We start from the raw sequence: 576,716 nt of genomic DNA, 5'->3' as shown, positions 1-576,716 counted from the left end.
CAATATATTTATGCTCTATCTCTTCAAATAAATAAAAAAAAAATCCCAGATAACTTACATACAAATATAGGATAGTATTTATTTATTTTATATATATAGGCTTCCTTTTAGGGCAAACCCCTCAAAGTGGCTTCTATGGGAAGTAAAATATCGAAATGCAAATTGAAATTTAAAGGGTTTTATTTATTTTATTTATTACATTTACTTTTTTTTTACATTAAAGAACAAAAATACATCATGCCAAAACATTATTAAAAATAAAATTTAATATTCATAAAATCATCCTATAGCAGAGCGGGGACGACAACAACCCTTTATCTTCCACCAATTTGCTGCTGCCTCCTAACTTCTGCCGCCTGAGGTGACTAATTCCACTCTGCCTAATGGTAGGACAGGCCCTGCCAATAGGATCACAATATCCTTTTCTGTGTGTCAAAACTCAAATCATGCAATGCTGACAAACCACAGTTGTGCAATCTGGATTCCACCACATGGCAGCAATAGCTTAAGTGGGTTATCTGGATTGGGTGGTTAATTAATTTCCATGTGAGCTCCATTGATGGTGCTGTGATGGCTATAGTTAGAAGCATGCAGCAGGGCTGTACTCACGCGTAATCCACCTAGCTGCCTTTTACGCTGCTTAATGTGGAAGACTGACTACATGGACCTGACCTTTTTCAGCAGTAGCCACTGAGGTATGACTGAGGTCTCCATTTGAGATCATGATGCATGTTCATCCCTCAATGATCACAATGTCAAGTGATTCTTTGCACGTGTGAAAAATGCCTTCATGGATCAAACATCACTTAATATCAGCTCAGACATAACAAACATTTGGAGGAGGCAACTCACCTAGCTAGCGCCAAGTGTCCTGGAGGAGAAGGCTATCAATGGCTACTAGTCCTGATGGCTAAGTGCAACTTCCTGTATCAGAGGCAGTAAGCCTGCATACACTAGTTGCAGGGGACCATGGGTGGTGGGAGGGTGCTTTTGCACCACATCCTGTTTGTGTGTCCCTGGTCGACAGCTGGTTGGCCCCTGTGTGAACAGAGTGTTGGACTACATAGACCCTTGGTCTGATCCAGCAGGGCTCCTCTTATGTCCTTAAGTCGAAGACAAGTAATTGAGTAATGAGATGATGATGATAATAATAATAATAATAATAATAATAATAATAATACCACCGTATTTCTTTGATTGTAAGACGCACACTAATTTCAGTACCACCAACAGAAAAAAAACACCTAAGACACACCCACGATTCTAAGACGCACCCCATTTTTAGAGATGTTTATATGGGGAAAAAAGTGTGTCTTAGAATCGAAGAAATAGGGTATGTTTCTTACCTGCCTTTCCACTTGGATCGAAGCAGAGAACAACAGTGAATATAAAACACATTAAAAACTGATTAAAAACATAGCATACATAATTAAAACATCCTAAAATCATTCTAAAATTTCATTGGATAGGCCTGCCTAAAAATAGACCAGTCTTTATTGCTTTTTTAAATGCTAAAAGGCTGTCAAGTTGACGAATCTTGGAGCCATCTGCATGTGTGTCTCATCTGAATTGGCTCTGTGTTGTCACTCAGCATAGATTACTCAAGACTTCCATGGTAATGTGCCACCCATGTGTTGATGGGGAACACAACTGCTATTCGTGCCGACATTACGAATGTCATGACTGACACAGCAACCAGTGAAATGAATGAGGAAGGATTTCCCCCCTAGAGCTACATGAGAGAACGAATCGAGAACAAGACATCATCTCTTGCACTTCATTTGCTGCTGCGGTGCTTGCCACAGCCTGAGATTCTCTATCAATAAAAGAAGGTTTATTTATTTATTTATTTATTTAAGGATTTTTATGCCGCCATTCAGCCAAAAAAGGCTCTCATGGCGGCTTACAAAGGTATTTCTTGACAGTCCCTGCCCACAGGCTTACAATCTAAAAGACATGACACAAAAGGAAAGGGGATTGGGAGGGAGGAGGAGGAGGGGGAAAAGGAAAGCAAACTCAGGCACTACAATCTTAGTTGTAAAGTTCAGCAGTTACAGATGACAGCAGGAGGGAGGGGGCTCTCAGCTGGAGCTGGACCCAGGCACGGTGGAGAGGTGCCTGGCTGCTGCTTCCTCCCTCACTGGTGGCCTCTGCAGTGACAGTTGGTAGAAGAACATAAGAACAACAACCCCAAACCAATAGCACAGTGTGGCGGGATGACCTCCAGATGCTTTGGACTACAACCTCCATCACCCCTGACATTGGCCATTCTGGCTGGGGCTGATGGGAGTTGTAGTTCAAAACATCAACAAGGGACCTGGGTGCCCATGTAGAAAACAAATCATCGAAACTACAGCAGCATAGGAGTCTGTGAGGGGCATACAAGAAGTGTGCTTGAATTTTTGGGCTCCACCCACCCCGACACCTAGCCATATTATACCCTTAATAAATACCTTGTTTTCGGTGTGTTTGGATCTAGCCTTAGACCGGGATCATAGGAAGGGACATTAAGCCATTTGTCAGTCTAGTTCAGTATTGTCTTCTCTGACTAACATCAGTTCTTCAGGGCCTTCTCAGTGGTGGCCCCCCGACTATGGACTCCCCACTCAGGCTTGTCTGCCATCCACACTATCATCTTTTTGGCATTAGGTTACTGCCCTGTAGTCCTGGGCATTTAATGGCTTTTAGTAGCATATGATGGGGCGTTAATGCCAGTCATCTAAACAGGTTAGTGTTTTATTGAAACTGTTTATTATCTGTCTAAATAATTTAAAATTTTGTATATGTACATTTTATGCTGTATTTTTATATTGTATTTTATTACTTTATGAATTGTTGTAAACCAAAATGTTGGCTATTGGGCGGGATAGAAATGAAATAAACAAATAATATAAAAAATGCAGGTTGCTTACCTGTAACCGTAGTTCTTCGAGTGGTCATCTGTGCAGTCACACAAAATGGGCTCTGCGCCTGCGCGGAGTCTCGATCGGGAAAAAACGTCTATAGCTGAGGCTTTTTTGGCGGGAACCCCTCCCCCACGCTCGGAGTGCGCATGAGCAAGCTGAGGGGTTCCCGCCCAGAAGCTCAGTTCATGGAGACCGCCATTGTGGCCTCGAAACCGAGCAAAAATAAAAGCTGCCGGCATCGATGGAGACATCGATGCCGAACCCAGTGTCCTTACAGTAGTATTAAATGTTAGTATCGATGAAGGTGTCGATACCGAAATAAAGTTTTGTCAAAACAATGTTACTGTATCCTTAGGGTAACTACCCGTATATATATATATATATATGTTATTAAGAAAGACATAAGTTACTATAACTATTACACCGAAGTGGGGATGGTAGGGTGGGTTGTGTGACTGCACAGATGACCACTCGAAGAACTACGGTTACAGGTAAGCAACCTGCATTTCTTCTTCGTGGTCTCTGTGCATCACACAAAATGGGAGATTAGCAAGCTGACTTACAGGAGGTGGGTCGGTGTCCTTATGTCAATATCAATGAAAGAACAGCCCTCCCGAAAGAGCAGTCAGCTCTCGCTCTCGTGTCCAAGCGATAGTGTTTCACGAAAGTCGATGGCTTTGACCAAGTTGCAGCGCGGCAAATTTCAGGGATGGAGATGCCCTTGCCGAAGGCTGTCAAGGTGGCCATCGCCCTTGTAGAATGGGCTTGGACATTTGTGTCCAGAGGGAGTTTGGCAGGTTGGTATGCCAGCTTGATAGTCTCAACTATCCATCGTGCAAGTCTTAGAGATGAAATAGGCATACCTTTATGTTGTCCCGAGTAGGTGACAAACAAACGGGGTGACTTGCGAAAAGGTTCTGTACGCTGCTTATAAAAAACTAATGTCCTTCGTACGTCCAGTGTATGGAGGGTAATTTCCATCTGTGATGATGGAGAAGGAAAAAACGCAGGAAGAACAATGTCCTGATTCAGATGGAATTCTGAAACCCCCTTGGGCAGAAAGGCTATGTCAGGCCTTAATATGGCTTTATCCTTATGGGAAGTTAGATGAGGGGGATCTATACGGAGAGCTGCAAGCTCACTCGATCTCCGAGCCGTAGCAATGGCTATTAAAAAGGCCGTTTTAAAGGAGAGTAACCTGAGGTCTGTTGCGGCTAGTGGTTCGAACGGTTTTGAAGTTAATGAATTTAGTATCACTGAGATGCTCCAGGATGGTATACGTGCACGGATTGGTGGAGTTAAATTATTGAGTCCCTTCAAAAAGCGTTTTGACAGAGGATGTGAAAACACAGTTGAATTTTCTATATTGGACCGGATTGATGATATTGCTGATAGATATACGCGTATGGAAGACGTTGATAAGCCCTTTTCTGAGAGAGATAACAGAAATGTGAGAATTTGGTCCATGGTGAAAGAGAAAGGGTTGAAATTGTTATCTTTGGCAAATTTCTCAAAGGTAGTCCACTTTTGTGTATACGACTTCCGAGTGGATGGTTTCCTAGCTGCTTCTAGAATGTCTTGCAATCGAGTGGAAGTTACATTAGATTGGAGAACTGAATGTTCCATGCTGTTAACCTCAGGGTTTGTAGATTGGGGTGTCTGATTATGCCTTGTTGTTGTGTCAGCAGTGTTGGTAACAGTGGAAGTTGTCTGTATCGACTGTTCGACAACCGTAGAAGTGTGTCAAACCACGTTTGCCTCTGCCACCAGGGAGTGATCAAGATACAATTGGTCTTGTTGGCTATTATCTTGGCAATCACTCTGGGTATGATGAGAAAAATAGGAAAACGCGTAAAAGAGGGCGTTCGTCCATTGCCGTGTGAAGGCGTCGCCCAAGGAGTTCTTGCCTAGACCTGCTCGGCTGCAAAAATTGCAAATGATTTTGTTTGTCTCTGTGGCAAAAAGGTCGATGTCTGGCGTGTTCCATGTTTGGAATATTGATTTGGCTACAGTCTTGCTGAGTTGCCACTCGTGTGCCAGATGATAGGAATGACTTAAGAAATCGGCTAGTGTGTTTTCAGTGCCGGCAATATGGATGGCAGTGAAAGTGACATGTCTTGGGATGCACCAGTCGAAGATTTTCATTGTCAACTTTAGAAGACGTTCCGATTTGGTGCCACCCTCCTTGTTCAGATACGAAAACACTGTGGTATTGTCTGTGGCTATCTGTATAAAAAAATTCTGTAATCTGGGATTCGAACGCAACGAGAGGTCTTCGAACTGCTCGCAGTTCGAGAAGATTTATATGCTGTCTGGCTTCCTTCTTGGGCCATAAGCCCTGGACAGTTAGGGAGCTTAAATGTGCGCTCCAACCATTCATTGACGCATCCGTTGTCAGTATGTTTGTTGGTTGTTCTTGACTGAACGGGATTCCCTGTGTTAGATGGTCGATTACCGTCACCATACAAGAGAGTCTTTTACTCTTGTCGGAGGGTACAGTAAGAGATTTTATTTTATTTATTTTGAGGATTAAAGTGTTTCAGAAACCAAGATTGAAGTGGTCGCATCTTTAGGCGGGCATATTGAACCACTGTCGTGGTGGAAGCCATAAGGCCTAATAAGTGCTATACTTTGAACGCCGATATGTGGGTTCGACATCGAAAAGTTTTGAGCGAGATGGATGATGCGTGTGCATCGAGAGGCCGGTAGGAAGGCTCGGGCGGATACGGAATCGAGAATCCCCCCGATGAATTGAATGACCTGTGAAGGGTTTAATTGGGATTTTTTCATAGTTGATATAGAGGCCAAATTTACATAATAGACTGCAAGTAATTTGTATCGAATTTTGAAGTTATTGTTTTGTTGGTGCTACAATAAGCCAATCATCAAGATAGGGAAAAACTTCTACACTGTTGAGACGAAGGTGGGCACAGATGGTAGACATACATTTTGAAAAGACCCTTGGGGCTGTGGATAGGCCGAAAGGGAGAGTTCTGTATTGAAAGATGTTATGGCCAATTATAAAACGTAAATATCTTCGGTATGTGTCCTCCATCGCGATGTGGAAGTAGGCATCGCGAAGATCAATAGATGCCAACCATTGCCCTTTAAGTAATAGTGGATAATGGAAGCCAAAGAAACCATTCTAAACTTTTTGGTTGTGATATGTAAATTTAACAGACGCAGATCCAAAATAGGGCGAATTCCTCCATCTCTTTTTGGTACGGTAAAGTACCTAGAGTAGAAAAACCTTTTTAAGGTGACTCCATGGGACGGGTTCGATGGCGCCTTTGCTAAGGAGCATGTCGACCTCCTGGAGTAGAGGTACCGTAGGTGGTGTAACCTTTACATTAACGAGAAGAGGGAGGGTTTAAAATTCTATGCGGGATCCTCTTTGTACTATAGAGAGGACCCATGTGTCGGTAGTGATAGTCTCCCATTGATGGTAAAAGTGGGAGAGTCTATCATTAAAGAAAGTAATGGGATTATTTACAGGTGTAGGCAGGGAATCAAAGACGCCGTTTAAAACCTGCGTCACTCCTGCGAGAGGTTGCCTATTAGGGTAATATGAAGAACGTGGTTGGACCCAGCGTCGTTGGAATTGTTGTTGAGGTTGGTTGAAGCCCATACGGCGGGCTGTTGTTCTCGCCTTTTGTACGGTATCGAGGGAATTGTCGGTGTCGGCATTGGAAAGGCCGATACCGTCGAATGGTAAGTCCTCTATTCTAGAGCGAGCCTCTTGAGAAAAGGCCCGCCAAGCGGAGCCAAACATGTCGACGGAGTGCTATGGTTCCTGTCAGAGTATTTGCGATACAATCAACCTGGTGTTTGGAGGAATGTATCTGCTGACGGGATAGCTGTGAAGCTTCGGAATAGAAGAGTCTAGCCCAATGCTTCTTGTTGTCAGGTAAGTGTTCCATCAATTTCCCCATCTTATCCCATAGCAGTAATTGGTAACCAGACATTGCTGCTTGGTAATTTGTAATTTTTAAGCCTAAGGATGAGGAAGTGTATAACCTGCGTGCTAGGAGGTCTAAACGATGTCCCTGTTTATTGACAGGTGATGAATGCTGATACCTGCTTTTCCCCTGAGCGGCCTCAACGACAATGGAGTTCGGAGGCGGATGCTCAAAGAGGAACTGGACATCTGCGTTCTGGACCTTGTCGGGAAAAATGACCCAAATCCTCTGATGGAGAGGTGCCCCCTTGTGGAGCAACCTCTATATCTGGGGCCGCAATGGATGGTCGTGCCAACAACGAAGATGAAGAATCAGAGTGCTAATCGTCGTGAGGACACGATGGAGAATTGACTCTAGGAACCGGCATGTGAATGAGTGGTTCCGTGTGTACTGGCATCGATGAGACTGGATTGAGGGCTAGGCATTGTAACGGACGGTGTAGCTACAGGTTCAGCCCATGGATGTCCCCCATAGTATGGTAGTCGGGCGTGATAGGCTTGGGGAGAATATCCCCACTGTCCTTCATAAGGTCTTTGATAATACACGTCTCGACCGTAATATTGGTTACAGCAAGGATACCGTTCCCATCTCTCATGGTGTGGTGAACGGGACCTGTCTCTCGACAGCGGTGGTCTGTCATAGTAATAGTAGTCTCTCCCTGAGTGACCCGAAAGCATGGACTCTGGGGAGTCGTGTCAATAGCGCCTGTCCTCAGGTCGCGTCTGACCAGGGGGTATAGGAGAAATGTCTCTGATTTCCCCTTCAGAACTTGACGTCAATCTCGGACCGTGTGCCGACTGCGGTCTTAGTGTCGGTATAGGTGACAACAGAAAACAGCGGCAGCAGTGGAGGTGGCAGAGGTTGTGCCGGTATCGGCATCGATGCCGAAGCCTCGGCCGCCGAAGTTTGTGGCAAAGGATTATTCCTCGATGCCGATGGGGATTGTACGGTATCGACCGTCGACATCGGTATATTAGTCATCAGAGGAGGCGAAGACGGCCGAGTAGGTTCGGCACACTCTTTTTAAGAGATTTTTTATATCTCTTTTTCCTGCACTCCTCTGGTATTCATCAGAGGAGGAGAAGACGGCCGAGTAGGTTCGGCACACTCTTTTTAAGAGATTTTTTATATCTCTTTTTCCTGCACTCCTCTGGTATTCATCAGAGGAGGAGAAGACGGCCGAGTAGGTTCGGCACACTCTTTTTAAGAGATTTTTTATATCTCTTTTTCCTGCACTCCTCTGGTATTCATCAGAGGAGGAGAAGACGGCCGAGTAGGTTCGGCACACTCTTTTTAAGAGATTTTTTATATCTCTTTTTCCTGCACTCCTCTGGTATTCATCAGAGACGGAGAAGACGGCCGAGTAGGTTCGGCACACTCTTTTTAAGAGATTTTTTATTTCTCCTTTTCCTGCACTCCTCTGGTTTTGAGGCGGTATGCTTTGCCCTTTTTTTGCTTTCTTTGCTAATCGTTTGGCAATGGAAAGCATAACACTTCTCCCAGGCGTCACCGGTATCTCTGGCTGTTGTTGTTCCTGAGCCAATAAGGGAGATTTTGGGAAAGGTTCAACAGGCTCCATAGTGCTGGAAGTCGATGTCGAGGGTTTTTCGACTGATTGTAAGGCTTTGCTCCAAAGCAGGGCTTTCAGCCTCTCTGACCTGTGTCGTCGTGTTTGCTTGGAATTTTTTTTGCAAAAAACGACAGGTCTCGACAATATGGGCTTCACCCAAACACGAAAGGCACAAGGAGTGTCCGTCTGAGGGGGGAAGTTTACTTCCACCGGGGCCTTGAGGGCCATGCGCCCTTTTGGGCGTTTTCGCCTTTGCGAAAAGAATAGGAAAAGAAAATTGTAAAATAACAATAATAATATTAAAGTAGAAATATGAGAAGGATAGAAAAAAATAAGAAGAAGAATAAAACGCCTCTTACAATTTTATTTTCTACAGAGAATTTTCCCAACGAGGTCGCCACAATGGCGGTCGAAAGAGAACTGAGCTTCTGGGCGGGAACCCCTCAGCTTGCTCATGCGCACTCCGAGCGTGGGGGAGGGGTTCCCGCCAAAAACGCCTCAGCTATAGAAGTTTTTTCCCGATCGAGACTCCGCGCAGGCGCAGAGCCCATTTTGTGTGATGTACAGAGACCACGAAGAAGAAATAATGGAGACGGTAGGGATTGAACCTGGTGCCTTCTGCATGTGACATATGTGCTCCATCATTGAACCATCCACTTTCCCCCAACCTGGTGCCCTCCCGATGTGTTGGACTGCAAAACCCATCATTCTCAGCCAGCCAGGTTGGGGAAGGGTGGAACCCAGCCCTCTTGCTCTAAGAGGGAATTCAAAAGCAGAAGAAAAATGAAATGTGGCCTTTCTTTCCACACATTGTAGCTTTAGTTTATTAAATGGTACATTTCCCCATAATTCCTTTGATGTCACAAAAGGATGCCAGGATTGATGTGCTTTTTCATTTCTTTTGTTACTGTGCAAATGGATTTAAATATAATAATGAATCTTTCAATCAGGTAAAAGGCTGACAAGTAATCAACGAACAATGCAAACCTATGCAGGTTTACTCAGAAGTAAAGCTAATTGTTTTCAATGGGGTTCATGCATTCATAGGTAAGTGTGTACAGCAGGGGTGCACACCCAGGGCCCAGATTTGCCCCTCACTCATGGGGCATCTCTCTCCTCCTCCTCCCCAGTGATCCTGTTAGTTTGCTCTTTCCCCACTGCTGGGATGTGTGTGTGTGTGTGTGTGTGTGTGTGTGTGTGTGTGTACGTACATATGTGTGTATGTGCCTGTGTAGCACCCAATCCATGAGCTAGCAACACACACGGCTTTCCAGGATGAAAAGTTTGTGCACCCCTGAGGTTTAGGAGTGGGCAAAAGCAGATCTCCAGATGTGTTTGATTTCAGCTCCCAGCATTCCTGATCATTGTCCATGTTGGCAGAGGCTTCTGGGAGTTGAAGTTTAAAACATCTGGAGATCCACCTTCTGCCCTCTTATAGTGTACAGAACTGCAGCCTAACCATTTCATTTTTACTGGTTGGCTCAGTCCAATATTACGGACTGTTGGCAGCCCTATAAGACCTTATTTGGGGCTTAGTACTGGTTCAAAAGTGCCTAGTTATCGATTTCTCTCTCTCCTAATACTAGAACCTAATGGAGTCACACTATGAAGCTGACTGGTGGGAGATGCAGGATACATAAAAGGAAGGGCTTATGGGAGGATTATGTACACCGCCTTGGGTTCCTTAACAGGAAAAAAGGCAGGATATAAATAATGTAATAATAATAACAATAACAATAACAACAACAACAATAATAATAATGGCTTCGTCACACATTATGGAATTCGCTACCACCTGATGTTTTAAAGCCACCAATTTGGATGGCTTTAAAAGGGGGTTAGACAAATTCCTGGAGGAGAAGACCATCAATGGTTACTAGTCCTGATGGCTATAAGCTACCTCCAGTATCAGAGGCAGCATGCCTATGTACACCAGTTGCTGTGGAACATGGGTGGGAAAGTGCTCTTGCACTCATGCCCTGCTGGTAGGTCTCCCTTTGACAGCTGGTTGGCCACTTGTGATCCAGTGTGGCTCTTCTCATGTTCTTAAGGAGATGCTAGGGATGGAATTGGGGCCTTCTGTATGCAATGCAAATCCTCTACCACTGAGTTATGCCTTCCTTTATGCGCAAATGAGCAATCGCATAAAGAACTTTCATATCACCCCGAGCCTGTGGTTTTATGTAAATGCCTTTCTTTTTGTATTTTGCATGTGTTTTTAATTTTTGTAACCCGCCCGGGGAGCATTGGCTATGGGGCGGTATAAAAATGTAATACGTGAAATGAATGAATGAATGAGTGTGTGCCACTTGTTTGTATTTTTTCCATTAGGAATTGATTTTTCAGCTGCCAGACATCAAGGGCACATGGAGTCAAGGGAGGTACATGTATTGTGTGAATCAGACTTGAGAACAGAACAGCATGTATGCCTGCACCATTTATTCCCTAGTCCAGCCTTCGCCAATCTGACTTCCTTCAGAGGTATCGGACTACAACTCCTACCACCCCCAGCTAGCTGGGGATGGTGGGAGTTGTAGTCCAATACCTCTGGAGGACGCCAGGTTGAGGAAAGCCGCTCTAGCTGAAACCATGGTCTTGTGAACACTTCTCCTGAATTCTGTTCTTCTTTTCTGCTCTCCTGAGTGACCACATCCCACCTTTGCCCTTGGGTTAGATGCCCTCGGGGGTCTTTTCCCCCTTTCCGTTGACACAGACATCCTTCCGAGTTTGCAGTTCTTCATGGCTCCTTGTGGCTTGGTCTGCGGATGGATTTGGCCTCCCGTTAAAATTAAAAGCCCAGCGACCTGGGAAGAAACGTTCCCCTTTGTGACCCACTGGCCTGGCCAGGGAAGGGCCTTGCCAGCTGCTGATCAGCTGCTGCTTGCTGCTGATCAGCTTAGCCAGACATTTGCTGCAGTGTCTTCTTTTTCTTTTGCGGCGGGTGGCTGGCTGAGAGGCCCTCCAAGCCGGGGAGGAAACTTGCCCAGTCCTGTCCCTCCGCCCCTCCCCTGCTCGCCTCCAAGGGGCTCCTGGTGGCAGTGGAGGCTGGTGGCTCCGACGCCAGTGGGGCTGTTGATCCGCTCTGGGTTTTAGCCAGAACCAGGCCGAACCCTAAAGGAGCTATCCAATGTGCTGAACCCAAATCCCCCCCCCCCAAAAAAAAGAAATAGGACCAGCGCATTGGATGGTTCCCAAGCCTGGCACCTTGGTTCGACTTCTCATTGAAACCCAGAGGGGATTCACAGCCTCACTGACATCGGAGCCACCAGCTGCCACTGCCCGGTGGGGATCCCGACTGCAATGCGGTTCTCCCTCTCTCCGCCCTTCCCTTCTGTCACCACAGCTGTGGCCAGGAGCCAAAAAAACATCAACAGCTAGCCGGGGCTAGTCGCGGCGACTCGATGACGCAGCGTGGCGGGAGGGGGGGGGAGGAAAAGGAAGAGAAAGCAAGCGAGAAGGAAAAAGAAGAAGCATTCTGATCTCTCTCTCCGCCCCTTCCCGCGGGCCCTCGTGACTCTGAGCGCGTGCAGAGCGCCGAGCGGCGCGCCCGTGGCGCAGCTCAGCGCCGCGCGCTCTTCACGTGCCCGGGGCGCGCTCACACGGCGCTGCTGCGTGAGGGGGGAAGGCTGGGCGAGCGCCGGCTTGCGGCGGTGTCGTATTTCAGGCGCCTGCGGAAGGCTGCGCCGCTCAAACTCGCGCTGATCCTCGTCCGGATCGCAGCCTCCCTCCGCCTCTCTCTCTCTCCCTCGGAGCAGCGCGGCACTTGTGGTAGAACGGCAGCTCGCCCCTTCCTTTCGCCCGGGAGAAAGCCAAGGCATCGCCCCGCCGAAATGTGGCTCTCGGTCTTCCGCCTGTGCCTGCTGGCCGCGGTGGCCTGGCCCGGCCCGGCCAGGGGCGAAGTGGTGGTGGCCCCGGCGGGCTTCGCGGACTGCGACGCCTTCTTCTACCAGGGGGCGCCCCCCGAGGGGTTGCTGCCGGCTGCCGCGCCCGTGAGGATCTGCCAGAAGTTCAAGCAGGAGCCGCGCTTCGCCACCCTGTACAGCACGCAGGACAAGATCCCGCTTTACGCGGCTTTTCGGTACGCAGGAGAGGAAGAAGCCGCTTCCGCGGATCCGGACGAGGAGGAGAAGTGGTTGGTGGAACCGCAGGTGAGCCTCGTGGGGTGGGGGTGGTGGGAGAAGGGCCCCCGAAGAAGGGGCCCCGGGGAAGGGGGTGGGATGCAAAGACAATTTTGCCAAGCGGATGGAGATTTTAGGAAGAGCCAGAGGGTTCTGGAACGGTTCCATCTGGTGTTACCTTAAACCCAGAGGTATGTGGAACCCGTTGCCCCAAGATGCGCCATGCCCTGGCTTTGAACAGGGGATTCATTCATCGATACCGTTTCTGATCTGCTTTTCATAATTAAAAATAACCCCAGAGCAGGGGTACAAAATCAACCTGGCCTGAGGTACAGCGGCAAATCCCCCACCACCACCATCAAGGTGCGTACCATCCAAAGCCAGCCAAATGGCAGAACATCTCTCCCCATCAGTAGAAATATAATACCTATATTTTTAAAAATCAATACCAGGCTGCCTTTTTAGGACGCCACATATTTGCTGCCTGAGCTCACTGCTTCGTGCTGCCTCGTGGTATGGCTGACCCTGAGACGTGATAAAATAGTACGGCATCCAATCATAAAACAGCACAGCGGGGGAGAACAGAAACACAGGTGTGTTGAAGCAGCCAAGATTCTTGTGGCGCCTTGAAAGTTGAATGGATTTATTCTGGCCTAAGCTTCTGTGGATGCTTTGGATGAAGCGGACGACAGTCCACAGAAGTGCAGGCTGGAATAAATGTGTTCGTCTTTAAGATGCCACAGGCAAGGCCGGTGCCAGGCCTTTTTGCGCCCTAGGCAAGGTGAGCTGCTTTCACACCCACCCACCGTATCCCCCCCACCCCAGGTAGGCGGAGACAGGTTACCTGTCCCTCGCCTGAAGTCCTCCTGGCTTGGCGGGACACTGCGGTGGGGTGGGTGGGCAGCTCCAATTCCGTCCGTTCACCGCCCCTGCCCCCCAGCGTCCCGGCTTGTCTTTGGCTGGGAGCCCCCAGCCGAAACCAAGCCGGGAAGCTGGGGGAGGGCAGTCAAACGGCTCCACGTTCTGACTTTCGGCATGCACGTGAAGTCAGAACGTGGAGTCGTTCCTTCCCTCCCCCCAGCGTCCCGGCTTGGGTTTGGCTGGGAGCCCTCAGCTGAAGCCAAGCCAGGGACGCTGGGGAGCAGGGCGGAAGGCTTCGGAACGGCGCACCTGGAAGCTGCCCTCACTCGGCCAGAGCGGCTCTGGGAGTGGGAGGGCGACTTCTGGGGGTGCCGACCTTGGCACTCTAGGCAGCCGCCTAACTGGCTTCTATGGAAGCGCCAGCCCTGGACACAGGACTATTGGTTGTTTTTGCTACAATAAGCCAAGCTCCCCTCTGGAAATGGTTACGGAGAAGTCAGTTTCCAGGATTCCATTGAAAGCCTGGGCTGCAAGTTTAGTTGATGCTGCAAGTTTGTAAGAGTCAATGATGATCGTAAATGAGGAAGGACCACAATGTGGCACCAACAAGAGCCCGTCCCCACTTGATCTTAATACCCAGGCAGGCATGTAAGGGAAAAGGTGCTCCATCGGGTATCCAGGTATTTGGCTGCTGTGGGAAACAGAAATACTCGCTAGAGTAGGCCGTTGGTCCGACCCAGCAGTGCCCTCCTGATGTTCTCATAGGTCAACAGGATGTGGAGAACTAGAGCACTGGGTGGGTGTGGAAGATGCAGCCTCAGTGCTGATCTCCAAATCCTTTCATGCATCCTGCCACGGCCGAGCAGAGCCCTGGCAGGGAGGTGCAGCCCATCTCGGTTCTTTGACAAGGGTAGAAAAGGGCAGAAATGGGCAACTCAAATGGTCAAGGGTCTGGAGCACCTCCCCTACGAGGGAAGGTTACAACAGCTGGGATTGTTTAGCTTGGAATAAATGAGGGGAAGAGGAGACATGATAGTCTTATACAAAATTATGCATGGTGTGGAGAATGTGGATAAAGAGACATTTTTCTCCCTCTAATACTAGAATCTTGGGTCATCCCATGAAGCTGATTGGTGGGAGATTCAAGACAGATAAAAGGAAGGACTTCTTCATACAGTGCAAGCTAAACTAAGGAATTCACTAACACAAGATGTAGTGATGGCCACCACTTTGGATGGCTTTAAAAGGGGAGTGGGTAAATTTCTGGAGGAGGCGGCTATTGGTTGCTACTAGCCCTGATAGTTGTGTGCTATCTCAGGTATTTGAGGCAGTAAGCCTGTGTGCATCAATTCCTGGGGAACATGGGTGGGAGGGTGCTGTTGCACCATGTCCTGCTTGTTGGTCCCTGGTCGACAGCTGTTCGGCCACTGTGTGAACAGAGTGCTGGACTAGATGGACCCCTGGTCTGATCCAGCAGGGCTTTCCCTATGTTCTTATGTAGCTGTGCGCCTTTGGCATTCCATAATGACATGTTACAAACCAAAACCACTCAAAACCAGGCTGCTGAGCAAACCTGCAGCTCTCTGTCAAGTTCTCCTTTTCCCATCTATAGTGTATATAGTTCAGTCTTCCCATACCTGGAGGATGTTTTGGAGTCTAAGCATTTAGGACTCCACTTCCCACCATCCTGACCATTGCCTATGGGGCTGAGGGAAACATCCAGAGTCCAAAACATCCAGAGGGTTTCAGGTTGGGGGAGGTTGGGGTAATACAACATACCTTGTGTTGGGGAGCCCAATGATGTCAGGACGCATGTTCATAGAATCATAGAATAGTAGAGTTGGAAGGGGGCTACAAGGCCATCGAGCCCAACCCCCTGCTCAATGCAGGGATCCACCCTAAAGCACCCCTGACAGATGGCTGTCCAGCTGCAACTTGAAGGCCTCAAGCGTGGGAGAGCCCACAACCTCCCTAGGTCATTGGTTCCATTGTTGTACTGCTCTAACAGTTAGGAAGTTTTTCCTGATGGACAGTCGGAATCTGGCTTCCTGTAACTTGATCCCATTATTCCGTGTCCTGCACTCTGGGAGGATCGAGAACTGCATGTTTTGGAGCGGGGAGGGGGAGCGATGGCACACACAAATGACCTGCTTAAGAGCAGCTCCATGTTTCTTATATCATGTGGTGGTTCCACATTGGCTAGGTGCGTATCCCACCAAGGAGCTCATGATGACCTCTCATTTTATACTCGCAACAATCCTAGGAGGTAAAGCGGTTGAAAGATTGTGACACCCTAAGCTACCCTGGAAAGCTTCGTGAGCAGGGATTTGGACCCAGGGCTCCCTGTTTCTAAATCAGCATTCCGTCCATGCTAGATACCATGTGACGCTCTGTCTAAAAGTGGCTCCCAGCTGTTTTGCGGCTATCATGTGGTTTGCCCACGGGTGGACCTGCGTAACACTCAATTGGTCTCCTGAGCATGTGTGCACAGACATTGGAGGATGCAGGCCTGTCATTTACACATTCTGAGTTTCCTGTGAGAAATGTGTGGCATTTTACCAGTAACGTGTGGCCTATTAACAGTACAGTGGCGCAACTGTGTCTGGACCATGGGGCCCAAATCCATGGCCCCGCAAACCACGGGGCCCTCAAATGTCCACCCAAGGGTGGCAAGGGAAGAAGCAAACTCCATTTTATTCCTGTAGTCATGGGGTGCTATGATTTAAGTGAGTTTAAAATGCAAAACTGCCCATGCTAAGAGAGGTTTTTTTTAAAAAAAAAATCAGGATTGGCAAACAGTTTTGTTACTATCGTACTTCTAACATATCAGGAATGTTGAAGCATTTTAAAAGCATGGGATAGGGCAGGAAAGTCAGACGGTAGTTATGTGCTTCACAACTGAAATAATATGCATGGCCTTCTAAAGGTTGGGGCTATAAGGACGCAATCCTATGCCTCTCTAGACAGAAAAAGCCAGCCATGTTTTCTGTGGAATGCTGGGGGTTATAGGACTTTTTTTCTGTCTAAACATGCATTGGATTTATTTATTTATTCATTGCATTTTTATACCGCCCAATAACTGAAGCTCTTTAGGCGGTTTACAGAAAGTAAAACCATAAAAACCATTCAAAATGTAAAACCAACAGTATAAAAGCACAATATAAAATACAATAAAAAAACATAACCAGGATAAAATCGATCAGCAATGCAGAAATTAATACAGATTTAAAATACAAATTTAAAGCAGCAAGTTTAAAATTAAGTTGCTTGTCTATTAAAATGCTGAGAAAATAAAAAGGTCTTCACCCTGGCATCTAAAAGAGTATAGTGTAGGTGCCAGGCGAACCTCTTTAGGGAGCTCGTTCCACAGCTGGGGTGCCACAGCAGAGAAGGCCCTCTTGGTAGCCACCTGCCTCACTTCCTTTGACAGGAGCTCATGGAGAAGGATCCCTGAGGATGACCTTAGGGTCTGGGCAGGCACAGATGGGAGAAAGTGTTCCTTCAGATCGCCTGGCCCCAAGCCATTTAGGACTTTGAATCAGGCCTGGACCTGGAGTGGCAGCCAGTGAAGCTAGAAAAGGACTGGCGTGATGTGGTCCCGTTTATTTATTTATTTATTTATTTATTTATTACATTTTTATACCGCCCAATAGCCGAAGCTCTCTGGGCGGTTCACAAAAATTAAAATCATCATAAAACAACCAACAAGTTAAAAATACAAATACAAAATACAATATAAAAAGCACAACCAGGATAAAACCACGCAGCAAAATTGATATAAGGTTAAAATACAGAGTTAAAACAGTATAATTTAAATTTAAGTTAAAATTAAGTGTTAAAATACTGAGTGAATAAAAAGTTGGCCAGACTCTTTTAGTAAACCTGCTGCCCTGTTTTGTACCAGCTGAAGTTTCTGGACCGTTTTCAAAGGCAGCCCCATATAGAACACATTGCAGTAATCCAGACAGATTGCACCTTAAATCCAAAGTCTAAAATTACATATGTGCACCACTATACAAGGGTCTTTTTTTTTTTAATGCGTGCTTCAAAATCATTTTAGCAAGTCACTCACTCACACACACATACACACACCAGCCTGACAGAGTTATGGTTTGGCAGGATAAATAAAGCAAAGTCCTTCAGCACATGCTAAAAGATGCTGTAGAAATAATCAGGAAAAGAAGTACAAGTTGGGTGGGAAACAGAGGTAGCATCATTTTATGCCCTGTTTTAAAAAGGACCCACACATGCTTACAGGCCCATCAACATCTGTTAGATTGTACATTTAGAGCCCAAGCCTATACATGTCTGCTTAGAAGTAAATGTCATTGAATTCAATGGGGCTTACACCCTGGAAAATGGGTATAGGATTGTACTGTTAAGCAGTCACACAATTCTAAATCCTTCTGGGGTAGGATTTTAGTTTTAGCTCAAGGGGTGGTGGTGAACCACCATTTCAGGGTCTCCCCCCCCCCCCAATGGGCCAAGATGAAGGAACAATGTTTTCCCCATCTCAACAGATAATCTACAGTTTCCCCTCTGGCAGTTGTGCATACATGCACATAAATAAATATCATTTTCAAGGGTTCATAAGGCTTATCAAAGAAAGCCCTCTTTCGGTCAAGGAGCCAGTGGTCAGCGCCTCTTCTATAGCTCAAGGGATGTCAAAGCAAACATGAGTTTTGGGATCAGTTCTCAATGAGGCGATGAACCTGTAGTCTTAAGAAAGATATGGAGGAAATTGTAACAGAAGCATCCGAAAGCATTTTCCACTCAGAAATGGTAGCTGGTTAGCATATCCAAACTCTGACAAAATCAAAGGGCGTGGGAAGCACTCCAATTTGCATTTCAAAAAGACAGCCATGTGCTAATTTGCAGTTAAGTGCATTTTTTTTTGTTCAAATCATTTTTCAATTTTGTAATGCCCCAATGCAAGATCAAGCTGCAGAGGAGCGATTATAATGTTTCCTAGACTACTGGGTCTGGGCTGAAGCACTTCAGCCTGCAGTTGGGGTTTGTGTGATATGATTGACAGCTCCAACATTACGCCCCCACCCCCATTCACTGCACTTAGTTGTGTGTGATTTTTGTCAGGATTTTGGCTGACAAGAGAAGGCATCCCTTCTCTACACACTGTGGCTGCAATGAAAATCCCCCACCCCAACCTCCGGTCTGGAATTTAAATTTATAAACAACCACTAGACCTGGCCTTACAAATCAAGTAACCTCTGGTTTGTCTCTGAGCGATCCCTGCCACACAACCCTGTGTGGTTGCAGAGGATTCTGGGGGAACTCGGCCCATGCCTGGTGGGCCTCGCCATTGTCCCACGAGTGTGCTCCCCGTGCCCTCTCTGCGGCTGCACACGACAGCGGGAAGTAAATAGGGGCACACAGTCTGCCCTGGTCTATGATCCACTGATCTCACTGGGGATCTTCGATAAGCTTCTGCGGAATCTCAGGATGTTTTCTAGAATTTTGCCCGCCGGTGACGGTTCCCACCAGGGAAGGGGCGGGCGCCTTCTTCCCAAGGGAGGCAAAGGCTGCACCAGCTTCTCTCCCGCACCCTTCACAAACTGTCTTCTGGAAACAGAAAAAGGCTTGAGTCCAAAATGAATAGGGAAAGGACAGGACAGGGTGATGGTGGTGGTACTGCTGCTCTTCATGCACAAACATCTCCCTTTGTAACTGCCCAGCTCCTCTTCAGCAGAGAGCCGTCAAGGGAGGCATTGTCAAGGGAGCTGATCAGGCACAGCAGCCTGTTTCACAGTGACGCTTGTAAGCATGCGCCGATCCCAGCTGATGCTCCCCAGCGATAGCCCTCTTCGCTGCCCTGCCTTGCGCTAGGAGCGAATGCGCACTGCACTTCCTGCTGGCGCTGATGTGGGCAGGGCTGGTTGATGCTCTAATCTTCGGAGCTGGGAAAGGGAGGCAGGGGACTGCAGATGCAGCAGCAGCGTTCCGAGGGAAATGCTGCTCGGCGCGTTAATGTTTCAGCCGGGTTCCCGTGGGACCTTGAAGAAACAAACTCCAGTCGTACAGAACTGAACCGTCAGCCAAAGATTTCACACACACCCCTCTCTCCTGACATCATCTCTGAGGGGTATCGCTGATGGCTGCTGACTCACCGCAGGGTGGGGGTTCTTTGCTTTATTGATCTTTCGGGCTCGTGGTGGAGGAACGCGCAGAAATATCGAAGAGTTCAGCCAGCGAGGAGGGAAAGGAGAGTCCAGAATGCTTGCCGATAAGAAATGTTTCAAATTCAGGGCGTCTGAGGAGGAGAGGTCCGTTGCTATTTCAGTACGCACGTTCAGTGTTCAAGCGGCTGTGCCTCGTTTCTACTGAAATTCCCTTTTCTACACAGCAAAGCTACAGGAGCCCTGTCCCCCCTTTCCATACAGCCCCCCTAGTTCACACAGTGGCTGACCAGGTGCCTGTGAGAAGCCCGCAAATAGGACATGAGTGCAATTAAGATCAGGTGCCGGATGGAGGGAGTCCCAGGCAGAGGGTCCTCTGGTAGGCGCCCTCCTCTGTCAATGGGTGTTGGCAGCTTGATCTGGCCTCAGGACAGTAGCAGTCCTCCAAACACAGTTGGGTAGCTGTCTAGCGGTTCTTTAATTTCCCAGGAAGCCTCAGAGTGATGCAAGGCCAGGAGCATTGTGGGAAGTTAAAAGGGTACAATTCACTACCACAAGATGTTGTGATGGCCACCAATTTTGATGGTTTTAAGGGGGGGTTGGATAAATTCCTGGAGGAGAAGGCTATCAATGGCTACTAGTGCTGAAGGCTATGTGATACCTCCAGTATCAGAGGCAGCAAGCCTTGCTGGGGAACATGGGTGGAAGGGAACTGTTGCACTGTGTCCTGCTTGTGGGTCCCTGGTCGATAGCTGGTTGGCCACTGCAAGAACAGAGCACAAGACTAGATGGACCTTTGGTCTGATCCAGTATGACTTTTCTTACATTCTTATAGGTGACTAAATCCAGCTGTTTAGAATGCTGGGACAGGGGGAACAAATTAACGCCCCCCCCCGACAGCTGCTGAAGACCAAGTGTTGGTGCCAGCCCTGTTCCCTGACACGGTATGCCAGGCGAAGGCAACCTGGTGTCCCTCAGATGTTGGACTACAACTCCCAAAATCCCTGACCATTGCCCATGCTGGGTGGTGCTGATGGGAATGATAGTCCAAAATACCTAGAGGTCTCCAGGTCACCTACCCTTGCCATAGCCTGTGATTATGTATGAGACAGGCTGCTACCTTTTCCTGGTATGGCTCTTTGGCCTATAACAGCTGGGAATTTATCAGGTGAAGTTTCTCCTTGTGTGAACCTGCAATGATGGGGAAAAGCTGAACCTGCTAAACTTGTCAGGTATGCAGCTATTTAAGGCATGGCCAGAAAAAAGGGAGTCCCTTTTGCCAAGCCCTCTGAAGTCCCAGGCTTTGGGTACATTGCGTCTCCAATTTGGAATCCCAAATATTCTCGCGCAAGCTATAATGTGCACCTTTAATTTACTCCTGCACTTAACCCCCAAACCTCCCTCCCCCTAATTAAACAGAAAATACTCTTCTCACAGCTACTTGATCTCTCCCCGCCACCTTCAGCTAGGGTGGCCATATGGAAAGGAGGACAGTGCTTCTGTGTCTTTAACAGTTGCAAAGAAAAGGGAATTTCAGCAGGGGTCATTTGTATGCATGCAGCACCTGGTGAAGTTCCCTCTTCATCACAACAGCTAAAGCTGCAGGAGCCCTGCCCTCTTGTATCTGCTCAAGACAGCAGGGCTCCTGCAGCTTTAACTGTTGTGATGAAGAGGGAGCTTCACCAGGTGCTGCATACATACAAATGACACCTGCTGAAATTCCCTTTTCTTTACAACTGTTAAAGATACAGGAGCCCTGTCCTCCTTTCCATATGGCCACCCTAAATAATTTCCTGATGTGGGATCTGTCACCAGGGTCGGCATCAAAGGTTGATATGGTCAGGCACCTGCCAAGGGTCCAGCAGGGACCCACTGACAAAAGCGCCCTGGAGTTTCTCCTCCTCTTCACCATGGCAACCTGCTTATTCACCTGCCTCTTGCTCTGGCCTAGGCAATGGTGGCAGTGGGGAGCAGTAGATGCCACGGCCTACTTGCTCACTGGCTCTCTATAAGTAGTAGCAGCAATGAGAAGAAGATTGAGGAGCAAGAGGAGATGGTGACAATGGCAATATGAAGCCAGCCTCACTGGGTCTGTTCAGACAACATCCTAAGCCATGGTTAGGCTGCTAACCTTTTGCACCAAATGGTTGGTGAGTGTTTTTAAACCGTGGTTATGTAATCATGGTTAGGAATGGTTCACACGTGACACGTTAAGCCATAATGGCCCTGTTTAGAAGACACTTTAAACCATGGGGCTTAAGGTTGTTTAGTTGCCAAAAGAAGCCTTAACCACCATGCTTTAAGGTGTCTTCTGATCAGGGCCATGTTTAGCTCAAAATGCTTAACCATGGTGGCTTAGCATGTCGTCTGAACAGGGTCATTGTGGAAAAGACTGCCATGGTAAGCGGTGGACTCCCCTTCTTTTCAAGTAGAGGCTGGTTATTGATGCTGGAGTTGCAAGACTGCTACATTTTATGGTGGTTGGACTAGATGTCCTCCAAGGACCCACCCAATGCTCACATTCTATGATTCCATGGTGCTGACTCCATGCTCAGATTGAGCCCTGCGTGTTGATGACCAGGCAGCCTTGCATTAAACAGCAGGTACAAAGTCCCCCCACTGTGGGTGTTCTGCCTAAAGGCCCTCAAAAACCTGGAGTCGGCACTGTCTGACACACATTTAATAACGTGTTTGTCCTCAATCCGAGGCCCCAAAGAGGGACACACCATTCTCTCCTTGCAGAAATCTGCACTCCATCCTGATCAAGCGTAATGCAGCCATTTTTGCAGGAGCTGGCAGAAGAACTGGGATGTGCGCGAGGACAGTGTGGTTGCCAGGCAACCACTGCGCAGCCAACAAGTTGTTTAGCAACTGCAGCAGTCCAGACATCTTCGCAGCGGCGTGAGCGTCTCTTGCTCCCTCATTAACAAGAACGGAGCAGAGAAGGCTGGCAAGACGCTTTTGTATTGCAGGCACTCCATCTACCCATGGCATCCTTCAGAAGCAGAAACGGTGGGGGATGCTGCACCTGCTGTTTAATGCAAGGCTGCCTGATTATCAACAGTTGGGGCTCCAATTTGAGCACGGAGTCAGCACCGTGGCATCATAGAATTTCAGCGTTGGTTGGGTCCTTGGAGGTCATCTAGTCCAACCCCCATGCAATGTAGGAACCTTGCAATGCCAGCATCAATGAGCAGCCTCTACTTGAAGTGAAAGAAAGCCCACCACTTCCCACAGCAGCCTTTTTGACCGTCCAACAGCTCTTACTATTAGGAACGGTCTCCTAAAGTTTAGCCAGGATCTGCTTCTTTGAATTGTTCACCCTTCAGTTCTAGTTCTGCCCTTTGGGGTAACAGTGAAAGCCTGCACAATTTCCTGGATGGCATCCTTTCAGATATTTGAAGAGGGCTTCCTTTAGTCTTCCCTTTCCCACTCTAAATAGGCCCAGCTCTTTCCAGAGTGGAAGGAGAGTCAGTTCTATCCTAGAGTATGCAAAGTAGTAATAGAGACAAGAGGGTCTGTAAGCATGTACAGAATGCCACTGGGTAGACACTGTGCAGCCACAGTCAGGCATCCTAGATCTGGGAGCAAGGACCCAGGTCAGAGACCATGACTTTCAGACTGGTATTTGCTTGTTTAAAAGTTAAGTGGGCATCAGGAGAGAGTTATGGACAGGCCAGTGAAGGCTTTGGGATTTCCGCCCCAAGCCATGAGTCATGCGTGACATGCTCAGTGCCTGATAGTGAAACATCCTGGGGATAAGGTGTGGCCTCTCTGACACTCCATTGGTATGCACAACTGTGCTGTTCCATAAGCAGAACCTTCCTGAAACATTCCTGGATGGAACACACAATTAAGCTCCTAAGAATGTCATTTGGAAGAGACATCCTTGTCCTGGAGGAGTGTGCGGGGGGGATACACGCATTCCTTCGGGTGACTCAGGACAAAACTTTCCAGTGGCACCTTCTGATTCCAGCAAAATGGCATGTGCTAAACATGTCTCAATATAAAGAGGCAAATGGTTGCCGCCTGTTAATTCTGCATTGCTTGTGGCAACAAAGCAATGATTGGTCAAGATGGCATGGAATACTGCTTAGGGACACCCCAACCACTCAGCCACCAAATTCCAAAATCCATATTTGGCCAGTACCTTTATAAGCCAAGCAAAGGTCACAAAAATGTGTGCATGCTATATGCTTCCAGGTGCAGTTCAAGGTGTTGGCAATGACATTTAAAGCCTTCAACAGCTTGGGACCTTGATACTAGAGAGAGCGCCTCCCTATATAGGTCTGCCCGAGATTTGAGATCTGTTGGAAAAGCCCTCTGCGTCCCACCAACGCGAGACATACATCATGGTGGGACATGGGAGAGGGCCTTCTCTGTTGTGACACCCTGGTTGTGTAAAGCCTTCCCCTTGGAGGCCCGCCTGGCGCCAACGCTGGGCTTGTTCTGACACCAAGTTAAAACATGGTTTTTCATCAAAGCCTTTGATGGCTAAATTTGCCTAAAACGGCAGTTTTGTTTTTATTCTTTTAAAATCTTGTACTATTTTTAGCTTGTTAATGGTTTAATAAGTTTTTGGCTGTGTACATTACTTATTATTTTATACTGTTTGATTTTATCTGTACACTGCCCTGAGATCCCAAGGATATAGGGCAGGATATAAATGTTCTCCAGAACTCTTCATCAGTCACGATAGTAAATGGGGGAGAAGGGTGTGGGGACAAAAAAGTTCAAGCTGTGGACTTCTATTCCCATGATCCCTCACCATTGCCTATGCTGGCTAAGGCTGGTGGGAGTTGTAGGCCAGAATATCCAGAAGCTACATGTTGCCCACTCCTGAGTTACAGTCTTAAAATGGAAAATGGAAGAGGAGGTGCAGGTATTCATATTATCAGATGCCGAGATCCTTTCAAGATGCATCTAGGACTCTCCTAGATTGTAAATAGGGGTCCAGAATTTTGTTTCGAGTCCAAATTGAATGATTGATTGTATTCCTATTTCAGATAGATGATCCTGAAAATGGCTTGGAAGGAATGATGCCCGAAGCTGAGGTGACAGGTTCAGTGGACAACCTGGGAGTGAACCAGGCCCTCACTGCAGACTACGTGGACTCTGGCTATGAGAGGGGGCAACTCAACCCCAGCTCCCTTCACAAGGATGACCACCAGGTAGCCACCCACACGCTGACCAATGCTGTGCCGATGACCCCTCCTCTTCAGGAGGTTTGGCACTGGGAGGTCAAGAACCTGGTAGGCCGAAGTTTGGCTCCTCACTGTGAAAACGGGAAGGACCTCTATCTCCTCTCAGGAGCCGTTCCTTCTACCCTCCGAGTGAAAGACAGAGTCGCAGTCCCCGAGTTCCTCTGGCTGGCGGCCTGCTGTGACGATGGCTCTGAGGCCTGGTCTGTGGGATTTGTTAAACCAGTGGCCCCCGAGAGCCGCCTGGAAGACGTCACTGTGGAAGCACTCGAGAAGAACCTTTCTGCAGGAGCCCAGCTGTTTAAGAACAACTGCGGCCAAGACAGGCACGACCCCAAGAAACTGGAGACAGTGTTGCGCTCGGCGAAACAGACCCGGGTTGAAAAACCGATAATACAAGGGAAAAAGTCCACCAAGAGCCACCAGAAAGACACCACAAAGAAGGAGGGTGATGGCTTTCTGAAGAAACTGTTTAATTACTTCATGGTCCCACTCTTCCAATGGTTGAAGAGTTTTTTCTACCTGATTTGCCAAGGAGTGAAGTTTATCTTTTGTCTTCTGTTTCGCATCGTCAGGTGCATTATCAGGAGCGTGTGCACTTTCATCAAAGCGATTTTCACTGCGCTGCTGAATGTCTTTATTGACGTGTTCCGGGTGGCTGTCAACATCCTGAATGGCATTGCGAACAACATCTACAATGTTCTAATGGCTATGTACAGGGTTATTAGTATCCCTGTCTGCTTGATCCTGGATATCGTGTCCTTCCCGTTTTATGTGCTGGGTGCAATCCCATCTGTCCTTAAAGATATCGCTACAGGCGTCGGTGGGTTGTTCCTCCACATCATTAACGCCACGACTAGCATTGTAAAGGGCCTAAATTATGTTGTTTCTCAGATAGCCAAAAGATTTCTTCCTAAGATTGTGTCTGGCGCTTAAAAGCAGCGTGAAACCTAACGGCAAAGAACTCCCCCCTTCCTCACCCACCCCAAACGAAGCAATACTTTCCGATACGTTGCTAATCTCCAGCTGTTCCTATAAGTATTTATTGTGGTGACATTATCAGTGATGAACCAATGTTCTGGTAACATGGGTGAGCTACGTGGCGTCCAAGGGGAATTTTATGGCAAATTAAAAGTTCACTTATTGTAAAACCTGCAGCTTTGGTGGGCTGATTGACCTTCCAGTATCTTGTCAAGTCTTTTCAGAAATATGAAACACTCTGAATATGAGAGAAACATAGACCATCTTGACTAGTATGTATGAAAATGCATGGGCTTCTCAGCTGTGACTGAACGCCCCCTAAGTCCTTAGTCTCTGGAATAAGGAAAGAATCTGATTGTGGGGGTGGGTTCAAAGATCTTGAACACATTTGGAGGGCACCAGGTTAGGAAAGGCAGCCTTATGAAGTGTCCTTCAGGAGCGTCCGAAGTTTACTGGCTTCTGTTTCGAAGGTCTGCATTGAAACCTCTTCTTGACATCCAAACTGGATTATTTGCAGCCTTCCCCAAGTTGAGGAAACCTGGATTCCTGTAATATGTTCCACGTGGGGTTGCCTTTGGAAACGATTCAGAAAACGCAGTTCATATAAAATCAGGCAGCTGGATTACTAATTGTGATCACAACAACCATGCAGGTCCCCTATCTGTTTCTGGGCTCAGTTCAACATGCTAGTTTTGTGCTTTAAAGGCCTCTATGGCTTGGGATCAGGTTAACTTGAGGGTGGAGTGGCCATCTGCCCTACTTTGCAGAGGGCAATCCTTTATTCGAAGGGCAGTCCAGTTCAAGTCTGGTTTAGCGATAAAGAACTCTTAAGTCTGGGTTCACACAACACAGTAACCTACACTCAAGTGTGGGTTGTTGAACCGTGGGTTATCATATTGTCTGAATGCAGTGTGTTTTGTGCATGGTGGCTTGCTAACCGTGCAGTGTGACTTGTTTTCCTCCAACCAACCACCTTGAGAACCCCCATGGTTTGGTGTTGGGTTGTTCACGGTGGGTAACAAGTCACTCTGCGTGGTTAACAAGCCATCCTGCAGAAAACATTCTGCATTCAGACCACACAATAACCCACAGTTCAACAACCCACACTCAACGGAGCCCTTGAAATTGCCCATCAAGGTTTAGCACCTGGACAGCAGCCTCAGCAAGGCATACAAGTCACCTCATTGCACCTTTCCCCAGTATGATGAGCTGCATTGTTTAGATTAAATTCTAGTAGTTACTAAACTTTCACCTGGGCATATGAATTGGCACATAAAAATTCTATGCAAATGTTGTTCTGTGATGTGGCAATGAATAAGCAGCCATCTTACATAAGGACTGCCTTCTTCCACACAAACCTGGTCAGTTACGGAGCTCTTCCTCTGAACCTCTTCTTCAGTTCTCTCTACCATCTGAAATGATGGGCGTGGTGTCCCACAACAGAGGCTGTGTCCAGAAGACACCTTAAACCATGGCTTTTAACCATGGTGATTGAGGCTTTCTGGCTTAACCACCATGGTTAAAGCTGTGGTTTAAGGTGTTTTCTGAACACAGCCAGAGTATTTTCCATTGTAGTTTCCTGGCTCCAATATGTTCTCCCTGGGAAGTCTCACTGGGTGCCAGAGGAATCCTAGAATAGTAGAGTTGGAAGAGGCCTAAAAGGCCATCGAGTCCAACCCCCTGCTCAATGCAGGAATCCACCTTAAAGCATCCCTGACAGATGGCTGTCCAGCTGCCTCTTGAAGGCCTCTAGTGTGGAAGAGCCCACGACCTACCTAGGAAGGCCTTTTTATTTGTGCAGGATGTTTAAGCTACAAAGTTGTATTATTCCCTCTATTTCTAATGTTCAGTGGTGGAGTGTGGATCCTTTTGTAGCCAAAGAGCCACCACCCACACACAAGAGGGAGGTATCGACAGGCTTATGGGAGCCTCAAGGTTTGCAGAAGGACAAAACAAGCCTCCGAAAAGCCAAGTAGGGGGGAAGGAGACACCCAACTATAGTTCAGTGCAAATTGGGAATGCTCAGTAGCCATGGAATTCTTACCAACTTTTGTAGCTGGGGAGGCGGAAACACGAAACCTTGGGGTGAGGAATGGGAGTATCCTGCAGGAGGGTAGGACTGTCTGATTGAAACAGTGAACAGGAGTATTTAAGACTGCAACATTTCGTTGCAGGTTGCACTTGTAGAGTTTTGATCTGACTTTTGTTTTTCCTCTGCTGCTTTTATGTTGGGTTACGTTGTTTTCTTTAAAATGTATTTATTGTTAACTTTTATTTATTTTTAATTGTTAGCCGCACTGAGATGTTTTACATGAAAGGCATTATGGAAATACACCGTCAAAGAAAATAAATGGTATTTTCACTATCTGTAGGCTTCTCACAGGAACCTTTAATTGCTCCAGCCCACAGGTTAGAACCTGCTGCTTCTAGACTATATGTGGCAGGGTTTTTAAAGCAGAGTTGCCACATTTTACCAAACACACACTGTGGCTTAGATACCTGCTGAACAGGTATAAATTCAATCGATGCAGCATTTTCTGACCTGGATATGCAATGATAAAGTAAACTGCACCTCTAGGTGTCCTGGTCTGGCAGGAACCAGTTAAAGTACAGAGAGCATACACACACACACACACACATTTCTATGAGCATTCAGCATACTATGAATTTCTTTTCTATTTTATTTTCAAAACTCAAATTTCTAGATCTTAAGGTTGAGAAACTAGGTTTGAAAGTTGGCATAATCTGGTGAAATCCCAGAACCTGGTGGTCAGAGGCTGGGGGGAAGATTTCAGAGTCCTGCATAGTTCTGAACTCCATCCCATGCACAGTTTACACAAGCTGCAATGCACACACATTCTGAAAAAAAAGCAGCGTATTATTTTGAACCAACAACCGGATTTGATTTTGCTATTCTTTTAATCCTCTTTGTGTTTTAAAGCTGTTCAGTGGAAACTGATGCAAACAAATAGTTATAAAAACAAAATGTAAAACGCCCAAGGCTGGATCAAACAAATGGAAGGCGAGAAAGATGGTGTAATTACTACTTTAGTCTGTTTGCCAAACCTTCTCCCAAGTGAGCTAGTTCTGTATATACAGGGATTTATTTATTTTTACATGGATGAGAGTTCAATCATGTGTGACCCCCAACTCTCATCTGTAGTCTGAAGTAAGTGAACACAGGTTTATCTGCTGTGAGAACAAGACCTTAAATCAGGGGTGCACCACCTTTTTTTTTGGCTCTGAATGCAGTATGTGAAACAGGCTTGGGAGTCACACGCATGCATGCACGCAACCAGGATGATCAGGGGTCTAGAAACAAAGCCCTATGAAGAGAGACTGAAAGAACTGGGCATGTTTAGCCTGGAGAAGAGAAGATTGAGGGGAGACATGATAGCACTCTTCAAATACTTAAAATGTTGTCACACAGAGGAGGGCCAGGATCTCTTCTCGATCCTCCCAGAGTGCAGGACACGGAATAACGGGCTCAAGTTAAAGGAAGCCAGATTCCGGCTGGACATCAGGAAAAACTTCCTGACTGTTAGAGCAGTGCGACGGTGGAATCAGTTACCTAGGGAGGTTGTGGGCTCTCCCACACTGGAGGCCTTCAAGAGGCAGCTGGACAACCATCTGTCAGGGATGCTTTAAGGTGGATTCCTGCATTGAGCAGGGGGTTGGACTAGATGGCCTTATAGGCCCCTTCCAATTCTGCTATTCTATGATTCTATGATATATGCATTAAAATCCATGTGATCTTGATATAGATCACTCTTTCCTCGCTGCTAGCAGCCGGAATTGCTCTGAGGGGCAAACCTTATACAGATTGCTCTTTCCAACGAGCCACCCACATGAGGATGGATCTTTGGGGAGGGGATTTGGCAGGGGTGGCAGAGGGCTTGGGCACTCTGAGAGCCGTGGTTCGTGCACCCCAGGCTGGACTGAAACAGGCTGGACTGATCACGGGAGTTAGACAAGCGGCACCACCTCATTGCTGTTACTAGGCCCTTGCAAGAATCTCAAAATGAGTGCTCAAGTATAACCTGGATCGACCCTGCAGTTAACCCCTCGGGGTTTCTTCCCTATCTCCAAATTAGTTTGGGGCTACTGCCAGCCCACTGAGGTGCGAGTTGTGCAGTCTTCACAAACCTATGAATATCAGCGTGAGGTTCTCCACTCTCACATCACACCTGCTGTCTGTTCAATGGTTTGGTATGCTCGGCCATGATTTAGCCAGATTAGAAACTCAGTTTTTCTTCCTGTTTAGAAGCAGGAAGAAAAACTGAAAAGGGCAGCAAAAATGAAGTGGCTAAGAGTGCAATCCTATGCATGTTCAGATGGGGTGGGGAATCATAGAATAGCAGAGTTGGAAGGGGCCTACAAGGCCATCAAGTCCAACCCCCTGCTCAATGCAGGAATCCACCTTAAAGCGTCCCTGACAGATGGTTGTCCAGCTGCCTCTTGAAGGCCTCTAGTGTGGGAGAGCCCACAACCTCCCTAAGTAACTGATTCCACCGTTGCACTGCTCTAACAGTCAGGATGTTTTTCCTGATGTCCAGCTGCAATCTGGTTTTCTTTAACTTGAGCCCGTTATTCCGTGTCCTGCACTCTGGGAGGATCGAGAAGAGATCCTGGCCCTCCTCTGTGTGACAACCTTTTAAGTATTTGAAGAGTGCTATCATGTCTCCCCTCAATCTTCTCTTCTCCAGGCTAAACATGCCCAGTTCTTTCAGTCTCTCTTCATAGGGCTTTGTTTCCAGACCCCTGATCATCCTGGTTGCCCTCCTCTGAACACGCTCCAGCTTGTCTGTGTCCTTCTTGAATTGTGGAGCCCAGAACTGGCTGCAATACTTTAGATGAGGCCTAACCAGGGCCAAATAGAGAGGAACCAGTACCTCGCGTGATTTGGAAGCTATACTTCTATTAATGCAGCCCAAAATAGCATTTGCCTTTCTTGCAGCCATATCACACTGTTGGCTCATATTCAGCTACAATGCCCAGCATTCTGGGAGTTGGACTACTTCCTGTCTAAACACATATAGGATTGTGCCTTAAAATTGCCTTCCCTATAAAGCAGGGGCTGGGCATGTGTGGCCCTCGAAATTTTGCTGGGCTACAATGTTAGGCAGAAACAAGGGAGGCTTCTTCCGCTCCTGTTCTGGAGTGTAAAGAGCTAGCAGGCACAACACTTAGTTCAGGCTTCCACAAATTCATGCCCACCAATTGATCCTGGGAGTTGTAGTCGAACGCATCTGAAGGGCACCAGGCTGGGGACGCCTGATTTAATCCATTGTGTTGGTGCCCGCACTGGTCATGGATGTATATTACGCAGATGGAGGCAAAGGGTGAGAGGGGAGAGAATAATTAACAGCAGACCTCAGGGAAAGCGTAACAGGCTCTGATTTGCTGAATTAATAGGTCTAATAGTGGGCCATGCTTGATCAGACCAAAGGCCCATTTAGTCCACCACTCTGTTCACACAGTGGCCAACCAGGGATCCACAAGGAGGACATGGTGCAACAACACTCTCCCACCCATGTTCCCCAGCAACTGCTGTATATAGGCTTACTGCCTCTGAACCTGGTGGAAATGCATGCTGTGGAGACTTCTAAATGGCCAGTTTTTGCATCAAAACACTGTTCCTAGTTTAAGGTAAGCCAATTCAGTGTTACAAACCAAGAATTATCTGGCACAAGCAACCCTAGAACAAGAGTATTACCAGTTATTATAGCATTCCGGCGCCCTCTTGTGTTCAGATTAGTTAAAGACTAGGTTTGAGTCCTTTGTTTTTAAAGACTTTCCTACTACCTCTGTTCCTCATTAGAAAAAAACAATGTTAGGGAAAGCAGAAGGTAGAAGGAAAAGAGGAAGACCAAGCAAGAGATGGACTGACTCCATAAAGGAAGATACGGAGATGGAATTACAAGATCTCAATAGGGTGGTTTACAATAGATGCAACTGCAGGTCGCTGATTCATAGGGTTGCCATAAGTCGAAGTTGACTTGAAGGCACATAACTAACTTTTCTCTTCAAAGCAGAGATAAGAAAGCCAGTGAATTATATCACACAATAAAACACATCACATTAAAGAAGAACATAACAGCCATGCTGGATCAGACCAGAGACCTATCTAGTCCAGCTTTCTGTTTGCGCAGTCAGCAACAGGACATGAATGCATGTTCTCCAGCAACTGGCATTCAGATGTTGGAGGTAGTATAGCGCCATCATGACTAGAAGCCACTGATATAACCCTATTTTCCACAAATTTGTCTAATCCCAGTTTAAAACTGATGAAACTGATGACTAGCACTACTTCTTGAAGGAGTGAATTCCATAGGTTCATAGAAACGTAGAATAGTAAAGTTGGAAGGGGCCTACAAGGCCATCAAGTCCAACCCCCTGTTCACCACGAGCTATGTCAATCAGTAATTCCTTTTTCCTATCCTGAGTCTTCCATTCTTCAGCTTCACTGGATGACCTCAGGCTCTATTATTATGATCCAGCAATCATAATAATTACGATAAAATCAATTTCAAAAGCTTTTTTCCAAGAGATCCATTGTACTGAAGTGTTAAGAATGAACACATCACAGGGTGAACTTTTTTTGTTGCCAGTTTTATTGAACCAATAAAATTCCTACTGATAACAATGAAAGAAATTTCAGCAAGTATAAACGCTATACAGTTTTAACAAACCCATTGTTCCGTACCTATAAATAGAATTTTTCAAAACCTCATAAAAAGTGCAGATTTTATGAATTGCTGTTAACAAGTTAATATGCACACACAAATTCCTTTATTGAAAAATATGATTATTTTTTGTCTCAGCTCGCTAAGAAGTTCCTTCCGCATCTGTTCAGATACAATTCAAGTTGGGTAACTAAAAGCTTAACCAAAAAAGAAGAGGAGAAATAAAGAGTTGCACACAGGGATGCAGTTCGACTGGCTTGCCCAATGTCCACCTACGTAAGAAAGAAAAATGCTAGTCTTGGTTCTGTCGGCAACAGGTCTTACATCTGCACACCTGCAATGAGGGCCAATGTCTCTGTGTGTGTATTTTCGGGTGGTTAGCATCCAGGGTTCACACATGGTAATTTTTTTAGGGGGTATAGGAAAGAATGGCCCCACATAACCTTCTGCTGCTCCAGAGTAACTTCAGCCTGTTTTTGTCCTGAGATAACAAAGGAAAAGTTATCCCAGGCGCAATTTTCAGTATGGGTATGATGAAAATCTATGCCTCTTCCTGGCTGCACTGGCATTAAACTAGGGTGACCATATGGAAAGGAGGACAGGGCTCCTGCATCTTTAACTGTTGTATAGAAAAGGGAATTTCAGCAGGGGTCATTTGTACGCATGCAGCACCTGGTGAAATTCCCTCTTCATCACAACAGTTAAAGCTGCAGGAGCCCTGTCCTCTTTTGTATCACTGTAGTATAGCTCCATCAGCTTTAACTGTTGTGATGAAGAGGGGACTTCACCAGGTGCTGCATGCATACAAATGACCCCTGCTGAAATTCCCTTTTCTATACAGCGGTTAAAGATACAGGAGCCCTGTCCTCCTTTCCATATGGCCATCCTAATTAAACCACTTGTTGCCCAGATTGGTGAGCAATCATGGCTGGCAGGCAAGTACTGGCCCATGCAGATGACCACCAGGTGGAGTACTGATGTTTGCTCTTGGAGGAGATAAAACAGGATTTTCGTTTTAGCCAGCTTACTTGCAGTGAACTTCAAGGAAACTAAAAGACACATATGCAGGCTCTATTGCTCTCCGTAGGTTTCTGATAAATCTCCTTTTCCTCCCAGGAAAGGCTCTGGCCAGCTATAGGTTTTGCTGGCTAGCAAGAGAAGAAGAAAGGGGGATCAGCACCTCCCTACAGAGCTCAGTCTTAGATTGACTTGGTAGCCCACCTGGTTTCAGACCTCTATTGTGGTTTCTTCTGAATGTTAGTGGGAAACTGGCACCTCCTTCACATCAACCTGTATTTGCTTCAACACATCCAAGCAAGAATTAAGCAATGCAAACCCCTTTACTTGCTTGTTACGTTTCAAACCAATCCTTCCTCCAAGGAGTTCAGGGTGGTGCAAATAAATCTATTTCCCCCCTATACATGGGCTCAATACCCAACTGAAAACACAATCACTTATCTACAGCAAGGTCTGTTTAGCACGGACAGTTCTAAGTGGCTATGGGTTTATTGAGTCACTTCCTTTACCAGAAAACGCCCCCCCCCAAAAAACAAAAAAACAAAGGCACAATCCTAAAAAAAGCATAAGTCTATAAACACACCACTTTTCTCTCCCCACTCCCAAGTACACACATACAAAAATGCATACACACACACACACCACACAGACATAATAAAGCCGTGTGAATCCTACATTGCATCATTGATAAGCTTATTCTACATACAGCTCTAACATAGTACAGACAACTGAAAGTGGGCAACCTTGTACGATTGAACCATCTACCTCAGTTTAGGCCCTATGTTTCATAAAACTTTTTTTTAAAGTTACAGTAACAAAGTCAAGGACCATGAAGGCCTATCACAGCTTCTAGAAATACACTACATTTAAAGGGGAAAAGCAGTCAAAAAAGCCAAAAGAGAAGCAACATCAATACTGGTGGGTTTTTGAGTAATTGTGGAAACCGGACAGAAGTTCACAGCATGCTACATATGAGACTTCAAACTCAAGAGTCAATTCACTTGGTCACTCTGCAGATGCTCAGGCACCATTTCGTTTTTACCCTGGACAGCCCTGCGCATGGGCTGAAGGGCTGAAGGGTTTATGTAAATCAGAGAAGGCCAGTTTCTATATTCTTAGCAGTCACTACATTCTGCAGACATTTACCCCCCACCCTAGATGATCAAGCACAATAATGAACTGGTATCACCCAGCAGTAAGTGATTCCCAAATATGAATCACGTGTGCTGGGGGATGGTAATTTAGAGCCAGTACACATGAAGGCTGCAGTTGATAATCACAAGTGGTAAGAAGTGCCCCTAGGCACACAACCACATAACAATTGAATCAAACCACATTTATAACAAATTTCAAAACAGTGACTTATTTTATATAGGAACGCCAATTATAAGGCAGTTCAGTCAAACAAAATAGTAACGTCAATGATAAAGCGGTTCAATCAAACAACATAGAATAAGGAGTCAATAGTGACTTCCCAAACTTTACATTGATTTGCTGTTTCGTCGACTTGAAGCTAATGAATTCTCAGCCGGGGCAAAAGAGAATTCCCGTAAAAGGAAGGTGACGGATAATTAAAAGGAGATTTGGATCTGCTATCTCCAGCCAACACCCCCACGGCTTATGCTCATACATGGCGACGCTTAGTGACCGTATATCTGAGGAAGTAGCACGAAACGGGACGCTTATCCGGATTCCTGTTTATAGAAATAATTCGGTCTACTGTAATAATTTCATTGTCATAAAAATAATTAAGTCTATCATAACATCAATGTATTGACGTTAAAAACAGTATTTTTGTTATCAATGTAAAGTTTGGAAAGTCACTATTGGCTCCTTATTCTATGTTGTTTGATTGGACCGCTTTATCATTGGCGTTACTATTTTGTTTGACAACTGCCTTATAATTGGCGTTATTATATAAAACAAGTCACTGTTTTGAAATTTGTTATGAATGTGGTTGATTCAACTGTTATGTGGATGGCAATTTAGGCCACGAGTAGATGGGGCACTGAGAAACCAATGTACTTCCTGAAAGATCCAAGAGGCAGGTAGCATCAGAGCAACAATCCAGCAACATTTATATAGCATACAGTATACCGATACCCAATTGCTTCCTTTCCTTCTATGTGAAACTGTGAAGAAACATTCCATCCTACCTTGATCAGAAAGAATGTGGTAGATGATGTGAAAAGATGTGAAGAGACCCGGCTTTTACCTCTCTAAGGAGGCCCACTTTATTTTTGGACAAATCTGCACTGCAGATTTTAATTGATTTAATATGCCTTCTCACTGCCCAGGCAACTGATAAGTTCTGTGGGAGGGTATGAACAAAAATCCTCAGCACTCTCATCCAACTATAATTTGCAAGAGACTTTGGGAGATACCATGGCCATAAAATCAATAGAGGTTTGTAGTGTACATGTGCCTTTGAAAACTGTGGGCGTTGGCAATTGGGTCTACCGGAGCCTTCTGAACTAGTGAACCTTTTTAACTAAGGAGTTCTTTTATACTTATGGTCAATTCAGAGCCAAGGGTAAGAAAAAGGAAAGTTGCCTGGCATTTTAGACACAATCACTTGGATAAGTTTGAGGTTTTCTAATACCTGCGCAAATTTTGAAAATTTAGCACAATATTAAGATAAAAGGAATTTTAAGAGAAAGAGGTTTGCACGACATGGAGCAATCCTGTTGGTAAACAAATTCAATGGAAAAGAAGAGATAGTCTCTAGTGTTGGAAAATAGAAAAAGGTTTTTATTTTTTGCTACATATATCTTCAATCTTTAAATATATCTTCAATCTTTAATCTTGGTACACTGGAGTAAGAACTGGGGACTCCGGGCCAAAAAAGGGATCACTTCCTGACATGGTTTCCCTTATCTCAAAATAAATAAACAAATTGTGATGGGTGTCTGAAGATCCCTCTTCCAATCCCACTCTTATGGGGGAAATGTACAAAGTTCTAGAGCTTGTAAGGTGGAAGATCTTTCTTGCAGTTCTATGCAAGACCCTCGCAGTGACAATCCAGATTTCATTATAATCCCTCAACACAAAATACTCCACCTTTTACAATGGGAGCACAGGCACGAGCACGTACCCTTGGAAAAGCATGTGGGGAGAACGTGTAAGTTATCTTTAAATTTGTTTGGTGTTCCAAAAGCAGAGAGTCGGCTTTCCACCTCGAATGGTGGCATTCGGAGGCAAAAGAAACTTCCATCAAAACTGCACTGACATTCAAGAAATAGCTGGAAGCAAACTGGGGAGAGGCAACGAGTGGGATACCGCAGGGCTCAGTCCTGGGCCCAGTGCTCTTCAACATTTTTATTAATGATTTGGACGAGGAGGTGCAGGGAACGCTGATCAAATTTGCAGATGACACGAAATTGGGTGGGATAGCTAAGAACCTGGAAGACAGAAACAAACTTCAAAGTGATCTTGATAGGCTGGAGTGCTGGGCTGAAAACAACAGAATGAAATTTAATAGGGATAAATGCTAAGTTCTACATTTAGGAAATAGAAACCAAATTCACAGTTACAAGATGGGGGATACTTGGCTCAGCAATACTACAAACGAGAAGGATCTTGGAATTGTTGTAGATCGCAAGCTGAATATGAGCCAACAGTGCGATATGGCTGCAAGAAAGGCAAATACTATTTTGGGCTGCATTAATAGAAGTATAGCTTCCAAATCACGTGAGGTACTGGTTCCTCTCTATTCGGCCCTGGTTAGGCCTCATCTAGAGTATTGCGTCCAGTTCTGGGCTCCACAATTCAAGAAGGGCACAGACAAGTTGGAGCGTGTTCAGAGGAGGGCAACCAGGATGATCAGGGGTCTGGAAACAAAGCCCTATGAAGAGAGACTGAAAGAACTGGGCCTGTTTAGCCTGGAGAAGAGAAGATTGAGGGGAGACATGATAGCACTCTTCAAAAACTTAAAAGGTTGTCACACAGAGGAGGGCCAGGATCTCTTCTCGATCCTCCCAGAGTGCAGGACACGGAATAACGGGCTCAAGTTAAAGGAAGCCAGATTCCAGCTTGACATCAGGAAAAACTTCCTGACTGTTAGAGCAGTACGACAATGGAATCAGTTACCTAGGGAGGTTGTGGGCTCTCCCACACTAGAGGCCTTCAAGAGGCAGCTGGACAACCATCTGTCAGGGATGCTTTAGAGTGGATTCTTGCATTGAGCAGGGGGTTGGACTCGATGGCCTTGTAGGCCCCTTCCAACTCTGCTATTCTATGATTCTATGATTCTAAGAGGTGTGGGCATTTAAATCTCTCTATTCTGCTTCACCAGCTGCGCTCTCTTTTTTGAGCAGCCCATTTACCTGCCTTATATATGTGATAGAAACATCTATTTCTTTATCTTTTAAAAAAAGAATCATGCTTCAAAAAGTTTTCTTTTTAAGGTCAAATATCGAATGGCACTTTAGAAGGGGAAAAAAAGTCCAAAACCAATTGGAATTGAGAAGAAATATGGGTCATCCTCTTAATTAAGGTGTGCCAATTGCAGCAGGCTAGTTTAAGGAAACACTGTTTCCAACAACAGCTGGATGGCTCATTTGCTTCTCAAAAAACTCTTAGATTGCCTTCACACCACCTAAAATGCGAGTCCAAGGTATCTTGTTTCCTGGAAAAATCTGGACAGGAGGTCTGCATGCCACTGCCTCCAATGGGAAACATGAAGGGTGCATCCCACGTGGTTTGGGTACTTTCGCATTAGCTACACAGTTTGGTTACTCTACTCAGGGTTTGTCTGGCGGATGGTCAAAGAAAGTATGGTTTGTTTTCTCAAACCCTGGGCTGTTTTTCCCTCCTCCTCCTTCACCTGCTCCCTCCCTGTATCCCAAATGCCTTCGTGGTGCTATACTGCTGGTATGTAGAACAGCCCACTGCCTCTGTAGCTTACTGTAATAAATAAATAAATAACCCACGATTCTGGATTCGCATGTAATGACAACCCATGATCTAAATAACCCAGAGTTCACAAATCATGTGAACAACAAATCATGGATCATCTTTCTGAATTATCTGTGGTTAACAAACCATGGTTTGTTAGCATGGCTGGGTTCACATATCACAACAACCCAGAATTCAATAACACATGATTACATAAACCATGGGTTAGTGTTATGTGTGAAATAGGTCTTAAGATCAGGTTGGGATTTTTTTTCTTACTCAAATGCTAAATGTGATCAATTGCACCTGTTCTCTCCCACCCCAAATAAATCTGATACAGTTCATTATTGTAAAAAAGGTGTGAATTTAGCAGAAGAAATTGACAACTGCCCAAGGGCCTTTTATGTGCTATGTCACAGAGAAAGTCCCAACCACTACCTTCACAAATCTGGGGATTTATGTCCCTCCACACAGCTCCACAAAGCCCATAGGCTGCCTAACCTGTTACCAGGTTCTGTTGCTTCCTATGGTCCTGTCTACACATCACTTGGTTGGCAGTTGGGACAGATTTTGGTCCAGGGAACACCAATTGCTGGCATCTAATCTAAATCCACATTGGGGGAAGCAAAAACAAAAACCAAGCAACCCATCCCTACATTGCAAAGGACTGATATACATTTCTGACAGCCATTAACCCATGAAGTTTGATGATTCATACACATTCACATGTGCTATTTTTTCTTTAAAAGGCCCCCCAAACCTACATTTTAGCACATTTACAATTTGGCACATTTGTGAGCTTATGGAGTATGCCAAGCAAAAGAGGTACAATCATATTCACTTGGATGCCTACTCTGAACATCAGCATGTAAACACACACACACACACGCACGCACACCCATTATATTTGAGTATATATAAAGCTATGCACCAGATCATGACCACATTAATGTATACTCTGAATTAACCAACTTGGAAACATTTTGTAACATTCAAGTCTGCCATTCTACTTCTAAGAAAAAGCACACAACCTAGTTCTCAAACAGCAGGTCCCAGCCTTGAATGCCACATATCAACCTGACACCATGTGAAATCAAGTTTATGCTTCTGCTGATGGATTAACTTTATACATTTCACAAAGGGGGACGGGGAGTCAACACAGACACATCCTTCTCGATTTAAAGTCCAATTGCCTCTTGGTGAGATGACTATTCAGTTCAAATAACAACAAAGGCAAGTTCTACAAGAAAAGGCACTACTAATTCTTCCACAATTAGAACACCAAGTTTCTCTATTCAAAACAAACAAAAACCAACCCCTCTGAAGAAAAAGTTAAAGCTCTTACAGTTACGTACACAAGTCAGCTTGAGTCTTTAACTACTCCTAAGGGTGAAGGCAGATCCAATACTTGTAGAGTGGTGGGGCCAAAGTGTTTAACCCACCCCACACCTGAGCTCCCTGCATCCTTTCCTGCCTGGCTGCTTTCCTCCACGACATGCAAAGAAGTATCTGGAACTGCAAATGGGGGAGATGAGAGTTAAGGGGACAGGAGCGCAGGAGGAAGAGACAAGACCTGACACCTTCCCTCCACCAAAAATTACCCCTCCCCCCTGCTGCTTTGCAGATGTTTGATGGAGACCAAGTCTCTTCACCCCTCCATCCCAGCTTCAGTTCCAAGCCACAATCCAGTCGGAGTTAGAAATCCCATTGGAATGCTCAACTGTTCCACTGAAATCAATGTGGCTTTGGACATGAAAATCCCATCCTGCCAAAAGTATGCATGTCCAGCTTCTACAATAAAAGCTGACCCTATCAAAACAGTATCTGCCCAACTTCTCCCTTGCAATGAAGATCCTGTGCTACCACCTGAACTTGCATGTGCAGATGGTGGAAAGGCTGGTCAGGTCCAATTCCACCCTTCACAGTGCTAGATTGTGCCTTAACTTTTTAAAAGCACCCTGATAGAACAATTAATTGCAATTCATGTCCTGCGACAATGCTGGTCATTCATCAGCTGTCTTCAAGTAACACATTTTATCTTTAGGGCATATCTACATAACATAATTCAACTGGTTTCACAATTTCCTGGGAAGGCAAGATGTAGTTTGCGAGGGGTGGGGTGGAGGGGGTGAACTTTTAACAGAGAACACTCTGCACACTCTGCAAAGGGACAATTCCCAGATTTGTTTAAGAGAAGCCACAGCAATGTAACTGCTGTAACCAATACAAATCTGTAGTGGAGATATATCCTCAGATGGGTTCATGCAAAAAATCCCAACAACCTCCATTTCCAAGCACAGAAGCAGAGTCTGTACAGTGTCACATGATGTCACAACAATTATTAGACAAGGAAAGAGAGAGAACAATTAAGTGTTTTTTTAAAAAATAATAACAAAATAACCCTAACCAAACTCTTAGCCATGGTTTGTTTCTTGTTTTGTTTTGTTTCTATAACATGGAAAGACTTTCAAAACGGTTCTCATTAAACAAGCCATTATGGAAGCCTTCAACTTAAAAAGTTACTCTGTATTGCCTTCCGCAGCTCATTGGAATGGAAGTCAGTTTCATTTGTTTCAAATGCATGCAAAAACAAAGTCGAACTTAAAGGAAAACAAAACCCAACATCAGTACCAGTCCAACAAAAGTTAATCACAACTTATAAAAGAAAAAAAAAATGACCGGAGCTTATATTAATTTGTTGACTACCCCAATCAAAACGCTTGGGGCAAACAGAACTCCTCTTACAGATCTCTGAGACTGTAACGGCATACATGTGGGTTGGAAGCGGCTTTGATTTTAATGGGACCTAGTGGTGACTAATATTTCCTGGAGTGAGCCCATCCCGTGAAAGTCACTCTCGCGTCCTAGTGGGTACGTTTTTAAGCTTCTGTTCAGGCACTTCGCTGAATCATTAAAGACAACACAAAGTAAAGCTATAAAAGCACAGACACTTTGTGCTCTAAAAAAACCCCATCAAGTGTACTCAAGCAACATAAACAGGTGACTTTTTTTTTGGCAGCTCACTTCTCTTTCCCAACAATGCCAGCTATCAATGGGCACACGCTGCCAAAGACTACTGCAGCGCATTCTCAATTCACTTCTATGGAGCTTGCATGGGGCTTCTCCATCAAAAGGAATTCAGGATGTGCAGAAGTGCTGGTGGGTGGGTGGGGGGAAGCACACACCCTGCATCTGTTTTATTCAATGGATGCTTTGGCATCATAAGAGTAGCTGATTGTTCAAGGCAAGCAAGTCACCGACACTAACAGAGTTTGAGAAGGAAAAGCAGTTTGTCCCCGGCCATTTTGAAGGGGACATTTCAGCAGTGAATTTGTTAGGGAAAGCTTGCCTCTCTGCTCAATATTGCACGTCCTTTGTTCACTTATGTCAAAACATAGAAACACGATTCATAGCTTCAAAAATATTTTAAAAGTGTTCTGACACCATGATTCAGGGAAACACGACGGGAATCAAAATTTCTAAAAGCTTCAGCTCGACACCAACAGGATCATCCTTGAAGAGAGAGAGAGAGAGAGAGAGAGAGAGAGAGAGAGAAAGAAATAGCAGTGGGAGGAGAAGGAGGAGCAGGAAGCCATAGCTTAGAGGTAAAGCATATTCTTTGATGTAGAGGGTCCTGGTTTCAACCCCGGACATCTCCAGTTAAAAGTATCTCAAGTTGTAAGCTTAGGAAACACGTCAACTTGAGACCTCAAGAGAGAGCCAGCGCCAGCCCGAACCAATTATACTGGGCTAGATAGACAGAAGATCTGACCCAGTAAAAGGCAGCATTGTATGAGCAAAGCTTTCACGGGAGTCAGTGACAGAACACATGCTTAAGGTTCAATCGCTGCCATCTCCAGGTAAGGTTATGCCAGGTTGCAGGACTGGACAAGACCTCTTCCTGAGTCCTTGGGGAGCCAGGACAAACAACACTGGGCTAATCGGACCAGCGGTCCAGCTCAGTACAAGGCAGCTCTTGAAAGTTTTAAAAGAACACACTGGTATAGATTGTTTTTCATTTGATTAGTCAGCATGTGCTGGATTTGCACATTCCACATTCCCGCCATATCTTTGAATAAGTGAAAAGGGTGAGATTGAATTAAACTTCTTAAAAATGCCTTAAAACCCAACCTGTAATGGTTCAGATACTCCACAGCCAAGTGGCTTGATGGCTGGGCTGTTGAATACCCTTCAGGCATCATTAGGGGCAGCAAGGGAGCAATCTTAGACAATAGAGGAGGATGCAATCCCTGAACCGCTATGTACAGTTGAAATGGATACGGCAAAACCCTCTTCATTCGGAAAAGCAAGTATTTGACCGCTGCGTCTCAGTAGCGTGCCGCAGAACTCGCAGCAGTTCCTTTCACATTTTTTTTTTAAAAAAGGCAGACAATAGTTGCATCGACTTTCACATGACCTCCAAACTACTGTTGAAGTACTACATTTCTAGGAAAAATGTAAGAATAAGCCAGTTGAGCAGTTCAGTTTAAAACAGAGCATATACTGGATTTAGGAAAACTGTATTAGAATATCATAGAATGAACTAAGTGGGTTGGGGGAACGGGGGACAGAGAATAAATCCTTCGTTGGATTCCATTCACATGACTGAGTGTGGGGCGGGTGGGTGAAAACAGAACCTCAAAAGATACACGAGAAGCATTTTTCTTCTGGGTGCGAGAAAAAAATAGTAAAGAATCAAATCTAACAAACCAGTTTAAGGTTTGTGACCAATACTCCAACCGGAAACAACTTAAGTAGTGTTCCTCAGTGTTACTTTTGTTACCATTAGTAATGTTAAGCATCAAGGTGGGGGAGAAATGGTGGTGGTGGTGAGATATAGATCATCATTGCACGTTAACAACCGCCGGAAATGTGGCTTCAGCTTTTGACACTAGCGGATCCAATAACCTGATGCTACACCACAGGAAGTTTTCCTTTACTGCGCAACTCGCTTGGAAGCTTTATTCACACACTCGCAACGGCGCTTCAGGTCAAGTGACGCGTGATGGCACGAAGGGCGTAGAGCAGCTCAGCTTGCATGCGAGCCTCCATAAGAAGGAGATTCACGTGGACCTGGGAGAAAAGGTGGAAACAAACAAACAAACAAACAAAAAATGTAAGAAAAATATATGCGCAATGTTGTTGCTCATCATGACATTCCCCGAAGAGTGCAGTTTCCTTTCACCTTTATCTTCCCTGTGTTGGGACGGTGAACCTTAAAAGGGCTGGTTCACAAGTGCAGGTTGAGGACTCGTTGACTGCAGCATCGAGTGGTGACTTGCATGTGTGAACAAGCCATTACGGAGCTATCACCAAAGAAAGAACTTTTCTATTTCCCTGTCGTCTGAAACAGAACGGTTTTCAATGAAATCTCCCCACAATCGCCATTAAAACCAGTAACATTCCCCTCAGCACCCACATATTTCACAGTAGTGAGGTGCAGCAACCCTGTTTCTCTTGGAGGTTGTGCAGAACTGCACATTAATGCTATCTGCGCTTTTGCTCCATTTACGGATAGGGAAACTTTCTTCCACGGCAGTGACATTTCCCATGTTTACACCCATGAGGAACATGTGGGTTCATGTGTTTCAGACACTCACCTTCTCCGAGTGCTTGAACTGGCGCCAGTAACCATCGTACATGCGCTTGGTAGTTCTCTCTGGGTAGCAGGTCACTGTCTTAATGTAAACCTTCAGGTTCCGTTCAAGTAACTGATTAACTTCTCCATAATCGTAGTCATCATACCTAAGCAAGATTAAGGCAGCTTGAATCTCTCTTTTCTGAGCACAGAGGGCTTCAAAAGGGATTTGCTTTTTCTGAGCAATCTTTTAAGGACGGTGTGACAAGGTAAATCTGCCTGAAGACTGGATTATTAATCTCATAATATTGACATGGTATCATTTAATTAGATTTGTCAAACAATAAATTAAACTCATTTGAAAATACTCTGCTTTCATGTGGTTCCTTGGAGCTGATTCACACAGCACATTTGGCCAGGCTCGAGATGAGACCCCTGCACGTGGCTCTTAAGTAGTCAAGAAAGATGCTTAGTGGCAGATGGGAACACAAGTTGCTGAACTGCTGTGTAGTAATGGTGATGGCTAAATTTGCAGCGACAGGCAGCAGGCGTCTAATGCTTTCCCTGGCTTTTGCTTTTCCCCACAATCTTTCCTCATTTCTTGATTTGTACCAGAGAGAGTGAGGGCCAAACTAGATGTGATGTCAAAGGCGTCCTTGCATTTAAAAGGCCGTGCAGAAAAGGCCTTGCCTCACGTCCCCACCAAACAATCCTCTTTGGAGGTGGAACGTAGATCGGGCACTCTGAAGATGATCTCCATGACGAGAGCAGCCGATCTTTCACATATCCAGGCCCTGACCTGTTTTGAGCTTTATAGGTAAGCACCTGCTGGTTGAATTGGGCATGGAAGCAAACAAGAAACCAGTGTGTTGATGTAAGAAAGCTGTAATGTGGCCTCTACAGCATGCACCAGAGAGCGATCTGGCAACTGCATTCTGCAACATACAAGTACCAACCTGCTGGGAGCAGAATGGACAATGGAAGCTAATAATGATCAGGGAAGAAGAATTTAACCCTGTCCTTCCCTACTATGGTCCTGATGAGAATCAGTCTTCTGAACCTGTTAGCTGCGTTATTTATATTTTCTATTAGCGCCAATGGGGGACTTTCTCACAGTGTAAAGAGCAGCTTTGGAGGAGCAATTTTCATCAGGACAGCAGCAGCAAAGGAACGTGTTAAACACTCCCTATCCAATTGCTGTGATCTTGATAATTATCAGCCTTTCCCATATGGGCTGCTATTTGCATGTTTTTAAACAAACACGGTAAAATATAAAAGCACATTTATCATCATGTCTAGTCTGGCCCTGAGTGGACAAAGCTAATAGTGCTGACTCTTTAATTCTTATAAAATTCTTATAGAACAGTTGCTAAACAGAGGGCTATGGAAAGCATGTGTTAGAAATACTACTTTCAATCTGTGCTTATTTCTGTTCTTTAATTAGATGAAGGTGCACTCATTTGTAGCATTAGAATGTAGGCTGACATATTCCACAGCTCTCTCACTCAGGGGCTAGCATTTCCCTTGCTTCTAGAACATCATGCTTTATGTTTCAAACTTTAAAGGAGCATTCAAAATATTCTGATGCAATACCTCTATGTCCATTCATTATACATAGCACACATTACATGACAGCATGCATCTAAATACACTCATTAACAAGACCCATTTGTTACATACCTGATTCCAAACATACAGTGAACATAATTAAATAAAGCTCTTCTTAACATGGTTGTGTCAACATCTTCATGGGTGGCCATAGTGTTGTATGTAAGGTTGTAGACCATCCGGAACTTCTCATCCAGGAGATGCCCGATGTCAGAATAAAGCCTGTTCACGAGGGAAAAGCCATGATTTTCCCAGGTATAGTCCTGTAAAAGGCATGAAGACCACCAAATGAATGATGTTGAAGCCATCATCATCATCATCATCATCAAGTTTATAAACTGTTCCACATCAGGAGATATCAAAACAATGTACAAGAAATTAAAATTCAAAATACATAATGCAGTTCTACTGCTGAAGCTAAATGGTTCTGTTCCTGTAAGCTGGAGGCCATATGAAAATGGCTCTGAGCTTTATTGACTATGAGCGGGTAAAAGTACAATGGATAAATAAAATATGTTTATTTTAAGAAGCTGTATTTTATTAGAATGTAAGCCTATGCGGCAGGGTCTTGCTATTTATTGTTTTACTCTGTACAGCACCATGTACATTGATGGTGCTATAAAAATAAATAATAATAATAATTTTCTATGTCACTCTCTTAATATCACACTCAAAGGGCAGAATTCACAAATAAAACAATCCTTCTTGGATTGTAGCACTTTGGGTCAGATGAGTGCATGTCTGAACGAGCCAGGGGAAAAACCACAGCTCTGTGGCACACAACAAACTTGGAATGCATAAGGATACAAGTTCAATCCCCAGTGTCTCCACTAAGGAGTCCATAACAGGGCTGGAAATATTTGCGCCCAGGACCTCTGAGAGCCAAAGATCCAGTTTGCACGATTATAGCAACCAATAAGCCACAGTGGGTTGCAGTGCATGCTGGCAGCCATTTTGAATATTCAAGCTGCAGCACCTGCCTGCCATGGCTTGAATATTCAAAATGGCTGCTGAGATGGGCCGCAACCCAGCATGTCTTAAAGAAGCCATGGTGGGCTACAGTGATGGTGCAAATTGGCCCAGTGTTGTTCACACGTGAGTACGTGGGCATAGGAATGTAGGAAGCTGCTTTATTCTGAGTTGGGCCATTGGTCCATCTAGCTCAGGGCTTGTCTATATGGCTTGTTTGACTTAAATGTGCATTTTCGCATTTCAGGACACATGATGCAGCCGTCCATTCACCATAGTGCCTGGTTTTTAAAGCGATATTGCGCAAATTCGCATTTGCGATTTACCTCAACTTTTCGATCACATCCGAGTTTGCACCGCGTTATGGTTATGTGTCTTTGGGGGAGTTAAATCGCATTTTGACATGTGGGCAGAGCTTTGAGGGTAGGACAACGGGACTGGCCGATTTCCCATCAATTGGCTGCCTTGTTCCTTCATGCCGTTTTTAGTTTGAATTCTCTGATTCTGCAGAGCTCCGCAGAGAAAGCTTATTAAAACAAAGAGGGGGAACGAGCATCCTTCTCTGCTGCCTCGTTCCTTCTTCCCCCGCTCCTGGTTTCTGTGTTATATGAATCTGCAGAGCTCCGCATATAACATTTCTGGTTTCCATTGTCTCTACTCCGTAGCATCACATATGTGCATGTGCGCATTTATAACTGCACTATAAAAAAAATTCAGGAAATAAATCGCTGCTGCTGCGATGGTCTTTACCTAGATTCGAATCAACGAAAATTCGGGTTTATATTTAATGAGGAGCAATCCCGTTGTCGTATAGACGGGGGCTCAGTATTGCTTATACTGTCTGGTAGCCGCTCTCTAGGATTCTTTCCTAGCCCTGCCTGGAGACGCCAGGGATTGTACTAGGACCGTCTGCATGTGAAGCAGGTGCTCTGCTACTGACTCCTCCCTGAGATTCGTCACAGCAGAAAGACAGCTTCATCTTTTCAATATAACACACTGCAACTGATTTTGGATAATGACTGGGCTGTATAACAATACGTTGCATATTTTTTCATTAAAAATTATAAAAAGAAAAGAAAAAAAGAAAACATTCTCCCCGACATATCAAAGAGGACTCCCCCGCCACAGAAACCAAACTTAAGAAAAGACATTGGTTTGGATCCCAAGGTATATTAAGTTCACAGAAGGAAGTATTCCCATTCCTACCTTCCTCTGTAGCCACGTACATACTCAAAGAGCCTCTCCAGAGGGTCAGCAGCGCCCCGCCCCACCCCCCTGCCTGAACAACATGGGATGGGACAAGGGACATTGCTGGGGAACAGGAGGAACACCCATAAATCCCTGTCAGATTTCCAGCAATTCCCCTCTCCCCCAGCCACCCCCAACCCATATTCAAGAGGGCACTCACAATCCCCTGGAAAGGGTTTTCGGGGAGCGATGGGTGGAGGTAGGGGAAGTGAGGATGGGAAACTGTCCTTGAGCTTCCTTAAGGTAATTTACCCAATGAGATTTTTCTGCAATTACTGTCCTACTTTAAAAATTGATATTCTGACACTCTCTAATATAATAGCCATGTAAATAGCATTTCTACATTTGTGGTATTTTGAGAAGTATCAAGACACTCTTATCCCAGAAGACAGAGGGCTGGCACAGGCATCCATAGGCACCATTTGTTTCTCCAACAGTGACCAATGTAAGTTTGCCCATGTCAACGTACCTGGGCTCGGAACGTTGGCAGATCCCCCCTTCTAGCAAAATCTTTGTACCCAAAACCAGGATCTTCGACATAGCGGGAAACATCTGCCATGGAAGCCAGTTCGTCATCAAACACTAGGAAAGAGAAGTATGTCAGATGGTAGTTGTGCCCTTCTCATTTCTCCCAAACTATTTATATAAGACAGTGAGGAGGTATTGAATAGGGAGTGCGCTGTGGTTTCCCATTCGCTTCGTTCTGACATAGTTTCACTTCTGTATGTAGGAGGATAGCTGTTCTTGTTTGTGTTAGTTTTAAAGTTCAGTTCCAGGCACAAGCATAATTGAAGACTTGTTGTTTTAGGTTGTTTTCACACACAATGTAGCAATGGGGCAATGGAAAGAAGCAGATCTGGAGGTATTCGAAATCACCAAGTAACAAGATGGGACTGTGGGACAAATGCCCTAGCAGAGAAGGAGAGTCAAACTGCAGGACCACGTGGCCACAAATGTTGGGCTTGGACAGTATGTAGATCAGGGATGGGGAACGTGTTTTCAGGGAAATTCCTCTTTCCAATAGAAAGGAAGTGAAGTCCAGGCAGGTCCCGATGCAAAGGCTTTTATTCAAACTACACGTGTAGGAGACAGGCAGCCTCCAGCAAGCAAGCTGAAGGACAGACTCTCTGACTATTACCACCCCACAGCAAACTTTTATATATTCAGAGTTGCTCTGATGAAATCATACTTCCCCCCCTCCTGTGATTGATTACAAGTCCCATCACTTTTTCCATAAATGAAACTATTCTACATAAAACAATGCTCAATATTTTGGCAGCAATGACGGTACAAATGTTACTTTTTGTTCCTGATAAGCGCTCCAAGAGCAGCTGGAAAGTCCCGGAGCCTACTCTCAAAACTGTTAAATTGCCCCGTCAGGGGTCCTGAAGTATTTTGGAAAAGGAAGGATGAAATCATCCTGTCCAAGTGATATGCCGGGGTCAGAAATGCAAGGTTTTCAGATATGAACTTCTGGAAAGAGTGACGAGTGTTGAATCGCCTCTAGTCTGGCTTTTTACAATTCATTAATTCAGGAAAGGTGGGGGCAGAGTGCTAAAGATTTCTGAGGTGTTTGTGTACTTTTCACCTGAGACAGGAACAATGGGACTTTTTCAGATTTCCCTGTCAATGTGGCTCTTCAGATGTTGTTGGACTGCAACTCCCATCATCCATCACCACTAGCTAAGCTGGCTTGGGCTGATGTGAATTGCAGTCCAACAATATCTGGAGAGCCACATGTTCCCCATCCCTGATATAGATTTGTGTGGAACGGAAAGAACAGTTCGGGCTAATTCATACAATGCTGCTGGTCTGTCGTACGGACATGCAGTGGGGTGTGGGAAGAAGCCTTGGGCTCTCGGGCCCTCCTGCACTTAGGCACGTCAACTAAGCCCTATTCCAACGATACTGCATAGAGAAGAAGTGAGCAGATCAGCTAAGCAGGGCTTACTTGCGTAGGAATTTAGACAAAATAGACCACAAGAAAGACTGTAAGTTGTAGTGGGGTGTGTGCATTGCTCCCACACCATGCAGCACGTTCAAGCTACATGCCACAGTCATGCATCAGCCAGCCATTTGGGTTGAACAACATGGTACATATCAGTAAACTAAACATTTGCTCCCAATAATATGCCCCCAACGATCCCAGGGGATGCATTTGAATGGACAAAGTACCCATGGGACCTGGGCTGTTCACCACCTTTTTCAGCTGCCATTGCCACAGGAGTCCCTTTTCCAATGACTGTGTCAGTCTTTAGGGATGTCCCAGGCCACACATTGGCCGTGTTCAGAAGACACCTTAAACCATGGCTTTAACCATGGTGAATAAGACTTTTTCGCTGTGGTTAAAGCTGTGATTTAAGGTGTCTTCTGAACAAAGCCATTATGGCCTCTGCGGGAATGCATTCCCAATGGCAACCAGGGTACATTGTGTGGAGAAGATGTGGAGCCAGTCCTCAGAGAACGAGGGAAAGGACACAGCTCAGTGGCAGAGCACATGCTTTGCACACTTAAGATCCTGGTATCTCCACCTTCTCCATTCCTGTGCTTGAAATGGGAAGCCAGCCATGCGGATGTCAAGTCTGGTAGTTGTCCCTTCTCAGCCACGTTGGATAAGCAGGGGACAAGCCTGGCTTGAAGCACCATGATCACAGATACTGCGTGGGATCAGATGTGCTGAAAAGAAAATCCCAGCAGATCTGATCTTTTACATTAGAGCGTTTGGGCATGGCTGAAGAGTTCAGCGAGGTGATTTGTGGCCAAAAGCCACATCAGCAAGCACCCTTGAAACACTCCAGCAATGCTGATACTCAGGTACGGGCAATTGCTTCATCCAGAAACTCTCTCCACCACCTTGCCTCCTGTCTGCTCGCCAAGTGACCAGATGGCTGGAGTATGTTAACTACCCTTCCAGAGAGCTGACTGCTGCAAAGCTGGCTGAGGTTTACCTTATTTATTTATTTTATTTATTTATTAAGATTTTTTATACCGCCCAATAGCCGAAGCTCTCTGGGCGGTTCACAAAAATTAAAACCACAATAAAACACCCAACAGGTTAAAAACACAATTACGAAAAATACAATATAAAAAGCGCAACCAGGATAAAACCACACAGCGAAATTGATATAAGATTAAAATACAGAGTTAAAACAGTAAAATCTAAATTTAAGTTAAAATTAAGTGTTAAAATACTGAGTGAATAAAAAAGGTCTTCAGCTGGTGACGAAAGCAGTACAGTGTAGGCGCCAGGCGGACCTCTCTGGGGAGCTCATTCCACAACCGGGGTGCCACAGCGGAGAAAGCCCTCCTCCTAGTAGCCACTTGCCTCACTTTCTTTGGCAGGGACTCACGGAGAAGGGCCCCTGAAGATGATCTTAAGGTCTGGGCAGGTACATATGGGAGGAGGGGTTCCTTCAAATAACCTGGCCCCAAACCGTTTAGGGCTTTAAATGTCAATACCAGCACTTTGAATTGGGCCCGGACCTGGACTGGCAGCCAATGAAGCTGGAAAAGGACTGGCGTAATGTGATCTCGCCGGGCAGTCCCTGTTAGTAAACGGGCTGCCCTGTTTTGTACTAGCTGAAGCTTCTGGACCGTTTTCAAAGGCAGCCCCACGTATAACGCATTGCAGTAATCCAAGCGAGAGGTTATCAAAGCATGGATAACTGTAGCTAGGCTATCTCTGTCCAGATAAGGGCGTAGTTGGTATATCAGCCTAAGCTGATAAAAGGTGCTCTTTGCCACTGAGTTCACCTGTGCCTCAAGTGACAGTTCTGGATCCAAGAGCACTCACAAACTACGGACCCGATCCTTTAGGGAGAGTGCAACCCCGTCCAGGACATGCACCTTGAGGCCTCCATCTTGGCTCTTTCAGGTGCTCCAATAAAGCTGGGCGGGGAACCTGCTCTATGTCTACCACTAGAACCTTAAAACACTAGCACCTTCTTTGGAGCTCCACCAGGAGCTCCAAAGAAGGGGTACCTGTGGCCCTCGGACTAATTTCAAAAGCCCTCCACAAGCGATCAGTTCAGAGGTTTGGCAAGAGCGATATTCCCCTCCTCTACCAGCCTGCTGGATGGGGAGCAAGAGGGAAAGTGGGAAAAAGGGTGGCAATGCTGGCTCTGGTCCAGCTCACAGCTGCATGCAGCCCCTGACAGATCACTCCCAAGGGAAGTGTTCTAAAGGGCTCAATAAAGCCTTGGGATTTGACACCCTGCTCTAAGATAGATAGATGGAAGTTCCTGTGGCACCAAACTGCTTCAGACTGCAGGTGGCTACTCAGATTTTTCAATGGACCAAGACTCCCTGTCTGTTTCTGTGTGTTTGTAATAGGCAGCATGTCAGAAAGAAAACTAGGCTAGAGCCTGGCATACTACATTTCTATAGGCAAGGGCAAAGATGTTTTTCATTTGGTTTTTTGACACAGGACAGGTAATTCGCTTGCAGTCCGCTTCCAAGAAAGTAGATTTCTCGCATGTATAAGCTGACCCCAAAGCAATCATCAGCTAGCGAAATCATGGTTTTGTTTTCAGTCTCCTTTTGTTTGTCTCAGCGTTTCCACTTTAGCGATACCTCTGAAAGCTGAATTACATGAAAGGATCTGAAATGAAAGATAGGAAGCCATACCTCCAGTAACCACTAGGAGGCTCTCGGTCTTTTCTTTTTCAAAGCGGGTATCCATTTCCTCCTGAGAGGCCTCCTCCTCCTCTTCCTCCTTCTCCTGCAGCCTCTTCATTCTATTCATCAGGGCTTCCAGCTCACTTAAAGAATCTGTGATCTAGAACACATCAGAAGATGGAAGAGGTGCTACGAGTTGGAAAATCAAAGCTTCTGAAGACCGACAGCGTTACCCCGAGCTTTACATAATCGTTTATCCCTAGATCGTCACCCTCGAAGGTTCTCAGGAAGCTCAATTTTGTATCCTCCATCACATTCTATGCTTTTTTTTAAAAAAATGCTCCTGCATATCTGCAGTGGATCACTCCCCCTAGCTTTGGCCAAGCACATGAAGGTCTCCCAGTTCTTGTGCCACGTTCTTTTGGACCTGTTCAGATCCATCCCAGAGTGCAGAACACGGAATAATGGGCTCAAGTTAAAGGAAGCCAGATTCCGACTGGACATCAGGAAAAACTTCCTGACTGTTAGAGCAGTACGACAATGGAACCAGTTACCTAGGGAGGTTGTGGGCTCTCCCACGCTAGAGGCATTCAAGAGGCAGCTGGACAACCATCTGTCAGGGATGCTTTAGGGTGGATTCCTGCATTGAGCAGGGGGTTGGACTCGATGGCCTTGTAGGCCCCTTCCAATTCTACTATTCTATCATTCTGCACTTCCCAGCCCAGCCTGCACTTCCCAGACCACCACACTAGTGTTATTTTAAGATGGGATGTGGAACTCCCAGCCTTTTGGCAGAATCTGGTCCCAGCCCCCTTTTCAAGCAAGAGAGAAGGGCAGCCTTTTCCTATCACTGGAAGAGTAAACCTTGCACTCTTCTCCAATTATTGATCGGACTGCCTTTTTCTACAGCTGAGAGGGACGGTTCTTTCTTGTGCAGGGATAGGCAGGAGTGACTGCTCCATACCTCTCTGTGCACAGAAAAAGGGATCACTATCATGTCAAGGGAGGGGGAGGGAAGGCGCCGCCTCGTGACATCATCTGAACCAGAAGGCAATCCAGCTTCTAGGACTGAAACAGTTCCCCACCCTGATCTAATCCAATCAAGGATGTGCAAGACCATATTTTTAGCCATCCAAATGAACTTGTGAGCCATACTTGGAAAAACTCTGAATTTTCTTTTTATAGCTAAGTTGCTACTATGGGTGCTTCCAGACGAGGCTTTCATTGTGCAATCGCTGTGCCGTATTTACGGAATTTTATGGGGTGTGTGTGTCTGTCCAGGTGACATTGCCTTCTATTTGTAACCCTCCCATTTTTCCTTACTGCTTCTTCTGTTTTTTTCTTACTACAGGAAATCCATTAAGCTGGGAAAGATGGAAGGGCTGCACAACATCTTTTGAGTGATGGCGCGAGGCGCCGTCCATTTGGAAACAGTCTAAGCCATGCACATTATTCATGCTCCCGGCCTGCTGACATTCCATGCTCCCCAGTCTGAAATGCTTTAAGAGCCAAACCTGACATTTGATGGGACACCTGTGTTTGGGAAGCCTGGGTCTTCCAGCATGTAAAGATGGCAGGAGGAAGGTGCAAGATGGGAGAGTTACAAAACTACTACAATATTAGAAAGATAAAAGCTCACTGCCTATAATGCAATGGATTTAAGACCTAACAACATTAGCAACATTTAAGAAGTGGTATATAGGCATGAATGGACATATTTTGGTCTGGGTGGTATTGCACCATGTGCTGCTTGGTTGGTCCCTGGTAGACAGTTGGTTGGCCACTGTGTGAACAGAGTGCTGGACTAGATGGACCCTCGGTCTGATGATGACGATGATTTTATTTATTTCATTTTTATACTGCCCAATAGCCAAAGCTCTCTGGGCGGATCCAGCATAACACTTCTTAGGTTCTTAAGTTTATGTGCAATTTATTCCTTTTTCCTTTATTTTAAATTGTTGTAATATTTGAAACTAAGGCCTTTAAAGTATGTAGTTACACTTGGAACTTTTTTTTAAATTGTTTATTTGTTTTTTAAATTTGAGGAGGGAGGGGGAACCATAGGTGGGGGAGTGGTGCGAACAGCTTCCCACACTGGCCACATCTTCCCTACAATTCTGCCCCCAGCTACTTTTCCAGGCACACATTTGCCGTGGTTGGGGGAAGGGGCAAACCAGTAGGAGGAAGAAGGGTGAAAGCTTCTCTCCTCGTCAAATCATACCCCTGTCATTTTTAAAGGTTCTAAAGCAGAGATCCAGGTCTAGTTTGGGCCTTAGTGTTTCACCCCTCCCCCCACCCCCAGGGAGGTTTCTGTTCTCAAAAACCCAGCATGAAATATTACTCTCCTTCAAATGGCATTGGGATACATCTCTGGAAAGATTTCATAAATAAGTGCATAATTTATAAGGCCTGCAGTATTCTTTGATAGGTAATATAAAAGTTGTCTGAAGAAGTCATTTCTGGCACTCTGGAAAAAAAATGGAAGAACTCTTCATAGCTCTTTCATCCAGGAAATTTGGATAATTTTCACTTGGTCCTGCAGGCCCACAGGTGAACCTAAAAGAAGTTTATCCCCAGCAATCCCATAACTACCGTATTTCTTCGATTCTAAGACACTTTTTCCCCATATAAACATCTCTAAAAATGGGATGTGTCTTAGAATCACGGGTGCGATTATTGTTCTTAGAATCAAAGCTTTTTTTCTGTTGGTGGTACTGAGATTAGTGTGCGTCTTAGGCGTCTTACAATCGAAGAAATATGGTAAGTTAGGTTTATGCCAGGACTAGTCAGGACTTCAACCAGGAGTGCCTCGACTTCTGTATTCCTGTCCACAGCGCTGAGCCACTTTAGGCCATAGAGCAATGTTGGGAAAGGATAACACTGACCACCCAGGTTTGGGCATGGCTTCATCCTTTGGCGCCTCCTGATTTTATATGGCTATGAAATGCTTTCAGATGCCAGGACAGAGACTTCTCTTGTTCCGTTGTCTCATCTTGCCCCAGGCGTTTCTACTGGTCAGCTTCCTGGTTCTGGTGGTGGCACCAAATATATAGGGGGACACATACACAGGAAGAGCAATGTCCAATTCAGGGTGGGGTGGGGTGGGGGAGCTTGGTCTCAATGTTAACATTTCTGAAAACAGAAGCAACAGGATATTTCACGTTGGCACAGCCATCCTAAGTGCATTTTCTCTAAAGTAAGTCCTATTGATTTCGATGGAGTCAATTTCCTGGTAAGCATGCTTAGGATGGCAGACTTATTTTAAATTTCAAGTTTATGATTCAATTATAACTTGTGTGAGAGAAGAAATCCCAGGGGTCCAGCAATGAGAGGAAGTGTTATTTTTCTAGGGGGCACTGCCCCCCCACCCCGGGGTTGCCTACGGCCGAGTCCTTCTCGCTCGCTCTCAGCCAGCTTCCCTATCCATTTGCCGTCATGTGTATTCCAGCACTGCTTTCCCATCTCCAGAAAAGGCACTGTCCTGCCATTGCTTTGCCTCTGGATTGACCTCCCTTTGGGTCTGTCCCAGCGCCCCACCCAGTTCTGCGCTTGCTTTTCAGCTTCCAGTTTCCCAGCACCGACAAACACAGGAGAAAATTGATATCTGAACCACAACCCTTCCCTCCTCCCACCCCATCCCATCCTTAGCAAAAAAAGAAAAAGAGCAAAATGGGAATTCAAAAAGCTGGCAACACTAACCCCAAAGTTGTTACTTGTGAGGGATGCGTTTTCAATGTTGTTGTCATTGGCAAGATCACAGACACAGAAGTTGTTAACTGATATGAGCCTGTAGCCATTCGAGGTATCGAGATCTCTCTCTGGATTGATGCCGCTACCAAAGACAAAACTTGCCAAGGCGTGATAGTGTGCCAAGAGGACCACAGCATGCACCAGTTCAGGAAGAGACCAATTATTTTCCCCCGTCTTGACAAGTTTCTGAAACAACAACAAAAAAGCATACTTATGTTAGATACAGACAAAGGAAGGAGACGGAATATTTCAGTAGAAGGAAGGCCACAGATACACAGTCTCTTCAGAATTTCCATTCTGACAGTAGTAACTAAATGTAGTAACTAAGGCCCTTTCTACACCATCCATTTTTCAAGGGATCATATCCCTGGACCATCCCTGTGCGTCCAAATGACGCACAGGGGATCCCGTGAGCAGGAAGGGATGATCCCTCCACTTCCCCGGGATAACTGAAACCTCAGTTATCCTGCTTTTACCTGCGGTCCCAGGACGATCCCAAAGACTGCGGGCAGTGTGGGCGCCCGTCCCGGCTTCTTCCCTGTGAGTAGCGGGGGTCATCAGAGGGAAGGAGCCAGGATATGAGGAGTCCAAGGCCATCGGGGGTGGGGAGCAGGGCTTTTTTTTAACCTTAATTTTCGCTGGAGCATGAGTGCGCTCCAGCTCTTCCTCTTTTTTTTTTTTAAAAAAAAAGGCGGCCATGGTGGCTGTGATGTCGCACGGCCCATGTGGACTGTGGGCGACGATCCTGAAAGCAGGTAAGTCCGGGATTGCCTCCTCTCCCTCCCTCTACACCCGTAGGTGTAGAAAGGGCCTAAATTTCCATTCTGACAGGGGGAAGTTGGGAACACCAGAACCAAAGGGTACCAGACAGCCACCAAGTCCAATCCTCCCTTGACACAAGGAAGCACCATTTAGGCACCATGAACCTTCCCAACCCCTCTGCCACACAACCAGGTAGTAAGTGTGGACAGGGCTCTTTTGCCATTAATGAGGATTGTAATTAGATATTTCTGTATCCTGGGCAGACTTCATCGATAAATAAACCAGTGCCTTCTTTCCCCCTTCCCCAGATTTTGGGCAAAAATAACCATTACCAGCCTAGAACCTTGCATCCAAAATGCAATATTCTAGATTTGTTATGGTGGCACTTTAAGACATTTCGATAATTTTGATGTGCAGAGGAGGGAAGGTGGGTAGTGCCTGCTTGCTGCCAATCTGTAAACAGGGCACAGCCAAATATCCTTAGGGGTTGTCAAAACCATGAAAATGTTTTCTCTCTTAGCTTCTGATGCACTCCCCAGGGCCTGCCAGAGGTCTGAAGGGGCTTCCTGTCACCTTCTACTTACTATAGTAGGGTGGGTGGGTTGAACTTCTTTCAGGCTCAAGGCTGTCTTCCATTCCAGAGAAACTCTCAGGGGCTGCATTCTAGTGGTGGGTGGGGCAAAATGGGACAAGGCTCCCCCCCCACCCCCCAGGACAAACACCAACATACTTTTGGTTTGAAGCTTTTATTGCCTGTAACTAAACCTTAGGAGAAGTTTAGTTCAAACTTTCCAAACTTTTGGGATGGGGAGGAAAACGTGGAAAAGCCAAGGAACTGCCAAACTTTGGGGGTATTTATTTATTTATTTATTTATTACATTTTTATACCGCCCAATAGCAAAGCTCTCTGGGCAGTTCACAAAAATTAAAACCCTTCGAAGTATAAAACAACAATATAAAAACATGATATAAAATACAATATAAAAACACAACCAGGATAAAATCAGCAGCAGTGCAGAAACACAAATTTAAAACAACCAAGTTAAAATTAATTGATAGACTGTTGAAATGCTGAGAGAATAAAGGGGCATAGGTCACTTGGGGAACCCCGGACGGCCCCACTGGGACCTAAATTGGGCCCGAGGTGCAACGCCGCCCCCCCTGCATTACACCCTCACCTTAACAACTGAAGGCATGAGGGCACTTCAGCAGGTGCAGCTCTGTTCACCCGCATGCTGAACTACATCTACAAAATTCTCCTTTTGAATAAAGCAATAAATAACTTATCCCTAATACTCTGCTTCCTCAGAAGAGCTCAGTGTGGTTTACATAGGATTCCTAGGTGGAATGATGTTACTGTCTCCACAGTTTAGACTGTGAGCCAAGGCAGGCCAACTGCAGGGGGGGGGGGAATACCCGAAAAGCAAATAGCTCCAAGTAACTCAAGCAAGCAAACCAAGTCAAATTCCACAGGGGAAAGTAAAAACCAGCAGAGTCACTAGTCAATCTCACCTGCTGGAATGAACATTCCTTCCTGATTGCAAACTCAGCCATCAGCCCAGCTTCCCTTGAAGGCTGGGGCCCGATTTAAGGCCTTGCTCCTGGCCTTTAAGGCCCTGCCGTTGCACCACCCAGCTTACCTTTCCTCCCTCTCGTCCTGGCATGTCCTGGGCCGGGCCACCAGATCCATGGGCCCTCCTGACCCATTCTACCTCACAGATCGTGGTGTCCCGGTATCGTGCATAACAGGACCTTGTCCCTCAGCTGTGGAATTCACTCCCCCTGACACTGCGGTTAACCGAGAGTTTGCAGGTGTTCAAGAAAGGTTTGAAAACCTTTCTCTTTGAATAGAGTTGGTTGGCTGGCTGTTCCTGAGATAGAGCATGCTGATGGTCCTTGCGGCAGCCACGACACAGTTTATATGGATTTTATATTAAGGTTTTATTGTTATATTCTTTTAAATTCAGCCTTTTATTAGAATTATTGTATTTATTGCATTTTTGTAAACTGCTGACCTATTTCATCTCATGTACAGCGCTTTGTTAGAAAGCTCTATATAAATTATTATTATTTGTGAGCAAAATCCAATTTGCTTTATGATTCTTAGAAGGTATTTCCTTCTTGTCAATTTAATTCGCGTGTAGTAGCATGCTCATCATTATGAGATGGTGATCCTGTGAGGAGCAGCTCCAGATATCATGTGGCTAGTAGGTTGAATCAAGGTAGGAGGGGATATTGTCTTTCCTTTTGGCACAGGCCTGGGAATCTCTGTAACCTATAAAGCCTTACACGGCTTGGGACCACAATACCTGATGGAACGCCTCTCCCGACATGAACCTACCCGTACACGGTGCTCAACATCTAAGGTCCTCCTCCGAGTGCCTACTCCGAGGGAAGCTCAGAGGATGGCAACAAGGGAGAGGGGCCTTTTCAGTGGTGGCCCCCCAACTGTGGAATGATCTCCCCGATGAGGCTTGCCTGGTGCCAACATTATCTTTTCGGCGCCAGGTCAAGACTTTTCTCTTTTCCCGGGCAGTTGACTACATACGCAGAGTTTGTTTGCCCTTACTTGACCCCAGAAGAGTTGCTTTTAAAGAATATTGTTGTTTTTATGTTCTCAATGGTTTTAAATTTTGTATGCTTGTTTTTTATAATGTTCACTGTTTTTAACTTCTGTAAACCGCCCAGAGAGCTTTGGCTATGGGGCGGTATATAAATGTAATAAAATAAATAAATAAATGAAATATTTGTCAGACTGAGCTGTGCATGAAGATTTCATTTTTTCAAAACATCAACGCACAACTGATCCCAGATGATAGCCAAAATTAGAGATGGGTCACTTCCCCCTGGCTCGTGTTAGACTAATAAGCCATGTTACTATTATTATTTTAAAGAATCAGCTTCTTCTCTGAAGCCAATCAGACCTCAGAAATTGTCCACAATCACTCCCTCTCTCTTACTCAGCCCCCATCCTGGTCACCCTACTCTCTTCACTTCACTAGGGCTACCAAGCAGGAGCAGTGGAAGCATCTGCAGGAAGAGGGAAGGAGGGAAATCTGAGCTCTCCCCCCTTCTCATTCTCCAGCACACTGGTAGAGCACCAAGAAAGAAGGCCCTGGTTACCCTTGAGAAATGTAGTTTCTTGAGGAAGACTTTTCATTGAAGATAAAGTGTAGGGGGAAGGCCCCCTCCCCATGGGCTGCGGCCACGATCCAAACTGCCCCTCCCCCTGTGGCTGCTTTTAACTAGAGAAACAGCCAGCGGGAGAGCCAGTCACTGATCTCTCACATCTGTTTTGTTCCAAGTGCAGCCACAGCACATGGCTGCTGCCTCAAGGATTGCATGCCAGATTGGCAAACCATTTTGAAGTCACTTAAAAGGTGCGAGGAATGTGAACCGGTCATTAAATTACGTTGGCACAGAAGCGATGGTGATGAGCATAACCTCAGGCTCTGTCCGTTTTGTATATGAAGAACACACAGAACGGATACAGAGTCACAGGTAAGCACTTCCTATTTTCGTCAGTCGCCTCTGCCCCCAAATGGATATGTATAGTATCCTCTCTGAAATACTGAATCATCCACGCCAATTTTTATTTGACCAAAAGCAGTTTCCTAAAGTGCGAGAGGACAAACCCTTGCAATGCCTCTCCCCCACATGTAAGCCCCATTAGTTGGCTGCGGAATCTCCCTGACCTGTAGTGAGTTCGGGTGAAGACAAGGGCGGCACAAGACCCAAGGAACTTTGGGGCATGGGGTGTTGATGGGGAATGAGTAGCATCCTGCTGAAAGGCCTGGTTACAAACACAGAGTTAGCCCCCCCTCCTTTACATGTACCACTGATGCTGCAAGCCACCGCTATTAAGGGAGGTCACAGCACATGTTTTGCATGCAGGAGGTTCAATCCTGAGCACTTCCAGTTAAAAGGGTGTCAGGAAGCAGGGGAAGGCAAGGGAGCAGCCACACGAGAGAGGAACTGGGGTGGCTTTTTTCAGTAGAGAGGAACAGGGAGGAAGGAGAGACTGGTAATAATAATAATGGTATGCCCTTGGGAACTGCTGACCCCATATATCCCTGGGAACTGCTAAGCCTCTATAACTAGATATAGTAAGTCTGTATAACCAGTTGCTGGGGAACATGGATGAAAAAGTGCTAGTGCACCCTTGTCCTGCTTGAGGGTTCCTGGTTGATAGCTGGTGGGCCACTGTCTGAACAGAGTGCTGGACTAGATGGACCCTTGGTCTGATCCAGCATGGCTCCTCTTACGTTCTTATGCTACATGTTAAGCACAAATGTGCGTATGAAAGACCCAATGCCTTTAAAAAAGAGAGAGGAGAGAAAAGAAAAGCAGTTTTAATACAAATGAATTGGACTGGAGACATGGGATGTGGGGGCAGGATTAAGCACTCTGTTCTGAAGTGCGCCCACCCAGAACTGCTTTTCTAATTAAAAAGGCAGTGGGACTCAAATATATGTGTGTGTGCGTATGATGCTGAGAAAATCTACGTGCCTAGAGTTGCACATGAATGACAATTTGGAATACTTATGAGCAGAGAAATGCGGAAGAGAAAAATACCCTTGCAAATAACACCAATCTGTGAGAGCAAGAGGGTGTCCTTGCATATATAAACTTTGGTACAGTCCCATGAAGACTGGCAAGAAATACTGACCACACACACACCAAAGTTTCCTGTTCCTGGTATGTTAGCATAAAATCAAGAAAACCAAGTTGTAAAAGGTTCGCTTGACTGGCAGAATGCTTTCGGTGAGTTTCAAACCTCTTTCCTTCAAGGAATCTTTCACATATTGACTCATCTATCAAGGAATTTCCACACGCTGGACACCACTTTAGAGCAATTTTTAAGGTGCACATTCAGTTGAAGCAATGCACCACTGAGGCCTGTTGGGCCTTACTGTTGGCTGTTGTGAACTGAGGGCCAAACTACATATGACATACAAATATGTTAAAATAACATGACAGGCCCCTTTAAAAAACAGAAACAAAAAAATCCCCCCAAAGCAAGAAAAGATGCTTTGTGAGGGGGTTGATCGGTAAAATGGAGGAGCGGCAGCATGGCTATATTTGAGAGTAACTGCGTTTGCATTTCTTGACCCAGTGACAACTTGCACACATCGACAGAAAGGTGGGACAGAGTTAAGGATCCAGTGAACTTTGGAGGTCAACTTGGGCTCCTTGGAGGAAAGTCGAGATACATTTAACAAATAATGTTGAAAAGCAATTGCTGCTTTCCCAGATCCAATTCCCTAAATAAACCCTATGGAAAGCAATAATGTTTAGACACACGCAAATGCTCGAGCATTTCACATAGCCCAATTTATTCTGATTAATACCTGAATGTGCTCTTTCGAAACCAGCCAGGGTCGGTGTGCAAGAAGCTTGTTGATTTCATTCAGATTTTTCAGCCTTTGCGGAACGTATTCCAAGCCATTCAGCCATTCTGGGATCCCTCCAGTCTTCAGGAACTCATCCACATGCATGTTTATTAGGTAGGAACACTGGTGCCTGGCAGCAGCCTGGAGTTGAAAACACAGATGCATATAAGCTGCAAGCAGCTAATCTAAAGCTGCCTGTTCTTCTTCTGTGAGGGGTGGGAGAGGGTTAGCGTGCAAGCACACACATAAAAGAGAGGAAGATAGACTTTCAACAGGGCGGACAACCATGCGTTAAAATGCAGACATAAAAAGCCTGCGAGTAATGTCAGTTTACTTGCTTTGACGGAAAGGCAGATGGGAGAGCAATAAACATGTTTTCAAAGCCATTCACGATGCACAAGGATGGTCAGACTATACATGAGTAAGGCCGCGTGTATCTTCAAACATCTATGAGTGTACTGCACAAGTAGTAAGCACTAGCATCGCGGCCCCTCCCTGAGTTACGAGCTCAGAAGTCCCTTGCTGAAATCTTGCTTCTGCCATGAATTCATTGTGGCCTCAGGCAAGTCAGTATCACTGAGCCTCAGTCCTCCCATCTGCAACCTGGGGATACCAATACTGATTTATCTAATAGGGCTGCTGAACAGATTGCAGGTGATCTATTCCTATATGTGAAGTGCTTAGTACTATACTTTACTTTAGTAACCTACATAACTGCTTAGTACTATACTTTAGTTCAGCCTTCCCCAACCTGATGCCCTCCAGATGTGTTGGACTACAACTCCCAGCATCCCCAGCCAGCATGACTCTCGCTTCCTGCACTCTGCAAAATTTGGCTTCTTGAAAACTAGAGCTCTCGCTTGATGTATTTTAAATGGAAGCTTTAGGAGCAAGTGTGCTGTGATGACTCAAGTGCTGGGCTCAGACAGGAGCAACTCGGGTTCAAATCCTCGCTGAGCCACGAAGCTTTCTGGACGGCCTTTTGGCAAATCATCCTCGTAGGATTCCTGCCACCGAGGCTTTGCAAAATCAATTTTAAATCCTTCAAACAATAAAAGCGGCAAACAAGGAAAGCAGAACGATGCAGGTAATATATAAAAGTGCAAAGCCTGTATAATTTATTCAGAGTGCTGGGTGCAGTGTTCCTCGGTCTGGAATGTATTTTTAGTGTGCCACACACACAGTCCATCTAAAATGGTCAGAATGGAAAAATTTCATCTACGACTGTATGCCAATTATATTGGGGTCTAGGTTCTGGTCTAAATCTTTTGAAGCTCTGGATGGATGTCTTTATTTGGTAGCCAGACAGGTTCCAGCCTGTCTCAAACTGGGATTTCAAGCTCTCAAGGATGGACACTCCCTCGAAGAACTGGACTTGGTACACCCTCAAGAGGGAAGCCAATGAAGCCTGGTTTAATTTCCAAGCGCATTACAAAGAACACAGATATAACTACGACTGGGAAGGAAATTATTAAGTGGTAGAGCTTGTTAGAACTTACCATGATTGCGATGTAGTGCCGGTGGGGCAAAGGAAGAGGCCCGTCCATACGCAACATATAAAACTGACTGCGCAAGAAGGACTCCAGGTACTGAGTGTGCAAGCTCATGACCTGGGTGATGTTGTCTAGGCGGCCAGATGTAGAATATTCTTCCACAAGAAGGTGCATTCGTTCATTCAAACTATTGGCTTGCATAACCTTCAGGGAACAAGAGGAAGCAAGATAAAGAGATGTATTTAAGAACATAAGAAGAGCCCTGCTGGATCAGACCAAGGGTCCATCTAGTCCAGCACTTTGTTCACACAGTGGCCAACCAGCCGTCGGCCAGGGATGAACAAGCAGGACATGGTGCAACAGCACCCTCCCACCCATGTTCCCCAGCAACCGGTGCACACAGGCTTATTGCCTCGAATACTGGAGATAGCACACAACCATCAGGGCTAGTAGCCATTGATTTGCCTTTGCCTCCAGGAATTTATCCAACCCCCTTTTAAAGCCATCCAAATTGGTGGCCATCACTACATCTTGTGGTAGTGAGTTCCATAATTTAACTATGAACTGTGTGAAGAAGTCCTTCCTTTTATTTGTCCTGGATCTCCCACCAATCAGCTTCATGGGATGACACCAGATTTTAGTATTTTGAGAGAGGGAGAAATGTCTCCCTGTCCACATTCTCCACACCATGCATAATTTTGTACACCTCTATCATGTCTCCCCTTAGCCTCCTTTTTTCCAAGCTAAACAATTCCAGTTGTTGTAACCTTCCCTTGTAGGGGAGATGCTCCAGCCCCTTAATAATTTTAGTTGCCCTTTTCTGCACATTTTACAGCTCTATAATATCCATTTTTAGGTGTGGTGTCTGTACACAGTATTCTAAGTGTGGTTGCACCATAGAGTAGTATACGGGCAGTACGATACTGGCCGTTTTATTTTCAATTCCTTTTCTTATAATGCCTAAATGCCTTCTTTACCGCTGCTGCACACTGGGTAGACATTTTCATTGAGATGTCCACCATAATCCCAAGATCTTTTTCTTGTTCCGTCACCGCCAGCTCAGATCCCATTAGGTTATACTTGAAGTTGGGTTTCCCCCCCCTAACGTACACTTGCTTACATTGAACCGCATCTGCCATTTGGAGACATCCCTTTGGAGCTCTTCACAATCCCTTTGTGTTTTAACAATCTTAAATAATTTTGTGTCGTCAGCCAACTTGGGCACTTCACTGCTCACTCCTAATTCCAGATCATTTATGAACAAGTTGAAAAGAATTGGTCCCAATACCGATCCCTGTGGGATCCCACTACTTACTTCCCTCCATCGGGAGAATTGATCATTTATTCCTACTCTCTGCTTTCTGTTCTTTAACCAGTTACTGATCCATACTGATCTCCTCTTATTCCATGTCTACTAAGTTTATTCAGGAGTCTTTGGTGGGGGACTTTATCAAAAGCTTTTTGGAAATCCAAGTAAACCAGACTATTACAAAAAGCATTTTAAAGAAAAGAAAAAAAAAACCAGAACAGCGGCTACAGGGGAATTCCAGAGTCTGACACCCCTCAAGGCCATCTTTTAAATGTCACAAATGTTTACACTAACTGTCTAAAATTAACTCACCAGTGAAGTGGCCTGATAGGCCTCATGAAGAAGGCCATTGCACAACTGCTGAGCCCCTACTGCAAGGGTGCAGAACTCTTTCAGCCCAAGGGCCAAATTCCATTTCGGAGGAACACTCAGGGGCCACATTCCAGTGGTGGGCAGGGCCAAAGGCAAAAGCGGGTGGAGCCAAAATGCTAGCACATTTGAACTTAAAGTTCTTACTGCCAGTAGTAACTATATGTTAGGGGAGGCATTTCTATCTTTTAGAATGTTAAAAAAACATCTGCACAAAAGCCAGAAAGCTGCAGATATTAGCAGTTAGAGGAAATGGGCATGGTCTTTTGGGGAACTCTGGTGGGCCAGATTTGGCCCCTAGGCCTGAGGTTTGACATCCCTACTCTGCAGGGGAGGACCTACTCTGCACAGTCCTAGACACTGTCTGCCTCTGCTGTCGCCAAGTGATGCCCCCTGGTAAGGATACAGGTGGGACTTTCTGCAGTCCTCAGTCACAGCTCAGCAGCAGCTACGAACTATAGTCAGACCCACCCCCTACCCCCATGCCACCATTTCGTCCACAAAAAACAAAGAGACCTGTGTCACCTTTACCACTGCCAAATTTAGGGTGCCATGAGCATTCATCGTTTGCTACAGCCTACTTCATCTGATACACCGATAATAATCTGGTGCATTCAGAAAGCTTTTCAACATTTATGTAAATAATTATGTTGAAAAATAAAGACTCTAGACCAGTTTCCCCCAACCTAGTGCCCTCCAGATGTTTTGCACTATAAGTTCCTAGCATTCCCAACCACTGGCCATGTTAGGTGGGGCTGATGCGAGTTGAAGTCTGAAAGATCTGGAGGTGACCAGGTTGGGGAAGGCTGCTCTACTCTAGGCTATAAAAACTCACAATGGAATAAATTTGTTAGTCTACAAATGCCACAGGATTTGTTGGTTTAGCTTCCATTCTCACCCAAGAGACTTGACCAGTTGGTCAATAACCTGACACAAACATGAGGTTAAATGCCAGAAGACTGTGTGTGTGTGTAATAATTCAACAGAAATCTCAGCCTATTTGTGCTATATCTGCACTGCGTATGCAAGTTTTTTTAAAACAACAACACACACAGAAAACTTACATCCTTTTCTGGTATAAAGGCACTTGGTCCTCTTGTTAAAGGCAGAGACACTCTGATCTTCTTTTCCTGCAAAAGAAAATGACAGATGCAAGAATTACCATGCTTTTACTAGCATAATCTTGGACATCTAAGGTTTGAGGTTTCTAAAGCATTAAGGTACTGCAATATATTTGTCATACCCAAGACTACACTTTCTTGATTGATCTACGTATGCAAGGAGTACAACACTTGTGACCTACATGGAATGTTCCAGCGAACTCATTTTGTGAACTGGTTTGGTTTGCGGGGTAAAGGATGAAATGGCACTTCCCTGCTCTGCAGCCCACAAAGAGCATACACAGAGTGCCAATTCCTGTAACTCTACCCCTAAAACTGCAGGGATGGCATATGGCAGGGGTGTTGAACCTCAGGCCTGCGGGACAAATCCAGCCTATGCTCCAGCCCATAAGGCCATGCCTATTTCCCTGGCCACACCGCTTTCCTCCCAACCACCAACTTCCCATTCTAAAAGGTCGAAACGCCTCTCCACAGTTACTGCCAGTAAGAGCTTTAAACTACAGTAGGTTGACATTTTTTGTGTGCTTTTGGCCTCGCCCATGTTGCTTATGGCCCTGCCCTCTTTGCCTTCTGCCCTGCCTGCCGCAGGAATGCAGCCCCTGAAATCTTCTCCGGCTGAAAGATGTTCCCCACCTCTGAACAGGTCCTGGCAGTAAGAGCTTTGAGCTCATATATGGTGCTAAGTTCCATATGTTGTTGGCCCTGTCCCTTTTGCCTTTAGCCTCACCTCTTTTGCTTTAGGCTGAACTCACTGCTGGAATGTGGCCCTTTTGAGCAGCTCTAAAAAGTGAATCCAGTGTTCTAGGTGAAAGCGGTTCAACATGCCTGACGTACTGGATAGAGCGGGTGGGGTTAGAAGAGGGGACAGCTTGGAGACGGACCTCCTGTTGTGCTTTCTACGGGCGCGAGACCACAGACTGATGGAAACCTTATTCAGCCCTCCATACAAGTTACCCACCCCACCTTTAAAAATATATCCGACTGTCAAAACCACAATCCCAACAAGAGCCCGCTTCTTAACTCCCCATAGTTGTCCGCGATTAATAGGCTGGCCACTAATGAATTGCTCACCCCACAAAGGAAATGCATGACAAGAAAGGAGAGCAATTTGCATGAAAAATGTGCATATGTTAATTTATATGTAGCGCTGCAAATTTCAAAGTAGTTATTATAATTTAAATAGACAAACAGTACGTGTGTCACAAACAGTACAGTTTGTGACAAACAGTCACAAACAGATTGTGACCAGGCAACCGGTGTGCCTGCCAGTTCAGTTTGTTGTTCAGGTGCTAACCCTTGATGGACAATCTTGCTTATGGTTCTTTATCTTTAAACCAGAAATGGATAGGGCAGCCCTTCATATAGAGGGCAGTCTTCTCTAAAAGAGGACACCTGGCCATCCTAGCTCTTAACAGGGCGGGGTGGGGGCCCCGTTGCAGCCACAAACTGTCATTATGCAGTTTCTGGCACATCTGCTGCTGCAACCACCTGACGCTTCCCCAGGAGTAACTGCTATTCAACCTGGATGGTTGGGCAAAGTAGCTGGGCACAAGGCTGTTCTGATACGTTTTCGAACTTCTTTGGTATGAGTGACTGAAAAAGCCTGAAAACTATCCCAGATGCTGGATGTTCATAGAATCATAGAATAGCAGAGTTGGAAGGGGCCTACAAGGCCATGGAGTCCAACCCCCTGCTCAATGCAGGAATCCACCCTAAAGCATCCCCGAGAGATGGTTGTCCAGCTGCCTCTTGAAGGCCTCTAGTGTGGGAGAGACCACAACCTCCCTAGGTAACTGGTTCCATTGTCACACTGCTCTAACAGTCAGGAAGTTTTTCCTGATGTCCAGCCGGAATCTGGCTTCCTGTAACTTGAGCCCGTTATTCCGTGTCCTGCACTCTGGGAGGATCGAGAAGAGATCCTGGCCCTCCTCTGTGTGACAACCTTTTAAGTATTTGAAGAGTGCTATCATGTCTCCCCTCAATCTTCTCTTCTCCAGGCTAAACATGCCCAGTTCTTTCAGCCTCTCTTCATAGGGCTTTGTTTCCAGACCCCTGATCATCCTGGTTGCCCTCCTCTGAACACGCTCCAGCTTGTCTGCGTCCTTCTTGAATTGTGGAGCCCAGAACTGGACACAATACTCTAGATGAGGCCTAACCAGGACCGAATAGAGAGGAACCAGTACCTCACGTGATTTGGAAGCTATACTTCTATTAATGCAACCCAAAATAGCTATACTTCTATTAATGCAGCCCAAAATTCTCCAGCTGTAGCCTTTCAAACAAGTCTACAAAAAGTTTGCTCTGCACCACCATGACCTAGTGTAACACACCACTCATTCACGGCATAACTGAAAGACAGAGAACACACATTTGCAAAGCTTCCCTGTCTGAAAGCAGTTCTCACTCGCCACAGGTGACCAGGCCAGTGGCCATTTGCAAGCCTGCTTGTAAGGCTGGTCAAAAGAATGCCACCTTTGCTGAGCATTCTCTCACACGCGGGCACAGAAATGCAGCTGACGCACAAGCAATTTGGTTAGAGCTCTAAATCAGCTGAACAATGCTTCAGCTCTTGGAAGCTTATCAGAAAAATAAGTTGTAGCAAAGCTCCAAATGGAGGAAGAAGGAAAAAGGAAAAAGAAAAAAAGGAAGTAAAGCATTGCCAAGTCAAAAAGACGTGACTGTCAAGCTTGTTGGATGGAAAAAGCAGAAACATAAAGAACTCATGCAAATTGTTTCCAACTGGTGAAGATTTTGGACATGACTTGAAAACATACAGAATAATACAACCATGAGAAAACTGGAAGTTACAGAATGGCCACCAATTTATTTTTAATTTTCCCTACTCTTGGAAGGCCTTGAGTTCCCTTTGCCTGCTACTTTCCCATTAAGTTCAAAACAAGTTATTATTTTTTTAAAAAGCTATTGGTTGTACACTTACAAACTCTTTCAATGGTAATACACCACTTTTCCAGTTTTTCCAGTACATGACTGCTCATGTCACTGAGTTGTAAACTCTGCTCTGCTGTTTAACCTTTTTATTTATTTATTTATTTATTTTTAGTTTATTTATTTATTTATTACATTTTTATACTGCCCAATAGCCGAAGCTCTCTGGGCGGTTCACAAAAAACCCACATGTGCTCTGCTGTCCCCTAGAAAGGCCATAAGCCTGGTGTCAACCCATTTCCTGCCTTGGCTTGACCAATCACAGACCAGTGTAGGACTAGTGCTTCTTATAAGTGGGCCCTGCCTAGTCCCACATGCAGACAAAGAACCCCAACAACCAGGGCTGGAGTAAGATGGCCTCAGCTTCCCAACCGCTCTCCTGCTCCAGCAACAATGCACAAAGAGTTGGAATTTAAATATGCAAAATGCTAGTGTCCTAAACAGCAATTATCCAACCCCCAACTCATTTTGGAATTTGTTACAAGTCAAATACCAACCATTCTATCACCCTGCACCAATACAAGAAAAGGGTGTACCAAAGGGGTCCATTCCCACCTACCGCACCCTGCCACCAGAAGTGGTGTTGGAAACTTTTTATCTCATCTTTTTTCTATCATGGAATTCAAGGGGGCTGCATGGGATTCCCAGGTGGCCTCCCCTCTGAACGGTGACCAGACCAGGTCCGCTTAGCTTCAGGAACGTGGCTGCCTCATGTGCCTTCTGACCATGTTCTAGGACCATTATTTATGATATTTATTCAGGCCACCCATAATTCTCAGGCTGCATGGCCATCGCGTCTGGAGGCCATCAGTTTGCGGAAGGCTGGTTCAAGAACGAGCCTGAAGAAGAGTTTTGGAAGAACATGAAAGCTCGCTCCCTCTTTGGGAGGTGATTTTGGGATGGATGATGCAAACAGGCTGAAGCTAAATCCACACCAAGTTGGAAGTATTTTGGGTGAGGAGTTCTGCTGATCTGGATAGAGGGATTCAACTGGTACTGGATGGGGTTGCACTCCCCATTTATGAACCACTGGTAGCTTGGGGGTGCTTCTGGACTAGTCACTGACTGTGGGAAACAAAGGTGGCAGCAGTAGCCAGGAGTGGAACATAGGAATATAGGAAGCTGCCTTATACTTTGTCAGAACATTGGTCCAGCTAGCCCAGTATTGTCGACACTGACTGGCAGCTGCTTTCCAGGCAGGGTTCTTTCCTTGACCTACCTGCAGAAGCTGGGGACCTTCTGTATGCCAAGCATGTGCTCTATCTTACTGAGCTATGGAACCGCCCACCTTTTACCAACTTTGGCGGGCATGTCAAGCGTGACCCTGCCTATGAAAAGATGTGCCTGGTCCAAATTATGCATGCCCTAGACTGGACTTGGTGCAATGCACTCTTACATGGGGCTGCCTTTGAAGACAACTCAGAAACTTCAGCTGGTACAGAGAGCAGCTGCTCAAGTCCTCATTGGGGTTAGATAGTGGGATCATATTACACCTATCCTGTACCAGCTGTATTGGATGCCAGAGCATTTCTAAGCCTAATTGAAAGTGCTTTTTTTTTGTACTTTTGAAGCCCTAAATGGTTTGGGAACTGTCTACACCTGTATGTACCTGCCCATGTTTTAAAACAATCTTTGGAGATTCTGCTCTCTGGCCCGTCACCAAGTTCAGTAAGCTTGGTGGGCACTAGAGATTAGGGCCTTCTCAGTGCCCCTACCCTGCGGAATTCACTCCTGACAGAGATACAACTGGCCCCATCTGCGGCTGCTTTTAAGAAGGCTTTAAAAATGCATCTGTTCTCCTTGGCATTTAACTGAGATTTCTGGAAGGCTTATTTTCTGTTGATGGGTATTTTGAAATTGTATTTTATTGAAACAGGGTTTATTTTAAATTGCTTATGTTTAGTATGACTGTATTAATACATCTGTATTGTTTTTCTGCTGGCAGCCACATTGGGATAATAGTCTTGAAAGGCTGAGAACAATTGTCTTGAAAGGCTGCTAAGCAATGGGTCTTGTCGTCGTCATCCTCGTCATCATCATCAATTACGCAATGACTGAGCATCTTTCAAAAGCACCAGAAAGGGAAGAGCAATACATACTGCTTTCACTGTGTGCCTTCTAACCTGGCTGCTGATCCTTTGGAGCCCAAAGCTGGGAGGACAGGGATTCCAGGGGACAAAGGCACTTAATCATTCCACACTCCCGCCCCCACCCCCCAATTTTCAGCCACCTTTCCCAAAGCAGGGGCTTTTCAAGGCTCACAACATTTTTTAAAAAAGTGATGGGCTGCTATTTTGGGCTGCATTAATAGAAATATAGCTTCCAAATCGCACGAGGTACTGGTTTCCTTCTATTCAGCCCTGGTTAGGCCTCATCTAGAGTATTGCGTCCACTTCTGGGCACCACACGTCAAGAAGGATGCAGACAAGCTGGAGCGTGTTCAGAGGAGGGCAACCAGGATGATCAGGGGTCTGGAAACAAAGCCCTATGAGGAGAGACTGAAAGAACTGGGCATGTTTAGTCTGGAGAAGAGAAGATTGAGGGGAGACATGATAGCACTCTTCAAATACTTAAAAGGTTGTCACACAGAGGAGGGCCAGGATCTCTTCTCGATCATCCCAGAGTACAGGATGCAGAATAACGGGCTCAAGTTACAGGAAGCCAGATTCTGGCTGGACATCAGGAAAAACTTCCTGACTGTTAGAGCAGTATGACAATGGAACCAGTTACCTAGGGAGGTGGTGGGCTCTCCCACACCAGAGGCATTCAAGAGGCAGCTGGACAACTATCTGTCAGGGATGCTTTAAGGTGGATTCCTGTATTGAGCAGGGGGTTGGACTCGATGGCCTTACAGGCCCCTTCCAACTCTACTATTCTATGATTCTATGTCTGGCAACATTTTATATCTCATCCTTGGCTGCATTATATCTACCCGTCTCCTTGTGGGAAAAGTGCTTGAACGAAATTCAGGTCAAAATACATCTCTATCACAGAAGGATGTTTGCTCATGTAAGGTAAAACTTTCAGCCCTATTAGGGTTTAGAGCAGCAACTGGCAGCCTCAGGACAAAATCCAACCTCTAAAGGAGTGCCCCTTTATCTCCACCTTTTTTTTTTGTTGCCAGCTTAGAGCTAGGAAAGCAGCTTTGATAATACAGCAGCCCCCACAAAGCCCCATTTCTTAAAGCAACTTTCCAGCAAAACTATTGACCTGGTCAAAATGCAGTTACTTGACTTCAAAGGATGTAAACAAGGGTGGGTTTTTTTAAAAAAAAATCATTCCTTTTCCATCACCACCCTTCCTCCAGACAGCCCTTTAATATCCCACCCTTCCTCCAGACAGTCTCCCATTCAGGTACTACCCAGGCTCAGACCTGCATATCTTCAGAGATGGAACTACATCAGACATCGCTGTCTGGGCCTGGGCCATTCTCTGATTGCTGTATTCCAGGAAAATATGAATTGGTGTGGTTCATGTGAATAATGATTTAGTCAGAGGGAGAAAAATAGCTTTTCTAATGAAATGCAGCCTTTGGAGTGGGGTTTTTAGGCAGCTGAATGAAATAAAAGGCAGAACAATGTGGAGCTGTAAGAATTGCAGCTTCCTGCTAGATGAAAAAAACACCAACAGTGATGCACCAAAAAGTGCAGAAATTGTTCAATAAATAACGGGAGAAGTCACTTTGCTTTAGTTTTTTCATGTCTCCAGTATGAGCAAGTCGATACATCCCCCTTTTATCACTACTAATTTCTACAGTTCATCATAATCTCATTTACTTTACCATCTCACAACAACTGTAAAGGATGGGGCAGGCCATAATGAAAGTGAAAGATTTGCCCAAGGCCATACCCAAGATGAACACATGCACCCAGGCAATCGCTTACCACATGGTTACTTGGGGGCTGTGGCTCAGTGGAAAAGCACCTGATTTGCATGCAGAATGTTCTAAATCCAATCCCCGGAATCTCCAGGTAGGGCTGACAAAGCTTCTGCTTGAAACTCTGGAGAGCTGCTGCCAGTCAGTGTTGACAATACTGGGCTAGATGGACGGATGGTCTGACTCAGTATAAGGCAGCTTCTTATGTACCACCGTTTGCAAATATTCACTTAGCATTGCTCCGCCAAGCAGAAAGGAAAATCTTGCCACACTTTTACATCTGTTCAGAAACCCAGGGAGGCAGTGAAAATCTCACCATGTGCCCCCATACTTGTCGGCCACAGACATTGCAGGCAACTTACTTTTCCTCTTTGTTTCAATGCAGTAACACACATTTACATGGAAAGCAAATTGTAGCACCAGAGCAGTGCAATACCCATTCCATACGCTTTTTAGTTTTCCATAGAAACACAGGAAGTTGCTCACCCTGACACACCCTTCAACTGCCGTCTTAAGAGCAAGGAGTGATATATGAAACGTGCGAAAGCACTTCATGTGTGTGCTTTTTAAAAACTTTAAATAGAAGCCGTGTGGCCACTGGACCAGAATGGGAATCCCAGCGCATAGTGGGAGGGTTTTAAACTTTGCTCCTAACACCACAGTCTCCTCTTACACCAAGCTACTTGACCCAGGAGGGACGTTGCCATTGTTTTTCTCCTTGGGCAAATAGAAGCTTCGGGGTTGGCAGTGATTTTCACAGAGAGCACAGTAGGGGGGGGGGAATAAATCCCCACCCCCCACCCCACAGCTATTTAAGGTGTTTGTTTTTTTAAAGGCAGAGATGTGAAATGCATTCACATAGTTCATCTAGTTTGACATTCAGAGGTTACCTTAATGTAGGTGAATTGGGTACCTCTAGATAATGGAACAACGGTGCAAGTAGTTTCGAACACTTTAAAAAAGCAACCTTCGTACAGTTTCAGATTACAGTCAACATTTGGCGATTTTGCTAATTTGCATTGTCTCACCCCCAAGCCCTTTCCTTGTGTTACATGTGTGGGATAGCTAACTGGTAGGAAGATCAAAGTCTTATCACAACCGCAGATGTCATGAGGAAATACCCTTCTGTTTATACTTCCCCTGAAAGTAGGGCAATAGAAATTACTGCTTAAGCGTGGCAGGGGGAGAATTAATATCCATTTAGATAGAACAAATGTGAACAAATGAACACAAAAAGGAAACTACTGAAGGTGGTTTAGTGGGACTGGGGGTTGTGGGGGGTGGGGAGAATCAATCTCAAAATGTTTTCAGGGAACTGTTCATAGTAACTTTTACCATTAAAATATGGGATTGACTACCAGAAGATGCTTTGGTGGCCACTACTTCATAGGGCTTTTAAAAAGGATTAGGCATATTCACAGAGCTAGATCTATCGATAACTATTAGTCCTAACAACTAAATGGAACCTCCATTTTTGAAGGCAGTATACCTCTATCAATACTTAGTGGTATACTAGGGTTAAGATGCTAAGGATAAACAGGGGGAGTTGTTGCCTTCATATCCTGCTTGTGAGCTACCCAGAAGCATGTGGCCGGCCACTACTGGAACACCATATGGATTAGATACGGGGTAGGAGCCTGGTGCTCTCCCGATGTTTTGGACAAAAGCTCCCATCTGCCCTAGTCAGTACGGCCAATAGTCAGGATTTATTGGAATTGTAGTTCAAAACATCTGGATGGTATCTCTGGACTAGATGGACCTTGGGTCTAGTCCAGCAAGGCAGATCTTATGTCCTGGACTACCCTGAACCAGTAAACCGAAAAATGCAGTGGATATAGGCAGGTTGTTTTGCTCCAAAGAACTGCATTGGAAACATATGAGCTGAAAAATTAAGAGCAATTCATATAGCATTTGCATCTATATGGTGGATTAGAGCCATCTGCCTTTTGGCTATGTTTTCCGTAGCACATATCCAGTTTCAGAATGTAATTCCTGGCATGAGGAGTCTCTGCCTGGCCAGCTGAACCTACGTGTCAACCAGAATTATAAGGAGGCTCGATACTGCCAGGCTCAGTCCAGAAGATTTAGCAGCAATCCAGGAATCATTTCTATCTTCCCACTCACCAGCACATACCAGTGTGTTACAGGGTAGCTTGAATGGTATGCCACTAGTTAGGAGCCATGGTTTGCATGGAAGGAACCAGTGTTTTTCTGTGCAGGGTCTTTTCACAAGGCTATGCCAAACGCAAAAGGTTTACAAACAAGCTAACCCTATACTAACAGCAAATGCAAACAGTGCCAACAATCTACAAGGGGGAGGTAGCAGCAGTCCTGGGGGAAATTCAGAACAGCCTAAAGAGGACTGAGCATGCTCAGCTGGCACAGAATGCTGACTGAATGGTGATTGTGGGGTTGGAATGGAATGGAGTATCCTGAAAGAAAGCATGGCTTGGCTGGCACCCTAAAACAGGAACACTCCACGCTGCAACATTTTGTTGCAGTTCTCACCTAATAGCCTCAACTTTCTACCACACTGTTAGGTGACTAATAGAACCCAGAATGGGACTATGCAGACAGGAAAATGCTTGATCCTCAATGGTCGGCAGTCACTAAGCAGGTTTAGCCCTCATCCCAATACTACACTAAATGCAGCCCTTTCCTTTCTGTCACAGAAGTGATGGGATGCCATATACACGTAAAGGGGGAAAGTGAACTGCTGCACTTGGGGACACCATTGTGATAAAGACAAAACATCTACAACATCTTCTCATCCACCCCGACACAAAAGGCCCAGCCTGCACAGACAAGAATCCAACTTGTGTGTGTGTGTCTGTGAAAAGAACTATATACACATTTCACCCTCCCTTAGGGTCCTTGCAATAACCAGGGCCTGTCTCTCCACACACACACACACACAGACCAAATAACCATGATGGCCATTTTGCTAGCTGCATATGGTATCATAGTCTTAAAACACACAACAACAACCACCTAGCACAGCTCTGCACCAATCACAAAGAATATATGCCTAGATTTATGAACTGCCCAGAGAGCTTCAGCTGTAGGGTGGTATATAAATGTAATAAATGAATAAATACATAAATTTATCTTGCTGATCTCTGCTATTTGTAGTGTTTCCTTTCAGAAGATTGAAACACTAACTCTAGAAGTTTAGTGTATTTTTATTTTCTTTGAAGATTGGGGGTGCAAGGGAGGCATTTGGTTGCAGCAGAGAAAGAGGAACCTTTTCTTGCTGTGGAAGCTTTCACTGAAACCGTGGGACACTTCAGCATTAAATTTTATACCAGACTGCTCAAGAAGGGAAACTCTGAAACGTGACTGTGCTGTTTGCCAAAAGGACTCTGTGTCATCTAAGCTATCATAACTTCATCAGACGGGAGGACTTTGTCCCAAGAACCTTCAGTACTGTAAACTTCAACACGCTGGTCAATATCTTCAAACTGATATTACAGTCAACAAAATGAATTGTGTTTTGCAAATTATTCCCAGTTTAGTGGCCAGCTGCTGTTTGTTTTGCAGCAGGAGAGCCATTGAAACAGAGCTGCTTCCTGTGATGCTCAGATACCATTGGCAGTCCTGAGAGACCACTGTACCTCCTCACACTAGTGTTGCCCTAGCTTTCAGGAAGGAAACCATCATAGGGATGCACTAATTATAACACGGGCTCTTCACACATGCCCTAGGGCAGGAGTAGGAAACCTGATGCTCTTCAGATGTTTTGGACTACAAATTATACAGCTTGGGGCTGCAATACCTGCTGGAATACCTCTCTCCATATGAACCTAAGTGTATACTACGATCTTCAAGAATCTCCCTCAAGGCTGGAGGATGGCAACAAAGGAGAGGGCCTTCTCGGTGGTAGCCTCCGATTATGGGACACTCTTTCACCCCAGTGAGGTTGACCTGGCATCAACATTGTCATCTTTCTGGTGCCAGATTCAGACTTTCGTCTACTCCCAGACATTTGACAGCATATGATAACGTTTTTGAAGGGTTCTGGGATTGTTAATGTTGATTGTGCAAAATTGTTTTGCATTTTTTGTATGAAAGTGGTTCTATATTATATTGTATTTTTAGGTTTAATGTTTGTAAGCCGCCCAGAGAGCTTTGGCTACTGGACACAATAGAAAGGTAATGAATGAATGAACAAACTCACATAAGCTCTGGGAATTGTATGGGAATTGTAGCCAAACACACCTGGAGCGCACCAGTTTACTCCGGCCCTAGAGTTTTTCTCCTTATCTGAGTAAGGAAGTGCACTGCAGCACCACAAAAGGTAAAAGAAGAAAGGAGCTACAGAGAACTCCCCTGTACATTATATAGACCATAGCATTAGAATACCAGGCTGCTTCACTTCATACTGCAGGTCAGGAGAGTACTTCTGAATGTCACACACCTGCAGTTTGCTGCATGTAGTAAACTAGCAAGTCAGAGGGAGAAAGAGACCCTCTTGCTGATGTGCTAAGCTTACTACATGCAGGGAGCATTCAGAAACACAACTCCTCTGCCCACCCCTAGTCTAAAGCCAGAGCTCTGTCATCTCCATCTGTTAAATGTGTAGAATAACACTCAGTGATGCAGCAGCAGCAGCCTGGAGACACAAGGACTCATGCCCATGCCTTCATTTGGGCTGCCACAGATGGAAAGCTAGAATGTCAGGGAGAACGTATTTAAGCCTAGCTTCTGCGGACATGCTGGTTTTCCAGATGTCAAGCTACTCTTATAGGGCCTGCAGCAGTAGTCTGATGTCGCACAGTCCCGGGAAGAACTGTATCATGTATATTTGCCTCATGTTTAAATTGTCTTTCTGCCAAAATAAATAAATAAATAAATACAAGAGTGAAAACGCATTAAGCATTTGTTAAACTGAAGAAAACATTTTTGCGAACATAGCCTATACTTCATCTTGCAATACCCAATTTTTAAGTGTTCAGTTAGGCACTCTGAAGACTTACAAATCCTTTTCAAATTAAAAATAATGATAAATTACAGTATTATAAGGAGTATTCTTCCATTAGCCTGTGTGAGTTCAAGCATGTTCTAAGGTTGTTTTGCCTGTCCAAGTCTGAATTTGGCAGAACCTGGTGGGTGTGGGAGATATTTTGTACAGGATGGTAGGGAGGAGAGAGAGAGAGAGACTCAGCAGTGAGAGCCCACGTCTTTATTTAACTACTGAACTAGAAACCCAAACTGTACCTCGTACCATACATTAATTGACGGACTATAAATTCCTAAAGGAATCAGCTTTTTGTGATTGTGAAAGCAGTCTGTAAGGCATCCAACTTATTCTGAAACAAACCTATTTTAAATGCACTTTCAATATCATCTAGGAAATTGCTAGCTTATGTCTATATACAAAATACTGCTCACTTATAAAGAAAAGCATTAATTGGTTTTTCTTAATTTCCAATCGTCTTAAACATAGACAGGCTCACAGTTGAACTAATTAAAAAAAATCTAGTTGATTCTTTGACAACCTCATAGTTTTAAATCTAATCAGCACACTACTACAAGTATTCTCAAACACAGAGATTAAACAACGTTTAAGGCACAACATAGAAATATAAACTTTTTAATAAATATAATTTGATTTCACTGCATGACGCATAACAGGAGTGTTTACTCCACTCTATCAGCAGAGCAAACGAACTTTGATCTTTGATTATTTTATTAATACTTCAAATTAAGTCCAACAATGTGTAACGTCACAAAGGCAATGCTGATTTCACACAACACCTACAGGAACAAAGGTCACTTTGGCAAGTTCTACATATCTGCACAGGGATGTCATTTCATTGCTGCCTCAGTTTACCCATCTGACAAACGATGTGTTGGAATCCTGAGTTTAAAGAATGACTGGCAGTTCAGCAGGTTGGTTAGGTGGTCTGATGAGATGGCTCTTAGGTACAACAATGCAGTAAATGCATTCAATCCCAACCAGTGTGCTTTTAATATAGAGATGTCTGAATGGCAAAGGTGTATCAACCAGGAGACTGCGGCTGGGTTTCCAGGCTTCAAACAGTACATGTTAGGAGACAAATCAAGATGCTGGACAATATCACTTCCAGCTTAGAAGCTGGGCTTATCAAACAGTCCTCAGGACAAAGGAAAATGGGTATATTTTAAGAAAAACAAAGTTCGAACAGGATGTTGCCACAGCAAAGGCTGCTAATAGCATACAAAACAAAATGGCCAGGAGAATGCTCAAAAATCAGGGTACTGTACCTCAGGGCTACAGGCCAAATCTAGCCCTCCAAGATTGCCCAGATGACCACACCCTTTTTCCCTAGTCTCATCTTTTCCCCCAGAAGTGAGAACACAGCCTGAGGCCATGTGCCCAGAAATGCCAACCCTTCCAATGGAAGCCAGGATTAGGACCACACAGGGACTTTTTAGACTTTACTCTTCCACCTTCCCTGAGTCAGTTGTAGAGGTGGTGAGGCAGGCTGTGAGTTCACAATTCCCCTCTGCTCTCCTCACAATACACAAAAATCAATGCCGTGAGCAGAAAATCCTGCAGTTATGTCAGGGGTGGGCAGCTTGTAGCCTCCAGATGTTTTGGCCTACAGCTCCCATCTTCCCTCATCGTGGCTAACGCTGGCTAAGGCTGATGGGCTATCTGGAAGGTCACAGGTTCTCCACCTCTAGGTTATGTGTGAATGGAGGCTCTCTAAAACCAAATTCTGAGAGACCTGTTCTCCAGTAGTTTTGACATTCAGAGTTAGAAGAAATCCTGCATTCAAGTCACTGTGGGCTTGCTCAGTTTTGAATATTCACTTCTGCACACAGTAAGGGGAGTATAAGCATGTGCAGCCAAAGATCACTCCTGAGCTGTATACAAGTGTGAGTGGCATGTATGTATTGGAACAATCCCACAGAATCTCACAGGGAGATTTATACATATACTTTGTCAGATAAAGCTGAAAGCCATCCATTCAAGAAACCAGAGAAATGACCAGTGGGTGTGAACATTTAACATTTGCCAAGGAAGAAAATGTATCCTGTTTCCCTGACCAACCACAGGATTCTCCAATTCAAGGCAACACAGCAAAACTTTTGCTGTCCCTTGGTTTGGCGCTTCCCCATGTCATAAAGCAGCTTGAGCAGTAAAGCTATGTGTTATCTTTTAGTTTTTAAGTTAACCATACCAGGAAATGGGATAGGCATCTCTTGTGGCCTTAAAACTCTATACAGGAGAGCTAGCCACTCAATATTTCAAACTTTTCGTGGTGTGAGCTCAGTGCACCACAGACCGATGTCCATGCCAAGTTGTATGAGGCTGGCTAGAGGGCAGCCAACATGGGAGGATCATTTTTGTATGGGTCAGAGTTCAGAATCCTTGTTTTTGTAACAGGTTACAGCAGATTGAGTACATGTCTAAGTATCACACCAGATTGACTCACTCTGCAAGCTATTAAAAATGCAAGACATCCCCAATAAAGAACAGCAGCCAATCCTTCCGCTGCAATCTGAGCTGTCACCAGGAACTCATTTGAGAATATATTAAGTTCTCTCTGTTAGGCTTCATTCATACAGCTCCCTAGGCATCCTTTAACTCACTCCTACCATAGATTAGCCTATATTATCAACAGGCAAAATGAAGAGAGGAGTGAATAAATGTGAGGAAGTAGTCCTGCATGACAGAATTCCTTTCTCTTCAGAGGGGCAATCTGCAGGGTTGGGTCTACAGATGCAGCAAAATGACAAAATAGAATGGACTGCATCACGCTAGACTGAATGGCAGGGGTGGGGTAGATTCCCTTTTCAACGCTTCTACACATTTACAAGAAAAGTTCCCTGCAAGCAGTAAATTAGCATAGCATGGGAAGCTGGGCTACAAATCTCTCTCCCTCTTCCACCTTTGGGAAGGGCCATAGCTCAGTGGTAGAGCACATGCTTTGCATGCAGAAGGTTCCAGGTTCAATCCACAGCATCTCCAGGTAAGGCTGAAAAGCTTCTGCCTGACAACCTGGAGAACTGCTGCCACTCAGTGTCGACAATACTAGGCGAAATGGACTAATGATCTGACTCAGTATAAGGCAACTTCCTATGTTCTCTGTGAAGAGCATTCAAAAATGGCCTCTCCTTCCTTCGGTCGGGAGCACTATAATTCATTCTACCACCTGACACTGCTGCTTGAGTAGATCCGGGTCACAGAACCGGTACATAGCGATAAATTGGTAAAGCAAGTGGAAATGGATATGCCCTTGCTGTTCAATAAGGAAGCACCAATAGTTCATAGATAATTATGAAGTCAGGGTTGTTGCTTATGCAAGTACACCAGAAACATTGTGGAGGTTCAGGAGCATGATGTGAAATCACACAAGTATCACCTTTTGGGATGTTTTAGTTAAAATAAAACTACATTTAGCATGTTTTATGGAACCAAACTTGGAGAAGGGTGAAATTATTTAAATGCTGCAGTACCTGATTACATGTGGCAACTGAAAGTTAATGCTTAAGTATCTTCTTGGGCACACCCTCTAAGCAGATACTATCTTTCAAAATTTTGAAATTCCTATCTCACATTCAGAAGTGCTGAATGTCATGTTACAGGCAATTTTGTCATCCCCCCACCCCCCGTTTTTGTACTTCTCTATTTTAATCAATGTTGCCACTGATGCTGCAGTTTGAAATGGAAGACTGGCATCTGCATCTTTTCTCAGGGATGGAGTGGGGAAGCAGCATATAACACAGTCAGAAACTCTAGTGAAAGTCTTTTGCTTAAACTGCAGAGTTAGCAGCTGCATTATCTTTTTAATAGCCCCAAAAAGAGAATGAAACTACACTCCCAACATGTAATTGCTTCCTAAGGCTGCATCCTAACTAAGCTTATCTGGAAATAACCCCCACTAAAATTAATGGATTTATTTCCAGAGAAACACTTAAGGGGGTACAAGCTGCACTTCTCCCCTATAGTTGCAGCAATCACTTTGGCAGACAAACTGAGCTCCTTAACTTGGACTGTGTGTCTGTACTTTTCAGGTGTACACTTAAGATGATTTAAGTGCACACCTAACAATATAAAGCATAAAATGCTACACAAAACTGGAGTACTGTGTTCATTTCTGGGTGTCACATTTTAAGGAAGACAATGACAGCCATGTCCTGGGAGAGAGATCAGGACAGTGAGGAGGCTGGAAACGAAGACCTAAGAGGAACAGTTGAAAGAGCTGAGTATGTTTAGCTTGCAGATGAGAAGATTAAGGGGAGGCATGAGAGCAGTCTTCCAAAAATTTGTCATGTAGCAGATAGAGCAGACCTGTTCTCTGTTGCTCCAGAGAGCAGGAGCAGAACCAAGTTCTTGGGAAGCAGATTTTGATTAAACATTTGAAGAAACTTCCTAACAGTAAGCCTTGGGAGGTGGTGGGCTTTCTTTCACTGGAGCTATTTAAGTAGAGGCTGGGTGGCCATCTGTCAGGGATGCTGTAGTTGCATCTTACATTGAAGATCCTGCATTGAAGCCAGAGGGTTGGACTACATGGCCTCCAAAGTCCCTCCAAAAGCTATGATTAAACATGTCTTTGTAAATTTGAGTATTAGTCAGATACCCTCAGCAGGAAGGCCCAGTTTGTTGCTGTTCCCTGCACTTGGTGGCAAACCCATGCTTGCCTCTGCATAATGTGTGAAATGGCCCTTAGGAAACTCAACACACCATTTGATCAAGCAATCTGCAATTCTACTCTAAAAAGTGCAATCTAATTGCATTCCTTTAGCCATACAGTATGTTTAATCGTTCCTCAACTTTTAATCAAAATGATATTCGATATCCAAAATGCTCTTTGAGACAGACAGCCTCTTGTTTTCCAGTCGGTGTCAGAGTAAGAACACATGTTACAGCCACATCAGAAAGCAGCCTGTGTTTTGGCTGCTAGCCAATATTCCCCACCCCAAGGAAAACCAGTTCCCCATAGCCACAGCTGCAGATCCAACTTTACTGTGTGGGTAAATACTGTCACATTATATACTGCTACTATCTAACTTGCTGCCGATGAAAGTGCACTACTGTATCCATTTGCTGCTTGCTATATGAAACTGACTTCTATTTTGAGACATCTGTTTGAGCCAGGTCATAGAAGTTAGGGGATTTTTCAGTCTCTCTTCAGTTAAAGACATATATATATATGTAGATGGAAACACTTTGTTGAGGCTTATATAATGTGAAAAGATGCATTCAAAAGAAGGAACCAGTTTTAATGCCTCGCTCAGGAAATTCCATCTCAATGTTGTGCAAGAACCGACCTAGCATTAAAAAGTGCAAGTGGCACACAAGTTTAAAGCTTGTTTGTGCAGTTAGCAAATAACCTGGGGGTGTTGCTGTGTAATGTGTGAAAGTGGAAACCAAAACCAAACTGCAAAATCTGAAATTTTTGAAATGCATGCCCCACCACATGGTTTCTTACAGAGAATCCTAAAGCAACTTACAACAAATAGAAGTCAACAAAATAATATAATACTGCAGCAGCCACAAAATTCCCTATACATTGTAATAGCTTGCTTCAGTTTTATTAAAACAGTTCTCCTTGCTTTCTGCATTTTCTACTGAAACAATCAGGAATGATAGGTCTCAAATCCAAAAGGTAACTAACCAGGTATTCCACTTCATCAGGCCCAGTGTCATTTTATTCAAATTCTGAAATACAATTAAGGTCCCATTTCTCAGCAAACAAGCCTTATTCGTCACACTCTCAAAGAACATCAAATGTGAAGAAGCCCTCAAAGTAAAGCTAAGCCAAAAATGGCCTTCTCCCTATTCTACTATCTCAATTGTGGGTGCTAGGTAAACTGAAGGTTTGCGGGGGGGCAGGGTGTGCCTCCCCCCATATACTCGGTAACAATTGATCCTCTCAGTGGCTGCCATGCCCCTCTGAACAATGTTATGCTACACTGGCGTCCCTCGCTGAGGCATTCTGGGAGCAGGGGAAAATGGTGGCCCCACTGGCCATTGCTTCATATGTTGTTTCTTGTGAGTATACAGGGAACAGAATTCCACCACCCCTCACACAAAGCGGGCTGAAATTTAGAACTTTGGGTCCACCTTTGTCTCAAACACTGAACTGAAATTAATCTCACACAGAGAACAGCAGTGCCATTCTCCTTTGAATTTAACACAGCAACTTTTATCTTGTTTTGCATAAAAAGGCAGAGCACCTTAAGCATTTATTTTTACTACTCATTCTCTTAATTTGCTATAGTTAAGTGTAGAGGCTGTTCGAGGGATTCTAGGACATGTTGTTTAGCATTTTCAGCTTTTACCTTGAAGCCCAAGTTCAAACGTTGTAATGCTTTTCTACCTGCCATTTTCAAGCATTTTCAAGCATTTTCATTACATTGGTATGAACGGGTGCTACATGAAAAGCTTAAACTCCCTCTTCTCAGTATTGTACCGCCATGAACCCTGTTGGTACAAGGCCACTGCCAACAGGATCACCACCTTATTCAGAGGACAGAAAAAGGTGCATAGAGAGATTGAGGAGGGGAAAAGTGATCTGTTTTAGGCAGCTCTATGAGGAGCGGATGGATGAAGACAGGAATTGTGCTACAAGACTATATAAAATGCTGGACCTACCAAACCAGGGGGAGGGGGCATCTGGGACCCACCTCAGACAGCAAAATGTCTGAGGCAGGCACCGGGATAGGGGGACACAAAGCAGACATGAGGACTCAGGGGAAACAGACAGCTATAGATGTAGCAGATGCCAGCTATAAGGGAAGTGCAGTCTGAAGCAGGAGGTAGGAGTGGAACAAAGAAGCATTAAAGGAAAATGGAGATTGAAATGTTAGTGGGAAGAATGACCAAGGAAGAGTTGGCCCACTGATGCCTTTTGTGGAACAATAGCCATCAAGGGAGGGATGCAGTGCTGTAGTCACACATCCTCTCTGAGCTCCATCTGCTCCCTTCTTGGGGGGAAATCCCTTACTCCCTGGCAGTATACTGGTCCCTCTACTTGGGCAAGGGGAGTTTGTTCAAGGAGGGTCTTAAACAAGTGGCCAGGTTAATGGGAAAGAAGGCACCTCTTCAGACACCCAGGTCTCAGGTCACTGTAAAGTCCAAACTCAGAACTTTGAATTGGACCTATTGAAGTGGCAGCTAATGAAGCTCTCTGAGCATTGGCAGAATATGTTTATAGCAACCAGTCCAAGGTGATTTAGTCACCATATTTTGAAAAAGTTGCAAACTTACTCTGCCATTTTAAAGATTCAGGACAGGCCCACCTGTTTACACTCCATCCCTTTCTGTCTGCTGTATAAAGAAAAATAACTTAATCATTAACTATCAGTTAATCCATGCTCCTCCTCTCCCCTTTTAAAATACAGAACTCATGAACTGCCAATGTGTGAATGCGTACAGACGCTCACGTATGTCTCTTTCTCTGCAGGCAATTCTTTTTTAAAAAAAGAAAAGCCCCCTTTAAGCTGTGTTCCCTCCAGAGAACAACAACAACAACAACAACAACAAACAGCCCAGAGAGGATGGTTTTGAAAAGAAAAATGCCCCACAGGGAGAGATGTGTCCCTGTGCACATGGTGGAAGTGCATCACTGCTCCAGATCGTATCTTCCAGCTTAAGAGTAAAACAAAACCGAGCACACACACTTGGAGAAAACATTCGTGTGTGACCAAGCATCACAAGTAGTTTGGCCCTGGGTGTAAGTTGCAGAATTACACACCCCACCTATCTCCTTCCTGCAGCTGGTCTTACCTGCTGGTTAAGCAGTGGATCAGCAGCGATGCTAACTTCACACAGGATTTGAAACTAAGCCCTTTAAAACAATTGAATGGTTGGCAGCATTGCATCGCCACTGCTCTGAACAGTGGATCTGCTCCATAGCTCTTGTTGTGATCCTCTACTTGGGTGGAGCCTGGGTTCTCTTTATGACTCCCAAAAGATGCCCCGTGCCTAGAAGTCCATACGTTCTGCTTATTGCCATCCATCGCGACCCCTTTGGCATGTTGGTTGGATATGTTGTACTCCGGTGGGACAAGATCAACAACATGCATACAGCCCTTGGCAACTGAACCCCTATTCCATTCACTATATCCTACTACAAAAAGGAAGGATAGAGAAGGTACAACAAATTCTCTTTAAATGGTGGGTGGGGCTGCATGTCTGAGTGCTCCTCCACAAAACTACCAGCACACTCAACCCCCACCTGCCTGCTGCACAGTGAAAGCCAACATGTCACGGGTAAGGCTAGACACAATACTTCTGCTTCACATGTGAAATCCTGTTTTTTGTGAACTGCTTGGGCTATTGGGCGGTATAGAAATGAAAGGAAATAAATAAATCAACATGTTTTCCTGAATGCAGGGAGCATTTTTTTCATACATCAGCACAATTCTCCCCGTTTTACAAACTGGCTCTTCAGAACAAGACAGAGGGAAGTTGAAATGGAGAAGAGTTTTCTTCATCCTACTCAAAAGACTGAGTGTCGTTCACACTAGGCTGCATGAATGTGTGATGCAGCCTAACCTTTTTCTCTATGCCTGTTCTACATGTGTGAACACTGACAGCGCCTGTAAATGCCAAGCCTATCTTCCAAGGGATAAGCAGTAGATCAGGGATGGGGAATCTCTTTCAGCACAAGGGCCGAATCCAATTTCGGAGAAGCTTGCGGGGAGGGGGGGCATTCCAGTGGTGAGTGAGAGCAAAAGCAAAGGGGCAGGGCCAAAGGCAAAATGGGCGGGTTTTTTGACCCCAGACATACTAGCATATTGTAGCTTAAAGTTTTTACTGCTGGTAACTAAGCCTTAAGAGAGGCATTTCAACCTTTTAGAACGGGGAAAACTCACAAAGCCTGGGAAACTACTACAATTGGTTTTGGGGGAAAGGGTGTGGCCTATTGAGGAAACTCAAGAGGGCCAGCTTTTGTCCCTGGTGCAGAAGTTTCCCTGGGCTAGATACTGTTTGCAATCCTCAAAAATATTCACTCATAAACTGCTGGGTTCCCAATTGCAGTGTTCTGGGATACCAAAAGCAAAAGCCTAGGAAAAACATATAGCGTAGAAGATCAGGGATATAAGCAAGACATGAAACAACCAAGCAGTGGCATCACCACAGAAACATAAATGAACAACAAACAACACAATTAAGGTAGCCACTGTTCAATAACTGCATTAGCTTCTTTCGGCAGAATCACTTGTTTGGTATTAATTTAGGGCATAAAATTAGATGTATAATCCCAAGACAGCCATCCACAAAGTAACTAGGAAACTGGCATGGAAGCAAAACTGCAAGGTTATTCTACTGAATATAAATAGAATGTAGAGAGATCAGTCTCTATAGGAAGTCACTGTTATTTGCCTTAGGATTTTGGAAAAGGTCTAGAAAAATAAACCTCAGATTTGGGGAAAGAGAGCAGAAAATCTAGAGAAGAGAACTGAACACCTGCAATGGTGGGTTTTCGAAATGTAACTTTATTATGTATAAATCTGGCACATGATTTAACCAAAGTTAAGCTCTGTTAAGTGCAACCGAGGGCATGTCTACACCAGCCCTATATCCCGGGATTGTTCCTGTGCACCCAAATGCCACACAGGGGATCCCAGGAGCAGGCAGGGACAAACCCTCCATTTTCCTGGGATAATCCTTAGGTGTAGAAAGGGCCTGAGTTTACCAGGAGTTACACACATAGATGGCTCAGATTAAAGTACCACTTAGCTCAATAAAGCTCCTATATGAACCACCTTTGCTTGCTCAGGTCCACAATGAAGACCTGCTCCACTGTCATCACAAACTTAGTTTGATGGCCACAAAGGGCTGAGTTCTCTCCATGGTGGGACCTTCCCAACGGGGAGAAGCTCACCAGGTCAGCTCTCTCTAACATGGGGTTGGAGAATGTGTGGCCCTCCAGATGTTTGGTTAGGATGGCTTTGGTGGATGGGAGTTGCAGTCCAGCAACATCTGGAGGACCACACATTCCCCATCACTGCTCTAGCATTTCAAAAGCTGGTTTGTTTGGTGTTTTTTTTAACAACCTCTTATTTCATAAAGCTTTTAGGTTGGATTGTTAAATGGTGTTGTTGTGTGTGTGTTTTAAAAACCCTCTTTGTTATTATCTCTGGGTGGTGCTTTAGACTGTATTTATAATTGGGTTTTATTTCATATTATTATTATTATTGAACTTTTAAACTGCCTCGAGGGTCTAGGATAGGTCCACAGTAAGTTAGAGGTTTAAAAAATACACAATTTAAACACACTACACAGCTAGTAGAGGAAATGTGGTACCAAGTTCTGTTGCAGAGGAAAAACACATATAGAGAGAAATATTCCAGTAAGGGGAAGTTTAGAAGAATTAAAGGCAGCTTCCATTTGACTTCTCAATTCTACAGGCACACAGAATGGAAGGAGAGAGCTGTTGTGCTCAGCTTGGCAGGCTTCCAGGCAAGACATGTTGACCCACCCACTCAAAGCCAGATTTTCAACCCAGCAAGTAGAAGGACAGCATCTCTTCAGTTGTTTACTCCTATCCCCCATTGAAATTAGAAGCAGAAGTTAGAGCCCAACCCCCTCCCAAGCTTATTTGGATAAAGAAATCTAAAGACTGTGTATACACCCTTTCCTTGCTGCCTTGCAACTAGAAAGATGTATAGTTTGCATTCAAATTAAAAGGCCTCTCTTATCGGGATGTGCCACATCCAATAAAGTCGAGGTCATTCACATATTGAAGTGTGAATGCAACAGACACACATATCACACAGATACACTTGCTATGTCCATAGCAGCTCCCTGAAGGGATCCCTGCTATGGCGCCCATGAAAACTTCAACTGCGCTGACAAAGCTCTCCCTTCCCCGCCTACCTAAAAAAAAATGTCTTAAGACTTTCAAAAACTTTCTAGCTTCTAACCTTGTTCCCTCTCTTTATCTCACTTTTGACTAGCCAGGTCCCCACAGCAGCCAATGGTGTCTCATCCATCGTGGGAGCCATTTTGTGGTGGGGCCCACAGCAGTTTCTCAAATTCACAAATGCACCCACAGTTCCAAAATGGTTTGGGACCCCTGCCTTATTGAGTGTATGTTCTGTAACAAACCCAGGGTTGCTTCTGTACAATGTGGGAAATGGTCCTTAGTTCTATCTTCCAAGCAACTTGCTGGGGATGCAGCCATGTTTTTACTCACGGTCACATAATCAACATCTTCCTTTATACAAGAATGACAAGGGACAATGTATGTGCCAGGAGCAGTAAAGAATGTCGATGACACCAGTTTCTGTGTAATGAAAAGACTGAGAAACAACTAATGAATGGACAGGCAAGATGGGGAAAGTGGGTGGCCAATCCTAAAAAGGCAGAAAAGGAAGTCAGAACATGCAGCACAAGAGTTACCATTTAGGGATGGGTGGAACTACTTTGTAAAATTTTGAAAGCTATGTTCCATTGTGGTGCTGGTTCAATGAAGCAATTTGCCCCACAATGCACTATAGGCTTCTGAAGACATGTTATGAGGCCTACTGTGGCTGGGAGAACACTGGAACTTCAGAAGACCTCTGTCAGATGCCAGTATGTCAGGGTTCTCAACCTGCTTGGGTAAGTGCGCACATTTGGAATTTTGAAAGAGAATTGGTGGTACACTGACAAAATGGTTGTCATGGAGGAGTTGACTATTCCTAAAATGGCTGCCATGATGGGCCTGGCTGGTTGCAAAACACTCATTCCCGGAAAGGGAAACTGGTGAGACTAAGAGAAAAGTAACTTGATTAAGAACCTAAGTACAAGGCAGAGATGGAGCCTGAGCTTTGAACCCAAATAAAGATGCCACTGGAGAGCAGTACTCTGCTTTGCAGCATGCCAGCATCCCAGTTTTTTTTTAAATCTTAATAAAGTAAAAAACAGGAGGGACAGGGAACCTGGTGGGGGTCAAAAGAGGTGTCCGCAGCCCCATTGGCGTCTCTGGGCACCATATTTGAGAATCCAGCTGTACATTAGAGCTTTTGCTTTGACTTGGTTTAATGAGAGATTCTTGGCATCCATTTCAGAATTCTGCAACATCCCTCAGCTCAACCAAACCTGGTTGGGGCCTCACACATTGGAGTTGCTTAACAATGACAATGTGAGTATACTTTTTTCTTCTGAGCTTAACAAAGTAGCTGAGCTGGCAAAAGAGGCGGCAACAGCAAGCAGAGGATGCAAAGAAGCCTGACCTACTGCATGCACCTTGCCCTGCCACAGGAGATTATGGTATTCAAGTTAAGAAACACCAAAGTGAAAAGAGAGGGCAGGGTGTGATAAAGGAGTGGCAAAGGCAGGGACAGAATAGCATTGTTACTCTTTTAATATTCAATTAACATTAACTGGGCTGCATGTGCTTGATTACTTATAATTAAAAATACAAGCACTGCAAAGTAGTAAAGCTACAGCAAATTGGCTTGCGTTGTATCATAGCCTAACGAGATAGGATGTCTGGTGCCATAAAGGGTTGCCACCTAGCCACTTTTTAGTGAACCTTGAAGATCCATGTTCAGAGGACGTCTTTACCAAGACAAACAAAATCCAGGGAAAGGAGCAGATCAGTTAAGGCAACATTTGCCAATGCACCCGCCCCACTGCACAGCCCTCCTCTGCACCACAACAGGGCTTTTGCTTGTGGAGGAGATATTGCTGGAGAAGAAGGGAGTCAATTGCTTCGGGCAGCTTTTTCCTCTCCTTTGCCATTACTTGGCTTGTTCTGCTTGGGAGCCTCAGCTTGTAGTCAGAGAAAGATGAATTATGGCAGCATGAGCTGAGTGATAGCAGAGCGAGGGAGGGGTGGGAAGAAATACTGCCCAAACCAATCTGATCCCTTGCCCAGTTGTGCCTGCCTTTTAGGAGTATTTGAAAGGTGAGTGATAAGAAGAGTCCTGCTGGCTCTCAGACCAACAGGGTCTTTCTATTCAAGTGCTCTGCTTGCAACTGTAACCAGACAGATACTGCTGGGACGCTTACAGCCAGGGCAGGTTAGCTATCTTCCAACATCTGGTATTCAGACATATAGTGTCTTTGGACTTAAGGTATCATGGCGAATAAAAGCTGTATCAGAGTCCAATTCACATGACATTCCAATACATGCAACAACCCCCAAATGACAGCTTCTATTAGCGAAAAAGCAGCTTAAAGACGGGGAGGTTTTCAGCAGAGAAGCAATACGAAGAGATGCTTAAACCCTTCCTAGCTGGGGTGAAATGTTCCAAATCAAAATAATTTAAATCAGCATGGAAAAAGGGGTGCAAATCTGACCATTAAACCAGATTAATTTACAAGCATATTTACACTGCTTCGTTGTTGCAAACAGATATTGCATCCCTCTGTTGCACTGCACACATTCTGCAAGCTTTCCTTTATCTATAGAGGGACTGTCTTTAAAATGTTTCCTATACTCCCATAGAGGGTCTATTAAGAACACAGGAAGCTGCCTTATACTGAGGTAAACCACTGGTCCATCTAGTCCAGTACTGTCAACATTGACTGGCAGCAGCTGTCCAGGGCTTTAGGCAGGATTCTTTCTTAGCTTTACCTGGAGATGTTGAGGATCAAACTTGGGACCTTCTACATGTAAATCATGTGCGATACTTCTGAGCTACAGCCCCTTCCTCTTCGTCACAGCCAGCAGCCATGATAGTTTGGGAAATTAGGTATATAGATATAGGGACACAGGACACTCACTGGACAATTTTATCTTCCTTTTAGTGTTCTTTTCTTCTTAATTCTGCCTCAGCCCAAACCCATCACAAAACAAAAACAAAGCAGCAAATAGAAGTGAAATGTCCATGATTTATAAGTGAAAGCAAGTTTGATAGTTACTGGGCAGACTAGAACAGTTTATTTTCATGAGGTGAACATGAAATGCACAGCTATGTTTGGGAGGAAGAGTGTAAATGTATTTGAGAAATGATCAAATTGGTTCTTTATTTACACAGAAAAGTCTCCTTTAACTCTATATATCTGGTAGATGGCACTGATCCATTTGAGAGATTACCAAATATGCTCATATTCAGATTTAATATTAACCAAGCAATTCCTTGAGAAAAACATATGTATGCAATATATAGCTAGATAGATATTTAAATCACTAATTTTAACCAACTACTACTTTCCCACTATTTAAAGTTAATGTCTAGAAAAAACTTTATCTACAGGTAACATTTCTATGTCAATTCCATCTCACCTTGCTGTGGGAAACATCCTACTGAATATACATACTCATTTGTGAAAAATAAAACAATAGACTACAAGTACATTAGGAGGGTTAATGATATGATGAGAGCTAGGCCATATTTTGGCAAACCTAAGGTTCATGTGGAAAGACAGAATTGGTTATAACATGGTAAAAAAAAGCCCAGTTTCATGCTCTTAGCATGTTACTATGTTAAATAGCTCTACTCAAGTGCACTAAATAAAAACCAGTAATAAGAACAGGATGCAGTTTCCAGAATGTGAGTTCTTTTTGGATACCACCTAGCATAGAGCATCACACACAGACAATAAAATGACTCTAGATTCTCTCTTGAGTAATTATGGTGGTAGAAGTCTCACACAATTCCTCAAACATATCCAAACAAGAAATTTGAGAACAACCTTTTATTTTGCTGGGCTAGATATAGATTCTGACCAAAGGCCCGATATAAGCTGTAAGTCTATTTATAACATAGGGTTGAGATGCTGGTCAATTGACTGCCTTTTACTTAACTGCAGTCAAATATTCCATGAAGTCAAGAATGCCTTTGTGTAAGTAAGTGGCAGATTACTGTTCATGCTGCATCTTAGATGATCTGATAGCAATGACACTGAATAAGGACCTTTCCCTTCCAGCAACGGAGAGAGGTTAACACATTTTTTCAAAGCGTGCACTGCCTGCCCTGCAACCTGGAGAGAGCTTCTGCCCTCTTTCCAATTTATTTATTATTAGACTTATATCCCACTTTCTTCCACTTGCAAGGAACCCAAAGTAGGTTCCCCTCCTCCCCATTTTATCCTCACAACAACCCTGTAAGGTAGGGTAGGCTGAGAGTCAGTGGTGGCCTAATTTCACCCGATGAGCTTTATGGCTGAATAGGGACTAGAACCTGGATCTCCATAATCCCAGTCCAATACTCTAACCACTACACCACACTCTCAATTAAGCTCTACAGCTCAGCTTCTCTTCCTAGCCAGGTGCTCTAAGTGCAGAAGACTTTGTATAAAAAGGAAGAGGGACACAGCATTCAGATGGGCTGAGGAGGCAATGTGCACAAGTAGTCATCACAGTGGCACAGGTCACAAGAATTGGGACCACCATTGAATCCATTGCATTTGCTGTGTGTAAGAGGTCCTCCATACTAAAGCTTCTAGGAGGAATAGGACTCTGGAATCCTCAAGAAAACACTTTTTTTACATCAACTGTCTCTCTTTGTTTTAACAAATTCATACTTTCAGCAGATTTTGGGCCATGACCAGCCATTCTGACCAATCAACTAGTTCTTCTTCCCAGGGTCTTGTCTACAATAGATGTCAGACAAAGGTACATTAAAGGACACAGGATGCTGGTGAAGTATTCCGTTCTCTGATGTTAATTCTCAGCTTCCAAAATCTAAGGCCATGGTGCCCACCCTTAGGTCCCAGAAGTTCTTGGATTACAACTCCCATCATCCCTGCCCACTGCTAACTGAGCTGAGTGTACCCAAGTTGGAACCCACTAAGCATATGATGGGGGCTTTGGATTAGCATCATTGGTATTCTATCAGAAGAAATAATTGTGATCAGTTTCATGGGAACATCACCAGTTAATATTATGCTCAATTAAAGGATTAAACAAGGGTGTCAGATCTATTTTAATAGCTTTTTAAGAAGCATCTCAGAGGCTTTTACAACTTTCCAGCTCAAAGCTGCCAGAGATGCAAAACATGAAAACCACGCATAAACTAGTGGTAAAACTAGTGATGAACACTTAAGCTTCCATTAGATTTCAGCAGCACTTCGATTACCTAAACCACTTTTAAAACAAAATACATCATAAAAAACCTTGATGACAGAGATGGCGTCCAAACAGTAAAACAGTTGGCAGTGTTCTTAATTCCTCGTCTTAAACGCAGCCTTTGCTGAGAGTCAAATCCAATTGGTTAATTCCTACGGAATTTCTTATCTTATTTGATCAACCATTCAAAAGGCCTCATAAAACCAGAGAAATGCCAGTGTTTCTGCCCACCATACTTACTTGAGCAGTATTCATAATTGCTGGATTCTTGGCAATTGCAAATGAGCTTGTTAGATTGCATTCAGACAGGCTGGGGTTTGGGCCTAAAATGATTACATGGGTTTGGGATCAGATGTTCACGTCCCACCACTATGAATATTGAAAAAAGGCTATCAGTTTTCTGCAGACACTGAACAGAATATAACCCACCCTGCTGCTTCAAAAAAGCTTGTTGAAACATTTAGTTAATAGAACTGACTCAACGTCTTGCGAGGGACTGGGGGACTCTGAACTGCTGGAAGTAAAAAGAAAACAGGGGCAGAATCAGTACAGCCAGTCCACACCCTCAACAAACATTGCTGTACTCTTGGAGTAGAGTGGCAAGGTCACAACAAGCCCCTCTTTCCCAGCAGGAACAAAGTTCAGTTAAAGCATCCTTCCACAGTCTCATTTCTCTCCAGGCCTATTCACACAATCTTTAAGGTGCACACCTAAGATGTTTAAATTTACATCAATAAATATGAGGTGTGAGTGTAATAAATGCATGCTGGACATATGGGTCCAATACAGGTAGACTCACTAGAGCCAGGAGTGGCAAAGGCCCCTGGGGAGTGCACACATAGTGGCAAACCCAGTTAATGGGCTGGTTGGCATGATCAAGCAGCCCACCATGGGTTATTTAAGCCAGAGTGGGTTGCAGCACATGCTGGCAATCATTTAAAATATTTAAGCCATGATCGTAGCTTGTCATGACATCTGAACTCAGGGACCATAGGTTATGTGAGGGTTAAACAATCCTCACAGAACCCATGGCTTGTTTTATGGCTAACCCATGGTCCCCAGCTTTGGACAAGTTGCGACTTGGATATTCATAGGTGCTGCAGGTCATTGTGACTTAAACTGCAATGAGCTACAGTGATCATGTGAACCTTGTCAGTGTGTGAAGTAGCATTTCCCCACAGTTTCTGAACATGGTTGTAGATGAATTGCATATTGAAACAATGGAAAACAGGATGCTAACTCAGCACAACTTTGTATAATTAGCACAGGATTTCCATATTATGCAGATTTTGTCACCTGGAATGTGGCAACCACAAACACACTCCTTGTAACCATCCATGGTTTGCATGAACAGCAGTAATCTCTGTAGCAATCCATAAATACTGAGAAATTCAAAGCATAATCTGAATCAGAAATAAACTACTACTAAAATTCACAAGGAATCAGTCCCATTACTACTATTGCTAAATATATATGGAGTACCAATGGTACTGAAGGTAATATATTAACATTCCATTATGGCAACAATGTACTTTAATAAAATTAACTTCAGATAGAAGTCAAAGGCTAGTTTATTAGAATTGACATGTCGCCCCATCTCCACCCCACTCTCCATAACCTACTTTTATGAAGCAAACAAACACATTTTGCCAATTACATGTATATCTTGCCTTAACCTGAAGGCACTGGGTGGGTACAAACCCTGAGAGGCAGGTCATTGTTTTACACCTTGGTGACCCCTTGCTTGGAGTCACCATGCAAGCCAATTGTTGAAGTCTGGGTTCAACACTCAGTTCAGTGCCTAAAACCAACCCCATTTACAAAATTATACTGAAAAGGATATAGTCCAATTTAAACCCATGTTTATGATTAGGATTTACTTCAAATGCAGCATGCTTAAGATTGCCTTCAAGGCCACAGGGATTCTCTGAGGGCATTCCATGGTGTGCAGTTTCTGAATTGGGGTATTTGTCACTGCCATTCTACACATTCAGCACCAGTCCCCAAGGATAAGTTGGGTGGGTGTGGGTAATACAGCTTGGGTATTGACTCTGACAGTAACAGTGGCTCTACACCCCAGTAGGAAGTACAACTTCTTGAACTGCACTACCTTGTTACTTTTCAGAGCAATGTTGGGAATTACTCTTAAAGTTTCTCATAAACTAACTGCATATTGAATTTATAATGGCTTCACAACCTATAGCTTCAGACTTAAGCTGTTCATTTAGTTGTAAGATGGCACAGCTTGCCTCCTGACCTCCTAGACACTGCCACTGTCCCATGAAACTGATACATGGAAGATATAGGAAAAATGTACAGTATGCATCACAAGGAAATATAAAAGCCAGGGCTGGACTGGCAGCCTTTGGAAGTGACAAAGATGCACATACAATGGGTAGAAAACGGAGCCTAGATACAGAGCACCTTGAAAAGCCAAATATGGGTGCAGGTTCCTTAGCAAGAAGCTAAGGGAAGTAACATGCAGGGTATTTAAAAGCTGAAAAGCTGATGCAACTATAAAGTTGGCTAATAGAATACATGCAGCTCAACCCAATGAATATTTGTACAGAATTCAATTCCACCTAGTTCAATATAAAGATGCATTGGACTTCATCCTAAGTGTGACCAGTAGAAAGACTGCATCTACATGTCACATTTTAAACTGGCTTGGAACCAATTTCACAGTCACAATTTACCTCAAAGAACCCAGGGAATGAGTATTTTTGTGATAGTCCAGAGAATTCTGCCTTAAGACCAGCCGCTATACATCCCCAGGTTCCTTGCAGTACACCGCACTACACAATCTCCAGGTTCCTTGGTTTGGAACTATGACATTTATGTACAGATATGAAACTGATTTAAACCTATATCATAGATATTCCCATAGAAAAAGACAGGATCCCAGGTTTGGTCTTGATCACACAGCAACAACACCACTTAGCTTTCATATACTGCCTTGGAGAAACACATGGACTACAATACTCTAGAGACGGGGAAGCTCACCCAACCTAGGAACACCTGGCCCAGCCATGAAACAGTTAAATTCAACGGTACTGCTCTATGCTTCTCAGATCCATAAAACTTCTCACAAGAGAGAGAGAGAAACATCAAGTATGATGTGTAATATGATCCAAGAGTTTAGGGGGTAGGGGAAAGAGAGCAGAGTGGGAAATAAATGCACGTAGCAAACACACACATTTGTCAGCACAAGACACTGTTTTCAGAAGCACTTTTAAAAAGCACATTATCCCCCCTCCGCCCTCCCCCACACCCATTTTCTTAAGCCAAACCCTGGGGGTGGGGGGAGGGAGTTCTACAATTTCACTGCATGGCTTGAAAAACAACTTTGATTGGCACTTGGCCTGACCCACAGAGAAAGGAGGGGGGAAAAGAAAAGAAAAACAGCTTTGGGACAAAGAGCGCAAATATTTGAGCTCACTGACTTACATGCTTTCTTCGTATTTACAAGAAAAACCCTGGTGCAAAGATATAATTAGAAAGAGGCTGCCAAAGACACACACAAAAGGCACAGCAGCATTTGACTTAGTTGCTCCAAGCTGATGCATTCGTCCAGCTCAGCAGTTTTAATTCATTTGCACTGGACAAACAAGAGGCACCTCAACTAATGCGCTCAGTTAATCAGATGTACCGTGAGGAGGTAAACTGATTAGAATAGTCCTGAAGGGTGGCTTGTTAGTATTGTTAAGAATAGTGGAGAGCTCTTTTAAGTTTCGGGTTTTCCCAAGGGTGGAATAATACATTGGCCTGGTTTGGACGGTTGTTTGAGGCTTCAGCCTGGAACAAGCATCAGGGACAAATGCTCCGCCTTTTGCACAGCACTTCATTTCTGGCTTGTATTAAGCCAGAGTTCCCCATTATGCTCAAACTGGGGAACTCCAGCTTAATGTTAGTTAACAAAGCCAGGATAAGAAGCCAGCATTCCCCCACTCCTTGATTTTCTTTTTAAAAAATACTTAATATTTTTATGCTGCCTTTCCTCCACAGAGCAATGTTTCAGTTTCAAAACAACTCTGTGGAGTAGGATTAAATTGGGAAATGATGGTAAAAGATTTAGCAGTGAACTTCATGGCTGAGCAAATATTTGAAGCTGGGTCTCCTCCAAAATTCACACTTTAGTTACCGCAGGATACTAGCTCTTGAGACATGATGCTGGTTAATGGAATGACAATTTAAAAGAAGTTCCAAAGACTTATCGTAGAGGATTACAACTACTGCATCTTCATATTGGACTTCCCCCCTTTTTAATGTGCTTTACAATACTGTATTAAAAGCCTGATGCAGCAAGTCACCGTCACTTCTATTTTACAGATTGGAAAACTGAGGCCGAGAGCTAGTTACTTGTTCATGGCCATCCCAAAAGTACACATTAGAAGTATAACAGAAGTGTAAACAGAAAAATGTTGAACTAAAGGGTCTTATTAGCTGCCCAAGTCAATTAATTCAGAGAAAAGAATGTAACCCTTTTTTTACACGCCTAAGGGTGCAATTCTATACATGTTTAGACTGGGGGGGGGGGTTATGATGGGAGTGGTACACCTTTTTCTGTCTAAACATGCATCATAAATATACAATTGGATTTTTAAAAATCTAGGCTGTGTTTATAATCATCAATATATTCTATCAGACATCATTAACCCAATTAATCAATTAAATTTGCATGAACTTGCATGTTGGAGAATATTTTAAACTACAGCTCAAACTTTGTTCTTTATCATATACATGTATACCATAGCAGACATTTTCTGAGAAGAGGTTTTCTCTCTTGTTTGAAGAGAAAAAGAGGAAATGCCTCTTAAGATGGTGCTTGCCATTTGCAGTTTAGTAAGTTGTATTAAAATGTTTTTAAAACTTGCATTAAAATGTGCTGTTTCTGATTAAGTTGGGGATACTTTTGCATAAGAATGTCTACTCAGAAGTAAGCACCACTGAGTTCAATGGAGCTTACTCTCAGGTAACTCTATTTAAGATTGCAGCTCACTTGTTTCTTTAATTTATTAAAAAATAAAGTGACAGCTTAAGACATGATGATAAATGAAATTTCAGTAAAAAGAAACAATATAAAACAAATAAACATGCCAACTCAGCATAGAATATAGCATCAAGTATAAGAGGTGAAACTATATTGCAAGAACTAAAAATGCTAAAATAACTGCAATAACTTTAAGACTGTGATCCTATGCCAACTTACCTGTGAGTAAACCCCATTGAATTCAGTGGGATGTACTTCCGAGTAGATATGCATGGGATTGCACTGTAAAAGACTTTAAAATGACTTCTAAAGCCTAGAACAGGAAAGTCTTGTTTAGACTGGAAAAAGAGTCCTACTACTCCCAGCATGCCCCAGCCAGGCACTGAAAGGACAACAGTTTGGACACCACTCACTCAAGTTTCAGAGCTGGGGGCCACCACCCAAAAAGTCCATTCTCTTGCTGTCACCGTCTGAGCCTCAAAATGAGGGCGCACTTGAAGGAGAAATCCAAGGATGACCTTAAGGTATGAGCAGGTACATATCATCAGGTACCGAGCTCCCAAGTCATGTAAGAGCTTTATAGGTCAAAAGCAGCACTTTGTGTAGCCTAACTTTTGCAGCCTAATAATGATGGTTCATGACAATGTTACCACTATGTAACTTAGAGTAAGAATTCTTTCCCTCTATTTTGCAACTGGAGGGGGAACAGCTGTAACAAAAATAGAGGGGAACAATTCTAGTCAGACTGGCTGTCTGATCCACACATATATTTATTCCCCACTCTATCCCATAGGCTTGGGGTTGGACACTATAGGTTGAATCCAGATTTGGTCCTACTTAGTAGACCACAGAAATCAATGTAACAGCTCTAATTTTGGATCCAATCCAGTATGTAGGAAGACAAACCAATCAATCTAACCTTAGCACCAAGTCTACCTTCATGACCCACTCTTCCAAACCCGTCGTGAAGGCTATTTTTTAAAAAATGCATATATACTTATATTTGATAGTCAAAGGGTGGTGGGAAGAGCATCTTCTAGAAATAGAAAGACTTTTTAAAAATGATGATTTGTTGGTAGCCATAGATAAGGTAGCACAGGAAACTCCGATATCGACACAGGGGGTTGTAGTTACAGTCAAGTGGCAACAGAAGACTCAGATTGTACCATATGGACCTTTTGTTTTTGTTAACTTGAGTCTTTGGAAAGAGAGTACACAAACCAAACAAAGAATTTTGTTGCAATATTTGTTCTGAATCTGTTGAAGGTCTTGAGCCTTCAGTGACAAGACAGGTTTAAAAAATTCAAATGCTGTAATATAGAAGGCAGACATGCACAAATGTAAAAATCTAATGTAATCACATAAAACAGTGAGCATATTCCAACCAAAGTTAAGCACCTTTAAGTTCAAATGATTTCAAAGGAAGAGCTAAGTGCCCCCCCCCATTGAAATCAATGGTATTTAAAGATGCTTACCTTTAGCTGGATCATATGCCTAGTATATGCATCAAATTTGGTGAATGTTGCTGTTTACTGGTAATCCTTAAGATTTTAGGAAGGCTACGATAAATTGTCAAACATGCAAGCCATGAATCTGCTTTTTTGGCATTTGCACCTGTGGCATAGTAAACATCCTTTACCTTTAAGTGATGGTAACGTAAAAGGCATTTAGGCATTAACACTCAGCAAGCCCTGCTGAGATAATTTATTTGAGTGTAAGAATTACTAGTAGAGAGCAATTCATGAATCCTATACACACACTTATCTAAGAATAAGCCTTAGAGACAACAGTAGAACTTTACTTCTGAGGTGCATGTGTGTGTATGCAGACATAATATGCAGTCATGCATGTACATATATTACACACACACACACACACACACACTATTACCTGTCATCATTTAGATGCCAAGTGAAGCATATTCTACCCTCATGCCCGCAGCATTTTGTTTTTATGACATGAACTGCAGTTTTTGCTAGTGCTGCTGGATCTACTAGGCCAAATACACTTTTATTAAGGGCTGGTTTTATTAGTCATCTAACTATTTTTGTTTCAATGGTCAGGTACCAACAGTAAGCCATGTTGAGCATATTTTGGGGAAAAGATAAGATAGGAGACAGCACAAAATAAATAGATTATATTCACATAACATGTATGCATAAAATGTGTGAAAATATGCAGATTATTCCTATACAACTTTACTGTGTTCTCTCTCACACATACGCTGTATGATAAATACATTATTATTTTGATACAGCTTTAGTATGTGTGTGCACGCATACACTTTTTTAAAAAAAATATCCAGATGATAGCCATGTTAATCTCTTAGTCAAACAACGGAGTCTTGGGGCACCTTAAAGACTTAACGAATTTATTTTGGCATTAGCTTTCATGGACTATAGCCCACTTCATCGTACGTACGGAGTATTCTGGAGGGTTTCATGTTTAGGTCCACTACATATGGTGCGCGAAGGGGTGGGTGGGAGTTGTAAACTGTGAGGTCATAAGAAAAATTCTGCATTTCTTCATTTAGGGTGAAATCCTATGCATATTTCGACAGAAAAAAATACCTACAAACCCCAGCATAGTGGGCAGGGGGAATGCTGGGAGTTGTAGGACTTCTTTCTGTCTAAATTTACATAGGATTACACCCTTAATTGCATTTAATTTCTGCATCTACTGAAGCTTACGCCAGAATAAACATGCCAGTCTTTATACGGTGCCACAAGATTCTGCGATAGCGTTTCTTAATCATCCAACACATCTATGCATATAATTCTCTGCCTAGGTAAGAGTTGGCTGAGGGGGGCGTGACCAGAGCGGAGGAGCCCAACGGCCGAATAAACATGGCAGCAGCCTTTTCGCCCAATACGGCGCACTCCACATACATTGGACCGGACTACAACTCCCATCATCCGGGAATGATGGGAATTGCAGTCCAAAACATCGGGGTTGGCAACCAGTTTGGGGAAGGCTGGGAGTCCAGTGATCGGGCACCTTCGGGAGGGACCGGGAATCACCCCTCGGTCAGGGGCGCCGCCCCCCGCCCCACAGGTGAGGGGAAGCGCCGCGGTACCCACCTGCCTCAGCACTTTCCGACAGTTGCTACAGACCCGGCGACATTCGCTGTGGCCGCTGCTGTGGCCGTCGCCGGGGACCGACGCGGGGCAGGACGCGGCGCTGCCGCTGCCCCTGTTCATGGTGCCGCCGGAGGGGGGTCGAAGGAGGCTGGTTCGGCGGCGGCAGCAGCGGCGGAGGCTGCCTCTTCCCTCAGCAGAGGCAGCAACAGCAGCGCCTCCGGCCGCCGCCCCCTCCGTCGCCGCCGCTGCTGCCCCCCTCCCCCCCTCCAGCGAGCGCTCGGCTTCAACCGCTCAGGAACAGCCGCTGCCATCCCCTCTCCCTCTCGCGCTCGCGCACACCCCTCGGGCCCGGCCAATCGCCGCGCGCGGGGCACGCCCCCTCGCCGCCCCGCCGGCCAATCGCGGAGCCCCGGGGCGGCTGGCCAATGAGCGACGCGTCCTCGCGTTCCCATCTCCAGGCAGTCTCCGAGTTGGAGGCGGGTCCGGCGCGCGGAGGGGGCGGGGGGGGAGGAAGGAAGGAGAGCCTCTCGGCCAGCTGGAGGTCTGGGGGCGGAGCCAGGCTCGCGGGAGGCTGGGCTTCCTTCGACCAATGGCACGCGGGGCTGTCAAAGAGCCAAAGGGAAACGCACCCACGAGGCGGTCACGCCCCCCTCTTCGCTGTTGCTCTGCAAAGAGGAGGAGGAGGAGGAGGAAAGAGGGGGGAATAAATACTTGCCACACAAAACTATACGAATCCCAACCAAACCAAGCGAAGAAATCAATTACCTTTGTACTTTAATTTTCCATTCGCAGACCGGGAGGAAAGGGGAAATCAACATTTACAGCCAAAGAACTTCCTCTTGCTGCCCGCTGTTTTAAAGCTGTAATCTATTTTAGTGCAATCCTATGCATGCCTACTCAGAAGCAAGTCCCATTGGGTTTAATGGGTTTTACTCCAAGGATTTGCAAGCTGACCAGGGATGAAGCCCCAGTGTACACAGTGGGACTTACTCCCAAGTAAACATACGAGGATTCCACTGGGTTTTATTTTATTGTGCATTTACAGTGGTTGATTTTACTGTTTGTGGTTTTTTCTTTTCTTTTCCTATTCAGCCCCGGGGAGCAGTAATACTGAATGGTGGGGAAAACATGGCCTACATATATAATTAGCATGTTCAAAAGCTAGAATACAAGCAAAAGGGCATTTTCACACATGTTACAAGGGTTATTTGCTCTTCTTTCACCCTCCCACCCAGGGGGTGAAATGAAAACCTAGGAAGACTGCAATAGATGCTTGGGTTTAGAAATCCCCCTCTTCTGCATTCTGTTCTAGCTTAAAAAGGGGTTCACAGACACACAAATAGCATGAGAACAGCTCAAAGGTACTTAAAAAAAAACAAAAAACCATTGTGCATGAAAAATCCCCAAGTCCCTTGGGGAAAAACAACAACAGAAACACTGTGACAGTGAGGAGGCAAGCCAACGCATCCTTTTTCTGGTCGTGCAGACTGGACTCCAGTCACTGCTGCCACCACAGCCACCATCTGCTAATACAGACAGCAGGAAAGAAGCACAAGCCCAAACACAGAGCCACTGTGGGTGCTAGAAGTGCTTTGGACGACACATCAAAAGTCAGTGGCTCAGGGTGGTGGTGGTGAAACACATAGTAAAACCAGACTGTTCACCACTCTGCTGCTAAGATCATCTTCTTGGCTCGCCGCTCTGACCATGTTACTCCACTTCTGAAATCTCTTCATTGGCTTCCAATTCACCTCAGAATCCAATATAAACTTCTCCTGTTGACCTACAAAGCTTTTCACTGTCTAGCTCCTTCCTATCTCTCCTCTCTCATCTCACACTATTGCCCCGCTCGTGCTCTTCGCTCCTCTGATGCCATGTTTCTCACCTGCCCAAGGTCTCTACTTCCCTTGCTCAACTTCGTCCATTCTCTTCTGCTGCCCCTTATGCCTGGAACGCTCTTCCAGAACATTTGAGAACTACAAGTTCAACCGCAGCTTTTAAAGCTCAGCTAAAAACTTTTCTTTTTCCTAAAGCTTTTAAATCTTGATTTTGTTCTGACTTTATACTGTTAGTTTTACCCTATCCAGTGCCTGTTTACCCTACCCTGTGCCTGCTTGCTTTCTCTTCCCCTCCTTATTGTTTTATTATGGTTTTATTAGAATGTAAGCCTATGCGGCAGGGTCTCGCTATTTACTGTTTTACTCTGTACAGCACCATGTACATTGATGGTGCTATATAAATAAATAAATAAATAAATAATAATGGACCGTTTTAGTGGACTGCCACCTTTGTGGATCCCAAACCACAAGCAAATCCCTCTACACGGATGCGCATGTAGCATTGGTTTGGCACCGTGTTTACACAGGTATGCTGCACCTGGTGTTCCAAAAGCACTTTTCTATCCGTTTTCTCCAGCAACACAAAGCGCCCAGCATGGCCCTTCAGAGACCCAGTCAGACTTAAATGCCAGGCTCTGAGAGGGCCTTTCTCAGAGGTAGGCATGGTGGACAAAGGTGTCCCAGGAGATCGGCTGTGCCTAGGACACCTCTCATCCGGAGCAGCTGTCAATCCTGTGTTAGTTCTGGCTAAATAGAAGACAGGCAGCTGCTCCTGAAAAGAGGTGTCCTGGGAAATCACCCATAGCACAGGCAATTTCCTGGGACACACCTCTCCAGTCTCCACAATGCCTGGCTCTGAGGAAGTCCCCCTCAGAGCCTGGCATTTAGATCTGGTTAGGTTTCTGAAGAGCCAAATACAAAGCTCCAACAGATGGGTCACAGCAGCAATGGTGAGTGGAGGGCCTTAGGGGTTGGCAGGGATAGGCCCTTATGAACCTGTGGGTCTTCAGCAGCTGCCCAGCCTTGCCGACCCCTGATGTTGGGGCTGTCTCCCAGATATTTAATGAGACATAATGGAGATTTTTAAGGTTAGGTGTTTTTTTAATTGGGTCCTGGTAGTTTCATTGTTAATTGTTCTCAACTGTTTCAAACAGTTTTACATTTTTTGAATGTTAAAGAGTTTCTATTATGTTCGATCACATTGTGAACCACCCAGAGAGTTTTGGGTATTGGGCCAAAGCAGTCTAGCAAGCCCAGCCCTACAGTGGCTCATAAGATCATGCGGTTTTATGCTCTGTATTTCCCCTGACATCATTGCCATCAACTCCATATCTAGCAGCAAAGGCCAACTAATTTCTGAGTGGCCTTTGGCTGAGTTGCATGCCCATATGAAGGGTGAGTTGTGTGCACAAATGTCTTATGCAAAATATGGTGATAATTGTCACCCTGGTACTTCCCCAGGAACAGCAGTTCCCTTCAGCATATTTAATAACCCCAGCTATGAGATAGTTGCTTGCACATGTAGAAACAAGACAGCTGTGCTGCAAGGCAGGAGGAGATTAGGTGTTTGCTCTAGGGTAAATTGGGAATGTATGGAGAGTGTACGCGAGGCCTGTTTGTCTCGGGTCGCAGGGATGGCGAAAAATGACGAGTCAGGATTGCCAGTCTCTGTGTTAACGCACATCTAGATGGAGTATATAATTAGGATGAAGGCAGAACCGATGCTCACAGAGCCACTTCAGAATCTCCCTTAGCTAGAGAATATAGAACAACCTTCCCCAACCTGGTGCTTTCAACATGTGTTGGACTACAAGTCCCATAATCCCCTAGCTGGCACAATTTATATCAGTTTGAATTCAGACATAACACTGAATTCAGGCATCACAGGAACCCATGATTTCCTGCTATGTAAATGAGCCCCCACCTGGGCTGGCTCGCTTACCCATCCCTTTTCCTACCACCAAGTGTGTGCAGCAAAAGGATCAGCAATTGGCAGGCAATATCAAGCCCTGGGATTGGCTGCGATTGGTATAAATACCAAGAGACTGGTTTTCTCTTCTTGCCTAATCAAGAGAACAGTATCTTCCCTTGGCTATGTTTCTGGCTCCAGTTCATCCCAAGAATTCAGCAACAGGCAGCAGCAAGCTGGGCTGAGAAGCTCCCATGAGTGTTCTTGAGTCGGACAGGGTCACCCATGGCCCCGATCGTGCGCTGACAGATGATGATATGTGGACCAAATATAAATGACTCAAAGGCAAAGCACAACTATCCACTCTGTTTAATTATTATTTGTTTGTTTGTTACATTTATATCCTGGCTTTCCTGCAAGGAGCCCAAGGTAGCACACATCATCTACATAAGAACATAAAAAGTGCCATGCTGGATCAGAGCAAGGGTCCATCTAGCCCGGCAGAGTTCACACAATGGCCAACCAACCATCGGCCAGGGATGAAGAAGCAGGACACAGTGCAACAACACCCTCCCGCAACAGTGCAACAGCACCACCCTTCCTGGGCCCAGTGCTCTTCAACATTTTTATTAATGATTTGGACGAGGAGGTGCAGGGAACGCTGATCAAATTTGCAGATGACACCAAATTGGGTGGGATAGCTAATACCCTGGAAGACAGAAACAAACTTCAAAGTGATCTTGATAGGCTGGAGTGCTGGGCTGAAAACAACAGAATGAAATTTAATAGGGATAAATGCCAAGTTCTACATTTAGGGAATAGAAACGAAATGCACAGTTACAAGATGGGGGACACTTGGCTCAGCAATACTACAAACGAGAAGGATCTTGGAATTGTTGTAGATCACAAGCTGAATATGAGCCAACAGTGCGATATGGCTGCAAGAAAGGCAAATGCTATTTTGGGCTGTCACACAGAGGAGGGCCAGGATCTCTTCTCGATCCTCCCAGAGTGCAGGACATGGAATAACGGGCTCAAGTTAAAGGAAGCCAGATTCTGGCTGGACATCAGGAAAAACTTCCTGACTGTTAGAGCAGTGCGACGGTGGAATCAGTTACCTAGGGAGGTTGTGGGCTCTCCCACACTAGAGGCCTTCAAGAGGCAGCTGGACAACCATCTGTCAGGGATGCTTTAGGGTGGATTCCTGCATTGAGCAGGGGGTTGGACTAGATGGCCTTGTAGGCCCCTTCCAACTCTGCTATTCTATGATTCTATGTTTCCCAGCAACTGGTGCACACGGGCTTACTGCCTCAAATACTGGATATAGCAGACATTTTATTACTCCATTTTATTCTCACAACAACCCTGTGAGGTAGGCTAGGCTGAGAGTCAGTGACTGGCTCAGATGTCCTGACTCACAGTCCAACATTTTCACTGCTACACCATGCTGTCTCTCTTTTATTCCATTCCTTTCTATTTCTTGGAGGTGAAGGAACTCAGGCCTTAGCTAGACCTACCTTATAGTCTGCGACGTTTTGAACCTACCATTCAAAACGTTAGAATAACACCAGTGTAGATTCCCACCAGGTTAAGAACCGTCCAGACAGCTTTGATTTCAGGGATTCGGATTTCCTGCATCAACATTTCTAATCGCTGCACTTTGGCAGCATGTGGATATTGCAATGTACTACGGGGCTCTGCTTGTCCTCACAGATTACACAGTACTGCCTGGGTTGTGAGCAGCGATATTGGAGAAATCTCCAACCAAATCAAATGAGTTTGGATTTCTATGAATCTGATCCATGGATTCTGCAGCAGACCATCTTTTTCAGAGTTTCATGGTTTCCATGGACTTGTGGACTTTTTTTTTTTTTTTTTTTAAAAAAACGTTCTGGAATTTTAGGCAAATTTAATTGTAGAAAAATATGCAACATTAAAAATAAACACTGGAAGCAGGAATAGATCCCCAAGGGTGAAGGGGAGCAATTGCATTGTTTGATTATGAATAATGATAAATTACAAATGTTAACAGTTGAGCAAATCTATGTAATATTTTGGTTTCTTTTTCCCCCTTTCTTTTTCTTTCGATTGATTGTTTTAATGTGATGTTGATGTATTTTAATTTGTGTTAATAAAAATTATAAAATAAATAAATAAATAAAATAAACACTGGTCGAAAATGTGCAGTTCCCCCATAGGTTGAAGCATGGAAATGGGCATTTGGGGAGGGGGATGTGCACATTTTGAAAGGGATTTGCACATTTGGGGAGATTCCGCACAAATTCAGGAAATTGGGATTTGCGCAAATTCAGGAAATTGGAAAAATCCAATTCTATCAATGAGCACTTGACATCAGCAAAATGCAAACAGAATGGATGTCACTAAATCCACACACCCCGAGTTGCGACGTTTGCACAGTAGACTTCCTGAAGCCCTTTTGATTGATTTTGTGCAGGCCGAATTGCTCCCGACTGGAGGACATTCAGATTTCTTTCAAATAAGGCCATCCATTCTGTGATATTATACAAACAAGAAGGCAGCCAAAAACCCTGCGGGAAAACAGGTTAGCCATGGGACACTGACTGTCAGAGGCGGCTGTCATTATACTCAAGGAAGACTGCTCTCTGAGCTAATGGACATAGAGCACATCTACACCAAGCAAGATATTCTACTATGAAAGCGGTGTATAAAAGGCAGGAGCCACACTACTGCTTTATAGTGATATTGAAGTGCACTGACAACTATTGGGGCCTATTGATACATACCATATATTGCTTTCATACCGCTATATCCTGCTTGGTGTAGATGAGCCTATAGAATCCTATATATCAGGGATGTAAAACTTCAGGTTTGCCGGACAAATCTGGCTGACCGAGGTTCCTACGTGAGGTTCCCAACCCTTTCCTCGACTGCCAAAGGTTCAGTGGTTTTCTGGCTTCTTCGCATTTATTCCCCCATTCCAAAATGGTTGATCTGCTTTGCCTAAGTAAGAGTTTTAAGCTAAAATAGGCTGGTATTTTTTTTGGAGGGGGGGATGTTTGGCTCTACTCCCTTTCCTTTTGGCACTGCCCCATTTCATCTTTGGCCCCACCCACTTCTGGAATGTGGCTTGCCTTAAAGGCATACAGTAAATGCATGCCTACAGGGAGATTTGCATCAGGGACTTCATGGCGCATTCTCATACTGTGATGCACTACATTAACTTATTTGGTTGTACCATCCCGGTCTTTTACTGACTCCAGGTGCTACAGTCACCCCTGGCTTCATGCTCTATTTATTTATTTTATTTATTTATTTATTTAAGGATTTTTATGCCGCCATTCAGCCAAAAAAGGCTCTCACGGCGGCTTACAAAAGTATTTCTTGACAGTCCCTGCCCACAGGCTTACAATCTAAAAGACATGACACAAAAGGAAAGGGGATTGGGAGGGAGGAGGGGGGAAAGGAAAGCAAATTCAGGCACTACAATCTTAGTTGTAAAGTTCAGCAGTTACAGGAGACAGCAGGAGGGAGGGGGCTCTCAGCTGGAGCTGGACCCAGGCACGGTGGAGAGGTGCCTGGCTGCTGCTTCCTCCCTCACTGGTGGCCTCTGCAGTGACAGTTGACAGCAGGAGGGAGGGGGCTCTCAGCTGGAGCTGGACCCAGGCACGGTGGAGAGGTGCCTGGCTGCTGCTTCCTCCCTCACTGGTGGCCTCTGCAGAGACAGTTGGTAGCAGGAGGGAGGGGGCTCTCAGCTGGAGCTGGACCCAGGCACGGTGGAGAGGTGATGCTCTATGCAAGTGTGCAACTAGATTGTAAGTACAGCTGCCCTGTAGTGGTCAGGCTGCTTGTCCATTTAGGGCAGTATGATCCATTCTGACTGCCAGGCAGATGTCACTTTCATAGCAAAGGGCAAATCTGTCAAGTTTGATTTCACCCAGGTTCTCATCCTTTTTCTTTTAAGTTTATTCTGCCTTGTTTCTACATTGGTGTGCAAATTCCCCCGGGCTCCTCCATTGACACAAAAATGTGTACAAATGTTGGTGTACATTTTTTTCCAATTTTTATATGCACCATTTTAAATGTGTGTACTTTTTGTGCATCCTTTTGCAAATGTCTGCATTTTTAGAGATTTCCCAGTGAATACAGCATTCTTGTGCCCATTTTATTTTTTCAATATTTGCATTTTTGCATACATCCCCCCCCCCCATGTATGCGTTTTTGCATGTAATTTTGTCTTTGGCAAAACTTCAGAAACGTACAGATTTTAACAGCAAGTTGCGTTCTGGTTTGTGTTTAGGTTTGGGAAGTTTGAATGAGGTAGGTATGCATTAAAGTGTGAACCCAATCCATTTCTCACCTTTCCCTATGCTCCCGTCATCTGTTATCTGAATCTTTCATCTGGAGTTTCCAGGGACTCAGCTTGGGAACTTCTCCATGCAAAGCATGTGCTTTACCTCTCTGCTATTTTGAGTCCTATGAGCAGCAATAAACCAATATCATGTGTATTTTACTTCCTATGATGGTTTAATGCAAAGGCCGCCAACCTAATGTTCTCCAGATGTTTAGGACTACATTGACCATTGACCATTGGCCATGCTGACAGGGGTTATGAGAGTTGTAGTCCAAATCATCTGGAAGGCACCAGGTTGCCTACCCCTAGTTTAATGTCTGGACCACCAGACTTTCTTCGTATTGAATACTGGATATGCAAAACAGATATTGACCCTGTTCAGACAACATGGTAAACCATGGTGGTTAAGCATTTTGAGCGAAATATAATGGCTTAGCGTGTTGTGTGAACCATGGTTTAGCATGCTGTGTGAACCATTCCGAACCATGGTAGCTACATAACCATGATTTAAACACACACACTAACCATTTGCTGCAAAAGGGTTAGTGGCTTAACCATGGCTTGGTGTGTTGTCTGAACAGGCCCATTCTCACTACTCCTGGAAAATACCTCCAATAAGAATTCGGAGGTGGAATGACACAAAAACCTACCACAGCCAGAATTGATTCTAGAAGCTGGAGGACCTGTCTGTGTAGAATAATTTCTGGATGAGACAGACGACCCATGGAGTCAAAGGTAGGCATGATTGGGCATCTTCCAGAGGACCATCCTCAGTTATTACCTGGACAGTAGACTAAACTGGCAGCCGTACAGATCACTTGGTTACTGTTTTCCATAGCATAGTGAGATGGACTGAATTATCCAATTATTCTCTACAACTGTTAAAGATACACGGACCCTGTCCTCCTTTCCATATGGTCACCCTAAAATTTTGGCCTTTTTTTCCCCTTTGAAGAACAGTAACCTTTCCACACTCATGCCAGCATGGTGAAGTGGTTAGTTTTTTTGGATTTGGATCACAAAGAATGAGGTTCTCATTCCTGCTGAGCCGTGAACCTTGTGGTGGTGGGTGGGGTGGGGGGGGATGTCTCCTGATTTAAAGAGGACAGCCTTCTGTTTGAAGTGCTGCCAGAAGTCATTCCTTTGCTTGAAGGCGTCCTCTGTTTAAAGGGCTGTCCACTCCAAGTCCGATCAAAAGATAAAGAACCACTAGAGAGGAGAACAGAGGCTATGATGTTGCTCATCAACCAGTGATGCGGTGAAGCCTGGACCTTGTGACAAAGTCCAGGGCCCTGAAGCAGAGGGTAGGGTGGGGTGGGGGAGAACGACCAACCAAAGAGTGGCAATTGAGGGCATCAGGGCAGCAGAAGCAAACTCCATTTTATTCCTGCAGTCATGATGGCACTATGATTGAAGTGAATTGATAATGCAAAAAATGCACATCCTCAGAGCATTTTTTTTAAAAAAATAAATAAATAGGGTTGGTAACTTTGATCATGTAAAGCAGGGGTGGGGAACCTCTTTCAGCCTAAGGGCCAGATTCCATTTCAGAGAAGCTCTCTGGGGGCCGCATTCCAGTGGTGGGCAGGGCTAAAGGCGAAGCTGGGGCCAAAGATACAAAAGAGGTCAGCATAATGTAGCCTCAAGCTCTTACTGCTGTCAACCCTACTTAACATTAACCTTTGCTGAATCAATCTGAGCCTTTAATTCAGTTTCTGAAAAGCTTTCGGGAGCTGCATTCTAGTAGGGTGACCATATGAAAAGGAGGACAGGGCTCCTGTATCTTAAATGGTTGTATTGAAAAGGGAATTTCGTATGTATGTAGCACCTGAGGAAATTTATTTATTTATTTATATTTAATTATTACATTTATATACCACCCCATAGCCTCTGGGCAGTTTACAAAAAGTTAAAAACAGTAAACATTAAAAGTATACAAAATTTAAAACCATCAAAAACATAAAAACAACAGTATAAAAACAGCAGTATCCATTTAAAAACAAAAGAATATTTATTTATTACCTCTTCATCATAACAGTTAAAGGTGCAGGAGCCCTGCCCTCTTTTGTTTCTGGTCAAGAGGGCAGGGCTCCTGCAGCTTTAACTGTTGTGATGAAGAGGTAATTTCACCAGGTGCTGCATGCATACAAATGACACCTGCTGACATTCCCTTTTCTCTACAGCTGTTAAATATACAGGGGCCCTGTCCTCTTTTCCATATGGACACCTTATATTAGCCTTAGCTGATTTCAGCCTAAGGCACAAGTGTTGCCACCTGTCTGTTGGAGGAGTGACTGGCAGAGGCTCTTAGCTTGCAACCCCACCAGCAGTGGTGTCGTGGAGCAAGGGCCCGCTGAGACAGAGTCCCAGCACTTTTTTATGAGCAGGGATGCTGAGTTCTTCTCCCACCCCACACGGCATTCCCTGACCCCTCTGAGTTTAGCTGTAATCCTCACAGTAGCTGGAGGATGGGATGAATGTCCCCAGCAACAATATATTGTCCCCTGTGGGGGTGGCTTGTTGAATGGGCAATTCAGACCCATTAGCTTTACAAAAGACCTGCTCCCTGTTGGAGATAACACTGTTAGAACCTGTTTGTAGAAATGGATCCACACCGCTGCCTGCAAGTTTGGACTCTCTTTGGATTTGTGGCTTTTGGAAATGTCATGAAGAATGCCTGCTCTTCAAGCTTTTCCAATACATCACTACCCACTACAGGTGTAGCTATTTTTGAGACTGAATGGTCTTACGCCTCACCCCTTCCCACCCCAATGGAGCCTGGTGGCTCCGATATCAGAGGTGGGAGGTGAATCCACTCCAGGTTGCCGTCAGAACCAGTCAGAACCCTAAAAGAGCTATCCAAGGTGCGTGTTTCTGACTCTGCGGGTTCACAGCCCCACTGAAACCAGGGCCACCAGCCTCTACTGCTTCCCCCTCTTTAGATGGTAATGGGCCTATTGAGACAACACACTGAGCCATGGTTAGGCCGCTAACCCTTTTGCAGCAAATGTCTAGTGAGCTTGTTTAAACCATGATTATGCCGGCCCTATGGTTAGGAATGGTCCACACGACACGCTAAGCCATAACGTTGAAGTCAAAATGCTTAACCACCGTGGCTTACCCTGTCATCTGAACAGGGTCAATGTGTATTACTTCACTTACTTCAGAATGTGGTAAGTCAGCCCTGTTGCATTTGGGGCCCCTCCTGCTGCTTATTCTGCTGTGCGGGGCCCGGGCTACTGCCCTAAAGTCTTTCCCTGACCCCCAAAGCCCACAGTGATAAACTAACTGTGAACATTAGCTTGTCCAATGCATACAACCTGCACAGCCCTCCACAGCAGGCAGAGCTATCCATAACTCTGGGGGAAGGTTTCCCAAGGAGGTGTACGCTCACACTTAGCAGCAAAACAGACGTGCTTTAAAGACAGCAGACAGCTAATCAACATTTTTCAAGAGCATGGAAAGAAGGCTACTTTGCCAAGAGTTACATAACACAGTTGCGGAGAGTGTGTTTACAAAAGAAGAAAATACAGAAGCGAGCAACTGTTCGAAGCTGATGTTCGTGTTTATCGCTGTGGTCTCTGCAAAGCTGATGTTGCTGAGAAAGCTGCCAATCCTTATCTTCTAGGCACACATGCACCCAGAGGTGCACACACTTGATTAAGAACATAATCAACATAACATAAGAACATATGTGACTTGATGCAATTGAGGCACGACTTCAACTTGATGCAATTGCTAGCAAATATAGCACCTCGAGACATCTTGTCTGTGCAGCCAGTGCAAAGGAAGTGCAGCAGCAGAAATCTCTCTCCCCCCCACACCTTCCCCCGGCTTCCATCCACCCCCTTTGCACTTTGCAAGCTGCTCTGGAAACAGGCCGGTCGAAATCTCAGCAGCATCTGATTCATTCTCCTTGCTGATTGGTCACTTCCCTTTAGAACTGACATCATCTTGTTACTGGGCGGAAAATATCTGAAGCAAGCACAACCCTTGATGTCGTCTTGAGTGAGCCGTTCGGGATGATGCCTCCGCAGAGCTGATTGGTTTCGCAGTAAAACACGCACTCTGAAAAACAGAACAGCAACAACAAAAAGAAGACTGTCATCTGGCAAACCGCTTAGGAACTTAGCTGGCAACCTGTTCCTTTTTAAAACAGCGATATATTAAATCAGTTGCGTCCTTGTGATATTAGCAATCTGTGGGCAATTTTGGCATCACAGGGCCCTAAACTCAATGCAACCTCGGATTTCTTCTCATCTGGGGTGGGAAACCTTAGGCCCAGGGGCCAAAATTGACCCTCCTGGGATCCCAGTGCAGCCCACTAGTCCAGCATTCTGTTCCCACAGTGGCCAACCAGCTGTTGACCAGGAAACCACAAGTATGGCTTGATTGTAATAGCACTCTCCCACCCATGTTCCCCAGCAACTGGTGCACGTATGCACACTGTCGCTGATACTTGAGGCAGCACATCACCATCAGGGCTAGTAGCCATTGATATCCTTCTCCTCCATGAATTTATCCAACCCCCTTTTAAAGCCATCCAAATTGGTGGCCATCACTACATCTTGTGGTAGCGGATCCCATAGTTTAACTATACGCTGTGTAAAGAAGTCCTTCCTTTTATCTGTTCTGAATCTCCCTCTAATCAGCTTCATGGGATGAACCCATTGGGTTCTAGTCTTATGGGAGAGTGAGAAAAATGTCTCCCTGTTCACATTCTACACACCATGCATGATTTTGTACACTTCTGTCATGTCTCCCTTTTTCCTCCTTTCTTTTGGTGGTTTCCCTGCATGTGATATTTTTTTCATTCTAAAAGGTTGAAAAGCTCGATTACTGGCAGTAATAGCTTTAAGCGAAAATAGACTTATTTATTTATTTATTTATTTATTTATTTATTTATTTCATTTATATCCCACCTTTTTTCCTCCAAGGAACCCAAGGCAGCGTACATAATCCTCCTCCTCTCCATTTTATCCTCACAACAACAACACTGTGAGATAGGTTGGGCTGAGAGCCTGTGACTGGCCCAAAGTCACCCAGTGGGTTTCCATGGCCATGTGGGGTCTAGAACCCGGATCTCCAAACTCCCAGGTCAACACTTTAGCCATTATACCACACTGGTATTTTTGGTCCGCCCCTTCTGCCGTTGGCTCCATCCGGAATGTGGCCCTCAGAACTGAATTCGGCCCTTGGGCTGAAAGAGAATCGAGACCCCTGCTTTAGCAAGTGGGCATCACTGGAGAATTTGCTGGAGTTGATAGAGAGGGCTACAGGCCATAGTTGGCCTCTGAGAATCCAGGAACAATGCTGAGCCCCTGCAGTACCCCTAAGGTTGAGGACCTGAGCCCTCCAAAGGTATGTGTCCCTGTCCAGAGGGGATCTATCCCCTCCCACCTGGTCCTCCAGTTCACTATCATCCTCTCCATCTTCTTTGGATTGTGTGTGTTGTCAGAATGATTTCTCCAAACTGGTACCATTACTGTAGTCTCAATCCAGCCTTGAAATTCATAGACTTATTGTTGTGGTTTAAGCAGCACATATGGATCTATGTAGCCAGGGCAGCCCAAGATATCTGACTGCCAGAGGCAAAGGACAAGATGGTGCACTGCCCCTCAATTCTATGTACACGTACAGGATGTGACAACATTCTCCACTTTAGCTTGAAGGCAGCAGGCTTGCTTAGGAGCCAGAGGAAAAATGGGGGTGTGAGGACTGCCACCATCACCCAGCTTCTGCTGCCTGAGACAGCCACCTAACTCTGCATCAAGGTAGGGACAGACCTGTATGCAACTTGTGTTTAATGCCACCACCACAAAAGAATATCTATCTATCATCTATCTATCTATCTATCTATCTATCTATCTATCTATCTCTCTCTCTCCTTGGTCAGTGCCCTCTCCAGGTTTTTGAGGACCCTTGACCAAGAGAACCTCAATGGCTCTCCTCCCATAATAACCTTCGGCACCAGTTCTTGCTCCTCCTCCTCTTTCTCATCATTGCTTTCTAGACAGGCAGAAAGCCAGGGAGCAAATAGGCAGTAGCGTCTGCTGCTCCTCCTTTTCACTACCACCATTGTACAGGCCGGAGCGAGAGGTGGATGAACAGGCAGGTTGCAACAATGAAGAGGAGAAGCAAGTGTAGGGAGGTCTTGTCAATGGGCCCCTGCTGACGCGCAGGTGTCCCACCATGCCTACCTTTTCCTCCTCCTCCTCCTCCTCCTCCTCCTCCTCCTCCTCCTCCTCCTCCTCCTCCTCCTCCTTCTTCTTCTTCTTCATTGTTTCATAGTTCTGGTTACAAGGGTCAAATAATACATGACCTATGTACATTCATACAAATATATATACTTATTTATTCATTTATTCAAGCTTGGATATAGGGTGTTTAACATTGATTGATTTAATTTAATTTCACTTAAGTTCAATTCAATTGAAATCAATTTAATTTAATTTAATTTAATTTAGGGCCCTCCGGAACTAAATCTCAATACCCATCCACCTATGTTTTCCATATGCCAATGGGGAATGTTCTCCCATCTTCTTTATTCACATAGTTAATGAATTTCCTCCATAACCCCTCAAATTTATCTTCACTTTGTTGTCCTCGGACTTTCCTCAGTTTTTGCGCCAGCTTTTCTAGAAGGGCACTCTGCCAAACTGTTTGATACTAATTATCAATATGAAGCCTTTTGCCATCCTTCCAATGTTTAGCTATCAACCATCTAGCCGCCAATAGTAGGTGGCTTATTAATTCCTTATTTAAGAGCTTGAGATCAAGGCCCCTATATAAATTTAACAGAGCTAAATGAGAAGATGGATGGACCCATTGTCCAGTTATCGAACTAATCTCCTGGAATACTTCTCCCCCCCCCCAAAAAAACCGCTCACCTTAGGGCAAGACCACCACATGTGAATGTACATCCTCACCATGCCTACCTTTGATACCAGCCCTATTTCCTTATCAGTGGTGGCATTTGATCCTGACAAAGCTCTCCGTGCATGACTTTGGAGAATGCATCGTGCAATTAATGCTGATGCCACTGACCGGCAAGTGAACCAAGTCTTTCAAGTGAACTCTGAGCCAGATGAGGTGCTGAATAAAAGTGTTTGATATATTTGCATGATGGCTTTTCAACGATATTCCTGTCACTTCATTAATTTTTTTACGCGTATGAAAGTGTTCATGAATTTATCATTTGCTATTTAGTATGCATTTATTCAGAGTTATGTAACTTGTTTTTGTATCTTGTGGTTGGTTGGTTGTACTGTCACATGTGCCTCAATAGTTGAACCAGACTGATATGGACACTAACAGATTGCTAGCAGAGTCCTACTTTGAAGAAAGATGCATTGGGTTCAATGAGATTTACTACTAGGTAAGTGTGTGTAGGATTGCTATTTCAGAGGAGTTAGTCTCAGAAAGTCCCAGATTCAGTCCTGGGAATCTCCACTTAAAAGGACTCAGCATCAGGTGATGGCAAAGATAAGGTGACCATATGAAAAGGAGTACAGGGCTCCTGTACCTTTAACAGTTTCATAAAAAGGGAAATTCAGCAGGTGTCCTTTGTATGCATGTAGCACCTGGTGAAATCCCCTCTTCATCACAACCGTTAAAGCTGCAGGAGCCCTGCCCCCTTTTGTATCTGGTCAAGAGGGCAGGGCCCCAGCAACTTTAACTGTTGTGATGAAGAGGCAATTTTACCGGGTGCTGCTTGCATAAAAATGACACCTGCTGAAATTCCCTTTTCTATGCAACTGTTAAAGGTACAGGAGTCCTGTCCTCCTTTCTGTATGGTCACCCTAGGCAAAGATCTATGCCTAAAATGCTGGGCAGTTGCTGCCTGTCAGAGCAAGCAATACTTCTTTGCATGATCAATTGTCTGCCTCTGCACAAGTAGCTTTATATACTGTACACACTAGGTATGGGAAACCTCCACCCCCTGAGCTGAATCTGGCCCACGAAGGTTGCCTCCCAGGAACCACTTCTCCCAATGCCAGCAAAGTCCCTTTCTATGTGCTGAGAAAGGCATGGAGAAAGTGAAAATGGGCAGGGGCGGGCCAATGACATCAGTGGTCATGGCGACACCCCCTGATGTAATCTGACCTGTGGAGGGCAATTGCCTCCTCCCCACCACCAAAGATGCATCCTGCTCTATAGCAACAGTGTTATGGGGCTTCACAAAAGAAGCTCCATAACAAAGTTGTAGAATATTAGGAGAAACTGATGTAACTTAACATGAACTGATGACATAACGATGTGATGACATAATCTGGTGGAGGCTGGTGGCTCTGATCTTGGTGGGGTTGTGAGTCCATTCTGTCCATTCCCAACATGAACTTACCCATACACTATGCTCAACATCCAAGGCCCTCCTCCAGGTGCCTACTCCAAGGGAAGCTCGGAGGACAGCAACAAAAGAGAGGGCCTTTTCTGTGGTGGCCCCCCAATTGTGGAATGATCTCCTTGACGAGGCCTGCCTGGCACCTACATTGTTATCTTTTCGGCGACAGGTCAAGACTTTTCTCTTCTCCCAGGCATTTAGCAATATGTAATTAGCCTGGGTTTGTTTTTGTATGTTTTTGTGGTTTTAAATTGTATGTTTTTGTGATTTTTCAATTTTTGTATATTGTTTTTAAGTGTTTTTATCCTATGTAAACCGCCCAGAGAGCTTCCGCTATGGGGCTGTATACAAATGTAAATAATAATAAGAATAAGAATGTCTGCAGAAATTATTAACAACAAATTGACTTGTGATGGTGACTAGTGGTGGCATTTTGTGGTGGCAGCATTTGTTGCTAATAATTTCTGCAGACATTATAACAATCCCCTGAAGAAGTCCTAAAAAACAAGAGGCAGAAACGCATCGAGCTTTTGTATAATAAACCTTTCCATGGCATCCTGAGACACCTTTCCCTTTTTGCGCATCACATCTCCCACCTTTCTTCCACTTGGAAACTTCAGCTGGAGCAAAATGCTGTGGCAAAGTGCTGGGATCGTGTGACCCCTTTATTTCATCAGCTGCGCTGGCTGCCAGTTCATTTCCGAGTGCACTTCAAGATGGTGGTCGTTCCCTTTAAAGACTATCTAACTGGCAAGGGATCAGGCTACGTGAAGGACTGCCTTCTCCCATGTCAACCTACTTGTTCTTTAAGAGCAGCATTTGTGCTTTTCTTGTGCCTGCTGTTGCCTTCAGACGCATGTTTGGTGGGAGTGTATGGGAGGGCTTTCTTGGCAGCAGGGCCCTGTCCCTGATCAACCCTCCCCAATCTGGGGTCCTCCAGGCATGAGTTTGCCTCTATTGCACTGATGTGAAACACATTAACAGTGCATGCTTAAACGATGGAATTTGCTACCACAAGACATAGCGATGGCCACCAATTTGGATGGATTTAAAAGGGAGTTAGACAAACTCCTGGCAGAGAAGGCTATCAATGGCTATTGGTCCTGATGGCTATGTGCTCCCTCCAGTATCAGAGGCAGTAAGCCTATATACACCAGTTGCTGGGGAACATGGGTGAGAGGGTGCTGTTGCACTCCTGTCCTGCTTGTGGATTTGCTGTGGATTTGCTGTCTGGCCACTGTGTGAACAGAATGCTGGACAAGATGGACCTGATCCCGCACAGCTCTTCTTATGTTCTTATGTACTTGGGAATAAGGACAATTTTATTGTAGAAAAAATTATTATTATTATTATTATTATTATTATTATTATTATTATTATTATTTTAAAGTGATTACAAAAACAAAGAATGACCCTGTTCAGATGACTCACTAAGCCATGGTGGTTAAGCATTTTGTGCTAAACATTATGGCTTAGTGTGTCATGTGAACCATGACTTACCATGCTGTATGAACCATTCCTATCCATAATAATGGTTTAAACATGCTCACTAACTATTTGCTGCAAAAGAGTTAGTGGCCTAACCATGGCTTAGTGTGTAGGGTGACCATATGAAAAGGAGGACAGGGCTCCTGTATCTTTAACAGTTGTATAGAAAAGGGAATGTCAGTAGGTGTCATTTGTATGCATGCAGCACCTGCTGAACTTCCCTCTTCATCACAACAGTTAAAGCTGCAGGAGCCCTGCCCTCCTGTACAGCCCCGCTATTGTGGAATTTCCTTCCAATGGAAATACAAGCAGACTTCACCTTGCTGACTTTCTGCAGGCAAGTGAAACCATTTTCATTTCAGTTGCCTTTGGGAATTAGCCTTTGCTATGTCCCGTTTTTTATTCTCTCTCTCTCTCTCTCTCTCTCTCTCTCTCTCTCTCTCTCTCTCTCTCACACACACACACACACACACACACACACACACACACACACACACATTTAAATTCCTTGTAGACTTACACTGAACTTGAACTAAAAATAAATCCACCTGGGAGGCAAAAGAAATAGGTCAGAACTCATGCTGGGTTCAAACCAGCTGGGTGGCAATCCTACAGGGACTACAGCACTTATTACTACTGCTAGTAAGTGCTCTGAGCTTATTTGGTCATATAAACAAAATGAGAGGCATATCATGGGTTTTATGGTTGCTGTCAAAACACAGCTATGCACATAAAGGGCCTGGTATGAGGTGGGCCATACATGGAGGTTGTTGCAGAAAATAACTGAGAGAAATCAGAGGTCTAAAGGCACCAACCAGCAGAAGGTTAATGGAACATCTGTGGGCAAGGTTTACTATGTATGTTTGGAGAAGTATTCACTTCCCAGAAATCCTTTTCTGTGTAGCACATTTTCTTTTGGGTGTCAAAAAAACAGCACCCCCAAATTCCATTATCCCCCAAAGATGATGAAAACATGCAAAAAGTCAACTGTAATTGATAGGCCAAAATTTTATTTTACGAAAACTCTGGACATTAGATTCGGAATCTTTCAGCAGCTGCACAATTGACATATGACAGATAGTGGCTTCGGAAGGCTTGGGAAATGATCGTATGTCTAAAGTGTAAATGCATGGAAAACAGCAATGAAATCGAAGCAACCTCTGGGGCCTAGTGGCGTGTTATATCACTCCAGAGCTTTACAGCATGATCCAACAGAGATTTTGTTGGAAGTAAGTTATGGTGGCCATGTGTCCTACTTTAGAGAGAACAGTCCTCCATTTGAAGGCACCCTATATTGGAAGCATGAATGGTTTAAAGATAATGAGCCATAAGAAAGGGGAGCAGGGATGGTCTCAGCACACGTCAGGCTGTCATAGAGTCACAGTCATAGAATAGTAGAGTTGGAAGGGACCTATAAGGCCATCGAGTCCAACCTGTGTCTACCCAGTCAGCTAAACTCATATCCAATCTACACTTCCATGTAAATGTTATTGATACTAAATCTTAAGCAGCAAATGGGTAGTAAAATTAGGGGATCCCCAGATAGTACAGTCAGTTTCAATGGCAGATATCTGAATTATGGAGCAACTAGTATGATGCTTCTCGAAATTGTGGAAATGTTTGGCTATGGGGCGGCATATAAATGTAAAAAAATAAAATAAATAAATAACGTGGCCTTAACATTGGGCTGTATAGTTGACTGGGTGGGCAAGTTTAGGGAGGAACATGAAAATTCAGCAAGGTAGGCCCACCACACAAAGTTGCCCATTCCATCTAAAGAGTTGCATTTTCTTTCTGCAAGAAAACTAAATTCAGTCTCTTCAAGACTAGGAGATTCTCATAATTTGTGCCATTTTGGACATAGGTTTGTGGACTGTTCCATTAGGGCTGGTTCACATGTTCAAGTTTATCACTCATTGATTGTGGCATAAAGCGATACGTGAATCAGCTATCAAAAATGTGTCATCCTTGCAGGTAGAATTTCCTCATCACCCATTATCAACTTTCAGACACCACATTTTTCAATGGAGACCAGCTCACATCTTTGGTGGGTGAGTGTCATCCAATCACAAGCCATCAAGCGATTTTGAAGCTCCATATGTGAATTGCTCCTTAGAGACAGGATCCTATCTCCATTTTACCCCCTTTGGGCCAAATCTTTTACCATCTTTTTTTTTTTTACACATCTTCCTTCCTTCATACAGCCATCATCACACTATATTTCATATCTCTTTTTTGCTGGGTCCTGTCAAAAGGTTTATGAATACAGATTTCAAAGCAAGGTCATACAATTGATGTATACAACTGCCAGCGATATTTATAGAAATGCCGCCAATCACTAAGGGTGCTTCTTTAGTGTTTCTTTTGATTGTCCCTGAGCAGTGACAATGCTGTTCCATAGAAGTGTCCATAATGACACCTAAATCTTTCTCTGATGTAGCTGCAAGTAATTGAAAATCCCTTTGATGTGCACGCACAGTTCAAATGGTTCCTTTTTCTCCAACTAGTCTCTGTATTTTCTTCTTTGTCCATAGCATACAGATGTCTGCATCTTCTTTGGAAATGATATTGACTGAACTCTGGATGACCTGAAATAACTCCTTATCCATTCAAAAGTTTTGGCCATGCGGTATATATTGGTATTAGGAAGGTGACCATCAGGACTAGCCGAAGTGCTGCTATAGCCTTTATCGTTTTAGAGTCAGTATCTGATTCAGAGGTGGACAAGGATGGTTTAAAACCCAGTTCAGTCATGGGCCCTGAGTGTTTGGCTCTGCCTGGTTTCTCCTCTAATGGCAGGCCAAGGGAGCCGTGCTGGTTTGGGCCTGCTCAGGTTGTGGAATGTCAAGATAGTAAAAGTATGGCCTTCCATCTGATTACAGGCCGAAAGAAATCAAGACTTACTTTCAGCCACAGCTGCAAGATAAGGCTTTGAGTCAAACTTCTGAATTACAGCATGAGAAATCTTCTGTGGGAACCAAACAGAGGAAGTGGGTTTTCAGGGATGCCATTCAGGTTCAAACATCAGCTCAAGAGGGTGGAACAAAGATACTGTTCAGCATAAAGCTCTGAGCTAAAATCCCCAGTTAGTTTAATCGTCAAAACACAAAAAATGAAACAGACAGCCTCTCCTGTGAATTTAAGCTAGTGGCAAAGCTATGAAAGCTATGCTGAAAACATCCATCTTTATTGCCCAAAACCTATTTGCCTGGTCGTTCCATTGTCTGTGCTGCTCCACACATAAACTCTCCATCAAATCTGGACCCTTGTCTGTTTAAACCTCTTATTATTAAAAACTTGCCTAGGACTTAGGGCATGTCTACACCATCCATTTATCCAGGGGGTCAGCTCGAGGTCGTCCCTGTGCGTCCAAATAACACACAGCTGTTCTCGGGGTCAACTGGGGATGACCTCTCACTTTCCTGGGGATAAAATGGACAGCACTTATCCTGGTATTTCCCGCAGTCCCAGAACAATCCCAAGGACCGTGGGTGGTGTGGTGCAGGCTCCCAGGTCTCCCTCCTCCCCACAAGTAGCGGGGCTTTACAAACGGGCATGGAGCTGCATGGGGGGACTCCATGCCTATGCCCCCCCCAGCAATTTTGCCATCCTCAGGTTGGCTGCTGGCGCTTTTCGGCGCCAAGTTTTTTTGGGTGGGGTTGTTCGTTTTTTACTCACATTTTGCACAGGATCTCTCCCGCACAGTTGCACACACACAAAAAACATGCCATGCTGGAGCGTCCCTCCTGACTTCCAGGATGTTGCAATGGTGTGAGAACTCTGGGGGACGATCCCGAAAGCGGGAAAGCCCAGGATCCATCCCCCCACCCTCGTCCCAGATATCTGCTAGGTATAGCTGAGCCTTTAGTCTGCCTTAGACCATAGATCATAAAAGCTCTGCACAAAAAGCTCTCTACTGCCCAGTGCTCTCTGTCTCTGTCCAGCCTGGACTTAATGTCATTTTAATTGCCCAAAATTGCCTAGATTTATTATAAACTTAAAACTCTTGTTTATTTATTTATTTATTACATTTATCTCCCACCTTTTCCCCTCCAAGGAACCCAAGTCCTCCTCTTCTCCATTTTATCCTCACAACAACAACCCTGTGAGGTAGGTTGGGCTGAGAGTCTGTGTCTGCCCCAAAGTCACCCAGTGGGTTTGTTGCCCAAGTGGCAAGGGGGGGTTCGTTCCCCTAGAGGGCCGTGCTCGATTTGTCCTTCAGAGTAGAATCAGACGCGCAGATCTTCGGCGTATACAACCCAGTTTTTATTTCTCGAGAAAGGCAAGAAACCAGCAAGCTAACGCCCTGCAGGATCTAGCCCCGAACAATCTAAAAGTATTTCCTTATATTAGCATACAAACAATGGAGATGAGTCACAATCATGTGAGGTTACTTCAGAGTCACGCACCACGTCGCTGTTGCTGGGCAGAGTTTGCACTCGGCACCCAAAGTTTGCGCCCTGCCCACTGTTTTGCACTCTTTATGCTGGAGCTGACAGTCCTTATATGGCCATTCTTTGCACTCAGAACACAAAACTTTGCTCCCGGCCTACAGGGTCTTGTGATTAGCTGATTCAAGCAGGCATTTACAATTTATTCAACAGGTTTCCATGGCCAAGTGGGGACTAGAACCCGGATCTCCCAACTCTCAGTCTGACACGCTAACCACTACGCCACACTGGCTGGCTGCCCTAAAGTTCTTACCAGGAGCTAAAGCAAAGGCTAGCAGACTTCTGTTAAGAATTAAAAGACCATAATGTTCTCTTGCTTAAACTTATCTTAACCCTTAACCTTTAGTCTGCCTAACACATCTACTGTAACAATTTTGATGTAGAATCTATTGTTTAACTGATCTCTGCCTGGGTAGATAAATTCTAATTCTTTATCTTTCTTTTAAACCAGGTCTTAAGTTGCCTAAAATGTTTTCTTGCCTAGATTTATCATGTCCTTTAACCTTGCCTTATTTTCTAAACTGTAAAAATCCCACGTTAAAAAACGATAATTAAACTAATCCGTAACACATAGTTATTTGCCTTAAACTGTTTCTTAACCTAAGCAATATGCCTATAGCTTTATAATTTATAAGAAGTGATAACTGTTAACCTTTCGCCTTAAAATCTGCTATAGAAGTGCCACTAATTTTAGTGTCCTTTGCCAAAGAGCTTTATCACACCAGCGTTATACTGTGCAATCACTGCAAATTGCATGCAAAGGACTCAGACGTTTTCCACTTTATAATCTGCTTTGATCGTGAAGTACTCCCAGGAATCCTGCCTTAATTGTGCAATAAAGCAAAAAGATTTGCCGTATTTAGCCCCTACTTTTTGTGTGTATCTTCCGAGCTTCCGCTGGGGTGCAGGAGCAGGATTCTAAAGAAATGCTTACATCTGCATAAGCTTTAAAGATAAAGACACCAAAATTGGCACAGTAATAGATATTAGGTCATCCGTTGATTTTTTAAATGATTTTTTACATTTCCCCCTTTTAACTCACTTCCTGGTATGCAAAGGATCGCTGTCACCTGGTAGCAAAAACAACAACAGCGAAAGTTTAGCGCTGCGGGGATAATCTGAGGGAAGCAGGTACGTGGGATGAAGCTTATAGTATGTACCAAATATACATGCCCTAACAGTGAGCATTGCTTTCTTTCCTCTTCCCAGGACTGGCTCCAGGTTTGACTGTCTCCATGGCATAATGTCTCCTGGTGGACCCCATCCTATGTTAGTGAGCCTCCCCACAAGCCATGGTGAGCTTACCTAGCATCAGGTAGTGGACAACAGTGAGCAGCAATCTTGGTCCCATGAGGAATTTCCTATCATACCCTGAACATGCCTGACATAGCACCACTCCAAGGCATTGTGGGAAAATTGATCTGATCCTCTTTGCTGTTGCTGTCTGTTCAATTGCCCTCTCTCCGTGATGAGTGAGTATCAGAGGCAGTAAGCCTGTATACACCAGTGGCTGAGGAATATGGGTGGGAAGGTGCTGTTGCACTTGTGTCCTGTTGTGGGTTCCTGCTTGACAGCTAGTTGGCCACTGTGTGCTGGACTAGAAGGATCCTTGGTCTGATCCAGCATGGCTCTTCTGATGTTCTTATGTAAAGCAAGAACTCTGCACCTGATATCCTTTGGGCTTAGCCAGGCTCAATTAACAGGTGCACTCAGGAAGTGGGGCACCAACAGCATCGTACACAAGCCCTCCCCCACAAAAAACTGGAACAATTTCCCTATTCCCAATGGGTGGGCCAAAGGGATTGAGACAGTCAGAGTTGCATTTTGTTCTCACTGGGTACTCATTTAATAAATGGCTCAAACAGAACCTGCCTCCTTCAAATCATTGGCCTCTGTGCAAATTTGACTCCTTGGAGAGGAGATAAGAGCATAAGAACATCAGAAGTGCCCTGCTGGATCAGACCAAGGGTCCATCCAGTCCAGCACTCCGTTCACACAGTGGCCAACCAGCTGTCAACCAGGGACCAACAAAGCCGGACATGGTGCAACAGCACCCTCCCACCCATGTTCCCTAGCAACTGGTGCACACCAGATGGTAGAAGCTTGACGAGATACAAAAGAGGGCAGGGCTCCTGCAGCTTTAACAGTTGTGATGAAGAGGGAATTTCACCAGGGGCTGCATGCATACAAATGACACCTGCTAAATTTCCCTTTTCTATACAATTGTTAAAGATACAGGAGCCCTGTCCTCCTTTCCATATGGTCACCCTACCTTTCGGCCCAGCCCTGCACTGCAATGCGACCCCCGAGAAAATCTCCAAAATGAAATCCGGCCCTCGCGATGACAGAGACTCAACACTTCGGCTTTAGAAACTTGCAACCCCAAGTGAAGTCCATTTGGCTTGGTTTTACTCTTTATGCATTGGTATGAATTATGTACTCTGGTTTAACAGGAATTTAATAACAGTGTTCAGCAATCTCAACGGGTTATTGAAAGGACTAGGAACCAGTGCTCCACTTCTTTTGAAGCTCAGGTCAAACATTAATTAATTCCCCAGGAAGAGAGTTGCTGCCTCTGTAGCTGTGGTTCCAAACCTGCTATGCTCTTGTGCACACGGATAATGCAAATCTGGCACTTGGGGAAAGAATCATAATGGTGCGTGTATGAAAATGAGGCATAATTTAGTCTGGTTGCAATAGATTGCAACACTGCAACGCTGGAGTCTGTGTTTGCTGTCTGGTCTATGTACAAAGATACTGAAATGACCTTGGCTGCTCAGGCATACAAAGAGACAAAACTGTTCTTCTCTGTTGGGTAAAGTGGAATCTGGGCTTTGATAGGAAGAATTCAAGTTAAAGGGACAGTGTCAGATGCAGAAAGGAGGCTTTCAAATCTCTTTGGCCCTGCCTTTCTACACCTAAGGATTATCTCAGGAAAATGGAGGGATCGTCCCTGCCTGCTCCCGGGATCCCCTGTGTGTCATTTGGATGCACAGGGATGATCCCAGGGAAAAGGGAGGTTTAGAAATGGCCTTTGTCATATGTAGGGATGGGGGGGGGGGAGGGGGAAGAAATGTATTCAATTTGCATTTTAATGCAAACTTACGTAACTTTGCGCTTTTGAACCAAGATGCAAAGTGCAACTCCGTTATCCTTTGAAATTTGCCCTTCTTCAAATTTTGCAATGGAGTCCTTCCCAGTCAAAACATGCGTCCAAAAATGCATGCTTTAGGAGGAGAATACAAAGAAAAATGCACAGGTTAGTGAAAATAATGGTTAAAAGAAAGCAGCACGATGTTAGGAAAATTCCTTGCAAAAAAGCATGTCTGTGAGGCAAAGTCTCATATAAAAATCCATGTGTTAGGAGAAAGGTGTACAAAATGCATACAAATTCTCAAAGTTGGGGACGAAACAAATTTAAGATTGGAAAAATGAGAAACCAAAAGAAACCAAATTTGACACATTCCACCCATCCCAAGTCATATGATCATAAGATCATAGAATAGTTGAGTTGGAAGGGGCCTATAAGGCCATCGAGTCCAAAGCCCTGCTCTATGAAGGAATCTACCTTAAAGCATCCCTGACAGATGGTTGTCCAGCTGCCTCTTGAAGGCGTCCAGTGTGGGAGAGCCCATGTCTGCTATCTCCAGTGTTTGAGGCAGTAAGCCCGTGTGCACCAGTTGCTGGGAAACATAGGATCATAGAATCATAGAATAGCAGAGTTGGAAGGGGCCTACAAGGCCATCTAGTCCAACCCCCTGCTCAATGCAGGAATCCACCCTAAAGCATCCCTGACAGATGGTTGTCCAGCTGCCTCTTGAAGGCCTCTAGTGTGGGAGAGCCCATGACCACCCTAGGTAATTGGTTCCATTGTTGTACTGCTCTAACAGTCAGGAAGTTTTTCCTGATGTCCAGCTGGAATCTGGCTTCCTGTAACTTGAGCCCATAATTCTGTGTCCTGCACTCTGGGATGATCGAGAAGAGATCCTGGCCCTCCTCTGTGTGACAACCTGTCAAGTAGTTGAAGAGTACTATCATGTCTCCCCTCAAGCTTCTCTTCTCCAGGTAAACATGCCCAGTTCTTTCAGTCTCTCTTCATAGGGCTTTGTTTCCAGACCCCTGATCATCCTGGTTGCCCTCCTCTGAACACCCTCCAGCTTGTCTGCATCCTTCTTGAAGTGTGGTCCCCAGAACTGTACATAACACTTCAAAAAGGATGCAGACAAGCTGGACATTTGTTGTGCAAAAGCCCAATGCATTTTGGCCTCTTGTTTTTTTATGTCCTTCTTCTGGGGCCTGTAAGAGTACATATCTAGAAAGCAACAATGAGACAACACAGAACTTAAAACTTTTTTTTTTCAGTTCTAAGAGCACATTGCAAGCACAACCTGTGCACACATGTTGTAAACAAAAACATAAGTTCAGCAAAACACATAAAAAGTTTTATAGGGCACACTGCAGATAAGGCCTGTGCATATATCTAATAATATAAAACAGTTAAAATATTACATACTTGTTAGAATGTCTGCAGAAATTAATGATGGATACTACACTTGATCTTAGCCAAAAGGCCGAGAAGTTTGACTTCTAATAGTGACTTGATGGGATGTACTGAAGGCTATGTATAAATAAAATATGATCGATCAATCAATCGATTGATTGGTTTTGTTGTGTTTTAGACAGTGCTCCTATTATGTGGGAAAGATCATGGTGCCCTTGACGAAATCCGCAATCTGGCACCTCTCAGATTTTGCAAAATCTTCCCTTTCCCCATAGCTTTCTAAAGTTGGTAGCTTGTGGGGTCATCCTCCCTGACCCCTTGTAATTCAGCGTTCATTAAAAAAAGAGAGAGAGAGACTTTAGACCTTTTATTATGGAGATGTAAAGAAAAGCATGCAGGCATGAGTAGATCTAGGCCAGATCTACACCAAGTAGGATATTGCACTATGAAAGCGGTATGAAAGCAGTATATAAGAGGCAGGAGCCACACTATGGCTTTATAGCGATATTGAAGTGCACTTGACAACTGTTGGGGCCCATGACACATACTATATACCACTTTCATAGTGCTATATCCTGCTTGGTGTGGCTCCTGCCTCTTATATACCACTTTCATACAGCTTTCATAGTGCTATATCCTGCTTGGTGTAGATCTGGACCTAGATAGGGTAGATCTGGAGAGGCAGCCTGAGGAAGGCTGTAAACCTATGCACACTTACCTGGGAGTAAGTCCCATTCAACTCAGTGGAGCTTGACATGTACGGGATTGCAATGTAAACAAAGCTGCAATCTTAAACCAAGCCGAAGACCAGAGTGCTCTCCTCAGCTGGGGCCCATCTACACTTGTCTAGATGAAACGTAACAAGTTGGCAGAGATGACGTCAGCAGTCACGTGATGCTGTTGTTGTTACGTTTCTTCTGACTTTTAAAACCGTTCCACTTTCTGTTAAAATCGTTTTAAAACTAACGATGTGCCCCAACATTTCGTTGTTTTCAATGCCGTCTTTCAAAGTCATGTCTCGTGACCATGGTCTTTGCTTCCTGATTAGGACAAGTGAGGGCTTTTCTAGGGGAGGGAGAGCTGGCACAACGCGACGAGGGGGAGGGGGAGGGAGGGCGGTGAAAGAGGGCACAGAGGCTTAATTTAAAAAAAAAACCGCTTATCTTTCGGGGCGCACGTGGCCCCTTTAAGACGCTGCAGGGCTTCCCTCGTCCCTACGCGTCGCCCCACCTCCCTGCCGGCTTATCCCGGCAGGTCTAGCTCAGAGTCACCGGAAGAAGGAGGTTTACTTCAGAGCCGGTATGAGCATAATGAAGAACGTTCTAAAGAAGAGTGTGTCGGGGTAAAACGATAGAAGAAAAGGTATTTCGATTGACTGGGCTCAAGTTGCATTTTGCAACGTAGCAAGGGAGGACGCAACAATGCACTTAAACAACAGTGTAATGAATAGTGTAGATCCTGCCCCGGACACATAGTAACAGTGATATGGGGGAAAGATCCAGGCAGTAGTTTTTTTTTGGGGGGGGGATATCTTGAAGAGATGTAGGTTGACAAATTATGGAGGTCGTCCCTTTTAAAACAGTAGCTAAGTAGCAGAAAAGGTAAAGTAGAGGTGAGCGGTGCCCTCTCTGTAATTCAAGCACTGGTACACTATGATCAACATCTGAGGCACTCCTCTGAGGGCTTCCTCAGATGGGGATTTGTAGGATGAGAAAAGAGAGAGGGGCTTTTTGATTGTTGTCCTACACTCCCCCATATACACACACAGCTTGATGCTGTCCCAAGCGGAGCCCACCTGTCATCCTTTTGGTGCCAGGTTAAGACTTTGTTCTATTTCCAGGCATTTGATTGGATAGTATGGACATTCACACTAGACTTCAAAAGAGGAAACTTCTCTAAAATGAGGGTACTAGTGAAAAGAAAGTTCAAAGGGGGAATCAAGAGGGTTAAATCCTTGGAAAAGGCATGGAGCTTACTCAAAAGCACAATAATATAAGCTCAACTAAAATGAATTCCACAGGTTAGAAAAGGTAGCACCAAGTCCAAGAGGTCACCAGCATGGTTAACAAGCAGTGTCAAAGAAGCTATTGTAGAAAAGAGGGCTTCCTTCAAAAAATGGAAGTCTTGCCCAAGTGAGGAAAATAAAAGAGAGCACAAGCTGGCACAAAGGAGATGTCAGCAAACAATAAGAGATGCAAAAAAGCATTTTGAAGAGCACATCACTAATAATATCAAGTCCAACAATAAAGTATTCTTTAAATATATCAGAAGCAGGGAACCAGCTAGGGAAGCAGTTGGACCGTTGGATGACAATGGAATTAAGGGAGTACTAAAGGAGGACGGGAGATTGCAAAAAAGCTGAATGAATTCTTTGCATCGCTGTTCACTGCAGAGGATATGGGACAGATGCCTGTGCCTGAAATGATGTTTTCAGGAAGGGAGTCTGAGGAACTGCAGCAAATAATGGTGACAAAAGATGAAGTTCTCAACCTTATTGACAAATTGAAAGCAAATAAATCACCAGGCCCAGATGGCATCCATCCTAGAGTTCTCAAAGACCTCAAATATGAAATTGCAGACCTCCTCACAAAAATATGCAACAAGTCCCTAAACTCGGCCTCTGTACCAGAGGACTGGAAGATGGCCGATGTAACACCAATTTCCAAAAAGGGATCCAGGGAGGATCCAGGAAATTACAGGCTGGTCAGTTTGACATCTGTTCCAGGTAAATTGGTTGAAAGCATTATTAAAGACAGAATTAGTAAGCATACAGAAGAGCAGGCCCTGCTGAAGAAGAATCAACATGGCTTCTGCAAAGGCAAGTCCTGTCTCACTAATCTACTAGAATTCTTTGAGAGTGTCAACAAACATGTAGACAAGGGTGATCTGGTGGACATTGTTTATTTGGATTTCCAAAAGGCCTTTTATAAAGTCCCCCAGCAAAGACTCCTAAATAAACTTAGTAGACATGGAATAAGAGGAGAGGTCCTCTTATGGATCAGTAACTGGTTAAAGAACAGAAGGCAGAGAGTAGAAATAAATGGTCAATTCTCCTGATGGAGGGAAGTAAATAGTGGGGTCCCACAGAGATTGGTATTGGGACCAATCCTTTTCAACTTCTTCATAAATGATCTAGAATTAGGAGTGAGCAGTGAAGTGCCCAAGTTGGCTGACGACACAAAGGGATTGTGAAGAGCTCCAAAGGGATGTCTCCAAGCTGGGAGAGTGAGCATCCAAATGGCAGATGTGGTTCAATGTAAGCAAGTGTAAGGTGATGCATGTTGGGGCAAAAAAACGCAACTTCAAGTATAACCTAATGGGATCTGACCTGGTGGTGACTGAACAAGAAAGAGATCTTGGGATTGTGGTGGACAGCTCGATGAAAATGTCCACCCAGTGTGCAGCCGCTGTAAAGAAGGCAAACTCCATGTTAGGCATTATAAGAAAAGGAATTGAGAATAAAACGGCCAGTATCATACTGACCTTATACAAATCTATGGTGCAACCACACTTAGAATACTGTGTACAGTTCTGGTCACCACATCTAAAAAAGGATATTATAGAGCTGGGAAAAGTGCAGAAAAGGGCAACTAAAATGATTAAGGGGCTGGAGCATCTCCCCTACGAGGGAAAGTTACATCAACTAGGATTGTTTAGCTTGGAAAAAAGGAGATTTAGGGGAGACATGATAGAGGTGTACGAAATTATGCATGGTATGGAGAATGGACAGTGAGACGTTTTTCTCCCTCTCTCAAAATACTAGAACCCGGGGTCATCCCATGAAACTGATTGGTGGGAGATCCAGGACAAATAAAAGGAAGTACTTCTTCACACAGCACATAGTTAAATCATGGAACTCACTACCACAAGATGTAGTGATGGCCACCAATCTGGATGGCTTCAAAAGGGGGTTGGATAAATTTCTGGAGGCAAAGGCTATCAATGGCTACTAGCTCTGATGGTTGTGTGCTATCTCCAGAATTCGAGACAATAACCCTGTGTGCACCAGTTGCTGGGGAACATGCGTGGGAGGGTGCTGTTGCACCATGTCCTGCTTTGTTGGTCCTTGGCTGATGGCTGGTTGGCCACTGTGTGAACAGAGTGCTGGACTAGATGGACCCTTGGTCTGACCCAGCATGGCACTTCTTACGTTCTTATGTTCTTAGGGACTTTGTAATGCATCTGTTGAATTGTTTATGTTTGTCACAGATGTTTTAGTCATTTTACGAGGTCCTGCTTTTTCAGTGGATAATTGATTTTAGCTATGTTAAATTGTTTTAATTTTGTTGTAAGTCACCTTGAGTTAAAAGGCATCTAAGGATGCAATCCTATGCATCTTTAGAGCGGCTCTACATTAAGGGAAATCACGTTGTTTACCCAAGGCGTTTGCTTCCTCATTCTCTGGCATAATTGTTTTGGGCTGCATTACACTGGTGGAAAGAGGCGACCATATACTTTGAATTGAATACTTGCCCTCCCTTCACTTCTATTGAGATGGCACCATTTAGTGGTAGAAGATCTTGCATTTTCCCAGCTATTACCACTTTAAAAGTGGTTCTTTTTATAGTGGAATTTTCAAGGGATACTGCGGTAGATGTCCTGGTTGTTCACAATGTAATGAAGTGGACCCCAAAACTTTCGTTAGTGGATAATCAGAAGCGTGCAATAAATTGCACATTTAGAGGAGCCCTTAGACAGAAAAAAAGTCCTACAATTCCAAGCACACATAGGATTGTGTCTTAAGAAAGCTAAATTAGCAGCAGCATCCCCTCATAGTGATTTTCTACCAAAGAAAGTGATCTGGTAAAGGATGTCCTGTGCATCCAACCACTTGGGAGGAAGGGGACATTTCACAATGCACAAAGGCAAAGTACAATTTTCTTGGGGTTGGTGGTGGGGGCGGGGTGGTGGTGGGGGCAAGGCTAGGACTGACTCTGAAGGACAGAAGTGTGTATCTTTAACAATCCCAATCAAAGAACAAGCGAAGCTGACTCTTTATATTCGCAAGGGATTACTGAGATTCAAAGTGTACGCACAAATGCTGGAAAAGCCACTTCTTTATCGAGTAGTTACTGGAAACTCGTTTTTCATGGTTAGCAAAACAGGGAGTTGTTATACAGATCAGGCTTCTGATAACCAGACTGTAATGAGCACAAAGAGCTAAAAATATAAATGGAAGAAGAAGACCAAGAAAGTTCTCAGCCACCAAACTGCTTGCAACTGTGAATAAATCAGTCAGTCTGCATTACCATAAGCAATCCTCCTTGAATTTGGGCATATGGGTAATGTCAGCAGTAAAACTGCCCTTGATGTTTAACAGGCTCCAGATCACTTTCAGAATAAATCTTGCTGGTCGACCTACAAGAATATCAATAAGGCTTGCAAAACAGATTGTCTGGCTTTTTTTTTTTTTCTTTCTTGTGTGACATCTGACTTAACTGGATCTCAGTTTGTTAAAGGGCTTTCGGGGAGCAACCCTATGCATGTGTAGACAGAAAAAAAGTCCTACAACTCCCAGCATTCCCCAGCCAGCATGTCTAAACATGCATAAGATTGCCCCCTTTGTTGATTAACTATCTGCCCTTTTAATGAATTCATGGACCAATGGATTATATGGCGATTCTTCTGCACTTCAGGACATAGGTGGGCATGTTGTTGAGATATTGCAGAATATGTGAGATGAAACGACGGCTACATTTTACACTACTGCTATAAATAGCAGTATTGAAGTGCTCTGATAAATGTTGAGGCACATTCCACATTCCATATACCACTTTTATATTTTTATTTCCTGTCCTCTCCCCCAATACATTTTCCATTTTGGGCACATGCCCTCGAACGATCCCCGTCTCTCATCTGTCTCAATCCTGGCTCTCGCTCCATACTCACAGACATCTAACAGTTCAGAACATATGCAAGGTTTCATCACTCCAATCTCTTCTTTCCAAAGGTCATCCGTTATTACTTGTCAATACGTGCTTCACATCCATGAAACAGGGTCTTTGCAACTGCAATTATTCTTGGCTTTATTTTGGTTGGGGAGATTATAATGTGGACATTGAATGTATTCCCCCCTTTTTGTTTAACAAATTGATATTCCACCTCATCAGGAACGTTAAGTTTATTAAAAGGGCCGGAGTCAAGAGTAGGCATTTTTGGATACTTGCTGGGGGCCCCTACCACAAAATGGGCCCATTAACAAGAGCCCCCTGGAATTGCTCCTCCTGATACACTCCTCCTGATACACTCCTAATACACTGGAAGACAGAAACAAACTTCAAAGTGATAGGCTGGAGTGCTGGGCTGAAAACAACAGGATGAAATTTAATAGGGATAAATGCCAAGTTCTACATTTAGGGAATAGAAACCAAAGGCACAGTTACAAGATGGGGGATACTTGGCTCAGCAATACTACAAACGAGAAGGATCTTGGAATTGTTGTAGATCGCAAGCTGAATATGAGCCAACAGTGCGATATGGCTGCAAGAAAGGCAAATGCTATTTTGGGCTGCATTAATAGAAGTATAGCTTCCAAATCACGTGAGGTACTGGTTCCTCTCTATTCGGCCCTGGTTAGGCCTCATCTAGAGTATTGCGTCCAGTTCTGGGCTCCACAATTCAAGAAGGACGCAGACAAGCTGGAGCGTGTTCAGAGGAGGGCAACCAGGATGATCAGGGGTCTGGAAACAAAGCCCTATGAAGAGGGACTGAAAGAACTGGGCATGTTTAGCCTGGAGAAGAGAAGATTGAGGGGAGACATGAGAGCACTCTTCAAATACTTAAAAGGTTGTCACACAGAGGAGGGCCAGGATCTCTTCTCGATCCTCCCAGAGTGCAGGACACGGAATAACGGGCTCAAGTTAAAGGAAGCCAGATTCCAGCTTGACATCAGGAAAAACTTCCTGACTGTTAGAGCAGTACGACAATGGAATCAGCTACCTAGGGAGGTTGTGGGCCCTCCCACACTAGAGGCCTTCAAGAGGCAGCTGGACAAGCATCTGTCGGGGATGCTTTAGGGTGGATTCCTGCATTGAGCAGGGGGTTGGACTCGATGGCCTTGTATGCCCCTTCCAACTCTGCTATTCTATGATTCTATGATTACCAATACAACCTGCTGATTCATCTGCCCCTTGCTCTGGCCCAGACAAAGGTGGTGGTAAGGAGGAGGAGCAGGAGATGATGATGATGATGATTTGCATTTTTATACCACCCAATAGCCGAAGCTCCCTGGGCGGTTTACAAAAACTAAAACCATTCAAAGTATAAAACAAACAGATGCGACGGCCTACTTGCTCCTTGGCTCTCTGCTTGCTAAACAAGTAAGGAGTAGTAAGGTGACCGTATGAAAAGGAGAACAGGGCTCCTGTATCTTTAACAGTTGTATTGAAAAGGGAATTTCAGCAGGTGCCATTCGTATATATGGAGAACCTGGTGAAATTTCCTCTTCATCACAACAGTTAAAGCTGCAGGAGCTCTGCCTTCTTTTAAATCTGGTCACTCTAGTATAGCTCCTGCAGCTTTAACTGCTGTGATGAAGAGGGCATTTCACCAGGTTCTCCATATATACAAATGACACCTGCTGAAATTCCCTTTTCTATGCAACTGTTAAAGATACAGGAGCCCTGTCCTCCTTTTCATAGGGTCACCCTAAGTAGTAGCAACAGTGAGAAAGAGGAGGAGGAGCTAGTGACAATGGCAGCTGGTGACAACTGTAGTGAGAAAGTAGATGCACTATAGGGGGAAGGCTCATGGAGTGTGTCTTGCCCAACTTGGGCTCACAAAAACCTAGAGCTGACAGCATTTCATTTCATTTATTGCATTTTTATACCACCCAGTAGCTGAAGCTCTCTGGGCGGTTTACAAAAATTAGAACTACAACAATATTTAACAATATGCTAATCAACAACATCACAATAATACTCAAAATATACTAAATATTTTTAAATGAATACTGTTGTTGTTTTTATACTGTTTTTATGTTTTTTAAATTTTTCGTATACTTTTAATGTCTACTATTTTTAATTGTTGTAAACCACCCAGAGAGCTTCAGCTGGGGGGCGGTATATAAATGTAATAAAATAAATAAATAAATAAATACAAGTTTACAGCAAAACAAACCAGATAAGAAGATAAAAAGAGAAGAAAGCTTGGTTGGAACAGCGTTTCTCCCCCTGAAGCAGCGCCTCCCTTCAGCTCCAGCCCTGCTTTAAAGCCTCCAGGTGTGGGGGGGAGGGGAGCAGGTGGAATAGCTCACCCTTGGTGGAACAGCGTTTCTCCCCCTGAAGCAGCACCTCTCTTCAGCTCCAGCCTTGCTTTTAAAGCCTCCAGGTGGGGCGGGGAGGGGAGCCGGTGGAATAGCTCACCCTTGGTGGAACAGCGTTTCTTCCCCTGAAGCAGCACCTCTCTTCAGCTCCAGCCTTGCTTTTAAAGTTTCCAGGTTGGGGGGGGGGGAGGGGAGCAGGTGGAATAGCTCACCCTTGGTGGAACAGCGTTTCTTCCCCTGAAGCAGGAGAATTTCGATAAAATTCACAATAGTTGCCAAAATGAATTCCCATCACAAAACCTCTCAGCCCTTTCCCTCTAAAGATTCTTATTTGAGAAAACTTAAAATAGATGTTTCACCACTTAATACCCTGTTGTATTTAGGGAGCAATCCTACAGCCGCTAGACCAGATATTGAGCTCCATCACACCTACTTTTATTATCCAGTTTTCATCCATGGTTTCCCCCTCCGTTTCCTTAGTGAGTAGAGCGCTGGCCACTTTCACATGTGTGTGCAGTTACGCTATTTCAGCTCATGTATCTTTTCACCTGGAGTGCTACTATGCTGGTGAAATCTCTCGCCCTGCCCCCTACGTTCTCCTTTCCACTGCAATTAATTTAAAAAAATTTTTTTTTAAAAAAAAAACTTTATTTCTGCGCAAATACGATAGTACAGCATCCTGAAACTGCACAATTATGGTAAAACAACACACTATACTTTCCCGTAAGCTCATATTAAACAAACTCCAAGGAAGGGAGGCTGTTTGTAGGAAGCAGGAGGGAGGCCATGGGCAGAGACTGTTGCTGCCCCTTGGCTTGGGAAAGGTTTACAGGGGAGTAGTAGTGAATGTTTGTTTTGCTCGTTTCAAAGGGTGGGCAGATGAACAACCATAAACGAATTTCTTTTGTAAAGGTGGCCAGGTCCCCTCCTTTGCTATAAGGTAACAAAAATACTTAAATCTGCATAATTTTTAAAGCTAAAGAGATCAAACTTGGCATGGTGATAGCTCTTAAGGAGTGCTTTAGCCACACCAAGTTTGAATCAGATCCGTTCATGCTTTGATTTTAAGGATTTTTTAAAATGGCAATTAACAAAAATGCTTACATCTGTGTAATTTTTAAAGATACAGAGATCAAACTTGGCACAGTGATAGCTCTTAAGGAGGGCTTTAGCTATGCTAAGCTTGAATCAGATCAGTCCATCCATTGATTTTTTAGGATTTTTTAAAAAATCCCTTAAACCTTTTTTCTGATAGTCCACCAGTGCAGAAGTCCACCTGTTTGCAATTGTAAAAGATTGATTTTCCTTTACTTTGATCATGCAAAGCTGTGCATCTCCAGTTCATAAAATGAAAATCTGCTGGTTCCCTTACTGAAGAGTAAATCCCATTGATTTCAACTGCATTTACATCCAAGTCATACTAAAATCCATGCATGCTTACCTTCGAGTAAACCCCATTAAACCCCATTCTAGCAAATGCAATTGAATGCAATTCTGGTAGGCTGAAATTGTGTGATGATGCAATTGTGTATTTAAGGGATTAAGGGATTAGGGAAAGTCAACCCCTTGCATGTCCAAGGACTGGTCTACCTATCCTCATTTAAAGGAAGTATTGTTGCACTGTAAAACTTAGGAAAAAGGCGGGGGGAGGGGGAGAAAAAGAAATACAATGCTTTCCATAGGATCCTTATAAGCTGAGTTGGAGGACTGAAAGTCCGATGGACCAACTCAGCGAACTACAGGGGAGGAGGAGCGAATGTGCACTGCAGCTTGGTACCGGGTGCACCAGTGCCTTGCTCCATTTCTAAAAAAACCCCAATTCTTTAACTACCCTAATCACCAGCACCCCTGTCCCAGTCCATTTTCTCCATTTCTCTTAAGGTGAAAATGTACCCCCGGTCATGCCTACTCAGGAGCAAGAACATAGAGTTAAATGGGACCTCTCTCCCTCCCCCTTCACGGTTGAGTGGAGAACTGCCCCACCCTCCTCTTTTGTTAGCGAGACCGCCCTTAGACGCCCCCAACAAAGAACAGGGTGGTTGGATAGAATGCAGCGACAGCAATACACGGGAAGGAGTAACACATTTATTTTCCATAGAGAGGGGGGAAATCCAGACTTTCCCCGCTCCAAAAAGAAATGAAACATGGAGGGGAAGAGGCAAAATGGGTGCAGGACATGGACGACGTCATGTGAGTCCTGGGCTGCAAAACTGCATACCACGCATGGTGAGTGTGTAATAAATCGCTGGTGCGAAGGAGCTCTTTATCTGAGGAGTCATAGGATACTGGGGATTTTCCTCTTCAAAGCTGGAAACAGTCTTCTGACTTTGGAAGGGGGAGACCCGACCTTCAACCCCAACCCTACATAGCTAGGGTGGAAAGAACCATGTCGGCTGCCCTCTGAGGTTGGGAAAACGACTTTGGAGAGAGGGAAAGGGAGGGGGCATTACAGTGGGCAGAGAGGAGAGGCCTCTGGCGCCTCCTTCCTTCCCCCTCTGAACAGCTGTCGCTAGATGGGCTAAAAAGCCTGTCTAACAAAATATGCAGGGCAGGAGGATGGGGGAGGGGAAGATTGCCTCTGCAGCTCCTCCCACTCTGGATTCGGTGATCGGAACCCTCCTTACTGATTAAAGTTAAATTGGTGGATTTTCACCCCTTTACTGTTGATATGTATTTTTATGGGCTAAGCCATGTAATGCTCATGTGTGTGGATTCAAAAGATAGTGGCTATTCTGGATTAATTAACCCAAACACAAAGATGTGATATATTGTATGTGATGCTATTGATGGCCAGGAATCAATTCACATTCATTACCTACTAATCCAGCTTCTGGAACCTAGTTGCATCTATGTGGCTCTGCAGGCAGACATTAATATATTCTCATTATTATTTACAGAGTAACATAAGTAAACACAGAGAGAGGAATCCATGCTTTAGACATAAAACATTACACTGAACACCTCTAGATCCTCTGGTAATCTGCTTTGCCCAGATCTGCAAAATAAATGAGAATGAGAGTGACTAACCCTTTGAGTAATCTGGAAATTGTTTTGTCTATTGATAAATAGTAATTTTAATAAGTATGAAGACTAGAAATGTACTCTGTTTCAGAATAAGTGATGTGTTTTGCATCTTGATAAAGAGAAGCATTCATAACAAGGAGGTCTGGAAATCTACTCTGTGCTAGAACAAGTGTGAACGAGCCAAACAGTTCAAGACCCTACATGCACTGCCATGTTTCCTGCTAGTTCCAGAGCTACATAATGCAATGGCAGCTGTGCTGATTTTCTCTCCAACATGTTAAAAAGTGCATGGGGCTACCCCGGATGAAGTGGAGTGTGTTCAGAGGAGGGTAACCAGGGTGATCAGGGGTCTGGAAACAAAGTCCTTTGAAGAGAGACTGAAACAACTGGGCATGTTTAGCCTGGAGAAGAGAAGATTGAGGGGAGACATGATAGCACTCTTCAAATACTTAAAAAGTTGTCACACAGAGGAGGGCCAGGATCTCTTCTCGATCATCCCAGAGTGCAGGACACGGAATAACGGGCTCAAGTTAAAGGAAGCCAGATTCCAGCTGGACATCAGGAAAAACGTCCTGACTGTTAGAGCAGTATGACAATGGAACCAGTTACCTAGGGAGGTTGTGGGCTCTCCCACACTAGAGGCCTTCAAGAGGCATACTGTCAGGTATGCTTTAGGGTGGATTCCTGCATTGAGCAGGGGGTTGGACTCGATGGCCTTGTAGGCCCTTTCCAGCTCTACTATTCTACTATTTAATTTTTGTGAACTGCCCAGAGAGCTTCGGCTATTGGGCGGTATAAAAATGTAATAAATAAATAAATAAATAAATAAATAAATAAATAAAATAAACTATTCTATGATTCTAAGCGGTTCTAGGATGGTAGCTCATTTATCTTTTGTTAGCAGGAGTACAAGACGCACAGATGTCGTTTCTACTCTTGTTTAAGAAGATTGTTGCTGTATAGCAGCATCCAGCATATTTTTATGGTTTACAAATGTCTGGATAAGGTTTATAGCTTTAAATGTACCATTAAATACAGCATAATAGATTGCAGAACTTGTTTTTCCCCCATTTTCTTTTTGTAGCACTGTCCTGTACATGTTTCAGAGAACTGCTCTGTCAGCAGGATATAAGCTGGGCACGTATCCATGTTTTCCTTACTTTTAAAAGAGTCATTGACCTTACAAAGGCCTGTATCGAAATGTGAAGAACAAAAACGAGACCAGACGCTGCAGTATTTGGTGAAACTTCTTTCATCGTGCAGAAAAAACAGGGCTGTACATCTCTGTACAGTCATCAGAATACTGATTGTGTATTTTATGAACGTTCAGCAATTGGCTTTAATTAAAAAGTGCATGAGAAGGAATAAACTAGCCAAGCAGGCTATGGTAAGAGCAACACAAAAGGGAAGGAGACAACAAATACTTGTGAGCTGCAAATATCTTGCTCCATCTTCCCATCACAGACTCACGCACACACACATATGCAATTATCTATCCCCGGTATTTTTGTGCGACAGCCTGGGGCTTGTCTATATGGCTTGTTTACCCCAACCTAAATGCACATATTCGCGTTTTAGGTTACATGACGCAGCCGTCCATTTTCCGCAGCGCCGGGTTTTTAACCCGATAATGCGCATCTTCGCATTCGCGATTCACCGCGACTTTTCAATCACGTCCGAGTTTGCACCGCCTTATGGTTATGTGTCTTTAGGGGAGTGAAATCGCAGTTTGACACGTGGGCACAGCTTTGAGGGTAGGACAATATGATTGGCCAATTCCCACCTATCGGCTGCTTCATTCGTTCGTGCACCATTTTTAGTTTGAATTTTGATTCTGCTGCCTCATTCCTCATTCCTCCCCCCTCCACTCCCAGTTTGTCTGTATATGAATCTGCGGAGCTCCGCATATAAAATTTATAGCTTTTATCGTCTCTCCCCCGTAGCATCGTATATTCGTATGAGTGCATGTGCGCATTTATAACTGCACTGTAAAAAAGTTCAGGAAATAAATCGCTGCTGCTGCTGCAGTGTGAAGCTCTTTAGCTAGATTCGAATCAACAAAAATTCAGGTTTATATTCAATGACGAGCAATCCCGTTGTTGTGTAGATGGGGGCCTGGTTACAACTTAGGGTTGGGTATATCACTTTGGAACAGATGTAACATTTTAAGAGTGACAGAGGGCTTTCCAAACACGCTGATACGTTTCTGTCCCAGGCAGTGCCGGCTCCAGGTTTTTGGGGATCTTTGGCCAAGAAACACTCAGTAAGACCCCCTCCCTACTTTCTTACCGCCATTCTTGCCAGCTGCTCTTGGCTCCTTCTACACTTTCTCATGATTGTTTAGCTTAGAAAAAAGATGAGTGAGGGGAGACATGATAGAGGTGTACAAAATGATGCATGGTGTGGAGAATGTGGATAGGGAGACATTTTTCTCCCTCTTCCCATGATACTAGAACCCAAAGGGGTCATCCCATGAATCTGATTGGTGGGAGATTCAAGAGAGATCAAAGGAAGAGCGTCTTCACACAGCACAGAATAATGCCATGGAATTCACTTCCACATGATCTACCGATGATAACCAATTTAGATGGCTTTAAAAGAGGATTGGACAAATTCCTGGAGGAGAAGGCTATCCATGGCTACTAGTCCTGATGGCTATGTGCTACCTCCAGTATCAGACGCAGTATGCCTATGTACACCAGTTGCTGGGGAACATGGGCTTGAGGCTGCAGTTGCACTCATGGTCTGCTGGTGGGTTTCCTGTGGGCAGCTGGTTGGCCACAGTGTAAAAAGAATGCTGGACTAGATGGACCATTGGTCTGATCCAGCAGGGCTCTTCTTATGTTCTTATTATTTCCATTTGCTTGCATAACAGACAGAGACCTGGTGGACAAGTAGGCAGTGGAAACTCGTGCTCTTCTCACCATCACTGTTGTCTCTCCAGAGAGGAAGCAAGTAACCATATCTCATGTCTTCATCCACTTACACTCATACAGCCAGCTTTAGAGGGTGCTTGTAGTTAAACAGTATTAGATAGCCTTCTCTGATAATGTGTATAAGAGCACTAATAAAAAAGTTGATCTGAACTTCTTTTAAACTGGTTCTAGCCTGCGTTTATTTCAATACCAAATGTTGTGTTGCCATGCTCTCTCTGTTTAGCCAACTTTGCTGTAAGTTGCACCAGGCTTTCCAACAGAGGCAATATATAGCCATCACAACTAGTATCCATTGATAGCCTTATCCTGCATCTGGTTGGCCACTGTGGAAAACAGGATGCTAGACTAGATAAGCATTTGGTTTGATCCAGCAAAGCTCTTCATAGTAAGAGCAGTGCTGGACCAGATCAAGGGTCTTATGGTGAGAAGGGGAAGGAGGATCAGCTGAGAACATCAAGACAACACACACACCACAAACATGTGAAGATAATACGGCTTGGGTCGAGGTTATCTAAAAGACCGTATTCTCACCTATGAGCCTGTCCATGCTTTGAGATCTTCAGGGGAGGCCCTTCTCTTAGTCCCACCACCATCACTGGCACGCCTGGTGGGAACACAGGAGAGGGCCTTGTCAGTGACTGCTCCAGGGCTCTGGAACTCCCTTCCCAGGGAAGCTAGACTGGCTCCCTCCTTGGTGTGCTTCCGGAGGCAGGCTAAAACTTTTCTGTTCCAGCAGGCCTTTGGTAAATAGCCTGGACCTCTGTTTATGCACTCAACTTTTTAAAATTGTTATTTGTATTTTAAATGTTTTAATATTGAACTACATTTAATTATATTTTTAAACTTTTGTATATTTCTATTTATTTGTTTTAATTGTAAATATTTTAATTTTGTAAAGGCACCTTGAGGCCCATATGTATGTATGCAGCACCGGGGGAAATTCCCTCTTCATCACAACAGTTAAAGCTGCAGGAGCTATACTAGAGTGACCAGATACAAAGGAGGGCAGGGCTCCTGCAGCATTAACTGTTAAAGTTAGAGGAGCCCTGTCCTCCTTTTCATATGGTCACCCTAGGTGGAATGGTTATTCATCCTTGGCCTTCACCTCCAGTGAAGCCCAGTTAGAGGGCTCCATCACACCTACTTTTTCCTCCTGGTTTACCTCCATGATTTACACCTCTGTTTCATTAGTGCATCAAGGTAATGGTCCCTTTCATGTGTGTTTGTCATATCACCGTTGTACCGGTGAAATCTCCTTTTGCTTGTTTGCTCTCTCACTCCACCCCGCCCCACCCCACCTCTTCTCCTTCCCCCTCGAGTTCATTGGGACTTGTTGTTGATGGACTTTGTGACAGGCACCTACCCCCCACCCCGGTCTTTGTTGTCTAGCATTTTACTGATTTAACATTTCATTGGTACTTCTGTGGGCAATGAGAGTGGGGTTGGAGCAGCAAAAGTCCAGTCAACTGAGGCCACAGCTAGACCTAAGGTTTATCCTGGGATCATCCAGGGTTCGACCCTGCCTGAGCACTGGATCCCCTATGTGTCACCTAGATGAACAGGTTTGACCTCTGGACGATCCAGGGATAAACCTTAGGTCTAGCTATGGCCAGAGTCAGCACAATCCCGTTCATTCAACATGGCGTGCTGGAAGAGGAGAACTGCCCCGCCCTCCTCTTTCATCAGCAAGACCTGCCTTCAAAGCACATGCCCCCAACAGCGCGAGGACGGCAAGGCATGGGGGTGGAAGGGTGCTTTAATCCCGCATGGAGGAAATAAACCAGACTTTCCCTGCTCTAGGAAAACACAGGAAATGGAGGGGAAGGCACAGGACAGGCACAGGGTGATGTGCGCTGCAAAATGGCAAACTAGGCATGTCGAGAGTGGAATTAAAATGCTGGTGTGATGGAGCCCAGAATCAAGATGGTCTTGTGTTTCAACCTATCTGCAGACTTAGGACCAGTCAAAGCCCAGATGGGTTATAATCTGTATTCTCAGGCTCTGTGCTATTACTATTCATGTTTGTTGGTATCTACCCTTGACTTTGGTGAATCACTCATCCTACAGAAGAACTGGTGATGAAGTGAAAGTAGCTGGAACCTAGAGCCTCTTCAGGTGTTCTTGCTCCCTTGTTGAACAAATGCATGTGGAGAAGAGCATGAGGACAGGAGTGCTCCATCTCTGGCCCCCTCTGGGGTCACAACCTCACCCTGTAAATGTGGAGGGTGGCGCTCCGAAGAGAGAGTATACGCAGCAGCTCTCCACGCGATTAAGAACCCTGGAAAATCATCCTCCCCCTGCCCTATATTCCTGCAAAGAACAGAAATCCTTTTCTGATCAATGAATGAGACACTTTGAAAAGCACTTTTCCCTGCTCTTCTGTTAGCAACAATGCTAGTTAGCAACAATTTTAGCAACAAGGAGGCCAGAGCAATCCACCACTCCTGTGAACACTGTTTATTTCTAGAACTGATGGTGATGTGTACGCAAGTTACATGCGTAATAGTTACCACCGTCAGACATGTGCCAGCTTATTTAGCACAACCACACACTTAGAAGAAGCTCTACCAATGAGTGGCACCTTCCTTTTATATGTTTTCACCCCTGTAACAAACAAACAAACAAACATGCAGATTTCTCTACCCCCCACCCACCCCCGTTCCTCTTTATCTTGTATGCATGTAATTAAATACCGCTAAGTCTGAACCAAAGTTACTGTGAGGTCCACTTGTATAAACCTCTTTACATTCCTCAACTCTGATCTGTTAATCCCCAATAAATCACCTCTGATTTTCTCAACCAACCCAGCCTAGGTTGAAGATTTATGCCTGAAGGATTTGTCATTTCCCACCAGCCTTAATCCTGAATCAGGATGTACGGGTGGGCCTAGAGGAACTGAGGGTATGTGTATGGGGTGGGGCGAGGCCCTGTTCTCTGCATGAAGTGAAGGACAATTTGAACTCCCAGTGCAAAATCTGAACCCAGCCTTGGGTTTCTAGCAGGCTTTTTGTGCCTTTAACCCAGGTGCGCAACCCTTTTATCCTGAGAGCTGCATTCAATCAAGGATAATTTGTTGGGGGCTGAAACAGTGGGGCTGAGGTCCCATTCCCACTCCCTCCACCTCTCTCCCTCTCCCCCCTCTCTTTCCCTCTCTCACACACGGCTGGCCCAATTCATTTTGCTGCCTTATGTTACAAAAATTGTGGATTACAACCCAATTAAATCAAATAAAAGGCATCCGGATGCAGTTTCAAAAAGAAGGTTTTATTTCCACCATTAGGTACCAAAAATCCCTTGCACAACGGAGTTCCCTCCCGCAGTTCAAAATGAGCGAGAGAGATGACGAACAAAGGTTGACCTTTAGTTTTATACAGAAGGCAGAACATCTTACATCTATGATTGGCTATTAGCCCACATCATCATCCTTAGTGTGTCATTGGGCATGCTCAGATAGGGAGAGACCCCGTTGACCTTGCAAAACTCCATTATCACATGATTCCCTTAGCAATGAATCCTGGGACATTCCTGCCAAGTATTCCATTGTCTTTAACTAATCCTTGTCCACCATTCCCTCCCTGGTTCCCCTCCCCCCTTCATAATGTCCCCTGGGACATTCCTGTCCCACCTTGCCTACGTGGCAGAAACTTTCCCGCTTCACCTTCCTTCCATCCAATCAGTATTCACTGTCCCTTCCCAAATTCCCGCCAGAGCGTTTGAAAAGGAAGGTGAAGAAGAAGCCCCCAGCCCTCAAGATGGCACCTGACATTCCTTTCGACGGGCAAGCTTCCCACCTCTTATTTCTCTCCCTAGTTTCCCGCTGAGCTGTGGGGAAAGGAAATAAGAGGGGGGGGGTGTATGCCAGCTGCGCAAGCAAGCGACTCGGGCCCTTCCACACGCCGTACTGAAGGAGCATGCATGCGCCCCAAGTACGACCCCAAAACGATAGTGTGGACTACAGCCAGAAGAGACGGAGGAGGCGGTGGCTGGGGAATCTGGGCGCGTCCTTGCCGCCGCCGCCTCCCCGCCGGCCTCCTGCTGCTGGGGTAAGAGCGACCTGGGTCGGAGAGCTCGGCTTGCAAAATAAGGCTTGCAAAACAGATTGTCTGGCTTGTTTTTTTTTTCTTTCTTGTGTGACATCTGACTTAACTGGATCTCAGTTTGTTAAAGGGCTTTCGGGGAGCAAACCTATGCATGTGTAGACAGAAAAAAAGTCCTACAACTCCCAGCGTTCCCCAGCCAGCATGTCTAAACATGCATAAGATTGCCCCCTTTGTTGATTAACTATCTGCCCTTTTAATGAATTCATGGACCAATGGATTATATGGCGATTCTTTTGCATATTGCCAACACTTCAGGACATAGGTGGGCATGTTGTTGAGATATTGCAGAATATGTGAGATGAAACGACGGCTACATTTTACACTACTGCTATAAATAGCAGTATTGAAGTGCTCTGATAAATGTTGAGGCACATTCCACGTTCCATATACCACTTTTATATTTTTATTTCCTGTCCTCTCCCCCAATACATTTTCCATTTTGGGCACATGCCCTCGAACGATCCCCGTCTCATCTGTCTCAATCCTGGCTCTCGCTCCATACTCACAGACATCTAACAGTTCAGAACATATGCAAGGTTTCATCACTCCAATCTCTTCTTTCCAAAGGTCATCCGTTATTACTTGTCAATACGTGCTTCACATCCATGAAACAGGGTCTTTGCAACTGCAATTATTCTTGGCTTTATTTTGGTTGGGGAGATTATAATGTGGACATTGAATGTATTCCCCCCTTTTTGTTTAACAAATTGATATTCCACCTCATCAGGAACGTTAAGTTTATTAAAAGGGCTGGAGTCAAGAGTAGGCATTTTTGGACACTTGCTGGGGGCCCCTACCACAAAATGGGCCCATTAACAGGAGCGACCTGTTAATGGGCAGGGATAGCTGTATCTGAAAATCTTGTCTGAAATATGTCTTTGGCTTAGCAAGTTATTCAGTATCTGTCAGAACCGCATTGTGACTAAAAAAATCTTTAGGAAAACAAAGATTTGCTAGTGCAGCATATTACATTTTTAGCAGAGCCAGAAAAAAAATCCCACTGAGGAAAGGGAGCGGTCTAGCAACGTATTCTCCTTTTTTGCATTAGTGTTTTCTGGGAACTCTCCACAGGTATACATGCTGAGAGATGCGGCTTGCCAGGGAGAAAAAGCTCAAGAAAGAGACAGGAAATAGAATGTTTTTCCCCCTTCCCAAAAAGCACCTCAGTTACTCTGTGGGAATGCTGACAGAAAAACATTCCAGTTGATCTCTCTGAAGTGCAGAAGATTTCGATCGATCCATTTTCACTCCAATCGTGAATTGCCACTGAGGGCTCATCTACACCAAGCAGGATATTCCACTATGAAAGTGGTATGAAAGTGGTATATAAAAGGCAGAAGCCACACCACTGCTTTATAGTGGTATTGAAGTGCACTGACAACTTTTGGGGCCCATTGACACATACCACATTCCTCTTTCATACCACTTTCATAGTGTTATAACCTGCTTGGTGTAGATGTGTCATGAGCCCCAATAGTTGTCAATGCACTTCAGTACCACTATAAAGCAGTAGCATAGATCCTGTAGTGCACTTCAATACCGCTATAAAGCAGTAGTGTAGCTCCTGCCTTTTATATACCACTTTCATAGTGGAATATCCTGCTTGGTGTAGATGGGCCCTGAGTTAACTTTCGTCTCAGTGTGAAGTGAATTTGAAATTGCCATTGTTTCTCTGATTGGTTCAGAGTCCTGTCTGGCAAAACATCAAATGTGTACCTCTCCGTGGCAGGGGCTCCGGGGAAACTGTGAAGAGTTTCCTCATCTCGTGAGCCACCAAACTGCAGGTGGCAGTTTCTCAGAGAAATACCCTCAGGCCCCAGAGTGACTCCACCTACTGAGGCTGGTCATTGGACCTTCCTAGACAGTGGAAGTACAGATTTGTTCAATTTAAGTGGGCTTCCTGTTCCAGTTGAGCCTTGCTTGAGCAACAAGGGTCTCTACTTCCCTTGCTCAGCTTCGTCCATTTTCTTCTGCTGCCCCTTATGCCTGGAACGCTCTTCCAGAACATTTGAGAACTACAAGTTCAACCGCAGCTTTTAAAGCTCAGCTAAAAACTTTTCTTTTTCCTAAAGCTTTTAAATCTTGATTTTGTTCTGACTTTATACTGTTAGTTTTACCCTACCCTGTGCCTGTTTGCATTCTCTTCCCCTCCTTATTGTTTTATTATGATTTTATTAGAATGTAAGCCTATGCGGCAGGGTCTTGCTATTTACTGTTTTACTCTGTACAGCACCATGTACATTGATGGTGCTATATAAAATAATAATAATAATAATAATAATAATAATAATAATAATAATAATAATAACAAGGTCTTCCTGACCTCAGACATGTTCTCTATCCAGGTCCGATCGAAGGCATCCTTGTCCGCGGCAAAGCACAAGATTACGCGTTTCCCCTTGCCACATATGAAAGCTAACCGGACTGGTAGCTGATCTTTATCACAACGTTGGTGGTGGGACCACAACCTCTACTGCACCTGTGGGCAGCAGGCTAATTTAAGGAACACAGGGCAGGACATATAACTCACATAGCTCTGTCCACTCCTTACCACCTCACTACGCCCTGCCTGTGTCCTTTGGTTGGCCATTGGCCCTGACCTTTGCTTGCTTGTTGATCGTGCCTCATAGCTTGTTCTCACTCCTGGAGGAGAAGGCTATCAATGGCTACTAGCCCTGATGGTTATGTGCTACCTCCAGTATCTGAGGCAGTAAGCCTGTGTGTACCAGTTGCTGGGGAACATGGGTGGGAGGGTGCTGTTACACCATGTCCTGCTTTGTTGGTCCCTGGCCAACAACTGGTTGGCCACTGTGTGAACAGAGTCCTGGACTAGATGGACCCTCGGTCTGATCCAGCATGGCTCCTCTTACGTTCTTATGTTTAATAGATCATGGGCCACAGTTCTTGGTTTCTGGTTCCTACTGTCTGCAGCCCAATTCTGACATTCCCTAGCCTGGAGGTGAAAAGATGGGGGAAAGCGTTCCCTGTTAAATTTCATTCAGTCACACAATTGCTAAAAGCACAGAATCTTTTGGGGGGGAGAGGGGGAGGTGGCAACATTAAATTCCCCTTCAAATTCAGGCAGAAGTGGTATTTAATTCTAAGCGTGTGTGTTAGGGGACACATTCTCTCTTGATGGATCACCAGTTGCATAGTGCTTTCCTTCTAGTTCATGCAGTGTTCATTTCCCTCACCAGTGGCTATCAGTAGTTTATGTTTGGGACCTGCAGCAAAATATTGCAGTGTGGAGTGCTCCTGCTCCTTGGCCGGATCTGCACTAGTCTTATAACATTGCTAGTGTCCCTTTCTAACGTGGTTCTTCTCTGTATCGGTTCTCTGTATCATGGGACACACTAGCGTGACTTACGTTTCGCTGCAACGGAACTTCATCTGCGGCAAGGCAGAAGACTGTCTCTGCAGAGGCCACCAGTGAGGGAGGAAGCAGCAGCCAGGCACCTCTTCACCATGCCTGGGTCCAGCTCCAGCTGAGAGCCCCCTCCCTCCTGCTACCAACTGTCTCTGCAGAGGCCACCAGTGAGGGAGGAAGCAGCAGTCAGGCACCTCTCCACCGTGAACGGAACTTCAGGGCACATGGTTCAATCCTTTCAGTTGTTCTCCCTCTTCTGTGAGAGCTGCTGGGTTTGCTCCGCCCACTGCCTGCCTCATTCCTAGCCAGCAGGGTAATAGTCTTAAGCACACACAAACCTCCTCCCAACACATTTTAACACAATTTGGAATTGCCTGAATGCATAGGAGCCAGCCACTTTGCTGAAGCTAAGCAGGGCTGGGTTTGGTCAGAGTTTGGATGGGAGACCAAATTGAAAAGTTTTAGCAACACCCCATTTAAGCCCCGCTGGTCATGAGTTTTGGACTTTGGACCCTTGTTAATTTTCCTGCAGGGAGCTACAGCGATCCTTGGTACTTGAATTACTGTCCCAATTTTGGTGTCTTTATCTATAAAGCTTACGCAGATGTAAGCATTTGTTTAAAATCCTGCTCCTGCGCCCACAGCAGCGGCTCGGGCGAATCTTTTGCAAAAGGAGCACAATTAAGGCTGGATGCATGATTTTCACAATCAAAGCAGATTCTAAGGTGGAAAACTTCTGAGTCCTTTGCATGCAATTGTCAGTGATTGCACAGTATAACGCTGGTGTGATTTATCTGCTGTAGCAGATAAGATAACAAACGGGCCAAGGAAGGAGAACAGGAAGTGGGCGGAGCAAACCCAGCAGCTCTGAGAAAGGGAGAGGAAAATTACTGGTAGAACAAGGCACATGAATCTGTAGCCACGCTGGAACTAAGAAATAGAACCTGTAAGTACAACTCATTTGCAACGTTGGAGACCCAGGGTCACGTGACGCTGTGCGTCACAGTAACCCATTCAAAACATGAGAATAACATCAGTGTAGATTCCCACCGGGTTTCTGCCAGCCAGCCATGCCCTTTTCCAAAATACTCTATTCCATTCCCCTCCCCACCCCACCCCCGGTTTTCTATTCCCCATCCACTATCCAACTGCCAGTCAGCAAGCATTCTGTGACTACTGAGCATGCTCAGTTCTCAATAGATCGTTTTAGGGTGCCCACCCTTAGGGTTTCTTTTTTTTAACGGTTGTTGCTGGTTTTGTGCTGTTGTTGCTGCTTTTGTTGCTATTTTATTGCTGGTTTTGTTGTTGGTTTTTATTGCTGTTTTACTGCTGTTTTTATTGCATTCTTACTGTTTTTATTGTATTTTTATCGTTCTTAATATTGTATCAGTTTTATGTGTTATATTGCTTCCCACTACCTTGGGAAGACTTCTCCCTTGAAAGGTGGCCAAGAAATATTTTAAATAAATGAGTAACAAAGGGTTTGTTTGTTGGTTTGGTTTTTTTTTTTTTTGTAATTCTTCAGACTTTGGGGTTCCCTTAAGTCTGTTGATATCTTCGTCTTTGACAGTTTCAGAATAAGTTCCCCATTAGTATACGTGGGCTTTTCCTGCCTTTCTTCCATGGAACTCAAGAAGGGATTACATGGAGGTTTCCCAGGCAATCTTCCATCGAGGCACTGAAGACTGCGTACAACTTTGGGCCTGTTCAGACGACACGCTAAGCCATGGTTAGGCCACTAACCCTTTTGCAGCAAATGGTTAGAGAGCATGTTTAAACTGTGGTTATGCAGCTACCATGGTTAGGAAAGGTTCACATGACGCGCTAAGCCATAATGTTTAGCTCAAAATGCTTAATTACCGTGTCATCTGAACACGGTCAATGTTTTCAGACCATGCCCTTGGAGTAACTACCACCAACCCACACATCTGCGGCAAGGCAGAAGACTGTCTCTGCAGAGGCCACCAGTGAGGGAGGAAGCAGCAGCCAGGCACCTCTTCACCATGCCTGGGTCCAGCTCCAGCTGAGAGCCCCCTCCCTCCTGCTACCAACTGTCTCTGCAGAGGCCACCAGTGAGGGAGGAAGCAGCAGTCAGGCACCTCTCCACCGTGCCTGGGTCCAGCTCCAGCTGAGAGCCCCCTCCCTCCTGCTGTCACCTGTAACTGCTGAACTTTCCAACTAAGATTGTAGTGCCTGAATTTGCTTTCCTTTCCCCCCTCCTCCTCCTCCCTCCCAATCCCCTTTCCTTTTGTGTCATGTCTTTTAGATTGTAAGCCTGTGGGCAGGGACTGTCAAGAAATACTTTTGTAAGCTGCCGTGAGAGCCTTTTTTGGCTGAATGGCGGCATAAAAATCCTTAAATAAATAAATAAATAAATAAGGCAGAAGGGATTCGCTAGATGCCCCAACTTTTAGGCAGGCTTGAGCTGCAGCTCCACTCATTTTAGAAATGAAGGGCTCATCTACACCAAGCAGGATATTCCACTATAAAAGCAGTACATAAAAGGCAGGAGCCACACTACTGCTTTATAGTGGTATTGAACCCATGGGCCCCAACAGTTGTCAGTGCACTTCAATACCACTATAAAACAGTAGTGTGGCTCCTGCCTTATATACCACTTTCATATTGCTTTCATAGTGGAATATCCTGCTTGGTGTAGATGAGGCCAAAGTGTTGTAAGGGGTTTTTCCAGGAAAAGGGTAGTAACATGCCTGCCTGCCTTCCCCTGTGCTTGGATGAGCACAAGAATGAAGGTGAAGGTGAAGGTAGATAAAGTTTAAATGATCCACTCTTCACTTTCAGAGTTCGACTATGTCTGTCCTCCTATTCCTTCTGCTGTTTCACATAGGTCTGATTTAACACAAGCACAGTGCTCTCAAAAGACTCATGCTAATTACTGTCAATTAAGTGCCTCATGAATTTTGAGAAGCACAAGGCTCCAAGTTTAATCCTCTTCATCCTACCACCAGGGAGCAAGAGTTCAAGGCCATTGTTGCTCTAGACTGACAGATGAGGAGGACGACATATGGATTGCCACCACTGGGAGAAATTCGAGGATGGCTTAATTTCTACTCCGTGTTTTCCAGAATGCTGAGTGGCATATATTTGCACCCTGGCAAAATATTAAGTGGCTTGACAGGAGGTTGACCCCAAGGAGCAGAACATTTTCTTTCCCCACCCCCCACTCTGTTCTGCAACCAAAAAAGGCTCCTGCAGCAAGAATGGAGGATTCTAACATGACTTTAATTATTTTAAAACAAAACAGGAGAAGCATGCAAACAAGGGCAGCCTGACCATTATGCAGAGTGAGGCAGTCGCCTCAGGTTGCAAAAGATGGGGTGGAAGGGTGCAGCAGGTATTGAAGGACAGAGCTGTGTATGTAATGTGATGCAAGTCCAAGCGGCTCTTCACAAGAGCAAAATAAGGCATGCCCGTGACTGGCCACTCGCAGACGTTTGCAGCTCCTTTTGATGACATCGTCAACCTCTTGCACCTTCCCTGGTTGCGGGATTTCCTATCATGTGCAGCCCAAGTTGCACTACAAAGCACCCACTAGAGGGTGCTGTCCCATTCAAGACTATGAGCACTGAGAAGTTTTCATTACAGACCACCTGGTTGCCCCTTTCCACCCGTGCAATGCAGCCCATTACAACTGCACAAGAGAAACAGGAAGCAAAGCCCCGGTAATGCAACACAAGTTTCCCTTAACCTAAAGAAGTCCCAAAGATAGTCTGCTACATGTAGGTATGGAGGAGGTATGGCATGCCATCCTGTCACCAACACTGAAGTAAGATTCGACTACCAGTCCAGTTGGCTTCTATACACAGAACAGGAATGGGGGTTCCATCTTGCCTTTGCCTCAGGCAACAGAATGTTCTGGGCCAACCCTGCATGCAGGGGCCTGTCATTCTCAACAGGAAAACTCAAAATCAACGTGGAAGTCCCTTCCTCTTCAGACGAAATATCTGAGGAATTTCTAAGGAAATCCAAAGAGTTTCAGTAAGACTAGCAAAATGTTTTAGGGGATTACCACACATCTGAAATAGTGAAGAGTACACCGTGACATTTAAATTTATCAGGCGTAGGCTAAGGAAATATCTTTCTTAGAAAGGAAATAAGGGAAGACTACTGATATCAAACAAAGAGGATGAAAACAGGATTATCTTAAGAACATAAGAAGAGCCATGCTGGATCAGTCCAAGGGGCCATCTAGTCCAGCACTCTGTTCGCACAGTGGCCAACCAGCCATTGGCCAGGTATGAGCAAGCAGGACATGGTGCAACAGCTCGAATACTAGAGGTACCTTGTTTTTCTTTGCTACAAAGTTGACAGTGGCCAGATCTACACCAAGCAGGATATAGCACAATCAAAGCAGTATGAAAGTAGTATATAAAAGGCAGGAGCCACACTACTGCTTTATAGCAGTATCGAAGTGCACTGACAACTGTTGGGGCCCATGACAGATTGGAATAAATCTGGCCAGTATGACTGCTGTTGTTACGTTGTACTAGTGTTATCATAATCATTCCTTCTATTTTCGATGTTCAGGCTGTAAATGCCATTGCTTCTGTAGACAAAATGGCACCACCCACGCACATGTGAGAGATATCAACCAGCTTGGGGAAACCCCAAAACTTGCAGAAGGACAAAAATTGTTAGCGGGGAAAAAAAACTAAGGGGAAAGAATACTCCAAAACAGCCCAATGAGGACTGAGCATACTCAGTGGGGATAGAACACTGACCGTTGGGGGTGGGGAATGTTGGGGTGATGGTGGAATGGAGTAGTTGGAATCCTGAACACAGCACTGCAATATTTTGTTGCAGCTCCCACTTGCTTAACCCTGCTATTCATTTGGTGTCAACAAAGCTCTTAAAAATAATTTTTCAACTGGAATCCGTGACCCTCTTCTTCCTTAGCCAGACAATGCTTTTACAGTTTTCAACCAATGTGTCTCCTTGTATAACTCCCTTACTAGTCTGAACAATAACTCAGTTTTATGGCTTCATTTATTACTGTGAGACACTGTCCTTCATGGGATTCCCATCACCTAAATACTGGTTTCCTACAGCGTATGCTTTAGTCTTTGAAATTGTGCTCTGTTAAGATGAGTCCAAAGAAAGTTATTTCTTTTAATTTTAGGTGCCTCAAACCAGTTGGGAAATCAGTGTTCACTTTGATATGGATGCAGATTTGTGCTCTGGCAAAAATATAAATTATTGGCACAATCATTCTAGGAGAATTTCTTTAGTAACAGCACACCCGGTGTGCTCCTTTGAAGAGGGGAGAATTGGATATGCATCTTCAAAGCTTGTGCCCCAAGTGCTCCAGATGTGCCTTATTTCTTTCCCCATCCTATTGCCAGAGCTAATGGTCAATAGGTCCCAGCATAGGCCTTTCAGCACTGGTGGCTTCCTGTGTGCTTAATAATCAAGGTGTCTCTTGGGACAAGTTACCCACCCCTCTTTTACTGGGACATTTCCTCTGCTCTGCACATGGCGGCTACATGTTGCAGCGCTAAATCCGAAGAACAGGAATCTGCCCTCTGGATGAGCCCCACAACATTCACTTCAACTCATGCAAAAAAGGGAACGCAACGGGGGATATGTTTTAAAAAAAAACAGCACATTTGCCAAACCTAATATTTTACAGAAGTGTGAAATGAACTCCTTTAAACTGTGGCCTCATCTGCCTCCGTGCAATGGTGTTTATCTAAGGGGTGATCTGGGGCCCTTTGTAAAATATTGGTGTGATCCACGGGGCTCTCTTAGGCAAATGGGAGAAATTATTCTTTCTTGCCCTTGTTGGGGCATCGATATGGACCAGAGATCATGGACCCACAATTCAAGAAGGATGCAGACAAGCTGGAGCGTGTTCAGAAGAGGGCAACCAGGATGATCAGGGGTCTAGAAACAAAGCCCTATGAAGAGGGACTGAAAGAACTGGGCATGTGTAGCCTGGAGAAGTGAAGATTGAGGGGAGACATGAGAGCACTCTTCAAATACTTAAAAGGTTGTCACACAGAGGAGGGCCAGGATCTCTTCTCGATCCTCCCAGAGTGCAGGACACGGAATAACAGGCTCAAGTGACAGGAAGCCAGATTCCGGCTGGACATCAGGAAAAACTTCCTGACTGTTAGAGCAGTGCGACGGTGGAATCAGCTACCTAGGGAGGTTGTGGGCTCTCCCACACTAGAGGCCTTCAAGAGGCAGCTGGACAACCATCTGTCAGGGATGCTTTAGGGTGGATTCCTGCATTGAGCAGGGGGTTGGACTCGATGGCCTTGTAGGCCCCTTCCAACTCTGCTATTCTATGATTCTATGATTCTATGACCCAAATGGGCATGTTGCCAAAAGCCACCTTGGAGTGCATCTTGACTCACACCTAGCTCGCAGGGTTATGTTTGAAAGCATGTTCTTATGACCAGTCAGGCAGAGTTTCTGAAAAGTTTCTTGACAGAAGAAGGGATTTTGTTTCAAGATTTTAATTTTACGGTGCTAAGTTCATTTTGTTTCATCTTCTTTAAATGGACATGGACCGGGCAGCCCTTCAGAGACAGCAGGGCTGAGGAAGAACTGTTTGGGTTCCAGGCAGGCCAGCATCAAAGGTAGGCATGACTTTGCACCGCCTCCTGGAGTTCCTCTTCACCATTGTAATGTGTTTGTTCACCTCCTCTCCCTCTGTCCCGGACAACAGTAGTTGTGAGAAGGAGGAGAAGCAGATGGCACTGCCTACTTACCCTCTGGTTCTCTGCTTGCCAAGCAAACAAAGGGTAGCGATGATGATGATGATGGTGAGCCATAGCAGCTGGTGACAATGGCAGTGAGAAGGTAGATTCACGGAGGGAGGGGGCCCATAGAAGTTGCCTTGTCCAAGGGCCCTTCAAAACCTGGAGACAGTCTGGGTCCAGATTGCTTGCCTAGATCACCCCTCCCCATATGATGTCGCGAGGCATCCCCGCCTGAGAAGCCAGCTGGTGCTTTGACTGGAAAGCCTGCTTTGCTCCACCTTGACATTCTCCAGGTGAGGAATGCAAGGGAGGGGTGAAGCCAGCAGCCCGTCAGCCTTCACTCTGCGCAGGTTTTCCCTAGCCGGCTGGAGGAGCTCTGCGTCTCTGTTGCTGTAGCTCAGTGGCATGGGCCAGTCTGGTGGACGGTTCCCCATCCCTGAGACGGAAGATGCCTTCAAATAGAGGACTGTCGTCTGGCAAGACTCCAAATAGAGGGTTGACCTAGACAACAAGCCACAGCCTCTACATAACTGGGTTAATGGAGTGGTATCGCCACTGTCAGAAACGCCAGGTTCTTGGAAAAGGAGCCACGTGGCCAGAAATTGAGATTTAGCCTAACCTGTGGCTAGTTGTGGGTAGGCCTCAGGCTCACAATAAGAGGAGGAGGAAGGTGTGATGTCAGCCCTGTGATTGACAGGCAGCATGAAGTTTCTGGATTGGCCAGCTCTGGTGCAAATACTAGAAGCCCATGCCTTGCTCACAAAGCAGGATATTCTGTCCGTGAACAACAAGCCTCTGCCATTTTGTTTCCATGTCCGCCAGGTTGTTGTTGCTCCTGCTGCTGCTCGAAGCCTTGTCTGGCAGGTGCCAAACTCCCAACATTTGCTGTGTGGGAGGGGAAGGTGGGAGAAAGCCCCACTCCAGGAACAGCCACTATGGTTTCTGCCATAGAAGTCTCACTTCTAGAGTGCTCTGGGGATCCTCTAGGAATGAAGCTTCTATGGCAGGAACCATGAAGCCTGTTCTTAGAGCATTTTTGCTCTTATTTTTGGCAATAGAGTTGGGGTGTCTGGGCAGGGGTGGGTGGGGGCGCTCCAACTCCTTGATGCTGACATATGGAACAGATGCCTTTCCTGTAATTCCGAGATCTGATGGTGTTGTGTGTTTGGTGTGTGAATAGTTTGAGAATGAATGTTTGTGTGATGGGAACAGTCGGAGAATATGTGAGTGTCTGGTGTGACTAGTTTAAGAATATGTGTGTGTGGTGTGTGAATAGTTTGAGAATGTGTGTGTGAGTCTGGTGTGAATATTTTGAGAATGAGTGTGTATTTGTGTGTGTATTTGTACACTATGTGGTCCTTGAAACCACAGCAGACATTCCACATGGCCCTTGGGGGCCAAAGTGGTTGTGCACCCCAATTTATATTTTTCCCCCTCTTTTTTAAAAAATATTTTTTTATTATTGCATTTATATCCCGCTTTTTTTCCTCCAAGGAACCCAAGGTGGCATACATAATCTTCCTCCTCTCCATTTTATCCTCACAACAATAACCCTGTGAGGTGGGTTGGGCTGAGAGTCTCTGACTGGCCTAAAGTCACCCAGTGAGCTTCCATGGCTGAGTGGGGACTAGAACCTGGATCTCCTGACTCCTAGTCTGACACTAAACAGCTGATAATGGTGGTGTAAAGAACGTCAGTCTTCTCAATGGATGAGGTATTTCATGCACCAATTAGGAAACTTTGGAGAGCAGAAAACCCATAATCAGGTCCGCAGAAGCAGGCCTGGACAGAGAGTTGGCCTTCCATCAGCTTGGGTTGGCTGTAAAAAGTCATTTGAATCCATCTTTCATGATCTGGCATTTAATCATCACTTGTCAGCAGGTTCCAAACGTATGCAGCGACCAGTGAAAGATGTTGCCAACAGGGTGTCGCTTGATGTTCTGGGCACAATAACAGCCTGAGTTTCTCAGCGTGATGCTGTGAAACATGCACATTAGCCTAACAACAGATCTATAAAGAAGGAGGCAACCATAACAAAAGAGAAACTGAACAAAGACGCCAGAGAATAATCAACAAGAAAGAAATCTTCCAGAGGGGGAGACTCTGGGAAAGAAAGAAAGAAAACTATGCCTGTTGCAATAATAACCAGTTAATGTAATCACTTCTTTCCCCTTTTTCTTTTAGGAATGCTTCCCTAGTGCATAAATTGAGCAAGCAGTCACATCCTCACTAGAGGGTATTTATTCATGTAGTCCCTTGAAGTGAACAGTGTATCAAATTGGCTTGCTTTCCGGCTCTGTTTCCTGCTATTGCTTCCAGAACTGTAGTTTTCATGAAAGTGTCAATAATTTCTGTTTTGGAAGCAACAGCTTTTCTCGCTGAAGTGCTGACTTCTTAGACAAAGGCGTTTCAGGCTTTAGTGGGTTGCAGGGAGGACTGGGAATTTTTTTTAGTGTGTGACAAGGGCAAGGTTCTCAACCGTATTTGGAGGCCCATTCTTAAACCCAAGATTAATCCCCGGTTCAGACATTACCCATTACACTGAAGACTGTTCTTCAGTGTTTTGGAGGAGAGTCAAGGCCAAATCTAGATCTGAAGGGGTATTGAACAAAGTGCCATCTGGTGGACCTTGCATTATGTTGATGGGCCTCTCAGGCTCATCTGGCAGTAGCAACTGGTGCTACCATTTGAATTTCCCACAGTGCCCCAGAGCTCCAAAGGTAGTGTCATCCCAGGACGCTGGAGAAATTAAAATGAAGGCTCGCAAACCCAGTTGACCAATATAGAGGGCATCTGAGCCCCAGGCAACTGCCCTAGGATGCCAGGTGCTGACGCAGAGCCTGAGGAGAGGTTACCACACATCTAAAACAACATGAGATGTGTGGGCTACCACACCCAAGGCCAGTTCCATGCCTCTCTTTTTTTCGGAGAAAGAATCACACAAAATGAGCCCTAATGGATATAGACTTCTGTGTGGAGGTGAGCAACTCATGTTTACAAGAACCTGTCCATACACAAATATCAACTTTACAGGTCTTCCTCCAGGTGTCCCTGACATCCGATATGGGGTAGGCTGCGACCAGAGGGGGAATATACCTTCTCACTGATGGCAGTCCACTTGTGAAGTTTTCTTCCCAGGGAAACTCACCGATGTCTTTTTGGCATCAGGTGAAAACACTTATTCTCCCAGGTCTTTTAAGTCTCTGTGCTGCTCTTAAGTGCTGTTTGTTTTCAACTTGATTTTAATATTGTTTTGTTATGCATTGTATTCTTTGTTTTATTGCTAAACCACCCTGAAATATTCTGATTGATTGATTAAAGGATGGCATATATTTTCTTAAAATAAATAAAACAAAATAACTAATCAATACATTTTAGGTTTATGATGGAGGACAGAGGCATGTAAAAACAATTGCCAACTTCCCAAGTTAGCTTTAATATATTAATATTTATTTATATAGTGCGATCAATGTTCATGGTGCTGTATATTTAGTGCTGTATATATTTAGGGCATGGATCCATTACATTGATTATAACAATAGTCTCTAAATTTTGAGGATGGGTTAGTTATCCAGAAACATATGTGCTCATAGGGAATAATCACAGTGGGTCTAAAACACATGTGGGTGGGTGAGTGGATGCATGTAGATCAGCCTTCCCCAACCTGGCACCCTCCAGATGTTTTGGACTACAACTTCCAGCATTCCTGTTCATTGGCCAGGTTTACTGGGACTGGTGGGAATTGAAGTCCACAACTTCTGAAGAGAACCTGGTTGGGAAAGGCTGATGCAGCGCGTATCATGGCCTCCCTCTGACCTCCAAAATGGTGCGCCTGATGTGACACAGAGTGCGTTTGACCTACTTTCTAAAGATATGTTTGTGTTCAAAACAAGCATCCCTATATGTAGACAAAGCAGACAATGGAAGTTCATCCACAATCAGCCAGAAAAGACCTGGCCACACCAGTGATACAAGGAAATCAGGCCACTGTCCAAGAGAAAAATGCAAAAATATTTATTCTTATTAATAGTAGTGGCAGTTGTTTATTTACATATAATAGCATCAGTGCATGCCGATTTCCAAACCTGTCTCTCTTTCCAGTGGCAGAAGACCTCCTTGGAATGAGGAGAAGGCAGGCCATGATTCTGTCTGTGTCATATGTGATTAACGCCGGGTGCGTTACACTCTTTCACAGGTTCTGCTAATCGAAATTAGAACTCCATAGCATGATGATGGTGCCTCTGTTCCCATTAGGGTGGCCATGAGTACCTTCTTACAGAGGACAGTCTTCTATCTGAATAGCTGTCAGAGGACGGTCCTCTGTTTGAAGGCAACCTTTATTTGGAGGACTTTCCAGTGCAAGTCTGTCTAAACATAAAGAACCCTAAGGAGGGAGAGCTAGCAGAGATAGGGTGACCATATGTAAAGGAGGACAAGGCTCCTTTATCTTTAAGAGTTGTATAAAAAGGGGAAATTTCAGCAGGTGTCATTTGAATGCATGTAGCACTTGGTGAAATTCTCTCTTCATCACAACAGTTAAAGCTGCAGGAGCCCTGCCCTCTTTTGTATTTGGTTACTCTACAAAAGTGGGCAGGGCTCCTACAGCTTTTACTGTTGTGATGAAGAGGGAATTTCACCAGGCGCTACATGCATTCAAATGACACCTGCTGAAATTCCCTTTTTTAAAGAACTGTTAAAGATACAGAAGCCCTGTCCTCCTTTCCATATGGTCACCCTCAGCCTTGAAGTGGCCCACCTCAACAGCAGACTGAGCAAACACACAAGTCGCCTCATCACAGTCTTCTCCACTATGGTGAAATGCATTTTATTTCCATTCTACTATTTATTATGAAATTTGCCTCTATACCTATAAATAAACATATGCCAATCTCTGTCCTCTTGTTTTTCTTTTTTGTGTGACGCATTTCTTCTGAAATCCATATGATCTTCATATTTCCTCTTCTTTCTTTCCCCCTTATCATCCTATATGAACCACCTGACTCTTTGTGGGCTGTTTTTAATTTAAGCTGAGGTAATATAAAGGCCAAAAGGATGTCACAATCATTTTGAAACACAAATAAATCAGATTCTGTGTGTTTGTCTTTACAGAAGAAACAAAAAACAAAACCCACGGCTTAAAAAAAAAAAGGTCTTTGCTTGACTGTGTACAAAAATGATCTCCCTCCTACACAATGGCCAGTGCATTCCTGCCAATAGAACAGGTCAAATGAATTCTATCAGGCAAAATCATCATAGCCTTAACAAGAGACGAGGGCTTTGGGTTGTGGGAAAAGCTATAGCACTGTTCCCATATACACCCCTACTTCTCTTGCCCCTTAATAACTTCTGATCTAAGTGCCCTGATCCAAGTGCCTCCTACATCTAGAACAGGGCACCGCATCTCGTTGCCCTGGGGCTGCATATGGCCCAAAAAGGTGCAGGAGCTATACTAGAGTGACCACATTTAAAAGAGGGCAGGGCACCTGCAGCTTTAACTGCTGTGATGAAGAGGAAATTTCACCAGGTTCCCCATATATACAAATGACACCTGCTGAAATTCCCTTTTCAATACAACTGTTAAAGATTCTGGAGCCCTGTCCTCCTTTTCATATGGTCACCCTAATCTAGAAAGAGGAGGATGCCTATCTTAAATTGGCCCTTCTCATAAACCAGCCTTCCCCAACTGGTGCCCTCCTGATAATCTGGGATACAACTCCCATTCTCACTCAACCCTAGTGATGATAAGAGCTGTAGTCCCAACACATCAGAAGTGACCTGGTCAAGGAAAGCTATCACTTCGGCAATTGGATTCCTTTCCCGACAAGACCCATCAATCTTGCTCATTGCATTTACTCTATAATTGGTACCATGACAGTTCTAGGAACTTGCCAGATGGGACGGCAGCTGCCCTGTGCTTTAGAATAATAGAATCATAGAATAGTAGAGTTGGAAGGGGCCCAGAAGGCCATCGAGTCCAACCCCCTGCTCAATGCAGGAATCCACCCTAAAGCATCCCTGACAGATGGCTGTCCAGCTGCCTCTTGAAGGCCTCTAGTGTGGGAGAGCCCACAACCTCCCTAGGTAACTGATTCCACTGTTGTACTGCTCTAACAGTCAGGAATTGTTTCCTGATGTCCTGCCGGAATCTGGCTTTCTGTAACTTGAGCCCGTTATTCCGTGTCCTGCACTCTGGGAGGATCGAGAAGAGATCCTGGCCCTCCTCTGAGTGACAACCTTTTAAGTATTTGAAGAGCGCTATCATGTCTCCCCTCAATCTTCTCTTCTCCAGGCTAAACATGCCCAGTTCTTTCAGTCTCTCTTTATAGGGCTTTGTTTCCAGACCACTGATCATCCTGGTTGCCCTCCTCTGAACATGCTCCAGCGTGTTTCAGTTAGCGTGGCCACTTCAGCAAAGCTTTTGACAAAGTACCACATGACATTCTGATTAACAAACTAGCTAAAAGTGGGCTAGATGGAACAACTATTAGGTGGATCCACAGTTGGCTACAGAATCGGACTCAAAGAGTATTTATCAATGGAACCTTCTCAAACTGGGGAGAGGCAACGAGTGGGGTGCCGCAGGGCTCAGTCCTGGGCCCAGTGCTCTTCAACATTTTTATTAATGATTTGGACGAGGAGGTGCAGGGAACGCTGATCAAATTTGCAGATGACACAAAATTGGGTGGGATAGCTAATACCCTGGAAGACAGAAACAAACTTCAAAGTGATCTTGATAGGCTGGAGTGCTGGGCTGAAAACAACAGAATGAAATTTAATAGGGATAAATGCCAAGTTCTACATTTAGGGAATAGAAACCAAATGCACAGTTACAAGATGGGGGACACTTGGCTCAGCAATACTACAAACGAGAAAGATCTTGGAATTGTTGTAGATCACAAGCTGAATATGAGCCAACAGTGCGATATGGCTGCAAGAAAGGCCAATGCTATTTTGGGCTGCATTAATAGAAGTATAGCTTCCAAATCACGTGAGGTACTGGTTCCTCTCTATTCGGCCCTGGTTAGGCCTCATCTAGAGTATTGCGTCCAGTTCTGGGCTCCACAATTCAAGAAGGACGCAGACAAGCTGGAGCGTGTTCAGAAGAGGGCAACCAGGATGATCAGAGGTCTAGAAACAAAGCCCTATGAAGAGAGACTGAAAGAACTGGGCATGTTTAGCCTGGAGAAGAGAAGATTGAGGGGAGACATGATAGCACTCTTCAAATACTTAAAAGGTTGTCACACAGAGGAGGGCCAGGATCTCTTCTCGATCCTCCCAGAGTGCAGGACACGGAATAACGGACTCAAGTTAAAGGAAGCCAGATTCCAGCTGGACATCAGGAAAAACTTCCTGACTGTTAGAGCAGTGCGACAATGGAATCAGCTACCTAGGGAGGTTGTGGGCTCTCCCACACTAGAGGCCTTCAAGAGGCAGCTGGACAACCATCTGTCAGGGATGCTTTAGGGTGGATTCCTGCATTGAGCAGGGGGTTGGACTCGATGGCCTTGTAGGCCCCTTCCAACTCTGCTATTCTATGATTCTATGATTCTATGCATCACCGAAATAGAGGAAATGCATCACCCCACCCCAACCCCACAAAAAGACACAGATTTGCATAAACTCTCCATGTGCTAATTCATATGTAGAGATGCATGTTTAGACATTGTTACTATCAATTAGAAATACAATATATTTCACTGTACTGGGGGACACTGTGACTTGGTGTTCTGTGACCTGACTGTCTGCTCAGTCCAATTTCCAGGTGTTAACTCTTGAATCCATCTTAGGATTCTTTGGCGTTAAACTGGACAGCCCTTCAAATAGAGTGACTTCAAATAGAGGACTGTCCTCTCACAGGCTTTCAAACAGAGGGCTGCTTTCTGCAAAATAAGACGCATGGTCACCCGAGTTTGGGAACGTGAGTTCCCAATGAATAGTTATGAAGCAGGAACACGAGGTGATTTCATGTTGAGAAAGGGCAGACAGGAGGGTTGCTCAATCCTTTACCTGCCAACACTTTACCCCCTAAACCCCAGCGGCCTTCCTCCCAGGCAAGCTGGAAGGCCAGAAGTGGTCACTCTATTAGAAAAACAGGTGATGGTAGGGTAGAAACAGTGTTACGATGAAGTGTGAGCAGGGGGAAGGGTTCAGCATCCCCTTTCTACCTACCCTTTCTGTACTTCAAATCCTGCTTACACTTTGGCCATTGCTAGACGAGGGTTTAGCCCAGTGCGAGGCCCAGGCTCCCTGCTGTGCGTGCAGACGACGCACAGGGGATCCCGGGGTCAGGCCAGGCTAAACCCTCCCTTGACCCGGGATAACCGGATCCGCTTATGGCCCGGTTTTTCTAGTTAGTTCCATGGCTTTTCCCAGCTGCTCGCTTACATGCGAGTAGCTGGGAGAAGCCGCGCACTGGGAGATCACGGACGGGGGGCGGAGGGGCCAACGGACATGGCGAGGGGGGCGACCGAGTGAGCGGGGGTGGTGGACAGGTGAGCGGGGGGGAGGACATGGTAAGCGGGGGGTGGACGGGCGAGCGGGGGGGTGGACATGGCAAGCGGGGGGGGTGGATGGGCGAGCAGGGGGTGGACATGGTGAGCGGGGGGTGGACGGGCGAGCAAGCGAGCAGGTGAGCGAGCGAGGGGCGAGTGGGGGGTGAGCGAGGGGGTGAGTGGGAGGGTGAGCAGACAGACGGGCGAGTGAGGGGGGCGAGCGGGGGGCATCATACATTGTGTGTGGGGGAAATCGGGGGCAGGGGGGAACCCTTTTTTTAAAAAACAAGGACTTACCTTTTCGTTGGTGCGCTCCTGCGCACGTGGCCCTTTAAGGTTTTTTTGAAATGCAGGATGCGACGGGGGTTTCCTTTCCCCGTCGCGTCTTACATGTAGAAAAGGGCGACGGCCCACGCTAGCTGTAGCACGGCCTCGCTCCTTCTCCTCTCCGCATTAACTGGTAGGTCTAGCAAGTCCCTTCATACCTATTTGGCATGACCTTCAGACTCCTAAACCGTCTTTACATGAAGCAAAAATCCCACACCCTTACCAGGACCTCTTCTTTCCGAGTCTTCACGGGATAATGATCACCACAATATACACGTCTCCCCTCTTTTTTTTAGCCATTTCCTGTGTGGGCAAGCTCCATATGTTTCATTTATACAGCCAATAGAGGGCTCTGCAATATTGTGCCACATTGCATAATTCTGGAATTACACCACCTCTTTGATGGTGAGATATATATATATGCATTTTCAGCGAGTTAAAAAATGGTGGAATAAAGCTGAAAAACTATGGGAAAGGCACGGGTGGTTGACAACATCATGAAAAGGACTTACAAAATTCTGCGAGTGACTCACCACATGTGTACGCTAAAAGCCTTGTGTGAAGGACGGCCTTAGCTACAATCTAGGGCCTTAGCTAGACGGGGCGAAATCCCGGGATCGTCCCTGTGCATCCACATGACGCACAGGGGATCCCGGGATCAGGGAGGGATGATCTCTCCCTTGCCCCGAGATCTTGCCCTACACTTTAGGCCCGCTTTTTCCACAGTCTCGGGCTGAGCCTGAGGCTGCAGAACATGTGTGCAGGTGTCCCGGTTCCTCATGAGGAGCCGTGACCTGACCCGTGCATGGGATGCAGAGCTCCTCAGGAGCACTGGGCCCATCGGGGTGGGGTGGGGGGAGCGGGGAATATATATATATATATATATATATATATATATATATATATATATATTAAAAAACCTTACCTTTTGTGCACAAATGCTCATGCGCATATTCTTCTTTAAGAAAGAAACCAAAATGGTGGGTGTGACGCCTCTCCCTCTGAAGTCGTCGCACGCCACATGTGAACAGTGGGGGAGATTTTGTGATTAAAATATCGCGAAATCTTCACCCCTCCGTCCCGCTAGACCAGTAGGTCTAGCTAAGGCCTAGGTTTAAACCCATGCTGAAAACAGCCCCCCCCCACAAGTGTTTGCACCTATATATTCACATTCATTCAGACCCTACTCCTGATTGAATTTCCCCCTGCTTTTGTATACCCTTCTACGGTTCTTGATCCTTGTTTCAAATTACCCATGACACAGAGTATGCCTGCTATGGATTATAAATTGTTTTCAACCACTTGCACGCTCTCTGTTGCAATAATCCAAAGCCTCCGTGTTTTTCATTTTGCAAAGAGAAAAGAACAATTAAAGGAATATTAAAATAATTTAATTGAATTGGGCGGTTTCCTCTCTCCCCCTCCGCTCGAGTTGCTTTCAGTTGCGCAATATAACGAGCCTCGTTCTGCATCTTTTGAAGTGAATGACAGTTTGCAGGTAAATTCAGTGGGAAAAGAACGAGGACTGATTTACTGAAGATTATAACAATTTCCTTTCCAGCGCATAATAACGACAATTGCACACCACAAGCTTTTAGAGCCTGTGCAGAGGAGGCTTTCAAGTCTATCCAAGGTGTGTGTGTGTTTTTTAAAAAATCTCACCTTTACAGGAAACCCAGGAGGGATGGTAAATTGGCACCTTTCTCAGTTTGTTGGTCCTGGTCTCTTCTCCGCCATTTGTTTACTTCTTGCTCATGAAAAATTGATAAAACAAACAGCACTGGGCATGGATAGATTGAACTTATTAATAATTCCTATATCATCATCATCGACACCACCACTACTACTACAACAATGACTACTGCTGCTACTACTATTACTATTGCTACTACTATACCATCAGTGAGAGGGGGTTATTTAGTCATGATGTCTCCTCTTAAAAAGGCAAGTAGCAGAGAAAAATAAATGGCAAAACAGAACAAGCATTTACCAGTCCCACATGCACACAGGCTGTCCTAGGCCTCAGCTAGACCTACCTGGTCTAGCACGATGGAGGGGTGAAAATCTCGTGGTATTTTTATCGTGAGAACTCCCCCTCTGTTTACACAAGCCGTGTGATGACCTCAGAGGGAGAGGATGTCGTGGCCACCATTTTTTTCTTAAAGAAGAAGAGCGCATGTACAGCCGTGCGCAAAAGGTGGGGTTTTTTAAATTTTAAATGAATTTCCCTGCTCCCACCCCACCCCGATGGGCGCAGAGCTCCTGAGGAGCTCTGCGCCCCGAGTGTGGGTCCCGGCTCTTCGCGAGGAACTCGGACAAACCACAACGCCTGCACACATGTTCCTTGGTCTCAGGATGATCCCAAGACCGTGGAAAAAGTGGGCTCGAAGGGGAGGGTGAGATCCCGGGGCAAGGGAGGGATCATCCCTCCCTGCTCCAGGGATCCACTGTGCATCATGTGGACACACAGGGACGATCCCGGGATTTCGCCTCGTCTAGCTATGGCCTTAGAACAAGAAAAGAGACCATGCTCTTCTTCAGGAAAGAAAGGAAACAGTTTATGCAAAAATATACAATGCAGGTGCAGCGTAGAGTTTCAAAAGAATTGCGTTCAGTCCATTTTGGGTTCATTACACAGGTAGGAGCGAGAGTAAATGCATGTGCTCCCAGCGGTGGTGGAAGTCAGAGAGAGGGTGGTGGTGGACAGGGGAGCAAGTGGAAGAAATCACAGGAAACCACAGTTAGGCTGTAGAGATTGTAAGGCTGGCTGTGGTCAAATTTCCCAAGAGTTAACTAACTGCCGCACTGCCTCCCCCAGTAACTTGCAGATGGAGTTGCAATATTCCAAACACCATGTGCGTAGTGCTTTAGAGTGTAAGAGGAAAGATCCCTGCCCCAAGGGGTATTTATTTATTATGAGTTGGATCCAAGATCTGCCTTCTGTTGATGGACGCTTCCACTTTGCCTGATTTCCAGGCATTCTGGCCCTTTCTAGATCTAAGGGCCTTCGGGGAGGGAGTGGGAACGATCCTGGACTTACCTGCTTCTAGGATCGTCCCTCACCGTCTAAACGGAAATGTGCTGTCTTGGAAGGGAAGAGGGATGTCACACCTGTTGTGCCCGCCATTTTTAAAAAAACAACACACGAGGCGGAGCGCAATTGCTCTCCAGCACAAAGTAAGTAAAAAACAAAACAACAACAGCAACAAAAAGGCCCAACCCCACTCCCCACCCCACCCCACCCCGATGTCCCTCGACTCCCCCCTGCCTGGCTCCTTCCCTCCGCTGACCACTGCTACTCGCAGGGAGGAGGGAAGAAGCTGGGATGGGCGCCCATACCACCCGCGGTCCTCGGGATCGTCCCAGGACCACGGGTAAAACCAGGATAACCAGGTTATCCTGGGGAAATGCAAGGATTGTCCCTGCCTGCTCCTGGGATCCCCTGTGCATCATTTGGACACACAGGGACGATCCAGGGACGATTCCAGGAAAAATCCAAGGTGTAGAAAGGGCCTCCCTCTCCTGTGCACCTCATTCAGCAGGGGCCCCTAACCTTCTGCTTAGCATTTTCAGGGTGCTGGAGGGGCTACCATGGGAGGCAGCAGTAGGCAGGGAAGTCTGCTTCCTCCAGCCCAGTTGGATGCACCTAAGTCAGGATCCAAGCCTGTCTATTTATTTAAAGCATTTTTATCCCACTCCCCAGCTAAAGAGTTTCTAGGAGGGGCATACATACACTCGCTAAAAACAAGACAGTCTCTGCCTGCCGTCTTACGATCTAAAAAGTAATGACACAGAAGGCAAAGGCGCTTGGGAGGGAAGACGAGGAACAACTGGTCCTTTTAGCACTGCTGGAGGAATGGCCCAGTTTCCCATCTCATCTCCCTCTGCTGTAGTCTGCTGGAACCGCTGCTGAAAGCAATCTAAAATTCAACACAGCAGAAACCACAGAGGAAGGAGAGGGAAGGAGAGGCTGGAATTAGTAGGGAAGCAATATGTGCTTGTTTCAGTTACTTGTGGTTAGGCTTAGAGCTCCATCACACCTGCACGTTTGCCCTGGTTTACCCTCGAATTATGCACCCTCATTTCCACAGCGTGTGAAAGCCTGATCAACTTACACCTTTGCACTTTTATGTTTCATTCATCTTTACACCTCTCCTCTCATGCGCACCAGTGTATCACTGTTCTTCAATTAAAATGCCCCCCCCCCAGATATCCTTTGTACCTCGCCCTACAGTTCATTGGTTGGTGGTAGTTGGACACGGTGCCCTCCCTCCCTACATGGTTATTCTCTGTGGCCTAGGCTACGCCCGTTCCCCTCACCCTGCCAGCAGGCTTTGGAGCGTGAATATAGTAAAATTATTATTATTATTATTATTATTATTATTATTATTATTATTATTATTATTTATATAGCACCATCAATGTACATGGTGCTGTAGATGGAGCACCATGGAGCAAATCAGATGGAGGCTTACCTTTGAGTAAACCCCATTGAACAGAGAGAGAGAGAGACTTACTTCTGAATAAACAGAAGTAAGACCTCAGAAGTAAGCATGGGGTTGCAGAGCACTTCTTTCCAGTTTGCTGTTTTAAGACTTAAAAAACAAAGCTTCTGAGTGACCACCCTATTAAAAGTCAGTTTTATATGTGTTTACTCAGAAGTAAGTCTCTCTCTGTTCAATGGGGTTTACTCAAAGGTAAACATGTATTAGTATGAGCGGGATGTAAATGCAGTTGAAATCAATGGGATTTATTTTTGAGTAAGGGAACCAGGGGGGGATCTACACTACTGCTTTAAAGCGCTTTATAACAGTTTTGACAACTGTTGGGGCCCAGGACATACTGCATATACAGGTTTCAAAACGTTTTCAAAGTGCTTTAAAGCGCTTTAAAAGCAGTAGTGTAGATCCCCCCCAGCAGATCTGTAGCTTATGAACTTGAAGATGCACAGCTTCACATAATCAAAGCCATGGAAGATTGATCCTTCACATTAGTGAACTACCAGGAAAAGGGTTTAAGGGGAGATCTTTAAAAATCATAAAAAATCAAGGGATGACCCAATCGGATTCAAATTTGGCATGCTAAAGCCCTCCCTAAGAGCTATCACTGTGCCAATTTTGAACTCTTTATCTTTAAAAATGAGGGCGCCGCTGGCAAGTAGGGTGCATTTTCCACATTTCCCACATTTTTTTTAAGGTGAAAATGTCCGCTGGAGAAAAGGCATGCCCTTCTCCACCCCTTGAAAATGTGCCCTAATCCACACCAAGCACGATATTGCACTATGAAAGCGTCATGAAAGTGGGATATAAAAGGCTGGAGCCACACGACTGCTTTATTGCGGTATTGAAGTGCACTGACAACTGTTGGGGCCCATTGATACATACCACATACCGCTTTCATAGTGCTATATCCTGCTTGGTGTGGCTCTTGCCTTTCATATACCACTTTCATGGTGCAATATCCTGCTTGGTGTAGATTAGACCTGTGAGTTCAGTTTAGTTCTGGTGCTGAGGACAAATTTCAGGGTCCAGAATGATTTGCTTCCAAGTGTCTTTTGTAACACGTCCAGTTGGTGGATCTCAGAGTTATGGGGAAAATAAAAGTAGACCCCACAAGCCTGAAGTATGTCTGCCTGTGGGACAAGGCATATCTCAAATTCAAATGCCTGGAAAAATAAAAAATGTCTTAACTTGGTACTGAAAAGGATGTAATGTATATGCCAGGCACAACTCCTTAGGGGCCACCACCAAAAAAGCTCTCTCCTTTCTTATTGCGCAGTACAATAACAAAGCTTCCTTCTGAGAAGGAAGGCACTTGGAGAAGACTTCCAGCAGAGCCTCTCAAATATAGGCAGACTGGTACTGGAAGAGATGCTCCTCCAGGTATTTGGGACCAAAGCTGTTTAGGGATTTGAAGGTAGGTACCAGTACCATGAATTGGGCCTAGAAGCAAATAGACCATGGGTGGACAATACATGGTTCGCAAGCTACATGCACCCCCCTGGCCTTAAGTATGCCCACCTTCACCCCCATTGCCATCTCTCATTTTCTCCAAACTTGCTGCAGTGGAGCAAGAGGCAAAATCATTGGCAGCAAACTGCGAGAGAGGCCTAAAAAGGCCAGATTTAGCTTTAAACAAGGCAAGCCCCTTGTTTTAAAGCTAGATTTGGCCTTTTTAGGCCAACAGTGTGGTTTGCCACTGAAATTTGGTGGCAAACAGCCAATCGCTTTGCAGCTGTCCCTGCTGAAATTCGGCTGCTGACAGAGGTGCACTGCCAGAACTATTAGCTTCCACAATCTATATTTCGCCCCCTACAAACCAGAAAGTACCAACATTATAATTTTCCCGCCCCACCAGGCTTTCCAAAACGTAGCACCTGCTAACAAAGTTGTGAGAACATCCTTAGGGTCATAGTTGAGTACAAAGAAAGGGGCACGAAGTACCCCATTAACAATCAGCACTCGCCACGGCTGAAGACAGCCTACCCAACTGCACTGGCATGACATTGCAGTGTGGGTGTTCTTATGGTGTTAAAGCTCTGCTGTGCTTGGTGGTAACTGTGGTGCAGGAGTATTAAGACGGCTTATCTTAGGAGATACAAAGGGATTTCAGAGCACAGCATGTATCTTCTCATTTATTTTTTCTTGCTCAAACTTTTCTCTTTATCATAATTCTAGCATGTTCCCACAGGTAGTCTAACCAGAATTTTGAGATGTTCCCTTGTTTAATCTTGATGAAGCCCTGGGTAGTGTTTTTCTTTTCTTTTGTTCCAAAATAAAGTTGGTTAGGGTGTGGCAAAATTGATTCATGAAGTTTCAGTAAACAATTAAGTGTCTTTTATTAACATGCAGGATTAAGATAACCACACTTTTAACAAGTCCTAACTTTGGATTCTGTCTCACTCCCGTTGAAATAAACAAATAACATGTCCATTCATTTTGGAGGTTGCAATGTATGTGTGAATGTGTGTGTGTGTGTTTTGTGTGTAGGCAGTGTGTATGCATTATGCATGTGGAAGATGTATTAAACTCACTGGCACATTGTTTTAACTTTTTTAACTGCATCTATTGCTTTTAAATTATATATCGTTTTAACTTGGATTATGGTTTAATTTGTTTTTAACTCTGTATATTTATTGTTTTATACTGTATGTTTTTATCTGTATGCCGCCCTGAGATCTTAGTGATATAGGGCGGGATATAAATATTTTAAAATAAATTAATAAATAAATGAATTACCTGGCTTTCAACACAAAACATTCTCAAGGTGGGATGCAACAATTAAAATCACAACCTAATAAAATCATCAAGAAGCAAAACAACCTAACAAATAGCCAATTTAAACAAGCAAACAACTCTCAATAAAACCAAGAGATTGGATCTAAATTTAGGGCTTCTTCACATGAGCAAAATAAAGCATTGCTTGTGACTGGCCACTCACGGAAGTTTGCGCATCCTTTTGACGACGTCGGCATCAGCCAGGATGTCTCCCCTGGTTTACCCACCCACCTTATTCCATTTTAAAATAGACCAGAGAAAAGCTGGAATGGACCCTAATGGTGCAAAATTGGCAGTGTGTAGTGCTGGGGTTGCACTATGAACTTGCCAAAGAAGGACTTTCCTGTGTCTGCAATCAAGGGAGAAGAGAGTAAACTACCTCCCTGCAACAAAGGGAGGCGGATCTGATCCCCCCCCCCATCCCACCAAGAGTGTCGCTTTCAGTTCTATGGGGCTTACTCTCAAGTAAGTGTGCCTAGGGTTTCAGACTTAAAGCACAATCTTACATCTACTCAGAAGTCGTGGCTTTCCTGGGGAATACGAGGAAACAGTACAGCACAAATTAACCTAGGGAAACAAGACTTCCCCTCCCCTCCTTTGCACATATACCAGTAGGGTGGCCATATGACAAGGAGGACAGGACTCCTGTATCTTTAACAGTTGTATTGAAAAGGAAATTTCAGCAGGTGTCACTTGTATAAATGGGGAACCTGGCGAAACTTCCTCTTCATCACAACAGTTAAAGCTGCAGGTGCCCTGCCCTCTTTTAAATCCGGTCACTCTAGTATAGCTCCTGCACCTTTAACTGTTGTGATGAAGAGGGAATTTCACCAGGTTCTCCATATATACAGATGACACCTGCTGAACTTCCCTTTTCTATGCAACTGTTAAAGATACAGGAGCCCTGTCCTCCTTTTCATATGGTCACCCTATATACCCGGGAGGGAGGTTCTCCCTCTATTCAAACCTTTCAAGGAGCCCCAGGAAACAGCAAGATCTTCTGCCTTGTCATCCCTCTCCTCCCATGTAATCAGCTCACATTAATTGTGCCAAAAAACCAGGAAACACAACAACCCTGGGTAAACCACACAATTTCCCTTACTGTAGAGATACTAGTGATACTTCAAGTAGAACCATTAAAATCAATGGATCTTATGTTAGCTATCATTAGCACAAGTACCATTGTTTTCAGTGGGTCTATTCTAAGTAGCACTAAATCTGGTCAAGAGGGCAGGGCTCCTGCAGCTTTAACTGTTGTGTTGAAGGGGGTATTTCACCAAGTGCTGCATGCGTACAAATGACACCGGCAGAAATTCCCTTTTCTATACAACTATTAAAGATACAGGAGCTCTGTCCTCCTTTCCATATGGTCACCCTATACCAACCCAAAACTAAAATAGGCGGATTATTTTGGCTCCACCCTCTTCAGCCCCACCTACTAGTGCAAGAGCTTTTCCATAATGGAATTCTGCCCTCTGGTTGAAAAAACGTTCCCCACCCCATGTCTATTGTGACTAAGTCCCTTTCTACACTTCCCAGCCTTCCAGGAGGGAGAGGGGAGGATCTCATGATATTCTGCTCGCAAGATTCACACACATACGCAACATCCTGGGAGGAAGGAGGGATGTCGCACCCGGAATTTAAAAAAATAAATGAATAGGGGAAATGAGCGTAAATGCGCACCCAACAAAAATGTAAGTTTTTAAAAAACTGACTCCACTCTCCCCTCACCCCCAATGGGCACAGAGCGCCCGAAGAGCTCTATGCCCTGTGCCTGTTTCCCACCTCCTTGTGTTTAGCCACAAGGAGGCAGGACAAAGCAGGGGCAGACGCCCACGCATCCCCCGCAGTCCCGGGATGGTCCTGGGACTGCAGAAAACCCGATATCCCCAGTTTCCGATTTCCTGGGGTTTCTCCGCGGTCATCCATGGTTGACCCCGGGATCCCCTGTGTGTCATTTGGATGCACAGGGACGACCCCGGGACAACCCCAGGGAAAAACAATGATGTAGAAAGGGCCTAAATCCAACCCAGTGCCTTTCCATTGGTGGTGCCGTCTGGAAGCGGGAGACATTTAAGTTTATTTTAAACTTTGATGGAGGGGGAGGACAACTTCCAACCCATAACCTTGTGAATGGGCACAGAAAGATGGAGTGAGGGCCACCAATTTGGATGGCTTTAAAAGGAGGTTGGATAAATTCCTGGAGGAGAAGGCTATCAATACCTACAAGCCCTGATGGTTATGTGCTACCTCCAGTATCAGAGGCAGTAAGCCTTTGTGCACTAGTTGTTGGGGAACATGGGTGGGAGGGTGCTATTGCACTGTGTCCTGTTTTGTTGGTCCCTGGTCGATAGCTGGTTGGCCTCTGTGTGAACTAGATGGACCCTTGGTTTGATCTAGCATGGCACGTCTTATGTTCTTAAATCTTTATCTTGGCTCATCTTGGCCCAGTTTACATCAGAATTCTTAAGGCCTTGTAAACACGCCACAATCAAGCATCTAGGAGTATAAGCACATTACTGCTCCTTGACCTTTTCCTTACTATGTCTTGATATTTTCAGAATGGCACAAATGGCCTATAAAAAGAAACGGCTCTCTCCCAGAGTCACCATGTGCTTTTGATTTCGGTCAGCAATGGGTGTAACAGCCGGCTTTGTTAGAAATACACAGCTATTTCCCACCCCCACTACCCACCCCCAAGATGCCACTTCTTTATTCTCCTTTCAAACATCCCGATACACAAAACTAAGGTGGGTGGAAGAAGAGATGATTCGTTGGGTGTATTATTTATGCATTACCCTAAAATCTTTATTTACTGTTATGACTTAAGAAAGTGGAAAGCCCCATACAAGTTGCAGAACGAGAGATCCGATGATCAGTATCACAACGTATGCAAAACCAACGAACAAACAAAAATAATAGAAAAATCGCAATAAATCATTGTACCTTTCTTCTGTGGATCCATTTCAGACTCATTGCACTGACCCTGAGGAGCGAAATAGGGACAGAGCCAACTGTTTTTCATGCAGAAGATGCCAAGAAGAACATAAAAAGAGCCATGCTGGATCAGACCAAGGGTCCATCTAGTCCAGCACTTTGTTCATATGGTGGCCAACCAGCTGTCGACCACGGACCCACCAACACGACATGGTGCAACAGTACCCTCCAACAGTACCCTGTGTCTTCTGCATCTGCAGGATTCCTGCATTGAGCAGGGGGTTGGACTTGATGGCCTTGTTGGCCCCTTCCAACTCTGCTATTCTATGATTCTATGATTCTGAACACAGCCCAGCTTTCTGGCTTAACCACCATGGTTAAAGCCATGATTTAAGGTGTCTTCTGAACAGGACCAAGGAGTTGTACAGGCTTTCCCTCCACTTATCTTCCCCATTTGTCCCTCTATGGAAATGTGGAGGGGAAACCATGTCAGTTCAAGGAATGCCCCACTTACCTGCTCTCCTGTGAAATGGGCAAGTTTGGGGGAGAAGCCCTTGAAAACTGCACTGATGCCAATTACCTTCACACAAGCATAGGGTGACATCATCGTTGTTGTTGTTGTTGTTGTTGTTGTTGTTGTTGTTATTATTATTATTATTATTATTATTATTATTATTTGTATCTTTTGCCCAATACTGGGCCTGTCCTCTTTTGTATCTGATCACTCTAGTATAGCTCCTGCAGCTTTAACTGTTGTGACGAAGAGGGGATTTCACCAGGTGCTGCATGCATACAAATGACACCTGCTGAAATTCCCTTTTCTATGCAACTTTTAAAGATACAGGAGCCCTGTCCTCCTTTCCAAATGATCACCATACACAAGCACACCTTCTGTGAGCTCCAGTGGAACTGGCAAGTTGGACAGAAGCATATCAATTTCACTGAGGTGGATTTCCTTCATCCTTTCCCCACCCACTTCCTGGTGAAACTGACAAGTTAGGGGAAATCTTGTCCATTTCAGCAATTTCTTGCTCCTTCTCTGGATATTTTTCTTTTAAAATTAATATAGAGGATCGGAGAAAGAAATTGAAATTACTTTTTTTTTTAACATGGCTTTCTGGTTCAAATAACGGTGATCAGGATTGGCCCAAGACATTTTACTGCCTGAGGCAGAAAACAAGATGGCCACCCCTTCCCATCCCAAGCTAACTGGACTAGCAGATGAATCTGTCTTCAATGCTGATGAGGGGACAGCATTTTCTGCCACACCTGAAGGCAGCAGACTAACTTAGGGGGCGCAGAGCAGGCCTCATGGCCTACATTTTTCTACTCCAACGCCTTCCTACCATCTCCGAGCATCTGCTGCCTGAAGCAACTGCTTTGCTTTGCCTAACGGTAGAGCCAGCCCTGACAAAAATCGTATTCTCAGAGAGCAGCAGCACTAATAGCCATCCACCACCGCTAGAATAAATGGTTAAAGTGAAGCCCAATTCACACATACACCCCCCCCTCAGGGCTTGGTTTATTTCGATGAAATGGACCATGCCACCCCCCCCCCACACTCACTCCCTTACATGGTCAGGAATCATAGAATAGCAGAGTTGGAAGGGGCCAACAAGGCCATCGAGTCCAACCCCCAGCTCAATGCAAGAATCTACCTTAAAGCACACCTGACAGATGGTTGTCCAGCTGCCTCTTGAATGCCTCTAGTGTGGGAGAGCCCACAACCTCCCTAGGTAACTGATTCCATTGTCGTACTGCTCTAACAGTCAGGAAGTTTTTCCTGATGTCCAGCCGGAATCTGACTTACTGTAACTTGAGCTTTCCCCCTCCCCATTAAAATGAATGGGGAAACCTACACCCAACAGTGCTCACAGTTGCATGTGTGGAGGCTTTGACTGGGATGAATGTGATATTTAATTATTACAATATATTATATTTAGGGTTATATTTATATTACAATATATTATATTTAGGGCTGATGTTCTCCTATTTCAGATCTGGTGGGCCTCTAATGTGGTGTGTTTCCACTGACAACTTAAGACACATTTGTTTGCCTGTAAGACACATTTGTATGCCCTTACAACACATTTGTATGTTTCCCTTACTGCTAGCATTAATTACCAGATAACCCTGGTTATTTTAACATTTTATTGTTTCAAACAAATCAAAACATTTTATTCTTTGTGACTAATAGCCATTATAAACAAATGTGATTGTTTTATGCATTTTGTTGCTTTATTGGTTTTATGTTATTTTAGTTTTTTTTAAAAAACAAAACAAAAAATCTTGTGAACCACTTTGGGGTTTAAGAAAGGAAAGGGGGGGGGGAAGCAGCATAGGTATTTTCTGAAATAAAATAAAATAAATAATTTGTACTTCAGTATAACATATGAAGTCATCGTATTTATGTTTGAAGCGGGTATGTTATTTCTTGTGCTAGTTTTTATCAGAACGTTGGCTTCACGACAGCGACTCAGTCCGTGCCCTCGGGTTCATGAGGAATCTAAATAAATAATAGAATAAATTACACAGGATTTGTTAAACCTGATGGAACTGGAGCTAAAGAACCGTTTCTTTCAAAAGTAATTATATTTTCTTGTCAGCATTCTTCCAAAGAGTATGTAACTTGAGCCTGAAGCCATCTCTGCCTTTTCTCATTTTCTCTGGGGAAGGCCAGACGAACCACAATTCAAGCTGTACGGCATATGCCCAGAGATGGCCTTTGTTTTAAGAGCAACAAGACATGTGTGAATTCCTGGGCCTGGCAAAGAATATTTGACCAGAGAATGTTTCTGAAGCAACCAAAGCTGGGCCAAAAGAAACTGACTGCACATTCTTAGGATTACAGCTGGAACACAGCTGGAGGGGTAGGTAGAACTTTTTTCCGCCTGAAGGCCGAATTGGAACCGTTCTTGGGGGCTGCATCCTGGTGGTGGGTAGAGATGAAGGCAAAAGGGGGGTGGAGCCAAAGGCAGAATGAGAGGGACAAAAATACTCCAGGAGGAAATCTACACATCCATTCGAAGGCGCATTCCAGACGCAGGCAAGCGCCCCGAAGCTCCACATGTAGACCCTGGCTTTGAGAGGCGGGAAAAGACGCCTTTTCTATTCTCAGTTCTCATCAGCTGCTGTTGATCAGCCTCCTCCTCCTCTCCCACGCTCTGGTCTCTCCACGGTAACAGCAGAGCAGCAGCGTTGTGGGTGAATGTGAGGAGTTTCCCGGACGAGCAAGGCAATCCTATATACAGGATGGTCGAACAGTGTGTGTGTGTGTGTGAGAGAGAGAGAGAGAGGGAGAGAGAGGGAGCCGCAGCACGAGCAAGGCAATCCTATATACATGTCTACTCAGAAGCCCAATTGGGTTCAACAGGATTTACTTGCGTGTAAGCACGCTCAGTATTAGGGGGGATCCGCACGTCACTCCCAGAGCGCTTCTATGCGGTCCCAGTGCACCCCGAAAACTATAGTGTGACTTCCCTGTAAAAGAAACGATGAAGAGGCGTCCATGCCGCCGCCGCCGACGACGACGAGGAGAGCTCGGCAAAAGAAGGCGGGGTGGAGAGCTTCTTCCGCTTTTCACCCCGCCTTCTTTTGCCGAGCTCTCCTCGCCGGCGGAGAGCTCTCCTTGTCGTCGTCGGCGGCGGCGGCATGGACAGCTCTTCGCCGTTTCTTTTACAGGGAAGTCACACTATAGTTTTCGGGGTGCACTGGGACCGCATAGAAGCGCTCTGGGAGCGACGTGCGGATCCCCCCTTAGAATCCCGAGCTGATCAACAGCAGTTGGGAATCTCCCCGTTGAGAACTGAGGAGAATAGAAAAGGCGTCTTTTCCCGCCTCTCAAAGGCAAGGGTCTACACGTGGAGCTTCGGGGCGCTTGCCTGCGTCTGGAGTGCGCCTTCGAATCGACGTGTAGATTTCCTCCAGATCCCAGGATATTTGAGCTTAAAGGCCTCACTGCCAGTGACTAAACCTTGGGAGAGGCATTTCGACGTTTGAGAATGGGGAGAAAAGTGCACAAACGCAGAGGAGCCATGGGGGAGGGGGTGTGGCCCAGCAAAAGGGGCGTGCCTCATTCCGAGAACCCCTCAGAGCTAGGTGTTGGCTTGCCGCTCCACGCACAGTCCTCCTGGCAGCGAGGGTGACCACATGGAAAGGAGGACAGGGCTCCTGTACTCTTTAACAGTTTGTTTAACAAAAACGACAATTGACAGCTTAGCAAAATGGGCAGGCAGGGGGGCGGTTGAGATGGAAAATATTCAGCAGTAATCCATTTAAACAAGTAAGCAACCTTTAAAAACAAGGGAAGATTTATTAGGGAGGGATTTATTTATTTATTTTGCAATAATGGGGCTTTTCAGCTAAAAACAACTTGTAAACAACTTGGGTCTGAGGATCTAATCCTGTTTTTCAAGCACTAATTTGCCTCTTTGCTTAAAGACCCAGAGAACAATTAAGCCCAATGACGTTGAGAAGTCATTTACAACGCAATGCGACAGTCTCTCTCTCTCTCTCTCCCTCCCTCTCTCCATCTAGGAAGCACAAGGGAGAATTGCTTACCGGGTTAAAAAGGTACTATTGTATTTGCATTGTGCCACTTTTACTCAAAGGTCGGATCCTTGAATCCAAAGGAATTGCTCTGGGAAAGCTCACAAGAGCATGAAATTGAAACAATATCTCTTTGGCACATGTGGGTGTGAGTGGGTGTGCGCGCACACTCACACACACATCTTAGCCTTCACATGGACTTAAAATTGGCTAAAACTTCCCACTTGGGGCAGGGGGACACCTTTGAGTCATAATACCTTATTGGAAGAATCAGCTAAATGTATAGTGTAGCAATATGTGCAGGTGAGGGGAGGGGGAGGGGAAATCATGTTACAAATTATAATTAGAAACTGAAACAAAAGTTGCAGTGCGGCTTGCTCCTGTTTAGGGTGTCAGCCAGCCAGCCAGCCACGCTCCTTCCAGAATATTCCATTCATAGAATCATAGAATAGCAGAGTTGGAAGGGGCCTACAAGGCCATCAAGTCCAACCCCCTGCTCAATGCAGGAATCCACCCTAAAGCATCCCTGACAGATGGTTGTCCAGCTGCCTCTTGAAGGCCTCTAGTGTGGGAGAGCCCACAACCTCCCTAGGTAACTGATTCCATTGTCGTACTGCCATTCCATTCTCTCCCCTCCCCCCCCCCCCGAGTTTTCAATCACCCGCCCCGTTCATCATAGGGCTGTTTTTGCATACTCCTCCCTTAGGGATTTTTTCTGAAGGGCTTTTTAAAAAATCCTTCTGCAAACTTTGTGCCCCACCCCCACCCCACCCGGTCGCCACTAAGGGTGTGTAGAGAGTGCCATTTTGGATATATAAGAATCCACACTTGGAGAAGGCGTTCATTATTGCTGTATAGGATTAGGAAAGTTATTGACTATAAAACAGTAATTTAAGTCTCATTCTACTCTACACCAAGCAGGATATTGCACAATGAAAGTGGTATGAAAGCAAGATATAAAAGGCAGGAGCCACATCAAGCAGGATACAGCACTATGAAAGCGGTATGAAAGCAGTATAAGGTATGTGTCAATGGCCCCCAACAGTTGTCAGTGCACTTCAATACTGCTATAAAGCAGTAGTGTGGCTCCTGCCTTTTATATACCTTTAAAGCCCTAAATGGTTTGGGTCCAGGTTACCTGCGGGATCGCCTTCTCCCATATAGTCCGCCCCGCACACTCAGGTCCTCTGGGGAGAACTTACTTCAGTCAGCTAAAACTAGGCTGACATCAGTTTCCCAGAGGACCTTTTCTTCTGTCGCCCCCAGATTGTGGAACGGCCTGCCGGAGGAGATTCGTAAAATTAACTCTCTGTGTGATTTTAAGGCAGCTTTAAAGACTAGCCTTTTCCAGCAGGCCTATCCAGATCAATGTTAAATCATGAATTTTTAAGATGTGTTGATTTCTGTTCTAATGTTGTTCCCCGCCTCGATCCAAAGGGAGAGGCGGGTAAGAAATAAAACATCATCATCATCATTATTATTATTATTATTATTATTATTATTATTATTATTATTATTATTATTATATACCACTTTCATAGTGCAATATCCTGCTTGGTGTAGACTAGGCCTAAGTAGAACTTTAGTTGGATTCTACCCATAGGGTCTACTCCTCCAGGACAGGTGGAACACAGCAGGACTTGTACACTCATTCATTTTACAATTCAGTGGTAGCCAAATGACTGCTCTAATCTCATCTTCGACCAGAAATTTCTACACGTCACAACTTCATATCTGGAGCTCCCTTTCTGCCTCTGCAGCTTCTTAGATGCAGCAAAAAGTGTTTTCAAAAAGCGTTAATCAGGATCTCCTGCATGTATACCATCTTGTTCTGCGCTTCAGGACTTTATCCCTGTAGTTAAAAGTTCTTACATCTAATTGCTATGGGTGCATAAAACATTTTTCTCCTTGGGTAATCCAGGGAAAATTCAGACTCTGACTGGTTTGAGCTAATTTTCTCTGTTATGGTGTGTGTCCAGAATCAGCTGCTTTCATTGTCTTTGAAACCCGAAGCCCTCGGCCCAAACTTGAGGTAGGTTTGCTAGATGTTTGCCTTATATAGTCAAAGAAGTGGGTCTTCGGGAGGTCATATCCAAAATGACAGTGAAAAAATGCAGTTGGGGCAGAAAAGCAAATAAACCATGGCCTATTGCCAGTAGCGGTTTGCATGCCCTCTTTCTTCTTGTTTGATGAGAACCATGTTGTCTTGTGAAGGGAGATAGACGTGTACACCAAAGCTCGACTTTCTAATTTCTAAATAGATACAGGGGCTTGGGCTGGGGAAGCCCCTGGTAGGTTTTATCCTCAGGGTCAAATTATCTGTCTCCTACTCTCTGCTTCCTGCAATATTCTTCAGGGACCTGAGAAAATAGAGCCATTTTCAGAGCAACGTATGGCTTTATTAAAACAGTTTTACTATCAACCAGTATTTCATAGAATCATAGAATAGTAGAGTTGGAAGGGGCAAATAAGGCCATCAAGTCCAACCCCCTGCTCAATGCAGGAATCCACCCTAAAGCATCCCTGACAGATGGTTGTCCAGCTGCCTCTTGAAGGCCTCTAGTGTGGGAGAACCCGTGACCTTTCTAGGTAACTGGTTCCACTGTCATACTGCTCTAGTAGTCAGGAAGTTTTTCCTGATGTCCAGCTGGAATCTGGCTTCCTGTCACTTGAGCCCATTATTCAGTGTCCTGCACTCTGGGAGGATCAAGAAGAGACCCTGGCCCTCCTCTGTCTGACAACCTTTTAAGTATTTGAAGAGTGCTATCATGTCTCCCCTCCATCTTCTCTTCTCCAGGCTAAACATGCCCAGTTGTTTCAGTCTCTCTTCATAGGGCTTTGTTTCCAGACCCCTGATCATCCTGGTTGCTCTCCTCTGAACATGCTCCAGCTTGTCTGCATCCTTCTTGAATTGTGGAGCCCAGAAACTGGACGCAATACTCTAGATGAGGCCTAACCAGGGCCAAATAGAGAAGAACCAGCGCCTCACACGATTTGGAAGCTATACTTCTATTAATGCAGCCCAAATTAGCATTTGCTTTTTTTGCAGCCACATCACACTGTTTAGGACTGCCATCCTGAACCAGCACACTCCAGATGCGTTGAACTGCAAGCCCCCTCATTCCAAGTCATGCTGGCAGGGAATGATGGGCATTGCAGCCCAACCCCTCTGAAGATTATCAGGTTGTGGGAGACTGATTTAGAGTGAGGCTTGTAAGAATTTCTCAGTGTTGCCTGGGTAGGTGTAGCTTGTGGGGAGAGTGTGGCAGTGCTGGTTGGGGATGGTGGGAACTGTAATCCCACAAATTTGGAGGACACTAGGTTGGGGAAGGGTGGAGTAGAAAAAGATTGTGCTAAATGGGAGAGTGGCTCCATGGTAGGGCATGTGCTTCGCATGCAGACGAACCCAGAGTGAATCCTTGACATCTTCAGGAAGGGCTAGGAAAAGCGTGCCATGCTATCAGTCAGTAGAAACCAGGGTAGGCAATCCAGAGTCCTCCAAATGTTTTGGACCATAACTCCCATCATCCCTGCCCATTGGTCCTGTTATCTGGGGCTGGTGGGAGCTGTAGTCCAAAACATCTGGAGGGCATCAGGCTGCCTACTCCTGATGTAAACAACACTGTGCTAGACAGACCAGTGCCCTGATTTGATATTAGACAGCCTCTTATGGAAAATTAGTTTGAGCTGGCCCAAGGCAAAGATAGACACACATCAGAGTTTTGGCCTTCAACACCCAGAAGACCCTGTCAATATGGCCAGTGGTCAGGAATGCTGGGAACTGAAGTACAAAAGATCTAGAGTGCTTCTTGCCCTGGCCTAAAGCACCTTCTCCCATTCACCATGGCTTCCAGCAGATCGCAGCTTCTCACGGCTATTGCACTTCACAAAACAGAAGCAAATTGACATGTATGGTGCATATTTGCGGCTCAACCCAAAAGGAATACAGAGGCAACGCCTGCTTTGCAATTTGGAGGACTCAGACCAGCCCAGGCTGTTTATGGACAAGGGCAGATTCAGGACTGGAGGTCATGGAGAAGTCAAACTGCTTCATAAATATATACAATTCCTCTTTTTAAACAGAAGGGGCCTTTTACTGTGGCAGGTTGTCAGTTCAGGTGTTCATCAACCTACTACGCCCCAGGACTCACGGATCTCTTTTTTTAAGGAAAAGAATAGAGGTAAAGCTTGTGCCTTGAAGTTTCAACCGACTTGCCTTTTCCAGATCTCTTCTTTGGGACACATCACAATGGTTGCTTAGATTTGTTGGGTACTTAACAGGTTAAAAATGGTGATGACAATTATGTGGGGTAGTGGACAAAGTCTTAAACTTGCATACTTGAAAGACTGTGGCCGTAGCTAGACCTAAGGTTTATTCCTGGATCGTCCAGGGGTCAAACCTGTTCATCTAGGTGACACACAGGGGATCCAGTGCTCAGGCAGGGGTCTAGCTGTGGCCACAGTTCTCCCTTACAAGCTTGCCCATGCTCTGAGATCTTCAGAAGAAGCCCTTCACTCAGTCCCATCACCGTCACAGGTATGCCTGGTGGGAACTCAGGAGAGGGCCTTCTCGGTGGCTGCTCCAGGGCTCTGGAACTCCCTTCCCAGGGAAGCTAGACTGGCTCCCTCCTTGCTATGCTTCTGGAGGCAAGCAAAAACTTTTTTGTTCTGGCAGGCCTTTTGGGGAATAGTCTGGATCTCTGTTTAGGAGTTAGATTTTTTAAAATTGTTATTTGTATTTTAAATGTTTTAAACGTTTTAATATTGCAGCAGGTTTAATTATATTTTTAACTTTTGTATAATTCTATTTATATGTTTTAATTTTGTAAAGCCACAAAGATCCGTATGCCTACCGATTTTTATTTCTAAAGGTATTTTTAATTAAACATTTTTAATTTAAGAGTGCCCACAACACTCTTTCAAAATTCCAAATGTGTTCACTGACCCAAAAATGTTGCCCCCTCCCCTGCTGTGCAAGGATAGTCTTCTATTTGAAAGGACCCTCTATCAGAAGGGTTGTCCAGTCCAATTTGGGTTTAAAGCTAAAGAAGAGAAAGGGAGAGACAGCAACAGGGGCCTTGGAATTGCTCTTCAAGCCTTAGCACCTGGATAGCAGACTGAGCAGGTACACAGGACAGCTGGCTGCAATTTACCCCACAATGGTTGAGATGTATTATATTGCTTGTTGTTGTTGTTTATTCGTTCAGTCGTTTCCGACTCTTCGTGACTTCATGGACCAGCCCACGCCAGAGCTTTCTGTCGGCCGTCACCACCCCCAGCTTCCCCAAGGTCAAGTCTGTCACCTCCAGAATATCATCCATCCATCTCGCCCTTGGTCGGCCCCTCTTCCTTTTGCCTTCCACTTTCCCTAGCATCAGCCTCTTCTCCAGGGTGTCCTGTCTTCTCATTATGTGGCCAAAGCACTTCAGTTTTGCCTTTAATACCATTCCCTCAAGTGAGCAGTCTGGCTTTATTTCCTGGAGTATGGACTGGTTTGATCTTCTTGCAGTCCAAGGCACTCTCAGAATTTTCCTCCAACACCACAGTTCAAAAGCATCTATCTTCCTTCGCTCAGCTTTCCTTATGGTCCAGCTCTCGCAGCCATAGGTTACTACGGGGAATACCATTGCTTTAACTATGCGGACCTTTGTTGTCAGTGTGGTGTCTCTGCTCTTAACTATTTTATCAAGATTTGTCATTGCTCTCCTCCCAAGAAGTAAACGTCTTCTGATTTCCTGGCTGCAATCAGTAATCTTTGCTCCCAGAAATACAAAGTCTGTCACTGCCTCCACGTTTTCTCCCTCTATTTGCCAGTTATCATTCAAGCTGGTTGCCATAATCTTGGTTTTTTTGAGGTTTAACTGCAACCCGGCTTTTGCACTTTCTTCTTTCACCTTTGTCATAAGGCTCCTCAGCTCCTCCTCGCTTTCAGCCATCAAAGTGGTGTCATCTGCATATCTGAGGTTGTTAATGTTTCTTCCTGCAATTTTAACTCCAGTCTTGGATTCGTCAAGCCCAGCACGTCGCATGATGTGTTCTGCATACAAGTTGAATAGGTAAGGTGAGAGTATACAACCCTGCCGTACTCCTTTCCCAATCTTAAACCAGTCCGTTGTTCCGTGGTCTGTTCTTACCGTTGCTACTTGTTCGTTATACAGATTCCTCAGGAGGCAGACAAGATGACTTGGTATCCCCATACCACCCAGAACTTGCCACAGTTTGTTATGATCCACACAGTCAAAGGCTTTAGAATAGTCGATAAAACAGAAATAGATGTTTTTCTGGAACTCCCTGGCTTTCTCCATTATCCAGCGGATATTGGCAATTTGGTCTCTAGTTCCTCTGCCTTTTCTAAACCCAGCTTGTACATCTGGCAATTCTCGCTCCATGAATTGCTGGAGTCTACCTTGCAGGATCTTGAGCATTACCTTGCTGGCATGTGAAATAAGTGCCACTGTCCGATAGTTGGAACATTCTTTAGTATTTCCCTTTTTTGGTATGGGGATATAAGTTGATTTTTTCCAGTCTGATGGCCATTCTTGTGTTTTCCAGATTTGCTGGTATATGGCATGCATCACCTTGACAGCATCATCTTGCAATATTTTAAACAGTTCAGCTGGGATACCGTCGTCTCCTGCTGCCTTGTTATTAGCAATGCTTCTTAAGGCCCATTCGACCTCACTCTTCAGGATGTCTGGCTCTAACTCACTGACCACACCGTCTGAGCTATCCCCGATATTATTATCCTTCCTATACAGATCTTCCGTATATTCTTGCCACCTTTTCTTGATCTCTTCTGTTTCTGTTAGGTCCTTGCCATCTTTGTTTTTGATCATACCCATTTTTGCCTGGAATTTACCTCCGATGTTTCTAATTTTCTGGAAGAGGTCTCTTGTCCTTCCTATTCTATTGTCTTCTTCCACTTCCGCGCATTGCTTGTTTAAAAATAATTCTTTATCTCTTAGAATCATAGAATCATAGAATAGCAGAGTTGGAAGGGGCCTACAAGGCCATCGAGTCCAACCCCCTGCTCAATGCAGGAATCCACCCTAAAGCATCCCTGACAGATGGTTGTCCAGCTGCCTCTTGAATGCCTCTAGTGTGGGAGAGCCCACAACCTCCCTAGGTAGCTGATTCCACTGTCGCACTGCTCTAACAGTCAGGAAGTTTTTCCTGATGTCCAGCCGGAATCTGGCTTCCTTTAACTTGAGCCCGTTATTCCGTGTCCTGCACTCTGGGAGGATCAAGAAGAGATCCTGGCCCTCCTCTGTGTGACAACCTTTTAAGTATTTGAAGAGTGCTATCATGTCTCCCCTCAATCTTCTCTTCTCCAGGCTAAACATGCCCAGTTCTTTCAGTCTCTCTTCATAGGGCTTTGTTTCTAGACCTCTGATCATCCTCGTTGCCCTCTTCTGAACACGCTCCAGCTTGTCTGCGTCCTTCTTGAATTGTGGAGCCCAGAACTGGACGCAATACTCTAGATGAGGCCTAACCAGGGAATTTTCTGGCTAACCTCTGGAATTTTGCATTTAATTGGGCATATCTCCCCCTATCACTGTTGCCTTTTGCTTTCCTTCTTTCTTGGGCTACTTCCAGTGTCTCAGCAGACAGCCATCTTGCCTTCTTGGTTTTCTTTTTCTTTGGGACGTTTTTTGTTGCCACCTCTTGGACAATGTTGCGAACTTCTGTCACTACTTGGATCAGAAGTCCTGGGTTCAAATCACAGCTTAGCCATGGATTTCAGTGCATCTGCTTAGGCTGGTTGCTCTTTCTTACCTGAAACTGCCTCCCAGGACTGTTGTGAAGATAAACTGGAGCTCCTTGGATGGAGAGCAGGAAACTCCAGCCTCTATGGTAATTCACCCATTGGGGATGCTTGCTAGCTCCTTTATTTAAACCAAAGTATGTCAATCAATCTTAGAAAATACTGGGAACGGATTTGCTGAGAAGTTCCAAATTGGTCAGGAGCGTCAACTGGACTGAAACTTTTAAAAACCTTAGTGAACAAGGCATCTTCTGGTGTAACTGGATGATTTTTAGCATAGGGTGTAAACGTATGCAGTGGGCTGGATGAAAGGACATTGCCTTTTGGATAAATCCTGGATCTGATTGTGCCCTCGATGTCTGTCATTCCTCAGTGACTCTTGAGTTTGAATGTCATTTTATTTCTTTGGAGGTTAGGCATACCTACGGTGACCATATGAAAAAGAGTACAGGGTTCCTGCCGCTCTAACTGTTGTGATGAAGAGAGAATTTCACCAGGTGATGCATGCCTACAAATGACACCTGCTGAAATTCCCTTTTCTGTGCAACTGTTGAAGATACAGGAACCCTATCCTCCTTTTCATATGGGCATACCTGTTTTCTGCTCTGGAGTGCACATCTAGCCAGATTTTTTAAAAATTAAAATGATAAACAGCAGTGGTGCCATATTTCTCAACCCACCCACCCCCAAATATATTATGCATTCAGGCACGATGGTACAATTGCCAGAGCCATATGGGAGTATCTCACTACATCCATAAAAACGTGACTGGGCATGCTTTGAGTGACTGGGCAAAAGACCCATTTGGATGGAATCCTAAGCATATGTTTTCTTGGACGTCTGTCCCATAGAAACCAGTGGGGCTTACTTCTGAATAAACACGGGGGAAGCTCTGGCTTCGCCCTTCTACCCTCTGCTATTTTGCTGGGTCCCCCAGGCCTGCAACACATTCAGGGCCTGGAAGGAGAAGCTAAGCAAAGATGTTTTGTCCGCCCCCACCCCCCCGCCAGTTCACAGTTGTTCCCGGCTGTGTTCGAGTTCCCTAATCCTATTTAATCGCAGCAAAAGCTTTAATACTTGATCCCTCCTGAATTGCACGCTCAGAACTCAGGCCTGGCCTCTGGCAGAGTTTAGGCATCGCAGTCTGCAGGATGACATTTCATTTGTAGGAGGTGTTGGTTTCTTTTAGATTCTTTATCAGGATAGGCCACATTCCCTTGCATGGGAAGGGGGGTGGGGAGCTGTGTGTCAGCAGTGGGTGCAGCTGAAGCCGGCTGTGGGCAGGGAGAGATCCCAAAAGTGGGCGGGTCAGGGCACTTTCTTGTTCTGCCACTTCCTTTTCTCTCGCTCCCTCTTCCTTCCCACCCAGCGGTAGTCATATAGTGGAGCCCAGACTTAGCTGGGACAGATGTCATCTGTCCCCCCCTCCCAGAATTCCCTGTTCCCTCTGAGCTTAGCTTCGATTGTCACTCTAGCTGGGGGGAAATGAATTTCTCCAACAACAGTATAGTGTCCCCTGCTATAATGCAAAGTATTTGAGGGTGGCTGGGGTGTGTGTGTCTTCATGGCGCCACTTCCCTCCGAAACCCCATGGTTTCCCTCTCCTGGGGTGGCGTTGAGTAACCCCGACGCCAAGGGGAGAGAGAGAGAGCAGTTTCCTGAGGTCATCGGGGAACTGCAGCTGCCGCTGCCCTGGTCCTGGTGGAAGGCGACCAGTCACCTGGATTCGCCCTGGAGTGACGTCAGATGGTGGAACAGCTGTACTGACCTCGCTCCCATTGAAAAAGTTGGGGCAAGTCCCCAATTTTTTCAATCCCCAGCTTTGAAGGAAAGTCCCACGGTGGCTGCAAAGCTGCGCCTGTGTCGTATAACTGATGCAGCACGGATCCACAGCCACTACGGGGCTTTTCCCGCATATAGACAGTCTTGAATGTGTAATTGAGATTAGGGTGACCCTATGAAAAGGAGGACAGGGCTCCTGTATCTTTAACAGTTGTATTGAAAAGGGAATTTCAGCAGGTGTCATTTGTATATATGGAGAACCTGGTGAAATTTCCTCTTCATCACAACAGTTAGAGCTGCAGGTGCCCTGCCCTCTTTTAAATCTGGTCACTCTAGTATAGCTCCTGCACCTTTAACTGTGGTGATGAAGAAGAAATTTCACCAGGTTCTCCATATATACAAATGACACCTGCTGAAATTCCCATTTCTATGCAACTGTTAAAGATACAGGAGCCTTGTCCTCCTTTTCATATGGTCACCTTAAATTCAATTGCCCATCCAGTCAGCTTTTGTTCATGGAATGGGAACGGCCGCCATTCTGTCCTTCGCTCTAGGCAGCGAAATCTCTACAGCCAGCCTTGTCACTCACTCATGCTGTGCTTGCCTTGTACACAGTTTATATTTAAAAACCTTTAGTTTAATACAGTAGTCAGTAACTTTTGCTGCATCACACCCACACCCACACACACACACACCTACTCACTCACAGCTTTAACCCCTTCCTGCCACTGCAAAAAAAGAAAAGAAAAATTGCTGTAAAAACAGACTCCGTGATTCCTGCCACAGTAGCCTCATCCCTAGTATGTTCCCAGAGTGTCCCAAAAACCAGGCTGGATCCTTTGAGCACTTCTTCCTAAGATGCTCTAGTAGGAATTAGGTTTTAGGCTCTATAATGTCGAGGTCTTCATCTTCATTTTAATATTTATTTATTTGTATTTATTTATTCTGCTATACTGCCCAATAGGCAACGCTCTCTGGGTGAATAACAAAAGATTAACAATACTATATAAAACGTAATGTAAATTCAATTTAAAACACTCAACAATAAACATCCTTCAGCCAATTAAAACCTTATTATAGGCTCTCACTTGCCTGGGAGTAGAGGAAAGTCTCAACCTAGTGCCGAAAGGAAGTCAATGCTGACGCCTGGTGGACCTCAGTGGGGAGAGCATTCCAGAATCGGGATTGGGGCTACCACCGACAAGGTTCTCTCCCTGATTGCCACTTTCCAAAACTCCCTTGAAGGAGACACCTCATGTGGCGCAGAGTGGTAAGCGGCGGTTACTGCAGCCGAAACTCTCCCCACGACCTGAGTTCGATCCCAGCGGAAGCTGGTTCTCAGGCAGCTGGCTCGGGTCGACTCAGCTTTCTATCCTTCCGAGGTTGGTAAAATGAGTACCCAGCTAGCTGGGGGAAAGGTAACTGCGACTGGGGAAGGCAATGGCAAACCACCTCACTACAAAGTCTGCCAAGAAAACATCAATGAAAGCAGGCGTCCCTCTAGGAGTCAGCAATGACTCAAGTGCTTGCATGAGAGGTTCCTTTCCTTTCCTAGATGTTCTCCCAGAGACCCTCGGACTTGCATCCTTACAGCACAATCCTGTGCATGTTGACTAGGATGACCATATGGAAAGGAGGACAGGGCTCCTGTATCTTTTACAGATGTATAGAAAAGGGAATTTCAGCAGGTGTCATTTGTATGCGTTCAGCACCTCTTGAAATTCCCTCTTCATTACAAGTGGGCAGGGCTCCTGCCCTGGTCACTCAGTGGGAAGGGCTCCTGCAGCTTTAACTGTTGTGATGAAGAGGGAATTTCACCAGGTGCTGGCTGGGGCATGCTGGGAGTTGTAGGCTTCTTTTTCTTGCGGCCTTACATCCTTAAGTCGGTTCTCCTCACCTGAGCTGGAGGGCTGGCCCTCAATCGCAGCTGCTGATCCCCAAAACGCCCCCCCCTCGCTATCAGCAAGCAGCTCTAACGTTGCTGTTTACAGCCCGCTCTGCATTTTTCTTCTCTTCCTTTTTATTAAAATCCATCTCAGTAATTTTCAGGCCTTGACAGCAAAAAAGCAAAGCAAAGCTGCAGTTTTGAAAGATGGGTTTAAATAAGAGACTGGTTCAGTGACTCACCGTTGTTGAGCTGTAAACATTTAGCCCACTCAAGATGTTCCCAAAAAGACTTGCTCAGCATGATAACACGGGGCTCTAAGCCAAGGATGAGGTAATGTAGTAATGACTTTAGCAACACAGTGGCTGAGCCAGGAGCAAAGCAAAATCCAAAACTTTCTGCAGAAGAAAACTCTCGCTGAAGTTTTTATGGCTGCAGTGCTGTGTCCCATTTTCCTCTTCCTTTATGGTGTGAAACATGCTACATGCAGTATCCATGCATCTTGGGGCCAAAGTAGGCATGGCATTTGCCACGTGGTTTGCCGTTAGGGTGACCATATGAAAAGGAGGACAGGGCTCCTGTATCTTTAACAGTTGCATAGAAAAGGGAATTTCAGCAGGTGTCATTGGTATATATGGGGAACCTGGTGAAATTCCCTCTTCATCACAACAGTTAAAGTGAAGGAGTTACACTAGAGTGACCGGATTTAAAAGAGGGCAGGGCACCTGCAGCTTTAACTGGTGTGATGAAGAGGAAATTTCACCAGGTTCTCCCTATATACAAATGACACCTGCTGAAATTCCCTTTTCAATACAACTGTTAACGATACAGGAGCCCTGTCCTCCTTTTCCTATGCTCACCCTAATTATATGCCTGATCTTTCTCTAACAAATCACTGGCATTTGGGGTGGGTGGGTGAGCCAGGTCAAGACCATAGCATGGTGTGTGGGGAGAGGGGCTTTACACATTTGCCCCTGAGATGGTCATGATCAGAATTGCCCTCCTGTCACTCCTCCGTGCCTGCTATTTGCAACGGGTACTTTCCTGCCATGGCAAATAGCTGGCATTATGGGATGGAGGGGAGGGCGATGCTCATTGGGACCATGGTGGAGGAAAAGGGTTGTGACCCCCACACCATGGTCCTGATCTTGACTCCCCATCATACACACACACACACACACACACACACACACACACACACACCATGCTGGCTATTTATTAAAGAAAGTTCAATTACACAACATGAATCATGTGATAAATGCCCCAAATAGGTGAAGAAGCCCTCCAGATGTTTTGTCCCACACCACCCATCCATCCTCCCTGGCTGTTGTCCATGCTGGCTGGGGCTGCTGTAGCCCAACACATCTGGAGGGTACCACATTGGGAAAGGCAGCCTTAGGAACACAGGAAACTGCCTTATTCTGAGGCCCTTTCTACACCCAGGATTTTTCCAGGGATCATCCCTGTGCGTCCAAATGATGTGCAGGGGATCCCAGGACCAGGGAGGGATGATCCCTCCATTTCCCCAGGATAACTGAGACCTCAGTTATCCCAGGACAATCCCGAGGACCGCGGGCGGTGTGGGCGCCTGTCCCGGCTTCTTCCTTCTTCTCCGCGAGTAGCGGGGGTCATCAGAGGGAAGGAGATGGGATGGGGGGAGTCCAGGGCCATCGGGGGGAGGAGCGGGGTCGGGGCTTTTAAAAAAATATTCTTTACCTTAAGTTTTGCTGGAGCGTGAGTGTGCTCTAGCAAATGCAGCTTTTTAAAAAATGGCCGCCTCCACTCAAGCGACATCCCTACTCCCATCCCGGACATTGCACTGGCCATTTGGACACCGGGGTGTGTGTGTGTGTTTGATCCCGGAAAAAGGTAAGTCCGGGATCGCCCCCACACACACACACCATACAGTGTAGAAAGGGCCTGAGTCAACCCACTGGTCCATCTAGCCTAGTATTGTGAACGCTGACTGGCAGCGGCTCTCCAGGGATTCAGGCCAGCTTCTTTCCTAACCCTATCTGGAGAAACTGGGGGTTGAACCTGGGACCTTCTGCGTATAAAGTATCTGCCCTGCCACTGAGCTATGGCCCCACTCATTGAGGTAGTATCGCTTCAAGATCCGCTCTCATCCTTCCCTTCTGCAGCAGAAGTGCATATACGTGGATTTATTTAACTTTGCATTATTTATTCAGCTACACAACCACCCACACAACCACAACACATGTTTCCCTCCTCCCCCACTGTAATGCAAACTTTGTGTTCCCTTGGTGCACTGCAACATGTTGATGTTAGTTTGTTAGGTTCAGAATATACCCAGTCCTGAGGACTGGGAGGAAACATCTTTCGTGGTTACCTCTGCTTCCCATCTCAGGCACCGAGCCAGACCAGTTCTGGCAGGCCACCGCAACGTGTACAAGAGCCTACCCACCCACCGTCAAGTCAGAAGAACGAGTTGCATGAGACGTGGATCTCTCCGTGTCAACGGCTGAAACTCTTTTTGCTCGGGGGCGTGTGGGTGGGGGACAGGAGAGGTGCGATATTAATGTCATGAACAAACAGGAAGCGACACAAGCACCATGCCTCATGTTTTTGCAAACTGTACACATGACGACTATTTTGCTTGCGGTGACCTATGGTTATCTAAACAATAAACTGACTTGGGCTTCATTATTAACTTTAAAAAAGCAACAACCCAGCACTCAGTTGTTTCTTAAAATAACAGGAACTGGAAGAGCAGCAATGCTAAATTTCGGTGTTCTCTCTCTCTCTCTCTAACGTTCTGAAGATTTTATGCAACCTTTCAACTCATGTATTGTTAGTTTTAGTGTCAGAGTTGTGGGTGGCTCTTTCAGATTCTCAGTGAGGTTGTAGCTGGAGGACCACCTTATCTCAGGGGTAGGCAACCTCATGCCCTACAGATGTTTTGGATTACAACTCCCATCAGCCCCAGCCAGAATAGCCAATTGCCAGGAATCATCAGAGTCCAAAACATTTGGAGGGCACTAGGTGGCCTACCTCTAGCCTATCTGATTGGGATGCTCAGACATCAGAAGCAAGCCAAGTGTCACAGCTAGTTGATTAGACAGTATTGCTAGTGAACCAGACTGTAGGATTAGGTAGGATTGCTAGTGAACCAGACTGTAGGATTAGGCAGGATTGCTAGTGAACCAGACTGTAGGATTAGGCAGGATTGCTAGTGAACCAGACTGTAGGATTAGGCAGGATTGCTAGTGAACCAGACTGTAGGATTAGGCAGGATTGCTAGTGAACCAGACTTATTTGAACTCCCATTCCTACTTTTCAGATATTTCACCAGGCATTGCCTTTGTAAGTCTTAAGAGCTAGAAACTTGCCCATTCACATTGCACTAAACCATGATTTAGTGGGACATCCAAACATGTAGGGTGACCATATGGAAAAGAGTGCAGGGCTCCTGTATCTTTAACAGTTGCATAGAAAAGGTAATTTCAGCAGGTGTCATTTGTATACATTAGGGTGACCAACTGTCAGGATTTCCCCGGATTTGTCCTGGTTTTTGTTCTTTCCATGGTGTCAGGGGGGATTTTCTATAATTTTCAATAATGTCCTGGAATGACACACCTTCCCCTTTAAGGCTGCCATTAGCATGGCAGGAGTGAATGACATGCTTTCTTGAGGCACATCATTCCCCCACCCCGAGCTCCAGTTGAGGTCTTAAAGGGGAAAGTGGGTCATTTGTGGACATTATAGAAAAGGCCCCAATTGGAGTGGATGGTGGTGGTGCAGAATGAAATCCTTTCCCCTCCTCCACTCCAATCGGGTTCTTTAAGGTGGCGGGGGAATAACGTACTTTCTGCAGGACTCAGAAAGCTCCTTCCCCACACACACACACTAGGTGTCCTCTTTTTTGGTTTCCCAAATATGGTCACCCTAGTATACATGCAACACCTGGTGAAATTCCCTCCTCATCACAACAGTTGAAGCTGCGGAAGCCCTGCCTTCTTTTGTATCTGGTCACTCTTTTGTATCTAGTATAGCTCCTGCAGCTTTAACTGTTGTGATAAAGAGGGAATTTCACCAAGTGCTGCATGCATACAAATAACACCTGCTGAAATTCCCTTTCCTATACAATTTTTAAAGATACAGGAGCCCTGTCCTCCTTTCCATATGGTCACTCTACAAACATGGCAAATGGACACTGGTTGCATTTGGCCTCATGATGGGCAAAATCATGCAGATGTTTACGATGAATGAGTTATGGCCTGCCTTTGCAGCTCAAGCTGCATGAGCAATCAACTCACTGCTGGAAAGGCGTGTCATCACATAATTGAAGAGCAGCCGGTTTCCAGGGGCTGGTGTCCATTTAATAGCAGCATTTACAGGTTGTGTGTGTTTGTTGTGCTTCCCCCAAAGGCCTTTCTGCACTCACAGGAAGGTGCCTCAGAAGGTGAGGATACTACCCTTTTTAGCTCATGACTTCGCTGGCTAGGCCTCATCTCACTGGTTAGGCCTCATCTTGAGTACTGTGTTGAGTACTGGGCATCACACTTCAAGAAGCATGCAGAGTGCAGACAAGCTGGAGGGGGTTCAGAGGAAGGCAACGAGGATGATCAGGGGTCTGAAAACAAAGGCCTATTAGGAGAGACTGAAAGAACTGGGCATGTTTAGCCTGGAGAAGAGAAGACTGAGCTTCAAATACTTCAAATACTTGAAAGGTTGTCACACAGAGGAGGGCCAGGATCTCTTCTTGATCCTCCCAGAGTGCAGGACACGGAATAACGGGCTCAAGTTACAGGAAGCCAGATTCCAGGTGGACATCAGGAAAAACTTCCTGACTGTTAGAGCAGTACGACAATGGAACCAGTTACCTCGGGAGGTTGTGGGCTCTCCCACACTAGAGGCATTCAAGAGGCAGCTGGACAAGCATCTGTCAGGGATGCTTTAAGGTGGATTCCTGCATTGAGCAGGGGGTTGGACTCGATGGCCTTGTAAGGCCCCTTCCAACTCTACTATTCTATGATTCTATATCATCTGAGATCATAGAATCATAGAATCATAGAATAGCAGAGTTGGAAGGGGCCTACAAGGCCATCGAGTCCAACCCCCTGCTCAATGCAGGAATCCACCCTAAAGCATCCCTGACAGATGGTTGTCCAGCTGCCTCTTGAATGCCTCTAGTGTGGGAGAGCCCACAACCTCCCAAGGTAGATCATTTACACCCTGCTGGAAAAATCTCATGCCATCAGCTTTGAAGAGATCATTAATGGGCTCACTCTGCCTAATGGTAGGACTGGCCCTGATCAATGGCCTGAGGGAGCTGCTCCAGTAGCCCTTCCTTCCCCTTCCCTGGGGTTACTTAAGTCTTGTGTGCCTTGAAGAGAATCCCAGACTGGAGACCTCATAATATCGGTTCTTGAATGGGACTTCCTGCAAATGCAAAATTAAGCCAACAAAGATCAAAGTACTCACCCAGCACTTTGTCTAAGTTTTTAAACTTTGGGGAGCATTCCACAAAAATTTAATGTTCCACCTACTTTCCCAAGTGAGGTCATCCATTCTGCCATTTCTTCCTACTTCATGTGGGGCCAGCAATAGTTTTGAGGGGACCCTCAGCAAAGTGGGCCCGCTTTTTACAATGGCGAACCCCCAGCTGTGTGCTAATCTGGCAGCAACAGTGGAAAGTAGCCATTTTATTTCCCAGAAACCTCTGGAGCATCTGACACATTGTTGCTCTGGGGCATTAAAGTAATTAAAATGGCTTCCCCTTCTGGCAGCCACCATAGTCATTTTTCACAATGCACCAGACCAGGGCCAGATCTACCATTAAGCAAACTGAAGGAGTTGCTTCAGGCAGCAGATGCTGTGAGATGGCAGCAAGCTGTTTGGGGGTGGGGCCATTTAACTGGCTGTGCACCCCCTAAGTTAGCCTGCTGCTTTCAGGTGTGGTGGAAGATGCTCTTGAAGACAGATTTATTTTCCAGTCCAGTCTGCTTTTGGACATGGGACAAGAAGGGGCGCCATTTTTTTCCTGCCAGACAGAAAAATGTCTTGGGCCAGTCTTGCAGCAGACCCAGTATTGCCTTCCAAGAGTTTGTGTCAGTGCCAGGGGTCTAATCTGCAAACTACCCATATGTAAAAATCTGAGCTGAGGGCAGAATAATGCAGGGGATTAGCTAGTTCTTACATAAGCAGTAACCATGGGTGTGGGCTGTACCATTTCAGATCCCAAAGTTGGAAGAGATGGATTTAAAAGAAGCTATTTGTCTACGCCCATCTTTTTTATTATTCAACTGAGATATCCTCTTCCTATGAAGTAATCAAAGCAGTGTATAAAAGAATAAATGCTAAGCATAAAAGCAAATACTAAATCACACACAAATCCATGTGACACCGTTGAAATCCACTTATGCTACAATCCTAAACACACTGACCTGGGAGTAAACCCAACTGAATCCAGTAGGACTTACTTATGAGTACACATAGCTTGGCTTGGGCTGTTAATAGGTGCTCTAAGGCTTCCTTGGAGCCATAAGGCAGAGTGAAGGAGTCGACTCAGGCAGTATGATTTGGGGTGTCAAAAAAGGAGTTATTTATTTTGTTATTATTGCATTTCTCGTGCCAGAGATGGAAAAAGTGCTTATGGGGTTTTCTGCCAAATTATGTAGCTGGCTTTGGTTACCACGTACCTTCACTGGGAGGAGGAAACATTTGCTGCTCTGCTCAGGCTGCAAAATATCTTGGGCTGAGCCAGCATGTTGGTGGGATAAAAATGAAAGAATGTTTCAAAATAAGGCATTAAAGGTGACATTGTTTCATTTATTTTTTTGTGTTTCCTAACAAACCGCAATATATTTCTGGGATGAGTGTTTACACTACGCATAGCTTATCTCTTCAAGGAATAAACTATGAACTCCTTTGGACAGAAAAACGTAAACTCTGTTTCCTTTCATTGCCCTATTCACATTCTAAGCAGAATTTGGAAAAGTCCTCTGGCGGGATTATTTCTCTTTGCTATCTTTCTCTTTAGGATGTAGTGGATGGTAGGGCTCCCAAGCACTGAGGGAGCAGCTGTCAGAAGAGACCAAAAGCCAAGCCTGCACTTCCTATTCTTAAAAAATAAATAAAATGGATGCAACCATTCAGAATTACATTTCATTAGAGATACTTCTGAAATTGTCTAGGCGCAGGCCTCAGAATAAACGCTAGTGGCTCAGAAATGTTTTTTCCTCAAAAGGCCTGTTCAGACGACACTTCAGGCTCATGTGGTTAGTGAAACTGTGGTTCTCTGGGGTTAGCACTAACCGTAAGCCGTGCTGTCACACACAACACTTTAACTCATGGTTAGAGCCGCTAACCCTGCTGCAGACAGTCCGACTGTGGTTAGTGAGTGAGCAGGGTTTAGCAAAATGCATCGCACAAGACACCTTAAACCCTGCTGCTTAACCCCAAAGAGGAGGTGATCATTAGAAGCTCTCTATATGTCCTCAAATTAAAATCTGAGCCAGAGAAGATGTCCAGGGTTTCCCCCTACTCTCAGGAAAACTGCTGGAGGGTGAACGCTTACCCCACGCAAAGGACCACCAGTTTGCACACGGGCTACTGGGAGATGGATATTGAGGTTCCTGAGCTTTGACTTGGCTTGGGGAATGGCTTGAGTTCTTCCAACTTTAGAGGGAAAGAACTCCGGACATTTCTGAATTAATGTGAGGCAAACAGAGGAGAATTTGCCCATTTCTATATTCAACATTGTTCAGGAGTAGGGTTGCCATATTCTGAATCCACAAAACTGGGACAATTTGGGGGGGGTGTGTGCTAGGATTTTTTTTTTAACAAACCTGAGCAATATGTAAAGGTCTAGGGAAAGAAAGAAAGCTATCTAACCTTTAGTTTAACACTGCAATCCTATGTGTGTCTACTGAGAAACAAATCCTATTAAGTTAAATAGGACTTATTCCCAGGTAAGTATGCATAGGATTGCAGCCTAAAGTACTTAAACACCTGCAAATAAATAGGCAAAGAACAGTTTGAGCAAACAAACAGAAAAAAATGATACTAAATTACATTTCTCCACTAGTTCTCAAAAGCTAGAGGAGACTTCAATATGGAGACTTACACTCCACTGAGCAGGCTCAAGGGACCATTTCAGAGGCTGGAATTTCTCCGGCCGGCTGGAACAGTAATCCGGGATTCTTGACTGGCTGGCTGGGACATTTTGGAAATGCTTGGAAACTGTGACATTCCTGGTTTTCCGGGATGTATGGCAACCCTATTCAGGAGGGATACTCCTCTTTTGGAGTGTCCCTCATGAACAATCTGAAATGTAGAGATAGGCAAATTCTCCACAACTTGCCTTAGAATTTAAGAGTACCCCTTTCTTCACTGTTTTTTTTTTAACCTGTAGCACCCTGAGAAAGATTTTAGCAGCCCTACAATTTCAAGTGATGCCCTGAACACAGAGAGAGTCAGACACTGCAATAAAACTTCATATAGAGCATGAATCTCTGTGCATGTAGGGCTGGCTTCAAGGGTAGGCATGGTTGGGCATCTGTGAAGCTGGACATCCCAGCAGGGGCCACTACCAAGAGGCCCCTGGAAATGCTCCTCCTCTTCCCCCATGGCAACCTACTTGTTCACCTTCCTCTCACCAGCCCAGACAACAGTGGTGGTGAGGAGAAGGAGTGTCAATGCCACTTCCTGCTTGGTCATTGGCTTTTTGCCTGTGTCAACACACAAATGGTAGTAATGATGAGAAAGAGGAGGAGGAAGAGAAATAGAAGTTGGTCACAATGGTGGTGAGACGGTAGACTTGGGCCGTGCCTATACAAGGCCACTTTGTGTCCTGATTCTTGCCAAACCCCACGGCGTCACTGCTGCGAAGCGGCATTGATTTGTTTCAACGGCAGGACTAAGCACGGACTATCTGGAGAGGAAAAATTGCAGGCCTTTAGCGAGACAGTGGGAATGGGTAGCAGACTGAAAACTGTGAAAACCTTTGTTTGTTTTGTTTTCTCAGAACTCTGCACAACTTTGAAAGCCTTAGCAGCGTATCTGCGCTGCTACGTTTATTCAGTTGATGCATTAGACATCGCAGCTGCTCTTATTTTTGTTCCCCAGACTAATACAGCCACGGCAGCCATTACTTGGCTTGTCCAACTTGCCCCCTGTTCTGGTTCCTGCATCTACCCTGCACTGGGAGCCACTCCTAGCTATGGCCACTTTCCTAATCCAAAGTGAAGCCACCAGTGACAGACAGAGGAAACAATGTGGGGACATTGGGGCAATTGAAAAAGTCACAGTAAAACAGCATTGCAAAACAACAACACAGTTTCAGGGGCAAAAGCCCAATGTGGCTGTGATTTGGCGGCTGTGTCATATAAACAACGCAGCGCAACTGCGCAGCCACAATGAGGTAAATAGGCCGTATAGACACTCCCTTGTTGCGGGAGTGGGTGTCTTGCATGTGGTTTAAGGGAAGTACAAGACCTTCCCATTATTTGTTCAACAGCGGCCTCTGTGGACAGAGTCAAGAAGAGATCATTGATCCACTATTGATTAAACTAGGCCTTTGGTCTACAGCACAGAAAATTCTTCTTTTCTTGGAGGACAATGGCAGATTATTTGTCATTCACAAAGTAGCTGTCTTCACAGGTGCAGTGAAGATCCAGAAAGACAATCTGCGGTGAAATGCTAGGAGCTGAATTCATGGCATAATACAAAGAATGTTTTTCTTGTTATGTTCTCAGAACTGCTGTCTTCTTTCAAATAGGCGGTAAGGTAACTGTGATAACCTCTTGATGAGTCACTAACATTTTGTCATTTACTTATTTTTTCACCTGATAGGGGAGGTGGTCCTAAAACTGACAAATGTCACCTGTTTTTGTTTATGTCTTTATTATAATTTTTGCAAGACAAACCATAAAGCCCAAAGTCAAATCAAATGAAAAGAAAAATGGACTAGTACAGTTCCTACTTTAATAATAGCAGTGAAGCAACTGGTTTAATCAGGAGACACTTGTTACCATCAGAAGCAAGAATTCTAACAATATTCATCAATAGTCACTGTCCATAAGGCCTCATTTAGCCAATAATTCATTATGTTATATCTAAATGAACAGGCAAAGTAAAAAAAAACCAAAAAACCCACCAAACCACCTACCTTGTTACTAGCATTTCATTTGATCCATAAACACACTTCTCTCTTCACAATTTTGTGTGTAAACTGTAATACTAAAAAAAATTCCACCAAATCACAAAGCACTAATTATTAACATAGATGGACAGACATGTGAACGACAAACATGGCTGGCCCTGGGACATTGGTCCTAAAACTCCTGGAATTAACAAAAAAGGACAGTGTCATCATGAAAAGATTCACGTTTAAGTAGAACATCAAACTTGTATTTGGATTTAAAGGTGTTTGCATATGGGATGGACAAGTGTACAAATCTAAACAGGTTCGACTTCAGTTTGTGTGTGGGCGGGGAGTGGGAGGCTCTATGGGATATTTGCAAATAAATAATTCAGCCCGACCATTGCAGCTGTCTCCTTCGGATTCCTGTTGGCAGTAAATCCAAATTAGTGGGTCCCTTGCTGTGGCCAGCAAGATGCTTTGAAGACATATTTGCTGCTGCGGAGCTGATGAGCTTTATAAGACGAGAACCCCCCACTCCCCATCTCAAGTTTAGCAGAAGGTGTATGTTTGTGTGCTCTGATTAAGCGTGCGCGTGTGGGAGGCAATGCAGATGGCTGAGAATATGCTACTGGTGAAACACAGATGATGCTTCCACCAGAACAGAAATGATCTAATATTCAAGCATCGCAATGACTAGGCACATCGACTACCATGTGTGTAGGCCAGAATGAAGTTACTTTTCAATCAGGCTGCGGATCAGTGCATAGCTCCATTGGGTAGCTGATAGTGCTCACCACTTCACTGCTACTTGCCCTAGCCCCCACCCACTAGCTTGAACCACCATTTTAAATGTCCTGGAGCACCTATGAGGGAAGGTTATAACAGCTGGGATTGTTTAGCTTGGAAAAAGGAGGGTAAAGGGGGCATGATAGAAATGTACAGAATTATTCGTGGTGTGGAGAATGTGGATAGGGAGGCCTCTCTCTCTCTCTCTCTCTCTCAAAATACTAGAAACCGGGGTGATCCCATGAAGATTCAAGATAGATAAAAGGAAGCACTTCTTCACACAACACATAGTTAAACTATGGAATTCACTACCGCAAGGTGTAGTGACGGCCACTAATTTGGATGGCTTTAAAAGGGTGTTAAATTCCTGGAGGAGAAGGCTATCAATGTCTACTAGCACTGATGGTTGTGTGCTACCACCAGTATCAGAGGCAGTAAGCCTCTGTACATCAGTTGCTGGGGAATATGGGTGGGAGGGTGCTTTGCCCGTATGTCCTGTTTGTGGGTTTCCCATGGGCAGTTGGTTGTGTGAACAGAATGCTGGACTAGATGGACCCTCGGGCCATAGCTAGACCTAAGGTTTATCCCTGGATCGTCCAGGGGTCAAACCTGTTCACCTAGGTGACACACAGGGGATCCAGTGCTCAGGCAGGGGCGAACCCTGGATGATCCCAGGATAAACCTTAGGTCTAGCTGTGGCCTCGGTGTGATCCAACATGGTTCTTCTTATGTTCTTATCATATTGTAAGTATTATTGCAACTACAACTAGTACCTTTTACTTAACTGGCTGTTTTCCAGTTTCAATTCAGCATATCATTGTTACAAATATATGCAACTGGTGTTAAACGTCTCAATTCTGTTGCAACTAGTAATTTCCACTCCTGATTTGTGGCTTTTGTATTTACATTATATTATATTATATTGAATTAATCTGTTTACCCTATTGTCTTGATGGTCATTTTATACCTTGCATAGTTGTGTGCTTTTTAGCATTTGGTTCTGTTGGCTAATTGTTGATGGGCCACTTCAAGAGTCCTGTTGCTTTCCCTTCTTAGGTTTCTTTACCATAAAACCAGAAAAGTCCTTCAAATAGTGGATGCTATCAGTTAGAGTGGGGGTGGGCCACTTGGAGTCCTTCAGATGTTTTGGCCTACAACTCCCATCACTCCTAGCCAACAGGGCTAATGATGAATACTGGTTGGAGTTGTAGGCCAGAACACATGGAGAGCCACAAGTTGCCCACTCCAGAAATAGAGGACTGTTCTCTGTGACACATGGCCCCACTAACAACAATGTACCAAACAATGAAATCAGAAACGTCTTGAATATAAATGTCCACAGGACTCTGGAAAATCCTATGCAAGCTGGCCTGGAATTCCATAGAGAGGGTGCCACCACAAAAAGGGCTCTGTTCTTTGTGGGCTATCTTAGAAACCTTAGACAATGGAGCTTTCAGAAGAAAGACTTTTCCAATACACATAAAGCATGTGGAGGCACATATGGGAGAAGGCATTCTTCAGGGAAAGCACAATTAAAAAGCATTAAAGTGTTATAAACCCCCTACAAATAGTAATATGAATGACAAGTGGGACATGCAACAAAAAATTGCAGTGTGGAATAAACTCTGTAAATATCTTGGACTCCATCCTATCAAATTCTGGTGAAAGCAAAAGATGAGCAGTCGTCCCCCCCAAAAAAATATAAGTTGACATTTTGGGGTTGAGAATAACATCAGATGACAGCAAAAGTGCAAGTCAGATGCACTGCCTCTAACCATGATTTAGAGGAAGCATCTGAGGCCAAGTACTGAAGGGCTGCCTGAACCCACCCAAGTCTGTCTGGCTTTACAACCAGCTATGGAGGCCCTGTTCTCTGGAAAGAAAAATTAGGTTGTCAGGCTTTTCCAGCATGTTGGCCCTGCATCTATGGAATTTCCTCCCTGAGGACATATGGGTGGCCCTATCTATGGAAATTGACAAGAAAAATCTTAAACCGTTTATATTTCAGTCTGCTTTCTATTAATTGCAGAGAAGGAATTGCTACCTCTTGATTTTAAGGGGATGGAATGTGGTTTTAATTTGATGTTTATATCATTGTGTTATCAATGTTCTTATTATATTCTTATGAAATCTTGTACGCTGCCTTGTGCCCTAGAAGGTTAGAGATGCCTGTCCACCTTTACAGATCTGGGGAACAGGGGAATCTGCCTTCTACCAAGTTGGACCACTGGTCTATCTAGAACAGTATGGGCTATATACTGAACCTATACTGTCAGGGAATAAACCTGGACCCTTCTGCATGCAGAGCATCTGTTCAACCACAGTCCCTCCCTCAATAGGTTCCCTAGAACACCATTGCACTGGAGCAAAACAATTTCCAGTGGGTAATTTGATAGCCTCCCTCTAAACATTTAACAACAATACACATTCTGCAGCTCTCCAGGGCAATTTTAAATATATTTTTGGTAGAGCTTGCTGTTTTTTTCTTGGCTCTCTACAGATACTTGGGAGTTGGATATTGCATGAACCTCACATTTATTAACAGCAAGAATTGAGATAGTGAGGCCACCTCCTTTCTGTTGATGTAAACATTTAATTTAATGCATTTAAAAGAGTTCTTCCACACAGATGAACTCTGCTCCACTTCGGCCCACTCAGCCCCAAGGAAAAGATGTACTATTATGACTTCCCAAGAGCTGGAAATCGTGCTGGTGTTGATAACAAGGTATTGCATTTCTTGAATTCTCCCTTTCAAGGAGAGATGCAGATTCTCCCAGTGGCCTTTTGTAAGCGGAGACAGTAGGTTTGAAAGCCTGGTTCCAGCTCTTTGGTTTGAAGAGATTTTGTCTTCCAAAATAGGTCAGTCTCAAAGTCATATAGTTAAGTAATACCCTGAGCAGGCTAAGACAACCCTCAGTTGTAGTGCTATCTTTCCAGGCAGAATTCAAAGTAATGGTTATGATCTATAAATGCCAATATGGCTTAGGTCCAGGCTATCTGAAAGACTGCCTTCTCCCATATGAGCCTGCATGGTTAGAACATAAGAAGAGCCCTGCTGGATCAGACCAAGGGTCCATCTAATCCAGCACTCTGTTCACACAGGAGCCAAACAGCTGTCCACAACCCACAAGCAGGACAGGAGTGCAACACGAGATCTTCAGGAGAGGACCTTCTTTCGAGACAACCAGCATCAGACACGCATTTGGTGGAGATACGAGTGGGCCTTTTGGGTGGCCACTCCAGACAGTGAGACCCCCTCTTAAGGAACGCTATGCTTGCCCCCTCCCTGCTGTCCTCCTATTAGTAGAGCCCTCCACTGAATCCACAATTGGATTCAACCCAATCCTATTAGAATTACTTAACATAAAGGCTTGCTGCTTATAGTCCGCAAATTAGCTTTTAAACCTTGGCGAGTTAATTTTCCCACAATCCAAGGCTTGATGGGTAAGCTTGTTGAGGACTGATCACTATTCTTTAGTCATCTACTTACAAAGTAGTAGTTCTTGTTCATGGATCTTGATTCAGATTGACAATTCATTTATGTGTTTTACAAGTTAGGTTCTCAATATAATTTCATCCATACCCCCCTTCCATTTTCCATAGTACATTCAGCTGCTACTTTTTTTTTTTTTGCAATTTCGGTGTAAAATTAGCAGAGGCCCTGCGCATTTTGGGGAATGCCTTCTTCCTTCACTCTTGACTCTTGTCATGATTATACAAAGGGGCCAAAAATGGACTTTTATTGGGAGCAGTCCTATGACAAATTTGAACAGAAATGGCTTTTAGAGTCGTCCTTGATGGCTGATCTTAAACTGCAGAATACTTTCCCTTCCGAAATCCACCAAAGCTCAACCCCAACAGCAAATTCAAAAATTCATAAAGCAAAAAAACACATCTGATGCCACCAATTATGTTTAAATTAAATTTCCATGAAATAAACATAGAAGCAATGACTAGGAAATGATCTTTATTGCTCCATGTTTATTGCAAAAACATTAAAACACATACACCATTCACAAGCATCATAAAATCATAGAATAGCAGAGTTGGAAGGGGCCTACAAGCCCATCGAGTCCAACCCCCTGCTCAATGCAGGAATCCACCCTAAAGCATCCCTGACAGATGGTTGTAGCTTGTCATTTAAATAAACTCTTCTATGAGCAGGAGCTCACCTAGCATAGGCAACTGCCAGGTAAGTGGAGAGACTTCTCATAGTTTTAAAGCACTACTGGTTTCCCTCCAAGAGGCTGGCTATCCAGCCGTCCATTGATCCATTTGCAACTCTGAAAACTAAAATGATTCAAATTAGTTAGGGACAGCTAATGCTATTTAAACACACTTTTTGGTCAGAACAGAGACTTGAGATATATAGATATATGTTGAATGCCTAAAAGGCCTTACATAGGACTTAAGCAACATCTAGTGGCCAACTGTGTAAAAGCAGTTATCCATAAAGAAGTATTTGGAGCTGAAAATAAGACGGTAAATAGGCCATGAAAACATCTATGACAACTTACGACAAGCTACCGTTCTTTCACTGTATATGTGTAAATCCAGTTAAATTTAACCTTGGCCTGCGCACATATTTAAAGTATTGCTAATTTTCAATATGAAGTAGGAAAGGTCATATTTCAATGAGAAAAAAAATCAGTCGCTATGTCAAGGTTGCTTCTTTTTCTTATATTTAGTCTTCACTGTTATTCATCACTTGGGGAAAAGTTTGTCAAAAACCTTGATTCAAAAGTAGCAGCTTCATCTGGGTACCAACTTGAATCTGTGCTTTCCCCACGCTCTACAGAAGTGGTGGGCAGATTTGAGGGTTATGGAATCTAGTTTTGTTGTTGCTAGAAGCCCAAGATCTACCAAGAAAACAAAATAGCGGTCTGGAGAGCAAAAATACGCAAAATTAATGAACAAAGTGCTTTTGAGTACATGTTCAGCCAGGGAATTTGTGGTTGTATCAGAAACAGGATTGCAGACCTTTTTGCATGATTTTCACTACTGGTTCCAGCTGCTGCCACCTTCTTCGTTTCAACAACTAATTTAAGGTGTGTATGGGAGTCTTTTTTATATATTTGCTGCTGTTTAAATTATTGTGCCAGAAACTATTACTGATTTACTGCGAATCACCCTAAGATCTCCTAGTGGATCCTGATTTACCTTCTACTTGCCTCTACTCTACAGATAATACAAAGTCTTCAGCGCAAGCCCAAGGGCTCTTACCCTGTGGCATTCTCTGCAGCCTTCCCCAACCTGCTGCCCTTCAGATGTTTTGGACTACAACTCCCATCATCTCTGAACATTGGTCGTGCTAGTTGGAGCTAATGGGAACTGCAGCCCAAAACATCTGGAGGGCACCAAGTTGGAGAAGCCTACTGTATAAGTTTACAGAGGAAACAATGACACTGACAGCAAAGTGAACTTGCGGTTCTATGAAAACAGGTCTCATTGGATAAAAGCTTGGAGATTTGCTACAGACATTACTGGGCTGTTGCTTTGGAACATTAATCCTTTTTTCCCTAAAGGAATCAGGTCAGAGTCTGCCTCTGATGGGAATGAGAACTTTTCTGATTTAGACATTTATGGGGATATGCATGTTTAGAGCTTGACTATTTTGTTATTTTGAGGGGAGGAAGGAAAGAAGTAGAAGTGGAACTGCCTGCTTGGCATTTTGGAAGCTTTTTTGAAAAATTAACTGGTTGGATTAAGGTGAAAGTAATATTTATATTCAGATTTCACAGATTTTAAAGTTATATTTGTATGTTTTATAGTTCAGCTGTTTTTAATTTTAGTATATATAAATGGATTTTTACTTTACTGTTAATGGGCTTTCCCTATTCACCAAGAAAGTTGACGTTAGTTGTTCTGGGGTATCATAGCTTCAAGAGGGGAGCGGAAGTTCTTCCCTCCCCAGCTGTGTCTATCTGAACTCCCCAACACAATTATTAAAATTTTTCAAGTTAGTAATTCTTCCTGAATTATGAAAATTTACAGTATAACTGTGCTGATAGAATTGGGAAGTTAAAATCTGCTCCTTAATACTTATTTCAATAGAACACTCTAAAAACTTGCTGTGGGAAGATTCTGATTAAAAACATGCTCCTTAAAACCTTTTAAAATTAATATTCTGCATTTAAGCTCTTTTAAATACTTCCATAATTAAGCCTTTAAATATTATAGTATACATGTTATGCTCTTACATAGTATAACAAGTTTTTGATGTTATGAAAATTAAGTAGGTTTAAATATTTCCTTTCAGCTTTTATTTTAAATTGTACTTGGTGCAACCCTATCAGGCCTTCTTCTGCCCCAAAAGATGTACTCTCTTCATAGGCAATTTTTCATTGCCAAGTTACCACAGCAACTTAAAGTGTTGATTGAAGTATCGAGTGTGAGTGGGTGAAAGCATATCCCTAAGAGGTTGTGACTGACATAATTTGTACAAGAAATACAAAAATGCTACTGCTTTATTTGAAATGGAAAGTAGAATGTATTAATTATAGAAGAGACAACCTTCATCACAAAACATGGCTTCAGTCTGAAGAAGGATGCAGTGAATGCCTGATTATTTTAATTTTCCATTGTGTTTTCTTCAGGCATTGCCTGATAGAAGTAGAAAACAATGCCTGGGATCCAAATAATTGTGCAACCAGTTTCAGATACTCAAGGGAGAGGGTGTGGGTGTGTGCATGCGCATGCACACTTTGGGCATATGTTCTTTTGTAGGGGTGTGCACGGACCCCCTGCTCCCCCCGCGGGCCGATCTGAAAATTTCGGATTGGCCCGCTCTGCCCATAGTCCGCGCTCCTCTTCACCGCGGAGCTCCGGCTCCGAATCGGAGCTCCGCAGTGGAGGGGAGTGGCGCCAGGTAAGGCCCCCCTCCCTCCTCTCCCTTACCTGCAGAGACCAAGGGGGAGCTTGGCCTTACCTGCGTCCATCCGCGGTCCCTCGGCTTCTTCAATTGAGCCCATGGCTCAACCAGGAAGTCTGGGCCGCAAGTGCAGCCTAGACTTCCTGGTTGAGCCGCGGGCTCAATTGAAAAAGCCGAGGGACCGCGGACGGACACAGGTAAGGGAGAGGAAGGAGGGGGGGTTTACCGGGCCCTGCTGCTGTCGCCGCATGGGCGACAGCGGCAGGGCCCGGTAAACCCCACTTACCTTTCTTGCGGAGCTCCGGATCGAGGCGAAGGATCCGCCTTCACCTTGATCCTCTTCGCCTCCGCCTTAAGGGTAGATGAAGCCCCTCGCTCCGCTCCTGTTTCTCCGGTTCGAGGAGAAGCGGAGCACATCCCTATTCTTTTGCACAGCAGCCTCCTATACCTCAAAGAACAATTCAAAACCAAACATCTGCAAGACCACAAGTTGCTCATACCCGACCTAGAGGATAAAACCAGACCAAAGTTACAATTCAAGACACCATTAACACTGATCCCTTTCCTCCATCTTCGGATGGAAGCCAACTGACAGCTCAAAGACTTTCTGAATAATGTTAAGAGGGGCATACTGACGTTTTAACAAACTTTTATTGTGAAATATTGGATTTAGAAAAAAAGTACAAAAATGTTGACTGTCAAATGTGTGCCAGTACAGAATTCCAATAGTGTGTATATACATACACACACACACGTAGTAAGCTGTACAGCTTCAACTCAGAATGGACATAGACATTCTAACTTAAAAAAAGGAATTGCAATATTCACAGGCTTAAAATACATAAATAACTCAAGCTGAAGTAAAACTTTTATTATTCAATGTTAACAGCTGAAAACTGACTTAAATCCACATTATATAGTACAATGTATCATCTTGAAAGTATACATTAAAAAAGCTCATTGTGAAAATAACCTACAACTCCAGGATTCCACTTGCTAGTTTCTAGCTTTTAAAAGTCCAAGTTAGAGAGGACATATTTAAAAATCCAAAATAATTTCTAAACACTGTGAAGTCTGTAAATGCTTTCATAACGGGCTTTGTACGTCTCCAGTACTTAAAAACTAAAATGTTGGGACTTTTCCTCTAGAATGTTCCTATTGCAGCATAAGCAGGTTTAAATGAAAATGATCAGAAAGTGGGTCAGTTTCCCGTGAAGTTTTGACCAGTTTTTATTTTTAAAAAACACAAATCCACCAGTGACAGGCAACCATTTAACTGGAAAAAGTATCAAAATACTCTGAAATGGAAGTCAGTAATTTAAAAAAAAAAGTTTCTCAATGACTAAACAGTCTAACAGGATAGCAGCAGTATATATTCTACCCTAGCTGTGTTACCATGTAAGATCAGCAAAAAGTATTTATAAATGTACAAAGTTCATCTTAGTGTACAAAAAATTAAAAAAAATCTCAATATTGTAGAAAGCAGCTTCTTTTCCCTTTTCAAATTACAATTATTCAGTAGTCTCTTGGGAACAAATCCTCCCAGTCTTCAGGTAGCTGGAGAACCAAAGCCACATCAATGCCAGCTGAAGTACAATTCCTATGACTGTAAATTGAGCACCCTTGAATCAACGAGATTTCCGTTTTATGGAAAACCAGCTTCTTTATTTTTAAAATGAAATCATGTTTGCGAGAACAAGCCTTGACTGTTCTGATCGTATTATCACCCCAAAGGGAATATTTCAAATTTAAATAATACAGCACATGTAATTTCCTTTAGGACACTGCCTCTCAAACCTTCTACCTTCAGGGAATGCTTTTCACATTGATGGACGTCTGCTGAGGAAACCACTGGCCCACCTGCTGCAGAATTCTTGCACGTTACACAATGTTCTGGGACCCATTCCATGGTGCACAGATGGTTTCTGCAAGGTTGGCCAGCCTTTATGGGCCTCACCACTGTCCGGAATGAATTGAGTGCACCCAGGACACACCTCTACATTGAAAATAAGTAGTGGTGCACAAGCTGCCTATCTTTCAGCTAATCTCGTATGACACTGATATTTCCATGAAATTACAGGGTTTCCCCACCACATGGTTTGAAAGTAACTAACTCAGGGCATGTGTGCATGGCTTTTTATTAGGGAACAGGATGTTCTGCTTAGGCTCATCTAATCCCTATATTGCATGAGGTGCTTCAGGTGTCACTGATACCACCAGACTACATGACTCACCAGCAGAGGTGATGCAGTCCATGCAGCTGGTGTCTTTGTTCTCAGTGCAAGGTGTTCAGGGGCATTTCCAGCGTTTCTTTTGGCTCCCATGTTATTTGTCACAGAACAGAACTACCGTGTGACTCTGCCCTTAGCAATGTAAAGCTTTTGGTGCGGGACTGCTGTTTCCTTATTGTACAGAAATAAAAAGGCATGTTAACATAGCAATTTAAAAAGGCATTAAGTTACATTGCAGTGTTATTAAAAATATATATATATATATATATGTGTGTAGAGTTACATCAGCTCAAATACTGTTCCCGTATCATTCAATTTAGAATACACCACTGAGAATACAATGCAAGTTAGCACTGAGATAAAAAGGAGAAATATTTTAAAATCCCTACGGTTGAACGTGGCCAAAAAATCCCCCTCAAAAACATTAAGTTAGGCACCACAAGAGTTAAGACAAATACTCTCTACACAGACACATCTGTTACAGTTATCTACAGCCAAAATTCATTGTCTGCCAGTTCTTAGCACCTTATCTAGCATCCCAACAACTTTGATCTTAGCATTGGATTCTTCTGTACATACATTTATATATATATATTTATATATATATATATACACACACACATACAAACACACGGGAACATTTAAACATGATTTCTTTTTTTAAAAAAGGAAAAAACCTTATATACAAAATACCAACATTCCTATAAATAAACAGTTGGGTGAAAAGGCACTTTCAAGAGAAAAGTCTACAGTATATTTTCAAAAACCACATTTTGTTCTGGTACTTACAATAGAGACTCTCTTTAAATTTCTATGACAAGAAATGCAAAACACCAGTTATCACTAAGAATAAAACTGTTAAAATTCTTTTACATATATTTATAGGTTTAAGCTTCTCATAATAAAAGCACCATGATTTTAGTCTTCCGTGTACTCTTATTTTGACCAAAAAGGTAAAGCACAGTTGCTAGGTATCCAAGTGCTTCTGCTTCTGAACTAGTTGCTGCTGAGATATATTGATATGGTTGAGTTATTTTTCTTGATGCAAGTCTGCCCAGCTCCCAGACAAGTTCTTGCCCAGCTGCCTTGTATAAACCCAATTTAAATTAATGAGTCTTCACAACAGCGGTGTGGGGTGGATTGCTCTCTCAAGTTGCTGCCATTCATGTATTTGTTATTGCATGATGTAGTTAAAAATAAGAGCACTCTTACTGATCACAAACAACTGGCAAAAAGTCATCTCCTGTATATATATTTTTAAAAAGCTTTCTTCAAGCCGGCTGAAGTATTTTAATCCAAATGGTTTAAACTTAAAAAAAGAAGTTCCACTGCATTATCAGTTACAAAAAGTGTACGAAACATGCCAACTACTCTGTCTGCAAAAATATTGTTTTCCCTACTACACACGCTTCTAAGAAGTTTCCAGAGTCATTTACCTTTTGAATATTAACACCCATGCAAATAGCCAGCTCTTCATGGAGATGTCAGCATACTCCCACTCTTATCAAACTTCTTGCCCTTCGATAATGCTGCAACCTGTTTGAGTAGCTCTCTGTTTTTTGCCTGCAAAACAACGGACAAACACAGCCTCTTGTTATCTTGTGACTCTACATTATTGTATATTGCCACTATCGTACACGGATTAAAAAATTGTTTCCAATGATCTCGGTGTTTTGAGCACCACTTCTATCCTTGTACCACTGCCACCAAGATTGCAGAAATGTTGTTATAAACTCAATTTATATTCCTGCAATTATAACTAATGTAAAGAGCCATCAATGCACAACAGGGAAGAATCACTTCCCTTATCTATGCAGGTGAATGCCTGTGTTGCTTAAAAACAAAATAAAACTCAAAGCTACTTTAGGCTTGATCCAAGAGCTTTGGAGCACCAGTGGGTTCTTTTTGTTTCTTCTAATGACATCCTCTTATAGCATCTTAGAAATTGTTTCAAGAACGGCTTGGTATGATGAGCTCATTCATCATGTCCAAAACTCTTTCGAATAAATGGAACTTGCGAGATGGTTCTTTAAGGTGTTCGGCAAAGTAAAAATGTACGTTCTATCACAGCCATTTTTGAGCAGATGTGATATCTTTGCTTTGCACTCTGAATCAGTTTCCAACTCAAACTTCTTTGAAGTGAGAAATTGGTAGATTCTAGGCAGATTCAAGTTGCTGGGTCCTCAAGAAGTCCATGAAGGAACATAGCCATCCCCTCTGTCTTGGAACAGAAGTACAACCCTACCCACAGCAAAACTCTTAAGAAAGAAAGATAGTGTCTCCCTCTCTATGGTTCCCCTTTTCTTCTCTAAATCAGTTTCCTCCCTGCTTTCTCTAGTTCTTGATTCAGCAAGTTACCCAAGCAATGCATCATTTACGTCTGAATTCTTCCCTTATCCCAAATTTCACTTCAATTGTGATTTAGGCTCATTGTCACATCAGAAGTATACTGCTCTTCCCTCTTGATCTTATTGCTTCCTACCTCCTCTCTAGGGAATTAGTTGCTGGTCCAATTCAAGTAATATTGGATTTAATCCACATATTCCCCATGTAACTGAATGGCAGCTAACATATATGGGAGAAAATAAAAGTAGTGCACTTGGAGATGCTACTGGGATGAAGCTTAAACCGGCCCCAGACACTTCAATGCCTAGGAAAGGTCCACCACATTCCAAACTATTTCCTAAATTACAACCTGTTTAAATTAGCTCCACAGAACTTAACCGAAACCTCTGACAACTGACCCAGCTTGGTCCTATAAAGTCCTATATCTGCATAGCCCTGCTTTAGGTTCTATTTCTTGGTGTGAAGCTAGAATGCATTGCATAGAATGGTAGCACAGGACAGCTGAACTGTACTGGATTCAAAAAGCTGACCTTTTCACAACTGACCATTCATTCTCATATATGCAAGTCCTTAGCCCAAAATTATTGCCTGTGAAACTGAAGCTGTTTTACCTGTAGCTGTTCTACAGTTTCCTTGTGAGCTCTCTCCATACTGTTCATCTTTGTTCTCAGGTTCGACTCTTGATACTGAAAGTCTGCCTTCAGTTCTGTCAACTAAGGAAAAGAATTATATTTAAAATACTGTTTCATGTTTGCTTTAAAGCTGTAATTTTTTAAACATTTTTTAAACGTTATTTCAAAATAAGATAAAGTTACATTAACAACATTACAAGTGTGGTGGTTGTTTCTTCATGATGAAAATATATACTTAAAATAATATTTCGGGCTGAGTGGTTACATTGTCTGTATTGTATGTATATATTACCAATTCCAATTCAGATTCAATAGTTAGGGTGGCCTGGATCTACCAGCAGTTCCATTAATGTAATTGACAAACGGGGACCATATTGTATCAAAAGGATCATGTCTCAGTTGACCCCACAAGACCCTATGATGATACATTAGTTTTTCAGAAAGACCTGTGTCTCATACTTCACCTTCCCAGCCATTTTAGCGTGGGGCCCTTTGGGTCTTTCCAATGCTCAGCAATTTCTAAATGTGCTGCTGTAAGCAACACAGTTACAAGTTCTTTGTGAACGTGGAATGGATTTAAGACATTTGGCAGGGACAACAAAGTCAAGCTCAGTTCAGGCAGAATTCTCTGGCCTGTGGCCTCGTGAGATTGCCTTAAAAACTATTACCCAAAACTGCTCTAAGGCTTTGCAGTCCCACATATGCAAAAAGAAGCCCCTCTCATAGCACCCTCTCCAGCACAACGGGGAGACAAACGGGGAGATTGGGGTTTTATGCCATCTTAGTAACACCTTCAGGGCTGCCTCCTGAATACGGGACGATATAGTTGTGGAGGGTTTGTCCATATTTGCTTCCACGTGTCATTTTTAATATGCATGTGTATGTCTGCTTCCCATATGGTTTTCAGTGCCAGGGAGGAGCCTCCCGCTTTATCTAGCAATGAATCATAAACTGCTGAGGTCAAACCCTTATAATTTTCCTTGGGGCCTAAACATAAGTGTTCAAAGGCAGTGAGGGGGGCAAAGATCTACTCCCTGGCCAAACCTGTAGTTTAGAAAAAATACTTGCCACAGTTGTAACCAGGTAGGTTTAATGCTGTTTAACTTTTCTTTTAGCTTACTATCATTAACCTCAAATCCATTTACTCGCCCCTTATCTATAAAGTCCCTCAAACGATATTCTTCCCAACCCAACCTGCAAACTGGGCATATTTATTCTTCCTGTCCCACCCTGAAAACTGGGCATATTTATCTCCATGTCTAATAAAGGGATGGTCCAGGAAGGGTAGCATTGGAGATTCTGATGGGGAAAGATATGGTGACCATTTTTTCCAGATAGCAAAAGTAAGGCGCATAAATGGATTTGTGATTCATTTAATTGTCACACAGGAAGGAATTAAAAAGGGGAGAGCAGATATTGTAGGTTGTTGAGGGACCATTTCAATGTGCACTCGTGGAATTTCAGTCTCACGTTTAATTATTCTGATAAACTGCCTGAGCTGGAAAGCCTCAAAATATGTCTGCAAATTAGGCATTGCCAAGCCTCCTTTGGAGTGTTTTCTATATAGCGTTTGCTTGTTGATACGAGAATGCTTGCCCCCACTTACAAAATGGTCCAACATGGCTTGCCATTTGGAGAAGCACTAAGCTGGGATATTAATAGGTTAAGACCTAATAAAAAATAATAATTTAGGCAACAAAGCCATCTTTACAGGAGCTGTTCTGCCTAGCCACGTGAAGTTTAATCGCTTCCATTTAGTAAGATCATGCAACATCTCGCAGTGCAGTTGGCCAAAGTTCCTCTGAAATAGCTGAAGAGGATCTCTTGTTATAATCACCCCCAAATAGCGGAATCCTTCAAAGCATGGTTTAAATCCTGTTCTTTCAGAGAGAGTTTGTAACCTCAGGGGACATATTTAATGGCATGAATGTTGATTTTTCAACATTAATTTCAAGACCTGCTACTGCCTTAGAAGTATTCAGTTCACATTGTAACTGAAGTAAGCCCTTAGAGACATCACTGACCATAAGGAGAATGTCGTTCATGAACATATTCAATTTATGCTCTACTCCCTGAAGGTATATACCCTTGATTTCTTCATTTGTTCTTATCTTAGAGGCTAAGCTTTCTATTATGATGGCAAAAAGAAGGGGTGACAACAGACATCCTTGCTAAGTGCCATGGGAAAGTTGTATAGGTCGAGAGTTGATCCCATTGGCACCAATTAGAGCTGTGGAGGCAGAGCGCAATTGATTTATAATATGTTTAAACTTGGATCCAAAGCCCATAACTTCTAACAATTTCTTTAGAAACCACCACTCAACCTGGCCAAAGGCTTTGAAGGCATGTAATTCACACGTCAGTAAGACAGGTTCTTGGTGTCTGCTAGATGGAAATCTTAACGAAAGCAATTTTGAAGACTAGTACAGAAAATATAATATAGCATTGCTTTACTTGCACAAGCAAAACACGTGGATTATATCTGTAAAGTATGTTACACTACTTTATAATTTCGCCTAAACTGTGTTACTTATCCATTAAAACATATAGATATAACTTGCCAATATATTTGGTCTGTGCCTTAACCGCATATCCATTAATAACATATGGGTAAGGAACCTAACACAGATATTGAGAAATTAGGGAAGTACTGTTTGTTGTGGACTGGGCACAAAGCTCATGGCTTCAGAAATAGAAGCCTACGCATACATTTTTAAGCCAAGAATTTGCAGTAAATCTGTTGGGCTGTTCACACGTCACATTAATCCATGGTGGTTTATAAGCTACACGCAGTAGCTTACCTTACAAATAGCCTACTGTCCCTCCTCACACGATCAGACAAATAAGCTATGCAGCATAATGCATCCCAGCTTCCTTTGCGGATTTTCAACCCTTTGTTGGGTGCCCTTTCTCCGCCTGTGTGCAACAAAGGGTGGGTGGGGGGCAGGTGGGCTATAACTTCTTGAAAGTTTGCAGAAATCAAAATGAAATTTAATATACAGGTTCTCCTTTTGGGAAGCCAAAAGCTATTAGATAAATGTGGGTCTTTGCCTTTTCATGGAAAAGTGAGGGTGTGGCGGATTTGGAGTCGGAGATACAGCTGAATGTGGCAGGAAAACAAGTTTGAGATAGCTTGAGAGGAGCAGTGGTGGCAGCGTTTTCGGCTGCTTTTGCCAAGCAGCTCTGAAGTGCTATCTCCATAACCCACGCTGCCATGACAGTTGACACGCTAACCCACGATAGGTAAAATAACCCTTACTGCAAACTGAGTTACAAGGGTGGTTTATTTGGGTGAAATAACCCACTGTGGGTAGGAAAAAGAGCTCACAGTGACACACTAAGGCTGTTTCTACACCTGCCTTCCCCCCGCCCCCCCGGGATCGTCCTGGGATCATCCCTGTGCATCCAAATGACACACAGGGGAGCAGGCAGGGATGACCCCTCCATTTGCCTGGGATAATCCTTAGGTGTAGAAAGGGCCTAAGCCATCATGAGTTACTCAGGAAAATAAGCCATCATGGGTTAACATGTCATCTGAACCCAGTCCATATCTTGTAACTGTGGTTCTTCAGAGGTGTACATTGAAGAGATTTTTATACTCCACAACTGTCAAAACAATACCTTCAATTTCCCAGTTTAATGCCAGCCTTAATTCTAAATGGAAAGGTGATGTAAAGCTGACCTAACCTGAGCAGTATTGTTGGGGGAGGGGTACTTTAAAAATACCTCTGTATCAGAGTTCAGGACTGGATGTGCAAGGTGCTCAGTCATCCCTGAACGCTAAAAGATCAATAGTGGGAGGTTTTGACCAACCCGGAAGGTACAGCAAGGAGGAGGAGTTACTCTTCTCCCTCTGTATGCTGCCTGGAAGAATTCCTATCTTTCCATGTAAAACTTGGGTTGCAGCAGGGAGAAGAAATAAGACAATATTGTCCCCTCTAGAACAAACAGAAGCATTTAAATCTAATTCTTTTGAATGATATATGCCATATCTAATGAATTCTGGGTTTAGTGTTTTGCTTTTAAAGTGAATGTTTGACAGACACGTGAATCTTATGTGCAAATTGAACATTTACAAATTAGCTAACTAGGCCGTTGAGGTTTTCACCTTTTTATCTTTTTCCAGAATCGTTTGATCTCTTTGCTGCAAGAGACGTTTCAGTGACATCACTTCTTCTTTCAACTGACTTATGAGGACGAAGTTGTCAGTACCTCCGCTGTCTGCTGACTGATTTATAGAACTACTGTAAAAATAATAGAATCAGTAGGGACAAGAGGAGGCAGTTTATTTTAAACTAACAGTTATACAAACATCCTTAAGAACTAATGCAATATATGCATTACCTGACAGAAATGAATGAAACTGGCAAATTAGATTACTAAAGGCACACATTATATACACCTGAAGTAATATAATTAAGCATTGGTTTTCAAAGAATCAAACACTTGCTAAATGAAGATCTATTATGCATCTATTCCAACGGCTTATTAATTTAAATATTCAATGTTCCTCATTTAAAAAGATGTATTTAGAACTAGGTTTATTCAAAATAACCACATCAAAGCAGCTGCATACCTACATACAACTGAACTGCTGATGCTAGAGGTATTGGACTTCCTGTCATTTGTTCTAATTTAAGTTCATTACCTCCTGAACATCCAGAAGCAGAAGTTTTCAATAAAGATTACACTGAGGCATATGGCCAAAAAGATATTGAGTGATTGTCATATTAACGTCTTTAGAACAAAATGGAAGAAAACAAACAAAGCAAGCGCAAATTGCTTCTGTCAGATCACTGTTCTATTCAACAGAATGGGAAAATCTGTATTTTTTACCTATCTCCATTAGATGGCTTGGATTCCATTTTGGGCTTTTTCTTTGGAGTTTCATTCTGAATAGCTGCAGAGGATTTATGGCTGAAAAGACACCAGACAAGCTCAAACTCTCAGTCTCATACACTCCAGCTAGCAAAAACTAGATTAACAACTGTTACCCAGAGGACCTTTTCTTCCGCTGCTCCCAGACTGTGGAATGGCCTGCCGGAGGAGATTCGTCAACTTGACAGTCTTTTAGAATTTAAAAAAGCAACAAAGACTGATCTATTCTGGCAGGCCTATCCAGTGAAATTTTAGAATGTTTTCAGGATGTTTTAATCATGTATGGTATGTTTTAATGCGTTTTAATGTTTATTTTATATCTTGTTTTTATACTGTTTGTTTTATACTTTGAATTGTTTTAGTTTTTGTGAACCGCCCAGGGAGGTTTGGCTATTGGGCAGTATAAAAATGCAATAAATAATAATAATAATAATAATTAGGATATACATGAGACTTATGAATAACCTGACAAAGATGTAAAGCAGGATAACTCCTCCCTTCTTGCCCACAACCTCCCATTTCACATAGCGATTAAGCTATGAAAAACTATCCACTGGTGTCAATGGCAGCATTTTCGTGGTGGGAGGTGTTGCTGGCAAGGGAAAGGTTAACTCTACCCTTAATTTGTGACTCCTCCAAGGTGGCCCCTCTACAAAGCAATTAGGCTTTTAGTTCCACTGGAGCCAATGGAAGGTGGATGTTGTTTTTATACCTAAGTGCCATGCATGTACGTACCTACATTTGTTTGAGTGTGGGGGCCTTATCCATCCCATGCACTACAACATCAGCCCCCTATGCAGCAATTAGACTTAAACATTTCTTCCAGTGGGATGGCTGTGTTTTGGGGGTGGGGAGGAGGGAGAGAGATAAGACAACACCCTAGGCAGCTAACCCTTTTGCAGCAAAGGATTAGTGAGCGTGTTTAAACCATGGTTATGTAGCCACCATGGTTAGGAATGGTTCACATGACATGCTAAGTCATGCTTTACATAGCAGTTTAAGCCATAATGTTTAGCTCAAAGTGCTTAAACACTGTGGCTTTGTGTGTCATCTGAATAGGGCCAGAGAGGGGGAGAGGAGGCTCGGGCTCTGCCCATGTTTGGTATTGCATCCCCCACCCCTTGGCATCTGGCCCTTGAAAGGCTTCCCATTCAAGTAAGTGATGAAATAAAGTAATTGACTTTTACCTCTGTTTCCACAATCCCTGATCTTGCTCTGGACTCAGACTGCTGATTCTGAAATGCAGAAGGTACCACAAGCTTAAGAATGGCAATCTAATCACTGCTTGCAAAGTACTTATTTATTGCTCTTAAAGTGCAGTAGAGTCCATAAAAATAAAATAAACCCATCAAATGAATGAGTATATAAATAACTCTTAAGACAGCAACCTCTAAAACCATTCCACACAACCAACACTGGGAAGCATTCAACATCACATACATGCTTAAAGATCTGTCTTCACAACTGTTGGAAAAGTTGAAGGTGGGTGAGGCAAATCAGCTTCTTGGGAAAGATACTTTCAGATCCTAGCTGCTACAACAGAAAAAGCCCTGTTCTGTTCTACCCACTGATATAACCTCTTCTGGAGGAAGGACACAGAAGAGAGTCTGGGCCGAAGATCTCATCAGGTAGGCAAGATCACGTAGGAGCAAGAGGTTTTTCAGAGACCCTGGATTCTAAATGACTTTGAGAATTGGGCTTGGAAACAAATCAGGAGCCAATAAAAACTGATCATTGCCAGGGTAATGGTCTGTCAGGTCCAGAAATACTCCCAAACTCTGGTCTTTTAGCACTTTTATATCATCTGGACTTAGTACATCAGCCCAAATTTAGCCTATCGCAGCCTCCATGCAACACCTTCACTTTCTCTTTGAAACCTGATGCAAAGTTGGGTGTCATCCACATATTAATGGCACCACATTCTAATCCTCCAGACCACCATTCCCAGCAGTTTAATGTAGCTAAGGCCAAGGAACAAAGTAACAGTCTCCTAGCACCAGCTTCTAAAATCCATCTTCCATAAAGGATCAGAACAAAACTGTGCAACTTCAGCGCCAACCTGACCAGGAAGCAAAGAAGCATATCCCACATGAAACATTAATGGTATTAAAAGCTGCTGACAAGGGCAGCAGAACCAATGGGGAAGTTGTTGGCTAACGCTTATTAATATAATTAACTAATTTCTGCATTTTGAACACACATTTATGCAACGTTTCTTTATCCAGAAAGGAGCCATGTTTTATAAACTAACTATCTACTGTATGTGCACTAACAGAAACATTAAGGTTGTGAGTTCAGCTTAGAGGTCAACATGTCTTAACTGTGAATACTTTACACTTACTTGTGTGTTCCATACCACCAAAACAGACGCCTATCTACACATGTACAATTTCAAGCAGTCGTGGCAGGACCTTGCATGGTTCCAAGGGCTGAGCCATGTCCTGTGGAACTGTGACTTTCTTCGAACAGCAGACCCTTTTGACATACTCAATCTAATTCTGAAAACTCTGAACAACAATATGGCACAGGGAGGTCCTTTTCAAAAAACACAATTCCAAACACCACTTAGAAAAGTGGAAGTTATTAGATTATACTTTGGATTCTAGCCTATATTTTTAATGTCAAGAAGTGTTTTTGTAGATGCAAGTCCCCATCTGCAAATATCATACTTCCAAACCAGAGCACCTGCAAATATTATTTACAAAAGTATGTTTTATGTGCAGTAAAATAAACCTACCACTTAATAACAATCTTGATTTCGTTTGTAGTGAAAAAACGCAAGTCAGTTCTATTCCATGAAGTTTCACCGCACTTACTTGTGATGGCCACTGCTGTGACGGTGGTGGTGGTGATGACGGTGATGGTGGTGGTGTTTCAAATTATGCTGGTCTTTTTCAGTAAGAGATGTGGAGGAGGAATTAGAATGTGAAGTCCCTAAGCTCTTCCTCTGTTCCTTTGTCTTTTGCAGTACTCTCTTGTAGGACAGAGTGCAGAGCCAACACAACAGCTTCCCATCAACCTTTTGGGAAATCATTCGCAGCAAGTTATGTTACACGTACTGAGTGCTAAAAAGACACACAACAGCCAAAATAAAATTATCAAATACTCCTGCTTTTATTCTTGCACACAGATCTTAATATAAACAAGTTAACAATATAGTAGGCATTAGCAGCATATAAAATGAAACATCTCAGACAATCCACTGAAAATTGGATAAAAATACCGTAACTTACTTTTTCTTTAGGTGGGCACACCATGTTGGATCCCATGGACAGGAGTCCTTCTGTGGACAGAAGGGCTTTTGGTCCAGAAGAGGCTCACATTAATGGAAGTTTGGGGTGGGTGGGGAGGTGATTCTGGCCAATTCACCATCCCCTTTTTGCTTTCAACACAATCTTTCAGCACTGTTCTAGATCTCTCCCAACCCTCCAGAGCAGATTTTTAGGAGCAAAAGACAGCTGCAGTGGGAAACGAGAACCCTAACCCTAAACATCTCCTTCCCCTTTCCATTAGTGAGAGCACCCTTTCCATGAATGGAACTCCTCTCACTGGATCTTTGGATCCAACCTGTTGGCCTTCACCAGATTTACACCACAGCCCTCCATAGGTTTGGCCAATGATATCTCTAGTCAATCCAACTAGTTGCTAACCAAGCCTTCACAACATCCTGGTGCACCACAAACATTCTCAGATGACATTAATTAATAGCCTTCTCCAGCATCTAGGCCCCCAGTTCATTTCATAATACAACAAAGTAATGTATGCTCCTAGGGGACAGCCTACAATTATGGTGAAGCTGGCTAAACTATTACTCTTTGATAAGGATGCCAAAGGTCTCAGGGTATGCCCTGAAGGCAAGTGATACAACAACCATGATGAAGCTACGCAGATCTGGGTTTGGTGAGTGGCTGAACGAGAGACCACTTGAGAATTCTATGTACACTGCTTTAGTTTCACGGAAGAAAGGTGGAGTAAAAAATTATGTTATACTTCCTCAAGGGCAACTGTGCAGACTACAAGCTCATATGGTTCCTTGGAATTTCTATAGCCTCTAAAGCAGTACTAACAGGCATTTAACAGCATATGCTGAGTTTTTTAACTGACCCCAGAATAGTTGTTTTTAAATGGATATTGTCTGTTTTTGTTTGTATTTTATGCTTTTTATGGTTTTAAATTTTGTATATTTCTTTTTAATGTTCACTGTTTTTAACTTTTGTAAACTGCCCAGAGAACTTCGGCTATAGAGAGGTATATAAATGTAATAAATAACAACAACAACAACAACGCACATAACCACTTATCACCAGTCTAGTGTAATATAAACTGAGATTACATTGAAGAGTAGTAAGAAAATGGAAAATCATTATGAGCACTGTAACTCCACAACTATTTGGGTTTGGTCACATTAGGACTGCATAAAAGACAATTTTCTTCCAGAATACTTCGAGACCAGTGGTGCTACTAGTATCCAGTCACACTAAGATATAAGGAAGAAGTCTCATAATTTAGTCCTTAGCAATATAAGGTCAAGATTTGACCCTCACCAGTACCACCATGTAAGGTAGCAGACCAAGGATTCTCTCCTGCCTGGGGTGGTGGAGCTCTAATTTAAGATTAATTTCCAGCAAGTGTTGAAGGTACTGAACTAGGCCCTATTCACAAAGCACAAAGCACAGTATACATTAGGTGGGGATAAGAACGCAGCTCTCTTGCTGGGCATGCCTACCCCACTCCCAGACTCACTTTGCACCCATACATTGAATTTAATATTAGAATGGAATCTGTGCTCATAGGCTCCAATACTTACTATCCACTCAGGTACAAAGCAATGTTATGTCAGCATGCACACAGGCTATGGTTCTGCAATCTCATTTGCCATGTGTATAGTCTACACTATTTCATTATTCTGATTCAAAAGAGGGCAAGTCCTTAATTACTGCTTTGTTATCAGTTTAATTGCCATTTCTAGACAAAGATTTAATAGCAGCAAGACAAAAGTATACCTTTCTTCTTCCCTCCTCTTTGCGATCGAAAGCACACTGCTGCTTACACTGTTCACATGTCTGAGGTGGTCCATATTTCTTTTCAGAGTTTGTGCAGCGCTGACATTTTGTGCCAATAAAAGCTGCAATTATGTTGCAGTACTGACAAGGTTTTGGCTGTTGAAAAAGAAGAACAAAAGAGAAATGCTGTTCCTTGTTTTACATTTTGTTGGTGTTTTATATGATGACAACCTAGAGTTAGTGGAAGGAATAAAAAAGTAAAACTACTCCTTTTACACAAGCCTATTTAAGGCATACCTAATCAAGGTATAGTATTTGCATGCTGGGACTTTTATGACTAGAACAAGAGATGGATGGAGCAATAGATTGTTCTGTTTTTGGGCTCTGAGGTTGGAAACAGGGCTCTGACCTCAGAGCCCAGACATTGTGCTCCCCACTCTCAGCACGGTTCTGGCTACATCTCTGCACTCAAAAGTGAAGGATGGAGATGGGAAATGGGGGCTTTCCCAGGGTGGGGAGGAGACAGGGACATCGGCCATATGATGATTCCTATGGCCACACCAGCCTCCTTTCCTCCTGCTCTAAAGCGAAATTGATGTCTAGCACAAATGCCAGGCAGCTGGAGAGCAGAGGCAAAGATTACCTCCATGCTCTGGCCGCCCTGCATTGGATACTCAGCAGTGTCCAAGTTCCGAGGCTGCCGACTATCTTCATAGGACTGCGCCCTAAATGGCTCAGAACATTAATTTGAGCATTAAGCTTCATGTGAACCCAATTGCATGAGGATCATGCTCACTGGCCCTGCCCTCTTTCTCACATGACTAGAACTGCCGAATAGGGCATAGGTTGCCCTGTTATCAGCTGCAAGAAAAACAGTATTTTGCTCACTAAAATGTGTTCAGTATACATGATACCCATTTCCAATTTTACTACATATAACCAACGGAGATCACAATCATTAGGTAAGAAAATTGCTTTAAAAATATCACAAAGTATGAATTATATAAACCTGTGTAGGCCTCTTTATGGTTAAATATCGATTTAGCAGCACTGTCACAGAGATATAGACGTTAACTCACCGTTCCAAACTGCTTCACGTTTTGGGCACACTTCTTGCATATCGTGTTCGTTTTGCTAAAAAGAAAATCAGGTTGAATTTAATTTAAGAGTGAGAGGCCTGCAAGACAATGTGGGTGGGTGGGTTTGACTCTCAATCCCTCCTCTCACATATATGAATCAGTCCTCCAACAGTGAGTGCTGATGCCAAGACTAACAAGTTCTATTTGAAATCAACTTTAATTCCTGACTTTAAATCCTGGTAGAACAGAAACTCAGGTTAGCCTTAATTGCAGTTAAACCACAGTTAAGTGTGAAGGGAAGGAGCACACAATTGTGCAGCCCACTCACAATTTCTGAGTTTAAAGGAACATCTGCATTGGCCTAGAAGGCAAGGCCCATATATAGGAAACAAAAAACATATTTGGATATACTTTGCCAGGGACTCAAATAGCACCGTTAATAGGGAAAAAAGGGGGAGGAACTCCAGATGCTAAAAGATTAATTTGTTGGCACAACACGTTTCAGAATTCCTTGCACAGAGAAACATTTTCAACAATGATCCTCCAATGCAAATGTCCCTGAAAAAGGAATTTTGAAATGCATTGGGCCTACAAATTAAGCATACAATAGGAAATGCTAAAAATGTGAATGTACAAAGTGGCCTTGAGGGATTTCATGCACAGACACTGTGGGACAAGGTGTAGAAGGTCAGATGACTCAAGCAGGGGGTGGGCAGCATTTTCCTCATTCCTTACTTGTAGGGTTAGATTTGAGTTTGTTTGATAAATAGAAGCATGACATTTCTGGAGCTACAATAATTGGTTTTTTCAAAAGCTGTTTAGTTGTAAGTCTGAAACAACATGGAAAAACTTACTTCTCTTGCTGAAACTCCGATCGGCAGTAAGTACATTTTACAATGGGATGTGCAATGCGACATTCCTAGACAGGAAAATGAGAAGTCAGAATTGTTTTACTACAGTGGAAAAACTGACATTAGAAATTACTGTTTGGTGGGTCAACTGCATAATTTGCAGGATACAAATACAAAACTGGAACTACCCACTGTGAGGTAATTGTTTTAAACAGTTGTGTGCTATACATTTGGATGACAACCTTTGGCATTCTAAAACATGAATATCAATCAGCCAAGAAAGTTTACCCACACAATATGTATGTCATTAACAACAGATTTAAAACTCAATCCTATGGAAGTTTAGACAGAAAAAAGCCCCACAACTACCAGAATGCTAAAAGGCTGGCTGGCGCATGCTGGGACTTGTAGGACTTTTTCTATCTAAACATGCATACGATTGCACTCTTAATTTGTGATTTGGACCATAGCAGAAGACATTTCCTATTTCAGCGATACTTGCTCTAAAGCCAAGGTATCAGGCTTCCTAAAGCGTTCCCATTTCGAGGAAGTCTCATAGACTTTGCATATTTGATGAAATGGGCTGCTGCCTATAGAAGTTCAGATCAGAACAGACCACAGCACTCTTTGGTCTTTTTGATACTGTGGACTCCTGAAACTAATTGTGCTAAAATGTGTCATGCTGCCGGATGGCGCATGATGGTTTTCTGGTTGCTTATGAAAGCTTACGCATAACAGACTAGTTAGCCCCTTGGGTGCTATAGTGTTTCTTTTTTGAAGAGAAAACATGTCTCTTCATTATTATGAACTAGAGACTAATTAATACATTTAGGTTTGTTAGTATCCCCTACAACTGCCAACCATCCCAGTAACATGTAATAGTAGTGATCTGACCATTTTGGGTGGCAGCCTCATTTCAGAATAACAAGCTTCAACCTTCATTAAAATCAACTGCAACTTTATCAGGGTGTACTTTCAGTGTCAGACCTATTGAGAAATCCATGAGAAGACCCCAACAGCCATTTGGGGGTGCTAGTTTAATTGTTCTTGCATTATTTATATAAATCATCCTAGGATTTTTTTTAAAAAAAGTTAAACGGCAGCATAAAAAGGGAGGCATTTTTCTCCCTCTCATATAATCTTAGAACCCAGGGTCATCCCACAAAGCTGACTGGTGAGAGATTCAAGACAGATGAAAGGAAGTACAGCAGTGATGGTCATCAATTTGGATGGCTTTAAAAGAGAATTGGATACATTCCTGGAGGAACAAGGCTATCAACGGCTGGTAGCCGTATTACCTCCAGTATCAGAGGTAGTAAGCCTATATACACCAGTTGCTTGAAACATCAGCGGGAGGATGCTGTTGCACCCATGTCCTTGTTTGTGGGTTCCTAGTAGTCAGCTGCTTGGCTACTGTGTGAACAAAGTGCTGGACTAGATGAACCCTTGGTCTAATCCAGCATGGCTCTTCTCATATAAATACCCAATAATAAATAATGAAAGCCCCTGCCTGAATTCTAGCCTTACTGGATTTCGTTTCTTAAAACTGCAAACTGGGGAGTACGCCCTATTGAACTCAGCGAGTCTTGCTTTAGAGCAGAGGCACACCTATGCAGGCCTGGGCTGCCAAGCACCGCAGGGGCGCCTGCTAACACGCGTTAAGTTCAACCTCTCCTTCTCTTCTACTTGGGACCAAACTTTCGCTTCCCCGGTGGGAGCGGGGCGGCCACCTCTTCGAGAACTTCACCCGGGTCCGTTCCTTTCTTCCTTCCTTCCACGCTCTCGGCCCGAAAGCCTCTGCCTCCCGTTGAATGGCCGGATATCCTCTCCGCCCGCCCTGCCGGCGCTCCCCCACAAGCGTCCCTCCCCTTCCCGGAACGGCCACCTCCCTTCGACTCGGCCCCAACTCGCTCGCCCCACCCCGCAGGCCTCGGCCTCGCTCTCCGCCCCGCATCCCCCTCAGGTTGTGGCATCCTTCGCTGGGCCTTGAGGAAGCAGCACCTTGCAGAGCTGCTGTCCTTGAGAGAGCTCTTCGAAAGGGTAGCGCTGGTTGCACTTGGTACAGGCGTAGAGAGCCGGGGCCGCGCCGGATGCCGCTCCCACGACCGCCGCCGCCGCGACCGCCGCCCCGGAGGCCCCGGATGTTGCCGCCATCCGCCTTCCTCTCAGCCCAGGAGGAGCCGCGGCCGACCGGACGGGAAAGGAGCCGCCTCAGTCACACGGACAGCCAGGCTCGCTGAGGTGCGGCAGCGATAGGCAGGCAGGCGGGCCTCTCCCCTCGGCCGCTTGGTGGTGCCGCCGCGTCTCCTTCCTTCTCCTCAGCCTAGTAGGCCCTGTTTCCTCCTGGCGTCGGCAGCCGCATCACGGCCCTTTCCCTCCTCCTCCCCCCCCGCCGCCCTCCTTCTCCTCACACAAACAGAACGAGAGCGCGATCCAGGCAGCGAATGAACCGAGCGCGAGCCTCACCGTTCTCCTCAGCCAATCAGGGCCGCGCGGCAAGGCTTCCTTCAAACCTCGCCGCCCAATGGTGTGGCAGGCCGCGCGGCTCCGCCGCTTGCGTCACGCCCAGCCAGGCCAACCAGAAAGCCGAGCCTGCTCCGCGCCTCCGCATTGGCTCAGCGTCGAACCCTTTATGGGCTTGAGCGACTTCGCAATACGCCTTTCCCTTCCGACGGCGGGCCCGCCGCTCGTGGGGTTGCGCTTGCGCAGAAGGGAGGTGAACCCGTTCCCCGCCTCTCAAAGAAACAAAAAGCACCCACGACAAATCCAGCCTCGGTTGGCTCGAAGTCGCTAGGTGTAAAGATCCAAGGGAGGGGGGATGTGGGATAGAAGAGCCCAATCTTAGCCTCGCTTCACAGCGTGTCCTTCTCATTGGCTGCTCATCGCGTCCATCATAGCCGTGGGTCTATGACGCAACCCGGCGTAAAAAGCAACGGGTCCGGGAGCTGCTGTGGGCGGGATGTAGTGCGGTTGGCCGGTTGCTGTGTCACTCAACTGAGCTATCTCGTTGCAGCCGCGGTGTTTCTGGGACAGCTGGAGGAGGAGGAGGAGGAAGGCGGGGGAGGCGGCGCTCGTAGCCGCTCGCTGGCCTTAAAGGGACATGCACCCGTTGCGGCCGTCCTTTTACGACATGGCGGGGGATTCGGAGCACACGGTGAGCTCGAGGGAGGGACGGGGTGTGTGTGCAGCGGGAGACGCCCCCGGGCCCCTTCGCACTCCGTGTTCTCAACCCTGGAGTGTGTGTGTTTGTCTATGGCGGGTGGGATGCAGTGAGGAGGAAAAGCACTCTTCACATGCTCAGAGGCGGGCTCGCTGTTAGAACGGCTGCGCGTCATTCGCGGCACTGACACAGCTTAAGAGCATTGGAAACAGCCGCTTCGAATCAGACCTGCCTCAAGGTAAGGTCGCCTTTCAAAAGTGTTGGACTACAACTCCCATCGTTCCCAGCCAGGCGATGATAGGGTTGTAGCCCAATACATATGGGAGGGTGCAGGTTGGGGAATGCCGAGTATGCCCTGCCACGCACCTGTGGACTCCGCAAAGCAAAGGAGACTAAAGAGCCATAATCGACCCTGCTTCCCCCCCTCCGATTTACTCTAGAGTAGATGCAGGAGCCCCCATCCAGGTCTGGACCCCTATCATGGGGGCAGGGGGGGGTAGGGGAGACTTTTAAGATTGTGAATCAGTCCCCTGTGTCTAGAGTAAAACTGAAAACATGACTCAAGCTGCTACGCACACAATTAATGTAATGTCTCTATTTTAGTCCTAGATCCCTTAGAATGTGAACTTGCCTTATTCTGCATCAGACCATTTGCCCATCTGGTTTGGTGGTGTGCCAGTATTGCCTGGCGGTGGCTCTTCAGGGTGTCGAGCAGAGTGTGTGTCCCCGGCCTACCCCATTGCCTTGAATCCCATTTAGCTTCCCAACCTATATGTCACGTCAAAATAAGCATGTTTTCACAGTCTCCCCCTGTTCATTTTTATTATTGCATTTATATCCCGCCTTTTTTCCTCCTGCTAACTCTTTTGCAGCAAATAAGTTAGTGAGCATCCGTGGTTATGTAGCCACCATGGTTAGGAATGGTTCGCACGACACACTAAGCCATAATGTTTAGCTCAAAATGTTTAACCACTGTGGCGGCTCAGCATGTCAGCTGAACAGGGTCATTGAGAGTTACTTCCCAAGTGATAATGCATAGGGTTGCACTGCATGGCATAGGTGGTAGTAAGCCCAATTGAGCATAATCAACCTTACTTCTACGCAGATATTTATTTATTTATTTATTAAAACATTTATATCCCACCCTACACAAGCATCTCAGGGTGGTTTACAGATAAAATCATACATATAAGATAGAACAATAAATATGCAATTCTAAAACAAATTAAACCATTAATATGTTAAAACCAGCATGAAATTTTAAAATAGTAAAATCCAATTAAAACAAGACTGTGTGCAGGTGGGTGGATATGAGTCTCCAAAGCAGAGATGCATGAATAGCTTGGGCTGCTGGAATCCAACTGCTGAATTCATCTGATTTGGCTCTTAACTGAAGACAAATTCACACAGGCCAACATTATATGGAACTGTGGTTCATGTTACACCATTGAGTCGTGGAGACAGAGAAATACTTGGTAGGTTCTAAATAATTGTGAGTAGAAGGAAAGGAGCCTGGGATTGTGCTGAAAAGATCCTGTTTTGTACCCCCAAAAAGTAGCACCCAGATCTCTGCACATCCTTAGATATGGTTTCTGGGAAATGTGTTTTACAAAACTCAATAATAAACAAGAAAATACAGAATGTACCCCTAACCTGGTGGAGGGAAAGGAACTCTGCAGTTACTACTGTTGTCATCTTAGCCCAAGGCTTATTTGGGAATAAGTGTGTATAAGATTGGGTCCTTAGCGCCAAGCTTTGAATACATTTGCTTGGAATTCATTTCCCAAAAATCTCTGGAATTTTTGAGATCGCTATATCAGGCTGAAAATTGCCCATGCCCCCCTGTCCTTTGCATTGTCTCCTTGCTTTCGAGGGCTCGCTCGGATAGTTCTTTAGAATAAATAATTCTTCATGGTTTTTCTAGTCTCCTCCCTATTTTGTACTTCTCCAGTTCAGAACAGGTGTGGGTATTCCAAGACGAACTTAATCATAATGTCGCATAGAAACAGCTGATTAGTGTGCTTAAACTGAGCATTTATCACTTACATTAAACTCAAGTGGATGTTTGTGTGTGCAACGGGCCACAAAAGATGGATGTGCCACCCCATGCGATGTAGCCTAAGCCGTTCACTGAGGGTGTGTGGGAGGCAGGCAAAGGAAGGATCTGGAAATAGTAACAGTGAAGGCTGCCTCCAGGTCCTGCCCAGGTTTCCTTGGAAGTGTGCTTGCAAATAAGACAAATTCACAATGATAGTAGCCTGTTCATCCACAGGTATCTCATTTATGGTGCGAAAGAAAAGGCACCCTTGTTTGTAACGTTTTCCTACTTGATCACCTAGACTAGATCCTTACATATCGCAGGTAACCTGACTAGGGGCTTGGAAGTCAAACTGGAGTTGTTCCGGCCCTTCCAAGCAAGCAGGTGTGCTTTGGATTGCCGCCTGAGGGACGCTGTGGTGTTGTGCTGCAGTACATGGGCAGATTTTGATTGATTGTTTATGCCGTGAGAGGAACAGCGGGGATTCCTCTAAGAAGTGGGTTTTGATGGCCAAGTTCCACCCCTTTGAGGAACCCAGTGAAGCTCTGCAGGCCGGATGTGGAACCGCCGTGGGCCGGATTAGATTCATGGTCCGGAGGTTCCGCATGCCTGGTTTATGGCATTTTTATCCCCCTGGGGGACTCAGAGTGGTAGATCTCATTTATGTCCTGCCTGTCCTCCATGTAGTTCAAAGCATCGTCTGTGGTTCCCTTCCCTACCCCCATTTATCTTCACAAAGACCGTGATGCGTTACGTTAGGCTGAGAGATAGTTAACAGCCCAAGGTATGCACCGTGGTTGTGCAGGGATTTAATCTCAGATCTCGGCAGGCCTAGTCTGACACTAGTGTAGTCTTCCCCAAACTGGCGCCCGTGTGTTGAACTACAAGGCTGGCTGGGGCATGTTGGGAGTTGTAGTCCAACATCTCCTTAGGGCAGCCTTCCTCAACCTGGGGCGCTCCAGATGTGTTGGACTACAACTCCCAGAATGCCCCAGCCAGTTCTGCTGTCTGGGGCATTCTGGGAGGTGCAGTCCAACACATCTGGAGCGCTCCAGGTTGAGGAAGGCTGTCTTAGGGCGTCAGATTGCAGAAGGCTTCCGTAGCTCATAATAATAATAAATAAATTTTGTTACTTGCCTCTCCCTCTGGATTGAGGTAGGGTACAACACAAATGCAAAACGCATGCTTCCTTCCAAGAACATTCAACAACTTACAGCTTACTTTGCAGGAGTCATCCAGACAGGGCGTTTACGCCTGCTTGAACCAGGACCCTCTTCCCTTGCCAGCCATGAGAGCTAGCGTATTGGTTAAATTTCCAGCCCCGTTTTTCCACCAGGTGTGCTCAAGGCAGCTGAAAATGCAACAAAACAAATAAAACTGTCCGAATGTTAAAAACAAATAGGAGTAGCATAAGAAAGCCTCAATTCAAACACAGCCAGATGAGCAAATATTATTTATTTGTCAGGTCTGATCTGATGTTTCATGAGATGTCAGCAGACATCTCCCTTCGTCTTCAGAGTTACGCACTCATGTCTGTGTGAACCGCCCCTCCGGCTCTGATTGTAGCTGCATCTTTTGCTTTCTTACATGCTCATCACTATTGGCCCTTGTTGGCTCCTTCTGATACTCCTTTATTTAATATCTTGATGCTGCTTTTTTAAAATCTTGCTGTTCGTCCAAGGAGGTTAAGGGTAGCATACATGGTTCTCGCCCTACCCCAACCTTGCGATATCTTTGCAACAGCCCTGTGATGTAGTTGACGCTGAGAAATAGACTTGACCCGAGTGAGAATATGAACCCAGGTCTCTGACACTCCAACTACTAGGCTGTACTGTCGTTAGGTCTTTTGTCATACAGCTCCTGATAGCTGTTCGTTCAGCTTGTTCTCTTTTTAATTAGAAGTGGAGTTCTGTGTGCTGGCTGAGTTTGCTTTTAATGAAACAAGAGTTCGTGTGAGAAAGAAAGTTGAATGGTTTTGTGAATGAGTAGTGGAAGTGAGATATTTGGCCAAATAAGAATGAGTGTAATTAAAGCAACATTGCAAAATATTTAAATTCGTTGGATGAATGACTGTTTAATGACATGTGTGCATAATATAAGTGTGGTTTAAAATGTGTAAATGCATAGGAATTTATGGGAACTTTGTCTTAGGAGGGATGGTATTATAATTACGTATGTCTCTTTTAAGTTCAAAGTGCTAGTCTTTTGTGGGATTCTTAGTTGCGGAAGCTGTGGCTTTCTAGATGATGGATTCCAGCTCCCATCAGCCACAGCCAGCATGACTAGTGATCAGGGATGATATATGTATTCCTCGGGGCGGGGGGATGCTTCCAGAGTGTCTTATAATCAAGTAAGAACATAAGAAGGGCCATGCTTGATCAGACCGAGGGTCCATCTAGTCCAACCCTCTGTTCCCACAGTGGCCAACCAGCTGTCAACCACGGACCAATAAAGCAAGACATGGTGCAACAGCACCCTCTCACCCATGTTCCCAAGCAACTGGAGCACACAGGCTTACTGCCTCGGATACTGGAGGTAGCACATAGCCATCAGAGCCAATAGACATTAATAGCCTCCAGGAATTGATCCAACCCCCTTTTAAAGCCATCCAAATTGGTGGCCATCACTGCATCTTCTGGTAGTGAATTCCATAATTTAACTATGCATAATTTTGTACACCGCAATCAAGACAGTCCCTGTCTGCAGGCTTTCGGTCTAAAACAGATACAACACTCGAGGAAAAGGGAACGGGGAGGAAAGAGGAAATTATGGGAGTTCAGCAACATCTGGAAGGCCACAGACTGCCTATCTCTATTTCAACTCTTCCTAAAGTCTAGTTTCTTTAGCAGCGGCTTCCCTGATCCCACTCATCATGGCCCTCTGAAACCATTCTTCCTATTACAGGAGGGGGCAGGGGAGGTGCCCTCTGTGCCTCATAGAGAGCTCAAATAACCATTTCTACTCTCTTTCAGGGTATTCTTCGTGCAAGTCACAGATCCGCGTCATTCACAGATGGGCTGTCAGCAGCGTCCTTTGAAGAGTACCCTAGGCACAAGCCTTTCATTAATGCCGACTTGCGACGGTCCCCTGCCAAACCCATAATTGCTTATCCAGAAAGTAACAGCAAAGGTAATGTTTCATCCCAGAGGAAATGGGCCTGCGTTGGGAATAGGTTCTAGTTTGTAAATCAGCCTGGAAGCTTTGTTGTGTGCTTTGGGATGGATTTTCTTTTCTTTTAATTGCTTTATAAAATCCGCCAGCTGATCTGAAGAAAGGTAACATGTGGATTTAAGAAAATGTAGTAGCTTTATTTTAAAAAGTGGCTTGCTTGGATTTTAAAAAGCCAGTTGGCATGGGTTATATCAGGCTTTGGATGCTTCCAGATGAGGCTTTTATTGTGTGGTGGCCCTGCCTGAAATACGGAATTTTAGGAGAGGTACAGATGATGCTTTCTTCCATTTGTAACCTTTCTGTGTTCTGCCACGGCTTCTTCTATCATTTTTTCTTAGCGCAAAACTCCATTAAGGAGGAAAGGGGGACCAGCTGCACGATGCCTGCTGACTAGCAGCGCTTGGGAGTCTTCCATCTGGGAGCCCCCCTTACTCTTTACCTCCTTCCATCTCTCCTTCCCAAATCCCTGAGACCATGGAAGGTGGTAAATGCAGGTTGTTGATCACTGTAAAACGTGACCATGTGTTCATTATGATCACCTGTGGACGTTCTTCTCCAAGTGCCCTCTCCCACCTCAAGTTAGGCAAGCAGGGTCTTCTCTGGAGTAAAGCCCTCTCTAGATCTCTTTGCTGAAAGAGGTTTGCCCAGCCAGCTTGCTTGTGATTCTTCGTAGGCATAATAAGGTGCTGTTATTTCCTGATAGATTCCTGCTGATAGCGCTGCCTTCTTCCCCAGTGGGGTGCCCTCCGGATGTTTTGAGCTACAACTCCCATAATCCAAAGCCATTGGCCATTCTGGCTGGGGCTAATGGGAGTTGCCATCCCAAACTTCTGGAAGGCACGAGGCTGGGGAAGGCCGCTCGTCAGAGTCGCCGCAACAGGGGTACAAAGCCGTAGTAGTTTCTGCTTCCCCTTTGCCCCCCAACAATTGTGTTCACAATACGATCTAGCTGCCATTGCGTCATAAACGCCAACATTTACGTGTTCGCTCGCCTGCTTTGACTTTAGCTTGTGTGGTGTAGCGACTGAAGGGTTGGAGTGGGAGTTAGGAGATCCGGGTTCTAGTCCTCACTCGGCCATGGAAACCCACTGGGTGACTCTGGGCCAGTCACAGACTCTCAGCCCAACCTACGGGGTTGTTATTGTGAGGATAAAAATGGAGAGGAGGATGATTATGTATGCTGCCTTGGAGGGGAAAAAAAAGGCGGGATATAAATGCAAAAATAAATAAAATTACAGCAAGGCAGAATATAGATCAGTTTCCTTTCCCCATTTCCTAGTGTCCTGCTGATGTAATGCAGACTCTTGACCAGATGATTGATACTGCTGGAGACCAGTGGGACAATTACCTTTCCCCTCCCTTGGCACCTGACCCTTAAGTGCCCTAAAGCCCATTTTGGACTTGCATGGATCTTCTTCCGCCTTGACCCATTCGCGGGAGAGAGCAGGTCCTGCCCAGTTTCTTCTTGACGCTTAGGAATATTGCTATCAGAGGTTCTTTGGCCGGGGCACGGCTGAGCTTGCCCCCAGATCTAAATGGCGTTCCCTCTTGGATAACCTAATTAAAAGAGGATTATGCTGGCAAGGTGCTGTGTTGCCTGTTACAGAGAAGAAGCGGCCCTGCTAATTATTGATGAGGGAGATTTGCAGCCAAGCCAGATGTCGGAGCATGAGGAACCCGAAACGACAACCTCGTGTTTTCCTCCTTGACAGGAGAAGCTCCGTTTGCTCAAGTCTTTTATCTAGAAATCTTTTTATGGTGTTGATGCTTTATGGAGGCCTATAAATGCTGCCACTTGGACCAGAGGCAACATGCCTCCTCCGTCTGCTGATCACTGTAGAACAGTGGTTCCCAAACTTTTTCAGGTAACCGCCCCCTTGGTTCCACAAACTCATGCCCAGTGCCCCCTACCCTACCCTATAAAAAGCATTGTTCAGAATAGCAGTTTTCAATGACCCACTAAGGAAGATAATAACAATAAAATTCAAAACAGTAACAATTAACTGAATATTTATCCAAAATCCGAAGCACCCGCTGCAGGCTTACCGAGGGAGGGAAAAGAGAGCGAACGCCTCTGTTTTGCAGCCGGCGTGGCAGGGCATACCAAGCAGGGTATGTCTCTTCATTAGCATTTTGGTGCTTTTGAAAAATTTCAATTCACTGTTAAAAGAACTCTTCTTAAATGGTATTAATACATGTGTGGATTCTTCTCCTATATGGCTTGGGACCAAACTACCTTCTCCTATAAAAAATGTCCTTGGGTTTTAAGACCTTCTGGAGAAGCGCTGCTCAGAAAAGGTCACCTCGAGCACCTCCCTGCTGCCCCTTTGCCTCTTAATGCCCCCCTATGCAATCCCACCACCCACTTTGGGAACCACTGCTGTAGCACAACAGTGGGAGAAGCCTCTTTCTCCTGTCTTGCGTATGGGCTTACCCTATGGCATCTGGTTGCCCAATGCAGGCAATAGGATGCCAGAGCAAGTAGGCTTTTCGTCAAATCCACCAAGTCTCTTACGTTAGGCTATATATCATGTTTGCGGAGTCTGAAAAGGCCTGGAGATGGTTTATGAAATACAGACGGAAGGAATTTGTATAAATGGAATGAGCATCCAGGGAAAAAAGCCTTCTATAAATCTTGCTAATGTAACGCAAGCTGAAATTGGCTTCCTGAGACAGGTGTGTGTGTATGTATATATTAAATATATTTATATTAAAAAAGACATTGTATAAATGGGATGAGCATCCAGGGGAAAAAGAGACATTGTAGGTTTCCTTGGTGGTGAAGAACCCCAAAGAGGTAATGATAAACAATAATCATTAAAATCTTCATTTAAAATAAAACAAGCCAAGCCATAGCATAATAACAGCCCCCAAACCAATCAACACCACTTTTAGTCCCTACATGATCTAAAGCGGTTCTTGTTTTCCCCAGCCATGTCGTCAACCCCAAGGCTAAGGGAACAAACCTGTGCGTGGACCAGACAGAAAAAAGTCCTATAACTCCCAGCATTCCCCAGCCAGACATTTTCCAGAAATCTTGAGCGTTTTTTTTTTTTACGGTCCTGCAATTTGTGCAAATGTCTGAACAGTTTACATAGGTTATGCAGATGGCACCCAACTTTGCACAAATTCAGCCATAATTTGAACAAATTGCAGAGCCTCCTCCTCCTCCACCCCCCACCCCCACCCAGAAAGTGCAAAAAAAGGTCCCCAGATTTCAGGGAACAGCCCGTAGCTTGGCTTGGAGATGCAAAGCGAGTCGCACATGCCGTGAAACTCCTTTGAGCCCCAAAAGGAGCCGGATTTCCCAGCAAGAGACACCTCTAGCTCTGAGCTGTGATATCACTGCACCTCTGCTGTAGTATAACTTCAAGTGGTGATGCCCTCGTCTTGCCACAGCCTTCTACCCAGGTCCCTCAGAAAGAAAAAGCAGGAGAACAACATAAGAAGATCCCTGCTGGGTCAGACCGAGGGTCCATCTAGTCCAGCACTCTGTTCACACAGTGGCCAAGCAGCCATCGGCCAGGGATGAACAAGCAGGACATGGTGCAACTGTTGGATCCTGGAATGGATCCTGGTTATGTTTTCCATTGATTTGTTAATTGCTGAGGATCTGGAGGAACAGAAGACTCAGCAGAAACTTAAAGGTCAACTCTACACCTGGACATTGAGTGTCAGAATTGAATAATTGTCTAACTGATTGTCTTCAATTAAGGGTTGCAAGGAGTTGCATCATTGTACAGGTTGTCTATAAAAGTAAATGTGTTTTCAAGTGCATGTATAACTTCCATGTCCCTCATGTGAGCTGTATTGACTGACCGTTTGTAAGTATTTGTATCTGTACTGCCATAACTAAATTATATATTTATTTGCCAGTAAAAAAGGTTTGTTTTAACCTACATAAATCTCTGTTTTAATTCACGTCTTTGCTGACTTGGCTGAGAACCGCTGTAATCTCTGCTAGTCTCTGTAGGGCCCAGACAGAGACTTAACACAAAAGGTTATGTGCCAGAAACCCAGTCTGTGCAATAACTAAACAGCTTCTAAAGCCATAACTCAACAGCAACAACACCCTCCCACCCATGTTCCCCAGCAACTGGTGCACACAGGCTTACTGCCTTGAATACTGGAGATAGCACATAGTAGCCATAGATAGCCTTCGCCTCCAGGAATTTATCCAACCCTCTTTTAAAGCCATCCAAGCTGGTGGCCATCACTACATCTTGTGGTAGTGAGTTCCATAATTTAACTATGCACCATGTGAAGAGCTTCCTTTTATTTGTCCTGGATCTCCCACTAATCAATCAATCGTTGCCCCAGCTTCAGCAGCAGCAACAGCACCTGCCTTGTGGTCCTCAGAGGAGCCTCCCCTGCCTGCCTGCTAGCCTCTCATGTGGTTTTTGGCCACTGCTGCTTCCCAACAACAAAGTGTCGTGTGGAGACTAAGATTTGAACTGTGAAGAGTATCCAGGAGCAGGGGTACAGTTTGTGATGAGTTGTGTGCGGTGGGTGGGTGGGTGTTAGTGTTAGAAAGATGATTTTTAACTTAATTTTTATTGTAGATTTCAAACAAAACAAAACAGTTCAGAATAACAGGAAAATAAAGGAAAAATAAACAAGCAAAAAAAGTAGTAGTATGTATAGCATACGTACATGCGGTAAAGGTATCAATTTCAATTGAGTACAGCATTCTGGAAAAAGTGGGTTATGCAACTATGCACAGCGCATAGTTAAATTATGGAACTCACTACCACAAGATGTAGTGATGGGCACCAATTTGGATGGCTTTAAAAGGGGGTTGGATAAATTCCTGGAGGAGGAGGCTATCAATGGCTACTAGCCCTCATGGTTGTGTGCTACCTCCAGTATTTGAAGCGATAAGCCTGTGTGCACTAGTTGCTGGGGAACATGGGTGGGAGGGTGCTGTTGCACCATGTCCTGCTTGTTCATCCCTGGCCGATGGCTGGTTGGCCACTGTGTGAACAGAGTGCTGGACTAGATGGACCCTTGGTCTGATCCAGCATCAGGGTACATCTTATGTTCTTATGCATAAACTTCAATAAAAGCAGACCAAATATCCATATATTTATCCATTTGCAAGTGGCGCCTACATACCACCCTTCTGAATGTTGATAGCACCGTTAGGTCCTCAGTCCCTTGCATTATAGGAGGAGAGTGTTTATCTTTTTAAAAATTATTTTTTATTGTACATTTCAGCACAAACACAACAGATCAGAATAGAAGGATGTTTTTTTAAATAATAATAATAATAATAATAATGAAATCCACGAGCTTCTAGATCCAGATTCCTTCCTCCCCCCCCCCCATTTTAGCCAAATCAAAACATGTCTAGTAGCCAGCAGCCGCTTCTCAGGCAAAGAGGCAGATGAGCCTCAGGATTAGGGTGGGAAGGGGCAAAGCAAGGGGCTGTACAAGACCATGCTCCTTTTTTTCTGGAGAGTGTGGGGCAAACGCAAGGCACAGAGAGGCTTGGGAGCGAAGAATTGCCCCGATGGAGTTTGGAGAGCGTAGCTGCAGGGATCCCATGAGCCCATGGAGATTGCAGAAGAGGAGATGGGAGGCGTGTGTGGATGATGGAAGAATGGTCTGTGTCCTGGGTGGGTTAGATGCGAGCTCCAGAGGGTAGTGTGTGTGTGTGTGTGGGGAGAGTGAACGAGGGGTCGGGTAGTGAAATGATTGTGCGTGAGAAAGAAATTTGGAGGGGTGCCATTGCCTACTCAACCTCTTGTAGCAACCCTGTTACTGAGTGGGAGCTGGACTGCAGAGGTCTTTCAAATGTTGTCACAGCTCAAGTCTAAGGCTTTATTATTTGTTTATTTACAATATTTATATACTGCTCCCCATTGAAAATTTCAGAGCAGAGTACAAGATAAAATAAAATAAAAACAGAATAAAACACTTTAAAATAGATTTTCAAAGAAGCAAAATGTACAGTGAAGTAATAAACTCTGTAACACCCACAGAAAACCAACGTCTCATCACCTTTAGCAGATGTGTAACCTGTCCTTCCTCCAAGGAACTCCAGCCGCGTATGTGAGCACATCCTATGTTGTCTCCTCAACTGCCCCTGTGAAGTTTGGCTAGGTAGAGATTAATAATAATAATAATAATAATAATAATAATAATAATAATAATACATTTTATTTCTTACCCGCCTCATTTGGATCGAGATGAGGAACAACAATAAGAATAAAATACATTAAATTGAATTAAAAACATAGTATACATTTTTAAAACATCCTGAAAACATCCTAAAATTCCACTGGATAGGCCTGCCGGATAGAATTGTGACTGGTCCAAGACCACCTAGTAAGCTTCAGTGCTCAGCGCCCTTTGAACTCGGGTCTTGCCAGGCTCAAGCTTTCACTCTCTGCTGCATCACCCAAGCTTGTTAGTGCACGGGTCTAATTGCATTTGCCTTCTTTTCTCGTTAGCTATCTTCTCGGCTCTGAAGAACCTGCAGGAGAAAATTCGACGGTTAGAGCTGGAAAGGATTCAAGCAGAGGAGAGTGTGAAAAGCCTGACCAGGGAGACCTCGGACTATAAGAAGGTGCTGAGCGAGCAGCTGCTGGAAAGAGAGCATTCGAAGTGGGAGGTGTCCAGGAAAAATGATGGTATGCCGGTGTGTCTCCTTCGCTCATCCACAAATGGTAACCATACGGGTGTTTGTGTGTGCACTCAGGAATAGGGGGAGAAATTTGTTTGCTTTGCATTTGAATGCAAACGCTCCTAATTTGTACTTCCTGCATCAATACTCAAACCAGAATGCAGTTTGTTTTCTAGGTTTACACTCTTCTGGATTTTGCAATGCAGTTTTCCAATCAAAACATACATCTAAAAATGCACCTATCAGAGGGAAGGGCACACAAAAACGCATCATGGCAACAAGGGAGAGGGCCTTTTCAGTGGTGGCCCCCCAATTGTGGAATGATCTCCCCGACAAGGCCCGCCTGGCGCCAACATTGTTATCTTTTCGGTGCCAGGTTAAGACCTTTCTCTTCTCTCAGGGAGTTCACAACATGGGCTGAGTTTCTTTGTTTCTAATTGACCCCAGAATAGCTGCTTTTACAAGGATACTGTTGTTTTTAGGCTTCTTCTGTTTTTAAATTTTGTATATTTGTTTTTAATGTTTACTGTTTTTAACTTTTGTAAACCGCCCATTGAGCTTCAGCTATGGGGCGGAATATAAATGCAATAAATAAATAAATAAATCAGGCAAAATTGCTTGTAAACAATGTGTATTTTGGGGGAAGTGTATACAACAATGGTACGTCAGGCAAAATTTTATGTGAAAATGCATGTGATTTTTCATGTGAACATTTAAAAGAAACATGCAGACAGAAATGGGGAAAAAACAAATGTAAGGTTGGAAAAATGAGAGCCTGAGCAAAATTGAAATTGACAGATTCTGCCATCGTTAGGAACACTGCTCATGGAATTAGAATACATACAGGCAGCCTCATGGAATTAGAATACATATTCCAGTTCCAGAAGCAGCCCAGTCTACGTCATTGTTCTTACTTGCCGAGGAAAAAGAAACAATATAAGTGGTTTTTAGACTCCAATGAAATAGAGCAGGTGGGGTCTTTTACTTATTTGGGAATAGTATTTTCATCTGCGGGAACCTGGATTTTACAAGCAAACAGAAATGAGCTGAAAGCAACTGCTTATGCTCAAACTTTGAGTAGGCTTTTAAATTATAGGAATTGAAAGGGTCCAGAAATGTTCTTTACATTTGATTCTAGGTGTATCAAGAGTCTCTCCGGTTCATACAGTTAGAACTGAACAGTTTCAGACCTGATTCACCTTAGGTTATTTAATTATTGGTTCAAGCTAGTTCAAAGGAGTGAAGCTAGGCTTCGTAAGAAATGCCTAAATGAACAGGCAGTTAAAATCTCAGAAAAATCTTGGTTTTACAGTTTCTCAAAATTGTTACGTGGAGGTTCAAAGTGCTCTCAGTTCTGATATAAGAAATGTTTTTAAATTAAGTGTACTGGATACCAGAGCGCAGATGGACGTAGCTGCCCTGTCAAACACAAGGTCTATGCAATGCTTAGTGAGGGCTAAAACTCAATTTCGGGAAGAAAAATATCTCTTCTTCCCAATGAAAAGGGGTCAACACATGTCCTTTACACATCCGATTCAAGCAAATGGACGCAATGGTGCAACAAAGAAGATTCTGGGGCATTCCAGTAGAAGACAGACTTTGTATATGTGGTGCATCTGAAGTGGAACATCTGACCCACTCTTTACTGGAAACGCTGGTTATATTCCAGTTGTAGGGAACATTATTTGTCTCCATTTCTTGGGCGAATGAAAAACTGGATAATTGAGGACAAGCTAAATTTCCTCTTAGAGGATCTAAATAGTTTGTGACTCAGAGCGTTGCCCTTTTGCGGTTAAGGTGGCCAGTTTTAGAAAAATGGAAAAGGAAAGTCTATTAAATGAGCAATGGAACAGCTTTTAAATCATGTGGGGCCTCAATAGGAGCATAAACACTCATTTTATCAAAAGGTATATGCCTTTTATCTTTTAAAATATTTTACTACATCAATTTTAGACTTTTTATAAGTTAGTTTCATGATGATTAGTTTATTTATTGTTTGTTTTTAACACGTGTTTACTGTGTGTGAAATGGGCTGAAGACTTATTCAATAAAGTTGGATCAATACTTGCTGTGGAACTGACAGACAGGTTTCCGTGGGGCCCCCTTTATAAAGCTAAGGCTGGTGCACGATTGAGGTCAGCTGTTGCTCTTCCTAGGCCAGCCAGTTCCTGGTTGGTTCAAATAGTCCAACTTTGGACATTGGCTCGGACAACATGCTTCTCAACGGTGGTTTTAAAACTCCACAGTGGAGTTTTTACACCACTGTTGAGAAATGTATTGTCTGGCGGGAAAAGTCCATGAAATGGTGGAGTTTTTTTGGAAAACACTCCACACAGAATGTCAACACTGTGCAGAGGAGAGTTCCTGCACAATGTTTGTGTTGAGTGGCAGGCTCCGTGGAGTTTTGTTTTATTTATTTATTTATTAAAACATTTGTATCGTGCCCTATATCACAAGGATCTCAGGACGTTGAGTTGACTTTTCCCACTGGCTACAGAGTTCCCTGGCAAGAGCGGCGAAAGGAGGGAGTGCCGCTCTAGGAGAGCTGCTGGGATTGTTTTTTTGTAGCAATGCCTAATGGCATACCATCGGGAGGACTGGGGGAGGAGAAAGGGCAGAGGAACTGTCAATCAACCATCACAATGGATTTTACTTAACTCCACGGTATCCCACAGTGGTGGAGTTAGAACATGTTGTATGGGGAGGTACCCCCTAGAAACTCAACCGTTAAGTGGAGTTTTCTCACTGCATTGACTAATGTGTTGTCTGAACTGAGCCATTATGTGGCATGCATCTCCTCTGCGTAGGTGTGGGATTCCTTCTGATTCTTGATGTCTCCTTGGGGCTCCATCAGGTGTCCCTCAGAGTTTTCCTCTCCGCCCATCAGAACTTTGGAGAGTTTATCCCATGCCTGTGGATGCTTAGCGCATGCTCTGAATAGTCCCTGCGGGACCCACTGTGTGTTGCGTTTGCAGCGTGAACCTTCACCAGCCTAGGCCCAGGACAGATTTTTCCATTTAGAGAGGAAGGATGTGCGGTCTTGCATCCGTCTGGCGTGATTGGAAAATGTGAAAAAAGAGGGGGAAAGCACCACGAAAAAGCTATAGGAAAAAGAGGCAACTAGCTCCGGTGCTATGAAATGTCAAAAAGGTTTCTTTATTTTTCTATACGAAATATAAAAATGTTCTAAAAACTTAAAACCAAACTTGTACAACGCTCAACGTTTCGGATCTTGTGGATCCTTCGTCAGGAGCTGTACAACAAAATGAATTACTTTTCTAAGTAACTATACATTCGAAACCTTATAGATATTTTTTTACAAGATCGCAGTTGTGTTCATTCTGTCTCCGTCAGCAGTCAAACGGTTTGCTGATGGAGACAGAATGAACACGGCTTTGGTCTTGTAAAAATAAATAAATCTGTAAGGTTTCGAATGTATAGTTACTTAGAAAAGTAATTCATTTCGTTGTACAGCTCCTGACGAAGGATCCACAAGATCCGAAACGTTGAGCGTTGTACAAGTTTGGTTTTAAGTTTTTAGAACAGTTTTATATTTCGTATAGAAAAATAAAGAAACCTTTTTGACATTTCATAGCGCCAGAGTTAGTTGCCTCTTTTTCCTATAGTGATTGGGAATTGGCCAGGCTACCCGCTAACGTCCTCTTCCTGTGTGTTGCCTTCAGAGTTGGCGTCTCAGCTGGTGGGGGCCGAGACGCGGTGCGGCCTCCTGGAAAAGCAGCTGGAGTACATGAAGCAGATGATAGCACAGGCGGAACTCGAAAAGACGACCGTCTTAGAGAAACAGGTAAGACAGCTTTGGTGTCATTTGCCTTGTTCACGCTGGCAAGCTAGGAGGACTCTTGGGGCTGAATGGTTTCGTCCAGATCTGGAGATAATATGCGTATTTGGTCTAATTTCTTGAAATTTATGCATAATCTTCCCCTGCCATTTTTCAAAGAACGTTGTACTTAATCGAATATTGATATTTCTGTGCATGTAGTTTCCTGTTATTTTTCATTTTTCTTTTCACAATTTGTTTTGTTTCGTTTTGTTTTGTTAAATTCACAATAAAAAGAGAAAAGATTAATAAAAAAAGTTCTTGAGATCATAAAAACATTCATATAATCATGGAATAGTAGAGTTGAAAGGGCCATTGAGTTCAACCCCCTGCTCTTGCAGGAATCCACCTTAAAGCATACCTGACAGGTGGTTGTCCAGCTGCCTCTTGAAGGCCTCTAGTGTGGAAGAGCCCACAACTTCCCTAGTCATGGGTTCCATTGTTGTATTGCTCTAACAGTCAGGAGGTTTTTCCTGATGTCCAACCGGAATCTGGCTTCCTGTAACTTGAGCCCATTATTCCATGTCCTGCACTCTGGGATAATCGAGAAGAGATCCTGGCCCTCCTCTGTGTGACAACCTTTCAAGTATTTCAAGAGTGCTATCGTGTCTCCCCTCAGCCTTCTCTTCTCCAGGCTAAACATGCCCAGTTCTTTCAGTCTCTCCTCATAGGGCTTTGTTTCCAGACCCCTGATCATCCTCATTGCCCTCCTCTGAACATGCTCCAGCTTGTCTGCTTCCTTCTTGAAGTGTGGAGCCCAGAACTGGACGCAATACTCAAGATGAGGCCTAACCAGTGCTGAATGGAGGGGAACCAGTATCTCACATGATTTGCCAAGAACTGTAACATATCTGCTTTATGTCAACTTATGGGAGAGTGCAGAACCTCTTCCAGCCCGGGGCTGAATTCCCTTTTGGAGAAGCTCTCGGGGGGGGGGGGGGCTGCATTCCAGTGATGGGTGGGGCTGAAGACAAAAAGGGGTGGAGCCAACAGCAAAGGAGGCGGGGCCATCATTCAGCAGGCAAAGCTCTTACCATCATTACTTTTCTCCCTCTGTGCTACAAAGAGTTTTGCTTTTCTCCCGTCTCGTCCCAGGCCACGTTAGAAAAAGAGAGGATCCTCGACCAGTCCCACGTGAAATCTAAACTGGAGAGGCTGGATCTGCTGGAGAAAGAATATGCCAGGCTTACAGCGATGCAATCCCTTGCAGAAGTGAGTCCCTGTTCCTTCAGCATCTGGGGTCAGGTTTGGATTCATCGTGGAGGCTGAGAATTCTTCTAGTCGTTTAGCCCTCGTCCTGTTACGACTGGGGTGGGCAGCTTGTGGCCCTCCAGGTGTTTTGGACTACAACTCCCATCGGCATTAGGCAGCAGAGCCAATGGTGAGGGATTATGGAAGTGGCAAACCCAAGCTTCTGGAGGGCCACAAGTTGCCCATCCCTGTTTCACAGTGTGTGGGGGACTTCAAACAGGGCAGTCCTGGCGCTCATTCCCAGGTACGTGGGTATGGGATGTAGTCAAGTCGACTTGTGATGGCAAGAGAGTTAAGCAACAGGTGAGGGGCTTGTTGCCCTACTTATGGGCTTCCCAGGCCTCACCTACACCAAGCAGGAAAATAGCACCGTGGAAGTGGTATGGAAGCGGTATATAAAAGACAGGAGCCACACCAAGCAGGATATTGCACTTTAAAAACACTATGAAAGCGGTATATGGTCTGTGTCAATGGGCCCCAACAGTTGTCAGCGCACTTCAGTACCACTATAAAGCAGTCTTGTGGCTCCTGCCCTTTTATATACCCCTTTCATAGTGCAATATCCTGCTTGGTGTAGATTAGGCCCCAGAATTGTCTGGCTGGTGGCCCGCTGTTGGAAAAAGGCTGCTGAACTAGATCCAGGGTGGGCAGACTTCAGGCTCGCAGGATCTACAGTTTACTAGTACCCTGAGGTTCACCTGCCTGAACAAGGTGTAAAATTGTGGCTCAGTTGCATGGATGCAAAATCAAGGAATGGGGCGCCTCTGATCCCATGCTCAACCTGGACATTTATGATCAGTAGCAGAACCAAGCTCACCAGTCCTTTCACCCATAAATCCACTCTTGGTTTCCCCACAAGTGTTCTTCTTCAGCTACCTAATGTGTGTGTGAGACTATTTATTGCTATTTTCAGACAATTGGGCGTCAGAAAGCTTTGCTGATTGACTCGAAATCGCCCCAGCCATCTACACGTAGACCTCAGTCTAACATCTGCCTGGCTCCTAAACCAGATGGCCCTTGGCCTGATCCAGCAGGGCTTTTTGGAGGTCCTTACCTTTTTTGTTTTTTATACTGAAATTTGGAGCAGAGGTGCATCAGGCATGAACAAATGAAATACTGACCTCTGAATATTAGGGTTGCAATGTTTTTCTTAATTGGGAGCTTGTTCTTAATCAGTAGAAACAGCAGACTAGAAAGATTATTTCTTCCTTGGAATGTAAATACTTCCCATGCCTTTCCCGCACCATAAGCTATCCTTTCCTGCCCATGAGATACCATTAGAAGCAATGTAGGGTGCGGAACTTTGGACCTCCAGAAGTTGTTGGACTACAGCTCCCATCATCCTTGACCGCTGACCATACTGGAGTCTAACAACATCTAGGAGTTAACACCAGCCACTAAAGGCAGAAGAGAGTGAGTACAGGCCCTTTTTTCCCCTGCAAAGAACTTTGGAGTTTGCAAAAGCGAACAAATTAGATGGTTTGAAATCCCAGTTGCAGATAGACAGCTGGCAGCACAATTCCATGCATGTCTACACAGAAGTAAGTCCCATTGACTTCAATGGGAGTTACCTCCAGGTAAGCACCTATAGGTTTCAGCCTAAATATTATAGTATTCTGTTTCTGTTATTTTAAATTTATAGATTGGCTTGTTCATGTTCTAAGCCCTAAAATGTATACTTTCTCCCCCATTGTCTTATTTACATGAAAGTTTAATTAATTGATTGATCAGTTAATTAAAATTTATTGGTTAAATGAAGTTTAGGTGACAGTCATACTGAAGAGTGTTACATTTAGATTTTCATTTAGAAGCCCAAATCCTGCCCCAAGGAAACATAGGCTAAAAATTAGAGGAAGGGAGCAATCCTATGGCCCCTTGACATTGTCTGAAGGGCCATAGATAGTTGGGGTTCCTCCCTCTGAGGTTGGAGACAGTGCTCCAGCCTCAGAAAGGAGCTGGGGATCCACCCCAGCTGACCCTATCGCAGAAAGAACCGTGCCAGGTGCCCTCCGAGGTTGGAAAAGCTCCTTGAACAGGCGGAAAAGACAGCATTTTGATGGGGAGGGGAAGAGCCCAGGATACAAGCTATCCTAGGACTTCTCCAGCCTCCTTTCCTCCTCCTCCAAAGCACCATTGCTAGATGGGCAAAAATGGGCAAAATGCCCATCTAGCAAAAAAATGAAGGCAGGAGGACAGGGAGGCCAAAGATCCCCTCCGCTGCTCCTCCCACCTTGCATTGGATGATCAGACACTTCCGAGTTCAGGGCTTTCGATCATCGCGGGCATCATTGACAATCTTTATGCAACTTAATGGGGGGGAGTAAATTATATTTACTCACGTTTATATAATTTTCTCCCAGAATCCCACCCCACCCCCCTGCCAAGCAGAGTCGTAGTCCAGCGAATTTGGAGGCTCTCGAACGATAGCAGTATTTTGCTTCTGCTTTTCGTTTTGTTTAAATTAGAAAAAAATGAAAGAGCTGGAAGAAAAGCTCCAAGAGGAAGAACACGCGCGGAAACTGGTGCAGGAAAAAGCTGCCGAGGTAAGCCCGGCTGATGTGGTCGCTGTTATTCTGTAGAGGGCATGGCTCCTGCCCGTTTTGAGGAATGAGGATCAATGAGGACTAGCAGAATAGCATGGCTTGTTTTGAGGCCCAGGCATCCTTGCAGAAACATGGAAGAAGGGGACGCGGGTGGAGTGATTAGAAAGCTTGCCATGGGTGTGGAAGCCAGGTGACAAGTGGACCACACTCATGGTGAAGAATCCTTCGGAAGGGTTAAGAGTTTGTTCTAGATAGGGTTGTGTTGGAGGGATCCATTTTAGGGTGGAGATCGTCGTTTTTTTGCCGTCTCAGCTCCCCGGACTCTGGCTCGATTGTCCACAATCTGATCCAACTCAGCATGGAACAAGTCTGGTGAACTCACGGGCTTTTCCAGGGGTGGAGGGGAGGTTTGCGCAAGATCTGCACAGAATTTCGTCCATAAATAGTGAGCGAATTAGGCCATTTACAGCTGCAATTTTGCACAAATTGTCTGGAGAATTTGCGCAAATCCCCCCCTTCCGGTAACGTTCTTGGATTTCGGGAAGTATTGGCGCAGCTTGGCTCACAAATGCGAGCCGAGCCGGGGTCTGCTGTGGGATCCACCAGGCCCCCAAACGGTTGGATTTCCCCGCGATGGACAACCCTAGTTCTAGCCTTCCCCAACCCAGCAGCCTCTAGATGTGCTGGACTACAACGAAACAGGACTTTTGCTATTATGTCTGGATAATCAGCCTGCCACAACCTGGTGCCCTCCAGGTGTGTGGACTACAACTCCCATCATTCCCAGCTGACATGGCCATGGTAGTTGGGAATGATAGGAGTTTTAGTTCAGCACATCTGGGTGGGGGACAGCTAATCTAAAGTACTCCCAAATGAGGCTCGTACCATTCATGGTCCAGCCAGACTTTTGATTGAGGCTGGGTGGGAAGAAAGAGATCTGGGAACCCAGAAGCAGGGGGAAGGTGTAGATTGGAGGGGAGAAAAAGGTGTCAGGGATGCTTTAAGCCTTCTCTTGCCTGCAGCTGTTCTCTTGTGCCCCCCCCATAAGCCATTTTCCCCCCCAACTGGGGTCTGAGATGCATTTTTGGAAGATGAAATGGCTGAGGAGCTCCAACCTCTGGAATCCCACTGTGGCTTGTCTTCTCCAAACGTTGCTGGGGTTGAATTCACGATTGTGATGTTGACAAGCTGAGGGCTGCATCTGGGTTGGCATGTCCCCAGCTGACACCTACCATTTTGAATTAAAGAAGGAAAACTAATAATTCCCCGGCTATCTTTGGCAGCTTCAGAGTGGGTTGGAGAAAAACAGAAAGTTGCTGCAGGCACAAACACAGCAAGCGCCCGCGTCAGTGCCGTCGAAAGCGAAGAAGAAGAAGAAAGCAAAGCATCTGGAGAAGGTAAATTGCCAATGTTCAAATGAGCGAGGGTGCCGTTTTGCAAGTGCTTCCCTGGGAATGGGCCCCATGGAATTCAGTGGGATTGACTTCTGAGTAGATCTGCAAAGGGTTGTACTGCAGACAGCTTCGTGTCATAGGTCCATCACTGTCTGCTTTCATGTTGCTCTTGTTGTTATTAATAGCCGCTTCTCCTTATCTGAAGGCAAATCCAAAGCAGCTCACAAGTTACAATCCATACAAAATATTATGCAAGGAACACACGTTTGAAAAATACAAAACCAGCAACAACAGTTATCGTCGAAAACACGATTCTGTCGCAGCAGTGAACCAGCCTTCGTCAGCTTGGTGCCATCCAGATGTTTTGGGCTGCAGTTCCCATCGGCCACAGCCAGCATGGCCTGTGAACAGGGATAATGGGAGTTGCAGTACAGAACACACGGTGGGCACCATAAGGGGGAAGGCGACCAGGATCAGCTTTCTTCTCTCTAAACATGAATAGGGTTGCGCCGTAAAGGTCAAAACCAATACATTTGCCTGAACCTGGATAGCAGGAGGCAGGCAGTACGGATCACAGTAACATACTCTGGCCTATTTGTAGCCCTATTCGTCATGGTAGCCAGAGGGAGCTTCCTTGCTCAGGGACACCTCTTGGTACTGAATAGTGGAGGGAACCACTAATAGTAGCTGGCGTGGCCATCGTGCCTGGCTTTGGGCACCTGGATATACATGTCTGGTTGCTGCTAGGAACCGAATGCTGGACTAGATGGACGTTTCATCCTGTTATTGAGGCTGTTTTTACGTCAGCAGGATGGCCCGCGTCCAAATGTGTATGAGCGTGAGAGAGACTGACTGAATGATCCCGTTTACTTACCAGCTTTGTGCGTCGAGTGTGTAAGTGGAGTTTGCCCAAGCCCGTTTCTTTTTCTCCCCTTTAGAACGACTCTGGGATGCCCCACTTCCACGCCCAGCCCCACTACAGGTTGCAACTGGGTGATGTGCCGTTTGTAGCTGGAAAGGTAAGGCGGCCAACCACTACTCGAGCTCCCGATGGCTCGGTGGGAACTCTGGGTTCAGAGGCAGGACGCCAGGCCCGAACCAACTTTGGGGCACTAGATGCTGGAGCTGGGAAATCACGACTTCAGAGAGATGCTTCCAATTCCGGTAGGCAGTACTGAGCCTTAGGTCAGGAGCAGGCAAACCTTTTTGGGCCCGTGGGCACATTTGACCATTTGAGAAACTCTTGTGGGCACCACCACAAAATGGCTGCCATGGGAGGTGTTGCTTTCCAGACAGAAGTGACAGGCGTTCCTTTTTCCGGGGGAGGGGTGTTGGCCACTTTTTCTGCTTTGCATGCAGAACGTTGTCTGCTCAATCACCGGCATCTCCAGGTAGGGCAGGAAAGAATCTAGCCCAGTATTGTCAACGCTGACTGGCAGCAGCTGCCAGTCAGTGTCGACAAGACTGGGCAAGATGGCCGAAGGGTCTGACGCCGTCTGAAGCAGCTTCTTATGTTTCTAAAGCATTGGCCTGTAGCTGCTCATCATCTTCATTTCCTAAGAAAGTTTCGGAGCTCCACCGGGGCCCCCAAAGTCACTCAGGGGTTGGAATGAAGATAGAAGAGACACCGAGAGTAGCATTACTTTCACTATTTGAAGATTTAAAGTGTAAAAAAGAAACTAAGGAATTGATAACAAATTTGCTGACTGCAGCAAGGTTAATTGTAGCTAGGAACTGGAAGATTCAAGGTGATTATTGTATTGAAGAATGGTATAAAGAAGTATGGGATATTGCTATCAATGATACATTGACGTGTAACATTAAAGGAAGAAGAGGTATAGCAAAAACGAACGAATTTGATGAAATTTGGAAACAGTTCCTAACATTTGTGTTCTCTAAGGGAAGTGGGAAACCACTTAACGCGAGGCGTTAAGATTTTGGAAACAGGAATGATCCCGAATGGAAGGGGGAAGCACTTGTTGGATTATGTTATGGATAAAGTATTATATGTTAACATTTATATATTCAAGTAATCTGTTATGTATCTGATTTTTTTTTCTATGTATGGTATGTTAAATTGTTATATTTGTTTGTTTTTATTTAGTAGTCTAAAAATAATAATAAAAAACAAAGTCACTCAGGGGAAATGAAGATGGCAGCACTGGGTGGCCTTCAATGGCTTTGAAGTGGTCCCGGCTGCTGGTAAGGAAATCCATTTAAAAAATAAAAATAAAGGCAAGGGCAGAGGCCGCTTTTGGTGAGCACCAGCAAAAGTATCTAAGGCCGCACTGGTACCCATGGGCACAACGCCTACCCCTGGCCTAGTTGAATCAGTGTTCAGTGTCATTATAAAGCCGATTTGTATGTACTGATGTTCACATCGTTTTTTTAAAAAAATATGTGCATCCGTAGTCAGTGTTCAGTTTCCCGCGTAGCCCTTCATGCTCTTCACCACTTCTCTATCATTGCCTTTAGTCCACTAGTCCCAGCCACTCGGTTGGAGCCAACGTCCAGCACGTGCTGCACCTCATGAAGCACCACTCGAAAGCCCTTTGCAACGACCGCGTGGTCAGCGACGTCCCGATGACTCAGCAGGCGAACCGAGGCGGCCGCAGGTCCTCCGGGTCTACCGTTTCGTCCCAGGGAGACCTCTCCGAGGTGCTGCTGACGCTGCAAGACGAACTGGGCCAGATGAGTTTGTGAGTCAAAGCCCTCGGGGCTCTTGCGCGTGCTCTGTTGCGCGGGTTCGATTTTGGTGGCACTGGGGTGCGTGCTTCAAGGGCTCCGAGCGCGAGGGCAGGTTGTGCTTGGCCAGACCGATTCGCGTCGAGTTGGAAGCCAGGCCCAATGTGTTTGATCCGGCTTTCTCCCAGGAAAGTGCGCATAGGGTTACAACCTTAGTGTTCTAAACAGAGAAGTGCTGGGGAAGCATGCCTGTTATCTCTTGATCACTAATGTCTTGAGGTCTGGAATAATAATAATAATAATAATAATAATAATAATATATTTATTTATTTATTTGTTACCCGCCTCCCCCTCTGGATCGAGGCGGGGTACAACACAAATGCAAACACCATAAAATACATATAATTGATTAAAACATATAAAATTAATACATTATTAAACGCAGCACATTATTAAAAGGCATCTTAAAATTCAACTGGGTAGGCCTGCCAGAAGAGATCAGTCTTTATGGCTTTCTTAAAATCCAGAAGACTGTTAAGTCGACGAATCTCTCCCAGCAGGCCATTCCACAGTCTGGGAGTGGCAGAGGAAAAGGTCCTCTGGGTAATAGATGTCACCTTGTTTTTGTTGACTGGAGTAAATTCTTCCCAGAGGACCTGAGTGTGCGGGGCGGATTGTACGGGAGACGGCGATCCCGCAGGTAACCTGGACCCAAACCATGTAGGGCTTTAAAGGTAATAACCAACACTTTATAATTTGCCCGGAAACTAACCAAGGGTGTTGAAGTGCTGTCAGCGTGAGGGCCGAATACTGTTTCATAGAAGGTCTCGGGGGCCACATTCCAGTTATGGGTGCGGCCAAAGGGGCAGGGGCAGAATACCAGGAGAGGCATTTCTCACCCTTTTCAGTATGGGGGGAAATTGCACAAAACCCAAGAAACCAGGAAATCATTGGGGAGAAAAGGGGTGGGGCCATTTGGGGAGCCCGGGATAGCTGGCTTGGCAACCCAGGTGGGTGGTATTTGGCCCCTGGGCCTGAAATTCTACATCCCTGTTTTTAGCTGTGTATATTTATTGTTTGTATGATTTTATCTGTACGCCGCCCTGAGTTCCTTGTGATATAGGGCAGGATACAAATGATTAAATAAATGAATACCGTATTTCTTCGATTCGAAGACGCACTTTTCTCCCTAAATAAACAGCTCTAAAAATGGAGTGCGTCTTAGAATCGAAGCAATATGGTAGATGCAAAAAGACTCTATCCTATTAAAAAAGGGTCTGAAACATCCATTCTCTCTAGCTTTATTGCTTTTAGAAAGCTGAGCAAGCAGGGCTTTTTAAGATTGCTTTGCAGGCTGATTGGGGCCTACAGTGCGCCCCATGCAGCTCCGGCCCTCGTCAGCCGCGCCGGGAAGACACACGGCTCCAAGAGTCAGGAGGCTCACCCCCCGCAAGCACTGGGTCCCCCCCAGCCGCCGCGCTGGGAAGCGCGCGTCCCGCCTGGAACTCCTCACGCCCGTGGAAAAACCTGTGCCCAGAGGCTAAAGAAGTGCTGCTCCGCTGAAGCTGCTCTCACGTGGCAGCTCCAGCTCCAGTCGTCTCTCTCCTCCTCGTGCAGGCAGGCCTCCAAAAGAGGAAGCTCCTGCAGCAGCCACGAGCCATGCGAGCAAAGAGGAGCTGGGAGGGTAAGCGCCTGGTTTTTTGCTTACCCCTAAGCCCCTCCCAGCCCAGTGGCACCAAAACCCAGCTCTTTCTAAGAAATTTCTAAGAAATTCTACTCATAAAAGATATTCTAAGAAATTTATTTTTTCTTAGAATCAAAGCTTTTTTTTTCCTGTTGGTGGTACTGAAATTAGTGTGCGCCTTAGAATCGATGGCGTCTTACAATCGAAGAAATACGGTAAATAAATCTGATGATGGAAACACATTCTGCAGATGCACAGTGACATACTCTATTAATTGGGATCCTGGAATCCAGTGAGATCCAAACTTAATCAAACTTCAAGTAGACCTGTTGAAATCAATGGGGACTTAAGTTAACGACAACTAAATTAAGTCCCTTTGATTTCATTGGGTTTGCGCCAAGTATGGCTAAGTCTGGATCCAACCCTGTGTTTATAATACTGTTGAAAATCTATTAAAAATATGTTAAAAGAAAGAAAGAAAAGACAAGACATCAACATGTACAAGAATGTTTTCTGTTCCGAGCATCAGTTGGGGAGTTTGCCCATTTCATCATCTCTTTGGCTCGCGCTGACCCTCCCTTTTGCTGTGGGGAGTTGAAAAATGCCGACAGAAAAGTGATGGGCAACATCATTCCCACTTTTCCATCGCAATCCTATGCCTGTTTACTCAGAACTAAGTGCTCCTTTGTTTAATGGGACTGACTCTCAAGGGAAAGTGCTTAGGATCACAGCCTTCGAATAGAAAAACGATGTTTACCTTGCGTTAAGTTCAACCCCTGAATTTTAATAAGGCTGCAAGCTTTTAAGTGGTTTAATCTGTCGGTCTGCCAATGCTTTAGTTAATTAAATCTCGGGTGGTCAGTTTTAATCATTGAGGCCGAGAGCTTAAGTCACTGCTCCTTTTGCTGTGTGTGTTGGGGCCATGGGGCGGGGGCGGTGAGAGATGATGCTCCTTCTAGTGTGTTACTGTACGAGGAAATTTGAAGTAAGAGCACAATCCCAGCTCACATGGGCTACTGTCTGGGGAGGGCGATTGAATGGGGTGTGCGGAAGGGCCCCTCCGTCGGTGGGGAAGAGCAGCAGTGGCATGGACGGGGAGGCGTGTCTGCTAGGGAAGCCCCCAGTATGCCTGCGGAAAGCTCCACAGATACGGATTTACCCCCAGCTGTGTTCCCGACAGTTGTAGGCCTTGAACCACGCCAAGAGCAGAGGTGGTCTTGGATTGTCCCTCTGTTCTTTTAGCAGGCCCCAAAATCAGCCCCCTTGCTTGCTGACACACGTATTTTCCTTCCAGTGTGGTGTGGTGGCGAAAGTGTCGGACTGGGAGCCGGGAGAGCCAGGTCCCCACTCGGCCATGGAAACCCACTGGGTGACTTTGGGCCAGTCACAAACTCTCAGCCAAAACTACCTCACAGGATGGTTGTTGTGAGGATAAACATGGAGAGGAGGAGGATTATGTACACCGCTTTGAGTTCCTTGGAGGAAAAAGGCAGGATACAAATGCAAATAGTAGTAGTAGTAATAATAATAGTAGTAATAATAGTAGTAGTAGTAGTAATAATAATAATAGTCATAATAATATCAGTCCCCAGCATCACATCAAAAAAATATACAGAAAACTTTCAGAAACTTGGCCTACCAAAATACATCCACCAGTCATAATTAAAACATGCTCAATTGTCAGGAAATTCTTGAATTTGTAAAAGACAGTATGACTTGGCAAAGCCTGTCAAGTACATCTACAAAAACCGCCATGGGCGAGAAAGAAATAATAATAATAATAATAATAATAATAATAATAATAATAATAATATCCACACCAACATCCAGAAAGCAGCCATGCTTAAAACATGCTCAGTTGTCAGGAAATTCTGAATCTGTAAAAGTAAAAGACAGCATGACTTGGCAAAGTCCGTCATGTTTGTCTAGAAAAACCGCCATGAGGGAGAAAGAAATAATAATAATAATTAATAATATAGTTGGTGGGAGGGAGGGAAGAAACCTCGCTGGCAACAGTGAAAAAAAAATTAAGTCCACTGTGCCGCAGGTTAAGCTGGTGGGGTTTTGGAAGTGGTGGCCGTCCTGCGGCTTCCCTCCCCACCCTGCCCCTTGCAAGGTCGCTTAAGACGGTTCTGCCTGATGTTCAAGGTACCATAATCTACCATTAAATCAATAAAGACAATTTTACAACTCCTTCTGTCTCTCACAAAGGCATGATGTTTGACGACATGCCGTTCTGTTTATTTTTACTTAGTTAAAAGGCAGACGATGGGTTAATTTATATATTTAATTGATTCAACAACCCTAGATTCTTAATTCAGATATTTCCCTGCTAGCAAAATGTTTCTGCGCAAAATGCATATTAAATGAGATAAGCGTTTTTCTGTCCTCCCCCCCCCCCCCCCCAATTTTTCAATTGTGTTTTAAGTGATCACCAGCATCTGGCAAAACTCATCCACGATGCTCCGACGATTGCTTTGAGGGACGACCTGGAAAAGGAGCTGGAAATGCTGGTGAAAAGGATGGAAGCCAAGGCTGAACAAATCACGAGGGTCCAGAGGCATCGGGCTCGGGTGAGTTCCCTTGCTGGCTGTATCCGGGCGTCTGTGAAACAATGGATTGGGACGCTTTCCCTCAAGTTGCTCACTGAGATGAGATGGAATTGCAGATGTCCTGTTTAGACGATAAGCCGAAGTGGAGCGTTCTATCAGAGTTAAGCCATGTGGAGGCTTTAATGGTGGGCCAAACAGTTCTGAAATGCAGTGCCGGCTCTGGGGTGGTTTGAGGGTCCTTAGGAAAGACGCCTTCCGTGGGCTCCCTTCTGGCTCCACTATCTCACCAGCATTGTCACAGCTGCCGTTCGTCTTCTTCTTCTTTCTCATCATTGCCAGGGAAGGTTACAACAGCTGGGATTGTTTAGCTTGGAAAAAAGGAGGCTAAGGGGAGACCTGAGAGAAGTGTACAAAATTATGCATGTTGTGGAGAATGTGGATAGGGAGACATTTTTCTCCCTCTCTCTCGAAATACTAGAACCCAGTGGGGTCATCCCATGAAGCGGATTGGTTAAAGTAGGGTGACCATATGAAAAGGAGGACAGGGCTCCTGTATCTTTAACAGTTGTATTGCAAAGGGAATTTCAGCAGGTGTCATTTGTATTTATGGAGAACCTGGTGAAATTCCCTCTTCATCACACCAGTTAAAGCTGCAGGTGCCCTGCCTTCTTTTAAATCTGGTCACAGTATAGCTCCTGCAGCTTTAACTGTTGTGATGAAGAGGAAATTTCACCAGGTGCTGCATGCATACAAATGACACCTGCTGAAATTCCCTTTTCTATGCAACTGTTAAAGATACAGGAGTCCTGTCCTCCTTTTCCTATGGCCACCCTAGTTAAAGAGATTGGATGTGAGTGGCAGACATTAGGCCTGAGAAGAGGGAAGAATGTTTTACGAGTAGACCATTCTTCAATGCCTGGTTGTTTTTCTTTCTTTCCTGTTTTCCTTCTAGCTGGAGAGACACAAGAAGGAAGAGAAGGCCAAGCAGTGTTGTACCCGTGAGTCGAGCAAAGGTGGTGAAGGGAAAATGGCGCCCGCAGCCGTAAAGGCGAAAAACCCCAACCTGAAGGGGAAACTTGGTGAGCGGGGCAAGAAGAGCCTGCAGTTGCTGAGGGAAATGAAAAGCATACAGACCTCTCTTCAGAAAGATGACGTCCATTGGGACTACTGAGGCGTTTTGCTGTGTGGTTTTTTTGCTTGCACTTTTTTCTCTCGCTCCGGCTCTATCCCAGCTGGTTTTGCCTGCCGAGCGAAAGACTATGTCCATAGCTGCACTTTCTAAAGAGACATTTTGTAAACTACCTGTAGGCCCGGTCACATAATGGTCCTAATCCTGATGGATGGGGGGAGCAGGGAGGGGTGGAAATAAGACAGGGAGGGGTGGAAATAAGACAACCCTATTATTATTTGACTGCATTAACAATCCCTTTAGGTGACTGTCAATGACTGTTTGGCTCTGAAACCTAATCCCCATTCTGCAATTTTGCCTCAGGCAATGATGAATTGTTTCGCTCACCTGGGGTGACTCACTGTTCTAAGGCTGGCGACAAGCAATAGTGGTTTGTTGTTGTTGTGAGTTTTGTTTTTGCAAAGAGGTGAAGGCAGCGCACGGGGGAAGCATCTTTGTCTCTGGCAGGATTTTGACCCGCTTCACAAACCTGCACGGTCTTTTGCCTAAGACACCAGTGGCATAAAAGACACGCCCTCAAGCAATGGTAGTTTGTACCTCCTTTCAACTCTTTTAAAATGCGTTGTTTGTCCGAGACGGCTTTTTGCATTTTTTAAAAACAAACAAAACAAAAACTTTTGTATGGAGGACTCTGCATATTGCCAGTTCAGCTGCTGTCGGAAAGATCCTTCCATTTTGAAACGTGGAAGTTTCGGAAAGCAGCAAGCAAATTAGCAGTCTCTTTGACATTCCATCAAATAATGTGGCCTTTTTTTAAAACAACAACAACACACCTCCGTTTACCATTAAGGATGCTTCTTCTAAAGTTTTCCCTGTGAAATCTTAATAATGTGGTTTTAGAATGGAACCGAATAGCCATTTGGACCAAAGAGCCATCGCTCTGTGTATTCTCTTTGCAGAAGAGCAACGTGCGTGTTTTGTTTTTTAAATAACACTTCAGATCATGCTGGTCTTCTACAGGCAGCTTGTTTTTAACTTGAAACTATTTTTCACTGGACGAGATCTGGTTGGCGGCCATGGTACTCAACATTTTTACATGCAAACCCCTCCCCCCTCACAACACGCACACAATTATTATTTATTACATTAATAATGGAAAGGCTTTCCAATGATTGGAATGTACAGACACGACTCAGAATTGCCTGTGCTTTTTGAGGTTTGATTGGAATCCAATAAAGGCATCTTACTAATTGAACATATCAGGTGGAAACGTCCAATATAACATTGCTCTTGAACGTCCGTTTGAGTTCTGCTGTAACATCTGTTTTAACACATGTTGAAGAGCAGATTGCATCAAGGATTGACGTAAGGTACTACTGGCATGGCAGCTGTCGCCTTGCAAGCTGAACAAGCCGGCTCAGCCCCTTGGCATGGCCTGCTGAAGCAGATAATGGGGTCGCCCGGGCTACTGTGGCTTATTTGCCATGCAGCTCAGGTGTCCGTGTTGGCGGCAGGTCTCCAGGTGGGCTGCAGGAGGACAAGGGACAGGACAGAATAGGTAGAAGGAGTTAGAGCTGCCTTGTTTTGTTCACTTTGAATATAGACATTCTGAGTCGATACCCAGGGTTGCAAAAGGAAGGGGCAGATTATTCATAATCCCCATAAATGAGTAAATAAATGCCTCCTTGTCCAAAAAAAAATCAAAACTGCAACAAAGGTGCTCAGGTATACCAGCCTGAAAAGCTGTAATTTGCTGCTGTAGCTTTCCCTGTTGTTGAAGATAAAGTGTGTGTGTAGGAGAGGAGCAACGCACACATTAGAGGCATGAGAACAGGACCAGAAAGAACACTTAGGATGCCTTCCGCCAAACCATGGGAAGAAAACAGTATTGTTGAAGGTTGCATCACTGATGTTGAATGGACAGATGAAAAAACTTTGGGTTTAATATATTTGTTAAGTTAAGGGCTTTCCGTGTGCACTTAAGCTCCAAAATGCCTGGAGATTACAGCTGTTAAGGGCCACCTTTAACAGATGTGTTACCTAGGCAATGTGCAAATGGTATGATGCCCTATGCTGTGGTTAGTTCCAGCTTCACCACTTGCTGGATGGTTGTCAGTGGCAGAGTGGTGGCTACACATCCCAACGCCACCCACAGATAATAACCTTCTTTGAAGCCCTACAACTCTGCACAGGGATCCGTTCTTCCATCACTGTTTGCTGATGCAGATAAGCTGTTTTATGCGATGTAGGATAAACGGTTTTGGCAATTGCTCTCTGCTGTCCTTCTAAATATTTGTAAATTGCCAATCTTTCCCCCACAACTCATCCTGCCTCCCAAATCTTTGCAGCTTTGTGTAGATGGGAACATTCTGAATTCAAAATAACCAGAGTTGCACATGATGGCATTCCCTCCTTGTGTAAACCAGGGCTGTTGTGTCTCAGGGCCAGGGTTCAATTTGGGCCACCTTTTCCCTCAATCTGGCTTTGTGGTGTTGCCCAGATGGCCACTTCTGCTGGCCCCACTCCTTCTCCCCCCCCCCAACTGTTGATCATTTGGTAGTTTCTTGGCTTCTGCATATCCCCCCCCCCCCCCCGGTTCTAAAATACTGATACCTCTCCTAGGATTTAATCACTGGCAGTAGGAGCTTTAACGTGGAACCAATGACCTAGGGAGACCATGGGCTCTCTCACCCTAGAGGCCTTCAAGAGGCAGCTGGACAGCCATCTGTCAGGGATGATTTAAGGTGGATTCTTGCATTGAGCAGGGGGTTGGACTCGATGACCTAGGATTCTATATGTTGATACTTTTTTCCCTGCCCACCAGTGGCATTGTGGGCCCAGATGGCTTCTCTGAAATTGAATTCAGTCCTTGTCCTGAAAGAGGTTCAAGATCTTTGGTGTAAACAATCACTGATGATTAAGGATGACCAATTCTATAACTCATTAAGCAAATATGCTGAGTTAAGAGAGAGCATATACCGGAACTAGGTCCCAGTTTGACTATGGATTGACTGTGTGGCTTGTGTAAGTCCCTGCCCTCTTAACCTTAGTTTCTCCAACAACAGAGATGTGAAAAGTTCCCACCTTGACCCACTTGTGTGTGTCAAAAACAAGCAATCACTTTCCTGCACAGCCATAACATAGCAGCATCATAGTATCTGTGTCAAATGGCTGGATGTCTTACGGGGGACCAGTGACTGGTTTGGGTACACCTGAAATCTGTGGACAATCTCTTGAGTGGGAAAGCCCTGGCATCCCCATGTAAGATTGGGACATAACTTTACTAAAGATTTTAAAACTAAAAATGCTTGACTGAATCTACCTGTTCTCTAGATGTCAGAGCCTTACATATTCAGTTATGGGTTATTTTCTTTGGCGAATTGGCCCATGTAAACATGTTCTGTGTTCAAACTTACCTCGCGCCCCATAAACTGGCCAAGCGGCCACAAAGCACAAAAGTGGCAGAGATAATTTTGGATATTTGGTTTATAACATCTCTTGAGACAATACACGATCAATCATGTTAAAAAAAACAGTAATGTACAGAAAATCTGCCCTCTATTGCACCCTTCCTCAACCTAGTGTACTCCAGTTGTGTTGGGTATGTAGCTCCCATCACCCCTGGCCAGCATGGAGCTGATGGGAATTGTAGTCCAACATCTGGAGATCACCAGCCTAGGGATGGCTGTTCTACAGTAAGCTCAAACAGTCAAGTAGTCTGCAGAGGATGTTTTTGTCTACATGAACCAGAGCAGCAGAATTGATTGCACAACTTCAGACTGCAGTGGGAGAAATCCTATTTTTTTTAAAAAAAAAAATGCCCCCATTTAGATGAAAAACAACCCCACAGCTAGCATATTAGCAATCCAGGGGCTGGGCTTTTTCTTCATGGGGTGGTAGGTGCTTTATTGTTTACTTGCATGGAGGTTTTTATAGGGGGGAACATTAAAAGTTATCCCCCCCACATACACCTGCAGTCAGAAATAGAACAGTCCCCTCTTAAGTCTAATTCTGCTGCGCACACCTACCTTGCCCCAAACAGTCACAACTTTACATCATTACTGCAACTTCACAAAGAAATAATTGTGCGCTTTGCTTCTGAGTAATACAGACGTTGTGGCTAACAACAACAGGAATGCAATGCCATTACGCTTAATAAAGTCAGAGTGGTCCCATACTTGTCTACCAGGACCTCTGCCTCAAGTGAGATGCTAAGACTTTTGGAGAGATCGCCGGCCAGTTCTGCATGCAAAAGGTTTAGAAGGATGTGGAGCAGAAGGGAAAACGCACAGGAAAGTGGAGCGTACTGATGGTTAAGGACGCTGAACAGCCGTCTCCAACCTGGGTTCCTCTAGATTAGCTATCTCCCTGGTGCCTTCCACAGTTGTGTTGGGCTACTGTGATAAATCTGTCCTATAACTCCCAGGATCAGAGAATACTGCTGGGGTTCCAGATGGTGTTGGAGAGATAAAAAAAAGGGAGGGCAAGTATCCTTGTATGTCAGTATTGCTGCTGGCAATGTGTCCCTGAGGAAGGGTTTTTATTCCAAATTGTGTTGAGCCTGGAATAAATTTATTTTTTTAGCACCGGGATGTTGTTTGCCCAGTTTTATATTTGTTTTAGACTTCAACTCCCATCAGCCCCAGACAACATTGCCATTGCTCAAGGAGAGGGGGTTTCAGTTCAAAAACGTTAGGCAGATTACAGGTGGTCGGCCTCTGCTTTACCCTACTGAACCAAAACGTCTGTTCAATGCTGTTCAGCAAGCAGAAATTTTGGCATGACATTCCCTCTTTCTCTCACATACTCTGTTCAGACGACACGCTAAGCCACAGTGGTTAAACATTTTGAGCGAAACACTAGGCCTCAACAAACAGTATGCTAAGCTGCGGTTAGGGCCGCTAACCCTTTTGCAGCAAATGGTTAGTGAGTGTATTTAAACCATGGTTATGTAGCCACCATGGTTAGGAATGGTTCACATGGTAAGCTAAGCCATGTTAAGCTCAAAATGCTTAGCGTGTCATCTGAAAAGGCTCATTAGGGCTTAGCACGTCGTGTGAACCTTTCCTAACCATGGTGGCTACATAACCACAGTTTAGACATGCTTACTAACCGTTTGCTGCAAAAGGGTTGGCGGCCTAACCATGGCTTAGCGTGTCGTCTGAACAGGCCCGCAGAAACAACGCTAGCAATTTGAGGCTATTTTGGGTACAGAAGGTGGAACTTTATGATGTGTACATTTGGCATCCTGAAGCCCCATGAGTTGTGCGCATGCCCACTTGACTGAACGGCTGGGATCTACAAGCATCCTTCCTCAACCTGATGCCCTCTGGAGGTTTAGGGACTGCAACAACCATCATCCCCAGCCAGCATGGCCATGCTGGCTGGGAATGATGGGAGTTGCATCCCCTAAACATCTGGAAGGCTTGTCTACAGGATGACAACAGGGGAGGCACCTGCCCACAACACGGACACAACACTCTTCAATCACTGCAGCAACGCTACGTATCAGCTTTCCCCAACCTGCTGCCCAGATGTGCCATTGGTGCCTGGGGATGAAGTGGGTTGTAGTCTGACACATCTGGCGGCACCAGGATGGGCATCGCTGCTAGAGAGCCAAACAATGGATATCTGGTGATCAGAAAACAGAATTACATCACTCACAGCTCTCACTTCACAATGCAATTTTTATAATGACCCGACCAACTCAATGCAGAAAAGTTAACGTATTGAATGCTATTATTACCATAGCAAGGGAGGGAAAAGTGCATCCTTTCCCCCAAATTTCCCCCTTTTCAATGGCACAAAGGACAGGAAGGACAGGATTTGCCTCGTTGGCAACCTTCATAGCTGTTGTTCTTTGCCAAAACAATGGAAAGAAAAGTCTCCTGGGGGCTGGGGAATAAGGCTCCTATTGCTGATGCCTCGTAGTGACCGGTTCACACATAACGACAGCCCAGAGTATGGGTTGTCATTGGATCATGGGTTGTGGCTACGTGTGAATTCTGCACTATGGCTTAACTATGGGATGTTATCTACAAACAACCCAGAGTTCACAACCTAATAACCAACCACAGGTTCTCGGGTTCTTTGTGCTTAACAACCCATAGTTAAACCATAGTGCAGTGTTCGCATGTAACAACAACCCACAATTCCACGACAAGCCACACTCTAGGTTGTCGTTACATGCAAACCAGGGCAACTTGTCCTAACATTACTGACATAGTGACTGATGGTTGCGGCTATTGGTTTGGACTTCAACTCCCATCAGCCTCCACTAGTGGTCATGGAGGATGGGTGGTGTAGTTCCAAAGGGCGCCACAGTGGAGAAACCTGGCTTGGAGAACGTCTCATCTAAAAAAGAAAAGGAGAAGTGGACATCACCTGGGAAGCCAGTTTCCATATCCTTTCAATTAATAAGACATGTCTGCTTCTGTTAAATAAGGCATTGCTTTAGCACTGGAAGAAGGTTAACTATATTTTATAGCAACTCGCTTGCAAATAGTACCTGGACTTTCATCAATATAAAACTCCAAAACTTTGCAACAACTCTCCCTTCTTTTTTAAAAAATATCTGAAAAACAGGAATTCAACTTTCCTACTGAGCCATCGTCTGTTGTCCCAAGTCTAGAAAGAATTTAATTTTCAGCAAGCAACACGCCCCCCGCCCCCCCCCCTGATGTTGCCTCTCAAATCAGGATGTTAATCGCAGCTGGAAAAAACCCTCAACCCAAAATGGCGGCAACGTGCGCGGAACATCAGAGGCCCTCCTATGAGCACTTGTATCGTGTTTGCTTCAGTTCTATACAAAAGATGGCAAACATACGACATACTGATGGCGGCCATCTTTGCTGGGGGAACCAATGAACTGCAGCTCTTTCAAGGCTGCCCCACGCCTGCGTTAAGCACTTAACGTGACAAGATTTGGGATTCTAGCTTTTATCTCTTCTGAAGCGGTTTCCCTCCCACTACAGGAGGCCCCAAAATAAGCCCTTTCTTGACAACAATTTGAATCACGCGAGTTCTCAGGCGTGCCCACACACACTGGAGCTGCCTTTCTCATTTTTTCTAGGACAGAGTTCTTGCTGCTGTCTTGCAGTCCGCTTCTGAATTCCTCTGAGCGTTCGGGAGCAGCTTGTAGCACGGCGAAGGTGGGATGGCGAACTCTGCAAGCCCCACCAGGTGCATCGGGAGTCCCCGTTCCCGCTGACAGGGCCCTCGGGGCCACTCGGTTTGGCACCTGCACAGTCCCCAGTTCAAAGCCAAACCGACGGCTTCATGCAGCCTTCCCCTACCAAGGCCCTTCCGGATGTGTGGGACAGCAACTAACATAATGCCCAGCCAGGTTGTCTGCCAGGTGTGTTGGAATGGCAGCCCAACACATCTGGAGTATACTACAAAAAAGGAACAAACAAGAAATGGATCCTGTAAGAAAACACTAGGTCTATACTATCCAATCTGTGCTAACAAGACTGTATCGGATATGGGCTGGTGTGAAATATGCTAGACAATATGGGGCAGATCAAAAGGAAAATAGTCCTTTAATAAATTAGTGTGGATTATAGTAACATAAATTTCACCTCAAATTCCCCATATTGTCTAGCATATTTCATACCAGCCCATATCCTATACAGTCTTGTTAGCACAGATTGGACAGTATAGACCTAGTGTTTTCTTACGGGATCCATTTCTTGTTTGTTCCAACACATCTGGAGGGCACCAGGTTGGGGAAGGCCAGCAAGACACTTTGGCCTGGATGAACAAGTGTCCTTGTTTTTACTTAGGAGGCTGAAGGCTCCGATGTCCGTGGGTCGGTGAATCCGCTCCGGGTTTTAGTCAGAACTCTAAATGAGCTATCTAAGGTGCAGAACCTTGGATAGCTCCTTTAGAGTTCTGACTAAAACCAGGAGCGGATTCCGCCGACCCACGGACATCGGAGCCACCAGCCTCCACTGGCCGATGCAGCTAGTTTTCTTCCAATTAGCCAGCGAGACAATTAATTATATATAAGAGGCCTTTAAGGGGGGGAAAAGTGTTTGCTTCCTGTAGTGTTACAACCCTAATAACATACCCCCTGGAGGGATGGAGCATAATAAATAGAATGTCTAAGGCCCCAGGATCCCTGCTGCCTAAAGTTCAGAGCGATCCCTTTGAAGCCTCTTTTTCTAGAAAGGCAGCCTGGCGACGTGGTCCCGGAGGGAGGCTGTTGGAAGAGTCTGCGCCGCGCTATACAACGGTCTGGACCGGGGCGACGCACGGAGCGGGAGATCCGGCCCTCTCGGAGGATGACGTGGAGCGGTTGGCGATCTGCCGCTGAAGCTCGTCCACTTTCTTCTGCAGCTCCGCCCGTTTCGCCAGGAGTTCCTTATAGCGGTTGTGCACCGGCTCCTGAGGGCGAGACGGGAAGCACCGCGCTGACTTCTCGGGAGAGAAAAATCCCGGGATAATCACAGAGGGGGCTTCAGATCCCAGAACCAATTTGCGATGGGGCAGTATATAAGGGCGCCACATGCTGGTTTTAACCTATAAAGCCTTACAAGGCGTGGGACCACCATACCTGACGGATCGCCTCTCCCGACATGAACCGGGGGGGTGGGGGTGGGAGGTGTCGGATAAATTCCTAGAGGCAAAGGCTATCCATGGCTACTAGCCCTGATGGTTGTGTGATATCTCCAGTATTCGAGGCAATAAGCCTGTGTGCACCAGTTGCTGAGGAACATGGGTGGGAGGGTGCTGTTGCACTCATGTCCTGCTTGTGGATTCCTGGTTGGCCCCTGTGTGAACAGAATGCTGGGCTAGGTGGACCCTTGGTCTGATCCAGCAGGGCTCTTCGTATGTTCTAACCTACTCGTACACTAGGCTCAACATCTAAGGTCCTCCTGTGGGTGCCTACTCCCAAGGAAGCTCGGAGGATGGCAATAAGGGAGCGGGCCTTTTCAGTGGTGGCCCCTCAATTATGGAATGATCTCCCTGAAGAGGCTATGGGGCAGTATATAAATGTAATAAATAAATAAATGTAATTAATAATAATAATAACAACAACAACAATAATGGCAAAACCAAGGGCCGAAACACGGCCAAGTAATAAAGGAGAGAGTGTATCGAATACAGTGGGCCTGTTCAGACCACACGCTAAGTCATGGTTAAGGCTGCTAACCCCTTTGCAGCAAATGGTTAGTGAGCGTGTTTAAACCGTGGTTATGTAGCCACCATGGATAGGAATGGTTCCCACGACACACTAAGCCATAATGTTTAGCTCAAAAAGCTTAACCACTGTGGTGGCTTAGCGTGTTGTCTGAACAGGGTCACCGAGGGCCAACCCCATAGTTATCCGCCTGATGGCACAGAAGTGAACTGTGCCCTCCCTGCTCCCCACAGGTACTATATGCTGCATGTCAAAGTGCATTGTACCTCTGAACATGCATGCACAGAGTTGGCTTTAAAGCAGGGGTTGGCAACATCTGGCCCTGCAGGTGTTTTGCCCTGCAACTTCCACCATCCCTAGGCAGCATGGGTCAATGGTCAGGGACAACAGGATGACAACATCATCGCAACGCAGGTGCCCTCTTTGGGGAGGGCAGTTCACAGCTGCCTCGAGTGCCATTTTTTGGTACGAAGGCAGGGTATGAATCAAATAAATAAATAAATAAATAAATAAATGGGGTGCCACAACGGAGAAGGCCCCCCTCTTTTGTAGTCACCCACCTAGCTTCCTTCAGTGGGGTCGCCCACAGGCACATCTAGAAGGAAACATTCAATGAGAGGCTCCAGCCCCAAGCCGTTTAGGACTTCAGAGGTCAACACCAACACTTGGATTGATCTCGGAAACGGACCAGAAGCCAGTGCAGCTGACGAAACCCTGCTGTCACATGATCATATCAGCCAGTGGGGTATTGTGAGCCGGCAGACTGGTATTCTGAGGGTCAAACTACACGTTGCATTAATTGTGTAGCATGTAGCTGAGCCTGCATTTATTACTCAAGAGTAAGTGCACATGTGGTACCACTTTGGATCGGAACCAGCACACATCGGGAGGGGAGGAGTAAACCTACCCCAACCGTTTGCCTCTTGATATTCTTCTCCCCCCTTCCGAGTGGGGATTGAAAAGAGAAGAGAGAGAGAGAGAGATTTTCTTCTTCTTCTTCTTTTAATCTGCACATGGGGGTGGGGGATTTCAGGAACCAAAATGGAAGAGGGGAAGGTTTAATACTCTCCTTCCAGTATGCACTTGTTCTGATTGGGATGAATGCACTTGCTCACGAGTAAAACCCCCGAAATCGGCTCAGCTACATGGTACACAATTCATGTAGCACATAGTTTGAACCCCAACCAGGTAAATTAAGAGATTCATTAGTATCTCTTACTCAGTACAGTTCTGAAAACAAAAGTCACCGTTATGTACTGAGGACTCAGGGGCAGGAATTTTACAGCCCTCGCCGGACTCCGATTAGTTCCTGATCCTTGAAACAGAAAACACATGGTCCTGTAATAAATACACAAAACCGCACACCAAGGAGCGTTTCGTGCTGCAGTTGCAACGGCACAGAAAGCCTGCTTAGTGGAAATGCGACGACAAGGAATATAAAGGAGAAGAAAGTCTGAAGTTCCTGATTTTGACCCAAATCCGCCCAATAAACCGGCTCACCTGCGGTTTCATCCGTGGATTCCACCGGATGTAGTACCCGACCCAAAGCTCTAGATGGCGCATGCTCGCCACGGGATACAACACGTGGTTGGTGTAGCTGGCATACAGCGGGTTGGTGAAGTCTTCCAGCTGGCTGTTGATGTAGGACCACAGCGACACAGACTTTTTGGGAAGGCCCTGAAAACGGCAGCGGAGAGAAAATGCTTCGTTTGTGGCATTTCGGGGCGACATGAATGGCTGAGGTACAGATCTGTGGAACTCGGGGCCTGCAGCAGCTCTCTGGCGGAAAACCCAGAGAGCAGATGGGAAAGGACGACCCCCTGCCTTGTGAGGGCAGCACGTCCTCTGGCCGTGCCATTTACTTCCTCCTATGTAAATGAAGGGCTGCAGCCATTCTTCTAGGGCAGGGCTGGAGCAGCTTGCGGCCCTCCAGATGTTTCGGCCTACAACTCCCATGATCCCCCAACGCTGGTTATCCTAGCTACAGGTGATGTAGGCCAAAATATCTGGAGGGCCACAAGTTGCCCACCCCTACACTAAAGGGGAAAGTATTGCAACTGGCGGAACACAGTTGCAGTGAAGGCAGAACCTGCACCATCCTTGGCCCTCTCTTCATGGCACCGGGTCAGCACTGCTTCCCCTGAACCCCTGTGGTTTTTCTTACTCGGTGTGGTGTCAGGTAATCCCAATGCCAAGGAGGGAGCCCAGGGTTTCCGGCGGTCAACCAGGTACTAGACCCGCTCCTGCCCTCTTCCTGGTGGAAAGCGACCAATCAACGGCCGCCTTCCACCAAGACCGCCCCCCGGATCAGCCCAGGAGCGAAGTCTGATGGCGGGAGAGCTGTACCGACCTTGCTCCCACTGAAAAGGTTGGGGTAAGTCTCCAACTTTTTCAAATCGCAGCTTCGCGGGAAAGCCCCGTGGTGTCTGCGAATCCGCGGCTGCGTCATATAACTGATGCAGCGCAGATTTGAAAGTACTGTGGGGCTTTCCCCACGTATACACAGCACCCTTGACAGTGAGTGGCTGAAATCCAGATTTGGGGGTGGGAGCTTTGGGCAACACACCCTCAACGGGACCTCTCCCTCAGTGAGTCTACCTGCTCACCACCATGGTCACCAGCCAGTCCTCCTCCTCTTCCTCATCACGGCTACCACTTACTTGCCTGGCAGGCAGAGAGCCAGGAAGCAATTAGGCCGCAGCATCTTCCGTTCCTCCTTCTAACCACCACCATGGTCCGGGCAGGAGCGAGAGGAAGGTGAACAAGAAGGTTGCCAGGGTGAGAAGGAGCAGCAATTCCAGGGGTCTCTGGTCAGTGAGTCCCTGTGGGGCCTTGGCCAGTGCCCAACAGAGTCGTCGGGGTGCCCTGAAGGCGCTTGTGTGCGCCTCCAGGGCGCCCCGAAACGCCTAGTGTAGATCCTGATCCTGGAGGCGGCCGCCTCCCCATTGCGCCCGGGCGCAGCAAAGGCCGTGGCGCGACGGCTCTGCGGGGCTGCCCGGGCCGGCGGCTGTTACGAAACGCACGAGGCGGCTGGCCAAGGCGTCGTCGTCGTCCCTGGCCCCGTACCAAGGCGCGCCTGGAGACGAGGGGCCCCGGAGAAGCCCGCAATCGCGGCCTCCGCTTCTGACCGGGCCGCCTCCTGCTGCAAAGAAGTCGCACGAGCCCGTTCCTGCGCAATGGGCGGCGGGGGAGCAAGCGGGAAGGCAGAACCGTTCAGCCAGGGAAGCGGAGGAGCGACGCGCGCCCCCAGCCCAGCCCAGGGCAGGATCTACACAAACAGTTTCGGATCGCCCTGGAGGCGTACGCAAGTGCCTTCAGGGCGCCCCGACGACTCTGTGTAGATCCTGCCCAGGATCCAACCCACTGTAAATAAATACATGACCAAAAGTAACTGTCATATTCTTAGTCCTTTTTAGCATTTTTTAAAAATCCATTTAGGAAGTAGCAACGGAGGAACAGCTGGAGGTGTCGGCAGCGGCACGGAGGGAGGGGTGGGTGGGCCGCAAAGCATTTTCGAAGGAGCATCTGGGTTTTTACCTCTTTCCCCCTCTGCTGCTCGCTGTTACAGAGGAATGTCCCAAACAAACAGCTGTAGAGGTGGTCCAGGACGGTGATCAGAAAGCACTCGTTGAATTCAAAGGCTGTGGGAAACTTCAAAAGACAAGCGGCCCAAACGGTTTGTTTTCACTGGACAGTTCCCGCACGCACCACGAAAACATATCCCTGCGAGGAGTTTACACTGGGGGCGTGGGGGGGGGGAGGTTGTTGGGGGGGGGAGAGAGAGAATGTCTGGATGGGGAGGGAGAGAAACGGGCCATCTCGCTTTGGACTCCCGGTGAAGAATTTGTTTGTGTGAGTCTCTAGCAATGTCTCCTTTAAGAAATGGTGTTACTGCTTTCCAAAAACAAGAAAGGACTATTTTACATATCCAGTAAAGAATGCGGAGTGAGAGCCAGAGGCCAGAAGGGGAATTATTGCTCTATAGCCTCCCCCACCACCCCCATGCAGCTTTGAGAAGGGCTGTAGGTCAGCAGTAGAGCACATGCTTTGCACGCAGAAGGGCCCAGGTTCAACCTCCGGCTTCCCTAGGTAGGGCCCGTGTGAAACCCCGGGGAGTTGCTGTGTGTGTGTGTGTGAGAGAGAGAGAGAGAGAGAGAGAGAGAGAGAGAGAGAGAGAGAGAGATTGTATGTGTGAGAGTGTGTGTGTATATGTGAGAAAGCGAGTACGTGTGTGTGTGTGTGTGTGACAGAGAGAGAAATAAAGAATGTGAATATGTGAGTGTATGTGAGAATGCGTGTATGAAAGAGAAAGACAGATAAAGAGAGAGTGGTGTGAACATGGTGTGTATGTGAATGTACGTGTGTGTGTCACTGTGTCACTAGGGTGTGCGTATGTGCTTTGGTCCTGCCCACTTCGGGTTTTGATCCCGCCCACTGTGAGTATGTGAACCCCAACCACTTTCCCCCTGAAGGAATGATGGCCTGGCAATTCTAGAATCTGCTCTGAAGCTCTGTCACCAACAGACTGAAGTGCTACACAGCCCTCTCCTGCTTCTGAAAGGACAGGCACAGGCCATGTATTTTCCAGCCATGAGGATTGGAAGCATTTGTTTGGTCTTTTGAAGAGGGAGTATTCAGTGATACCAAGTTCTGCACCAAGTACTAAATATCTTTGCCTAGGGTGACCATACAGAAAGTTGGACAGGGCTCCGGTATCTTTAACAGTTGTCTAGAACAGGGGATTTCAGTAGGTGCCATTTGTGTGCATGCAGCACCTGGTGAAATTCCCTCTTCATCACAACAGTTAAAGCTGCAGGAGCTATTGTAGAGTGGCCAGATACAAAAGAGGGCAGGGCTCCCGCAGCTTTAACTGTTGTGATGAAGAGGGAATTTCACCAGGTGCTGCATGCATACAAATGACACCTGCTGAAATTCCCTTTCCTATACAACTGTTAAAGATACTGGAGCCCTGTCCTCCTTTCCATATGGTCACCCTGCCTTTGCATATTTCGATTCCTGGAGCACCGAGCAGATACAAACCTCAAAGTCTTGTGGCCTTTTCTTATTGTGCTGTTCTTGTTCTCTGTCCTGTTACCGGTTAACTACAGAAGCCGCCCCCAGTGTATAACCAAAGACACAGCTTAGCTCCTATCGAGCAGTTCAATCCTATGCATGGCTACTCATAAGTAAGTCCCACTATGTTCAGTGGGGCTGACACCCAGGTAAGTGTGCTCTGGACTGCAGCCTAAAGGGCTGCTTCACCACTGGTGACACATACATTTGCTCAAAAAAACCCTGGTGTGTGTGTGTGTGTGTGTGTGTGTGTGTGTGTGAATATTCCTAGGATCTTCCCCCTCCCCCATTATAGAAGCACAGAGATTTACCTGTCTTGTCATCTGCCAGACACAGTCAACAAATTGGAGAAAAACAGGAGATCTGTCTGCATCCGCGTGATTTTTATCTCCATGGCCGACTCTCTGAAATAAAGCAAAAGAAAAATAAATAACAGGATTGATAGAATTAATGCCATATTGAGCTAGAGGAATCATACGGATTACATCACTATGCCAATCAGCATGTACCAAATGGCCAAGCTTAACTTTCTCTAAAAGGCAGAGTGGAGAGAAAGGGGAACGGACTGCTGAAATTATGCTCTCTAGTTCAATAGGGAACCGTTTATTTTCTTCTTGGAAGGACCAAGTCCTTTCACACAAAAACCCACCCTTGGTTTCCCCACCCCCACCCCGAGCATTCTTTTTTTGGCAACCTAAGGCCCTTTCTACACCATGGATTTTTCCGAGTGTCGTCCCTGTGTGCCCAAATGACACACAGGGGATCCCGGGAGCAGGCAGGGACGACCCCTCCATTTCCCTGGGATAACTGGTTTCCCAGTTATCCCGATTTTTCCCGCAGTCCTGGGATGATCCCGATGACCGTGGGCGATGTGGGCGCCCATCCCAGCTTCTTTCCTCGTCCCCGTGAGTAGCGGGGGTCAGCAGAGGGAAGGAGCCGGGCCATGGGGGGGGGGGGGGAGTCCAGGGACATTGGGGGTGGGGGAGAAGCGTCGGGCCTTTTTTCTTTTACTCACATTTCGCTAGAACGCAATTATGCTCCTGGCTCCTGCCTTTTTTTTAAAAAAATGGCGGTTGCGATGGGCACAACGCCCCTCTTCCCTTCTGGGATGTCGTGCTTCCGTTTGGGCGCCCAGGGAGGATCACGGAAGCAGGTAAGTCCGCGATCTTCCTCCCTCCCTCCCTCCCTCCCTCCACACTCTTAGGTGTAGAAAGGCCTAACTTAGGGGGAAAGCAGATTTTTACTTGCTGCTAATGTCAGGAAATTGGGAGTCAGAAACGTTTGCCGAACTACTGAAAACCAACCAGAGACCTACCAAGAGATCCCGATGTAATCTTCTGCTTTAAATTTGTTTAAGAACAGATGCCTGCACTAGGCAGTCCTTTCAATCTCTCTAGGGGCTGTCAACTCACCAGCTGGAACCGGTGCCCGAAACTCAGCCATTCCTTCTCCACCAGCACTTCAAAGCCCCGTATTGTTCGGTAGTAGCCGTCTAGCATGAGCATGGCAAGCGAGGTGAGCTGGGCGGTTCGGTCCCAACCGTCACTGCAATGCACAACCACCGAGGTTTTCCCCGATTCCACTTTGTCAGCAATGCGAAGAGCTCCAGCGAGGATCAGCTGGGTAAGGAAAGGCAATTTTGTGACCGCGATATTCAGTGCAGATGGCGAAGGGCTTGGCGGACGATGACGGAACGGCCTTATCTACTTTACAATTACAATTCAAAATGGGAACGAAGTCTTGGGGTTTTTCCAGTGCATCCAAGACATGAGAGTAGGGAAAGAAAAGAATCGCTCAGTTCAGATGACATGTTACTCTACGCAGTGGGAAAACTGCAACCTTCTTCTCTCTGGCCTTCCCTCGTCTCACATCAGTCCGCTGGTCTCGGTCCACCACTCTGCCGCTAAGATCATCTTCTTGGCCCGCCGCTCTGACCATGTCACCCCACTTCTGAAATCTCTTCATTGGCTTCCAATTCACTCCAGAATCCAATATAAACTTCTCCTGCTGACCTTCAAAGCTTTTCACGGTCTAGCTCCTGTCTATCTCTCCTCTCTCATCTCACACTATTGCCCCGCTTGTGCTCTCCGCTCCTCTGATGCTTCTCGCCTGCCCAAGGACCTCCACTTCCCTTATTCGGCTTCGTCCTTTTTCTTCTGCTGCCCCTTACGCCTGGAACGCTCTTCCAGAACACTTGAGAACTACCAACTCAATCACAGCTTTTAAAACTCAGCTAAAAACTTTTCTTTTCCCTATAGCTTTTAAATGTTGAGTTTGTTCTGACTCTATACTGTTAGCCTCACCCTACCCGGTGCCTGTTTACACTTCCCTGTGCCTGTTTGCATTCTCTTTCCCTCCTTATTGTTTACTACAACTTTATTAGATTGTAAGCCTATGCGGCAGGGTCTTGCTATTTACTGTGTAATCTGTACAGCACCATGTACATTGATGGTGCTATATAAATAAATAATAATAATAATAATAAACTCCACTCAACGGTTGAGTTTCTAGGGGGTACTCCTCCTCATCCAGCATGTTCTAACTCCACCGTTGTGTGACTGTGGGCTACTGTGGAGTAAAATCCATCACAACACTTGATTGACAGTTCCTCTGCCCTCTCTCCTTCCCCGGTCCTCTCAATGGTATCTCATCAGCCATTGCTGAAAAGGAAAAAAAACCAATCCCGGTGGCTCTCCTAGAGCGGCACTCCCTCCTTTTGCTGCTCTTGCCAGGGAACTCTGTAGCCAGTGGGAAAAGTCAACTCAACACAACGGAAAACTCCACGGAGCCCTCCACACAACACGCAACACAACGATCGTGCAGGAACTCTCCTCCACACAGTGTTGCTATTCTGCGTGAATAGCATTTTATGGAGTTTTCCTGCCAGACAACACATTACTCAACGGTGGTGTAAAAACTCCACCGGGGAATTCTAAAACCACAGTTGAGAAACGTGTTGTCTGAACTGAGCCAAAGACTACTTGAATGACAGTGGCTGTTTAACAAGAGATGATTAAATGTACATTTTTTAAAAAAATCACATCTACACCTTGAGGTGTACATTCGACAGAATGCCAGCTACCTTCCACCTCTCAAAGAATCAGCTTATGTATATTTCAAAGCCTCTACCCCACCCTATTCCTAAGACTCATTTGCAATGGTCTGCATCCAGATTTAATCCTACTTTGAGTAGGCCCATTGACATCAAGAGTCAGTTAAGTCCCATTTATTTCAATGGGCCTACTCTAAGTAGGGCTAAATTGGGATCTGTCAATGTATTTGGCAGTTTTACACCTCCAACTAATAACAACAACAACATGATAATACGTTACTATCATTCCCATTTTGCAGGGGAGACGTATGTTTTGAACATGCAACAGGAGAGACATTTTCAACTAAGTCCATAGATAAAATACTTCAGCCAGGATTCCCGTTGAGACGTTAGCAACCACGCAGGTGATGCATCTCTGAAGGATGCATGGAAGTCTTTACCAGTGTGGTAAACTATGTGAGCTGCTAAAACCTCACCGATAAGAGAACACATAAAGATGGTGATACGAACACACAGAGCCGTACACTCTACAGTACCTTGATATGCTCTAGCCAGTGAGTGGATTCCAAATTCGACAGCCAGTGAGTCTCTTCTATGTTGGGATAGACAATTTCCTTTAGTTTCCTCAATGACTCTCTCATAACATGGATATTATGGATGTCCAGAAAGACCAATTCAGCATTTTGATAAGCGTCTTCACTTTCATAACCTCCACCTTTAGCCTGCACAAGAAAATACACACTGGGCTGTTTTCATCTAGTGAAAACACCAAACCTGCAAGTTGAATTTCACCGAGTACATAGCTCTATATAATCTCTCTCCATAGTTGTAAAGATCAGTAAAGGAGGACTGTTTTTGGATCCAGTCAATAACAGAGTTAGATCAGTTGTGGAGGGAAACAGGGCCTTTTCTGTGGTAGCCCAGAAGCAGCGGAAGAAGGTCCTCAAGATGGTACATCAATGTACCTCCCCTTCATTTTCTTCTTTAGGAAAAATACAAAACCCACCTATTTGTATTGCCTTTTGGAGAAAGAGTGTTGCTTTTCTCATATTGTTTATCTGGCTGCCATTTTAATTCGTCTGCACATTTTTATTTCACTTTTAATCAACCATTATATTGCTTTGATCTATTTTGCAGCGTTGTTTCACTCTCTGGAGCAGGGATGGAGAACCTCAGGCCCGGGGGCCAAACCCAGCCCTCCCACAGGGTCACAATCTGGCCCTCCAGGATTCCCCAGATGGCCACGCCCACTTCCCCTGTCCTCACCGCTTTCCCCGTGACTGCCAACTGTTGGTTTTTAGCCAGATTTCGCACAGTTCTTTCCCCTAGTCTAAAAGGCGGAAACACCTCTTCTAAGGCTTAATTACTGGTATTTTTGGCTCCACATTTGTTGCCTTTAGCCTACTCACCACTAGAATGCGGCCCCTGAAAGCTTCTCCAAAAATGGAATTTGGCCCTTGGGCTGAAAGACATTTTGATCCCCTGCTTTGGAATAAGCAGCTAATATCACAGAAACCTCCCTGTTCTAAAGATCAACAGGGGAAGCTGCACTTAGGGCACTTTGTCTAGGAATCTCAAACAATGGCTATCCAGAGTAGTCTTTTCAGTGGTGGTCCCATCTTTCTAGAATTCCACCCCGAGCAGGGTCCACTGGTTGACATCTTTACATTCTTTGACCCTGTTCAGACAACACGCTAAGCCATGGTGTTTAAGCAGTTCGAGCTAACCATTATGGCTTTGCTTGTCATGTGATATAACGCCTCTCCTGACATGAACCTACCCGTACACTGCACGCAACATCTAAGGTCCTCCTCCGAGTGCCTACTCCGAGGGAAGCTCGGAGGATGGCAACAAGGGAGAGGGCCTTTTTGGGGGTGGCCCCCCTGATTGTGGAATGATCTTCCCGATGAGGCTTGCCTAGCACCAACACTGTTACCTTTCAGGCACCAGGTCAAGACTTTTCTCTTCTCCCAGGCATTTAACAGCATTTATCAACGCTAAGTTTGTTTTTAACGGACCTCAGAACTGCTGTTTTTAAATGGATACTGTTGTTTTTATACTGTTGTTTTTATGATTTTGATGGTTTTAAATTTTGTATACTTTTTAATGTTCACTGTTTTTAACTTTTGTAAACCGCCCAGAGAGCTTCGGCTATGGGGCGGTATATAAATGTAATAATAAATAAATAAATAAATAATGTGAACCATTGCTAACCATGGTGGCTACATAATCATGGTTTAAACATGCTCACTAACCATTTGCTGCAAAAAAGGTTAGTGGTCTAACCATGGCTTAGTGCGTTGTCTGAACAGGCCCTTTCCAATGTCAAATTAGAATACTGTTCCAGCAAGCCTTTTAACTGTGAGTTGCTATTTGTATTTGCTGTTGTTATTCCAGACATGCCATGATTGGAGTGACACTTGGGCCTTATCTATGCATACAACTGCTGTTGTTGCTGTTGTGTTAATTGACACCAGTGCCCGAGGTGGTGCACAATAACAGAAAAGCAGTACAGAAAAATACTAATAATAAACAGATAGGGGTAAGAAAGCAAGAACTTTTAAGTCCACTTTCATCAGTCGCCATATAGCCAAAGCTCTCAGGACGAGACACAAAATACAAAAACAAAATTCTAAAACCAATAATCAAACCAATCACATTGTTTAAAAAGAAAAGAAATTCAAATCTGTAGCAACAACATTTTAAAAGCATAAGGTAAATATGATGGGTTGGATCCAGATGTAATATTTACAGTACACCCATTGAAATCAACGGGACTGAAGTTAGCCACATCTAACTTAAGTCCGACTGATTTCAATGGGTCTGTTCTTAGTAGGACTACATCTGGATCCAACCCAAAATTAGGATGTTGATGAGCCGTGATCAGCTTGCGCAACGCTGCTGACATCCTAAATGGTTGCGAGAGGTATGATAATCCAACCTTGTTGGCTACAGCGTTCACACTCGGCCTGGCATCAAAGATGAATATTTTGTGGGACTGGGCATTGGAATCCATGATGGACTGCAAGTACTTCTCGTCTTCTTTGCTCCGTTTGCCACTCACGCCAACCATTGGCTGGCTGCAGCGAGTGATTGTAGCTTGGCTTTCTGGGTGAATCCATGACAAAACCTTGCGGAAGTAAGGAGAATGAGAAATAAAAGTAAAACTGAAGCGTGTCAAACTAGTGACGTTATTTTAGTTCACTGGCCCATTTCTTAACTTATCCAATTGCACTGCAAAATGGCCACAGTAGAAGGGTGCCTATAAATGATGGCTTCACCAATATCATGCAAGCAGAAGTCCGCTCATAGAACAGGATGTCTCCATCTCTTCTCTGCTGCAGCCTGTGGCGTTATACCCCACAAGTCAATTCCAAATATATGTCTGCAGTTTGTAAGTCTGTGGTTTGTAGAATGTTGGCCTGAGTGGGCGGAGTTAGAACGTCTTGGGAGGGGGGAGGAGTGATATATAAGGGAATGACTGGGGGGATTGAGAGTTCTTTTCAGAGTTCTTTTCAGGAAAGCTTTTCAGGGAGACTTGTTAGGGACTCTTAGAGTCTGTAGTGCTCTCTGTGTTTATGGTACTTAAGTTCTGGGAAATTTGAGAGTCAGTGTAGTGTGTGGTGTCTTTAGAGTGTGGTGTGCACGTAGTGGAAGTATATTAATCAATACTGATAATAAAGAAAGTTCAAGAGTGATTGTGTGAGAAAAAGGAAAGTGCGAATGTGAGAGTGACAGGATTGTATGGAAGGTTTCAAAAAGGTTTTTAAATGTTGTTATTTGAAACAAAGCTTATGAACTTTTAAAAATAAATTTTGATTGTTTTAAAACTACCACAAAAAGCCCACATGTCTGTTTGGCATTTATCATCTTAAGTTTACACATATAACACCCACTCTGACAATCATTCACCTAAGCAGATATAACTCACAGCGCATTATTATATATATTAAAATCCTTCTCCATTTTAAACCCCTTTCTCCACATAGTTTGGAGGAAGGTGGGCTTTATCCCTTGCCTCAGGCGTATCAAGCGGTGGTGCTTGGCTTGAGCAGGGAGTAGCCTCGGCCGGGTCTGGTGTTCAGAGCCTGTGTCGCCCCATAAGAAGTGGTGGCAGACGTGAGGTCTGATGTTCAGAGCCTGTGTCGTGGCACAGCCCTCCACATGTGATAAGAATGTAAGAACATAAGAGGAGCTATGCTGGATCAGACCGAGGGTCCACCTAGTCCAGTATTCTGTTCACACAGGGGCCAACCAGGAATCCACAAGCAGGACATGAGTGCAAAAGCACCCTCCCACCCATCTTCCCCAGCAACTAGTGCACACAGGCTAATGCCAATTAGTTTCCGGGCGAAGTATAAAGTGTTGGTTATCACCTTTAAAGCCCTACATGGTTTGAGTCCAGGCTACCTGCGGGATCGCCTTCTCCCATACAATCTGCCCCGCACACTCAGGTCCTCTGGGAAGAATCTACTTCGGTCTGCCAAAACTAGGCTGACAAATATTACCCAGAGGACCTTCTCTTCTGCTGCTCCCAGACTGTGGAATGGCCTGACAGAGGAGACAGAATAATGGGCTCAAATTACAGGAAGCCAGATTCTGGCTGGACATCAGGAAAAACTTTCTGACTGTTAGAGCAGTACGACAATGGAACCAATGACCTAGGGAGGTTGTGGGCTCTCCCACACTAGAGGCCTTCAAGAGGCAGCTGGACAACAATCTGTCAGGGATGCTTTAGGGTGGATTCCTGCACTGAGCAGGGGGTTGGACTTGATGGCCTCATAGGTCTTTTCCATCTCTACTATTCTATGATTCTATGACTCGTCAATTTAATAGTCTTTTAGCATTTAAGAAAGCTATAAAGACTGATCTATTCCAGCAGGCCTATCAGTGGAATTTTAGGATGTTTTTAGGATGTTTTAATAATGTGTACTATGTTTTTAATTCAATTTTATGTATTTTATACTTATTGTTGTTCCCCGCCTTGATCCAAACGGAGAGGCGGGTAAGAAATATGTTGTTGTTGTTGTTGTTGTTGTTGTTATTATGGCCTCTGCTACTGGAGGTAGCACATAACTATCAGGATCAGTAGCCGTTGATAGCCTTCTCCTCCAGGAATCTTACCCCCTTCTAAAGCCATCCAAATTAGTGGCCATCACTCCCCCAAATCTGCTCCTAAGGGACCTGAAATCAAAGCTACCTTGCTATGCCATACTTACAGGCAGACGCCCCCTTGATCGGAATGCAGCTGCTCTCTTCAATTCTTCATCCGGAATATTGGCGGGAACTACCAGGAGGGCAGGATAGGTATCGCAAAGTTCATACTGTTCATTGACCTTGGTCATTCTCCAGCTTTCATTAGGAATCCCCTGCATGGCAAAGAGTAGCTGTTCAGAAAACTGTTCCCATTCCAGAGATTTAGGCCTTAGCTAGACCTAAGGTTTATCTTGGCATCGTCCCCGGGGTCGTCCCTGCCTGCTCCCAGGATATCCTGTGTGTCATGTACATGAACAGGAATGACCCTGGGACGATCCCGGGATAAACCTTAGGTCTAGCTACGGCCTAAGACCAAGAGGTCGTCATCTTTTAGTCCTTAAAATTAAAATGGCAGAACATATAGGAGCCCAAGGGGGTTAGATATACCAGTTAGAGATGGACACGTCTGTCAATTTTGGTTTCCCTCTGTTTCTCACATTTCCAATATTATTTCGATTCGTCCTACCTTTGACACTTCATCAAAGAAGTGTGCATGAAAATCCGCACGCATTTTTGTGCGCCTTTCCTCTACTACATGCGTTTTTGTCGGAAGATGTCGTCCAACCTACACTTTCTTTTGCAGGCTATTTTCCGAATAAAATGCATTTTTGAACATTTTTTCCCGCTACTACGTCCATTTTTGTACATACTTTTGATTGAAGGGCTCCAATGCAAAACTAGGCAAAGCGCGAACTTTGAAGGATAAAATGAGTTTCATGTTGCGTTTTGGTTTGAAAATGCAAAATTGGGTAAGTTTGCATTAATGAACAACCCATGGTTCAAAACAACCCATGCTCAACCACTGAGTGTGGGTTAGCGTGTTGTGCGAACAGCCTCTATAGCTGTCCAGGAGCCCCACCATCCCCCCCAATGGCTCCCTAGAGGGTGACACCCATTCGATGTTGCAATAATTAATCTGTTCCAGACAGACATAAAGAAGGATGAGTGTTTATTTGGCCTACCAACCAGAGGATTCCCAACCCTGAAGACAGGATTTCCAATTAGGTGACATGGCCCTTTGCCATACGGAAATGAGTGCAAGCCAGAGGTGGAAAGGAAGGACTCACCTGTCTCCTATACTCCAAAACAGCATCGTAAACCTTCCAGCCATTTTCCGGGAAAACCTCTTTGTATTCAAATGCAAACAGAGACTTAAAACAAAAGAGAGGGAGAGACCTTTCAGCTCTTTTCAAGCTTATTTTCCATATAATTTGGCACCTCAAATAACAATTTCCGCGCAGCCTTTTAGTTTCGATAACATCGAAGCACAAAAAAGAAAATCAGAGAGACTCAGGAACTGCCTCCGTACATTGTAACTAGCACATCTGCGTACATTTCTCCATATTCCTTTGTTCTCTGATCTATTACCTACAAAATCACCAAGGGGAGGGAAGGGGAGAAAGGAAGTTGAGGGCGTCTTTGAAAGAAAACGCTTTTAAAGGAATTCTCTTATAGCACCGTAAATACAGAGCCACCTTTACAGGCACATGGTATCACTGCCTTTTGGATTATACTCCCACATACATGCCGTTTGACACGCAAGTACAACATTGTGTATTTTGTCACTTGAAAACAGCCCTGGCATGGCCACGTTTGTTTGTTTTCTTTCACCTTTTTGCTATGTGGATTCTGAGGGTGGTGGGTCTCAGAAACTAAAACTCCCCCACTCTGGATCATAGCATGCACTTATGCGCCAGATGCAAAACTTCCCCAGTTTTGATACAGCTCATAATACCATGCCATGGCACTGCAACTTTCCTCCGTTCCTCAAAACTTACCCTGGCAAGGAGGAGGAAGATGTGGGTTGGTGTGGAGGCCTTCAGTCTGAAATTTAAGGTACAGACACTAGTAGGTTTTCCCAGCATGCTCAGGATTGCCACTGGGGAACCTGGGAATGGAGAGTTCCCAAGTCTCCCACCTAAAGACTAAGGGGCTGTCTATAGGCCCAGTTTACACATGGTAATTACGCAGTGGCGCTGCGTTGGTTATACAACATTGCTACTAACTCGCACCACTACGGGGATTTCCCCCAAAGCTGCAGATTTAAAAAGTTGGGGACATACTGAGACCTTTTGTCTTGCTGAGAAGTCACCATATTGTCTGTTGGTAGTGACCTCGCTTGGCTTTGGGCCGGGAGCATTCCGGGGGTGGGTGGGAAATCACGACTACTGATAGGTTACTGGAAGAACTGGAAGGCCAGACTAAGGGCAGGGGGCGGGCCCGACGACCTGAATGGCCCTCGGAAAGTCAGCGCTCCCTCCTGCTGTGGGGATTGACTGTCTCCACCCCGCAGTTGCAATGCCGGGTTTTTTAAGGGAATGTGGGGCCAAAGCAGGACCGTGAAGACACCCCCAAAGTGGGAGACAGGGGGACCTCTTTTCCTTGAACATGTGGGGAAGAAAATAAGCGTGTGACTGCAATATCCCTTAAGGATTGGTATATGCTTTATTTCACTACATACACGCAGTAGGGCAGTCTTCTCCAACGCGGTACCCTCCATATCTGTTGGACTAATGCATTACACCTGGAGGGGCTCCCGGTAGGGGACAGCTGCACTAGGGATCTGTTTAAAGCCATCTGGGCATAACGTTGCCTAACTCACTTCAGCCTCTGATTTGTCTAAATGTGCAAGGAATGAATTGGCACCAAAGCGACAGAGGAGGAGAAACCACACTTCGGCCTTCGCCAATCTGTTTTGCCTTCTGGACCACAACTCCCAGCATTCCTGACTAATGGTCATGCTGGCTGGGGCTGATAGGAATTGAAGTGCAAAATTATCTGGAGGGTAACGGTTTGGGGAAGGCTACCCCATGTCATACACTGGGTGCTGGGCTATACCATTTCACACTGCAGGTCGAAGAATTGAGTGCTTGACTGCTCTGCCACAGCTATACTATTGGTGTAAGCCGCCTTGGGAAGGCTTCTGCCCTGAAAGGTGGCCAAGAAATATTTTAAACAAATACATAAAAGAGCCAGTGTGGTGTAGTGGCGAGAGTGTTGGACTGGGAGTCGGGTTCTAGTCCCCACTCGGCCATGGAAACCCACTGGGTGATTTGGGGCCAGTCACAGACTCTCAGCCTAACCCACCTCACAGGGTTGTTGTTGTGAGGATAAAGTGGAGAGGAGGAGGATTCTGTACGCTGCCTTGGGTTCCTTGCAGGAAAAAAGGCGGGATATAAATGCAATAATAAATAAATAAAAATAAAATAAAATGCTACCCTTCCCACCCACCCCACATGGAGAAAATGAATTTGTTAGGGAAAAGGCTGGCCTAAAATTTTATGTGGGAAAGCATTCAAATATTCCTCCCTCCTGCTTCCCTGCAATGGTACAGCCTCAACCTGGGCTTCTGTTTCAGCTCTTGGAGGCTGACTCGAGTTCAAAGACAGAGGGTCAGGCTTGGAAAACTCAAAGGAATGTGACTTCCTTTGTTTCCGTCCTACAATAACCACCGTCTCGTAGTCTGGATATACAGTGCCACCAGAAGAAGCACTTACCAAATGATTTGACACTGGAAATGCGTATTTTGTTAAGTTCTCAAAGATGGACCTTCTTGTACGACCCTCAGGCCTATGTGCAAAGCGTAGGTTCCGGACATCCTGCAAAATGTTTGGTAAAACTCAGTCCCTACTATGAACACAACAGCACGTAAGGAAATATGGCACATATTCCATGAAAACCTTCCCAGTGTTAGAGAGGGCCTTCAGGATTAGGCATGAGCCCATGAAACTGGCTACCACTAACAAGATCATTAACTAGGTCTAACTAGCTCATTGACACTAACCACTCCGAGGGAGGCTCAGAAGATGGCAAGAAGGGAGAGGGCCTTCTCTGTGGTAGCCCCCAATTATGGAACGATCTCCCCGATGACACCCACCAGGCCCCAACTTTGCTAACTTTTCGCCTCATTTCCCAGGCATCTGGCAGCTTGTGAAAGCATGTGATGAGTTTTAATCGTTCCTGGATCTGTTTTTTAGGTTTGGCTGATGGCTCAAAGTTGTTTTTAGATATACGTTGTCTTTGCATATACTGTCTGTTGTATGTTTTTTATGATTTTAAATTTTGTATATCATTCTTAATGTTTTAATCTTTTGTAAACTGCCCAGAGAGCTTCGGCTATGGGGAGGTATACAAATGAGATAAATAAATAAATAAATAATAACAACTAGGACTAACACTAATTAGATCTAACACTAACTAGAACTATTTGTCTACCTATCCCAGTGTTGTCTACTCTGACCCTGTTCAGACACCACGCTAAGCCATGGGGAGGTTAAGCATTTTGAGCTAAACATGGTTTAGCATTTCGTGTGAACCATGACTTAACCTGTCATGTGAACTATTCCTAACCATGGTGGCTACCACGGTTTAAACACACTCACTAACCAAGTGCTGCAAAAGGGTCAGCGGTCTCACCCTGGCTTAGCGTGTCGGCTGAACAGGGTCACTGATTGGTAGTCGCTCGCTAGGATCTTAGGAAGAGGTCTTTCCCATCACCACCACCTGAGAGATCTTTATTGTGTTGACAAAATGCTTATTAAATTATTATTATTATTATTATTATTATTATTATTATTATCGTCATCATTAAAAGATGATGATGATGATGATGATCAGGCTTTGAAAATGTTATGTGTATTTTCTGAAGCCTTGGACATTAGAGCCCAAGGAGTAAAAGGAAATAATCTACATGATTTAATCGTCTTCTCGACAACAAGAGCAGTTCAAAAGTGGAGCCAATTACCTAGCAGGGTGGTGGGGCTTCTCTTCTTGGAAGCATTAAGGGAAATACCTAATATACCTAGTATTGGGTATATTGGAGGTATACCTCCATCTATTGGTTGCTCTTCTTGGGGATGCTCCTACATCAAGAGAGGGGTTGGACTAGATGGCTTATAAAGCCCCTTTCAGCTCTAGGATTCTGTCTCTGGTTTGAGTGGAAGCTTTCTGGGATGATGCAATGCTTAAAGCCAGCGAGATGGCATTTAAGTACCCAGATTCCAATCATTTCAGAAACGCAATGGGCCACTGCTGTGGATCGAGAACCCACCCTTGATTCACCAACCATAGATGAAGCAGTTTACCTTACACACAATCTCCAGGCCATATGAATTTTCGCCTCGGCTAGAAGCTCCTCCGATTTTCTCTACTCTGTTGATCACGCCTAGAGGACCATCTAGAACAAAAGGGGGGTCCTGGAGAAAACGGCACTGTGTTAATGAAAAGTCTAGAAGAAATGATGGCGATGGTACAGAGCTTGGAGTAGCCAAGAGCTCAAAGTTGAGATATGCAATAAACGTATGAATACCTGACCACTGGTCCACCTAGTCCAGTATTGTCTGAGTTATATGCCTCTTCCGACAGGAACCTACCCGTACACTACACTCAACATCTAAGGTCCTTCCTCCAGGTGCCTACTCCAAGGGAAGCTCAGAGGATGGCAACAAGGGAGAGGGCCTTTACTGTGGTGGTCCCCCAATTATGGAAAGATCTCCCCGATGAGGCCCACCTGGCACCAATATTGTTATCTTTTTGGCGCCAGGTCAAGACTTTTTTCTCCCAGGCATTTAACAGCATATGTTAAGTTTTAACTGACTCCAGAACTAGCTTTGGCCTGGCTGAGTGTTTAAAATTGTTTTAAATGTTAGCTGTTTCTATGGTTTTAAATTTTGTATATTGATTTTTAATGTTCAGTCTTTTAATCTTTGTAAACTGCCCAGAGGGCTTCGGCTACCAGGGGTGGGGGTGGTATATAAATGTAATAAATGCTGCAGTCTTCCCCAACCTGGTGCTCTTCAGATATTTTGGACTTCAACTCCCTTCAGCCCCAGCCAGCATGGCCAATGGTAAGGTTTCTTGGAAGTTGCAGTAAAAAACATGTGGGGCCCACCAGTTTGGGGGAGGCTTGGGTATTCTGACTGACAGCAGCTTTCTAGGGTCTCAGGGTCTTTCCCCTTTATCTGCTATCAGAGACCCTTTTAAGTGGAGATGCCCAGGATGTAGCCCATGCAACGCGGGTGCTCCACCGCCAAGCAACAGCCCCCTCCCAGCTTGAATTGGAAAGAACAGGTAAGAAAGAGTAAAAAGAAATCCGTCAGGCCTTACCCTTTCCATACTTTTAAAATATAGTCTGTAATTCGTGACTGTCAAGGTTCCCCTAATAGCTCCCGTAAATGGGCAGATGTGAGTAACATCTTTTGCTAGGAAAGAAGAAAACGAGAATTATTGTAATCATTGCCACAGGGAACGGTTTGCCTTGTGGTTTGCAATCTTTTTGACGTCTCTCTGGGGAGAAACAAGCTGTGGGTTTTCTCCCACTTGAAGAAGTTGGTTCTTTCTTCTCCGTGGTTCTCCCACAGTTTCATGAAGAGAAGGGTACAGTCATGTGAACATTAACCAAAGAAGGCGGCCAAGGGACCCCCAATTTCATGGCAGAAAATATACATTCAGCCAGAGAATGTTTTATGGAGAGATCTGAAGAGGCGACAGCCAGCCGTTTGGAATTATTTTCAAGGGAAATAATGCCAAATATCTCTCAGTCAATCCCCCCAAACCTGAAGTTATTTAACAATTGTGCAGCCAAGGGACACGGGAGGTTTGTCATCAGCCTTCCTCAAATTGAATGTGCTGGACTACAACTATCATTCCCAGGCACCTACCCATTGGCCATTCTAGCTGGGAATGGTGGGAGCTGTAGTCCAGCACATCGGCAAGGCATCAGGCTGGAAAAGCCTGTTTTGCATCATCTTTTGTATGGCAGGGAGAAGGGTGCCCTGCCTTGCAAAGTGTTTCGGGCCTGGGGGCTGTTTCAACAGCATCCACCCTCCCTTCACTGGTGACCAAGATTGGAGAGCCTTACAAGGTAGGCGCAACATTCTGGCTAGGCAAGGATTGGCTTATGTGGTTCGCTATTCGTATATACAAGGGATGTTGAGCCTTTTTCAGTCCAAGGGCTGAATTCTATTTCGGAGAAGTTCTTGGGGATCGTGTTCCAGTGTTGGGCGGGACAGAGCAAAAGGGATGGGCCTGAAATACCCAAAATACCAGCATATATTAGTTTACAGCTCTTACTGCTGGGGTACATGAGTCTTTTATTGTGCACTCGTGATTCCTCACTCGCAGTAGTTTGCAGGTCCTTTACACAACCGCGTCATCCTCCAGGGCCTCTTCCATGCTTTGAAACCATTTTAGTGTTCCTCCCAGCAACAAGGAAAGTCTGGTATTTCTCTGGGTGGCGGCATGAAACCCTCATGTGTTTGCGCAATTCCCCTATACCATGGTGCCACCTAGTGGTTGTGTAATGGAACATATAGAAAGGCACAGAAAGAACCCACACACCCTGGGAAGAAAACACATGTAAAGGAGTCCCGCAAAGAATACGAAAGCAGAAACTTCAATAAAGGTACCGGTTAAAAGCCTCATGTAGAAAAGCCCGAAGCACAGGGGAGGCGTTTCCACCTTTTGGAATGGGGTAAAAAGCCTCTCAGAAGCTGGGAACCTACAAAGCTTTTCACTGTCTAGCTCCTTCCTATCTCTCCTCTCTCATCTCACACTATTGCCCCGCTCGTGCTCTTCGCTCCTCTGATGCCATGTTTCTCGCCTGCCCAAGGGTCTCTCCTTCCCTTGCTCGGCTTCGTCCATTTTCTTCTGCTGCCCTTTATGCCTGGAACGCTCTTCCAGAACATTTGAGAACTACAAGTTCAACTGCAGCTTTTAAAGCTCAGCTAAAAACTTTTCTTTTTCCTAAAGCTTTTAAAACTTGATTTTGTTCTGACTTTATACTGTTAGTTTTACCCTACCCAGTGCCTGTTTACCCTACCCTGTGCCTGTTTGCTTTCTCTTCCCCTCCTTATTGTTTTATTATGGTTTTATTAGAATGTAAGCCTATGCGGCAGGGTCTCGCTATTTACTGTTTTACTCTGTACAGCACCATGTACATTGATGGTGCTATATAAATAAATAAATAATAATAATAATAATAATAATAATAATAATAATAATGGGAAACCACCAAACAATTGGTGTTTGAGGAAAGGGGCAGGCTCATCTTGGGAGGCCTGGACCAGGCAAGCTGTATACCTGGTTGTATACATAGAATCATAGAATAGTAGAGTTGGAAGGGGGCTATAAGGCCATCGAGCCCAACGAGTGGGATCCATAAGTATTAGCACTAAAACTTAAGTTTGCCATTAATATATGTGAACATCAATCCTGTGCAGTCTACTCTGGCAACAAATACCAAGGAGAAAATCTGCACTTACCCATGTCCTTAATGGTTTCTCCAGGTAGCAAGGGCGGCTCCTCCATTTCAGCCAACTTATTAGATTCCCTGAGGACCTAAGACAGAAATCACACACACTCACACACAATAATCAGAGGCATGAATGTTGAATGTTCACAAGTCAAGCATTTGAAGCTACGCCTTCTGAAAAGGAAACACGTAATTATACTAAGAAAGTCACCAATGAATCTCATTTAGGTGTCTATCATCAACATTGACCAGAATACCTTTGATTCTTTTTGGACATTCACAGAATTCATCTGGGATTGGCAATATTCACTAAAGTTTGGATTTTTTTTTTTAATTATCATATAAGAACAGAATGCTGCATTTCAAAGTTATGCAGTACATCACATTCCCATTGCTATTTCCCTGCAGATATCGCAAGCCGTCTTAGAAAAGATGGAAGTTGTAAAGGGACCTCCACTGATGTTACCCACTGCTAACGCAGGTAATCGGATGCAGGGCACAGAAACAGAGACAAAACAAAAATGAAACTTAACCAAAATCATGGTTCCCTATTGCCCAACATTTTTAGGAAGACAATCTGTGACAATCCTACTTACACACGGGCAGATTAACAGTGCAATCCTATGCATGTTTACTCAGAGGTCAGACTCACTGTGTTCAATGGGACTTACTCTCAGACAAATGTACATAGGACTGCAGCCCAAGGATTTATTTACTTTAGAGCACTGGAGTCATTCCTAAGGGTGGCCATATGGAAAGAAGAACAGGGCTCCTGTATCTTTAACAGTTGTATAGAGAAGGGAATTTCAGCCGGTGTCATTTGTAGGCATGCAGCACCTGGTGAAATTCCCTCTTCATCACAACAGCTAAAGCTGCAGGAACCCCGCTGCCATTTGTATCTGGTCATTCTAATTCCCTCTTCATCACAACAGCTAAAGCTGCAGGAGCCCTGGCCTCTTTTGCAGAGTGACCAGATACAAAAGAGGGCAGGGCTCCTGCAGCTTTAGCTGTTGTGATGAAGAGGGAATTTCACCAGGTGCTGCATGCATACAAATGAAACCAGCTGAAATCCCTTTTTCTATACAACTGTTAAGGATATAGGAGCCCTGTCCTCCTTTTCATATGGCCACCCTAGTCATTCCATCTAGTCCTAGTGCTGCCCTCTAATTTTTCACACTTGGAAAAACAGCTGCATATATATTTGCACGTGTGTTGGATCATCACACCTCACGACTGACATGCAGGATTCACCCAAGTTTTTACATGGGCGCCTCAGCAGGACGTCAACAACAACAACAAAATGCAAAACACCAATAAGAGCTTTGCTTTATGAGGGCAAAAGGCCTTTACTTTTCCTGGGGATTAAAGAAACAGATGGGGTAAAATAGCTCAAGTTCGAATGATTGAAGCCAGGAAAATCACTAATCCTACAGAAAAGCCATGCATCTTAATCTTTTGGCTTTTACGTGTGAAAAAATTGGAAGAAAACAAAGAGGAAACACCATTAAGCAGATGGGTCGTTTTACAAGGGTGCATATGGTAGAACTCTGAAGGAGTGACCCACGTTAGACCAGCCAGCCAATCAGAGCGCGCGGATGATCTCACAACATTCCATTCTTCGGAAAAACTGGACCCGAAACACAATCTTGCACCTTGCCTTGAAATAATAAAAGCAGATAAGATGAAGAATCTGATGTTGCTGCTGCGTTTTATGCCAGGCTCTGCGGTCTGGATTTAAAAATAAATAAATAGCGCCTTCCAGGGCAGTCACATTGTTCCTGCTTTAAATGCTTAAAATGTTTACAGCAATCGTTTATACAATCATTTATACACACGTACAGCTAGAATTAGCCAATACACGACTAACATCGTTCCAGGGCTGCACCACAGCCGGTGTAGTGTAGTAGTTGGGCTGGGAGTCGAGAGGTCCGGGTTCTAGTCCTTACCCAGCTATAAAGCTCATTGGGTGATTTGGGACCAGTCACTGACTCTCTGTCTAACCTACCTCACAGGGCTGTTGTAAGAATAAAATAGAGGAGGAGGAGGAGGAGGATTATGTAAATCACCTTTGGCTCTTTTCAGGACGAGAAATGTAGTAATAAATAAATAAATGAAACAAACAAAAACCTCCCGTTTGGCAAACTCCATCTTTTTTATAAAGAAGTTAATAATGCCACTGATGTTATGAATAAAAGTATACATATTTTGGTTCTGCAAATTTTATAGGTATTGGAGCACTAATGGTCACATTGTGCCTTTGCTGTGTTGTTGTTTATTCGTTCAGTCGCTTCCGACTCTTCGTGACTTCATGGCCCAGCCCACGCCAGAGCTTTCTGTCGGCCGTTGCCACCCCCAGCTCCCCCAAGGTCAAGTCTGTCACCTCCAGAATATCCTCCATCCATCTTGCCCTTGGTCGGCCCCTCTTCCTTTTGCCTTCCACTTTCCCTAGCATCAGCCTCTTCTCCAGGGTATCCTGTCTTCTCATTATGTAGCCAAAGTACTTCAGTTTTGCCTTTAATACCATTCCCTCAAGTGAGCAGCCTGGCTTTATTTCCTGGAGTATGGACTGGTTTGATCTTCTTGCAGTCCAAGGCACTCTCAGAATTTTCCTCCAACACCTCAGTTCAAAAGCATCTATCTTCCTTCGCTCAGCTTTCCTTATGGTCCAGCTCTCGCAGCCATAGGTTACTACGGGGAATACCATTTGCTGTATTTTCCCTGATTTGGCCAGTTGCTCCAAGCTGTCCCCTCCTAATTTTCTCCAATTTCCCTCCCTTCCCTATAGCCCCCTCACACCGCATCACAGGCCTTTCGCAAAGGTCGCCCTCAGGAGAGGCTTTTAGGGGAGCACAGGTCTCTGGAGAGAGAGGGAAAGGGCCATGCCATAATCTGTCTTCTGACTGTATAACTGCTGGCTAAAACCCAATCATGAATGGATACAACGGCTGCATTCGCATGTCATATTAAACTATGGTTTAGCACAACATATATGAGCCACAGCGAGGCTTGCATCTAAAAGCTCAGTTCACATGGAACAAAAACCTTGGGTTGTCAGTTGGGGCTTGTTTCATGGAGGTTTGTCAACATGGACTCTCAATCGAAACAAAAGAAGAACCTGACCCTCCAGCGTGCATGATTTTGGCATCCACAACGGTAAGGCGATCAGACCCTTCATCACTTTTTATTTACTGTTGTCATTGTTTCCCCTTCCTCCTACTAGTATGTCTTCACGCAACAAGGAGAAGCTATCCCTTGCTACCTTCCTTTATTTTTTGTAGGTCGGGCAGTGTGTGTACAAAGGTTCATTGATAAATGCCACTTTAGCATATTACTGACCTATTATTTTTCCTCCCCAACACCATCCAAGCGGGAGGGCAGTTTCTATTTCACCTTTGTTCCTAAATTCCTTGTCTTAAGCTCTTCCTCTGATCCCCTGCAAACCCTTTTTCTTCTTCTTCCTCTGAAGACTTCCAGGCTCTAACTAATCCTTTGATTTGAAACTTCTGCAAAACTTTTGCTTCCTGAGCAAACATCCTGACTCCCCTAATCTCTAAATAAACTTTTGAACTTTGGGCTGAAACTGACCAGCACACACATACACACACAGTTTAACCCCATAATATCCAAACCCCAAACTAAATACAAAAATGGGAGAGAGTTCTGTTTCTTCACCCTGACACACCCGGGTTTTCTCCTCAATGCCAGCAGGATATTGCTGGCTAGATAAGGATGGCAGTGGAGCTTTCTGTGGATGTAGTAGAAGACTTCCAGCAGCATTTATGTTCCCTTGCCAGCAGGCCCTTCTTCACCCTAGCAGAGCAACGCTGATTCCAAAAACCCATCAGCTACTGTCCTGGGCAGCTTAGGAATGCTCCTGAAATCTCACTTTAAAATACAGAGCAATCTCACTTTTTAAAAGTGCGAACCCAGAGAGTCAGGAGAAAGGAAGGGTCCTTTCAGGCAGAGGACTCAACATCAACAATCAAAAGGCATTGTGCAGCTATTCTGACATTTCTACTTTAACAACAACAACAAGAAGAAAAGTCCTGGTAAGTTGGAGGAAGTGTTGGGAAATCAGCGGACAGCTACAAATAGAAGAAGACAATGTCTGGACCCCTAATAAAAACCTGTGAATGAAGCAGAACAATTGCACGATACAACACTTTTGTAAACCGCCCAAAGAGCTTCGGCTATGGGGCGGTATATAAATTTAATGAATAAATACATAAATAAACACCCATCAGGAAGCACCCCAGGTTGGAAGTACTGATCCCCAAAACAGCAACCAAGTCAGCCTTTTTGTCCCATTTTGAAGCATTTCCCGGTACTGATCACTTTTGTCCTGGAACAGATCATTACACATCTTGCATTCATGCAAGCTTCCTCCTGGAATGGCACAGTTGGGTTTAATTTTCCCCCTTTCTCCAAGAACACCCCTGAACTCATTCAAATTGCACCTACACTTCTCCACCCCTGCCCCAGTCAGTAAAATTCAGCCTGCTGAGAAGCAGGACTGGAGTCCCGCAGCTAAATGAGTGCCGTCACACTAAATCCTCATATTTTAAAAAGGGAAATCAAAGAGTTCTAACATTTTCTTTGCTATTACGCCAGACTATGGAATACCGTCTCCCTCGTCCAGGGATGAATCGCATTTAGGAATTTATCGCTGATACGCGCTACGGGTTCCGACGTATAAGAGGACGGTAGCATCTCTTAAGCACTCAAGGATGAAAAATAATCAATCTGCTTCAAAGTCACATAAACCCTGCAGATATTGGCGAAAGACATCACCCCGTTTCTTCGGTCCAGGCATTTGACAAGGCTATCTCAAAGTACAGTCGTGACGGCTTCATATTTGGACACACAAGGCTAAAACAGGAAAAGACAATCCCTTACCCAATTGTATTTTCTGGGTTCCCAGCGGGAAGAAATACCGTAGCCCCGTTCAGAAATAACGGATCACCTCTCCAGAGGACACGCCAAGGCCAAAAGCTCATTCCCTGGACATTTCTCTTCCTCACGTATGACAATCATAAATAGTTTCAGGACGGCATTCCTGCTGTACGTTTAGCACCAAGGCAAACATCCCGGGACCTTGAACATCATTAAGATCACCTTGTTCTTTGGCTGCCTTTTGAAACACGAACACTCTCCAGACGCTTCCGTCTTCCTTACCTCAGAGACAGAAGATTGACCGAGTCTGGCTTTCCCTGATCTAATTTGCACTAAATCAATATATTGTAACCTGGGCTTTGACAGGTCTATGACGAGAGAGCTATACATAGAAGGCAGGGGAAGGACAGTGTTAAATAAGAGGATCTTGCCCAAATAAGCAAAATTCTTCCACATCACGAGACAACCGGGGGAAGGAATGGGGTGGGGGGGAACGACAACACTGAAACTGCAATCCTTAATGAACAGAACGGTCTTTAGAAAAGAAAACGCAAAGCGTAAAGGTATGATGTATGCACTATGTTTGCCAGGATTCAAGACACAGAATGACTGCATGACCTTCACGCTTCTCAGGGACACTTCACACAACAGGGGAAAGAGCAGCTCGCCCGTTTCTGACGCAGGTTTTCACTGTGCCTTTTGGGGAATGTTTGAAGGGCATTTCCATGTGTTTGAAAACACGGGGCATCCCACATGTGCCTGCCCATGCACTCGGATCAGCATCAGAGGGCCCATCCTGTTCCCCCATCTTCAAGTTTGAGGCGTGCGAATATGACAGGGCCTTTTCCACGTTGGCCCCGTGACCTGTGGCATGTGTTTCTGATCAGAGAGGCCTGCCTGGCTCAATTAGCGCTTGCCTTCCGATACACATAGTGACGACGTGGCTTTGGGGTAGGGGTAATACGGGCCTGCTACTGGATTGACAGGTAATCTTTATATCAGAGTGTGGTTTTTATTTTATTGTTGTTGCTGGAAGATTTTGTGGACTACATTGTTGTCGGTGCTGGATTGAGGTTTTCGAGGGCCCTTGGGCAAGACGCTTTCCGCGGGGGGCCTCCCTCGGTGAGTCTACGTTTCCCACCACCATTATCACCAGCTGCTATTGCTCCTTCTCCTCTTTTTACCACTTGCTTGGCAGGCAGAGAGCAAATGAGCCAGTAAACAATGGCATCTACATCTCTTCCTTCTCCTCCTCCTTCTCCCAACCCAGTGGAGGCTGGTGGTTCCAATTCCAGTGGGGCTGTGATTCCATTCTGGGTTTTAGTCAGAACCAGCCAAACTCCAAAGGAGCTGTCCAAGGTGCCAAACCCATTTTGGGGAGGTAGGGTTCACCATGCCTATCACCATGCAGGTGTTCTATGGTACCAAAATTGCAGAGATGAAATGTGGTGATAAAACACCTCCAAGTATCAGCACTGAGTTGTGGGCAGCAAAGTACACAGGGCGTCTGGGAAGGTGGCAGTCTTGAATGCTACGCCATCCAGAAAAAGGCCCGCCATGCCCTGCTAGGGTTCTTTTCCACATGGAGGGAGGGTTTTCTTTACCTGGAGGCAAGGGAATTTTCAAATTTTCAAATATGCAATTCCTGCCTTGCAGTCTGAAATACCATCCCAAGAAGGCAGCACCGTGCGGTTTTACTGCACGGCGACTGAGGCCCTTCAGTTGCAAACTCTGCGAGAAAGATGATGATGATGATGACAATTATAATAATAATAATCATCTGCCTTTTCCCCCCTTTGCAAGGAACTCAAGGCGGCTTACATGAACCTCCTTTTCCCCCTTTTTATTCTCACAACAACATCCATGCAAAGGCAGAGACTGTGACTGGCTCAAAGTCACCCGCTGTTAATGATAAATTGACTTGTAGCCTAAGAATAAAAAAAAAGGTTTAGGGAAGCGAAATGATTTTGTAGATGAGTGGAAGACATTGGTAGGCTATGTGTTTTTTAAAAAGAAAGGGTATAAAACTCCAAATGAATCATATAAATTTCGGATGACAGGATAAGTTAGAAAGTTAGACAGCCCTGGGGTAGGGGAGCACGAAAGGGGAAGTTATAGGGTTTTTTTAAATTATTTATTATATTCAAGGGAAGACTAATTATATATAGCAAATTATTTAAGTTTTTTCCCCTTGTCTATTCCTTTCCCCCCCTTTTTTGTTTGTGGTTTGTTTTGTGAAAGTTTGTCACCCTACCTATTTAACTTGTATGCAGAACACATCATGCAACGTGCTGGGCTTGACGAATCCAAGGTTGGAGTTAAAATCGCAGGAAGAAACATTAACAACCTCAGATATGCAGATGACACCACTTTGATGGCTGAAAGCGAGGAGGAGCTGAAGAGCCTTATCACAAAGGTGAAAGAAGAAAGTGCAAAAGCCGGGTTGCAGTTAAACCTCAAAAAACCAAGATTATGGCAACCAGCTTGATTGATAACTGGCAAAAAGAGGGAGAAAACGTGGAGGCAGTGACAGACTTTGTATTTCTGGGAGCAAAGATTACTGCAGACGCTGACTGCAGCCAGGAAATCAGAAGACGTTTACTTCTTGGGAGGAGAGCAATGACAAATCTTGATAAAATAGTTAAGAGCAGAGACACCACACTGACAACAAAGGTCCGCATAGTTAAAGAAATGGTATTTCCTGTAGTAACCTATGGCTGCGAGAGCTGGACCATAAGGAAGGCTGAGCGAAGGAAGATAGATGCTTTTGAATTGAGGTGTTGGAGGAAAATTCTGAGAGTGCCTTGGACTGCAAGAAGATCAAACCAGTCCATACTCCAGGAAATAAAGCCAGACTGCTCACTTGAGGGAATGGTATTAAAGGCAAAACTGAAGGACTTTGGCCACATAATGAGAAGACATGACACCCTGGAGAAGAGGCTGATGCTAGGGAAAGTGGAAGGCAAAAGGAAGAGGGGCCGACGAAGGGCAAGATGGAGGGATGATATTCTGGAGGTGACAGACTTGACCTTGGGGGAGCTGGGGGTGGCGACGGCCGACAGAAAGCTCTGGCGTGGGCTGGTCCATGAAGTCACGAAGAGTCGGAAGCGACTGAACGAATAAACAACAAATGTAATTTTAATTAATCAAAAGTAACAAAACAAAAAAAGTCACCCGGTGCGCTTCCATGGCCGAGTGGGGACCAGAACCCGGATCTCCTGGCTCCCAGCCCAACTACTATGCCACACTGCCTGGGGTGCAGCCCTAGGAAGACATTAACACTCAAACCCCTACACTACACTGGCTTTCTGGGTTTTGTGTGATCACATATAGAATCATGAAAGTTGGAGGGGGCCTTGTAGACAGTGGTAGGGTGACCATGCGTTCTCTTTTACAGAGGACAGTCCTCTGTTTGGAGAGTTGTCAGAGAACTGTTCCCTGTTTTAAAGGAATGTCCAGTCCAAATCTGGCATAAAGATAAAGACATGGATGTGGAGGGAAAGGCACCGTAAACTCACGACGAAGAAGGAGGCAAACTCCGGTGCTCAAAGAAAGGAAGAAAATTTATTGTGCTCTACGCATTTTGGATAAGATGTCTCCTTCTTCAGGAGCTATAAAACAAACAATTAAATGAACCATATGAGTAGTATTGTATAGACAACACCCTCATTCTTTTTGACAAAGTTTTAGGGGCTTTTCCACATAAGAACACTACATTTTATTTAAAACCAACTTTAAAAGTAAATACCCACTTCTAATATAACATACATTGTTCCCATGTTTTTACTCCTAGCTAATTTTAGACATTAGTGAAAACACTACCTTTATATAATCACGTATCACTGTCAACAAATACACTCCTTACACTCCTCCGAAACGCACAATAAATTTTCTTCCTTTCTTTGAGTGCTGGAGTTTGCCTCCTCCTTCAGCATAAAGATAAAGAGCCAACAGAAAGAAGAGCTGGGCTTTGAATTTGCCCATCAGCAGCCCATGGACAGCCAATGAAGACCCTGTTCAGACGACACACTAAGCCATAGTGGTTAAACATTTTGAGCTAAACATTATGGCTCAGCATGTCATGTGAACCATGGCTTAGCGTGTTGTGTGAACCATTCCTAACCATGGTGGCTACAAAACCACGGTTTAAAAATGCTTACTAACCATTTTGCTGCAAAACAGTTAGCAACCTAACTACGGCTTAGCGTGTTGTCTGAACAGGCCTTAAGAAAAACACATAGGTACCTGGTCACAGTCTTATGTGCAATGGTGACATGTACTGTATTTCTATTAAAATTATAAGAATTATTCCTAAGTTTCGATCTATACATATAAATTAGCATATGCAAATGTTATGCAAATTCATGTTTGTTTGTTCTCTTTTTTCCATGTCCTCTCTTTGGGCAATCACAACGGGCCACCCTAGCTGGCATACTGTCTGTCTCCGCCTGAAGTTGACATAGTACAATCCAACAGTCACATGGCCGCTGTGGGTGTAGATCGACTTTAAGACTTACTCTTAAATCTGGAGAAAAGTTTTCCGTAGAGGTGGAGATGGAATCCGATGAGACGACCGAAGCAGATTTTGTATGTGCAGAATGATCTGAATGAGAGGTAGAAGCACTAAAGGAACAGGAAAGAGAAGACGAAAAGGAGGAAGATGAAGAAGAAAATATAGTTTTATTTATTTATTGCATTATATCCCCCTTTTTTCCTCCAAGAAACCCAACGCAGCATACATCATTTCTAGATCCATTTCAATCAGGCTTCAGGCCTGGTTTTGGAACAGACACTGCCCTGGTCGCCCTGTGGGATGACCTTTGCCGAGAGAAGGACAAGGGGAGGGTGACCCTGTTCGTTCTCTTGGACCGCTCAGCGGTTTTCAATACCATCAACCATGGTATCCTTCTGGATAGGTTGTCTGGCTGGGAGTTGGAGGCACTGCATTGCAGTGGTTCCACTCCTACTTGGATGATAATAATAATAATAATAATAATAATAATAATAATAATAATAATTTATTTATTACATTTTTATACCGCCCAATAGCCGAAGCTCTCTGGGTGGTTCACAAAAATTAAAACCACAATAAAACAATAATAATAATAACCTGCCTCTCCCTCTGAATCAGGGAACAACATAAAATACAAAACATTATAAAATACCTAAAACTGATTAAAACGTATAAAAACTAATACATTATTAAAATAACAGCCAGACATCTTAAAATTCGACTGGGTAGGCCTGCCGGAAGAGATCAGTCTTTATTGCTTTTTTATATTCAGAAAGACTATTGAGTTGGCGGGTCTCTCCCCGCAGGCCATTCCACAGTCTGGGAACAGCAGCAGAGAAGGTCCTCTGGGTAACAGTTGTTAATCTAGTTTTTCCTGGCTGAAGTAAATTCTTCCCAGAGGACGTGAGTGTGCGGGGCGGATTGTACGGGAGAAGGCAATCCCACAGGTAACCTGGACCCAAACCATGTAGGGCTTTAAAGGTAATAACCAACACTTTATACTTCGCCCGGAAGCTAATTGGCAGCCAGTGTAATGATTTTAAAGCTGGTGTAATCTGATCACTCCTAGATGTACCAGTGACCAACCTGGTTGCCATGTTTTGCATTCATTGAAGTTTCTGAACTAGGCACGAAAGTAGCCCTATGTAGAGCGCATCGCAGAAGTCGAGCCTTGAAGTTACCAGGACGTGCGCTACCGTCTTTAGGTCTTCCGACTCTAGGAAGGGGCGCAGCTGGCGTATCAGCCGAAGCTGATAGGAGGCACTCCTGGCTGTCGCATCTCTCTGAGCTGACACTTGGAGCAACGGATCCAGGATCACCCCCAAGCTGTGAATGCAGTCTTTCAGGGGAAGTGTAACCCCATCCAGAACTGGTTGACAGTGGCTGTTCTGAATCAGTGCCTGAGCACGGTAATGGACTGGATGAGGGCCAACAAATTGAGACTCAATCCAGACAACACTGTTAGTGGGTGGTTCGCCTCTCTGGCTAGGTGATGTTTGCCCTGTCCTGGACGGGGTTGCACTCCCCCTGAAGGATCGGGTCCGTAGTTTGGGGGTGCTCTTGGATCCAGAACTGTCACTTGAGGCACAGGTGAACTCAGTGGCAAAGAGCACCTTTTATCAGCTTAGGCTGATATACCAACTGCGCCCTTATCTGGACAGAGATAGCCTAGCTATAGTTATCCATGCTCTGATAACCTCTCGCCTGGATTACTGCAATGCGTTCTACATGGGGCTGCCTTTGAAAACGGTCCGGAAACTTCAGCTGGTACAAAACAGGGCAGCACGTTTACTAACAGGGACTGGCCAACGAGACCACATCACGCCACTCCTTTTCCAGCTTGATTGGCTGCCAGTCCAGGTCAGAGTGCTCAGTTTTGCAGAATGGTACAATTTGAAGACATTTTCCTACACCTTCTCTCTGATCAGGAGGTCTAACAGCTTTTGTTTTAGCTGTTATGAAGTTGAGACATTTTTCACAGAAGCACCAAAAACCACCAGGACACAATGTGAGGTTTACTGCCCAGGAGCAAATCCAGGGTTTGAATGAACTCTAAGAGTGCAATCCTACATTCAGTTTGAAAACATAAAGAGGTTGGTTCCAAGGAAATATGGCTAGCATGTTGTATTCAGTCATAGGCCTGGTTCAGACAACATGTTAAACCATGCTGCTTAACCACAAAATGGTTAAGGGAATGCTTTAGTGCTTTCCCTTAACCATTTTGTGGTTAAGCAGCATGGTTTAGAGTGTAGTCTGAACCAGGCCAAAGTGAATCAACTGGGCCCCTTCCCTTGAAGCACAACCCAAGCGGTAGTAGTGGATTTCCTACATTGGGAAGGATCGGGCTACATGAGATCCCTTCCGGCACCATGATAGTAGAGCGGGCTGAAGCTCAGTGGTAGAGCGGATGCTCAATCCCTGGCGTCTCCAGGTAGGGCTGGAAAAACGCTTGCCTGAAACCCTGTTGCTGCCAGTCAGTGCCGACAATACTGGGCTAGATGGGCCAATAGTCTGACTCAGTATATGTTCCTCCCGAGAGCCGCAGGCTAGCTCGGGGACACAGGGAAAGCCACATGAAACACATAGTTCTCTGCTCCAACAGGGGGGGAATGGTTGAGGGGCTGCCTTTGCTGCCCCTCTCATCTGCCACCTGAGGCGCTGGCTTCACCCTACCTAATGGTAGGGCCGGCCCTGGATGTAGATCACGAAAATGTATTCCACTATAAATTTGTTTGGCTCTAAGGTGCCCCCAAACTCTTTTGTGTGTGTTTACCGTGACAAACATAGCTACCCCGCCGGAATTTGTTCTGGGGAACAAAAGAAAACAAAACCAAGAAATGAAATTATTGCGTTCTGAAAGACTTCCACCCATGCATGACTTGCCCGAACGAGCATTGCAGCTGATGCTAAGTAAGCCGAAATTTGAATTTGGCTTCAGCATTTGAAGGACAGGAAAATGTGATTGCTGAAGCACGAGGGCCCAAAAATATCTCCAAGATATATTTCCCCCCACAAGCAATTGAGAAACGTGACTTATATTCTGTCCACGAGCAAGCCCCCCCCCGACCGCCCTGTTGAGTGTCCAATCTGTGTTGTCATCGTCACACAATAGCCTACAGTGTCCCTAACAGCGTTTATGTGCTATTAGTCTTTTCAGGTGGGGGTGGGGTGTTGTGGAATATAAAAAAGCCTGAAGTCTGTGTAAGTCACTCGGTAAAACAATGCACGGATTGTTGAGATCTTTTTCTGCACTCCAAGAAGAGAAAGCCAACCACCCATTGAAATGCTATACACTGTTTCTATGGAACAAACCTCAGACGTGACTGAATCACGCTATTCATGAGTCAACGCTGCCTAAGAGTCTAATCCTTTGGTACTGGCTCTAGAATTTGGTTTTCCACTGAGAATTTCAGGTTTCATTTTCTTTTTCTCTTTTGACGAGCATGTTTCTAGACCCTAAGGTAGCCTTCCCCAACCTGGGGCGCTCCAGAACTATTGGACTGCAACTCGCATAAGCCCACAATCAAGTTGGTGCTGCGTTCCTCGGAAACCCGGCGCTTTCCCTCCTCCGGGATGGCGTTGGGTAATCCTGACACCAAGGGGGGAACACGGGGTTTCTGGCCATCCATCCAGGTACTGCCCTCTTCCTGGTGGAAGGCATCCAATCACAGGTTGCCTCCCACCAGGCACCGCCCAGCCACGCCTCCGCTGCGACTCCGAAGCAAGGCTTTGGGGCTGCTTTAACACTATCTTGCACATCCTCGCCTCGCTCCGGATAAAAAAGCGGGTCAATTCCCCGACTTTTTTCTCTGCAGTTTCAGAGAAAAGCCCCAAGATGGCTGCAAGAGACAGTGTGGCGTAGTAGCTAAAGTGTTGGACTGGGAGTCAGGAGATCCGGGTTCTAGTCCCCACTCGGTCATGGAAACCCACTGGGTGACTTTGGGCCAGTCACGGACTCTCAGCCCAACCTACCTCACAGGATTGTTGTTGTGAGGATAGAAATGGAGAGGAGGAGGATTATGTAAGCCACCTTGGGTTCCTTGGAGGAAAAAAGATGGGATATAAATGTAATAAATAAATAAATAAATAATGGCACCATATTTATTAATGCCACCACACACACACCCCCGGGGCTTTCAGAGAGTTTAGACAGCCCCCAACATATCTGAAGGATCCAGGTTGGGGACGTTTGCCCTAAGGCTACAAAGACAGGCTTAAGAATGTATGGGCAATGACCAGGAAGAAAAATCTCAAGGCTAAACTATATATAGTTCTGCTATTTTCTTTTCTGATTATTTTTCTTTTCAATGCAAAACACCTATAACTGTCTTATTCATGGAACAAGGAATTGGGTGCTGGGGGGGGGGAGGGGGGTTGTAAAAGAAAAAAAGAAACTGTTTAACTCTTTCCCTGCCAGCTGAATGATGCTCAGTATCTTTTCTCCCCCCATGGGTGGAAAAGCAGCTGGGAGAAGGTACATTTTTACCCTCTGGGAGAAAAACAGCTTGAAGGATTTCAAGCAAATATCCAGAAAGGAAAGAGTTAAACATCCTTCGTTATTTAAAAAATAATTAGAAATATTTTTTAACTCAGAGTGGCCTACAAAAAGCGCAAAACCCAAGGTAAGATCCAATATAATACAAACTTCTATCTTCCATATTAACACTCAGAGACAATCCGTGTCTGTCTATCTGTCTGCCTGCCTTAGTTTCAAGGACTTGACACCTGAAATTTGACCTGCATATTAAGGGAACTCTAGGAGTGTGCTGCTCCATGTTATTTGCCTTTAAAAGACATTAATTTAAATTAATTGAATGTGCCTGTGTGTTTGAAACCTACAGTACCAGCTTCAGTCACTAGATGGCAGATGTCCCTATCAGCACATAGTTTTGCAGTTGATGCAGTCTGAAGCTAGGGGTAGTAGTCCCTAGGGATAGTAGTCCCACAGAGGAGGGCCAGGATCTCTTCTCGATTCTCCCAGAGTGCAGGACACGGAATAATGGACTCAAGTTAAAGGAAGCCAGATTCCAGCTGGACATCAGGAAAAACTTCCTGACTGTTAGAGCAGTGTGACAATGGAATCAGTTACCTAGGGAGGTTGTGGGCTCTCTCACACTAGAGGCCTTCAAGAGGCAGCTGGACAAGCATCTGTCGGGGATGCTTTAGGGTGGATTCCTGCTTTGAGCAGGGGGTTGGACTCAATGGCCTTGTAGGCCCCTTCCAACTCTGCTACTCTATGATTCTAGGCCATGGGCCAGAGTTATACAATTCCCCCTCCTCCCTCAGGGGAATGAAATGAACAGACCCTCCCTTAGGGGCTATGGGGTGCACCATGGCAGGGGCGTGTCTAGGGGTGCCAGCAGACATGGCTTCACTCAGATGGGGCAGGTGCAATATGCCCAAGTCTGCTTAACTTGGCTTGAAGGCTTTGCTCCTTCAAACTAAAGGCTATTCCTATCCACGCAATGCCAAGTCCATTCGCTAGCAAAACCGTATACAGGGGTCCAGAACCTTTTTGGACTCGTGGGCACATTTGGGAACTTTTGAAATGGCTGTGGGCACCACCACAAAAAGTATCCCATGGAGGATGTGGCTGGTCATGTAATGGCAGCCGTTGGGATCTGGCTAGTCAAAAGTGAGTCAAAGCAGATGGGGTGGTGGTGGTGAGAGAGAAATCACAAGGCTAGAGGCTAGGAGGGGGAAAAACAGCAAGGTAGGGAGGAGAGGAATTGCAAGGCAAAGGGTTAAAGGGGAGGAATTGCAAGGCAAAAGGGGAAAGAGCAAGCCTAGAGGCTGGGAGGGTGAGAAACAGGAGGTAAAGAGAGAGGAGAGGAATTGCAAGGCAAAGGGGAGGAATTGCAAGGCAAAGGGGTAAAGGGGAGTGAAAGAGAATGAGTAAGGATGCAGTCCTGCCTCATTGTGACCCAGGATCAAAGAGGTGACAGGGCCTTCGAGGCCACCTGGTCCAACTGCTTGCTCAATGCAGAAAATCCAAAACAATATGCCTTAAATTCAGTGAAGGTGCAGTGTGGGGAAGAGCAGAAGACTGCATAAACACCATAGGATCATCGTTGCAGCAATTTGACATTTTCCATGCACCAGATTACTCTCCATTTTCCTCTTAGCTACTAACACACCCTTCATGTATGGAAAATAATAAACATGATGCACGCCGCTTTTTAGGGGTGTTGCTTTTGGGATGGAGGAGTCCTTGTGGTTTTATTGGAGAGGGGGACTTGGGGCGGGGGAGGGAATGGAATATGGAACATCCTGGAAGAGGGCCTGACGGGCTGGCTTGCATCTTGAACAGGTGCGCTGCAAAATTTTGTTACAGTCCTACTTGTAAATCTAAACTAGCAGATCTGTGAGCTCCATCCAGCGGAGAGCCAGTGTGGTGTAGTGATTTAGAGTGTTGGCTTGGGACTAGGGAGATCCAGGTTCTACCCCCACTCAGCTATGAAGCTCACTGGGTGACTTCGGGCCAGTCACTGACTCTTGGCCTAACCTACCTCACAGGGTTATTGTGAGGATAAAATGGAGAGGAGGATGACCATGCAAGCCACCTTGGGTTCCTTGCAAGAGGGGGGGAAGGTGGGAAACAATAATATTAACAACAACATCTTAAAATGTCTACTTCGCCCACAATTCTACATTGAAAGGCGATGAGTTCGTGGTTAGAAGGTATCTATCCTTCCAAACCAGCCTTCCTCAACCTGGGGCGCTCCAGATGTGTTGGACTGCATCTCCCAGAATGCCCCAGGCTGGGGCATTCTGGGAGTTGTAGTCCAACACATCTGGAGCGCCCCAGGTTGAGGAAGGCTGTTCTAAACCTTCTTACATAAGGATTGTGCTGTAAGAGGGTGTTTACTCAGGTGTAAGTCCCATCGTGTTCACCGGGATTTACTCTCAAGTAAGTGTGCACCAGATTACAGGTTTATTGTCATTCTCGATAGGGGCTCGATCCTGTTACTCAGCTCAATCCTTTTACAGCTCATACCTGTTGCTCAGAAGTAAGTCCTTCAATGAGAGTAATAGGGCTGGTTCCCAAGACAACATGCAGATAATTGCAGCCTACCTGACTAAAAACCTCATCTAATCCAGCGGGATTTACTTTGGGGTAAACATGCAGAGAAGATCAGGCTGGGGGAAAAAAAATCTGTACGATGAGTTTGGAGATCTCTAGGGCTCTCTGTCCCTGAAACTATTAAGGCTTCAATCCTGGCATGTGAGATGCAGTTCTAAAAAAGAGTGCCTCTGAGCATGTGCAGTTCGCTGATCACACCCAATCCTTCCAATGTACCTGGACCTGGAAAACAGGCCTTCCCCAACCTGGAGCCCTACAGATGTTTGGGACTACAGTTCCCATCAACCTTTTGCACAGGCTTTCCCCCGAAGCGTGACCCAATCAGCGGCAGTTTGTAGCACACTGTAGAGAGTGTGGTTTTAACTGCTGATTCATTGTGTGGTGGTGTTTTGTTGCTCTATTTAGTTTCCATGTCGTTTGCATTTCACCATCGCCACTTCGCCCGTATATATATACATTTGAGTAAAATATTTAAAATCTTCTTTTAGCTATGTGAATTACATTTGTACAAACGGTTCTATGGCATTTTAGTTTATTTTTTTAAAAAAGCTGTTTATAACCCACCCAGAGAACATTAGTTATTGGGTGGATTAGAAATGCAATAAGTAAATAAATAAATAAAATAAAAATCCATGCATCCCTGACTATAGGCGGTGCTAGCTGGGGCTGATTGGAATTGTAGTCCAAAACATGTGGAAGGCACCGGCTTGGGGGAGGCTGACGTAGTCTATACACAAGGCTGAGAGCCCCCCCAAATTTTTTATCTACCAGCCCCATCTCCATCAAATTAAACCAGGGAAAACTCGGAGGCGGGCTGAGCCTTCGCTCCTCTTCCGAGAAACGCGGTCTTCATTGCTCCCCGCTGCAATCGGGTGGGGAGAGAAGCGCAGAAGAAGCCCCCCGTCTTTCCCACGGGCGGAGGGGGAAGGATGGAAGAGGGTTACCTGGAGAGAGAATCGATGCTGGGCTGGCGAGTGGCCGACGGTGCCCGCTGGGAGGCGAGGCTCTCGCAGCTGGAGCTCTTCTCCATGCTTGGACGGATCCCCAGACGCGGAGGGACGCGGGTGGAGGGGGGGAGCCCGGGCCCCACAAGACCAGCGTCCGCGGGGAAGGAGCCGGAGCCAGGCTCAGGCTGTCACGGGCGTGGGGAGCCGAGAGGGGGACAGGAAGCTGCCATCTTTCGCCCACAGTGCAGTGCGCAAGGCGGGGAGGCGCGATGCTCGGGAGTCCCTCCACCCCTTCTGAGGTGGGGGGGGGGGAGGCCGCTGCTTCCATGTCTCGCCCATGGCGGATCCCGGAGCAGGATCCACAACGGAGCAGGACTACAAGGCCCATCATCCCCAGCCAGCCACGCTGGGAGTTGTAGTCCAGCACCGGCCCATCAGCCTACATTTTCTCTGCCCCGCCCCAATTTTTTTTTTTTTTTTTTTGCAAACAAATGGTTGGGGAAAAAAAAGTTCACAATTTTGTTTTTTAAAAGGCCCTGCAAGCCAAATGTTCTGTGTACCCCCCCCCCACATTACTTTTTTTGAGCGCCCTCCCTATAACTTTTAGCCTGGTCCACCACATCTGGAGGGCGCCAGGTCCGGGATGGCTGACATAGAACAAGGTTGCCGCTGCTGTGTGCGTGTGTGTTGTCCTCCCTTCCCCTTGCAGGGCTGCTGTGCCCTTACACAGCAAGCAGCGGAAGTTCAACAGGTGAAGCTTTCCCATCCCCCCCCCCACACACTGCACCTTCCTGCCTGTCGTATTTCTGCCTGTCCTTTGTCGTTATTAAAAGTTTGTTTCTGTTCTTTCAGGGAGTTGGGTTTTTTTATTTTTAAGAAACAACTTTAGCTACATTTTTCCTACTTCTCCTCCAGTCTACCCACCCCATCCCTCCCAATTTTTGCACTTTTGCGTATTCACTTGATGCGCTTTGCTGGTTACAATTTGATTCTTATGGAAAAGGGAGAAGTGGGGAAGAGAAACACCGAGAAGCAGAGAGGGAAGGAGGAAGAAAAGAAAGAGCAGGGCAGAAAAGAGAAACCAGGTAGCTGTTCATTGGCTTGTGGTGTGGTATATTCGAGGTGTTATTGTCTTGTCACTGTTAAAAAGACAGGATAGGGGCTTTGCATTGTGTGTGTCAGACAGGGTTGGGCATTTAAAACAACAACACAGTTCTAGCTAGGAAGGACACACCAGAAGGGTGGAAGTTAGTCAACAATACCACAAAGACTTCTATAGCATTTTAATAAAAAATCTAACATAAAAACATTAGAAGTGCCATGCTGGATCAGACCTAGTCCAGCACTCTGTTCACACAGTAGCCAACCAGCCATCGGCCAGGGATGAACAAGCACGACATGGTGCAACAGCACCCTCCCACCCATGTTCCCCAGCAACTGGTGCACACAGGCTTACTGCCTCAAATACCGGAGATAGCACACAACCATCAGGGCTAGTAGCCATTGATAGCCTTTGCCTCCAGGAATTTATCCAATCCCCTTTTAAAGCCATCCAGATTGGTGGCCATCACTACATCTTGTGGTAGTGAGTTCCATAATTTAACTATGCGCTGTGTGAAGAAGTACTTCCTTTTATTTGTCCTGAATCTTCCACCAATCAGCTTCATGGGATGACCCCGGGTTCTGGTATTTTGAGAGAGGGAGAAAAATGTCTCCCTATCCACATTCTCCATACCATGCCTAATTTTGGACACCTCTATCATGTCTCCCCTTAGCCTCCTTTTTTTCAAGCTAAAAAAGTAACCTTCCCTTGTAGGGGAGATGCTCCAGCCCCTTAATCATTTTAGTTGCCCTTTTCTGCACTTTTTCCTGCTCTATAATATCCTTTTTTAGGTGTGGTGACCAGAACTGTACAGAACTATAACAATTGGGTTGTTATAGCTGGGAAGGGCCATTCATTTGCCCAGGAACAGTTCTTCCAGCCTGCCTATGAGCAACGTCCTCTAACTTCCCACTCTGCACATGTTCAATGGTGAGAGAATGGAATATTCAGGCTCAGAGTTGGACAGGATTCCTGTATCTTTAAGAGCTGCATATAGATGATAAACCTCTATCCAGCCCAGTCATGGAGAAAGAATAATAATGATGATGATGATTATGACGACGACATTTGTATTGGGCTTGCAGTTGTTCAAAGCACTTCACATGCATTACCTCATGGTAAAGAACATCACTATTATTATTCCCCATGTTGCAGACAGAGGAATGGAGACGGAGAGAGAGAAAGTGCAGTTTGCCTAAGGCAGAGTGAGGGCTCATCTACACCAAGCTGGATATTGCACTATGAAAGTGGTATATAAAAGGCAGGAGCCACACTACTGCTTTCTAGCGGTACTGAAGTACACTGACAACTGTTGGGGCCCATTGAGACATACTATGTACCGCTTTCATACAGCTATATCCTGCTTGGTGTGGTTCTTGCCTTTTATATACTGCTTTCATAGTGCAATATTCTGCTTGGTGTAGATGAGCCGTGAGTCAAGACTCCAACTTGGAACATCCTGATGAATAGCTCAATCTCTCAGCCACTCTGCTACAACAGATCTTAAAATCTGTCTTGTCTTAAACTTGTCTTAAAGGCACAGGAGTCTTATCGGGGTCTGGTCTTGGCAGGCAAAGGGCGTCAGAGAAAGGTATTTGGACATGCTGATAATATCTGTGGGAAAGAGATAAAACCAGCATTAAATGATATAGATAGGCCTGCACCACATTTTTTAAAAGGCTTACAATAGGAAAAATAAATCAACAAACTAAATAGGAACGGAGATAAAATGGAGAGGAGGAACATGTAAGTCAACTTCAGTTCCTTGCAAGAGGAAAGAAGGTGAGATCAGAATGGAATAATAAATATATATAAATATAAATCTGCCAGACCATTGGTCCATCTAGCTCAGTAGTGTCAACACTGACTGGCAACCATAGCCCTCCAGGGTTTCAGGCAGGAGCCTTTTTTTTCCAGCCAGACCTGGATATGGCAGGGATTGAACTGGGGGCCATGCTCTCCCCTTGGACATGTGGGGAGGAGGGAAAAGAAAGAGATCTGAAAAGGAATGGACAACAATCTATAAAATTTATGTCAGCCTGTATGACAGCCAAAAGACTGCTATTACAAAATTAGAAGGATAAAAGTAGGGTGACCATATGAAAAGGAGGGCAGGGCTCCTGTATCTTTAACAGTTGCATAGAAAAGGGAATTTCAGCAGGTGTCATTTGTATATAGGGGGAACCTGGTGTAATTCCCTCTTCATCCCCACAGTTAAAGGTGCAGGAGCTATACTAGAGTGACCAGATTTAAAAGAGGGCAGGGCACCTGCAGCTTTAACTGTGGTGATGAAGAGGGAATTTCACCAGGTTCCCCATATATACAAATGACACCTGCTGAAATTTCTTTTTTAACTGTTAAAGATACAGGAGCCCTGTCTTCCTTTTCATATGGTCACCCTAATAAAGGTTCACTTCCCACAATGCAATGGACTCAGGACCTAACAACGCTATCAACGTTTGAACGGGTGGTATACAGGAGCCACTCATGAATGGATAACTATATGGATGTTTGGTCTGCTTTTCTTGAAACTTATGCATAATCTCCTTCTGCCTTTTTTTAAAAAAAAAATTGTGTTGATGGAATATGGATATTTCTATGCATGTAATTCCTTTTTCTTTTTTCTTTTTCACAATTTGTTTTTTGTTTGGTTCTGTTAAATTCACATTAAAAAGTGTGGCTTCTATATCCCTATGAAATCCACCCTCCAATACACATACACATTTTCATGCTGACTAATAAAAGCTTTGGAAATAGACTACTATTTACAGCCACTAGAAAAATGTATATTTGTAATTGACTCTGTAGTCCAGAGATGCAACTTCCTTTCATTCAGCCTAATGAATTCTGTGTAACTTCAAGGACTGCACATTCCAAGAAGAAGAGCTCATATTTTCTTGTTGCTACAAGATCACCAGACTTGGGATCGACGAAGAGTCTGGTGTTGCTTTAAAGAAGACTGCATTTATTGTGGCATCAGGCTTTTGTGTCTGAAAATCCACTTCATCAGATGCATCCATTAAGGGCTCTAAAAATCCGCAAACACTTGTGCCATAATAAACATGTTCAACTTTAAGGTGCTGCAAGGCTCTTTATCGTTTTTGCTACAACAGACTAACAGTGGGCCAGATCTACACTATTGCTTTAAAGCGCTTTATAACAGTTTTATAGCGCTTTAAAGCAGTTAAAGCGCTTCATAACTGTTATAAAGCGCTTTAAAGCAGTAGTGTAGATCCGGCCCTGGTTACGTCAATGAAAGTTGCTCCCCAGCTCACGAAGATGCTGATGGATAAACAACTTGGGACCAGGATACCTGAGAGAGCGCCTTCTCCCTTACCAACCTGCCCGGTCACTGAGGTCATCCGAGGACCTGCTCCTGGTGGTTCCACATAGACCTATCCTCCGATTGGAATCCACCAAGGGAAGAGCCTTCAGCGTGGTGGCGCCCCTCCTGTGGAATTCCCTGCGTCTGGAGGTCAGGCAGGCTCCAACCTTGTACTCCTTTCGGCGCCTCCTGAAAACGTCTTTATTCCAAGAAGCCTTTCTCTAACATGCAGCCTTGGATTACTGTTACTGCTTCTTTTAAATTTTGTTTTAGCTGTTTTTATTCTGTTTTTATTTTCATTTTACCTTGTACACCGCTCTGAAATTTTTCAATGGGGAGCGGTATATAAATATTCTAAATAAATAAATAAATAAATAAATGTCAATGGAGGCTGGTGGCTCCTATTTCAGTTGGGTGGTGAATCCACTCTTGAGTTTCAGTCAGAGCTTTATAGGAGCTGTCCAAAGTGCTGAACCCATTTTGGAGATAGGATTCAGCACTTTGGATAGCTCCTTTAGAGTTCTGACTGGTTCAGGTTGAAAACCCGAGTGGACTCACTGCCCCACTGAAGTAGGAGCCACCAGCCTACACTGGATCATGTACTAGGCCATACAGAAGGCATTTCCTTGCATTCATCCTGTCTGTCAGGAGAACAGGAAGAAGGGCGGAAGTGTGGTAAAGCTTACAGGGCAAGAGATTTTAAATACAATAACTGAGGTCAAAGTCATGACAGGGAGTGATTGGGGGGGCTGCTTCCCTCAGGAATATTCATAATTATTATGCAATAGACCCCTTCCCTACACTTTCTTTTAATGCATAAGATAAAAGGAAACAGCATGCAAGCCATCCTCTACAAAAGTAAACCTGTGTCTGCCTTTCAATGGGAAAGAACCACATCTCAATGGCAAAATACACGCTTTGATGCAGAAATCCCCAGGTTCAATCGACAGCATCTCCAGATAAAAAAGGGACCAAAGAGCAGATGAGTACTAGAACCCAAAGGGGTCATCCCAGGAAGCTGGTTGCTGGGAGTTTCAGGACAAATAAAAGGAAGGACTTCTTAACCTATGGTATTCGCTACCACAAGATGTAGTGAGGGCCACCAATTTGGACGGCTTTAGAAGGGGGTTGGATAAATTCCTGGAGGAGAAGGCTATCAATGGCTACTAGTCCTGATGGCTAAGTGCTACCTCCAGTATTCAAGGCAGTAAGCCTACATACAGCAGTTTCTGGGGAACACGGGTGGGAGGGTGCTGTTGCACCCATGTTGTGCTTTGTTGGTCCCTGGTCGACAGCTGGTTGGCCACTGTGTGAACAGAGTGCTGGACTAGATGGACCCTTGGTCTGATCCAGCATCAGGGCTCTTCTTATGGTCTTATGTGATGAAAAACCTCTCCCTGAGACCCTGGCAATGCCTTCTTCCAGTGGGCCCACCCTTCTTTCTCCTACGACCAGTCGTTTGGTGGTTTCTCAGCTGTTTTGCAGCCCCCCCCCCACATTCTAAAAGGTTGGAATGCCTGTCCTAAGGCTTAGTTAGTAAGCCGGGCTGAGCACTGCTTCGGCACAGGATCCAAAATCTAAGTTGGAGCAGGCTAATTCTGACCAGATTGGTCCAGTCCTCAAGTGGGTTGGGACCAGACAGCTGCCTGCCCAGCCACACAAACCCCCTGCTCCGTACTCAGACTTGTCAGGGGTGCCCACAGCCATAGCTGTCGCCATCTCCCCCCCCCCCCCAATTTGAATGTCCGAATCTTATTTTGTATCTAGAGTCCAAAGCAGATTGGACCAGGTCTGAATCGGCCTCTGAAGTGAGTTGGGGGTCCCATGCACAGCCCTAGTAGTAAAAGGGTTCGGGTGCAATCCTTTGCATATTTTAACAGGAGGAAAAAATCCTATGACTCCCATTATGCCCCAGCCAGCCATTCTGGGAGTTGTAGGACATTTTTCTTTTCTTTTGAAACATGCCTAGGATTGCACCTTTAAGGCAAACTATGCCAGTATTTTGGCCTTGCTCCTTTTGCCTACCCACCATGGGAATGCGCTCCCCCGCCCAGGTGCTTCCCCGAAATTGAATTCCGCTGTTGTGCTGAAAGAGATTCAACAGCCCTGGAGTAGACAATACCAGATGGAACGGACAAATAATGCGACCTGAGTTAAGCCAGCTTCCTATGCAATGCGCTGGCTAGTAAACAGTGTAAGGGTAGGGTGAGGGTTAACTAGACCTTGGGACTGGCATGTCTTTTAATTTGTGAATTTTATGGTTCCATAGGAAGGGAGATAAGAACCAGGCAGCTGTATGGGGGAGACGACTGGAGCCAAGCTGATTGTAACTGTCTTGTGTCCTTGAGTGATTAACCATCCCTGGCTGAGGTGTGAAGCAACTCCACGTATCAAAGCTGAAGGGAGGGGGGAAGGAGTGAAAAGAATAGTATAAAGACATCCCTGTGAAGGGAACAGGGGGGTGTCGGCTGAGTTCGGTCTGGGTGATGTATGAATTGTAGTTTTAGTTTTTAGCTTGCTTGCTCTGGGTTCTTACATAGGGTGACCAACTGTCAGGATTTCCCCGGATTTGTCCTGGTTTTTGTTGTTTCCATAGTGTCAGGGGGGATTTTCTATAATTTCAATAATGTCCTGGAATGACACACCTTCCCCTTTAAGGCTGCCATTAGCATGGCAGGAGGGAATGACATGCTTTCTTGAGGCACATCATTCCCCCACCCCGAGCTCCAATTGAGGTCTTAAAGGGGAAAGTGGGTCATTCGTGGACATTATAGAAAAGGCCCCAATTGGAGTGGATGGTGGTGCAGAATGAAATCCTTTCCCCTCCTCCACTCCAATCGGGTTCTTTAAGGTGGCGGGGGAATAACGTACTTTCTGCAGGACTCAGAAAGCTGCTTCCCCACACACACACTAGGTGTCCTCTTTTTTGGTTTCCCAAATATGGTCACCCTATTCTTACATATATATATATATATATATATATATATATATATATATATATATATGCATGCTTTTATAGTTTTATTCTGCTAATCCCATGTATTCCTACCCTTTTCCTAATAAATGGTCTTAAACCTCATTTTGTGTGAGCCGTGAGTGTCTGTGCCTGGGAATCCGTGCTAAATCCAGTCGAGAAGCCAGCTGGTTGCTGGTCGCTCTTCCTTTACAAACAGAACTTCCCTTGTTTTGTTCTATTTAATACAGTGCAATGAGTTTTAAGGTTATGAGGTTGCCCATCTGTAGGCTCTGATTCATCCCCACACATACATACATACACACACACATGCAGCACATTCCTCCTCCACCACCACCATCACATGCCTTAGTTGCCCTCACTACATTTCTGTCTGCAGGGCTGGCAAAGAGAGCACCGGTGGCTTGGAGCAAAGGGTGAAGGCCTCTGATTCGAACCTTTCAAAATCCCCCTCTGCAGAGCTTTCTGGAAAAGCAAGGGAGAAGCGGAAGGAAGTAGGAAACAGAAACGGCATTGTTACTAAAGGATGCAGGCCCCGAAGGGCCGGGAGGTCAGGATACCTTGGTCATTTGGCCTCCGCAATGTTTTTCTGAGGAAGATGCGAGGCAGGAGGAGGAGAAAATGAAACAGAACTTGGTTTATTGCTGTGGACGTCATGGCACAGTACCTGAGGACTTCCAAATTGGTTTTAAATCATTGGGATCTTGTCCGGTGGCATTAGGGTTACCCCTCTATCTCCACACACCGTGAGACCCCTGCCCTGCCCTCCCCACGGAAGCTTCCACCCCATCCCAAAAGCCATTATTGCTGTGCAGGGCTGAGCAAGGGAGAGAAGGAGAGGAAAAGCGAGAAAGAGGGTGTGTGTGAGAAGAAGTGATATGGGAGGGGGGTAGGGCATTCTCTTTCTCAGCCCTGCGAGAGGGCCTTAGAGAACATGGGAGCAGTGGTGGGATGTGGTGTGTGAATGAAAACCTACAGATGGCCAAGCTAGTATCCTTAAATTCATAAAACTGTACTGAACAGGAATATAACATCTACACCAAGCAGGATATAGCTCTATGAAAGCAGTATATAAAAGGCAGGAGCCACACGACTGCTTTATAGCAGCATTGAAATGCCCTGACAACTGTTGGGGCCCATTGACACATGTAGCATATACCACTTTCATAGTGCAAAATTATGCTTAGTGTAGATTAGGCCGTAATGTTCTGTTTAGCTGCCAGTGCATTGCATAGGAAACAGTCAGACTAGTTAGCCATCTCCTCTGATATTGTCTGCTCCAGGGGTGTTGAAGCTCTTTCATAAGGCCAGAATTCCATTTTGCAGATGCTCCCAGTGATGGGCAGGGCAAAAGGGGCAGGGCCTAAAATACTGAAAACACCAGCTGCATATTTTAGCGTAATGCTCTTACTGCCAGAAACTGAGCCTTAGGAGAGGCATCTGAACCTTTTAGAAAGGTGGGAAATCACCTTTTGATCCATAGTCGTGGAAAAGGGGTCAGACCCAAGGGAAGGGGGCGTTGCTGTCTGGAGAACCATGGAGGCCATATTGGGACTCTGAACAGGTCAGAATTGCCTCTGTGGTCTAAAGGAATATCCTTCTTGATGATGGATCAAGCACACGCTATGTCAACACTCCAATAACTGAAACTCTTTTGCACAGCTAAAGAATGAATAAAACAGAATGGATGGATGAGGATTGTACAAATTAATGGAGGATAGGTCTACCAAGAGATAGTAGCTATGACAGCGAAGTAGAGAACCTCCATATCCAGGAACAGTATATCTCTGATATACTGTAAACGACAAACGTGGGCCAACCTCACAGTGTGTTCTGTTTGTAAACTTCCCTGGTGTGTTGGGTACCTGCTGTTAAGAGACAGAATGCTGGACTAGATGGGCCTCTAACCTTACCTGTCAAGGTGAATATTACGGTTTTATCCTTTCATGAGATAAAATAATCCTCTTCTCTGTGGTGGACAGGAGCACCGTGAGAAGGGGTGGCACAGGATCTGTTCTGAAAATGCGTGCATGATTAGGGTAGGAAATAAGTGGGATGGGACCTGCAAGAAAATGTTGCCGCATGCTATTGAGTGTTTGACCCCTTTGGGAAAGCATCATGTCCGGTCACACTTTTAATATCCTCAGTCATCTTTCATGCATGATGGGGGAACTGGGCCAAATGTTGAAGGAGGTGCCCACTTATGCACTGCCCAAAATAAATAAATGTGGAATTGCATTAACAAAAAAAGAGAGAGGACAAAACAGGAAACCAATTTGTATACTATTTGCATATGCTAAGATATACATATAGGTGCAAATTTCTAAATTAGAACTACAATTTAAACAGAAATAAAATACATCTCACCACTGTGGGAAAAACTGGCCAGGTAATCAGTTTGTCTACTCAGACTGCTGTGCAGGTGCTAATTAGGGATGGCCCCTGCTGCTCTCCCTCCTCGTGGTCGACTTAATGTATTTATTATTTATTTATTGGTGGCATTTATATACCACTGAATATATTAAAATCCTTCAGCAGTTCACAATATTAAAATACATTTAGATACAATACTACACAATACAACAATCAAAACACAACATTTAAAAGCACATTAAAACAACTGCAGTAAAAAAAAACTATTTAAGGAGCAGCAATGGGCATGATTAGTTGATTTAGAGCCCAGGAAAAATCTATGTGAAAAGGTGCCTTTTGAGGAAGCCCTTGAAAGACGCCACATTTTCCGCCTCCTGAACTGCATGGGGGAGGGTTTTTTTCCAGTGGATGGGGGCCACTACAGGGAAGGCCCGCCATCGAGGTTCTTCATGGCGACATTCCGTTCGCTTTGGAATAACCAGTAAGGCCTCCTCTGAAGATCTTAAGGGTCGCCTGGGTATGTACAAGGAAAGGTGATCTGATAGGTCCCAGGTTTACGGCTTTATAGGATAACAGAATCTTGTACATAGCTCGGTAGCTAATAGAGAACTCAGGCCATAGCTAGACCTAAGGTTTATCCCTGGATCATCCAGGGGTCAAACCTGTTCATCTAGGTGACACACAGAGGATCCAGTGCTCAGGCAGGGGCGAACCCTGGATGATCCCAGGATAAACCTTAGGTCTAGCTGTGGCCCAAATGCAGTTCTTTTAACACAGGTGTTATGTGAGCATACCTAGGTCTCCCAGGCAGGAGCTACACTACTGCTTTAAAATGGTTTATAACAGTATTGACAACTGTTGGGGCCCTGGACACACTCCATATACTGTTTTCAAACCACTTTCAGCGTGTTCTTTCCTGCTTGGTGTAGATCTGGCCCCAGTGAGCACTCTAGCTGCTGCATTCTGCACTAGCTTCAGCTTCTGAATGACGCACTAGGGTAGCCCCGCATTGAGTGTATTTAAGTAGTCTAACTATGACTTGGGACTGGATAACCCATCAAACAGCAGACGTCTTCAACTACAGGATTGTCCTCTGCCAACTCTCAAAACGGAGGCTGTCCTCTGCAAGTTAGGACACCCGGCCACCCTAAATAGTTGAACTATCCAGGAAATTCCATTATATCTGATAAAGCTAAAAGTGGTTGAAGCACTCAAGACACTAAAAGCCCATCTACAGTCTTTTAAGGATTAAAAACAACCACACACACACACATTCTATTTTTGATCTGAAGGTTATTTCAGGACATGCTGAGCCATGAGTTGGATATGTTTCAGAATATTCATATGACTGGCTCCTGCAGAAAAAATGATTTTTTAAAATTTATTTAAAGAAGTCTACTTGTTCTAGTGATGTTGCCCACACAGAAACACTATTATTTAAAAAAAAAAAACAGCCATGTGTATTGAGCTCAAACTACTGGGTTTAAGAGGTAAATTCACATGATGCTCAATGAATTATAATGCTCTTTGATCTGACTCAGAGTCCCACATAATATGCATCGTGCACTGCAGATCCTGCATTGAGTAGGAGGTTATATTAGATAACCTCCACAATCTCTCCTGCAATTCTACGGTTCTAACTGGAGATGCTTTGGATCAGCGGAGGCTGGTGGCTCTGATGAACAGTGGGGTGGTAAATCTACTCTAGCTTTCAGTTAGAAACCAGTCGGGACTTTAGAGGAGTTATCCAAGGTGTGGATCTGGAACCCTGGAAAAACAGGGTTCTGGATTATGTAGGAAAAGCCCTATGTTGTGTGTACAGTTAGTTGTACATGCAGACCCCATACAGACATTCAACTGATCATGTGTTGATCTCCCCTTATCCCCCACTAGAGCATACACCCACTATAGTTATGTTGTGTGAATAGGACTTAGGCATTCCAGTTACTGGTAGAATCAAACCTAAGGGCTAATCCCAGCATAACTGGTTGTGCAAAGAAGCTCTAATTCAGCTGCAGGAGAGGTCAGGATAGGGCAAAGACACATTCGCTATGATGGGACAAGGGAGAGGGCTTTCTCTGTTGTGGCACCCCGACTGTGGAGTGCCCTCCCCTTGGTGGCCCGACTGGCACCAACGCTGATTTTATTCCGGCGCCAAGCGAAAACATGGCTTTTTAACAAAGCTTTTAATTGTTGAATTCACTAGGCACATTGTTTTAACTGTTTTAATACTTTTACTGCTTTTAAATTATATATTGTTTTAACTTGGTTTATGGTTTAATTTGTTTTTAGCTGTGTATATTTACTGTTTTTATATTTTTATCTGTACGCCGCCCTGAGATCTTATTGATATAGGGCGGGATAGAAATGTTTTAAATAAATAGATAAATAAAGATGCCCTGAAAATCAGCGCTGTGCAAATTTGATCTGCTATGCAGATACAACCCTTAAATCTGAACTTGCAATAATAATAATACATTTCCAGGCGAGGGTGTGCTTTCTCACAAAGAGTGATGCACAGAAGTAATTTTGCAAGACCAGGGTCCGAGTTGTCAGAAGGAAGCCATACATTAGGTCCTCCATTTTTATTTGAGATTCTCCTCCTGCCTCCCAAGGATAAGCCATTGCTTAGGATGAAAATAAAACAATCATATCATACAAAAGAAACAAAAAAAACCCAACAACAACATTGTATATTAAGATACAAAAGGTAAGCTTTTTTTTTCCTTTGCTGTATAAAATACAAAGCTTGGACAGTACATTTTTATTTCACATGTGTATAAATATAACCCCAAGAATATGATTTTCAGTATTCCTACCAAAATATTACATTTTGCTTTGTACAAAAGTTTACAAAAAAACCTTCTCTCTATATTTACAACCCAATACTGAGAAGACCTCCTGACTCAATAATGCAAAATACAAGGGTAGTGCATTTAACTGTAATGGTAAAAAGATATATATAATGCTATGAAAGATGCAGATATTTTTTTAAAACACTCTCCCCCTACTTTCCCATGTTTTGGTCACAAAGGCGCAATTAAGACCTACTCAAAGATTGCAAAAAACGTGCAAGCTTTCAAAGATCTCCATATCTCTTCATTAAGCAGGATGTTTTGTAATATCTTTCCTGATGAAGAGATCTAGAGTTCTTGGAAGCTTGCACATTTTGGGTGTGTGTGTGTGATCTGTGATATGGCCCAATAACCGTATCACACTATATTGATTTTGGGATTTTTGTTATGGTGAACATGTCTGCCTTCGTCTTTGTTGTTTCCTTGCATATGGCGGTCCAAAATAAGTAGAAGGTAGACAAGGCCATGACTCTTGCACAACTTTGGATCATTTTAATGGTAGATACTCAGAAATTGCCAGAATATAAAAGCCAACAGGCCAGTACCAGCACTTAGGCAGCTATTGGGACCCCAGCATCATTGCTCACCCCTCCCACACACAATGCCCTGAAATGGTGGTACACTGGGGGAATTGTGGGTAATGAAAATGGCAGGCCCATTTCAGATCGTAATGCTGCTGCTGGCTGCTCCCAATAGCAGGATAGCTCAGCAGTGTGGGAGTGGTGACACCGCCAATGTAGGAGGGGCCAACTCAAAATTGGCATCGCTTCTGGAATTCCAGCAGCCTTTATCAGGGTCTCAGCAAACAATTACATTGTGCGGTGAACTTACGCTGCTGCATTCTGCACTAGCTTCCGCTTCTGTAAGACGGTGAACTTACGCTTTGTTTCAGCGATACCTTGTGTTTATAATGGGGAGATTCCCAAATTAGCCTGCTAAATGAAGGGAGCTGAAACAAACATAAGCCATCCCGTTGTGTGCATCTACTAGTCTACAGCATTTGAATGTGGGGATGCGGTGGGGCAGGGAAAATGACCCCATGCTTCACCGGTTTCCCCTCTTCCCTCCCCTCTTCCATACACGGCCAGTGATCTCGTTTCTCTAGGGGTGTTTGTGTAAAAGGACACACTGGGACTCCCTGAGACAACCAGTTGACAGGCAAGGGGAAATCCCAGAAGCACTCCGCTGAGTGCAGTCCTATCGCTGAGGCTTGACTAGCTGGGCAAAGGGGAGGGAGGGAAGGAGGGGGAAAAATGGGCCTAAGAACCGGAAGGCCGAGACCAGGAGAGGAGGGCTTGGGAGGTGGGGGACCTGGAGAGGTAACAGTGGCGGAGGTGTGGAGAGGCTGAATATTACATCTTTCATTGGAGCAAAGTCAAATCTTAGGCCCCAGGTCTCTAGGTCCTTGTGAGTTTGGTACTCAGGCTTCATTCTCCTATAAGGAGAAGGGTAGCAGGAGACTGGGCAGGCAGTGAAGCCATCAGCAGCTACCCAGGATGGAGGCGCTGAGATTTAGATTATCCGAGTTAGGAAGCTGCCTTATACTGAGTCAGACCACAGGTCCATCTAGCTCAGCATCTTCTCCAAACTCCGTATTGATTGGCAGACGTGGCTCTCTGGGTTTTTTAGACAAAAGTATTTTCCAGCTCTACCTGGAGATGCTGGGGTTTGAACCTGGGAATTTCCGCATGCAAACATGCACTGTCTCAACGAGCTGCAGCTCTTTCCCGACACCTGGTGCCTACTCCTGAGAAGTGCTAAGCATTCTCGGGTTGGATGTTGTTCTGGGTCCCCCAACCTTCTACACTTCACTGTTAAGAACATAAGAAGAGCCATGCTGGATCAGACCAAAAGTCCATCTAGTCCATTACTCTGTTCACACAGTGGCCCACCAGCTGTCAACCAGAAACCCACAAGCAGGACACAGATGCAACAACACCCTCTGGCCTATATTCCCAAGCAACCAGTTTATACAGGCTTACTGCCTGATATTGGAGGTAGCACCTAGCCATCAGGACTAGTAGCCTTTGATTGCTTTCTCCTCCAGGAATTTATCCAACCCCCATTTAAAAGCATCCAAGTTGGTGGCCATCACTACATCTCAAGATTTATTTTTATATCTACCATGGATGGACGTTTTGCCCTCCAGATATTTTGGCCTACAACTCCCAACATCCCTCATCATTGGCTATGCTGGCTAGGGTTGATGGGAATTGTGGACCAAATCAATCTGGGGTGCCACAATTTGTCCAGCCCTTGTATACATAGACACACACCCTATAGCCCTTAGTAGAACAGTAGGGGTATTTCTGATGCAGTGGACTTCTCCTCCTGTGTCTCTGCTCAGCTTTGTAGATGTAATTACTAGCCAACGCATTTAGGATTGAGAAAGCAGATTTCTGTGCTTAGATGAACACGGCAATCTCTTTGAATTTGTTTCTCGCTGTAAACCATTAGGAGCTCCTTCAACCATTTGGGGGACGTATGTGTCAGGTCCGGACTCACTCCTGTCTAGAGTAGATCCATTGAAATCGACAGGAATTAAGTTAGTCATGAAGAAATTAAATTAGTCATGAAGAAATAAGTCCCGTTGATTTCAGTGGGCCTGCTTTAAGAAGAAATGAGCCTGGGGCTCAGTTCAGACAACACATTTCTCAACGGGGGTTTTAGAATGCCATGGTGGAGATTTTACACCACCATTGAGAAATGTTTCGTGTGGCGGGAAAACTCTACACACGGTGGAGATTTTTTGGGAAAACACTCCACACTGAATATCCACGCTGTGCAGAGGAGAGCTCCTGCATGACCATTGTGTGGCGTGTTGTGTGGCGGGCTCCATGGAGTTTTCCGTTGTGTTGAGTTGATTTTCCCCACTGGCTACGGAGTTTCCTGGCAAGAGCCGCCGAAAGAAGGGAATGTCGCTGTAGGAAAGCTGGGGTTGGTTTTTTGCAGCAGTGCCTGATGGGATACCATCAGGTGGACTCCACAGTAGCCCATAGTCACACAACGGTGGAATTACAACGTGTTGTGTGGGGAGTACCCCCTGAAAACTCAACCGTTGAGTGGAGTTTTCACACTGCGTTGACTAACGTGTTGTCTGAACTGAGCCTGGATCTGGCTTTTCCTCTACAAATCATTGTGGAGTGAAATCTTAAAGAACAACAACAACAAAAAAGCCATGGGTGTGTAATCATCAGCTGTTCTCTCTCTTTCTCTCAGGAATGACCACCTAAGATTTCATCAAGGTTGATGTCTTTCATCCAGTCATCATTACCGGGCTCCGTTTTCAATAGAGAATCAATGAAGTCTGGATCGCTGTTGAGTGCTGGCCCGATATTATCTCCTTGCTGGCTCAGAAAGTCAAAGGCGAGATCACTAGCGTGATCAGTTCCTTGGTAAGGCCTGACAGATGCCGGGTTGGTACCGGATGGGAAATGGTTGGACGACAAAGGGTGTGATGGTGTCATACCCACCCCAGGTGGGTTTAAGTGTGGCACCGCCTGTGCCCGTACCTGGTTAGGCCTTGCGTTCTGGGATTTCGGTGCTCCGGACACTTGGCTATTCAGAGTTGGGTTCATTTGGCTGACCGGCGTTCTCATCTGGACGGTGGCCAATTGGTTAGGAGGCACCATGGCACGCTGGGGGAATGGCTGGTGGACAGCTGTGCGCTGTAGTGGCTGATTTGTATAGGAGCCACTGGTGGGAAAAGGGGACGCCACCGCCTTCCGTGTTTCCTGTTGCTTTGTTCCTGTTTCTTGAGAGACCCAGCTCTGAGCTGCAGAACTTGAGGTGACCATAACGTTGGAAGGTCTTTGCGCTGAGGTCCCCTGGTTCAGGCTGACTTTCCCTGGCTGGGAGTTGATCCCCGGCCCACTGTCGAAGGCTGACAAGTTATTGCCTTGCCCAGCGGGCGGTGCTTGCCGAGTTGCCGCCGGGTTGTTTTGATTGGTTAGGATTTGGTTGGGGTTCCTGTGCTGCGGCACTTGGCTCACTGTCAATGTCGTCACGTTGTATGCGCTGGGCTGGCTGCAAGGGATGCTCCCGTAGCAGCCCATGTGGCGGGCTGCCGGAAGAGAAGGCATCCTGGCTCCGTGAGCCGTGGACAACAGGTTTGAAGCCTGGGGCGAGATGGTAGGGCTCGAAATGGGGTTGGAAAAGCACAGGTTGGAGCTGATGGTCACAGCAGGTGATCCGCCTAGAAAAGGAGGAGAGGGAAAGAAAAGAAAGAGGAAAACTCTACTGATCATCCATTTCTAGGTTCCAAAGAGACCTCAGTTTGACCAAAGTGTCTATGGGTGCCCCCTTTCCTATCATGGCCCACTTTTTAACCTCCCCACCACCACAATGCAGGTGGAAGTGGAGCATGATTCGCTGATGGTCCTTTCAGCCCTGCTAGCTCACCGGAGCAAGAGAGAACGCCTGTCCCACTCTCTGGTCTAGGCATTCCTCCCAATACGAAAAGGAGGATGCAGGAGCTTCTGGGGCAACCTCCCATTCCCTGACAGAAATTGGGTCCTGTAGAGTGAGCACAGTATGACTCTCTCATGCGCTGCTTCAACTGCTGCCACCACCAGGAATGTCTCCCAGTGTTTTTTTAAGCAGAGGCTGGATCTGCTGGATACCTTTCAGGGATGCTGTAGCAGCAGATTTTCTGCACTGGCACGGGGTTGGACTAGATGTCCATGAGGTCCCTTCCAACTCTAGGATATGGGAGCTTGCTCCAGTGTCTCTGGCTGCCAATGGGCCCTCTGCTGGGCTCTGGGTCTCAGCAGGTTGCCCAACCATGACCTCCACTGATGCTACGCCTGGCTGCAACTTTGAATTGTCTGAACAGGTAGACTGATCAACCAAAAAATTCATCCAATTAACAGGCGGAAATTCACAGTAAGGGCACGGCTTCTTTTTATTCTGTAAAGCACATTATTTAGCACCTTGATGGTGCTCCGTCTGCTGTCCAGGCCCTAATTGTGGATGGGCAACTTCAAGGCCCCTGCCGCTCTCCCTCCTTATGGGTCTTTGACCTTAAAACAGACTCATGCTTGGCAGCCCATCAAAGAGAGGACTGTCCTCTGCCAGTTCTCCAAAACAGAGGACTGTAAAGTTCAGCACCTGGCCACTCTATATCAGAAGGGTGCTGGAGCCTTCCAGAATCACTTCAACCAGATGGCTGATGCAGCGAAAACATCGAAGCGTCTAAGGGCATCTTACGGACGAGTGAAGATGGATCACATTTACTCACCCACGCCCTCTATTCTTGGGAAATGCGCAAGACTTGTTTCAAAGGGCACAGCGGTTGGGGCATTGGTTTTCTATCTCACTCTAAAGACAAAGTTTCCCCCCCCCCCGTTTTCTCTCTCTCTGAATCGCTTGCTATTTTTAGCCCGTTTCCAAAAAAAACCCACCAATAAGAAAAAAAACAAAACTGGCCACTTTAATTTATACCAGATGGGAAGAAACTGCATTCCAATTCGTTTTCGGGCAGAGAACAGGACCAGACCTTAGATACCAAAACGGAGCGAGCGGTGCTGGAAAACGTGTCAGTTTCTGGTTCATGCCCAGGACTGACAATTGACACAAAGGAGTGAGGCGGCAGCAGCAGCGGTGGCGGCAGCAGGGCTGCCCTGAGACTGCCTATGCGACCATGTGGTTATAGCAACATTTCTGGAGGAAAACATCTAGGAAGAAAATGTATACTGAAGCACAAATTTCCCCAACCTGGCGTCTTCCACATGGGTGGAACTGCAACTCCCATAATTCCCAGCCAGCATGGCCATTGGCTGGGGATTATGGGAGTTGTAGTTCCCCCTATGGAAGACACCAGGTTAGGGATGGTTCCTGAAGCCGAACCTCCTTGGATTTACTAGGGAATAGCTGCGGCTACCATATACAGAGGACTAAACTCGGTATCATGGTGAAGGATGTGTGTCTCTTGTCTGGTGACATATAAAGCATAATGTGGGATGTGTGTCTTAGGGATAAAACTTGATGTAACACACACTCTTCGGGGAGGGGGAGCTGTGTAAATAGCAGCCGTGGCAAAACCTGAAAAATCTTTCGATGGCTTTAAAAGGGGGTTGGATAAATTCCTGGAGGAGAAGGCCATCAGTGGCTACTAGTCCTGATGGCTAGGTGCTACCTCCAGTATCAGAGGCAGCAAGGCTATGTACATCAGTTGCCGGGGGACATGGACGGGAGGATGCTGTTTGAACCGTGTCCTGCTTGTGGGTCAACAGCTGATTGGCCACTGTGTGAACAGACTGCTGGACAAGATGGACCCTTGGTCTGATCCAGCATGGATCTTCTTATGTTCTTAGGGTCATGGTGACAGGGAGAAGAAACGTAACACTTTTCTTTCCCTGTTGTGGTCCTGACAAAAATTGCCTCTCCAGAGCAGCCAGTATGAACTTCAAAGAAAGCTCTCATTGGTGCCAATGGAGTTCAGTTGAGTTGTGGACACCTGGTCACTCTACAAAAGAGGGCAGGGCTCCTGCAGCTTTAATTGTTGTGATGAAGAGGGAATTTCACCAGGTGCTGCATCCATACAAATAACTAAAATTTCCTTTTCAATACAACTGTTAAAGATACAGAAGGCCTATGCTCCTTTCCATATGGTCACCCTATACCCATGGGTGTCTGGTTGGTCATTGTAGGAACCAGTTCACTGCACCAGAGAGGTCTTTCATCTGGTCCAACATGGCTCTTGTGTTCTGATGTCCTTATACGCCTGTGCATATACAGCATGTATGATTGTAGGATCCAAATACACAGAAACAATCAATGCCCAGAGGTAGTGGGTGAAACCAGTGGGCATGATCCTAATACCCCGTCTGAGTGTTTGTTTACACACTTTTGGAAGGTCTGAATAGGGCCTTGCTAGTCCTAGCTTCCAGATGAGTATGCCTGCATGAACCTGAGTTTGCAAACATGTGCCCGTTGCATTCACACTTTACAACTTAGCTGTACGCCTAAAAAAAGGTAACATGTGAAAAGGCCCTAATGCACAAAATGGGATGTTTGGGCTCTATTACTCAACCCCATCTTTTCTAACGCATTTTGAGACCTCAGAAAAGTGAGTCCTGGTTTCAGTTCAGCATTGCGCGACTTATTTTAAAAGTGAAGCCAAAGTGAAGTAGAAGCCACATCACATTAAAACCAAAAACTGCTTTCCCCGTTCTCTGGGCCAGTCCCTGTTCTATCAAGCCACCAGACAAATTCCAGCCGAATGAGGTAGGCGGTTTTCCTACTGTATGCTTAGATGTGCTCTGATTGATCTGTGAGTTTATATGTGCACACCCAGTAGGCTCAAAATCTGTGAGTCATCCCCTTCAAGCCCTCAGTTGAGCCACAGAATGTTCATGGACATTGTAATAGCTGAGGGGGAAAGGTCAATTGAGGGATACTGAAAATCAATGCAGCTTCTGTAAAGGAAGTGGAAAGATGGTTTGTCTGGGGGAAAATCTTCACAGAGGGCCCTAAGGACAAGCAGACCTTTGTGCTGACTAAGGCAAAGGGGAGATGAGGAGGCACGAGGGCTGAGAGAAGCAGGATGCTAAAAGAACTGGGGGGAGGCTGGGGAAGGAGACTGGAAAATAGGGTAGGGTGACCATATGGAAAGGAGGACCGGGCTCCTGTACCTTTAACAGAAAAGGGAATCTTAGCAGGTGTCATTTGTATGCATGCAGCGACTGGTGAAATTCCCTCTTCATCACAACAGTTAAAGCTGCAGGAGCCCTGCCCTCTTTTGTAGAGTGACCAGGTCCAAAAGAGGGCAGGGTTCCTGCAGCTTCAACTGTTGTGATGAAGAGGGAATTTTACCAGGTGCTGCATGCATACAAATAACACCTGGTGAAATTCCCTCTTCATCACAACTGCTAAAGACACAGGAGCCCTGTCTTCCTTTCCATATGGTCACTCTAAAATAGGGGGGAGAACCTCATGGCGAACAAGAGAAGGTCCGAGTTCCGTTGGTGGGGGAAAGGGCTACCTTTTATACATTCAAAACCTGCCAGGTCTTTGGCTGCCAGTCTCTAGTTTATTTTTATTTATTTATAAAAGCGTGCTTACCTGAATACTGGTGTGTTTGCTGTATGTTGACCTGGTTCCTTCTTTGGTCTTTGTAATCTGGTGGTGGCCTCGTGAGGTGTCTATTCAATTGATCTTGAGGAGTCATTTTCTCCTATAGCATCACAACACAAAGAGGAACAACTTACGTTTATTCATCATCAGACTGAGCTTATTGTTTCAGTTGGTCTAAGCAAGAGCGATTTGAACAATCCCATGAGATATAAGGCAGCTTTCCCCAACCCCGTGCCCTCCAGGCGTGCTGGACTGCAATTCCCATCATCCTCAACCTATGTAGCAATAGGCTGCACTGGCTGGGGGATGATGGATGTTGCAGCTCAATGCATCTGGAGAGAACCAGGTTGGGGAAAGCTGATGAAAGGGTAGGTTCAATGCCACAACAATGGAGGATGTCCCAGAGGTATTTCTGGGTGTTTCTAAAGTTGGGTGAACCTATGGAAAGGAGGACAGGGCTCCTGTATCTTTAACACTTGTACAGAAAAGGGAATTTCAGCAGGTGTCATTTGTATGCATGCAGCCCCTGGTGAAATTCTCTCTTCATCACAACCACTAAAGCTGCAGGAGCCCTGCCCTCTTGACCAGATACAAAAGAAGTCCCCCGGAGTTTGGGGAAGAGACCACAGCTTGGCTTGCAGATGCAAATAGAGTCGGACACGCCATCTGTGGATATCTCAGCACTGGACATACTTACTTTAACATACACACGTGCGCACACACATACACAATTTCTCTCTCTCCCTCTCTCTCCCCCCACACACATACGTAGACTGCAATTGTGTCCCAAGTGCTTAGTAATACTTACAACACCCTTGTAAGTCAGGCCAGTGTTAGTATCTCCATATTGAAGACAGGGGACAAAGAGAGTGTAGTCTGCATAAAACCATCTGGCTGAGGAGAGATCTGAACCCGGAACGTTGGTCTCTTAGCCAATAAAATCTGTGTTCACTATTAATATAGTTGACAAGGCTTCTCTCCGCCAGAACCAAAGGACAGAACTACACACACACACACACACACACACACACACACCCCAAGGTCAGCAATGTGAATTGGCTAAAAAAACATTTTTCTGAGCGTCGAAACTCTCCTTCTGTTTCCCTCCCGGCGAACTGTCAAAATTCATTCAGCTCTCCCTAAAGGAGGATGGGGTTTTCTACCCAGATCTGCAGCACTAAGCCAACGAAGCTTCCACTGAGCCAAGAGAGGGTTGCCTGAAGGCCTGCAGAGAGGCTGCACATGGGAGGTCCTTGTGCACAGTCAGCATCAGGTGGCTCAGAAAGGAAATGGCTTGCGCCGCCTTCGTCCTGACAGCCCGGCTACCCAGCAACCCGGTTCGCTTGTGGCTGGAAGTACAGCGCCTTCCACCTTCCATCGTCGGTAGTCATGTGAGGAGCTGTTAACTGGCATCATGGAATTATAGCAAAGGCCACCGCTAGGTGGGAAAACTGAACTGGCTCTGCATGGAGGAGACCCCTGGGTCAATGCGCCACGTTTCCAGTTTCTCCAGGATCTCGGGCAGCTTGAGGCACTAGAAAGGCACTGTCAGCCAGAGCAGACAATGCCAGGCACAGTGGTGCACTTAGCTAATTTTAGGCTCTGGACTTAATGGTCTTATGGGTCCCTCCTCCCTTTGATGGTAATGTGTGCAACTTCACTGAGTTCAAACTATGGTCCTCCAGCCCTGATGTCTTTGGGTCCCTCCTGGTCATTTGGGAGAGGAAGGCCCCACACATCTGCTCCAAACTCTTGCCATAATGGCACTGCTGGCTAGAACCTACTGGCTGACTCTGCCCTCCCTAACCCTGCAGACACCACCCGCTGTGGACAACATAAGAGCATAAGAACATATGAAGAGCCATGCTGGATCAGACAAAAGGTCCATCCACTCCAGCACTCTGTTCACACAGCAGCCAACCAGGCATTGGCCAGGGATGAACAAGCAGGATACGGTGCAACAGCACCCTCCCACCCAGGTTCCCTAGCAACTGGTGCACACAGGCTTACAGCCTCGAATACCGGAGATAGCACACAACCATCAGAGCTAGTAGCCATTGATAGCCTTTGCCTCCAGGAATTTATCCAACCCCCTTTTAAAGACATCCAAATTGGTGGCAATCACTACATCTTGTGGTTGTGAGTTCCATAATTTAACTATGTACTGTGTGAAGAAGTACTTCCTTTTATTTGTCCTGGATCTCCCACCAATCAGTTTCATGGGATGACCCCGGACTCTAGTATTTTGAGAGAGGGGGAAAAATGTCTCCCTGTCCACATTCTCCATACCATGCCTAATTTTGGACACCTCTATCATGTCTCCCTTTAGTCTCCTTTTTTCCAAGCTAAACAATCCCAGTTGATGTAACCTTCCCTCGTAGGAGAGATGCTCCAGCCCCTTAATCATTTCAGTTGCCCTTTTCTGCACTTTTTCCTGCTCTATAATATCCTTTTTTAGGTGTGGTGACCAGAACTGTACACAGTATTCTAAGTGTGGTTGCACAATTGATTTGTATAAGGTCAGTATGATACTGGCCGTTTTATTCTCAATTCCTTTTCTTATAATGCCTAACATGGAGTTTGCCTTCTTTACAGCGGCTGCACACTGGGTGGACATTTTCATCGAGCTGTCCACCACCCCTCCCCCATTGCATTTAGACTTTTAAAAATCCTTTCTGTTGGTGCTAAACTGTGGTTTAGGGGTGCTTCCCCTCCCCCTCCCCTCCCCCTCCAGTGTGGTTGTGAGGAGAATGGAAGTTTTTCCTTCAGCTTTAGATTAAACGCTGTTTAATGTTATGTCTGAACCCTAAACTGCGGTTAATCTTAACTATGATTTGCTGAAACAAACCAGCTTCCTAACCCATAATTAAGATGAACCGCAGTTTGTCCAGGTTTGGATGTCATGGCGAAGTGCAGTTAACCCAACACAGAAGCGGAAGCTTGAGAACTTGTCATAGCTACACCGGACAAGGATGTGGGGCGAAGCTGGGGAGAGCACCTGTGTTTTAGGCTCTCTGCAGCTCATCAGCATGATGCTAAAGTTTAGCTTTATACACAATCGAGGCCTACTTGCCTGTCTAGCCCAGAATGCCTATTCTGACTGGCAAGGTCTTTATGGCAGGGGTCCCCAATGCAGCATCCGTGGGTGTCAGAGTGACCACAGGACCTCCAATGGTGCCCACGAACCTCTACGCTCTGTGCCCCATTAAAAGGGGGGGGGGGAAAAAGCTCTTAATAGAAACCTTAAAAAATGTTAGGGCACCAGGTACTCCTTCCTGTTTCTTAGGGAAGCAGAAAAGCAAAGCGTTGCTTCCTGCCCCCCCACAATCCTCTTCCACCCAAACAGACCTTTCCACTTTGCTCTCTCTCTCTCTCCACTCCCTGTCTCTAGTCTCGCCATTTCTCTCCCCAACTCTTTCCCTCACAGTTTCTCTCCCCGTCTTTCTCTCCCTTTCTAGCCTCTAGCCTTGCTCCTTCTCTTGCCCTCTCCACCTTTGCTGTTTCCCTTCTCTCCCAGGGGCTGTCTTCACAATGCCGGGTGGGCACCGCCTCCCTTCTCAACCACCCAGAGAGCTTCGGCTATGGGGTGATATATAAATTTAATAAATAAATAAATAATAAATAAACCCCACCCTTCCCTTCTCCCAGGTAATCCTGATGCCAAGGAAGGAGCGCAGGATTTCTGGGTGACCATCCGGGTCCCAACCTCTTCCTAGAATCATAGAATCATAGAATAGTAGAGTTGGAAGGGGCCTATAAGGCCATCGAGTCCAACCCCCTGCTCAATGGAAGGCGACCAATCGCCGGTTGTCTCCCGCCAGGCCTCGCCCCCGGGTTGGCCCTGGATTGGCCGCGGAGTGATGTTACACGGCAGAAGCCCCGTGTTGACGTTGCTCCCTTTGAAAAAGTCGAGGTAAATCCCCGACTTTTTCAAAACACATCCTCTCAGGGAATGCGATCCTGCGCCTGCATCTTGCTCCTCCTCTTCCCTCTACTCATTTGCCTTGCTATTTCCCTCTCTCTCTCAGCCTCTAGCCTCACTATTTTTCTCCCCGATCCTCTTTAGCTCACATTTGTCTAGCTAGCCCACCACGGCAGCCATTACGTGCCTATAGCGACGTCCTCTGTGGGAGCCATTTTGTAGTGGTGCCCACAGCAGTTTCTCAAATTCCCAATTGTGCCCATGGACCAAAAATGGTCAGGGACTCCTACTCTAAGGATTTCCCCAGCACCTACTATGAAGGAAATTGCAGTCCAACAACATCTAGAGGGCCACAACTTGTGCACCCCTGTTTTATGGGCATGGCCACAAAATGGCTACCATGGAGGGTGTCCTTTCACAAAATGGCTGCTGTGGAGAGCATGACCTGTCGCAGAACACGCATTTCATAGAAAGGCAAACTAGTGGGGCTAAAAGACAAGTAACTGGCCCAAGAACTTAAAAACATGGCAGAGGTGGGGCCTGAATCCCTAAACAGAAACCCATTCCTTGGGGGCCAGAGTTCATTCCTTCATTCTCTCTCTCTCTCTCTCTCTCTCTCTCTCTCTCTCTCTCTCTCTCTCTCTCTCTCTCTCTGCATCACCCCACAAAAACACTCTTTCTCTCATAGCTCACTCCTCCAAGCAGACAGGTCCCACTCACCCCAATCACTCATTTCTCTTTCTTTCACAACAACCAAGCCTGTAGCCTGGAGTGGGCTAGGGGGCCTGCCCCCCCACTAAAATATTGCACTATGAAAGTGGTATATAAAAGCCAGGAGCCACACTACTGCTTTATAGCGATATTGAAGTGCACTGACAATTGTTGGGGCCCATTGACACATACCATACATTGCTTTTATATTGCTTTATCTTGCTTGGTGTGGCTCCTGCCTTTTATATACCACTTTCATAGTGCAATATCCTGCTTGGTGTAGATTAGCCCCAAGTCAACAGAACCCACATCGCCACCAGTTCTTCAGGAAGTGCTCAAAATTGATACGGGAAGATTAAATGGGAGGCATTTTCCTAGTATCAGCGTTTGAATACTATGACAGCGATTTACAGATAAAATAAAATAGGGCATTGGAAAATTTACTGCTTCTGTTAGCATTTGCTGCTGTTGCTGCTGCTGTATAAGGAGTTGTTGTTTCAGTTGCTGATTCAGCAATGCTTGCTGGGGTGAGTTCATGTAGCCGCTTCCAGAGTTTGAATTCGTGCAAGTGCCGGAACCGGGACTAGGGCCTGCACTCTGGCCCATGACGGAGTGTTGATCCTGCAAAAGACAAAAAGAAGAAGAGGGTGGGAAACAGTGTGCAAAGGCACACACACACACACACACACACACACACACACACGGAAAACCAACGACCCCATCTCAACCTTCTGAAGGTTGCTTAAAATCTGGGCCTTCTCCCTCGAGCTGTGGGATGTCTGCGAGAGAAAATTGGCAGGGGAAATCAACAGAAGCATGTTCCTGGAAAATTACAGGGCTACCCCTGTGGTTGTGGAGAAAAACCTTGGCTTTCTAAGAGAAGCTCAGGGAAGCTCAAAAGACGAAACTCGGTGGCCATGGGAACCATGTGGGAAGCTGTCATAACAATTCATAAGAACATGAGACGAGCCATGCTGGATAAGATCAAGGATCCATCCAGTCCACCACTCTGTTCATACAGTGGTCAATCAGCTGTTGACCAAGAACCCACATACAGGATATGATGCAACAGCAACCTCCTGCCCATGTTCCCCAGCAAGTGGTGTATGTAGGCTTACTGCCTCTGTTACTGGAGGTTGCACGTAGCCATCAGGACTAGTAGCCATTGATAGCCTTCTCCTCCAAGAATTTATCCAACCCCCTTTTTAAGCCATCCAAATTGGTGGTCATCGCTACATCTTGTGGTAGTGAATTCCGTACTTTGAACTATGCTCTGTGTGAAGAAGTACTTCCTTTTATCTGTCCTGAATGTCTCACCAATCAGCTTCCTAGAACCCCAGGTTCTAGTATTTTGAGAGAGGGAGAAAAATGCCTCCCTATCTGCATTCTCCACACCATGCAGAATTTTGTACACCTCTATCAGGTCTCCCCTTAGCCTCATTTTTCCCCGAGCTAAACAATCCCAGCTAAACAATAGGGGAGATGCTCCAGCCCCTTGATCATTTTAATTGCCCTTTTCTGCACAGACAATTCGTAGAAATCAGAATGATTCTACAACCGCTGCATTGACGGATACCAACACTGCAGTGAGCATGGTCTGTCCTGCGTCTTTTGAAATGTATTACTTATGTCCAAGTCAGTTCCTGACATTCCAACACACTCTCCAACATTCTCTCACCCTTCTGTGTGACCAACACAACTCAGCACGGGGCTATGCAGGTAACGATTTTAATGGCCAAAGCCCCCAAGATTAAGGCGATGCGTTCCCTCCCATCCAAGTGGTGTCTGCCCATGAGTCTACACTGTGACGTTCTCCCATACAAATAGTTGCTGATCACTCGTGTTATTCTGTTATAGGCGGATATGGAAACCTCTTGCATTGAAAAATGGGTGATAAGTCTTGGTGATCAATCAGACTCATTCCAGAAGTAGAAACGTAAGCGTTGGTTCCCTGCCGGTGGCTCCGATTTCAGTAGGACTGTAAATCCATTCCAGGTTTTAGACAGGACCATCCAGAATTCTAAAGCAGCTATCCAAAATGTGCTGAACCCTACCCCATCCCCATGGGTTTATATATTTTATTTATGACATTTCTGTACTGCCCTGTCGCCGAAACTCTCTAGGTGATTTGCAAAAATTGAAACATCAAGCTACAACATAAAACAATATAAAAGCTTAAAACTACAATATAAAAATGCAACTGGAATAAAACTACAATATAAAAGTACAACCACCTTGGATAGCTCCTTTGGAATTCTGGCTGGTTGTGACTGGAACAGTCCCACCGAAACCGGAGCCACCAGCCTCAACTGGACCCTGCGGCAATGAAGGAAAATCCATTCCTGGCACCTGGTGGCTTAACTCCCACTGCCAGGGATCTGAAAGTAGCATTGGCCTCTGTTCATCATGGCTCTATGCCCAGAGACGCAATGCATCCCCAAGAGTCCTTGCAATGGACAAGCTCTCCTTCACACACATCCAATCCATCATAACAACAGGCCATTTAGTTATCAGAGAGAGAGAGAGAGAGAGAGAGAGAGAGAGAGATGCACAATAGTGTAAAGTCCATGTTGCCATGGACACTAGTAATCCTGCTTTTTTTTTGCCCCTCAGTCCCACCACAGAGGGGCTCATAAATAAAGCACATGTGGCTCACGCAGAGTGAATCCCCCCTCCGAAATTTGCATGTGGTGCAGCCCTGCCCCTCCCTTGTGTATCCCTGATTGGCCGCCTCTGTTCCCTTCATCCTCCTGCTTGTGGCGACAGCCAGACCGCGACACTGGGTTGGAGCCCGCCTTCGCGCCGCACTGATTGGCCAAGCAGGGATGTCCGTCATCACACTGGCGGAGGGGCCTCCCTGTTTGGCATGGAGGAAATCAATTGCTATTAAAACTCGAGCTTTGAACTTTTACGGAGTTTCAAATTTTTCTGCACGTCTACATTGCACAAGCTTCAGTTTAAAACAAAAATAAGCAAAATTGGTCTGGTAGAGCTCTAGTAATAATCCTTACACTACTGTATTCATATATGTATTATTCCTAACTTCTGTCTCTGTCACTGCAGGGGAGGCCAATAAATGGCTTCCAAGCCCCATGGCCATTTTTGCATTCCCTGTTGTGTCCCTTTGCTGTTGCCGCTGCCAATTTTGCCACCGTGGCAAACAAATTCAGCGTGGAAGCAAATTCAGTAGTGGCGCAGCTGGAATGCAGTCTCCGGTTGGTTGTGGGTGGGGGGCAAAGCACCCCCCACTATTGCTCAACCTTCTTTCTTGTGACCAAGGAAAAGAATTGCACTGGCTGCCTGTTAGTTACCAAGCCACGTACAAGGTTATGTTATTATCCTATAAAGCCCTAAACTTGGGACCAGGATACCTAGCAGACCGCCTTCCCTTGTACACACCCAGACAACATTTATGATCTTCAGAGGAGGTTTGGCTTGACGTTCTGAAATGAACGGAATGTCGCCATGAAGAACCTCGATGGTGGGCCTTCTCTGTAGTGGCCCCCTTCATCTGGGAAACCTCCATCGTGCCGTTCGGGAGGTGGAAAATATAAAAAATCCTTTAAAATGCCTCCTGAAAACATATCTTTTCACACATTTTACAGCCCCTTTCCTTGGGCTGTAACTTATTTTGGTTTTATATGGTGTTTTTTAACCTTTAAAACTTTATATTATGTGCTGATTGCTGTATTTTATGGTTTTAATTGTGAACTGACCAGAGCGCCTTGGCTATAAAATAAATAAATAATAAAACTAAGGAGGATATGCATTTAACCAGGTAATGAGCTGTAGTCAAGGGAATCTTTAGTTCTCAATGGCTCCCATCCCTAACTAGTAATTTTCCGGAGCAGGGGGCTCCTTTAGCTGCCATCCAATGGTGTCCCCGAATTCAACCATTCCAGCCATTCATTATTTCTTTTATGTATTGCTAAGCTTATTTCTTACCCAACTTTTCTAATTAAAGAATAATCACAGCAGCTTAGACGAATTTAAAATAAACCCTCAATACAATGTAATATAAGAACAACTAAAACAGAACGATGCAGCCAAGTACTTGAAACACTTCCATAAGAGGAACTGAAGGCCTGTAAATAAAACCATCTTCAATGCTTGTCTGAATGCCAGTAAAGAACTCTCCTGTAGGACATCCCAGTTCTCATTGCCATAACAAATAAAGCCCTTCTCGCTTCTATTTACCCACTGCAGTTTCAACAGCATAGGATCATGGATCAGGGCCTCCAACATCAATCTTAGTATTCGGAGTGGTTCGTATGGGAGGAAACGGCTTTTAAGGCAACCTGGGGGCTGTCTATACACCCTGTATCCCCCGTGGTGCTTGTGCGGTGGCGCTGCATTGTTTATACGACACAGCCACCAACTCGTAGCCACTATGGGTTTTCCCCCACCCTGAAACTATGCACTTCAAAGGTTGCTGACTTATCTTGGCTTTTTCCTTTTCTCCAAGGTCACCACCTTCTTTGCTTGGTGGTGACCTCACCATGTAGAGGCCGGGGTTGTTCATGGGGGTGGAGCGTGGGAAGGCTGGGCAGAGGGCGAGCTCCACTCCCTCCTGCAATCAAGATTTACCATTGCCGCCCCGCAGCTGCAACGCTGTGGATTTTTGATGAAACGAGCAGCTAAAGCATCGTCGTGAAGACACCCCCCCGGTCCTAGACTGTTCAGGACTTGAATGGTCAACACCAGCTCTGTGGAAGTTAGTACTGAGCCCAAAAATAAACTGGTTGCTAATGTAGACATCTAAATATAGGAACAGTATGATCTAACACGCTACTCCCAGATAACAATAAATCCGGTCAAAGATAGGGATGGATACAGCCAGTGGAGAGGCTGGTGGCTCCAAGGTGGTGGGCCAGTGAATCCGCGCCACACCTTGGATAGCTCCTTTAGAGTTCTGACTGGTTCTGGCTGAAACCCGGAGCGGATTCATCATCCCACTGCCAATGGAGCCATCGGCTTCCACTGGACACAGCCATTAATCGTCAAGCAAGACTCAAAGCCCTTCGCGTGGTTGAACGAATATGTCCTTGTCGCTTGCTTTCACATTTCACTTTTTAAAAATCTCAAGTTATTCCCGTCCCATTTATGATGAAATCTCTACGTTCTTATTAAACTTCCGAATCATACTGAATGCTCATCCATCCCTACTCCGGATATTTTCGGTCCCGATCTTCGCAGATAGGTGTGCTCTGATGGGACTTCTCAGGTACCCCGGATGGTCTGACTGTAAGTTTGGGAGGAGAAGTCGCCAGAATGACGGACCTGGCTTATTATCCTCTGCTAATCAGAGGAGCTGCAATGACTCCAGGGACCCACTAGCAAGCGCAGTAACAATGCCTCTGCTTTGTAATCAAGAGCCCCGGGAGAGTCACTCCTTTCCTTGGGCTGTAGATCAGCTCCTGCAATCTCGTAGCAACAGAAGACGAAACGGCTCCTCATTACCAGTTTCGTCCAACAATCAAGTCTTTAACAGGAACAAAGGTTGACAGTGATTAATCATTCAGCAGTGCCTTGTTTGTTTCTGCACGTGCTCAGGGCAGCCTCCTGCCAGGGTAGTCTGGCATATTTCCTGTCTGGGCGACCATGTGCCCACATCTCATCAGACAGGGCTGCCTTTTTAAAGATGTCCACAATGCCCAAGAAGTTCGCAGATGCTCACTTTCTATGGGCAAACGTCTTGACACTTTTTCTGGGCCAGTGTGACTAAAACGAAGGATCTGCACAGTCTGTTAAAACATCCGCTTCAAAGAGCAGGCTCACAACTGGGCACTGCCTGTATTTAGCAAAAGCAAATGGAAGGGGGGGGAGGTGATCTGGGTTGGGTCTATTTCGCATTGGGGTGGGAGGGTTTAACCCTTGCAACTGCCCCATTTCCCCTACTTATAATCCCCCTCAAATTGCTGCCCTGAAGGGCTTCAAACAGCACCATCAGGGACACAGACAATTTCATCCTGAAGCAATCAAACGAACATCCACCCCGAATCCATCATGCCCAGCATTTCTGATGCTAGGTAATGGTAGATGGGAAAGGGGAGACAGAGATGGGACTCCCCTTTTTGGTTTTCATTGCTGCTACCGCTGCCACTGTTTCTAGGTGAGGGAGGAAGGGATGAGTGGCACCGGTGGGTGGTGGGAAGGTGCATAGCCTCAGATCTTGAGCATTCAGGAGAGGATGTTCAAGACTTGGAGAGTTCACATCCGGCTTGGAGTGTCTCTACATTAAAGGGAAATCATGTTGCTTACCCGGGGCTTTTGCTTCCTGCTTCTTTGGAGCAATTGTTATGGGCTCCATTAGATGGGCGGACAGGGGTGACCACATGGTTTGAACTGAATACTTCCCCTTTGTTCAGTTCAATTGAGACAGCACCATCTAGTGGCTGAAGATCACGCTTTTCCAGCATATTACCACATTAAAAATGGTTCTTTTCATAGCGGGATTTCCAGGGGATGCTGTGGGAGATGTCCTGGCTGATGACGATCTCGTGTAATGGACCTGCAAACTTCCGTGAATGGCCAATCACAAGTGTGCAATAAACCACTTGTTTAGAGGAGCACTTTGACTTGGGTCTCCCAAGCTCCCAATTCATCCGAGCCAGGCTCAGACGAACATTTCTGCACTCCATAATTGGAGCCCAATAATGAAAAGTAGCAAAGCTGGAATAGGGCAGTGAAAAACGAGACTGGGAGAGGCAAGAGAGGTCAGGCTGAGCTCCTCTAGGAAGTGATCAAGGTGAACTGGCTGGCATGATCCACTCAACAGGAAGCCGGCATCCAACACTAAACTAGGATTGAAAGAATGGTCATAACATTATCCAGATTCAAGGGAGGATAGTTTTCAGGGAACAGTCAGCGAGTGCCAATGGCTTCCAGAGGGCCAGATTGAGCCCTTGCGTCTCCCACCAGCCCTGCAACATATTGTGAGTCCACCGCCTCTCTGAGCAGCAGAGATTCTTACAGGGCAGGAGCCTTCTGCCTGGAGCCTTCCATCCTAACACCGCTCCATTAAGCCTAGAAGAGTGTGTTGGCAATTTTAGTGAGCAGTGGCAGGAGACTGCAAAGGTCTCAGTGGGAAAGGTGTCCATTTTTCAGCTCCAATGAGGGCCTCCAGCTTACAGGGCCTGAGGCCAGAGGGTTCCCAGCCACCCAGTCCCAGATCACTATTTGCCTTGGGGCTCATGTTCAGGTTCTCCACAGCCCAGACACCACCAAGCCTGTCCCACCAGGTATCTTAGCAACACCCCCAAAATCAGATTCCTGGTTACCAGCTCCGAGCTGGTCCCATACTTTTGAATCTTTCTTTCTTTCCTTCTTTCAAGGATGTCTGTTGTTGTTGCTGCTGCAAGAGTTCCACATTTGTACATCTTCATCCACCCACACCTCTGACTCGGCACGGAGGAACTCCTTAAAGGCAGAAGTAGCCTCTTTTCCTGCACTTAACAGTGAATCATTTCATAGTATTTACGTGGTGTTATGTAGGAGGTGCGAGAAAAGACATCATAATATAGCAGCTAGGGGTGGGGGGCATTGTAACATCAAAGGATGGGCACTCTATCACCACCACCATCCCAATCATTGAAGGAAAGCAAAAGAATACAATGACTAGGAACTATATCTAGATCAATGCTGGTAAAAAAAATGATGAGATTTTTGGATACCAGCCATTGGGCAAAAAAATGAGCCTGCTCACCAAACAAAACATAGTTGCAAAGAAAGGCGTTCATGCTGTAACTCTTATTTTGTAGGTGATTTTAAAAAAATTGTTTAAAACATTTATACTAAGAAGTGGGCAGCACAGAATTCAGTGGAGTTTACTCTCAGGCAACTCTGCATAAGACTGCAGTCATGCCAGCCCTAATAAACTGGGTACTGTGCCATGTATCGCTCCTCTTTGGTGTATGTGTGTGTGGGTATAAACCAGCTATCCCCAACTGGGTGTCCTCCAGATGAGTTGGACTGCAAGTTCCATAATTCCCACCCAGCATGTTCATAAAGAGCACCTGTGCTTCAAAATTTACTGCTATACCACTGATAATATTTATTCATCTCACTGTAAAGTGGCTTCTTTTGCATCGCTAAAAAAGAAGAAATGCATCCCCTGCAAAAAAAAAGGACCAAAAAAGGGCAGATTTGCATAAAATGCACATATACTAATATACATCTATAGATACAGCGCCTAGTTAAACTGTAGAATTTGCTACTGCAAGATGTAGTAATGGCCACCAATTTAGGTGGGTTGGATGAATTCCTGGATGAATTCCTGGAGGAGAAGGCTAACAAGGGCTACTAGATCTGATGACTACGTGCTACTTCCAGTGTGCCAGTTGCTGGGGAACATGGGTGGGAGGGTGTTGCTGCACTCCAGTCATAGAATAATAGAATAGTAGAGTTGGAAGGTGCCTATAAGGCCATCAAGTCCAACCTCCTGCTCAATGCAGGAATCCACCCTAAAGCATCCCTGACAGATGGTTGTCCAGCTGCCTCTTGAATGCCTTTAGTGTGGGAGAGCCCACAACCTCTCTAGGTAACTGGTTTCATTGTCATACTGCTCTAACAGTCAGGAAGTTTTTCCTGATGTCCAGTCCTGCTTGTGGGTTTCCTGTCAACAGCTGGTTGGGCACTGTATGAACAGAAGGGTTGACTAGGTGGACGCTTGGTCTGATCCAGCATGTCTCTTCTTCTGTTCTTATGATACAAATCTGGAAATGCATACTGTACAATGCACCTCGCCGTAGTGAAGGGAACTGTGACCAGGTGACCACCTGTGTGCCTGCTCACCCTGCTGTCCCAGGCACTAAGTGTGGAAGTACAACTTCAAGGCTCATGCTGCTCTGCCCTACTTAGGGTTAAATTTAAACCCGACTTAAGCCTGGACAGCCCTTCAAAGAGAGAGAACACCATCAAAGAGAGGGCTGTCCTCTGTAAAATAGGACACATGGCCACCCTATTCCATTGACAAGGCATTTACAGCACCTCATTCTGTAAAAAGAAGAGGGGACCTTCACTGAAGCAAAAGGCATCAAGTTAAAAACATTATTCTCATACTGTTATGTAGTCGTTACTCATATAGCCTTTGCTCACACTGTTTTTGAGTGTGGGGGCAGACGGGGAGGGGGGGGTTGACATAGGTTAGCAAGAAGGCGGCCTGGAGAGATTGAAAACATTCTGATACCATCATGTTCTTAAGAGATTAGGGCAATCTTTTATATGGTACTGATGAACTGCGCCAGAGAAGAAAAGATTATTAGAGCCAAGAGTAATTGTGTGTGTGTGTCCATGCGTCAACTGTTTCACTGTTGTCTCTTTGTCATCGTTGTTATGCACAATATTTTCCAGGGAAGAAAAAGAAAAGTAGCTTAAATAAATGGTAGGGTGGGTTTTTAGTTGTTGTTATTGTGTGTGTGTGTGTGTGGGGGGGAATGTATCTTTTCCACCTTAACAGTAAACAAAAGATATTTGAGGCTTGTTTTAATACATGCCTGACTGGTGATTGTCTTCTTTGGACCAGTTTGGAAATAAAACTGTCCCCTTTCCCCCCTCTCGTCTTTCATTCGCTCAAACCACAGGTATGCATGTCAGCATTTCATTACAGCATTTCGCATTCCTCTCGTGCTCAAGGTCTGACAATGAGATCATATCTGCATTTCGTCTTGCTGCGGCCATCCTCAGTTTATTCTGCTTTCCCAACTGTGGAGCAATCCAAACTGGGGGAGGAGGGGAGACGGAGACGAGGTGTATGCATGTGCGGGGACAACAAAAACTCGGAGAAAAGTTCTCCAGAACCACTTAACAGTTAGGCACCACAAAATTCTGGAGCAGATTATAAAGAAGTCAATCTGTAAACACCTTGAAATCAATGCAGTGATTACTAGAAGCCAACATGGATTTGTCAGGAACAAATCCTGTCAGACTAATTTGATCTCATTTTTTGATAGGATAACCTCCCTTGTGGACTGTGGGAATGCTGTGGACGTCATATATCTTGACTTCAGCAAAGCTTTTGACAAAGTACCACATGACATTCTGATTAACAAACTAGCTAAAAGAGGGCTAGATGGAACAACTATTAGGTGGATCCACAGTTGGCTACAGAATCGGACTCAAAGAGTATTTATCAATGGAACCTTCTCAAACTGGGGAGAGGCAACGAGTGGGGTGCCGCAGGGCTCAGTCCTGGGCCCAGTGCTCTTCAACATTTTTATTAATGATTTGGACGAGGAGGTGCAGGGAACGCTGATCAAATTTGCAGATGACACCAAATTGGGTGGGATAGCTAATACCCTGGAAGACAGAAACAAACTTCAAAGTGATCTTGATAGGCTGGAGTGCTGGGCTGAAAACAACAGAATGAAATTTAATAGGGATAAATGCCAAGTTCTACATTTAGGGAATAGAAACCAAATGCACAGTTACAAGATGGGGGACACTTGGCTCAGCAATACTACAAACGAGAAAGATCTTGGAATTGTTGTAGATCACAAGCTGAATATGAGCCAACAGTGCGATATGGCTGCAAGAAAGGCCAATGCTATTTTGGGCTGCATTAATAGAAGTATAGCTTCCAAATCACATGAGGTACTGGTTCCTCTCTATTCGGCCCTGGTTAGGCCTCATCTAGAGTATTGCGTCCAGTTCTGGGCTCCACAATTCAAGAAGGACGCAGACAAGCTGGAGCGTGTTCAGAAGAGGGCAACCAGGATGATCAGAGGTCTAGAAACAAAGCCCTATGAAGAGAGACTGAAAGAACTGGGCATGTTTAGCCTGGAGAAGAGAAGATTGAGGGGAGACATGATAGCAGTCTTCAAATACTTAAAAGGTTGTCACACAGAGGAGGGCCAGGATCTCTTCTCGATCCTCCCAGAGTGCAGGACACGGAATAACGGGCTCAAGTTAAAGGAAGCCAGATTCCGGCTGGACATCAGGAAAAACTTCCTGACTGTTAGAGCAGTGCGACAATGGAATCAGCTACCTAGGGAGGTTGTGGGCTCTCCCACACTAGAGGCCTTCAAGAGGCAGCTGGACAACCATCTGTCAGGGATGCTTTAGGGTGGATTCCTGCATTGAGCAGGGTGTTGGACTCGATGGCCTTGTAGGCCCCTTCCAACTCCGCTATTCTATGATTCTATGATTCTATGATTCTATGAAATTCTCGCTTCTATCGATTTTGCACTGAGTTTTCTTCCCCTCTTCCGTAAGTGTTAGTGTGGCCACTTCTACATCGGCAGAAGAAGAGGGGAGGCATCATCAGAATAAGAGGACACAGCGCATAGTTAAACTACGGAATTCGCTATCGAAAGTCATAGGGATGGCCACCCATTATCTGCTTACCTTGGATAGCTCCTTTAGAGATCTGACTGGTTCTGACTGAAACCTGTACAGGATTCACTGCCCCACTGACATTGGAGCCACCAGCCTCCACTGCGTTTCCTTTCAATTGGGAGATGTGGAGAATTAAATTTGGGACCCTCTGCATACAAAACATGCATGCTCCCACTGCCCTATGGCACCCCCCACCAACGTATTTAGTGCAATAGAAGGAGTAGAAAATGTGCTATCCAACAAACACATGACTCAGAGAACCTTCAGATTGCAAAACAGTAACTATAAAAGATGTCCACAATGACCTTAGCCTAGGGTGTCCACTCATCGCCCCAAAACAGGAAACACATTACCAATCCATGAGCACACAAATTTGCACAAAATTTTCATAAATTTTCATTTATACATCTAGATGCAGATTTAGAAACAGTTACGAGAATTTAAAACAGAAGCACATTACATATCTCACTATAGTGGGGAAGATCGTGAAAGCCTCCTCAGTCAGAGAGCTTCAGCTACTGGGCGGTATAGAAATGTAACAAATGAATGAATGAATGAATGAATAAATAAAAAAATTAAATGCTGGTTGTTGATGGGTAACTTCAAGGCCTCTTTTTAAAGGGTTCTTTATCTTTAAACTGGACTTGGACTGAAAGTCCCATCAAACAGAGCTGGGCTAGGCAACCTGGTGCCCTCCAGAGGTTTTGGACTACAACTCCTGTCAACCCCAGTCAGCTTGACAAATGGTAAGGTGTTATGGGAGTTGTAGTCCAAAACATCTGGAAGACACCACTTTTCCAAGTACTGAAATAGAAGATGCTTTTCAAACTGAGGGTTGTCCTCTGTGAAGAAGGCCACATGGTCAACCTACTGTAACCTGCAGCTGTCTTTCCTCAAGGTACAATGCCTTAACACATCCTAGTTTTAAGGCGACAGAAGAGAAGGACAAGAAAGGAGGAAAGAGGAGACTTGAAAAGGACAGCTGCCAATGCATCCCCAAAGCAAATCAAGGAAAGATTCCAAGTCTCCTCAAACTGATGGACGTTGCCTTTGAGGCCTGCTTGGAAAGATCTGGTTGGCCACTGCTGAAAATGGGATATTTCTGGATGAGATGGATGCAGTGGAGGCTGGTGGCTCCAAAGTCATCAGGGCAATGAATCCACTCTGGGTTTCAATCAGAACCAGTCAGATCTCTGAAGGAGCTATGGAATTCCAGTATGGTGTAGTGGCTAAAGTGTCAGACTGGGAGTCGGGAGATCCGGGTTCTAGTCCCCACTCGGCCATGGAAACCCACTGGGGGACTTTGGGCCAGTCACAGACTCTCAGCCCAGCCTACCTCACAGGGTTGTTGTTGTGAGGACAAAACGGAGAGGAGGAAGATTATGTACGCCGCCTTGGATTCCTTGGAGGAAAAAAGGAAGGATATAAATGCAATACTAAATAAATAAATGATAATTCCACTGACACTGGAGCTGCCATCTTTGGTCTGAGCAAGCTGGACTCTTCTTAAGTTCTTTCCTCAGGCACACCCCTCGTCCCTTTTCCCATAACGGATGTGTATCTGTTGCTCCTGCTTTTCATCACTTTCCCCCAACCTTGTGCCCCTCCAGATATGTTGGACCACACCATCCACACACAAGGGGGGTGGGTGTAAGCAGGCTATTTTTCAGAACATAGTACATTCAAGTACATTGTTGGTGCTATATAAATAAATAAATAATAGTAATGACCAAAACAACAACAAACCTCTAGGAAAAAACGCCCTGAAGAAGAATACGCCCCCTCCCCATCTACCCCAACCCCTCAAAAACCAGGACTGAGCATGCTCAGTTGCCACGGAAGACTGTCTGATTGTTGGAAGGGGGGAATAATGGAAAATTGTGGGGGGGGGGAGAAAAGAGGGGAATTTAATGGAATATCTTGGGCATGCTTGGCTGGCTGAATCCCTGAACAGGAGCATCCCATAGCAAGGAGGTGTGCTAAGTTCATTGCAGAGCACATGGTTTTCATGCAGAATGTCCCAGGTTCAATTCCTGGTGTCTCCTGCTAGGGCTGAAAAAGAGGCCTGCCTGAAACCCTGCAGATCTGCTGATGCCAGTCGGCATACAGCTAAATGGCTCAATTGGTATGATTTGGCATAAAGCACCTTTCTGTGTTCCGCACTGCAACATTCTGTTGCAGGCCGCGCTAGTTTCATTCAATGTTGGTTCTGGCGTTTTCCGACAACGCCTGTGAACCTCCAGCAGGGGGAGCCTGTCCCAAACAGGTTGCCAACACTTCTTTTGTGCCCAGAGGCAATTAAGACATCCCCTACTTTTCTAATGGTTCATTTTCTCATGCCTGCTTCTTTATTTTCCCCACGTAATCGATGGGAAAAGCTCTCTCTCTCTCTCCCTCTCCCAGCACGGAAACAATAATACGCCAGTTGCCATTTCGCCTTATCACTGCCAAGCCTTAAGTTCTGCCTTCAGGCCCTAAATTGACATCACAATCACCGCAGGTATCAAGGAAGGTTTATAAATAGCTCGGAGCTGGCTTAACCCTTGGGATGAGGGCACTTCACCTTTTCACTCTATTAGAACAGCAAATTGCCCAGTTCCCCCGGAAAACAGGTTACGTAATCCAGATCCGATGGAAGGAAGGAGAAAAAGCAACAGGATTGCAACGGACTGGGAGGGATATGGGCATCCCTGCAAAGACTCGCTGTGAAAGTGGCTGGTAGAGATAACCAAAGCTGGGGGGGTCGCAGGACAGCTTTTAAAAGAGCCCACTGTTCTTGGCGGCGAGTTCTACGGAGGTCCGCCCTTCCTTTTCCCCTCGGTGAATGAAGACATGGGCGTGATTGAATGACTTCTAATGTTTAATGACACGTTTGCTCCAGTTCCTTGTAAACTTTACACATGACTGCGCTGATCTCTTTCTAGCCAATCCTAGAGGCCAACTTCTTTTGTGCCTACAACAAAGGGAATAAGGGTGGAAAAGGCGGCCAGGGGTGGGTGGGGGGGGGAGGAGGGGGGACGGGGACAGCCGCGGTGGCAAAGACACACAATCCGCATACTCAGATCCCGGCTAGAGCTACCAAGAAGGGGCTTTTTAAGGGTTTCACTTTCTAGCAACTGCTCCAAACCTGGATTTGTGAACAGCTGGATTTGGGGAGTTCACCAGAATGAGGGTGACTGTATGGAAAGGAGGATAGGGCTCCTGTATCTTTAACAGTTGTATAGAGAAGGGGATTTCAGCTTTTGTGGTCATGCAGCACCTGGTGAAATTCCCTCTTCAACACAACAGTTAAAGTAGGGTGACCATATGAAAAGGAGGACAGGGCTCCTGTATCTTTAACAGTTGCACAGAAAAGGGAATTTCAGCAGGTGTCATTTGTATATATGGAGGACCTGTTGAAATTCCCTCTTCATCACAACAGTTAAAGCTGCAGGAGCTACACTAGAGTGACCAGATTTAAAAGAGGGCAGGGCACCTGCAGCTTTAACTGTTGTGATGAAGAGGAAATTTCATCAGATTCCCCATATATACAAATGACACCTGCTGAAATTTCTTTTTCAATACAACTGTTAAAGATACGGGATCCCTGTCCTCCTTTTCATATGGTCACTAGAGTGACCAGATACAAAAGAGGGCAGGGCTAATATTTGGCCTACACATGTTGGATTCCATGAACATCCATGTTCCTTCCAATATGTAAAAATGGAAGCAGGGAAGCGGTCCGGAGGAAGGACAGGTTGATGCAATCTTGCTGCCCCACTGACTTTACAGGCTTCCTCCAAAGGTGACCGCAGTCCTGTTTTCGTTTGCACAAATTAGCTCCTTGCCATCAATTGCAAAGCCATACGATAGCAACAATGTGTTGCTTTCAGCAGCCGGTGGCGAGCGCATTATGCCAGCAACTGTCTGGCCACAATTGCTCAGAAGACAAAAGCCGTCACATAATCCCCGCACTCTGTGTGAAATAAGTACGGTTGCGATAAATAAAGCACTTTTTGCTGGAGGATTAATTCCCTTTTTAGAGGTAACCCTGTTTTGTTTTGTTCATGATCATCCTTTTTAATCGGCACAGACTGAGAATCAAAACAGACCCGTAAAAGCCTTCCTCCCCCCCTTCGCTTTGACGCACATTTCTCCAAGATGTATCAATCCGTATCATCTCTCACACAATTAAAGCACCCCCACCCCCAAACGACCCCCACCCACATCATTTGTTAGCCATACACAACTTTTCAAAACTGAAATCAAACATGCCACGATTTAATGCGACATGTTTTAAGATGGAGTTTTTATGCATTTGTTCGCCTTTATATATTCTTCCCTTCCCCCTTTGCCAGCTTTAGGGTGGGGAAGGAAACTGGCAGGATAAATGGAAACATTTTACCTCCAAAGAGTATTGATCAAGGGATGATTCACACAACCGTTTTGGGGTGGGGAAAATGACCAAGGCAGGACATTCCCCTTTGGAATGTATATGATAAAAGTGCTCTTTGAACATGGTCCTTTATGGTAAGGCATGTGAACCATTCCTGACCAGGGTGGCTACATAACCACAGTTTAAACACGCTCATTAACTATTTGCTGCAAAAAGCTTAGTGACCTAACCATAGCTTAGTGTGTTGTCTGAACAGGCCCTGTAAGTTATGGTATCCTAATAACATACCAGCTTCTTTCAGGCCATGGCCATTGATGATGGCTTTAAGCAAATAATGAGGATGATGTGAATTAGCAAAGTTTCATCCAAATTTTGCTTGAGGTGAAATTTCAAGCTGAATTTGAGAATGTTCTTCATCAAATGGGGGGGGGGGGAAATCAATTTGGGCCTAATCCACACCAAGCAGGATATTGCACTATGAAAGCGGTATATAAAAGGCAGGAGCCACATCACTGCTTCATAGCGATATTGAAGTGCACTGACAACTGTGGGGGCCCACTGACACAGATCATATACTGCTTTCATACTGCTATATCCTGCTTGGTGTGGCTCCTGTCTTTTATATACCGCTTTCATACCACTTTCATAGTGTAATATCCTGCTTGGCGTAGATTAGGCCCTGGGGGATTCATGCAGTCAGCAGCAACGAGTGAGCATACTAAAAATAAAATAGGCCCTTTGAGGGTTTTTTTTTGAAACACCCCAAAAACTTTCAGGGGGTGTTCTAGTGTTTGAAAGTAACACTTGAAAGGGGGGCTGATTTACTCTGCTATCTGCTACATTGTCCCCACTGCTGCAAGGGGAAAAAACCCCTTACCTTTTGGAAGTGAGACAAGGGATTAATCGCTATGGAAGAAAGATGCTTCTGACTGTTCCGTGATCGCCACTCATGGGGCACCCCTGCCCACGGGGGCAGAGGCGGTTTTTTTAAATGACATGACTATTCGTCGTGAGCCATGCGCAGGAGCGCAGATGTGGACCACTCCTTCGAATATGTGCTCCTGCACAGAGAATCGTTGTATGAAAAGAAAACCAAACACACCTGGCAGTGAAACACGCCGATACCCATGGACACATTCCTAACAGGTGATTGGCTCTTCTGCCGTCTGTACTCCCTCCGGCGTCCTCTAACTAGAAGGTGACCTCTGACTGTTCGCTGGAAACCGGGCAAGGGGCGAGCCGAATGGCCGCCGGAAAGCCCACGCAGCCTCCATCGCGGGGATTACCTGCCACCACCACGCAGCAGCGAAACCACAGGGTTTAGTGGCGGTGCGGCACCAAAGCAGCACCCCGAAGGCAGGCTCTGGGTCTTGCTTTGGGATGGGGGCTGTATCACATTTTGCTTTCTGCACCGAGGAGAAAACAGCCTGCAACAGTCCGGCAACAAAAGTGGAACTCTGAGTGAAGGTGCTCTAACTTCGTGCAATGAAGGAGAAGCAGAATGTGCCAAATTGTGGAAAAGCTCGGGGAAATAATGATTATTACCTCTGTTGATTGCCTAGTTTTGACTAATTCATTCTTACAGTGTGTGTGTGTGTGTGTGTGTGTATGAGTGAGTGAGGGAATATGAAGAGAACTGCATTCCAGTTACCACAATCTTGTCTTGCAAGATACCTCCCTCCTTGAATTCCCATTTGGGATGTGGTCTTGGCAGTATTTATCTATGCTGGGGGTAGGTGTGTGTGTGGGGGGGGGAAAGGAGCTTTCATTTCTCAGATTTAGTGGCAAGCCCAAACTTCAACAGACTTGGCGACCAGCCAAAGTGGAGGAGAAAAATAAAAGTTGCTTCATAAACTTTCCTTTGTCCCAGAAAGAAAATGTTTTCTGACATTTTGGGGGGTGGGTGGGTGGATGAGTGGGGGGTGGGGCAAGTGCGTTCACTTAAAAGTCGAGAAAAAGAAAAGTGAGGAGAGGGAAATGAAGGTGGAGACAGAAATTGCCAGGCAGACTAGTGATTCAGGTTTACAAGAAACAGTACTGGTCACAGGGATGAGTAAGTGGTATTCTGAGTCGTAATGATTTATAGTTAAGTACACTTGAAAGGCAATGTTCTATATGGATGAAGTGTTGGATTGCTAGAAGGCCCAGATGGGAGATGAGAGGTTGGGGACCCCTTGGGCATTTGGGAATGCAATAAGAAAGCCACTGGTGCTATGGGAAATCTGACAAATTATATGCTGGGAAGTGTGGCAACTTCTTTCTAGTATTGTCAGCTCTAGAAAGAAGCTCAGAAGTTATGAGTCAACCATGATTCCCATTATGATAGTTGCATGCCCAACTCTTGAAATAAGTAAGACTGCAGCTGGGTGGAGCGTACACACACAACCACACACACACACTCTCATCTTCATGCATGACAGATGCAAAGCTCCAATTTCTAATAGGAATACTGTGCGCACGCTGGAATACAGGAATTGTGACTCGTCATGAATGGCTGTAGTCTCATTACCTGTCTTAACCATGTGTAACTGCATTTGCTGGCATTCATTCACTGCTATCCTTGGTTCTCACCATCAGGAGCCACCAGGCTACATTGTAAGTCCTGCTTAGAGTAGACCCACTGACAGGATGGGGCTTAAGTTAGTCATGGCTGAGTTATGTACCGTTCATTTCAATGGTTTTACTCTAACTAGGCCTTACGTTGGATTTCACCCCTTGAGCCTGTGCCCAGCTGCCCCATCTGGCGAGCCACCAGAACTATGGTTTCGAGCAGCCTTCTTCAACCTGGGCCGGATCTACACTATTGCTTTAAAGCGCTTTATAACAGTTTTATAGCGCTTTAAAGCAGTTACAGTGCTTTATAACTGTTATAAAGTGCTTTAAAGCAGTAGTATAGATCCGGCCCTGGTGCTTTCCAGATGTGTTGGTCTGCAACTCCCATGGTGTCGAGCCAGCATGTCTGATGACTAGGGTGGCCACTTAAACATTGCTAAAAGAGGAACTGCATCGTACACACACATACAGAGAGCAAAAAAGGACACTACATAACATTTGCACATGCACATTTATATTCAGAGGTGCACATTAAGAAATAATAACTATACTTTTAAAAGAAATGCAATACATCTCACCATAGTTGAGAAGACTGACCAGGCAACCTGTGTGTCTGCTTAGATTTCCATCTAATTCGTGATGGGCTAATTTTTTATTATTATTATTATTATTATTATTATTATTATTATTATTATTATTTATTATTATTATTGCATTTATATCCCACCTTTTTTCTTCCAAGGAACTCAAGGCAGTGTACATAATCCTCCTCCTCTCCATTTTATCCTCACAACAACAACCCTGTGAGGTAGACTAGGCTGAGAGTCTGTGACTGGCCCAAAGTCACCCAGTGGGTTTCCATGACCGAGTGGGGACTAGAACCCGGATCTCCCGGCTCCCAGTTCAAGACTTTAGCCATTACACCACACTAATGTTAAGGCCCCTGCTACTCTCCCTCTTTATGGTTATTTCACTTTTAAATTATAACTGCATTGGACCCATCAAATAGAGCAGGGGGAGGCAGAAAGTTGATCTTGAGATCTTACGGACTTCAACTCCAAGCATCCCTGACCATTGGCCATGCTGGCAGGGGCTTCTGGAAACTGATCTACCTTCTGCCTACCTCTGAAATGGAGGGCCCCTTCAAGTAGAGGACTGGGCAATGGCAGCTCTGAAAAACAGAGGACTGTCCTCTGTCAAGTAAAACACCTAGACACCTTATGCATGGCCATGATGGCTGAGAGTCATGGAAGCGTAATCCACCACATGCAGAGGGCACCAGGTTGGAAAAAGATGGTTTGGTGCATCATCCTGGCCAATGAAGTGTTTTCAGGCTCTGGACTGGCCCTGCCCACCAAGGCCGGTCCTTCTAAGCAGGAAACGGCTTCCTGGATCTTCCTGGATGGCCAACAATTTGGATGGCTTTAAAAGGGGTTTGGATGAATTCCTGGAGAAGGCTACCAATGGCTACTAGTCCTGATGGCTATGTGCTACCTCCAGTATCAGAGGCAGTAAGCCTGTGTGCACCAGTTGCTGGGGAACATGGGCAGGATGCTGCTGTTGCACCGTGTCTTGCTTTTAGGTCCCTGGTCAACTTTTGGTTGTCCACAATGTGAACATAAAGTTGGACTAGATGGACCCTTGGTCTGATCCAGCCTGGCTCTTCTTGTGTTCTTCACCTCTGGCTCCTGGTCTTGTCTACTTCCTTGACCACAGCTCCCAGCCCTGGCACTCTCTTTCTACCTTCTGTTGTCCAGGCAATTTAAATAAAGAATACACATTTAAAAATAACATCCATGTATAGGTTAGGATTTTGTGTCCTGAGATATCTTTGCTGCAACATCTGTTGGATTACAGAGCTGGAGCAAAGAGAGAACACAGTTAGTTGGTTGGGTTCTGCTTGTGCTCTGTCAACAAGAATCTACTGGAAAAATAAAATAAGTTTTGGCTGAGCAGCTACTGAGCATGCTTTTCATCTTGAGCACACACACACATACACCCACCCACCCACCCACCCTTCATTAATGAGTTTCTACAATTCAGCCACGAGAAGTAATTCTACAGTTACACCTCCCCATGGATTTGCAAAAGTGTTACCTCAAACATAAAACATGCATATTTGAAGGGCTGCTTTTAGTTTGCTATTAAGTCTTTCAAAACTGTAATGCTAATGAGCTGTGTTCTCTGACGAAGGAAAGTATTTTTTACTTGAAAGGAAGGCTGAAGCAGCAGAAGAATGTGAAGCATGGGGGAAGACCATAGCCTGGGAGATAGAGCCTGTGGTTTATGTATGTATAAAATCTAGGGTAGGCCACGGGTCTACTGTACAGAGGACAACCCTTGGTTTGAAGGGCTGTCTCGTTCAAGTCCAGTTTAAAGATAAAGGGCTTCTCTACACGAGCCATTTCAAGCATGCTTGTGACTGACCACTCATGGGAGTTTCTGGGTAGATTACATGACCTTCATAACAGCCAGGATGTCTCCCGCCCTCCCCCAATCCCATTTTCAAAAAGATTGGAGATAAACTGGAATAACCCCTTAATGACGCAAAATCAGCAGTGTGTAAAGCTGGAGTTGCGCTATGAACTTGCTGAGATCGGAGGGTAGGGTGACCATGTGAAAAGGAGGACAGGGCTTCTGTATCTTTGACAGTTGTATAGAAAAGGGAATTTCAGCAGGTGTCATTTGTATACACACAGCACCGGGTGAAATTCCCTCTTCATCACAACAGTTAAAGCTGCAGGAGCCCTGCCCTCTTGACCAGATACAAACAAGGGCAGGGCTCCTGCAGCTTTAACTGTTGTGATGAAGAGGGACTTTCACCCGGTGCTGCATGCATACAAATGACACCTGCTGAAATTCCTTTTTCTTTACAACTGCTAAAGATACAGAATCCCTGTCTTCCTTTCCATATGGTCAAGCTATCAGAGGGAGAATAGGATAAAATGCCTCCCTGCAACAAAGGGTGACTGATCTGATCCCTCACCCCACCAAGGGCACCCTTTTTAAGTTCAATGGGCTTACTTCCAAGTAAGTGTGCCTAGGGTTGCAGTCTTACAGCACAGTTTTACAGCTACTCAGAAGTAAGTCCTGGCTTTCCTGGGGTATGCGAGGAAATGGTACAAGAACAAGTTAAGTGACGAAAACAAGACACACACACACACACACCACTCCTTTGTACACATGCCAGGAAGGGAGATGTTCCCTCGATTTCAACCAGCTGTCTGCCATTTAAAGGATGTGTTACTTTTGAAGTGAATTTCAAAATTAGGGAATATTCTGCTCTGAGGAATGCCAAATATTTTTGGATGCCAGTTGCAAAGATGAATTGTGCTGCTGGGATTTGTTTTTAAATTGGCTTAGGAACATCTGTGGGGTTTGCAAGATTTCAGATTCCCACCCCTCTCCGTCATGCCTCAAAATCACAGGAAGGAGGGAAGCGGACCAGGATCTTAACCAGCCCCAGCGGTGGCAATTTGAGAATGCTGAGGGCCAAATCTGATTCATCAGTGCGCTGTTTTGAATCTGCGACGACTCCATTAAGTGATTAATCATACCAATTACTGCCTTTTCTTTTTTTAAAAAAATAATGGATTTGGATCTCTGTCCATCCTTGGATTCGCTAGGCTTCGGCCTTAGCTAGACCTAAGGATTATCCCAGGCAAATGGCGGGGTCATCCCTGCCTGCTCCCGGGATCCCCTGTGTGTCATTTGGATGCACAGGGATGATCCCGGGCCAATCCCGGGATATAGGCCTGGGCTAGCCATGGCCTTCCTCAGAAAATTCCACATCATTAAAATGGTACTGAGAACTTAAGAAAGTAAGAAGCACTGTGCTGGATCAGATCAAAGGCTCACCCAGCCCAGCATTCGGTTCCCAGTTGCAAAACCAGATGCCCCAATGGGAGGTCTACCAGCCAGATGTCAGTACAATAGCACCCTCCCAGTTATATTCCCCTGCAACTAGTATAGAAGGACAAAGCCTCTGATACCAGAGGTAATATAAAGATGCTATGGCTAGTAGCCATTGCTAGCGTTATTCTCTGCTACTTTGTGTAATCCCCTCTGATGTCCAAGTTGGTGGCTAACACTATGTCTTGAAATTGTGAATTCCATGACTGCTAGGTTTGCTGTGGAGTCTTTGACAAGGTACTTTGTCAGAAGTCTTATGGAAATCCAAGTAAACAATGGCCCCATTGGGCATGTAAGGGCAGCAAATAGTTGGATGATTAACCCATAAGTTGCTGTGGTATGTGCTACCGCCTGTTTGAATATGCAACCTCCGACTGGAGGTTATTTTGTGACGTTCAGAACGGGACACTATGGGCAGTATCCCATGGTGTGATTCTGCAAGCTCAAATGGTGCTAGCGGAGCTTCTTCAGATCTTTCAGTTGTGCAAGCAGTGATGGACAATGGGTTACGCAAGGCAGGGTTACAAGCGGTTGCACAGGCATAAGGCACACCTGCTTGTGCAACTGCACTCACACAAATGTAACTTTAGTTGGATTCACCTCTGGCGCATAGTTCGGAAACTAGTTCCTGTTCGCGCAACGTCATTTGCGCTAATGGTTGGATACTACCCAATGGATTAATTGTGGGTTAAATCACTCATAGGCCATTTCTACACCAGCCTGAAAACCCGGGCTGGTCACGGCTGAGTCCCTGTGCGTCTAAATGACGCACAGAGACTCCCGGGAGGAAGGAGGGACGAGCACAGGTTTTCCCAGGGTGAAGTGTCTGCATGAGGGGGCAGGGCTGGAAGAGCGACGATTTACCCTGCCCCCCGCCCCACCCCAGAGAGCCCATTGCCATCTCCAGCAAGTGCTCTAGAGAGCCTCGCCAGCCACTTCCTCAGCAGGGCTCTTCGGACTGGCTGCCGGCCTTCTGTTGCTGCGGGGCTCGAGAGACCTCATAAGAGCTCTTGACAGAAGCAAAGGCAAGGCGGTGGCTCTCTGAGCCGGGGCTGAGGTGGAAGGGACGGAGGGTTGGGCCACCATGGTGACAAGGAGACAGAAAGGCCTATGCGTTGGAAGCACGAGTTCTGCTTCTGCTTCAGGTGGCAAGAGAAGTCACGCTGGGCTTGTGTTTAAGGACTGTACCACCACCAACCCGCACCGACATTTTACCTGCCTTACAGGCATATACATTTTACCTGCCTTTACCTGTGTTTTTAATCTCTCCTGATTTGCGCTATGTTAGTTGTCTCTTCTGACTCTTCTTCTTTTTTAATTGTGCTTTCTGCCGCAAGCCGCTTCGGATGCTTCCAAGGCAGAAATGAAACAAAATAATACATCTATCTGCAATCCTCTGGAACCAGCAAGGGTAACCAACATTTTACTGATTGTGGTTTAACCACCGCAATTAAAATAGATTACGAGATTAACGAGAGAAATTTGCCTCTTTCACAAATGTCACTTCCTGGATTCGTGCCTCGGGTAGAAATATACCCATCTCTTAACATTAAATCGGAGGGCTATCTCAGCTAGATCCATGGTTTAAAAGGGGGGGGGGTCTACTCGTCTCCCTCACATACTGACACAGATTCACATCTTTGCTGCCGCCCGCTCCGGCTTCTCACAGTCCTTTCCGCCAATCGGAGGTTGGATGCAGTCCCCACGGGAGCCTCAGGCATCTAACTTTGGCAAGAGCATCTCATTCCCATGGAAGGAAGCACGGCTTTTTACAACAAACCCCCCCCCCCATTCAACATGAGATGGCCACATTCTCATACGTTCTACTCATTTCCTCACAGACTTCCCTCCTTGACGAAAAGAACTGCCATCTTGTGCAGAGCAAAGGAATGTCCTCAATTCCTCTCCTCCTCCACCACCACAAACAACCTGGTGAGATAAAGTACTTAAAAGTAAATAAAAAGCATGAAAACAAACAACTCTTACTTCATACACTGTTGTTAAAATCTGGGCTAGCTGCACAGCCTTTCCCCATGTTTTATACATCTGAGGGCTGGTGTGTACCATCAATGCAGGTGGCTACTAGGAGGAGGGCCTTCTCCGCTGTGGCACCCCGGCTGTGGAACGAGCTCCCCAGAGAGGTCCGCCTGGCGCCTACACTGTATTCTTTTCGTCGCCAGCTGAAGACCTTTTTATTCCCTCAGTATTTTAACACCTAAATTTAAACTTTGCTGTTTTAATTCTGTATTTTAATCCTATATCAATTTCTGCTGTGTGGTTTTATCCTGGTTGTGCTTTTTATATTGTATTTTGTATTTGGGTTTTTAGATTGTTGGATGTTTTATTATGTTCTTAACGGTTTTAATTTTTGTGAACCACCCAGAGAGCTTTGGCTATTGGGCGGTATAATAATGTAATAAATAAATAAATAAACAAATAAACAAATAACGTCAGGAAACATGGATTTCCAAAGCAGCCTTTGTTCATAACAACCTGATGGTATGTTTTACTGTAACAGAGATCAAGTTAGACTCTTCTTCTGTATTAGAATGTTTTAAGGATGGTTTAAGGATGGTTTAATCATGTATGCTATGTTTTTAATCAGTTTTTAATGTGTTTTATATTCATTGTTGTTCCCCGCCTCGATCCAAGTGGAGAGGCGGGTGAGAAATATATTATTATTATTATTATTATTATTATTATTATTATTATTATTATTATTATTGGCTGCTGGTAGATATTACTGGGTTTGAACAACACGCTAACTCACACTTGGGGCTTGAGTGTGAGTTGTTGTTGAACCGCGAGTTGTTCGTTGAATGGTGGATTAGTGTGTTGTCTGAACTCAGGATTTTTTCTTGAACAAGCCACTTTGAGAACTCATGGTTTGCTATTGGGTTGTTCAGGGTGGTTAACAAGCCACCCTGCTCAGTCCTGCATTGAGCAGGGGGTTGGACTTGATGGCCTAATGGGTCCCTTCCAACTCTACTGTTCTATGATTCTTTATACCCGTTATTCAGGCTCCAAGCTCAAGGCGCTTACAAGAGAGAACCAAGCAGAGATATGGGAAATGGGGCAGATCTTCCATTCCTGGTAAAAGAGTGCCCCACTTCTTGCACATCTGGCCTTGCATGTGTGCCAGGGGGAGGGGAGGGGACTGCCTCATCCTCATAATAAGTGGTTTTATTAATCTGTTGAAAGCAAGATAATCAACTAAAACATTATTTAATCAGTTGGCAGCGCTACCATTTGTGTGTCTGGAAAGCTGGCATTTGACCCATTCAACAGGAGGTCAAACACTGCTCACCAGTGGTGTGTGTTGTCCCTCCTCCCGTGAGTTAGGAATTGTGTGTGTGTGTATATACATATATGTCATTGAATCAAAATTGTTGATTTGAAAGGGACCGCAAGATTCATCTAGTCCAATCCTCTGCTCTTTGCAGGAAAACCAATTAAACCATCCATGAGAGGTGGCTGTCCAGCCTTTTCTTAAAAACCTCCACAGATGGAGAACTCACAACCTCCGTAGGTAGACTGTCCCATTGTTGTACAGATCTTACCATCAGGAAGTTTTTCCTTATATTTAATCGAAATCTAGGCAGCTGTAACTTATACCCATTATTTCATGTCCTAATTTCTGTGGCCATGGAAAATAGTTCTTGCCCATCTTGTGTGTGTGTGTGTGTGTGTGTGTGTGTGTGTGCATACATACATATGTATTTACACATTTATATGTAGGGGAGTATCCGATTTTGTCTGTCTGCATGCAGCCAGCCCTGCCAATTCTGGTCTGCACATGGAAGGCCCTGGCGACCCCAGTCCACAAGCGGCCTCTACCACTCGTGCAAGGCAATATCACACTTCTGGGGGGCAAACCCTGAAACAAGTGGGTTGTGGTGTCATGCAAACTCAGACATTAACTTGGTTTCCCTTTTAGATGGTCTTTAGTCACACAGTTGTAACAAATTCTATGGCTACTCCAACATATCACAGCAAATCTAGACTACTGCCCCTGCATGTGTGCGGGGGTGAAGACGGCTAAAAGACACCCTCCAAAGACGGCTCTTTCTGATTCAAACTTGATCACAATGAAAACCTGTAGAACTAGATTTTTTTTTCTCTTTTTAAAATAATCACATTGAGGGGGGAAAAGTTTAGAGCACGAAGTTCCCTCTACTCCCTCCACAAGACAATGTTTTCGTACGTGCCCTTCATGACACTGAAGGGTGTGTACAAAAACTCTTGCGTACAAAAAAACCATCAGTAACTTTTGCTATCCTTCTACATTAATAGCTCTTACTGCTCTGCTCATGTGGTATAGAAGATTAACACATTTATAATTTATGGGTCTTTTACGGTGTAGCTGAATATTTCCACACAGAAGGCCTATTCATCACTCACTCATGAAGTCTCAACAAAGAAGGTGATTGATGGTTATATATGGTTTCTTTAGTGCTCCTGTTCTTGATGAAGTAATTTATTCTGAGTTAACCTCTCAATCTCTCTGTGCCAAGCGACACATGTGATTTCCAGTAACAACATGGACCATTTACTCTGATCTGACAGCAGAGAGAGGTCTCGAAGTGAGTCGGCGGGTCCGGGGGCCATGACACAATTAGCTGTTTTAAGGCCCTGCTACACACATATAGATGGCCAACATTTGGTTCCAGGGGCAGCGCTGCTTTATTAGAAATGTGCCTCTATGAAATACAGGAACTAAGGAGGATAAATCAGAATTAACAGAGGTGACTAGCCTTTATATGAAGTATGGCCCTATTTAGGACAGCTATGTATCCTACTTTACAGAGGACACTTCTCTATTTTAAGGGGTGTCTAGTCAGAGTCTGGTTTAAAAAGAAAGGACCATATGAAGGGAGAGGCACAGACGCTGAAGTTGCGCATGAGCAGTTAGCACCTGGAGAGTAGAATGAGAGCGTCTCTACGTTAAGGGAAATCACTTTGTTTACCCGGGGCTGTTGTGCTTCCCGGTTCTTTGGCATGATTGGTATGGGCTGCATTACATGGGAGGAGAAGGGTGACAAGGCAAAAGATCTTGCTGTTTCCCAGTGCTCCTTTAAATGCCAGACAGATTTGAATTGAAGGAGTGCCTCCCTTGCTCCCTGGCTTGTGTGCAAAGGTTCAGAAGTGGGGAGTCTTGTTTTTGTCTGCTGTAAGTCTGCAACCCTCTGTACACTTACTTGGGAGTAAGCGCCATTGAACACTATGGAACTTACTTCTGAGTAGACACATGAGAACTACTAGCACAAATCAACAGAAGGAAGAAAAAAATAATTAAAAAGGATTTAAACCTAGCACAACTATAATCTAGCATAATGGTCCTGTTCTTGTGGTGTTATAGAACCTTCTACAGTATGTCCCCATGGCACACTTACTTGGGAGTAAGCCTCATTGAACTTAAAGGGGTGCTCTTGGTGGTATGGGGGATCACATCTGTTTCCCTTTGTTGCAAGGAGGTATTTTACCCTCTTCTCCCTCCTATAGCAGAGAAAGTCCTTCCTCAGCAAGTTCATAGCACAATGCCAGCTTTACACACCGCCGATTTTGAACCATGAAGGGTTTATTTCAGCTTATTTCTGATCTTTTAAAAAATGGAATGTGGGGGGGAACTGCGGGAAACATCCCATTTCTTCATTCCATGAGTAGCCAGTTAGGAGTGTGCTATAGTTTGTTTAGGGAAGCCCTGAGAGAGCAGGTAAATGTATCACACCTGATCACACCCTTCCTCACAATGGTGAGATGTATTATGTTTCTATTTTAACTCTAGTAATGATGTCTAAATTTGCATCGAACGATAAACATACCTCAGTGTGATGTCCGTCCCTTCTTTACCCAGGCTTTCCCTTATTATCCCTTCACACCTGGGATAGTAAGCCCAAGGAGTAGGACATCACTGCCAAATGAGCTGTACACACTGACCTAGCCAACCCCGCCACAATGAATGCCAAGTGTGTTGCTGGCAATTAAATCCTAAGTGGTAGCATAAACGAAGACCAAGCTGACACACAGATTTAACTCAATAACATGCACACACAAAAAAGCTTATTATTTACAAGATGCTATTTTAGTGCTATACATGTTATTATTTATGTAAATGATTACTAAATAGACTAAGCCTGCCTCACTACCCCTCTAAATACTTCCACAAAGTCAGACGATGCTTCACCAAACCCTAAACCAGCCTTCCTCAACCTGAGGCGCTCCAGATGTGTTGGACTGCATCTCCCAGAATGCCCCAGCCAGCTGGCTGGGGCATTCTGGGAGTTGTAGTCCAACACATCTGGAGCGTCCCAGGTTGAGGAAGGCTGCCTTAAACTATCCTTTAGAGCTCTGACTGGCACCTTGGAGAGCTCCTTTAAAATTCTGACTGGTTCTGAATGAAACCCGGAATGGATTCACCACCTCACAGACAACGGAGCCACCACTGAATAGAATTGTAAATAACTGCCCACTCCCCATTTAACAAAATACCCCAAAGAATGCTACTTTTTAGGCCTGTGCACTGCGGCCCGCCTTGCCTCAGTTCCAAGTCAGTTCCAGGTCAGCCCAAGGTGCCCAAAGCTGAAGCAGATTGGTACCGAAGCCTCGGGGAGCCTCGGGCCACTTCGGAGTGGCGCTGGGCCCTCCCTCCTGCCCTCCTGGGAAAGCCGACTCAAGGCTGGACGTGAGTCCATTGGACTCACCTCTCTCTCCCCACTCGTCCTGCTCACCTGCCACTGCTGCCGCACTGTCAGCCGCAGCTGTGGTCGCATCGCTGCCGCCACGATGACTTACCAGGAAACGCGTCGTTCTCCTGAGAGCCAGGCCGCAATTTCAAGATATTGCAGGGGCTCTGTTTTTTTGTATATCTATGGCCACAAACTATGCCCTCTGTAAAGAGAAAATGGCCCTTTGTGGCCGCCGTAGTTTGTGGCCAAAGATACTAAAACAGGGTATCTACTAAAACAGGCCCCCCGCGATATCTTGAAATCACAGCCTGGATCTCAGGAGGACAATGCAATTCCAGGTAAGTCCCAGCCACAGCGGCTCTGGGTTGGGGGGACGCAGGGGTGGCGATGGAGGGGGCAGGGAGTGGGGAGTCCAATGGACTCCTGGTCAGCCTTGTTTCCAGCTTTCCTGAGTGCTGGCCACGCAGCCGTCACCCAGGGAGCCTCAAGGCTGAGTCACCTGGGGGGGAGATCTTGCTGAAGTGAGGCACTGAGGCAAGGTGGGCACCCCCCAAAGCACCCTGAGACAAAACAGCTCCCAACGCTAATCAGGGGGACCATGTACAGATCTACTACCTTTCCTCTCAGAGGCCCGGGAGTTTGCAAGTAGTGCTGTGCCGAATCCTGCCCCCTATTTTTGGGAACTTTTTTTCTCCCCGGGAAAAAGCCATTTCTTTTTCTGACTCTTTCACAGGGAGGGGGAGAATTTCAGAGAATTTTCTCCTTGGGGAGAGGACAGTATTTCCACATACCCTTTTAAAGTGTATCCAGTTGTTTAAGTGTTCTCTTTCTATTTTTTTTAACCTTCCACCCCGCCCCCGGGCAGTTCTTCCTGGATGCCTATTGGAGTCCCTGTGCCCTCACATCCTCTGACAGACATTCAGGAAGAACAAGTGCAAATGCTAGGTTTTTTTAAAATAAATAAATAAATAAATAAATGGAAAGACCCCTCAAAACTTCCTACATTTAAAAAGATATGTAGAAACACTGTCCCCTTCCCCAAGTAGGAAATTCTCCGAAATGCTCACCTCTCCCAGCTTGTTTCGCCAGACTTTTCATTCCCCCCCACGAAACGCCAAAAATGGAATAATTGAAACTGCTGTGGAGAAGCCAAATACAAAGGACTCGCCACATTCTCTGCCTCAAAAGCTTCGCTTTACTTGTTTCGAGAATGCAGGACCACGTTATTCTTCAGGCGCATTGCATCCCAGTTTGGAAGCCCGGGTTCTCTAATGAGGAGATGGGGTGTAGACCTGACTGAAGTTTCTGTTTTGTTTTGCTTTGAACCGAAGTCCGTTCCCCCTCTGCCCCCAACCCTTGCTCCAAACACAGCACCCTGGAGATGAATAAAGTGATTCATGAACTCTGCATCCTTTTGATCGCAGCACTGCAGACGTGAGGACACTGCCCCGCCACCACTACAGATCCTGACAGCAAACATTTCAGCCTCCTTAATTCCTCCCCTCCCCTTTCATACGTGACTTTAATGAACGATTAAAGTGCAAATCCAACGGTTAATGGGTCACTAATAGCTTCTGACTGGCTTTGAATTCCATTGTGGCAGCAGTGGGACGGGACCCTTTCTAGGGGGATTGGGAATAAGGAGTTTCCCAGGTGACATTAATATCTTTTTGCCTCTAAGAGTAGTGGTGGCTTTTGTGTGTGTGAACTTCTGAATATGGCTAACGTGGGATGCCAGTTAGAAAAACAGCCATAATAATAATAATAATAATAATAATAATAATAATAATAATAATAATAATAATAATAATTTTATTTGTTACCCGCCTCTCCCTCCGGATCGAGGCAGGGCACAACACAAATACAACATCATATAACTAATTAAAACATTTAAAACCAATACATCACTAAAAGCAGCACATCACTAAAAGGCAAATTTAAAATTCAAGTGGGTAGGCCTGCTGGAAGAGATCAGTCTTTATGGCTTTCTTAAATTCCGGAAGACACAAAATTGGGTGGGATAGCTAAGATGACACAAAATTAGGTGGGATAACTAATACCCTGGAAGACAGAAACAAACTTCAAAGTGATCTTGATAGGCTGGAGTGCTGGGCTGAAAACAACAGGATGAAATTTAATAGGGATAAATGCCAAGTTCTACATTTAGGAAATAGAAACCAAAGGCACAGTTACAAGATGGGGGATACTTGGCTCAGCAATACTACAAATGAGAAGGATCTTGGAATTGTTGTAGATCGCAAGCTGAATATGAGCCAACAGTGCGATATGGCTGCAAGAAAGACAAATGCTATTTTGGGCTGCATTAATAGAAGTATAGCTTCCAAATCACGTGAGGTACTGGTTCCTCTCTATTCGGCCCTGGTTAGGCCTCATCTAGAGTATTGCGTCCAGTTCTGGGCTCCACAATTCAAGAAGGACGCAGACAAGCTGGAGCATGTTCAGAGGAGAGCAACCAGGATGATCAGGGGTCTGGAAACAAAGCCCTATGAAGAGAGACTGAAAGAACTGGGCATGTTTAGCCTGGAGAAGAGAAGATTGAGGGGAGACATGATAGCACTCTTCAAATCCTTGAAAGGTTGTCACACAGAGTGGGGCCAGGACCTCTTCACTTTGTCAATCCTCTTGTATGTTTCAGCAATCAAAGGCCACAAAGTGCAGAGTGAAACATACAGTGCCATGAAATTGACATAGCGAGGCTTCATATAGGCTAATTTGACAGCCCTTGACAGTTCGAAAGATCGAGAATCGAGGATCGAGGATCGAGTTCGAGGATCGAGAACTTGACAGTTCGAGGATCGAGAACTTGACAGTTCTCGATCCTCCCAGAGTGCAGGACATGGAATAACGGGCTCAAGTTACAGGAAGCCAGATTCCGGCTGGACATCAGGAAAAACTTTCTGATTGTTAGAGCAGTACGACAATGGAACCAATTACCTAGGGAGGTTGTGGGCTCTCCCACACTAGAGGTATTCAAGAGGTAGCTGGACAACCATCTGTCAAGTATGTTTTAGGATGGATTCTTGCATTGAGCAGGGGGTTGGACTCGATGGACTTGTAGGCCCCTTCCAACTCTGCTATTCTATGATTCTATGATTCTATAAGTTGAGAAATATATTTAGGTGTCATCAGCATACTGATAGCACCCTGCCCCATGCCTCCGGATAAGTTCTCCCAGCGGTTTCATGTAAATATTAAATAGCATTGGGGAAAGGATGGCACCTTGTGGTACCAAGTTTACCTACTGAATAACAGCATATAGAAGCATTTAATTCAAATGATTGAGTGTAGACATGTTTTTCTGTACCTAGGATCAGGCATAGTCTTAAAAGATGGACATTATCTGTTGCGGTTCACAGTATTTGCCAACAACACCACAGTACACTACCACAAACAATGACTCTTTTTGAGGTTCAGAGTGCTGACCGTGCCAGTTTCAGCAGCCACATGGACCCTAGATAAAATGGAAAGCAATGCAACATCTGCACTGGAAATAAATTGTCCTGTATTTGTGTAAGTCTTCTGCCGCATATCCACACAATTATTATTTTTTTGTAATTTTTGCTTTTAACGATCATCTGTGCTCTCCTTGCTTCCTATTAGCAACATCAGATAGAGGTGTTGTGACCCACACTACCACAACTCTGTGCAACATAAAAACATTAAAACATTAGAAGAGCCGTGCTGGATCAGACCGAGGGTCCATCTAGTCCAGCACTCTGTTCACACAGTGGCCAACCAGCTGTCAACTAGGGAACCACAAGCAGAACATGGGTGCAATAACACCCTCCCACCCATGTTCCACAGCAAGTGGTGTACATAGGCTTACTGTCTCTGATACTGGAGGTAGCACACAGGCATCAGGACTAATAGCCATTGATAGCCTTCTCCTCCAGGAATTTGTCTAACCCTCTTTTAAAGCCATCCAAATTGGTGGCCATAACTACACCTTGTGGTAGCGAATTCCATAGCTTAACTATGCACTGTGTGAAGAAGTCCTTCCTTTTATCCGTCCTGAATCGCCCCCAAATCAGCTTCATGGGATGACCCCCAGGTTCTAGTATTATGAGAGGGAGAAAAATGGTGGAAACACCAGAGGAGGCCAGCCAATACAACCAAGGCAGATGGGATAGGCAGAGAGTTCAAGGTGGACCACCAGGAAACTTTCCAAAGGTACTTGGACATGAGATTTCTAGGAACTGTTATCTTCTTATATAAGAATACGGCAGTGTGAGGCTTATTACTCAAGATCTACCAGACCGATTTTGCTCATTTATGTTTTGAACTGAGGCATGAGCAGTATAGACATGCAGAAAATTGTGAGAGTTTGAAAAGTTTCAAAGGCTGAACTTTAATAGTAATTAATCTCCTCTGTTCCAAACTGGCAGGGCAGTCCCTCTGCCAGTGGGATGATGGACAGCCCTGCTCAGCCAATCAGCATGGTGCAAAGACCTGCTCTGGCTGCAGCCACGTGGTTAGGCTGTCACAGCCAGCAGGGGAAGGGGACAGAGGCGATCGATCAGTGCATACAAGGGGGGCAGGGCTGCACCACATGCAAATTTCAGAGGGGGGATTCACTATGCATGAGCTACACTATTCAACGCTCTGCGGTGAGGGAATCAAAGGGCAAAATAGCGGGAAAGGAGCAGGACTACTAGTTACCTGCCTCTCCACAGGGAGAGGCGGGTAACAAATAATAATAATAATAATAATAATAATAATAATAATAATAATGTATCATTATCTGTGGCCTGTTCATACAAAATGGGTAAAATTCATGGCGCATGGCTATGAACATAAATTCAGCTACTACCCTTGGAAGACAGTCATGGCCTCCGTAGATGCTAGTATTTAAATAGTTGTTAGGATCTACTGCTAGACAATTACCGATAACTATGCCAACAGAGTATTTTCCTCGGGACTGAATCGCACGCATTTACTATGGTTGTCCACACTTCCCAGCAATATGTGTGGCTGCTCTTTCAAGCTTCAGGCTATGAATGCACACAGTTCCTGGTCTCAAAATATATTGCTCTGTGCTGGAGAAATAGAGCTAGCAGGTGTCTAAAAGAGGTTGGTTACATCCAAAACCCTTCCTGAAGTTTGTATTGGAACAAGGAAAAAGTACAGCCCTATTCAGGTGTTCTGAAATTTCTCCTCATGTGCAGCCCCCTCCACTTCCACCCCCAACGTTCACACACTGAGAAGGAAGGTCTAAGGTTGAATCGTAAGAACGTTTAGATGAACAGGGTTCCAGGCCTTCCTATGTTTCCCAACCGTGGGAACAACTGACTGGAAATAAAGCCCTATGAGGAGAGACTGAAAGAACTGGGGCATGTTTAGCCTGGAGAAGAGAAGATTGAGGGGAGATATGATAGCTCTCTTCAAATCCTTGAAAGGTTGTCACACAGAGTGGGGCCAGGACCTCTTCACTTTGTCAATCCTCTTGTATGTTTCAGCAATCAAAGGCCACAAAGTGCAGAGTGAAACATACAGTGCCATGAAATTGACATAGCGAGGCTTCTTATAGGCTAATTTGACAGCCCTTGACAGTGTCAGGTCAAGAAAAGGGGGACCCCCAGGTGATCCCCAGGGTTTTAAGTGGTGAACTGACACTTGTGGCCTGCCCTGCTTCCATTCCACATTTTCCGAGCCTCCAGCAAGTCCTTTCCTGAGTGATCTAGGCTCCTCCCACTTTTCACGGCTCCCATTACTGATCCGAATGGGAACCAATGTAGAGCACCCACTCTCATTCATTCGTGCGAGGTACTGGTTCCCCTCTATTTGGCCCTGGTTAGGCCTCATCTTGAGAATTGCATCCAGTTCTGGGCACCACACTTCAAGAAGGATGCAGACAAGCTGGAGCGTGTTCAGAGGAGGGCAACGAGGATGATCAGGGGTCTGGAAACTAGGGGTGTGCACGGACCCCCTGCTCCGCCCCGTGGGCCGATCCGGAAATTTTGGATCGGACCGCTCCGCCCCGCCCGAATCGGAGCTCCGCAGTGGAGGGGAGTGGCGCCAGGTAAGGCCGGGAGAGGAGGGCGGGGAGGTTACTTGGCCCTGCCGCTGTCGCCGCCCGTGCGATGGCGGCAGAGCCTGATAAGGGACCAAGGGGGAGGGGGGCCTTTCCTGCCTCCGTCCGCGGTCCGTCAGCTTCTTCAAATGAGCCCGCAGTTCAACCAGGAAGTCTGGGCTGCAAGTGCAGTTGAACCGCGGGCTCAATTGAAGAAGCCGACGGACCGCGGACGGAGGCAGGTAAGGGAGAGGAGGGCGGGGGGGGGCAACAGCGGCAGGGCCCGGTAAACCCCACTTACCTTTCCGGCGGAGCTCCGGATCGAGGCGAAAGATCCGCCTTCACCTCGATCATCTTCGCCATGCTCCGCCGGCCCCCCAATCCTCTTCGCCTCCGCCTTAAGGGGAGGCGAAGCACCCCGCTCCGCTTCTAATTCGCTGGTCCGATTAGAAGCGGAGCACATCCTTACTGGAAACAAAGCCCTAGGAGGAGAGACTGAAAGAACTGGACATGTTTAGCCTGGGTAAGAGAAGATTGAGGGGAGACACATGATAGCACTCTTCAAATCCTTGAAAGGTTGTCACACAGAGGAGGGCCAGGATCTCTTCTCGATCCTCCCAGAGTGCAGGACACGGAATAACGGGCTGAAGTTACAGGAAGCCAGATTCCAGCTGGACATCAGGAAAAGCATCCTGATGGTTAGAGCAGTACGACAATGGAACCAGTTACCTAGGGAGGTTGTGGGCTCTCCCACACTAGAGGCCTTCAAGAGGCAGCTGGACAACCATCTGTCAGGTATGCTTTAAGGTGGATTCCTACATTGAGCAGGGGGTTGGACTCAATGGCCTTATAGGCCCCTTCCAACTCTGCTATTCTATGATTCTATGACTGCACATGTTACAATGTTGAATGTAGTCAAATGTATTTACAACCCCTTTAAGACCTTCCTGTTCCACGTGGGAAGAATGTGGGTGGAGGGGGCAAGACAGCACCTGCAGCCCCACCTCTCCACGGATATAATTTCAGAATATCTGAAAGGGCTTACATGACGAAACACATAACATGTGGAGCAGAGGCGAGGCAAATGGGTGGGTTTGTCCTCAAACGAAACTTCTAGGAATTCCGAGGGGAGATAAAACATTTAATGGGATTAATAAAATTGCGTGACTTTGTGACTGGGTATGTGTGTGAGAGAGAGTTTGTGTGGTATCGCTCAATGCTACCAAGGCTCACCTGAAGTGAAATTCGAGGTAAAGTTGGAAGATTCTGCTCATGTTAGAATTATGAGGGAAGTTTTAATCAGGAGTTTTGAGGAGGTGAGTGAACTTTTGTAGGGTGAATCAGCATGCACGCACGCACACACACACACACACACACACACACATAGAACACACCTGCAATTTCAGCCAAGTGCGCACAATGTGTCCTATATTCCACTGGGAATGGAGAAAAAAATGAGAAAAGATAAACTGTTTGTGGTGTCTCTTCTACGAAAAAGCAAAACAAAACAGCTAGAACAAGAACAACCCACCACCCCCGCCTGTACAGTAACAAAAATTACTTTGCGCATTCCCAATTTTCCAAGAAACCAAGCAGTTCTCCTTTTATTTTATATCTAGTCCCTAAAGATGGCAAATTTCCTACCCTCCCAGGCTGACACCAAGTAACTATGAAATCAGAGAAATAAGCCACTTGTACTTCCACTTAGTAAAATGGTAGCTGAAAAATTCATGACTCAAAGTAGGCTTTAGAGCCAGAAAATTATGGCAAATTATCAGCTCTGACTAAAAACAATGTATATATTTATGAAGCCTACAAATGCAATGCCCCCTTTGATAGCAAAAAGGAGGATATAGCACTATGAAAACGGTATGAAAGCAGTATATGGTATGTGTCAATGGGCCCCAACAGTTGTCAGTGCACTTCAATACCACTATAAAGCAGTAGTGTGGCTCCTGCCTTTTATATACCACTTTCATAGTGCAATATGCTGCTTGGTGTAGATTAGGCCCAGGAGGAGGAGGAGGAGGATTAGGATTATATTTATTTGTATCCCGCCTTTTGCCCAATACTGGGCCTCAAGGTGGCCTTACAAATTTTAAAACATATACATTTTAAACCTAGGAAAAGAAATGTAGAAAAAAATACAGTATTAAAACATAAACTTTACAAGTCCTTAACATAGATGGAGGATCAGATTATTCTCCAAAGGTCTGCTGGAACAAACAAGTTTTTGCCTGCTTCTGAAAGCACATCAAGGAGGGAGCCAGTCTAGCTTCCCCAGGGAGTGAGTTCCAAAGCACTGGAGCAGCCACCGAGAAGGCCCTCTCCCATGTTCCCACCAAGTGCGCCTGTGAAGATGGTGGGACTGAAAGAAGGGCTTCTCCAGAAGATTTCAAAGCATGGGCAGGCTCATAAGGGAGAATACGGTCTTTCAGATAACCTGGACCTGGTTTGATATCCTGGTCTGTTAAAAACTGTGAATGGAAGCTATAAATTGCCTTTCTTTATGTGCAAGTAAGGGAGAAAGGGAGGGGGAGTACGTTCTTGAGATTTGGCACGGATTGTGCGAATAATAACAAACAATGGTTATTATGTCTGATTTGGACTGCCGTCAGAAAGCTGAGATGGTTAGAAAAAGGATTAGTGTTCATGAAATCTGTAACCTTTATTATTATTATTATTTATTTATATAGCACCATCAGTGTACATGGTGCTAACCCTAACCTTTCACACAGCTCTCCCCTAGCGGCACCCTAGTAAAACTATAAGGAAAAAAGGTCTTTCAATGCACCCTTGAGACATCAGCAATCCTCACCTTGTGCCACTTCTTCTATTTACATGTCTCAACATTCTGAGGTCAAACAGGGGAAAAAAACTGAGCCAATGTTGCAGTTTTCAGCACTGAGTTCAGTTTTCAACACTCAGTTTCCACCACTGAGTGTTTCTCTTGCTAATAAGTGCTACTCTGCAGGGTTTCTTTATAGGAAGCCACTAATCATCGATCAATGATCACAGGTTGGGTGCATGTGGAAATAGCAGCTTGAGAGGGGTAATTCAGATAATAAAAATGGCATGGGGCCATTTGACCATGGGGCCTGCACCATGGTCCTGAGCCATTCTTTAAATAACAAGGAGATCCAGGGCTGGTATCAAAGGTAGGCATGACTGTGAACCCTACCGAAGACCCACACCTGAACTGGGATCCCCTGGATTTGCATCTCTTCTTCATCACTGTAACCTTTCCCGTTGGTCTGCCCAGACATCGCTGGGGGTGAAAAGGAAGAGCAGGAGATGCCACTGCCTACCTGTTCACTAGCTCTTTACCTGTCAAGCAAGCAACTGGTAGCAATGATAAGAACGAGGGGGAGAAGCAATAGCAGCTGTTGACAGGGCAGTGAGAAGGGAGGGTCGCTGAGAGAGGGGAGCATTGAGGGTATCTTTCCCTAGGGGCCCTCAAAAACATGTATGGATCTCTCACTGCCTCCTTTCGTTCAGGCCCAATATTGTAGGGCATTAATCAAGAAAACCTACAAGTCTAAGGCTGGGTGAATGCCCTGCGTCCTGTTCCCGTTCTGCTCGCCGGATTTTCGTTGGTTGCCTGACCCCTGCAGGTGTGCGGGGCGAGCCGCCAGACAGTTCACGGGTGCTAGGTGAGAGCTCATGGCTTTTTTTTTTTTTGGTCCACGAGCTGTGATTTGCACACACTTGTGGCTGGGAATATGTACAGAAATCGGGATTTGTGCAAATTCACGGCCCTAAACAGTGCCATTTGCGTAAAATTGCAGGCGTAAAACAGAATTTTGTGCAAATTGTGTGATTTATGGCCACAAATAGGCACAAATCCCAATTTCCCTCAATGCTCCCAGCTGTGAATTTGCTCAAGTGCCCCCCCCCCCGCAAAAAAGGTGGGAATCTGTGAGCTTCCACGACTTGGCAAGCACCAAGTTGAGCTAGCTCAGGGATCTACAAGCTGGCACCTGGGGGGCCGAGCTGGTGAAAACTCACCGAGCGCCATCCCCCAAACGGATTCCTCTGACATCCCTACCTACAACAAATCCTGAATGTTGGTGTGACTATGGTTCTGTTCCCAGCCCAGCCATAATTCTGCCTCCCAGTTTGGTCTCCTTGCTCCTTCATTAGTAGCCACTGTGGTGAGGTGCGTGTATGTGTGTGCAAAGAAGGAGACAAGGGTGCTTTTAGCAATTGCTTGCTGCAGCTTAATAAAAACAACCGTACACCATTTCCCTGCACGGCTTCCAAAGCTACAGAAGCTTATGAAAGTCCCATTGTCTCTCCTTTGTGTTGACAGATTGCTGGAGACGCTTTGTTGTGGCTGAATGAAAGGTTTAGCAAATGTTGTCTGCTGGGACACTTTGGGGATATGTTTTGTGGGGGTGTTAAAAAAAAATCATGTTCAAAACATGGCAAAAAGATGGAGAGAGAAAAACACTATGGAACTGTAGAGCGTCGCCGTCACACAAGGGAAAATCACGTTTGCTCACCGTTGCTTCTCTGCTCACACGTTTGTCCCTCATTACTTCCTCTTTTGAAAGATGAAGTAAACAATGTGCATGTGGCCCATTCAGTGGGCCCTTTTGATTGCGCTGCTTCTCCTGCACACAGCAGGAGAGAGCAGCAACTTCCGTCTTTAAAAAATAAGTTGGACTTACTGGGGGTGGGTTTTTTTTTTGATGCGAAGCAGGCTAGAAGGGGCGGGAGGCGGTCAGGAGGCAAACGATGTTGTGAGCGGGATCTGTGAAAATCCGTGAGCGCAATAAAACGCTGGCCTGATGAAGCTCGTAATCAGGGGTAGGCCACTTGTCCTTTATTTTAAGGGATGCTCTTATTCCAGAGCCTGAGAGCTCTTCCATTACATAGGGTGACCATATGAAAAGGAGGACAGGGCTCCTGTCTCTTTAACAGTTGAGTAGAAAAGGGAATTTCAGTAGGTGTCATTTGTTTGCATGCAGCACCTGGTGAAATTCCACCTTTATCACAACAGTTCAAGCTGCAGGAACCCTGCCCTCTTTTGTATCTGGTCAAGAGGGCAGGGCTCCTGCAGGTTTTACTGTTGTGATGAAGAGGGAATTTCACCAGGTGCCGCATGCATACAAATGACACCTGCTGAAATTCCCTTTTCTATACAACTGTTAAAGAGACAGGCGTCTTGTCCTCCTTTTCATATGGTCACCCTACATTACAATAAAGCCAAACTGATTTCAGAAAGTGCACTTTTGAAATACACCAGACGCCACCGAGTCAGATTGTCCCTTGTCCCTTCTTTAAGACAACAACACCACAAACATTTATCATCAGGAGACTTTATGTAATCTCCTCATGGCTTAACCAAACTCAGGCCAGCATCTCACGAATGGGTAATAAATAACACAGAATCCCTTTGCTATATGCCAACTTTTACGGAAGGCAGAGAAAGACAGAGGGACTTTGGTCCACGCGGTTTATATAATTAACTCACTAAGGCCGCAATTCTATGCATGTTTAGACAGAAAAAGGCCTGGAGAACGCTGGGAATTGCAGGACTTCTGTCTATGTGTACATGCATAGGATTGCACCTTCAGGGCATTTTTCTAACTCCGCCCCCTTGCCCCACTGTTTTCAATTCACAACCTGGTGTTTTGCTGCATTACCATGTTCATAACGACCTGGTGGGGTGTTTTGCTGTGATTGAGATCAAATCCAACTCTTCTTCTGTATTAAGGGATGCTGATAGATATTATATAATTACCTGTGTGGGTTTTGAGTAATTGGCATTTTCTTGGGTTTTGTGCATTGGGGTTTTTGTACAGTTCGCTTCAAACGCGTTCACCTATTCAGGAAGCATTGTCCTCCCCTTGAACGGACTTTGGTCTCCGTGCTGTCAACACCTACACAAAACTAACTTGCAATGCAGTATTGTGATGTCATCACACCCACTCCATGTTCCCTGGTTATCATGTGATTAAGCCAGGAAGCCTCGGTCTCACTCTGAACAGACGCCATTTCCTCCTCAGCTGCCTGTGGCAGGTTCAGTATAAGTGACAATAGGACAGGACAGATTCCTATCCGGCTCGTGTTTCTTAATGGTACGAGCAGTTTGAGAATGAACAATCACCTGGGATGGAATTGGGTGTGTGTGCGTGTGTCCCTCATTGGAGGTCTTCAAGAAAAAGCTGGAGAACCAATGGTTGGAGATGGTCTGGCTCTGGATTTCTGACCAGTGATGCCATTAGGGCAGGATCTGGTGTGGATTTTCAGAGCCCCACTCAGCAGAATGAGTAGGAGGGCTGGCCTACCACATTTTGAAGGAAGTAATATACACTGGCCCTGTTCAGACAACACGCTAAACCCGGATGGTTAAGTGTTTTGAGCTAAACATTATGGGTTGGCATGTTGTGTGAACCATGACTTACTGTGTCATGTGTACAATTCCTAACCATGGCTACATAACCGTGGTTAAAACACCCTCACTAACCACTTGCTGCAAAAGGGTTAGCGGCCTAACCATGGCTTAGTGTGTTGTCTGAACAGGCCCACTGCCGTCTAACACCCACACCCACACCCAATACCATAAGATAATTAAAGGTGCAATCCTATACATGATTATTAGGCTGGGGCATACTGGATGTTGTAGGCCTTTTTTCAATTGAGCAGGAAGTTGGACTAGATGGCCTACAAGTTCCCTTCCAATTCAACTGGCTAGGGCATGCTGGGAGTTTCTGGTCTTTTCTCTGTCTAAACATGCATTAAGTCAATTGAGCAGGAGGCTGGATTGGATAGCCTATAAGGCCCCTCTTACTTGGCTGGCTGGGGCATGCTGGGAGTTGTAGGCCTTTATTTTAATTGAGCAGGAAGTTGGAGTAGATGACCTACAAGGCCTCTTCCAACTCACCCAGCTGGGGCATGCTGGGAATTGCTGGCCTTCCCCCACCCCCAATCTAAACATGTATAGCATTGCACCTTAAGTCCCAACTCGCCTTGAGCATCATTGGCTGCCTTGAGTGCCATTTTTCTTGGTAGAAAGGCGGGATACAAATCAAACCAATCAACAACCTCTATGATTCTATGAATTACTGAAATAGATTACTGTGCCAGGAAGCAACCTTACCAGTTGATGCTGTGGCGGAACAGGATACTGCAGTCCTGACACGGGCTGATTTTGCAGCATTTTCTGGAGCAGGATCTTCTGCTGCAAAGCTAACGATATGTTTGGTGGCCTTTGAAGCGGCTGGCTTTGGAGAGGCTGGGCAGATGACTGCTGCTGCTGCTGGGTCTGTTGCTGCTGGTGCTGCTGGGTCTGTTGTTGTTGCACAGCTACTGAGTTCGGCTGTTGCTGAGGCTGCCGCTGTGCATAGTGCGGAAGAGAAGGCTTGCTTTGAGAGCTCAAAACGGAAGGCATCTGCTGGTTGGCTTGCTCCGAGTTGAAATTAAACAAAGGCTTGATGCTATTCTGAGGCTCCTCCAACGGGATCTGGCTGTTGCTTATATAAACCCTGCCGAGGTCCTGAGGCTTTCGCTGCATGATGGGGTTTATGGAGCTTCCCTGGGACATGGTGTTTGGCCGGTAGATGTAGTTGTTCATCCCTTTGGACGGATTCCCATTTACAGGGACTGCAGACATCCCAGGATTCTGCGGACTGAATTGCTGCTGGTGGAAAGAAGGGCTGGAGATTTTCTCCTGGGCAAACGATCCGGCGGAAGGCTCTGCTGACGACAAAGCAGGCCAGGCTGATGGCGGTTGGCTTTGCTGGCATTGCTGAATCAAGGCGTGTTGCTGTCGGTTGGCCGCTATTTGTTTCAGCTGCTGGGCGTGAGAGACCTCTTGCCAGTTGGCCAACGGTCGGTTGGGAACTGAAGACACTTGAGATGGAGGAGTCTGTGTCTGTGGTGCCGAAGGAATTGGAGATGAGGTGGACATGGCGGCACTGGACATTGTGAAAGCTGGACCCGTAGAGGAAGGCCTCATTTGGGGTGACCCCACAGAAGATTGGTTCATAGCTGGTGAATACTCTTGCTTGATCACCATTTTATCCATCTGCAGGGAAGAAGATCTGACTGGGGGCGCTCTCTGGATTTGGTGCCCAAGGTCAATGTTAAACGGGTCATCTTGCTTGATGGTAGCATTTATCATGTTTTCTAGTTCAAGGTCACTCATGGGTGGCACTGAAATATTAGTCAGTTCATTGAATAGCTCCTGAAGTTCTGGGTCCATCAACTGATCCCCTGTGTCTTCTCCATATCTGTTAGAAAAAGCCTGGGATGCCTGACTATCCAAGTGTTTGCTGCAAGAGAGGGTTTCTCCTGGTTCTTTCTTCACCTCCTTTAGAGCCATGTTGAACATCCCATTTGCATTGGAGTCGGTATTGCTTGTTGGGCTGTTGACTTTCCTTTGTGAACATTGACCAACTGTCAGGGATCCTAACATGGACTGGTTTTGGCAATTGTTACCGCAGTGTCCCCGTCCCACAGAAAGATTATTGTCCCCAACTCGGATCCTCTTAATATCAAGGAAGGTGCTGTCAGCAATACCATTCGATCTCTTGTTATTGGCTGGCGACAGATTTACCACCAGTTTTCTCTTCAAGGAACCTTGGAGCTGAAAGAAACAAAAATGGTCTTTAGCAGGCATTCAAAAAGGTCACTGCAATTAATGCATTAACATGTTGGTTCTACTGTGGGCTCAAGTTACAGGAAGCCAGATTCCAGCTGGACATCAGGAAAAACTTCCTGACTGTTAGAGCAGTACAACAATGGAACCAATGACCTATTAGAATGTAAGCCTATGCGGCAGGGTCTTGCTATTTATTGTTTTACTCTGTACAGCACCATGTACATTGATGGTGCTATATAAATAATAATAATAATAATAATAATAATAATAATAATAATAATAGGGAAGCGATGGGCTCTCCCACACTAGAGGCCTTCAAGAGGCAGCTGGACAACCATCTGTCAGGGATGCTTTAAGGTGGATTCCTGCATTGAGCAGGGGGTTGGACTCAATGGCCTTGTAGGCCCCTTCCAACTCTACTGTTCTATGATTCTATGGTGCCCTTAACATTGGTGCTAAAAATGTAATTCATGAATGTTTGCCAACTGTGGACTTTGTATCAAAGGTAGCCCCAAATGAAATATTATATTCTCTGTATTCTTACTAACTGCTAGCAAATTGCAAAGCCTTCTACAAAGGTCTTATATCGAACTCTTCCCCCCCATTTGGAAATCCATGTAGAGCTATGCAGTCATGGGTTTTTTTAAAAAATGCAGTAATCTATCTGTTATGCATCCACATGCTACTGCAAACACATCTCACAAGCTTCAAAGCATTGGCCTCATGCTGAGGGAACACTCCTGTGTGCCACAGACACACAGCTTCCATTCATGTACTCCAGTCACACATTGAGCCTAAGAGCTGATCACTGCTGCAGAAGTGTGATTTCTTGCTTTCCTCCCACCTACTCTCAAGCCTTTGTGTTGACAGTGCAACTCCTGACCAGTTAAAATGTTCATGAGCATTCCATAACATGGCTAATTTGTCACACCTCCAGTGATCTGTGTTGTCATAACAACATAACAGAATCAGTGGCTTGGGATGACTGGTGTTGTCCCTGTGACTTTTTAATTTTTTAAAAGCAAATCTACAGTATATGCTCTATTCTACAATCTGACATGTCTCCCCAAATGGCATCAATACAATGGCCCTGTTCAGAAGACACCTTAAACCACGGCTTTAACCACGGCTTTTTGCCTTAGTCACCGTGGTTGAAATCGTGGTTTAAGGTATCTTCTGAACGGGGCCAATGTGTGTGGGATTACATAGATAGACAGACTGACAGAATATGATATTTTGACATGAAAGGTATTATATAGCACATAAGAGGCCCATTGAAATCAATTGGTCTTAAGAGTTTGATAGGACCATGACCCTTTATACCACTTTAGTATTGGAGATTTGTTCCCTCTACGGCCCTGTGAAACCGGCCATCATTTTTGCCATCTTCTAAATGTGAAATGAATATTTAGACTTGTTTTGGCCTGAGCTGTGCTAGATTTTTAAATTACCTTCAGTCTGGTAGGTCCAACACTGAACAAAATCAGTAGAATTCATGTGCACTAAATTCAAATGAAGACTGCAATGGGAGGAGACCAATGATAAAAACTTCTTGGCGACCTAATTTGGTAAAATTTGAACTATAAAGAGAATGGGGTAACTCAAAGGCCATAATAATTTTTCTGCTTTGTTCCTTTCCCGCGTGCCCTTCCACATGCTTTCCTTCTCGTAAACCTGCTAAATTTCATTCGCGTCTTTTCCCAATGATCTTTGTTCTCCTTCTGCTGAACCAAAAGCATTCTCCCGGCCCCAAATTCTTCTTGTGAAAGGAGGAAGTCTCCAGGCAACGAAAGCCATGCCCTGGCAGCACATTTTGCTCTTCCCAATGTTTATTTCATTAATTTACTACTTTACAAAACCAGTAGCTCTTCTAAATCCCAGGAGCTTGGAATGAGTGGAAACAAATATTTATATCGACCACAATTCCCTAGATTGAGCATAAGATTTCGGTTTCACAACCGTTATCTCCCGGACCCAAGCCAACAACGCATACAAAGGGATTCGATGGTTTGGCATTGCGAGAAATGATGAGGATAACGAAGGTTTTTTTTAAAATAAATAAATAAATAAATAAAAATACCACCCACTGTCAAGTACACACACTGCATATAAACAACTTGAGAATTATGACAGCCACATCCCCTTATTTCTGGTTATATCTCTCCCTGAGATCTTCTCTTCCAACTCTACAACCTTTGGGGTGCAATCCTATGCAGATTTAGATGGGCCATTTATAGGGTGACCATATGAAAAGGAGGACAGGGCTCCTATATCCCCCTCCTCCTCCTCCCTCCCAATCCCCTTTCCTTTTGTGTCATGTCTTTTAGATTGTAAGCCTGTGGGCAGGGACTGTCAAGAAATACTTTTGTAAGCCGCCATGAGAGCCTTTTTTGGCTGAATGGCGGCATAAAAATACTTAAATAAATAAATAAATAAATAAATAAATATATCTTTAACAGATGTATGCATGCAGCACCTGGTGAAATTCCCTCCTCCAAACTACAGTTAAAGCTGAAGGAGCCCTGCCCTCTTTTGTATCTGGTCACTCTTGTATAGCTCCTGCAGCTTTAAGTGTTGTGATGAACAGGGAATATCACCAGGTGCTGAATGCATACAAATGACACCTTCTGAGATTCCCTTTTCTACACAACTGTTAAAGATACAGGAGCCCTGTCCTCCTTTTTATATGGTCAGCCTAGCCACTTATGACTTACCAAAAAAGAGGACAGTGATTTCCATAGCATCTGCATATGCTAATTTATATGTATAGATGCAAGTTCAGAAATAAGTTTTAGTCAAAAATATGGCAACCAGGCTGGTCACTGGTACACCTAGGGGTGACCACATTACACCAGTTTTAAAATCTCTTCACTGACTGCCAATTAGTTTCCGGGCGAAGTGTTGGTTATCACCTTTAAAGCCCTACATGGTTTGGGTCCAGGCTACCTGCGGGATCGCCTTCTCCCGTACAATCCGCCCCGCACACTCAGGTCCTCTGGGAAGAATCTACTTCAGTCAACCAAAACTAAGCTGATGGGTATTACCCAGAGGACCTTCTCTTCTGCTGCTCCCAGACTGTGGAATGGCCTGCCGGAGGGGATTCGTCAACTTGACAGTCTTTTAGCATTTAAAAAAGCAATAAAGACTGATCTCTTCCGGCAGGCCTATCCAGTGGAATTTTAGGATGTTTTTAGGATGTTTTTATCATGTATACTATGTTTTTAATCAGCTTTTATGTGTTTTATATTCACTGTTCTTCACCGCCTCGATCCAAGTGGAGAGGCGGGTAAGAAATAAATTATTATTATTATTATTATTGAATTTAAATAGAAATGCAGTACATCTCACCATACTATGGAAGATCATGACCCAGTGACCTGTGGGCCTACGTGTTCAGCCTGCGGCTGAGGTGCTAATTGTTGATGCACAACCATTCTCATGGTTCATTTTCTTTCGACTGGAGTTGGACAGGGCAGCCGTTCAAGTAGACAACTACCCTCTGTGTATATATAAAAAAGCACTTGACCACCCTAAAACTTAGTGCTATCAGGAATGGTTGAAGAGATGGATATCTTTAACTTGGGAAAGAGAAGATTAATGGAAACGTGAGAGTGGTCTTCAAAACTGAAAGACCGTCACACAGAAGATGGAGCTGGCTTGTTCTCTGTTGCTCTAGAGGGCAGAACTAGAACCAACGGGCAAAATCTAACAGGGCACGTCTGCATCCGCCAATTCTTTTATGTCCACCAATTGCGTTGCGTTAATGACCCCCACTGTTTGAGCAATGGGGATTTAGCACTTCCAGGGCAGCCCGCGGAAATGCTCATTTCTGGCACTAAGCAGGTTGGCGGAGCGTCCATAACGGAGCTCCGCCCACGGGCCTCATTCCAGAAACGAGCATTTCTGCTTGTTCTGTGGCTTCCCCTACGAAGCTCTAAATCTCCCTTGCGTGAGCGGTGGGTCCTACTTGTGCAATGGAATCAGTGGGACCTGCGGCTTGCAGAAGGGAATTGGTGGGACGTAAAGGGATCGGCAGGCGCATAAGCACCCTGTTGGAGTCTGCTGAATGGATGGAATTGTGAGGAAGCAGATTCTGGCTTAGTATTAGGAGAAAGTCCCTAATGGTAAGAGTAATTTGAGAATGGTACAGACAGTGGTGGTCTCTCCTTCACTGGAGGTGTTCAGGTAGAGCATAGCTGGCCATCTGTCAAGGATGCTGTAGATTCTTGCATGGATCACCGGGTTGGAATAGATCCCTTCCAACTCTAACATTCTACAATTCTGCGATTCATTAATCTCGGCCCTACATCTCATCTTCTCCTGGAAAAAAAAAAACCCTCCACAAAGTATATTTTCCCTATGTCTTTGACAATTTTAAAATAAAACTAAATTAAATCCTGATGGTTTCATGTGGACCTATGGCCCAACACGAGTCCACCCAGAGAAGAGCCTTCAGTGTGGTGGTCCCTTTTCTTTGGAACTTCCTGCCCCTGGAGGTCAGGCAGCTGCCAACATCTCTTCCTTTTGGTGCCTCCTGAAAACAGTCCTATTCCAGGAAGCATTCCTTGGCCCTTTCTACACCTACGGGTGTAGAGTGAGGGAGAGGGGACGATCCCGGACTTACCTGCTTCTGGGATCGTCGTCGTCAGTCTAAATGGGCTGTGCAACGTTATGGGCATCTCTCATGTTGCGACCGCCATTTTTTTTAAAGGGCCAGAGCTGGAGTGCACTTGCGCTCCAGCGAAAATTAAAGGGTAAGAAAACAAAAAACCCGACCCCGTTCCCCAACCCACCCCCGAGGGCCCTGGACTCTCCTTCCCTCTGATGACCCTGCTACTCGCAGGGAAGAGGGAAGAAGCTGGGATGGACGCCCACACCACCCGCGGTCCTCGGGATCGTCCCGGGACCACATTTAAAACCGGGATAACTGAGGTCTCAGTTATCCCGGGGAAATGGAAGAATCATCCCTCCCTGATCCCGGGATCCCCTGTGAGTCATTTGGACACACAAGGATGATCCCGGGATGATCCCTGGAAAAACGGCTAGTGTAGAAAGGGCCATTAATTGACCAGCTAGAGGTTTTATTGGTACTCTTTTAATATGGTGTTTCAGCTTTTTACTCTTATGTTCACCGCTCTGGAATCTGTCTTCGATGCAGAGCAGTAGAGAAATGTTGTAAATAATAAATAACATAAAATAAATCAGCATCGGATAATTCCTTGGCATGGGAATCAGTGTTCAGAAGCTCCTCCAAGTACTCTGTGTGTGTGTGTGTGTGTGTGTGTGTGTGTGTGTGTGTGTGTGTAGGGGGGATAGATGCAGTGAAACTACTGCCGTTCTAGAAGTCGGTTCCAGCTTGCCAACAAGATAATTAATATATAATACATGATTTTACCGCTTGCTTCCAAAGCAACCCCCCTGTTAGAACAAGAAAGAAAGAATGACACTCTTTGTAAACACGTATTTCATTTTGATCAATTAATGACCTATGCTGGGATAGTAACCAGAGCAGCATTATCTCAACATATTAGATTAAATTAACGGGGGGGGGGGGGAGTGTTGGCCAATTTAAATTGCAGACACAAAAGGTTTGTCTACACAATCTCAGCAACGTGCTGCCTTAGAGATCTTTCATTGTGCCTTTGATTCCAGTTGCTGGCATGCAATAATGATATCTGTTAGACAAATACTGCAGCTGATGGGTTATAAAATGTTATGTGTGGTTCCCACTGCCAAGAAGCGAAATGTGAACACAGGAGAACAGTGCAGCTTTAAATAGGTCAAAATTGTGAACCAGGATGGGGGCATTCATTACTCTGTGTGAAACAAATAGGCATGGAAGATCAGCGCTCCGTGCTGTACGAGATGTGTATTTTCACCCCCACACGCACCGCATTCGTCCCAGAGAACTCTTCCCCCCCATCCTGTTTCAGATTCCTTTCAACCATGAATAAATTAACAATCCCTCACTGCTAAATCTACAGAAATTAATGTCAACATATATTACCAGGGGACGTGAAGCCGAGAGTAAGGCAAGCCGAGCATGGGCGAAACGTAACTGCTTAACTGATCCAATCCCAACGAGAAAGAAATATCAAAGGCATTATAAATGTTGACAGGATAATCAGGCATGTAAAAGAGGTCACCCAACACCATCTACCAGGGGAAGCAGAGCAATTGTTTACCAGTTTTAGAAGTCAGCTTAAAATATTAACACACACACAGCCATGCACAGGAAGCTCCTAATCCTAAAAAATGTGCCTGCTGCCGTGCGATTTTGCCTTTTCAACATCCTGCGTGGCAGATTTAAACTCGGGGAGATTACAGAACACTGCCAGGCAATTGTTTGCAATCCTGAGTTTCCATTCCTCCTGTTCGGTTTGGTTAGCAGATATGTGTAACATTGCCCGTGCCCACGCACAGCCGTATCCTGGTGTTAAAGAGCTCCATCCAATGGGGGAAATCCCCCACACAAGTGGTTTGCACAAGGTGTTCGGAAAGCGGCGACAAGGGAGAGGGCACGCTTAGTGGTGGCCCCTCATTTATGGAACAATTTCCCCAACGAGGCCCTGCCTGCCCCCAACATTATCTTTTCGGTGCCAGTTTAAGTCCCTTCTCTTCCGGCAGGCCTATCCAGTGTTTAAAATGTTTCTAGGATGTTTTTAACAATATATATTATGTTTTAATTGAGTATTATGTATTTTATCGTTTATTGTTGTTCCCTGCCTCGATCAAAATGGAGAGGCGGGTAAGAAATATTATTATTATTATTATGGGATGAGTTTTAATCAGGTTCTGGATTTGTCTAATTGGGTTGATCCCTTAAAGTTGTTTTTAGATATATGTTGTCTCTGTGTGTATGGTTTGTTTGTGTGGTTTTATGTAAATGGGTTTAAACTGTATACAGTTTGTATACTGTATCTTTAAAGGTTTTTAATCTTGGTGAACCACCAATAACAGCTCGGTGCGATGGTCAATAACAGCAGATGAGGAGCTGCCCTGAAAGACAGCTTGCTAGTCAAATTCTATCTTGTCCTGCAGCCACAAGGGCATGTGGGTTTTTCCTAGGGTGCAGTCCTAGTTCATGCAGGTCCAATATAGCTCGAGGGTAAAGCACCGTGGCCCTCTGCAATGCACAGGGATTATGCCGCAATCCTCCGCAGGGAGGTCACCGTGGAAAGGGCTTCTTGAAGGGGTACAGTTTGGACATCACGGCAACAAATCATGTACAAGGTTATGCTATTATCTTAAAAAGCCCTAAACAACTTGGGACCAGGATATAGAATCATAGAATAGCAGAGTTGGAAGGGGCCTACAAGGCCATCGAGTCCAACCCCCTGCTCAATACAGGAATCCACCCTAAAGCATCCCTGACAGATGGTTGTCCAGCTGCCTCTTGAAGGCCTCTGGTGTGGGAGAGCCCACAACCTCCCTAGGTAACTGATTCCATTGTCGTACTGCTCTAACAGTCAGGAAGGTTTTCCTGATGTCCACCTGGAATCTGGCTTCCTTTAACTTGAGCCCGTTATTCCGTGTCCTGCACTCTGGGAGGATCGAGAAGAGATCCTGGCCCTCCTCTGTGTGACAACCTTTTAAGTATTTGAAGACTGCTCTCATGTCTCCCCTCAATCTTCTCTTCTCCAGGCTAAACATGCCCAGTTCTTTCAGTCTCTCTTCATAGGGCTTTGTTTCCAGACCCCTGATCATCCTGGTTGCTCTCCTCTGAACACGCTCCAGCTTGTCTGCGTCCTTCTTGAATTGTGGAGCCCGGAACTGGACGCAATACTCTAGATGAGGCCTCATCTAGAGTATTGTGTCCAGTTCCGGGCTCCACAATATCTAGCAGGCCGCCTTCCCTTATATACACCCAGGCGACTTTTTATGATCTTCAGAGGAGGCCCTGCTCATCATCCCAACACGAAGGGAATGTTGCCATAAAGAACCTCGACGGCGGGCCTTCTCTGTAGCGGCACCCACCCTCTGGAAAACCCTCCCTCGTGCGGTTCGGGAGGCAGGGAATGTAATAACTTTTAAATGCCTCCTAAAAACATATCTTTTAAAACAAGCCTTCCCTGGACTGTATTTTTTTCTGGTTTTATGTGATTTTAAAGTTTTAAACTGGATTTTATGGTTTTAGTTGTAAACTGCCCAGAGAGCTCTGGGCAGTATAAATATATAATAAATAAATAATAAATAAATCTTAGCATGCCACAACTCAAACATTTTCACTGCCATAAGTCAGAACTATTCAACTTTCATTCAAGCCCTATTCCCACGAGCCGCTATAAAATGTGTGAAGTGGAGCAAGACGCCCCCATCCCAAGTACATCTCATTGAACAAGGTGTCTGAAAAGAGGCGCCGACATGCATAGATGTCAGCATGGGTGCTCCATGTCATTTTATCTACTTGAATATTTTAACCCACCATATATCAATTGACCTCAGGGTGGTGTACAGTAAAATCGACAACAACAATTCATTATGAAACCATTGGGATCTCTTCACAATCAGGTGTCCTTTTCAAAGAGAGCCAGTGTGGTGTAGTGGCTAAAGTGTTGGACTGTGAGTCAGGAGATCCGGGTTCTAGTCCCCACTCGGCCATGGCAACCCACTGGGTGACTTTGGGCCAGTCACAGACTCAGCCCAGCCTACCTCACAACAGGGTTGTTGTTGTGAGGCTAAAATGAGGAGGAGGATTATGTACGACGCCTTGGGTTCCTTGGAGGAAAAAAGGCGGGCTATAAATGCAATAAATAAATAAAAATAAAAATAAATAAATAAATATCGCGTTGAAGAACAGACGGGGGGGGGGGGGGAGGCATGGCTCAGTGGAAGAACACATGGTTTACATGCAGGAGGTCCCAGGTTTGATCTTTGACATATCCAGGTAGCGCTGGATAAAGTCCTGTCTGAAACCCGGAGAGCCACTGCCAGTAAGCGTTGACAATACTGGTCCAGATGGACCAAGGCATCTGACACAGTGCAAGGTGATTTCCTATGTTCCTAACAGCATTTCCCAGGCAATTAGAGGACGTCTAATTGGGTTAGAGGACGTCCTAGCCCAAATGCCCTCTGGTGCTCCTTCCCGTTGTTGACTGGTCCTGGAGGCCTTATCTGATGGTAGCAAGAGCATTCCAGGCAGCTGGGTCTTGCCGCCATTTTAACTTCCCACAATACCTCTGACATATTGTGCATTGTGAGAAATTTAATGGAGAACTAGACCAGGCTGCCCAGTGCTGTTCAGTCTACTGGGCTAGAAAGAAAAATTAACGGAGAGCCCAGACAGGTTTCCATACTCAGCTCAGTCAGGGCACTTGGGGGAGGGCTAGCAGTTGCCCAAGGATGCCAATGCTGACTCCAGGCCTATTTTCCTTGATCCCTTGACTATAGTGAAAAATGACTACTTGTTTCTCGAACTTTAATTGCAGTTTCATGCAACCTCCCCAAAAATAATAAAACGGGTCAATCACAATTCTCATTAAATTGTTTCTTTCCATTCCCAGAACAGAACAGAAAAAGCTAAGGATACACCGCCCCCCCCCTCCGAATTAAATACAACAAAAAACCAGTTACTATGGCAGCTGGCAAGTAACAAAGGTTTTCTTTGGCACAGAGTGGCGAAAAGTAAAATCTTAAAAGAAATGGAAACCAATCAATATTGCTGAAGCTATTCCATTTATAGCTTGGGAGCTGTTCCACACATTATGCTGAGCAAGGGGGTAGAATATAAAGAGGTAGAAGAATTCTGGATGGTACCACTTTAGATTGCGGGTCGACTGTGTGTGTGGGGGGGGTCATCTCACTCTCCTACAGACAAAACTCAAGGTATCAGGGAATATTTGTACATTTTGTTGACACTCCTGGCTCGTGACTGTTTACTTCGCCTCTTCGTCAATTCAAATAATTTTACATATTAAAAAGTGGAACCCTCCCCCCGTCATCAGGTTACGATTTTCACCTAATTTGCCGACCAATCATATAAAACAAAAGCAATCGGTCGATTCTTAAGAACATAAGAAGAGCCACGATGGATCAGTCCGTGGGTCCATCTAGTCCAGCATTCTGTTCACACCATGGCCAACCTGTGCAGGAGCTCTCAAGCAGGTCGTGAATGCCACAGCGCCCTCCTGCGTGTTTTTTCTCAGCCACTGGCATACACAGGCCTTTGATTCTGGAAGTAGCAAAACACTTTGTCCAGGATGCAACAACTGCAAAGACATTTGCATCTGGGCATTCTCCTTCTGCAACTTGTACACGCTTCCCTCCATCTGTTTTGTAGCTTGGGTACAGAGTGCAATGGAGTAAATCAGGGCTTGGCAACATGTCTGCCCTCCAGATATTTTGGACTACAACACACATAAACCCCAACCACAGGCCATGCTGATGGGAGCTGAGTCTAAAACATCTGGAGGGCACCAGGCCACCTACCCCTGGAGTAAATAAGATCAATCTGTCAGTGAGGGAGCATGGCCTGAGGCATCAATGGTCCTCTGGTGAGGCATCAGCAAGGCAAATCACCAAATACAGATTTGAATTGCTGATTTCAGCCTGGTTCCAATTTCCTCAACCCTGTAAGAACCTACAGGTTCTTCCTTTCCTTCCAGCCACTGTCTCACATCTCCCTTCATTCCTTCACTGTTCCTGTCTCCTTGGCCACAATTCCTGTCTGCCCTTGTTAATGGATTTGTCAACTGGCATGGAAAACCAATTGTGGTGCAGCTTTCTTACAAGGCCACATTGAACAGTCAGTCCTGAGCACTACTGTTTCCAGGGAAAGGTGACGGGCCAAAGAATATGGAGAACGTGTTTTTCAGTTATCAAAGTTAACCCCACCCACCCACCCCCAAAAAACCCACTAGGGCAGCCTTTCTCAACCTGGGGCGCTCCAGATGTGTTGGACTACAACTCCCAGAATGCTGGCTGGGGCATTCTGGGAGATGCAGTCCAACACATCTGGAGTGCCCCAGGTTGAGAACCACTGCACTAGGGAGTTGTCAGATCAAATATGTCGAAATAAGGGGCACTATAAAGCTGTGCTACATGTGACCTGTAACAGACATAGGGACGCTCCCAATGGGGAAACGACTCCTTAATAATCACCCATCACCACCTCAATCTTCCTGACTCCCAGAAGCACTTTAGAGCTACCATACTCCCTGAGAGTAGAGAAGTAACACTTCTCAAGCCAGTGGGCTGGTCCCCACTAGCCAAACTCACCCACTGCTACACCCATTGACCACTTCTATAAATGTATAACATTGATCCAAGCCGGATAAATATGAGTGAGATAGACTTTGAACTCTACACCAAGGCCTAATCTACACCAAGCAAGATATTGCACTATAAAAGCGGTATATGGTATGTGTCAATGGGCCCCAACAGTTGTCAGTGCACTTCAATGCTGCTATAAAGCAGTAGTGTGGCTCCTGCCTTTTATATACCGCTTTCATGGTACAATATCCTGCTTGGTGTAGATTAGGCCCAAGTTAGACAACTTCTAATTTTGAAAATTAAAGGCTTCAGATAAATGAATCAACTGAACGTTGCATTAAAATAAAAGACAAATAATATTGTCTTTTCTCAGCCTTCCCCATCTGTCAGGTATGCTTTAGGGTGGATTCCTGCATTGAGCAGGGGGTTGGACTCGATGGCCTTATAAGCCCCTTCCAACTCTACTATTCTATGTTTCTATGTTTCCCCAACCTGGTGCCTTCTAGATGTGCTGAAATACATGTCCTATCATCCCCACCAGCATGGGGATGCTGGCTGGGGATGATTATCTAGAAGGTTGGTCTAACTAGCCCTTACCCTTGATATAGGCCCCACAGTTAGTTTCAGTAACTTACAAACAGAGTAATATGGTAAACACACTTCCAGCATGGAACTTGTCTTGGGTGGGTGTGGGAGAGCTTCCCCAGGCAATTCAAAGACAATATTTGCAGAGTGAACACGACCCTATTTTATGTGTGTGTGTTTGTTGCTGGAGAGGAGGAGGAAGCCCGTTTGAAGAAAGCAAGGATCCAATCAGGCAGAATTAGGTATGCAGGATAGCAACAACTGACTCACTTAACTCATGGAAGTAACTTTCAGAAGTGAAAATGTGAGAGATTGTTTGCTTCCCTTCTGCCGGACAGCCTGTGTAGATTTGGGCAAGAAGCAGCCTACGTTGTTGCTTGGTTTGTTGATTATGGGCAAGTGCTGTTGCACTCATGTCCTTCCTGTGGGTTTCCTGTGGGCAGCTGGTTGGCCACTGTGGCCGTTTCTACACCAGCCCCAAAATGCGGGATTGTCACAGCCGAGTCCCTGTGCGTCCAAATAATCCCTGGGAAAATCCGATTCTTTCTGCGGTCTCGGGATCATCCCAAGACCGCGGGAGGTGTGGCCACCCATCCAGGCTTCTTCTCTCCTCCCCGCGAGTAGAAGGGAGCAGTAGAGAGAAGGGACTGGGCCAGGAGGAATTGGGGGTAGGGGAGTAGGGTTAGGCCTTTTTCTTTAAAAAAACAACACCACCTCACTTTTTGCTGGAGTGCACCTGTGCTCAGCTCCTTCAAAAATATTTTTTTAAAAATGGCAGGCGCAATACCCTCCTTTCTCCCAGGATGTCGCGCCTGCATGCGGACTAAGGGGAGGATCTCGTGATCAGGATATCACAAGATCCTCCCCCCTCCCTCCCTCTACACCGGGCTGGTGTAGAAATGGCCTGTGTGAACAGAATGCTGGAATGGATGGATCCTTTGTCTGAGCCAGCATGGCTTTTCATATGTTCTTATGAAAAGATACCTTGGGTAGAACTGGGGGATTCTGAAGGAAACCAGGGGGGTTACATAGCCTGTTACATAGCCTGATTCGACGATACATTTTCCCCTGTCTGCCCAATGTATGGAGAGAATGAGCGTGCACAGCTCCTGCCCCTCTCAGTTGTCGCACCCTTCCCACTTCAGATGTTCGTGCATGTATACGCTCACGGGTGGAATGTCGAAACGCTACCCACGCTTGCACAATTTAATACACATAGGTGAAAATAGCATGGTTGATTACCTACTAAAATGTAGTAAATCAAACCCACGGTTTTCATCTATAGATGTTGAATTGCATGGTCACGGGTGGACTTCAGGTATTCCATCTCCACATGTACCTGCAAGAGTGGCAGAGGAGGGACTGGCATGGTGGGCGGGCATGGAGTAGATATGCACACTCCTTCGCTTCCATGGACTGGGCCAGGTTGAGGGAGCTGTATCCTCCAATCTGCCCCATGGAGTCCTAATTGAGTCACAGCAGCTGTAATAAGGGAAAGCCATTACATTCCAAAGGTTTGAGATGTTATGCAATAAAAGACAGCTCTTTTCATCATTCTGGCATTACTAAGACCCAGTGATGTAGTGATAAACATTGAAGTCCAGGCACTCATCATGATAGTCCCCCACTCCACCCCACAAGACTGTCCAAAAATGCAGGCAGCTGTGTTGATCCATATCCACGAACCAGTTCTGGCAGTTTTCATCTTGACCAGGAGCAGTTCTTTTGTAAAGCGAATGGGTCTTAATTGGCCATTAAAAGAGCAAGCCACCACAAAATACTTTACTTTGGAATAGGGATAACCCACAAAAAGATATTGTTGCTGGCAAAATCCCATCTCTTCCACTTACTCTGAGCATTGCAGTTAAGTTCAGAGGAAACAGACTTTGGCCTTAGCTAGACCTAAGGTTTATCCCGGGATCGTCCCGGGGTCATCCCTGCCTGCTTCCGGGATCCCCTGTGTGTCATTTACATACAGAGATGACCCCGGGACGATCCCAGGATAAACCTTAGGGCTAGCTAAGGCCTTAGACAAGTCAAAGATGGCTAACTGCTGGAGGTGTAACACAGTGGGCCCGTTCAGAAGACACCTTAAACCATGGCTTTAACCACAGTGAATAAGACTTTTTGCTTTATTCACCATGGTTAAAGCCATAGTTTAAGGTGTCTTCTGAACACAGCCCAGCTTTCTGGCTTAACCACCATAGTTAAAGCCATAGTTTAAGGTGTCTTCTGAGCAGGGCCAGTTAATGCTTCTTTTAATCAATAGTTGCCTCTTTGGGGGAGAAGGTTATTATATGGATAAATTTTGTATTGGAACGCTCTTTAATATTTCCTCATGTACATCTCTTTTTTAATTATTTACTTGATTCCTAGAGGACTGTCAGTGCAAATGGATTCACCACACCCTTTTGATATCCAAAAGACTGATATTACAGTATTGGAAGGATAAACGCACAACTCCAATAATGCAATGGATTGAAGACCTTACAGTGCTTTCAAAATCCGTATAGATGCCACTTGTGAATGGATACTTATTTGGATATTTGGCCTGCTTTTGTTGAAGTTTATGTTTAATTCTTAGAAAGCCGTATTTTCATTGATATGCATGCACTGAAATGGGCATATTCAACTTTTATGTAGCTACAACGTTCCCCCCACCCCGTTTTATTTTGTTGAAATTAAAAATAAATAAATCAGAGGAAGCCTGAGGGAGGTAGCATTTAATGTCACCTTTTCTGCAAGCCCTTGTTCCACTATAACACTGCAAGGACCAGCTCACCTATTGCTCCAATGGAACATTTCTTTAGGGTGCATTACCTCGGTGTCTGGGCAGAAGTACATGTTAAACTAGCAAACAGGTATTACCTGAATTTATTGGTTAACGTCAATGCAGGGATAAGGTGCGTGTTTGGAAGGGAGGGGCATTTTGCAAGAAAGAATCTACAGGCAGGCTGGGTGGATGCTTGCTTGCTTAACCATTCCCACCAGTTGCCTTCTGCAAATGCCCCATTACTGGGGGAAAGGCTAGTGCATGGGAAATCCACTGCTGTTTGCAAACGGCAGCAAAACAAAAGTTAAAAAAACAAAAACTGTTGCACCGCTGAGCCAATTTGATGTTTGCTTGGGGTGGGCTTACTCTCACCCACCTCCACAATTTGGGAGATGAATGCCTCTGAAAAATCTTTGGAACTGCGCTACTTTGTATTCAAGAGGGCTTCCAAATATATATCAAAATGGAGCTGGCGCTATTCACTTATTTTCTAACAAAAGGGTGTGGGGAGAACAAAGGATTTAGCAGTGATGAACTATAAAGAATCTGGATTAGTGGTGTATGACTATTTTCCTCCCCATGTTTCAGAGGAATTAGAAATACAATCCAGCAGATAGAAAGCCGTGATCTTATAAGGCAGCAGGAAAACGACAGAAGGACATTGTAAAGGCCTATACTGTCCGTTTGAAAAGACAAAGGTTTTGTTGCTTTCCATGAAACTGCCAATTCTTGGATTTTCACTTCAAGGGAGGACACAGTATAGAAATCACAAAATGCAGTTGTGCATCTACTTTCTGATCTCTCTGTGTGTGTGGGCATGTCTACACCACAAGGGTGTAGGGGAAGGATCGCGGACTTACCGGCTTCCACGATCCTCCCTGGGTGTCCAGACGTCCGCGCGATGTCCGGAAACATGTTGCAGCTGCCATTTTTTAAAAAACGAGGAGAGGAGCACACGTGTGCTCCGCCAAAGGTAAGAAAATAATAATACAAACACCCACTCCTGCTCCCCCGCATCCCCGATGGGCACGGAGCCCCTGAAGAGCTCCTGCCTGGTTCCCGCCTCCTCACGTTTACTCATGAGGAGCCGGGATGAAACAGGGATGGCCACCCACACCTCCTGTGGTCTCAGGACAATCCCGAGACCGCGGGAAGAATCGGGCTAAAAGCTGTCCCAGTTACCCAGGGGAAATGGAGGGATCACCCCTCCCTGCCCCCAGGATCCCCTGTGCATCATGCGGACACACAGGGAAGATCCCAGGACCATCCCCGGGATAAGGCATGGTGTAGACATGCCATCTCCCTCTCTCTGCCTCTCCCTCTCTGATACATACACACACACACACACACACCTCCACACACACACCACCAATGTGCTTTTAAATAAACAAACAAAATTATGAAGACTTCATTCATTTGTTACATTTATAGCCGCCTTTCCTGCAAGGAGCTCAAGGAGACGGACATGATCCTCCTGCTCTCCATTTTATCCTCACAACAACCCTGTGAGGTAGGCTAGGCTGAGAGTTGGTGACTGGTCCAAAGTCACCCAGTGAGCTTCATGGCTGAGTATGGGACTAGAACCCAAGTCTCAGTCTAACCAGGGCCGCTGCTACCATAGAGGCCACTCAGGCAGCCGCCTAGAGCGCTAAGCTAAGAGGGGTGCCGGGCACAGCGCAGCACTCACGCGCGTTGGCTGTGAGCCGACCCGGACCGAGGATTCAGCTGGGCCTGAGTGAGTGAGATGGCGCCCCGCGCCCGCCCAGCCGAAGCAAAGCCAGGGACGCTGGGGTGGGGATGGGGAGGCTCCACGTTCAGACTTCCGGAACGCGCCCAGAAGAAAGAGAGAGAGAGAGAATGTATGGGTGAATGGGGTGCATGGGGTCTTTGAGTGAATGCATGTGTTCATGCGTGTTTGTTTGGAGTGAGTGATGCTGAGTGTGTGTGTGCGCGTGTGTGTGAGTTGGGGGGGATGATTTGGAGGTGATATTCCTATTAAATAATGCATTTTAGACCCATAGACGTTCCTTTCCAATTTGTTTGCTATAATTGGCATAACGTATTTCTTCCACTTTAAAATAAATTTATCAGTTTCAAGTTTTGTGCTTCTTATTTTTTCCAGGAAACATATGTTCTTAATTTATTTATTTATTTTTATTTATTTATTACATTGTTATACTGCCCAATAGCCGAAGCTCTCTTAAAAATCAAAGTTGGCATTTTTGGGTGGTGGTGGTGGTGGTGAAAGTAGTTCACCTTGCCTAGGGCGCAAAATAGTCTGGCACGGCCCTGAGTCTAGCACACTTAAGGCACAATCCTATGCATGTTGAGAGAGAGAGGAAAAAAACCCCCATAACTCCCAACATGCCCCAGCCAGCCATGCTGGGGAGTTCTAGAACTTTCTTCTCTCTAAACATGCATAGGATTGTGCCCTTAAGCACTATACTACACTGGTTCTCATTGCTGGATTTCACTGGATGTTTTCTTCCTAGGATTCCCAGCTTATCTTGCTAATAATAATGGTTCAGTAGGCAAGGATGGTCATGTTGTTTTTTGGACTGGTCAGTCAGAGGAATAGGATGGGTTGTGATGGGTGCCAGTAGTGAGGTCTTTAGGGCTGCACTGAAGCCTCACACATTTTGCCAGTGAAGAAAGCAGCGGCTGGTGAATTTTAGTGGGACAGAGCACGAGTCCAGAGAATCAGGTTGTGGGTTCAAAGTCAAACAACCACAGTCATTTGAGCCTCAGGCTTGTTAAATAGTGCTTTAAAATGCTTCAGTTGGTTATGACTAACACCAGCACCACCTCTGCCGACCTGGTCACTTTCTATCGATGTCTAGTTTGGGTTTCCAACCCAAAAATACCCCACACAAAACCCACCTCAAGGGTCAGAAAGGTTAATCAAGTTCAGTTGCCCTCTCAAGCCACCTCCCAGCCTATATCCAGAGCTCGGCGGCAGGCAACAGCCTTGTACTTCATTGACATGCGTGTGCAGATAGGTTGAATTTGTTTATAAATATCTTCAAACTCAAAAGAAGTGCATTTCCCACGCAAAAGAAGATAATTTTTGTGTTAGTTAACAAATAATCTGCATACTACTCAACTTGGCCTGCTTGGAGTTGGGGAACTGGAGAATGGCAACCCATTCATTTCAATGCGCAGGAGATGCATTAAACGTTTATTTATTTAACTGTTTAAAATAAATAAATATTTACTGTTCGTTTTTATTGTTTTTAACTGGTTTTTTTTTACTGTCTATGCTTTTATTGCTTTTATTTTATACTGTTTTATGTATGGTTGTAAGCCACCTTGGGAGGGGATTCTGGCCTGAAAGGCGGCTAAGAAATGTTTTAAATAAATAAATAAAAATAAATATCGTATGACCATGATTTACATCAAATGATCTTATATTACCTCTTCTAGAACACTGTTTGACTAGCACATAGATAGTATCTCTCTCTGTGTGTGTTTTGATTTGGAATTCCTCACTCTCCATTAAGCAAATGCTATTTTGGGCTGCATTAATAGAAGTATAGCTTCCAAATCGCATGAGGTACTGGTTCCCCTCTATTCGGCCCTGGTTGGGCCTCATCTAGAGTATTGCGTCCAGTTCTGGGCTCCACAATTCAAGAAGGACGCAGACAAGCTGGAGCGTGTTCAGAGGAGGGCAACCAGGATGATCAGGGGTCTGGAAACAAAGCCCTATGAAGAGAGACTGAAAGAACTGGGCATGTTTAGCCTGGAGAAGAGAAGATTGAGGGGAGACATGATAGCACTCTTCAAATCCTTGAAAGGTTGTCACACAGAGGAGGGCCAGGATCTCTTCTCGGTCCTCCCAGAGTGCAGGACACAGAATAACGGGCCGAAGTTACAGGAAGCCAGATTCCGGCTGGACATCAGGAAAAGCTTCCTGACTGTTAGAGCAGTATGACAATGGAACCAGTTCCCTAAGGAGGTTGTGGGCTCTCCCACACTAGAGGCATTCAAGAGGCAGCTGGAGAACCATATGTCAAGTATGTTTTAGGGTAGATTCCTGCATTGAGCAGAGGGTTGGACTTGATGACTTTATAGGCCCCTTCCAACTCTACTATTCTATAATTCTAAGAGAGTCTCTAGGGCTAATAAAACAGGAGGTGGACCATTTGTCCGGAATAGAAATGCACATCTTTGTGGCAACGTATAACAAAGTGTGAGCACAGAGCTACTAACTTAAGTTAAAGTTTCAGGTGTGTGCGTGTTGTATTAAAAGACAAATCCAAGACTCTTTCTAACTATAACAACAAAGTTCCACATCAGAATGGAGCTGCGTTGGGTAAATCACTACAAAATTGCGTGACGAACCAAAAGGGATGAGTTCGAGAATAACTCTTTCTCAATAGCAAAACATTTAGTGTGGTCTTGCTATTAAAATGTCTTGAGAAGTGCAAGTACCTCGATATTAAAAGTTCAAATTTTAATAAAACCTATCATGCCGGAGGTCTGCGGACCTCTTGACTTCGACGTTTTAATGCAGTGAACGTTTATCTTGGAATGGAAAAAGCTAACACAGAATGAAAGATACAGCTGTGCTGAGCAGGAATGAGATGGCTCTAAGATGGAGTGGGGAGGAGGGGACACACGCAAAAACATTTCCAACAGAAAATCTAAGGCTTTTTAACATTGCTTTTGGCAGGGGAACCAACTGTAAATACCTGCAGGCGTACCTCTCCCTAAACCAGCCGGTCCTTGACAAGTTCATCAGGGGAGGCTCTTCTCCATGTATGTTGAGTACATTCTATGCCAAGAAGGTGTAGAACAGGGATGTTAAAGCTCAGGCTGAAGCCAGCCCACCTAAGAACCTCATACATCCTTGTATAGATAGTCCTGTCCACCCTCTTTCTGCCAACCCCCAATTGTTTTGTGATTTCCCACCTTTTGTGCACCCCCCTCCCCATCCCACTCTAAAAGGTTGAAATGCTTCTCCTAAGGCCTGGTTACTGGCAGTAAGAGCTTTAACCAAAACTATGCTGGTATTTTGGCCCCACCCCTTTTGCTTTCAGCCGTGCCCACTTTCTCCGGCTTGGAATTGGGCCCTTGGGCCGAAAGTGGTTTGACACCCCTGGTGTAGCCAATACTGAGCTAGCTGGATAGATAGTCTGACTTAGTATTAGTCAGCTCAAGGCCAGTCCTACCATTAGGGAGAGTGAGGCAGTTGCCTCAGGCGGCAGATCTTGGGAGGTGGCAGCAAGTTGTTGGAGGAAAAACCTGTGTGTCATGCAGCCTGCTCTGTGCCCCCCAACTTGGCCTGTTGCCTTTAGGTGAAGTAGAGGATGCTGTCCCATTGTCCATGTCGAAGACAGATTCATCTGGCAGCCCAGTTAGCTTTCGTAAATGGAATGAGAAGGGGGCGCCATCTTGTTCTTCGCTTCAGGCAGCAAAATGTCTTGGGTCAGCTCTGGGGCAACTCCCTATTTTCCAGGTGTGAAAGAGAGCTGGAGATTCACATTGACCCACCCGTTCAGCTACAGAACATGTCTATGGCTTCATTTCCATATACATTCTCACCACATAGTGGACATCCTCTTAGTTAATAATAATTCTCCATTCTTTGCCAACGCATGGGACCTTAAAGTTCTTTGCACCAGTGCAAACTAGTGGAGAACATCTCATGGACGTTTCACCAATTATTTTTTTAAAGGTGTGTTACACACAGGGCTGGTCCTACCATTAGACAGAGTGGGACAGTCACTTCAGGGGGCAGATGCTGGGAGGTGGCAGCATTGTGTTGGAGGACAGAGCAGTGTCACACAGCCTGTCCTCTGACCCCTAAGCCAGCCTGCTCCCATGCCTAGTATTGAACTAATAATGTTCAACTGTTAGTCCATTCAGCTTTTGGAAAAGGAATGAGAGAGGACACCATCTTGTTCTTTCCCTCAGGCAGCAAAATGTCTTGGGCCAATCCATAATTAAATTATGAAGTCTACCACCAAAGGATGTGATGATTTCACTTCCACTAGGTTAAATGACTCTAAAAAGGGATTAGACATTCATGGAAGATAGATCCGTCAATGGCTTTTTGTCATGATGGCTAAATGGAATTTCCATATTCTGTAGCCAGTAAGCTGCCCATTGTTGCAGGGGCTTCTGGGAGGAATCTGATTGGACACTGTGGGAAACAGGATGCTGAACTGTAGGGACCTTTGGAGTGTTCTTCTTAATATATTGTAACTCTACAAACAGTGACTCATATAGATATACCAGCATCAAGGAGCTAAGAATGCCTACAGCTCACTTGAAGCCCAACCTAGTTTGCCTCTGTTTAGTATGTGAATATTTTTCTTAAAAGGAATATTACAAATAATCTCCCAGAATTCTGCTACATTTTAACTATCTCCTTTTATTGCCTTTTTTAAAAAAGGATGTTAATGCCGCCAGGTCCAAAATCTCTTTTGTTGGATTATTTTATGAAACATCAATGGTTGCTAGCTGGAAGTTGTTTTCACTTCGGTCTTGTACAAATTGTTCGGAACATGGAAAAGGGGAGTTGCTATAGTTACTCGTGTAAAACTGCTTGGCAAGGAGCAAAAGCCCTTTACAGGTAGCCTCCCCCCAATCCCTCCCTGGTTAAACAAACTGTTTTTAATCAGCAAAGTGAGATTCTTGATTGCAGATGAACTGCACTTTAAAAAAGGAGAATCCATTTTCAAAACTGGGGTATGAAACCTCTTTAATAGCAAATAGCAAAGAAATAATAAGAATAAATAATTTTGGGGGGTATTATTTTGATGATCTATTAATGTTCAAGCACTTTCTGTCTTTTACACATATACAATTTTAGAATTAGGTTCGCTTTTTTACTCGCTGGGTTTTTTTAAAAATGTCAAATATAACAATACAATATAAGAATTAGTGTGGTCTTGCTATATTTCCATTGAAGATATTTGATGCTCACTTTTTGGGGTGGGGAGTAATTCTTGTTATTGTTGATCATTTGAATTTATCATTCTGACTGTTTTCTTTCAAAAGGGGGGTTCTGATGCCAACGGGGAAAAGCGGATTTATTATATTTTATTTTGCATTTCTCATTCCCATGATCTGGTGGGGTTCACCCCAGCTGGATCCACCACTGTGAAGTTGGACAGCTGAGAGAGACGTTCCGAGTAAAAACAGATTTCTGCCTTGGCAGAGATTTCTGCCTTCCAGGCCAGCTCTTCATTAACAGCTTCTGTACATTATTGTTCTTCCTCTAAGAGCTGTAAAAATGAACCAAGCCCTTGTTCTACCTAAACTTCCTTTCCTGCTTATTCCGTTCCTTCAGACTTTTCAGTCTTGCTGCCCCATTGTTACCTTTGGAGACTGGCAGCGCTGATCAGGTGTACTTCAAGAGTGGGAAAAGGGGGGCCAAGTGTGATCAGGAGAATCAGGTGGTATAGATTGTCCTGGACTATACCACTTTAGCTGAAGGTGGGAGGTTGCATTTAAATGCTCCTCAATAAAAGCAACAATACTCTCTGCACATAGAAAAATAGCATGTCCGTTTAGCATTCAGATCTGCAAACTTTCTCTACCAGACATCTGTACACCGAACATAAGAAGAGCCCTGCTGGATCAGGCCAAGGGTCCATCTAGACAAGCATTCTGTTCACACAGTGGCCAACCAGCTGTCAGCTGGGAACGCACAAGTAGGACACAGATGCAACAGTCCCCATGTTCTCCAGCAACTGGTGTATGTAGGCAAACTGCCTCTGATACAGGACTAGTAGCCATCGATAGCCTTCTCCTCCAGGAATTTATCCAAACCCCTTTTACAGCCTTCCAAAATGATGCCCATCACTATGTGCATGTCTACACCAGCCCTATATCCAGGGGGTAGTCCCTGGATCATCCCTGCGCATCCAAATGATGCACAGGGGATCCCGGGGGCAACCCGGGATGACCGGGGACTTTTCCTGGGACCATCCCGCAGAGCGTGGGCCGTGTGGCCGCTGCTCCCAGGTTGTCTCATCCACCCCATGAGTAGCAGGGCACTTGAAATGGGCACAGAGGTGCATGGGGGCAGCCTGTGCCCATTGAGGGTGGGGGTTTGGGTTTTTGTCTTGTTTTTAAATTAACTTTTCTGGAGGAGTGCAAGAGTGCTCTTCTTCCTTTTTTTTTTTTAAGAAATGGCTGCCACAACGTCCTTCTGGGACATCACGCGTAGGGTGACCATATGAAAAGGAGGACAGGGCTCCTGTATCTTTAACAGTTGTATTGAAAAGGAAATTTCAGCAGGTGTCATTTGTATATATGGGGAACCTGGGGAAATTTCCTCTTCATCACAACAGTTAAAGCTGCAGGTGCCCTGCCCTCTTTTAAAAGTGGTCACTCTAGTATAGCTCCTGCACCTTTAACTGTTGTGATGAAGACAGAATTTCACCAGGTTCTCCATATCATCAAATGACACCTGCTGAAATTCCCTTTTCTATGCAACTGTTAAAGATATAGGAGCCCTATCCTCCTTTTCATATGGTCACCCTAATCACGCGGCCGTCAAGACACCCAGGGAGAATTGTGGAAGCTGGTAAGTCCGTGATCCTCCCCCTCCCTCCCTCTACACCTGTAGGTGTAGCCAAAGGGAGAGGCGGGTAAGAAATAAAATTATGATGATGATGATGCCCTACATCTTGTGGAAGTGAATTCCATAATTTAACTATGTGCTAAAATGGTACAGACCATGTGAAGGTTTGAGGCCTACAGAGGCAAGGTAATAAACTCAGGCCTAGAGGGAATTTTCTACTAGGAAAGGGTATCCCTGAGAGGAGTAGTTTCATTTCTCCAGATAAGGTTCATTCCCTGGTTAAGTTCCATTTCTGCAGTTAAATTTCATTTCCTCAAAGTGGGAAGAGTACTTTTGTTTTGAGGGAAGCGGGTGTAAAAGAGTGAGAGAGACAGCCAGGAGTCAGATGAGGGCCAGAGGAAGACCAGAGCCAGAGAAAGATAAGAGCTTAAGGAAGGAGCAGAAAGAAGCAGATTAGGGTAAAAGAACTTGTGTTTTTGCAACTTTTATTTTCTTTTAATGCCTTTGTATCACTCAGCTCTATTGACTAAATACCTTTTGTTGTAAGTTGCTTGTTTTACTTTAGTAGTAAACTGTTGCGTTACACCTAAAGTGTCTGGAGTGAAACTCACCTCACATCTACAGCCTAAACCCTATGTTAGTGGGAGGGGGACGGTACAAAGAAGGAAAGTGGGACTCTTAAGGAAGCATAGAACCTTAAGGAGTTGTTCCGGGAATCTAGGTCATAGAAAGAACCCTGACACACCAGAAACAGCTTTACTTCACAATTCTTGATAGGATATGAGGTCGAGACTAAGGCCTAATCTACTCCAAGCAGGATATTGCACTATGAAAGCGGTATATAAAAGGCAGGAGCCACACTACTGCTTTATAGCGATATTGAAATGCACTGACAACTGTTGGGGCCCATTGACACAAACCATAACACTGCTTCCATACCACTATATACTGCTTGGTGTGGCTTCTGCCTTTTATATACCGCTTTCATAGTGCAATATCCTGCTTGGTGTAGATCAGGCCTAAGACAGTAACGGTATAAACCTATACAAGTTTACTTAGCAGTATGTTCCATTGGCTTCAGTTGGGTTTACTCCCAGGTAAGTGAATATAAGATTGCAGGTTGAGTTGTGAACAAAGAAATACCTAGTTAAAATCTTGCATCTGCCATGGAGTCTCTCATAGTTCCACAATACTGACCTTCCTTACATTATCATTAAAAAAAACACTGGGATAGAGAATTCCTCACCCTATCTCACATCTCGCTTTGGGTTCAGCTATGGTCCTGCAGTCTCGCTTATGAAAACTTCCTTGGATTTATTAATACTGTATATATATATATTTTAAAAGTCAAAATGTTGACAACCAGTAAAAGAGTTTTTAGTTGATCATCTGCCTCTTCACTAATCAATCAATCAATCAATCAAGTATAAATTAATTTGCATATTACCTGGACACCAATACTGAGTTGTTGTTTTTGAGATGTCAAAGGAAGTATGAGATAACATACACTTCGTACATAAAAGCTGACATGCATTATTAGAAGGTAAGGCCATCTTCAACAGTTTCTCTCGCACCCCCTATTACATAAATACACTGGAACCAAAACAGATGAAAAAAACTACCATACCAAAACCAAATAGCTTCAAAAACCAGTGTTTCCTTAATGTGGAACCCACTAATTACTATTTGCTTTCACTGGTTAAAATGGACCCCTCTCATTAATTGACACTTCAGTTGATTTATCTACGGCAGCCTTCCCCAGTTTGGGTGTCCTCTAGATGTTTTGGGCCACGATTCCCAGCACTCCAAACTATTGATCATGCTGACAGGGGTTATTGGGAGTTGTAGTCCAAACAAATGGCAAGGCACCAGGTTGGGGGAAGCTGATCTGTGTAGTCAACTGATTCGGGCTTTGATCATATACACATTTACATGGGAGTAAATCCCACTGAATTCAATGGGGTTTACTTCTGAGTAGACATGTATAGGGCTGCACTGTTAGGCTGCAATCCTATGCCCACTTGCCTGGGAGTAAGCTACATTGAACTCATAGGATTGTATTGTAGAGGGTGCAACCTTAAAAAAGGGAAAAAATCCTTCATGAATGATTTTAGAATGTGCAGCCAGCATGACTAACTGAACAGATGATATAATTTTTGCGTGGAAATGACCCCCTTCTGATACTAGTCATGCAAATAAAATGCAAAGTGTTAGTATTAATTTCTGCAAGCAAGCTTTAAAAATTGGGTTGATTTCCTATAAATTAAATTTAAAAAGTGAAATTCAAAATGCAGGGCACAAAAATATAACTTCATTCTGCCTGGTTTGATTGGCTAAAAGGAGCAGGGATTTATGTAGCTGTAACAGGCAGGCAGCTTCCTATCGCATTCATACTTTTATAGGCCGGAAAGTACCTACAAATGTCTAACAGGCCTCCTAATCTCCAACAGCAATTCTTTTTAAAGCTCTACACTTTCAACTTTGCCCATCTGCCAGTAAACATTGGGCTCACTGAGAGTTTCTAAACAATGCTATTGACAATTAAGATAAGCTTTTTGGGGGCGGGGAAGGGACTGAAGCAAATACAACCCCTTCCTTGTTAAAATTAATAGATGCTATTCTGTTAAAGTAGTTTTCTAAAAGCTACACTATACATCCAGTAGAATAACATGGCAGTTTTTCCTGGACTGTACTTTTAGGATTCTAGGTGTGGGCTGTCTTTAAAATTACTCTCCCGTGTAAAAACATGGAAGTCTCACATGCAGAAAGCTAGCACATCAGGGAGAAAAGATGTAGCAAGCTCTTCTCATGAGATACTAGCTTTCAATGTACAGGAAAGCTCTTAGTTTCTTTTACCTTGGAAAAGCATTTACGAATGCCCTTGAATTTATAGGGTGACCATATGGAAAGGAGGACAGGGCTCCTGTATCTTTAAGTTGTATAGAAAAGGGGATTTCTGCAGGTGTCATTTGTAGGCATGCAGCACCTGGTGAAACTTCCTCTTCGTCACAACAGTTAAATCTTCAGGAGCTATACTAGAATGACCAGATACAAAAGAGGGCAGGGCGCCTGCAGATTTAACTGTTATGACAAAGAGGGAATTTCACCAGGTGTTGCATGCGTACAAATGACACCTGCTGAAATTCCCTTTTCTATGCAACTGTTAAAGATACAGGAGCCCTGTCCTCTTTTTTTTTGTATGGTCAACCTACTTGAAAGTACTTGTGGGGCCATTTCGTTTTAAAAGAGAAGTTCCTATGAAGGCGTATTCTTGGTTTGATAAGGTTGCGAACTGCCTGAACCCTGCTGGAGAGTATAAATGATCAATCTGATCTATTAATATATTATTTTCAAAAGGTAGTCTTTTGAGGATTCTGTGAAAAGTGGCCAGGTGTCAGCACCAACAAAGGAGGGGTATTTTCGTTCTTTCAGACTCATTCCCCCTGAAATCCAGTGCTACACCCCATAAGAGGAACGAGGCACCAGTGGAGAAGTGAGTAGAGGCCCCCTACAGAACTGTATTTGTGCTCCATTTCACTTTCTCTGACATATGGCAAAATGTGTCAACTTCCTGCAGTTTCTCTCTTTGAGAAGAATAAACAGTGAGGCGCTAATCCCTCTTGGTGGGTCAGGGCGTTTGTAAACCACATCTGTTAAAACACAAGCAGCCAGAAGATCACACACAGGCTATGGAGTCTGACACGGAGGCCTACCTATCACTTTTAAGTTTTTCCTCACTCACAAAAAATGGAATCCACAGAGACTAATGAGCCTAGCAGACAAGACTGAGGCAGCAGTAGTTAAGAATTTATTCATTTGTCACATTTGCACCCCACCCTTCTTCCAAGGAACTCAGGGCAAAGTTCATGTTCTTTCCACTTTCTTCTCACCACAAGCCTGAGGTAAATTAGGCCAGCTGCATTCACACAAGATGGCAAATACATGAACTATGGAAGTGGACCTAGGATTTACACACTCTTTCCTTCCCCTGTGCACACCAGTGTTTCCTAAAGGACGTCTGGCTTCCCGGCCATCCAAAGCTGGCCATTTTGTGCAAATGTGGCAAACTATGGTTTGCCCAACCGTCATTGGCCTGTAAAGTAGAATCACAATTTAGAAACCAGAACTCCTTTATGAAATTGCATTATGGGAAGGAGGGAAGAGGGGTGTGTGCAAGCCCATTGTTTGTTCATGTCATGGCAAACCATGGTTTGACATTATGTCTCAGTGTAGCCAGCGACTAGCCTAAGTGAGTTTCATGCTGTTTTAATTTTCAGACTATAATTACCCATTTTCAGCAATGGGTGTAGTTTAATTTAAATGAATTTTATGCAATGTATCGTAAATCTATTTACGTTTAAGCATTTTAGATTTTGTTGTATGTTTTATTTTCTTATTTTGTCTTAGCGAATGACTTATGGCCCAAGAAATTAATGAAGATACTTAAGAACATAAGAGCCCTGCTAAATTAGGCCAAGGGTCCATCTAGTCCAGCACTCTGTGTACCTATTGCCCAACTAGCTGTCAACAAGCAGGACACAGTGCAAAGGCACCCCACACCCATGTTCCCCAGCAACTGGAGTGTACATAGGCTTACTGCCTCTGATACTAGAAAGGTTTCATGTAGGATATCAATTGCATTGTATGAGAATATGCACATTTAATTAATTTATTTTTTTGCATATAAGATCTGTGCAAGTAACAGACCAAGAGACAGGACATGCACTCGTATTAGACACGAGCAATCCTCCTCACGACTACCAAATGTAGCAGAATGAAAATGAAATTCTTCTTCCTCTTCTTCAGGCTGAGGTGTTCTGTTGGTTCACAGCTGAAGCAAATACATTTCTTCCTTGGTACATGATTCATGCCTCGGCTCCCACAACTTTATCGACCACGCTTACGTGGTATATCACATTTGTAGGCTAAACTTGGTGCTTGTAAGGGCAGTTCTACATGTGGCATTCATCTGGCACCTTTATCGAGGCTTCTGCTTCTGGATTCTTTGCGGGATTAAGATTTGCTCCTTTACACATGCTTTTTTCCAGGGGGTTTCTTTCTCTACCCTGCTATATGTTTCATTATGCAACCACTAGATGGCGCAGGAATATAGCGAATTTCTAAATAACCCCAGACTTTCCTCATTAGGGGGAAAAAACGTGACCATGGTTGCAAAGCATGGGAGAGGCCCAAGAGGACTACAATGCCATGTAAAGGACCTGCAAAGTAGCCTAGTGTCCTCAGCTGTAGTGGAGGACAGTGTCCTGTCTCTTCAGTTGTGGTGGAGGACAGTGTCCTGCCACCAGTGTTGAAGCAAAATTCAGCTGCCAGTCCAATATACTTCTTTAAGTGCAATAGGGTGGGTGGGGACACCATCTTGTCCTTTGCCTCAGGCAGCAAACTATCTTGGGCCAGCCCTATTTGTGGTGGCGGGCGTCCATTGGTGCTTGTGGGGCAGAAGGCAGCTGAGTTAATGGCAGGCAGAGGTCAAGAGGTCACAGCAGACAGAGCAGATCTTGAGTTCAAAGCAGAAAGTTTTTTTGGGTGTGGTTTCTGCCCTATACAATACCACAAAAGCAGTCCCTTGAGCCAACATGTCTGCTCCACCAGCAACCCCCATTGCACAGAAAAGGCAACTGTGGCTACATTCTGGTTCAGAGAAAATGCATTGCATCCAGTTGCAGGAGAATTTGTTGCATTTATGTCCCGTCTTTTTTCCTCCAAGGAACCCAGTGCGGCATACACAATCCTCCTTCTCTGCATTTAATCCTCCCAACATCAGCCCTGCGAGGTAGGCTGGGCTGAAAGTCTGTGACTGGCCCAAAGTCACCCAGTGAGCTTCCATGGCTGAGTGGGGACTAGAACCCGGATCTCCTTACTCCCAGTCCAACACTCTAGCCACTACACCACACAAGTTTCCACCATGTAATCCTAACTGGGTATTCTGAATATATAGATCAATCTCCTATAGCCATTCAGATATGTATCTAAAACGGCCCTTTGACAATCCCCCCCGCCCCGCTCAGCCCATTTTGCACATTCTTTAATTGATTACTGAATACACATCGCACATCCTTGACATAGTTATCTGGTTAGACAGACATATTTCACGGCAATCTGGTATTGCCTGGTGGATTCAGAGACAAGACAATTAAAATGCAAGATCTGGCCTAAATAAGAGGCAGAGGAGTGAATTAGCAATACTCTTTTCAAACATTAATTTAGGCTTTCTAATAGAATACAAAGCACCGCGACATATCTGAAAGCAGGCATTGTCCTGGGCTTTTGCTTTCGCTGGAACCACGGCTTCAGTACGACACAGCAGGGTGTGTTAGCTCTTTCTTTCTAAAGTTGGGTCATTATCAAAGAGTTCAATGGAGTTTGCCAATAAGCCTTTATTTAGCCATGCCGAAAAAACTGCTGACAAATGAGATTCTTCCTGTAGCAATAAAACGAGGCAAAACTAAAAATACCTAATTACAAAAACACACAGAGGGCCACTGGGAAATGCACATGTCTGGGAAGATTTAAGCAAGCAAGTTCGAACGGCAAAGCCAAGGAAAATGGTCAATATCAATAATAATAATAATAATAATAATAATAATAATAATAATAATTTCAGCTGAAGAGTGTCAAAGTAAAGGAAAGGAGACAATTGGCTTGATTAGTTTGGAGGCTATGCGTTGATTTCAAAATACTCTTCATGGGCTGAGTCCAGAGAATCGTGACTGGCATTCTGCTTCTGGACTAGAACTTTTGTGCTCTTCATCCATTACCCCCTCCTAAAGCAAATCCTGAGGGGTGTGAGACCCTTAGGAATAGTGGACTTTATGGCATGATGTACTAACAATGGACAGGAGGGGGCACGTTTGGTGAAAACCATGCTTCCCATTGCATGGGCAAAAACGCCATTTTGTTTGCAGCAGGTGATGTAACCCACTGAGGGCTCATCTATCCTATAAACACATATCGGTTTCACCCCGTTTAATTGTCACTGCTACCCTCATGGAATTCTGGGCATTGTCATGTGGAGAAGGTGCTGGGAATTCTCTGATAGAAATCACTTGTCCTGTCTCAGGGTCAAAGCCAGACATTACTGGTTTCATGTCTAGCGTAGAGTAGGTGCAGGGGCCCTACTCCAGACCGGGAACCTAGCATGGGGCCAGCGGCTACTCCTGAGTAAAAAATTAAAGAAGTCATAGCTGCTAGACACCTACTTAAAGTAATGCTTGTATAGGCCCTCACAAAGTTAAGAGTTTCAGGAGTTTCTGTTGGGTGGGGTGGGGAAGTGGAGCAAGGAACCAGTTAAAGTCTGCGCTGGGGACTGTCTACACAGCGCCACTTTTACTGCTAATCCCCCCCAAAATCCGCAACATCACAGCTGCAAAGCGACAACTACCGTGATACATGGGCAGGATTGAATGTGGAATATCCTGCTGTGAAACTTCAGAGGATCGGTTATACGGCCGTAAGACGCAACAAATAGTGACTAAAATTGGGGTTCTGAAAGTAATTTTTCTTCTGCTCAGCTCCATAGCAGCGAAAGGATGACTCGGTACACCTGTGCAGCTTTGAATCCACAGGTGTCTGCCCTCTCTTTGCTGCGCTCCTTCATAGTTGCGAGTTTTGAATCAACAGGCTTCAGCAACTGCACAACTGCAAAATAGTGCAGCGGTAAAGAGGGGAAAGGCAGCAATTGAACCCACATTTGCCACAGCATAGTTTGAAAGCAGCAGGGCTGGCTCCCCATCCCACTCCTGTATTCAGCAAAGTGCAATGGAAGGCAATGAGTTACTTCTGGGTAGCCAAGTTTAGTCCTCTGCTCTCAACACGCCCACGCCTCACACAACTTTCCCTTCGGCCAATCAGTGCTGCTTCTACCAGCCCACAGCAAAACCAGCTGAGGTCACACGGACTTCCATACTGCACTGAATTCACCGTGATGGGCAAATCTGTCCCAAGATGAGTTTGTGCAGGGTGGGGAGAAAGGATTTGGGAAAAGAAACACCGTACTAGCTATGGAGAGGGGTGTGCATCACCTGACAGGATTGACTTGGGGGTGAAGTAGAACTGGAGTAAAAGCTCAGTGTAGATACCCCTCTAGAAGTGACCAAAGAGTTTCAACAGGGATGACACGGAGTGCATTGTTGTTGATGATGTCTGAGGCTGCTCATAGTAGCACATTGTGTGGTTTGTGTCAAAGGGCTCAACTTCCATTCCCAGTATCTCTGGGTCGAAGCAATTTACAGAGCAGAGTTGGGAAAGACCTTAATCTGAGCTCTACAAGGGCCTCGGCCAGTGGTGGCCATGTGTTCAACTTTACAGAGGACAGTCCTCTATTAGAAAGACTGTCAGAGCAGATGAATAGCTTTTATCCTAGATGAAGTTTGACCCTTTCCCTTTGTACGGAAATCCGAAATTGTTCCTGAAGGCATCCAACTGACAATGTCAAGTTGTTTTGTGCTGTTTGAGTATGTTGCATTTATGAGAGCCAGTGTGGTGTAGTGGCTAGAGTGTTGGACTGGAAGTTGGGAGATCCAAGTTCTAGGATTGGCCCCGGGACCGCGTGTAAAACTGGTATAACAGCGGTCCCAGAAATCCCAGGAAAATGGAGGGATCATCCCTCCCTGCTCCTGGGATCCCTTGTGCGTCATTTGGGCGCACAGGGATGATCCTGGGGGAAAAGGCAGGTGTAGAAAGGGCCTGGGGGACTTTGGGCCAGGCATAGACTTCCAGTTCAACCTAACTCACAGGATCGTTATTGTGAGAATAAAATGAAGAGGTGGAGGACTATTTAAGCTGTCTAGAATTCTTTGCAAGAGGAAAATAAATGGGATATAAATGTTGTTGTTGTTGTTGTAGTAGTAGTAGTAGTAGTAGTAGTAATAATAATAATAATAATAATAATAATAATAATAATACAACCTTAGAACTATTTATCTTCCATGTGGAATCTGTATATAAGCAATGGTTGAAAACCAAAAAGAAATATATAGGTTACCCCAAAACTTGACTTTGGAAGGTGTTTTTTTTTGTCTCCTTGTAGAGGATGATGATATACTCTGTCTTTGGTACCTTGGAGGAAATAAGGCGGGATATAAATGTAATAAATAAATAAATATAAATTCTGTCAAGTTAAAATGAAACAATAATAACTGAAAGAAAAATCTGTTTGAAGGCATCCTCTCTTTGAAGGATAGTCCAGTCCAAGTCAGGTTTATAGACCAAGAACTCCTGCTATAAAATCTTTAAAGAATGGGGGCCTTGAAGCTGCCCAACCACAGTTAGCACCTGGACAGCAGGCCAACCAAACAGGTAACCGGGTAGGTCACCTGGTCACAGACTTCCCCACAATGGTGTGAGGTATAATCTTCCTATTGTAATTATTCTTAAATTTGCATCTATACCTATCAGTTAGCATATGCCTTTTTAATGCAAATCTAATTTGTGTCCTCTTTTGGGGTGATGCGTTTCCTCTTCTCTGGTGATTCGTAAGTGACCAAGCAGAGTTTTTTGGGTAGAAAGGAGGGGTACAAATAAAATAAAATAAAATAAATAAATAAATGGAAAGGGGGATGGCTGCTTCATGATAGAAAATGGAGACGTGGTTCCTGCAACAAAATGTCACAGTGTGGAACAGTTCTGTTCTGCATTCTAGCCAGTCAGCCAGCCATGCCCTCTTTCAGGGTACTCCATTCCATAGCCCTCCCCCCTGAATTTCCATCCTGATGCCCAGCAGTCAGCCAGCCTTCTCTGGCCACTGAGCATGCTCAGTCCCCATTGGGGCTGGTTTGTGATCCCTCCATGAGAGTTTGGTTTCTTTTCTTTCGTACTATGGCAAATCTTGGGTTTCCCCCCACGCTTACCAATACCTTCCTGTTGTTCATTGATGGTGCCATTTTGGCTCCCACATTGTAGGCACTAGGCTTATAACTCACAAGAGGGTTGGTTTTTGGTGGGGAGAGTGTCTGTTATTGAGTTTACAAGTCTGTGCTACATGGCTCTGAACCAAGCAGACAAGCCAAGAGTCCTGCAAATCAATTTCCGGAGTGTTAGTATTGCATTCCCGCCGTTGAAAAAGAATGTACCCTGACTTGCTAGGACCAAAGTGAACAGAAGGAACTGTAAGCAAGAAAGGATACCTCCGAAAGAAATAACGGAGAGGGATCAAACTAATCACACCCTTGCATAGCCCAGATCCCAGGACATGGTCTGGAGCTACACGATGCAGCCACCTTGCTTGAAGCTAAAGTAAGAACATTAGAAGTGCCCAACTGGATCAGATCAAAGGCCTATCTAGTCCAGCATCCTGTTCAGTGGCCAATTAGATGCCTCTGGGAAGTCCGTAAGCAAGACATGAGTGCTAGAGCTTCCTCCCAATCGTGAGACTGATTTTGGGGTTTTTGATCTGGGCACTCCACTATACAGTATCTCCTTGTAGGAATCTATGAATGCAAAATAATAATAACAACGGCAGCAGCAACAACAAATTCCTCCTCCTCATTTTCCTTACTCTGTTAAACACTAGATTTGAAAGGGAACACCCTACTCCACCAGAAAATGCACCAATTCAATAAACACAAGCTGGGAACAGTGGATAACTAAATAGCACTCGCTTTTCCGATGCTCTCTGCCTCCAATAATACCATATGGGTGGAGAATGTCTCAGGCTTTCGATTTTAACAAAATAACTTTAAAAGTAAATAAACCTCACTCGAATTTATAATCCATTTCATGCTTCCGATCTCGGAAGGTATGAAATGTCGCATTCCCCTAGTTTCCTGTTTTCAACCCAAAGTGAAAACTCTGAAATGCTCCAAGCGAAGTTGTTTCTCACAGAACATCCAGCTGTGGCCAGATGAGGCACGGAGTGCCAGGAACTCGCATGAGAAAGGAAGGCAAGTCCCAGGGAATTTTCAGCCTACTTCTGCCAACTCAGGGAGATTCGAAGGAGAATCAGAGCTTCTCTCACGTTGTACAAACAGAATCCAAGCTCCAGGTCCTCCTCCTCCTCCAATTCCTTGTCCAGATAACACACACTTGCATTTTCAACAAGACCATGAATAAACAACCACTCATGGAAGATGACCCTGGTTTAATAATAGGCACATGTGGCTAGTAACAGTAATAGTTCTCAAGAGGTTTCAGCCTTATAGAGGTTGGATTCAGGCCCTGCTCAGACAACCATCTGGGCGTGTGGTGGTCGTGGAAAAAGTGCTCAGGTCCAGAGGTGAAGTTTGGGGGTGGGGGCAGGTGCCGCTCCGTCAAGCAGCTCCTCTCCCTTTTGGTTATTTGAAGGAAAGACACTTTGGAGATTCAAAGAATAATTTAATCCTAATACCTTGAAAATGAAAAAGAGGCTGAAATCCAACGTATGCTGACTTGATTGTTAACCCTATGCAAATCAAGGGGACTTATTTCAGGGGAAATAGAGTTAGGAACCTTTCCAAAGCTGCTTCCTGCTACAGTGGCCAGGTGCACTACTTTACAGAGGACACTCCTGTATTTAAAGGACTGTCAGAGGACAGCCTTCTATTTAAAGGAGTCCTCTATTTGAAGGGCTGTTCAATCCAAGTCAAGTTTAAAGATAAAGAACCGTTGGAAGGGAGAGCGGGGGCCTTAAGTTGTCTGTTAACACTTTGCTCAGCAGACTGAGCAGTCATACAGGTGACCACCTGGTGATAGTCTTTCCCACCAGGGTGAGATGCATTGTTTTTCTATATAAATTATAGTAATGATTTCAGAATTGCATCTATTCATATAAATTAAAATATGCAATCTTTTATGTAACCCTGTGTCCTCTTTTTTTTTTTTAGCAATTCATGTCCTCTTTTTGGGGGCAATGTGTAACTGGCCACCCTATCTCTCTTTCCTCTAGCATTTAAGCCAGATAAAACAAGATATTTGTAATTGGTCTTCATTTCTGTAGACTTCTGGAGACCTCAAAACAATGAACCTTTGGGGTGGAGGAAATCTTTTCTTCCCCCACTCTCCCTTTCTCCTGTCCATTAATAAATATAACCACCTCTGATGACTTAATCTCCCCGATGAAAAAAACCACCAACCCCCCCCCCCAAATCCTGAGAGTGCTTTTCTCGTTGTTGTCTAGTAGTGACTCTGACCTTCCATGGCCTTAAAGGAAACGGGTGATGAACTGTACAGTGTGGACTTTTCAAATTGCTAGATTGCATTTGGCTGAAGTGATTCTTATCTGCCAAGGTTACATTTGGCTCAGGGGAAAGTTTCCTTGCGTCTGAGCTTCACAATCCTTAAATGCCTACAGTTGCTGGGTTGAAGCAGAACTTTTCTCCGGCTGGATTTTAAAAACAGGCTGAACTGAGATTTTAAGAGGTCCTTATGCCTCCTCCTCCTCCTCCTCCTCCTCCTCCTCCTCCTTCTTCTTCTTCATCATCATCATCATCATCATCATCATCACAGTGCCTCTGAAATGATCTTTATTGTGATTGTCCTCATGACAACAAGGTGAGATGGGTCAGAAGAACACTTGCTGAAATGAATAGAGAGTTTGCAAGTTCTTTGCATTGTACCCTTTATACTTCTACATAAGAACATAAGAAAAGCCATGTTGGATCAAACCATGGCTTCAAAGAACCCTGGGAATTGTAGTCTTACAGGCATGGGTGGGCACCTGCTGAGGGCCCACACCTCCAGGAGGGGCCCACTGCCAAGAGTCCCCTGTACTTACTCCTCCTCTTCCCCATTGCAGCCTGCTTGTTCACTTGCCTCTCGCTCTGGTCCAGACAATGTGGTGGTGGTGGTGAGACGGAGGAGCAGGAGATGCCATTGCTAGCTTCATCACCGGCTTTCTGTCTGTCAAGCAAGCAGGTGGTAGTAATGATGAGAAAGAGGAGGAGGAGGAGCAAATGGTGGTGAGAAGGTAGACTCACTGATGGGGGAGGGCATGGAGAGTGTCTTGCCTCTCCAAAACCTGGTGCCAGCCCTGCGTAGATAAGAAATATTATTAAGCGCCCTTTTGTACCCAATTACAAGAGCAGCCTACTATTGTAGTCCATTGTAGTCCTGAGAAAATGTATTGTAGTCATGAGAAATAGCATGTGAGCAAAGTCCACTTGCTTAGCTCCGTAGAATAGAGGATAGTACTTCGAATGGCTGTAGTAGCACACGTTTCCCCCTGGTTTAGACTAAACAGTGTCTTAATAGTAAAAGACAGGATATGAATAATAATAATAATAATAATAATAATAATAATAATAATAAGTAGTAGTCCTGGTTTGTGTGTGTGTATATATATATATATGTCTGTGCCAGTCAGTATTTAACTTCCTATTTTGTCCCTGCCTTCTTATCTCTCTCCTCAGAGGAAAGACTTAATGCGGTGCACTGAGATTCTCAAGGTACATTCGTCATGTTTTACTACTCAAGAAAATGTTAGCGAGGCCTTGAGGGTGGCATGGACTTTCGGAAAGAGGTAGATTTTTTTGTGTCCAGATTTCCAGTTTAAAAACAACAACACCTTTTTTAATGGCTGGGGTTTTTTTGGTTGCTGTCTCACTGTTAAAAAGAAATAGGCCTAAACCCTGGGGTGGAGAAGGCCTGACAACATAACAAGTTGAGAAGTGAATTATTTTTATATGGAGAACAGTGGGCGAGGGGGGCGGGCGGAGGGCCTGGAATAAGATTGGGTATCAAATAACGTTAAATCATCTCCTGATGGTGGACAGTGTCTCAAAGAACAGCAGCCCACTTTAGTCTTAAGCGGCCGTTGCTTTGACATAAAGGCAGAGGGGGGTGGGGGTGAGCCGGAAGATTCTCTCATGAATTTCCCAAACTCAGCCCCTCCCGTGGTTTATAGGCATCGTGCGCAAAATTGTTATCAAGCACAAAATCATGCTCCGAGCTCTGGCTTCGTCTTTCCTGACCTGATGGCCGGACAAGAACTGGCAGTGAACACAGACTGTGGATAGCTGCTGTCACAGCAAAATTAAGAACGCCTTAGGATGAAACCGATCTTGCCATACATGGTTGCACGAAAAGGGATCTGGTACTCACCACTGATATTTTGGAAGTAGGTTGCCTGGAAGGGGATCTCAGTGCAAACATGTCAGAACACACATACAAACACGCGTGCACACACTAGTGAAGAGCGAGGAGGGAGAAAGAGACTGCCGTTTTTGGCATGCATTTCACAGGGATTGAAATTATGCACCACACACCAGATGTTGCTTAACGTCAGAATTTCCTATGTTTCTGTAGGTGTGCTCTTGAACATTTTGTCATTGGTTTCTCCACGATGTTCCCTGCCCTTCCTGATTTTTATCTTCCTCCAACATCATCTATATTCCATTCAAAAGAACAATTTTCTGTTTTGGAGCTTAGCCCCCACCTCTGCTCATCCCCAGCCTCATGCACTTGGGCAGTTTAATTTACTTTTAGTCTCACCGGTTTGTCTTTTGGGAAATTTCAGCAGGTGTCATTTGTATGCTTGCAGCACCGGGTGAAATTCCCTCTTCATCACAACAGGTAAAGCTGAAGGAGTCATACTAGAATGGCCAGATACAAAAGAGGGCAGGGTCCTGCAGCTTTAACTGTTGATGACCAGATACAAAAGAGGGCAGGGCTCCTGCAGGTTTAACTGTTGTGATAATGAGGGAATTTCACCAGGTGCTGCATGCATACAAATAACACCTGCTGAAATCCCCCTTTCTATACATCTGTTAAAGATACAGGAGCCCTGTCCTCCTTTTCATATGGTCACCCTAGGCAAGGATCGGCGTAAAAGATGGACATGGTCAGGCAACTGTCAAGGGCCCAACCCCCAGCAGGGGCCCACTGATAAGAGCACCCTGGCATGGCTCCTCTTCTCTCCCATTGCAACCTGCTTGTTCACCTGCCTCTTGCTCTATCCCAGATAATGATGGTGATGAAAGGCAGCAGTAGATGCTATGGCAATCACTATCATGCATGCAAGTGGAAGAGGAAGAGAAGGAACAAAGGCAGCTGGTGTCAATGGCGGTGAGAAGGTAGACTCACTGAAGGAAGGCACCCATTGGGGGTGTCTTGCCAGAGGGCCCTCCAAAATCTAGAGCTGGTACTGTTGGGAGCCTTAAACATGTCTTAATATCCTGTCCCCACCACTCAACTGGCACTAGCATTTGTGATTTCTTGGCTTCAACATGCCATATCTCCTCCTCCCACATGCACACAATAAATATCGTCCGGATAGTTAACCTTTGCAAAGTTTTAAGCATCGCCTCCTTCAAGGCCTTAGTGGCACACACACCAGAGCTGTATTTCAATGTCAAACCTTACATTCCACCATTATTTTATCGCTCACCGATAACCTTGAGAGTCGCTGTTTATGATGTCTCAACTAAGGCTTGTGTTTGCGTGCGCAGGAGTATCTGTCTGTCTGTCTCTTTCTTACTGGCTCTGCCCTGTCAGGTCATTGCTCCCCACCGCCCCCGTGTTCTATATTTTATGTTCTCTGATTCTTCCAGATTACTGTGTCATAGAGAATTTCAGTAGCCTGTCAAGGTTTCATTTCTCTCGGTTATGGGCCAAACCAAAAGTATCAAAAATTGAGACAAAGATAAAATAAAAACCCTAACCTTTACAAAAGCGATCTCCTTATGCCAGAGCACCAGAAACATAAAAGAGGATTAAATAGGATATATAGGGCAAAAGTCCTGCTTATAATCAACCACATTGGCATCAAAATAATTTTGATGCCATCTTGCTGCTGCTATAGTAAACGAGAGCACTTCTCCTGATATACCCTTCCATGGTTTGCAGGAAGATTTTTGGCTTTCTGTCAGCTGGACTAGTGTTTGCAGAATGTAACCATCGGAGACCAAAATTTACACCATATATCCTTGAAATGAAGTATTGGAACGTACGGTGCAGAACATCTCTCTTCCCAGGTACAGTGTTGTTGATTGACAGGAATGTTAAAGGTAATAAGAGAAATGTAGTGTAGTGGTTGGAGTGTTGGAAGGGGACTGGGGAAACCTGAGTTCTATTTCCGACTCTGCCGTGAAAATAATTGGATGACTTTGAGCCTCAGCCTAGCCTACCTTGCAGGGTTGTTGTGAGAATAAAATGGAGAGGAGGATCATGTACCCCACACCCTGGGTTCCTTGGAGGAAAGGTGGGATACAAATGTAACAAAATGAATAAATAAGTAGTGTTCATCCAGACAGAACATAGAAGGTTGGTTCCAGACTTGTAATACTGTAATACTTACAGTAGACCTGAATTAAAATAAATGAAACTTAACTCAAGTTAATCATGACTTGATTTCAGTGGGTCTACTCAAGGTATGACTATGTCTAGATCCATGACTAAGTCTGATTTGTTTTTGTTTTTTGAGGGTTCTACTGTTAAAGTTGGCCTAAAATATTTTTAAAAAGAAATATGTAAATTTGGAAGAGCTCAAAAGTCAGTAATGGATCAGGTTGAAATAACACTTTTCTCATTTGGTATATGCAAATACCAAATTATGTACTATTGACAAATGGAAGCTATGAAGAAAGGCATGGACAGGCAGGGGAACCTATAAGATAAGGAAGCTGGAGACCCAGAACCACGTGCACCATTCTCTAGTTCTCCTTCCCTGAGGCTATGGTACATTTGTGGCATATAAGAGCTCCATCAGACGAGTGTTTTATTGCACACTCACTACTGGGCTCTCACGGATTTTTGCAGGTCCCTCTCATGATGTTGCCTGCCTCCCGCGTGCCTCCTGCCCCTTCTAGCCTTCTTCATGCCACAACCCACCCACCCCCAGTAAGTCCAACTTATTATTAAAGTCAGGAGTTGCCGCTATTTCCTGCTGTGTGCAGGAGAAGCAGTGCGATCAAAATGGCCCACTGAATGGGCCACATGCAGGTTGTTTACTTCCTCTTTCAAAAGAGGAAGTAATGAGGGACAAACGTGTGGGCGGAGAAGTGAAGGTAAGTAAACACGATTTTCCCCTGTGTGATATAATCCCAACAATATACCTATTGTCTCACATTGACTATCTTGAATGATAGATACCACACTGAGCTGATGAACATAATAAATGATTGTTTATTAATAACATTTTAAAACAGTAGATGAGATTATTTGGGTGTGTTCAATAAAGCACTGAAGGTATTGTTTCCTTTTTATAATACATATCCTATTCTTAACTCCTCCCTCAACTTCCCAAATAATAAACGACTCATCCCTGCACTCTCTAACATTGACTCTCTCACTAACTAACTGCCCACAGACACTCCTATTTAAAACATGGTTACCTCATACTCTCCACCAATCAGGCACCAGCACACCAGCATTCCATTCCCTCCCTTCCCCTCCCCCTTAACTCACTTACCATATTTACTCCATACAATTGACATTGACAACGTTACCATATAGCTTTGGCTATTGGGCGGTATAAAAATGTAATAAATAAATAAATAAATAAATTAAAGACCAACCTGAAAAATACATTATATCACCTAACCAACCATCACACCCACAGCATGGTCTCAAAATTTTGAAATGTGGCCATGGGTCCAAAAAGGTTGGGGAATCCCACCTTGGATTAGATTGAAGTAGATCTAGTCCAGTATCCTCTATTGGACTAGATCAACCTTAATGTGATCCAGAAAGGCAATTCTACAAGAAGGGTGCATTAAGAGATAAAAAAGGGGGGTTAAATTGGCTACTTCATTTGATTTCCCCATGGGTCCTTTGTGTGGGTGTGTGGGGAGCCATACTATACTAATATTGCTAATTTATTTAAATGGAAAGCATGCAGTTAAAGAAGTGGGCAAAATGAAAATCAGCTGTTGAGATTTTCAGGTCAAATTCCAAATACATGTTTGAGTTGTTGTTTAATTTTTGCCTGTGCTCAAGTTCCATTTCAGCTCCAGTAGAAATGCTTAAACTATTTACATCCATGTCGTTTTATTAAGATCCTGTTGAAGTGAATGTGGTTACTGAGGGCAAATGGAACACCATCTTAATCCTCTTCTCCCTCCATCTGTGCACATGTGTTCAGCTGGTATTTGGAGCATTAGTAGTTTGAGAATGTATACACACAGAAAAGCTCCCACAGAAACTGCTTTTTAAAAAATTGAAACCAGCTGAACAAATCTGTAGGAAGTTGTAACGGGACGAGTGAAATGTAAACCCTCGTTCCTAAGGAAACACAAATATATTGGAAGAACGCTGTTTCGCATGAAAAACGGTTTAAGAAGTGCACTGCTAGGTCCTCACATTTTTATCGTCGAGTTTTCAAACACATCCTTTCAAATGAAGGAACAAAGCAACAGAAATGTTCTATATCCTCCGGCTTGGAACAGATGATTATTAATTTCTCACCAATCCATTTCACTTATCATGTTCAATACTAATTGCGAAAATGGCTTTTAGAGGGAGTGCCATTAAATTACTGGAAACTCAAAAAAAGGTTGTTTGTCTTGAAACAACATCATATTGAAGTCATGCAATGCTTTCAAGTCAGGGCTGGCCCTATCATTAAGCAAAGTGAGGCAGCCACCTCAGGTGACAGATGTTGGGGGACGCGGGGAAGTAACCATGTAGCAGAGCTCCACTCCCCTCTCTTGTATTCATTCAATGAGGGAGGGAGTTTGCGCAGACCCCACTGATGTACCAGTTCTTTGGTTGTGGGAGTGGGGGGGCATATCTTTGTACCTATGGAAAAAGGAGGTAGATGAGAGGGTGGATTATGTTTCCACTATATACTGATCTAAATAAAATGTTCCTTTAAAGCCAATTCTGGGCATGCTCAGCAGTACTATGCACTTTGACATGGGGGCACATAGTATCCCCGGGGGAGTGCCATTTCCTACTCCATCTGAGGCAGCAAAATATCCCTGCCATTGGTTATTTTCTATTTAGCTTCAACTCCTTGTAGCCAAGTTCAATGAAGTTAAAAACTGAGATTAAGCCCTCTTTTGGGGTTTACATAGTTTACATAGTTGAGGTACTATTAAATAAGTGCACAGGGTGTGCTCCGGGATCCTGTGATGTCCCTCAAATCCAGGTGGTAGCTGTGGCCAAGAATAGGGATTTACCTGTTTAGATTATATCCTTTCCCAGAAAAAAGTAACTCACCCTTGAACTAAGCAGCAAGATCAATGCTTAAGCCTCATTTATCTCTGCCTATTGTGTTATAAGTTAAAGCAATGCATTTATCCATCTTATTTATTTATTTATTTATTTATTTATTTATTTATTTATTTATTGCATTTATATCCCGCCTTTTTTCCTTCAAGGAACCCAAGGCGGCGTACATAATCCTCCTCCTCTCCATTTTATCCTCACAACAACAACCCTACGAGGTGGGTTGGGCTGAGAGTCTGTGACTGGCCCAAAGTCACCCAGTGGGTTTCCATGGCCGAGTGGGGACTAGAACCCAGATCTCCTGACTCTCAGTCAAACACTTTAGCCATTACACCACACTGGCTCATGAATCTGCCATCTTGAGACAGATTCATGGTGCTTTCCCAAATGATCATTTCAAGGGGGAGGTATGGGCAGCCTACATTTGCATAATATTCCATGATGCAGCAGGGATTGGTGTGTCATGTGAATCTGGTGCTGGGCTCAGTGGCGGTTGCTTTGTACACACCCTGCAAACTCTACTGCATGTCATGAGTTTCAGGGTGGGTACAAAGTGATCGTGGCTGCGCCTTGCGCTGGGTTTGCTCCCCTACAGCATTGTGGGAGATGCAAATGGCAGCACCTACGTGACACACATGGGAATGAGGGCAGAATTACGATGGTTCCTTCCAATGCTGCGGTCGTCCAAACCTGGCATTTGTCTCTAAAGCTTGGAAGTGCTTTATGTTAATCAAACAACCATGGCTACACGTGCTGTGATAACATCACTGGATAAATTAGGGTGGACATGCATAATCTTTTACAGAGGACAGTTTAAGGGGTTTGAGGGCTGCCAGAGAACAGTCCTCTATTTGAAGGGCTGTCCAGTCCAACTCTAGAGTAAAGATATAGAACCCTAAGAACAGAGAACAGCTGGGGCCTTGAAGTGGACCATCCACAGTTAGCACCTGGACAGCCAACTGAGCTGCTGACACATGGGTCACCTGGACTTTTAAGATCAGAAAGAGAGGCCCTTTTCATTTGCCCACCTATGAGAGCAGTTGGGAGGTTGACCACACAGGAGACGGCCTTCTCTGCAGTGCCCCCACACCTTTCGAACAAGCTGCCATCGGAGGTCCACCATGCTCCAGCAGAAGGCCATGAAAACTTATTAATTTACCGTGGTCTTCTGATATTTGTCAGACCACATTTGTCGCTGTTGGCTTTATTGTTGGTTTTTTATTGCTGTTTTTATGCTGTTCTTACCATTTTATTGTGCTTTTATTGCTCTTAATATTGTATCAGTTTTATGTGTTTTATTGTTGTACGTCGCCTCGGGAGGGCTTCTGGTCTGAAAGGCGGCCAAGAAATATTTTTGATAGATAGATAGATAGATAGATAATACTGGGCATCACTCAAACACCCTCACATATTGAATGAATGCATGAGCAGGTTGTGGAGCTCACCACATGACCCCTGCCACTGGTGGCCTGTGCGGAGGAGCCATCTGTGGATTCATTGGTATGAAAATAACGAGTATAATTTAGTGTGGGAGTGAAATGAGGGAAGATGCATTTAAGGCTGTTTCTACACCTGCCTTTTTTCCAGGGATCATCCTGGGATCATCCCTGTGCATGCAAATGACACAGAGAGGATCCCAGGAACAGGCAGTGACGATCCCTCCATTTTCCTCGGATAATCCTTAGGTGTGGAAAGGGCCTAAGATTCAGAGGTCTTATTCAGTCATTCTGAAAAGCAAGATTCTCAGCTATGTAATTATTAACCTGCCCATGCAACTTGTGTTTTGTTTGGGAGTTTCTGGAATGGAGGCAGGGTGTTGCCAGAAAAACAATATGCTCTGTGTCAATTTAAAGACGGAGATTTCTCAGGGAGTATCTTCACTATGGCTTTCTCCAAAGAATTCTGGGAATTGTCTTGTTAGTGAGATGCTGAGAATTTTCAACTGAGGATCTCTAGATCCCATTTCAGGTCGACAGTTCTTAGGGTTCCCTGAGGAGACTGGCCATTTCCTTCCCTCCAGGGGCCCTGACAATAGTCGTTTTTAAATGGGATCTCGGGATCCTGAACAGAAAACTCTCGATGTCTCACCAAACTACAGTGCCCAATTCCTTGGAGGAAGGTTAGGATACAGCCATTATAGGCCTGTAGGGTAAGCATGCCTTCTATTTAAGGCACAGCAATATATAACAATTTATTTCTCTTCTGTTGTGAAAGATCCTGAAACGTTGGCTGTTCTTTTGCGGACGGAATATTATCAGCTTTTCTGAGCAAGGTTTTGCACCAGGAAAATCCAATATTTTCCCCAGGTGGCACATTCATTGCTGCTGCGCTTGCTTTGTGGAATCCGGCTGTGTAGTGCGAGTGTCACAGACACCTGCTAGATGTTTTTGTGATATAATTAGCGACACTTAATACAGCTCTCCCCCCTTACATGCCAACACCATTGTGTAGACCTTTGAATTGTGTCTTTCACCTTTTCTATTATCATTTCTTTGGAGCTTTGAGCTTCCCTGTTGGACAAGGGTTCCTGTAGAGTGCCTCCTTTTCCTAAAATGGACAAATGGCAAGTAAGGGACAGCAATGTCCCTTCTAGGGCCCCCATTGGGATGGCATCTTTTTTTGTGTTAGCTAACATGAGTTTTTTTGATTGAAAATGCGCAACAGAAGCCACGGAAAGCATTGGCTCTAATGTGCGTTCCCCAGCAAATGGTATTTAGACGTGGCCATTTATGCATCTCCAAAAAAGAGGACCAAAGAGGGTTCCAATTTGCATAATATTTGCATATTCTTAAATCTCTAGAAGAAAATGTAGAAATAGTAACTCCAATTTCAACAGAAATACAACAGTGGGGAAGTAGACTGACCAGGTGGCCTGTGTGCATGTGCTCAGCCTGTTGTCTAGGTGTTAACTGTGGATTATCAACTTCAGGGGCCCTGCTTGCCTTTCCTGCGGTTGTTTAATCTTATGCCAGATTCGAAATGGGCAGAGGATGCCTTCAAATCGAGGACTGTCCTCTGATAGGCCTTTGAATCGAGGACCGCCCTCTATGAAGTAGGACACCTGTCCATCCTGATACTGCCTCTGGAGGTAAAATGTAGCCATCCAAACTAGCCATCCTTTTGATCACTTTATCCGCCATCAAGCAGTTACACTTCATAAACAGGCACACACACACACACACCTTATTTCATGTCACTACACTGAAACAAACTAGTTCAAGAACCTCCGTCAACCAGGAGTAAAATTCACCTTGGTGTTCGTCTGGCGGTTGGTTCAGCCCAAGACATTTTGTTGGCTGAGGTGGAGCAGCCCACTCACCCAAATCAAGTTGCATATTACCCAAAGTCAGCCATGTTAATTTGGCACATCAGGCAGAAAACCCCACAAACACCTCTCCCCATCCCTGGAAACAGGGCCAGCCCTACCATTAGTTAGAGTGAGGCAGTCGCTTCGGGAAGCAGATGCTGGAAAGGGCAGGAGTGAGCTGTTGGAGGAGGGAGCCCTGAGGCACATGGCCTGCCCTGGCCCCCCTAAGATAGCCTGCTGCCTTCGTGTGTGGTGGAGGAGGCTGTCCCATTGTCAGTATCGAATAACATACTGTCCAGTCAGCATTTACACATGGAAGGGAAGAGGGGGGCATTATTATTATTATTTATTTATATAGCGCCATCAATGTACATGGTGCTGTACAGAGTAAAACAATAAAATACCAAAACCCTGCCGTTTCGGCTTACATTCTAATAAAATCATAATAAAACAATAAGAAGGGGAAGAGAATGCACCAAACAGGCACAGGGTAGAGTAAAACTAACAGTATAAAAGTCAGAACAAAATCAAGGTTTAAAAGCTTTAGAAAAAAGAAAAGTTTTTAGCTGAGCTTTAAAAGCTGCGATTGAACTTGTAGTTCTCAAATGTTCTGGAAGAGCGTTCCAGGTGTAAGGGGCAGCGGAAGAGAATGGACGAAGCCGAGCAAGGGAAGTAGAGACCCTTGGGCAGGTGAGAAACATGGCATCAGAGGAGCGAAGAGCACGAGCGGGGCAATAGTGTGAGATGAGAGAGGAGAGATAGGAAGGAGCTAGACAGTGAAAAGCTTTGTAGGTTAACAGGAGAAGTTTATATTGGATTCTGAGGTGAATTGGAAGCCAATGAAGAGATTTCAGAAGTGGAGTAACATGGGCATTTTGTCCTTTGCCTCAGGCAGAAAAATGTCTTGGGCCAGCCCTGCCTGGAATTAAAAATACAACAACAACAACAACAACAACAACAACAACAACAACATTATACTTTGCTGCCCTTTCATGACACCCATCTGCTGACTTCAGGCAGCTGCCTCACTTTGCCTAGTGGTAGGGCCAGCCCGATCTGGTGGCCCTACAGATAACGTCCCTGACCACCCAGGCAGCCTTCTCCGTTTTGATATTGCTGATGCTGCCGACACTGCCAGTTACCTCAGAGCTCTTGCGTTTGGTTTTTCTTTTTTCTTTTTCTTTCTTCAAACGGAAGAAAGAGAAGAGAGCTTAAAAGCCCCTTTGCCTGCTGTTTCCTCCTTGGATGTGGAGAGAGGGGAAGTTGTTTTCCTGTTTTCCTCACAACAGCAGTTTGGACAGGGTTTTTAGAAAGTTTCACAGCTCTTTGCCCTCCTCCACATGGAAAATATCCCTCCTGAACATCTGGCTCCTTTTTATAGTCGTGATAAAATAGATGTATTTTCTACAGACCGCAGGAATTACTACTTGCTGGGTGAATGAGCTACTCTGGTTTTTACAAGTTGAAAAAAGGGGAGAAATGTCCAGCGAGATCAAGGCGTTCATATCCTGCTGTCATAGCTGTGTCAAAAATATAAAAAAAGGTTGTTTGCCTCCCAAAGACAATGATAGGCATTACGTCTGCTATTGTTATATAATACTGTACAACCACCACTTTTAAGCATCATGTAATATCCTGACATATTAAAATAACATTTACGTTGTGTGTCCCCCATCCCCCCCGCTTTTTCTTCTTCTTTTTGGGTGGCATAATTCGGCATGTTTTCAAGATGGTTCATGAACAAGCCAGATATCGACTTCCTTGGTGCTTCATAAACCAGGATGTTAAAACTCTGCTTGGCGTCAAGCGGTACTACTGGCAGCCATAAGCGATGCGTCCTTAAGAAAACAGTGTGTGCCTGTGGAAATGCACCAGTGTGGCCCATTGACTCCCAGCAAGAGCCGGTAACTCACTGGAACTCCAGTACAGTGGCCACCTGGCCTGTTTTACAGAAGACAGTCCCAACCCAATTCTGGTTTAAAGGTAAACAACCATAAGCACTGTTGCCCATCAGGAATTAGAACCTGGACAGCAGAATGAACAGGTAGGCACACAGGTCACATGATCACAGTCTTCCACTCTATGGGGACATGTACTATATTCCTATTTAAATTATAATAATGATTTCTAAGTGTATATATATATATATATATATATATATATATTTATGAATTAGTATATGCAAATTGCACGTGGCTACTAGGAAGAGGGCTGTGGCACCCCGGCTGTGGAATGAGCTCCCTAGAGAGGTCTGCCTGACAACTATGTTGTACTCCAGGTGAAGACCTTTTCATTTCCCCAGTATTTTAGCCTTTTACCATCCTTGTCTGCTGCTTTAAACCTGTGTTTTAAATCTGTATTTTAAATCTCTGCATTGCTACTCGGTTTTATCCTGGTTGTACTTTTATATTGTGGCTTTAGCTTCCATATTTTGTATTTTACATTGTACCTGATGTTTTTAATTTTTGTGAACCGCCCAGAGAGCTTTGGCTAGTGGGTGGTACAGAAATGAAATGAAAGAATGTAAACCTCTGCTCTTTTTTGTGTGGCTGCATTTCCTCTTCTTTGGCCATTCGTAAGTGACCACCCTAAACTTTGGTCAGATCCAGGAACTACTGATGTGTGTGTGTGTGCTTAAATCGTGTGTGCACACACATGTGCTTGTGTGTGTGTGTGTGTGTGTGTGTGTGTGTGTGTGTGTGTGCAGGTTCAACAGAGCATTCTGAAAACTAGCAGGAATTTTTGCTTTACTCTTCCTTCATTTTATTAGTTAATCTTCTCGGGGAAAGAGCTGATATTCATTTGTCCCTTGAGATAACAGAATTGTCAGGAAGCCAAAAGATACAAAAGAAAAGGTTTAAGATTATCTGCCATTCGTCATCTAATGGAAGTAAATTCGGCAGTTCCCTTTGGACTGTATTAGGTTCTTTTCAGTGTTGATTTTAAATTTAAAAACAACCCACCACCAACAAAGTCCATCCACACCCCCACATTGAATAATCCTTTTCCCTAACATGGTTTTATGTTTACTCTGCAGGGATTAGTAGCTACTATTACGGAGAGTAATAGTTTATACAGCAAGCTAGATTTTTTATCCTAGTTCGTCTCACATGCCGACTGCCATTGTATCTAAACCTTCTCAGCCAAATGGGGAAACCTGCATTACACCAGGTGATGTTGTTTGTTCCTCTAGCCTTGTATTGTCTAGTCTGACAGGCAGGGTCACCGGCTACTTGATCTTTTTTTAACTGGGATTGAACCCTAGACGTTTTTGCATGCCTAGCATGTGCTCTACTACTGAGCGATTGTAGAAGCAGTGCAGTTTTCAGCAGTACCTTTGAATTGCACGTGATGCCATGTTTCACCCTGGGATTATTATTATTTTTTAGCTGGAGATGCTGGGCATTGAATGGGACCTACTTGTAGTGGTGGCTCCCAAGCAGTCAGCAGCCACCCAACCCTGGCTTCCTGCCCTTTCCCAGAGGACCACTCACACTATGTGTGGATCCCTACTCAATGACCCCCTCAATTTGGGTCTTATTGATAGAGACATTAGCCCAGGCACACCCAGCACACCCCTTGAGCACGCTTATGTAGCTTGGAAGGGAGAAATGCACACTTTCTGGAGCCACTGGAAATCGTACATTGTCCTCCCTGCACCAATGGGGTACCCTGGCATTAATAGGGCCTTTAAAACCCTCATTGGTGCAAGGGGGGGGGGAACGTGCACTTTCCAGAGGCTCCAAAAGTGCACATTTCCCCCCACTGTGTTAATGGAAGCAGGGTGGACCTGCACCCAAGTGGGGGGGGGCATGAGCGCTTGGACGCTCGCGCCATCCTTACCTCCTTGTGGCATTTTTCACAATGGTTGATTTCCTGCTGCAGCATTTGTCAGTGCAGGAGACTGGTCAGCAGGGATCTTGAGAGCAGCCGCTCTTCCTATGCTTTGCATAGGGTGGCAACAGGAACCATGGCCTTCCAAGCGATGGTAAGCGGCTTTCACAGCCTTTTTGGATCTACCACCTGAAGCCCCGGTTGGAAGTGTTGGCTCCTCATTTGCAAACAATAGTTTGCGTGGAGCCAGAGTCGCATCGGGCACCGGACCACACATTAACGCTGGCGTCCTTTACCTGATTTGCAAATATTGTGACCTTCTTGCTTCACAATGACAATATACCAAAGCAGCATTTATGTGAGGCTGTTGTTGACGGGGTAACTGAAGGAAGCAAACAAAAGCCAGATGTGTGGGTGTGTTTGGGAAGGTAGTGAAGGAAAAGAGAGGCTTCTTGGTGGAAAAAGAAACCACGCTAGCGTCAGCTCAGGAAGCTGGGCTCCTATTCGAAAGCGAGAACTCACACAGCACAAAACAAATTTTGAGAGAGGAAGGATTTATTCCGTCTGTCAGATCGTATTTCTAAAGTTTGGTACCTAGGGGTATGCAACTCATTGGCATTAGGAAAGCTTTAACATCTGAGGGGTTTGCTAAAGGGGTTGGAATTTTACCTCCCCAACATACACACCCACTTTGAAAAGTAGCATTCGATTCATTTTTTAAAGGTTTAAAACCGTTTCTTAAAAATTACAGAGGCAGGAAAGGGAAAATGCACCTTGTAGTCAGTGGCCTAACCTACACCAAGCAAGATATTGCACTTTGAAAGCAGTATATAAAAAGCAGGAGCCACACCAAGCAGAGTGTAGCGGTACGAAAGCGGTATATGGCATGTGTCAATGGGCCCCAACAGCTGTCAGTGCACTTCAATACTGCTATAAAGCAGTAGTGTGGCTCCTGCCTTTTATATACCGCTTTCATATTGCAATATCCTGCTTGGTGTAGATTAGGCTAGTGATGCTCCGTGCAACATCCGGTAGGTGACTATCACAATTGCACAAAAGTCATAGAAGCATAGAATAGTAGAGTTGGAAGGGGCCTATAAGGCCATTGAGTCCAACCCTTTGCTCAATGCAGGAATCCGCCCTAAAGCATACCTGACAGATGGTTGTCCAGCTGCCTCTTGTCCAGTCTTTACACCTCTGACATTAATTGCACCGATGGCTCTTCTGGCGGAGAAATTTGGGGTTTTATAGAAGGTATGGATATGTTGACACACTGGCTTGCATATAACCATATTGCCGCTAAAGGCACGCCCTCCAACATTTCAGAGAGGTGTCATTGTAATACCCCTGTTCTGGTATCAAGGAATAGCATCCGAGACAGGGAAGAACAGAAGTGGATTGGGATTTACTAGTAGGTCTCTGGGTGATTTGCAGTATCATCATCATCATCATCATCATCATCATCATCATCATCATCATCATCTCGATGCTGCCCAATAGACAAAGCTCTCTGGGTGGTTTACCACAATTCATAAGATAATAAAATACGGCATAAAAATACAGCAAGGCTTTCCAACTCCCACTTGATTAACAATAGCAGCCATTAAAAGCAACCCACCCCCAACAGCCTAAAGGTGCAATCCTCTGCATGTTTAGAACATGCAGAGGATTGCTGGCTGCAGAATGCTGGGAATTCTAGGTCTTCTTTTTTCTGTCTAAACATGCATACAATTGCACCCTAAATTAGGTTGCTGGACATCAAAAAGCTCAGTGGCAAACCAGGAGTGCATTTTTGGTCCCAGGTTGAGGATGTGCTCAGAAGCACCCTGTCCTAGCTGTCGCTATCTCCCATTGAATGGGCCACATGCACATTGTTTACTTCTTCTTTCAAAAGAGGAAGTAATGAGGGACAAACACATGGGCGGAGAAGCGACGGCAAGCAAACGTGATTTCCCCCCGTGTGATGACGCTCTCAACCTCCCTCCCAGCCCCTAACTTCGCTATTTCTCTCCCCACCTCCTTACCTTGGCCCGGCCTTGCTCTTTTCTCCCCTCTCCCCCTTTGCCTTGCTATTTCTCTTTCCCTCCTAGCCTCTAGCCCCACTATTCCCACCACCCCTCCATCACTTTAGCTCACTGTTGACTAACCAGGCCCCGACGGCAGCCATTATGTGTTTAACCACATCTTCCCTGGGAGACATTTTGTGGAGGTGCCCACAGCAGTTTCTCAAATTCCCAAATGTGCCCATAAATCCAAAAAGGTTGGGGGACCCTGCCTTAAGATTTCTGCCTGATTAGAGCTGTCACAAAAAAGGACAAAAGAGGGGGCAGACTTGCGTACAGTTTGTAAATGCTCATTTACATGGACAGATGCAGATTTCGAAATCATGATTGTCAATTAAGTTGAAATCTGATATGTCTCCCCAGCGCTCCTCTACAGCCGTCCTGGGCTGGCGGTTGCCATTTTTGTTTCCCAGAAACGCTGCTGCATCATGACGTAGTATCGTTCGGGGGGGAAATGGCTGCCAGCCCAGGAGAATTTGTATCCTATCACATCCACCTCCATTGCTCCCCTCTGAATCCATTCTAATTTGTCTGTTTCCTTCTGAACGTGCAGGACCCAGAACTGCACACAATTCCCTCAGTGAGGCCTGACGAGTGCAGAATACAGTGGAATGGCTACTTCCTTGGACTTGTAAACGGATATTCTGTTAATGCAACCTGCAATTGTATTCGCCTTTGTTGCGGCTGCATGACGCTGCTGACTCACGTTCATCTTGGGATTGTACTCCAGCCCGGAGATCTTTTTTTTACATCTACTGCTGTCAAGGCAATATTCCGCATCCTATCCTTGTGTGTTTGCTTTTGTTTTGTGGCCTAAAAGCAGATTTTATTGGTTTACTGGACAAAATGAACATTAAGGGTAACGCCATTACCATTAAGAACTTCAGGTGGGGTCACGGGAGCGGCGGATAGCTTGGTACAGTTTTAAATGCTCAATACCAAATAACATTGCGAGACAAATGAAGGTTTTAGAATTTCCTGCCCTTGTTTTATAACTCTCGCAGGCATTCATCTATGCACTTAAGGAACTTGTCTGAAACATACAACCCCCCCTCCCCCTCCTCCTAACAGCCAGTGTCATTTAATACTTCCTTTGGGGGGAGGGGAAAGCTTCCCTGGAAAGATTACAGCAATCTTTACGATTATCGAGTATCTGAGCTTCGTAGATGCAAGCCGTCCATGGGAACTGCGAACTCAGAAAGGATTTGTATCAAAACGTGATTTTAAAACCTACTCCCCAAATCTCCACTTGTGCCTTTTCGTTGCTCACACAGAGCTATTGCACATAAAAATGTTAATGGGTTATGTTGGAAAATTAAGCCATGTGGTTTCTTTGTTCCTGACGATGCTAAGGTTCCCCCCCCCCGCCCCCGCCCCCATCCCCGCGCTACCCCTGTATTTCTGCTTGGGATTATCCACAGTAGTTCCGACGTCCGCACCAGATAAAGACTGCCTGTTCAGGATCTGTTTGCAACAGTGTCGGTGACGGAAGGCAGCTGGGAAAAGGTCTCCCGTTTATTCTGCGCAGAGGCCAGTGGAGAACTCCCACTCGAAACGGAATGTTAAACCATGCCACAAATCAAACCCGAACTCTGCTGTTCTCTGTTTCCACCATCTGTTTTGCAGGCTAATTTTCCTGAACAGTAAATCCAACTAAAAAAAAACACCAAGGCCAGATTTTCCGAAAGGGAGAACCTGCTGCCCTGCAAGGGTCATTTAAAGTTGCAGAAGGCAACTAAAAAAAGGAAAAGCTGGACACTTAAAAGAAAGAGATGCCATTTATGTTCTTTTAGTACATAAGAACATAAGAAGAGCCCTGCTGGATCAGACCAAGGGTCCATCTAGTCCAGCACTCTGGTCACACAGTGGCCAACCAGCCATCGGCCAGGGACCAACAAGCAGGACATGGTGCAACAGCACCCTCCCGCCCATGTTCCCCAGCAACTGGTGCACACAGGCTTACTGCCTCAAATACTGGAAATAGCACACAACCATCAGGGCTAGTAGCCATTGATAGTACACAGAACTCTTCTTTAGGTTTAGGGTTGCTATAGACATAGCGGTTCCACACCAGTGTAGAAAAGACCTCTATGAATACATAATTTCTTTTTAAAATGTTTCTTTTAAAAATGTACTTTTAACGTGTTTTTGTTCTGGTTTATTCTTTTATTCGATTTGTCCACTGCTCTGAAATTCTTAAATAGGGAGCGGTATATAAATATTGTAAATAAATAAATAAATAAAATAATTGGCAGTCATCAGTTCCCAACAAGTGTCTTTCTTGGGTGTGGGAACACAACTCAATAGTAAGGGGCATGTTTGGCCAAGGTGGTACAGGGGTTAGTCACCTCCAGACTGGATTACTGCAATGCGCTCTGTGCGGGGCTGCCCTTAAAGGTCCTCTGGAAACTGAAGCTAGTGCAGAATGCAGCAGAATGGTTGTTGTCAGGAGCTGCCTCTTTTCAGCATGCAACTCCTTTGCTGAGAGAACTGCACTAGCTGCCTACTCGCTACTGGGCCACGTTTAAGGTTCTAGTACTAGTATACAAAGCCCTAAACAACTTGGGACTAGGATATCTTAGACAGCACCTTCTCCCTTATTGACCTGCCTGGTCGCTGAGATCATGTTCCTGGTGGTTCCACATGGACCTATGGTCTGATTGGCGTCCACCAGGGGAAGAGCCTTCAGCGTGGTGGCCCCCTTCCTATGGAATTCCTTGCCATTGGAGGTCAGACAGGCGCCAAGGTTGTGTTGCTTCTGGTTGCCTCCTGAAAATGTTGTTGCTTCAGGAAGCTTTAATATCAGGTTTTTATTCTTTATTTTATCTGTTCTTCACCGTTCCAATTTTTTTTGGATGTGGAACAGTATATAAACGTTTGTTGTTGCTGCTGCTGTTTTTACATGCAAAAAATCCCAGGTCCAGTCCTGGCCATCTCCAAAAACGGATCAGGACAAACCTCTGCCCAGTATCCGAGGCAGTAAGTCCAGTATCCGAGGCTATAAGCCTGTGTGCACTGTGTGCACCAATTGCTGGGGAACATGGGTGGGAGGGTGCTATTGCAGAGTGCTGGACTAGATGGTCCCTCAGCCTGAACCAACATGGCATTTCTTATATTTTTATGCTTGAGACCTTGGAAAGCACTTGTCCACCGAAGCAGATGTTATTGCACTAAAGGGACAAATAGTCTGACCTGACAGAAAGTAGCTTCAGGTGTCCAGGTGGCAATATCGACAATTAGGTGTCCTTCACTCACAATGGCATGTGTATTTTGTTTTTCTACTAGAGATGTGCAACCCCACCCCTGAGAACTTTTGCTAACTTCATTGAAATCCTTGAACCAACAACAAGAAACGTTTCCAGCTGGGTCAGACCAATGGATCATGCTTTAGCCCAGCCTCCTGCTTGCCCACTGGCCCACCAGATGCCTCTGGGAAGACTCGAAGCAGGCCCTGAAGGCAATACTCTGTCCTTCACCCATGGTTTCTCTCCTCCTGCAATTGGCCCTCAATGGGATTCAGCATGCAGTTATCTTGACTCATAGCCATTGATAAACTTATCCTCGCTGCCTTTTAAACTTTCGGTTTTGCCACATAATCGAGCAAAGGAAACAAGAGCTGACCTTTGGTAATGCTGTCAGAGCAGTCCATGAATCTGCCTCTTCTTAAACCCACAATGGAAGCCGTCCCAAACTTCCGTAGCTGTCCGTCTTTATTTTAAGTCTTGTCATTTCCCACGTACCCTACCTCATTTCCTTTGGGCTTCCATATTTCATTTTGCCACTAAATGACTCGGGATGCTGAAACATCTCCTTTTCTCATGGCAAATCTGCTCTCTTTATTCAATCCAGATTGTTTCACTCAGGGGGACCGTTTACATGTAAATCTCCGCACAGACAGAGATAACCTTTGGCTCGACTATATATTCAGTCCCGCAGCTGTCACATCCAGATTGTCGTGCTTTCTTAGAACTCTTTTATCATTCTGGCAGCCTGGTGCAGCTGATAGAGGGTTGGATTTGGCCCAGAGAGACCCGAATTCAAAAATCCCTGCCAGCCAGCTGTGAAACTTACTGGGCTTGACTTGAACACGTCACTACAGAGCTGTTCAGGTGAGATTTCACCACTACCAGGATATGACCTGGGGAGAGGCTGGGACTGGGAGCATCTTCAGGACCCTTTTCCCACCCCCTAGATACAGCAGCCTTGGAAAAACACAACCCCAATGGGGGAACAAGGGCTGGAACGGAAGAAGTTGTTGCAGAAGAGTGACAAGCAAAGGAAGAGTTAAAGGGAGGGGAGAGGATGAATCTGTCAGTTTTGCTTTTTTCCACATCCATTTTTTTTTAAAAAAAACCTCAAGTTCTTTCAGACTCGAATATGGAGAAACATGCAAATGTTAGTTTGCAATGAAGTGAAATAGAAGTTTAACACATCTGGACCAGTGAAATCCAATAGCTACGGAGAGGACCACGCTGTACCTGCCTGCCATAGAGCTGTTAAAGATGAGAAGCTTGTCACAAAATAGTGGTAGCAACCCTAATTAAGAACTGTCACAGCTGAATACGCAGAGATTCGAACCCAGAGTAAGTTCGGGATGGGAGAATCGGGGGTGCTTGTGGTTGCTGAAATTTTCAAAGCTCAGTTTGGCTCATTCCCCATTCTTGTGTGCCTCCCGTTTTTTGCTTCGTTCAACTGGGAAACGGTGTACTTTTTTCAAAAGATGTGTGCTTTGAGAAAGCGGCACATTTTTCAACTCATGCATTTTTTCAAGCACACCTTTGGTAAACGCGAACCACAAGTTTGCAAACTTTCTCAGAGAAAATGAGTTTCCTTTTGTGTTTGGGATTACGAACAAGGCGTTTTTGAGTGATTTGTGAACAAATATGTCCCTTTCTGTGTCTCCCACATTCAGATGTTTTAACTCTCAAGTTCTTTCCATCCTCAATATGAAGGCATTTGTGAATGTTGGTAAACTCTTACAAAACACAAACTGAAAATGAATTCTCACCCATCCCTATCAACTCCTTCTCTGGCCTTAACTCCACCCTGTTTCCCCCATAGAAAAATCCATCTCCAGAAGCTGCTGTTCCCAAAGAGACTGTTGGGGATTTGCCAGACGCATCTTGATCAGTGCAAGATGTAGTTAGAATCAGAGATGGCTTTAAAAAGGGGTTGGCGAATTCATTGAGGAGAGTCTCTCCATGACAAAAGAAATGTGTGTGCATAAAAGGAAACAATGCCCCTATCATACTACTTTCAATTCCCTTAAAAATAATTGGTGTTTTTTTTAAAAAAAGTCACCTATTTAGTTTTACTATGATTGCTAGCAGCCCTGGAGATCCCATTGTTAAGATCAGAGGGCCAGATACACACCTTTAAATAAATACAAAAGCAGAAATACTATTTATGGAATACATATCTGAGTAACTTCTGTGCATCAAATGTATATTAAACACAGAGGGTTACATCCAATCATGTTGGTCCACCAATGGAAGAGCATCCACCAATGGAAGAGCATCCACCAGTAGAAAAGCATCCACCAACGGAAGAGCATCCACCAGTAGAAGAGCATCCACCAACTGCAGAGCATCCACCAACAGAACAGCGTTCCCCTTCTCCCCACAGCCCCCTCCATCCCCCCCAAAACCTTCCGGGGAAAAAGAAAGTTCCATGATGCGCATGGAAGTCTGCTCACATGGCGTTGTATCTCAGCCAGCCATTTCTGTAAGATGTAGCTGTAGAGCCTTACTCTGCACTGCATGCCGAATTGGCTCAAGTATACATTGCTTGCACATCCAGTTACCTTTCCTTTCCCCCCCCCGCCCCCGATGACAAAATTCTCAAGCCTGCAGCTGATTTGGGGGTATTTATCCACAAGAATACATATGTACCTTTTGCAAAGGGAGTACAAATTCTCATGACTCCGTGGCACTGTATCTCAGCGGCAAAACACATACTTTGCATGCAAAAGGTCTCTGATCCAATTCCTGCCATTCCCAGTTGGGCTGTCTATGATTGGATTTTGCACAGATTGTTCAACTGGAAATGTAGCTGTGGAAGGGACAGTGGCGGGATTTGGATCAGGACAGAGGCATTGGTGGAGGTGTCATAAAAGTCTTAGAGGACACACCAGTAAGGAAGCTAGACAAGAACTTTATTGTCTTTCTCCAGGAAGAACAGAACAACAGGAAGTTCCTGACTCCACCCAGGTATAAATAAGTCCAATTCCACCTAAGTCTGTTATCCACACAGGACGGTCAATCCTTTCCTTCCACAATGTGTTCCCAGATGATGTTGTCCCTCAAATACAGGTACTTGCATGTTTTCCCCCAAGCAGCAAATAGGGTTTATTTTTGCATGAGGGAGGGAGGCCCATTCCAACCAGGAAAATGGCCTGGCGGCGTTTAACTTCCCACAACGCTGTGCTGCTGATCTGAATCTCAACCCTCATATTTGTTATGCAGGCTTATGCTAAATCAATGATAACGTCTATTCGCTGCTGTCAGCATCTCGAAGGCGTGTTGCAATGATGACAGCTAGGGTGTAATGTTTCCTGCTGCAAAACGGTAACAGGAGGGGACAGGAAAAGAACCCTTACAATGACAATATCAAATTGTTTCCTTGCCTGGTGTTCCCCCCTACTTCCCTACAGACAATTACTTCAGGAACACCTTGATTCCTACTTTCAGTTACAATCGTTACACAGGGACTGAGTTCTATCTGCTGAAGAACAAGGTGGTCTCAAAGACTAATTGTGACCAGCGGTGGTGGGTGGGAGAAGAATTAGGCTGCTGAAGTGGGACAAAATTAACTTCATCTTTACACCTCATTAGTGCAAATATGAGACCTTTAGTGTTCCACCCTGTAGAAAACCCCACGCAATATCCCATTTTTAATTGCCAGCCCTTAAAGCTGGCAAAATTCTTCATTTGCATGAGGATGCCAGCTGACACTCCGTCCCTCCACGCTCCCTGAGCTCCCCTGACCACTTAGGTACCAATTTGGAGGTGTCTGAAGGCGCTTAGAGGAAGGCAATTGACAATGAGGCGCACGCTGTGCGTCGCGCCTGGCCTCTAATGGTGCGTAAGACATGTTAATTCCTGTTTATGGAGGGACTTCAGCTGCTGGCTTGAACATTTCCTTTCCATTGTAGGGCTTCACGCAGGGACGGACAACTTGGAGCCACATCAGAAATAACTCGTGTGCCGGGGTGGGGGTGGGGGGCGCGTGCAGCTAATTTGCAAGTTCTGCCTTGCGTCGCACAAGGAACATCCTCTGCATTAGCGTCTCCATTAGCATGATGGACAGTATGTTGTAGTTGGCTGATGTGTTCGGCAATATTCCTGCTCCGATAGGATAGAAGAAGAAGTAAAAAAGACATGGCCTGGATCGACACATGCCGCAGGATGAGTTGGGCATGAGAAGGCAGAGGAGGTTGCTGTCAGAATGAAAGTACCATTTCAGGGTGTACTTGGATGGTGGGGTGGGTAATTGGATATATCAAAGTTCCCCGTTGTATCAAAACCTCCCCACAAATAGAAAGCTATGATCTTCCCTGATGTGCTACTGTTCTTCTTGCAGTGAGTTCCCGCACCACCACCAGCACTGGGGAACAGTAAAAAAGGCACCTTCTGCCAGCAGTCTAAAGAGTCCACCCAATTCATTTATATCCCACACTTCTACTAAAAGTAATCAGAGTTGCATACACCTAATCCACCCTGCCCCAACCTGGCATTCACTGAATGTTTTAGACCTCAACTCCTATCAGCCCCAGCCAGCATGGCCACGGGTCAGGAATCCTGGGAATTGTCGTCCAAAATGTCTGGAGGGCACCAGGTTGGAGAAGACGGATCTAACTCTACAGGGTTCTCCTTGCTCATTTTGCTGTGGGTGTAGATAAAAGAAAGTCGTTAAGAACACCTATGTTACCTGTGGTTGAATCTCCCTAAAAGGGAAAGTAGTCAGCTCCCCCACCCGCTAAGAATTAGAGCTTCATAGCCTTTTAGGTTACACTTGTGCGTCCCACACCAATATGTAGAACAGCTTTCTACATATACCCTGATCTGGTATCCTGCAGATTTTGGACAACGACTCCTAGCATTCCTGACCACCAACCATGCTGGCTAGAGCTGATAGCAGTTAAAGGCCAAGACGTCTAGAGGGCACCAGGTTGGGGAAGGCTGGTGGTATAGAGTGTGAAAGGGGATACACTCAGGCAGATGTGCCAGGGAGAAAGTGGTTGGTGAGAGTTCCCCAGTGTTTAGGGATCACACAGTATGGTTGTACCTTTGGAAGCACAAGTGAGCCATAGCTCAGCGTGATAGAGCACGTGCTTTGCATGCAGGTCCCAGGTTTGATCCCTGGCTCCTCCAGGTAGGACGAGGAAATAATTCTGTCTGAAACCCTGTGGACTTCGCCTCTAACATAGTTATGGGGGCTGCCCAGCATGGCCTTCCAGCATTGTTAGTGATGACGTTGCTGGAGATCCCACCGTGGGCCAAAGACCTTTTGTTCTCAAAGCATAGCCCAAGTGAGAAAACTGAACCTGTTTCCTAAAGTTGTTGCGTGTGGTGATAATCAGAAGGATCAGCCTGACACTCAAACCAACAAGACACTCTATAAACACCCACACTGTTTTTTTCCCTCCTTTGTGCACATGGTGAACTACTTGATCCTACAAGTCACTGCTTTGCATCAACAGCACACCAAGTCAACCGAAGGAGCAGTGCCGGCTCCAGGTTTTGGAGGGCCCTTGGGCAACAAAGCCTTAATGGTTCCCCTCCCTCAGTCAGGCCCTTTCTACACCTCCCAGCCTTCCGGGAGGGAGGGGGGAGGATCTCGGGATTTCCCCCAGGGTCCACGTCCAGGGACGGCACGGGCGCCATTTTTTTTGAAGCAGTGGGTCTGGTCGCACAGGAGTGAAGCCCTGCTCCATCGAAAATGTGAGTTTTGTGAACCGCCCAGAGAGCTCCAGCTATTGGGTGGTATAGAAATGATAATAATAATAATAATAATAATAATAATAATAATAATAATAATAATAATAATATAAAACCTGAAACGGCCCCCAAACCCCCTCCCTGCCATCCCAGAGGTGGCAAAATTACTGCCACCTCCTACCCTGATGGGCACGGAGCTGCACCGCGTGGCTCTGCGCCCATTTCTGGTGCTGCGCTTACTTGCGACTAAGCACGGCACGAGGTGGGACGGGCTCCCACACCTCCTGAGTTCTCGGGTCCCGAGACTGCAGGAAGAATCGGTTTTCCCAGGGTTTCTTTACACCTGGGAAAACTCGTGCCTGTCCCCCCCTTGTGGATGCACAGGGACTCAGCCGTGACCAGCCCGAACTATCAGGCTCGTGTAGAAACGACCCATGTCTACCTTCTCACTGTCACCAGCTGCTCTTGATCCTCCTCCTCCTCCTCCTTCTCCTCATTGCTACCACTTGATTGCTTGACAGGTAGAGAACCAGTGGACAAGCCGGCAGTGGCATCAGCTTCTCCTCACCACCACTATTGTCTGAGGCACAGCAAGAGGCGGGTGAACAAGCAGTGGTGGAGAGGAGCAACTCCAATGGGCTCTTATCAGTGGGTCCCTGCTGAGGTGTGGGCCCTTGGCAGCGATGCCTACCATTCACACAGGCCCTTCCTGCTGCTGCTGCTGCTCCTTCTCATTGGATCAAAAAAAAAAAAAAAGGAGAAACAGGGTCTTAGGATGCAAATAATTTTTTTCCCCATGAAGCCCAACATGTTTCGGCCTGTACTTTATTTAAAGGCCTCCCTCAGGGGTGGTTAGAATGTATTGTCTGCAGAATTTACTCTAGCAAGATCATTGTCTCCTGTGATCATCTATGGCGACAATCCGTGTGCAGTGGTGAAGAGGAGGGGAAACTCCAGGAGGCTCTTGCCAGCAGGGCCCTGCCAGTGTGCAGGCCCCTCGGCGGGTGCCCAAACAAACCTACCTTGGACGCCGACCCTGCTACTGGGCTCCTCACCCATGAAATTGCGGGGTGGTGGTGGTGGTGGTAAACTACCATGTTCATAATGGGGATCTACAAATCCAGCTATATCTGACCCACAACAGTTTCACATGTAGTGGATCACAAATCAGTTACCACATCATTCTGTGATTTTGTTTAAAACCATGAAAAATTCACAATGTTTAGAACGGAACTTTCTCTAATATAGGGGCTGTTCAGGGACCTCCGAACACCTGCTTCTGAACATAGGTAGTTTTCAACATTAGAACTAGGAAAAGACAGAGCCCCCATTTTCCTTAAAAAGGCCGGCTCTCCAGAGGATGGATGGCTGCTGTGTGCGAATGGACGGGTCCGGTATCTCCTACGGGTGGGCAGTAACCGTGGCTTGGCATTGTCCCAGATCAGGCCGAAGCCGTCCAAATTGCTTTGGACCCAATCTGGCCTGTTCTGGACCGCCTTGACCAGATCCAGATCTAAAGCAGTGAACAACCCTGCTCTAATATATGCATTTTATGTATATCTTTCCTGAACAAGCATTTTTTTTTTTTGCACAGTTTTTGAGCTGAGAACTGAATCGCCATATTCGGAGAAGTGCAGAACATTTGGAGAAGTGCGGAAGAAAAATGGTATTCTGATCCACATATTAGTCCAGGAAGTCCAGATTAGAACAAATTGCTCAAAAATCTCCAACGTTTCTAATCCATAGAACCTGATATTCGTTCAAGGGAACCAAATGGCTCTCCAGTAATACTTCATAATCATGTCATGCTTCCCTTAATGCTTAACATGCTTCACGCTCATGTTCTTCTTCAGGGATTTTGCATTCAGAGGTTAGGAGGATGGCAAATGCAGAGGCTCTTTCCAGCGGCGGTGTTGTAGTTATAGAATATCCTCCCAAGGAAGGTTTGACTAGCCCTGACTCCTTTATTATTTAGGTTACAGGTTAAGGCTGAAGTCCTAGACACACATATCTGGCTGGGAGTAGACATGTTTAGGATTGCATGGTAGGATTTTCCATGGGTGGTTAGTAGGGGCTGCCTTTATTGCCTTAGACTGCAATCCAATGTGCAATTACCTGGGAGGAAGCCCTACGAAAACAGTACGATTTATTTCAGAATTACCATGAATTGGATTCCACTGTTTTTCTCTGGGCATGTCTGCACCATGCCTATATCCCGGGGTCGTCCCTGTGCATCCAAATAACACACAGGGGATCCCGGGGGAAACCCGGGAATAACAGGGACTTTCCCTGGGATATCAGGAACCATGGAAAACCCCATTTTTCCATGGTTCCAGAACCATCCTGAGGACTGCGGGCCATGTGGCTGCTGCTCCCAGGTTGTCCCCTCCTCCCCACGAGTAGCAGGGCTCTTAAAATGGGCATGGAGCTTCACGGGGACAGTCTGTGCCCATTGGGATTGAGGGTTTTTCCCTATCACTGTTGCTGAGGAGCACAATTGCGCTCCTTCCCCCTTGTTTACCAAAAAATGGCGGCCGCGACGTCCTTCCTTCCTTCCGAGATGTCGCGTGCCTGTCAAGACACTGGGGGAGGATCGCGGAAGCAGGTAAGGCTACAATCCTCCCCCCTCCCTCCCTCTACACCCTTACAGTGTAGACATGCCCTCTATCTTCCTCCCTGTTTGATATGATTTTAAGACTACTTTTTGATTCTTCTGGTTTTCAAAATCGTTTTACTGGGGGGGTATTATTATTCTTTTATGTTGAATTTGTTGTAAACCACATCAGATCTTTTAAATAAATAAATTACAACCACCCTGTAAGAACAAGCCAGTCCTATTGTCCCCAGATTGCAAATGAGCTGCTTTTAAAACCTTCAGGACGCCACTTATTATTTAGAATAAAGTAACGTTCTAACCCACCTATTGGCACAGATGAAGTGAAATATCCGCTGGCAAGCTTTCCCACGATGTTCCTTCCCTCCTGAACAAGCTGCCCACCCAGCTTTACACAATTTCACCAGCCTAATCTCTAAAATAACAAACCAGAGAGCTAACTCGAGCTTTCAAATGCAATTTCATCCAGTTCAGCCTTTAAATGTCTATTTTCATGCAGAAACAAAAATGAGTATTTTTTAAAATAACAATAATACAAAACCAGCAACAACACTTTGGCTGAGATTCAAGAATGCTGAAGACAATGCCCTCACTTTCTACCCATGGAGTGTTCCATGATATATATGCAATTGCTATGGCTTACAAGCAAAGGTCAGAGTACAAAAGTTTGAAGTTTCTTACACTTCTAGCTAAGAAGAATGCTTGATTGGAAACGAGGGATTCAAGGCCACAAGATGTAATGATGGCACCAATTTGGATGGCTCTAAAAGGGGGTTGGATAAATTCTTGGAGGAGGAGGCTATCAATGGCTACTAGTCTTGATGGGTATGTGCTACCTCCAGTATCGGGGCAGTAAGCCTATATTCACCAATTGCTGGGGAACATGGGTGGGAGTGTGCAGTTGCACCATGTCCTGCTTGTGGGTCCCTGGTTGACAGCTGGTTGACCACTGTGGGAATAGAGGGCTGGACTTAGATGGACCCTTGGTCTGATCCAACGTGGTTCTTCTTAACATAACTTACCCCAATCCAGTACCCACCTGGTGTTTTGGCCTACAACTCCCAACAGCCAAAGCCAGCATAGACTATGGGAGATGTAGGCCAAAACATCTGGAGGGCCACACGTTCCTCACCCCAGCTGTAGTGGAACTTCATGCATCCCAGCTCTAGAGCATGCATGGTGATTAGGGTGCCCATGTGACTGATCTTACAGAGGACAGGCCTGTCCTGCCAGAGGACAATTTTCTATTTGAAGGCATCCCCTCTTTGAAGATCTGTCTAGTTTAAAAATGAAGACCCCTAAGAATAGAGAACAGGGGCATTGAAGTTTCCCACCAACCATTGGCAGTGGACTGCAAGCTAAGCAGACACACAGGCCACAGAGTTCCCTGCTATGGCAAGATCTACTGGACATAAGAAGAGCTATGCTGGATCAGACCAAGGGTCCCTCTAGTCCAGCACTCTGTTCATACATTGGCCAACCAGCTGTCGACTAGGGACCCCACAACAAGACACAGTGCAACAGCACCCTCCCACTCATATTCCCCAGCAACTGGTGCAGATGTGCTACTGGAGGTAGCACATAGTTATCAGGACAAATAGCCATTGACAGCCTTTTCCTCCAGGAATTTATTCGACCCCCTTTTAAAGCCATCCGAATTGGTGGCCATCACTACATCTTGTGGTAGTGAGTTCCATAATTTAACTATGCGCTGTGTGAAGATGTACTTCCTTTTATTTGTCCTGAATCTCCCACCAATCAGCTTCATGGGATGACCCCATGAGTTCTAGTATTGGATTTCTATTTAAATTCCAATAAAAGCAAATTTTATGCAAATCTGACTCTTCTGTCCTGGGTTGGGTTTTTTTGGGGTGGGGTGGGGCAATGTGTAAGCAGCCACATTACTGGTGATCTGGGCCCTTGAGCCACTCTGGATATGGAATGGTGGACGGCAGTTCAAGAATGGTTTCGGACATTCCTGATGAACATGAGTACTGGAAGCATAAGTAAGCCATGTTTCTCTATGGGGCATATTATTATGCCTTGAGTGCTATGCTTGACGAAAGGTGGGCTCTAACTTTAATACATGAATAAATACTAACATCCAAACTGTAGATTTGCACACGGCGATACAAATTTGTATTTCTTACATTTCTAATTTGCTCAATCACTAATGTTCTCAAGGCAGATTACAAACAGTTAAAAAAATAAAATCCCATAGGAAAGGAAAGGAACCTCTTGTGCAAAGCACTTGAGTCATTACTGACTCCTCGAGGGACGCCTGCTTTTGCTGACGTTTTCTTGGCAGACTTTGTAGCGGGGTGGTTTGCCATTGCCTTCCCCAGTCGCAGTTACCTTTCCCCCAGCTAGCTGGGTACTCATTTTACCGACCTTGGAAGGATGGAAGGCTGAGTCGACTGCCTGAGAACCAGCTTCCGCTGCGATCAAACTCAGGCCGTGGGGAGAGTTTCGGCTGCAGTAACTGCTGCTTACCACTCTGCGCCACGACAGTTAAAAATGTAAAGTACAATACAAATATCTAAAAGAATGAAATGCAGAACAAAAATAACAAACAGCAATAGTTGGAGTGCCCCCAGCTACCCACCCAGACAGCCAGTCCAGAAAGATTCCATGGTCAATGACGTAGTGGTGGCGACAAATTTGGATGGCTTGAAAAAGGATTAGGCAAATTCCAGGAGGAGAAGGCAATCAATGGCTACTAGTCCTGTTAGCTAAATGCCACCTCCAACATCAGAGGCAGTAAGCCTATGTACACCAGTTGCTGGGGAACATGGGTGGGGGAAGGTGCTGCTGCAGTCATGTCCTGCTTGTGGGTTTCCCATGGTTGGCCGCTGTGTGAACAGAATGCTGGACTAGATGGACCCTTGGAGCTTTCTCACACCAGCGTTATACTGTGCAATCACTGCGAATTGCATGCAAAGGGCTCAGAAGTTTTCCATCTTATAATCTGCTTTGATTGTGAAGTACTCCCATGCATCCTGCCTTAATTGTGCAATAAAGCAAAAAGATTCGCTGTATTTAGCCCCTACATTTTGAGCGGATCTTCCGAGCCGCCACTGGGGCGCAGGAGCAGGATTTTAAAGAAATGCTTGCATCTGTGTAAGCTTTAAAGATAAAGACGCCAAAATTGGCACAGTAATAGATATTAGGGAGAGCTTTAAGTGTACCAAATTTGAATTGAATTGGGTCATCCGTTGATTTTTAATGATTTTTTTACCTTTCCCCCCTTAAACTCACTTCCTGGTATGCAAAGGATCTCTGTCACCCGGTGGCAAAAACAGCAACAACAACCGTGAAAGCTTAGCGCTATGGGGATAATCTGAGGGAAGCAGGTACGTGGTATGAAGCTTTTGATTTGATCCAGCATGGCTCTTCTGATGTTCTTACATTAAAGAATCTGAGCTCTTATGCCCATCAAGCACAGGTTTGTGCAAACACCTCTGGTGTAAAAACAATGCGTATTTGCCTTATGCATATTCAGTATTCTCTCCAAATGCTTTCTAGATCCCCCTTCCCCCTGTTATGTGCCTTTGGCTTCTGGGCCAATCTGTTTTGTTTCCATGTTGGGGACTGAGCTCATTAATGTGTACTTAATATTATATGGCAGCTGACTTCTCTGAAACATCACACAGATAACGTGCTCCTTGCTGGAACGAGGGTTTTTGCCCACAGGAGAAGTTGACGGTTGAATTTTAATGACCATGTCTGTTTATAATTACCAAGTTTCAATATTTATAGAAAACCCACTTTTCTTGATGGTGTAATGCTATTTCTATTCCTACAAAATGTTGATTGAGTACAAATTTGGAACAAGCCCCTTAAAGTTTAAGAGCAGGTTTAAGGGCTAAGAGTGCAATCCTAGGCACACTTATCTGGGAGTAACAAGCCCAGATAATGTGCATAGGATCTGATTGCTTGTGCCACTGTTGAATATCTCCAGGTGTACGTCGGCTCACTGCAATCTCTCAATTTCAGTTTCTCATTTTCTCAAATGTAAGTTTGCGTTGGCCTGTTCCTCCATTGGTTTGCGAATTCGGCAAATACATCTGTGTGGACATTTGTACACATTTTCTTGTGCGTTTTTTTTTTTTTTGTACACATTTTTGTAGGCACTTTTCCTAGTGCAGGCACTTTCTGTGAGTGATTTGACCCTAATGTAATGCTCACTTAATATACACATTTTTTCTTAACGTACACAGTTTTGTGTGCACGTTTCATTAATATGGCATTTTTGTGGACATTTTTTAAAATTGCAAATTGTATTGCAAAATTCTGAAAAGTGCGTATCTCGGGTTGGATCCAAACCTGGTCATTTGCTAGCGGAACGGTTTCTCCCTCCCTCCTGCACCTCCCCCTCCCCAATCTGCTCCAGATCGTTGCAGGAAAAGAAGATGGGGAAGTCCCACTGCTCCAGGGGAAAACCTGATGTGCCAGCCATAGTCCACTCACGCAACATTGGATCTAACCCACTGGTGTGCAAGGGTGTTCTGGTTCACGTAAATCTCATCCATCCCAAACGGCTGCATGCAAGAGAGCTAAGAGCATGAACCATGACGTAGGCATGAGTCAGTAGCCACTTCTATGTCCATGGTTGAACTTTCTTTCTGACAGCTGCTGGGGGACACTCACTGCATTCTACAGCCCACGTCATGACAACCTTTCCTTCCCAGTCATGCACAGCATATGCAATTGAGCTGAGAAAAACAGCAAGGTGAATCAACACTAAAAATAAAGATGGAGAGACCTGCGGTGGAATCAGTGGGGATGTAGAGACTGCAGAATCCATATTGTATCAGATGCTAGACTTTTAAGGAGGCCTTATGGCAGCCCTGTTTAGGCGTCCATTTGGGCAGAAATGAAAACATGGAGGGGGAAGGATTTAGGGGCACACCCCCGCCTACTGGGCTTTTACCCAACCTCCAGGCACCTCCATCCTGCCCATGGTTTCTCTGCTGCAAATCACCTCTCCTTGAAGCAGCGTTTCTCTAACAAAAGGTAGCCATGTTGTTGTTGTTGTTAAAGGAAAAATAAAAACAACACACATTTGCATGTAAAATGAGGGAAACCTCATGCCTTGTTACTGGAGTGTAGCTTTTTTCACTCAGGCCTAATCTAGACCAAGCAGGATATTCCACTAGGAAAGCGGTATATAAAAGGCAGGAGCCACACTACTGCTTTACAGTGGTATTGAAATGCCCTGACAACTGTTGGGGCCCATGACACATACCATATACCGCTTTCATACCGCTTTCATTGTGCAATATCCTGCTTGGTGTAGATTAGGCCTCAGAAAACAATTTGGAGCCATCATGGGCATGTCTGCACCAGTTTTATCCTGGGGGTCGTCCCTGTGTATCCACATGATGCACAAGGGATCCCGGGAGCAGGGAGGGATGATCCCTCCATTTCCCCGGGATATCTAGAAACAATTTTAGCCCAATTCTTCCCGCAGTCACGGGATTGTCCTGAGATTGCGGGAGTGTGGGAGGTGTGTGGCCGCCCATCTTGGCTTTGTCCTGCTTCCTTGTGAGTAAACGCGAGGAGGAGGGAACCAGGTTAGGGGCATGGAGTTCTTCAGGTGTTCCGAGCCCATCGGAGGTGGGGGGGGAAATGGTGTTTTTTTTACTTAACAGTTTTGCTGGAGCGCAAGTGCACTCATCCCTGTTAAAAAAAAGAAAAAAAGAAAATGGCAGGCGCGTCATCCCTCCTTCCTCCCAGGATGTTGCACGCGCGTGTGGACAAAGGGGAGGATCTTGCGAGCAGAATATTGTGAGATCCCCCCTTCCTCCCCTGGTGTAGACATGCCCCAAGTGTACTGACAGGGACAGGAAGTACAGGGGGGGATCTACACTACTGCTTTAAACAGTTTATAACAGTTTTGACAACTGTTGGGGCCCAGGACATACTGCATATACAGTTTTCAAAACGTTTTCAAAGTGCTTTAAAGCGCTTTAAAAGCAATAGTGTAGATCCCCCGCAGGATCTTGAAACTAAGTGGTGGTCCCTAGTTCCTCCTGGCGCACACAGAGAGTAGCCCTAAAACATTTGGGGCCAGGTTATTTGACCCGTATGTACTTGCCTGTTTTTCAAGATCGTCTTAGGAGGCCCTGCTTCACCAAGATCAGTGAAGTTGGTGGGGGCTAGAAATAGGTCCTTTTCAGAAGTGGCCCTTAATTCCCTCCAGAGAGCAATACAGTTGGCCCCATCTGTGGCTGCTTTTAAGAGGATTTTAAAAACTCATCTGTTCTCCTTGGCTTCTAATTGAAACTTTTATGTTATTCACTGCTGTTGGGTATTTTGAAATTGTATTTTACTGAAACTTGTTTTATTTAAATTTTTTTGTTAATATTTTATTGATGTGCTTTCATTGGTTATTATGCTGCAAGCCACCTTGGGAAGACTATGGTCTCTGAAGGGGGCTAACAAATGGATTAAATAATTAAGGACATAATCCGTGCACATTTAGACAGAAAAGAGAGTTGTAGGGCTCTTTTCTGCCTAAACGTGCACAGGTTTGCACCCTAAATAAATAAGATAAATGTTTGCTAACCTCATTTCCATATCTTCCCCGAAACAATGTCAGACACAGAAACCAACATTCACTTTTCTTTCTCCTGCCCCTTTTGCTGTGCTACAATTTGCAGTTTTTCAGGCCTTGACTCCAAAATATCAGCTGTCCCCAATACTCAAACAGATGAGGATCGCATTTCCTATCTGACACACTTGGTAAGTATTTGCTTAACCAAACTGCGAGGGCGGGAAGTGAGCTCCAGTTCTCCTGAGACACTCTCCCTCACTCTCGCAGGCTTGTTTACTCCTGTTGCAATCATTCTGGGGTTGTGAAATCCTCACGCTAAAAAACCTGAAAGGAAATGTTCAGCAAAAACAAGCCTTCCTTGAGGCTGCAAGCGAACAGAATTAATCAAGGACGAAGTCAGAGAAGCAGAAATTATCCTAATTAATTCTCAGAGGGACAACCTATATATTGTGGTAAATGTTCTGCTCTGGAAAATGGCTGCTGCATATCCAGCGTCCTTCGTTCCCATCACTACGTTTCATAGGACTTCCCTTGGGGAGGCTCACCCCAACCCCACCGTGTTGAAAAAATGTTTGAGAGGGCCATGGGGCAAACTCCATCTCCCCACCACTGAGGTGCACCACGACCTCCCGCCACTGACACACACAATAGAAATGCTTGCCTGCTGTTCATGTGTTTGGCCAGCATGTCTGTACAGACTTCGTTCACCCATATCAGCCTGCCTGTAAGATCAGAAAGAGAGGCCCTTCTTATTTGCCCACCCGTGAAAGCTGTTAGGTGGGTGACCACATATGAGAGGGCCTTCTCTGCAGGGGCCCCACACCTTTGGAACAAGCTGCCTTCAGAGGTCCACCATGCTCCACCATTGCAGGCTTTTAAGAAAGTCTTGAAAACATTTTATCTTGGCCTTCTCTTGATAGGACTGCTGTCATTGTCTTTGTTGTTGCTGCTGGTTTTATTGTTGGTTTTTATTGCTATTTGACTGTGTTTATATTTTTATCGCTTTTAACATTTTCACTGTTTTTATGTATTTTATTCCTGTAAACTAAGGTGGCCATATGAAAAGGAGGACAGGACTCCTGTATCTTTAACAGTTGTATAGAAAAGGGAATTTCAGCAGGTGTCATTTGTATGCATGCAGCAACTGGTGAAATTCCCTTTTCTGCACAACAGTTAAAGCTGCAGGAGCCCTGCCCTCTATTGTAGCTGGTCACTCTAGCTAAAGAGGGCAGTAGTCCTGCAGCTTTAACTGTTTTGATGAAGAGGGAATTTCTCCCGGTGCTGCATGCATATAAATGACACCTGCTAAAATTCCCTTTTCTATGCAACTGTTAAAGATACAGGAGCCATGTCCTCCTTTCCATATGGTCACCCTATGTAAACCACCTTGGGAGGGCTTCTGAAAGGTGGTCAAGAAATATTTCAAATAAAAATAAATAAAAGGGCTCTCCACACGAACCGATGTACATGGCTACAGTTCCTCCACACAAGGGGAGACTCTGATTGGTCCAGAGTCCTCCCTTGCCTGAAGCAGCACTGTCTCATGCCACCCAAACGCCCAGATGGTGGGGAGCATTTCCACTGCAGGTGGCAGCAGGTGTAGCTTCAGCACGTATTAGGGGGGTGGGGAGGCTGGTCAGCATAGGCCCACAGTGCCCTCATGCACTGTTTCAAAATGTGTGTGCGAGTTTTGTAAATCTCCATCATGTGTCATGGGTTTGCCCATTCAGTTCGACATCTCACTGGCTGCCAATCGAGGTTAAGGAAGCGTGGAACTTTATTTATTTACAATATTTATATACCTCTCCATATCGAAAATAGATTCCACACTTCCACGCCCCTGCTGGTCCCACCCCCAACATCCATACATGCAGTAAGACGTGAAGGTATCCTATTTCAGACGATATCCTGAAAGCAGAGATGCTAGGGTGGTGGTGGCCATTATTATTATTATTATTATCATCATCATCATCATCATTATCATCATCATCATCATCATCATCATTTATAACCTGCCTTTTCCCCACCTTAAGTATAACCCAAGATGGCGTACCTAGTTCTTTCCTCTCTCCTCACAACAATCACTCTGTGAGGTAGGCTGGGCCGTGAGTCTGTGACTGGCCCAAACTCACCCAGTGAGCTTTCATGGCGGAGTGGGGACTAGAACCCAGATCTCCTGACTCTTAGTCCAACACTCTAACCACTACACCACACTGGGTCAATAGGCGTGTTCCTTCTGCCCTGCTCTATGCTTTCACTCAATCAAAGCGCCCTCATGACATCACAGCATGAGTTAAATTCTACTAGATTTTATGGGGATTGAGGAGGTAAACGAGGTAATTTCCACACACACCTGAACATTTCGGAAGAATCTTTTAATCACAATATTAATCACAGCAGCATACCTACACGACAAAAGTATAACTGTTTTATATACTCCAACTGCCCCATGTTTAACAGTCTGTAGTTTCAAGTTTTTGTCTTTGGTAAATCACGGTGCTTATTGCGTCTCTGTTTTTGCCTCTTGGGAATGCTGTGTTGGGATGTTTGCAAGATTTGCTAGCATTGTCATTAGGATTCAGTTCTAGGCTCTCTAGAACAGCCTTCCCTAACCTGATGTCCTCCAGAAATTCTGGAATACAATTCTCATCCCAGACTTCTGGCCATGCTGATCAGGACTGACAGGAATGGTAGTCCAAAAAAATCTGGAGGACACCATGTTGGAGAATGCTGCTCTAGAATTTCAATTCTGAGTAGCTGGGTGATAGAGTGGACAAGTGTCCTACTTTACAAAGGACAGTTCCTCTATTTGAAGGTCCAGGTCTAAGTCTCGTTTAAAAACAAAGAAGCATAGAAAGGGAGAATTGGCAGCAGGACTGAAGTTGCCCATAAACAGCATCTGGACAGCAGAATAAGGAGATACAGGTGGTCACCTGGGGCAATATCCAGTGCTCTAAACACGCTACACTGGTGGCAATGAGGGCTAGTGTAACAGGAAAGTAATGCTTGCTAGTGCAACCCCCAAAACTAACCATAACTACTTGGCGATCTCCTTTACACATTGGATAGCTCCTTTACAGTTCTGACTGGTTCTGAAACCTGGAGTGGATGCACAACCCCACTGACATCGGAGCCACCAGCCTCCACTGCCTAGCAGACATTCCCGCTAGCGCAGCAGCAGTATTGGATCATCGTCACAGGCAGCCCCTGATCACACTATCGTGAGATGTATTGGATTTCTAATTAAATAACAGTAACTATTTATTGTTGCATTTATATCCCACCATTTTTCCTCTTGCAAGGAACCCTACGCAGCTTAGAAGGCCCTCCTTCCCTCCGCTTTATCCTCACAACAACCCTGTGAAGTAGGCTGGGCTGAGATTCAGTGACTGGCCCAAAGTCACCCACTGAGCGTCAACGGCCAAGTGGGGACTAGAACCTGGATCTCCCGAGTCCCAGTCCAACATTCTAACCACTATGCCACACTGGCTGCCTCTTGCTCATCGTGAAATTGCCGAAATGTAAACTATCCATATAAATTATGTATATGCAAATGTTATGCCAATCAGTGTCCTCTTTTATCCGTTTTATGGCCACCCTAACTATGTTGAGAAAGACCAAGGGTGGGGGAGTTAACTGAGAGAGGAGTTCATACTGAGACCCATGCCAGAACAGAGAGTGAAGAGGGTTAGTGTTATGGTGCTAAGGCAGTATTAGCATTAAACGGGTTAAAAAGAACACACAGAGTCAAAACTGCATCCCCTTGCCACCCCCATGCTTAATGCAGCATCATGGCCCTCTTGAACTAATCAACACTTGAAAGTGTTCCTCAGAGCCATAAGAAAGCAGCCTGACAAACAGAATTTCGCAACAGCGCTGTTTGAATCTTGAAATAAGCCCAGAGTTTCCAAACAGAGCTACGATCGGTTTGCATTACCTGAACGACGGTATTAACACTTTGACACAGATGTGAAAATAATTGGGGATAAAGTTGTAATACTGCCTTCTCCAACCTGGCACTCTGCAGACGTGTTGGATGACAACTTCCCCCCGCCAGCAGGGCCACTGAGCATGTGATCTCACACATCTGGAAGGAGCCAGGTTGGCTTGGCTGCTGATATATATATATATATAAGGTGGCCTAAAGTTGAAGAAATTACTGGCAGGAAGCACAGCTCATGAATTCAATCAAAAATCCTTTCATTTGTCACAGCCGCTTCCTGTCCGTTGTTTTTTTTTTTTTAAAAAAAAACCCCATCTGCTTCTCCTGTTCGCGACAAAAAAGCCTTTGTTGAAATAATAAGCGTTCATCAATACTTCCCTTGAAAATGGTGAGCAGTTTCTCAATGAAATGAACTCCTCGTGTGACCGCCCCCCCGCCACCATACCCGAGCCTTTCAAAGTTTATTTTATATATCTCTAATAGCTTCCTCGTAGCCTTCTCTTTCTTTCCGCTTCCAAATTCTGGAAAATCTCAAACTGACAAAGGAAGACATTTTTTTAAAATGCTAACACATTTCGCCGGCTCGAGCTGCCTCCAGTTCTTCAGCCAATCAGAAGTTCAAGCGTTCGGAGCGGTTCGCCCTGGTTCTTCCCGAGGTCTGCTGCCATTCCCTTAAAAGGCCAGGCCTTCCTGTTTGAAGGAGGCCCACATTGGCTAGTCATAAATCCAGTCTCTGAAAGGGACGGCAGGAAATAAGAGATCGTTCTCAGAGCTTTTAATTCCCTCTGCATGTGAATCTCTCCCTCGCCCAAACCAACATTTGTGAGAAGCGTCACTGAGATTTGCTCGCTTCTCACAATGGGTGTTTATTGATACACCTAGTTAAGAAGAGAGAACTTGGTGTAAAAAGCCCAAAATGTCCTGGCTAAAATATTCCACTTGCATTGTTTGGTCTTAAATGCACTTAAGCTGGAGGCAAGCAGTAGAGCTGAAGGTGGTTTGAGAAGGAATCGCTGCTCATAGTGACTAGACTGGAGTTGGGGTACATCAGGCCTGCAGGCCAAATTTGCAGGCTGTCCAGATGACCACCACCACCACCACCTCGAACTCACCCCTTTTCTCCCAGCGTCCAATCGTTTGGTCGCGTTCCAGTTCTTGCCTGATTTCTCTCCATTTTAACAGGGCCTGATCTACACCAAGCAGGATATAACACTTTGAAAACGGTTTGAAAACGGTATATGTAAAGTGTCCTGGGCCAAACAATGGTCAAAACCGTGACAAAGCAGTAGTGCAGATCCTGCCCAGGTTGAAATGCCTCACCTAAGGGTGAAGTCACTGGCAGTAAGAGCTTTAAGATAAAATATCCTGGTATTTTGATACGTTGGCCTAATCTACACCTGGAGGCCTTCTGGGAGTGGGGAGGGATGATCACAGGGTTTTGCGCTTCTGGGATTGTCCCTCAGGGGCCACATGCCAGTGAGTTTTCCGGGAAGTAAAGGAGGGCCGTTCCAGGGCGCCTTTTTTCTTTCTTTTTACAAGTGGAGACCTTTGCGCAACTGTGCAGGCGCGATCCTACGCGAAGATACTTTAAAAAACAAACAAACTCGCTGTTGGAAGGTGCCAAGAGCCATCGCAAACATGGCGAAAATGCTCTCCCCCTCACTCCCGATGCCCACGGACTCTCCCTGTGCAGCTCCTTGCCTGTTTCCTGAGCTCTGCTACTCGTGGGGAAAAGGAAGGACCCCGGGAGGGAGAACCACACTCTGTGTGGACCTTGGGATTGTCCTGAGAGTGGAGAAAAAAATGGGACTAAAGCAGTCCCAGATATCTGAAGAGAACTGAGTGGTCGTCCCCGGTTCACCCTGGGATCAGCTGTGCATCATTTGCACCCGCAGGGACGACCTGGAGTCCACCCTGGGATAAATGGCAGGTGCTGATTAGGCCTTTGTCCTGTGCAGTTTTGCCTCTGGCCCTGCCCATCACTGGAATGCAACCCCTCAAGAGCTTCTCTGAAATTAAACATGGACTGAGCGCTGAGAGATGTTCCACACCCCTGGTCTAGATTTATCCCACTTTTGTCTATGGTAAACAGGTGCCAGGTTAAGTCGAAAAGGAGTCAAGCAATGGGAGTTATGCCAGGGGAAGAGAGTCAAGAGTCAGAGCTGATGGACACACTGAAACACACCAGAACAAATCCCATTGCTCAATCAAAGGTGCAGCCTCTTCTACCCTTCTTATCTGGAAGGGCCAAATGGCCAATGAGCTAGGCAGTGGTGGGTCGGGATCCAAAAGTGGGTCACAGCAAAGCTGTTGCCACCATGTTGGGCAATTGTGAAAGTGGGTCCCCATACTGCAGGTTGGGAGTCCAAGGTGGGTCTTAGGTCTAGACCAGTTGAAGACCATTGAACTAGAATACTCCACTACAAAGGAAGATGCCCTCAAGCTGCAATTCCATAGCTCACCACATGGGGAAGCCCGCAAACATTGCTGAGGGCTCGTGGCCTTGGTGGGTGGCTCCTGATAGAAGGTTTAATATGGTTTTAAAACCTGCAAAACCTCTTGACCAGAGATGACAGTCTGATAACAGCTATTCAAGTGTGCACCGCAGGAAGAGATCTCTCTCTCTCTCTCTCAATCTGCTTTCAACTTCCTTCGGAAACTATTGCTCCAGATGGAAACTTCCTTGCAGGCCTGACGTGAAGGATAGGCATCGCCGGGCACCTGCTGAGCGCCCATACTTCAGCTGGGGTCCATTGACAAGGACCCCTGGAGAAGTTCCTCCTCTTCAACATTACAGCAGCATTACTAGAGGCCTTCAAGAGGCAGCTGGACAGCCCTACCTGTCATGTATGCTTTAACGTGGATTCCTGCACTGAGCAAGCGGTTGGACTCGATGGCTTTATAGACCCCTTCCAACTCTACTATTCTGTGATTCTATGTTCACCTGGCTCTCGCTCCAAGTCCAGTTTAAGGATAAAGAACCATAAGCAGGAAGAAACAGAGCCTTGGCACTGCCCGTCAGCAAAAGGCACACAGGTGGTCCACCTGTTCACAGTCTCCCCGCCACACACAATGGTGAGATGTACTGCATTTCTACTTAGTTATTAATTCAAATATTTTTAAACCACCCTTCCTCCTCGCGTATACCAAGGTTGTGTACAAGAGTATGATCAAAATGGTCATACGAATACAGTAAAACAAACAAATAATAAAATCACATCATCATCAGGTAACCAAGGAAAGTGTTCAATATAATACTGATCCAGTCAACCCATTAAAGTCCCTGGACCAAAAAAGAAAAAAGAAAAAATGGTTTTGAGCAGGCATCAAAAACATTGCAATGTTCGCATCGGACAATGTTCGCACACGGACTTCCATAATCAGGGGGCCACCACAGAGAAGTCTCCATCCCTTATTGTATATAAGAACATGGTAGTTTAAGGCTTATTACTAGAGATCTACCAGACTGATTTTCCTTTTTTTTTAATTGAAGCTTGAGCACTGTAGATGTGCAAAAAATGTTGAAACTTTGTAAAAGTTCAAAGCTTGAGCTTTGGGCAGCTCAGGAAGGGAGAAGTGAAAGGGGATGAGGCAAAAGGAGAGGTTAATGCATATGCCCCACATAGTACATTTATTTTAAAAGTGTAAAGTTGTTCCAGTCGCAAGGGAAATGGGCAAACCTATTTTTATCCAATCACTCTGAGACTACTAGCCCCTGTGGCGACATGGGATTTGCATTAGTTGTCAAAGAATGTATTTGGAGAAGAGCTTCCATTGACAAGTCTTAATTTAAATTGTAGTATTATTTCTAAATTTGCATCTATATGTGTATAAATCCACATATACAAATTTTATGCCTTTCTCGGTCCACTTTTGCCCTCTTTTTTTTGGCAATACATTTCCTCTTCTTTTTGGGGGCGATGAGGAGGTAGCCAACCTAGATGAGGGCCAGTGCGGCTACCTCCGTCAAAGGACACCCCTTTCCCACGATATCGCCTTGTGAATCATAATTTTTAAGACGGCATTTCCTCAAACCATCGGCTGGTTCTCAGAGCAGCATTGTTTGGTGTTAACATTTAAAAACACGAGGAAACAGCAAGAGAGCAGGGCCCGTCCTCTGGGCGGGCTGTTCTCATCGCCTGCTTTTCCTTGTCCAAACAGCTCAGTTCCGACTGAGACAAGGGCTGCGGTTCGCACACAAGCTGTCGCCTCTCTTTTCATATTTAGCACAATCAAAGGAATAATTACACAGAGTGGAATTTCTGCATCGACGTAAACGTGCGTGTGATCCTGCCCAACATAAAGAACTCCCTGTCTTCTTTGCAAACCCGCCCTTTCATTCTGCAGACGGGCAAGCCTCAAGTTACACCAAGACAACGTCAGTCTGCTTTGCTCTCCGCTTCTAATACTGTCCTGGTCACACGGTCCTCCGGCTGAATTCATTCCATGTTTTCTAACACACATACACACAGTTTCATTTCAAGCATCAGTAGGAGATAAAAGTGAGGCAGAGCCGTTCTGCTTGGTCTTTTATAGGCAACACAGAAGAAATGAGACAATTTGGGCGAAGAAGTGTAAAAAGGTTGAAAGCAAGCTTTTGAGTTATGCAGGACTCTTCACCAAGCATTTAACAGAACAAGGAACACAGAGAAAATATGACTGTTTTATTTAGACCAAGGTTGGTTCCAAATGGACGGGTCCTAGGAGGTGTCTATACCTCCTATTTACCCTGTCTTGGCTGTGTTGTTTATAATCTTATGTAAACCGCCCAGAGAGCTTCAGCTATGGGGTGGTATAGAAATGTAAATAATCATCATCATCATGATAATAAATCATGCAGCCACATCGGCTTTCACACCTGAAACTGCACCTTTTCATAGTGTCATTTTACCACTATTTTAAAAACTGCTCGAAAGTCACCATGTTGTTTCTCCATCTATCAGTGGTGGTCTCAGTTCGGGTTAAGCCTGTGTGGGTGTTGCTGGGGGCAGATCCAAATCCAGAGTAAGCGCAGAAATGCAGGGCCGAATGGCTACCGGCACTGCGGTTTTCCTGGCTGGATAACCTGAGCTCCTTCCTGCACTGTTTCTTACCTGCGGCCTACGGAAGAAGCCCAGCCTACTTCATCCATCAATCAGGCCTTTCTCTCTGGCTAGATTTCCTTTTCAGGTGGGAGCCATTACGTATTCTTTTTGTCTCTTCATTAAACTAGCCCAGTCAGAGCTGGATCTCTGGGGCGACTCTATGCGGTATTTGTATGGAGGCCTCGGAGGCTGTTATCACCTATTGCTAATTTCTCATATTCTTCTCTGCATGCCACTTTTGATGAGGGAGGTTGCTTCTATTAATAAAGCACAGGTGGAGGTGGATATTAAGTTCCATCTCTAAGCTCAGAAGCCGTAGAGCTTTAATAAAAAATGCATGATATCAACAAAATTAGCTCCTGCCGCTTAATGATCAGCAAAGAACTTAGCAGAGCAACAAAGAGGCCGGCAGGGGGAAAAAACAGCTCTGAAGACTGTTGTTGGAAGAGCTGAATGCCACAAAACTGGGCTTTGTTGGAAAGAAAGCCTGGATTAACTAGTAATGCATACATTAATTAGTAACATACAGCAAGAAAAGCCTTAATTTCAGTCAGAACATAGCCCAAGAACCTAGTCTGAGTGCCAGGGTCTAGTCAGGGGAAGTAAAAATGAGTCCCTCTGAGCATATAAAGAGTGCATCTCCTTCCCCACTGAGTAACTGTAGCTATCTGGAGCTAGGAGCAGGATTTTGATGTTAGGGTCAATCTTCACATACATTACATTCACTGAGTACAGTCCACATGAAGACTACCATTTTACAATTCTGGGTGCTGAAAGGGGGGTTTTGCACAGTAGAATGCTACTAGGGTGGCCATGTGGCCTGCTTTACAGAGGACAGGATTTATTTGAAAGGCTGGCAGAGGACAGTCCTCTGTTTGAAAATGTCCTCTATTTAAAGAGTAGTCCTGTCCAATTCCGGCTTAAAGATAAAGAACCATGAGGACCGTTGCATGTAGCACCTGAAGAGCAGATTGGAGAGGAAGGTGCATAGGACACGTGGTCACAGTCTTCCACTGTTTGGCGAGATGTACTGTTTTTCTATTTAAAATATAACAGTGATGGCTAAATGTAACTATAAATTAGCATATGCCAAATTTATGTGAACGGTGTCATCTTTTTTGGTGATCCATTTCCTCTTTTTTGGCAATTCATAAGTAGCCACCCTAACGCTTACTCATGTCAAAAACTCCGTTCCTGTGGAATAAGCCAAGGATCAGTGCAAAGCATCCTCAGGCACCCGTTGTGCCCCAGTGGCCCAAAAGGGCCAACACTTAAACCTACTCACACACACCCTTTATTTTTCCCCAGCTACTGCTGGGCATTTGGGTCTGAGAACCAATGTTAAAGTTTCCCACAATTCCCCTGAGCGGTGCTGCCTTGAGAGCTTGGTAGAAAATCAAAATGGCTGCTCCCAGCTGCTTGGTAGTAATCAGGGCACTGGGGCCCTTGCTTTGCCAAGGGGCCTCTTGAAACCTGCATGCCAGACCCTGCTGGGGAAAGCTAGCATATCAAGGCGAGTCACTCTCTCAGCCTAATCTATCTCACAAGGTTGTTGTGAGGAATATATATATATATATATATATATGGGGTGGTTGTGGAAAAATGTGTATACCGCCTTGAACTCTCTGAAGGAAAGACTGAATATAAGGCTAAATAAATGAACAAATAAATCCCTTTCCTTGTGGATCTCTTGCTCAGAACCTTCCATTAGCTAGAGGGCTAGAACCAGGAAGCCACAGAGTTGCTACCTTTGCGAAGAGTGGACTGGACTACTGTCTGCTGGATAGTAAATTGTTACTGTCCAGGAGACAGCTGGGGATGATGGGAGTTGTAGTCGACTCATCTGGAGGACTCCAGGTTGGGGAAGGCTGTTCTGGAGTAACTCTGTCCACCCATGCTGCCTGTTTGGTTCCTATAAAGGCTTCCAGGTCAGGTTAGAACTTGACTTGGACTTCAGCAGCATCTCCTGTGCCTCTGAGTAATTTGAGATTCCTTGCTCTCATTCCTCAGATGCCTATGGCCCAGCACCCACAGTTTTCTGAGAGTTCACCAGGCGTTGCACACAAAAGTCAAAGCCCATCTTCCCAGCATTTCTCTTGCTGTCAGCAGAGAGAGAGAGAGAGAGAGAGAAGTGCTGAATTTCATATTTGTGAATGAAAATGAAGTGGCTGATTCATAAAAAGAGACTCACAGGAAAAAGCAAGTGTAAACTGTTCGAGGAAGCTTCAAAACCAAACCAGGAGCCCTCTGTGTTTTGATCTTCCTCAAGGTGCAACATGGTTTCGGTTCTCCCACGCAAACCAGAATTACACTTTTAAGCAGTATTATTGTAGGTTGATTTATGTTGTTATTATTTTTTTAAAAAAACCACACGCACACAAAAACATGACCAGAATTGCACTTGTGCACGCACACAGACACACACAAACACACAACCGCAGCAGTTAGCGGCACGAAACATCCTTTTATTGCCGGACGTGAGAGAAACACACACGATTCTATAAAAAGCCACAGGAAGGAAATGGACGAACCTCAGAGGCGAGTAGGCGTGTGAAAGGAATGTCGCTGCGTTGTTTTCTTTAAAAAAATGTTTCCCTTTTTCCTTTTACTCTCAATGTCAATGGTAAAAAATTGGATAATAATGATAAAGCTCATGGCACAAATGAAGGGAATTGGCTTTAATTTCGGCTGTCCAAATGTTGACGTGGTTACCTACAAATTCACCCTTCCCACAGATTATCTATATTGAACCTCTGTTGAACTATGCAAAAGGTCATAGGCATTGCTGGAGGATTGCTAGAATGACGCCTGGTACATAAACGCCACAGAAGGAGGTGATGGTATGGATTGCACCACTTCAAACTGCAAGACCTGGGAGAGGAGCTTTAAAAGCCCTTCCTCAAAATAAAAACTCCCCGCTACAACAAAACCAGAAGAGCAGGATTTTCTACTTTTTGTTTTGATTTTGTTGTCACACAGGGGAGGGCCAGGATCTCTTCTCGATCCTCCCAGAGTGCAGGACACGGAATAACGGGCTCAAGTTAAAGGAAGCCAGATTCCAGCTGGACATCAGGAAAAACTTCCTGACTGTTAGAGCAGTGCGACGGTGGAATCAGTTACCTAGGGAGGTTGTGGGCTCTCCCACACTAGAGGCATTCAAGAGGCAGCTGGACAACCATCTGTCAGGGATGCTTTAGGGTGGATTCCTGCATTGAGCAGGGGGTTGGACTCGATGGCCTTGTAGGCCCCTTCCAACTCTGCTATTCTATGATTCTATGAAAAGGAGGAGAGCTATGTTCCCCCCTTCCTTTGAGTTCACATTGGACCACCACCCCCTTCCCCAAATGGGGAAATAGCTTGGCTTTTTCCCAATCCAATCCAAATTCACTCTTTTTTTTACCACCACCATCCAGGTGCAGCTTTTGAATCCAATCTCAATGCAAACGGGTGGAGAGAATCTTCTCCTCCTGTTTACAAAGGGACCACTTGCCCAAGCTGCAATGCTCTGCAAAACAAAACAAGAAGAAACCTAGTATAGCAGATAGAGAGCTCGGCTAGAACCTTCGTTCCTGCTATGCTACTGTAGTTTTCTTCTAGCAGGGACAGGAGCTTTTACTTGGGCGGGGGTTTGGAAATCATAACCCTGAACTGCAATTTGAAGTGATACCACCTCAGAACTCTAGGCCAGCTCTCCGCCTGTCTATTATGCTAGATTAATCCGAGCCAGAGAAGAATCTGTGGATTTACGATGCCCACCTCTCCTTTGAGGTGAGCGTTGCCAAGCTCAAAGATCATTTCTGGGCCTTGCACCTCTATCCAAATGGGGCATGAAATCCATACAACAGTCAAAGCAAAAGAGGAGCATGTAGAATGCTCTAAAAGGCCTTTTGATCAGGCACTGTCTTGATGGTTTTCTGTAAATGATAGTAATAAATAAATAGCCACAGTAGCTGGTGATACTACCTTTGAGCCGTCAAGTAAACATTGTTGTTGTTTATTCGTTCAGTTGCTTCCGACTCTTCGTGACTTCATGGACCAGCCCACGCCAGAGCTTTCTGTCGGCCGTCGCCACCCCCAGCTCCCCCAAGGTCAAGTCTGTCACCTCCAGAATATCATCCATCCATCTTGCCCTTGGTCGGCCCCTCTTCCTTTTGCCTTACACTTTCCCTAGCATCAGCCTCTTCTCCAGGGTGTCCTGTCTTCTCATTATGTGGCCAAAGTACTTCAGTTTTGCCTTTAATACCATTCCCTCAAGTGAGCAGTCTGGCTTTATTTCCTGGAATATGGACTGGTTGGATCTTCTTGCAGTCCAAGGCACTCCCAGAATTTTCCTCCAACACCCCAGTTCAAAAGCATCTATCTTCCTTCGCTCAGCTTTCCTTATGGTCCAGCTCTCGCAACCATTGCTTTAACTATGCGGACCTTTGTTGTCAGTGTGGTGTTTCTGCTCTTAACTATATTTTATCAAGATTTGTCATTGCTCTCCTCCCAAGAAGTAAACGTCTTCTGATTTCCTGGCTGCAGTCAGCGTCTGCAGTAATCTTTGCGCCCAGAAATACAAAGTCTGTCACTGCCTCCACGTTTTCTCCCTCTATTTGCCAGTTATCAATCAAGCTAATTGCCATAATCTTGGTTTTTTTGAGGTTTAACTGCAACCCGGCTTTTGCACTTTCTTCTTTCACCTTTGTCTTTTCTAGTATATTTTGAGTTGTTGTTTTTACACACACTCATTGCTTTTAAAGAAATGCAGGGGAGGCTGCATTTGTTAAAGAGATGCAATGGAAATTCAGATATGGTGGTGTTACTTCGCTTTTAATCATTTTATGACATTGGCCCTGTTCAGACGTAACTTGGAGAAAGGTGGTTAGGCTAACCATGGTGCATGGCTGTTGACATTAACCACGCCTAGTGCTCTCACCCCACGTGCACTAACCACCCTCCATGACTGCATGTAGCATCTCCTTGCACTGCTACATGGTGCGGGACTAGCTGCTCTTCTGTAACTGCATGGAGAACCATGGGAACAGGTTTTTGTGCCTCTTGGCTGTAGGCCAGGCGGGCGACGATTTCACTTTACGCAGGAGCCGCAGGGGGTTGTGCCTGGAAGTGCAGAGCGCTCAAGGTTGCTGTGCTGATAACAGCGATGGGGGATCAAAAACATCTAGAGATGTCATAGGCATCTAAATATGGGGGTGGAGTCTGTTGGATCCTTGCTCAGCCTGCTGGACTGAGGTCCGCACACCCTCAGTGCTGCTGCTTGCTGCACTACGTGTGCTGCTGGAGGGCTCAGTGAGTGCCCAGGGAATGCAGTGTGGCCAGCCAGCCCTTTAGCGAGCCACCATTATGCATAAAAATGCCGACTTATTATTCTACGTAAAAAGTCATTTACGGAAATGGCGGCCATATAGTGCCATTTACGCAAGATGATTCACGTCTCTAAAGGCCGTGCTAATGGCAGCTCTATGGCAGCGCTTGGTTATCCATGGGGATAACCATGGGGGCCTGTCAGACAACATGCTAAGCCACGGTTAGGGCTGCTAACCCTTTTGCAGCATGTGGTTAGTGAGGGTGGTTAAAACATAGTTAAATAGCCACCATGGTTAGGGAAAACGCTCTACGTACAACATGCTAAGCCATCATGGTTTGCTCAAAATGCTTAACCATCATGGTTTGGTGTGATGTCTGAACAAGTCCAATTTAGTCCATTTGGAAACACAAAATGTAAACAAGGCCTACCAAAACAGCAACATGGGACACTAAAAAAGTAATAAAATAAAATAAAAAAGGCCGGTGTTGCAAGTCAACAAGACAGCCTCTATTTTCATCTGTGAAATGCTAGAGCCGTGAGACAAGTCATTGGAAAATAACATTATGAGCAGCATCAAATCGGTTTTTTTTTAGGCATTTCTGAGATTAACGTCCCCCAAAAATGAAAGAAAGAAAAAAGCTCTACACAGAAACGCAGACAAAAACACAAGGGCTCTGAAGATGTACTGAAGCACTGTTCATGGCCTCTCCAGCCCCTATGCTGAGCTGCAGCCAAGCAGCCCAAAATAATTAACTACCTGCTGAGGCTCAATTATCCCTGGAAGCACAGCAGAGCTTCCTAAAGGTGCTCATTTGCGGCTAAGCGCTGCTATAGAACTTGCTTCAGTTTGAACGAGAGGTTGGGAAAAAATGGATGGGAGGATGCTGAGTTTCATGATCAAAATGAGCCCCCAAGTGAGAACGCTAATTGGTCAAGGTTTCATGGTTACACTAACAGCGCTTGGGAATTAAATGTACTAAGAACCCCCATTTTACAGACCTAAATACTGTTTGCAAGGGGAAATTAGGGTAGTTACTTGTTACAAGGAGCCACTGAAAGAAGACATATGTGGGTGAGTGGATTGTACAAACAAGCCCATGCAGACATTTTTACACTTTCCTGCCTCCTTGTTTAGAAAGTCAGAGGCATTTTGAAAGAGGGGTTGCTGCACAACTCATCACACTTTCACCTCTGGCCAAACAGGTGGTGTAGGGTTTGTGTCATCTCAAAAAACCCACAGTACCTATTTGACTAGAGGAGACATTTGGACCTCCTGCACCTACCAATTCTCCCCTACATATCACTGGCTCGAACAGCAAACTCAGGTAGTCAGAACTGGAGTCAAAACAGATTGAAACTCCTTAACAATATAACCATACTAAAGAATGGCATGATTGCCTAGAACCCTCAATTAGGATGTGATGAGACAATACAAGATTTTGTTCCAGGTTGCCTCTGCAGCTGGCAATATATTTGGACCTGGTTTGCATGTCACAGAGCCAAATTGTGGGCTATTTAACCCACGATTTGTGAGGATGCAGGCTGTGCATGAGTGCTTCCGCATTCTGTAAACAAACTCCAATTGGAAATTGTGAGCATGATGTCCAAACCTGGGCTGCTGGGTTGTTTAGGGGCTAAACAACACAACCGTTAACCCATAGTTTGTTGCTGGGTTAACCGTTGGGTTGTTTAGCCCCTAAGCAACCTAGCAGTCTGGGTTCGCATGTCATGCTCATAACTTCTGATCAGGCCAATTGGAGGTTGTTTACAAAAAGCGGAAGTGGGTCACGTGCATCCTGGAAAATCATGGGTTAATTAACCCCTGATTGAATTAGCCCATGATTTACCACTGTGACATGTGAACTAGACCTTTGGGCGGGGGGGAATTAAAAACTAGTAGATGGGATTTGCAGGGGAGAATTGGTGTGTTTGAGGGGAAAGATTAAGCACCCCTCCCACTTACTGATCTAGTAGCCCCATGTTTTCCTCAAAATGTGTAGTTTTGCTGTTATGAAACCTAGAACTGATATCCAGATTTGAAATAATACAAATCTACTGGTGGGTCTGACTGGTGGGTCTCTACACACAATATGTCAATGTAGTCTTTGGAAACACATGTATTCTGAAAAAGGAGTCCCAAAATGTCCTCCAAATTATTAAAAACCAAACAAGTTCATCTGCTAAAGAAACCTAAGCAGAAAATGTTCCTGGTGCTAAAACAATTTGGACTAGAAACTTGTGACGACTTGGTAGTAGGGAACGTTCCATTCAAGAAGTGAAATTTAAATGAAACAGAACTTCTCACCCATCACTGGCTTCAGGCCTACCCTACCAACCACCAATATGTGGCACCAGACAGCTTACTCCTGAGGAAAGTGGCCCTTGGCAGAAAAAAACCTTCCTCAAACTTCCACAGGCATAAACATTTCGCCTGTAATACGAAGCTGCTGAGTGGAAGTGGAAGTGAAATACTGTGGCTTAATGTGCCACTAAGCCCATGTAAATACTAGGCCAGATCTATACTTTGTGTCAAATCATTATGAATGTGGAACAAAAAGCAGGAAATAACACTATGAAAGCGGTATATGGAATGTGGATTTTGCCCCAACAGTTAACGGTGCACTTCAAAAGCGCTATAAAGTAGTAGCGTAGCCCTAGTGGGGTTTAGCCTCACAGTGGCGCCAACCGTCCCCAGAGTTGGGGCAGCCATTAGATTAGTCCACCCCTGAAGTTTGATGGATCCCGATAATTTCCTGAAAGCACTTGTGGGGGTTGGGTGGGGGAGGTATACAGAACTGGAGGCTACAGGGGCCCAGCCCAAGACATTTTGCTGCCTGAAGCAAAGGACAAGATGGTGGTGCCCTCCTCCCATTCCATGTACAAAAGACGACCAGACTGGCAGTTGAAACTTCCTTTGACACTGGAGACAGGGCAGTAATCTGTACTGCTCACTTAGGGGGTGCAGGTCAGGCTGTGTGCTGGTCCACAAACATCTTGCTGCTGTCTCCCCCGCTCCTACAGCATCTGCTGCTTGAGGACGTTGCCTCACTCTGCTTAACAGTTGGGCCGGCCCTGAGGCTACTCAAAGGCTCAGTTCCTAGTAGGGTGGCTGCTTGTCAATCCCACCCCCGAAAGAGGACATTCATCACAAACAGAGTCAACAAAAGAGGGCACCTATTTGCATAAAATTTGCATGTGCTAATTTATAATAACTATTACTATGAATAATTATTTTTTATAATTATTTATAATAATAATTATTATTTTTTCCTGCCACTTTAGATTTATAGATGCAGATTTACAAATAACTAAAATGTGCATAGACTAATTTATAGTGCGTAGATACAAAGTTAGCAATCACTATTATAATTTAAATAGAAATACAGTACATCTCACCATCGTGTGGAAGACAGTGACCAGGTCATTGCCGTGGAAAAGCACAAATAGTGTTACTAAGCATTTGATTCAGTATTTTCAGAATTTCAGCTTTAATTAAAACACACACAAACACAAGTTTCTAGTCCTTTGGGCTCTAAATACAAGTTTGGAATTGTGTGCCTTGCTCAGTCTGCTTTTTGGGTGCTGTTGATGGACAACTTCAAGGCCCATCAGTTCTTCCTCCTGATGGTTCATTGTCTTTAAATTGGACTTGGACAGGACAGTAGTTCAAAGGGAGGATGCCTTCAAAATAGAAGAGACTCCTCTCGCAGCCCTTGAAAGAGAGGACTGTCTTCTGTAAAAGAGGACATATGGCCACCCTAGCTTCCTCCTTCTCAAAACACTTTATTTTTTGACTTGCTCATTTTGAAAATGTGTGCTACGTACTTTTCCAATGGCTCCTCAAAGCATTTTATAACAGATGGGGGTGGGGTGGGGAAGGAAAGAACATGACAATAATAAAATGAAGATAAACAATAAAATTGCTGATACGAGAGAGAGAGAGAGAACTAAACATCTCTCTAAGCTGGGGAAATCCCAAAAGTCAAATGAAAAAGGAAGGTTTACAGTCTTCCAAAAGTCAAACAAAGTTGAAATATCACAAGATTCTCCACCCATAAGCTTCTTAATGGTCACCCACATGTCATTTTAATTTCCCAAGACAAAGCCAGCTATTTTCAGAGATGTTCCATTGGCAGTTCTATTCCTATTATGATCAGATCTTTCTTTCTTGTACATTTTCAGGCACCATTTCCTCCTTCTGCCCACTGTGAAGCAGCCCCAGCTGAAATGAGTCTGTGGGAAATTAGCCTATCACACTTCACCCTGATTGTAAAATCTCTGCAGTGGTTCAGAATGTAAACAGGGCCTCCTTTTAGAAGCAAGAGTAAAACGTTTGCCAGAAATGCCCCCATCTGGAAACATTTAGGGCTAAGTCATCTTGGTTTCTCTTTTTTTTTTTTTTTTTTGCTGTGTTACATTCAACAACAGGCAAATCACTCTTACCCTAACTTAATAATCAGGGAACTGGTGGGAAAAAAGAGAAACGCTGAACTGCCGTACTGGAGATCAAACCTGGAATATTAACACAACCTTGCAAGATCCCAGTATTCTTGCCCAGTTTAGCAAGAATTGTATTAGTATAATATGGTGAAATTGTCCATTGCCATTATGTCACCTCTGGCCTGCCTGCATTGGCTGAGCTGTTGTGATGTCATAGAATGTTCATGAAAAAAAAAATTCTGAGATGGAAGAGTCAGCTGCCAGAAATTCTGACAAATAGTACAGCTTCTTTAAGAGAAGGGAAAGGATAGCTTGGGTGGGAAATGAAATTCACACAAGGTCCAAAGTCAGGAGGAGCTGGCAGGCAGAATAAGAAGCAGAGCAGGAAAAACCAAACAGGGCAATGAAGTTCTATCTATTGATGACTGAAAACCCCACGTAGCATCCCTGCTCTAGCTTGAATGCAATTTCATCAGAAATTGCCCTCACAAGCTCATCTTTAGAGCCCAAAGGACTAGCAACGTGTGTTCATGTGTGTTTTAATTAAAGCTGAGATTTTCAAGATGCTTAGCAACACTATTTTTGCTTTTCCATTGCAATCACTGATTATCAGCCTACAAGGCCTTTTATTTTTTTTAAAAAAATGTTTTTATCCTGCCATGTTTTAATATCTGAGGGTTTCATCTTATTTCAACTGTAATTATCATTGTTTAATGTTGTGTTATGAGGTGCCTTGGAAAGATTTGGATGCTGAAAGATGGGATTGCAAATGGCTATAATAAATAAAAAGAAACAAACGGTAAGGGGTATACTCAGTGTAACGTGCCCACCTAAGTCCAGAAAGAACAACAAGAAAAAAGAAAGAAAACTCCAAAAAGAAGTCAAGTGCAAACAATGGCAACCAAAATTACCAGAGGCTGGAGCATCCATTGAAAGTGGCAGGAAATTTCAGGATGGACACAAAGAATTAGTTGTTCATAGTTAAGCTATGTTATTTGCCTCCCTAAGGTATGGTGACGGGCATCAAAGCAGATAGCTTGAAAAACAAATTCATGGAGGATAAGTCTAGCAATGGCTACAAGTCACAATGGCTATATGTCATTTCCAGCTGAGAATCAGAGGCAGCGACAACAGGAGAGGGCTATTGTCCTGATTTCCTGCCCAGGGCTGGACCCACCCATGGGTAGCAGGGTGAGGCCCCTGGCCCTGCTCCAACCAGCCCAGCCACGAGGGCCCACCACTGCCCCACTGCCTCCAGTGGGTGGTCTAGAGAGTCCCACCAGCCCATCTCCCACCATGGCATTTGCTGCAGCGAGAGAACGGGCGGCGGGTCTGCCCTGTGTTTCCCCTTCAAGCACTCTGCAGCTGGCAGAAGCAAGAGCTTGGCGTGGTCTCATAAGTTCTTGCAAAACCCCAGCCAAGTCTCACAAGACAGGAGGCTACACAGGTCTCCATAAAGGCGTCGTGGCGGCAAAGTTAAGGGGTGTGTGATGGAGATTCAGGGGGAAGGGGCGCGAGGCAGAGGTGTATGTTCTCCTGCTTCAGGCAGTGAGAGAGTCTGAGCCAGGGCTGCTCTTAATTTGGGCTTCCCAGTGTTGGAAACAGAATGCTAACCTAGGTCTAATCTAGCAAAGCTCATCTGACATTCTTATTCTCCTAACCAGTGAAATCTGCCCCCCCCCCCAAGAGGGGGAAAAGTATTTTGGGGGGAAATCATTTGGGAGAGATTTGAGACCATACTCTGTTCCCATGATGCATCCTCTTCCAGATTCTTAGTACTCTCCCCCGCAGCCCCCGGCCCCATTGCTGGCCAGGGTCTGAGAGAACCTGTGTTCTAAGTTGCAGGGCTATATTACTGTATCTCCTGCGCGTTTTGAGGGTGCTTCCAATAAATTATTCTGCAGCAGTGAAATCGGAGCCTTTTATATGCACTTATCTCCAGGATGCCAAGAAGTGTTTTGAAATATTGTTCACAGATTTCCTAGAGACTATTAATGGAGATCAGATGTGGCAAATGTAGATTGCCATCCACCTTTACAAGAGAGAAAATGACCAAGGGCCCTGTGTCCCTTAGAAGACTTAACACATTTCTTGTTCCTGTGTCACCTGACTCAGATGCGGTCATTTATTACATCCCTTGCATTTTCTTCATGTTTTAGCGTCACAGTGCAAAACAGTTTTTCTATTTCTCCATCCAACGTATTCCAGGCAGCTTTGTTCAACGCAGTGGGGTGGGTGGGTGTTGCCTTGTTAGTTTGTTACAGCAAACACTCTGAAAAAAGAATCCTGTTGCACCTTAAACATGAATGGATTTGCAGTATAATCTTATGTATATTGACTCTGAAATAAGTAACTGCATTCAGTGAAGCTTGTTCACTTCGCCAAAAACCAGGAAGTATATTGCCAACAAAGAGGACAAAAGGGAACACAGATTTGCATATATTTTGCATATGCATGAGTGTGGGTGTGTCTGACACAGAAAAAAAGATGCTCATTTAATGCAATCCAGGCGCTAACTGTTGATGAGCAACTTCAATTTTTCTACTCTCTCTTATTAATGTTCTTTCTCTTTCAACTGCACCTGGAATGGGCAGTCTTTCGTACAAAGCAGGGGTGATTAACCTTTTTCTAATTCTAGTTTGGGAAGGGCCTCGGGGGCTGCATTCCAGCAGTGGGTGGGGCTAATGGCATGGGGCGGGGCCAAGAACAGAGCAGGCAAAGTGGGTAAATCTAGGGTGGCCATATGGAAAAGAGGACAGGGCTCCTGTATCTTTAACAGTTGTATAGAAAAGAGATTTTCAGCAGGTGTCATTTGTATGCATGCAGCACCTGGTGGAATTCCCTCTTCATCACAACAGTTAAAGTTGCAGGAGCCCTGCCCTCTTGACCAGATACAAAAGAGAGAAGGGCTCCTGCAGCTTTAACTGATGTGATGAAGAGGGAATTTCACCAGGTGCTGCATGCATACAAAATAACACCTGCTGAAATCCCCTTTTCAATACAACTGTTAAAGATACAGGAGCCCTGTCCTCCTTTCCATATGGCCACCCTAGGTAAGTGTGAATAGGAGTGCAGCCTTACTGGGGCATACACCACAGTGACTAGGACCCACTTTATCGGATGCCTGAAATGCACGAAGGAGGGCATGCATTCCAGCTGACAGAGTGGGCCCTAGACCATGAGAGGACATGCCACAATAAATCCATGTTTGCCTTTAAGGAGCCGGTGGACTCTCTTTGGTTTAAGCTGTATCCTGCATCTGATGGCGGAGGGCCTTGCCTATGAAATCTCAGGCCACCATAAATGTTCTTCCTTAGAGTGCCACTTGATTCTTGGATACTTTCATTACAACAGACCATCAAGTCTTCAGTTTCTCTTACAGCGAGTGTGTGTGGGAGCTGTTCCTAGGCGGCAACTTCCCACACCACTCCAGGATGCATTTGAATACAGGAATCAAGGCATGGGATGGGGGCAGTTTTGTGGTTGTTTCCAAACTGTCATCTGACCAGAATGCAGGCTGACAATTGGGTGGAATGAGAGGAACCATGCAATTGGCTCCAGTTGTGGGAATCCTGTTCTCAAGTGTTTATTGGAGCAGCTTGATAATATGCTTAGTAAGGCTGTGGAACAGGGGTGAGCAACTTTCGGCCCTCCAGACATTTTGGCCCACAAACCCTTGGTACTAGGCAGCACAGCCAATGGTGAGGGATGATGGGGTTTGTAAGTCTAAACCTTAAGAGGGCCACAAATTGCCCATTTTTGCTTTAGAATGTGGGCTTTGGTTTAAAAATTAAAAATTAAAAACAGATTTCTGGAGGAAACCTGAAAACAACATGGCCATTTCTGTTCTGTGCTTATGGCTTATTTATACCCCTACATCCCACTGTGAGCAACAGTTTTGCATTTGTAGATCTGGATCGGCTGAACATGTTCTACCTTATTGCTCCTGATCTTCAAAGCGACACCCCCTGCTTGGGGCTGTGTCCATTCATGTGAGTTGTTGTGCAGCCACCTGTAACAGCGTTTTACAGGTGTGCATTTTCATGCTCTCATTCATTGTTTTGCTAACTCGCTGCTTAGAACCTCTTGCAGACGGCACTGCTTTGAATTTGCGGAATCTGCTTGGCTCCTTAGGCAAGTGCAATTTGGTGAACATTAACCAGCGAGCGCCACTGTTGTGCTGACACCTGCGTGTATTTTGCAATCATATGGTACTTTGGTGTCTGCAGTTATATGGGAGAGGCATGGATTTTGGTACTGGATGCAGTATCTAAGTTGCAATTCTAAACACCTTTACTAGAGATTAAGATCCATTCAACCAAGCTGGTAGTGCTTCTGAGTAAACATACCTATTGTTGCATTCCCCCCATTTCTTTAAGAAACAACAACCCAGGGCTCATCTGCACAAAGCATGATATTCCACTATGAAAGCGGTATATAGAAAGCAGGAGCCACACCAAGCAGGATATAGCAGTATCAAACCGGTATATAGTATGTCTCAATGGGCCCCAACAGTTGTCCGTGCACTTCAATACTGCTATAAAGCTGTAGTGTGGCTTCTACCTTTTATATACCGCTTTCATAGTGGAATATCCTGCTTGGTGTAGATGAGCCCCAAGTTTCTAGCCCATATTAGCATGTAGATGGATTTGCAAGATTGTGAGTAATGCCTACTGAAATTAGAGCGGTATTTATTTATTTATTTATTACATTTATATACCACCCCACAGCCAAAGCTCTCTGGGCGGTTTACAACCTGGATAGGGAGCTCCATCAGACAAGCGTTTTATTGTACGCTTGTATACAGGGCACTCACGGATTTTCGTGGGTCCCTCTCACAACGTCGTCTGCCTCCTGCGCGCCTTTTGCCTCTTCTAACCTTCTTCACGTCACAAAAAAACACCCCAGTAAGTCCAACTTATTTTTTAAAGACGGAAGTTGCTGCTATCTCCTGCTGTGTGCAGGAGAAGCAGCGCGATCAAAACGGCCCACTGAATGGGCCACGTGCACATTGTTTACTTCCTCTTTCAAAAGAGGAAGTAATGAGGGACAAACACGTGGGTGGAGAAGCGATGGTAAGCAAACATGATTTCCTCCTGTGTGATGACGCTCAGTTTCCCATAACAAGGATTGGAAACATGTCAGCCACATGGGATCTAATGGCACTAGCATTGGATTTCACTTTTCAAGAGCTTCGTATTAACTCTTCATATAAACTCTTGCCTTTTTGGCTTGTTTGAAATGCAAGATGATTTCATGAAGAAAGGAAGGATCATCTCATGCAGGCCACCTCTCCGTTTTCCTCGTTTTTGTCTTATTCCAGCTTCCATTCTTTTTCAACAGTCGTCACTTTTAAAGCAACGCTTGGCTCATTCTTACTTCTGGTTTCCATAACCTTCCAGGGTAATTTCTTTCATATGTCTGCAAAATGTATTCTTTCCTCCCTTAAAATGTATACTCAGCAGGTTGCATCTCTCACTTTTCCCAGGCTATTATTCCAGGACAAAGTACTCAAAATTAATTACATCCATTCTCAGGAGATGTCTCTCTCCTAGACCTAAAAGAAAGTCTTAAGACAGAACTGTTTTCATCACTAGGAAGGAACAAAATACTCTCCAGTGAAAGAACAGAACTTTCTGAGCACCTCCATCCAATGAACAAATGGTTTTATAATACAAATGTCAGCCTGTCCAAATCTCAAACTCAACAGAAAAGCTCTGTGCATGAAACATTCAGTTGTAAGTGTCCTTTAAATGCAATATACATTTTAAAAGGTCTTCACTACAGGCTGCTTCTCTAGTTTGCTAGCTGGTGGGTGCTTGCTTATTGCCTCCTGATGGCTAGCGACAACCAGCTAGGGTGAAGGAAACTTTTTGCACTTTTGAATGGGGTAAAAAGAGAGAGAGAGAGAGGATGGAGTTTTTGTAATTGGCTCATATGCAGAGAAGGAATGGGGACTCCAAGGTAAAAAAGGGTAACCCAAATTGGAGGATGATGTCAGCTCAGTCGTATGTCAACCAAATGATATGTCAGGGGCCATGGCCACATCCCCTGAAATTATTCAGTCCATTGAGGAAGCATTAGAATATATGTATATATACCAAGTTCTAAAATTGTTCTGAGCAAGCGTATGTATGTGTGGAACAAAAAAGTGGGGTTCATCACAGGCACTAGCCAGCAGGCAGATAGCTCCTTTAGAGTTCCAACTGGTTCTGACTGAAACCTGGAGCAGATTCACCGCCCGACTGACATTGGAGCCACCAGCCTCCACTGCACATTTCCTTGGAGGTTGGGGACAGAGTGGGTGGGTGGGTAATCCATAGCACAGAACCACCATTTCCAAGCCCTGCTAGCCCTGTGCCAGGCAGTTTTTTCTTCGTTTGCTGCTTTCTCCTCCACTACACCTTGTTTCTCTCCTATTGGTTCCTATGGCCTTAGCTAGACCTAGCGGTCTAGCGGGATGGAGGGGTGAAGATCTCACGATATTTTCATCGCAAGATCTGCCCCTCAGTTCACATGCGGCGCGCGACAACCTCAGATGGAGTGGCGTCGCGCCCGCCATTATTATTTTGGTTAAAGGGCCAGCAGCGCATGAACGATTGTGCGCAAAAGTTGAGTGATTTTTTTAAAAAAAAATTACTTTCCTCTCTCCCCCCACCCTACCCCTGATGGGCACAGACCTCTTGAGGAGCGCTGTGCCCCATGCGGGGTCCTGGCTCCTCACGAGGAATCGTGAGGAGCCGGGACAAATTGCAGCACCCAGCCACACGCTCAGCCCGAGACCACGGAAAAACCTGGCCTAAAGAGGAGGGCGAGATCCTGGAGCAAGGGAGGCATCATCCCTCCCTGATCCCGGGATTTCCTGTGCGTCATGTGGACGCACAGGGACGATCCCGGGGATCACCCCGTCTAGCTATGGTCTATGGGAGAGAAATTCACTATGGCAGCTCCAGGGCTGGAATAGATTCCACGGGCCCCCTCCGTTTTGGGGGTCATGCTGGAGGAACAAGAAGGCTTTAGATCTTGTGGATCCAAGACCTTCCTGGATCTGCCCCTGACACCAGAGCCGTTTCCAGGTTTATGAGGGTCCTTGGGTAGGCCCCGCTCTATGGGTCCCCTCCCTCAGTGAGTCCATCTTCTCAGTGCTGGTTCCATCAGCAGCTATTGCTCCCCCTCCTCTTCCTCATCATGGCTACTACTTCCTTGCTTGGCAGGCAGAGCACCAGGGAGCAAGTAGGCCATGGTGTCTATTGATTCTCCTTCTCACCACCCCTATTGTCTGGGCCAGAGTGAGAGGCAGGTTAACAAGCAGGTTGCCATGGGAAGAGGAGGAGCAACTTCAGGGGGCTCTTGTCAGTGGACCCCCGCTGGGGTGTGGGCCCTTAGCAGGTGCCCAACCATGCCAAAGCTTCTCTGCCTGTGGAGAAGAAGGTCTGCAATCTCCTCTGTGCCTGGACACCTTCTCAAGGACTATAGGACTGCACCTTCCATTTAGCTGCCAACACGTCCCAAATTTCCAATACAGTAATTTGACAGCATCAATTAGTTTCCCTACCTTTCTCTTTGTGGACGAGCAATCTTTTTCTCTCCTCCCCCCCCAGCCCCCTTTCCTGACCACCCTTCTCTGGGAAATTCATATAAAGAATGTTATGAAGCACACATTATGGAAATGTTTACTTCATCCATAGGATGGTGCCAGAGGATTTCAGTATTTTGGGATCTAGGTGGACTTGAAATGCTTTTTATTTCTGTAAATATTGCCATTTATGAGATGTGCGAAAAATGTATAAGGATTCTTGTCAGGCACACACTACCCTTCCCCCCAACCCCCCAACCCCCATTCCATGTATTTAAATAACACGAACACGGTGACAGATTGACAAAAGGCAGGAAATCTTTGGATTCAGCAGCTCAGTTCAGCCAGATCAAACATATGCTTTTGTAAGACACAGCTGAAAAAGTTCAGATCTGTGTTATGGTTCCCACAAACAAACTTAATGAATAAAGACGCCCAAGATATGCATGTATGCTGATATAAAACAGAGGAGTTTTTAGATTCCAGCACTGATATAGATGAAAGCATTTTGCTGAGCTCCCACCCCCACTGCAGGGCTCCCTAACCCTTTTGGGGTAGTGGGTACATTTGGATTTTTGATAAGAGTGCCGTGGGCACATTCATAAAATGGCTCCCGTGGTAGGCATGGCTGGTCACAGAACTCTCAGTTTGGAGAACGCAAACTGGTAAGACTAAAAGAAGAGGAACTTGGCTAAGAACAAGGCAGAAGTGCATTCTGAGCTCAAAAACACAAAATCACTCTTTTGGACCTAGATAAAGATGACACTGGTGGGCAGACGGTGGAGGCTAAAAAAACCTAGGGGGAACCATATGGAAAGGAGGACAGGGCTTCTGTACAGCTGTATAGAAAAGGCAATTTTAGCAGGTGTTATTTGTATGCATGCAGCACTGGGTGAAATTCCCTCTTCACCACAACCGTTAAAGCTGCAGGAGCCCTGCCCTCTTTTGTACCTGGTCAGGACGGCAGGGCTCCTGCAGCTTTAATGGTTGTGATGAAGAGGGAATTTCACCAGGGATGCTTGCATACAAATGACACCTGCTGAAATTCCTTTTTCTACATAACTGTTAAAGATACAGGAGCCCTGTCCTCCTTTCCATATGGTCACTCTAAAAAAAAATCTTAACTAAAATTGTAGTCAAGAGGGTCAGACAGCCTTGTGGGCCTGAAGAGAGGCATTCGTGGGCACTTTGGGCACGCTGGAGACCCTAGTCCTAGTCTAACAGGCAAGGATGTGCCCAGAGCACAGCACAGGTAGCTTCCAAAGCTGCAAGTCCCCAGTTTCATCTATCTCCGCCTAGAATCTTTAATCTTTGCTCTTTCTCACACACAGCCTCCTCCCCTTAGCTGTTCTCCAAGCCTTGTTGGATGTCTCATTCAAAACCACAGAGATGTTCAACTCTGAGGCGACCCTCTCCGAATCCTTTGCACGCACTGATGAAACATCAGCCAGCTATATTGGGCTATTTGCTGAACAAAGGGCTAGTCAGTCGGCCGGGTAACGCCAGGTAAAGATGGAGTCAAGTTATTCTAGGAAGCAGCACTGCCAAGGAAAGAGATGCACTCCACGGTCCATTTGTGCCAAACAGTTAAATATACAACAAACAAGCAAACAAACATGCAAACAAAGTTGTGTCTGTGTTTTGATCTGCTGCTCAGGCTCTGGGCCCCTCCTTCTGCCTGGGAAACTATTTCCAAATCTTTCTTTGGGCAGTCTTGAACCTCTGGCGAGATGGCAACAGAGCTGAGGCCGGCAGACAACAGATCTCATGTTGTCTAGGGGCCCACCCAGAGCTGGTGTTAAGAGTAGGCACGGTTGGCCACATGCTGAGGGCTCACACAGCTGGGGCCCACTGACAAGACCCCCCTGGGGTTGCTCCTTCTCTTCCCCATTGCAATGTGCTACTGCCTACTCTCTGCCTCTGAAGCAAGGAAGCGGTGGCAAGGATGAAAAAGATGAGGAGTAGAGACAGTGGAAGGAGGGGCCCATTGAAGGTGTCTTGCCTCAGGCCTCTCAAAAACCTGGGGCTTGGACTGGCGCCACTACTGACTGAGGGGGCAGGAGGGGGAGGCTATAACCTGCTTCTTCTTCCACCACACAATGGTTAAAGCCTATTCAAAATCAAATGCAAAGTTAAGGGATACCATGTGGATGGTCTAAGTCAGGGGTGGGCACCCCCCCCCCCCCCATGGGATGGATTCTGTAGGGCACTATAGAATGGTAAACAGGCCAGATTTAGCTTGTTTTGAAACCAAATTTAAATGGATAAATTTGAAACCAAATTTAAATGTATTTTTAAATGGATACTGTTGTTTTTATACTGGTTTTTTATGCTTTTGATGGTTTTTAAATTTTGTATACTTTTAATGTTTACCATTTTTAATTGTTGTTAAACCGCCCAGAGAGCTTCGGCTGTGGGGCGGTATATAAATGTAATAAAATAAATAAATTAAATAAATAAATTTGACCCATACAGCCCTCTATAATGGCTACGGAGCGCTACATGGGCCAAATGTTTAAAATAGTTAATGTGGCCATTTTGGGGTAAATAAATATAGATATAGATTTGCCATGGCAGAAGCTACATGCGGCCCATAGGCTGTGTGTCGCACACCCCTGGTCTAAGCAAATACTTCCAAGCCAACAAGAAGTGTACGGCAATATGAGTATAGCAGAGAAGTGGGAGAAAGGAAAAGAGACAAGCAACCAAAACCCTATAGCCAAACCTAGATTTTTATTTTATTTTATTTTATTATTTATTATAGCATTTATATCCAGGCTTTTTTCCTCCAAGAAACCCAAGGCGGCGTACATAATCCTTTTTTCCATTTTATCCTCACAATAACAACCTTGTGAGGTGGGTTGGGCTGAGAGTGTGTGACTGGCCCAAAGTCACCCAGCGGGTTTCCATTAGGGGTGTGCACGGACCCCCCGCTCCGCCCTGCGGGCCGATCCAAAAATTTCGGATCGGCCTGCTCCGCTCCGCGCCGCCCATACTCCGCTCCTCTTCGCTGCGCAGCTCCGGCTCCGAATCGGAGCTCCGCAGTGGAGGGGAGTGGTGCCAGGTAAGGCCGGGAGAGGAGGGCGGGGGGGGGGGGTTACCGGGCCCTGCTGCCGTCGCCGCCCGTGCGGCGACGGTGGCAGAGCCCGGTAAGGGACCAAGGGGGAGGGGGGCCTTACCTGCCTCCGTCTGCGGTCCGTCGGCTTCTTCAATTGAGCCCGCGGTTCAACCAGGAAGTCTAGGCCGCGGCCTAGACTTCCTGGTTGAACCGCGGGCTCAATTGAAGAAGCCGACGGACCGCAGACGGAGGCAGGTAAGGGAGAGGAGGGGGGGTTTACCGGGCCCTGCCGCTGTCGCTGCATGGGCGACAGCGACAGGGCCCGGTAAACCCCACTTACCTTTCCGGCAGAGCTCCGGATCGAGGCAAAGGATCCGCCTTCACCTCGATCCTCTTCGCCACGCTCCGCCGGCCCCCCAATCCTCTTCGCCTCCGCCTTAAGGGGAGGCGAAGCACCCCGCTCCGCTTCTAATTCGCCGGTCCGATTAGAAGCGGAGCACATCCCTAGTTTCCATGGCTGAGTGGGGACTAGAACCCGGATCTCCCGACTCCTAGTCCAACACTTTAGCCACCACACCACACTGGCTAGATAGCAGATACATGTGGCCAGCTGCTGTATAAAAACCTAAAGAAAATTCTTCTAAATACCCACTACCCACCTGGAATTGCTCCAACTGTTTAGGTAATACATAAGGTATGAAAATAACCCCGGATTGGCCTGGGGTCATCATTTGTGGCCACACAAACGCATCCCAAATTATCAAAGCAATGCCTTGAAAGAGGACATTAAAAAGAAAAGCATATTTGGCCAAACTCACGCCTGAAGTATGAAATCATGGATGAATGTAACTCATTCAGTTTACTTTGGGGCCCATTGACTTCCCTCACACACCCGTTCCAAGATGTAGAGGTCACCCTGAGCTGGACTTCCTGTGGAGCGTGCCGCAGAATTTTGCCTGCTAATTTATGGAATAAAACCTGGATGGAATTCATGACCACCAGATGTGTTGACGGACATTCATTTTAGATGTCTTTAAAAGGGGGATTAAGGCACATTCATGGGGAGACAGGTCTGTTGATGGCTATGAAGTGTGACAACTAAATTCAATCTCCCTGTTCAGCAGCACTGTGGACAAACAATGCAGCAGGCTTTCTGTGCTTCCTGGAGGCATCTTTCTGGTCAATGGTGGAAACAGTTCATTGGGCTAGAAGGTCTGGGGAATCTATGGACGCCTAAATATTGTTGGACGCCAACTCCCATGAGTCCCAGCTGGCATGCCCAATGGTCAGGGAGGAACTGCGTTGTAATCTAACACATCTAGAAAGTCAGTTTCCCTGTGCCTGAACTAGATGGTCTCTTGGCCTGACCCATCAGGGCTTTCCTTACATTCTTATTTATTTCTGTCCCCAACTCAAATACTGTATATATAGTCCTCATAAATCATTTGGAGGGCAGGGCAGGGAGGGGGTACATTTGGATTGTGTGCTTTGTTTACTAGTAGGCTCCAGTGGAATCTTCCAGAAATCTCTCCCTCACACACACACATTTGGAGCTGTGGATTCCAAGGAAGTCAAATAAGACTTTAACTTGCTTGCGTCTCTCTGGGATACAGTGTAAAAATAACAGATGTGCCAGTCTTTCTGGGAAAGGGGGAAAAATATACACACATACACACACATGCAAACATCTGAATCTCACATCTGCCAGCTTGGATGCGATGAGTACAGTCAGAGTTCAACAGTGTGCAGAGGTGGAAGCTGAGCTTTCCTTCACCTCCTGCACTAAAAGCCGTGGAGTTGCAGCCTTCATGCTGGCCTTTCTCCCTGTTTTGCCAGCCCAGGGGCTATTCTGCCCCAAATTACTTGCCACAGGTTGTTCATTAAATTAGTTGCATGGGTAATGACAATGAAAATGTAGCAGGCCGCAAAACATTTCAGCAACTCAACGCAGGTCAGCTTGTGAGATGCCAGGGGGGCTGCCTGTTAGAATGGACGCATGCTTTAAATTTCCTGGGGCAGTGGGGCAGGAGAGAGCAATGGTTACGCCTGCCTGTTCCCTCCATCCCTGGTCCTTTCACCCCCCACCCCATCTCCCAACCTGGAGACTTAGTTGCCATGGCAAATGAGAGAGGGTCAGCAATGTAGTGGAGCCAGGGCTCACAGGAAGGCAGCACCAATACTTTTTCATTAGCAGAGACATGGGTGTCACTTGCCACCTCTTCAGAATTCCCTGTTCCCTCTGAACTTAGCTGCAACGCTCAAAATAGCTGGGCTAGAATGAATATTCCCAACAACATTGTTCTTTGCTGTAATGTAGAATATTTTGGGATTGCTTGGACAGGTAAGTTCCAATCGCTTTATGAAAGGCCTGCTCCTAGCAGATGAAAACTATTGGAACTGTTTCCTTGACATGGACTGACGGAGCGGCCTGCAATTTTCCGCTCTCCTTTGGCGCTGGTATGATGAAGGACTTTGCTTCAAAATTTACCACAACACCACTGGAGAGGGGGCCATGTGACAGGCACAAAGTGGGAATGGGTAGGAGAAGCAGAGGTTGCCATCTCTCCTGCTTTTCTGAGAGATTCAAAGATATGTGTGGTAGGGTTGTCAGGTGTCCTACTTTTCAGGCCTCTATTTGAAGAGCTGTCAGAGGACTGCCCTCTATTTGAAGGTGTTCTTCATTTGAAGGGCTATCCTGCCCAGGTCCAGAAGACAGATAAACTACTATAACAAAGTCAGTTTATTCTGCATGTACTTTTAAGAGCAGCCCCTAGTAGGAGAGGAGAGGCAGAAAGCCAGAGAGGGTTCTGGAAGTAAGTAGGCCTGTGTGTGTAAGGAGTGGAGTTGCAAGAAAGAAGGGCTAGTTTTGTGATCCAAAGAATCTGAATAAAGCATCTGTTATGTTCCTAACTGGATCACTGTCCTCTCTGGGAAAATAACCTGGCTGGTTAAGCTGCTGGAGTAGGCTAAAAAGCTAATACTGGTGGCAGAGTTGGGATCAGAGCTTAGCTAGGCAGGTTGTTTTCCCAGTGAGGACAATGATCCAGTTTAGGAACATAACAGATGCTTTATTCAGCTACATAACAGAACCATGAGGAGAGAGAGCAGGGGCCTTGAAGCTGCCCATCAACACTCAGCATTGGACAGCAGACTGAACAGAGAGGCACATGGGTCACCTCATTACAGCAAACCAAACCAGATATCATCCTGACTCTTCCAAAATCAACCCAATTTTTAAACCAGCAAGCCTGCTGTTAATAAACAAAATACTTGATTAATTAATGGTCTTGATGACACAAACATCCTCTGGTCCTAGCCTACAGCTTTCATCTACTCTTCTAAATTGCTAAACAAGGACAGCTGCAGGGTATATGGTGGGGCATTTCATGTGTGGGGACTGAATGGATGGATGGAGGCAAGAGGCAGTAGCTTTCATAAAGATGTGGCACCAGGCTGTAAAATGGCAGCATACTTTCTCTCTTCTGGCTCCTTATGAAGCACAACAAAAAATAACTTCCTGCCTCCTCAGAAAGCATTTGCCCGGGCTTTGGGATCATCCCCAGAAGTTCTGCTCATGGTCCTATCCATATGCAAGGCCAGGGCCGTCTCAGTGGTGGCACCACTGTGAAGTTCCCTCATGCAGAAGGAGAGCTGATCAGTTGCACCACAAATTATTCCATAAAAGTAAAAATGAATGTATAAATACAAAGATGGAGAGGTTGCAAGGGAGAGAGTAAAGGTGTAGGTCACATGTGATGTGATGGTCACTGGCCAATTGCTCTTCCTAACACTATGACAACCTTCTACATCATCCTCACATGAATCGGGTAGGGAGAAATTGGGGAGAGGGAAACTCAGCCGTTCAATTTATTGGGTTGGATGTTGGGAAGTTGCCACCACACTACAGGGATACACTTGCTATGGTGGTGATGTCAACTGAAAGGTATGTAACCAGCACATAGTCCATCCAGAAAACCTTATTCTATGGTAGGATTCTACGTCTAAAAGCACATTTCGTTTAAAAAAATTGTTTATCCTTTTTGCAGGCCTGTGTTAGAAAAAAAAATAGGCTTCTTCCCAAGTTGAAAACAAGGCACATTTTGTTCAACTAGCATTTGATTTATGATCGATTTTGCTAAATCATCTTTATTTATTTAAAGAAAGGCATTCTAGTCTTTTAAAACTAACAGAGCCAGGATTTTACATTTCTGGCTGGCTGCAGTCTTGCTCTGTCAACTACGGATTCGCTTTCCCAAGCAAAAGGATTCGCTGTGAAGGAGGCTGTAATAAGCCACAGCAGTTGTAAATCTGAATTCTGCTCCTATAACACAAGTTCTGGAGCTGACAGCAATAACCCTGCAACAAATGGATTCATTGGCCATAATGTGTCGGGACTACTGTAGGACACATGCAAACCCTGGAAGGATTACAAAATTCAAAGGGCCTCATTTATGCTTTGCAAAAGACCGATTCTACCCAGATTGAAGACAATAAATAGACCTAATCCAGGTATTTGCTGAGGGAAATTGTTCGCGCTTAGGGTGACCATATGGAAAGGAGGACAGGGCTCCTGTATCTTTAACAGTTGTATTGCGATGAAATTCCCCTTTCTATACAACTGTTAAAGATACAGGAGCCCTGTCTTCCTTTCCATATGGCCACCCTATTCATGCTGGATTCTTCTCCTCAAGGGCTTTTCTATACACTGCACATATATATGTTTACCTTAGGCCCACATTCATGCATGTACATAAATGTACACGCACACACATAGTTTATGCCACACCCAGCAGCATGGAGTTAAGTTCCTTGCTCAGACTAATGAACAAACTTGACCAGGAAACTTTATAGGGGGTTCACATGACCAACTCTGGCCTATTGTGGTTAAGGTTCTTGCTTGAGTGTCTCCCCTATGGCCCTGTTCAGATGACATACTAAGCCAGCATTTTCAACTAAACATTATGGCTTAGCCTTAGAGTGTCATGTGAACCATGACTTAAGTGTGTTGTGTGAAGCTTTCCTAACCATGGTGGCTACATAACCGCAGTTTAAACGCGTTCACTAACCCTTTGCTGCAAAAGGGTTAGGGACTTAACCATAGCTTAGTGTGTTGTTTGAACAGGCCCATAGTTTCCTCCTCCAGCTGGCAGTGGAGTAATAATGTACTGTGCCTAATACTCCTTAGGATCCATATTTAAGACCTGCTATAGGTTTGAGCCCCGCAAAGCTATTGGCTTGAATGGTGTTGTACTCAATGCATATACATAGCCAGAAAATATGTTATATGAAGGCCTGGGGCAGAGGTGGAGAACCTGCTGCCCCCTAGAGGTTGCGGAATAACAATTGCTCTCATTCCTGACCCTTACCATGTTGTCTGGGGCTGATGGAAGCTGGAGTCCAAGAATATGTAGAGATTGCCCATTCCTTAACTAAGGGTACAGTCAGAGATATTCTCATTTGGGAGCTTTTTAGTTCTGAGACTGGGGCGGGGGGACGGGACCGGGCTACAATCCTGTACCCTTTTACATGGGAGTAATCCCCATTGACCTCAGTGGGATTTACTTCAGAGTAACTGCATGCCCTGTAGCAGAAGACATGACAGAGGTTTATAAAATGATGCAGGGCACAGAGAAAGTGGATAGAGAGAATGTTTTCTCCTGCTCCCATAATAAGAACTTGGGGATCATCCAATGAAACAGATTGGTGTGAGATTCAGGACAGATAAGAGAATTATTTTATTCACACAACACATAATGCATTTATGGAATTCGCCGACGCAAGCTGTGGAGATGGCCCCTGGCTTCAAATGAGGATTGGACATATTCATGGGAGGACTACATGGCGGCTATTATGCGACTGCCCCCCTCAGAGGTGTTACGCCACTGCATACTAGTTGCTGGGGAACAGGGGCAACAGCAGAGGAGTGCTATCACCCGCGTGTCCTGCTTGTAGGCTTTCCCACTGCTGCTGCTTTTTTCTTCCCACAAAAATTCCATTGTGGAGGGGGAGGATGAAACACCTCTACAACGTCCTGTGATTGCAGGGCCAGCTCTATCATGAAGCAGTTTGATGTGGGCGCATCAGGTGGCCCAGGATGAGGAGAGCGGCGAATTGTGCCACTGTCCCCAGCCTATGGGCCCACCGCTGCTTGGCCGGCCAGCTGGCCAGCCACTCTTTCTCTTCTGCCTCCGTCCCTCCTTCCTTTCCTGCCTACTTGCTTTCTTGGCCTAAAGCTTGCAGCCCCATCTCCTTCCCTCGGCTGGTCGCTCTTCTGCCCCAGCTGTCAGGCTCGTGGGAGACTCAGGTGAAATATGGCTGAGTTTCCCAGCTGGCCAAGGAGGGAGGAGCCGCCACACTGCAGCAGATAGGGTGCCGGAGTTGTGCATTGCTGTGGTGCTGCATGGGGGGGGGGAAGGGGAGCCACATGCCGCTGTGCAAGAGCAGGGAGTGGGGAGCTGGAGCCGTGCACTACCACCACTACACAGGAAGAGGGGAGCTACATGAGAAGCGGGGTGGTGACGGCACTGCCAGCTCACTTGAGGCGGCAACTTCAATTGGGCCTGGCCTGTGTGACTAGATGGGCCCTTGGTCTGATCCAGCATGGCTCTTCTTATGTTCTTATCTGGTTGCTATGGTGGATACCAGGATCCTAGACTAGATAGGCCTTTGGTCTGGTCTAGCAGAGCTCTTCTTGTGTTCTCATAAGGTAGGATCCAACTAAAGCCTTATTTAGAGTAGACCCATTACAATGAATGGGACTTAACTTAGTTTGTTTCAATGGGTGTACTCTAAGTAGGACTTTAGTTTGATTCTACCCATAAGCACCGCTGAGGCTGGAATCCAATACATACATACCAGGGAGCAATTCTCACTGAATTCAATGGGGCTTACTTCTGAGTAGACAGACATAGGGTTGCACTGTCAGCTTACTGTACGTTGCCCTGAGAGCTATTTGTTATATGGCCGCTAATAACTTTTCCAAATAAATGAACATACAAATAAATGAAGCTTACTGGGTGACCCTGAGCCAATCACGATGTGTCAGCCTAACTCCAGCGGTATTGAACCTCTTTTAGCCCAGGGCTAAATTCAATTTCGGAGAAGGTATCGGAAGCCACATTCCAGGGGTGGGCGGGGCAAAGGCAAAAGAAGGTGGAGCCAAGAAAACCAGTATATGGTAGCTTAAAAATCCTACTGCCAGTAACTAAGCCTTGGGAGAGGGATTTCAATCTTTTAGAATGGGGGATGAAAAGTGGGTGTGGCCAGGGATGTGGAAACCATCAAATGGTAGGTGGTTGGGGGAAGTGGGTGTGGCTAAGGGAGTGGGTGTGGCCTGCAGAAGGGAGTGGGGCCATTTGGGGAATAAAGTTCTTCACTCCTGACCTAAACCCTATCGCAAGTTCGTTGTGAGGTTATCATGGGATGGGAGAAGGAAACAAATGCCGTGGCAAGTCAATAAAAAAAATTAATGCCTAAAATGGGATAGCCATGCAGAATTCGGGCTGCCATCCTTTCTATGTGCATATACTCTGGAGTAACTCCTATGAAGCTTGAGAGGATTGGGCAAATTAGCCCCTCAATCCAGTGGAGGCTGGTGGATCCAATGTCAGTGGAGTGGTGAATCCACTCAAGGTTTCAGCCAGAACTCTAAAGGAACTATCCAAGGTGTTCCTTTAGAGTTCTGACTGGTTCAGACAAAAACCCGAAGCGAATTCGCTGCCCTGCGATCATCAGAGCCGCTAGGCTTCACTGCCTCAATAATGTCATTACCTACTTCTCCTCTCTTATTTTTGTGAACCGCCCAGAGAGCTTCGGCTATTGGGCGGTATAAAAATGTAATTAATAAATAAATAAATAAAATATTTTCAAACTGGCACTACACTTTTAAATTATCATCATCATCATCTATTGTAGGCCACAGTTTTATTATTTAAAGAAGTTTCTGGATTTAAATGCATCGTCCCATGCATAGGAGCCGAAGCTTTGATTCAGTTTCCTGCCTGCAGGAAAGACAGCAGCTCCACCCTGCCCCCACCCCCTGGTCCCTACCACCAAAAGTAGTTCCACATTCATATAAACTACGGAATAATCACCCTAGTTTATCCCAAAGCCTGATTATCCAAACATTTGTAATGTCCATCAACCCCTCCTGCAGATAAGAGGGGACTGAATGCATTCACAAGCGAACAAATGCTTATTTATTTATTCCCCCACCCCCGCCTTGTAGGTCCTGTCTTGATTGAAAGGCGGACTTAGCAATGTGGAATCTCACTCTAGCCCTCCCAGATTAGAGCCGTGGTCTCCCCCACACACCCCGCTCCCGACGGCAGCTTTCCCCTGCCCATCGGTCGCTTCACACGGATGCATCCGGTGGCTCCGAGGTCAACGGGGCGGTGAATCCGCTCCGGGTTTTAGCCAGAGCCAGACAGAACTCTAACAGAGCTCTCCAACTTTGGATGGCTCCTTTAGAGTTTTGACTGGTTCTGGTGTGAATCCGGAGCGGAGTCACAGCCCCGCCAACCTCGGAGCTACCAGCCTCGACACAATTCTTCTGCTGGGCTCCTCCTTCCTTCACTCACCCGCTTGTAATAAGTCAAAAGCAGCTTGGCTGGAGGCCCAACAAAACACAAACTCCCTTGAAGTCCCCTGCATTTTTCCATGGCAACATCGCAGTCATCTGCACTGCAAACAATCGCTCCTTTCCATTCTTACGGCTTTCTCCTTTTTTTAGCGCAGGGACGGGGGTGGTGGTGGTGGGGAGAGAGAGAAGGAGGAGGAGGAGGATATTGAACCCGGACTGTAGACTTGTATGAAAAGATCTTCCGTGAAAAGAGACAGTGAGGAACGAGGATTAAGTTACCATCAGCTCCCAAACGAGATCAAAGGCGAGAAGAGAAAGAGATAGAAACAATGAATACTAAATAATAATAATAATGATATAAATAAACACTTTTACTTTAAGGAGGAGGGAGTGGCATTGCACATACCTAATTTATGGATTAGCGCAAGCAGGAGTAAAGTAAACCCTAACAACCTGGAATTCTTTCAAAGCCATTCCAAGAATCATTCTAGAGCCAGAGTTATAAGATTAACCAATCTGATATGACCACAAATCTGTTCCCTGTAGAATAACCTTTACTAGTTTGGATTATTGTCTTCTTAATATTTTTTTTAAACCAGAACCAGTCAAAACATCCCCCACCTCCCAGCCCTACTAGACAGCTAAAGAAGTAGTAAAACGTCAGGCTCTGTCTGGTGGGAGCACGGCTTCTTGTCTTTTCTCTCCAGAGCCATCGAGGCGGATAGAAATCATGTGCGACTGTTTCACACAACTAACATACGGGCATGCTGGCGGCAGAGTTTGAGCAGATTTACAAAGGTCTCAGCACACAGAGAAATGAGTACGTGAGCGGTGTTCACCTGTGTTGGAGCTGGCCCTACCATGAGGCGTACTGAGGTGGCTGCCTCAGGCGGCAGAATTTGGGGTCCTTTAAAAGATGGCAAATGATTAGTTACATATTTATTACGTTTCAATCCACCTTTCTTCCCAGGTGCTCAATGCACTATGGTAATCCCACCGCTGTGAAATGTTCTCTGAGGAGGTGTGCCTGGTGCCAACGTTAGGGAAAAGACATATTTATTTTGTAACAAGTGGCCTGATCATTGTTGTAGGCTGGTGGGGGCTCTTAGGTGTTCATTCTAGGTTGGGGACCCCAGATTGAGTTTTGATATCAGACCTGTAGATGAACACTTAGTATAATATTTTTAATATGGTATGTCTTTAACGACTTCGCTTAGTATAATATTTTTAACACATGTTTTTATTGACTGTGTATTTACATTGTATAACTTTGTTCTACTGATTATGGATTTTTGTATTTTTCTTTTGTGTAAGTCGTTTCAAGTCTTCTTTGGAACTAGGAAGTGACACATAAATCTAAGGAATGAATTAATTATGGATATTGCAGCACAGCTTCTTTAACATTGTTCTTGCTTTCCTTGGAAAACAGGTGCAGGGGTTGAACTGCTACATGGACTTAAAGCATAGAAGTGTGCTCTGAACGCATGTACCAAATTTCATTCGAATATCACAATGATCAAGGAAGAAATTGTGTTACGAAACAAAACAGAATGACAAAAGGGGTGAGGCGCTGTTGGCTTCCTGCTCAAAGGGATACGGTATCCCAGAAGCCTTTGCAATATTGCATGGAATACAGGAGTTCTCCATAAGATGGAAAACAACCTTACAGATAAAAGTTCCTCAGATTTTGAGCTGGAGGGCCTGGGAAATACATACATACTTCTAGGTAACTCCCTACTCCATCTGCCCCCCAAACACTTCACTGCTGTGGGTCTGTTCACTTGCTTAAATATATGCTAAAGTACACAACGGAGACCACAAAACCTGATTTTCAGGAATTGGATACCTACTCAGATAATCCCACACTCAATGTTAAATGCTTCCTTAGATGTTGCTTTGAATTGTGGCCCTAACACGCCCAATCAATCACAGCCTTGTCTGTTTTGATCGTCACATTGCTAATTTCTCAGCTCTTTATTACGACAGTGATTTAGTAGTAGTAAAGTTATTTGCCTTACCTTTCTGGTGGGAAAATTACCCCTCTAAACCAGTCCTGGGTAAACATATGAGAGAGAGAGAGAGAGAGAGAGAGAGAGAGAGAGAGAGAGAGAGATGGAGGTATAACTCAGGGAAAATAGAATATCAGCATTAGCAGAGAGACACAGAGAGAGAGACACAGAGACAGCAAAAGAAAATAAATTTGAGGCAAAAAAAGAAAGACAGAAAAGAAGTTGAATATCAGGAAGGTCAGCATGGGAACACATGGTAAAAGAAAAAACATTTGGGTAGTTGTGGAGAACATGTGGAAACCATGTGTTCAACAGGTCTGTGTCAGCTTCACATTAGCTCAGAATACAAAAACATTACAAAGCCATGACAAAAAGCAAGGAACCAACTGTGGCACACAAGCAGCAGGGACAAATGAGAGAGGAACGGGACTCCACAGGGTCAGTCGGCTACTGAAGAAGGAGACTTTGTGGGGTGGAGTGTCCCCTTGTGAAGGCAGAGAAAGCATCATAAACAGCAGTGAAGTTCAAATGTTCTACCCTCAAGGCAATGTGTTTGTAGGGATTTCTCTACTGAGGGGACCCTTGTCCATCTGTCATGGAATCCTTGCATGTTCTTGAAGAGGATCCTGGGATGTTGTTCTTAGATGTGCTTTCAGTTTATATCAGGGCTGGCCGGCACCAGTGGTGGTGGCCCCCTCCGTAGTGGGGGCAAAGCTCCCCGCAGGTCCGCTCAGCTTTGGAGACAGCGAAGCCCCCATCCTTCACACCCAAACAGTGGTGGAGAAACTGACAAAGCCCCACAGGGCAGTAGTAGCAGCTCTGCAGAGAGCAGCTCCACTTCCGTTACCTCAAAGTGGATGGACACAAGCAGCAGGGTGAAAAAATGGTTTAGCGTTGCTCCTGGCGGGAGTCCCTGCCAAAGAAAGTGAGGTGGATGGCTACTAAGAAGAGGGCCTTTTCTGCTGTGGCACCCTGGTTATGGAATGAGCTTCCCAGAAAAGCTCACCTAGCATCTATCCTGTGATCTTTGGGGCGCCAGGTGAAGACCTTTTTATTTTCCCAGACATTTTATTTTTTCAGTATCTCTTTTAAATCTGGTACTGTATTTTAAATCTTTGCACTGAGACTAGGTTCTACTTGGCTATTATTTTTTAGTTTTATACTGCAGTTTTAAACTTTTAAATGTTTCTGTTGTAGTTTATCATCTTGTATTTTATGGTTTTAATGTTTGTGAACTGCTCAGAATGCCTCCCAATGCCTCTTGGGCCCATTTCAGGAGTTCAATCACCATTGCTGACCATGTTCGAGAACCGTCGATAAGCTTGTGAGGAACCCCGGGATTCTCAGAATACAGTTTGGAACCACTGTGCTGTGCATATTTATGCAGCGGGGTGGCGGCGGGGATGACCATAGGGCTAATGAAAGTGGGGGAAAGACGATAAAGATAGCCGCGTCTCCACCGCTGCTGTCTTCCTCTTGCTCACTTTCTCAGGGCCAGAGGGAGAGGAGAGATGAAAAAGCAAACAGCACTGATGAAGACAAGGAGAAGCAACGCATCCAGGGTGCTCTTGATGGGGACCCCACCCTGCTAGGGTGTGGGCCTTGGCAGGCTCCCAACCACGCCAACACTTGACACACCATTCTATCACACCAAGTTACAGGAAGGGCTCAAGTTACAGGAAGCCAGATTCCCTTCCTGACTGTTAGAGTAGTACGACAATGGAACCAGTTACTTAGGGAGGTTGTGGGCTCTCCCACACTAGAGGCCTTCAAGAGGCAGCTGGACAGCCACCTGTCAGGTATGCTTTAAGGTGGATTCCAGCACTGAGCAGGGGGTTGGACTCGATGGCCTTATATGCCCCTTCCAACTCTACTATTCTATGATACTATGATCACGCACGCTCCTCTTTTTGACCTGCCAGACACCATCCCTTAGCTCTTAAGATCTGCTCACTTGGACTAAGGGATCTGAACCGCAGATGATCACATAGCAACAGATTTGGCTTACCTTAATACAGCCTTTTCAACAGCCCACAAAGGTTACTAGCCTGCAAAGGAGGGAAGGAGAGCTTCATTTCCATGCTGACCACAGCGGAAGCACCCGGGGCACCCCGGTTGTGGAACGAGCTCCCCAGAGAGGTCCGCCTGGCGCCTACACTGTACTGCTTTCGTCGCCAGCTGAAGACCTTTTCATTCACTCAGTATTTTAACACTTAATTTTAACTTAAATTTAAATTTTACTGTTTTAACTCTGTATTTTAATCTTATATCAACTTTGTTGTGTGGTTTTATCCTGGTTGCGCTTTTTATACTGTATTTCATAATTGTGTTTTAACCTGTTGGGTGTTTTACTGTGGCTTTAATTTTTGTGAACCGCCCAGAGAGCTTCGGCTATTGGGCGGTATAAAAATGTAATAAATAAATAAATAAATAAATAAATAAGAGGAGGGATGGAGTGCTCATTTTCTCCTTCACCAGCCGACTCACATGCATGCAATTTCTGGTCACCCATGGCTACCAGAGTGGTGCTTAAAAACACGGTTGCCTTAATACACTTTAAAAAAAAAGACAGTACACTCAGTTCTGATCACCCCTTGTTAAAAAAAGGTCGTTCTGATCCAGAGAGGCACATCCTGAAGCAGATATGCCCATGTCTGAGACTTGGAAAGTACAGGATTATTACAGATTCTGCTTGAAATCTTTAAGATGTTATTATTGACTTCTTAAACCATGCTAGCTGGCAGTCATGGCAAAGGAGTCCATCAGAGCTTTTATATATTTGTGTGTGCGCGTCTGTGCCCCCTTTTTCAGAAACCTTTTACGCTGCATAATATTTACCCAGTGGACTAAGTTAATTTGCCCTGAGCTATTTTGGTCTACCCCGCAAATATGTGTGTTAAAGGGCCTTATGAAAAGTAGTCACTGTGTGATGTGTATAATGGAGACATTTCAAAGCTCAAATATCGTCTCCTGCAGTTTAAACAGGATAAAAATCACCGAAAGGTCCACAGACTGGTGATCGGAGAGAGTAAATGAACACCGAATATTATTTTACAATCGATAACGAGGGTGGGCAACTTGTCCGGATGTTTCGGCCTACAGCTCCTATCAGCCCTAGTTAGCACTGCCGATAGTAAGGGGTCATGGGAGTTGTGGGCCATAACCTATGGAGGGCTACAAATTGCCTATCCGTCACCTATAGGATCCAGTGTTATAGGATTGACCTTGTAAGGAGAGATAGAAAGGAGCGTTCAAGCAACGCCCTGCCCTGCATTTACCAAATGTGGGATTGCACGCACTGACCATGCCTTGAAACATTGATGCGCCTACTGGCCACACCTTTACCAGAAATGCATTTTGCAGACATGTCAATGAGGCCTATATGCATACACATGATGTCTGTAGGGTTTCCTTCACATGAACAAGAATCCTAGACACTCAGGGATCCCATTTGTGCGAAGGAGGCGTATGTATCTACATCAGTAAGCCCACAGGACCCCTTCACATTTCTGCTGACTACAGAGGGGGTCCGTGGGAATAGTAGTGACAGGGAGTGTGAATTGCAGGTGGAATGCTATTATCCCCTCACAATAACATAAGAAGATCCATGCTGGATCAGATCAAAGATTCATGAAGTCCAGTATTCTGTTCACACAATGGCCAACCAGCTACCCATGGGAAGCCCACAAGCAGGATATCTGTGCAACAGCAGTCCCCACCCATGTTCCCCAGCAACTGGTGTACATAGGTATACTGCCTGTGATACCACAGGCAGCATAGAACCAACAGGATTAGTAACCATTGATGGTCTTCTCCATGAATTTGTCTTACCACCTTTTAAAGCCATCCAAAGTGATGGCCATCACTACATCTTGTGGTGGCAAATTCCATAATTAACCATGCACTGTGTGAAGAAGTTCTTCCTTTTACCTGTCCTGAATCTCCCACCAATCATCTTCATGGGATGACCCTGGGTTCTAGTATTATGAGAGAGGGAGAAAAATGTCTCCCTAGCCACTTTCTCCACACCAGGCATAACATGTTCAGTAAAGGTGTGAGAGGAATCACTTGAACACCCACTACTTAATCTCTACTCCTTAGAACAGGGAGGGGCAGAAGGTAGATCAGCATCTGCCTGTAGATCTCTGGTTGATTTTGCAGTAGGCTTCCAAACCCTGCACCCAGAAACAACCCCCGCTGTTATCTCTGATCTACGATCTCTGAGTCTAGGGGCTCAACTACACCAAGCAGGATATTCCACTATGAAAGTGGTATGAAAGCGGTATATAAAAGGCAGGAGCCACACTACTGCTTGATAGCAGTATTGAAGCGCACTGACAACTGTGGGGACCATTGACACATCTACACCAAGCAGGATATAACACTGCCTGCAGCTTGTGTTCACGCTGACAATTTGCGTCAATAACACACTTGAGAAAACTGCTGTATGCCAGCTTATTAAACTTGGACCTTGATCGCTCAGACACCCATTTATCCGCACGCATCCTCTTCTCCCTGCCCTCTCTCCGTAAGGCAGCCTTCCTCAACCTGGGGTGCTCCAGATGTGTTGGACTACAACTCCCAGAATGTTCTACAGGCAGGGAGATGCAGTCTTGGAGATGTAGTCCAACACATCTGGAGCGCCCCAGGTTGAGGAAGGCTGCCGTAAGGGGTTTCAGTGAATGGGACAGCAGACTTGGTGTGTGTGTGTGTGTGTGTTGGTCTCAAACCAGCTGTTATTCAACTATAGGTTGATCATATGAAAAGGAGGACAGGGCTCCTGCATCTTTAACAATTGTATTGAAAAGGGAATTTCAGTAGGTGTCATTTGTAGGCATGGTGAAATTCCCTCTTCATCACAACAGAAACAAAAGAGGGCAGGGCTCCTGCAGCTTTAACTGTTGTGATGTAGAGGGAATTTCGCCAGGTGCTGTATGCATATATATGACACCTGCTGAAATTCCCTTTTCTCTACCAACTGTTAAAAGATACAGGAGCCCGGTCCTCCTTTTCATAGGGTCACCCTATTCAACTAAAATGCCCGTTGCAGATGTGGATCTACCAGAATGTGAAAACAAACGCAGATAAAGGAAGGGAAGGTTTGCAAGGCTGAAACTTAAGCAGCATTAAACGAGGCCGATCCATTAGATGGGATGGCCAAGAGAAAGAGAGTGGAACACACACACACACACCTGAGTGAGCCCAAGGGTATATAGGACTACTGCAGAAGTCCATTAAAGCCCGAATTAAAGGAACAGAAGCTGTATAAACACTCGTATCTCCAGGGCTGGAAGGGAACTCCTGAACCCCTCGTATGGGAGCTTGAGCAACAGCAAAAGATCATCTGCAAAATTATTTATGACCGTCGGCTGGTTAATGCATTACGAGGGTTAAGATATTCCAGGGCCCTTTAAGAATCTAGGGCTGTGTACACATATGCCTGGAAGGGTCAGAGGGTGGGAGCAGGGTTGCTGCAAGAGTGAGCTTTGCTTCTCCCACCTCTACGGACATACTGCCCCCACCCCCATTCTTCAGGTGGATTGTCCATTTTACTTCCTTCCCACCTTCAGGTTAGATTACTCCAATGTGCTCTACGTGGGGCTGCCTTAAAAGACGGTTCAGAAACTGCAGCTTGTACAAAATGCAGTGGTGAAATTGATAGCAGGACCAGAAAGTCTGAGGATATAACACCGATTCTGGCCCACAAGCACATTGGCTGCCTCTGCGTTTCCGAGCCCAATTCAAGGTGCTGGTTTTGACCTATCGACACTTACACAGGACTGCAATATCCGATGGAGCGTTTCTTCCGCTATGAACCTATGCGTACATTATGATTGCCATCTGAGGCCCTCCTTCGAGTGCTTCATCCAAGGGCAGTTCAGACAGCTGAGACTTATCAGCTTGGAAAAAAGGAGGCTGAGGAAGTGGGGCATGATAGAAGTGGACAAAAATGATACATGGTATGGAAAATATGGATAGGGAGACATTTTTCTCCTTCTTCCAAAGCACTAAAACCCAATGGGGTCATCCCACGAAGCAGATTGGTCGGAGATCCAAGACAGATAAAAGGAAGGACTTCTCCACACAATGCATGGTTAAACTATGGAATTCACTACCACAAGCTGTAGGGATGGCCACCACTTTGGGATGGGTTTAAAAGGGGGCTGGATAAACTCCTGGAGGAGAAGGCTACCCATGGCTACTAGTCCTGATGGCTAAATGCAACCTCCGGTATTAGAGGCAGTAAGCCTGTGTGCACTAGTTGCTGGGGAACATGGGTGGGATGCTGCTGTTTCACTGCGTTTTTCTTGTGGGTTCCCAGTCGACAGCTGGTTGACCACTGTGTGAACAGAGTGCTGGACTAGATGGACCCTTGGCCTGATGTAGCATGGCTCTTCTTATGTTCTTATGATGGCCATAAGGAAGAGGGTCTTCTCGGTGGTGAACCCTAATTATGGACTGCTCTTCTTTTATTTATTTATTTATTTATTTATTTATTTATTTACAATATTTATATACCGCTCCCCATTCAAAATTTCGGAGCGGTTGTACAAGATAAGATCAAATAAAAACAGAATAAAACACTTTAAAATAGATTTTAAAAGAAGCAAAATGTACAGTGAACTGTGGCTGGTCGTTAAGGAAAGGCTTCCTGGAAGAATGACATTTTCAGGAGGCGCCAAAAGGAATACAAAGTTGGCACCTGCCTGACCTCCAGAGGCAGGGAATTCTTATGTTCTTATGAAGGCCATAAGGGAGAGGGTCTTCTCGGTGGTGATTATGGACTGCTCTCCCCAGTCCGCCTGGCACCAACCTTGTCGTCTTTGTAGAGGTGTAGAAAATGATGCATGGTGTGGAGAAAGTAGATAGGGATTCATTCATTCATTCATTCTCTCTCTGTCTCTCTCATAATACTAGAACTGGGGTCATCCCATAAAGCTGACTGCTGGGAAATTCAGGACAGATAAAAGAAAGGCCTTATTCATTTGGTGATAGGCACTGCTTTGCACATTAGTAGTTCCATATGAACTAGGCTGAAGATCTGTCTGAGTGAGGGCTGAATTTCTTTTTCTCGGAGAGACAGACCTGCTTTTCCTCTGTCTGCGCACAGCCAACGTTTCCCCGAAGAGCCAACCTCTGTTGTTATACTCCACAGGATGAGATCTTAAAGGGCAAACCCTTCTGTCAATAGTAATTACATACATGTAGATTTATGGTTTGCGTTTGGAAGCTTATGGCATGAAATGGATACAAACCACACATTTAACGAAGTGTCTGGCAGCTCTGTCCTGAGACGGCGAAAGGAACGTAATGGCTGAAAGGGTGATGTACAGTTTCAGAAAAATCACATGTGAGAGTCCTTTTGTGATTACCGACACCCCCTTTGACTTTGCAAAATGCTATTTGTATTTTGACATCTTCTGAGATTTTTTTCATTATGTCATATTTAACAGAAATTGATACCTGCTTCTTAATAGTATCTAGTATTTGACAGCATTTGATGGGTTAATATACAACAGTGTTTAGCTGTTGATTGTATTTGACAGTTGACATGTAATGGCATTTAGTATCTCATAGCATTTAATCGATGACATGCAATGGTATATGTGTTCCCTTCCCCTCTCTAGTGGACTGTAATGCAACAGTTTGGCCATAATGCTGTGCGGAATCTCTGTAATAAATGAGTTGAAAAACAGACATCAACCCCCCCCCCCAAATTAATGCCAGTATGGAAGCTACCCTTCTCAGATATCCTGTTTCAGGCCCACCAAAGCAATCAAGAGATGCCAACAAGTATGGGTGTCTATAAAAGTCTGAATAGCTGTGACTACGGAATATGATGTCAGAGGAATCCGTTTGGAGCGTGGAACTTGTTGAGTTTTTGCCAGCTTGGCCCCAATCACCTGCGAGTTGGTCCAATTCGGGCACAACAAGTTGGGCCAACTCTGGGTGTGTCCGTGTCCACAAATTGCAATTTGCGCAAAATCACCATCCTAAATAGCCCAACTTGCGCAAAATCGCAGTTGTAAATGGTTTAATGTGCACAAATTTGACCATTTACGGCCACTGTTTTGCACAGATTATGGTTGTGATTTTGCCCAAACCGGCCCGTGATTTTGCGCAAAACGCCTGCCAGTAAATTCCCCAGGTTTCAGGAGCTGTTGGGCAGCTCACTACTGCAAGCCAAACTGTCTTCATTGTGGGGATCCGTCGGGCCCCCAAAGGGGTGGATTTCCCATGACAGACAATCCTACTACGGAGTCTAACTCTAGCCTCATATGGATGTTGCAAACTTGAGCCTCGCGTGTACAGTTCATGCGTGTTTTAGGGCACAATCCTATGCATGTTCAGACAAAAAGAAGCCCTACAACTCCAATTCCCCAGCTAGCATGGAAACACACAAGGAAGATGCAGGGTCCAGGCAGGGGACCTTCTTTCAGCCTGAGGGCCAAAGTCAGTTTTGGACCTCAGGGACCACATTCTAGTAGGAGTGGGAGCTGAAGGCAAAATGGGTGGGACTAATGGGGGCAGGATATGAAAAATACCAGCATATTTGAGCTGAAAGCTGTTACTGCCAGCAGCCCCATTCAAAAGACACCTTAAACCATGGCTTTAACCATGGTGACTAAGGTGTCTTCTGAACATAGCTTGGCTTTCTGGCTTAACCACCATGGTTAAAGCAGTGGTTTAAGGTGTCTTCTGAACAGGGCCAGCAAGAGAGGCATTTCAACCTCTTAGAAGAGTTGGGTGAAAGGGCACAAAACTTGGGAACCCCTCCTCAAATGATCAGTGCTTGGAGAAAGGTGAGACCAGAGGAAGGGACGTGGCCATTTGATGAATGCTGGAGGGACAGACTAGGATCCCAGGAAGGCTGGATTTGACCCCTGGACCTGAGGTTCCCCACCCTTGATGTAAGAAGAGACCATTCATCAGTGGTAGAGGACATGTTCTGTATGCAGACAGCCTCAGGTTCCATTCCTGGCTTCTCCAGGATCAGGTAGGTTGGTGGTCTTCAAATGGTCCAGACCCAAGACCCACCTCAGACTCTGAACCTGCAATGTGGGACACACATTCACAATTACCCAACATGGCGGCAACAGCTTTGTTGCAACCCATTTGGACTGATTACGTGGCCCACTTTTGGATCGAGACCCACCAGTTGAAGACCACTGAGGTAGGTCACTGGAAAGTCCTCTCTGCCCTGGAGAACCACTGCCAGTCTTAAGCAGACAATACTGGGCTGCTGGATATGTTGCCTGACTTGTTGTAAGGCAGTTCCCGTGTTACTAAGACGGGTTCTTTAAGAAACACACCATCTAAAGAGCTGGGACCTGAGTCTTTTTGCAGCTGAAACGCTGCGTCCGGAATTGCAACTGACACCTTCCCGTGGAATTACGCCTTTCTTGGACTTTGTCCACACGGAGGATTTTGGCACTCCGACGAAGCGATTTGCATGTGCTGGCACGACAGCAGACTCCGCGAGCAGGAATGCTGCACCTGTGTAAACTGTCGATGGATACCAGAGACTTCCAAATTATGAAATTTGCAATGTGTGAGAAGGTATTTATTCTTGCCTTTGATCCTGGCTCCCGAGGTTCTATCATCCTTTGATGGCCGTCACCCAGCAACCCCCCTCTCTCCCTCTTTGCTTTCTCAGTGCTGGAAGAAGTAGAATCAAAGACCCCAATGCACCCAGCTCTACACGCTACACGGGTCCTGCAGTAATGTGCCAATCATGGAGCATATTTGTATGGAGAGCGGGTGGACGGTGCTTCCTGGACCGGGCTCCTTTGTGGGTGGCAACTCCACAGTGCACACCATGGGCCACCCTTTTACCTTCCCACTGTGATCCCAGTCTGAACAGACAGCCATAAAAACATTAATTCTCTCTCTCTCTGTCTCTGTGTGGATATATATGTAATTCCTCAAAACACTTTGCCTAGACCAGCCTTTCCCCAACCAGGTGTCCTCCAGGGGTTTGGGACTGCAACTCAATCATCCCCAGCCTCTGCCAGATCATCCCCAGCCTCTCCCAGGCTCATGGGAGTTGTAATCCAAAGGCCATCCTGGATTATCTCAGTAATCTTGTCAACAGTCCTGAATGACCAGTCAGGAGGGATGATTATCCTCATATTAAAGGTGAGAGGATGAGGAAGAGGGATAATAATAATATTACCCATCTCTCCTTCTGGATTGAGGCAGGGTACAACACAAATACAAACACCATAAAATACATATAACTAATTAAAACATAAGCTTATGTCCACCAGAAAGAGCATCTGTTTTGTATGTAGATGGGCCCAGGTTAGATCACCATCATCTCCAGGTAAAAGGAGATCAGGATTGGTCACCAGGGTTCCACTGGAGAACCCAAGAACCACTGTCAGTCAGAACAGAGGTGAGGAACCTCAGGCCTGGGGGCCACATTTAGCTCACTTGGGGTTACCCATCTGGCCTCAGAGGGACACTCCTGCTTTTCCAAGCTACACCCCTTCCTTCTGAATGCCAGCCATTTGGTGGTTTCTCAGCTTCTGCACAAAGTGTAGCCAGGTGTCCTCTTTTACAGAGGACAGTCCTCCACTTGAAGGGCTGTCCCGTCCAATTCTAGTTTAGTGATCAAAGAACAATAAGCACTTCTGCCCATCAAGAGTTAGCACCTGGACAGGAGGCTGAACAGGCAGGTTACAAGCCGCCCGTTCCTGGTCTTCCACACCATGGTGAGATGACTGTATTTCTATTGAAATGATAATAATTATTTCTAAATTTGCATCTATACATAAATCAGCAGTGTATAATGACAGCGTTGCACTATAATACAGCCTCTAGATGGCGCTGTAAAATGAAACTAAATAGAACATTGCCAAGAAGAAGTTTTTGATTCAAATCATGTTTCTGCCATGTAAAGGAGCTCCTCGTAATCTGGCAAAGAAACCAGAAGCAGAAAGCCCCGGTAAGGATGCAGAATTTCAGCCTGGTGTGGTGAAGTCCTAAGTGTGGTCGCACCATAAATTTGTATAAAGGCATTACGCTATTGGCAGTTTTATTTTCAATTCATTTCCTAATGTACCCAACGACTGAGGGAAGTATATAATTTTTGCCATTTTTGCCCTCCTTGTTGCCTGGTTCATGTTTTCCATTTTTAAAAAGAATCAAGATGTCTTGTCATTCATTTGTGACGTGTTGTTATTTGAAAAGTTCTCGAAAGTGCATGCAACGTGCCCGATGGTGATAGGAAAACACATTTAAGGTCAGTTTCAAAACACTGGAAACCTCAAGTATTTTCCCCCTCCCTTTCCTTCTAAGAAACATCTGTTCAGCTCAACCATATTAAGCAACATTACTCATTTGGTGTACTTGCTTAGTGAGCTGAATAATCTATCTCCTACACAATTACACAGAGCTATGCACAACTGAATTTCAATTGAAATTAGTGGGGCAGACCTCCTTTTAAAAGAATTTATTTCATTTAATGGCAGATACATCTGGAGAAACATGAGTAGGATCAAGCTATTAATCTTCCACCTGCCCTTCCACATCTGCAATACGGGGGAAATAATATTGGCTTACCTTACAAGTTTGTTGCAAGGATTGCTGAGATAATGTATGTGGAATTGCTTTGAACACCTGAAACACTATCAATAAATACCAAGAATTATTATTATACTGTCTCAGGCACACAACTTTTTCCTTCCTGTTTACGCTTCCTATTGAGCAAATACTGATGATTTTTTTAAAAAAGGAACAGTCCTGCAACTGCCTGGCAAATAAGTCAATACAACTTGGTAGACATCAAGCCTTTTAACTAGCTTGCCCATGTCCACACACAACGACGTCAGTTATTTGTGACCTCAGAATTGGGTGGGATGGGGTAATGCATTGGAACCCATATCATTGCAGGTCCAGATCCAAAGACCCAGGGAACTGCATTCCAAATTAACCTCTGTGCACAGTCGTCCCAGTAGAGTAAAATAAGAACATTAGAAGTGCCATCCTGGATCAGACCAAGGGTCCATCTAGTTCAGCACGCTGTTCACACAGTAGCCAACCAGCCATCGGCCAGGGATGAAGAAGCAGGACATGGTGCAACAGCACCCTCCCACCCATGTTCCCCAGCAACTGGGGCACACAGGCTTATTGCCTCGAATACTGGAGATAGCACACAACCATCAAGGCTAGTAGCCATGGATAGCCTTTGCCTCCAGGAATTTATCCAACCCCCTTTTGAAGCCATCCAGATTGGTGGCCATCACTACATCTTGTGGTAGTGAGTTCCATCATTTAACTCTGTGCTGTGTGAAGAAGTACTTCCTTTTATTTGTCCTGGGTCTCCCACCAATCAGTTTCATGGGATGACCCCGGGTTCTAGTACTTTAAAGGAGGGAGAAAAATGTCTCCCTATCCACATTCTCCAAACCATGCATATTCAAGTTGTGAGCAAAGGAACTTTTGTGTAGAAAGCAATGAACTCTTCTCCTATTTCGAGAAAGGGGAACTGTTATTTCGAAGGTAGATGTTTTTTGTTTTAAGAACACCACAACCGAAGGACACCTGCCTTCAGCATCTTTGGGACCCTGTGACCCCAGAGTTCTGCTCAATACAACATCTGTGCATAGATCTTACACTCGGAAAACTTTAAGTGCTAAGTAAGCACTTTATTTCTCTTCTCTTCCTCCCGCTCCCCCTCCATCTTTATAAAGTGCAGTACAACTAGGCTAACTAGCAGAATATGTTTAACCTATATCTTGCTGTCATAGGAACAGAGTGGAAGAATTTATATACAAGACCATGCTCTAATTCAAGGGTAGCAACATACCTCCTGCAGGCTGCATGCAGTCCCTGCCACCCCACATCCTACCCCCCAATTAATAATAATAATTTTTTAAACAAGATCGTGCTCTGTAGTGTCTACAAAGCACTAAGAGCCTTTCTGCATGAGGCGTTTATTGTGTGCTCGTGATTCCTCACTTGTAGCTTGCAGGTGCATTACATAACATCCTCATCCTCCAGGGCCTCTCCCATACTTTGCAACCATTATAGCGTTTCCCCCCCCCCCCCCCCGTAACGAGGAAAGTCTGGTATTACTGGGAATGATGGCATGAAACCCTTGCTATAACACAGCGCCACCTACTGGTTGTGCAATGAAACATATAGAAAGGCAGAAAATGAAAAATCCCAGGAAAGAAAGCATGTAAAGAGACCAATCTTAATCGCATAAAAGAATCCAGAAACAGAAGCCTTGGTAAATGGCGGGTTAAAAGCCTCAAATATAAAGCTAAAAGGGCCACATTTAGCTTGCAAAGATGCTAAATTTAACCCTTTTAGTGCCACCAAGTGCTACAGTTTGCTGCCAAATTTTGAAAAAAATTAAAAAAGATATAGTGTAGGCATTGTAGGGGATGCCTGTCCCATGGACCTTACGCAGCTGCCCCACTCTAATTTGACTTTGGTCGTGCCAGGATCCAAGCTCTCCAGCCACCCTCTGGAAAACCTTCCCTCCTGCGGTTCGGGAGGCAGAAAGCAACATCTTTTAAACGCCTCTTGAAGACACACCCTTTAACACAGGCTTTCCCTGTGTTTTTTTTAACGTAGCTGGTTTATTTTATTTATTGCATTTTTATACTGCCCAATAGCTGAAGCTCTCCGGGCAGTTTACAAAAATTAAAACCATCGAACCCATTCAAAATATAAAACAAGCAATGTAAAAGCATAATATAGAATACAATACGAAAACACAGCGAGGATAAAATCAAGCAGCAATGCAGAAATTAATACAGATTTAAAATACAAATTTTAAACAGCAAAGTTAAAATTAATTTGAGAAAATAAAAAAGGTCTACCCCTGGCGTCTGAAAGAGCATAGTATAGGTGCCAGGCGAACCTCCTTAGAGAGCTCATTCCACAGCCGGAGTGCCACAGCAGAGGAGGCCCTCCTCCTGGTAGCCACCTGCCTCACTTCCTTTTATATTACATTTTTATCTTTTTAATGATTTAAATTTATACTTGTTATATTTTAGGTTTTTTGATTGTGCGCTGCCCAGAGAGCTTCGGCTGATGGGCAGGATAAAAATGTAATAAATAAATATAAATAAAATAAATAAATGATCATCCCAGAAATCTAAATCCTGCTGGTCTTGCCCTCCATATCACCCACCAGCAGATAGAACCCCAATTTCGCACCCTCCTTCTTCTTCTTATTATTATTATTTATTTATTTATTAAACTTATATACCGCTCCCATAGCCAGAGCTCTCTGGGCGGTTTACAGAAATTCTAAAATTGAGGTAAAAACAAGTATACAAAATTTAAAACTCTAAAACACAGAACATACACACATAAAGCATTAAAAACCGATTAAAAACTAAACATGTGGGTAATTAGGATGTGCCGCCATATGCCTGAGTAAAGAGGAAAGTCTTAACCTGGCGCCGGAAAGATAGTAGCGTTGGTGCCAGGCGAGCCTCGTCAGGGAGATCATTCCACAGTCTGGGGGCCACCACCGAAAAGGCCCTATCCCTTGTTGCCACACTCCGAGCCTCTCTCGGAGTAGGCACCCGGAGGAGGACCTTAGATGTTGAACGTAGCGACCGGGTATATTCACCCTCCTGATATTTCGAATGACAATTTCCCGGATCCCCGACCATTGGCCAAGCTGGCTGGAGCTGATGAGAATTGGTCAAAACATCCAGAGGCACCAGGGTTTGAAAGACGGCACTCGGTGTTCACTGACCAAAAGGAAAATCCAAACCAATGCTCCACGCGCCTGCCTTTGCCGACTTGCAACCCCAATGTATCACGGCAGGGCGGCGCTTAACGAGAGCTTCCCCCTGGCATACTTAAAAGCACATGGCATAGCTTCAAGCCCAGGAGCTGGCAATTCTAGGAATTCAGGTGTGGCATGATCCACACAACACTTTGCATATGCGATCGCCGATCGCCTGTGCTCATCTGAAACGCAGCAAGAGCTACATAGGCACTAAGGGCGCAACCCCGTGCATGCTCAGACAGAAAAAAAGTCCTACGACTCCCAGCATTCCCCAGCCAGGATGTTTAGACAGAAAAAAAGTCCTATCATGCTGGGAGTTGTAGGACTTTTTTTCTGTCCAAACATGCATATGGTTGCTCTCTAAGCAGCACATCCACCATGATCGCCACGTGCCAGAGCAGTAATCTGATTCTACCCTTTGGCCCACACATACTGCATCAGTGGCTCTTCCCAAAACCACAGCCGAGAAAACACGTCCCGTCTCCTTATCAGGAGTCAGCAGCCAGGAAGCAATGCTAAAACACCCGGCCATGTTAGATAACGGCACAGGGAAGACCATTACTGGGAGTGGCGGGCATTTTTGCTCTTTTACATTGTTGTAGGCCGCCTGGATGGCTTCTCGGCAGGTAAGGCAGTACCGAAAGGATGAATATGAGGAACAGATGTCGCGATACACATTTGGATGGGCCAACCGCAAAAGGAAAAAAGCTGAGAAAGAAGGCTCTTGTCTTAAAAATGTATAAATAAATAAATAAATAAATAAATGGTCGGCTAGGTCTTTGAATAAAGTTGTTGAAGTGGAGGGAGTACAGCAGGTGGACCGTTTTGCAAACACTACAAATCGTCTCAACTAGCTTGACTCGCGCAAACCATCTTTTTTCCGCAGTATCATACTTTTCTGGCTTTTCTGCGGGCGCCCAGAGAAGCCAGGCATGAGGTTGACCGTGAGTTCCCCTCCCAGCCACTCTCCCTCACTTGTCTGCCCGGTGACCCACGAGACTTACCAGAGGCCCCTGCACACACTGGGGAGCGGTCCAGCCTCCTCTCTGGGCTACCCACACTCTCATGTGTTTATATATCCTGTGGCTTAGCAACACAAAGTTCTTCTTATAGCTCAGAACCTCCAGCGTATGAAGTTCTTCTCATAGCTCGGAACCTCCAGCGTATCACAGCTCAGAACCTCTGTGCCACACATTGCCTTAGCATTATAGAGAGAGAGAGAGATTCCTTTGTGGTATGAGGTGCTCCCCTGTAGCACATAACCCCACAAATTAAGACCTGTACTGTTAAAATGCTTCATTCCTCCAATAGCCATGCCAGGAGAAACTGTTTATGGCATACACATTTGGTGGCACCACATTGACAAACAGCAGATGCTGCAGTAACATCTATAGCACCTTTACAGAAAAGCGAAGTAGGCCATTACAATGAGAGACTAGACTAGCATCCCCCAACTTGTTATGCTCTAGATGTTTTGGACTCCCAACTTCCATCAACTGCTGGAATGGGCTGGCTGGGGCTGACAGCAGTTGTAGTCCAAAACATCTTGGTCAACCCCCCCACCCACTACAATAGACCATAGTCCTTGAAGAACAACTTACAGCCTTTTCAGTCGCCTGCACCCCATGGTTCTTTGCCACGTTCAACCGCTGTCATTTGTGCTTACTCACAGCCCAGGTCCCACACTATCTAACTACACTCTTAAGGCTCATTGGTACCTCTTAAATAAAAACATAGGCCATAGCTAGACCTAAGGTTTGTCCCTGGATCGTCCAGGGGTCAAACCTGTTCATCTAGGTGACACACAGGGGATCCAGTGCTCAGGCAGGGGCGAACCCTGGATGATCCCAGGATAAACCTTAGGTCTAGGTGTGGCCATAGTCTCCACATCTTCAACAGACTTCATCCATCTCATGTTTTTCCAACTACTGACCATTTACAGCAACGATGAGAAATTTCTGGTCTACAACGTTGGACTACAACGTTCTTCATTGGTGGGGAATGACGATGCTGATTTTGACTGATGGGAGTTGGAGTACACCATCTTGAAGGCCATTGGCTTCCCACCCTTGATTTATAGATTCTCACTCTTTTTCTTTGGGTTCCTCAGCCCCTTGCCTTCAACAGCTCGCATGGCAAGCCGAAATTCAACAGGTGCAGTCCCCCTAGCAGGAAGAAGCTAGAATATCAACTAACCTTGTGAAATCAGACTGAGAAGGCCATCCAATTGGGTTTCCAAACGCAGCCAGGCAGATAACACGGAGAAGACTACAAATAAATTGAATTTGATAGAAGGCAAGCTAATGAACCTCTTGCTTCCAGGACAGAACTGTGCCATGTCCCAAATTGTGCTCGCTTAAAACTTACCCTCCACGCACCCAGAGTTTCCCTTGATCTTTCAGGCCTATGTCCAGGATGGAGTGCCTGGGACCAGCAAAGAACTGTCCGGCACCTCAAGCATTTACCAATTCATTGCAAACGGAATATGACACACTGCATGAGGTTATCAGAGGCATACTGCTCCTGAATATGGAGGTTCCACTGAATGGTTCATAGCCACTGGTAGGCCTATCCACCACAAGTTTGTTTGTTCCTCTTTTAAAAAGCCATCTAAGTTAGCGGCCTTCGCCACAATAAGATAATGATCTCTACTTGCTGAATTGTGCAAGCGTTAGGCACAGATTTTTGTCACAAACCATGAAAAGCCATTTTACTTCCTTATTTAATTTTTTTTTGGTTCCCTGCATCCAGCTCTCTGATTTCATTTACTTCAACATAGTTTTATGGCTCACAGACCTAAATCCAACCCCTTGGTATAGGGTAGAATGATAGTTTTTCTAATACTAGTCCTGCTCCTATTCTTTGAAAGCAGCCAGACATGTAGAAACTTACAGGGAAAAACCATATGTGTCTACTTAGAAGTAAGTCCCACTGAGTTCATTGGGGCTTACTCCTGTGTAAGAGGATATAGGATCACAAACATCCCATCAGGCAGTGGGAGAAAGAGAGGTCAACCGAGAGACCAGCAGCTCCTCTCTTTGAATATTTCATCCCAGTTGGTCATTATGAACCTTGTAAGGAGGAACTAGTGCCCAAGTTTGCTTTTCTCCTCATCCCTCCCCATCCCTTTTCCTTTCATGTTATGTCTCTTTAGCTGGTAAGCTTGTGAGCAAGGACTGTCTTGCTTTTTTTTTTAGTGCTACATAAGCCACCTTGAAAGCCCTTTTTGTCAGAAGAGTAGATCAAAATTCTTTAAATGAACCACCAATGAGGTCAGAAGGAACTGAAATGCAGAAAATACAGGCAGTGATAATTAAGTTAAAGCGGGCTTTCACAGACACAGACATCCTTGCTAATTGACAACTTAGTGTGATAAAAAGCCATTGTCCTTATTCAAACTGCAGGAGATGGGAGGTGAACTTCTTGAAATAAATGAATGAATGAATACATAAATAAATAAATAAATAAGGCTCACTCTCCATTGTTCTTCCCTTCCTGTGCCTGCCTCCCCCCCCCCTCCCTATCATGCCAAATTTAAGATTGGGAGATTGGAATGTCCCTGGTGGCAGGGACCTGTCCTCAGACCCACACCAGGCAGATTGATGGTGCTGTCTAAGTAAGAGATAACAATGTATGTGAAACACTTGGAAATGTGCCATACAAGTGCTATGCCTCATCCATTAGTATTAGCATTTCTGTATGTCCAGCTGCTGCTAAAAGCGCAAGAAAGGAGCTAGTAAATAAATAAATAAATAAATAGGCAATACTAGGTGGGATTAAAACAAACAAACAAACCCATACACAGAGACAACATTCTCGCATCAGTCCAAGCCTTCCCTCGGTTACTTCTGTTCAAGCAGGAAAGCTTCCCTTTTAAGCAAAAAGGCTAAAGACAAACGTCTTTATTTTCTCATGATGAGAAGAAGAAATGAATGAAACTCACTGCGATGAGAGCCGGGTTCCTCTGCTCCCCTCCAGCCGCGGAGCTCTGCTGTTCTCCGTTGATCCCATTTCTGCCACCAGCAGTGCCGTTGCTGATCAGTTGCTGGTGATAGTAGTCCGCCGGAGGGGGCGCTGCAGCGTTGGCCGCAGGAGCCGAGCCGCTGCCACTGCCGGCCGCGGCTGCCGCCGCCGCCGCGGCTGCCGCGGCTGCCGCCTTGCCGTGCTTGCTGCCCTTCCGCGCCGCCTGGCCATGCTGCACGAGGTTGAGCAGTTGCAAGGTGCTCTCCCGCTCCCGGTCCGAGCTCTCAGCCCGGCCCCGCTCGTAGCGCCCCTCACAGCTGAGATGGTGCTGGCGGCAAATGGCAATGCGCGCTCGCAAGCGCTCCACGATGGCGCTGTGCACCCGCGGTGCCGCCACCGAGCCGCCTCCTCCCAGGAGACCCGGGGCTTGCGGAGGAGCCGTGTCCCCCATCTCCTCTGCCCCAGCCGCTGCTGTTGCTGCTGCTGCTGCTCCTCCTCCCTCTCGCCGCCAGAGATTTTGCAAAGTGGTGATCGAGCTCCCACTCACTGCCACATGGGTGCTCTGGATCCGGATCTGGTCGTCTTTCCTTCGCCGGGCAACCCCAAAACAGCCCCTTCTTCCCACCCACACCCACAATGAAGGACTGCACTCACTTGACAGACGGAGAGGTGGGGTTTTTGGACCGATTTAGGGCAAGGGTCAAAAGGGACCCACCACCACCACCACCACCACCACCCCCTTCGAGAAAGGTTTGCTAGCGAACCCGCGCAGGAGACCTCAGGAGGCGGAAAGGAAACTGACCAGCATCCATTAGAAATTTGCTGGCAGCAGGCATTGAGGAAAGCGGTGCAATTGATGGAGGGTGTTTTGATGGAAATCCACCCCCACCCCCACCTCAAATTAATGGGTCTTTAAAATGATTGTTATTGCAAGTGTTTAAATCAATACTTAAAAAAAAGATAAAAAATATTCAATCGCAGGTTATCCAAAAAGTTGAGACTTTTTTTTAAAAAAAAAAAAGGGGGGGAGGGAGTTTAATGGGCGAAGGATTAAAACGGGATTCGTGTCGACTTGAGGTGCAGTTAGGAAGGCTGGGGAAAATTTGGTTTGGGGGGGAGGCACAGAAAGGCAGCCGCGTTTCAATGAGAAAAGCCCCGTGCGTAGAAAAAAAAAAAAGAAGAAGAAGAAGAAGAGAGAGAGAGCCAGAATAGATGGATAACACGAGGGTGGGGGGAAAAAGCTTTGAAAAAGTTGTTTGCAAGGCGAGTTATGCAAATCGGGGGGGGGTTGGCTGGGAAGGGAGAAATATTCCCAGGGAGTTTAAAAGACTTTTATTTCCCTCTCTCGCTTGTTCTCCTTTTAACCCGGCTTCGCACGAACTCCTGTTTCAAATCGTAGCTTCCTCTTAAAAAAAGAATTAAAAAAAGAATAATAATAATAATCCAAGCGGATCCTTACAGCTTCAAAGTGTCATGAAATTGGTCGTTCAGATCCTGCGGCTCTCCAGTGAATCCAAGCCCGTGGAGAGAGACAAAAAGAACAGGAAAAAAAAAAAAAAACACGATTTTTTAAAAAAAAAAAGGGGGGGGGGGGGAAAGGGACTTCTTCCCAGGCTATATGCAAAAGCAAGCTTCAGTCGCGATGCAAAAAAAAAAAAAAAAGCCCCGTTCAACACCCTTGTGTTACTCGTACACCGAGAATCGCGCGCGGTGTGTTGGTCAGAAGGAGAGGAAAGAAAAATCAGAACTCGCAACTCTTGCCGAAAGCAATTCACAAACGATCTTGAAACTTACACGCGTCCAGCTCTCTGCCTCCAGACCAGTCCAATCCAGCGAAGCTCCTGTAAATCTTTGTAAATCCCATCCCTCTCCCAGACTGGAGATCTAGGAGTTTTTGGTGTGTGCGCGCGTGTGTGAGAGTTTGCAGGGCGCTATCTCCAACGCGGTTGACCCGTGGGGGTGGGGTGGGGGGGTCGCCTCCCCCTCCCCGGTTTCGAAACTTAAAAGTCGCCGGTCGTGCTTTCCCTTTTCGCTCGTCTGTGTTTAAGCCGCCAGTCTGCTACGCCTGCAGGGCGCTGGGCTCCCAGATACACAAGATTTCATTGTGCTCGCATAGAAACGCAAGGACGGCCGGCCAGCCAGCCAGCCGCGACCATGAGACTGAGCGGCGGAGCCCCAGCGGAAGGCTGGCAGGGCCGCGCGGAAAAGGCACCGGGCTTGAAAGGAGGGGGCGCGGAGCCCCCTAGCGCCCGGGCGCCTTCGTTGCACAGAGCTGGCGCGTCGCAATTAAATAATGCAATCGAGCCTTTAATTGAAGGGCCATTTCCCACGTTACATTTCCCGGAGGGGGGGGGGGGGTAACCATTGCTGGCCTTTTGCAGCCAAAACAAGAGTCCTGTAGCACCTTAACGACATAACAAATCAAATTGATTCTGATATGCATTTTTCTGGACTAGGACCTACTGCATCAGATGACTGGATTAGCTTCTCATGGAAGTGTGCTACAATCCATAAAGGCATATTCAAGTATAAATTTCTTACTGGGCCTGTTCAGATGGCACATTAGGCCACTAAACTCTTTTGTAACCAATGGTGCATTTTGGTTATTTAGCCACAGTGGTTAGGAATGGTTCACATGACATGCTAAGCCATAATGTTTAGCTGAAAATGCTTAATAACTGTGGGTTGGTGTGTTGTCTGAACAGGGTCACTTTATAAATGTCTCATACACCATGGTACTCTGTCGTTGTCCCAAGTTACAGTCTGTCTTGCCCTCGCAGGTCTGGTATAAGGATATGTGTATTTCATAACGTGGCAAGCTGTGTCAGTGTAAATTAAAGCAAACAGATCAGGAAGCAGACATGGGCCTTTGGGAGCTGTGCACTCAGGGACCAGGTCAGACAGCTTCTACAAAGCACATGGACCATGTATGTAGCATGTCATCCGATATAGGCACACACAAGGCTCATCTACACCAAGCAGCCTATAGCACTACAAAAGTGGTGTGAAAGTGGTATATAAAAGGCAGGAGCCACACTACTGCTCTATAGTGGTATTGAAGTGCACTGACAACTGTTGGGACCCATTGACACATACCATATACTACTTTCATAGTGTAAATGTGTCATGGGCCCCAAAAGTTGTCAGTGCACTTCAGTAGCACTATAAAGCAGTAGTGTAGATCCTGCAGTGCACTTCAATACTGCTATAAAGCAAGCGTGGCTCCTGGCTTTTATATACAGCTTTCATAGTGGAATATCCTGCTTGGTGTAGATGAGCTCATAGTAACTCAGTATCTCTCGGGGAGGAAGCTACAATGCGCAGTGGCTTCCCCTCATAGCGCCACGCAGCAAAGAATGTGTCTATCACATGTGACAACCTATGAAAATCATGCAAGTATGTAACACAAGCAGCTTGCCTGTAGAAAAACGCAGCTTGTGGAAAGCCAAGCAGCTTCTAGAAAGATGGTAGTGTCAAGTCTCAACAAGGAAATAGGATGGAGGGCAGAATCCTATGCATCTATAGACAGAAAAAAAATCCTACAACTCTTAGCATTCCCCAGCCAGTATGGCAGGCTGGGGAATACTGGGAATTCTAGGATTTCTTTCTGTGCAAACATACATAGGATTGTGTCTGAAGGGTGAGGGCAACTTTATGTTTATTTTCCTGGCATAGACTGATAAACCCAAACCCATGAAAATTCAGCAGACTAGATCCTTGTACTACATCTAACTCTTCTAAGCCATACATATGGGACCGTTCAGAATTACAATTCAAAAACAAGTTTTGTGAAATGTAATTGGTATTGGTACCTTCCATCCACATATCATGCTGTTGGATCTGCATTAATGAACATGCTTCTTGAGAATGAATGACGCAGGAACACACTCCTTTAAACTAGCAGCAAGCCTTTGAATTGGGAGGCAGGCCTTCCCAGAACAGGATTGCAGTTTAAAACCCACCAAGCCAAACACAGGTCCCCAGTCTTTTTGCTGCCTGCAAGGACTACAAAATCACTTTGTGGGCCACAGTACTTAGCTGGCTGTATTCAGTCTGGGTTTCTTTTTGAAGTTGTGCAGGCCTGTCCCAAGGAGATAAAAAAGCACTCGTGAAGGAAAGAGCATGTTCCTCTTCACTCTTTTCAATCACCAGTTATCAAATGATTTTTTTAAAAGGGAGGAGTTGTGCAGTCAGATATGCAGTAGGTGAGAATCACTCACTTGATGGGTATTGGTGAAAACGTGGAGGGGGGGGCAATTAAAACCACAGCCTTGTAAAATAGTAGTTATCAAGGGCATTATAAAATGGAAGGGGTGGGGATCTCTTTGCCTCTGCCCCCCCCCCCCCCAATTTAAACACTGGCACAGATGAAGCGTCAGTGTCACTGGGAGAAATTTGATCAGGGGGCGGCTAGCTTTCACAATATGCAGCACCTCACACACTCACATGACTGAAGACAACTTGATTCATACCGTTTCAATTTCCTTATACACAACATGTTCCTATTTAGCAAGGGCAAATATGGGTGTGGTTTATGTACACCCAAACTCACCTTCTTCAAACATAGCAGGTACAATTGAGTTGTAAATTCCCTCAGGGCTTTAAAAAGAGCTCACAGCACACACATTTCAGAGTATTTATTAATCACCATAAATCTGAAGATAATAATTCTGAATGGAGAGTGTGGGCTTCCTTGCGATGCCAGCTGTACTAATGTCCCCAATATCTCTTAGTCTTGCCTTTCCCTTTAACAGCTCACTGCCCTGCTATTGTTGCAGCTGCAACAGGGGGGATAGAGGTATAGTAGCAGTGGGTGAATCTGAGATTGCCTGTTGAGTGAGTCCTGAACATAACAGACTCCTACTGGTTAGAACAGCTAGACTGGTCAGTACAAGGGGCAGGTCCTTTTGCTATTCAACTCCCTTCCTCCTGCTTTGCACCTTATACATTTGGTGCAGGCACATAAGAAAGCTTTAAAAAAATGTTTGTTCAAGCTGGCCTTTCCCGAGTAGGTAGGTTAATATGTATTTCCAGTCTCAATAAATTCAAGCTAGCTAAATTTTCCTTAATGCTGATAGTGCTGATTTGCATATGTATGTGCTTGTATCCAACGCTTTGCTTTATAAGCTACTTTGTGAAGGAATCTTTCTGAAAAGTGGGATATAAATGTGTTAAATACATAAATAACGTAAGGATTGCCTTTCTGGATCAGACCAAAGATCCATCTAGTCAAACATTCTGTTTTGAGACAGATGACTGTAGGAAGCTCGTAAGCAGATGGGTCTTTTCCATCCCTACCTGGATGCCAGGAATCAAACACGGGACCTTCTTCATGCAAAGCATGTGTTCTAGCACTGAGCCATTGCCCTTTAGCTATCACCATAGCCACAGTGGAAGTGTATAGAGAGGAAATGACATCCATTCAAGTGGGGAAAGCAATTAGCTTAGGGTACAATCCTATGGGTTGTGCTCCTGAAAGATGAAGGCTCCAAGTTTGGAGCCCTCCATCTATCCTACATCCTGCAGGCAACAGAAGGATGGAAGCAATTTTGCTTCCGTTAAAAATGCAAGAAGCAACTAGATGGGCCTCTGAGCCTGTCTAGCTGGCATTCTTTTTGGAGGGTGGGAGAGGACTGGAGATGCTTTATGTGTGTATGTTCTGTGTTTTAGAGTTTTAAATTTTGTATACTTGTTTTTACCTCAATTTTAGAATTTCTGTAAACCGCCCAGAGAGCCCTGGCTATGGGAGCGGTATAGAAGTGTAATAAATAAATAAATAAATAAATAAAATAAACCCAGGGGATGTCATGTATCACAGTCTTTTCTCTCCCTTCCCCACAGCACGTTCCTTTTCTCCCTCTCTGACTTCTCTTATGAGGTTACAGTTGCAACATCTTAAGAGAAGTTTTCTGCAGCGGCTGGGAGGGTGTAGGGGAGGGAAGACCCATGATCAGATCGCTCTCTCCACGCTCGTAGCACTCTCTACGGGCATGGAGGAGGTGATCCTCAGCTTCCTATGGTGCTCCAAATGCGGCCTATGGGGCAGGGGATTGCTCTTTCCCTGCATGACTAAATTAGAAGTCATGGGTCGTGGAGAGGAATGGTATTGAGTTATCCTGGAAGAGGGAAAGGGGGGCTTGTTGGATCCCTTGACAGGAGCACTTCACACTACAACATTTTATTTCAGGTCCCATTTGTCAATATTCTAGTACTGAAACCATCATTGAAGCCCATTTCAAGCCGATGCAATGAGCACCCACAGAAGTCCCGGAGTCACAGCCCAAAATGGAAGCAGACCCAACTGGTATCATACACATAAACAGTAGTCTCTGCACAAATCAAGAAAGTACTGTAAAGCTTCCTTCTTTCAAATTCAACATAAACTGTGAAATATTATTTGTTTTAGCACAATTCAGAACGATGTTCCATGTGAATCAATGCTGTTGTTTCTATTTTGTTTCAGAGGATGCCAGCAGTATGTTAGAGATTTTCACCTCTGAGCCAAATATGCCGGCTCAATGCTAGTCCATGAATTCTGGGCCTTCAGGATGCATAAACAATGATAACATGCTGGTTTTAAAGAGATAATCTGTTACAACTCTGCGTCCCGAAAAAAAAGTGCACAATGTTTATAGTAGCTTTTAAAGTACTGTGCTGGGAAAACAGTACACCTCGTATAGACTGTGGGGTTCTTACCATGTAAGCCTTTCCTCTTCCAAAATGAATTGAAGCCAAGCATTTCACACACACTGGCACAATCCACATGAGCATCACTGCACAGAAAATTTCATTTCCTGAATGAACACCCAGGTTATTCAGAGATTGTTTTTCATTTGAGATCATTAAGCTGAGCTGCCCGGCATTCAAGAACATAGAAGAGATGACTTCCAGTATAAAAATTCTTTAGATGATTATTCTGATAATTAAAATTAAGTATGAAAAAACAACAAGCCAACTTATTAGTATCCATAATAACATGCTGGTATATCATTATCTTGGAGTAAAAATAAAAAAATAGCTGGAATGCAGCATGATAGTTAAATAATATCACCAGACTAAAGGAAGCACATTTGTAAATTTTCTTAAAATCCGTCATCAGAAAATGAATACACAGTACGCACAGACTCAGTCCATTTTTTCTTCTTGGAAGTAATCCGCGTTGTCCATGTAGCCTTCTAGGTCAGCATATTGCTTCAAAACAAAAACATACAACATTTTAGTAAATTCCAGGTGAAGCTTTTATGTCACTTGTTGACGCATTTCACAATCAAGACTTTAAGCTGCAAATCAGGGAAGACCGGAGCAACAGCAAAATGTGTAATAGGAAAAAGCAAGGTGGGGCACTAAATCTCATAATGCCGTTATACAAATCCATGGTACGACCACTCTTGAGCTACTGTGTTCTGGTCATCGCACCTCAAAAAGGATATTGTAGAGCTGGAAAAGGTGCAGAAAGTGGCAACCGAAATGATCAACTCCTTTATGAGGAAAAGTTACAACATTTGAGCTTTATTAGCCTAGAACAAAGGCAAGAAAAGGGAGACATGCTAAATCAGCCTTCCTCAACCTGGGGCGCTCCAGATGTGTTGGACTGCACCTCCCAGAATGCCCCAGCCAGCCGAGCTGGCTGGGGCATTCTGGGAGTTGTAGTCCAACACATCTGGAGCGCCCCAGGTTGAGGAAGGCTGTGCTAATGCTTATAAAATTATGCAGAATATGGAGAAAGTGGATAGGAGACTTTTTCTCCTTCTCATATAATAGTAGAATCTGGGGTTATACAATGAAGCTGAATAGCGAGAGATTTGGGACATATAAAAGTATTCTTCACATGGCACATAGTTAAACTACGGAAGTTGCTACCACAATGGCCACCAATTTGGATGGCTTTAAAAGGGGACTAGACAAATTCATGGGAGATGAGGCTGTCAATGCCGACTAGTCATCAGAGTGATATGCTAACTCAAATATTCGAAGCTGTATAGCTGTATACACCACTTGCTGGGGGAAATTGGTGGGAGGGCGCTGTTTATTTATTTACAAGAGCCTTCAGTGTGGTGGCCCCCCCTCCTATGGAGCACCCTGCTTCTGAAGGTCAGCCAGGTGCCAACTCTGTATTCCTTTCGGCGCCTCCTGAAAACGTCGTCGTTCCAGGAAGCCTTCCCTTGATAACCAGCCACAGCTCGCTTTGCATTTTGGTTTTTTTTTAAAACAAAACAAAACAAGTTTAATATGTTTTATTTTATTTATGAAATTTTGAATGGGGGGGCAGTATATAAATATTGTAAATAAATAAATAAATAAATAATATTTATATACCGCTCCCATTCAAAATTTTGGAGGGGTGTACAAGATAAAACAGATTCCAGAGCAGTGAACAATAAAAGATAAATAGTTTAAGAATTGTTAAATTCACTTTGCCTTCATCCTCCACACTTGAATAGCATATACCAGTATGCACAAAGCCTCACTGCTGCACTGATTTAACCTACTCTCAAAGGAATGAAATTTGCCTAACAATCAGTTCTACTGTACCTTATCAATCCAGCCACCTTCATCAAGTTGGTTGAAAACTCTGTTCACTGAATCTTTAACTGACTCATCCTGAGATCCATCATTTTTCATAACCGAGCAGCAATCCTGATATAACTTGTATTTAAAATGCTTCAGATTATGATAAACGCGGGTACGGTTTGCACACACAACCCCGATCTTCAACACCTGCATTAAAAGGCAAACTCTTTTAACTGGGCAGGTCTTGGACAATAAGGAGAAATATAATTATCTCATCAATTAAACAAATAGATGTAATATAAAATGATATGATTTAACATGGACAGACATATATCAGCATCTAACTGAAACCAACTCCTGCACTTCCTACTTTTGCAAAGGCAATACTACTGTTAATTGAGCAATTGCTACTCCGAGAATTGAAATTCAGGAAGCCACCAAGTGATCACCTGTTTTAATCAGTCGAAATACTGGTGCCAGTGGGGCTGGGAAAAGTTTGAAATAATAAATTAAAAGGATTAAATCTTTGTTGGTATGTACTTATTACCTGTAAGTCACAAAGCACACACTGTTCACCACCCACTGAATTGCAAGGGAATGTTTTTTTTTAAAAAAAACAACAACAACTAGTTATTGAACACAAACAGTGCAAATCCTAGGTTTAGATAGTAGAACAGTCACACCAGTGTAAATCTAAGGAGTCACTTCACTTCAGAAACACAAAATTAGGAGCCTCAAAGGTAAACCAGCCTACTTAAAACTGCACATTTGTACAGCAGATGTAGATAACACACAATTGGAGTTTGACAAAATGCTGCTTTGAGGTATATAATTCTCACAATACTAAATCACCACAATCTCTAGAGTGCACCAATTGAGCTCCTATGTTGAACTTACTTATTTGTACAACTATCTAAGGGCTTTGCTAGACCTGCCGGGATAAGCCGGCAGGGAGGCGGGGCCACGGCGCGCTAACGTTAGCGCGCGCCGCCTCAGCTTCCAGACGCCGGACGCGCAGGGACGACGCAAGCCCTGCAGCGTCCGCCATTTTTTTTTTTAGTTTAAAGGGGCCACGTGCGGCCCGAAGATTCCGGAGAAGGTAAGGTTTTTTTTTAGTTAACCCCCCCATCCATCCTCCATCGCCGTCTCCCGTTCGTCGCCCCCTGTCCTCCCTCGCCATCTCCCGTTCGTCGCCCCTGTCCTCCCTCGCCATCTCCCGTTCGTCGCCCCCTGCCCTCCCTCGCCATCTCCCGTTCTTCGCCCCCGTCCTCCCTCGCCATCTCCCGTTCATCGCCCCCCGTCCTCCCTCGCCATCTCCCGTTCGTCGCCCCCCGTCCTCCCTCACCATCTCCCGTTCGTCGCCCCCCGCCATCTCCTTTCCTGCCAGTCCGGCCTTCCCTCCCCCATCTCCCACACCCCGGATCACACACCCCCCCGGCACGATGGGCACAACGCTTGTATGAGCGCTGTGCCAGGTCTGTGGCTTTTCGCGGCTACTTGCGAGTAAGCGAGTAGCCGCAAAAAGCCACGGACCTTCCTAGACGTTTTGCAGCTCAGGCCGGGGCTGTGAAAAAGGCGCACCATAAGCGACTTTGCTTATGGCGCGTTAGAGGAGGCCTCAGTGCGGCCTGGCGCCGGATTCCCCTGTGTGTCATCTGGACGCACAGCAGGGAAACCGGCCCACAAAGCGCGCTAAGGCCTCGTCTAGCAAGGCCCTAAGGCTATCTACTTTATGTATTCATGAAGTCAGACAAGTGATAGATCAGTTATACATATTTTGAAGATTTTTACTTAATATAAAAGTACCTATATTTATGTTAAGCCACAAATCTAGACTTCTCCAATAAACAAGTTTGAGGTGTAGGATGTAACACTATATATTGGAACAAACAAGATACCACTTTTTAATAATCAACTTTTAACACAATTTTAGATTATTTTTTGCAAGTATGTTGATTATTATAGCCACCAATTATTCTATACCATAGAATAATAAAAAAATTGGTTACACAGTTTATAAAATGAAGCTTTGAGGATATCATCAGTATGATCAGTTTGTTTATAAGACAACAACTACAAAGGAAACTTATCATAACCCAGAAAGTTGCAATAATTTTCTGTATTTTGCAATGTACCCGGAAAGCACTAAGCATATACTTTTCATGAATATTACAGATGTTTAACCATAGGCACTTGGCAAATTGTGAACTTAAGTAGTCACCAATACATGCACACGAGTTTTGAAAAACACATTAGAAAATCCATGAATCAAAATAGGTGTGAAAAGCACAAGACTAAAAAAACACACACATCAATACCACCTGCAACAACAACAAAAAATACAACGTATTTTAGCTTTTAAGTTCTTAGCAGTTTTGGAGCCTAGGAACAGAATTTACCTGTTTATCCTGTGACATGAAGTCATCCACTTCCAATGTTTCAATGTTGTAGGATTTTCCTGACAGACATACTGTAAACTTACAGTATCTCTGCAGTTCACAGGCCTGACAGGAACGTTGTACTGCATTTCCCATAGCTATGTGGGCATGAGGGTAACTATCCACTCGCTCCTGGAAAAAGATATTTGGTTGAAATTCTTTTGATCATGCGTTCCAGTGAGTCAGTATTTATTTATTTATTACATTTTTATACTGCCCAATAGCCGAAGCTCTCTGTTACTACATTTCAATAATATTGTGCATTCATATGCAAATCTCTTCACTGGCAGCCAATTAGTTTCCGGGCGAAGTATAAAGTGTTGGTTATCACCTTTAAAGCCCTACATGGTTTGGGTCCAGGCTACCTGCGGGATCGCCTTCTCCCATACAATCCGCCCCGCACACTCAGGTCCTCTGGGAAGAATCTACTTCAGTCAGCAAAGACTAGGCTGACAACCGTAACCCAGAGGACCTTCTCTTCTGCTGCTCCCAGACTATGGAATGGCCTGCCAGAGGAGACTCGTCAGCTTGACAGTCTTTTAGCATTTAAGAGAGCTATAAAGACTGATCTCTTCCGGCAGGCCTATCCAGTAGAATTTTAGGATACTTTTAGTATGCTTTTAGTATGTTTTTAATATGTACAAAGATTATGGAAGATGGTGTTTTTAGAAATTGAAGAAATAGTGGGAATGAAAATAGAACAAACACCAAAGATTGCATTACTGTCACTATTTGAAGATATAAAGTGTGGAAAAGAAACTATAGAGTTGATTTCGAGTTTGCTGGTTGCAGCACGATTGATGGTAGCCAGGAACTGGAAGATTCAAGGGGAATATTCTATTGAAGAATGGTATAAAGAAGTATGGGATATAGCCATTAATGATAAATTGACATGTAATATTAAGTAGAGAAAAGGCGTAACTAAAATAAATGAGTTTGAAGGAATCTGGAAACAGTTCCTAATATTTGTGTTTACTAAGGGAAGTGGGAAACCGCCAGCAGAAGAGATGATAAGGTTTTGGATTCAGGAATAGATCCCGAGGTGGGGGGTGCACTTTTATGTTAAGAATGATTATGTTGTAGTATGATAATGTATAGGTAATACTTATTCAACATATATGTACTCAACATTTATTCAATATGTATGTAGCAGTTGTTTGATGTTTTTTTTATTATCATTATTATTGTAATGTTGTATGTTTATATAGTGTAGAAAATAAAAATATTTTTTAAAAATAGTATGTTTTTAACAGTGTATTACTATGTTTTTAATCAGTATTTTATGTATTTTATGCTTGTTGTTGTTCCCTGCCTCGATCCAATCGGAGAGGCGGGTAAGAAATATTATTCTTCTTATTATTATTATATAAATGACCTGCAGGTCAGGCAGGCGCCAACTCTAGGCTGATTCCGGCGCCTCCTGAAAACAATTCTATTTCAGGAAGTCTTCCTCAACTGACCAGCCATGGTTTTTATTGGTCATTTGTTTTAAATTGGAACAATTTAAATTTTTTGTTTTTAATCTTTCTTTTTACTGTTTTATGCCTATGTGCACCACTCTGGAATCTATTTTGGATATGGAGTGGAATAACAACAACAACAACAACAGGTCTTGGACTCTGTTATCTTTGATTTCTTGTTATAAGCTATAGATCCCCAAACATAAATAAAACCTATTATAATTATTTTCTCCCTTACAAAAACCATTAGTGCTACTTTCCTCTGACAAATAACATTTTAATGTAGCTTTTTATTGGATACTCCATGAGTTCTCAGCTACAATTTATTGGTCCATGAACTCACTGATTTTTAGGGGTGTGCTCTGCATCTCCTCGGACCAGAGAAGCAGGATCGGATCGGGGGGGCTTCGCTTTCCTCCTTTCCTTCCTTTTTTTTTTTTTTTTTGTGGCGCTGTTCATTATGTTTGCCAATAAACTGAGACTCAATCCAGACAAGGAGGTACTGTTAGAGAGTGGTTCATCTACCCAGCCAGGTGGTGTTCCACCTGTTCTGAAGGGGATTGCACTCCCCTAAAAGGATCAGGTTCATAGTTTGAGGTACAAGCGGAATCAGTGGCACGAGCACCTTTTCTCAGCTTAGGATGATATACTAACTACGCCCTTACCTGGACAGAGATAGCCTAGCTACAGTTATTTATTTATTTATTTATTTATGGATTTTTATGCCGCCATTCAGCCAAAAAAGGCTCTCACGGCGGCTTACAAAAGTATTTCTTGACAGTCCCTGCCTACAGGCTTACAATCTAAAAGACATGACACAAAAGGAAAGGGGATTGGGGAGAAGGAGGAGGAGGGGGAAATGGAAAGCAAACTCAGGCACTACAATCTTAGTTGGAAAGTTCAGCAGTTACAGTTGGTAGCAGGAGGGAGGGGGCTCTCAGCTGGAGCTGGACCCAGGCACGGTGGAGAGGTGCCTGGCTGCTGCTTCCTCCGTCACTGGTGGCCTCTGCAGAGACAGTTGGTAGCAGGAGGGAGGGGGCTCTCAGCTGGAGCTGGACCCAGGCACGGTGGAGAGGTGCCTGGCTGCTGCTTCCTCCCTCACTGGTGGCCTCTGCAGAGACAGTTGGTAGCAGGAGGGAGGGGGCTCTCAGCCGGAGCTGGACCCAGGCACGGTGGAGAGGTGCCTGGCTGCTGCTTCCTCCCTCACTGGTGGCCTCTGCAGAGACAGTTGGTAGCAGGAGGGAGGGGGCTCTCAGCTGGAGCTGGACCCAGGCACGGTGGAGAGGTGCCTGGCTGCTGCTTCCTCCCTCACTGGTGGCCTTAACCAATATGGAATGTACATATTGTACATTCAGTTATATGTACATACAGTTATCCATGCTCTGATAGCCTCTCGTCTGGATTACTGCAATGCATTGTATGTGGGGCTGCCTTTGAAAACAGTCCAGAAACTTCAAGTGGTCCAAAACAGGACAGAGGGACTGTTACTGGGGACTGGCCAATGTCATCATATTATGCCAGAACATTTCCAGCCACACAGGCTTTCAGTCCACTTCCAGGCCCAAGTCAAAGTGCTGGTATTAACATTTAAAGACCTACAAGGCTTGTGTGTGTGTGTGTGGGGGGGCGGGGGCAGTTTATCTGAAGAATCATCTTCTCCCATATGTACCTACCCAGACCCTAAGATCATCTTCTGCGGTTCTTCTCTGGGAGCCTCTGTCAAAGGAAGTGAGATGGGTGGCTATCAGGAAGAGCGCCTTTTTGGTGTGGCATCCCAAATGTGGAATGAGCTTCCTACAGAGGTTCACCTGGTGCCTACATTCTACTCTTTCTGGCACCAGATGAAGACCTTTTTATTTTCCTAGGCATTTTGGCTCTGTTGATTTAAAGCTGCTATTGTATTTTAATTTTCTGCACTGCTGCTAGGTTTTATTCTAGTTTTACTTCTATACTGCAATTTTTATATTATATATAGTATTTTATCCTGGATTTTGTGGTTTTACTTTTCATGAATCGCCTGGAGAGCTTCAGCTACTGGGCCGTATAGAAATGTAATAAATAAGTAAATGCTTGTATATTTTTACAATAGCTTTTTTTATTGCATATAGAATTGCAATAATAAAATCATGTATAGAATTAAGCCGGTTCAACTAAGATATCGAACAAAAGGACCAAGGATAAAAACTCAGTACCTTATATCGTTCTTTCCAGCGACATCTAGCAAGTAAATTATTAAGGCGAGGTTGAATAAAACGGTCATCCAAATAGTGGAGGGAAGTCAGCATATCTTGTGCATACCTCTTTTGTCTTTCCCCCTCTATTGCAAAAGGGAAAAATATCACAATAGCCACATAATAATAATAATAATAATAATAATAATAATAATAATAATAATATTTATTTGTATCCTGCCTTTTGCCCAATACTGGGCCTGACTTATCCAATAACCCCACCTTTAAAAGTCCTCATTTTCTTACCGTATAACGACGGCAAAAAGGTAACATCAATTGCATTGATGAGAAAAGCTTTTATAACTCTTTGGAAATGGACAAAATGATTAACACGGTTCACTGTGGAAAAAAGAAGAAAAGAAATTCATTAGTATCTCTCCATACACTTACCACACTGATTATTTACACAAGAATGTTCATACAGTTTCCTATGTAGAAATTAATGTACGATGGGGCTCTAATAAGTGCAATATTGTCATGGCATGCTACAAATATCAGTAGTGTCTAGCTTAGTTTAACCTTACAGTTTGGAAAGTGCTTCTCCAAGAACGTGCGTGACAGGGATCGCTTTTTATCTTGTGGCTGGCTTTCATTCTCCTCAGAGTTTTCCTGTTCCAACTCGTTCCCTTCCTCATCATCAACTATGAAATCCTTCATGCTGTCGCCCTCAGATGTGTCACTGACTTCAGCTTGTGTGATGGGTGAATGGCAGAAATCATCATTTTCAGAATCCTATGATATTAAAAAGCAAAGAGTTTTACTTGAATACTTTACCTAAATGCATTTGTGTTATTGTAGACATTTTTTTTAATAAAATGTCTATTTTAAGGTGTTTTTAAAAAAGCATTTATACTGGAAAACCATTAATAACAAACCAATCACGCACAGGCTAGTAGACCATGCCCACTTTCATTAACTGAATTAGGATCACAGTCTCAACACAAAAAGGTGCTTTTAAAGTTCAGATAATGTGGCCTAGGCTGGGAACTAGAGAGAAGCCAAACTACAGCCCAGTCACCAGCCTGTTTTCAGTGGGATTGCTGTTGCCATAAAAATACAGTAATCAAACCAATATTCTTCCAGGTCAGGGAACAGGATTAGTATTTTGAGTTCTAACAAAAAGAGAGGGGTGTGTGTGCGCGCGCACATCCCTTTCAATTAATTTTAGCATTTTCAAGCCTCACAAGTATAAGTTGACCTGGTTCGCACATGACCCATGGTTTGTCATCCTACCCAGGGTTTGTCAGGTAGACAAGTAAACAAACTGGTTTTTCTCAATGCCAGGGTTGTTTGTTCCCCTCCTCCTTTGCCAGCTCCCTCTCTGTATTCCAAACGCTTCTGCGGTGCAGTACTGGCATATAAAATGACTAGATTTTTTTGCTACTCTGGTGTATACAAACAGCATGTATAAGAATATATTCCGCAAATGAATTCAAAACGTACCTCATGATAGTCACCAGTGCAAGTTGAAGTAGACAGTTGTCGGGACAGGTCCCGCAGTTTTATTAGCCTTTTTTGTTTTCTGTTTGCTTCTTCTTCTGCAGGTGACGCCTGCAGTTTCTGTTCGGCCGACAGGTCTTCCTCATCTATTATGCAACTGCGTTTAGCAAACACTTTCCTTACAATATCACTATCATCGCTCTCATCACTGTCAAACATTACAGATGTCCGAGATCTCTTGCGCTTTGCAAGGCTGATGTGTTCTTCTTCTATGTCCTCTGCCGTTGTGCCATCACAATCTGTCATAACATCTGGAAGCTTGCCTACATTAACTACAGATTCAGTTTTACTCTTGTTAATTTTGGATTCATCTTTTTCTTTTTCTTCCGCATCATCTTCTGAACTGGTTTCAAATTCTTTTTCTGATGGCGATGTAGTTCCATCCTCCTCTTCCTCACTATCAAGCAATCTACTTCTCTTAGTCCGCTGCCAGTCAACCCGAGATTTGGCTACCGATTCTTCTGCTCTTGCGTTTCGCCTTGTTTCATATCTTCTGCTTATAGAATTTGCTTCCATGAGGACTTGTTTTTTTTTAAAAAAAGACCAAAAGAATGACTTGTGAATTTGTATTATGAATTACCTATATCTTTTTGTCTTCATATTTTCCTGTGCAAAGATGTGAAGGCCTAGAAAAAGAAGAAAAGGAGAATTTCTGTTTCCTGTTCATACCCCCAACTCAGGGCTTAAATGTAGAAGTTAGACTTTGCGGTAGAAAAACCTCTTAAAGAATATTTTTATCACGCAGAACGAGTGAAATGTTTATAAGCAGTGTTTGTTTCAGTCAGTCCATACTGCTGCAAATCTTAGTAATGGCAAAGATAGAAATTATAGCACTGAGACTATATTTAGTGGCATTACTGAACAATTCATACATTGAAAAAGTAATGCTGCAAAAGACATAATGGCTGGGTTCAGATAACTCACATACGAGGATTGAGTATGGGTTGTTGTTGAACCATGTTATCATGTTGTCTGAACCCAGCCATGATGGGTTCAGGCAACCATGTTGCCTGAACCCATCATGATAAACCATGGCTTGTTAACCATGAACGACCCATGAAGAGAACCCATGGTTGTGAACTGTGGGTTGTTCATGGTTAATAAACCATGGTTTATCATGATGGGTTCAGGCAACATGGTAACCCACATTTCAACCCATACTCAACCCTTAAGTGTGGTTATCATGTTGTGTGAACCCAGTCAATATCTTTAGGTACTTATTCCAATCTTGGATCTGCCAAACATATTGCTCCAAGACTTGGACCAAGGTGATAAGACCTTGGGATCATACAGCCTGTCTCCATTTGCTTCTCACTCGCTTCTGTCTTATGCATCAAATGAAACAAGCCGACATATGTTTGAAAATATGTATACTCACAATTAAGGAACACATTTACATAAAAGTGTTGAGCAGCTTGTTTCGGTTCATGCAAACCATAAAGCTCAAAGTGAAAGTTCAGAATAAGATGCTACGGATCTTTCAGAAACCGATACTGCATAAAGAAATATACTTGAGTTATGCTATGGTTTTCAAGGATATTACTTAATGGAATGGAACAGGCTATAAATCAAATCAATAAGGGTTCAGATAGTAAACTTAGACGAAATTAGTTACCATATTTGTAGCCTAATCCTATCCCTAATTACCGTACATAACGGCCATGTAAGTATCAGACAGAGTTTTCTGGAGAGTGTTTTAGGGTGCACATGTAGTCAAAAGAAAGCGTTGGCTGGGCCTGTTGGGATTCACTGCTGCCCTATGTGAACTGACAGTGTGCCCTAGAACACGCCCAACACTCTCCTGCAGCTACATTTTGCAAGAGAGCAACAGCGGTGGCTGGCAAACTGTCTTTCATGGAAGCTTCACTACCATTATTGGTCTTCTCACTGAGGAATCTCTGATAAGCTTCCAAGAAAAACCAGAGTACCCTGGCACAGAGTTTGAGAACTACTGTGCAACTGTCCAGATCAGACAAAACACCAGGACAGCTGGCAGCCCTTGTATTGTCCTTCTGGTTTTTTTAGATTGCAAGCTGCAGGCAAGGACTGGCTTGTTTATTATGTTGATCTTATGCAAGTTGCTCTGGCAGCCTATTTAGCTGAAGACTGGCATAAAATACTTAATGTTAATAAACAGTCACTTCCATGGAAAACTGACTGCTCTTTCTACTGGTCCACGTTTCATTAGACCAAGTGATCTTCAAGTGTAGGGTCCTGTTAATCTAAACAAATAAAAATATAAAATGATTTCTCTCATTGTCATCCAACCACAATTCTAAAAAAAGCTGGTGGGGTCACCACTCAGCATTAGCTGAGCCAACATCCCATGCATTTGGTGTGCGTGTGTGTGTCTCAGAAGGCCATTCACTGTAACTTAAGAGGCCTGATATATAATTAGCAAAAAGGGAGGCAACAACCACATTGTCTCAGCAGTTAGAGGAATGAACTTTGCACATGTTCTGAGACCTCTTCTCTGTTAATGCACATTGTGTCACAGGGCTGAGTCCTGGCATCAAAACCAGAAGCATGGTTCAAATTAAGGCCTAAGGGCAGCCCAAAAAACAATAGCTAACCCTGCCCAGGACCATTATTTCAGTTTTTCCACAAATTTCATTATATTTATTTATTTATTTCATTTATATACTGCCGTATAGCCGAAGCTCTCTGGGCAGTTTACAAAGATTAAAACACTTAACGTTAAAAACAAATATACAACATTTTAAACCATAAAAACCCATTACTTCCTTCCTTCCCTCATCTTCTATTAGCTCAACGAACTTCCTTCATTACTATGCTGTGCCACCCAGAAGGGAAATCTGCTCAGCACCCAGCCAGAATTCCTAGTACTTTAAATATGAAAAATGATCTGGCTTTCAAAACCTTTCTTCTATTGGTTGTCTTTTCTGTAGGATGCTTATTTTAATCTTTTTATTGTGCAAAATAGGAGAAGGCTTGAGGGCAGGTGGAGACGAACTCCTGGTGGATGCAATCAAATATTGGTAAGTGCCTATAGTAAGGCATATTCAGGGGCACTGAGGGCAGCAAAAAAAAATACTTTGCTGCCACTATTAAATCTTCAATTTGCCGCCCAGCGGAGCTTTTTAGAGTTGTCCGGGGGCTATTACATGCTGGTCCCAAGGACACGGTAGAATCATCTGAGGCCCGCTGTAATGAATTTGCTAGGCACTTCCAGAATAAAATCTTTTGCATCCGCCAGAGACTCCAGTGTTATAGCAGGTGAATCTAGTGAGGTGTCCAGAGTACAGTCTTGTCCTGTAATCTTGGATGAGTTTCAGTTGGTACAGCTTGAGGATGTGGACAAGGTGCTTGGACAGGTCCGCGCAACCACCTCTGTACTGGATCCTTGCCCCTCTTGGCTAATAAAAGCTAATAGGGATGGAACAGCCGGCTGGGCCAAGGATTAATGCCTCTCTACGAGAGGGAGTGGTCCCAGACCGTCTGAAAGAGGCGGTAGTGAGACCACTCCTGAAGAAAACTTCCTTGGACCCGGAAAATCTTAGTAACTACAGGCCGGTAGCAAATGTTCCATTCCTCGGCAAGGTCCTTGAGCGGGTGGTGGCGGGCCAGCTCCAGACACTTTTGGATGAGACTATTATCTGGATCCATTTCAGTCGGGTTTCAGGCCCGGCTTTGGCACGGAAACAGCCTTGGTCGCCCTGTATGATGACCTATGTCGGGAGAAGGACAGGGGGAGTGTGACTTTGTTGATTCTCCTTGATCTCTCAGCGGCTTTCGATACCATCGACCATGGTATCCTTCTGGAACGTCTGGCTGAGCTGGGAGTGGGGGGCACTGCATTGCAGTGGTTCCGCTCCTACTTAGCAGGACGGCTCCAGAAGGTGGTGCTTGGGGGACATTGCTCGGCCCCGTGGACTCTTCAGTATGGAGTTCCACAGGGATCGGTCTTGTCCCCCATGCTGTTTAACATGTACATGAAACCGTTGGGTGCGGTCATCCGGAGTTTTGGAGTGCGCTGTCATCAGTATGCGGACGACACGCAGCTCTACTGCTCCTTTTCATCCTCATCAGGTGTGGCTGTGGATGTGCTGAACCGGTGCTTGGCTGCGACAATGGACTGGATGAGGGCTAATAAACTGAGGCTCAATCCAGACAAGACTGAGATGCTGCTGGTGGGTGGTTCCTCTGATCGGATGGGGGTGTTCAACCGGTTCTGGATGGGGTTGCACTCCCCCTGAAGGAACAGGTTCGTAGCTTGGGGGTTCTCCTAGAACCATCTTTGTCACTTGAGGCTCAGGTGGCCTCGGTGGCACGGAGTGCTTTCTACCAACTTCGGTTGGTGGCCCAGCTACGCCCCTATCTGGACAGGGATAACCTAGCTTCAGTTGTCCATACTCTGGTAACTTCCAAATTAGATTACTGCAATGCCCTCTACATGGGGCAGCCTTTGAAGACGGTCCGGAAGCTGCAGCTTGTGCAAAATGCGGCGGCCAGATTGATAGCTGGAACAGGGAGGTTTGAGCATGTAACACCGATTCTGGCCCGCTTGCATTGGCTGCCTATATGTTTCCGAGCCCAATTCAAGGTGCTGGTCTTAACCTATAAAGCCTTACATGGCTTGGGACTACAATACCTGATGGAACGCCTCTCCCGACATGAACCTACCCGTACACTGCGCTCAACATCTAAGGTCCTCCTCCGAGTGCCTACTCCAAGGGAAGCTCGGAGGATGGCAACAAGGGAGAGGGCCTTTTCAGTGGTGGCCCCCCGACTGTGGAATGATCTCCCCGATGAGGCTCGCCTGGCGCCAACATTGTTATCTTTTCGGCGCCAGGTCAAGACTTTTCTCTTCTCCTAGGCATTTTTAACAGCATTTTAACAGCATTTAACAACGTTAAGTTTGTTTTTAATGGACCCCACAATTGTTGTTTTTAAATGGATACTGTTGTTTTTATACTGTTTTTATGTGTGTGTGTGTGTGTGTTTTAATTGTATACTTTTAATGTTTACTATTTTTAAATGTTGTAAACCGCCCAGAGAGCTTCGGCTGTGGGGCGGTATATAAATGTAATTAAATAAATAAATAAATAAATTATATAAACTGTTTTGTGAGGTTCGCTTGATAAACTGTATATAAATGTGCCAATTATGTTATTTGCTTATTACCTTTAGTTGGTTTGCTGTAAATCTTATTACTCTTTAGTCTTAAATTACATTGTAAATCACCCTGGGATATGTATTATGATGGACAGTATATTGTTCACTTATATAAGTACTGAAAACAAAACTCTAAGCATTTAAGGTGCAATCCTATGCATGATGCATGGCTGGCTGGGGAATGCTGGGAACTGGGAGATGTATTATTATTATTATTATTATTATTATTATTATTAATTTATATAGCACCATCAATGTACATGGTGCTGTACAGAGTAAAACAGTAAATAGCAAGACCCTGCTGCATAGGCTTACAATCTAATAAAATCATAGTAGAACAATAAGGAGGGGAAGAGAATGCAAACAGGCACAGGGTAGGGTAAAACTAACAGTATAAAGTCCGAACAACATCAAGTTTTAAAAGCTTTAGGAAAAAGAAAAGTTTTTAGCTGAGCTTTAAAAGCTGCGATTGAACTTGTAGTCCCCCCCCCTGTCTAAACATACACAGAATTGTGAACTTAAATAAAACAAGGCAGTGGGACTTCTAGCCTGGCCTGCCTATTTATTTGTACTTATGAAACCATTAATTTGCCCCATCATTTCAGTTGCCAGAGGCAACTTACCATCAAATTTTGAAATAATCATAGCAAGCAAAATATTAAAAATAATGCCATGCTCCCCTCAATGGAAAAAAGAGGCTCTTTCCCTCCACTTCATTAGCAGGAGAGAGAGAAGAAAAGAGCCATAGGGTCTACCCTTAACTAACCGCTTTGTGATCCAGAAACTTCTGCACGTGGTCAGAGGCTCTCTGGGATATGGATGCTTTAAATTAGGGGTGTAACCTTGAAGGCTTTTAGGGTGGAAACCTCTGCACGTGTTCCTTGGTGCTATGGATGCTTTAGACTAAAGATGCCACCTCCCAGGCTTTGTCTGCACATGTTCAGAGGCTCTCTGGGATATGGATGCTTTAAATTAGGAGTGTAACCTTAAAGGCTTTTAGGAAGAAAACCTCTACACATGTTCAGCGTCTCTCTGGGATATGGATGCTTTAAATTAGGGGTGTAACCTTGAAGGCTTTTAGGTTGGAAATGTCTACACATGCTCAGAGGCGCAATGGATGCTTTAGCCTAAAAGTGCTACCTCCTAGGCTTTTAGGTTGGAAACGTCTGCACATGTTCAGAGGCGCTACGGATGCTTTATAGACTTCAAGTACCACCTCTAAGGCTTTTAGGGTGGAAACTTCTGCACATGTTCAGAGGCGCTATGGGTGCTTTGAACTGCTTGTGCCACCTCGAAGGCTTTTAGGGCGGAAAGGGGACGTAATCGTGTGCTTTTCAACGTAAATAAACGAGGACGGACCCTAGGCAGAGCTTTCCCGTCACGTCGAATAAAACGACGCAGACAAAATTCGGCGCCACTCGCCCTGCCCGCCCCGTTTTCCAGCCTGTCAATCACTCAGTTCTCCCCCGAATCCTCCCCCGAATCCCCGCGCTCCACGGCAACGGACCCAGCGCGTGCCCCCCCTCGCCCCCCCTTACCTGAATCTATAACGGCCGCTCAGGCCGCACACAGTTGGGAGGCGGAGCCACGCTAGAAAAGACAACTAAGTGCCACAAAATGGAGGGATTGTTTTTGGTCCCGCCTCCTAGGCTCACAGGCGGCGATTGGCTGCGCCTTCCCGCCACTCACGCGCACCGCTCTGCCTGTCTCCTGCTTGGGCGTCTGGACCGCTTCGCCGCAGCTGAGCGGGAGACCCTGTTGACGTCATGTGACTTTCACCGTCCTTTGCCATTATTAATGGTAGACTCACACGTCAATCAAGCTTCCGAGTTCAATTTGAAAGTTTTAGGGGGAGTAGTGGGGGGAAATGTAGGATTTTAGCCTACCTATGACTGGGCATCAGCTTGTCTCCTCCCTATCCAAAGCCTCAAAGTGTGCTTTTTCCCTTTCAGATTTTATTCAATATAACAGAAGGTTTTAATCATCATCATCATCATCATTGGGCTTGTTCAGACAACACGCTAACCCATGGTTAGTCCGCTAACTTTCTTGTAGCAAATTGTTAGTGAGCATGTTTAAAACTGGGTTATGTAGCCACCATGATTAGAAATGGTTCACACAACACGCTAAGCCATTATTAGAAAAGTGCCCAGCTCTGAACCAGAGTTGCGAAGAAGCCAAGAAATTCCTAGATAAGCATAATCAAGTGAATGTTCTCTTAAAGAAGTGAGTACCTATCTCTTTGTGTTGATGCTTGCCAAAAGGCCATGTATTCTCTCTTTTCAGCTAGAAATTTCCTGTTAGATGGTGGCCACAGCTAGACCTAAGGTTTATCCTGGGATCATCCAGAGTTCGCCCCTACCTGAGCACTGGATCCCCTGTGTGTCACCTAGATGAACAGGTTTGACCCCTGGACGATCCAGGGATAAACCTTAGGTCTAGCTATGTCTACGTATGTAGACTGAAGAGAGACTGAAAGAACTGGGCATGTTTAGCGTGGAGAAGAGAAGATTGAGGGGAGACATGATAGCACTCTTCAAATACTTAAAAGGTTGTCACACAGAGGAGGGCCAGGATCTCTTCTCGATCCTCCCAGAGTGCAGGACATGGAATAACGGGCTCAAGTTAAAGGAAGCCAGATTCTAGCTGGACATCAGGAAAAACTTCCTGACTGTTAGAGCAGTACAACAATGGAATCAGTTACCTAGGGAGGTCGTGGGCTGTCCCACACTAGAGGCCTTCAAGAGGCAGCTGGACAACCATCTGTCAGGGATGCTTTAGGGTGGATTCCTGCATTGAGCAGGGGGTTGGACTCGATGGCCTTGTAGGCCCCTTCCAACTCTGCTATTCTATGATTCTATGTAGCACCAGAGAAGATAATGTATAAAAACCTAGCTACCTCCCTTGCGAGGTAGGCACATGCTTTGCAGCAATTAGCTCCTTGTGTCTCTTTATTCTGCAGAATAAACGTTGCTTGACCCATACTTCATCTCCTCTCCTCCTTGTGTGCTGAACTGGACTTGGAACACCAGGGAACAAGCTATTTTAGCAACACCACCGTGGTTTAGTGTGTCATCTAAGTATTTGTTCAATGTGTAGATTGTATACATGCTCCTTGAATGTTAAAGGATTACACGTGACTGAAAGAAAATGATCGTTAGCTGACTGTTTGTTCATCTAGTCCAGCATTATGTTTCCGGCCAAGCAAATGCCTGTGGGAAGCCCAAAATAGAAATAGGTGCTGGCTGTCATAGCACAAAAATATGGATCCGAGGCAAGGATCCTCATGATTTTATATGTTTTACATGGAAAATCCCCTAAACTACCATTACATCACAGAGCACATTTGCCTCCACAGGATGAACCACAAAAACCAATTATTATTATTATTATTATTATTATTATTATTATTATTATTATTATATTTATTTGTATCCCGCCTTTTGCCCAATGCTGGGCCTCAAGGCGGCCTTACAAAGTTTAAAATATACATGGGGGGAGGGAAACAAAACCATAAACAATTAAAAAATACACAACAAAATTATAAGACATTAACATAGATGGAGGGCTGGATTATTCTCCAAAGGCCTGCTTGAACAAAAAAGTTTTAGTCTGCTTCCGAAAGCCCATCAAGGAGGGAGCCAGCCTAGCTTCCCCGGGAAGAGAGTTCCAGAGCACCAGAGCAGCCACCGAGAAGGCCCTCTCCCATGTTCCCACCAAGCGTGCCTGTGAAGAAGGTGGGACTGAAAGAAGGGCTTCTCCAGAAGATCTTAAAGCACGGGCAGGCTCATAAGGGAGAATACGTTCTTTCAAATAACCTGGACCCGAACCATATAGAGCTTTATAGGTCATAACCAGCACTTTGAATTGTGCCCGGAAACAGACTGGAAGCCAGTGGAGCTGTTTTAACAGGGGAGTTGTGTGCTCCCTGTAATCAGCCCCCGTCAACAATCTGGCTGCAGCTCTTTGAACCAGCTGGAGTTTCCGAACACTCTTCAAAGGCAGCCCCACGTAGAGCGCGTTACAGTAATCCAATCGGGATGTAACTAAGGCATGTGTCACCGTGGCCAGGTCCGACATCTCTAGGAACGGGCGCAGCTGGCGCACTAGCTTTAACTGTGCAAACGAACTCCTGGCCACCGCCGAAACCTGTGTATCCAGGCTCAGGGCTGAATCCAGAAGTACACCCAAGCTGCGGACCTGCGTCTTCAAGGGGAGTGTAACCCCATCCAACACAAGCTGAATCCCTATTCCCTGATCTGCCTTTCGACTGACCAGGAGCACCTCTGTCTTATCTGGATTAAGCTTCAATTTGTTCGCCCTCATCCAATCCATTACTGCCAACAAACACCGGTTTAGCACAGAAACTGCTTCCTTGGAATTGGGTGGAAAGGAGTAGTAGAGTTGGGTGTCATCAGCGTACTGGTGGCACCGCACCCCACTGTAAAGGAAGCACGCACCAGCAAAAGCCGGCCCTTAGACTGGATTTAGCACAGATCCCCAGAACAAACGCTCACAGCTCACAATTTTGAGGTTTAGGACCATTTATTTGGAAACGGGTAGGTTACATGGGATTAGCATACTAAAAACTATTAAAACATGCATATATATAAGAACCCAGAAAAAGCAAGCCTAAAAACTACAGTTCATACATCGCCCAGCCTTGGAGTCAGCCAGTCGCACTCAACTCCCCCCACAAAGTATACTTTATAGTTTCTTTTCTCCAACTCCTTCCCCCCTCCCCTTGGCTTTTCATACGTAGATCTTTCACACCTCCGCCTGAGATGTTAATGTCTCTCAAGGCCAAGCGGACATGCCTCAGGCCTGGTTGCAACATTCTCCCCCATGCAGCTGGGCCGCTTATCTCCCTCTTCCTATGAACCATAACAATAAAATTAACACATTAAAAGACAGACCAGCCCCAGTTCCAATCACCCATCCCTTACACCCACAACTCCAGATAACCTCTCCCAACGGTTTCATGTATATGTTAAATAGCATGGGGGACAAAACAGAGCCCTGAGGGACTCCACAGGCCAATGGCCAAGGAGTCGAACAGGAGTCCCCCAGTACCACCTTCTGGGTCCGTCCATCCAGGAAGGAATGGAGCCACTGTAAAACAGTGCCTCCAAGACCCATCCCAGCAAGGCGGCCCAGAAGGATACCATGGTCGATGGTATCGAACGCCGCTGAGAGGTCCAGCAAAACCAGCAGGGACACACTCCCCCTGTCCAGTTCCCGGCGAAGATCATCCACCAAGGCGACTAAAGCTGTTTCTGTCCCATAACCAGGCCTGAAGCCAGATTGAAATGGATCTAGATAATCCGTCTCATCCAGGAATCCCTGGAGTTGGGAGGCCACCACACGCTCCAATACCTTGCCCAAAAATGGGACGTTGGAGACTGGCCGGTAGTTATCCAATACAGTGGGGGCCAAGGAGGGCTTTTTCAGTGTGGGTCTTACCACTGCCTCCTTCAAATAGGCTGGGACCCTTCCTTGGCGAAGGGAGGCATTGACCACTCCGTTTACCCACTCAGCCAGTCCCCCTCTGGCAGCTTTTATAAGCCAGGAAGGGCAAGGATCTAGTATACACGTGGTGGCTCTCACCAATCCAAGGACCCTGTCCACATCATCGGACTGTGCAAATTGAAAGGTATCCAATAATACTGGACAAGCAGGTGCCAATGTTACATCCACTGGATCGGCATCAACAATAGCATCCAAGTCAGAGCGGATCCGAGCAATTTTGTCTGCAAAGTGCTGGGCAAATTGGTCACAACAGGCTGTTGAAAGGTCTGAAATCACTTTTTGGGGGCCAGAGTGTAGAAGGCCCCTGACCACCCGAAACAGCTCTGCTGGAAGGCTCTTTGCAGACGCAATAGCGGCAGAGGAAAAAAGTTTTTTCGCTGCCCGAATTGCCACAGAGTAGACCTTCAAATGGGCTCTAGCCTGTGTTCGATCAGATTCACTCCGAGTTTTCCGCCAACGTCGCTCTAGCCTCCGTCTCACTCGTTTCATTGCTGCCAGCTCACTGGAAAACCAGGGGGCTGGTGTGGCTCCACAACGTGAGAGAGGGCGCTCAGGAGCAATCGTGTCCACTGCCCTGGCCATCTCTGTATTCCAGAGATCAGCCAGGGCATCGACAGAATCACCTGCCGAGGCAACAGGAAAATCCCCAAGAGCCATCAGGAAACCATTTGGATCCATCAGCCTCCTGGGGTGGACCATCTTAATCGGTCCTCCACCCCTGCAGAGGTTCTGAGTGCCAGTAAGTCTAAACCCCACCAGGTAGTGATCTGTCCATGACCACGGAACTATATAAAGTTCCTCCACTCTCAGATCCCTGTCACCCCATCCAGCACAGAAAACAAGGTCCAAAGTGTGCCCAGCAACATGGGTGGGGCCAGATACTACTTGGGACAGACCCATAGTTGTCATGGCGGACATGAAGTCCTGAGCCGCTCCCGACAGGGCAGCCTCAGCATGGATATTGAAATCCCCCAGAATAAGCCGTGGGGACTCCAACACCAAATCCGAGACTATCCCGGCTAGCTCAGGAAGGGAGACTGTTGAACAGCGAGGTGGACGGTACACCAACAGAATCCCTATTCTATCCCGGGCACCCACCTTCAGATACACACATTCGAACCCTGCAGACTGTGGGACAGGGCACCTGGTCAGGGGGATGGAATCCCGATAGACCACTGCCACTCCCCCTTCCCGCCCTCCAGGCCTTGCTTGCTGCTGGACAGAGAACCCTGGTGGGCAAAGCTGAGAGAGATCAGATCAGCCACTCAGCAGTACCACATCACAAAAATGGGGCTCAGAGGCATGGATCCTATGGATCCTCATGATTTTTACACGGAAAAGCCCCCAAACCACAATAACATCACAGATTACATCTGTCTTCATGGCCTGAACGCAAAAAAAATAATAAAAAACCATGGGTCTGACACTATGGACACCAAACAAGAAGAAAGTAAGAGCGAGATCCATGAAAAAAGCTCAGATCCTCTTGGTTTCATACGATTTTTACAGAGCAAATCTCCTAAACCACAATCAAATCCCAGAGCACAACTCACTCCATGAACTGAACCATAAAAACCACAGATCTGCCACTCATGGGCACTGCCACAACGCAAAAGCCAGGATCTAAGGCATAGATCCTCATGGATTTTATGTCATTCACAGGGAACATCCCCTGAACCAAAATCGTATCACAGAGAAAAGCTGCCTGTAGGGACTGGACCCTAAAAATTATGGATCTGGCACTCATTGGGGGTGAGATGGAACAAAAATAGGAATAAAGTAATAGTCAGATCCATAAAATAAAAATGGATCACCCTGATTTATATCTAACACATACATATACAGGGCATAGCTGTATCCAAACACAGATCACATCTTCCTCAGCAGAAGGAATCATAAAAATCATGAATCTGGCACTTGTAGGCACTACCACAGTGCAAAAACATGGATCCGAGACATAGAGCCTCATGATTTCTACATTGAAACCCCCCCCCCCAACCACAGTAAAACCACAGAGCACATCTGCCTCCATGGACTGAACAGGAAAAATCCCAGGTCCGCCACTGATGGGCATCGCCACAGTGCAAATATGAGGGGATCCGAGGTACAGATCCTCATTGATCTTCATGATTTTAAATCCGCTTTAAAAATCATATGAAACCATGAGGGTCCATTGTTTTTATTTCATGGATCCGACTTTTCCTCACTCCTGTAACGGGGGATCTACACTATTGCTTTTAAAGCGCTTTAAAGCACTTTGAAAACGTTTTGAAAACTGTATATGCAGTGTGTCCTGGGCTCCAACAGTTGTCAAAACTGTTATAAAGCGCTTTAAAGCGCTTTAAAGCTGTAGTGTAGATCCCCCTATCTCAGTAGTTTCTTGCAGCTCAAGCGATTCGGAAGGTTTTTGTTTTCGCTTTTCAGACGCGCGGTGGCGCTGTTGTTCAGCTTTTTCCTTACCCAGCTGAGTCAGTCGCTGCCTTAGTAAGAGGCTGCAGGCAACTTCCCACCCTGAAATCTTGGTCAGAATAAGCGCTTTTATGGATTTCTGGGTGATACAGAGGGAAAAACAACCCGGAACTGCTTGAACTGTTGCAGAGAAGGAATGGGAATCTGTGGCTCATCAGCTGTTGTTGAATGACAGCTTTGTCACTCTTGATCATGCTGGCTGGAGTAGGGTGACCCTATGAAAAGGAGGACAGAGCTCCTGTATCTTTAACCATTGTATTGAAAAAGGAATTTCATCACGTGTCATTTGTATGCATGCAGCACCTGGTGAAATTCCCTCTTCATCACAGCAGTTAAAGCTGCAGGAGCCCTGCCCTCTTTTGTATCTGGTCTAGAGGGCAGGGCTCCTGCAGCTTTAACTGTTGTGATGAAGAGGGAATTTCTCCCGGTGCTGCGTGTATACAAATGACACCTGCTGAAATTCCTTTTTCAATACAACTGTTAAAGATACAGGAGCCCTGTCCTCCTTTTCATATGGTCACCCTAGGCTGGAGTTGATGGGAACCAAAGTCCAACCACATCCAAAGATTTCTCCATCCTGCCTTACATGTTTCACTATCTGGCATTGGTTAAAGGCACAGTGATTCTTAGGGGAAGCTGGCAACCCAGGACAGTCAAAATGCCATTGCAATGATAAATGACAAGAGCATTTAATTAATTAAGGGCACAGTCCTCTATACATGTTTAGACAGAAGAAAGTCCTACAACAACTCCTAAACGTTCCATAAACTGCATGATGGACCAGGAATTGGGCAGCAGAATACTGCTCCAAGACGCCTACTGTATTTTAAACATTTTTATTTAGACATACATAAACACATTAGAGAACTACGGAGTCCATATATTATCATTTTTATCCTGTCCTTCCTCCAAGGAGGTGACATAACCCCCTTATATCCTCACATCAACCCTGTGAGGTAGGATTACATGAATCACTGTCTCTCACTAACTGCACCTACGGTCACTAATGAGCTTCAGGGCTGCCTCACAGGGTTGTTAGGAAGATAAAAGGTCAGTAAGGAGAGAAAGAAAGCTATACAGCACCTTGAGCTCCTAGGGAAAAACAGCAAACAATAAATGTAATGAGGACACTTTCCTATGCATGTTTAGACAGGAAAAAGGCTGACAATTCCTCAACCAAGCATGACCAGTGGAGCAGAGCTCTGAATAGTTATTTTTAAATCTTTTTTATTGTGCACCATCAATGTTGCGAATGTTGTCAGCGGATGAGAAAGAGAGAGAGAAGAAAAGAAAGAAAGAGAATAAACCAGAGGCAACAACACATCCCTTTAATTTCTAATGCAATCCAAACTCTACAAAGAAATGTGGCCCAAACTTGCATCACAAAGTGACCCAGCTAACTAGGGTGACCATATGGAAAGGAGGACCGGGCTCTTGTATCTTTAACAGTTGTCTAGAAAAGGGGATTTCCGCAGGTGTCATTTGTATGCATGCAGCACCTGGTGAAATTCCCTCTTCATCACAACAGTTAAAGCTGCAGGAGCTATATTAGAGCCCCTGAAACACCCCCAATTCGACTCGGGGTGCTTTGGGGGTTGCCCGCCTTGCCTTGGTGCTGAAGCTGAGGCGAGATTAGGAGACCCTGAGGCGACTCGGCCTTGCAAGTCCCTGGGTAGAAAAGCCGGTAGCAAGGCCAGCCGTGAGTTCTTTGGACTTAACTCTCTGCTCCTGCTCTCCCTGCTCACCTGCTGCCATCGCCTCCTCAGCCTCGCTCCTGTCTCTATCTCTATTGCCTCAATCTTGCCGCCATCACCATTGCTGCCACCGCTGCATCTGAGAACCAGGCCACGATTTTAAGATATCATGGGGGCTCTGATTAGTACCTCTCTGATTTTTAACTCTATGGCCATCGTAATTTGTGGCCATAGAGGTACTAATCATAGCCTGGTTCTCAGGTGTGTCATCAGCAATGGCGATAGCAACAGAAGCGATGTGGTGGTGGGGATGGCAGTGATGGAGGCAGGAGCAATGCAGTGGCAGCGGTTTTGGTGGCAGGACTGATGCGGCAGTGGCGGCAATGGCGTTGGGGGCAGGAGTGATGCGGCGGCGGCAATGGTGGCAGGTGAGCAGGTAGAGCGATCAGCTTTGGTGCCGATCAGCTTCCGCTTCGGGGCGCTTCAGGCTGACCCAGAACTGACTCGGAACCGAGGCGAGGTGGGCCGAATCAGCCTGCCTCGCCTCAGTTTTGGGGATTCGGCCTGAGGCAGTGCACAGCCCTAGTTCCTGCAGCTTTTAACTTTTGTGATGAAGGGAGAATATCTCTGGGTGCTGCATGCATACAAACGACATCTGCTGAAATTCCCTTTTCTACGCTACTGTTAAAAATATATATAGGAGCCTTGTCCTAGTAATGGCTGCTGTGGGAGATTGGCTAGTAAAAAGTGAGCAAAAGGCATGGTGGTGAGGAGAGAAATAGTGAGGCTAGAAGCAGGGAGGGAGGAGAAAATAGCAGGGCAGAGGGGAGAGAAAGAGCAAGGCCAGAAGCTGGAGTGGAGAGATAGAGATAGAGATCAAAGGGGGAAAGTGTGTTTAGCCAGAAGATTTCTCGCGGAACGAGAAAGAAGCTGTTCTCTTCTTTGCCAGACTGCCAACAGCTGATCTGCAACAGGTTCAGGAACAGGAAGGAGGATCTGATGCTCTAACATGTTTGAAGGATTTTATTAAACCATGCTGTTTTTGAAGGGGCAACAAGTAAAGACCTTTATGTCTGCCCTGGAGGTCCCTGTGAGTGCACTGGCATTAGGAACTTCTGTATTAGAGGATGCCTCAGTGGAAACCTTTTGAACTCAGTACTGAGTCACACAGAGAACAGAACATAAGAAGAGCCATGCTGAATCAGACCAAGGGTCGATCTAGCTCAGTTCACACAGTGGCCAACCAGCTGTCAACTGGCAACCCACAATCAGGACTCAGTTGCAACAGCACCCATGTTCCCCAGCAACTGGTGTATGTAGGCAAACTGCCTCTGATACTGGAGGTAGCACCTAGCCATCAGGACTAGTAGCCATTGATAGCCTTCTCCTCCAGCTATTTATCGAACCTCCTTTTAAAGCCATCCAAATTGGTGGCCACCACTACATCTTGTGGTAGTGAACTCCATAGGTTAACTATGTGCTCTGTGAAGAAATACTTCCTTTTATGTGTCCTGAATCTCCCACCAATCAGCTTCATGGGGTGACCTATCTGGGTTCTAGTATTTTGAGAGGGGGAGAAAAATGCCTCCCTGTCCACCTTCTCCATACCATGCATAATTTTGGACACCTCTATCATGTCTCCCCTTAGCCTCCCTTTTTCCAAGCTAAACAATCCCAGCTGCTGTAACCTTCCCTCATAAGGAAGATGCTCCAGCCCCTTCTCCACAACATGCTTAATTTGGTATGTCTCCTCTTAGCATCCTTTTTTCCATTTTTCTGACCAGGAAAAAAAATAACAAGGAAAAAAGCTGCATAATGTCTTTTGATTGGTGAAGCTAGGAACCCTCCATCTCGAAGCATCTGAAGTCAAGGTGTATAGTACCCAAGGCCAGTCAAATCATTTTGGCACCTGAGGCAAAATAAATAAAATAAAATCCCTCTCCCTCTCTCATTGACAGTAAAAATTTAATTATATTAAACTAAATATGTAAGATTTTTCTACCCTTTTATGACACTGCAAATCAGCTGTCTGAGGTGGCTGTTTCACTCGGCCTCTTGGTAGGGCCAGCCCTGAAATATCAGGAAATCAGTGTTGGGTTCAATATTGTTAGGAAGAACCCTGTGATTTGCCCAGTAGGTGGCATCTGAAGCCTACACAGTGGAAAAGAAAGGAAAAGAATAATAATAAAAAGCTGTACACAACTCCCCTCACCTTTTCATTGCTGGTGTGATTATTAATTAACACATACCACTTATGTTTTCATCAGCAGTGCCAAAATCAGGTCATTGTGACCTTGATGAATAAAGGATCGAATCATTTCGGAAATACTAGAAGCCAGAAAGTTGTCAAGAGTTTTTCCCTTCCTCGCCTTTCTCTTCCTGGATATGACTATAATTGATAAGATAAAACATTTAAATTGCAAATTGCATAGCCTGCGATGCAACATGTACTCCTGGCGGCAAGGCGACCGGCAGACGATTGATGCTTTATGCTGATTTGCGGATGTCCGGGCGAGAGTAAAACCGTACGGCAAACGGACCGTTTTCAGAGGTCAACTCGTGTATATTTTCTGAAGACGATTGCTGTTACAGAACGTAACATTAATCAAACGGAGGACAACGGCAATCCCGGCATCTTAGAAGCAGCCCAACTACATGGTGACGCATTTGACCTCCTCAGCTGAACGTTTCAGTAATTGAAATCTAACCATGAAAATCGGAGCGCTAGAAACTGCAATGGCTTAGAGTGGCCTCCAGAGGGCATTGTTCACCATACTCATACCATGCTTAGAAATTCACCCGGAGCATGTCCACTTTTAAGCCAGCCTTTAACTGCCCTTCAGGCTACGATTCCCATAATCCCCAGCTGGCACAAGCAATTGTCTTCTGTTTGTGGAAGATGGGAGTTGTAGTGCAACACATCTGGAGGGCACCAGGCAGGGGAAGGCTGCTTTAAAGTAAGTCTTAAAGAAATTAATGAAATTCCCCCTCTCCAAGTATTCCTTTGTTTATTACACTTCTATTCCGGCCCAACAGCTGAAGCTCTCTGGGCAGTTCACAAAACAAGAGGTAAAAGCCTAATACACAAAAATGCAGTAAGACATAATATTTGTAAAAGTTAAAGTATGTAAGTATGCACAGAATACTTTCCCCGAATGTGTTAATGTTATAGGGCAGCCATATGTAAAAGAGACCAGCAGGCTTGCAGTTTGTCCTGCAAGCTAAACCTGCTGGAATTCCCTGTTTTGCACACCTTTTAAAGGTGCTGGACCCTTGTCTTCTTTTGTCTCTGGCCACTCTTTATGGCAGAACCTGCATCCAAAAGAAAGGGTGACCACCTCCTAATGAAAGCTATAAGGATGTTAGACCACAAGCAAATGGCGACTTCCTCCCCAGAAGTATCCTTCCAAAGTAAGTGTGAAATGCTTTTATTTAGAGCGAAAGGCGGGTTGGTAAAAGCTTTAATGGCAGAGCCGTTAAAACAAAGTTGTGCATGGCGTGGAGAATCGGCACTCACGGGGGCACACCCGCGCGAAGTTTCCCGCAATAACAGGAGTGCCGTTGAGCCCTGTTACGGGAGCACGTGTGCCCTGTTACGTAGAGTGACCATATGAAAAGGAGGACAGGGCTCCTGTATCTTTAACAGTTGCATAGAAAAGGGAATTTCAGCAGGTGTCATTTGTATATTGGGAACCTGGTGAAATTCCCTCTTCATCACAGCAGTTAAAGCTGCAGGAGCTATACTGGAGTGACCAGATTTAAAAGAGGGCAGGGCACCTGCAGCTTTAACTGCTGTGATGAAGAGGGAATTTCACCAGGTTCCCCATATATACAAATGACACCTGCTGAAATTCTCTTTTCAATGCAACTGTTAAAGACACAGGAGCCCTGTCCTCCTTTTCATACGGTCACCCTACTGTTACGGTGGTTCTGCATGTGCATCAGTAGAAGTGGGCGGGGCTAGGCAGATGGCTACAGGGCACAGTATTATTTTAAAATTACTACTGAGGGATGCGCACCAGCGCAGATACACAGCAGCACAGGGGTTGGGGAGGATCAGTATTATGACTAAGGTGACCCTATGAAAAGGAGGATAGGGCTCCTGTATCCTTAACAGTTGTACTGAAAAGGGAATTTCAGCAGGTGTCATTTGTATATATAGAGAACCTGGTGAAATTCCCTCTCCATCACACCAGTTAAAGCTGCAGGTGCCCTGCCCTCTTTTGCATCTAGTCACTCTAGTGTAGCTCCTGCAGCTTTAACTGTTGTGATAAAGAGCGGATTTCACCAGGTTCTCCATATATACAAATGACACCTGCTGAAATTCCCTTTTCTATGCAACTGTTAAAGGTACAGGAGCCCTGTCCTCCTTTTCATAGGGTCACCCTAACTATGACGAATATGCGCTCCTGCGCAGAGGTATGTTTTTTGGTGTTTTTTTAAAAAAAAACAACACTCAGCCAGGCACACGGCCCTCAGAGCTGATTGGCTGTACACTGAGCCCAGAACTCATGCCAAACAGTAGCAACCTCGCAAAGAGGGTGACACACCACAAACGTTCTTCGCAACAGACGCGAGAGAGCCGAAAAAATTGTGACAAAAGCAGTCAGGGATATTCCAGGAAATCTGAGAGGTGGAGCCGCGGTCACCGCAGGAGCAGCTGAACGCCATGTGGCCCGTTAGTAACGACTACGATACAATCCTGCAATAAATGGCTGGTGTAGACTCCCCCTTTGTCTCATGCAAGTCCCACCAACATCCCAGGCACGCCTGGTGGGTACGCGGGAGAGGGCCTTCTCAGTGGCTGCTCCAAGGCTCTGGAACTCCCTTCCCAGGGAGGCTAGGCTGGATCCCTCTGGGCTACACTGTTGGAGGCAGGCAAAAACTTTCTTGTTTCAGCAGGCTTTTGGAGCTACTCTGGACCTGTGTTAATGTATTGGATTCCCCCCTTTTAATCTGTTACTGCTTTTTTTTTTAATTAACACGTTTTAATTTTACTGCAAGTTTAATTCTATTTAAACTTTTGTAAATTAGGGTGACCATATTTGGGAAACCAAAAAAGAGGACACCTAGTGTGTGTGTGGGGAAGCAGCTTTCTGAGTCCTGCAGAAAGTACGTTGTTCCCCCGCCACCTGAAAGAACTCGATTGGAGTGGAGGAGGGGAAAGGATTTCATTCTGCACCACCACCATCCACTCTAATTGGGGCCTTTTCTATAATTTCCACGAATGACCCACTTTCCCCTTTAAGACCTCACTTGGAGCTCGGGGTGGGGGAATGATGTGCCTCAAGAAAGCATGTCACTCCCTCCTGCCATGCTAATGGAAGCCTTAAAGGGGAAGGTGTGTCATTCCAGGACATTATTGAAAATTATAGAAAATCCCCCCTGACACCATGGAAAGAACAAAAACCAGGACAAATCCGGGGAAATCCTGACAGTTGGTCACCCTATGTAAATTTATAGTTATATGTTTTAGTTGTACATGTTTTAATCTTGTAAACAGTCTTGAGTCCAAATACTCGAAAAAGGCGGGATATAAATAATAATAATAATAATAATAATAATAATAATAATAATAATAATAATAATAGTTCAGATCACAAAATGATTCCCCTGCCCTTGCTTCACCCTTAAATTCAGTCTGCTGGCTCGTCCATTTATTTATTGCATTTTTATACCACCTAATAGCTGAAGCTTTTTGGGCCACAAATCTAATTTCAATTAGCAATTCCATCTGGGTTTTCATACCATTGCACAAACGTTATGGAGAGATTTTGCCAAAGAAGAGCTGGAGCAAGCCGTAATCTTCCAAGAAAATGTTCATTTCTAAAGCCTGTGAACAGATTATATGATGGCTATTAATAGAGTTGCAGCCACTCGGTGGGTTTGCAGAAGGCTGCAAGGTCTCCTGGGGCTCATTCTCACTATGGATGCTACCTTCTTTCTGGCAGGGCACCCTGTGCCTTTCAGAGCTGGACAACAGGGGCAAAATCAGGCAGGTGATGCTTTCTCTGTTACTGCATTCTTAGGCTGAGCAGAGGAAATTTCAACAGCTGTAGCGTTTTTCACCGCACGATGAACTGCACCTGCTGAATTTACTTCTGCCATTTAAATATTAAAAGATATTAGTCCACCTTCCGATCTGGTGGCCCTTCTGTAGCCTTATGCCAGGGGAAGCTTTCACCACCTGAAATTTGGGTCATCAAGGGCCAATACTTTTTTGGGGGGGCGGTGTTGGCTTGGGGCGTGTGTCAATGTAGGCATTGCAACATACATACATTGACACACGCCCATCTCTCTCTCACACACATGCTCTCTCTCTCTCTCTCTCTCTCTCTCACACACACACACACACACACACGAACGATGTAACAATGGCTACCAATATGGATGGCTTTAAAAGGGGGTTGGATAAATTCCTGGAGGAGAAGGCTATCAATGGCTACTAGCCTTGATGGTTAAGTGCTACCTCCAGTAGCAGAGGCAGCAAGCCTATGCACACCAGTTGCTAATAAAAACAGTTCTTTCTCCTTTGCTACTAGCCAACAGTGATCTGTTTCTCTCTGGCCAGCGGATGGCCGATTACTGGCAAAAGTAGGTGGGACACCCAAGGGCTAGCAGGCTGCACAGAGAGCAGTTCAGGGCCACATGCGGCTCACAGGTTGCCCATATAGGACACAGAGAGCCTGCATGAAAAAAACACATGCTGGCAGCTTTGATTCCTGCACCAAACCATGTGGATGTGCCACAGGGGCAGCAGCAGATAGGCCTCTGATGAGTCAGTTTCCTGGTTGTCTGTTCTTGGTTGCCTGAACCTGCGCATGTCTTCCGTCTGCAAAGCATGTGCCTTCCCACTGTGCTACGACCCCCCCTCCCTCTAATTCTCTCGACAGTGACAAAACACTAGAACCCGGGGTCATCCCATGAAGTTGATTGCTGAGAGATCCAGAACAAATAAAAGGAAGGACTTCTTCACACAGCGCATAGTTAAATGATGGAACTCACTACCACAAGATGAAGTGATGGCCACCAATTTGGATGGTTTTAAAAGGGGGTTGGATAAATTCCTGGAGGTGAAGGCTATCAATGGCTACTAGCCCTGATGGTTGTGTGCTATCTCCAGTATTTGAGGCAGTAAGCCTGTGTGCACCAGTTGCTGGGGAACATGGGTGGGAGGGTGCTGTTGCACCATGTCCTGCTTGTTGGTCCCTCATCGACAGCTGATTGGCCACTGTGTGAACAGAGTGCTGGACTAGACGGATCCTTGGTCTGATCCAGCATGGCACTTCTGATGTTCTTATCTTTTTCAATGAAATTTCAAATGCGAGGCGGGGACAAATCACTGCCATTAGAGCAGTTAATAGCTGAAAAAAAGACAGGCTCAGTTAAGATTGCAATTAGCCAGTGCTGAAGGACTTTCACAACTTAGTACGTGGCCAAATAAATGTTGCGCCACAGCCACATGGAAGAGACGAATGGTTGCTTCCCCCTTGCAACGTGTGGCAGCTGGAGGGAAGGGGGTATTATTGATCTCCTCTTGCCTGTCACTTCCCCCCAGAAACTTGCTATCCAGCCATGCTACTGGATTGGACAACTGGTCCATCTCATTCAGCATCTTGAGAGCTGTCTTCATGGCACTGAGTTGGTGCTGCGTTCCCTCAAAACCCTTTAGTTTCAGTTACCCGGAATGGTATGCCAAGGAGGCAGCACAGGGGTTCCAGCAGACATCCGGGTACTGGAGCCAGCCCCTCCCTCTTCCTGGCTTCCAGCAACCAATCACGGGTCTCCTTCTGCCAGGACTGCCCCCCAGATTGGCCATGGAGCGAGGTCAGACGGTGGAAGAGACGGGGTGACCTGAAAAAATTGGGGTAAGTCCCTGACTTTTTTTTACTGTGCAGTTTGCAGAAAAGCCCCATGGTGGCTGTGAATCTGCATCTACGTCATATAACTGATGCAACAGAAATTAGCAGCCATTGCAGGGCTTTGGGCACCTATAGTCAGCCTCCTGTTTCACACAGGAACCCACCAGCTGCCTCTGGAAAACCGACAAACACAGCACAAAGGCTATAGCTGTCGCCTGCTGTTGTTCTGCAGTAATTTATCCTGAAGGGTTCCAGAGACCCATGGGATGCGTTAATGTGGGCTAGACTAAATGCTCGGCTAATCATGTAGAGCCTTGTGTGGCGCAGAGCAGTAAAGCAGCAGTTTCTGCAGCTGAAACTCTCCCCACGGCCTGAGTTCGATCCCAGTGGAAGCTGGTTTCAGGCAGCCGGCTCGGGTCGACTCAGCCTTCCATCCTCTCGAGGTCGGTAAAATGAGTACCCAGTTAGCTGGGGGAAAGGTAATAACGGCCAGGGAAGGCAACGGCAAACCACCCCGCTATAAGGCCTGCCAAGAAAACGTCAGCGAAAGCTGGAGTCCCTCCAAGAGTCAGTAATGACTCAGTGCTTGCACAAGGAAATCATGTATAATGGAGATCCTCTGCATGAGCGTGCTGTCCTAGTTTGGACTGGGACCATGGCACTCCAGGAGTGTATGTGTGTGTTAAACCTTCTCCACCTGATTCCCCCCTAGAATTCCACCCTCTCTCGGGGTGGTTAAAAGGAAAAGAGCCCCATTCACTGCAACTGAGACTTTCTTTTGTTTTTTAAGCCTTCCACTGGGGTTGGGGTGGAATTTTGGGGAAAAAAAGGTATTATTTATTTATTTATTTACTAGCTGTACCCGGCCACGCGTTGCTGTGGCTCAGTCTGGTTAAATGGAAAAGAAAGAAAAGAGGAAGCACACATTTCCAATATGTTTAATTTCACAATGCTTGTGGGTATACAACATTTTTTGTTGTTCCATTGTCTGTGCAGATATAGAGATTGTCTGGTTTGCCGACTCTAGAACACGCAACATATAATTGTCCATGTGAGAACCAATCCGTGTCTAGATCTAAACCGCATAATTCTAAAGTTTGGCCCTGAGCTTTGTTGATGGTGATTGCAAATGCCAATCGAATTGGGAATTGCAATCTCTTAAATTGAAATGGCATATCCGTTGGAATCATAGGAATGCGAGGAATGAGGACATCTTCACCTTTGAAAGGTCCTGTCAAGATTGTTGCTTCTACGACGTTGCTCAGTAATTTTTTTACTGCAAGCCGCGTGCCGTTGCAAAGTTTTGGCTGGTTGATATTTCGCAACATGATAATTGGCACGCCGATTTTCAATTGCAGTACGTGCAGTGGCATCCCTGGCAGATCGAGTGAATTCAAAAATTCTGTTGGATAATTAACCGCTTCATCTGCTTCCACAACAGTGTCGACGGACTTGTATGTGACTGCCTCGCTTTGAATGTTAGACTGAATAATATTGTTAAGTTCGTAGACGTCTTTGTTCTTGGCCGCAAGAATAGCTCGTTCACTCAGCCAATCGTGATTCTTATAATTGGTTTGAATATTTGGAAATACTTTTTCAACCAATTTTTCTTTTGACGTCACTAAATTGCAGAAGTTATGAGGCAGTGAAATTTGTCCTGAGGTCAGATCAACCGGCACCTTTCCGTTCCCAATTTCCAGCAATTAACGTAGAATATCTCAGCTGATCGATCGTTTTGCAGCTGGACACGCATATTTGTAGTTAATTTTAACGTCTTTATGTGTCGCCACAAAGTAGAGTATTTCAGGGAAGCATTTATTTCGTCCGCTGGTGTCGATCGAGGAATTACAGGTAATGTTTGCCTGAAATCTCCTGCAAGCAATATTAATGCGTTCCGAAATGGTCTGATGTTTCCACGCAAATCTTGCAATGATCGATCAAGAGCCTTGAGCGATTTTTTGTGCGCCATTGTGCATTCATCCCAAACAATAAGTTTGCATTTTTGCAATACTTTTCCCATGCTGGATGCTTTGGAAATGTTGCACGTGGGGGTTTCAATGAATTGCATGTTCAATGGCAATTTCAAAGCGGAATGAGCAGTTCTTCCACCTGGTAGCAATAACGTAAGAAAGCAGTTAACGTTGTAGCCAGTGGATTCAGGGCTATTTGTTGCACATTTGCAGTTGTGAAATAAACGCGTTGTCCATTTTCTAGATGTACTGCTAAGTGAACAACAGCTGGACTTCGTTCATGTATGGGAAATGAAAGAATTCGCCATACAGCTTCATTGCTGCTTATGTATCTTCCAGCCTGACCAGCATGTGTTCCTTTTATGTCCAACAGATGGTGTTGTTTTTCAAAAAAAGCATGTTTTTACCTGTCACAGGTGTGACATCTATAGAAGGCAGAGGCAGTGGATTGGCCTACTGGTTGGTGATGTCACAATGACTTCTCTCCTATTTGCATAAGTGGCTTGGAGGAGGCCTCTGGGCTTTTATATACCCTATTTCTTCAATTCTAAGACACACTTTTGTCCCCATCTATAATATAGTTACATAAAAACACGCACGTATTCGAATGCAACTTTGTGTCAAAATTTCAAAGCAATCGGTGAAGAACTTTAGGAGATTTTAGATTAGGAACAAACGAACATTTTTATTTATATAGATTACATTTTTATTTTATTTATATAGATTACAATAGCCGAAGCTCTCTGGGTGGTTCACAAAAATTAAAACCATGAAGAACATAATAAAACAGCCAACAATCTAAAAACACAAATACAAAACACAATATAAAAAGCGCAACCAGGATAAAACCACACAGCAGAAATTGACATAGGTTAAAATACAGAATTAAAACAGCAAAGTTTAAATTTAAGTTAAATTAGGTGTTAAAATACTGAGAAAATATAAAGGTCTTCAGCTGGCAACAAAAGGAGCACAGTATAGGTGCCAGGTACGGGGAATGTTTAAATCCTCTTCCTTCTGTTTTTATACTGTTGTTTTTATGTCTTTGATGGTTTTAAAATTTTGTATACTTTTTAATGCTCACTGTTTTTAACTGTTGTAAACCGCCCAGAGAGCTTCGGCTGTGGGGCGGTATATAAATGTAATAAATAAATAAATAAAATAAATTTGTTCATGATCTGAATTGGGGCTGCGTGGGCTTGCAGGAGAGTAAGAAAAACCGTCATGCCTAGCTCCATTATGTATGACTAAGAGTCTTTTTCTACATGAGGCTTTTATTTTGTGCCTGTGATTCCTCACTTACAGTAGTTTGCAGTCCTTTACATGATGTTGTCATCCTTCAGGATTGCTCCCATGGTTTGAAAATATTTTAGCTTTTTCTTTTCCCTAACAAGAAAAGTCTGCTATATTAGGGTGACTATATGAAAAGGAGGACAGAGCTCCTGAATCTTTAACAGCTGCATAGAAAAGGGAATTTCAGCAGTTGTCATTTGTATGCATGCAGCACCTGGTGAAATTCCCTCTTCATCACAACAGTTAAAGCTGCAGGAGCCCTGCTCTCTTTGGTATCTGGTCACTCTAGCATAGTTAAAATTACACCAGCTGAAATCCCTTTTTCTGTACAACCGCTAAAGATACAGGAGCCCTGTGCTCCTTTTCATATGGTCACCCTAGCTATATCGCTGAATTGCAGGAGCTATACTAAAGTGACCAGATACAACAGAGGGCAGGGCTCCTGCAGTTTTAACTGTTGTGATGAGGAGGGAATTTCACCAGGTGCTGCAGGCATACAAATGACACCTGCTGAAATTCCCTTTTCAATAGAACTGTTAAAGTTACAGGAGCCCTGTCCTCCTTTTCATATGGTCACCTTAGCTATATCGCTGAATGGCATCATGAAACCGAGTGTATTTGTGCAATTGTGCTATACCACAGCGCCATCTAGTGATTGTGTAATGGAACACATAGAAAGGCAGAGAAAGACACCCACCCACCCCGGGAAAAATACATGTAAAGGAGCCATTCTTATTCCCACAAAGAATCCAGAAGCAGATTAAAGTGGGTTAAAAGCCTCATGTAGAAAAGCTCTGGCTGAACGTTTAGTGTGGCCCCGTGACTCTGTGTTTAGAGAATCCCGATCTGTCTCACTCCACACACGACAAGACTCCTTGTAATGTAGTATGTTCTTTGTTCACATAAACATAGTGCTTGCCTTAATGCCGAACATTTTGCCAGCAGGCAATAAAACGGTGGGAAAATTGAAGTGATGGCCATTGCAACCACTTTAGGAACTGGTTGGATCTCCCGGGAAGCAGTGTTCATGGAACACAGGAGGAGCCGTTTCTGTTTTCAATCAAAGGGACTGGAGGACAAAGAGATTTCAGGCTGAGGCAAGATGTGAAGCCAGAAATTTAGAGATATTCAAGATGAAATTGCAAAGACCCCCAAACCTATTTGAACAGCATTTATTATGGTTCCTTTAAAAATAAATAAATACAATCATGTTAGTGATTTTACAAGTTGGACCTGCAATAAAATGTTGCAGTACGGAGTTTCCCTGTTCCAGGTCCCAGCCAGTGAGATATAGAGCTTTCTCACACCAGTGTTATACTGTGCAATCACTGCGAATTGCATGCAAAGGACTCAGAAGTTTTCCACCTTAGAATCTGCCTTGATTGTGAAGTACTCCCAGGAATCCTGCCTTAATTGTGCTATAAAGCCAAACGATTTGCCATATTTAGCCACTAGTTTTTGAGTGTATCTTCTGAGCCGCCGCTGGGGCGCAAGAGCAAGATTTTAAATAAATGCTTACATCTGTGTAAGCTTTAAAGATAAAGACACCAAAATTGGCACAGCAATAGATATTAGGGAGAGCTTTAAGCATACCAAATTTGAATTGAATTGGGTCAGCCGTTGATTTTTTAATGATTTTTTTTTACATTTCCCCCCTTAAACTCACTTCCTGGTATGCAAAGGATCGCTGTCGCCCAGTAGCAACAACAACAACCGTGAAAGCTTAGCGCTATTGGGATAATCCGAGGGAAGCAGGTACGTGGGATGAAGCTGATAGCCGTTTTCTAGGAGACGCCATTCCATTCCCTCCAGTTTTCTGCCCCACCCAATAGTCAGCATTCTGTGCCCACTGAGCATGCTCAGTCCTCTTGGGATGGTTTTGAGGTTGTGGGTGGGAGCCCTATAAGGGAAGGCACGGAATGAACGCATGTGGGGCCCTCCACTGCGAAACCACGGAGAAACATTTCGTCATCTCCTCCAACTACAGTGTGCTGATATAGAAGGATGCCGCCCCCACCCCCCCCGGCCCACTCTCAAATCTTTCCATTTTCCTTCCTTTCCTGCTTTCTTGTTCATTTCAGTTTCAAAATCATGGAGCAATGAGGTTTCTATCAAACCTCGAGGGGGGTGGGGTTCGGTGGGCAAGAGAGACGATTGCATAATTTAATAGCTCTCACTGTTCTTCAAAAGACTTTTCTCACCACTTTGGCAACACATTAGCTCCACGTCTAGCACTATTGGCAGCAGCTCCAGGACATGAAACAGACAGGGTGAGAAGATGGCGCCTTAATTTCGCTGCAGGCAGTCTCTGGATTTACTAGGTCCAGCTCTAAACAGCAAGGGGAGGGGTGGGGGTGAAAGTTTGTTTTCTTCCCATTTCTCCTTTATGAAGTGTGGCAGTAATGAATGTTTGGCCTTGTATGGGATGGGGAACGTGCATGAACCCCTGGCCACTGTGCACATTCACTAGAAGGGGATGGTGGGTGTGCACATATTAGCAGCATGAACAGGGCACTGTGTGCACTGTCCACTCAGTCTGAATAACCTCCAGTCTTTTATATTACGTTTTACAGTGTTCCTTTATTGTTTGGTTGTAAGCGTTGTCTTGTAAAGTTCAGCTAATGCGCAGTATAGAAATGTAATAAATAAATAAATGTGTGAGTGCAGACACGGTTTATTTTCAGCCACTTTCTTAATAATCTCCACCATGGAATTTGTCTTTTTTGATGGACATTGTGCAGTGAGTTCAGTTGCCCCTAAATCCAGCCCAGACGGCACCACTGAGTTGAGAAAGAAGACATACAAAGAAGGTTGGTGTGTCTTTCCCTTTTTCTTAAAGGTGTGGGCACTGAGGACATGAACACTGAACCATATCTCTGCCTGTCTCACTCCTGTAAGACTCAAATATGGAATCACAACACCAGATCAAGCCCTAGGTCTCACAGTGGGGCCCAGTAAAACTTCCTCTTTATTGCACCCAACAGCTTGCATCTGGAAAGGTAGCCAAATCTGCATGCACACGACTGCATGTCTGGATCATGACCAATGAGTGGAATTGATAATCTGGTAATAAACCATTAACCAGTTCTGTTCTTTATATGCGCACACTCATTACGTACACTCTATACTCAGGCTTTCGCTAGTGTTTCCGCCATGAATGTATTTTTTCCTAAATACAACCTGGAATTTGCTGCTTTTTTCAAGGTTTCATTCGTTAAAAGTAGCCCAAATAAATAAATAAATAAATAAGGTACTTCAGATGTACTGCCAACATTATAAATTTAATCCATGCTTATTCTTGATAGGGACACATTTATATTTCATGGTTCCTAAATTCAAAGGACTATAATATCCAGATCTGGATGGCTGGTTCCAGAGCACAATGATAAACAGCATTGTCCCTCGCAGTTAGATAGCAATACTGGAGAACACTCTGTTCAGCAACAAATCAAAAGATTTATATTAAGTAGGGAAGTCATATTAATCTTGCCTAGGTAGCACTGATGTCAGAAGCTTATTTGAAATAGAAGGTGGAAACAGTAAGGTCGGAAAGAAAGAGGTTGATTACATTTCAGTCTGGGAAAGCAATAATAGCACAATGATATCAAAAGGGAAGTAAACTGTGTGGGAGTCCGTGGGTGATTTAGGGGATTTTTCTGCTCCTGGATAGAAAACTCTATATCTATAGCAAGTGACAGAAAATAAAGAATGGGGTTTAGCTGGCTGTTGTTTTTTCGTTTTTTGTTTTAAAGGAGGTGCACTCTTTTATCGTCTAGACAAAACTCAACTTGAAGGATGTACTTGTAGGATGTTAAAAACCTGTTTTTAGGAGGATAATGTAGCTAGACCTTCATAATGCCACAAACTATGACACTGTATAGTGGGCTCCTGCTGCAATGAGAAACCTGTAGCTCCAAACATCTAGAATGCATGTTGTTGAGACACTTCCTAGGGTTGAGTTTAAAGCTGGCTTGATGTCGTCTTTGCGCTGCATCAGTTATATGATGCAGTCCCAGATTCGAAGCCACCCTGGGGCAAAGAGGTGGAGATGCATGGCTGAAAAGTTGGGGACTTACCCCGACTTTTCCAGCCAGAGCGAGGTCAGCCTCGTTCTTCTGCTGAGTCACTCTGCCAGGTCTTTCTTATCAGTTTTGAAGAGCCACCTGGCTGGCTACTCTTGGGTACAGAATCTTGGACCAGATGAACCTTCGCCTTGATCTAGCAGGGCTCTTCTTATGTTCTCATCACATAAGGAAATTTTTATATACCCCTACCCTAAGGGTCCACATATTTTTGGCCAGCTGCTATCTGTGCTCACCACTTAGTCCTTCCCACCTCCTCTGTATATGACAGAACACATGTTCTCATTCGGAGCCACTCTGGGGCCATTCCTGGGCTGAAGGCAACCTCCTATTGGTCACTGGAAGCTGTGGGAGGGGCAGGCCTGTTGAGCCTAATGGCTGCCAGAAAGCCCGCGCTTTCTCCTCTTGTAAGAACAACTTGCTACCACCATGTACCAGCGATAGCACGGGGTTTGGCGGTGTAGCAGCACCAGCGTGGCGCCGTGAAGACAGACCCTAGAATGCATGTTGAGACACCTCCTAGGGTTGAGTTTAAAGCCAGGTTTACTTGGTCAGGTGGAGTTACTAAGATCAAATACCCTTTGACAAGTGATGTCCATGTGACTGGTGCCCTGTTCTCGATCAGATGACTTTCAAACCTGTCCCTAGGGGCGTAAGACGATTTTGTTTCAGTTTATCAAACACCGGAACTTGCTCCATTTCACAACCCTGAATACAAGTGCATTTTGATGGCAAAGTTTGCATATTCTGAAGCTTGTGCTCACAAAATGTGTTCATTAAAAAAATGCACTTGTTCAAAATACACATTTTTTTTGGGTGGGGGAGGGACCCAGGCATTTTCACACTTTAATCAATGGGGGTAACACAAATATTTGGTGTGCATTTTTGAAAATGTGGAGTTGAAGTCAAAAACATCTGGAGGGTACCAAGTTGGGGAAGTGGTTCACTGAGAGCGTCTTCAGATGAGCGTTTTATCGCATGTTCACGACTGGCCACTCACGGATCTGCACGGGTCATTTTGACGAATAAGTGATCCTCCTGTGTGCTTCCTCCTCCATTTCCCAGTTTTAGCAGTTTTAAAAACCGCCCAGAGAGTGGTTAATGAACCGCCCAGAGAGCTTCGGCTATTGGGCGGTATAAAAATGTAATAAATAAATAAATAAATAAATAAAAAAAGGCTCAGAAAAGCTGACCCTTCTGATACACATCGCTATTTCCTGCTGAGTGCAGGAGAAATCCCGCTATAAAACGCCTACTAGAGGACGCTGCCCCATTAAACTGCATTGAAGCTGTACAAGCCACATGGTCGCTTCTCTTCCAGCTCTCTCCCTCTGAGTAACTGGATCTCATTACAGAAACGGAAGACATGCAGCTTCACAGCAAATGGTAAGGGAATGCGATATCCCCCCATCTGAAGGAGCTCCTAGTCAATAACTGCTACATGATACCATCAAAAGTCCTGAACATCAGGAGAGATAAAAGCACACTTTCTTTTTTCATAAGTAGCCACTCTAAGGCTTCATCTACACCAAGCAGGATATAACACTTTGAAAATGGTTTAAAAGCTGTATATGTAATGTGTCCTGGGCCTGAACAGTTGTCAAAACCATTATAAACTGTTATAAAGCAGTAGTGCAGATCCTGCCCATGAAGCCTTCCAGGACAGGGTAGGGGGGAGGATTCCAGGCTTACCTGCTTCCAGGATTGTCCCCTTGCATCTAAACACCAGCACATTGTCCTGGAATTGAAGAGGGATGTTCCGGAGCAGCATTTTTTTTAAAAATGGAGGCGGCGTTGCGCACTTGTGCGGGTGCGATCCTGTGCCAGAAGTAAGTACTTGTTTTTTTTTAAAAAAAACACCTTAAAACACGGTGCCCCAACATGCCGAGAGCCATCCCAGGGATGGCGAAAATGCTGCTCCCCCACCCCCGATGGGCATGGAGTCCCCCTGCACAGCTCCGTGCCCATTTGAAGAACCCCACTATTCATGGGGAGGAGGGAAGACCCGGGAGCCCGTACCACACTGCCTGCAGTCTTTGGGGTTGTCCCAGGACTGCAGGAAAAATAGGGATAACCGTGGTCCTGGTTATCCCAGTTGATAAAAACAAAGTTAAGGGCCATAAAAAGTAGAAAATTTCATATAAAGCAAATAAATTAAAATTGGCAATATTTCCACATAAGAGCACTTGTATTTCTAAATTGAACATCCAATGATTTGATTTAAAAGTGCTCTTTTTCAATTTAGAAATACAAGTGCTCTTATGTGAAAATATTGTCAATTTTAATTTATTTGCTTTATATGAAATTTTCTACTTTTTATGGTCCTTAACTTTGTTTTTATCAACTGTTTGTATTCTGTTAAGGCTGGAACCTCTTTGTGTGCCTGGTTATCCTGGGACAACGGAGAGGTCATCCCTGGTTGACCCCGGGATCCGCTGTGCATCATTTGGATGCCCAGGGATGACCTCGAGCTGACCCTGGGAGAAATGGCTGGTGTAAATTAGGCCTAAGGCTGCAATCCTATACTTGCTTCTTAAAGAGCAAATTCCAGTGAACCGAATAGGGGTTACTTTTGAGTAGACATCTCTAGGAGATTTTTCTCCACACCTTTGCATTCCTTCAAGACATCTCTCTTCGGATTCTAGTGAGATATGGAAAGCTAACATGTTCCAGCCCGCCACTTAAAGGTCCTCGTAGGATCATCTGCTGCAAATGCCTAATGTGAGATTTGCAGTCACATGTCAGAGGACCTTTTCCTTTGCCACCCCTCAGCTGTGGAATGATCTGCCAGATTAAACGTGCCTGCTGACTTCTTTGAATGTTTTTAAGTAGACTGTATTTTTCTGGCAGGCCTTCCCTTTTTAGAATCTTATTGCTGACCGTTATCTATTGTTTTTATGCTGAAGTGTTTTATCGATTGCTTTATCTTTTTAAATTGTTTTTAATATTTTCATGCTGCCTAGGGTGTTGTTTTATTGATTGTTTTATTGTGTTTAAATTATTTTTTAACTTTGTATGCCGCTTAGGGTATTTTGTATATGGGTGAGATATAAATGAAAATATTATATTACTACTGCTACTACGAATAATAATAATACTCCCATTCATAAAGCCATAGTAAAAGCAGATTAAAATTACACTCCACTCAAGCTAGCACTACAAAACCAAGATCAAACATGACCACTCACACTTGCAGAGAAAGAAGAAAAATGGGCACAAAAAGCACTCTATGGGAAGCACTACAACATAATGCAAAACCCACAAATAAAGAACAATCGTACAAATGGCTTAGGAAGGGTGAACTATTTCCTGAAACTGATACCTAATAGCCATACAGGATCAAGTCATAGCGACCAAGAACTACCAAAAATACATAAAAAAAGATAGTGTAAAAACAGATTCATGTAGGAAATGCCATCAGTTCCAAGAAACAACAGACCATGTAACAGGAGGATATAAAATTCTGGCAGGAATGGACTATACGAACAGACACATTACATGTGCAAAAATAATTCACCAACAACTGGCCATCAAATTCATCGTCTTCAAACAACCTATACCATACTATACATACTCCGCAATTTCCAACGTACTCTTGGAAAATGCAGATCATAAAATATACTGGGACAGAACAATTCATATGGACAAGACAATACCTTGCAATCAACCAGACATAACACTTATAGATAAAAAAGAAAAACACACTTAATTCATTGACATAGCAATATCTAATGACAAAAATGTTGTAGAAAAAGAAGAGGAAAAGAGAGAAAAATATACACCACTAGCTATGGAAGTTAAGGAACTATGGCAACAGGAAAAGTTCACAAGTATTCCATTAGTCACAGTCACTGGCATCACATCAGAAAACTATATAGAAAACCTTCAGAAACTGGGCCTACGAAAATACATCCACATCAACATCCAGAAAGCAGTCATACTCAAAACATGTTCAATAGGAAATTTCTGAATCAGTAAAAGACAGCATGACTTGGCAAAGCTCATCATGTCAGTCTAGAAAAACCTCCATGAGCGAGAAAAGAGAGATAATATTTACTGTGAATTTTATGCAATAAGGAAGATTTTTGCTTCATGTATGAAGTGGAAGCTTCTCTTTCAGAGAAGAGTGCAAGATCATAGCAGCAGATATAGAAGCAAACTCAAGGGTTATATTCATTACATTTGCAGCCAGAAAAATATATATGAAAATATGCATATAGTGGTTAAGGCAGATGATATTGATATTTTCATTATCCTGCTGTATCATGAAAGCTTGAACATTAATCTCAAATTTCATAGACTTGGGGCAGTCAGGGAATAAAATAGGAATATTCATATATGTAATGCGCATATTGGTAGAATTAGGATGGACAGTTTTAAGTATGTACTGACAGTACAAGGCTATTCATCAGCATTGACAGGCAAGAGAAAGGCACAGACTGATAATAATGGAAAAGGATCCAAATCACAGAAGGGCATTTGGAAAACTAGGTGGTCAACTTTAATTGAAAGAAACTGTGGAGATGGTTAAAAGCTTTGAGTGGATAACAAGGAAATAATGTGACAATTACAAGCTATTCAATGGCAATGATCAAATAAGTGGCAAAACTACACCCTTAGACGGGGTGCAGCAAAAGAATGAGGAAAAGCAAGAACAAAAGCAAGTTCCCTGACTGTACCATTTCAGGTTGTGAGTCCTCTCAATGCCCTGTAGCACCTCAGTTGTGGAGAGGGCTTTGTGTCATTGGCACTGCTGTAGCTTGGGTTGCAGCATTCTGATAGGGGTCAGCTCTTTTGCAGGGGTCTGAGTAGATCAGGTTTCATAGGGAAGCCAGACAGGCATAGATCAAAGTGCCAAGTGGAGCTGGAAGAAAGAGATGGTTGCTTGTATGTTACTCCAACAAAGAGCAGATCAGGATTGCGCCTTAAATTAGAGTTTGGCTGTCTTTAGGCTGGTTGGCCCCACTTCCACACTGAGTGAGGCTTTGTGTCTTAATGGGGATTGGCCTGTTTTAGCAGCCTCAAGCTGCAATGATGCAGCAGTGGCTTTAGCATGCTAAAGTTTTCATGGCTGGGATCCTCAGAGTCCAAAGACGGTGAGTCAACCTCCTCTGGTCATAAGGGAACTGATCACCAGGATCATTCTGGAGAATGCCTCCTTCAGAGGTGCGTTTGGTGGCAACACAAAAGAGGGCCTTCATGGTGGCTGGTCTCAAGCTGTGGGGCTCCCTACTGATGGAGGCTTGGCTTGCTCCCTCTCTGCTGCCCTTCTGCCAGCAGGCAAAGACCTTTTTATTCAAGCAGGCTTTGGGCATGTAAGTGGGTTGGGTTGGAGGCTGCTTTTATTCTGTTATTGTCGTGTTTTTAATTGTGTTTAGATGCATTTGATTTATTATTGTTTTAATCGGGTTTTATTTATGATTGCCACCTTGAGTGCTATTTTTCTTGGTAGAAAGACAGGCTACAAATCAAATCAAACCAATCAATCCATAAAACTGGGTCCTGGGGAGGTGGAAGCCACTTTCCGTGATTGAACCTTCTCCTTGAACCATTAGCTGTGGAAGCTCTTCTTCTGTGGACAAGGGGTTGGGGTCCTCTGAGGATGAGGATTCAGGCGTCTGGTCCATGGCACTGGACACAATGTGAATAAACTCTGACATAATGTATATGTGGTATGCACATTGCTTTTCATTGCTGTGGGAATATGCATACAAACAGAATAGTAATGACTTTAAGGGAGCATCCCTATGGCAACCAACCTTGATGGTGAGCCTCCGAACCTGGAGGCTTACGAACATCTAAAGGTGGAGCAGGTGAAGTGGCAGAGGTGCCTGCTGTCTCCCCATCCTCCTGCTCTGTATTTTGTGCTAGACAGACTTTTTTGCCTGTGTAGCTGGGGCATTCTGGAGGGGAGGGGAGGAGGCTGGAGAGACCTTGGGGGTAGCTCATATCCTGATCCTGGCCCTCCTCTGTGTGACAACCTTTCAAGTACTTGAAGAATGCTATTATGTCTCCTTTGTCTTCTCTTCTCCAGGCTAAACATGCCCAGTTCTTTCAGTCTGTCCTCACAGGGTTTTGTTTCCAGACTCCTGATCATCCTTGTTAACCTCCTCTGAACTCCCTCCAGCTTGTCAGCATCCTTCTTGTAGTGTCCAGAACTGGACGTAGTACTCAAGATGAGGCCTAACCAATGCTGAATAGAAGGGAACCAGTACTTTGCACAATTTAGAAGCTATGCTTCTATTAATGCATCCCAATATTCATTTGCTTTTTCGGCAGCCACATCACACTATTGGCTCATATTCAGCTTGTGATCTACAACAATTTCGGGATCCTTCTCATTTGTAGTATTGCTGAGCCATGTATCCCACATATTGTAACTGTGCATTTGGTTTCTTTTTCCTAGGTGTAGAACTTGGCATTTATCCCTATTAAATTTCATTCTGTTGTTTTCAGCCCAGCACTCCAGCCTATCAAGATCACTTTGAAGTTTGCTTCTGTCTTCTGGGGTATTAGCTATCCCACCCAATTTGGTGTCATCTGAAAATTTGATAAGTGTTCCCTGCACCTCCTCGTCCAGATCATTAATAAAAATGTTGAAGAGCACTGGGCCCAGGACTGAGCCCTGTGGTGCCCCATTCGTTACCTCCCCACAAAATGTGCAGACCTTTCAGGCTCAAAGACAGATAAACGAACCTGGCTCATGGTAATTATGGACACAGTTTGTCCAAATTGCTTGTGAATGCAGGACATTATGTCCACATGTACTTTATTCATACCCTTCAGTTTCAAAATAGTTACCTGGGGGGGAAATGAGGGCTTATGTGGGTGGAAGAGAATAACGGCAAATATACTAAAAAGAAAAAAAAAGAATGAGTATACTTTATTTATTAGAAATACTGTTGCACTTTCCTACTTCCATGAGCAGAGTTTGGCTTTCTTTTGGAGGAGAGATCACTCCAAAATTGTCACTTATGGCATTTCTATAATATTTGATTTAGAAGTGAATATGTGTAGCAGTGGTGGGCAACTTCGGGGGCTTGGGGAGAGAATTTCAACCCCCCAGAAACTCCTGGGTTCTGCACCCTTCCCTCCACCCACTGCATGCCACTGAATTTTGGTGGCTGCATCATCATCGAAACAATTGTCACTTCGCGGCAAATTGCAACGGTGGCCTAAGAAGGCCAAATTTAGGGCCAAATTTACTTCCTCCTCAGATCCCCAGAGAGATACCTCAAATCCTTCTGCTTCTGTCTCCCTGTCTCATTCTGTCTCTATCCCCAAAACATTTACGTATATTTTTTCCTCACATGCACACCTGAAGACACACCTGTAGCTGGGAAGGGGTAGTGGGAAGGAGTCACCTTATCTAGATGGGTTTCCCTGTTCAGAATGATCCAGGGCAATCCTCAACTATTTTCTCGTTATTACGCCCCTTAACTAGCCATTAGCATTAATTTGCTTGGCAAAGGATATGGGGAGGCCAGGGTTCATAACAATACATAGCAGTGATATGTTGTTTATTGTACCTCCTCTCATAGTCTGAAAGTGCCATGGAGAATAATAAGGTGGTTATAGTGATCATAAGAACACAAGAAAAGTCATGCTGGGTCAAACCAAGGGTCCTTCTAGTCCAGCATTCTGTTCACACAGTGGCCAACCAGCTGTCGACCAGGAACCCATAAGCAAGACAGAGGTGCAACAGCACCCTCTCACCCATGTTCCCCAGCAACTGGTGTATCTAGGCTTACTGCCTATGATCCTGGGGATAGCACATAACCATCAGGACTACTAGCCATTGATAGCCTTCTCCTCCAGGAATTTATCAAACCCACTTTCAAAGCCATCCAAACAGTGGCCATCACTACATCTTGTGGTAGTGAATTCCAGAGTTTAACTAGGTGCTGTGTGAAGAAGTCCTTCCTTTTATCTGTCCGAACCTCCCACCAATCAGCTTCATGGGATGACCCCAGGTTCTAGTACTGTGGAAGAGGGAGAAAAATGTCTCATTCACATTCTTCACACCATGCATGAATCATTCAGCATTAGTGACATCTTTTCCACTCTGTTTTTAATAAATAAAATAATTCAGACCACTTGACTAGAGACTCAGGATTATACAGGTGATCAGAAGAAGCCTCCATATAAATCGCCCACCGATACGGCGGGTGGTTGGATGGTCCATAATTTGCCAAGTTAAAAGACAGCAACCCTATTGTAGACAAATTAACAATAAACTGAGCTGCCCAAGGTTATTTTCCTTTCTTTTCTGACTTTTTTCTTTTGTAGAAGTGTCTCTCTCACTCCACCCCTTATTTCAAACTTTCCACCATTTCTAGCAGCCACATGCGTTTATTGATCTGGGCAGATTCAGATGTGATCTCTGCACCAGTCTCCAATATCCCATTAATGTTTCTTTTTTAAAAATGTATTTTTAGGAGGGCTTTTGTTAAAGATCACTTGGTGGCTGTTGAAATTGCTTTTTATAGAAATAGATCGGCAACATGATTGAATGAGGCATCCCCTATTTCTTGTTTTTTTCCCCCTGAACAGGATTTTTCACAAAATGAGTTGAAAGACAAAACGATATTTGCAGAGGTTCCTCTGCATTTAGATAACTTTTATAAATGGTAGGACTTTGTCATAGTTTTATGTTAGCTAGTATGCGTATCAAGAACTATAGCAGGGCTGCAACTGCAGTATCACTGTATTCAACTGAACTATTTTATATGTATATGTGTGGGTGAGTATTTATATATAAATAAACCCTCAATGGTCCCCCTCCCTTGGTTAGTCTACCTTCTCATCAGCATTGTCACCAGCTTCTATTGCTCCTCATCCTCTTTCTCGTCTTTGCTACGACTTGCTTCTTGCTTGACAGGCAGGGAGCAAGTGAGCAAGTAGCCAGTGGTGTCCACTGCTCTTCCTTCTCAGTACCACCATTGTCTAGGCCAGAGCATGAGGCAGATGAACAAGGGCTCATCTACACCAAGCAGGATATTCCACTATGAAAGCGGTATATAAAAAGCAGGAGCCACACTATTGCTTTATAGCGGTACTGAAGTGCACTGACAACTATTGGGGCCCATGACACATCTACACCAAGTGTACTATGAAAGCGGTATGATAGCGGTATATGGTATGTGTCAATGGGCCCCAATAGTTGTCAGTGCACTTCAATAAAGCAGTAGTGTGTATAAATGAGCAAACTACCCTGTGGTTTTCTCAACCTGGGATCCTTGCCTATGTAAGGTGGATTGTACCACACCAGAGTTGTAAACATCTGGTAAAATGTGTGGTAAGATGGTTTTTCTGTCTCTGTTCTATGAGTGGATAAGCAACAATATTACTTCATATTTTACCATACATATCTATCTTAGCTTTGGTCAATCCCTCCCCTCCCTTGTCACGATGACACAGATGACTGCTTTTCCCTGGAGTAGTTTGGATATTGTGATGTACCACGCTGCCAAGCGGTAAGGGATATTTTACCACACATCAGATGCTGATGTATAATAAAATGTGTGTGTGTGTAGAAATAGTAAGCCTGAACCATCCATTGTGCAAGATTAAACTGTCTATGACTTCTTGAGTATAGTCAGATAAACCTTTGGGTTTACCTATTGGAATTTATTTCCTCCGTCTGGCCTCTGTAGAGGCCTAGCAGCTCCCGTGTCCATCTTTCCCTGTCAGCTGGCATCTTTCCTCTCTGGCTGTTTCTACAATGCGGGCTGGTCACGGCTGAGTCCCTGTGCATCCAAATGACACACAGGGAGTCCCGGGGGCAGTGGGGGACGAGCGTGAATTTTCCCAGGGATAAGTACTCCCTGGGAAAATCCGATTCTTCCCACAGTCTTGGGATCATCCCGAGACTGCAGGAAGTGTGGCCGCCCATCCTGGCATCTTCCCTCCTCTCTGTGAGTAGTGAGGAGCAGTAGAGGGAAGGAGCTGGGTCAGGAGGAATCGGGGGTCGGGGGGGAAGGGGTCAGCTTCGTTATTATTATTTTTTTAAAAATGGCGGGCGTGACACCCTCCTTCCTCGGGATGTCACGCCCACATGTGGACTAAGGGGAGGATCTTGCAGTCAGGATGTTGTGAGATCTTCCCCCCTCCCTCCCTCTACACTGGGCTGGTGTAGAAATTAGGGGTGTGCACGGACCCCCCGCTCCGCCCCGCGGGCCGATCTGAAAATTTCGGATCGGCCTGCTCCGCTCCGCGCCGCCCATACTCCGCTCCTCTTCGCCGCGGAGCTCCGGCTCCGAATCGGAGCTCCGCAGTGGAGGGGAGTGGCGCCAGGTAAGGCTGGGAGAGGAGGGCGGGGGGGGGTTACGGAGGGGGGGGGTTTACCGGGCCCTGCCGCTATCGCCGCATGGGCAACAGCGGCAGGGCCCGGCAAACCCCACTTACCTTTCTGGCGGAGCTCCGGATCGAGGCAAAAGATCCGCCTTCATCTCGATCCTCTTCGCCACGCTCCGCCGGCCCCCCAATCCTCTTCGCCTCCGCCTTAAGGGTAGGCGAAGCCCCCCGCTCCGCTCCTGCTTCTCCAGTTCGAGGAGAAGCGGAGCACATCCCTAGTAGAAATGGCCTGTGGGAGGCCCTGTAACAAAGGCCTTCCCTTTTGTTTCTTCCACCCGTAAGAATGAGGCACTTTTTGATAGTATTAAATGTTATACAAGGTGATTTGACTGCACACTATTCCCGTATGCAGTTAAACCTTCAAATGTGGCCTTGGCAACATGGCCTTGAGAGGTACCATTGTTTATATTGCCAGCCGAACCAATTCAAGGAACTTCCGCAGCTCAGAGAGAGATCATCCTTTGGGTGTTGAAGACTATATGTTTGCTTTGCCAGTTGAAAGAGAATCAATGAAGGGTTTCCTTAAAGGAGAAAAGAGGGGCATGTAAAATGTGTTGATTATTATAATTTTGGCAATGACAAAAACAAAACAAAATACACCTCCCCTCTTGACTGTAAAAGGACCAGTCAAGATCAAACCTAACATGATTTTTTTCTCTCTCTTCAGGCCTCATGTTCTTACAAGGGTTCACCCTCACTTTGTTTCTGATTTAGATTAAATCCCTTTAGACTAGGAAAAAGCTTCTGCAAGGCTTGATCGAGATGCTGGCTTTGGTAAGGCAGCCTTAAAAAGTCTGCAACTGAATATCTTTCAGGCCTGTAACTTAAAATTAAGGTTGCTGTGACAACTGGCTCTTCTGAAGTCCGCTTTAGGAAGGAGCCACAATTAACGGACAGAACGGAGGTTGCCATAGGAACCTTGAGCTTGAACTCTTGGGCTCTAATGTATCACATTACATTCATCTATAGCCCATCGCTTCGTATTGTTTGTCCCTGTTTATAATGCTATTAGTTCAATAGTCGCGTAATGCTCCATCGTGTTTCGGTGAGTACGTGGCAAGTGAGGCCAAAAACATTTGGCAAACTTCAAAAATCCTTTGTAAAGCCACATGTTTCTGTTATGAAAAACGCAGACGGAACCGCAGTTAAAAGCTTAGGCGAGATGCATTATGCACAAGTCACAAGAAGATGAATATAATCCTCACACAGAAGGATGGAATATAAAATAGTCATTTTACGTTGCAAACTTTAGTTAGGGAGTATTATTAACATATTTGCAGGGGGGAGGGGGAGGGGGAATGACTTATGTATTAAAAAAAACCTTCTAAGTGAAAGGAAAATACACTTCTAGGGCTGTTTAAGCCAACCAAAGGATATCTACATAAAAAATCTTGAAAATGCCATGCAGTAAAAAAAAAGGAGAAAGAATTCCAAAATGAGCGCAAGTTAACCTTACAAAACCCCTTTGCAGAGGTTCAGGGAACATATAGTCAGGATCACGCCCTCTCTGCCAATGGGTATAATCTCGATTTCCAGTTGACGTCTGAAAAGGGCTAAAGAAAGGAAAACTGGTGTAGTGGACTGCTATGGTCGTGGGATATGATTCCTTCTCACCTGGGTAGTATTGATTCAACCAAGTACCTCTCAACCTCAGCCCACGCCATACTATTCCTAATATGGGGGAAACTATGCTGCTCCACCTTACAGGGTTGTTGTTTATAGTGATAAAAAACATGGCTGCTGTTAAACAGCTTGGGACTGACTAGCTGAAGGAACGCCTCCTCCCATATGTACCTGCCCAGACCCTAAGGTCATCCTCAGGGGTCCTTCTCTGCGAGCCCCTGCCAAAGGAAGTGAGGCAGGTGGCTACCAGGAGGAGGGCCTTCTCTGCTGTGGCACCCTGGCTGTGGAATGAGCTCCCTAAGGAGGTTTGCCTGGCACCTACACTATATTCTTTCAGACGCCAGGTGAAGACTTTTTTAGTCTCTCAGTATTTTAACAGTCTAGCAACTTATTTTTAACCTTGTTTTAAATTTGTATTTTAAATCTGTATTTCTGCACTGTTGCTGATTTTATCCTGGTTGAGCTTTTATATTGTACTTTATATCATGTTTTTATACTGTTGTTTTATACCTTGAATGGTTTTAATTTTTGTGAACTGCCCAGAGAGCTTTGGCTATTGGGCAGTATAAAAATGCGGTAAATAAATAAATAAATAAATATATGCAGCAGCCTCCCAAGCCCAGTCTGGTGGTTTCTCAAGAACTCCAACCGCCATCGATGCCAAAAAGGGAAAAAACTGAAAAAGAAAAATGCTGAAAAAACACTAAAAACTTGATAAATGAAGAGTCTTCCCAGTCTTACCCTGTCTGTAATCATTGATTATGATTATTAATTCGTGGGAGGAAAGTCTGGCTCAGGTTATTCATTTTATTTTATTATTAGCGTTTATACCATCTTGTCTGCGAAAATGACATCGAGTTAGTACAATGAAAAGAAAGTTGCTTCCAAATATGCTCTAGGACAGGAGCTTCTATGGCAGGAATCATACAGCCCTCTGAGAGTGACTCCCAAATGGCCTCCTGGAAGGCTATTTGCCACAAACTGACAGCACTTACCAGCACTTGCTTCTGCTTTTGATTCATTGCAGAACTGAGATCTGACTACTACACGAAGAATATTTCCTTTCCTGCTTTTCCATTAGATAACTACTAGGTGGCAGTGTGGTATAGCAAATAGCGCATTTACACAAATGGAGAAAGTATCTCTTTTGTTTTCACAAATAATGCCGCACTTTCTCCACTCTTAAAAAAAACTCACCAAAAGTGCTGTTTAAAAGCAGAAGTGAAACTGGAGGGTCATGTCATCTTCTAAAGAACTCATAAATAATTGCAAGTTGGAATTGACGAACATACAATAAATGCCTCATGTCGAAAAGCACTAAAAGTAAGAGAAAGATAGCAGTGGACTAGAGGAGGGGGAGTGAGAGTGGGGGTTGTTGGGAGTCCTGAATTAGGACTGGTTTTTTGTGATTTCCATATCTTTGTACAAGCCTGTAAAACCTGGAAGAAACTGAAGACTCAGCATCAGTCAATCAGCTTAAAGGTCAAGTTTGCAGGTGGACTTTATTGAATTATTGGGATGATGCAAAAGTCTAATTGTCTTGCCATTGCCAATTAGTGGTTTCATCATTTGTTCAGGGAAGTGTATATGAAGAGAGTTTTGGAGCTTTGTAACCAGATTAAAATATTCCCTCTCTACTGCTGTGAGCCCTGCTGTAATCTGTATGACCAAGTGTGTGAGTATGTTGGTGTAAATTTGTATTGCCATAAACTGTGTTATTTTCTATCAGTAAAATACTTTATTTTTGTACCAAACAAAACAGACTCTGTCTTGAAGTTAATTTGGTCTTTGCTGACTTTCATAGTTAAGAACCGCTGCTATTCTGCTAGTTCACTGGTATAGTGAACAAAAGGGTTTATAAATAATATATAACCCTCAAGAGGTTATGGGCCCAGTAACAGTCTGGACATAATTCTAGTTCTTAACAGAGGAACAGTAGGACCTGATAAGACAGAGAAGCCGTGTGTTGACTAATTGCCCTGGAGCGTTGCTTTTTCAAAAGAACGTTGGGATTTAGACAAAGGAAGAGGCTTTTTTGTAAAGCTTTTGTCTTGCAAAGTCACACGCTGTCTGATAGAAGGCTATTTTTGAATTTGAAAAGGGATTCTGAGGTTGTTAAGCCGGTCAGTTCCCAAAAAGGAAATTCAAATAACAAAAGGGTTGAAAAAACAACCAATTAGCAGTTATGGCACTTCAAATAGGAATGAATACACAAATGGAACAACTCACAGACACAAATTATATTACTTGGTCATTTAAGATTGAAATGAGTTTAAGGAACCAAGGGCTGTGGGAAGTGGTTACAGACCCACCCGATGAAGATTTAAGTGCAGCTGATTTGAGAGAGTGGAATCGAAATGCAGAGAAAGCTAAAACCTATATAATCCTCTGTATGAGGAATGATCAGCTATTCTATGTTAATAGAGAGGATGCTGTTCATGTGATCTGGACAAAATTGCGTGAAGTATATGTAAGAGATACAGCAGGTTCTCGAATAAATTTAACACGCAGAATGTATAGGACGATGCTAAAAGAGTCTGGAGATATTGGCAAACATTTGCAGGAGCTGAGAGAAATATTCCAAAGTTTAGCATCGGCTGGCTTGACTCTTTCAGAGGAAATGAAGTCTTATATTATTTTGTCTAGCTTACCAACGTCTTGGGACGTGTTGGTGACTACCCTAGAGGGAGTGACTGTCCGTAATTTAACCCTGAATTATGTGTGCGGAAAATTATTAGAAGAACAACAGAAAAGACATTCCAAGAGAGAAGCCGTGAGCTCAAACGGCAAGGCAGACTCATTTCAACAATGGTCTGGTTCTGAAGGGGTTAAGACCGGGACTGTGAAAAAGGAGGAGACTGAATCTGCTTATTCAGTTTCTAAAAAGCACAAGCCACAAAAAACAATTGTTTGCTGGAAATGTAGCAAAATTGGACATAAGAAGATTGACTGTAAAGTGAGATTACAACCTGAGAAAGTTTCTGAGCATCGCTGGAAAAATGCTTCTTGTTCAAAGAAGTCAGCACAGCTCGTTACAGCCGGAGTGAGCAAGATGTCGAAGGAGGAAGGAAACGGAAGCTCAGCTATCTGGCTGATAGACTCAGCTTGTAATTCTGTTATTTCTACTAGAATGGAAAGCTTCCTGGACTTCAGAGTCACGTCTAACAGATTTATTTTCCTTGCTGACGGCTCAAAGCAGGAAGTGAAAGGAGAAGGAATTTGCCATATTCCTGTCCTTAACGAAAGCTTTGCTAATGCTATTTTTGTTCCCAACTTAAGTCATTCTCTTTTAGGTGTGTCAAATCTAATGGAGAAAAAGTTCTCTGTCTCCTTTGAGGAGGGGAAATGTTTTATTTCCAGGCATGGAGAACTGAAGGGGACTGCCAGTTTAAAAAACGGTTTGTTTATCCTGGACAGGAGCCAAGGTGGAGAAGGAGATATTTCTTCAAGAGATAATCCGTCAGTTTTACTAGATTTAGATTCTTCTAGCAGGCAAACGCCTGTAGCAACTCAGACCGAGCCAGAAGACAGAGAGCAACAGGAGGAGGAGGTGCATATCCCCCGCAGGTCTCAAAGACAATAGGCTTGGAATACACGCTTGTAATGTGAGCTGTGAACCTAATTCTTATGCGGAAGTAAAGCAATTAAGTTCTTTTGAACGAAAACAATGGGAGTGTGCCATGGAAAGCGAATTACAGAGTCTTCAAGAGAACAAGGTTTTTGAAGAAGTTGTTTTGCCTCCGGGACAGAAATCTTTAACTTGCCACTGAGGAGAAGTTTTTAACAGCAAGCCGCTTGTAAACAGAGTTTCTTAGAAACTAGTCGCCAAGGAATTTAGTCAGGATAGGGAGGGACTTCAACGTCATTTTCTCTACTGTGAAATCATATGCTTTACTCTTTGTGCTTATTCTATGTAGTAAAACAAATTCAGCCTGGAGTGTCTAAGGGAATCTTAAGGTATCTCGAACCTTGGAGCACTGGAGAAATTTTTCTGCAGAGGTCAGATGAGAATTTTTGTGCTATTTTGATTCAAATTGGCATTGGCTGTGCAAATGATAGAAAAGCAACGTTGGAATGTTGATATTTGGAAGTAAGCCAAAATCATGGAAATTCCAAGAAGCAAGAGTTGTGTGGCGATTTACAAAAAGGCTAAGTATGGTGCTGGTGAGTGGTAAAGTTACTTGACTGATCCAGCAATAAAGGACTTTAAGGTCCCAGTGGTGAAGCCAGTGACTGTTAAAGTTTAAAACACATAGTCTACTGTGAGTCCCAGAATAATTTGGCAGACGTCTTTACAAAACCGTTAGGAGCCATCAAACATTGGGAGATTTGTGAAACGTTAGGTTTCAGGGAGGGCTAAAAATGTGATTAACTGTACAAATGTAACGTGGTGAAATAGTGGAAAACCCAAAAAAGAAGGGGTGTTGGGAGTCCTGAATTAGGACTGGTTTTTTGTGATTTCCATATCTTTGTACAAGCCTGTAAAACCTGGAAGAAACTGAAGACTCAGCATCAGTCAATCAGCTTAAAGGTCAAGTTTGCAGGTGGACTTTATTGAATTATTGGGATGATGCAAAAGTCTAATTGTCTTGCCATTGCCAATTAGTGGTTTCATCATTTGTTCAGGGAAGTGTATATGAAGAGAGTTTTGGAGCTTTGTAACCAGATTAAAATATTCCCTCTCTACTGCTGTGAGCCCTGCTGTAATCTGTATGACCAAGTGTGTGAGTATGTTGGTGTAAATTTGTATTGCCATAAACTGTGTTATTTTCTATCAGTAAAATACTTTATTTTTGTACCAAACAAAACAGACTCTGTCTTGAAGTTAATTTGGTCTTTGCTGACTTTCATAGTTAAGAACCGCTGCTATTCTGCTAGTTCACTGGTATAGTGAACAAAAGGGTTTATAAATAATATATAACCCTCAAGAGGGGTTAGCTGAAATAAATTATAAAAAGGATGGGATTAACTAAAATGATTATAAAAAGGATGGGATAAAATAAATAAAATAGGCTAAATATAAATATATGATAATATATGTGGGATGGGATGACTAAAGTTAATTAATGTTTAAAATGAAATACAAATTGTCTGATTAGGGTTAAAGGTGGAGAGATGCTAATGAAACAGTACATCTGCAAACTGAATTTTAATTACCCTATTTCTTCAATTCTAAGACACATTTTTTCCCCATATAAACATCTCTAAAAATGGGGTGCATCTTAGAATCGCGGGTGTGTCTTAGTTTTTTTTTTCTGTTGGTGGTACTGAAATTAGTGTGCGTCTTCCAATCGATGGCGTCTTCCAATCGAAGAAATACGGTATAACAATTTGGGAAATTAAGAAACTGCAGATGAAGAGCCTTTTTTTGGTTCTGGCTGTTGCCCCTTCTCTTGTGCAGCTCCCAATAGGTCACCTGACAGCCAATGTCACCCCTGAACTGAAGAAGGTTGTGTACCCCTAATATATGGGAATTGCTTTGAGTATGTGGGGATAAATGCTGTATATCAATGTTAAGCATTATTATTATTATTATTATTATTATTATTATTATTATTATCTACTACAACACTCACCTGCTAAAAAGGAGCACTCTGTTTCAGACCATAGAACTAATACTTAAATTCTAGAAAAAAATGCTGCCAGGGTTCAAACGTATCTGGAAAAAACTATCCTCTGAACTGAACTATCCTCTGAACTATCCTCTGAACTGAAGCTCGCCTATGTAATCCTTGATGCCCTTCTCTGGAGGGCACCTGTGTAGTCTTTCTTCATGGGACTAGGGTTAAGTACAGTCATTGGAAACAGGTGCCGGAGCTGAGCCTTGGAGCTTTTCTACACAAGGCATTTCCTACTCGTGATTGTTTACAGTTTTTGTAGACTATGTTGTGACCCTCCAGTTTCCCTTCTGTGTCTAAAGAGCACTTTTGGTGGGTTTTTATGGAGCAGGGAAACTGTGGTATTTATTTGTAAAAGTAAAAGAAAATGCTTTTTTCACTTATGTATTTGTGCTATTCTGCTATGCTACAGTGCCATCTAGGGGTCATATGGTGGAAAAGCAGGAAAGGAAATGCTCTTTATGTAGTCCTAAGATCTCAGTTCTGTGACAAAACCAAAAGTAGATACAGCACATTAACTGCCTCGTGTAGAAAAGCCCTGAGTCAGATGTGAACCAAATTTAAGCCTTGACCACCATCCATCTCTCAAGGAAGTGGGTGAGGTGTGACTAACATTCCAAATGTGGCTGTTGTATATAGAAATAGTCAAAGATGCATTATCTCAGGCTACCAGAGGAGGCAATAAAGAGCACAGCACACTGTAGGGGGGAAATACTAAAAGGCTGAATAAAGAAGTTGTTGTTATAGAGACAAAACAGTGTCAGCCTGTTTATAAGAAACCAGAGACAGAACAGTGTTTTTTTTTTAAGATTAGGAACTGTCTAACGGTCCTACCAAGGAACAAGACACACCAAGTCCAAGTCTAGACATGACTGTTGCATTTTATGGTTTCATGTTTTGTTTTGTGAACAGCCCAGAGAGCTTTGGGTATTTAGTAGTATAAAAATGAAATAAAATAATTAAAGAATTGGTAGGTTGTAATAGGAGAATGTGGCTCAGATTACCATACTGGGCATTCTTCTTTACATTGTGTACATTACCTTCCAAAGTTATTGTGAATATTAACAAAACAGAACAAAAAAAAATCATGAAAAAGAAAAAGAAACCATTACATTTCATATATAGGAACATCATCATTTCCCCCACATCAGGTATACTGTTCATTTTTTAAAAAGGGAGAGAATTATGCATAGGTTTCAAGAAAAGCAGACCATATAGCCATGTATTTATCCACTTGCAAGTCACGCCTATATAACACCCGTTCAAATGTTGATAGTATTGTTAAGTCCTCAGTCTATTGCATTATGGGAGGTGAATGTTTGTCCTTCCAACATGATAATATAAGACTTTTAGCTGTCATAAGGGCTCTGAAAATCCATTTGCACTGGCCGTGGCCAGATCTACACCAAGCAGGATATAGCACTATGAAAGTGGTATATGGTATGTGTCATGGGCCATTATTATTATTATTATTATTGTTATTATTATTATTATTATTATTATTATTATCCCACCTTTTGCCAAATGCTGGGGATCAAGGCAGCATTACAAAATTTAAAACATATACATTTAACAGTTGTCAGTGCACTTCAATACCGTTATAAAGCAGTAGTGTGGCTCCTGCCTCTTATATACTGCTTTCATACCTCTTCCATATTGCTGTATCCTGCTTGGTGTAGATCCCATGTGTTAAATTCCAAGAAGCCAGTAGGTAGTTTGTTTGTTTGTTTATTTGTTTATTTATTTATTTATTTATTTATTTAATTTATTTTAAACATGTATATCCCACCCTATATCAATAAGATCTCAGGGCAGCATACAGATAAAAGGAAAGGAACCTCTCGTGCAAGTACTGAGCCATTACTGACTCTTGGAGGGACGCCAGCTTCTGCTGACGTTTTCTTGGCAGGCCTTATAGCGGGGCGGTTTGCCGTTGCCTTCCCTGGCTGTTATTACCTTTCCCCTAGCTAACTGGGTACTCATTTTACCGGGAGGATGGAAGGCTGAGTCGACCCGAGCCGGCTGCCTGAAACCAGCTTCCGCTGGGATCGAACTCAGGCCGTGGGGAGAGTTTCAGCTGCAGAAACTGCTCCATTACCGTGCATACAGTATAAAACAGTAAATATACACAGCTAAAAAGAAAGTTTAGGAGAACATGCACATCATTGCATATTAAAGATTGTTTCAGTACAAAGTTTATCCTTATTATAACCTGCTCCCAAAAGGGGGCAACTACTGGGCACTGCCAAAACATATGAATGAAAGAAGCATTAGGTGCATTACATCTCCAACAGTTATGTATGTTAGAGAGACCCTTATTGAAAAGGTGTTGTGGAGTCCAATAAACCCGAACCAAGATTTTTTGCTGAGTAAGACGTAGCTTAAGATCCATTGATGCTTCAGATACAGACTCTAAGGCAACAATCCATTGATTAGGCAAAACAGGACAATCCAATCCTCGATTCCAATCCTGTCTTAAACCTTGGGTATCCTATTTATTTTCTACTACTAAATGCTTATATATATATGGGTCATGGGTTGACATGTCTGTTCAGCTGCTATAAGTGTTTCTAACAATAATGGAAGCTCTGAAGCTGTGAAAGCGGCCGGATCAAATCTAGATTCCAGCAAGTGTTGCAATTACAAGAATTGCCATTCAGCCGTGGTAGGTAAATAATATTTAACACGTAGATCAGAAAATGACAAAAACGCATCGTCTGGGGCCATTAATTGATCCAAAGTAAAACTCATCTTATCCATCCATGTCCTCCACAAGAACACTTTCTTTCCAATTCTTAATTTGGATTTCCCCATAAAGTCAATTTTGCGTGAGAGAATGGATCTAATTGTAATTGACGTGATACCACATGCCACACCTCTTTAGAAGCCAAGATTGTAAGAGGGGGTGTTATTTATTCCAATATATTGAGAATCAAATGCCATCCATTTGGGAAGAGGTTCTAACCATAAGGATTCCAGAACTGACCAGGGTGGCAAATCTAGGCGAACTAGTATCACTAGACTGATAGATAGGCCTGGTGGTACAAAGCAAGATCTTGAAAACCAAATCCACCTTCTTTAATTGGAAGCTGCACCCGTTTCAAAGATATTTGAGGTGATGAAGAACCCCAGGAGAATTTACGAAACAAAGCATTAAGTTGTTGAAAGTATTTGCCAGGTATAAGTAAAGGAATCCCACACATAACATAGAGAATTCGAGGCATAACGTTCATCTTAAGTGTGTTGACTTTTCCCAACAATCTCACTAAACAGCGTATTCAAATTTATTTTAATCCATTGAGATATATCTCTGGGAATGAGTATTCCCAGACAGGTAATAAAATCAGAGCATCCTTCAAAGTTATAAGGCCAGGCCTATTGGGTTGACACCGCAGTTTTGTATATAGCGTTGTCGCAAAATGGCTGCTCCAGGCATTGATGTTTTCGTTTCTTTCCTCTAGTTTTCAAGAACAAGGGGGAAACTGTCTTTCAGTGCAGACTGTGTTTACAAATCTCTTGAAGGGATTACACCTGGCCTCTTTGGATTGTGGCCTCTTTGGATTGTCACCCTGTATCCTAGGTTGCTGACACTTCACACGTCGTCTAGAAGCGCTGTTAGTTAAGAAGAGTTCACGGCTGTATGCGATCTCCTTGCCTATTGCACGGTGTAAGCGGTTTCTGGAAACATGCCATTTTATTGTTGCCAGGGGCCTGATGGATAATGATGTTTCCTGAAGTAAATGTGTTTTCCTTACTGAGAAATTGGTTCATTAGCATGAGGAAATGATCAAGTCACGGGGATAAGAAGAGTCGGTTTAGTAGTCATGGGCATAGAAACGATTTCCGATGTGACTGAGGAAGTGAGGTTAAAGTCTCCCAGCGGTGAAGAGAGGAGTTAAAAATGGAAGGGAAAGAGCTCCTGCCGTCTCCTTCATGCCTGCGAGGCGTTCCACCCTCCCTGAAACAAGCCATGTAATGCTATTAAATTGCACGCTGAGGAGAGCTAATAATCTGTTGCTACATTAAACATTATTATTTCCTGTATCTCACCAGTGGTTTTTATGAGTGTGCCACTGAGCCCACCTACAAGAACTCCGCTGCTATGTGAAATATGAGCCATTTTAGTTGCAAAAAGCTTTGACTACCCAGACAATCCTATTTAACTGCAGCTCAGGTGACTGAAACTGGTTAAGTGGATGCACTTTCCTTCCGCTTCCTACTCGGCTTTGAAGAACTCTAGAAGTTGAACAAGGTTTACCGACGGCCATAAACCAGGAATGGTAACTTGTGGCCTTCTGGACGTTTTGGCCTACAGTTCCAATTAGTCCTAGCTAGCTGAGGAATTATGGGACTTGTTGGCCAAAACACCTGGAGAGCCAAAAGTTTACCATGTAAAACAATCAATCTTTGAGTCACAGGCTATGGGTAATATTCATTCATTCATTCATTCATTCATTCATTCCATAGCTAGATGGGGCGAAATCCTGGGGTGACCCCCGGGATCGTCCCTGTGCATCCACATGACGCACAGGGGATCCCGGGATCAGGGATGGATGATCCCTTCCTTGCCCCAGGATCTCGCCTTCCCCTTTAGCCCCAGTTTTTCCATGGTCTTGGGCTGAGCCCAAGACTGTGGAACATGTGGCGGGCGCTGCGGGTTTACCTGTCTCTGTGCAATTCCTCGCCTGGAGCTGGGAGCCGCACACGGGGCGCTGCGCCCATCAGGGGTGGGTGGGAGCGGGGAAAAGAATTAAAATTTTAAAAATTACTTACCTTTTGTTCAAGAGTGTTCATGCGCTGTTGGCTCTTTAATAATAATAATAAAAAAAGGCGAGCACGATGCCTCTCCTTCTGAGGTCGTCGCGTGTCGCAAGTAAACAGAGGAGGGATCTTGCGATAAACACAGCGCGAGATCTTCCCTCCTCCATCACAGGCTAACAGGTAGGACTAGGTAAGGCCTCTTTCATTCATTCATTTAAACCATTTTTATTCTGCCTTTCTGTTTCAATATGAGGCATTTAAAGAAACTCACAATCAACCTATGATCAACTTTACAAAGTACACAAGCAATCAAATATAAAGTAGCCCTGTTGATTTTAGTTCAAGGTATTGTAAAATGCTGACTTTCAGGAAAGGGAAAGGGTAAGGAATAGTAATAATGTGACACCTTTCTGTTTATGTACACTTAATATTTCGAAGGCCAATTCAAAGTGCTGGTATTAACATTCCAACCCCTAAAGGTCTTGGGGTTAGGTTACCTGAAGGATGGTCTCCTCCCATATATACCTGCCCAGACCTTAAGATAGTCTTCAGTGGTGCTTCTCCAGGTCACCCCACCAAAGGAAGTGACGTGGTTGGCTATTAGGATGGGGGCCTTTTCTGTTGTGGCACCTCGGTTGTGGAATAAGCTTCTCAGAGAGGCTTGCTTGGCACCTAATTTTTTTCAGTGCCAGGTAAAGGCCTTCTTCTTTTCCCAGGCATTTTAGTCTTTCAGGTTCTTCATTTTAAATCTGTTACTGTACTTTAGGGCCAGATCTACACTCTTTGCACTGCTGCTAGGTTTTATTAGTTTTAAACTTTTAAATAGAATTTTATCATGCTGTATTTTAGAGTTTTAATTGTTGTGAACCACCCAGAGAGCTTCGGCTATTGGGCAGTATAAAAATGAAATAAACAAATAAATAAATAAAATACATTTAAATGCATATATTTTATATGGAAAGCTACGCCTTCTATTCACTGCTTGATGGTGCCAGCTTTATTATGGAAACTAAGCTTTCAGAAGAGGGGTGAGTTTGTGCAGCAAAACACACTTCTGGTCTACAGAGCTTTGTGCGATCCTCCAGGTATACTGCCCCCCAAAACTGTATAGGGCAGGCATTGAAAGTACGTGAATTGTGCCTAGGCAGTCTCCCTTGCTCCTTGTAGCTGTGTTTCTCTGTCGTCAGGCATCAGGGCAAAGTAACCTGTGTGTAGATTGAGAACTTCAGGTATCAGACAACACATAAGTAAAACATTTTTTTAACAATTACAAGAGTGCACTGCAAGCAAGGCCTGTGCACACATTTAAACAATATAAAACAATTTGTGTTGTTTCATTCATGTTCCGTATATGTATTGTGCACACATTTAAACAATATAAAACAATTTGTGTTGTATTCATTCATGTTCCGTATACGTTACAGCCCTTTGAAGAAGGCCTGCTGCATCTGCATCCTTCTCTGGAGGCCATCTCAATGGCTCCCTCAATTCAGCACTTATTGCTTGAGATATTGTGATGTGCCTGGGCCCACCCAGCACACCCCTTGCGCACGCCTATGCTCTCCTTCTGCACCTTCCACTCTCTGGGTGGTCATTTCGGGGCCTGTCTTGGCCCAGTCCTGGATTTTGACCCCAAGTTCCAGGCCTAGATGCACCACTCTTACACTGCTGCTGAACATGTGGTTGCCAGAGGTGTGGCTGTCCAATGCATTGGCATCAGGAGCATGGCTAGTGGGTGCATATCCACTTCCCGCTCATGTGTTCACTGAATAATAATAATAATAATAATAATAATAATAATAATAATAATATATTTATTTATTTCTTACCCGCCTCTCCCTTTGGATTGAGGCAGGGAACAACATTAGTACAGGAATCAACACATTTTAAAAATTCTTGATTTTACATTGATCTGGGTAGGCCTTCCGGAAAAGGCTAGTCTTTAAAGGGTGAAGGGTGCGGGGTGGTTGTTTGCATTCTCCTTTTGTTCAGTGGCATATAATGAGACTCAATTTTATTTGTTAACAAGAGCCCTTTTCCACTCATTATGTTGGATGCTGTGTGTATGTCTGTGTGTTTGTGTACGCATGTGTGATTAATTTGTGTGCACAGTCCCTGATTCCTCCCTCAGGACCAAGGGTGAAAAACTAGATGTTGAAGATCAGGTTCACAGAAAAGGTGATTTTCAAGGAGGTATACAGTCTGGGCTAGGTTTGCATGGCAACGAAAGAGCTTTCGCTGTTCTTTTCAAAAGGCTGCTACTGCTATATTTTATCGCACCCCCAGCCTGCGTTTTAATAGTTGCACTTCTAGCAAAAGAGTCACTAAGCAGCATGTCTGTCTCCTGACTACTATGTAGTCTTTTTATGCTGGTACATCTATAAAACTCCATCTCATCTAAATTTGCCTCATGAGGCTGAAGTAACCCCTTTCTCTTGAAAAACAATAATAAAACACAGTGGGATGCAAAGCCCTGTTATGAAGATCGCACTGCTTGCCTTAATCATTCACCATGAAGAAAACACGTTCTGCTAAAATATATTAGAAGATGGCATTCTGGGGTGATCGGGTGGGTGGGAGGGAATTAGCAGAGAAGCAAAGGAAACCGCAATGCCTCTTTTTGACAATGCCTACCTTTTTTTTCCTTGGGAGTCCAGCAGATTCTGCTATTTGGGACGTTCATTAAAACGCGGACCGTACTGGTGGTATAATGCCTAGCTGACTGCAAAAGGCCTCCATTGCCCTAAAGAGGCTGTAATTGGCCAAACGGCTTCAAATGTCTTGCTTGGGCTCACCATAGTACATGTAAAAATTAATTACCCAGCAAGCAGCTGTGTTGCTTCCAAAGCGAGGATGTCAACATTCTTCGCCTTTCCAAATGGTACATTCTAGCCGGGCGCTAGATATGAGCCTTGCCATGAATGTGATTTGTGAGGCTCATTAATGAAGTTGTAGACCTAATTGACTTCTCTTTGCTTTATGACAATATAAAAAAAAAGAAGGGGAAAAGGTCTGCAACAGTGAGGATAATTCTTCTCAACTTCTTTGATGCTGCAGGTCTCGGTTTAAAAACAAGACTGAAGTACAAAGGGCATCTATATGTTTTTCCCTCTGCTGATAACAGCAGATCCCATTGGATTGGGGCTGTGGCATGATAAATCCCCCCTGTCAGTATGTGCTGGATCCAAATTGGGTCAAAATCGAGACTTTGATCCAAATTGGGACCTCCCAGGTCTGCTTTTAGAAGACAAAAATTACATTGGGATATCTAATCGCAAATCTCCCATATAATGTGAAGAAAAAGGCTTTTAAAATGCTTGCTTTTCTCTACTCTTAGGCTTCCT

General features: G+C 45.0%; 7 protein-coding genes, 1 long non-coding RNA gene and 1 pseudogene across 14 annotated transcripts; 2 read left to right on the top strand and 7 right to left on the bottom strand.

The window, feature by feature from the left end:
* The first annotated feature begins 11,980 nt into the window (after nucleotides 1–11,980).
* ENDOD1 (endonuclease domain containing 1) lies at nucleotides 11,981–25,900 on the top strand. Its single transcript, XM_063127163.1, has 2 exons — nucleotides 11,981–12,583; nucleotides 24,555–25,900. Exons 1-2 carry the CDS (start codon nucleotides 12,266–12,268, stop codon nucleotides 25,683–25,685), a joined length of 1,449 nt encoding a protein of 482 aa, XP_062983233.1. The 5' UTR covers nucleotides 11,981–12,265; the 3' UTR covers nucleotides 25,686–25,900.
* A 17,358-nt stretch (nucleotides 25,901–43,258) lies between these two features.
* Nucleotides 43,259–102,630, bottom strand: SESN3 (sestrin 3). The gene is made up of 10 exons (XM_063127153.1): nucleotides 102,388–102,630; nucleotides 66,490–66,555; nucleotides 63,754–63,951; nucleotides 62,213–62,395; nucleotides 56,049–56,285; nucleotides 52,359–52,509; nucleotides 48,202–48,314; nucleotides 45,588–45,778; nucleotides 43,930–44,074; nucleotides 43,259–43,402 (listed from the first exon to the last, which is right to left on the bottom strand). Exons 1-10 carry the CDS (start codon nucleotides 102,505–102,507, stop codon nucleotides 43,316–43,318), a joined length of 1,491 nt encoding a protein of 496 aa, XP_062983223.1. The 5' UTR covers nucleotides 102,508–102,630; the 3' UTR covers nucleotides 43,259–43,315.
* LOC134399238 (uncharacterized) lies at nucleotides 83,881–86,355 on the bottom strand. The gene is made up of 2 exons (XR_010025489.1): nucleotides 86,094–86,355; nucleotides 83,881–84,023 (listed from the first exon to the last, which is right to left on the bottom strand). It is a non-coding gene; the product is annotated as an uncharacterized LOC134399238 (long non-coding RNA).
* A 26,535-nt stretch (nucleotides 102,631–129,165) lies between the features above and the next one.
* Nucleotides 129,166–129,333, bottom strand: LOC134399830 (U2 spliceosomal RNA; annotated as a pseudogene).
* An 81,746-nt stretch (nucleotides 129,334–211,079) lies between these two features.
* On the bottom strand, nucleotides 211,080–229,827 carry FAM76B (family with sequence similarity 76 member B). 3 transcript variants are annotated; one of them, XM_063127160.1, is made up of 10 exons: nucleotides 229,469–229,827; nucleotides 227,471–227,535; nucleotides 226,617–226,671; nucleotides 225,538–225,693; nucleotides 223,351–223,553; nucleotides 221,722–221,769; nucleotides 220,493–220,573; nucleotides 219,765–219,900; nucleotides 215,622–215,737; nucleotides 211,080–214,228 (listed from the first exon to the last, which is right to left on the bottom strand). In XM_063127160.1, the coding sequence occupies exons 1-10, from the start codon at nucleotides 229,619–229,621 to the stop codon at nucleotides 214,183–214,185; spliced, it is 1,059 nt and encodes a 352-aa protein (XP_062983230.1). In that variant the 5' UTR covers nucleotides 229,622–229,827; the 3' UTR covers nucleotides 211,080–214,182. The 3 variants fall into 3 exon arrangements, with proteins under 3 accessions (XP_062983230.1, XP_062983228.1, XP_062983229.1); XM_063127158.1 differs by having other exon boundaries at nucleotides 211,080–214,241; nucleotides 215,636–215,737; XM_063127159.1 differs by having other exon boundaries at nucleotides 211,080–214,241; nucleotides 215,636–215,737; nucleotides 219,765–219,897.
* A 710-nt stretch (nucleotides 229,828–230,537) lies between these two features.
* On the top strand, nucleotides 230,538–260,351 carry CEP57 (centrosomal protein 57). Of its 2 annotated transcripts, none has more exons than XM_063127152.1 (11): nucleotides 230,538–230,621; nucleotides 235,638–235,794; nucleotides 242,292–242,471; nucleotides 246,148–246,269; nucleotides 247,398–247,514; nucleotides 250,019–250,096; nucleotides 251,380–251,493; nucleotides 252,429–252,509; nucleotides 253,966–254,189; nucleotides 258,288–258,432; nucleotides 259,364–260,351. In XM_063127152.1, the coding sequence occupies exons 1-11, from the start codon at nucleotides 230,568–230,570 to the stop codon at nucleotides 259,580–259,582; spliced, it is 1,491 nt and encodes a 496-aa protein (XP_062983222.1). In that variant the 5' UTR covers nucleotides 230,538–230,567; the 3' UTR covers nucleotides 259,583–260,351. The 2 variants fall into 2 exon arrangements, with proteins under 2 accessions (XP_062983222.1, XP_062983221.1); XM_063127151.1 differs by having other exon boundaries at nucleotides 242,292–242,507.
* Nucleotides 260,352–267,556: 7,205 nt separating this feature from the next.
* Nucleotides 267,557–307,837, bottom strand: MTMR2 (myotubularin related protein 2). Of its 4 annotated transcripts, XM_063127145.1 has the most exons (15): nucleotides 307,752–307,837; nucleotides 299,728–299,833; nucleotides 290,328–290,403; nucleotides 288,172–288,266; nucleotides 287,151–287,261; nucleotides 285,564–285,665; nucleotides 283,134–283,217; nucleotides 282,030–282,179; nucleotides 279,752–279,940; nucleotides 277,347–277,532; nucleotides 275,171–275,377; nucleotides 274,070–274,162; nucleotides 272,223–272,336; nucleotides 270,186–270,362; nucleotides 267,557–267,928 (listed from the first exon to the last, which is right to left on the bottom strand). In XM_063127145.1, the coding sequence occupies exons 1-15, from the start codon at nucleotides 307,835–307,837 to the stop codon at nucleotides 267,767–267,769; spliced, it is 1,938 nt and encodes a 645-aa protein (XP_062983215.1). In that variant the 3' UTR covers nucleotides 267,557–267,766. The 4 variants fall into 4 exon arrangements, with proteins under 4 accessions (XP_062983215.1, XP_062983218.1, XP_062983217.1 ...); XM_063127148.1 differs by lacking the exons at nucleotides 299,728–299,833; nucleotides 307,752–307,837 and adding an exon at nucleotides 295,493–295,587; XM_063127147.1 differs by lacking the exons at nucleotides 299,728–299,833; nucleotides 307,752–307,837 and adding an exon at nucleotides 295,214–295,260.
* A 15,702-nt stretch (nucleotides 307,838–323,539) lies between these two features.
* MAML2 (mastermind like transcriptional coactivator 2) lies at nucleotides 323,540–505,290 on the bottom strand. Its single transcript, XM_063127739.1, has 6 exons — nucleotides 504,820–505,290; nucleotides 410,537–410,620; nucleotides 375,092–376,579; nucleotides 333,537–333,713; nucleotides 328,448–328,559; nucleotides 323,540–324,578 (listed from the first exon to the last, which is right to left on the bottom strand). The coding sequence occupies exons 1-6, from the start codon at nucleotides 505,288–505,290 to the stop codon at nucleotides 323,599–323,601; spliced, it is 3,312 nt and encodes a 1,103-aa protein (XP_062983809.1). The 3' UTR covers nucleotides 323,540–323,598.
* A 4,171-nt stretch (nucleotides 505,291–509,461) lies between these two features.
* Nucleotides 509,462–527,738, bottom strand: CCDC82 (coiled-coil domain containing 82). Its single transcript, XM_063127132.1, has 8 exons — nucleotides 527,654–527,738; nucleotides 520,923–521,605; nucleotides 520,004–520,211; nucleotides 519,726–519,818; nucleotides 519,441–519,565; nucleotides 515,750–515,920; nucleotides 513,372–513,557; nucleotides 509,462–512,030 (listed from the first exon to the last, which is right to left on the bottom strand). The coding sequence occupies exons 2-8, from the start codon at nucleotides 521,493–521,495 to the stop codon at nucleotides 511,965–511,967; spliced, it is 1,422 nt and encodes a 473-aa protein (XP_062983202.1). The 5' UTR covers nucleotides 521,496–521,605; nucleotides 527,654–527,738; the 3' UTR covers nucleotides 509,462–511,964.
* Nucleotides 527,739–576,716: the final 48,978 nt, after the last annotated feature.

Source organism: Elgaria multicarinata, chromosome 5, assembly GCF_023053635.1.
Source record: "Elgaria multicarinata webbii isolate HBS135686 ecotype San Diego chromosome 5, rElgMul1.1.pri, whole genome shotgun sequence".
In the NCBI taxonomy this organism is placed as follows: domain Eukaryota; kingdom Metazoa; phylum Chordata; class Lepidosauria; order Squamata; family Anguidae; genus Elgaria; species Elgaria multicarinata.
The sequence above is the reverse complement of the archived record's forward strand: the minus strand, read 5'-3'. Positions and strand labels throughout refer to the sequence as shown.

Excerpts from the sequence above, each read along its gene's own strand:
- CCDC82 (XM_063127132.1), bottom strand. The coding sequence starts at position 521,495 with ATGGAAGCAAATTCTATAAGCAGAAGATATGAAACAAGGCGAAACGCA. Across the intron at positions 519,566-519,725 it reads CTTTTTGCCGTCGTTATACG|AGGGGGAAAGACAAAAGAGG; the intron begins GTAAGAAAATGA and ends CTTTTGCAATAG. Across the intron at positions 513,558-515,749 it reads TCATGTCACAGGATAAACAG|GTGTTGAAGATCGGGGTTGT; the intron begins GTAAATTCTGTT and ends CTTTTAATGCAG.
- MTMR2 (XM_063127145.1), bottom strand. The coding sequence starts at position 307,837 with ATGGAGAAGAGCTCCAGCTGCGAGAGCCTCGCCTCCCAGCGGGCACCG. Across the intron at positions 285,666-287,150 it reads GCCTGGAGATTGTGTGTAAG|GATGTCCGGAACCTACGCTT; the intron begins GTAAACTGCTTC and ends AACATTTTGCAG. Across the intron at positions 283,218-285,563 it reads TTCCAGTGTCAAATCATTTG|TCTCTGTTTGCATTTGAATA; the intron begins GTAAGTGCTTCT and ends TTTTGTTTTAAG.
- ENDOD1 (XM_063127163.1), top strand. The coding sequence starts at position 12,266 with ATGTGGCTCTCGGTCTTCCGCCTGTGCCTGCTGGCCGCGGTGGCCTGG. Across the intron at positions 12,584-24,554 it reads AGTGGTTGGTGGAACCGCAG|ATAGATGATCCTGAAAATGG; the intron begins GTGAGCCTCGTG and ends TTCCTATTTCAG.
- SESN3 (XM_063127153.1), bottom strand. The coding sequence starts at position 102,507 with ATGAACAGGGGCAGCGGCAGCGCCGCGTCCTGCCCCGCGTCGGTCCCC. Across the intron at positions 66,556-102,387 it reads GTCGGAAAGTGCTGAGGCAG|GAAAAGAAGATCAGAGTGTC; the intron begins GTGGGTACCGCG and ends TTTCTTTTGCAG. Across the intron at positions 52,510-56,048 it reads TCACAAGTAACAACTTTGGG|ATCACAGATTCTTTAAGTGA; the intron begins GTTAGTGTTGCC and ends GATGTGTTCTAG.
- CEP57 (XM_063127151.1), top strand. The coding sequence starts at position 230,568 with ATGCACCCGTTGCGGCCGTCCTTTTACGACATGGCGGGGGATTCGGAG. Across the intron at positions 230,622-235,637 it reads CGGGGGATTCGGAGCACACG|GGTATTCTTCGTGCAAGTCA; the intron begins GTGAGCTCGAGG and ends ACTCTCTTTCAG. Across the intron at positions 258,433-259,363 it reads TCCAGAGGCATCGGGCTCGG|CTGGAGAGACACAAGAAGGA; the intron begins GTGAGTTCCCTT and ends TTTTCCTTCTAG.
- MAML2 (XM_063127739.1), bottom strand. The coding sequence starts at position 505,290 with ATGGGGGACACGGCTCCTCCGCAAGCCCCGGGTCTCCTGGGAGGAGGC. Across the intron at positions 333,714-375,091 it reads TTCCGCCACAGCATCAACTG|GATCAACACTCCGTCATGGG; the intron begins GTAAGGTTGCTT and ends TGTCTTTTGCAG. Across the intron at positions 324,579-328,447 it reads GCAAACACACCAGTATTCAG|GCGGATCACCTGCTGTGACC; the intron begins GTAAGCACGCTT and ends CTCCTTTTCTAG.
- FAM76B (XM_063127158.1), bottom strand. The coding sequence starts at position 229,621 with ATGGCGGCAACATCCGGGGCCTCCGGGGCGGCGGTCGCGGCGGCGGCG. Across the intron at positions 225,694-226,616 it reads ACGTGAAGCAGTTTGGAACG|CCAAAACCTTGTCAGTACTG; the intron begins GTGAGTTAACGT and ends CTTTTTCAACAG. Across the intron at positions 214,242-215,635 it reads AAACTGTAGAACAGCTACAG|GCAAAAAACAGAGAGCTACT; the intron begins GTAAAACAGCTT and ends GTTGTTTTGCAG.